We start from the raw sequence: 487587 nt of genomic DNA, 5'->3' as shown, positions 1-487587 counted from the left end.
TTGTTAGAATCAAATTGTTATATCTCAATGCATGGAGTATAAGAAATAAAGTGGATGATCTTGTTGCACTATTACAGATTGTCAGCTATGATGTTGTGGCTATCACTGAATCATGGCTGAAGGATGGTTGTAGTTGGGAGCGGAATGTCCAAGGTTACACTTTGCATTGGAGGGACAGGAAGGTAGGCAGAGGGGCTGATGTAATTCTGCTGGTAAAGAATGGCATCAAATCAGTAGAAAGATGTGACATGGGATCAGAAGATGTTGAATCCTTCTGGGTTTGAGATAAGAAACTGTAAAGGTTAAAGGACCCCAATTGCAGTTATATACAGGCTTCCCAACAGTAGCTGGGATGTGTACCACAGATTACAACGGGTAATGGAAAAGGCGTGTCAAAAGGGCAATGTAATAATAGTTATGGGAGACTTCAACATGCAGGTTGTTTGGGAAAAAAAGGTTGGTAATGGATCTCAAGAGTGTGAGTTTGTTGAATGCCCATGAGATGGCTTTTTAGAGCAGTTGGTCATTGAGCCTACTAGGGAATCAGCTATATTGGATTGGGTGTTATGTAATGAACTGGAGGCAATTAGGAAGCTTAAGGTAAAAGAACACTTTAGGAGGCAGTGATCACAAAATGATTGAGTTCAACTTGAAATTTGATAAGGAGAAAGTAAAGTCTGATGTAGCAGTATTTCAGTGGAGTAAAGGAAATTACAGTGGTATGAGAGAGGAGTTGCCAAAGTTAATTGGAAGGAGATGCTGGCAAGGATGACAGCAGAGCAGCAATGGTGAGAGTTTCAGGGGAAAATGAGGAAGGTGTAGGACAGATGTATTCTGAAAATGAAGAAATACTCATATGACAAAGTGCTAGAAATTGTGGAGGCACTTTTAATGATCCTTCAAAACTCATTGAACTCTGGCATGGTGCCAGAGGACTAGAAAATTGTAAATGTTACTCCACTCTAAGAAAGGAGGAATGCAGCAGAAAGGAGATTATAGACAGGTTAGCCTGACCTCAGTGGGTGGAAAGATGTTGGAGTCAATTGTTAAGGACGAGGATATGGAGTACTTAATGACACAGGACAAGACAAAGTCAGCATGGTTTCCTTAGGGAAATTCTTGCCAGACGAACCTGTTGGAATTCTTTGAGGAAATTACAGGTAGGATAGATAAAGGAGATTCATTGGATGTTGTATATTGGGACTATCAGAAGGCCTTTGACAAGATGCCACATGTGAGGCTGCTTAACAAACTACGAGATCATGGTATTACAGGAAAGTTACTAAAATGGTTAGAGCATTGGTTGACTGGTAGGAGGCAGTAAGTGGGAAGAAAAGGATCCCTTTCTGGTTGGCTGTCAGTGACTAGTGGTGTTCTGCAGGGGTCAGTGTTGGGACTGCTTTTTATGCTGTATATCAATGAGTTAGATGATGGAATAGATGGCTTTGTTGCCAAGTTTGCAGATGATACGAAGCTTGGTGGAGAGGCAGGTAGTATTGAGGAAACAGGTAGGCTGCAGAGGACTAAGACAGATTAAGAGAATGGGCAAGAAAGTGGTAAATGAAATGCAATGTTGGAAAGTGCATGGTCATGCACTTTGGTAGTAGAAATAAATATGCAGACTATTTTCTAAACGGGAAGAAAATCCAAAAATTCAAGATGCAAAGGGACTTGGGACTCCTTGTGCAGAACACCTTAAAGGTTAACTTGCAGGTTGAGTTGGTGGTGAGGAAGGTAACTTTAGTGTTAGTATTCATTTCAAGAGGTCTAGAATACAAGAACAGGGATGTGATGCTGAGGGTTTATAAGGCACTGGTGAGGCCTCACCTTGAGTATCGTGAATAGTTTTGGGCTCCTCCTCTGAGAAAAGATGAGTTAGCATTGGAGAAGGTTCAAAGGAGGTTCACAAAGATGATTCTGAAGATGAAAGGGTTACCATATGAGGAACATTTGATGGCTCGGGGTCTGTGCTTGCTGAAATTTAGAAGGATAGAGGGGATCACTTTGAAACATATGCACTTTGATAATAAATTTACGTTGAACTTTTATTTACACGTGACAGGTGACAATATCAACCTGTCATTCCTTTCTTTTCCAGTGTGCTTGGTTTAGAAACTTGGATTAGACTTCACCATGGTTCACATAACTGTTAAGTGAAGGTGATACAGATCTCGTTTCCCCGACTCCATTTAAATCATCACATTTTAAATCATTATAATTAACAAGTACATTGCAAAATTCCACGCAAAGTGTTAAGATAAGTACTTCCAGAGGCTTTCAAATTACTAATTGGACAGCTTTTGAATCCTATCAGCAAGAACTTTCAAATGAGTTAGTGTATTAGCCGCTATTAAGGTAAATATCAATGGGACATTTAAAAGATGCAGAGCTGGGCTGAGAGGTGGCAGAGGGCATTCAATCTGAAAGAAAGAGTGAAGTGATGCACTTTGTAAGGTTGAACTTGAAGGCAGAGTACTAAGTTAAGTAGCAGTGTGAAGGAACAGAGGGATTTTGAGATCCAAGCAAACAGGTCCCTTAAAGTTACCACACAAGTAAATAGGGTGGTTAAGAAGGTGAACGGTATGTTAGCCCCAATTAGTTGGGGCACTGAGTTCAAGAGCCATAACACTGCAGATCTATAAAACCCTGGTTAGACCACATTTGGAATATTGTGTTCAGTTCTATATAAAACTCATAGGCAACCTCAGTAAATATATTTAAGACAAGGTTGGAAAGATTCTTGCATAGTAGGGGAGTTAAGGATTAGGGGGAAAAGACAATTTGGTGGCGATGAGTCCATGACCAGATCAGCCATGATCTTATTGAATGGTAGAGCAGACTCGACAGGCCAGATGGCCCACTCCTGCTCCTATTTCTTGTGTTCATTATAGGAAGAATGTGGGAACTTTAGAGATGGTGCAGAGGAGATTTACTAGGATTCTGCCTGGATTTGAGAGCATTGTTTTGTTAGGAAAGGCTTAGCAAGCTTGGGTGTTTTTTTTTTGGAGTAAAGGAGAATCAGAAGCAACTTGACAGAGGTGTATAAAATAAGAAAGAGTAGACAGCCATTACGTTACTCCCAGGACAGTAATGGCTGATATGAGAGGACATTTTTTAAGGTATCTGGAGAAAGTATAGAGGATGTTAGAGGTAAGTTTTTTTTAAACCCCCCCCCCCTTTCCCCAGAGTGGAGGGTGTGTAGAATGTACTGCTGGGGTGCTGATAGAGGTAGATACATTAGGAACATACAAGAGACTTCTAGATAGGCATATGGATGAAATAAAAATGGAAGGCTATATGGAAGAGAAATGTTAGAATGATAGTGGAGTACATTAAAATGTTGGCACAAGGATGTAATGTTGAGACTATATAAAGCACTGGCGAAGACTTCACTTGGGAGTATTATGAGCAGCTTTGGGCCCTTCATCTTAGGAAGGATGTGCTGAAACTGGAGAGGGTTCAAAGGAAGTTCACAAAAATGATTCCAGGTTTGAACGGCTTGTCATATGAAGAGCGTTGATGGCTCTGGGCCTGTATTCACTGGAATTCAGAAGAATGAGGAGTGACCTTATTAAAACCTATCAAATGCTGAAAGGCCTTGATAGAGTGGATGTTGAGAGGATGGAGAGTCTAAGACCAGAGAACAGAGCCTGATAATAGAGTGTGGTGAATCTGTGGAATACTTTGCCATAGGCAGCTGTGGAGGCCCAGTGTTCATGTATATTTAAGGCATCAGTAGAAACATTCTTGACTGGTCAGGGCATGAAGGGATATGGGGGGGGGGGGGGCGCAGTAGATTGGGGCCGATAGGAAAACGGGACCAGCCATGATGAAATGGCAGAGCAGATTCGATGGGCCAAATGGCCTACTTCTGCCTATACTTCTGATGCTATAACATCGTGCGCCGAAAAGCTTGTACTGTGCTGTATTCTGTTAAACAGACAACACCCATTATAATACCTGCAGAGTTAGCAAACTGACAATACAACCCTGTTATTAGACAGACAGAACTCATTAACCTGCAATGTTGGCAACCTTAACCTTCAGTGCAGAAAAACAAACATGTCCGCTGAGCTGGAGGCCGTGCTTCCTTTCACGCTTCCGGGTGATCTGCACTTTCCGTCATTTTTGTTCCGGTGTACGGAGGGAGGCACTTCCTTTTATTTACACGCCGGAGGAACGCTAACGGTGGTGGTGGTGGCGAAAGACCCGTTCGATCGACCGCACCCGGTGAAGACAAAAGCAGGCACTCGGTCCCGGGGGGGGGGGGGCACGTGATCGACGGCGCGAGCGGCCGGCGCAAGGCGAGGCCGTTGGTCGCGAGCAGGCGGCGGAGGATGTGGCCGCCCGCGAGCAATGCTCGTGCCGCGTGAGATGGAGCCCAAGGCGCAGCCGCAGCTCGTTATCCGCATCAGGGTGTCGGGTGGAGACCTGGACTGGAGCGTCCCACCTGGCACCCAGTTGTTCTTCAGAGACGTGCTGGTAGGTGATGGTGGGCTGCCGATATCCCAACTGGAGGCGGGGTTGGGGGGGGGGGGGGGGGAAGGTGGATAGCTGACACCTGATTGAAGGAATAGGTGGGCTGCTGGCATCTCATTGGGTGAGTGGGTGGGCTGCGGGCATCTTATTGGCTGAGTGGGTGGGCTGCTGGCATCTCATTGGAGGCGTGAGTGGGCTACAAGCAATTCATTGGGTCGGAGGTGGGGTGCTGACACCTGATTAAGAGAGTGGGAGGGCTGCTGGCATTCAATGGAGAGGTGGATAGGCTAGCATCCCATTGGGGATGAGCTGCTGGTGCCTCATTGGGTGAGTGGGTGGGGTGCTGGCATCTCATGGGAGGTAGGTGGGCTGCTGGCATCTCACTGGGGGGTGTGGAAGGGCAGCTAGTTTCTCATGGCAGTGGGGTGGGTGGAAGGGTTGCTTGCATCTCATTGACGGAGCAGGTGGGCTGCTGGCATCTCATTAGGGGAGTGGGTGGGATGCTGGCATCTTAATGGGGGTGTAGGTGGGCTGCTAGTTTCTCATGATGGGTTGTTGACATCTCATTAATGGAGCAGCTGGGCTGTTGGCATCTGGGGGGTGGGAAGGCTACTTGCAGCTCGTTGAGGGGTGTGGAAGGGCAACTAGTTTCTCATGCTGGGGGTAGAAGTGCTTCTGGCATCTCATTAAGGTGTGAAAGAGTTGTTTTGCATCTCATGGGGGTGGGGGCTGCTAGCATCTCATGGGGGTGGAGGCTGCTAGCATCTCATTGGGGGAGTGGAAGGGTGGCTAGCTTCTCATGGTGGGATGGAAGGGCTGTTTTGCAACTCATTGAGGATCGGGGACTGCCATCATCTTTGAGTTCTAAAGTAGTTCCAATCCACAAGCCTATCAACATTTCTGGTAACTTTGGAAGTTCAAAGAATTCTTCCAACAGTACCATTATAAAAATTAACAAATGTGATTTTCTCCCATAGTAGATTATAAATACAGAGTAGTTGAAATAGTCTGTTGTTAAAGTGGAAGGATTTGAAGCCAAAGCAGTGCTTCCAGTTGATGAAGTTGTAACGTGCAAATTGTAACAAGGAATATGGAACAGAAATGTTAAGAGATAATAATGAGATTATCAGGTTGTAGTTAATTCAACATATAGTAAAATGCTTTCTATTTTCCATTGCATCTTAGAAGTACAAATGTTATAAAGTAATCACATGATAAATATCAAGTGGCATGTTTGGCAAGTCTCTCTTCATCCAAAACTTTGATGACTACAATTGACCAGTAACTTAATTGGATGAGCCACCATCACCATCCTTGATCACTGAGCACATTTACAAGGAGCACTGACACAAGAAAGCAGCATCCACCATGAAGGACCCCCACTATCCAGGTCATGCTCTCTTTTCACTGGTGCCATTAGGAAGGAGATACAGGAGCCTAATGTCCCACACCACCAGTTTCAGGAACAGTTATTACCCCTCAACCATCAGGCTGCTGAACCTATTTGGATAATTTAACTCACCACAGCTCTGAACTGATTCTACAATTTACAAATTCACTTTCAAGACTCTATAATGTATGTTCTCAGTATTACTAATTTTTTATTGGCACAATTTATTTTCTTTTGTACATTGGTTGTTTGTCAGTCTTTGTTTATTCCATAAATCCTGTTGTATTTCTTTATTTTCCTGTAACTGATGGGAAGAAAATGAATCTCAGAGTTGTATATGGTAATATATATGAACTTTGATAATAAATTTACTTTGAGTGTCAAATGAATATTATGACAAGGGTAGGTTAAAGTTGAATATCCTGCATTATGTGATTTTCACCAGTATCTTAGGCTGCTCAAACAGCATTTCCTACACCCAATAAATGTCAATTCCATGTAGAGAAAAACAGAATTACCAGTTGTTATGTTCAAGTTGAAGTTCAAGTTTATTTTCATTCAACCATATACATGTGTATTGCCAAACAAAACAACACTCCTCTGGACCAAGGTGCAAAACACAGTGCATATAGCTCACGCACAACACATTAAGAGATATTACCACAAATATGTTAACAAATAATAAAAAAAATTCCAGAATGAGATCAAGAATCTCATCAATATGACATAAAGGTAGGGTCAAGAATGAGAATCTATAAATGTAAGACCGACGCTAGGGATGTAGAATTCATACAGGAGAAATTTTGGATGGAGATTTGGAATTCAAGCCAGAAGAGGAGCTACAATTATTTTGCAAACATCATTGAAGGAGTTTGAGAGCAGGTAAAATAGTAATGATTAGATGCACATAATCACACAGAGACTAAGCACCAAGAGATAATGTTTGGGTCAGTGATTTGTTTTGTACATTGTAATTTCTCTGTTATTTCAGTGAATGCTTTCCTGTCCATTTCTATATTAAAACATACAGCTACTGTATGTATTTTCACTGCTTCCCATGGGTACAGCATCTTTTATCTACTGCTTATGAATAAAAATTATTTGTGAAGGATTTTATTTCCCTTTTTACATAAATAGATTAATCACAAATCCGAGACATAAAAATATCCACTGGTCCACGGGGTCCCAACCTGGGTGAACAGACCGCTCAGTTAATTGTATAAAAAAGGTTGGGAACCCCTGCACTAGTCTGAACCCTTGAGTCATTTTAGTTTCAAACGTCAAGTGGTATTTTGCTTTTATCTAAATAAATTTTGAAGTTTTACTGTGTAGTATTACATATTTCTTACAACATTGGTCATTCAGCCCATTGAGTCTATGCCAGGTCTTGAAACAATCCCAACAATTTCATTCTTACACGTATTTCCCAGTAACCTATTGTATTTCACATGTCTGTCAATTCTGATTGACCACTCGTCTACATTAAGGGCAATTTAACATATCTGGAAGGAAAGCAGGAGTACCCAGGGAGCTCAGGCAGACATGGTGAGCCTGCAAATTCCATGCATGCAGCAGTTGAGCTCACAATTGAAGTGGGAACTCTGTATTGTGGGTATCAGAATGTGTGGTGACTTGCAGGCTGCCCCCCAGCACACCCTTAGGTGTGTTGGTTGTTACTGCAAGCAACACATTTCACTCTATATTTTGATATAGATGTGATAAATCAATGTGAATCTGAATTTGAGGTTGTGATCCTGTAGTGCATGCAATTCAACTATGTGACAGAGATCAAATTTGGACAATGCCAATGAAATAAAAATAAATATATATATTTTAGTTCAAAAATAATATGCTTTTAAATGCATAAATCATATAGTGTATTTCCCCTGTTCTTGGATTAGCTGTTAAAGTACACATTTCATTTAAATTGCAATGGAAGAATTGGCTCTGAAAAGCTTTCCAGAATATTATTTATTCCCAACAAAGCTGCTTTTAAGTATAAAATATGCATTTGTTGAAGATCTGAAATAGAAACAGAAAATCATCAGTTTAGACAGCACTTCTCTGAGACTGAAATCCTTTTAACAATGTTGAGGTTATAACATGACAGCTAAAGTTCAATGAGACTGACTTAGAATTGCTGTGGGCTAGTCTTGCATCTGCAGATTTGAATATTCCTGTCTACTCCCAGCTGCATAAGTGAGATCCCCACGCTTACTGACCTACATTGACTCCACTGATATCTGTACCATAAACTTTGCTTTCATTCTTATTAATTTCTTCACATTGCTCAACAGTCTTTTAATGAAGAATGTACCTATCAAATTGCTAATAATTTTGATAATCAATCTTTTACTATCAAAGATTCTATTATACAAAATATTTTGCCTTTTTTGAGAGTTTTTGAAAATATGTTCTATATATCCTTTCCTGTCTGCTGTTAATTTTTTGATTTTCCATGTTACTTAATCTTTAAGATTCTAACTCTTATATGCTTCAATTTTATTTATTCAGATCCTCAAGTTACTAATAATTTTCTTATTAAATAATTTATTCTATAATTGCTCCCCCCAATGAGAAATGATCACAGGGAAACAATGAGACATTATTTCCCTGTGACAATTTTCCCTCACATCCTTTAGCTTGCTCCACGTCTTACTGAAACTCTCCCTGATCCAATCTTCTCTTCCAGTTTTGGGAACAACTTTTTTTTTCATTTTCTTAAAATGTATTGCAATTGAGTACATGACCCCCATTAGACGCTTGCGTAGAGGGACACGGAGACTTATTTTGATATGTTGGTTGACACGATGCCTTCAGTGTCATTGGATAGAAAGTTAGAATGAGGTTGTTTGCATTGCATTATAGGCATAGATAGGAATTTATACCCATGGTGGTTTATGGAATGTGGGTTTGAATTTGTGATTATCCACATAATCAACTGAACTGCTACTTAGAAGTGCTTCCCTTCTGGGATCTCTTTCCAGTAAACTTTAAATGGTGTTGTGACATTGATGTTGGTAGAAGTGGGTCTGGTTCAGCTAATTTCTCACACTAGATATGTAGGTGATAAACACAAGTGATTCTGCAGGTACTGGAAATCCAGAGTAACACACACAAAATGCTGGAGGAATTCAGCAGGTCAGGCAGCGTCTCTGGAGAGGAATAATGAGACAACATTTTGGGCCGAGACCAGTCCTGATGAAGGGTCTCAGCCTGAAACATTGTCTCTTTATTCCTTTCCATAGATACTGCCCAACCTGCTGAGTTCCTCCCCTTCTTACCCCATCCCTGGCATATTTAGTTGTTTGTTTTTTTCTCTCTCTCTCTCTGCCCATTACCCTGCCTGTTCTCCATCTCCCTCTGGTGCTCCCCCCCCCCCCCCCGCCCCTTTCTTTCTCCTGAGGCCTCCCGTCCCATGATCCTTTCCCTTCTTCAGCTCTGTATCACTTTCGCCAATCACCTTTCCAGCTCTTAGCTTCATCCCACCCCCTCCGGTCTTCTCCTATCATTTCGCATTTCCCCCTCCCCCCACTACTTTCAAATCCCTTAGTATCTCTCCTTTCAGTTAGTCCTGACGAAGGGTCTCGGCCCGAAACGTTGACAGTGCTTCTTCCTATAGATGCTGCCTGGCCTGTTGTGTTCCACCAGCATTTTGTGTGTGTTCTTTCAATTTCCAGCATCTGCAGATTTCCTCGTGTCTGCTGAGTTCTTCCAGCATTTTGTGTGTTACTCTAGATATTTGTATCCATTAAGTAGGAAATACCTGAAGACTGTTCTTGTGAACAAAAATTTCACAGCAATAATTACTGCATTCAGTATAGAAAAGGTGTTGTAGCCTTGTTCCATATAGAGTTGGTATATTTTAGGGTAATTTGCACTGTTATTATCATCTTGAAAAGAATGCAGATAATCTGATAGAAATTCAATAGTAAATGAGAGAATATCTGCAGATGCTGGAAATCCAGGCCACACACACAAAATGCTGGAGGAACTCAGCAGGCCAGGCAGCATCTAGGAAAAGAATACAGTCAACGTTTTGGGCCAAAACTCTTTGGCAGGACTCAATAGTATTTTGTTTGGGGAGTTTTATTTTCAAATTGAAATTTTAACAATAGAAATAAGAAAGGGATGAGAGTCTCTTGGATTGATACAATGCACTGATAATTTTTATGCATACTATACTTAACTATTATAGCAGAGAGTAATAATTATTTCAGCAGAGAATCTTAGATAGGCACATGGATGAAAGAAAAATGGAGGGCTATGCAGGTTGAAGTGTTAGTTTGATCTTCGAGTAGGTTAAAAGGTCAGTACAACATCGTAGGATCAAAGGGCCCGAACTGCGCTATGTTCTATGTTTATTAGAAGATAATTAGCTGATGATGATGTTTCCACATGGGGACAGGTACCCATTTTTATCCACTCCATTTGGCCTCCATGATGCCACATTTATGAAATCTTGTGACATCTGGTTCCCTTTTATTTGGTTTTCCTATCCCTAAACTCTCAATTCTTAAAATAATATTACACTATTATTACATCCATTACTCTGATTCTCTGGGTTCTAACACTGGACCTTTTTATGTTGCCAGTGCTGAGTTACTGAATTTCTTACTTTAGTCAAGTATATTCTCATGCCTTGTAGATAGCTTGAATCGGAAGTGTTTTATTAGTATATATTTAAGACTGCAGCTTATACAGTTAGGAGTCTTAAGCACAGGGATCAGTCTAATAATTGAATAATCTGGTGATTAGGGTTGGTTGTTTCCAAAGCCCACCTTCCTACTGAAGTATACCCAAGAACTGTACCGAACACTAACACAATCCGCTAAATCTCTAGTAGTGTCATTCGGATGAATGTGTGATACCTTCCAAGGGTAGTATAGCCGCTGAAATGTAGTGCACAAAACTAAAACACTTAGATGAGGTCCGTTCAAGTCTCTGCAACGAAGCGTAATTTCCTCACATTTGTATTGTGATAAAAGCCAATACTCCATTAGCTTTTTTAATTGCTTTTTGTACCTGGTCTACTGGCTTTTAACGATTTGTGTATCCAAAATTTCCTTGCTCCTTTGCAGTTTTAAGTTCCTCATCATTAAGAAAATGTGTTTTATCTTTCCTGGGTTCAAGGTAGATAAACACATGATTGAGCATATTGAATTGATTTGGCATAAATTTAATGAATGGGAAAAACTAGTAATTTGTAAATGAGGTCTGTAAAAGTCTCTGCAATGAAGTTTTCCCATTTAGTACAGAACCCAAAACAGAAAACACATCTTTTCACGTGCCTCCATTCCAAGCTCCTCCCCATCATACCCAGTCTGTCACTCCTTTCTCCTCATCAATTTCCAGTGTTTCCAAATCTTGATGTAATAATCTTCAAGTTATTTCAAAATGGAAACTTGTACTGATTGAATGTGTTGGCAGTTTTTTTATTAGGATCATTTAAAAATCAAGTTATCTTTTATTATAATTAATGTATACTTAAAGTCATGGTAGCTCTATTTGTTTAGCTAAAGAGATTAGCTTTATTTGTCATATGTACATTGAAACATCAAACCATACAGTGAGATACGTTGTTTGCATCAACGACCAGCACAGTTTGAGGATTGTGCTGGAGCAAGCCGCAAGTGTCACCATGCTTCCAGCACCATCATAATTTGCTCACAACTTTCTAATGTTTTAAATGAAGTCAAGCATTAGGTCAAATTCAAAACTTCATTTCCCTTTTGTAGCAAAGAGGCAAATTGCACTATGTTCCAAAATGTACTTTAGTATTCCTTGAAGGGGTTCAAATCTTTTCAGTAGTTCTTGGCAATAAACACAACATTTCTAACTCTCTGATTACAAAAAGTTAAGGTCCTTGTATTTCCAAAAGTTATGAGGATTTTGAGAATACCAGGTAAAAACTCTTCATCTATCTTAAAATTAATGTGCAGGTCCATTGATTTGCGTTCCAATATTGTGTTCCGGTATTGGGGTTGAAAGTTATACAGGATCAAGTAAAAGGGGGGCATATTAGCAGGAAAATATAGGCATCAATATGTTTCCTTTTTTTCAAGTGGAGCAAAGTGCAAATGGATGACAGTATTGGAAATCAACTATGCAGAAGGTAGAGAGATAACGGAAGTCGTCCTGAATTACTTTGGCTGTTAAACCATCCCACATTGCTTTTAGATTGACCAGTTTTATTCCTTGTTTTTAGGATGTTATTGGCCAAGTGTTGCCAGATACAACGACAACAGCATTTGAGTGTAAGTAGATTTTTTTTAACTAATCCAGTGCTTGCAAAGTAAAATGCACCATTAATAGAGAGAACTATTCATTAGTTTCTTTTTAATTTGGTTAATATTGCATTAACAATGTATTTTGCAAGCCTCAAAGGAATATAAATTAGGAAGAATGTGGATACTGTGGGTTCCAGTTAATTGGGACACACTAGGACCAATACGTTTTGGACCAATTGACCTGCTGCCCCAGTTAGCCAAAGATTTATGGAAGTAGTTAAAATGCGTAAAAAAGACAAACTACCATTTAACTGAGTAGCAAATTGTATATTTAAATGAAATACAGAACAAATTAAAACACTTAACAATATCACTACAGTATTATAAAACTAGTTCCTAATACTTATTGGAGGAATTATTCCAGTGTACGCTGCCTTGTTGTTTTGATTGACTGTAAATGAACAAAATCAGATCAGTGCAGATAATGGACTGCCTTCATACAATACTTTAGATGATTGCATCTCCAAATATTCATTTTCATTGTAAAATTCAAAATAATTGTCGAGACCTTCAATTCCTTCGTAATTCCTAACTTGTTGAAGTAGTGAAATTGTTTGATTTTCACTCGTGGCTGTTTCTGGCATCTTCAAGCCTGACTACTTGAAACTGCAGTGAGCAACACAGTTCTGAATTGCCTTGCTGTTTATTTCCCACAAACTGTAAGTGACAAAAATCACAGTTTTTTGAATGCAAACATGCAAATGAAGCTATTTAAAAACTGTTCACTCTAAGCATGGTATAGTGTTTAACGGCCACACAAATGCACGTGACTGACGCCAGTTAGAAACTGTTTAGCAACAGTCTCCTGTCCCAATTAAGAGGCATTATCTCCCTAATTATTGAAGGGAATCCTGGCAATTTTCTTGATTATTTATTGTTCTTTAAGAGTTATCTCAAGAAAACGGCTGTCCTATTTAATACATGGTCGCATTAACCAGAATCTGCTGTATATGGATTTTTCTTTTAATTTAAGATTATTAATTTCTGGCTTGATTGGCAAGCTGTTAAATTTTGAGGATTGGAGAGCTTCTGTATTTGACAGCATTTGGTGATTTTGTAATTCATTGTTTAGAAGAAATGTTAACCTAGATCTGACACACTGGTTGGCAGAGGAGAGGCTTATTAGATCTTAATGAATTGCATTCATGTATCTTTATCTAATGATAATCTTTATAGCAAACCTGTTATTTACCTTATAGCATGAATACATGAATGTCATCATGCTTTTTCATCACAGATTTATTCCCACTGTTCAGTTATCCACAGAATCCAGTCTTGCTTTGAGCTAATCTGCTGGAGGGAATTAAATTTCAGAAATTTTTGAAAGGATAGAATATTTCTGAAATGAAGTTAAAACAGTTAAATCTTGTAAAATACTGAAAAGCAAATAAGTACCATAAAACCCAGGAGCATAATTAGGCCATTCAGCCCATCAAATCTGTTCCACCATTTAATCATGGCTGAACCATTTCCCTCTCAACCCCTTTCTCCTGCCTTCTCTCCCTAACCTTTCACACCCTGGACTTTTCAAGAATCTATCAACCTCCACCTTACATACAGCTAATAACCTGGTTTCCACATCTGCCTGATTCACCAGCCTCTGCTTAAATAAACTCCTTCACATCTCTGTCCTAAATGGACATCCCTCTATTCTGAGGCTGTGCCCTCTGGCCCTAGACTCCCCCATTATAGAAAACATCCTCTCCACAGCCTCTCTATCTATGCCTTTCAACATTCAATAGATCCCCCCTATTCTTCTAAATTCCAGTGAGTATACCCCAGAGCCATCAAATGCTCCTCAAATTATACGAAGCATCATTTTTGTGAACCTCCTTTGAACCGTCTTCAATGTCAGCACATCTTTTCTTAGATAATGTGCCCAAAACTGTTTATAATACTCCAAGTGAGGCCTCACCAGTGCCTTATAAAAGCCTCAGGATTATATCCTTGTTTTTATATTCTAGTCCTCTCGAAATGAATGCTAGTGTTCCTCACCACCAGTTCAATCTACAAGTTAACTGTTAAGGAACCCTGCACATGGACTCTTAAGTCCCTTTGCACCATGGAGTTTTGAATTTTCTCCACGTTGAGGAAATAGTCTATACTATTTCTTCTACTAAAGTGCATGAGCATACACTTCTCAACATTGTATTCCATCTGCCACTTCTTGGCCCATTCTCCTCATTTGTCTAAGTCCTTCTGCAGCCTTCCTGCGTCATCAACTCTACCTACCCCTCCACAAACCTGGCCACAAAGCCATCAATTCTGTCATCCAAATCATTGACATACAATGTAAAAAGAAATGGTCCCAACATTGATCCTGTGGAACACCATTAGTCACCTGTGGCCAATTAGAAAAGGCTCCATTTATTCCCATTCTTTGCCTCCTGCCAATCAGCCAATGCTCTATCCATGCTCATACCTTTCCTGTAATACTATGGGCTGTTATTTTGCTAAGCAGCCTCAAGTGTGGCACCTTGTCAAAGGCCTTCTGAAAATGCAAGTACACAACATCCACCAATTCTCCTTTTTCTATCCTGCTTGTTATTTGCTCAAAGAATTCCAACAGATTTGTCAGGCAGATTTTCCCTTCAGGAAACCATGCTTACTTTGGCCTATTTTAGCATGTGCCTGTCCATATACCCCTAAACCTCCCAATTTCTTCCCAACCAGTGAGGTCAACCAGTGACCTATAATTACCTTTCTTCTGCTTCCCTCCTTTCTTGAAGAGTGGAGTGACATTTGAAATTTTCCATTCCCTTCTTAGGGATTGGATATATATGCATTTGGAGACCCATGGCTAAATTAAGGAGAACCAGCATGGCTTTGTGTGTGGCAGGTCATGCCTTACGAACTTGATTGAGTTTTTTGTTAAGGTGACAAGAGAGGGTAGGACAATGGATGTTGTCTATATGGATTTTAGTAAGTCATTTGAGAAAGTCCCTCTTGGAAGCCTAATCCAGAAGATTAAGATACATGAGGTCCACGGCAAATTGGCTGTTTGGTTTCAGAACTGGCTTGTGCATGAAAGACAGAGGGTAGTGGTTGAAGAGACTTATTCGAGCTGGAGGTTTGCTATTGGTGGAGTTCCACAGGTATCTATGCTGGGACCTGTGCTGTTTGTGATTTATATAAATGACCTGGATAAAAATGTAGATGAGTGGGTTAGTAAATTTGTGGATGATTCCAAGATTGGTGGTGTTGTGGATAGAGTAGAAAGTTGGCAAAGAACACAGCACGATATAGTTTCAGATATGGGCTAAGAAATGTATGATCACTCAGTTTCCCATTCCCCTGCCAAATTAATTTAAATACTCACCGTCAGTTCTAGCAAACCTGCCTGTAAAGAGGTCCCACTCGGGTTCAGGTGTAACCCATCCTTTTAGTACAGGTCATACCTTCCCAGAGGAGAGCCCAATGATCCAGAAATCTGAAAACCTGCCCCCAGCACCAGTTCCTCAACCATGTATTCATCTGCCAAATCATCTATTCTTCACTCAGTGGCATGTGGCATAAACAGCAAACTTAAGTTTTCTACCCTGGAGACTTGGCTTTTTAGCTCCCTAAATTCTCTCATTCAGAACCTCCTCCTTTTTCCACCTATGTCATTGGTGCCAATATGTACCAACACTTCTGGCTGTTCACCCTCCCCCTTTAGAATGCTGTGGACCCAGTCCAAGTTGTCCCTGACCCTGGCACCTGGGAGGCAACATACCTTCCAGGTGTCTCTATTGCTTGCACAGAACCCATGTCTACTTCTCTAACTATGGAATCCCTTTTCATTACTGCAGATCTTTTATCACCCCTCCCTCTGAGCCACATCTCCAGACAGTACCAGAGACCAGATTGCCACAGCTTCCCCCGCTAGATCGTTTCCCCCCCCCCCCCCCCCCACAACAGTATCCAAAATGGTATACTTATTATTGAGGGGAACAGCACAGGGGTACTCTGCAACTGGCTGCCAATTTTCATTCCCTTTCCTGACAGTCACCCAGGCACCTGCTTCCTACAACTTAAGGGTGACTATCTTCCTGTCGCTCCTATCTGTCACCTCCTCAGTTTCCTGTATGAGCCGAAGTTTATTGAGCTGCAGCTCCAGTTCCTTAACAAGTTCTCTGAGGAGCTGCAACTTGGTGCGTCTGGTGCAGATGTAGTTATCTGGGAGGCTGGAGGTCTCCCACAGTTCCCACATCTCACACAAAGAACACAACACAGCCCCTACAGCCATCCTCAAAGAATGAAGTAGAAACTTTACAAATACGTACCTCTCCCAAGCCTGTTCTCACCCAAACCTGATGAGCCAAAGCCTCCCCACTCTAACCCTGGTCCACACACACAATGACCTATGAACTTGTCCCTACTTTATCTCTATCTGCCCTTGCTAATGAATTACTATTTGATTGGGTCGCTGGAAAACACCAAAAGCCCACAAAGGCTTCTCTTTTTGAATCTCACTCATGGACCTGTGAGTTTCCTTATTTCTTGTTCCCAATTTGATAGGGCCACCAGAAAAATAGGTAATTACATTGACATTAATTTAATTAAACAAAATGTGTAACTTCTGTAAAACTGTGTATCATAGAGTCATGGAGAGGTACAACACAGAAGCAGGGCTTTTGGCCCATCTAGTCCATGCCAGAACCATTTAAACTACCTACTCCCATCGACCTGCACCAGGACCATAGTCCTCCATATCCCTACTCTCCGTGTATCGATCCAAACTTTCTCTTAAATGTTGAAATCGAGCTCACGTGCACCACTTGTGCTGGCAGCTCATTCCATACTTTTATGACCCTCTTGAGCGAAAAAGTTTCCCCTCATGTTCCCCTTAAGCCTTTCACCCATAATCCATGACCTCTGGTTGTCCCACTCCACCTCAGCAGAAAGAACCTGCTTGCATTTAACCTACCTATACCCCTCATAACTTTATATAGGTCTATCAAATTTCCTCTTAGTCTTTTACGTTCTAAAGAATACATTCCTAATCTACTCAATCTTTCCCTATAACTCAAGTCCTCCACACCTAGCAACACCCTTGTAAATTTTCTCTGGACTCTTTCAACCTTGTTTACATCCTTCCTGTAGTAGGTGACCAAAACTACACACGATACTCTAAATTAGACCTCACTAACGTCTTATACGACTTCAACATAACATCCCGTCTTCTGTACTCAAAACATTGATTTATGAGGGTCAATGTTCCAGAAGCTTTCCTTATGGCTCTATCTACTTGTGATGCCACTTTCAATGAATTATGTACCTTTATTCCCAGATCCCTTTGTTCTATCACACTCCTCAGTGTCCTACTATTCACTGTGTAGAACCTACCCTGGTTAGTCCTACAGAAGTGCAAAACTTCACACTTGTCTACATTAAGTTCCATCTGCTATTTTTCAGCCCATTTTTCCAGCTGATACGGATCCCTTTGCAAGCCCTGATAGCCTTCCTCACTGTCCACAACACCCCTATTCTTGGTGTATTCTGTAAATTTGCTGATCCAATTAACCACATTATCATCCAAATCAGTGATATAGATGACAACAGGAAAGGACCCAGCACTGATGGCTGTGGCACACCTCTAATCACAGGCTTCCAGTCAGAGAGGCAACCCTCTATTATTTTACTCTACTCTCTTACTTCTCCCACAAAGCCAGTATCTAATTCAATTTACTATCTCATCCTGAATGCTGGGACCTTGACAAATGCCTTACTAAAGTCCACATTGACAATATCCACTGCCTTGCCTTCATCCACTTTCCTGGTAACTTCGTAAAACTCTGTAAGATTGGTTAGACATGACCTACCAGGCACGAAGACATGCTGACTATCCAATATACCTGGTCTCTTAGAATACTTTCCAGTAACTTTCACACACCAGATGTTAGACTCACCGGCCTATAATTTCCTTCTTTCTGTTTAGAGCCTTTTTAAAACAGCAGAACAACATAGGCTATCCTCCAATCTTCTGGTATTTCTCCTGTCGCTAAGGGTGTTTTAAATATCTCTAATAGGGTCCCGGTGATTTCTGCAATTGCCTCCTTTAAGGTCTGAGGGAACACCCTAGGGGTTTGTCCACCTGATTTGCCTCAGGGTAGCAAATAGCTCCTCCTCTGTAATCTGTGCAGGGTCAATAAAGTTGATGCCGCTTTGCCTCACTTCAATAGACTAGGTGTCCATCTCCTGAGTAAATACAGATGTAAAAAATACATTTAAGATCTCCTCCATCTGTTTTGGCTCCACCCATGGATTACCATTCTGGTATTCTAGACGACCAGTTTTGTCCTTTGTAATCGTTTTGCTCTTAACATAGCTGTAGAATCCCATGGGATTCTTCTTCACCTTGTCTGCTAGAGCAACTTCATGTCTTCTTTTAGCTTTCCTGATTTCTTTCTTAAGTGATCTCTTGCATTTCTTGTACTCCATAAGCACCTAATTTGTTCCTATTTGCCTATATCTGCCATGCACCTTTTTTTTTCTTAACCATGGCCTCAACATCTCTTGAAAACCAAGATTCCCTACACTTGTTTTCTGTATTCTGAGAGGCACATACAGACGTTGTACTCTCAAAATTTTGTTTTTGAAGGCCTCTCACTTTCCTAGTACATTTTTGCCAGAAAATAGCTTGTCCCAATCCACACTTGCCAGACTAATTCTGATGCCATCAAAACTGGCCTTTCTCCAATTTAGAATCTTAACCAGACATATCTTTTGGCATATTACTTTGAAACTAATGGCATTGTGGTCACTGGATGCAAAGTGTTACCCTACACGAACTTCTGTCACCTGCCCTGTCTCATTCCATAATAGCAGATCCAGTATTGCATGCTTTCTCAACACGTACAAACAAGCTGGATGAACTCAGCAGGTTGGGCAGCATCCATTGAAATGAGCAGTCAACGTCAGGATGAAGGGTCTCGGCCCAAACCGTTGACTGCTCATTTCAACGGATGCTGCCCGACCTGCTGAGTTCATCCACCTTGTTTGTACGTGTTGATTTGACCACAGCATCTGCAGTGTACTTTGTGTCTGCATGCTTTCTCGTTGGGACTTCTACGTACTGATGTAGGAAACTTTCTTGAACACATATGATAAACTCTGTCCCATTTAGTCCCATCAATATGTGGAAAGTTGAAATCACCTACAATAACAACTTTATGTTTCTTGCAATAGGCTGTGAACTCTTTTCAAATTTGTTCCTCTAAATTCCTAGGACTGTTGGATGGTCAGTAATATAAAAGTGGTCAAACCTTTCTTATTTCTCAGTTCCACCCATAACACCTCACTAGTTGAGTTCTGATGGAGCTCTGCCATGACAGTTTCCCAGACTAGTAATGCAACCCTTCCTCCTTTAATTCTTCCCGCTCTGTCACATGTAAAACAATGGAACCCCAGAATATTGAGCGGCCAGTCCTGTCCTTGTGCAACCAGGTCTCACTAATGGCTACAACGTCATAATTCCAGGTGTTGATCCATGCCCTGAGGTCATCCGCCTTTCCTATGATAATTCTTGCATTGGAATATACGCAGCACAGGACACAAGTCACACCATTATTAACCTTTTGATTTGTGACTTTGTCTGATATCTTACCAACATCTGCCTCCACAGCCTCTCCATGAACAGGTTCCCATCCCTGTCTCTTGTCACCATTTTACTTTAGTTAAAGTTCTGAACCTGCATCAGACTCATTTAACTGTGCACGTTTAAAGCCTCATTTCCTATTATAATAACGAGAAGACTACTGCAAGTTCACAGTCTACTGTTATACACAGAGTGGACTTAGATCGATAATGGAGTCTCAAACCTGCAGATTGCAGACTGATGTTCTTGGAACAGTAACTCCTTCATTGGTTTTGTTTTTCTACTACATTCCATGTCCAACATCCATAACTTTTATGCAACTTGCATGAACCCTGATAGCCTCCTTTTGTTGTCTTGTCCTTTCTGAACATTTGCCAGTTTTTGATATCATTTTCCTACTTGTGCATAATGCACTTAAATTATGAATGTACAGTACTTTCTGCTCTTCAGTAAAATCAGTCTGGTGGAAATAAGAGAAAACAAGGAACAGGAAAAACATGACTTGAAGTGGTGCTCGGGGTTAACACCAGCAAAACAAAAGCACCAGAAGCCATTTAATTCAATTTTTGCACAATCATTGCAAAGGATTTTAATCTTTTTTATTAAACGGAAGTGGAGGAAGAGTTCATAGAATTAACTTTTTTGGGAACATGGAACCAGCTTGAAGGTAGGTTATTTTAGATGGCCAGTGAGCTGAAGTTGATTATTATTCTATCAATCTTTAAGACAAGTGATCAGAATCGTGAGAATAAGATCAGTCCTGATGAAGGATCTTGGCCCGAAACATCGACTGGTTATTCCTCTCCATAGATGCTACCTGACCTGTCGAGTTCCTCCATCTTTTTGTGTGTTTTGTATTTCCAGCATCTATAGAATCTCTTGTGTTAATGATCAGAATGGTTGGATTTAGTTGGGAGAGTTGCAGGAGAAACCATGCTGGTTAGGTCTCTCACAGGAGCATTATTCCCATTCACTTTGTATGGAGCCGAAAGTTAGAAGCGGTATTTTATCATTTTTAAGAAATTAATTAAGTTCTTATGTTCTTAGATATATTTAAATATTTCAGTTTTTTAAATTATTGTTAACATTATTTATTTTTAATGTTTCTGAATGTCAGAAATGGGCAGGCAGATACAGTGTTCTTTTTTGACAAGTTTTGACACCTTGCTGACTTAGTCAGACTTAGTCAGAATTCAAACTTTTCATTAGCTTGTTTGCAGTTCAGTTTTGTTTTGCCCCAGTGTGATGCCATTTATACATGCAAGGCCCGCACTGCGTAGGGGATCACCACTGGTACTATATCAAAGACAGACTTTCGCATGCAGCTTAGCAATAGTAGCTCTGCAGAAGGTAAACTTGTACTTAGCCCATTGTTCGGGAAAGTAACAGGCAATGCAGCTTGTTGTTAGTATAATATCAAGGCCAAAATAATAGAATTTTGACTGCAGTTTGAGCAACAGAAAAGTAAGTCTTGAACTTAAGGCCAATAACATAGATAGGAGGAGTGAATTGGCTTGGGTAGATGGGAAGATTATAATCAGAAAGTTTGCTAGTAGATATGGAACAGCAGACATTTAAAAAGTGAAGTATCAGCAACATAAGATGATAGGTAAGAGAAAAACTGTCGTGAGGACCATGAATGTTGTGATTGTTGAGTATATTCAAGGTTGGGATCAGAGGATTTCTGGGCACTAAATAATGAGGATTATTGTGATCAGACTTCACTATACAAGGGGCAAAGGATTAAATGTTATTTTGTTGAATGGTGGAGCAGATTCACTGGTTACTTTCCCTCTTTTAATTCACAAATTCTTGTGTTTGCACACTGATCTCTAATATTCAAAGAGTTATTCTATACTTCCTATTTCCTCAGACGTCCCATGCATATGGACAGCCTTGCAGAAGTCACACAACTGTTTACTAACCCTTACCACTTCACTCTTCTTGGAGCACCTCCAACGTTTGTATGTGCTCCTGAATTTCAATGCTACCCTCACAACACTGCTTGAGTATACACCATTAACAAGAGCAAAATGCTCTTGTGTACAAATGAGGATAATTCTTTAACAGTATATTTCACATTTGCAGGGATATCTTCCTATTTGTGATAAACAACACTTTGGAAAATATACTAGAATGTTTAAAAACTGCTGTATAAATATAAAGGCTTATAGTGTTGAAGAATTTTACAGCAATAGTCAGATTCTTATGATTGAGAGTTTGTGTTGTCATCTTGATTGCCTTACCCCATGCCCATTATCTAGCCACCTATTGACAGAAATGAATCTCAGAGTTGTACTGATATATGGTGACATATATGTGCTTTGATAATAAATTTACTTCGAACTTTGACCCTATTTATAATTGAAGAGTTAAATACAGTGTAAACTGAGCACTGAAATGTTAAATATTTTCAGAGTAAACGGTACAGTTTTTATTTATGTTTTAGTGATGGCATTAGTGATATATAGCATAACTTTTTTACTGTATACTGTAAAAGTTAATCATAGTGCATGTTATATGAGATAGTTCTATTATATTTTAGCTTTTGTAATAAAGGTTAGAGGTTGTAACTTGTTCTATCAGATGAGAATGTTGCATTAAAGCTTATGAAATTGGGTAACATATAGATAATTGACTTTCTTGTAGACATTAATGTTCATTGTTGAGTCCAAGTTTATATCAATTGTGTTTTACAGGCCAGTTAAGTATTATTGTCTTGCATAGTGCAATGAGAGCAATTTTTTTCTATGGATACCTTAATTTCACAATTCAAATGAAATTGTAAGCTCATGGTGGATGGGCTACATATTGCTGTTTTCCACTCTCTGCCTAGAAGGAAAAAAAACATTTGGTGATGAAATGCTTTCCAAATCCAGATAATTATAATGCATATTCGAGTATGACCCAAAGACCATTGTAACTTGCACTGTATTATTCCAAACCGTATTATCGTCTGTTTTGCATTCCAAACATTCTTTTAATTAGTCATGATGAATAGTTCAATTTGTCATATTCATAATTCATTCTTGTTTATTTTAAAGATGAAGATGAAGATGGGGATCGAATCACAGTACGCAGTGATGAGGAAATGAAAGCCATGTTATCATATGTAGGTATATTTGGGGCATTTTGTGTCACCTACTAAACATACAGTCTAAGCAATAATTTCATTTTGAGAATCTGACAGTTTTAAGCTTGTTATTATAAAGAAGTACCATGATACAATAAACTTTAATGAAGTAGGTATCTCTTTGGTTTCCCAGGTGTCATATATTGACTCAAAAATGATTAGTTTAAAAAAAAATTGAATTGAATTGACTTTATTTCATACATCCTGCACGTACATGAGGAGTGAAAAATCTTTACGTTACGTCTCCATCTAAATGTGCAATGTGCAATCATATTAATTCATAAAAATAACTTATAATAAATAGAACAGTCAATGTACCATAGAAATACTTTCAAATCAACGTGAGTTCTTTTGACCTGTTGGTCCTGGCTGTTATGCTGCGGTACCGTTTCCCAGATGGTAGCAACTGGAATAGATTGTGGTTGGGGTGAATCAGGTACCCAATGATCCTTCGGGCCCTTTTTTCACACCTGTCTTTGTAAATGTCCTGAATCATGGGAAGTTCACAACTACGGATGCGCTGGGCTGTACGCATCACTCTCTACAGAATCCTGCAATTAAGGGAGGTACAGTTCCCATACCAGGCAGTGATGCAGCCAGTCAGGATGCTCTCAATTGTGCCCCTGTAGAAAGTTCTTAGGATTTGGGGGCCCATACCAAACTTCTTCAACCATTTGAAGTGAAAGAGGTGCTGTTGTGCCTTTTTCACCACCCAGCTGGTGTGTATAGACCATGTGAGGTCCTTGGTGATGTGGATGCTGAAGAACTTAAAGCTGTTTATCCTCTCAACCCCAGATCTATTGACGTCAATAGTGTCTCCTAGCCTGTCTCCATTCCTCCTGTAATCCACAACCAGCTCCTTTGTTTTTGCGACATTGAGGGAGAGGTTGGTTTCTTGACACCACTATGTCAGAGAGATGACTTCTTCCCTGTGGGCCACCTCGTTGTTGTTTGAGATTAAGCCAATCAATGTAGTGTCGTTGGCAAATTTAATTAGCAGATTAGAGCTGTGGGTGTAAATATTCCCACATACCTTCAGAGATGTAAGTATTTTTGTTACACTGAGTGGTATGATTTAGAATAATTTTGTTTCAGTTTTTGTCTGCAAATACAAGCTTGAAACAAAACGTGTAGGCTGAGTAGCTTGAAGCAGAAATTGGGATAAACGTAGCTATTTTATTAAAGTACTTTATTCGAAGGAGCAAGGAAAATTGTTATGGCAATTTAATCCAACTTGGGTTAATTCAACTTAACAACTACACATTTCCAAAGATTTACGCACATCATACTTATTATATTACAGATGGAAATCATTTAATCCATCGGGTTGCTGCCACCTCTCACCAGAGAAATTCCCAGTTCCTCTGTCTTTGCCGCATCTGCTCCAAGGATGAGGCTTTCCGTTCCAGGACATCTTAAATGTCCTCTTTCTTTATGAATTGTGGTTTCCCTTACCCGCATCTCCTCCATTTCCTGCACTTCTGCCCTCACCGCATCCTCCCATCACCACAACAGGGACCGAGTTCCCCGTGTCCTCCCCTACCACCCCATCATCCTCCGGATCCAGCATATTATCCTCCGCAACTTCCGCCACCTTCAACAGGACCCCACCACTAAGCACATCTTTCCCTCTCTATCCCTCTCCACTTTCTGCAGGGATCGTTCCCTCCGCAACTGCCTGGTCCACACATCCCTCCCCACAGACCTCCCACCTGGCACATCCCTGCAAGCGTAAGTGGTGGCCTCCTTTCTTACCACCATTCAGGGCCCAAAACAGTCCTTCCAGGTGAGACAACACTTCACTTGTGAGTCTGTGGGGGTCATCTATTGCATCCGGTGCTCCTGGTGCGGCCTCCTCCTCATCAGCGAGACCCGATGCAGATTGGGGGACTGCTTCGTCAAGCACCTCCGCTCCGTTCACCACAACAGGCAGGATCTCCCGGTTGCCACCCACTTAAACTCTGCTTCACATTCCCATTCAGATATGTCCATACATGGCCTCCTGTACTGCCATGATGAGGCCAAACTCAGGTTGGAGGAGCAATACCTCATATACCGTCTGGGTAGTCTCCAGCCCCTTGGCATGAACAGTGAATTCTCCAACCTCCGGTAATTCCCTGCCCCTCCCTTCCCCCATCTCAGTTTCACTCTGCCTCCTCCTCCAGCTGCCTATCACCTCTCTCATGATTCTGCCACCTTCTACTACACATAGTGCTTTCCCCTTACATTCCTTCTTCACCTTTCCTGCCTATCCCCTCCCTGATTCCCCTCCCCCACCCCTTGGTCTTTCCTCTGATTGGTTTTTCACCTGGCACCTACCAGCCTTCTCCTTCCCACCCTCCCCCCCACCTTCTTTATAGTGCCCCTGCCCACTCCCTCTTCAGTCCTGACGAAGGGTCTTAGCCCGAAATGTTGACTGTTCGTTTCCATGGATGCTGCCCGACCTGCTGAGTTCCTCCAGCTTGTTGTACGTGTTGGTTTGACCACAGCATCTGCAGTGTACTTTGTGTTTACCAGAGAAATTCTGTTCACCATTTACTTCCCAGAAATTTTTTCTCCCACATACCCATTAACTTCCTCCTTATTCTCCCGTAACCTGGTTACATGCATAATTTACTGTAGCCATTTAACTTTCCAGTACTCCTATGGGATATGAGGGGGGTGCGGGGAGGGGGATTGGAGGGAGAATGTACAGACTCCACACAGACGGCACCCGGAGGTAGGATCAAACCTGTGTCATTGGAGTTGTGAAGCAACAGCACTGAATGGTTTCTTGAACATTTTTACCATGTTTGAATTTAATTCTAATAAATGAACCATGAAGCAATTTCCCTCTTTTGCGTGAATTCAGCCAGTGAATACAACAGAATTGTTCCACTCTGGAATGTTGAACACAACATTGTTTCCAGGTGTATTTTCCAAAAGAAGTGGCAAGGGTAGCTGCTTGGGTCAGGACTTTGATTTTCTCTGCTTTGGTATCATCAAAGCATACCAATTCACCAGTCTAGGAACGAAAGCTGGAGTATTTTTATTATATCACTGTGTGTCTTTATCAATAGCCAATAATAATTTCTGAACAAAAAGTTTTAAGTGGCAAAAAGTATTAAAGGTGTCAATGCTATATTTTCAGTTCCAGTCACAGCAAGAAAGAATGCATTACTACAGAGTCTTCATTTCAAGTAGTTGCTTACTTTACAGATGAAATGGTGTATTGTCTTCTGTTGCAACTACACTGTCTTTATCATCCTAGGTGTGGTAATTTTCCATCTTACTGTATAAAGGATTTTATGTGGGTGATATTTTGCTCTGTTTCCTTTGGTTTGGGAATTAATCTACTTGTATTCACTGTGAAAATCCTATATAATTTATAAAATTTTTATTATTCTCGGTAGCCTCCTCTGAAACAGTGGACATGATCCTAGTATCTTAAATCACCCATCATTATAGTTTTGCAGTGTTAACAAATTCCAGCCACAACCTAGTACTTCTCATGCACTAAGAATAACATGAACTCTCAAAATGAGTGGATGTTATTCTATATTATTCATTAATATACATCCAGATACAAGGCTAGCTAACCATGTGGCATAATTATAGATGTGTTATTTAATGTAATATCTCCTAGAAAAAAATAACATATAGGCTGTCCCGAGCACATCCTTCGGTGTGTTGCTTGTTAACACAAACAACACATTTCACTGTATGTTCTGCATGTGATAAATCTGAATCTGAAAAATGGCAAACGTCTTTTGAAATGCAATTGCTATGTAGGATCTCTACAGAGTGGGCTATAACATACCTCGTGAGTCGAAATACTGCAAACAAACCAGTTTGGCTTTTTTTTAAAGGCTGTGAATCCCTGTTGTCTCTATATTATTAATATTTGCAAGACATATTCACCACATTGCATATCTGAAAATCTAAAATTTAGGACATAACTTTATTAGAGTCAAAAAATCCATTCCTTCTTTTGAAATAACTCATTTGCTTCCTCATTATAATTCTCAAATTTAATATATTTTGAATTTAAGTAGTCTTCCTTGGCTGTCAGCAAGACCATCACACAGTGGATCAAGAAATTTTGCCTGAAGCCACTTTCCATTTCTCATTCTTTAATTTCTTTCATATCGATGATAGTATTGAATACATACAAAATGGCTCTGTCAACAGGTCACAGACACACATGCAGAATGCTGGGATTTCTTTGAATCAGGATTGTATGCATGAAGGTTTACTGAAATAATTGTTCTTTCGGTGTTGTAATAGAAGAAGGGGGTGTCCATTTGATATTTGAAGATTTCTAAAGGAAGAAGATAATTCTGGGTTTTAATTTAACTGCGGTCATTGGCTCCGTGACTGTGGCTATGACTTGACAAAGCTGACATTTTATCTTGGTTTTAAAATTGTATTTGTTGAATCTTGATGCTACCAGATCAAAAGATTGACTTTGAGATATTCTGTATGGAATTGATGTCAAGACTATTAGATTTTTGCCACTAAGATATTACATGGGGCAGTAGCCAAACTAAATCTATTTGTTCAAAATGTATCTCTTGTTTTTTCCCAACAAACCAGACATACCAAAGTATTGGAAAGAGGAAATAATCTAATCTGTTTGTGAGTTACTTCAGAACTGCTTTCTTTTGATTTTGTTTCAAACATACAATTTAAAACAGCAAGATTGCTGTTTAACAGTCAAACAAGTGAAGATGAAATCGTTTTAAAAAACAGACTAAATAAGGCAATACTTTGGTTGAATTAATTGCCTTTGGGACATATAATTAGCAACAACTTTCAACACTTGTTATTATATTTTAGTTATAACAATGAGGATGTGCAAATTAACATTTTACTTTGAAAATAAAATTTAATTAGGATTGGGCAGCAAAGGGATCTGGAAATACAAATTTCCAAATCAATATAAGGTTCAACATGGTCTTATAAAGCCACATTAGGGAAATAACCAGGATTTATTTCTAAAAGACTATAACCGAAAAGTACCGGTAGATAAGTTACAGTAAAGCAACTTCAAATCTTGATTAGATCACACTCTGAGTACCAGCTTTTATTCCACATTATTTACTTAACTGAATTTGCATTCCCAACTGGTGCAGTAGAACTTGAACTTATCGCTGTTGATTATTACTTCATACCTTGGAATTATTGAATACAAATGATGCCTTGATGTTGAGCAGTCCCTTTCACTTCCATTCTGGAATTAATCTCTTCTATGAACTTTAGAACAAAACACGTAATGAGCTCTGAAGATATGTTCCTGGTAGAATGCAAACTGAGTATCATTGAGCAGGATATTATGAGTAAATTCCAGTTCGTCAACTTAAGAGTAGCTTGTTTGTTCTGTACTTAACTGGATTGTTTTTAATGTAGATATAATTAACCAGTGCAGTTTTCCATTTGCCTTCTTGGTTTCTGTATTGGCATGAGGCTCGGCTAGCTTGGGAGCCTAAATCATCACTGCAGTTGGTACATAATGGAAGACCCACAGCTGCTGTTGTATCCAGAGCACACAGCCTAATACAGTAAACTTTCATAATCCAGCACCTCTCAGACTTTGATGCCCAATAAGCAGATTTTCTTTAACCAGTGTTAGTTCTATTAACAATCAAACACGCTTTATTTCACTTTTTATATGTGGTACAGTAGAAGAATAAATTACAAAGTAAACTTAGTAAGTTTAAAGGGAGCAGGAGGTATATAATCATTCTGGACCCAAACCTATGGCCTCTGGCATTCTAGACCCTTTGTTTGTGCTCTGAATCTCAGCTCATATTTTCAATAGATTAATGAGCCAGATAGTAGACTGCCTGGATTTCTGAACATTCAGATAATGGATTATCAGAGTTTTACTGTATTACACAGAGTGAAAGACTTCCCTTAATACTATCTTTTGTGACCTTTGAAATCTCAGGAGATTGATCATCTACAGGAATCTTCTGGGGAAAGATCATTGCAAGTGCTTTGCTGTTGGCTTTTATATTCATACAAGGTCTATGATTGCTGAAGATGTAAAAATAGCTTCTTGTGCTGATCTGTGCTGATATTCCTTCTTGTAAAGTTGTACATGTCAAAGAGATCTGATTCTTCTAAATTCCAGTGAGTGTTGGTCACATCTCACTCACATTTTTTGTTATTTAGAGATATAGTACAGTAATAGGTCTTTCCAGTCCAACAAGCCCACGCTGCCCAATTACACCCATGTGACCAATTAATCTACTAATCTGTTTGTTTTTAGATTGTGGGAGGAAACTGCAGCAATTGAAAAAACCCCACATGGTCATGGGGAGAAAGTAGAAACTCCTTACAGGCAGCAGTGGAATTGAACCTGGGCCCCAAGCGTGGTAGTGATGTTATATTAACTGCTACGTGGCAATGTTCCCACCCACTACCACCCTCTCAATGCTGTGCTAGAAACAATCCACATTATTGCAGCTTAGAAGAGAAATTTCACCTTTCTTTAGGCACAGAGACCAAAAATTGTGTACATTATCCCAAATAGATCTTGCCAAAGCCCTGTACACCCTCAGCAAGACTTCCTTATTTTTTACTCCACCTCTCTTGTAATTGGTTTTCTATATTCTATCTGAACCTGCCTGTTTCTTTCTACATTTTATGAACTGGTGCACCAAAATTCTTCTGTGTAACAGACTTGCTGATTTCTCTCTGTTTAAAGGTTTTCTGCTTTCCCCACCAAATGCAAAAGCTACACATTTTTGTAATAATAATTCTGGCATCTTTCTTTATCTTCTCCCTGAAGTTCATTTTCCTCATCTAGTTTTGTATCATTAGCAAAAGTGGAAATGACGTGCTGTTCTATGTTCTATGATATTTTCTTCATTTAATTGTTTAATGTAAATAGTGAATGTTTGAGGACCTAAAGCAGATCACAGTGGCACCCAGTATGGATGCTGCTTGGATTAGAGAGGATATGCTATAAAGAGAGTTTGCATAAATTGGGATTGTTTTCTCTGGAGCAGTGGAGGCTGAGAGGAGATCTGATAGAAGATTATAAGATTATTAGAGAGTACAGACAGCCAGTATCTTTCTCCCAGGGTTGAAATGTCTCATTCCAGAGGGCATTAGATGAGAGGGAGTAAGTATTTTTTATACAGAGATTGTCTGGATTACGATTTCCCTCGGGATCAATAAAGTATGTCTGTCTGTCTGCCTGGAGACAAATATGTTAGGGGTGCTCAAGAGGCTTTTAGATAGGACAAAAAGTGCAGCAAATGGAAGGATATGGCCAGAAACATGAGAAAGTCTGCAAATGTTGGAAATCCAAAGCAACACACACAAAATGCTGGAGAAACTCAGCAAGTCAGGCACCATTTATGGAAATGAATCAACAGTTGATGTTTCAGGCTGAGACCCTTCTTCAGGAGTGAAAATGAAGGGGGAAGATGCCAGAATAAAAAAGTGTGGGGAGCAGAAGGAGGATAGCTAGGTGATAGGTGAAGCCAAGTTGGTAGGAAAGATAAAAGGCTGGAAATGAAGGAATCTGAGAGGAGAGTGGAGCATAGGAGAAAGGGAAGGAGGAGGGGACCCGGGGGAGATTAGTGGTAGATGAGAAAAAGTAAGAGGCCAGAGTGGGCAAAAGAAGAAGAGGGAAGGGGAGGGGGAGGGAATTTTTTTAACGGGAAGGAGGTGTTAATATTCATGCCATCAGGTTGGAGGCTACCAGACAGAATATAAGGCTTTGTTCCTCCATCCTGAAGGTGGCCTCATCTTGGCACAAGGGCAGGCCATGGACTGGCATATCGGAAGAGGAATTAAAATGTTTGGCCACTGGGAAGTTCTGCTTTTGGTGGATGGAGCCATGGTACTCAACGAAGCAGTCCCTCAATTTATGACGGATCTCACCAATGTAGAGGAGGCTGCATTGGGAGTTCCGGACACAATAGATGACACCAGCAGATTTTGCAGGTGAATTGTTGCCTCGCCAGGAAGGGGCCATGAATGGAGGTGAAGGAAGAAGTGAATGGGCAGGTGGAGCACTTTGGCTGCTTGCAGGGATAAGCGCCCAGAGAGAGATTAGTGGGGAGGGACGAATGGACAAGGGAACAAATTGTGGAGGATATAAATATTGTGAAGTTTTGTTGGGCATTTGATTACTATTTTAATTAGTTCGGCACAACATTGTAGGCTGAAGGACCTGTTCCTGTGTTGTACTGTATAATCCATCAATGTATGATCTATCAATACTCTATTCCAGCAATCTGTCATCCATACCTATTCCCCTATTACCCCACCATTGAAACTTTACTTTGTGTAATAATTACAAAGAAGGCACGACAGCGGATATATTTCATTAAGAGTTTGACAAGACTTCGTATGTCACCAATGGCTCTTCCAAATTTCTACCGATGTACTGGAGAGCATTCTAACTGGTTGCATCACCACCTGGTATGGAGGGCCCATTGCACAAAGTCAGAAAAAGCTGCAGGAAGTTGCAAACTCAGCTATCTCCATCATGGGCAGTAGTCTCCCCAGTGTCAAGGACATCTTCAAAATATGATGCGTCAAAAAGGCGGCATCTGTCATTAAGGACTCCTATCACCCAAGACATCCATTCTTCTCAATGCTAGCATTAAGGAGGAAGTATAGGAGCCAGAGGACATAAACTTAGTATTTTAAGAGCAGTTTCTTCTGCTCCACCATCAGATTCCTGAATGGACAATGAACCCATGTACACTAACTCACTTTTTTTTTTGTTTTTGCACTACTTATTTAATTATACATATATTGTAATATATAGTTTTAATAATTATTTTTATTGCAATGCACTGCTGCCTCAAAAACACAAATTTCATGACATATGACAGTGATATTAAACCCGATTCAGTTGTCTGGTACTTATCAAATGTTGAAAATAGATACTACATCCACAGGTTTCTTCCTGGTACCTGGTTATGACTGCTTTGGGAAAGCTCAATTTGTGTTATCCAGTGCAATTTTCTCTTCATAAAATCATGTTGACTCTGCTTAACACTCTTTTCTAAGAATCTCATCATTACATGCTAAAATAGTGGATTCCAGAACTTTGGCCATGACAGGTACCAGCCTAACCAGCTTTAACTGTAGTTGCCCATGTTTTCTCTGTGTTTCTTGGTTAATAGCAATATGACATTTTCAAGAAATACTTGAAAATACAGGCAATTTAAGATAATCATTAATAGATTCACTATCTCTGCTGTTATCCTTTTTTTTGTTTTAAAAATGTTTAAAATGATCTTTCAGTCATTCTTGTTCATGCTATTTTTAAATTGGTGAATTGTGTCAGGAATTGTTGATAAAGAATCTGCTTTCTATCACTTTGTTATGCCATGTGAATAAACCATCATGACGTATCTGTGACAGTTTAGTCTTCTTTACTATCACTTCTAATTTGTAAGAATTAATGGGCTTTCTTATGTCCAAGTGAGCAAACAGGAACAAACCACTATGTTTTGATTTTTGTAAAATTGTTTCTCAGATAAAATCGATAGCAAATAGGACTAATACAGTTTGTGCAAACTTACAAACACAATTATAGAAAATTATCCATGTTAATAGAAATGTCTTTAACATGTAAAATATTAAGTTTTCTAAGTTGAAAATTATTTGCATTTCAATGAGGTGGTGAAGTGATCTTAAAACTATGGACAAAATACTGAGAAACCAGTAAATGCTGGGATGTTGAGTAGCTGGATATAGCTTCTGAGCTGAAACGTGAAGGTCAACCGAAAAGAAGGGGCTTCATGATATAAAGCTTAGAATATCGAGTGTTTCTTCTTCATCATTGAACCAGCTCCTGGAATTCCCTGTACAGTGTAGGAATATCTTCCATCACAGAAACTGGAGCAATTAAAGAAGATGACTGACCACCACCTTATGGACAAAAAGGAATGGACAATAAATGCCAAATTTTGTCACCAATCCCGTAATCCAATGAATAGATCACTGTGGTAAAAATTCTGCAGGCAGGATAATTATTTTTGCACTTCCATTGCCTTGGCCAGATGCAACAGGAGGTCTAAGATAATTCTCCAGACAAAATGGGACAAAGCTTTTTTTTTTCTGACATTTCCAGAAGTAGTTCCATAGTTACTGATCAGATCATCATGAACATTAAGAAAAATAGTTTTTAATGATTTTTTCCATTATATAATAGCTATATGCACCATAAATTTTAGTATCCTTTATGCATTACTTAATAGTTACAGCTCATTAAAAATGAGCCCCTGGGCTTTTTTAAATAACACTTTCCACAAGAGATAGCTTTAACCCCTAAAAGACTATTATAAAATTAGTCTATGTTGCACTGTGGAATAAAAGGTAATAACTTGACAGTGTGGTATTTTAAATTAGATTAAACTCCTGGCATAAATTAATGGTATTTGGTCAAAATTGTGCATTGAAGTGTTTCTGAAAGGGAATTAAGAAAGAACAACAAATATTGGCCTTGCTAGTGATGAATATGTTCATAAAGGACCTAAAGTACAGAGCACAAGACTATCATGATTGTAAATTTCCAAATATCAAATGTTTGAATATTTTGTTTGATCATGGTACCAGTTATGATCTCACATTCTTTTATTCTTAACTCTTCTTCTTAGTTCATCCACAATTGACATCTTAAGTTACAGATGATGTTTTTGATTCTTTAAAATCAAGCTACTAATTTTGTACAACATTTTGAGCTTATATGAATAACAGAATTAAAAGCCACAGATCTGGCTCAAAATTAGGAAATGCAAAGCCAAATTAGATATGAAGAATTAATAATTTTGAATGCTAGTTATCAAATTCATTCTAACCCCACAGTGGTGGCAGTGTTATTCAAGATACCTTCATATTGTGCTTAACGATGGTGTCATCATTAATTTGGGTTTTGTGCAGCTAGGAGTTCTGCAATGTATGATTGGCATATCAGTAGCACTAAAACGGGAGAAAAATGGATCTCCTTAGCCATTTGCTTCAACTAATGTAGCAAGTTTACTTTATTAAAACTGTGGAGAAACCTGTTAATTAGGAGCTAGCAGCACTAGCACAATATAAAATTGGATTTAATTTCAATAGCAGTATTGTTTAGAGACTAGCTATAATTTCCTGCTTGCTGAAATTGTTAAAGGCAACATTGACTGATGTAACTTTGTGGCAAGGGAGGGTAGGAGATTGCTTCAGTGATAATGGAATAGTAATTTCCTTTCTCATTTTCCAGTTATTTAAACAATGGTACTATTTTAAATGGGTGGTGTAGTGGGTAAGCGCATTTTTTTTCATTTTCATTTGCCATGTCAGTATACCATGTGAAGAATCACAAACCTTTCTCTGTTATAAGCTAACCAGTGAACCAAGTTAGAGCTGACTCATTCCAACCCATAATGACTTCCAAAGCTACTCAGTAGATTCTGACAAGGATATGAAGACCACTGGATATTGCAAATAGCACACTCTGATTCAATGGCACAATGAATGATTGGGTCTCGTTGTTGTAGCACAATAAATGTTGCTGTACTTTTATACTTGGTAGAAATTGATAGTGACACTAGGTGATAAAATTAATTGTTGGGATTTATCCAAATTATTCCAAGAGGCAAACTTCAAGGTGTTTACTAGTTAATTCTGGCCTTATCAAATTCAGCTTCAAACCCCAATCTATCCCATTTATTTTTATTTTCCCCACTTCTGCTTCACTTTAATATTTTTTCTCTCAGCCTAACCCTCACTTCCTCTCCTCTGACCTTCACTGTCCTATATCCCCATCATTGTGGTTACTGTGTCATTCACCTTTTCTCTTTCTGACTTCATCTCAGAGCGATAGTGGGATCATGTTTATTTGTGCTCTCACTTGTCTTCTCCCTCTGTCTTTTTTTTACACACTGAATGACCCTTTGCTCCCTTTTTCAGTAGCTCTTTCTTTGTGGCCTTCCCCCTCCTTTCTCACATGGTCTCCAGAGTGCCTCTCTCCCACTCTCATTTTTTTGTTTAGTCCAGACACTTTACCTTGACAATCTTGCTTGCCAATTGGCAAGGAGATTCAGTTACCTCTGCTGTTCATCAAAGCACAAGATGGGTACAAACAACACACACAAAATGCTGGTGGAACACAGCAGGCCAGGCAGCATCTATATCCAGGAGAAGCACTGTCGACGTTTCGGGCCGAGACCCTTCGTAAGATGGGTAGTTGGTTTTCCTTTTTGCAATAATATCAGTTTACATTCCTAGCAACTTGTCACACATTAAATTTAAGAGCTGAATGTCCAAGGGTAAGCATAATGCCACCAGATGACCCGCTACAATTAAGCTTGATGTATTCTCTTTTTTAAAAGAGCTGAAAATTGTGGACAGTAGATATCTGTTGTGAAGGTACACTCAGTGACCACTTTGTTATGTACATAAGGTACCTAATAGAGTACAAGCATGCACTCAGTGGTCAGTCTTCTACTGCTGTAGCCCATCCATTTTGAGGTTCGATGTGTTGTACATTCAGAGACACTCTTCTGCACACCATATTGTAATGCGTGGTTATTTGAATTACTGTCGCCTTCTGTCAGTTTGGACCAGTTTGGCTATCCTCCTCTCAGCTCACTTATTAATTAGGCGTTTTTGGCCACAGAACTGTCGCTTACTGGATGCTTTTTGTATTTCGTACCATTCTCTGTAAATTCTATGGCTGGAATTCCCAACCTTTTTCATGCCATGGACCAATACCATTAAGCAAGGGGTCTGTGGAGCTCAGGTTGGGAACCCCTGCTCTAGAGACTGTTGTGTTTAAAAATCAGGAGATCAGCAGTTCCTGAGATACTCAAACCATCCCATCTGGCATTAACACTCATTCAACAGTCAAAGTCACTTAAATCACATTTCTTCCCCATTTTGACGTTTGGTCTGAACAACAATTAAACCTCTTGACCTGCATGTTTTTACGCATTGAGTTGCTGCTACAGGATTGGCTGATTAGATACAGTATTTGCTTTAATGAACATGTGTACTTAATACAAAGTCCATTGAATGTTTTTTCAAGCAAACAGCTGCCCAGCATTTGTCTCTCACATTGGAAGAAAATTCTTGTTAACTTTCTATCTTGTACAAATAATTGTCATCCACTTGTGCCGAGCTTTTAACAATCTCCTTAGACCCACACCTAACCTGTCCCATCAATGTGAATCATTGACAGAATTTGGTAAAGACTGCTTAATAAATTGGATACAGCTTTTAGATGAATAGTGTCTTCTATGGTTTCTCTGGTCTATTCCTTTTTTATGGATCAGCTGGTTCTCATCTTGCTTATTGTAGGGCTTTGTTCATCATCTACATCACTGAGCAGTGCTCTGGTATTCCCAGAGCAATGGACAGTGAGTACTCCAGTCTTGTGATAAACGCATTATGAATTATTTTAATAGCTTGTATTCCTTATAGGATACTCGAGCCCATTATTTCTCTGATGGGGACATGCTGATGGTAGGCAGTCATTTTATGCAGGCAGTAAAGAAGAAATATGGGTCTCAGATTGATGGATAAATTGAGGAATTTCACTGTAAGATGCTGAAATACATTTATTTTCATACAAGTGTATTTATTCTAGTCAAATGGCAAATTTCAGTAATATTACGGTATATTATTATTTTGCAAATAATATAATGATTACTGCTCTACTGTGGTCATTTTATATATGTTGATTTCTGGCATGTGCAGAAAAGCAGTTGTAAGTTATCATTTCTTTTAAGCTTGCAGTAATGACATTGTAATCATATATCCTCTGTGAGAAGATCATCACAGAGCCGAACTATGGTGCTCACTGGCATGTTAATTGACCAAATCAGAATAAAATCCGCACATAAAAACTACTTGAATTAGAGTCAATCCCAAGGAGTTACTTCAACTCTGTAATCAAATCTCAGGATTGTACTGACTCATAATAATGAACTTGAATTTTTAAAGTGCCCTCCACAGCTTTGGAATGCCCCAAAGTACTTCATGACCAATGAAATACTTTAGCTGTGTAGTCATTGTTGTAATACAGAAAAGCCACAAATGGTCTATTATTGCTTGTCTTGTCTTGTAAGCCACTTTTATGTTCCATCGGATAACTCAGCATGTATGCAACAGAAGTAACCACACATTCCCTGTATATTAAACCAATAAGTAGCTGGATTACTCTAGCTTAAAATTATTTTCCTTCCCATTCAAATCCCTTCTATGGAAATACTGATGAGGTCACAAAAATAACATATAGTATGTCACCAAAGACTAGCAAATTGCTATAGAGGTACGTGGAGAGCATTCTAACTGGTTGCATTACCATCTGGTAGGGAGGAGCAACTACACAGAATTGGGAGAAACTGCAGTGCGTTGCAGACTCAGCTAGCTACATCATGGGCACTATCCTCCCCTGCATCAAGGGCATCTTCAAAAGGCAAAGCCTGAAAAATGTGGCATCTACAGTGGTGCTAGAAAGTTCATGAACCCTTTAGAATTTTCTCTATTTCTGCATGAGTATGCACTAAAAGTAATCAGATCTTCACATAAGCCCTAAAACTAGATAAAGAGAACCCAATTAAATAAATAACACAAAACAATATATTAATTCATTTATTTATTGAGAAAAATGATCCAATATTATTCATGTATTTGTTGGAAAAAGTATGTGAACCTCCAGGATTATCAGTTCATTTAAAGGGGAAATTAGAGTTAGGTGTTTCGATCAATGGGATGGCAATCAGGTGTGAGTGTGGGGGGCCCTGCCCTATTTAAAGAACATAAACCTGGGTCTTCACTATCAAGGTCTGATCTTCACCGCAAAAGTTTTTGGAAGTGTGTCATACCTCAATCAAAGGAGATTTCTGAGGACCTTAGAAAAATGGTTGTCGATGCTCACCAGGCTGGAAAAGAATACAAAACCATTTCTAAAGAGTTTGGTGTCCATCAATCCACAGTCAGACAGATGGTGTACAAATGGAGGAAATTCAACACCATTGTTACTCTCTTCAGGAGAGGTTGACCAACAAAAATCACTCCAAGGGCAAGGCATGTAATATTCCTGGAGGTCACAAAGAACCCCAGGGTAACATCTAAGGAATTACAGGCCTCTCTTGCATTGGCTGATGTCAGTGTTCATGAGTCTATCATTAGGCAAACACTGGTGTGCATGGCAGGATTGCAAGGAGAAAGCCACTACTCTCCAAGAAGAACATTGCTGCCCATCTAAACTTTGCTAACAACCACACGGGTAAGCCAGAAGGCTGTTGGAAGAATGGTCTGTGGATGGATGAGCCCAAAATAGAACTTTTTGGCTTAAATGAGAAGCGTTGCGTTTGGCATTCCAGCATCACATCTGTGAAACATGGTGGCAGTGTCATGGTTTGGGCCTGCTTTGCTGCCTTGGGACCAGAACGGCTTGCCATCTCTGATGGAGCTATGAATTCTGAATTGTACCAGCAAACTCTGCAGGAAAATGTCAGGGTATCTGGCCATGAACTGAACGTCAAGAGAATGTGGGTCATGCAGTAAAACTATGACCCTAAACCCACAAATCAGTCTACCAAAGAATGGTTAAAGCAGAAGAAATTTCACGTTTTGAAATGGCCAAGTCAAAATCCTAACCGTAATCCTGTAGAAATGATGTGAAAGGACCTGAAATAAATGGTTCATGCAAGGAAGCCCACCAACATTCCAGAGTTGAAACAGTTTTGTATGGAGGAATGGCCTTAATTTCCTCCAAGCCTTGTGCAGGACTGATCAAGTTACCAGAAACGTTTGGTTGAAGTTACTGCTATACAAGGGGGTCACACCAGTTACTGAAAGCAAAGGTTCACATACTTTTTCCAACAAATGCATGTAATGTTAGATAATTTTTCTCAATAAATAAATGAAAAAATATAATTTTTTTGTGTTATTTGTTTAATTGGGTTCTCTTTAGTTTTAGGACTTGCGTGAAGATTTGATCACATTTTATGTCATATTTATGCAGAAATAGAGAAAATTCTAAAGGGTTCACAAACTTTCTAGCGCCACTGTATCATTAAGGGTGGCCATTGTCTAGGCCATGACCTCTTCTCATTGCTACTGTCAAGGTGATGGTACAGGAGCCTAAAGACACACACTCAATGTTTTAGGAACAGCTTTTTCCCTTCTGCCTTCAGATTTCTGAACAGATAATTAACCAACTCATGAACACTACCTCATTATTTTTGTACTACTTATTTAATTTAATTTTTAAAATATATTTCTTAATATAATTTATAGATTTTTATGTTTTGCACAGTACTACTGTCACAAAACAACAAAATTGCACAACATACATGTATCAGTGATATTTAATTGAATTAACTTTATTTCTTACATCCTTCACATACATGAGGAGTGAAAATTTTTATGTAAAGTCTCCATCTAAATGTGCAATCTACAATCATAGTAATTTATAATAAATAGAACAGTCAATGTAATATAGAGTACACTCAAGTCAGCATGAGTACAACAGTCTGATGGCCTGGTGGAAGAAGCTGTCCCAGATCCTGTTGGTCCTGGCTTTTATGCTGTGGTACTGCTTCCCAGATGGTTGCAGCTGGGATAGATTGTGATTGGGATGGCTTGGGTCCCCAGTGATCCTAGGGGCCCATTTTACACACCTGTCCTCGTAAATGTCCTGAATCATGGGAAGTTCACAGCTATAGATGCGCTGGGCTGCCCGCACCACTCTCTGCAGAGTCCTGCAATTAAGGGAGGTACAGTTCCCATACCAGGCAGTGATGCAGCCAATCAGGATGCCCTCAATTGTGCCACTGTAGAAAATTCTTAGGATTTGGGGGCCCATACCAAACTTCCTCAGCCGTCTGAGGTGTACAGACCACGTGAGGTCCTCAGTGGTGTGGATGCCGAGGAACTTGAAGCGGTTTATTTTCTCAACTCCAGATCCAGTGATGTCAATAGGGGTTAGCCTGTTTCCATTCCTCCTGTAATCCACAACCAGCTCCTTTGTTATTGCAACATTGAAAGAGAGGTTGTTTTCTTGACACCACTTAGCAGATTGGAGCTGTGGGTGGTAATACAATCATGGATGTACAGGGAGTAAAGGAGGGGACTGAGACAGGAGGCTCCTCTATTGAGAGTCAGAGGGTTGGAGGTGAGGGAGCCCACGCTTACAATCTGCTGGTGATCTGACAGGAACTCCTAGATCCAGCTGCACAAGGCAGGGTCAAGGCCGAGGTCTCTGAGCTTCTTGTCGAGCCTGGATGGAACTATGGTGTTGAATACTGAACTGTAGTCCAAGAACAGCATTCTCACATAAGCACCCTTCTTTTCCAGATGTGTAAGGATGGTACGTAGAGCAGTGGCTATTGTGTCATCTGTTGATCAGTTGTGTTGGTAGGCGAATTGTAGGGGGTCCAGTTTGGGTGGTAGCAAGCTGCAGATGTAATCCTTGACCAGCCTCTCAAAGCATTTGCTTATTATTGAGGTGAGTGCGACAGGACACCAGTCGTTCAGGTATATTACCTTGGTCTTTTTTAGTACAGGGACAATGGTGGATAATTTGAAGCAGGAGGGCACTCTACACTGGGAGAAGGAGAGATTAAAATTATCAGGAAACACACCTGCCAGTCGTGCTGCGCACATCCTGCGTACTCACCCTGGGATGTCGTCTGGTCCTGCAGCCTTGCGACTGTTCACTCATTGGAAACATCTGTGTACTTCAGCCTCAGAAATGACCAGGTTGCAGGTTGTAGTGGTGGCTTTCCTCGGAGGCTCAGAGTTAGCAACATCAAACCGAGCATAAAAGCGATTGAGCTTATCTGGGAGAGAGGCCGTGATGTTGGCAGCACCGCAGCGTTTGGCTTTGAAGTCTGCAGTGGTATGCAGTCCTTGCCACCTAACTGAGTAAATAATGCAGGGATATTAAGAGGGAAAGTGAAAGGGCAAAACTGGCAAATAGCATTCATTGTCAGAAATTCCAAATTCATTCAGTTCAGTGTAAAATAAGGGCTGAATTGAGTATTTTCTAAATGGTGAAAAGCTAGATAGAGTGCAATTTCAAAGAGATCCATACTTAGGACCATTAAATTGCTTTGGCCAGATAAAACAACATAATTATAAACCCAGTTAAAGGAGAGCTTGGTGTTATTGAAAGATTACATTGGAAAGATAAGAATGTGATTGTCTAGTTATACAGAGCTCAGGCTAGACGATACCTGTAAGTGTTTCAGGAAACATGTACAGTGGATTCCAATTAATTGGACCATTGGTTAATGGGAGCAGTCCCTCATTTGGGACAACTGTTAAAAACAAAAACTAATTGGAAAAAATAGACAGGATTCCCTTTGTTTATTTGGGACACTATGCCACTTAATTGGGGCAGGAGACTGTTGCAAAACAGTTTCTAACCAGCGTCAGTTGCTTGTGTTAAAACAGCATTGAGTTTTGTCACTGACAGTTGGTGAGAAACACAGTGAGACAATTCAAAACTGTTTTGCTTACTGCGGTTTCAAGTATTTAGGCTTGGAGATGCCAGAAATAGCCGAAAAGATTTCACTACATCAACAAGTAGAAATTACAAAGAATTCGAAGGTATCAACTATCCTCTTGAATATCACGATGAAAATGATTTGAAGAATGCGGTCGTCAATAGCTTTGTATAAAGATGGTTCATTATCTACACTAGGTATCTGTTGATTTTGTTCTTTTGCAGTCAATCAAAAGAATGCAGCAGCATACAGTACATTGGATGGATTCCTCCATTGATAACAATTAGGAACTAATACACAGCTTTATAGTACTGTAGTTGTATTGATAGTGGTTTAATTTATTCTGCATTTCATTTAAATAAATAACTTGTTGCTCATTTAAATGGTAGTTTGCCTATGTTTTATTGCTTTATAACTATTTCTATGAAATAACTTAATTTGGCCAAAATCTATAGGTCTCAATGTGTTCCAATTAACTGGAATCCTCTGTACTTGAAAGGCTAAAATTGCTCTAGAACATGTGTTCCTAACATGGTTTATACAGACCGTTTGCTTAACAGTATTGGTCCATGGCATAAAAAAGGTTGGGAACCCCAGATCCAGACTGAAAGAATAAAAGGCTTATGGCCATTATAGAGAATATAAAATCATTACGGGCATTACCCATCCAACAAACTGCCTTTTCCAAAAAACCCCTTCTAGAAAACACTGTAGGGCTATTAAAACAAAAACTTCACACCATCTCAAAAGATTGTTCCCCAAGGCAGTTAATCTAATCAACCATTCTAGTTGCCCCCCCCCCCACTCTCCTCTGTCTTCTAACCCATCACTGCAGTGCTCTGAAAACATTTTAAACCATTTTTTATAATGCTGTTTACATTGTAAATGCACGGTGGTATTTAGGCATATATGTACATTTTATTTCATACTTGTACTTCTAACTTTCTTTATTCTTTATAATTGTTGAATGTTAAACCTAAGAGATTCTGCAGATACTGGAAATTCAGAGCAACACACACAAAATGCTGGAGGAGCTCAGCAGGTCAGGCAACATTCATGAAAATGAATAAACAGTCAACATTTCGGGCTGAGTTTTAATGAAGGATCTCAGCCTAAAGGTCAACTGTTTACCCAATTGTTGCATACTGCTGATTTTTGTTGCATGTCACGCCAACACACCACAGCAAATGTATATGACACATAACATTAATCCTTGACCCTTGAATGAGGGGGAGGGTTGGGGCTGACAGGTGATAAGTCGGTCCAGTTGAGGACGTTAATTTGCAGATGGAGTATGGTGGAGGAGGAAGGATTGGAGTTAGTGACGAGTGATGTGGAGACGAAGGCTGCAGATTATGGAATCTGATGAAGATGGAAGGTAATGAATGGAACCAAAGGAAGGGACGGTGGGTATTTAGAAACAGTGGGAGCAAGGGGATTGGGGACCCAGTGTGAGGAGTATGTAGGGAGGGGCAGATGGTGTAGATGGGGGAATGGAAGCAAGCTGGGAGTATGGTTGCTGGAGTTGGAAAGAAGAGTGTATATGAGAGGATCTGGTTGAATCAGAAAGAGAGTGTGAGGGACAGAGGAGTCAAATCCAGGGCAAAAAGCAATAAGAGCCACTTTTCAACATAATTGTATAAGGGCTAAGAGTGTTGTAAAGACAAGCCTGAAGGCTTTGTGTGTCAATGCGAGGAGCATTCGTAACAAGGTGGATGAATTGAATGTGCAGATAGTTATTAATGAATATGATATAGTTGGGATCACAGAGACATGACTCCAGGGTGACCAAGGATGGGAGCTCAACATCCAGGGATATTCAATATTCAGGAGGGATAGACAGGAAAGAAAAGGAGGTGGGGTAGCATTGCTGGTTAGAGAGGAGATTAATTAACGCAATAGAAAGGAAGGACATTAGCCTGGAGGATGTGGAATCGATATGGGTAGAGCTGCATAACACTAAGGGGCAGAAAACACTGGTGGGAGTTGTGTACAGGCCACCTAAAAGTAGTAGTGAGGTTGGGAATGGCATTAAACAGGAAATTAGAAATGCGTGCAATAAAGGAACAGTAGTTATAATGGGTGACTTCAATCTACATATAGATTGGGTGAACCAAATTGGTAAGGGTGCTGAGGAAGAGGATTTCTTGGAATGTATGCGGGATGGTTTTCTGAACCAACATGTTGAGGAACCAACTAGAGAGCAGGCCATTCTAGATTGGGTATTGATCAATGAGGAAGGGTTAGTTAGCAATCTTGTCGTGCGAGGCCCCTTGGGTAAGAGTGACCATAATATGGTGGAATTCTTCATTAAGATGGAGAGTGACATAGTTAATTCAGAAACAAAGGTTCTGAACTTAAAGAAGGGTAACTTTGAAGGTATGAGACGTGAATTAGCTAAGATAGACTGGCAAATGATACTTAAAGGGTTGACGGTGGATATGCAGTGGTAAGCATTTAAAGATCGCATGGATGAACTACAACAATTGTTCATCCCAGTTTGGCAAAAGAATAAACCAGGGAAGGTAGTGCACCCGTGGCTGACAAGGGAAATTAGAAATAGTATCAAATCCAAAGAAGAAACATATAAATTATCCAAAAAAAGTGGCACACCTGAGGACTGGGAGAAATTCAGAGACCAGCAGAGGAGGACAAAGGGCTTAATTAGGAAAGGGAAAAAAGATTATGAGAGAAAGCTGGCAGGGAACATAAAAACTGACTGTAAAAGCATTTATAGATACATGAAAAGAAAAAGATTGGTCAAGACAAATGTAGGTCCTTTACAGTCAGAAACAGGTGAATTGATCATAGGGAACAAAGACATGGCAAACCAATTGAATAACTACTTTGGTTCTGTCTTCACTAAGGAGGACATAAATAATCTTCTGGAAATAGTAAGGGACCGAGGGTCTAGTGAGATGGAGGAACTGAGGGAAATACATGTTAGTAGGGAAGTGGTGTTAGGTAAATTGAAGGGACTAAAGGCAGATAAATCCCCAGGGCCAGATGGTCTGCATCCCAGAGTGCTTTAGGAAGTAGCCCAAGAAATAGTGGATGCATTAGTGATAATTTTTCAAAACTCCTTAGATTCTGGATTAGTTCCTGGGGATTGGAGGGTGGCTAATGTAACCCCACTTTTTAAAAAGGAGGGAGAGAGAAACCGGGGAATTATAGACTGGTTAGTCTGACATCGGTGGTAGGGAAAATGCTAGAGTCGGTTATCAAAGATGTGACTACAGCACATTTGGAAAGAGGTGAAATCATCGGACAAAGTCAGCATGGATTTGTGAAAGGAAAATCATGTCTGACGAATCTTATAGAATCTTTTGAAGATGTAACTAGTAGAGTGGATAGGGGAGAGCCAGTGGATGTGGTATATTTAGATTTTCAAAAGGCTTTTGACAAGGTCCCACACAGGAGATTAGTGTGCAAACTTAAAGCACACGGTATTGGGGGTATGGTATTGATGTGGATAGAGAATTGGTTGGCAGACAGGAAGCAAAGAGTGAGAGTAAACGGGGCCTTTTCAGAATGGCAGGCAGTGACTAGTGGGGTACCGCAAGGCTCAGTGCTGGGACCCCAGTTGTTTACAATATATATTAATGATTTAGACGAGGGAATTAAATGCAGCATCTCCAAGTTTGCGGATGACACGAAGCTGGGCGGCAGTGTTAGCTGTGAGGAGGATGCAAAGAGGATGCAGGGTGACTTGGATAGGTTAGGTGAGTGGGCAAATTCATGGCAGATGCAATTTAATGTGGATAAATGTGAGGTTATCCACTTTGGTTGCAAGAACAGGAAAACAGATTATTATCTGAGCGTGGCCGATTAGGAAAAGGGGAGATGCAACGAGACCTGGGTGTCATTGTACACCAGTCATTGAAGGTGGGCATGCAGGTACAGTAGGCGGTGAAAAAGGCAAATGGTATGTTGGCATTCATAGCAAAAGGATTTGAGTACAGGAGCAGGGAGGTTCTACTGCAGTTGTACAAGGCCTTGGTGAGACCGCACCTAGAATATTGTGTGCAGTTTTGGTCCCCTAATCTGAGGAAAGACATTCTTGCCATAGAGGGAGTACAGAGAAGGTTCACCAGATTGATTCCTGGGATGGCAGGACTTTCATATGAAGAAAGACTGGATCGACTAGGCTTATACTCACTGGAATTTAGAAGATTGAGGGGGGATCTTATTGAAATGTATAAAATTCTAAAGGGATTGGACAGGCTAGATGCAGGAAGATTGTTTCCGATGTTGGGGAAGTCCAGAACGAGGGGTCACAGTTTAAGGATAAAGGGGAAGCCTTTTAGGACCGAGATGAGGAGAAACTTTTTCACACAGAGAGTGGTGAATCTGTGGAATTCTCTGTCACAGGAAATAGTTGAGGCTGGTTCATTGGCTATATTTAAGAGGAAGTTAGATATGGCCCTTGTGGCTAAAGGGATCGGGGGTATGGAGAGAAAGCAGGTACAGGGTTCTGAGTTGGATGATCAGCCATGATCATACTGAATGGCGGTGCAGGCTCAAAGGGCCGAATGGCCTACTCCTGCACCTATTTTCTATGTTTCTATGTTTCTAGAAGCAGATTACCAGAAATTGGGAAGTTCAGTATTTATACCATTAGGTTGTAGACTACCCAGGCAAAATATGCTGTTCCTCTAGTTTGTGTTTGATCTCACCTTGGCAGTGAAGGAGGCTGAGGGCAGGTAGATTGAAAGGGAAGGAAATTGAAATGGCTGGCAGCGAGGAGCTCTAGATGCTCATAGTGAACAGAGCATGGGTACTTGGTAATGTGGCTACCTGGTCTGTGCTTGGTCTCAACATGTTTGTTGCCTTGTGACCAGGCAGCACGTTCATCCCAGTCATCCAGACCCTGGAGCATGTCTTCCTGCTCTGTATTTCACGACTCCTATATTCGTTCATCTATATTCTTATGCTAACTGCTTCAATACACTCATTCACCAGATATTCTTTACATCTTATTACCGTGGTCACTGGGCTTTACCTTATCAGGTATTCTCCCCACCCAACTGACGTTAATCTGGAACGGGAATTCTACAGTTTGGAGTGTTGTCATCTGATAAAACGTTAATCCAAAGATCAGAAATGAGAAATTTCCTAGCATTATTTTGAAGAGCAGAGAAGTGATTGGACCTGAAACAACTGTTTATCCTTCTCTGTAGATGCTGCCTGACCTGCTGAGTTCTTCTAGCGTTTTGTGTGTGTTGCTCTGGATTTCCAGCATCTGCAGAATTTCTTGTGTTAATTAGTTACTCTCAATGTCTTGCACATTTATTCCCCGGTAGATCTTGCTATATAGATTATTTGCTCATTATCATGTTCCTATTGCCAAGGATTTTTCAGTGCATAAATTGACTGCTCTGTGTTTTCCATTATGATAGTAGCTTCAGTTTGGAAGTACTTAATTGGGCTGTAATACACTCTGGGGTGTATTACTGTGTGATATGAAAGAAACTACTTAAATAGGACTATGTCTCTTACAAAAGACTGAGCATGGATAAAAGGTGTTTGATCGTGCTGATTTGGCATTAGGAGAATGAGGCTGCTTGTGCTTGTTTTTTCCTGCTTTTTTTAGTTCTTTTAAAGATGTTCTAATCTTGTAGGGATTAAGGACATAATATTCAGTTTTAGCACCAGAACATTATTCACCACAAAAGGAGGATGTTCCGGTAGCCACCCTTTTCATTTTGACTTCCCATTCCCATTCTTACATGTTGCCTATAGGTCTCCTCTACACCCTTAATGAGACCACTCTCAGCTTGGAGGAGCAACACATCATATTCTATCTGGGAACCCTCCAACCTGAAGACATGGACATGGATTTCTGAAACTTCCGGTTATTTCTCACCCTTCCCCTTCTATCTTTTTCCATTCTCCATTATGCTTCCTCTCTGACCCCTTCTCCTTGCCTGCCTATTACCTCTCACTGGTGTCCTCCATCCCTTTCTCTCCTGGTCCACTGTCCTCTTCTATCAGATTCCTTCTTCTTTAGCCCTTTACCTCTTCAATCTGTCTCCTCCCAGCTTCTTACTTCATCCTCCCTACCCCATCCACCCACTTTCCCCTCACCTGCCTTCACCTATCACTTGCCTTTCCCTCCGCCACTTTCTTAGCTGGCTTCTGACCCCTTCCTTTTTAGTCCTGATGAAGGGCCTGTTTCCCCTCCATAACTGCTGTCTGATCTGCTCAGTTGCTCCAGCATTATATGTGTGTTGTCCTGTTGTAAGTTGAGTCACCTATTATTTGTGTTTTTTATTCACATTTATAAATGTTTTATATGCCAACTGAATTGATTCTTAGCAGTAAGATATAATATTCAAATTTATTAAATTTCTTATTGAATAATGTAATATTATATCTATTATGGAAACATAGTCAGAGTCATAAAACGATAAAGCACAGATACACGTCCCTCAGCCCAACGAGTCCATGCAAACTGCAATGCTTACCCATCTAGTCCCAGTTTGCCGTGTTCAGCCCATTTGCCTCCAAGCCCTGCCCCTCCATATACCCATCTATGTGCTTCTTAAATGTTATTCTTTATTTATTTAAAGGTATAGTGTGAAATGGCCTTTCTGGCTCTTCGAACCGCGCTGCCTAGCAACCCACTGATTTAACCCTAGCATAATCACAGGATAATTTACAATGACCAGTCAGCCTACTAACCCATATGTCTTTGGAATGTGGTAGGAAACCCTTATGCTCACATGCAAACTTCTTCCAGACGGTGTTGGAATTGAACTCCGAACTGACACCCCAAGCTGTAATAGCATTGCGCTGACTGCTGTGTTACTGTGATGCCCCATATGTAGTGAAATTTGTTGTTTTGTGAATTTATTGTTCCTTTAGAGCAGATAGTTAAGAACTTTTTAAAAGCTATTATTAATGCTTTTTGAGAGAGTGATTTAGATGCATATCATATTTTTACTGAGTTAAGTATTGTATGTAATTAGTTTTGCTAAAACAAATGTATGGAACATTGGAAAAAAATGTTGAATTTCCCCATGGGGATGAATAAAGTATCTATCTATCTATCTATCTATCTAGTGGTACAGAGATGTAGCCTGGCCAACCTCTCCCTATAACTGAATACTGGCAACATCCTCATAAATCTTTTCTGCACTCTTTCCATTTAACCATGTCTTTCCTGTAACAGGATGTGTAAAACTGGGAGATGGCAATGGAGAGAGAGCAAGACTGGAAGCTCAAGGGTATACAGTACTTTGCAAAAGTCTTTTTTATAATTTTTTATATAAATTTTATTTTAGATAATCTTTTTTGTCTTCTTCATTAATGTATTAGTAGAAAAGAGCAAATTTTAGATTTCCAAACATCTATTTTCCAAAAAATTAAATGTTACAGAGGACTTTTGAATTACATTAAATAAAGTAACATAGTAAGCAATTGACCATTTTAAAAATAAAAACTTGATTACATGGCAGATTTATAGCTCAGTGCATTATTAAACAAAAATAACAAGCAGGATCCTAATGATCAATGACATAATGAGGTGAATGAACTAAATTGGTTAACTAAAACAGAAACGGGTGTAGAAGGACTCAAGCTGGACAAAGGACAATCAAACAAAGTTGAGGGTGTGGCAGGTGCGACTGCTTAATCTTCAACTCATCAGTTCTTAAACCATGACAAGAGTGAGCATAGCTGCAAGCCACAAGGTGGTCATCCTGCTTCAGCAAGGTCTCCCCCAAGCTGAAATTTCGCGGCAGACAGGAGTTGCAAGATGTGCTGTCCAAGCTCTTCTTGCAGTGGTTGGCAAAGAAAACAAAGTGCAGCAGAGAGATACGTTAGCTGTATTTAAATCATCCATTCTATATTGGAAGAAGTCCAGTGCTGCTATCACAGATGCCTTGTGCAGGAAGGCACAGAGTCGAATGTACTTCCTAAGAAGGTTGGCGTCATTCAATGTCTGTAGTGAGATGCTGAAGATGTTCTATAGGTCAGTTGTGGAGAGCGCCCTCTTCTTTGTGGTGGCGTGTTGGGGAGGAAGCATTAAGAAGAGGGACACCTCACGTCTTAATAAGCTGGTAAGGAAGGCGGGCTCTGTCGTGGGCAAAGTACTGGAGAGTTTAACATCGGTAGCTGAGCGAAGGGCGCTGAGTAGGCTACGGTCAATTATGGATAACTCTGAACATCCTCTACATAGCACCATCCAGAGACAGAGAAGCAGTTTCAGCGACAGGTTACTATCGATGCAATGCTCCTCAGACAGGATGAAGAGGTCAATACTCCCCAATGCCATTAGGCTTTACAATTCTACCGCCAGGACTTAAGAACTTTTTAAAGCTATTATTAATGCTTTTTGAGATGGTGATTTAGATGCATATCATATTTTTTTTACTGAGTTAAGTATTGTATGTAATTAGTTTTGCTACAACAAGTGTATGGGACATTGGAAAAAAGTTGAATTTCCCCATGGGGATGAATAAAGTATCTATCTATCTATCTATCTATCTATCTATCTATCCGTTCTGAACCCACAGAAGCCACTGGAACCCAAGAATACCCCTCCACAATCTGGAGAAGTCTTGTCAGAAGTAGTCTTCATGGAAGGGTTGCTGCCAAAAAGCCATTTCTCTGAAGTGGAAACAAAGCCAAGATAATCACCTACACACAAAAACACAAGGTCTGGGGTGCTGAACAATGGCAGCAAGTATTCTGGACTGTTGAGTCAAAATTTGAAAATCTTGGCTCAAGCAGGAGACAGTTTGTCCTTAGAAGAGCTGGAGAGTGCTACATGTATGAGTGTGTGCAGCCAACTGTGATGCATGGCGGAGGTTCCCTGCAGGTTTATTTTGCAAATGGTGTTTAAAGTTCAAAGTAAATTTATTGTCAAAGTACATATACAACCATGATAACCTTAATAGAATCAGTGAAAGTCTGCCCAACTTGGACATTCAGCCAGAGTGTAGAAGACAACAAACTGTGCAAATACAAAAAGAAAAAAATATTAATTAATAAATAAGTAAGCATTAAATATCAAGAACATGAGATGAAGCGTCCTTGAATGAGTCCATTGGTTGTGAGAACAGTTCAATGATGGGGCAATTGAATTTGAGTGGTTATCTCCTTTGATTCAAGAGCCTAATGGTTGAGGGAGGTCACTGAAGTTGGTGGTGTGAGTTATGATTTTCCGGTACCACCTTCCTAATGGCAACGGTGAGAAGAGAGCAGGTCCTAGGTAGTGGGGATCCCTGATGATGGATGTTGCTTTTCTGCAACAGCTTTTCACATTGATGTGCTCAGTCATGGGATGTACTTTATCCGTGATGGACTGGGGTGTATGCACTACATTTTGTAGGATTTTCCATTCAAGGGCATTGATGTTTCTATATCAGGCTGTGATGCAGCCAGTCAATATACTCTCCACTACACGCCTGTAGATGTTTGTCAAGATTTTAGATCTCAAGCTGAATCTCCGCAATCTCCCAAGGAAGTAGAGGCATTTGCGTGCTTTCTTCATGATTGCTGTTACATGCTGGCCCAGGATAGGTCCTCCGAAATAATAACACTGAGGCATTTAGAGTTTCTGACCCTCTCCACCTCTGATCTTCAGTGCGGACTGGCTCATGGACCTGTAGTTTCCTTTTCCTGAAGTCAATAATCAGCTCCTTGGTCTTGCTGACATTAAGTAAGAGGCTGTTGTGATGACACCTTCTAGCCAGATTTTCAATCTCCCTCCTATATGCTGATTCATCGCCATCTTTGATTCAGCCCCCAACAGTGGTGTTGTCACCAAACTTGAATATGTCATTGGAACTGTGCTTAGTTGCTGATCTGCCAGAAAATGGAACTCTCAGTGCTGAGTACAAACAGATTCTCATCCATCATGCAATACCATCAGAGAGTAGTCTGATCTGTCCCAACTTCATTCTGCAGCAGGATATTGACCTCAAGCACACGACCAAGGCCACAAAGAACTATCTTCAGCTAAAAGACCAAGGTGTTCTGCGACAGATGGTATGGTCTCCACAGAGCCCTGATCTCAGCAATCATCAAGGCTGCCTGGGATTACCTGGAGAGACAGAAGCAAGCAAGACCGCCAAAGTCTGCTGGAAAACTGTGGCAAGTTCACTAAGACTCTTGGAACAACCTACCAGCCAATTTTCTTATAAAACTGCATGATAGTGTACCTAAGAGAATTGATGCAGTTTTAAAGTCAAAGGGTGGTCACGCCAAATATTGGTTTGATTCAGTTTTTTTTTACAGTTTACTGTTCTTTATAGTACTTTTTAAAAAAATATTTAGAAACATTTCATTTCAGTATTTTTGAAAACATCTTCACTTTACAGAACTTCCTTACACATGCCTAAGTCTTTTTCACCTGCGTAGCCTTTGCCGCATCCTCGGCATCACCTGGAGAGACAAAGTTCCAAACACTGAGGTCCTCTCCCATGCTGGACTGCCCACAATGTTCACGCTTTTAAGACAATGCAGACAGACTGTGCTGGCTGGGCCGCGTTCATCGTATGAAGGATGGTAGACTGCCAAAGGACATCTACAGAGATCTAGCAGCAGGCAAGAGGAACGTTGATAGACCCCAGCTTCGCTTCAAGGACCTTTGTAAGCGCGACATGAAAGCCTTAAAAATCAACACAGAGTGCTGGGAGGATACAGCAGATGACTGCAACAAATGGCAAGGTACCCTTCAGCAACACCTAGAGCAAGGTGAAAGAGTGATCCTGAGTCAGTTTTGAGGAGTGGAGATCTAATCGGAGAGCACAGCGGACAGTGGACAACAACTCCACAATGCCCTACATATGCAGCCACTGTGGTAGACAGAGCCTGCCGATTCAGATCCAGCCTCAATAGCCACAGTCGATGCTGCTCGACAAACCAGTGACTACCAGAGGTGCAGTACCCATGGTCGACCACGACCGACGGAGGCCACACACATAAAGTCTTTTGCACAGTACTGTAGATGCTCATGTTGTAATAGAGATGGATGTAAGAGAGGAAATTGAATTGTACTAATGCGATGGGAGAACATCCAAACAAGAACCTATTAACTTTTGCCTTAAATTCATCCAATGACTCCGCCTCCACTGCCCCCGTGGTAAGAAATTCCATCCTGTAGCTGAAGAAATTCCTCCTCATCTCAATTTTAAAGGGACTTCCCTTTATACTGATCCTAGACACTCCTAATAATAGAAACAGCCTTTCCATGTCCACTCTATCCAGGCCTTTTGGTATTTGGCTGGTTTTATTGAGATTCTCCCCCCCATCCTTCTCAACTCCATTAAGTACAGGCTCAAAGTCATCAAGGACTTCTTTCATACGTTAAGCCTTTCATACCTGAGATTATTCTTGTAAACTTCCTCTGGACAGTCTCCAGCACATCTTTCATTCAATGCAGAGCCTAAAATTGCTCACAAAATTCCAAATGCAGGACTTAAGAACTTTTTAAAAGCTATTATTAATGCTTTTTGAGATAGTGATTTAGATGCATATCATATTTTTTACTGAGTTAAGTATTGTATGTAATTAGTTTTGCTACAACAAGTGTATGGGACATTGGAAAAAAGTTGAATTTCCCCATGGGGATGAATAAAGTATCTATCTATCTACCTCATCAGCACCTTATAGAGCCTCAGCAGTTTATCCTTGCTTTTATAGTCCAGTCCAGGGGTTCTCAACCTTTTTTATGCCATTGACCAATACCATGAAGCAAGGAGTCCGTGGGAACCCCTGTTCTAGTCCTTTAGTACTTAAAAAACACTAGGACAGATACATGGATAGGAAGGATGTGGAGGGATATGAGCCAAAAGTAATTGCATTGAATGGCATCTTGGTCAGCATGGACAAGTAGGGCTTAGGGGCCTGTTTCAGGCTGCATAATTGTAAACCTTCCATATAAATCTTTAATACTCAAAACATTATCTTGTTTGTCCTGTTTGTTTTTCTTTTGGAGGCATTTTCTTCTAGGGGACTCAGTAGAACTTTCCTGATTTATTTTTGTTCCTCCCCTTCTCACATTGAGGCCAAATGTAATACCACTGTAGACTTCTTTTTAATGAGATTTAAAGACATTTGTCTCCACTATAAATCAGTCAATCTGTCGTGCATTTTATTGATTTAAAGTATGCCACAATAATTAGAAAAATAAAGGCCAAAAGCATCATTATGTTTTCAGGAAGATTCCTATAGCTAGGTGCCAGAAGTTTATTTTGATTTAGTGAAGATTAAAGTTGTGAACTTAGAAGTACTTTGCCAGTGCATTTCATACAGACTGAAAATGATTACAAAAATGGAATGGAATCAAATATTGATGTAGTTTTATTTTAATCATCTTGGGATTTCGATTTGTTGAAGTTTTAGAAGGACAGGACTATTCAATGTTAAACAAATGTCTTGTTCAGTCACTTAAAAGGGAAATAATGAAATTAGTGGCAGCTGGTACTATTGTTTGGTAATGAGTATCAAAATATTATAGTATTTCAGGCCTTGAATGCAGCATCCTTAATGTCTTTACAGTCCATCAGTTACATTTTTCTGCTGCATTGTCTTTTGATTAATATCCAACACATATCAGTTAATGGCACACCCTGTTAATGGGAACACTCATTTAAAGGGGAACATTTCCCCAGGCACTGATTCATTCCCTGTGTAGTCCTGGTTCATTTTTGTTGTTGCTAAATTGTTGAAATTATTGAATAAAATGAATATTTTACTTGCTAGAAACCTGTTTCCACTCAGCAAGCTTTTGCATGTTATCTGTGGACCAATTACTGTTACTTTCTCCCATATGGGGCAGCATGGTAGTGTAGCAGTTTGCACAATGCTTTATAGCACCAGCTGTAAGTTTGTATGTTCTCCCCATGAGCACGTGTTTCCTCTGGGTGCTCTGGTTAGGATTAGTAATTTACGGGCATGCTATGTTGGCACTAGGAGCATGGTGACACTTGCGGCTTCTAGCACATGCTTGGACCATGTTGGTTGTTGACACAAATGGTGCATTTCATTGTGTTTTGATATATCAATGTAGATGTGACAAAATAAAGCTAATAATCTTAATCTTATTCGTGAGCAGCATGTTGGAATTCTAAGAATTACTTTGATGAGCTGAAGCAAAACATGCAGATTTAAATTATAAGAATGTAGGAAGAGTGAAGTAGGTCCAGGTTCAATGGCTTCTTCTCGGGTTGGAGCTTCATTTTCAGATGTGAGAGATGATGTTCTGCTATTGTAATGTGCTGAGTTTTGTCAGGTATTTTCTCAAGGCTGGTTCTTCAGACTGAAGCATCTGCTTTCTTTACCCTTGCAGGGAAGACTGCAGAGAACAGTCCAATTTAGAAATGTTTTTTGCTGTATTTTTGTAGTGAATTTCTGTTACAATGAGCATAAAAAAGAATTAGAGTGGGGCAGTATGGTACGAACACGCACAGAATAGTAAAGAGCACCTTAAAGAGTTTATCCTCTATTGCCTTTTTCATCCTTTTTCTTGGCTGCAGGTCACTTTTCAAATATAACGTAGTTTACAACTCAGTGAAGGCAGAGAAAGGAAGGCAAAAAAAGGAAATATTTGATTCAGGAACCTGGGTATAATTCTTCACCAGAAAACAGTTTCTCATCTTTCTTCAAAGTTCAAATTCCAGATTCCTATGAAAGCCTGAAAGCACGTACCACCAGCTTCAATCCTGCTAGTACAATGAGAGGGACTCTTCATCTTACTATTTACTTTGTCATGGCCTTACACCTTTTGTCTACCTGCACCGTACATTCTCTGTTACTGAAATACTTTATTTTGTATTGAAATACTTTATTCTGTATTTTGCTATTGCTTTACCTTGTACTACCTCACTACACTGTCATGATGAAAAGAGCTGTGAGAATGGCATGAAAAGCCATTCAAAGTTCAAAGTAAATTTATTATCGAAGTATACATATGTCACCATATACTACCTTGAGATTCATTTTCTTTCAGGCATTCACAGTAGAACAAAGAATACAATTGAATCAGTGAAAAACTATACACAAACGAGGACTGACAAAGAACCAATATGCAAAAGAAGATAAACTGTGGAAACACAAAATAAATAAATAAAGAATACCAAGAAGTCAAGAACATCTCATGGATCTCAATACCTGTGACAATAATAAACTAATTTACTAATTTTATAGAATTCACTTTCGAGCCTGGGAGATTGCTGTGTCCCCAGACAGAGTATAAAATGTTTCTCGAGATAATATTGTGCCATGTTTAAATGGTGGCAGGAGACTGCAGCCAGATAGAATGATATTGGGATGGAAAATTAATGTGGCAGATTCTTTACAATGTGGCACCCAGTCTGCATTTAATTTTTGCAATGTAGAGGAGCACTGAATGCCCTGTGCTACATTGGAAGAGATGCTACATTGCTTCATCTAGACAGACCTTTTGGATCCCTGGATGGCAGGAAGAGAAAATGTATGAGGAAAGGTCTTGTAAGAGGCTAACAGTTGATATCAACCAGGTAAAATTAAGGAATGTAACATAGGCTTAGTTGTGTCTTTCCAGCCCAAAGTTATTGAAGCCACTTATAATCAAACTACTACTACAAGACTACCATTTTAGCATTAGGCCAGAACTTGAGCTTGGAACTTTGTTTCAATTTTCTCCATTTTACAGTTCATGATATGTAAAATTTTTATTTGCACCAAGCAGTGAGCGATTACTTAGTAATAAAATATACCCAATACTTTTTGTTGTTTAGATACACAACGTGCTGGAGGAATTCAGTAAGTCAAGCAGCACCAGTGGAAGGGAATAAACAGTCGACGTTTCAGGCCAAGACCCTTCATCGTGCTTTCAAGTTCAAAGTTTGAAGTAAATTTATTATCAAAACATATGCAGGTTACCATATACAGGCCCGAGATTCATTTTTTGTGGGCATTCATGACAAATAAAAGAAACACATTGGTGTTTCCATTGCAGACATGATGCAACCAATAAATATCGTCTCCACCACACATCTGTAGAAGTTTTTTTTAAGTTTTAGATGACATGCTGAATCTTTGCAAATTTCCAAGAAAATAGAGGCTCTGCTTTGCTTTCTTTGTAACGGCACTTGCGTGCTAGACCAAGGACTAATCCTAAGAAAAGATAACACAGAAGAATTTAAAGTTGCTGACCCTTTCCACCTCTGATCCCCTGAAGACGATTGGATTATGGACCTTCTTTTTCCTCTTCCAGGAGTCAATAATCAGCTCCTTGGTCTTGCTGACATTGAGTGAGAGATTGTTGTTGTGGTGACATCACTCAGCCAGATTTTCACTCTCTCCTATATGCTGATTCGTCACCACCTTTGATTCGAAACAACAGTGGTGCCACCGTCAAACTTAAATATGGCATTGGAGCTGTACTTAGTCTCAGTCATAAGTGTAAAGTGAGTAGAGCAGCAGGCTAAGCACGCAGCCTTTTGGCGCACCTGTGCTGATGAAGATTATGGAAGAGATGTTGTTACCAGTCTGTTGTTGTCAAGGAGGTATTGAGGCCTAGGTCTTGAAACTTATTGATTAGTTTTGAGGGAATGATAGTGTTGAATGCTGAGCTGTAATCAAGAGAGAGCACGCTGATGCATGATACTTCATTGTCCAGCTGTTGCAAGGTTGAGTGAAGAGCCAATGAAATGACATCTGCTGTTGACTTGTGATGACAGGCAAATTAGAGCAGATCCAAATTGCTTCTCAGGCCAGAGCCGGTGTGTTTCACCATCAGACTCTCAAAAGTCTTCATCACAATGGATTAGTGCTTTAGATTATATTCTCTCTTTAGGAAGAGCTGTAATCATGACAGATTTATAGATGCCAGTGTGTGTGTGGGCAAAACACCAAAAAACATAAAGGGCCAGAGTCGCCTCTACAGGCAGTCCCCGGGTTACGTACGACTTCCGTTCCTGAGTTCGTCTTTAAGTCAGATTTGTACGTAAGTCGGAACAAGTACATCCGGTATTATTTAGCATTAGTTAGTCAAACGTTTGTCTTAGTATATATATATATTTTACCTTTCTATGCATATAAAACACTTAAGAAACTTATGTATTCCAATAATTAAACCACTGCGTTGCTTAGTAATAATTGTAGCTTTCATCGGGGCAGGGCCTTTCATGTGCTCCATTATTCTCACTTTATCCTTTAAAATTGTTCCGATCATTGACCGACTGTAGCCTAACGCTTTTCTAATGACTGATGGCGTTTCAACTCTTTCCAAACGCTTTATTATTTCCACTTTATTTTCAATCGCGATCGCTTCCCATCAGCAGAACAAAAACACTGCAGGCAGCGGGTCCCGACTTCCGCCGACTCCCGAGCTCCGCTGGGTCCTAAGGACCACTGTACTAAATTCCTCGGGTCCAAAAGTCCACCGCACTGAGACAGGTTAAATGGGACAAGTGGGGGCTGTGTTGGGTTTGGGTACTGTATTTGATCCTCCACAATATTCCGTGTGGGAATTTAAACCGGAGGTGGCAGTGTTTTTTTTACGAGGTCCAGTTGCATGCTCGACATCAACCCGGCACAGATGGTACAGGAGTCACTGGATTGACATCAACCCGGCACGGGAGCAGTCTGTCACTGGATCAAGCTCAGGAAAATCCGTTCTCCAGCCCGGCGCTGATCTCACTGTGCCACCAGCTGACTGGAACGGTGGGGGTGGGGGGGGGGGGGGGTCAGGGTGAATCTTGCTAAGAAAAATTTAAGCCAAATACAAAGTTACACACTCAACATAGTGTCAATGGCAACGACTTAAAATGGCAGACAGCGTCGTGATCCGACTTAAAATGGCGGATGTTCATAACTCAGGGACTACCTGTACTTCCTGAGGAGACTGAGGTTCTTTGGAGTATGCAGGCCTCTCCATACTCCAATTTGTATTTGGTTAATTCAGTCAATTTTTGTAACAGTCATAATGGAGAAGAAGGCGATAAAATGAATTATATTAATAATGTTGGAAGACTGATTAATTCAGAATCTGATATTGTGACTGAGCTCACACTGACAGCAGTCAAATACATTTATTCTATTCATATTTCATAGGTGAAAATATAACAATGTGTGTGCTAAATTCTCATTAATTTTTATCAATAACTTTTTAAAAATATCTGCCTGGATTTTGTACACGAAAGCAAATCAACAATTCCCGCTGTCAAACTTTCACATGCCCACAAACATTCTTTCGGCTTTTGTCATTTCACAACATTCTGTAAAGGAGCTCAGAGCACAAATACAGCAAATAGCTGTGCATCTCTATAACCAATGAGTATGAAAATTTCTTGGGCACAGATTTTGAAGTAGAGAGTGTAAAGTAAAATAGTTAATGCTATGCCTGATCACGTAAAGAAGCTAAACATAACATACAAAAGGCGGTATTACAAAGTATAAAAATGAAACTATGAATCTTCGATTTAAAATAAAAGAATTTCAAATAATGAATTCAAATTTGAAGGAATGAGACTCTAGCTAGTAATAATCCTGGTAGTATCTACAGAAGGTGCTGCCTTAAGAAGGCAACTCCATCATCAAAGATCCCCGCCATCTGGGCCGTGCCATCTTTTTGCAGCTATAATCAGCCAGGAGATACAGAACCCTGAAGTCTCTTCTGCTTCAAGCATTTGTTTCATGAACCAACAGGGAAAACCCTAATGACAAACAAGAGAAAATCTGCAAATGCTGAAAATCAAAGTAATACACACAAAATGCTGGAGGAACTCAGTTGGCCTGACAGCATCTATGGAAAAGAGTAAACAGTCAATGTTTCAGGCCAAGACCCGAAACCCTGATCATGACATTATGACCACTTTGATTACTGGACTGAAATAAACTTCGAATTTTTTATTATAATTGTGCTCTTTCCTGAAAAAATTGTGAAGCTTTTTAAGTAAGTTTTTAATTGCATTTGTGCATATGTGAATATATTCGACTTTGATAAAGGATTACAGCAAAACAGAGGTTATGATTACAGCTTGCTGATGTTATTCATATTTACTTCTGTGAATAGACAAGGTTGTTTTCTAGCAATTTTTGCAGAAATTTCTCTTTGTTTCTATTGTAATGGGACATCCTTCTATTGTGAGACCGTGCCCACTGGTATAAGACCTTTTCTGCACATCCACTCTACCTGGATCTTTCAATTTTCAGTAGGTTTCAGTACAGTATATAGCAATGGGTTGCTCATTCATACTTTGCATATATATGCATTTTTCATAACTGACACTGTTTTGAAGCTTGGGTAAAGCACTGGCCAGAGTCGCACTAGATTGAGTGTCTCAATTTTTACATGAAGTGCATTGAGTGGCTGGAGTGGGTCATATACAATCCCACCTTCCAGTTACACTTTCTGGTTCGCCTACCGCTCAAACTGGTTTCACTGATCATAGAAAAACCCCAGTCAGTCCGAGTTGGCAGCAACATCTCAAGCTCCATCATGCTGGGCACTGGTGTTCACCACCCCCACCCCTCCACCCATCGGTTGTGTGTTCAGCCCACTGCTGTTCACGCTACTGACTCAAGACTGCCACCAATTCAGCTTAAACCCCATCATCAAGTTCACTGATGATATTGAAGTGGTTGGCCTCATCAGCAATGATAATGAGTCGGCAGGTAATGAGGAGGTAGAGAGGTTTGTCAAATGGTGCAAGAAAAACAACTCAGTGTGAACAAGACAAAAGAGAAAGGCACTGGCCAACGTCTCTCTGTTACACATCAATGATTGCTACAGATAGATTGTAGAGCACATAGTTCCTTTGTGTGTACATAATGGACGATATAATCTGGACCCACGACACATCCTAACTAGGCCCAGCAGTGTCTGCACTTTCTGAGGAGACTGAAGTGTACAAGGCCCCACCCCTATGCTAACAACTTTCATAAAGGAGCATCACTGAGAGTGTCCTGTCTGGCTGTCTTATTGTGTAGTATGGAAGCTGTAAGGCATTGATTCCCAAGACCCTACAGAGGACAGTAAAAGCCACCAAGAGGATCATTGGGGTCTCCCACCCCTCCCCTCATTTGTGACATTTACTGGCAGTGTTGCAGAGGAAGAGCCCAAAGCATTGTTGAGGATCTCTACTACCCATCCAACAATCTCTTTGACTCACTACTCTCAGGAAGGAGATACAGAAGCATCAGATAGATAGATAGATAGATAGATACTTTATTCATCCCCATGGGGAAATTCAACATTTTTCCAATGTCCCATACACTTGTTGTAGCAAAAACTCATTACATACAATACTTAACTCAGTAATAATATGATATGCATCTAAATCACTAACTCAAAAAGCATTAATAATAGCTTTAAAAAAAAGTTCTTAAGTCCTGGCAGTTGAATTGTAAAGCCTAATGGCATTGGGGAGTATTGACCTCTTCATCCTGTCTGAGGAGCATTGCATCGACAGTAACCTGTCGCTGAAACTGCTTCTCTGTCTCTGGATGGTGCTATGTAGAGGATGTTCAGGGTTTTCCATAATTGACCGTAGCCTACTCAGCGCCCTTCGCTCAGCTACCGATGTTAAACTCTCCAGTACTTTGCCCACGACAGAGCCCGCCTTCCTTATCAGCTTATTAAGACGTGAGGCGTCCTTCTTCTTAATGCTTCCTCCCCAACACGCCACCACAAAGAAGAGGGCGCTCTCAACAACTGACCTATAGAACATCTTCAGCATCTCACTGCAGACATTGAATGACGCCAACCTTCTAAGGAAGTGACTGGGTGACCGCTTCTTTCCTTAGGCTATGAGACTAACGGATACTCATCATTAGGACAGTGAGCTGTTTACTGTTTCCCTGTGCTGTCCACTGTGTGCATTTTGAATTATTTTTATTATGGTCGTATTTTTGTTTATGTGCTGTCTGTGACTTATGTTTTGTTGGTGCACCATGGTCTAGAAGAGCATTGTTTCAATTTGGTTGTATATATGTATAGTCAGATGATAATAAACTTGAACTTGATATGTACCTCTGCTGAATTGGCTGATTTCTGCCAATGATAGCAATTGCAATGCCAGTGTTTGCACAGGTTACCTAGCTTGGCTTAATGCTAATTATGCAGGGTGTTTGTTGTTTAATTGTAGCCCATAGGCCCCTAAAAGTGTGTGGTATGGAAGTAATGTTATGAGAATGTCAGCCTTGAAGATGATATCTGCACATGAAATATGTCCACAGGTAGTAAGAGTCTGTGACTATGGATCTACACTCCGGTGAGAGACTGCACACACTAAAGGGAAATGAGCACAATTTCAACTGAGCTCCACTTTATGGGGCCTTTTTAGGGTGCCTTTTTGGAAGGATATAAACTTAGTGACAGATAATGGATCACTGCAGCTCAAACACTGAATGACATTGAGATTCAGCAATGCTATGTAATGGAAAATATTGCTTTGCAGATTAGACATCTGGTCCTGTGTTGCTGTTCAGTGCTACTTAATTTTTCTGTGTCTAACTGTCTGGGAAATAAATTGGTTGTCAGAAGTCACTATTCATTCAAATGTTTTATAAATTTTAATTTATTTATATGTGGTGCTGTATTGGGCTCTGTAGAATCAGAAACCAAATTTGAACTGATGAAAGGGCTGTTGAGGATGCACACGTAGATCAAATACAACTCATAAATGAGCATTCAGTGTTGCGCACTCTTGAGTGTATTATGTTTTGGTTGTAAAGAGTTTTCCTTAAACATTTTGCAGATTTGGAGATAATTTTATGTGGTTTGGAATTAAGTTCCATAATTGAAAAGCAGTAAAAGTGCTGCAAGATTTGCGAAAGTTGTTTTTAACAGCAGGATGCCAGCAATTTGCATTAGTGAATGATCTTATATTATAATGTGATGCTAATGCTATTCAAGACAATCTAGTGGATGGGTAAGAAAAAGCAGCATTATTAAAACATACAGTACTAACATGCTGAATATGGCACTTGCTGTGCATTAAGAAATTTGAAATTCTTTGAAAACCATGATGTGATTCAAAGAATAATGCAGCCGTAGTTGAACTGTTATAAACTTGTCACTGTGCCTGAAATAATTTTTTTAATGCAGATAGCTGTTTCTCTGCTTCATTTCTTATTTTGATATCAATAAAACCTTTTCTGAAACAATGGAAAGTAGTTGGACAAAGATACAACAGAGTAGTTGAACACAATAGAACAGGAAGTTTGAGGGGAATCTGATCATTGCGCCAAATCATCTGGTAAATCTGGTTTGAAATCAAGTTGATCAAGTGAAAAATAGTTGCTTTGTTTTTTGAGGATTCCAGGTGAAATGAACCTTGGTAACTCTGATCCATTTTTCAGTAGAAAGTGACCAACCTAAAAATATCCTTGGTTTCATTCTACTTCATTAAACTATTTTGAGGCTCTAAATATAATCAGTGCAGGGAATGGAAAATTCACACTGATGTATTGAAGGTGCCTTATTGACAGAATGTATTACCTGTCTTGCTGTATCTAATATGTGCAGTGCATAGCATTAAAAGTCCTTTATACTGACAAAGGGTGCTTGGAATAGAAAACATTCTTACTTCTTACACAACATTAGACTCTATGATGCACAAAAAAATCTTTACTTTTTAAGTGCCATGACATTCATAAGACTTAAAATCTTCCCACATTAGTTTATTTGTGAAAACTAAACTAGAATCTTTCTGCAGTTAATATGGTAAACTTAAAGTCACTAGCATAAGAAAGAAGGAAGGGTTCCAAACTGTAGATAGGTACCCTGGAGTTGGATTCACCCCCATAACAGCATGCCTGTTTGCCGAGGCTCACATGAGCATATGGACGTAGCAGTTGTTGGTGAGAAAGTCGAGTATGCACTGTTGGTCATGGATATCTCAAATGTCAAAATGGCTGGCATATTTCAAGTTGCCTGCTTAGGTTCATCCATCTTGCTGAAGGTAGATGTCCACCATGCAGCTGTCTCAGACTTTGGTGACAGCCATTCTAAAATGCTGCTTGTATGTCAACTACAACATCCCGGGTTCAAATAGGCATGTACGCAAATATGTCCATGTATTTCAGGCTATGCATGATTAAGCTTCAGAAAGGCAAGCAGCTGCTTTAGTTTCATAACTCATGATCCAACTATTTCTACTGATTAAGCTCTGGATTTTTTTGGAACCTTTGAGAGCAACTTGGATTATAGTTGTGCCTATCTTGCTTGAGTTTAACTTTGGGCAATACATGGGATCTTCAGGTTTTCTTATAGAGAACCACTGGTAACTAGTTTGGTCAACTATTTGAGCAACCACAGGAAATTAAACTTACGATATTTTGGCCTGAGAGGCTAAACTCCAGCAAGTTTTATGTAATAATTATGAGTGAACCAAAATTTTCATTCTTTGTTTAGATGCAGTCAAAACTCAGTAACTGCAAAGCAGCTGGTAAAGTCCTGTTTGCATGGCAGTAGATTAAAGAAGATTTAGCTGTATTTGTCACATGTATGTCAAAACATACAGTGAAATGCATTGTTCTGTGTGTCAACGATCAACACAATTCAAGGATTACGCTGGTGGTAGCCTACAAGTATTGCCACGTTTCTGGCACCAACGTAGCATACCCAGAGCTCACTAATCCTTTCCTGTACCTCTTTGGAATGTGGAGGAAACTGGAGCTCCTGGAGAAAATGGGAAGAATGGAACCTTACAACAGAGCGAATCGAACCCCGAACGATGATTGCTGGTGCAGTAATTATGCCAACCACTAAGCTACCGTCCCAGTAATAGTTAAATGGCCACACGTTCTCCTTTTACTTTAAATATAGACAAAATGGCCAGTGTCAATTGAGGGGTTAGAGTGTTCAAAAGTAGGTCTTCTGTTTAGTGACTTGCATAAGTGTTCTTTAGTGACATTAAGCAAATAAAGAAATGGGGAATATGCCTGTGGATCTAGTGATTTTTGACAGCTGCTGATTGGAAAGTTGCTTGCAAGTAGTATAACTGCCTTAGGCAGATGGAACAAGCTGCGGATCGATAACCGGCAAATTTCCTATTAAAAATACATGAACAAAGCTCAAAATAGCCACTGGCGTCATATTTTCTGTGAAAATTACTATGTTTAGAAATGTCATTGTATTTTGGCAAGACTTTATTTTGAACTGTTTTTCGAGACTACTTGTTAACATTTATTACTGCTCTCAGGTCGATCCATAAAACTGTTACCCTTAAAACCTACTTGTCTTGACCATTTGAGTAACAGACAGCAGCAATTATTTTTTGCAAGGGTAATAAAAGGTTTTGAAATAGTTTTCCTTAGTGTATTGTTATTTTGATGTGGGCTTTATGTTCCCGAACTGCTGGTACCCAGATGTATGGAAGAGAGAAAGGAAAATATTATTAGGTTTTTCACCAAGCAAAGGTAGTTGTAAATCGGATGCAAGTTAGGAAAATCAAATTAAGTAAACGTTCTATTAATTAATTCCATTCCCTATTCAATGTTCTGGTTATTTTATGATTTAGGTTCATTGTTTATTAAAATAAGATTTCCATCATTGTTGTAACTAACTACCATAATTTTCTAAAGCTACTTAACTGAACTCCCTCCTTGCCTTCTGATTCTGAAGCAACATACAAAGACATTGGAGGAACTCAGTAGGTCAGGCATCATTTCTGGTTTAGGTCCTTCATCAGGACTCTAAAATCACTATTTGGATCCTATTTATTCCTCATAAATTTTAGAACCCTGCAAATAGGGAATTCCCTTGACTTTCCTTCCAGTTATAATCTTCAAACTACAATGACTCAAATTCAGTGACAGCATAAATTGATTTAGCTGATTATATCACATTCTTTAGCCTTGGTGGTGCAGTTCAGAGACTCTGTTCTTCCATAGCTTCCATTTTCAAATCTGGCTGATGGATTAGGGACAGAAGAAGACCGCAGATGCTGGAATTTGGAGCAATAAGCAATCTGCTAGAGGAACTTAGAGTGTAGAGCAGCAGTTGTTTTTTTTTTCTGGGATTTTCCTTGTAATTTACTTTCCTATGCTTGCTTATAATTTTAATATAATCACGTATATATGTTATTGTGTAAATTTTCTAATGATTGTAGTATAGCTGATTCTGAATTTTCTGGATGTTTCTCAGATTTTTTTGCAGCTAGTCTCATCACTGGAATATTGTTAACTCTATTCTGAGTATGAGACAGCAACCCTTTTGTTTTAGTCTTTGTTCTGGTAACACTTAAGCCACAATCACCAAGTTTTATGCCTCATTCTTGACTTCTGAAGAACCTAGGGGTTAATATCACCAGATACAAAAGATTGAAATCCACTGTCAGCATTCGTCAGCATTTTGGGTTGCATCCTGTCCTGATGCAGGGTTTTGACCCTAAGCATCAATAAATTCCCTCCCCCCCCCCCCCCCCCCACAGATTTTGTTGAGCTACTGAGTTCCTTCTGCAGATTGTTGATAAAGATATCTGCTGCTCAAATGGTCTGGCTTGTATGTGATTCCAAACTGCACTACTGTGGCTTCATCACATGTTCACACCAAAATTATGTGAGAAACCATTCAACTGACAGATTACTTCACCAAGAGCACTCATGCTTCAAATGTAAATGTAAGTACAGAAAATATTAAATTATAAATAAAAGTAATAACTGTATTCATTGATAGAAAAATTTTCACTGCTGACATTCAGCTAAATTGTGCTGGTTGATTGCTGGTTCTCAGAGAACATGGATTGGTGAGTTCCAAGTTTCTACACCGGCATCTGACCTCCTGCTCTCTTCCTGAACTTGCTGCTGAGTCCAAGTCAATTGCACAATGACTGGAGGGAAGAGACCAGATATGCTGTCCATCTGGCTTCTTAGCAAAGTTTAGTGCATTTAGCATGGCCCCACTTACTCAAAAGTAGCTGTCAACATTCAAAGGATAACTGAAGGTAATTATTCATTTCACTTTAAGTAATTTTATTATTTTTGTTAAGTTACATTTGATTATTGACATGGTTGGAAATGTTGAAGAGCCTTTTAAGACTACAAGCTACCACTAGTTTGCAGTCTTATTAATTAATTAATTAATTTAGAGATACACTGCGGAATAGGCCCTTCGAGCCCTTCAAGCTGCACTACCAGCAACCACAATTTAACCCTAGACTAATCTCAAGACAATTTACAATGACCAACTAACCTACTAACTGGTACATCTTTGGACTCTGGGAGGAAACCAGAGGACCCAGAGAAAACCCAAGTATTCCACAGGGAGGATGTACAGACTCCTTACAGAAGACTTTGGAACTGAATTCTGAACTACTGCCCCTGAGCTCTGATTGCATTTGACTAACTACTATGCTACCATGGTGTACCGTGTCTCAAAAGTCTCTTCAGCATTTGCTTGTGATTTGTTGTAAAAGGAAATGATAATTAATTTTGTCCACCACTTTAATAATTGTTAACTTTATTTTCATTGTCAACTTAAGTTTCCTCTCACGAAATAATTTTTTAAATTATTTCAGTTTTCCTTTGCGTCTCATTATGACAACTGCCATGAAACATGTTCATTCATATTAAGTTATTGGTGACTAATACATTACAAACAAATTCTAAAATAATGGTTATGGTTTATGGCATTTGGGCTCTTGTACTTCTAACTGGATGCGTTCTCATGGAGGAGTATCCTACATTTCTTAATCAGTTTATAAAAAATATTCTGACTTTTTTTCTTATATGGTTGTCACCAAAGGTTCATCAGCATTTTATGAAGGGTTAAAAAAAAAGTGGTGCTCATTGGATGGGGGAAATAGGCATAATTTAATACAAGCAACACATACAAAATGCTGGTGGAACACAGCAGGCCAGGCAGCATCTATAGGAAGAAGTACAGTTGACATTTTGGGCCGACCTTTCGTCAGGACACGTGTTTCTTCGTGTTTGCATAATTTAATACAACAATTTTCCTTCTAAACTTCTATTAGGTTGGAGACACTTATTTTGAAAAAAGGGTATAACAGTAGAACTATATGGTGATTATAATGAGAGCAATTACATATTGGGAGCAATTATATTATGGAATAGTATTGAAACATTAAAATCATTGCCTTTGCGTAATTTTTCCTCCTAGTGTTTTAGATACTAAAGCACAAAATCACCCTAGAATCAGTTCAATTAGGGTGTCCGCTATTGTCCGACAATTTGTCTCAATTTACTATTTGGAAAATCTTATAAAGACAATTTGTGCCCCCAGAATTGTTCCTCAAGAAAGAGTCAGTACCATGAGAAAATAAGAAAAGAACCTAGAAAATAGTATAAAAAGGAATCTAAGGTAATCTTTGCATAAAGTTAAACAAAGACTAAACAACAATTTACAAATTTAGCATATGTTATTTTATAATATCACATTACCTCAATGAATAAAAGCTAGAGGTGATGCTGCAATATTGTTTCTGTGGGCTAATTTGCTAAACCAGTTATATTTCTGGTTGTAGTTGACAATACTGGATTTCCTTTATAACATATGGCTGCCATAAAGTCTTCTGTTAAGCAGCTGCAAATTATTCTTTGGAAAGTTGCAATAAATTAGTTGAATTGTGAGTATTAGTGCTTCATTATGAAACTATTTTGAGTTTTAACCAAAGGAAACAGAACTGGATTATCAGCTGGCACATAATTTAATAAAATCACTTGTTATTATTTTTAAATGTTTAAATAATCTTCAAATTCTCATGACAGTTTCATTGTTCCTGAATTTTTTTTATTGATCCCAAGCTCTGGATTTCTTCCATTTTGCTGGATGCAAATCATCAGGATCTCATGGAGTTATAGAAAAGTAAAGCACAGAAACGCGCCCTTCAGATAGTCTAGTCTGTGCCAAACCATTTAAACTACCTACTTCTATCAGCTGCACTAGCACCATAGCCCTTCATATCCCTACCATCTATATACCTATCCAAACTTCTCTTAAACATTGATATTGAACTTGCATTCACTGCTTGCACTGGCAGCTTGTTCCACACTCTTATGACCCCCTGAGTGAAGATCTCCTCAAAGGCTTTACTGATTTCTGGATATCTATCATAAGTAATATTTTAATGTACTTCTGACGAAAGGCTAAGGGATCTTTTTTTTTATCATTTACACTTTCTTCATATTCCCTCTGGCCTGTGCCTTCTCTCTGAAAAGCAGTGATAAATTCAAAAGCATGGTTTAGTGAGTTTTGGTACACCACTTGCATTTAAAAGTAACCATTATTCTTAAGCTTGAATGAGCCCAGACTCCTGGCTCTTCCTTTGGAGGAGCAGTGGACTAAACACTGGCTCCCACAGAATGATAGTGTAATGTCAACATAGCAGGAAACCATTTAGCATAAACCAATTCTTTGAAGGGACGTTAACTTAGTTTCACACTTCTTGCTCATTTACTTCCTACTGACTGGTGATCTGGAATGGGGTCTCTGATGGTTTTAGTAATCTATTAGGGCATTGGTTCCCAACCTGGGGTCTCTGGACCCCTTGGTAGTGGTCCATGGTTTAAAAAAGGCCGTGAACTCCTGCATTAGAGAGTTATATCACTGGTAACAAATATGACCATGTCAAATTAATTTGATTTTATTTACAATACTGTTATTAAAACTCGTTAGTAAACCAGACAGCAACAGTACAGTAAAACATTTTTTATTAATCTTTTATTGTATTTTTATTAAAATTGGTGTACTTTTAACTGGGAAGAAAGCAATTTATTTCATTTAACTAGCTTACTCATAACGCCATCCTTATCCTAGCCAATAAACAGAAATGACTTACCCTGTGACAGGGATCTTCACACATTACCCTGCTTATTTGAATATGTTTGAATATGCTTGGCATACTTTATCACCTTTCCTATATGTGGTTTGACTGCCACTAATGTAAACAATGGCAGAAAATCCCTTTACTAACAAGATGTAGGCATTCCTGTAAACCATATAACCATATAACAATCACAGCACGGAAACAGGCCATTCCGGCCCTCCTAGTCCGTGCCGAACTCTTAATCTCACCTAGTCCCACCTACCCGCACTCAGCCCATAACCCTCCACTCCTTTCCTATCCATATACCTATCCAATTTTACCTTAAATGACACAACTGATCTGGCCTCTACTACTTCTACAGGAAGCTCATTCCACACAGCTATCACTCTCTGAGTAAAGAAATACCCCCTCGTGTTTCCCTTAAACTTTTGCCCCCTAACTCTCAAATCATGTCCTCTCGTTTGAATCTCCCCTACTCTCAATGGAAACAGCCTATTCACGTCAACTCTATCTATCCCTCTCAACATTTTAAATACCTCGATCAAATCCCCCCTCAACCTTCTACGCTCCAATGAATAGAGACCTAACTTGTTCAACCTTTCTCTGTAACTTAAGTGCTGAAACCCTGGTAACATCCTAGTAAATCGTCTCTGCACTCTCTCTAATTTATTGATATCTTTCCTATAATTCGGTGACCAGAACTGTACACAATATTCCAAATTTGGCCTTACCAATGCCTTGTACAATTTTAACATTACATCCCAACTTCTGTACTCAATGCTCTGATTTATAAAGGCCAGCGTTCCAAAAGCCTTCTTCACCACCCTATCTACATGAGACTCCACCTTCAGGGATAGTAAAGACTAGTACTTAATGCCATTTCTAATAGTTTAGATATGGATATGTTTTTATGATATGAAACTGTTTGCAAAGTTCTATTAGGCAAAGATTGTGATGACGTGACACTGTAAGAAATGCAATATATCTGAAAGTCATGACATGAAGGAGAAATTGCTGACATCGATGTTCCCATATGCCTCCTTTTGACCTTGTAATGACGGTCATGGGCTTGGGAAGTGTTGTTAAATCAAGTAGACAGCATTGGGTAAACATCAGCATCAAGGGTATGTTAAAGATGCCCTCAATGTTCTGGTACATGCACACCACCACAAGGCCCTTATCATCCCAGTGATAGATGTAGAGGTCAATAACAAGGGGACACAGATTTTACACTAAATGACATGAGAGGTGTAAAGAATGATTAGGATTTGGAATGTTCTACCTATTAGGGCTGAATATTGATTCATTAGTGGAGAAGATTTCAGGAATATCAAGGAAATATGAGGGAATGGTTTGTCTGGATTGGCTTTTTGAAAGAGCCAGCATATAACTACAGGATGGAATTCTGTAATGTACCATTCTGTGATCCTAAGCTTTGGAAATTGCTGCTATGCAGTTTCTGAATTAAGCAGAGTCTAGCCAAGGTGGTCTAACAGTGCAACTTTCAGGGTGTTAGATCACATGCCATCCAAGTTAAACACTTTGCCCAGGATGATTTTGAGCTACTTAAATGTTGAAGTTTCACTCATCCAAGCAAGTGAAGAGTTTTCCATTATACCCTGATATGCCTTATAAATGATGAAAAGGCTTTGAAGCATAATCAGATGTTCCTCTCTGTAGAATATATAGTCTTTGACCTGTTCTTAAATGCACATTATTTACAGTGTCTTGAAAAAATATTCAGCCCCCACACCTATTTTCATATTTTACTGTCTGATTTACTAAATTTAAAATATATTGAAGTTGGATTTTGTCCCAAGCCACAAAACATTGTATGTCATGACAAATCAAAAGCAAAATCCCAAAACCTGTCAACAATTTACTATGAGTTAAAAACCAAAATTGTGAGATTGAAGAAGTACCGGTATTCAACCCCTAATTACTAAGCTAACTTTTCTCTGGTGCAATATACTAAAAAAGGTATACTAGTATTACCTTTACCTGATTTGTTGATGTAGAAAATTGGATGATCACCTGTTTTCAATGAATTCATAAAAATAAATGCCCCCTCTCTCTGTAAGGTCCAATAGTATGCTAGATTTTCAACAGAGCAAACCAAAATGAAGACAAAGGGGCATTCAAGACAAGTCAGGGAAATTATATTAGAGAAGCACAAATCTCGGCAAGGGTATAATCACAATGGCAGTGATCATACCTTGGAGCTCAGTAGAGTCCCATCGTGAAAAAGTGGAAAAAATGTGAAACCACAGCCACATTGCCTAAAGACACCCCTCTAAATTTAGTCACCAGAGAAGAATTGCAGAGAAGGTGCCCGAGCTAAAAAAAAAGCATATCCTTTGCAAAGTCTCACTTAGGAGTTACTGTAAAGATCTCATCTTGTGGTCAGATGAGATGGAAGTGGAAATTTTGGTCTCAACATTAAGTGCTAAGTGCAGCGTAAATCTAATACGATGCATCAGCCTGGTAACACCATCCCTAATGCTAGGTATAGTGGAGGTGGTATCATGCTTTGGGAGTGCTTTTCAGTAGCAGAGATTGGAAATCTGGTCTGGATTGATGGGAAGACAAATCCTGCTAAATACAGAGAGATTCTGTATAAAACTTGCTAACATCTGCCAGAAAGCTTAAACTGGGGAGGAAGTTCGTCTTTCACCAAGACGACAATCCAAAGCACACTGCCAGGGCAACCATGGAATGGCTTCAAATGAAGAAAATTGATGTCCTTGAGTGGCCCAGTAAGAGTTCTGAGTTTAACCCAATTGAACATCTCTGGCAAGATCTTAAGATTGCTGTCCATCACTGCTCCCCAACTATCCTTGCACAGCTTGAACTATTTTGTAAGGAGGAATGGACAAATCTTGCAACGTTACGTTGTGCAAAGCTAATAGAGATTTAGAAAGATTACTAGCTGTAATAGCTGCGAGACGTGGTTTCACTAAGTACTGAGCAAAGGGAGATGAATACTTTGGAACTGCTGATATTTCAGTTTTTGAATTTTTAGTTTTTCATGCCTTACAATTGTTGTAAAGCATGAATGCTCTGTTTTTTTGGGCACTACTGTGGAAAAAGCAGCATGTAATTCCCTAATAAAAAATTTCTGTTAAATTGATCAAAATTTCTGGTTGTAATACTCATTTATGTGAACAAAGGGTTGGGGGCTGAATACTTTTTAAAGGCACTGTATGTGTCTGGTTTAGTTAAGCTTTTGATTAAGCTCTAGTTGTAGCTTTCCCCCCAATGCAATGCTGTTATCTTTGTGGTCCTCAAGAGTCATTATGAGTCTTCTCCTCATTGAAATGCTGCCCCTGGGTGACATCAGCATGAGGAATCAGCTTCATTGCACATTCAGAATCAGAATCAGATTTATTATCACTGGCATGTGTTGTGAAATTTGTTAAGTTAGCAGCAGTTCATTACAATACATAATATAGAAGAAAGATAAATAAACAGATAAATTCTGATTCTGACATTCTCTTCAAACCCTGTTGTACTCATAGCTTGCCGTGACCCTCAACTCATCGATAATTCAAAGTTTTAAATTGAACATTGGAAAGATATTCAAAAGATCAGAATATTAATTTCCCTCTTGATAAGGATGCATTCTTCACCAACAACCTTTCACTTCACCTGACCTGAACCATGCAAAATCTTGACATTTGTATCTCTGATAGTTAACATAAATCTCCATCAAGTCTGCTAACTTCCAACTCTGATGTTAGTCTTATCCCCAGACAAGCATGCATTAAATCCTTTACACAAGAGATTCAACAGATGCTGGAAATTCAGAGCCCCCCACACACACAAAATATATTGGAGAAACCCAGCAAGTCAGACAGCATCTATGGAGAGGTATAAGCAGTTGATGATTCGGGTCTTTTTTTATTGATTTAATTAAGAACTTGCTGGAGTGGGGTAAGGGATGTTGGGAAGAAATGACTGTGACAAGTGACACCACAAGTGGCTGTTCACTGTAAGTATTAATGGTTTAGTTCTTGGGTTGGAAAATTCATTAAGGACCTCTACCACCCAGGACATGCCCTCTTCTCATTGCTACCATCGACGAGGAGGTAAAGGAGTCTGAAGACACAAGTTCAATGATTCAAATACAGCTTCTTTCCCTTTGCCATCAGATTTCTAAATGGATAATGCACCCACGTATATTAGCTCACTATTATTATTTTTTGGTTTGCTTTCTTTTTCCACTACAGTGCTTGTTTAATTTTATTTTCTAAATAAATATATTTCTTTTTGTAATTTATAGTTTAAAAAATAATTTGTATTACAATGTATTGCTGCCACAAAACAATAAATTTCATGACATATGACAGTGATATTAAACCTGATTTATTATCACTGGTTCTGATTCTGAAGTTATGTTTTCAGGTTTACCAACTCCAGAAATTTATGGAGTATTGAAAAGCGTGAAGATGTCTAGACTTGGTTCTCTTTTTCATTTTCTCATTAATTCAGTTAGCAGGAGTGACACTGGTCACTGTGAATAAGACCCACACAGCGTTTTCTACATTATTAAAAAAATATCATGTAATTAGAGATGATGGGTTTCTTCCTGAAATTGTTGACTTATCTTCTCAATTTTCCTCTTTTTATGGGGGAAGACTAAATTAATAAAATTTTAGTTTGATTCCATCTATTTTGTGTTTTCTTTCCTAGTATTATGCTACTGTGACAGAACAGCAAGTTAATGGAGAGATGATTGAACCATTGCAGATATATCCACGAGGTAAGCTGGCAAATTTTATATCTGAATGCGTAAAGGACGATGTCTTTTCTGAATTTTATTTGTGTTTTATCTTTTTTTCTCTCTGGGATGAAGTCTACAAATCTTGATAATTAACCCATATAATTAATCCTTAATGTTTATTCAAGCACTTGCCCACATTTGAATGTTTGTCATTAGCACTAGAATGATCATTGCTAGCAAAGGAATTAAGTGAGAAATAAGACCAAACAAATTTCACTATTTTATTTATGATAAATATGTAGGAGTGAGTTGAAAGTTTTAGTATTTGGCTTACTGGCTATTCTAAATTCCTTGTTCATTTCCATGTCACCTGAAGTCCTTTAATGTGACAGATGCTAATGCTGTCACTCAACGTTAATCTTTATACTACAAAAGATACTGCAAAAGATTTTGTCATTCTGGATAAAATCAACAGTCCACTGTGACACCAATAAAATTACAATGACTATTTTACAATTAAAGTCTATTAACATGTGTGGCTGAATGTTTTGATTAAGTGTGATAATTAACATGATCAATCATTACAAAGAATAGAAAAAAGAGGTCCTTTGATTAAATTATAATTACTTTACGTTCACTTCCTGAAACTCCCAACCTGAAGTGCAGGAAATTTTTTAAACACGTCACTCTTATGCTAATTATGACTGGGTAGAATAGCCACACTCAAGCTGAGTTGCATAGGAGGAAATTGTGCACTTACCTGTTCTTGCTTTGTGTAATTGAGTCTTTATAGGAAAGGCCAACCTGACTATTTTAAACTAGTCTTGATTCAATGTCTCAACCCAAAATATTGACTGTCTCTTTGCCTCCACAGTTGTTGCTTGGCCCACTGAGTTCCTCCATCAGATTTTTTTTGCTCCAGATTCTTGCATCTGTAGTCTCTTGTGTTTCTTATCTTATTTAATCCTATTATTCTGCAGCAGTCTAGTTGCTCCTAGTGTATGCATTTCCTACATTAGTTTCCCTTATATAGGGGTCACAATTTTGCTTGGTATCTGTATTTTGGCCATTAGACTAGAATGTCAGATCACAGACCTCATAATTAATTGGATTTGCTCCTTGGGGGCACTTCAGATCACAGACTTCCTGACCAGATTTCTTTCTTTCTGCAGTTAATGGAAGCCTAGAAACAATTATTCTTAAATGGTATTCACTTTACTAATTGTGATTTGAAATAAAATTGCACTGTAGCAAACTTAATATTAAGTAGCATCATAATGAAGCTTTAATACTGAGATTAACCAGAAGTGAATTTTATTTGAGAATTAATTAGAATGGGTGACTGCAGCTAGGAGTGGGTGATAGATAAAAATGCAGATTGCTCCATTTGTCAAACTGTTTCTCAACAAGATTCTTGTTCCTTACCTGCCACCAATTAATTTGAATAAAATATTTTTTGTTGAGCAGTAACTAAGAACAAATATTTAGTTATTTAACCTTTTTCAAGTCTGTCCTTCTAAATAATCTTAAGTCTCTGTCTTCAGATCAGTGACATACAAGGTTATTTAGAAGGGCAGACTTGAAAAGAGTTACTGCTCAGTAAATCTTTCTTATCTTTAGCAAGCAAGCTAATTTTATGTCCAAGTACACGTATTTGAAACAGCAGATAATGATATAGCAAGAAAAAAAGCATAGGTTGTTCCAGAAAGCAAAAGTTTTTCATAAAACTATGAATGAAAATATTCTTCAGTGCTTCTTTAGTTTTATTCATCTTCCGGGTAATCTTTCACAATGCATCTGTCTTTAATTTTACCTTCTTGAATATTTAGTTTCATTTTAATTGTTTCAAAATTAGGTTATCCACAAGACCATAAGGTATAAGAACGAAGGCTGTTTGGCCTTGTAGTTTGTGCCACTATTCACTCATTGTTGATTTTTTAACCCCATTCTCCCACCTTAACCCCCTTAGCAATCACCAACCTACCAATCTCTGCCTCAAATATGCATTGAGTATATATGTATAACTTCATGGTTTAAAAAGTTATTTCTCTCCTAAGCACATTAATCTGAATACTACAGCATAGAAACAGGCCTTTTGGCCCATCAAGTCTATTGCAAACCATTAATTTGGCTGGTCCCATTGACCTGCACCCAGATTACAGCTCTCCAGTACCATTGTCATCCAGTTACCTATCCAAGTTTCTCTTAAATCTTAAAATTGACCCTGCGTCCACCATTTGACTGGCACCTTGTTCACGCTCTCACCACCCTCTGAGTGACAAAGTTTTACCTCATGTTTCCCTAAACATTTTACCTTTCACCCGTAACCCATGACCTCCAGTTCTAGTGTCACCCAACCTCAGTGGAAAAAAACCAGCTTGCATTTACTCAATCTAAACACTTAATAATTTTGTATACATCTAATAAATCTCCCCTCAATCTTCTGTGTTCAACGGAATAAAGTTGTAACCTATTCAATCTTTATTTATAACTGAGGACCTCAAGTCCCAGCAACACCTTTGTAAGTTTTCTCTGCAGTCTTTCAATCTTATTTACAACTTTTCTGTAGGTAGGTGACCAAATCTGCACACAATACTCCAAATTAGCCCTCACCAGCATCTTATACAATATCAGGATAATATCAATATTCTGTACACAGTACTTTAGTTTATGAAGGCTATTACACGAAGAGCTTTCTTTATGATCCTATCTACCTGTGATGCCACTTTCAAAAAATTATGGATCTGTATTCCCAAATCCTGCTATTCTACCACACTCCTCAGTGCCGTATCGCTCATCATATAAGACCTACCCTGGTTGGTCCTCCCAAGGTGCAACAACTCACACTTGTCTGCATTAAATTTCATCTGCCATTTTTTAGCTCATTTTTCCAGCTGGTCCAGATCCCACTGCAAGCTTGATAGTCTTCCTCACTGTCCACTGTACCTCCAATCCTCGTGTCATCTGCAAATTTGATAATCCAATTTATCATATTATTATCCAGATCGTTGATGTAGCTGACAAACAACAACCCAGCACTGATCCCTGTGGCACTCCACTAGTCACAGGCTCCCAGTCAGAGCGGCAACCATCTACCATTACTCTCTAGCTTCTTCCTCAAAGCCAATGTCTAAGTCAGTTTACTACCTCATCTTGAACGCCAAGTGAATGAGTCTTCTTGACCAACCTCCCATGCGGGACCTTGTAAAATTCCTTACAGACAACAAAAGTCCATACAGACAACATCCACTGCCTTGACTTCAAAGTTGATGAAATGGAATCACATATTTATGTAATGTATTTCATATCCTTTCACCTACCCTGATTGATACTTGCCAGATTCTTTTTTGATACATCAAAATAGGCCTTTCTCCAATTTAGAATATCAACTTGAGGGCCAGACATACCCTTTTACATGATTATTATGAATCTCATGGCATTATGATCACTAGATGCAGTGTTCCCCTGCACAAACTTCTAACACCTGGCCTGTCTTCTTCACTAATAGATCTAGTACCAGACTCTCTCTAGTTGGGACTTCTATGTACTGATGAAGGAAACTTTCCTGAGCATATTTCACAAACTATTTCTCAATAAAGCCCTTTTACAGTATGGGAGTTCCAGTCAATGTGTGGAAAGTTAAAATTACTTTCTTTCACAATTTTATGTTCCTTACAACAGTCTGCGATCTGTACAGATTTGCTCCTCTAAATCTTGGGTGGTCAGTAGTATAATCCTGTTAATGTGGTCATACCTTTGTTATTCCTCGATTCTACTCCTAAAGCCAAGCTAGATGAGCTCTTCAGTCTGTCCTGACTGAGCACTGCCATAACATTTTCCCTGACTTGTAATGTCACCCCTCCTGATCCAGCATGCCTAAAACAAAGAAACCCCTGAATATCAAGCTGCCACTCCTGCCCCTCCAGCAACCAAGTCTCACTAGTAGCTACAATATCATAATTTCACATGCTGATCCATGCCCTAAGCTCATCTGCCTTTTGTACAATACTCCTTGCATTTAAGTATGTGTACCTCAGAACATTAGTCCCACTGTGCTCAACCTTTTGACCTTTGACCTTGTATGTAGGCTTAACAGCATCTTTTTCCATAACCACTTCACTATCTGTTCAGGTGCAAATTGAGCCTTCTGTACAGTTCACACCTTCCCTGGAAGAGAATGATCCAAAAATGTGAAGCCCACCCTCCTGCATCAACTCCTTAGCCATGTGTTAAACTGTATGATCTTCCTAATGTCTGGCCTCACTAACATGTGACATGGGTAGCAAACCTGAGATCACAAACCTGGGGGTCCTATCCTTTAACTTAGCACCTAACTCCCTGAACTCACTTTGCAAGATCTCGTCACCTATCTTACCTTTGCCATTGGTACCAACGAGGATAACGATATTTGTCTGCTCATCTTCCCACTTAAGAATGTTGTGGAAACGATCCAGAATGTCCATGACCCTGGCACCCAGAAGGCAACAATCCACCTGGGAATCTCATTATCGTCCACAAAACCTCCTTTGTCTCTTCTGTTCCCTTTCCTTCAGAGCCAGACTCAGTGCCAGAAACTTGACCGTTGTGGCTTTCCTTCGTTAGGTCACCCCCACCAACCGTACCCAAGATGGTATACCTGTTGTTGAAAGAACAGCTACAGGTATACTCTGCACTGGCTGCCTATCTCTTTTCTCCCTTCTGACGGTCACCCATTTACCTGTGACCTACACCTTGAGTGTAACTACTTCTGTATGTCCTGTTTATCAACCCTTCAGCCTCCTGAATGATCCAGAGTTTATCTTGTTCCAGCTCCAATTCCTTTAAATGGTTTGTTAGTAGCTGATTACACTTCTTGTAGGTATAGTTGTCAGGGACACTGGAGGTCTTTCCCACATCCCACAAGAGGTGCATTCTAGTATCCTTTCTAGCAGCTCCACTGCTCTAAACGTGCAATAAGAAAGGAAGAACAAATAACAAAAAAAATCAGCCTAAGGCTTCCACCTCTCCTCACTAAAATCTCGATAAGCCAAAGCCTCCCCACTCCAACACTGGCCCACTCACACAACGTCCTCTCTGCTTAAACCTAATTTATTTTTATTGGTCCTTGTAAAGTGCCTAGTTATGCGCAATCCAACGTCTCCTCGGGAACTGTAGTGCGCAAAATGTGCCAACTGCCCCAGTTCGCTTCTTTTAAACTCTCTCTCCCTTTATGCAATATGATGACCCCTTAGGACTGTGGCACGCAAAATGTGTCGACTGTCCCTGCTCGCTTCTTTTAAACTCTCCCTCTATGCAATCCAATGATTCTTCAGGACTGTGTTGCGCAAAAAAATTATGTTGTGTTGTTGTATGGGAAATGTACTGTATATGTGTGATGCAGGATCTACACTGCAAGTCCACTCATACATTGCACCAGTATCCCGACGTTTGTGCCATCCTGTAGAAACCATTGCTGGATTTTCTAACCAAAGTGTTAGAGATCTTTAGTTATAGCCATATTATCACTTTTTAAATGTTTGTGGGAAAATGCACAAAGATCTCTGAGTAAATCATTTATAAAAAATTCTATTTGGATGACTTTACTAAGACATCCATTAAGACAAGAACATATTTCAATGTATTTTGTCTGGACAATATATTCCAATACAATAATGAAAATAACTGTGAAAAAAGTCCATTTGGTGTGCATTTTTCCTCTTCAGAGTATAATAAAATGATGCACGTGGGTTACCTCTAGAGTCCTTTCATCTTTAATGTAAAGCTATTTGGGTTTTTTTTTGAAACCAATGAAGATGCATTTATACCAATTGATGTTTAACATTTATGAAGAGAAACATAGCTGAAATTTAAGGGATTATCAAATGTTCATTAAGTGGTTTAGAGTCTGGATGGCTGGTATGTGTTACATAGGAAAGTTTCAGTTTGGAAAAACAAAACTGAACGCAACGTTTTCATATTATGAAAACTTGTTATATTCATTTAGTCATGTTATATTCATTTTGATAACAAAAACATGAAACGAGCTTGTTGGTATGTTCAAATTTTAAAAATGTCCTTTAAATTGGTGCATATTTAAATATCCTTTATAAAATCTGAACTGAAACTGTAAAGGCCTTTTGCTCATATTTTGTTTTATTTTCCTAAATAGAAATATTCTTCTGTAATATATCAACCATCTAGTTTGCAATCTCTTACAAATATCATTGACCCATGCTATGCAATCTCTCACAGAAATCTGTGCTCTCCATTACAAATGAGGTGTTCAGTAGATTTGTTTTAACTGTCAACATCAGTTTCCACATTTATGAGATGACAATCACATGTTGCTTCCTACCATCTGAATTGCCTCCTATATTTCTGCGTTGCCAGACTGCCCCAAATAGCATTCATAATTCCTCCAGTACCTGCCCCAACTTCAACCTCCCAACTTACCTGCTGCATACCTTTCTTGTCTCTAGATGTAATTACACCTATGCAGTACTGTGCTATACTATTCTGTGTTCTATATCTAAGTCACCTTCCTTCTTTTACTCTCTGTATGCTTGAATTTATTTAAAATCTTTTCATATACAGTGCCTTGAAAAAGTATTCAGTCCCCACAACTATTGTCACATTTTTCTTCTCATTTTCTAAACTTAAAATATATTGAAGTAGGATTTTTGTCCCAATCCACAAAACATTGTATGTCATGTCAAATCAAAAGAAAAATTCCAAAAGCTGTCAACGATTTACTAAAAATTAAAAACCAAATTCGTGAGGCTGAAAATGTATTCATCCCCTTTGTAATTACTACACTAACTTTCTTCAGATACAATGTTTTGCCTTACCAACTCACTCAGTTTGTTGATGTAGAAATTTGGAGGATCACCTGGTTTCAATGAATTCATAACAATAAATACCCCCTCTCTCAATAAAGTTCAACAGTATGCTAGATTTTCCACAGACCAAACCAAAATGAAGATCAAGGAGCACTCAAGACAGATCAAGAAAATGATAATAGAGAATCTGGGCAAGGATGAACATACCTTGGAGCTCAGTACAGTGTATCATGAAAAAGTAGAAAAAATATGAAACCAGTCACAGCTGCATAGATCAAGGTGCCCCTCTAAATTATAGTCAGTGGAAAAGAATAGTAGCACTTGGAAGAGAGGCTACTGTGAAACCAAGTCACTCTGAGTGAGCTGCAGAAGTAAGTGGGTGCAACTGGAGATGAAGTTCATGGCTCCACAATCTCTAAGGCTTTACACAAAGTGGGTACTTATGGAAGAGTGGCAAGGAAGGAGCCCTGGCTAAAAAAAAAGAGCATATCCTTGCCTGTAAATACTTTGCAAAGTTTCACTTAGAAGATACGGTAAAGATGTGGAAGAATGTCTTGTGTGGTTCGATGAGTTGAGAGTGAAACTTTTTGGCCTCAACGCTAAGTGGTATATGTGGCGTAAATCTAATAATGTGCATCAGCCAGGTAATACCATCCCTAATGTAAGCTATTGTGGAGGTAGCATCATGCTATGGGGATGTTTTTCAGCAGCAGGAACTGGAAACCTAGTCAGGATTGATGTGGAGATGAATATTGCCAAATGCAAATAGATCATGGATTAAAAACCTGTAGCCTCTGCCACGAAGCTTAAACTGGGGAGGAAGTTCCATGAAGGTTAAACTGGGGAGGAAGTTAGTCCTTTAGCAGGACAATGGCCCAAAACACTCCAACCATGAAGAAAATTGATGTTCTCGAGTCAGAATCCTGACCTTAACCTGAACAAATATCTCTGGGAAGACCTCAAGATTGCTGTCCAACTAACCTGGCACAGCTTGAGCTATTCTGCAAGGAGGAATGGATAAATCTTGCTCTATCATGTTGTACAAGTTAATAGAGAATTATCCAGACTACTGGCTATAATAGCTGCAAGAGTTGGTTCAGCTAAGTATTGAGCAAAGGAGGATGAATCCTTTAGAACTGCTGATATTTTAGTTTTTGAATTTTTAGTTTCTCATGCTTTACAATTTTCCCTGTTTTTTGGGCTCTTCTGTGGAAAAAAGGAGCATGTGATTCACAAATACAAATTCTCAGTTAAATTGATGAAAATCCCTGTTGTAATATTCATTTACATGAACAAAAATTTGGGGGCTGAATACTTTTACAAGGCTCTGTACCTCTAGCTTGTCTTTTTTTTCTCCTGTTTTAAGAAATGCCATCAAACTTGCTTCATATACAGGTGTGTTGTCCAGCTACCGTAATATCTATTTATGTGCTTCAGTATGATTTTGTATTCGCTAACATACATGTGAGATGTTAAAGTCTATTCAAAGATCTAGAAGATTTAAAGTGAAAGTAAGTCAATACTATTAACTGTTGTTACCAGAGAAGAAGGCTCGTGAATAAGAGACTGTTAAATATCTGAGTAAAAATTGACACTAATCTTGAGTTTAGTGGTGGGCATTGTCTAATGTAATAGTTAGTGGACCAGTAATAAGAATGTATGTAGCGATTTACACAAATGCAGCTTTTCAGATTGACTAATGCATAGATGTTATATATTATGCATAGCAACAACAAAATCATTGATCAATATACCTGCACAACAATACTAAATATTTGCATATTTTAGATTATTTTATTACAAATTACATTTAAGCATAACATTCGGAACACAAGAAGGCGATTTCAAAGATACTCCATTCATTTAGATCTTGTCTGATTGGCACCTCTTCTTAATTCATCATTTATGCTAATACTAAATCTATAAGCTCTACATGTTTTGGCAAAACATTTTGCCGAAGAGATTTCCAGCCACAGTTGGGTTATAAAGTGCATTCTGAATTCATCCAGGAATGATCCATTGTCTAATTTTAAGATCATGCCTCCTTTGTCCTAGACTTCCTGCTAAAGGAAATAGTTAATTTTCATCCTTCCAGTCAAATCCCTCAGTCATTTAGATTCTTTGATTAGAATCATTTTTCAGACTTTAAGCATATGTAAGTTATAAATATGGGTCCTCATACTTTAATCCTTTAAATTTTAGTACCAATTTTGTAATTTTTTAATTCACCTTTTCCCATATCAACCTGCTTTAGAAATTTATTGATTAAAGTTTTGAGATTTGAACGGGCAAACAAGTTTGTTTTGAATTTCTAAAGTCAAAACCCTTTTTCATGCTTATAGCCCCTAGAACTACGTTTGAAATACCGAACAGGTAGTAACGATTTCTTGTATTATTTGAGACACAAGTTCATGTAAAACCTTTCATAAATATTCCTAATATCAGCATTTTTGCAGCAAATTGATTTTGGAATATCTCAGATATTTCCTCTAGCAGATAATATGTAAACTGTATATCCATCTTACAATACTTTTGCTTGCTTTTTTGCTGCTCATTAAATTATCTCTCCTTATGTGCACTTTGCTCAGCTGGAAATATTTATTTGTTCATCAAAATGGTCTAATTTTGATGATACATGATGGAGACATTTAGATTTCCAACGGAACTATTTGAATAATAACCAGGAATGGAAATCATGTTTTATTTGCTTTCAGTCGGGTACCGACCTTTTTTTTGGCTGAGATGAGAAAGCAGCATAGGCTGTGGGCTGAATGTAACAGTACCTTTTAAAAACTATTTAAAACTACAGGGGACCAGCAAAGAAAAACATAATTGCTGCATTTTGTATAAGGCTTATCACTTGCTCTGCCACTAAAGTGAAGCACATATTCATCTGGAAGAAGTGGGGTGGTGGTGGGAGGGTTGGAAGAAATCGAATTGTCATGTTGAGATGATCAATCAAGATTGACAAGTCCTCTGACATGCTATTTGTGGCATTGAATTTCTGAAATGAGACCAAACTATAGATTCCAATATTCTCTTATATGTATAAAAATACCTTAGTGCGTGGTACAAATAGATTCTGATAAATATGTTTGGTCAAATAAATATTGCTTAAATTATTTTAAAAGGTTGTTACTTAGTTGCTGTGTACTGAGAATAATTTTAACTTTATTGATGTTGGTGCTTTTATTAATGTTTCTCTTTTTTCCCCCTTTTTTAAATGGTATTCATCAATGCTATTGCCCCAAAAAAGCCAAACATTCAGGAAAACTGGAAAGAAGGTTAATGATAGCTGAAGTAAATTTTGTTGTAGTTGTTCCTTGAGTTAATGACTGCATATCAACTGTTGGTTCAACATTATACCTAGTAATGCCCTTCTTTCTCCCACCACCCACCTCATCACTTCCATAGAGCACTATAGCATAGAAGAGTCATAGAGCACTATAGCATAAAAGTAAGCCCTTTGGCCCACCTAGTCCATGCCAAAATATTATTTTGCCTAGTCCAATCCACCTGCACCTGGATTATTGCCCACCATACCCCTTCCATCCATGTTCTTACTCATATTTCACTTAATTGTTGAAATCAAACTCTATTTAAAGTGGCTTTTTTTAAAAAAAACCTTCTACGCCAAAATAGATGTGGTCCATTTCTCAATACCAATTTTATTGACTCTTTACTGATAAGTAATTTGTTATCCTCATTCAAGAGAACAATAGATTAAGTATATTATTTAAAGTAAAATCATGTATTAACTGTTGCAATTTTCTGTTACTAATTCTGGCAGTGGATTTCTATGTTAAGTGCATGCTCAAGGGTTAATCCAGTTCCTGGATAGTTAAAATGGTTAACAAATGAATGTTGAAGTGGACAGGCTTTTAGCATCTATGTTTATATTTATAGTTTTGATTTTGCGTGTTATTTTTTACATATAATATTTTATATATATATATATATATACCATTAGTATTCTAATGTTTAAGTGCAAGATGAAATTGCTTTCTTTAAAATGAAAATTCCCTACTCAGGTTTCTGAGCTCCTTTTCCATCATTTTCAGCTGCTAATTTTGGTGTCAATCTCATTTCTTTCAAATGATTCATTTTTAACAAATTTGTAAATGGCCCTGATTTGTTCTGCAATTTAGTCAATTACTGTTTCAGCCTGCAAGCCACCTGGGAAACGGAACATACATGGCCTGAAGGTAATAATTTCAATAATTGTTTCAGTAAAGTTGGGAATGGATTTGTAATGCTGTGTTCCAGTTATTGAAATGTCATCTGAAAACCTTGGCTCTTCAAACTCTGACAAGCAGGGGGTCTCTTGTTATACAAAGTAGGGAATATTTCCCATGATTTAATCACACAGCTGTGAATTCTTGTCTTATTTCCATTGAAGCAATTAGAGTTACAAAATAGGTTATCGCTTTTAATTTTTTATATTAAACGGTGGTTAAATTTTTGTAATGTACATTTTAATGAGGGACGGAAAGTGATATGATTAAGAAATTATACTCATTATACAAACTTCCAGTGTTCCTAAGGAGATAAAATGAATTCTCAGCTTTCAGGCAAATTTTACTAGTTCTCCATTACCTGTTGCGTTGATGATATGCTGGAAACACTGGAATGTGGAGAGAACAACAGGGAGGAAGATAGCCATGCATTCATTTTACTAATTAAATTTATGAAAAAAAAAGAAAATGGGCCAGTACCAAAATTATCATGAAATAGAATGATTTTTTTCCTTCCTGGTTAATTTAAAGAATTGATTCTTAACAACACTAAATTGTCCTCAGTGCCCTTCTCTTGTAATGGTAACAATATTCCCACTCCTGATAACTATTCAGTAATTATTCTTAGAAATGTGCATAACCAGTGAAGGTATCCTGTTACAGCTGTAATGTGGTTTTTATTAAGTAGAATGCTGACTCTCTCTGCTCTTACATATTCACTTTGTTGAAGATGTAACATTTAGAGCTATACTTAAGCCAAACTGATGAATTTAGGTGAGAAAAAGATAGCTAAATATTTAGTTTTTGTCTCCCCAGTCTTCAGTTTCTATGGGCCAAATGTTGAGTGGGTGATTAAGCATGATTGGGTAGGAACTGTATATAAATTGATTTAAATTGAATGAATATGTTTTGTTTTGTTGTACTTTTTCATCACCCATCTGAGAGACAATGTGGCCTGTGCTCAAAACAATATCAAAATCAGCATCAAGAAACCTTAAGCATATCGCACAGCTTGGACCACTTTTAGCAAAAAATACCGAATTAGGAAAAAAGGCTTGTTGATGCTTAATTTTTTGTCTTGAAATAAAAACAGAAAATGATGCACCCATTATATAAAGAGAGAGGAAAACAGTTAATTTTTCAGGTTGTTGACCTTTCAACTAAGTGTTAAAAAGACACAGACAGAGATACAGATGAGGCAGTATTGCTAAGGAATTCCAATTATACATTTAAGATGACTTCAGGGTGATTGAAGGTTAGAATCTACAGGACGTCAGATTTATTTTTGTTGAGGAATAAAGAATTAGAAAGAAAGTGGCAAGGTAAGGCCATGAGGAGATTAATGAGTGAGGCCAGGAGTTTTGAATTAAATGTCCATAGGAGCTGCAATTACATATGGAGTTTACTATTGTTGTGAATTGATTTTGTTAATGCATAGATTGTACATTTTAAAAATCAGCGCTGGGTTGAAATGTGGTAGGACAGCGCAAACTAAATGATCACCAATTCTGTTTTAGTAATGTTGACTGAGGAATAAATCCTTGCAGAGATAATATAAAAAAGAAATGAGAGAGCTGTTTTAATAGGGTAAAAATTAAAGCATTTCTGGGACATCTTTTCTTATGTATGATTGCTTATTATTTCCATTCTTTCACCACCTGATCTAATCTGACTGTTTACTTGTCTCATATTAGAAGAATTCATATTCAACATCATCTTGAACATGAGATATATAATCTTCCAATGAAATATAACTCCACACAAAAGAACTCTAGTCCTTCTTCATTGACTTTATCTTTCTTCCTATTTTATTGGAGGGGGTAAATCAAAGCATTATTGGGACAGCCTTCTGAAGCAAGAAATATTAGAAGCTTAGGCATTTTCCAAGCATACGAAAATGATAAGATATTACAGTATGATTAGAATAATGAGACAGCAGTGTGCTTGAAAAAATTAAAATTCAAAGGTATTCCACATGAAGTTATAAATTTACAAACTTGTAGTGATATAACTACAGTAAAGTCTATCTTTGTCTTATACTCGTTATCTCCATGTATATGTCATATTCAGTATCTCCACATCTGCCTTTTGAAAACATCTTCAGAGATCTTCTCATTGACCACTCTGGTTAAGAGATAATCTGAGAGCAGACTTCAAAAATATGAGTATGTTCAGAAAAGATGGACAATGAGTGCTTCCGCTTGTGAGTACAAAACAAGGAGTTAATAGGGGTGTGGAAACAGTATGAAACTTGAAACCAAACAAGTGTGCTTGAAGTTAAGAGCATTAATACTTTTAAGAATGGAAACTAGTTAACTCCATAAATTTAAAAAAAAGAAGGATCTGTTAATGAGTGTGATGTAGAAAAGTGGAAGAAGGATCTGGTAGAGGATTGGCAATAGTCAAAATTGCTAATTTCTGAACAGGCATCAGTCTGATTATATGTTGCCTGGCTCTTCCTAAGAAAGTGGCTCAGAAGGAAGTTACAGTTGATGAAAAAGGAGTGTAGCTTTTGGTAGGAAGCCACATTTCATAGGAAGATGATGAGCTTATCTTGACATTATATTGAGCAAGAATTTCCCAAGGTGAGACAGTTAGGCAACTAAATTAGATGGTGGAGGGCTGTGTGTAACAAGCAATCATATGAAAGTTGACTTACTACTCAAGTCAGCACGTCGATAAAGAATGGGGCTAAAGAGGAATACTTGCGGCACCCTGGAGGTAACAGCTTGAGGGAAAGCTATGGCAAGAGTTGAGGTTGTTCCATTTTGAAAGGCAGTGTCAGATAAGAGAGAGATGGAAGTGCTGATGAGTAAATGACCTGAAGGATTAACTCTACTTCCCCATTTATTTATTTTTATTTAGAGATATAGTATGATAACTGACCTTTCTGCCCAATTACACCCAATGGACCAAACAACTTATTAACGCTGACATCTCTGAAATGTGGGGGCAAACCGGAGCGCCCAGAGGAAACCCATGCAGTCGTGGGGAGAACATACAATTCCTTACGACAGCAGATGAATTAAAGCTAGGTTGCTGGTGCTGCAATAGCATCAAGCTGACAATTATGCAACTTTGCTGCCCCACAACTCTCCACAGTTGTTATCTGTATATTTTCAGAATATGCTGTTAATAGATATGTAGATAGATCTGTAAATCTAGATACAAAACTTTCCAACAGTTTGCGTTTGTAGTTGTGAACTTCCCATGATTCAGGACATTTACAAGGACAGGTGTGTGAAAAGGGCCCATGGGATTATTGGGGACCCAAGCCATTTCAACCACAATCTATTCCAGCTGCTACTATCCGGGAAGTGGTACCACAGCATAAAAGCCAGGACCAGCAGGCTCCAGGATAGCTTCTTTCACCAGGCCATCAGACTGATAAACTATGCTGATTTGACTGTTCTATTTATTCTAAATTATTATACATGAGTATGATTGCACAATGTACATTTAGCTGGAGACGTAACGTAAAGATTTTTACTCATGTATGTGAAGGATGTAAGAAATAAAGTCAATTCAATTCAATTTAAACATTTTTATGTTCCATTCTAAGCAGACAACATGATTTAGAAACCTAAGTTGTTTATTTCCTAGAAGTATCTACTAAATAGTTGTTTATACCAATATAATTTTGGATATATTTCATCATCCTGTGACTCGTCCTACATATATTTTGAAAGATTAATATGTTTTTGTAATGTAATTTTGTAATTTTATAATGTCATTAATAGCCCAATTTTATTAGAATATTTATCAGTAAATTGCCACTGTTCAATTAATGTAAACAAACTTAAGACAAGAAAGGGAATATATGTCAATCTAACTAAAATTCTCATAGATTATCACCAATAATAAAATTTCTATAAACTTATCATAATTATTTTCCTATCCACTCTTCTCTTCCTTCCTGGACTTCAGAATCAGGTTTATTACCAGCAACTTATATGACATGAAATTTGTTATTTTGCAGCTGCAGTATAGTGCAAGGATTTTAAAAAATAGTTTACGTTACAAAAATTGTGGGATAAAAGACAAGGTAGTGTTCATGAAGGGAAGAAGCTATTTCTAAATCTTTGAGAGTGTGACCTTGGGCTCTTATACCTCCTTCCTGATGGCAGTAGTGAAAAGAGAGCGTATGCCTAATGGTGAGGGTCATTAATGATAGATACCATCTTCTTGGGCACCACCTCTTGAAGATGTCCGGGATAGTGGGGATTGTTGTTCCTGTGATGGAACTGGCTGTGCCTTTAACCCTCTGCAGCCTCTTGTAATCCTTGGCATTGGAGTTTCCACAGCAGACTTCATGGGGTAGGGAGCTATCCCTCTTTGGTATATTTTAAAATGATATAACAATAGCTGGTTGGGCAGAACCTTTGAACAGGAAAATAGAATTAATATTTAGGGTTCAAGACCTTTCATCAGATGTGGAAAAAAATTGAAATAAACTGAATTAAAGATTAATGTGATTGTCTGCCATTACCTGAAAATCAAGATGTCTAATTTGATCACCTTCCAGATCAACAGATTAGTTCTGGTAATAGCCCTGAGCAAGTTCTTTCCAAAAACTGCAGCAAGAACTAACACTGTCACTGATTATTTCTCCTATATATAAACAATTATAAATGTTTGAAGTGCAGAATAAGTCAGTTAATAATTAAGAAGTAGGGAGTAATTCTTTTCAGTATAACCATCTGTTGGAACTGAAAGTAAGATTCTGTTTCTGACAGTCAGTTTACCTGTATTTTTACCTGTTTATCTTTCCTTGTGTGTTCTCATTGAACTATTATCTATTCTCAACATTTCTTACCTCCTGAATTCTTTGCAAGTAGCTTCATTGTGTCTGACACTTTAGAAATTAAAGCTTTTGAAGGGCTTTCTGTAAGTGAGTTCATTAAAGGATGAGACAGACCAGCATGTAGCTTCTTAGTAAATCATATAGTTTGCTGGACTTAAATATCTCATCTTCAGGTTTGTATTTTTTTTCAGGAAAATCAATGTGGCTGTGACACTGGCCTGAATATTGCAGAATTAGGTGGAAGAAAGCTACTTGGGGTTTACTAAATAATACTATACAATTTACTATATAAATTTAACTTGCCAATGTATTTTTAAAACAAAAAACATAATGTCCACCTACTGTTTTGTCTCTTTTGCATCTGAAAAGAACAAGGCTTTCTGGGCCCATTTCCATTTTTGTATTGAAGTTTAATCTGTCCTTATAAACTATTACAAACATCAGAGCAACATAAAAAAACAGGTTATATATCTCAATTGCAATAAAAATCTCCATTGATTTTACTTTCAAAATCAGATAATTTTTGTTCCTATTTGCAGATAAATGTAAAAGATGGTTAGAATTACCATCTGTCTTTCCTTTGTCCATTCATTTTTTTGTTCTGATCAAACTGTACATTGTGCAGCCAAACTCCAATTTCCTGGCAACTTTTCATCCAGATTTTTCTATCTGATATTCATATCACAAGTGGGTTTATTCTAACTGCTCCCTTAGCTGGAAGATCTCCAGAGCTTTCCATTAAAATTCAACACCAGCACAAGGGAAGGAACATTATTGAAATAAATGTAAATTACAAAAAACTGTAAATGTTCAAAATCTTCATCTGATGGGGGATAAGTACCTGAAGAATCTTTTCCCAGATGCTTGTTCTCTGTGCATTTCCAACATAATCTGTATTTGTTACAAAAGTAAATACATAAGCCTCTGATGAGGTCATATCCAAATTAATTTTTAAATTCATTATTCTGTCCTTGCTCTCTGCCTTTCACTTTGTAAAATGTGGCAACACATACTCTTGGCTCTGCTGCTAAAATGGTCATAACTTGTATGAATGAAATTTTTATGGAAAAATAATCAATTTCAGTTGTTTTTTAAGAAATTTTTAAAACAATCAGTTTTTGCTTTAGTTCAAGTTCAAGTTTAATTGTTATTCAACCGTACATGAATACCTATGAATACAGACAAATAAAACAGCGTTACTCCGCAGCCAATGTACCAACATTCATACACAGCACAAGGCACTTATGGCAAGCATACGTAAGATGTTTATGAGATGGCGCCAGGGACCGATGCAACCAATGGCGACATCCTGCAGACAGTTCACAAAACTACTACTGCTCCTTCTTCTTCATCTTTTAAATATGCTTCTTCTCCTCCTCACCTGTGATTGAATGCAGCCTTTAATTTCCATTTTGATGATGTATCTTTGAGTCACCTGAGCAATCTGGCGCTTTTGCTATCACCTGAGGAATTTGGTGAGGTTGAGATCGGAGTGTGGGGCCATCATTTCCTAATGGCAGAATACAAACACGTGGTTGGCTCCGTTACTTGCCAATTAAACCGCAGAGCAAGATTGAAATTGATGAGGACAAGAGTGAAGGCGAGAGGGTGTTCTGTGCTGCCTGCCCATATTTGACCGACTGCTATCACTTTCACTGCTGTCGAAGGGAGTTGCAGAATTCTTGGGCCTCACACTGAAAAGTTTTATCACGGCTCGTGGCTGTGGGACTCTGTAGTTTGATGTTTCATGTTCTATGTGATTCTGGTTACTCTGTCTTTGCTATTGGCATGATTTGATCAAGGTACCTCAGCATGGAATGGGCTCTGTAACTGTGGCTTGCAGTTGTTGACACAGCGCTAAACTGAACTCACTTAGTAGTTGTCACTCCTGGATTGTTTTGGGGACTCTGCAGTTTGATGATTAATATTTTGTGTGTTATTTGCTTGCTTTTTGCTTCTGCAAGATTTGTTCTTTTTATTGCACCTTGGGTGTTTGATGTTTTCTTTAAACGGGTTCCATGGTGTTTCTCATAGCTGCCTGTGGGAGGACAAATCTCAGGGTTAAATACTTTACACAGTACATTGATAATAAATGTACTTTGGAACTTTGATAGCAAGCACGTATAAGATTGCAGTAACATACAGTCACACAAAAAAAAAATATAGTCAAGTCCCTGACTCCATGAATGTTACAGCAGTCTGAAGTCAAACACAACACAGCTTGTCTTCTGTTGAATGAACACTGGGGGCAGTACTGACTCCAGCATGGGTGCCACACCACACCACTTCCAGCACTCCAGTGGAGCTACTTTGATGCCTCTCCCGGGCGGTTGCAAAGAGGCAATACCACAGCTTGAGGGCTAGTCCTTACTATGATGAGGCCTTATAGTTCCCCCACTATCCAACAATAAATCAATGAATTGGACTTGCAATATTCCACAGCACCAGTGTCCAACAATGTTTTGCGATCACAAGGAAAGTGACTAAGTCAGTCACTTGCTGTTAGACTACACACCTCCTTCATGCAGTAACACCTCCCTTATACATATCTAGAGCCACCTTTTAGTGAAGGCAGACACTGGTAATGAAATCCCCCTTTTCTAATACCTAAGGGTTGGACCGATAGTAAGGAAGGCAAATACAAAGTCAGCATTGATTTTGAGAGGACTAGAATGTAAAAGGAAGAATGTAAAGCTGAGGCTTTATAAGGCATTGTCCAGACTGCATTTGGAGTATTCTAAGTAATTTTGGCCCCATTTCCATGAAAGGATGTGCTGGCATTGAAGATGTTCAGAGGAGGTTTAAGAGAATGATCCCGGCAAAGAAAGGGTTACTGTATGAGCAGCATTTCATGGCTTTGGGCTTGTACTTGCTGGAGTTTAGAAGAATGAGGGGGGAGTCTCATTGAAACTTACTGAATATTAAAAGATCTAGATAGAGCGGGAGTGTAGAAAATGTTTCCTATTGTGTGGGACTCTAGGAGCAGAAGAATCAGCCTTAGAATAGAAGGACGTCCCTTTAGAACAGAGATAAGGAGGAATTACTTTAACCGGAGGCTGGTGATTCTGTAGAATTCATTACCACAGGTGGCCCTGGAAGCCAAGTCACTTGGTATACTTAAAGCAGAGTGGGGTGTCAAAGGTTACAAGGAGGATGCTGGAGAATGGGGTGCAGAGGGAAAATAAATCAGCCATGATAGAATGGCAGAGCAGACTCGATGGGCTAAATGCCCTAATTCTGCTCCTATGTTTTATGTTCTTATGGCCTTACACCAGTACACCTTTTGTCGTACCAAGGCAGAGAGTGCTTGGAGGCCAAGATCCAAAAAGTGTAATTGCAAATGCTTCTAAAACTTGGTCCTACCTAGCACGTCAAAGCAATAGACAATTTACAACCATCTCTAAATGCTCTAAGAGGCTCCAAATCCAATGGAAGGGTAAACAAATCAATGTCAGCATTCTCCACCAAGCCAACGTTTCTTGAATCAAGGACCAGATGGTTCCAGCGGTTAGACCTCATCATTTTCATGAATAATTCCAGATTCTCGCAACAGAATCTATTCTGAATTCTGTTGCATATAGAGGAATAGATTCAGAGATGTTCTCAAAGCCTCCATTGGAAAGTATTGTATCACTTCTCATTTAATGATATCCCTAGCCCATATCCACTAAGAATGGACAAAAAACATTTGAGATGGCATTGAGAACATCAAATTAATTCGCCAAGGGCATACAGAAACCAAGTATAAGTAATGGAAGAAATGCAGCGTCTCTCAAATTGCTCATCTGCCACACACCTCTGGTCCCATGATGGCCTTATTAGCCACATCTGAGCCCCCAAACTGAGTGGAAGCAAGTCATCCTGAAACTCAAGGGACTGCTTAAGAAGAAACAGCAGCAGCTGTGCTGTATAAATATGAATAACCTGCAGGGAATAGTTTAAATCTGATTAAATTAATTGATAATACATTTAATTATTTCTATGTTTTAAGAGGTTTAGATATTGTAAGCCAGTCTTTCTATTCATCTTGGTCTTATTCATAATTTCTAATATGCTTTTTTATGAATTTTGTGTATGTGAACTCATTCATATGAATGAAACTAGAAAAGCTGTACTGCATGGCAAGGCAGTATGGTATATTAGGACACTAGTATGCCATGATCCTGAGTTGCACACAAATTTCCTGTTCCCCTATTTTTTACAGTGGATGGGTGTTGAGATCTAGAATGGGGATTTGACATGTTACAGCGAATGGTGTGACCTGCACATCAGAGCCAAGAGCCAGAGTGTAAATGCCCAGGACCAGACTCAAAGGGGCAAATAGTCTAATTCTACTCCAATGTCTTATGGTCTTATGGACCTGATGGTGTATATGACTCAAGGCCCTGAAGGTGGTATTGACGGAGGTAGCAAGTGCTCTGTTTATAATCTTTGAAAATTCTATTTATTCTAGCATAGTTCACACAGATCAGAAGATATCAATATACTCCTATTATATAAGATGGAAGTAAGAACGAAAATAGGGAACGGTGGAACTTTTAGCCTGACATCAGTAGTAGGGAAAATGCAATAATGTACTATTAGGGAAGTGGTAACACTGCAATTAGATAATAATAATAGGATTGAGCAAAGTCTGTATGGATTAATAAAAAGAGAATCTTGTTTGAAATTTATTGTAAGAGTTTTGAGTCTGTAACTAGCAGTATAAATGAAGCCAAACCAGTTGATTTGGTGATTTTAGGCTTTTTGTCAAGGCGCGAACAAGGGTTTATAAAGCAAATTATACAAATAAGAGTACTGTTTGATGGATTGCAGTGCAGTGAAGTTTTACCAGGTTAATTTGAGAGGTAGCAGGTTCATCACATGTGAAGAGATTAAGCAGAGTCGCCCTATATTCTTGACTTTAGAAGAACGAGAGGTGATATCATTGAAGCATACATGATTTTAATGGAGCTTGATAATTTAGCTGTGTAATTGCCATTGTCCTTGGCTGAGATATCCAGAATAAGGAATCCATAGCCTCTAAAACAAGGAGACATACATTCAAGGTGGAGATGAGAAAAAATTTCTTCACCCAAACAAGAGTAGAATTTTGGGATTCTCTATGGAAGATTGTGGAGGTTCAGATTCTGAGTGTATTCAGAACATTAATCAATAGGTTGTTGTGTAGGACAGTTGTGCTGAGGTAAAGACTAGTAGAGTGGAACAAAGAGCTTAATGGCTTTATCCCACTATCTCTTATGTATTGGTGGAAATTGTAACATTCACCATTTAGTCTTTGAAAATGAATATCATTTCTTCATAGGTACATTTGTTTTTGCCGTTTCCATAGCATATGTCTATATTCTTTATGAGGCTGAGCTGGAAGCTTGATATCCAACCCAGCACAGATGGGAAGTGTGCAAGGAGCCAGCTGGTTGGATTCAAACTTGGGACCATTTGTTTCACAGTTAGGTGCTGATGCTACTATACTACCTGCTGGCATAGGTACAGGTGGAAAAGCTTAATTGTGGTCACGATCATTGACAGAAGTTGCCATTGCCTCCAGAGCCATATCACTAATGTATCCATATAAAGCTGGTGATTAGCATTAGAATAAGAGGTTAGATCTATAAGTACTATTAGTGTTTTGCAAAACTTGAGAGTTAATGTGCCTATATATAACACACAGATGCATTTTTAAGTAAGGTTTGTACAAAGGTATTAATCATTGAATTGCAGCATAAAGTATTGATCTTTCTTATTTCTGTAAAGTGATTTAGTATGCTAACGTCATTTGCGAATAGAGATCACGCAACCATCCGCATACCTAGCAACAAGCCAATTAACCTTCGGATGGAAATGAGAAATCTATGGTAAATTACAGGTTAATTAGACTGCTGTCCTCAGCCCATGAATGACTGATAAAAGCTCCTTATCTGCCTGCAGGTAAATACACGGGCAGGGTCCTCTAATAATAGCTGCCCAGCAGTCACAGAAGGCCTTTCGAACAATAGGTAAGAGTCAAGAGCGTAATCAAAAATGGCTTATGAGATATGTTCGCTGCATGATAACTAGTGATGCTGGATTCAAAACTGTTATACAGTATAATTTGAGAAGTGTTTCTGCTGGGAATTCTTGAGAAAAATGAGAGGAATACAATTATAAAAAGCAAATGATATTGGAATTAATATTTATCATTGCTTCTGTCATCTCATAACTATTACTCATAAAAAATCTAAAATTTGCTATTCTGTTTTCTCAATTTCAAATTGTGTTGATGGTATTGATATTAATATTTAGATTAGTTTCAAACTCAAATTATGAAGGTGCAAATTATTTAATAAATTTGCATTATAATTTGATAATAGTATTTTTCTTTCTATTTGGTTTTGCTGTTTTCTTCTCTCTTTAAGCAGGAACATAATTTCATGGGTATGTGTTGCCAAATGTCATCTTGTCCACTTTGGGGAGTTTGTTGTTTAAGCCTCTGTGGTAGTTGTCAGGATATTTTGCTATGGACAAGCTGATTGTCATGCCTGGTATTGTCTACACCTGGCATGTCCAGGTTGTGGCAGGGCTTATGAGATACCAGGAACACAAGCTGAATTTTAAGCTTCTGCTGTGCCAGAAGGGAAGTTAGAAATCTGCCGAATGATGGTACTAACCTTCCCAATTTTTAAGTTCCCACCTTAGACTTGATCTGTTAGCATGACAACTTCCATACTTACCCATGAATTGAGTCTCATTGGAAGCTATTTATTTAAAGCCATTAGCAGAAACAGGCAGTAGACACTCATCATTGATCTTGAAGAGATTAGATTCATTAGCTTTATTTGCCACCTATGCATTGAAATATCAAAACATACAGTGAAATGTGTCATTTGCGACAACAACCAACATAGCCCCAGGATGCGCAAGAGTCAGCTTTCAAGTGTTGCCTTGCTTCTGGTGCCAACATAACATGCCCACAACTTGCTAACCCTAATTCTTACGTCTTTGAAATGTGGGAGGAAACTGGAGCACCTGGATGGGACAATGTGTAAACTCCTTATAGATAGTGGCAGTATTGAAATCCAATCTTATAGCTGATGCTGTGAAACATTATGCTGAGTGCTACACTACCATGCTGCTCACTCAGAAAGCATCCCATTAAAATATAGCAAGCTCTGTAACATGCACTTCCTCCTTTTTTTCTTAACTTGGTTGCTGTGGCCCACTTATTCAGTGATATCCTTTCACCCTACTCTCAAATTTACCTGGTCCATTTCTGACACCTCTCTCCCCTTTCTTGATCTTCCTGTCTCCATCTCTGGAGACAGCCTATCTACTGATATCTACTATAAGCCTACTGACTTTCACAGCTACCTGGGCTATTCCTCTTCCCACCCTGTCTCTTGCAAAAATGCCATTCCCTTCTCGCAATTCCTCCGTTTCCGCTGCATCTGCTCTCAGGATGAGGCTTTTCATTCCAGGACGAAGGAGATGTCTTCCTTTTTTAAACAAAGTGGCTTCCCTTCCTCCACTATCAACTCTGCTCTCAAACACATCTCTCCCATTTCCCGCACATCTGCTCTCACCCCATCCGCCGCCACCCCACTTAGGATAAGGTTCCCCTTGTCCTCAGCTACCACCCCACCAGCCTCCGGGTCCAACGTATAATTCTCTGTAACTTCCACCACCTCCAACGGAATCCCACTACCAAGCACATCTTTCTCTCCCTCCCCTCTTTCTGTTTTCTGCAGGGATCACTCCCTACATGACTCCCTTGTCCATTCGTCTTTCCCATCCCTTCCCACCGATCTCCCTCCTGGCACTTATCCTTGTAAGCGGAACAAGTGCTACACCTGCCTGTACACTTCCTCCCTCACCACAATTCAGAGCCCCAGACAGTCCTTCCAGGTGAGGCGACACTTCATCTGTGAGTCGGCTGGTGTGGAATACTGCATTCGGTGCTCCCAGTGCGGCCTTTTATATATTGGTGAGACCCGACACAGACTGGGAGACTGTTTCACTGAACACCTACGCTCTGTCCTCCAGAGAAAGCAGGCTCTCCCAGTGGCCACACATTTTAATTACACGTCCTATTCCCATTCTGACATATCTATCCATGGCCTCCTCTACTGTCAAGATGAAGCCACACTCAGGTTGGAGGAACAACACCTTATATACCTGCTGGGTAGCCTCCAACCTGATGGCATGAACATTGATTTTTCTAACTTCCGTTAATGCTCCTCCTCCCCTTTTTACCCCATCCCTGATTTATTCCACCCCATCCTTTTTCTCTCTCTGCCCATCACTCTTTGCCTGTTCTCCATCTCCCTCTGGTGCTCCCCTCCCCCTTTCTTTCTCCCTAGGCCTCCTGTCCCATGATCCTTTACCTTCTCCAGCTCTGTATCCCTTTTGCCAATCACCTTTCCAGCTGTTAGCTTCACCCCACCTCCTCCTGTCTTCTCCTATCATTTCGGATTTCTCCCTCCCCCTCCTACTTTCAAATCTCTTACTATCTTTTCTTTCAGTTAGTCCTGACGAAGGGTCTCAGCCTGAAACGTCAACAGTGCTTCTTCCTATAGATGCTGCCTGGCCTGCTGCATTCCACCAACATTTTGTGTGTGTTGCAATAATATCCCTGTCAGCCAGAAGCTCTGATCTCATCAAATTAGCTGAACAACCTACATCAAAATCTTCTCACTGCAAAATTTTTTATTGAGTTTTTAAGCTACATAAAACTTGGAAGTTGGAGGCTAAACTATTATATTTACTCTTAATATTTTAACAGTGGTATATTTTGAAGTATTTGAAGGTATCACAAAGCAGTAATTATACTTTATTACCTGTTGAAACATTTTACCTTGTGAAATAAAATCACATTTCAAGGGTTCTTTTCAGTTCAATTGTGTAATAGTAGCAAAAGGTGAATGTTGCACTATAACTACAATCTGTTTATTTCTATTTAGGCTATCAGAAAGGGAGCACAACGATTAAAAATACCTTTTGAGTAATGTTTGCTTGTTAATAACTTGAAGTTCTGTAATTTAAATCTGAGGTATAATCAACGTTAATAATCTTTTCATAACTGCTTTTGCTTTAGCTTGAAGACATCATCTGCTGAACTTAAGAAAATACTGGCAAATGGGCAGGTAAGTGTTGGAAAATTACAGTATGTTTAATTGATGTGTAATTTCCTACTAATCTGCTGAGAATAATAGTGGTCTTATGAAGCATACTGGAAACTGCAGATTCATTTTACATTTTGGATACTGTCTGAATATAAAGTAACATGCCTTACTAAATAATGAGCAATTACTTTGTATTTGTTTTCAGCCCATGAACTTCCAAAACAATCATCCAAAGTCAATTCTTGTCTTGGCTAAATTCCCATTCTCCACCTGTACAAGATAATACAAGGCATAGATGGAGTTGGTAGCCGGAGCCTTTCTTCCAGAGTGGCAATGGCTAATACCAGAGGCATAATTTTAAGGTGATTGGAGGAAGTATAGGGGGGATGTCAGAGCTTTTTTTTATGGAGACAGTGTTGGGTGCATGGGATGTGCTGCTAGGGGTAATTATAGAGGCAGATACATTATGGACATTTAAAATACTCAAACAGGCAATGGATGAAAGAAAAATGGATGGCTCTGGGGGAGGGAAGGGTTAGATTGATCTTGGAGTTGGTTAAAAGTTGGTACAACATCATGGGCCGTAGGTCTTGTACTGTGCTTTACTGTTCTGTGTTCCATACAGTCCAACTCCTGCACGACTGTTTTGCATCAAGACCACTCACCTCTCCTTTCTTTTCTTGATGATTTTCACTATATGGTGTAAAGAATAATGCAATGATTACAAAGTGGATTGAAGTAATATACAGAAGTAAAGTTCGAACAATCAATTATTTTTATCTGAACCAGGTGATAGGTTTAGGACACTCATACAGTCACCTGCAAATTATTGTTTAATGTTGTGCACTCTATGAAGAATCTGCATCAGGCTTATTATCACTGATATATGTCATGGGGTGTGAATTTAGTCCACTGCTCTACTCTGTATACACATGACTGAGTGGCTAGGCATAGCTCAAATACCACCTATAAATTTGCTAACGATACAGCCATTGTTGGTAGAGTCTCAGGTGGTGACGAGAGGGCGTACAGGAGTGAGATATGCCAACTAGTGGAATGGTGCCGCAGCAACAACCTGGCACTCAGTGTCAGCAAGACGAAAGAGCTGATTATGGACTTCAGGAAGGATAAGACGAAGAAACACATACCAATCCTCATCGAGGGATCAGAAGTGGAGAGAGTGAACAGCTTCAAGTTCCTGGGTGTCAAGATTTCCGAGAATCTAACCTGGTCCTAACATATTGATGTAGTCATAAAGAAGGCAAGACGGCAGCTATACTTTATTAGGGACTTGAAGAGATCTGGCATGTCAACAAATACACTCAAAAACTTCTATAGTTATACCGTGGAGAGCATTCTGACAGGCTGCATCACTGTCTGGTATGAAGGAGCTACTGCATGGGACTGAAAGAAGTTGCAGAAGGTTGTAATTCTAGTCAGCTCCATCTTGGGCACTAGTCTACAAAGTACCTAGGACATCTTCAGGGAGCGGTGTCTCAGAAAGACAGCATCCATTATTAAGGACCTCCAGCACCCAGGGCATGCCCTTTTCTCACTGTTACCATCAGGTAGGAGGTACAGAGCCTGAAGGTACACAGTCAGCGATTCAGGAACAGCTTCTTCCCCGCTGCCATTCGTTTCCTAAATGGACATTGAAGCTTTGGACACTACCTGATTTTTTTTAAATATACAGTATTTCTGTTTTTGCACATTTTTAAAATCTATTCAATATATGTAACTGAATTACTTGTTTATTATTTTTTATTTATTATTATTAGTTTTTTCTCTCTCTGCTAGATTATGTATTGCATTGAACTGCTTCTGCTAATTTAACAAATTTCACGTCACATGTCGGTGATAATAAACCTGCTTCTTGATTCTGATTCTGATTTGCTGTTTTATGGCAGCAGCTCAGTACAATACATTAAAAATATTGTAAGTTACAATAGGAAATATATATAAAAATTAGTGCAAAAAGAGAGCAAAATAGTGTTCATGGACAGTTCAGAATTCTGATTGCAGAGGGGAAGAAGCTGTTCCTAAAATATCGGGTGTGTCTTCAGGCTCCTGTACCTTCTCCATGCTGGTATTAATGAGAAGAGGGCGTATCCTGGATGGTGAGGGTCTTTAATGATGTATACAGGTTTCCCCCGCTATCCGAAGGTAGAGCGTTCCTATGAAACCGTTTGTAAGCCGAAATGTCGTAAAGTGAAGAAGCAATTACCATTAATTTATGTGGGAGAAATCTTTGAGCGTTCCCAGACCCAAAAAATAACCTACTAAATCATACCAAATAACGCATAAAACCTAAAATAACATTAACATATAGTAAAAGCAGGAATGATATGATAAATATACAGCCTATATAAAGTAGAAATATTGTATGTCTGGTGTAGTTTCACTTATCAAAATCAGGAAGACAGTGAGCCAAAATCGACTTGGAGAAAAAAAATCGGCACGTACACGCATGTGCATGTACATGCCTACGCACGTACACACATACACGCATGCGCACGCAACTGCCCGCACAAGGCTTCACGGTCATGGTAGTCTTTCTCGAGGTAAACACACTTATAATGCGGGCGTCTTTTTTTCGTAAAAGCGAAAATCCTCTTTGGCTAGCGAAAACAGGTACTAATGTAGGTCTTTGATAACAGTGAGCTGTCGTAAAGCGAATGTTCGAAAAACGGGGGCCACCTGTACTGCCTTTTTGGGGCATCACCTTTTGAAGTTATACTCAATAGTGGGGAGAGTTGTCCTCATGATTGAGTTGGCTGAGTCTACAACCCTTTGCCGCTTCTTGTACATTGGAGCTTCCACAACAGGCAGTGAAGCTAACAGTCAGAATGTTCTCCACTAAACATCTGTAGAAATCTGTAAGTGTCTTTAGTAACATATTGAATCTCTATAAACTCCTAACGAAGTCAAGCCACTGGCATGCCTGTCTCATGAATTCATCAATGTTTTGGGACCAGGATAAATCTTCTGAGATGTTGACACCCAGGAACTTGAAGCTCCTTATCCTTTCTACCACTGACCCCTCAAAGAGGACTGGTGTACGTTCTCCCAAACTGCTCTTCATGCAGCCAAAATCAATCAATTCCTTGGTCTTGCTAACATTAAGTGTGAGTTGTTGCAACACCACTGATCCAGCCAATGCATCTTACTCCTGTATGCCTCCTTGTTGCTATCTAAGCTTCTGCCAACAATGGTCTCATTGGTGAATTTATAGATAGCATTTGAGCCGTGCTTATTCATACAGTCATGAGTGTAGAACAGCAGGCTAAGCAACATCCTAGACATATGCCTGTGTTGATCGTCATCTATAAATATGAAGGTCATTATTGTAAGGTATTAATTCACTTTCTCCATATGTTCTGGATGACATGCTGAATAATTCTGGCATTTGCCATTCTTCCCAACGCCTGCAATTTTATTTGTAGTTCAGTTACTATGGAACGCTAAAATTTGATCTGGATTATTATTATACATTGGAAGTGGAGCATGTAGTAGCTTGGTTGTGGCCAAAAGATTCATATATAAGGAACAGCAGAAGAAAATTATGAAAAGGAAAATTATGTGATCATTAAGCAAATTGAACTGAGCTGTTAGATTTAAACACAAATCAAGAAATTTCATGACACATGTCAGTGATAATAGAACTGATTCTGATTCTGATCAGTAGATCCATTAATTGAGGAGACAAATCAAGTTAAGTTTATCGTCATATACGCAAGCACATATATGCACAAATGCATTGGAAAACGTATTGCAACAGCATTACGTGGTGCAGGATTAGAGACACAGCATTCAGAAAAGAAACAAATTATGCATAAATTTTTATAATAATTGTACAAGAAAAAATACAATTAGAACCACATAATAAAAGTTCATTGAAATGCAAAATAGTCATAAAGTTGCTATACTGAGATTGTGATTTGGGTTGTGCAGGTTAGTTCAAGGACTGAATCAACCAAACTTGAACATTTATATCGATTAGGATTCATAAGTTGTGGGCATGGAATCTTGGTGCTGGAAGTGTGGTGACACTTGCAGACTGTCCCCAGCACATCCTTGGATTGTGTTGGTCATTCTGCAAATTGCACATTTTGCTGTATGTTTTGATTGTACATGTTCCAAATAAATAAAGCTAAAGGTGATCTCTTCAAGTTACTTTCTTTATTACTCTTTTATGTTTAATCCAGTTGCAATTATAGCTTTGTAGTACTTTTATTTATGATAAAGGTATGCAAGTAGACTCTGTACACACACACAACTGCCCATTGTATCAGATTTATCTATTTATTTATTGAGATACAGCATGGAACAGGCCCTTCCATATTTTGAATCACATCGCCCAGCAACCCCTGATTTCAGGACAATTTACAATCACCAATTAACCTACCAATCATCTTTTGCACTGTGGGAGGAAATCGGAGCACCTGGAGGAAACCCACGTGGTCACGGTGGGAACGTACAAATTCCTTATGGCAACGGGAATTGAACACATGTTGCTGTACTGTAAAACATTGTGCTGACCACTACACGACCATGCCGTGCGAAGCTGAGTCTACTGGAGGCCGTAACCAAGTTAAGTTCAGCATCAAAGGAACTGGGAAATCTTAGAATTCTTTTTTTGAGGGAATATTTCTCTTAACCTGCAATAGAGCTTTGGCTGATTTACTACCTTTGAAATCCTTTTGCTGCATGAAAAAGTTTGTTAGGCAATTAGTTAATGAGCTACCAGACTTGGGATACCTTTGTTTGTGGAATTTCGCTGAAGCCATGTCTTCTATGTGATATGTGGATTAACTCATTTACTTTCCGGTAGAATGGGTTTAAAGTAAATCTACCACAGTGAGATAGAGACTGATGCTGTAATGAGTTATTATACAGCTGTCACTTCAGATGTGCCACCTAAATGCACCCAGTTCCTTTGGACTTGGACCTACCTAGTTTACAGTATAGAGTAGATTCCATAGCCTAGAAATACCAGGCACAGGTCAATGAACATAACATCATCTGCTTCATTAGCTTCATGTATATGCTGTTATTTCAAAGCCATATTTTTAACATGATTAAGCTGGCACTGATTTGTCAGGGTGGAAATTCAGCAATATTAAATTCATATTTAAAGCTAAGCCATGTGGTTAGGTGTAAAATATTGGCAATATTTTATTTAATGAAATTGCCAATGTAAGACTTTTTTTTGCCTTTAATGGTGTTAATCCCATGTTGCTTACAGTACAAAATGCTACAAATAGTCCATGGCTCAGCTAATTCTTTTCCAGACTATTTTGATAATTGCATTTGTCTAAGGTTTGGGCAAATCAGGGCTTTTGTACATAAGTGAAATCAGGTGTCAGCTCTACATAATCAATCAATCTCTCTCCCTCCCTCTCTCTCTCTCTCTTCCTTTCCCTCTCCCTCCCTGCTCTCATTGTTACTTTGTACACTCACTTGAATATACAGTGGCATGCAGAAGTTTGGGCACCCCTGGTCAAAATTACTGTTACTGTGAATAGCTAAGCCAGTAAAACATGACCTGATTTCCAAAAGGCATAAAGTTAAAGAGGACACATTCTTTAAAATTTTAAGCAAGATTACTTTTTTTAATTTCCATTTTTTACAGTTTCAAAATAGCAAAAAAGGAAAAGTGCCTGGAGCAAAAGTTCAGGCACCCTGCATGGTCAGTACTTGTAGCCAGCTAAGAGTCTTTCATTTCTTGTTTGGGGGATTTTCGCCCATTCTTCCTTGCAAAAGGCTTTTAGTTCTGTGAGATTCTTGGGCCGTCTTGCATGCACTGCTCTTTTGAGGTCTATCCACAGATTTTCGATGATGTTTAGGTTGTGGGACTGAGGGCCATGGCAAAACCTTCAGCTTGCGCCTCGTGAGGTAGTCCATTGTGGATTTTGAGGTGTGTTTAGGATCATTATCCTGTTGTAGAAGCCATCCTCTTTTTATCTTCAGCTTTTTTACAGACTGTGTGATGCTTCCAGAATTTGCTGGTATTTAATTGAATTCATTCTTCCCTCTATCAGTGAAATGTTTCCCGTGCCACTGGCTGCAACACAATCCCAAAGCATGATCGATCCACCCCCCTGCTTAACGGTTGGAGAGGTGTTCTTTTCATGAAATTCTGCACCCTTTTTGCTCATTGTGGCCAAAAAGTTCTGTTTTAACTTCATCAGTCCACAAGACTTGTTTCCAAACTGCATCAGGCTTGTTTATATGTTCCTTTGCAAACTTCTGACACTGAATTTTGTGGTGAGGACGCAGGAAAGGTTTTCTTCTGATGCGTCTTCCATGAAGTTTATAATTGTGCAGGTGTCACTGCACAGTAGAACAGTGCTCCACCACTTCAGAGTCTGCTAAATCTTCCTGAAGGTCTTTTGCAGTCAAATGGGGGTTTTGATTTACCTTTCTAGAAATCCTATGAGCAGTTCTCTCAGAAAGTCTTCTTGGTCTTCCAGACCTCAACTTGACCTCTACCGTTCCTGTTAACTGCCATTTCTTAATTACATTACAAACGGAGGAAACGGCTACCTGAAAACACATTGCTATCTTCTTATAGCCTTCTGCTGCTTTGTGGGCATCATTTATTTAATTTTCAGATTGCTAGGCAGCTGCTTAGAGGAGCCCATGGCTGGTGATTGTTGGGACAAAGTTTGAAGAGTCAGGGTATTTATAAAGCTCTGAAATTCGCATCACCTGGCCTTTCCTAATGATGACTGTGAACAAGCCATAGCCCAAACAAGCTTATTAAGGTCTGAGACCTTGGTGAAAGTTACCTGAGAGCTCAAATCTCTTGGGGTGCCCAAACTTTTGCATGGTGCTCCTTTCCTTTTTTCACTCTAAAATTGTACAAAACGAAAATAATACACTAATCTTGCTTAAAATGTTGAAAAGAATGTTTCTTCTTTAACTTTATCACTTTTGGAGATCAGTTCACCTTCTACTCACTTAACTATTCACAGTAACAGAAATTTTGACCAAGGGTGCCCAAACTTCTGCATGCCACTGTAGTTATTGATACAAGATATGTAGATCTATGCAACTTGAATTTACTAATATGATTGCTCTACATTGTCTACATATGAGGTCTGTACCATACAAAGGAAGGTTCTGTGCTTTTTACAGCAATATTGCATGATTAGCTCCCATGGACTTAAAGAAGTTATAAAGAGGATATTAAGAACAAGTTAGCAAATAATGTAAAACAACAGATAGTAAGAGCTTTTATACTCAAATGAAAATTACAGCAGCTAGAGAAATTTGAGAAATTATAAATAATTATTTTGTATAAGACTTCCTTGCAAAAGACGCAATAAAAACATTCCAATAATTTTAGATAATCAAAGGGTTATTGAGAAGAGAGGAAGTGAAGCCAGTTTCTTTCACTGAGGAAAAAAAAGGGTTGTCAGCAAAAACCTGGGTTATTCTTCTATCAGCTTTTTCTTCTTTTAGGTTTTGTGTTGAACATGAATGCACATTTAAATGCAGAGGTGTACATACTACACCTGTAAGAGGCATTTTCCTTTGCTTAGTCAATTACCAGTGACCTTGAGTTCTGATTTCTAAAAGTATTTACAGTTAACATTTGATGCTCTTGACTTATTTATGTACTAGTTTAGGCCAGTGGAGAAATCACATCAGTCTCATTCCTTCTGTCCTTCTTTCCCTATAGCCCTGCAAGTTATTAAATCACACATATTCTTATGCCACCTACCAGGACTAAAGGGTAGTTGATTAACCTGCCAGCTTTGGGCTGGTGGGAGGAGCCACTCAGCAGAAGCCCACATGATCAGATTGTTAATGTCACACTCTACACAGACGAGGACCCAAGGTCACGATTGAACCCAGACCCCTAAAGCTGTGAGGCAGGAGCCACCATATACTGTATATTATACCATGCTTATTTTGCTAGTTAAATAATTAAGCTCTATTTTTAAAAATGGAAGAAATTTCAGAAGATTCTTCCAAGAATAGTTTATTTCTAAGACCTTGTAGAGTATTGTAACACTATTACAACTCCAGCAACTTGGTTTCAATTCCACCACTTTCTGTAAGAAAGTTTGTATGTTCTCCCTATCACTTTGTAGGTTTCTTTCAGGTGCTCCAGTACAATACCAAGACGTAGGTTAATTAGTCACATGGGTGTAATTAGGTGGTTTGGGCTCATTGGGCTGGTAGGGCCTGCTGGTGAAATAAAATAAACAAATTGACTTTGTCTTTATTCTATCAACTAGCCATTTACTCATGTGAATAGGTCGAGTTAAATTAAATATTTAGGGGAACTATGGGTATGACATAGTGAAATATATTGCCAAGTAAAGCCTGTTGCTCCCAGTATTCAAAGTACTCTGTATAGTTCATTTTGGTTTGGATATTACTGATGATCAGATCATTTACTTTCATGTAAAATAGATATAGATCAAATAATTTAATTTTTTTATTACTGTCACATGTACCAAGGTACAGTGAAAAGCACAGCCTTATGGGACACCAGTGTGACAGAGGTGTTGTCGCCTGTCCTTACTGTTTGTGGTTTAGGTGTTGAATCCCACATTTGGAGATGAGTTTTCTTGAAATTATAATTGCAGACCAGTCAAAGGGCCAGTTGTACATTGTAAAAGTGGAATTTTTAAAAATATGTGAGTGTAGAAGCAGCAAACCAGAAATTTAGTGTGACTTTGTATTGAATACATTACTATTTGCTGAGTGTATAGCCAGAATGTCCAAGACAAATGGTGGCTACCATAAGTGGTCAGCTCCAGCATTGCATTCCTGAACTAATGGACCTTTCAATTGTTTTAAAGTATTTTAACAGGTGCTTTGAAAAAGTCTGTTACGTTTTTAATAATTGTTTACATGTAACTTACTGTTGACTTGTGCATTTAAATTGGTCACAGTAAATAGATTCTAATGGTGCTTTTAAGGTAGTGTGCAAAGATGAAGCATTTTAAGAGACCTTTGAGGAAGGAGGGCATCTGTCCATTGTGATCACGCTTGCTTATTAAGTTGTATTGACTGAGACATCTGTGTCACTGCAAATGAAAGATGCTTATTGATTTCCTAACTGCTGTTCACATTCCCCTCGCACTTTTTAGGATAAAAAGTTAATCATCTTGGATGCGTATTCATTCTCTGTGAAGGGAATGGGCTAAGCCTTTCTGGCATTTCATGAATCAAGTTGTTCAAGTTGAATGTGTCAAGCAGACAATTACCAGCTTGCTCTTTACGCCTGTCCCTTGATATCACCTGTAACAGAGTAGCCTAATGGAGGGATGTCCCCTTGACATTTGATAGTAGTGGCAGTGCTCCAATCTTGTTTGTTTGCCACAGAATCAATTCAGTACAATTCAGGACATAATATAACCAAGCATTAAAAATGTGCTATCTGGTAGTTTAACAAAATTACCAGTGACAGTTCAATATTGACTTCATATTAGATGTTAAAAAAAGTTAAAATTATGATTCTCCTGCTTGTCATTGGGAAAATCAGCTATTGACAGGTTGAAAATAGCTTTTTGCCGCGTTTCATTGACACAGGTTATGTGATATAAATATTTATTTCATATCTGTCACTCACTGGTAATGCCAACCATTGATTCCAGTATTGATAAAGTGTCAGTAGTTCATAAGAAGCATTTGCCCATATGTTTTTGAATTACTTGGTGCAGTACAAAATATTATTTGTTAGACCTCCTCCACTGCTCACAATATTCTTGAAATTGTTACTATAATGATGAAAAAACTGTAGGGATTGTTTTAACAAGTTTTTTTTTTAAATTAAAAAAATAAGCATATTGATATTAAATACAAAGAATTTTACATACATTAGATTGACTTACAACTAACTGTTGATAAATTTCATAATATTAAATAGTTGTTTAATAAATCAATTGTGGCAAATATATTTTGATATTAAATAGGGCTTTAAAAATCTTGTTATAATTTGGCAATCTTACAATATCAGGCATTTTGCCCCCCCCCCCCCCCCAACTATAAAATGTAATTTATTTCACCCCTTGTTGGTTTAGGTCAAAAGAGAAAGCCAATACTGTAGTAGGGTAGGTAATTGCTAGGTGGCATATAATGCTTTGAAAATGAGACTCCGGAGCTTGAGCAATTTGCTAGGATTGTCTTGAGATTCAATTTTAGTTAAAAAGTGTTGTGATAAATACATGGTATAATTTCTTCAGGTTTCTTACAATATATTGTTTAATTACTGTATGTAGAAACTTATTTTTATTTTGGCTCAGCTACGTTGTGTTTTGGTAACTGGAGATTTTTTTGTGGTTAATTAGTATGATTTTTATTGAGTGAGTGGCCACTATATTTACTCAATGAATTGCTCCCAGTTTGTAGGAAAAATCACATTTAACCCAAAGTGGGATTTTTTTGTCCCAAAATGCTTTTTGTACGATTATTAAATTAAATGCCTCAAATTGCTGCCATCATTGTTGAAATACAAGAAGCTCAGAACGCTTCCGTCCTATAGTTAAAACAGTATACAAAGTCCAGGTCTGTGGGAAGGTGCATTCTGCTGTTGCAGAGCTGGCACTTTTTACATTTGAAATTAATACTGTATGAAAAATTAAGTATTTTTACCAAACTCTTAGAGTGTACAATATTTTACACCTGTCTGAGATACTGGGCTACCATTGGGAAAAAAATGGAAAGATACTTTGTGGGCTGAATGGCCTGTTCCTATGCTGTAATTTTCTATGTTCTATGTTCTGTGCACGATAGCCTAGCGGTTGGCATAATGCTTTTACAGCGCCAATGACTCAAGTTTAATTCTGCTGCTGTCTGTTAGGAGTTCTATGTTCTCTCCATGACTGTATGGTTTATTTTGGTGCTTCTGTTTCTTCCCACATTCTAGAGACAATCGGGTTAGAGTTAGTAAGTTGTGGGCATGCTGTGTTGGCACCGGAGCGTTGTAACACTTGAAGGCTGTCCCCAGCATATTCTCGGATTGTGTTGGTGATTGATGCAAACAACTCATTTCACTGTATATTTGACAAGTGAGGCTAATAAAGCTAGATGGTGAGTGTGAGTTGAGCAGAACTGATAACTGCCATCACATCACATCGTCAGAAACAATGACAAATTAAGGAACACTCACAGATAATACCAGAAACATGGTAGGAATTTGAAAGAAAAACTGCAAAAAGATAGCAGTTTCTAATATTCAAAGCCTCTGATAAAGGAAGAAAAGTTCCAATGCCTTTTGGATGCTCAAGTAAGCGAATGAAGGTAGATAAGTCTGGGGATGTGTGAGTGGATGCTTGGTTTTAGAGGTGGGCTTTAAGTACTGTCCTCAAACATGAAAAGGAAAAGGGAAGAGTGGCAGGAGTCAGGGCAATGAGATTAATGAATTTAGAGAAGCATTTTCAGCACAAATCATGGCTAATGATTGGGTTTGTAGAAGTGTAGGAAATGGGTAGCAGAGAATTGGATAAATTTGAATTCATAGATGTTTATATTTAGAAAGCTATATAAAGAAGAAAAAAGTATATCATTCTTTTGTGGTGTATTAATCTCAAATATCCAGAGGTTTGCCATTCAAGTAACTATGAGCAGTGATCAACTATTCAACCTGAATTGCAAATGTTAGGCCAGAACTGTCTGTCAGTAGCAAGTGGTCTGCACTCACTGCGAACACAAGAGAAAAAGTGTGAACTTGCAGCTTCTGGATCCCTCGATGTCATATTAATGTACAGTGCTAAATGCCAAGGTGTTGAACAGGGGCAGAGCTGAGTGTAACTAATGCCATTGTATGAGTGGACCAGACAGAAATGGATGCCAAAAAAAACTGACAGACAATCTTAACATTACCCCAAGGTCTGTCTGTATAAGATCTGTCAAATGCTTCCAAATGACCCTGACATTTTGAAAGATTTAAATATTAATAATCACCTAACGGACTATAAATTTTAAATATGATTAATACTTTTAAGTGAAAAAACACACATAAAAGTAATTAAAGCAATTAACTAAACATTTCATTTAAAAATGAATTAACTGTTTTATATATATATATCATTCTCCTTGATATTTCTTCTCCATTGAACTGAATAAACTTCTTGTTTCTACAATAGATCTGCGGTATCCATTCTCCATTGTAATTTACTGGCTATTTGCAGCAAGCTTCTGAGTCAGAGAGACCAGTAAGCTTGAGTCTTCAGCATTTACGGTGGTATCTCCACTAACAGGGTCAATGCCAGAACTTTGTCATAGAATTGCTGGCTTTCCTAGGATTTTGCGGAAATTATCTATTTAGTTGATTAGTTAAAAATGCTTCCTAAGTGCTTAAAATGAGACAGAAGCTGGCTTTGCTACTTTTTTACTAGATGTGCTTTATGTGATATTATGAAGAAGAGTGAAGGTGTGGGAATAAAACAGAAAGGGGGAAAACTAAACTTTTATTTCTGAATGCTTTTTTTAAACTATATGAAAAAATGCCATAGAAGTTATTTCTTAACTCTCTTACCAAGTTGACAATTGAAGTCTTTGACATTAACACTTCAGCAGCACCTGTCTCTAGTTTCTATGTGACTGGCATTGAATGCTACAGACTTTGACAGCACTGACATACACTTTGAAGGATGGCTGCATTCCTACTTGTTTGTAATGAAGACCAAAGCCACTCTCAGCTAAATTAAATTGTTTCAGTTTTGAGGCAGAATGGCATGATTTTATACCGAATTCTCATTTTTTTGCCTTTGTACTGCCCTCAGGGTTTAAGTGGTGCCAGTCAGCTTTCTTCCTCTTCTCCCCCAACCCCCGGCCCAACTATTTAGGTTCCTCACACTGACCCACCTCAGCCATGTTATATCATTCAGTTTTGACATCTTTTATCAAACATTAATGAAATGACCCAGGCAAACAAATTGTCATTAAACTTTCCATCACTTTGTCCCTTGGTATTGTCTTTTATAAATTGAACAGCAAATGTTGTATTGATCTTTCCCCACTTGCTGTTGAACTTGAAATGACCTGGATGCTTGTTGTTTATGGCCTTGAGTTACTTTTCCTTGACATTTCTATACGCTTGCCTGACATTACTAGTTTTTTTTCACCTTTCCTTCCTTTAGATGAATGAACAGGACATTCAGTATCGAGATATCCTCGGTCATGGCAATGGAGGGACAGTGTACAAGTGAGTATCTGCCTCTACCTATTACCACAGAATGCATTGAGAAATGTTGGTAAAGGGTTTTTTAATGTCCTCCCAGCATCCATCATATGGTTTTGGCTGAAGGCATGCATATCATATTGATTTGATGTTGAAGAATGAAAGCGATTCTGTGGGTGCCTTTCTGTGTACACTTTACACTTAGTCATTTCCATTACAGCTATGATGTATTATCAGTGTTCAGCAAACATGACAAGGTGACACAGGTCGATGAACAGAAATTTCAACTCCTGTTTCCACCTGAATCAACTATTATTGAAATAGTTTATTGAGATTGAGGTATTGATCACTGTTTGCACTAACCTTGGCTTAAAGGGAGACTGTCTACTCTGGTTTGCACTTGTATATTAAAAAACAACCCATTTATTTTTACAACCACTTAAATTTTATTGCACTGGGTTGAATTACTTTGTTGTTTCTCTTTAATTTCAAGCCGATCACTCTCCTAAAGTACCCAGATATCCGTCTACAAGCTCCAAACATTAATTGACAGGATTTTAAAATAAATGTTGGGGTTGTGGATGGCAAGAGTGAGTTAGGGCTTACCAAGCAGGCAAAGCTTGCATACTGTTAGTGAGTACAGCTTCCAGACTAACCGAAAACTGAGGTTCTTGTCTCAACACTTCTATGTAATCGCCCTCCCAGATGCCCATTATGCTGCGCAAATAGCTTTTCACTCAATTGAGTACAGTTACAATCAGTCCACACAGCAATCTATCTTGTATATGGTAGTGAGTAAAATTTCATTGCATCAACCGTGCTGCTTTTGTTTTGTGAAGGTAATAGGCTAGGTGTGTAATATTTTTAGTTTCTTTGACTCGTTTTAGCTTATTAGAGCAAATAACAAAGGATGTGATGGGGAGTAAAGAACAAACACTTGAATTTTCTTCTTGCTATCTTTCTTATCAAGTACTTTCTGCAGTTGAGTATCACCAGTACGTGGGCAGTTTTAATCACTTTCTTGCTTTGAATGTAAATGACACACTTGACTATATGTTCATGCCAGACACTAGTTGTTGTTGTGCAAATGTATTCATGTTGCAGTTGAAAGGCTTTTATATGTAAACGGCTGCATAATACAGTCGGATTTTTTAATGACTATATTTTCTCTAATATCCACCAATACCTTTCCTTGTGAAAATAAACAAGGGAAGCGGATGACGCACAATGAGCTGGCGCAGTAATGGTCTTAAAACACAGCAGGCTTGCTGTTTATGCTCTTTATCATAGCACTTCGCAGTGGAGCAGCAGTACTGAGCAAAAACAAGACAGTTTCATATCGAAAGGAGCAACAAATCGTTTGTGTCCTTCCTGATGGTTAAGTAGAGAGATACTGCCAAAGTCCTCAAAGTGTAAACCCAGTGAAAATTAAGGATTTTCTAAATATAATCCAGAAAACATTTAAATATCCATTGCTTAATTTTTATTGATATTGGATTTATTTTTATGAGATATAAACAAGAAATGATGTGAAATTAATCTGGCAGTAATAGTTATAGTTTATTGTATGTCCAGGAATTTCACTACACTTAAAGGAACAAGAGACATGAAATCAGCAGCTTTGGTGCAGTAATGAGTAACAGTTCCAAATGTTTATCTTCTGTTCATCCATATCACTCCCAAGTTTTTTTCCCTCCTTTCTCAGTCTGCCAACACAGTATTTGTTAATGTGTTTTCTTGTAAGGTTTTGGCTATCTCTCTCCATTAAATGAGCAATAGATATAAAGCATATATAATGTACATACTATATATGATATGAAGGGAGTCATGTGGAGAGTGATCCCTGCTGAAAATGTTTAGGGGGTGTGAGGCATGTGCCTGGTGCAATCCCATTGGAGATGGCAGAAGTTGTAACCGCCAACAACACATCATACTCTGCAACTTCTGCCATCTCCAACGGGATCCCACCACCAAGCCTATCTTTCTCTCACACCCTTTCTCCATTTTCCGCAGGGATCACTCTTTCTATGACTCGCTTGGCTGCTTGTTCTTCCCCACCAATCTCCCTGTAGCTGTGCTAAATGCACCCCCACCACCATAAATTAAACTTAAATTATACATATTTAGAACAAAAAGAACACAATGTCCATTTTAGTGTGAAGTGTTGCTAAGCTGTCGTGATTAGGGGTTCCCAATCACAAGCAAGGAAAATCTGCAGATACTGGAAATCCAAGCAACACACACAAAATGCTGGAGGAACTTAGCAGGCCAGGGAGTATCTATGGAAAAGAGTACAGTTGATGTTTCAGGCCGAGACCCTTCATCAGGACTGGAGGAAAAAAGATAAGGAGTCAGAATAAGGGAGGGGGGGGGGGGGAGGAGAGGAAGAAACACAAAGTGATAGGTAAAACTAGGAATGGGTGGTGAGGCCTGACATAGATTGGGAGACCGCTTCGTTGAGCACCTTGATGCTCCATCCGGCTGAAAAAGCAGGATCTCCCAGTGGCCACCCATTTTAATTCCACTTCCCATTCCCATTCCCATTCCAACATGTCAGTCCATGGTCTCCTCTAATGTCACTGATGAGGCCACACTCAAGTTGGAGTGTGGGTATTATATTCCTTACGGGTAGCCTCCAACCTGATGGCATGAACCTCAAATTCTCAAAACTGCAATAATGACCCCCCCCCCCATCCTTTACTATTACTCCATTCCCTTTTCCCTCTCTCACCTTATCTCCATACCAGCCCATCACCTCCCTCTGGTGTTCCCCTTTTCTTTCTTCCATGGCCTTCTGTCCTCTCCTATCAGATTCCCCCTTCTCCAGCCCTGTAAATCTTTCACCAATCAACTTTCCAGCTCTTTACTACACCCAGTAGCCCCCCTCCCTCCCTGTTTCACCTATCACCTTGTGTTTCTTCCTCCCCTCCCCCCATCTTCTGACTCTGGCTCCTCATCTTTTTTTCTCCAGTCCTGATGAAGGGTCTTGGACCGAAACATCAACTGTACTCTTTTCCATAGATGTTGCCTGGCCTGCTGAGTTCCTCTAGCATTTTGTGTGTGGTGATTAGGGTTTTACTGGTTGGTTCAAGAACTAAATGGTTGAAGAGAACTATCTGTTCTTCTCCAACCTGGCGTTGTAGAACTAAAGGCTTCTGTGCCTCCTTCCCAGTGGTAGCTGTGAGAAGATGGCATGGTCTGGATGCTGGGATTTTTGATGATAGATATTGCCTTCTTGAGGCAGCGCCTCCTATTGATATTACAGATGGGGGTAAGTTTGTGACAATGATGTATTGGGCAGAGTTACATTTCTGTGATTTGAATTGCTGTACCAGACTATGATGCATCCAGTCAGGATACTTTGAACAGTGATCTGTATAAGTTCTGGAGAATTTGTTCCATCATTCAATAACAAATTCTGTTTTACAGCTGCAGTCTTTAAAAACTGGACATATCACAATTCATAAAGTTTTGGGTTCTTCTTCTTCTTTTGCCTATTATATCACTGGCATTTAGGACAGCAATGAGATCCTCCATCTTTGGTGGCGTTTACAGCTTCTTTCATAGTGCCAATAGCTTCTACTTGGTTTACTGTCAGTCTTGCAAGTCCCAGTCAGAGACTCAGGGATACTGTCTCACACAGATGTTCAGTAGTTTAATAGTTGCATTTAATATCAGAGAAGGTATACAATATCGAACCTGAAATTATTCTTATTCGCAGACATCCACAAAAACAGAAGAGTGCCCCAAAGAATGAGTGACAGTAAAAACGTTAGAACTGCAAATCACCCCCTACGCCCCCCTCCACGCACAAGCAGCAGCAAAGCAATGACCCTCCCCTTCCCAACTTACTTCAGCAAAAAAAAGCATCAGTTACCCTCAACCCACCAATCAAGCAATAGCAAAGCCCCCAAAAAGAACCATGATCTGCAGTACAATAAAACTAATCGTTCACCTGACAATTCGACATACCATGGGCTCTCTCTGTCCCTAATAAAGGGGCAGAGAGATGTCATCCTTTCACAGCAAGAGGGGAGACTAACAAAGACAGACAGCTTGTTGATTTGAGGTGTTAAAGTCTGCCGTGTCGCTTTTTTTTCCTGAGTTCCCAACTAAAGAATCAGCAGCAGCTTTCCCCTACCAACACGAAAAAGAGAGTGCATGATTCACCGGGTACAGAGCCCATGATAGCTGATTCATTGTTTTTCCCATGACGCTTCATTCAGCGGCACTGGCATAGAATCGCCTTGTCCTCAGGGCCACAAAGCCTTGGAACCCCGAAGGCATGCTTGTATTCTAGTCCACGTCCCTGGGATATCAAAAAATGGCCAGTTGATGATCCCTGAGAGATGATTCCCACTACTGCAAAGAACTGAAGTTTGAGTGTAGCTCTAGGTCCGAGTCATCGATAGAAAACCATCCTCCTTGGCAAGGAAAAATAAAGACATTAAAGGTTGCAATTAAGTTGTTTTCACAGATGAGTTTGAAGGAGTTGCTGTCGAGCACCATCAAAGTAGAGGGATTTTTCAGTGCTGTTTCTGTAACAGTTTTGTTTGACCAGTCAGGGTTGTTAACCCTGAGCTGAAGCCCCATACCTGGAAGATTGGTGGACCAGTCTTAGTCTGGCTTCTACCCTTTGACCTATTTAGCATGGGTGACCCTACCTACAGCCAAAGCATAGGTAGGGTCTCCAGCCTGCAGAGCTCTCTGGGTCATGGGACATGCAGGCCTCCAAACCATGACAAGGTCATGATCCTCTTGGAGGAGTTTTGGGTTATTAACTTGCAAATATTATATATAACTTTCCATATGCTAAAGGGTATCCTTTTCCAAACCATTTGCCTCATTGTTCTAACCTGAGCACAAAGTGAACACATTTATTTTCCCATGTCTTAGTTCATTTCAAATTGAAGTGAACTGAGCTTTAAATAGTTTGATCTATGACAATAATTGCACTTTTTTTTTTGCTGATGACAGTTAGAAACTTTGTTTTGCATGTACCACAATGGAGAACCTCCTCATTGAAAAATGTCTGGTGACAATTTCTGCTTCTGTGAGATTTTTGTACTAAAATAATTGTTAAAGCTTTGGCTTGGAAATTGAGAAGCTTTTGGTTTTCTCTCCTACACTGAACCACTAGTGCAATATAAAAGCAAGGACTGAGGCTTTATAGGCGCTGGTAAGACCACATTTGGAGTATTGTGAGCAGCTTTGGGCCCCTTATCTAAGAAAGTGTCTGTCGGCATTGGAGATGATCTAGAGGAATTTCACGAGAGTGATCCTGGGAATGAAATGGTTGAGGTGAGGAGCTTTGGATGGCTCTAGGACCGTACTTGCTGGAATTTTAGAAGAATGACGGGGATCTCATTGAAAGCTACTGAATATTGAAATGCCTAGAGAGAGTGGATGTAGAGAGGATGTTTCTAATAGTGAGGGAGTCAAAAGACAGAGGGCACAGCCTCAGAGTAGAATAATGTCCTTTTAGAACAGAGATAAGGTGGAATTTCTTTAGTCAGAGGGTGGTGAATGTGTGGAATTCATTGCCACAGCTGGCTGTGGAGGCCAAGTTTTTGTGTATAGAGGTTGATGCGTTCTTGATTAATCGGGGTTTCAAAAGCAATGGGAGAAAAAGCCAAAGAATGCATTTGAGAGGGAAAATAAATCAGTCATGGTGGAATGGCAGAGAAGACTCAATAGGCCAAATGGCCTTATTCTGCTCTTATGTCTTATGGTGTTACTTTCAGATAAAACTTTAAGGTTGATGGAAGTTTGACTGGGTACCTGAGGTCACAAAACACTTCCTGTATCTGACATGATTTCTGCATCAGACATGTACTAAATAACACTGTGAGTAACAAAATAATTGGCCTTGTTCAGAGGTGTATTTGTTGATAGACTGCCAGAAGAACAAGGTTTTAATAATACCAGTCTGGGCTGGGATTGCACTCAGGTGAATCCCATTATTGAGTTCCTCTCCATTGGGCTTCCCCTCTACCTTTAATGCAAATACCATCAGACCATAAGATATCAGAGCAGGATTAGGCCATTTGGCCCATTGAGTCTGCTCTGCCATTTCTTCGTGACTGATCCAATTTTCCTCTCAGTCTCAATCACCTGCCTCTTCCCTGTATCCTTTTATATCCTGACCAGTCAAGAATCTGTCAACCTCTGATTAAATATACATAAAGACATGGCCTCCATTGCTAGCTATGGCAACAAATTCACAGATTCACCACATTCTGGCTAAAGAAATTCCTCTTCATCTCCATTCTAAAAGGACACCTCTCTATTCTGAGGCTGTGTCCTCTGGTCTTAGATTCTTCCCCCCCCCCCCCCCCCCCATAGGAAACATTTTCTCCACATCCACTCTATCGAGGCCTTTCACCATTTGATAGGTTTCAATGAGATCACCCCTCATTCTGCTGAATTCTAATGAATACAGGCCTAGAGCCATCAAATGCACTTAATATATCAAGCCATCAATCCTGGAATCATTTTTGTGGACCTCCTTTGAACCCTCTGCAGTTTCAGCACATCCTTTCTAAGTTAAGGGGCCCAAAGGGGCCCACATCCTTTCTAAGTTAATGGGCTGAGTGCAGGTCAGTGGGACTAGGTGAGAGTAAGCATTCGGCACGGACTAGAAGGGCCGAGATGGCCTGTTTTCCGTGCTGTAATTGTCATATGGTTATAAAACTGCTGGCAATATCCAAGTGAGGCCTCACCAGTGCTTTGTAAAGTTTCAACATTACATCCTTGCTTTTATATTCTAGTTCTCTTGAAATAAATGCTAACATTGCATTTGCCTTCTGCACCACAGACTCAACTTGCAAATTAACCTTTAGGGAATCCTGCACAAGGACTCTCAGGTCCCTTTCTTTACACCTCAGTCTTTTGTATTTTCTCTTCATTTAGAAAATGGTGAACTCTTTCATTTCTTCTACCAAAGTGCATGACCATACACTTCCCAACACTGTATTCCATCTGCCATTTCTTTGCCCATTCTCCAAGTTTGTCTAAGTCTTTATGTACCCTTTCTACTTCCTCAAAACTACCTGCCCCTCCACCTGTTTTCATATCATCTGCAAACTTTGCAAGAAAGCCATCAATTCTACCATCCAAATCATTGATATATAATGTAGAAAGAATCAGTCCCAACACAGATCCCTGTGAAACACCTTTAGTTACTGGCAGCCAACCAGAAAAGGCTCCTTTTATTCCCACTCTTTGCCTTCTGCCAATCAACCATTGCTTTATCCATGCAAGATTCTTTCTTGTAATACCATGGGCTCGTAGCTAATTAAGCAGCCTCCTCATGTGTGGCACCTTGTCAAAGTCCTTCTGAAAATCTAAGTACACAACATCAACCGGTTCTCCTTTGTCTATCCTGCTTGTTATTTCTTCAAAGAATTCCAACAGATTTGTTAGGCAAGATTTTCCCTTGAGGAAACCATGCTGACTACGGCCTATTTTATCATGTGCCTCGAAGTACCTTGAGACCTCGTCCTTAGTAATCGACTCCAATACCTTCCAAGCACTGAGGTCAGGCTAGCTGGCTTTTAGCTTTCTTCTCCCTTCGTGATGAGTGGAATGACATTTGTAACTTTCCTGTCTTCCAGAACCTAGTGATTATTGAAAGTTCATTACTACTGCCTCCACGATCTCTTCAGCCACTTCTTTCGGAACCCTGGGATGTACACCATCTGGTCCAGGAGACTTATCTACCTTCAGTTTTCAGTTTCCCAGAACTTTCTCTCGACTTAATGGTAACTTCACACACTTCACACTGACACCTGAAACTTCCACAGTAAGACTGACTCAAAATATTTACTCAGTTTGTCCACCATTTCGTTGTTCCCCACTACTACCTCTCCAGCATTGTTTTCCTGCAGTTTGATATCCACTCTCACCTCCCTCTTACACTTTATGTATTTGAAGAAACTTTTGGCATCCTCTTTAATATTATTGGCTAGCTTACTTTTGTATTCTCTCTTTACCTTCGTAATGTCTTTTTAGTTGCCTTCTGTTGGTTTTTAAAAGCTTCCCAATCCTCTATCTTCCTACTAATTTTTGCTCTATTATATACCTTCTATTTGTCTCTTATGTTGGCTTTGACTTCTCTTGTTAGCATGGTTGTGTCAACTTTCCTTTAGAATACTTCTTCCTCTTTAGATATATATATATATATACTGTGCCTTCCGAATTGCTTCCAAAAATTCCAGCCATTGTTCCTTTGCCATCATCCCTGCCAGTGTTCCCTTCCAATCAATTCTGGCCAACTCTTCTCTTATGTCTCTGTAATTCCCTTTACTTCAGTGTAATTCTGATACATCTGACTTTAGCTGCTCCTTCTGAAAATTCAGGATGAATTCAATCATATTATTATCACTTGTCCCTGGGGGTTCTTTTACCTTAAACTCTAATCAATTCTGGGTTCATTGCTTCTTGCTCACTGACAACTGAAGTCGGAAGACTGTTGATCAGTCTATATCTTTGATCTACTAACAAGCAGCTCACCACATATGTATTGTTTCTACTGAACGATAGGAACTTTTCCGACTCTGTAACAATTTGTATGAAGTGTGTCTATGGGGTTTTAAATTACAAGATCATCAGGCATGAACCACAGAGTACTACGAAGATGATTTTATTCTGGCTTCTGTCCCTTTCCTTTCCAGACCTGATGAAGGGCCCCAGCTCAAAATGTTGACTGCTTACTCCCCTCTATAATGCTGCTATATTTGCTGAGTTCCTCCAGCATTTTGTGTTCGCTCAAGGTTTCCAGAAACTGCAAAATCTCTTTTGTTTTTGTTGTAAAAGTATGTGCCTCTAATGCTCTTATGCAAGAACTATGCAAGAATTGTTCTTTTTTTAATATTTATCATGTAATCAAACACTGGCGTTTTTTTTTTCCATGAACCTGTTCTGCACTGCCTCCAAAACCAACTTATCTTTCCTCAAGTAAGGAAATCACAACTGCACATAGTACTGCAGTTGCAGCCTCACCAGTACCTTGTACAGTTGCAGCATAACCTCTCTGCTCTTAAATTCAGCATAACATCATGGGCTGTTGGGGATGTTCTACGAGTTTCAGTTATCAGTAGAGGAGGTCTTAGACATAGGTCAGAAAGCAGTGTGAATTATGAAATGGCATACGACAGGAGTGGCAGACTGAGTGCAGGTGCTCTGAGAGGCAATCAGCTTTTAGTTTCTCTGCTGAGTAGTGCATGTAATGGATCAGAGTAGAAGAGTGATTGTTTGGGCACCTTGATGGTAGTAGAGAAGAAGCGAATGAGTGGACATTGCATCTCCTCTTGTTGTATGGGAAAGTGTTAGAGGATGGGGACTGATGAGTTCAGAATCAAAGTTCAAAGTGAATTTATTATCAAAGTACCTATCTGTCACTATATACTACACTGAGATTAATTTTCTTGCAGGCATTCACAGTAGAATGAAGAAGTATAATTGAATCAATGAAAAACTACATAAAGACTGACAAACAACCAAGGTGCAAAAAAAAGGCAAACGGCACAAATGCCAAGAAAATAAATATTGAGAACTTGAGTTGTAGTGACCTTGAAATATAGGTTGTGTTCAGTGATTATTGTTGTAATGAGTGAAGTTGTCCACGCTGGTTCAGGAGCCTGATGGCTGAAGGGTAATAACTGTTCTGGTCATGTGGGATGTAAGATTCCTGTACTTCCTTCCCAATGGCAGCAGTGAGAAGAGAGCATGGCGAAGGTGCTTGATAATGGGTGCTGCTTTCTTGTGGATATGTTTAATGGTGACCGAAGATCAGACATGGGAGTTTCAAAGTGAGCAGTGGAGAGGAGTAGCGGTGGAATATGACAGGCAGCAGGATCACATTGGAGCTGGCAGAAATTTCTAAAGATGCTATTTAATTGGATGAGTTTTTCTGATATTTTTGTCTTTGTTTCAGATTCCAGCATTTCCAGTTCTGTTTGTAAAGACTGATGAAGTTTTGTATGATAATTCTGGAACAAAATTTAAGAGTACAATAAATTTTAAACTTCAAGTTTTGAGGCAGTTTAATTCAAATGAAGGTTATGACCACGTTAGGGCTGATTTATATTTATTTTCAATTTTCGTGGAACATATTCCATCTGTTTATCTATCTAGCTGTTAATGGAACTATTTTAGCAACACTGTAATCAGTTGTGAAGCTTTCAAGTGACGAGTTTAAACAAAACCTTTCCATCCAGTTATAGAATGTGTTTATGTTTAGATGTAGACAGATTCAGTCTAAGCTGTGTGGACAGCATTGAGAGCCAGCTTGATAAAACTGTTCAATTAAGGCAAAAGCATTTACATGGTGTAATTTACCTAAATTGCCAGTGGGCCTCTTACACACTAGCAGTGTTAGAATTGATTTAAGCAATTGATTTTAGCTGAAGCTGATAAATTTCTGCTTGTTAGTTACAGTAATTTTGCAGAAGACTTTGTAAAGCAGTATTGAAGTGTGTATTTAGCTGATGTTTAAAAGAAATGTTATTTACAGTGGGTTTTTACTGTTTGTTTAGATGTTTGGGCAGTTTGCCAGGCTATTGAAGCTTAAAATTTTTCTTCTTTAAATATTTAAACAACAAATTATCCAATTTTCCCATTTGCACTAAAGACAAACTCCTTATGTAAATAAATAGACAGATAAATTAATTCTTCTGGTTAAAGGAAATAGCTTCCAGGCCCAGAACTGAAGCATTGTTGAAATGTGATTTAAAAATATATATTTTCAAGTTTGCATCATCTGTTTTTATTTAGCATTGTTATATTATCTAAAATCACACCAAAGTGCGTGACTGAGAGGGTGCTAAATTGTTAGAAGTGCTTTCTTTAAATTACATTTTAAACCAAAGGTCATTCACTCTGATAGATAGGTGGCAGGTGCAAGTTCCTGATTGATATTACTCATTCAGGTAACACCTTAAAAACACATTTATTGGTCATTTGTCACATCGGTTTATTGGTATCTGATCTGCAAGTTGTACTTTTGGTTTGCATGTACAAACAAATGAAACCTGATGAGGCTCTACATAAATGGAATTCAGTCTCTGGATACTTTTACACTAAATGAGACTCATTCTAGTAACTGTCAGAGTCTTTCCAGCATTGCCTGTGTTTTTATCCATACATGGAGCACTGCCACAATAAAGCAGCATCCATCAACAAGGACCCCTGTCGTTACTAGTCATGCTCTCTTCTACCATCAGGCAGGAAGTACAAAAGCCTTAGATCCTCTATACCACCAGGTTCAGCAACAATTATTGCTACCAGCCTGGATAACCTTACTCACCACAACTCAACATGAAGATCCACTTTCTTACAACTTATGTTCTCAGTATTAGATGTTTTATTTGCAGAATTTGTCTTTTGCACATTGGTTGTATGTCAGGTTTTGTTTATGTATGGTTTTTGATAAATTCTATTGTATTTCTTTATTTTCCTGTAAATGCCTGCAAGTAAGTGAATCTCAAGGTAGTATATAACATTTTGATAATAAATCTTACTTTGACTTTGGTGTTTATGGTTTCTTATAGTGAATTGTGTGGAGCCACATGTTCAAATGTTAAACTGCTCTGCCTGGATACAGCTACCTTTTTTTCAGTTGGTTTCAAAGATATATTTAATGTCAGGGAAATGTATACAGTATACATCCTGAAATTCTTTTTCTTCGCAACCGAAGTCAGCATGTAACTTCGGGACAAGGTCCTCAAGAGAACCTTGAAAGGGAAAAGTCATGATATTGAAGATAGAAATAGAGCTGTTTCCGAAGATGCAAACAAAGGATTCGTTGTTAGGCGCCATTGTCCTCCTAAGCTCCTCCCTTCTTCCCTGTTGGTGTTAATATTCCTCAGCTGTTTTATATTCAGATTGTGAAACAGGGCATAGTCTGATATTAATGTTAGCCTTGTACAGTGTGAATATAACTTTTATGTCTGGGTAAGTTTATGTACATAGTTACTGAGCCAAGGGATGGCACGGTAGCAAAGCGGTTAGCGTAATGCTAATACAGCCGAAGCTATGGGGTTTGATTCCCACTGCTGTGTAAGGAGTTTGTAAGTTCTCCCCATGACCACGTGGGTATCCTCTGGGTGCTCCGTTTTCCCTCCAAATTGCAAAGATGTCTGGATTAGGATTAGTAAATTGTGGGCATGCTATGTTAGCACTGGAAGTGTAGCGACACTTGCAAACAATGCATTTCACTAAATGTTCCGATAAACGTATGACAAAAAAAATTAATTTTGAATCTTCAAAGCTAAGAAATATCTATATGATATTCAGTATTCCAGATTTTGCTGGGTATCTAAAATCAAATTCTGGATGCATGCACAAGCACACAAGCTGTTGGTAGATGTTCTTATTTTTCACAACTGTATTTCAGCATGAGTGAAACAGATCCCCACCTCTCACATTGTGGAAACAGTTCAAACAGCTGTGTCAGATTAGATTTAATGCAGCTTCTTTCCCATTGATTTCAGATGGCAGATCAAGGCTGTGAAGACTAAAGATAGGATACTTACAGATTTTTCAATTGTTTATTTAAATATTTTCTTTAATTTAATTTTTACATAGTTTGAATCAACTAACGATAGAATACTCAGATGTTTAAATTTTTGGATTTTTAGGCAGGCTGCAATCATTGTGAGCAGTTGTTTGTTGGTGAGGTAGTGCTAGGTTTAAAAAGAGTTGGGGTTTTCTGAAGTTTTTGGCAGCCTGCAATCATAACAATCTCTTTGGCAGTCAGCAGTGGCCAATAAAAAGAAGTGAAGTGTAAGCAGAGTGGCTATTGTGGAGTGGGCCAGTGTTAGAGTAGCCAGGCTTTGGTTCATCAGGCTTAGGCAAGAAGAGGCACAGGCTAAGTTTGAGAAGTAAGAGGAATAACAACTGTAGACAGGAAGGTAGTTAAGACAGTGGAATGTTCTTCCTGTGAGATATGGGATTGCAGGATACCTAACAACTTGATGACTACATCTTCAGGAAGTTCACCCAACTCAGCTCCTGACTAACAAAGTCAAAAACTGGAGGTGGAGCTTGATATACTCAGAACCATCTGGAATGCTGGAAACACATAGATGAGACTTTTTCTTAGGTGGTCACACCCAGAATGCACACTTAAGATAGTAGATGGGTGACCACCAGGAGAAGAAGGGGATGTAACAGTCAGTGCAAGGTTCCTCTATGACCATTCTGCTTAGCCTCAAGTAAACCCTTTTGGATAATGCTGGGAGGCTGGTAGAACAGCAATGGCTTGAGTGTCTGGGAGCAATTTGAAAAGTACAGGAAAGATATGTCCCAAAGATGAAGGAATATTCTAAAGGGAGAAAGACGCAATGGAAGTCAAAGACTGCATAAAAGCCAAAGAGAGGGCATATAATATAGCAAAGATTAGTGGGAAGTTAGAGGATTGGGAAGCTTTTAAAAACCAACAGAAGGCACTTAAAAAGCCATGAGTAAAGATGAAATATGAAGATAAGCTAGCCAATAATAAGAAAGAGGATACCAAAGTTTTTTCAAATATATACAGAGTAAATGAGAGGTGAGAACCAATATCGGACTGCTGGCAAATGACACTAAAGAGGTAGTAATGGGAGTCAAAGAAAAAGCGGACTAGCTTAATAAGTATTTTGCTTCAGTCTTCACTGTGGAAGACACTAGCAGTATGCCAGATGTTCAAGAGTGTTGGGACAGAAGTGAATGTAATTGCTATAACTAAGGAGAAAGTGCTTGGGAAGCTGAAAGGTCTTAAGATAGATAAGTCACCTGGACTAGATGGACTACACCCTGAGGTTCTGAAGGAGGTAGCTGAAGAGATTGTGGTGGCATTTGTAATGATCTCTCAAGAATCACTAGATTCTGAAATGGTTCCAGAAGACTGGAAAATTGCAATGTCACTCGACTCTTTAAGAAGGGAGGGAAGCAGAAGAAGATAAATTACAGGCCAGTTAGCTTGACTTCTGTGATTGGGAAGATGTTGGAGTCAGTTATTAAAGATGAGGTTTCGGGGTACTTGGAGGCACATGATAGCATAGGCCAAAGTCAGCATTAAGGGGAAATCTTGTCTGATAAATCTGTTGGAATTCTTTAAGGAAATTACAGGCAGAATAGAAAAAGTAGAGCTGGTGCATGTTGTTTACTTGGATTTTCAGAAGGCCTTAGATAAGACGCCGCATAAGAGGCCGCTTAACAAGATAAGAGCAATAGTATTATAGGAAAGATACTAGAGTGGGAAGAAGATTGACTGACTGGCAGGAGGCAAAGAGTGGGAATAGAGGGGGCCAATTCTGGTCGGCTATCTATGACTAGTGGTGTTCCACAGGGGCCGGTGTTGTGACCACTTCTTTTCACATTATACGTCATTACTTTGGTTAATGGAACTAATAGCTTTGTGGCCAAGTTTAAGCAAGATGCAAAGTTAGGTGGAAGGGCAGGTAGTGTTGAGGAAGCAGTGAATCTGAAGAAGGACTTAGCTTGGGAGAATTGACATAGATGTGGTAAATGGAATATAGTATAGGGAATTGTATGATCTTTCACTCTGGTAGAAGGAATAAAGGCATAGTTTATTTTCTAAATGGGGAGAAAATTCAAAAGTCAGAGGCACAAAAGGACTCGGGAATCTCTTTTCAGTAAGACGGTGCCATTAAGTGGCGATTCTTTGTCTGCAGTTCCAATAGGAATCATCAAATATACCTGTTCTGGACCACTACTGCTGAAATCCACAGCCACAGCCATGGGTACTTCAGTAACCAGCATTGTTTTAAGATGTTTAAAAAATCTATTGATACTCAAAATCGTCGAACCTCAGAAGGCAGACTCAGGTTATGAGTGCAGTTGTCCTTCAGAATACAGAAGCGGGAAAACTGAGCTGGTCTACAAGTATGATTGAAATGCTGATGCTTTAGACTTACGCTCCCAACTGTCCTGCTGGTAAATGTACAGTGTCTGGAAAATAAAACTGAAGACCTCAGAGCAAAATTATTGTACTGGAGGAACATCAGGGATTACTGTGAGTTCTGCTTTATGGAAACATGGCTCACACCGGCAATTTCAGATGCAGAGTTGCAGCCCGCTACCTCTACCATTCTCTGCAAAGAAATGACAACTCAGTCTTTTAAAGGCAAGGAAAGTGAATTATGCTTTATTATTACCTCATTGAAGTGTACAAATAATGGTGGTTCTTTCTCAAAACTGCTCATCCAATCTGGAACATCTGGCGATAAAATCTGCCAATGGAGCTTTCTGCCATCATCCTGGTAGCAGTGCACATTTTACCTCAGGCTAATGTCAGGCAGGCACTGAGGAGATGAGCAACGTAATAATGCATTCTGGTGCCTTCCCTATCATTGCAGGGTATTTCAACCAGGCCAACTTGAATAATCCTCTGAACAGCTACCACCAACATATCACCTGTGGAACCAGAGGAGCCAACACAATTCTCCACTGTTATACCACTATCAAGACTACTTACTGCCATCCCACAACCTCACTTTGGAAAACCTGATCATCTGGCTGTACTTCTACTCCCACCGTATAGGCAGAGATGAAAGACTGCAGCACCAATGGTAAGGACCGAGGAGGCATGATAAAGGGAGGCAGAGGAGCACTTACAGGACTGCTTTGAGTCAGTGGACTGGACAATATTCAGAGATTCATCTTCGAGTCTGAATGAATACACCACAGTTGTCTTTGGTTTCATCAAGGCCAGTGTGGATGTGTGTATGCCTTTGAGATCATACCAGACATACCCAAACCAAAAGCCATGGATGATCCAGGAGGTAGTCTGCTTAGGGTAGACTGTGGCATTCAAGATGGGTGATCTAAAACTATACAGGAAGTCCAGGTACAACCTATGGAAGGCTATCAGAAGGGTGAAAAAATTCTAGTTGAGGTTAGAGACGGAATCAGATGCACATCGGCTCTGGCAGGGTTTGCAGGTCAATACTTCATACAAGGCAAAATCTAACATCATGAATGGTTGTGATGCTTTACTCCCAAATGAGCTCAATGCCTTTTATACACACTTTGAAAGGGAGAATAAAATACACCTCTGTGAATCCCTGCACAGGTGATCCAGTGATCTCTGTCTTGGAGGCTGATGTCAGAGTTTCTTTCAAAGAATCAGGCCCTGATGGTGTACCTGATAGGGTCTGAAAACCTGTACCAACCAACTGGTGGGAGTGTTCAAGGATATCTTCAATCTCTCACTGCTGCAACTGGAGGTTCTCACCTGCTTCAAAAGGGCAGCAAACATATCAGTGCCCAAGAAGAGTAAGGTGAGCTGCCTCAACGACTGTCACCAAGTGACACCCAAAGCAAGGACCTGGACCCAATGTAATTTGCATATTGCCAAAATAGAGCTACAGCAGATACAATTTCACTGGTTCTTCACTCTGCCTTGGATCACCTGGACAGTAGTATTACCTATATCAGGCAGCTGTTTATTGACTACAGCTCAACATTCAACACAATTATACCCTCAAATCTAATCATTAAGCTCCAGAATCTGGGCCCCTGTATCTCCTTCTGCAACTGGTCTTAGCTTTCCTCATTGGGAGACCACAGTCTGTGCAATAGGAAGTAAAATCTCCTCTCTGGCAGTCAACAGTGGTACAGCTCAAGGATGTATGCTTAGCCCACTGCTCTACCTTCTACACCCATGACAGTGTGTCTAGGTACAACTCAAACACCATTCATAAATTTACTAATGATATTACAGTTTGCAGAATTTCATATGGTGATGTGGAGGCATACAGGAGCAAGGTAGATCAGCTGGTTGAGTGATGCCATAGCTTTGCATTCAATGTCAGTAAGACCAAGGAATTGATTGCGGACTTCAGGAAGGTAAAGTCGACAGAGCACACAGCATCCTCATTGAGGGATCAGAATTGGAAAGGGTGAGCAGTTTCAAGTTCCTGGGTGTCTTCATCTCTGAAGATCTATCCTGGGCCCAACATATTGATGCAATTATAAAGAAAGCATGACAGTGGCTGTATTTCATTAGGAGTTTGGTTTGAATTGGTACGACTCCATTTGCCTTTGTTTGCACTAAGTCAACCTGTAAGTTAACCTTTAGGGAACCCTGCATGAATCAGAGTCAGAATCAGGTTCAACATCATATGTTGTGAAATTTGTGCTTTGCAGAAGTAATACATTGCTATGGTAACATTCATTTCGAGAGGACTAGAATATATGAGCAAGGATATAATGCGGGCACTTTGTAAGTCATTGATCAGATTGCACTTTGAGTATTATGAGCTGTTTTGGGCCACCTATCTAAGAAACATTGCACTTGCATTGACAAGGGTTCAGAGGAGGTTCACAAGAATGATTCTGGGAACGAATGGGTTAATGTAAGAAGAGTGTTTGATGCCTCTGGACTGTACTTACTGGAGATCAGAAGAATGAGGCAGGAATCTTATTGAAACCTATTGAATATTGAAAGCCTAGATAGAGATGAAGTGGAGTGGATGTTTCCTATAGTGGATGAGTCTAGGACCAGAAGGCCTCAGAATGGAGGGACAACAGAGTTGAGAAGGAATTTCTTTAGACATACGGTGGTGAAACTGGAATTCATTGCCATGGACAGCTGTGGAGGCCAAGTCATTGAGTACATTTAAAGTGGAGATTGATAGATCCTTGATTAGTCAAACCATCAAAGTTATGGGTAGAAGGCAGGAGAATGGGTTTGGGAAAGATAATAAATCAGCCATGTTGGAATGGTGGTGCAAAAGCGATGGGCTGATTGGCCTAATTTTGCTGTGTCTTATGGACTTATGATCCAAATTTCTTAAGTTTATATTGATATTTCATTTGATTTTGAAACATAGAAAAGTTTTGGAGGGTTATGGACCAAACGTAGGCAAGTAAGAGTAGTTTATGTGGGGATCTTGATCAGCATGGACCATTTAGGTGGAAGTGACAGTTTTTGTGCTGTATGACTCTATAACTGACTAAATGAGGGAGAGTCAGTCGCTTAAACAGTTGTTAGTGTTTTTCACTCTTTTCCCTTATCACTCTTACATAACAATGTGTAGGCAGTTAGTCAAAGGCAGCAACAAACCACTTGCTGGAGGAACTCAGCGGGTTGAGGAGTATCTATGGGTTGAAAGGAATTGTTTCACCTTTCAGGTCAAACCTTGTGTCAGAACTGAGTGTTGAGTTTGGATGGTCAGTATGAAGGGGAGAGGGGGAGTGATGAGGCAGTTACTCTTTAAAATCCGAGTAGCTTCTCTCAACAATCTCCCATCAGGAGTATCATGAGAAGTAAGTGTCCTTTTTTATTTCATAGTTTAACAGTATATTTGGCAGCCCACTACTGACTTGTAATTTGGGCTGTTGGTGTTTTCTGAAAAATCTCCATTCTTGATTTCCTATGTAATAATTTCCCACCAATAGCATAATGCAAGGTCAAAATCTCAAAATCTCAAAATTTGGAAAATATTATTTCATCTCTTTGTTTTGTATTTGATCTTTAGATTTTGGGTTAATAAAGGCAAATAAATCATCCTTCAAAGGATTATGAAACTCTAAACTCCAGTGATTTAATGTTAGCTTTTTGAACGTTTGTTGCTGTGCAATAACTCATTTTAGTCATTTAGTCATTGTATATAATCTGTAACAATTGCCCAAAAGAAAGAGTACAGACTTATAGACAAGATTATTTTTAATTGTATGGAGGTTAATGCTTTTTTTCCACTGTTAAGTAAATTGATAACATTACATTGCATTACATTACATTACATACAAGGACATCCAAATAAAATTACTTTAAAGCTCCAAACAGCATCAGAAGCAAATACTCTGATGGCAAAAAAAAGGAAAATATGGCAGTGTTGTCAAAACCTGAGGCAGCACAATAATGTAGCAATTAGCACAATGGAACACTGTTTGTCAGGAGTTTGTATGTTCTCCCCATTCCTCCAGGAGTTCCAGTGTCCTCCTACATTTCAAAGAAGAATAGCTTAGTAAGTCAGTTGGTCACATGGATATAATTGAAATGCACGGGTTCTTAGGGGCCGGAAGGGTCTGCCTCCGTGCTGTCTCTCTAAATAAAAATAATATACTAAAGCATGAAAGAAGTTCTATACATTGTAGAAATCTCCTTCTACAGCATTTAGATGATGTACTGTTTTCTCTATCCTTTGTTGCTATATTTCTTTCCAGTGGAATTTTTCTCTTTGAGATGCTGGCTGTCTAGTTTTGCTTTTCCAGACATTTTTCAAGCCTTAGCACTTAGTTTTCCTTTCCTTTTCTTGCTGCTGAGATTGTGTTGCTCTCACTGTCTAATATATTAGAGGTGAACCTGTCAAGAGCAGTGACCTTTTTTCCCCTAGTGAGATATATAGACAATGGATACTTCATAGTGAGATATAAGGTTGTAATCTAATGAAAGAGTTCAGATATCCTAAATCAGGAGAGCAAAACTGCAGCATTTCATAACCATCTGAGCCCTGAGAATAGATTTCAGCCTTGAACTCCCTTCGTAGTGCAGTATCTGTTATCTTTTTAATTACATTGGTTTATTTCTTTGTAGCTTTTAATTCAGTTTTCCAGCTGTCTCTGTGCCACTGAAGGCAAGCCAGCATTATGTTGCATCAGGTCCATGGTATCTACAAAAGACACATGCATGGCTTACAGTAATAAAATTGCACTTGTAACCTGCTCATGAGTGTTCTATATTACCGTACTTTATAGCAAAGAAATCAGGAAGATAAGGAACATCATTAAATGAGATACTGGTCTTAAATTAAATATTGTTTCAATTGTCCATCTCCATAATTACTCTCCATAACTACTATACATTTCTTAGATAACTTTAGAAGAGGCTGATAAGGCCATTTGGAAAAATATTTGGGGCACTTGTCATAATCATTAGAATTTGGAACGAAGGAGGATATGAGGTGACTTGATAGAGGTGCACAAGATGATAAGAGGCATAGATTGAGTGGAAAGTCAGAGACTTTTTTCCCAGGGCGGAAATGGATAATGGAAGGGGGCATAAATTTACATTAATTGGAGGAATGTTTGTTTTCTAAATATCGACTTTTTTGAAAACTTTTTAACTCCTCCCTAAACCTTTGCTAGACAGAACTGTTTTTTTGCAGTTGGATTACTACATTTTCAATGTATGCTGATGAAAATTTTAATTAACAATTTATGTGCTTTGTCAACTCCATTCATAATCTCTTCCTCTGAAAGTTCGCACCTCTCATGTGCTATTCCAAAGAGACTAGATACATTTCCTTATTTGTGTTGAAGTTTATACTGAGAGTCCTAATAGCTCACTAGATTAAGGAAGATGTAACAGTTTTTAAAATGTCTTAATGAACAATTCCACTAGTCTTGGCTAATAAAATAATTTAAAATTTGTTAGAAATACTTAGTAGGTCAGGCAGCATCTGTGGAGAGAGTAATAGAGTTAGCATTTGTGACCTTTTAGCACACTGTGCCCTAATCTGCTGAGCCTTTGCAACATTTTCTGTTTTGTTTCAGATTTGTTTTATGGTTACAGAACTAATGAAACCAATTTAAATATATAAGGACGACTATGTTATATACCAGAAGTCAAAGCTAGCTACTTCCCGCCAGAGGACTTAAGATATACTATTTATATTCCTGTTTTATATACCACGTTCTTTACTTCTTGCAGCTTTAATGACTCTCATCTTCCTGAATAAGAAATTTAACTTTTTAAAATAAGTTAAGAAATACACCTAAATGACTTTATCCAATGGCACCTGATTGTTTTTTGTGTTCAGTTTGTCAAGACACACTCAGTGGCTGCTTTTTAGGTATACCTGTACACCTGCTCGTTAATGCAAATATCTAATCAGCCAATCAAGTTGCAGCCATTCATTACATAAAAACATGCAGACATGATCAAACGGTTCACTTGTTCAGGCCAAACTCCAGAATGGGAAAGAAATGTGATGTAAGCTACTTTGACCGTGAAATGATTGTTGGTGCCAGAAGGGGTGGTTTGCGTATCTCCGAAACTGCTGAACTCCTGGGATTCTCATGCATAACAATCTCTGGGGTTTACAGAGAATAGTGTGAAACAAGAAAAATATCCAGTGAGTGGCACTTCTGTGGGTGAAAACACCTTGTTAATGAGAGAGAGGTCAAGAGGACTGGTTCTAGCTGACAAGCAGGCAACAGTAACTCAAATAACCATGCATTACAACAGCAGTGTGCAGAAGAGCACCTCTAAATGCATAACATGTTGAACCTTGAATTGGATGGGCTACAGCAGCAGCAGACCACAAACATACACTAAGTGGCAACTTGATATAGGTACCGGAGGTAATAATGAGAGTATTCATTTATAGCTTGGTTAAGATTGTGTTTACAGAAGTGATGCATTTTACCCTGTTTTATAATTTATTTGCTCCATATAAAATTAGAGCATCAATTGTTTGTGAGCGCAAAGATAACAGATCCAATGTTTTACATCCCAGATCTTGCTGCATTGTTTGACTCTGAAATGTTAGCAATTTTGGTTATTTACGTTTCCAGTACCCTGTTTACAAATACATATTTTTAAATGTTAATTTTGGGACAGAAATATTTTATATAAAGGGATTAAAATATCTTCTGCCCACATTCTAATGTGCAATGAATCACCATGGATTGTAAACAGTTTAGATAGAGGACATTAAATTGATGTATTCTGTAATGGGTACTGATTAATGTACTGAGTTAACTCCATGCTCTCATTTCTAGCTTTGAATCTAGGCCAAGCCAATTGACTGAAATCTTTCCTTCTGGCTGTAAGAACCCTGTGTGTAATATATGCATGGTCTCAGTTCTATTAATGAACTTAATATGTGACTTTTGGTTGAAGAGCTATTCTTCTACTTTAGTTGCATTTGCATTTTTTGTACTTCCTTCAGATTATCGAGGGATGTTCTTGCTGAAAAACAAATCTTCTTTGGTTTCAGACAATCACTGTCAATATCAAGTACCCTGGAGTCAGATCTAGTAGAGCAAAGCTGCATCAGCAAAGCACTTGAATATGATAATTTTATATTCCCCTTTCAAAAAGTTATGTGTGCACTTACAGTGCCAATTTTTCTTTCAGTTTTTCATTTGTTACATAACTTTTTTAAGAAATGGATTGAAACTACTTTCACACATACAGTCAACATAAAAAGAGCTTTTCATATGTGCAGGATTTTTGCAAACAGTCTGTCTAGGATGGATTGAATCTAGGTCCCAGAGGTGAATGGCAATTTAATGTTTAAACAGGCAAGGCACAGTTATATTTAAATGACTATGTACTTTAAAATAAATATTGGCTCAAATTGTTAACAGTGAGGCAAACAAAAGTCACTGTTCTTTATTTTAAATTGTACAACAGTTCAAATAAGAAGCAGAACATTTTAGATACAGCCAAGTATTTTTAACTCTACAGTGGATGATGCAAGCAGCTTTCCATAATAGCTTAACTTAGTGGCCCAGGTTTCATAGACATGGACCAACCATCTGTAGTCTCCGTGCTTCTTAATGTGGAATCATCATCTAATGGCAGTTTACCACATGAAAGAGCCCAGGAGCCCATTCAGCTTATTGTGTCCATGCCCAGAGAAAAATTGATCTTTTCGGGTGGGGGGTGGGGTTGGGAATCTCTCATTTTCTGGCACTTGGTCCAATGCCTTGTGATCACCCAAGTACCTGTTTAAATGTGATGATCATTTTGTCTTCTTCTTTCTTGCAAAATGTTTTGCCTCTTTTTCCTTTAATTCTTTGACCATCGTGGGCACAATCTTCTCCAATATCGAGGACATCTTCAAAAGTCAATGCCTGAAAAAGATGGCATCCATCATTAAAGACCCCCACCACCCAGGCCATCTTCTTATTACTACCATCACAGAGGAGATACACGAGCCTGAAGACATTTATTCAATGTTTTAGGAACAGCTTCTACCCCTCCACCATCAGATTTCTGAACGGACAATGAACCAACACTACTTCACTATTTTTGTTCTCTTTTTGTACTACTTACTTAATTAAATTTATATATACATTTCTTATTGTAATATATTTTTATGTATTGCACTGTACTGCTGCCGCAAAACAACTAATTTCACGACATATGCAAGTAATAATAAATCTGATTCTAGTTTAAGGTTTTTTCTCCCAGAGAATTAAGGCTGCTCCTGTTCAACCTGTATAAATCTGTTATAATTTTAAATCTCTCCTTTTGTATGAAGAAAACAACAGCAGTAGTCAGTAACTGTTCATAACAATAACTCTTCAGCTTTGACAACACTCTGTAAATCTCCTCTGCACCATTTCTAATGTTGTCACATCTGGTGGTGCCGAGATCTACATACAGTTCTCCAGCGTGCTTTCCCTACAGTTGTATTCTATTCTTCAAGTGACAAACTGTCAGTATCCAATACACCACCTCGATTTCTTTAAAATTCAAGGTTCAACTTTACTTATTACGTGTATATGAAAATATACAATGAAATGTTGAAATGTGTCATTTGCATTGACAACCAACACACTCAAAGGTGTGCTGGAAGCAACCTGCAAGTGACGTCACACATTCCAACGCCAACACTGCATTCCCATGGTGCTCGGCAGAATAGCACAGAATACAACAAAGCAGAACAACAACCATCAACAGCAACACAAGTCCCATTCCTTCCTCCCACTCATACACATACACAGTCCTCTTAATTAGCCACTTACTCCAGCAGTCTTGGATTCAGTCAAGAGCACACAGATATTGGGCCTTCAATTACCCCAGTAGACTCGCAAAGTTTCACATGCCTGGGGCTCCGACCAATAGGAGTTGTCTTCCAAACTTCTGATTTAACCCTTGGGCCTCAATCCTCAGCATCGAGCACAGAACCCACCAATCACTGAACACCAGGCCTCAAACTCCGGACTCATTTTGCTGTTGTCAAAGGTCTTTGTATTTGAACTTCCAAGATTTTTCTATTGTTCTACATTGGTATTCAGTAATTTAACATGTACTTTCTTATTTTGCTGTACCCAAGTACATCATCTTACACTTCACTGCATTCTTTTTGACAGTTTTTTTGTCCACCTCATCAGTCCATTTATGTTTTCCTGCAGTCAAATGTGAAAAATCGGTCTTTATTTACCCAGACTGCTTTGAAGTTGAGCAGTGAAGCAATGGGAAGAGTTTTCAATGGCCAGAAATCCATATTTTTTCTGGAAACTGAAGAAATTTGGCTAACCCTCACTCCCAGCTTCGTTGGTTGGCAAAGATTGAAGGTTTTTTAAAAATGTTTCTGAATGTTCTTGCCATCTAAATGAGTAGTTGTGATCCTCTACATTTGACTAACATGACATAAGATCCAAGAACAGATTCTTCAGTGTAAATGCAGTTAATTCTCAGTGTGTTCTAGATTCCACATGGAGTCTGGCAATAAAGTACAGTTGAGAAATGACTGGCTGATCTCAGCTAGTACGTTCAGGGCTTCAGCATTTGAGCAGGAGACCTGATTTTTACCACTGTTTAGGTGAAAAATGCAGAAAGTTCAATGACAAACTAACATTTTATCCAGGTCTAACCCTCAGAACTTAATAAATAGAAGCATCCATTTTGGGGTTTGGATCAATCTTGCCAAAGAGATTAACCAACATAAACAATGAAGAGAACAGTAAATTTGCTTGAGAATAATTGGCTCAGCTCTTTAATTTAAAATTTTGCCAAGCTACTGAGGAGTTCTGTCCTATCGTAATTGCAAGAATTACAAAATAATTTGGAATTTGGAATGAAATTTGGGTTTCCGTATGCACCTTCCATGTTCTATAATTTTGACTAATATGGCATACACATCTCTCTCAGGAGATAAAATATATCTACAAAAACAACAGTTCAGTAAGATGTCATCAGATATTTAAAGCAGACCTCCCTTAGTATATTCAGGAATGTAGAAGTAACATAGTATATTTTAATTAGGCTACTTCACTGCTTTCCATGCAGCTTGAAACTTTTGCAGAGTTTTGTTTGGCAGTTGTGTAGTGCAGGTTATTCTTCATCTGTCTGATTGTTCATTGGTTCACACAATTTTTGGAAAGAAACATTTTAGTGGCAGCACATTCCTATTTCAAACTTGTTTCTTGTGTTACCTTCAGCTTCAGTATACTTAACTCCTGCTCAGTTTTTCAGTTTTCGTGTTGTCTACTCTAGAGTATATCCATTCTGTGCAAGCATGTCACTGCATTTCAAGCAAGGGAGATTTTTTTTTGGGAATTTTAGAGGTTTTCATGTTTTTCTGTAGGTTGTGAAATGTCATTGATTAAATATGCATCATATCTAAATCATTAAAGTCATTCTAAATCCTCCTTGATGTTCCTGAACAAAAAGGAACCACATTAAATAGTTGCTGGTGACCTTGTAGTGCATGATAATTTCTCGGCAAGTCTTCACTGGACCTGGAAGGCATTGGAAGTAAAGACTTCCTGATGTAGAATATTATATACAAGGGAGTGATTTCATAGTGTTATCTAATCTGTAGATTCGGGTGGATGTTCATAGACTGCTCAAGTTTCACTCTTGCGATTTATCCTGTTTGGCTGAGCAACCTTGATTAGGTTACAGCCTGGTAATCACTCCCTGCTATCACATTCTATATTTAATGCTGATCACAGGTAAAGGGTTATATGCATAACTAATGAAGTAAAACAATGTAATTAATTATTCATCAGTAGTAATTATATGCAGTCATTTCTACATTTTAATTATCCATCTGGTATACCTTTCCCATCAAGCTCCTTTCTGCCAGTAATGCTTCAGAAGCATTTCACAATGCCCATTGATAATGTGTAGGATGCCCTCGATTTTTTTTGATCAGCTGCAAATTATTGTTCAATTTATTTTTTATTTTGAATTGTTATAATGGTATTTGTTAAGCATACTTGCCCCATATTCAGCATAACCCCTGGCACAGTTACTGTCTTTGCTGTCAATTTGAATGATTGTTGGCCCTAACCTTATTTCATAAAGTGATGTCAGCATAATTGAGTTGGTATAATTTATAGCATTTTAAACACGATTTGGGTTTGAAGAATTGAGGTCAGAATGGAGTGTGGCATGGAGGAAGTTCTGCATGGGCACCATTTTCCAAATGAATCATGCATGTATGATTGGCTGAAGCGCAACAATCTGCAGCACTATTAAAGGAAGCTCAGAAAGGAGCCATTGGCCTGACAAACATTCAGCCCTTAACCAACATAACCAAAAATTAATTCGCTCATTTTTCATCCTGTTTGATACTTGTGTAGTCCTGTGATGTGTAAGTAGGTTGTACAATTATCAATGTTACACCAATATTACTTTAAAGTTCATCCATTGCAAGTTATTTGTGACATCATAATTAAGTAAAATATACATTCAAATCTTTTGCTTTCATCACCTTTAGAAGACACTGAATAAAAATCAAAAAATTTGGAATTTTAAAAATAGTTCTCAGAAGAGCCTGAGGAGGGGTTATTACAGCAAAACTTGATGGTTTTAATAGATGCAGCTTGAAAAGATAAAGTAAATGCTTTTAATGAACCATACAATTACAGTATAAAATCATATATGGTGTGTCTCAAAATAACTTGTGAATTCAGTACAGAGGGGACAACGTCTGATATTTTTGTCCCTAGTCCTTATAATGATGTCTGTAAACTTGATCCAGTAGGTATTAAATATTTTTTTTAGTAACATATTGCATAACAGGATAAATGTTTCTATTGGCTACATAATATCCTCCACTTACATAATATTCACTTTTACAGACTTCAACTGGGGAATGATAGATTAAAACACTCCCAGAAGGTTCATTTACAGTTTGAATCTGTGATAAAGAAGGCTAATGCAATGTTGGCATTCATTTCAAGGGGAATAGAATATAAAAACAAGGAGACAATGCTGAGGCTTTATAAGACTCTAGTCAGGCCACACTTGGAATTTTGTCAACAGTTTTGGGCCCAGTATCTCAGAAAGGATGTGTTGTCATTGGAGAGAGTCCAGAGGAGGTTCATGAGGATGATTCCAGGAATGAAGGGGTTAACATATGAGGAATGTTTGGCAGCTTTGGGCCTGTACCCATTGGAATTTAGAAGAAAGTGGGGGGGGAGGTGTGGGATCTCATTGAAACCTATTGAATGTTGAAAGAACTAGATAAGGTGGATGTGGATAGGATGTTTCCTATTGCGGGGGTGTCTACAACCATTGAGCACAGCCTCAAAATTGAGGAGTGACCCTTTAGGACAGAGGTAAGGAGAATTTTTTTTAGGCAGAGTGTAATGAATATGTGGAATGTTCTGCCACAGACAGGTGTAGAGGCCAAGACCGTGGGTATATTTAAAGCGAAAATTGATAGTTTCCTGATTGGTCAGGATATCAAAGGTTATGGTGAGAAGGCAGGTGTAATGGGGTTGAGTGGGATCCAGCATTAGCCATGATGGAATGGTGGAGTAGGCTCGATGGGCTGAATGGCCTAATTCTGCTCCGATGTCTTATGTTCTTAAAATGAAGTGTAGCTATTACTGAATGACATAGTTTCCAGAGTTAAAACAGAAACCAGAGATGATTTCTCTGGAATTCAAAAATAGATGGAAATAAATTAGTGCAGCACGGTGTTATAGTGGTTAACATAATGCTTTACACTGCCAGCGCTCTAGGTTTCAATTCCTGCTGCTATCTGTAAGGAGTTTGTATGTTTTCTCTGAGACATTGAGGGTTCCCTCGAGGTGTTTTGGATTCCTCTCACATTCTAAGGACGTACAAGTTAGTAAAAGTTAGTAAATTGTGGGCATGCTATATTGGTATCAGAAACATATAGATACTTGCGGGCTGCCTCCAACACATCCTTGGGCTGTACTGGCCATTAGCACAAACTCGCATTTCTATGTATGTTTCAGTGTACTGTACATGTGGCAAATAAAGCAAATCTTTAATCATCTGGATTGATTTTTTCATGTAAAAATGATTTGAGGGGGTAGAGTGAAACTTGCTGAAAATTAGAAGAGAAAGTGTTGAAAGTTTTCAGCAGGTCAGACAGCATCTGTAGAGAGAGAATGTTATTTATTCCCCAAATTAGTAACATTAAAACTATCAGCTCCAACACATCTTGACATGCATGATGGACAGCAAGAACAGAATTATCAATCTATCAACCAATGGGTCAAATCATATTTCTGAATCCCTGCCACATGCACTAGTGAATGGCGATGGACAATTAAAACAAAACAGGAGGAGGCTCTAACGACATCTCCAGCCTCCACAATTGTAGGATGCAGTTTACAGAGTGCCAGTAAGGCTAAAGCCAAAAACAGCTAAAATGCCAAATAGATAATCTATCTTTACCCCCTTCTGAGATTCCTGCTGTTACAGTCAGTCTTTAGCTAATTTGATTCACTCCATGTGATGCCAAGCAACAGCAGAAAGTACTGAATAAATCTAAGTCTGTGACACCAGACAACATCCAGGCTGCAGTACTGAAGATCTGGGCTCCAAACTTAACTGTTTCCATCCCAGTAAAGTTGCAACACTGATATCCATCCAATAATATGGAAAATAGCTCAGATTCATCCCATTCACAAGAAGATTAAATTGACTTGATCCAAAGAAGATCAAAGAGCTGAATTCCAAAAGTGAATTAAGAATCACTGCCATGATGTCAGGACAGACATCCTAATGTGTAACATCAGATAACACTGACAGAATTGAAATTAATGGGATTAGAGGGTTAAAACAATAGCTGGACTTGTACTTTACACAAAACTGGTTTGCTTGTTGGATGCCCATCATCTCAATCACAGAAGTTCATCTGGACAGTGTCATAGGCTAAACCATCTTTAGCTGTGTCACCAATGATCTTTCTATCAAGAGGTCTGTTTCTTATTTAGTCAGTTTTTTCTCCAAGCTGCTCTAGCCTTGTTTATTTCATGGCTTTCAGTCTATGTGACTGAAGATTATGAAATATGTGGCTTTTGAAGTTAGGTGTGTCACATCTACGACATTTCTTTCCGGCAGGACTGTTGTGATCAAGCTATTGTGATTAAAATATAGTTCAACAGAAACAAAATAACATGGAAGTTGAGTAGTAAGTTACAAGCACTGAAGCTTCTAATTGTAAAACATGCCTCTAAGGCAGTGATTCCCAACCTATTTTTACACCATGGATCGATAGCATTAAGCAAGGGGTTCATGGACCCCAGGTTGGAAACCCCCTCTCTAAGGAAATGCTTTGAAGGCAGTGGTGAGCTTGGCTGGGACACTACCATTATCTAGAGATACATTTGTGAAAATGCCTGCTATCACACATAAAGACACAACTGATGAGAAAGAGCTAGACATCTCTGTGCAATTTTGAACCAGCAAGAGCCAACATTTTCAGTAAGGTAGGGGAAAGGGTTGACCGTACAATTCTACAGAAGATTTTCAAAGGAATTCATATAAAATCAAGTCAATATCTTAACGCTTTTCCTCAGCAACACTATTTTTAAGTCTGGCTGACTATCTGTTTTTGAAAACTCATCCAAATTTAACTTTGCATTGGAAGACAGGTCAAAGTGAGTTCTACTGATCAATTCGTTCCTTTGTGTTTACATTTGAAAGAGTGATTTAGTATAATTTTAATAATAGGTAGGTTGAAAGACTGGTCTGCTGGATATAGAACATACAGCACTGGAATTAGCCCTTCAGCCCGTAATGCTGTGCCAGCCAGTTAAATTAGTAATCAAGTGTCCAGCTAAACTAATCTCCTCTGCCTTCACAATTTCCATGTTCTTCTTTTTCCCTCATGTGCCTATCTAAACATCTCTTAAAAGTCTCTAATGTATCTGCCTCTACCACCACCCCAGGCAGTGCATTCCAGGCACCCGCCACTTTCTGTGTAAAAAAAACTTACCCCTCACATCTCCTTTGAACTTAAATCTCTCTCACCATAACTCTGCTTATTAAAGACTGAAATACAGAATAAGCATAATCTGGGACCAGTTGAAGAGTTCTAATCTGCAAGCCACCTTGTTAGAACGTTACAGTACAATACAGGCCCTTTGGCTTATGACATTGTGCTGACCTTTTAACCCACTCAGAGCAAAGTAAATTTGTTATCAAAATACTTACGTTACCGTATACTACCCAAGATGCGTTTTCTTGCAGGCATTCACTGTAGAACAAAGAAATACAATAAAATTAATGAAATACTACACACAAAACAGTCTGACAACCAACCAATGAGCAAAAGAATACTGTAATGCACACTTCAAGACTGCCTAAGAAAGATATAAATCAGTAGCAACTTATTGAAAATGCAGCAGCAAGGATCTTAACAAAAAAAAAAAGAAAATCTGAGCAGATTTAATTGGTTTTGGCATCATTGTACTGGCTGTCTGTTGTCCTGTAGGATCAATTTTTATTTAATTGTGTCTAATTTGTATATAGGAATAATCTAGCTCTTCTGTATATTTTATAATGTCTATCCCCTTACAACCCTAATCGTAATCTTAGATCTGTGAATACTGATTTGCTTAGGATTCCTAGAGCCAAGCATATAAGAACTGGTGATGTGGCCTATTGCTCTTATGCACCAAAAATCTGGAATACTCTACAGATGGAGATACAGCAGATAGTATTGTGGAACATTTCAAAATACTTCTAAAAACCTACTTTTTGAATTGGGCCTTCTTATGGGATTACTTAATGCCTGTTGATGTTGAGTACATTTATATAATTTGGTATATTCGATTACATTTTTTTCTATATAACGTCTTACAATTTTTAATTTTGTCCCATATTTTTATGACTATTGATGTATCTTTACAATCTAAGTAAAGCACTTAGATACATACATTTCATACATTTCTTAATGTATGAAAGGTGCTATACAAATAGTTATTATTTTAAAAGGGAAGACAAACTGCAATTCAAAATAAGAACTCTTAAAATTATTCTAACCCTTCCCTCATACATAGCCCTCCATGTTTCTGTCATCCATGTGTCTATCTAAGTCTCTAAGCACCCCTAATGTATCCACAAGTAGTCTGTTGCACTAGTTTTTCAGTTGATGTTGGGGTTGAAAAGAGAGTTATCAATCATGTGTTCTCATTGTGGGGTGCTGAGCCTCCCACCTCAAGTAAATTAGATAACACTGTTGATGACACCATTAGGACAAGTGAAAATATAAATCTGTAAACAACCTGAAGCTAGTTGGAGAAGAAATTAAACACTTGCAAAGTAGAGGTTTACTGTGAGATAGCATATGAGGAGCATTTGGTGGCTTGGGTTTGATAAAGTTTAGAAGAATAAAGGAAAGGGGATCTCATTGAAACCTATTGAATATTGAAAGGCCTAGATAGAGTGGATATGGAGAGGATCTTTCCTATAGTGAGGCAGCTTAAGACCAGAGGGTACTGCCTCAGAATAGATGGACATCCCTTTAGAACAGAGATAAGGAGGAATTTCTGTAGCCAAACGGTGGTGAATCTGTGGAATTCATTGTCATAGATTACTGTGGAGGCCAAGTCATTTGGGTATATTTAAAGTGAAAGTTGATAGGTTCTTAATTATAAAGGATTTCAAAGGATATGGGGAGAAGGCAGGAGAATGTGAAGAGGGATAATAAATCAGCTATGATAGAATGGTGGACCAGATTCAATAGGCCGATAGCCTAATTCTGTTCCACTGTCTTAAACTGTACTTTGGAGAATATGGAAAAGTTTGGCATATTAGAAGGTATACTAAATTACTATGAACTAATTTAGTGATCAACAACCTTGATGTGCATCCATTAGAGATATAGATGCCCTTTTATAATATAATCCTGACTGTAAGGAGATAGGTACTGAGGCAATATAAACTCCAAAAAAAAATCAAGCATTGAATAGACTTGAAACAAATTACTTCGGAAATCTTTTGACCTTATGCACATGAATATATTATTAGCTCGTGGCTTGGCATGAAAGAAAACAAGTTGAATGCAGTACCTCTCAGATTCTCAGGTTTCCTGTATGTGCGGCTACAAGGTAAGTAAGCCGCAGTTGACCTTCTGTCCATCCCCAGATACTATTGTTAGGTGGATAAGAATGGAGTTGATCATTAATAGAGAATATTAGAATGACAACTGTCACTAATTTCAATTTGCTGTTAATTAACATTTTGCTGGTGTAGGATTATATTCTAGTGTAACCATACCTCTGTGCAAAAAAAAAATGCATTGATCACTTTGTAGCTGAAGTGGTGAAATGTGTTGATAGCACAGACAGTTGAGCACCCAAGATGTGTTTGAGGTAGGAGAGTTACTTCTGTTTCATCAAGTCTCACGTTTGGCGAAAGAAAGAGAATGAGAATGGCACTCACCCTTGGACAAGTTTGTGATGTTCCTCTGCAAATGAGAATTAACTGCTGATTTGGCATAGTAAACTGGAAGACAATGCTTTATAAAAGTAGACAAAGCCAGTATCTTCATTGGAAACTCAAACCAAGTCTTCATGGATGAATTAACATGCATCATAATTAAATCATCAAGCATTCTTATATTGTTCAGTTAGTAGCAGTAACCCATTGTTATTTCAGGAAGATCATCTTTCTTGTCAAGTAACTGACATACTAATTAACCTGTTGAGATCATACATTGGAAGAGCATTTAAAACTGCCAGAATGAAGTTTACAAGTTCAATGCATTTACTTATCTTCTAGTGATCTGCTGGTAATGACTTCTTACTTACTGTAGGTTTATCTTTATTTACAGAATAGGATGCAATTTCTTATTTATGTTGTTGATCTTCAAAACTTTAATTACGACAGAAAAGTTGATTGTGTATATTATCCCTTGCAATTTTTAAAATAAAGATTACAGATAAGTGCAATTTCCATTTAACACATGTATTAAAAATGTAGTTAAGTATTTTTATTTCAGTATTTTTCAATTTTTTTTTTGCAATATTTGAGCTACAAGAAGCAGGTTGTCCTTAGAATCACAATATGAATGAGATTCCTTCCGGGCAACATACACCTGCTGGTGGAACTCAGAAGGTCAGGCAATAGCTATGGCGAAGAATACTCAGTTGCGTTTCGGTCCAAAATCCTTCATCAGGACTAAATAACAGGTCCGGATGAAGGGTTGCAGTCCAAAACACTAGCTGTTATTCCCCTCCATGGGTGTTGCCTAACCTGCTGAGTTCCTCCAGCATATTGTGTGTTGCCTAGATTTCCAGCATCTGCAGAATCTCTCATGTTTGTGAATGAGATTCTAATGTGTGAACCCAGACAGTATATGTTGCTCCAACCAAGCCAACTGAAATTAGCTTTGGTGTTTTCATGAAAGTAATGCAGAAACATGTAGAACCAAAACCATTGTTGTTTGCTGAACACTTTAGATTTCATAAGCAGATTTCATAAAAGGAAGAGTCCATTTCAGCATATATTACTGAATTGAAGCGATGATCTGAGCATTGTCAGTTTGAATGCGCTTAATAATGCATTAAGAGATCCTTTCATTGTGGAATCTTAAAAGAAAGCATTCAAAAATGGCTCCTAATGGAAGCATAATTTACATTTAGAAGATCAGTTTAAATTGCTGTTTCAATGGAATCTGCAGATAGAGATGCAATTGAGTAGTGGTCAAGAATGAAAGTGAATGTGAACAAAATTGCATTGTCTAAACAGAAACCTGCCCGGCCAAACAAATTGTGTCACTGTTGTGGCAGGGGCTCACATACACCAGACCAATGCAAAAAAGGTGAAGTTTGCAGAAAATGCAACCAAGTAGGACACATACAAAGAGCATGTTGGGCAAACATAAATGAACTGCACAGGGAAGAGATAAAGATAAAAAGTCAATTTGCATTTTCAAAAAGAGCACTAATCTTCAGGCTGCTGGTGAAAGATCTGATAATGATGAGAGTGAGCAGGACTGGATAGCTTTGAGATTTACAATGTGAAAACTAACAATAAACAAGCAATATGGCTTACACCGGAAGTGAATGGGCAATTAGTTAAATTAGAATTGGACACTGGCTCAGCTGTTTCTGTCATTCCACAAAATGAGTTTGAACAGCATTTCAAAGATACTAATCAGAAGCCTGCAGGTATCTAACTAAGAACTTATTCTGTACAAAAGATGACTCCTGTGGGAATGACATTTGTAACAGTGAAAAACAACAACCACAAGCCTCATTGGGCTTATATGTGGTAAAAACAGGAGGACCAGCGTTGTAGGGTCATGATTGTCTGAGACAACTACAACTTGCTTGGAGACCCATCCACAACTTGTACATTTCCTGTAATCAAGTCAATGGAAAGCAAATTAAGAAAGGTACTGGATGATGTCACAACTGTGTCCATGAACAGTTGGCCAACAGAGGGCAAACAGGTGTTGGTGGCAAAGAACCTTGAAGTCGTGATGAAGGGTCTCGTCCCAAAACCTAGTCTGTTTATTCCTTAACATATATACTGCCTGACCTCCTGAGTTCCTCCAGCACTTTTCTGTTTTACTCTGGATTTCCAGCATCTGCAGAATCACTTGTTTTAACGGAAATGTAAAGCTAAGATCATAGAAATATTACAGAAGACATTTAGTGAAGCTAAATAATTTAATTCACTAGTCATACCTGTTTAAAGCTAATATGCTAAAAGGATAGATGGGGAATTTCACACTTATACTAGGTGTTAAAAGCTTTTTGATGCTTTTATATGTTAAACGAGCAAATTGAGGTGATTTAACCTAGAGTCTCCATTTACACTGGAGACTTTGTATTGGTATAAATCTGTCCTAAATTTAATCAGAATTAAACTGCACTGATATAAATCTGGTATTAAAATTCACCCCTCTCATCTAAGGCAAAGCTGTTTTAAGACTGGTATCCCCAGTGTAAACCGACAACTGGACCTGAAGTGGAAATAGTAAGAATACTGCAGAATGCTTTGTCATCAGTATGTTTTACATTATGACCCTTTAAAGTTAATCTGGCCAAGACCTGGAGCAATTTGAAGCAGAACAGCTGCAGGCCCTGGCATAAATAGGCTCTAGAAACATTTATGACCTCAAATGGGCTTTATTAGGGGAATAGGAAGTGGTTTGGTGTTTGGGGAATTCAGTAAGTGGGTTATGATATAAAACAGCCTGATCAGTTAGCTGTAATAGGACTGAATAGATATGGTACATAGGGATTTTGTCCTTTAATTGGCTATAGATTTATACCGATTTGACCATTCTTTAAAATTGTCTGATTTCCTGGAAGCTGGTATGATGGGTGAGAAAATAGTTCATTCACTCAAAGGATAAAGATTAACGATAAGCTTTATTTGTCACATGTACATTGAAACATATTGTGAAAAGTGTTGTTTTGTGTCAATGACCAGCGCAGTCTGAGCATGTGCTGGGGGTAACTCGCAACTGTCGCCTTACTACCAGAGCCAATATAGAATACCGACAACTTAATAACCCTAACATATACATCTTTGGAATCTGGGAGGAAATCAGGGCACCCAGTGGAAACCTACACGGTCACAGGGAGAACGTACATGCTCCTTACAGTAATGGGAATTGAACCCCGATCACTGATAGCTGGCACTTTTAGGTTCAAATATATCCCAGACTGGGAAACCTACCATGATAGATTGGTGATTTGTCTTGCAGGGTACTAAATCACACAGACACTTATGATTGTCGTATCTGATCAGTGGCAGTGAAATGGGTCATTTACCTGCAGCATCTGAGGTCACAGTCAATATAGTTCATCCAGAATACTTTGTAGAGACTTCAAATTACATGATCTGATAAAGTCTCCTTACTTATATTGACTGTAGGGAGAAAATGATGTGTCTCAGAATTTTTATTGGCTTTTATTCAAAGCAAAGTAGTTGTAATTTGGGACTTGCATACAAGTGGCCCAGAATTTTGCTGACATGGAAACTAGAAATGCCACTGGTGGCTTTTTAGGTCAAGGCAAGCTTGAGACATTATGAAAAGAACCTTCATTTTGCACCTTACAGTGGCGCTAGAAAGTTTATAAAACCTTTAGAATTTTCTCTATTTCTGTATAAATATAACCTAAAATGTGATCAGATCTTCACTTAAGTCCTAACACTGGATAAAAAGAACCCAATTAAACCAATAACACAAAAAATTTATACTGCTGAAGGGTCTCGGCCCGAAACATCGACAGCACTCTTTTCCATAGATGCTGCCTGGCCTGCTGAGTTCCTCCAGCATTTTGTGTGTGTTGCTTGGATTTCTAGCATCTGAAGATTTTCTCTTGTTTGTGACACTTCTTCATTTATTTATTGAGAAAACTGATCCAATATTACATATATTTATTGGAAAAAGTATGTGAACCTCTAGGATTATCCATTCATTTAAAGGGGAAATTAATGGGATGACAATCAGGTGTGAGTGTGGGCGACCCTGCCCTATTTAAAGAACATAAATGTAGGTCTTCACTATCAAAGTCTGATCTTCACCACACAGGTTTTTGGAAGTGTGCCTTGCCTTAATCAAAGGAGATTTCTGCGGACCTCAGAAAAAAAGTTGTTGATGCTCACTGGGCTGGAAAAGGATACAAAACCATTTCTAAAGAGTTTGGGGTCCACCAATCCACAGTCAGGCAGATGGTGTACAAATGTTACTCTCTCTAGGAGAAGTTGACCAACAGAAATCACTCCACAATCAATGCATGTAATATTCCAGGGAGTCACAAAGAACCCCAGGGTAACATCTAAGGAGCTACAGGCCTGTCTTGCATTGGCTAATATCAGTGTTCCTGAGTCTACCATCAGGTAAACACTGAACTACAATGGTGTGCATGGTAGGATTGCAAGGAGAAAGCCACTACTCTCCAAGAAGAACATTGCTGCCCATCTAAACTTTGCTAAAGACCACGTGGGTAAGCCAGAAGTCTATTGGAAGAATGTTCTGTGGATGGATGATTCCAAAATAGAACTTTTTGACTTAAATGAGAAGCATTATGTTTGGCAAAAAACGAACACTGCATTTCAGCATCCCATCTGTGAAACGTGGTGGCAGTGTCACGGTTTGGGCTTGCTTTGCTGCCTCGGGACGAGGACGGCTTGCCATCTTTGATGGAGCTATGAATTCTGAGTTGTACCAGCAAACTCTACAGGAAAATGTCAGGATTTCCATCCGTGAACTGAGGCTGAAGAGAAAGTGGATCATGCAGCAAGACAACAATCTTAAACACACGAGTGAGTCTACTGAAGAATGGTTAAAGCAAAAGAAATTCCACATTTTGGAATGGCAAGACAAAGTCCTGACCTTATACCTATAGAAATGATGTGGAAGGACCTGAAGCAAGCAGTTCATGCAAGGAAGCCCACCAACATCCCAGAGTTGAAGCAGTTTTGTAAGGAGGAATGGCCTAAAATTTCTCCAGGCCTTGTGCAAGACTGATCAATAGTTACCAGAAGCATTTGTTTGAAGTTATTGCTGTACAAGGGGGTCATACCAGTTACTGAAAGCAAAGGTCCACATACTTTTTTGAACAAACACATGTAATACTGGATCATTTTTCTCAATAAATACATGAAAAAGTATAATGTTTTTGTGTTATTTGTTTAACTGGGTTCTGTTTATTTAGTTTTAGGCCATATTTATGCAGAAATAGAGAAAATTCTAAAGGGTTCACAAACTTTCTAGCACCACTGTACGTGTGCTACAGTTTAATTTAGTCATGGTTTGTGTGTCAGTCCATTGAAAAAGTGTTTTTTATTATGCTAACCTTGATTTCTCACCAGTCTTTAGCAGGGTTGACTTTTACCATAAGACATAGGAGTAGAATTAGACCATTCAACCCCTCGAATCTGCTCCGCCATTCAATCATGACTGATTCATTAGCCCACTTAACCTATTTTGGCGGTCCATGGTAGTGTAGTGGTTAGCACAACGCCATTACAGCTCAGGGCATTAGGGACTGGAACTCAATTCAGATGTTGTCTGTAAGAAGTTTGTACATTTCTTCTTCCGTGACCGTGTGGGCTTCCTCCAGGCACTCCAGTTTCCTCCCACTGTCTAAAGATGTACTGGTTAGTAGATTATTTGTTCATTGTAAATTGTCCTGTGATTAGGCTAGGGTTAAATATGTGGGTTGCGACTCATTGGTCCTCCTGAGCTCCATGGTAGCATAGTGGTAAGCGTGCCACTATTACAGCTCAGGGAGTCAGAATTTAATGCTGGCATCCTCTGTCAGCAAGTTCATAAGTTGCTTCCAATGTGTATGTGGTTTCCTCTGGGTGCTCCAGTTTCCTTCCACAGTCCAAAGATGTACCGGTAAGTAGGCTAATTGGTAAATTGACCTGTGATTAGGCTAGGGTTAAATTGGTAGGTTGCTGGGCGGCACAGCTCAAAGGGCTGGAAGTGCCTGTTCCACACTGTATCTCGAAATAAACAAATAAGTACATACATACATTAATCTCCTGCCTTCTCCCGCAACCTTCAACACCCTTGCTAATTAAGAATCTTTCAACTTCTGCTTTAAATATACCCAATGACTTGACCTCCTCAGCCATATCTGGCAATATATTCCACAGATTACCACCTGCTGGCTAAAGAAATTCCTCCTCATTTTTGCTATAAACGGACATCCTTCTATTCTGAGGCTATATCCTGTGGATCTAGACTCCCCCGCTATACTAAATATCCTCTCCACTGTATCTCCTCCTTTCAACCTACAATAGATTAATGATCCTGTATAGTTTGGCAATACGTTTGAAGTAATTAAATACAGTATATAACCTTGGTCTCCCATCTACTTGGTTTTATTTGCAGAAACTATTGGAAATGTGCAGATCTTTTGTCTGGCTTTTTTTCCCAGTTGTCTGTGTAAATGCATGTATATGTATATAAAGCTTCTCACTTATTATCATGCCTTACTTTTGTAGACCATTATAAATGATTAACCCTGCTACCTTCATCCATATTCATATGCTTTATATTTGTATTTCCATACCTGCATGTAATTACATATTCACACCAGGTACTTAAATATCAGTTGTATTTCTCCAGAAATTTCCAGGGGGGACAATGTCAGACCAGGACAATTTTCTGCACAGTGGGACTTTTCTGTTGCTTGATGTTCAATTATAATATGTTGGTCAAAACTTAATTTGATTAACCAGCATCACAATATACTATTACCTGAAAATGGCAATATAAGTACCTGCTGGACTTTAATAACATCTATTATGAAGTGGTGTTTTTGAGATGAGATGTTGGGAGAGTCAGGGCTGAGAAGTGCGTCTCGTTGTAGGAAAAGAGGGCAGAGTCCTGCTGAAAGTGACAGCTAATGATAAATATGTACTGTATGCCCTTATTTAAGCAAATATATTTAAATTAGGTGGTACATTTCCCATTATCAATGCCTGAGTAAAGCTGTACATCCGTAAGTCACATGGCCATAAAATGTTAATGAAGTGAGGAGGTTCAAAAAGGTCCCAGGTTCTGTCGACAATTATTCAATGTTTCCTAGTCAACATTAGGATCATATTTCCTAATCACCATATTTGTCTTAAATAAAAATAGAAAATGTTGAAGATATCCAGCAGGTCAGACAACATCTGTGGAAAAAGAAACAGTTAACACTTCAGCTTTGAGATTCTCCATCTATTGCCAAAGTGAGAAAACAGAGAAAAGAATAAGGAACTAACTGGGTTAATGAGGGGTTCTGAATCAGAATCAAGTTTAATATCACTGGTATATGTCATGAAATTTGTTGTTATGTAGCAGCAGTGCTTTGTAGTAGATAATAAAAGCTGTAAATTACAGTAAGAAGTGTGTGTGTGTGTGTGTGTGTGTGTGTATGTATATATATATATATATATATATATATATATATATGTGTAAAATTAAATGTGTAGTGCAAAAAGAGAGGGAAAAATAGTGAGGTAGTGTTCATGAGTTCAATGTCCATTCCGAAATCTGATGACAGAGGGGAAGAAGATGTTCCTGAATCATTGAGTGTGTGCCTTCAGGCTCCTGTACCTCCCCCCTGTTGGTAGCAATGAGAAGAGGGCATGTCCTGGGTGATGAGGGTCCTTAATGAAGGATCCTGCTTTATTGAGGTATCACTCCCTGAAGATGCCCTCAATGCTGGGGAGGCTAGTGCCCGTGATGGAGAGGACTGAGTTCACACTTTCTACAGCTTATTTTGATTCTCTGCAGTAGTACCCCCCCACCCCCTGCATACCAGGCGGTGATGTAGCTGGTTCAAATGCTCTCTACAGTACCTCTCAGATATCAGTTCTCCCAGACCTGAGAGGTTAAATGTTTCCCTTTCCACAGAAGTCACCTAACCTTCAAAGTAGATAGATAGATAGATACTTTATTCATCCCCCATGGGGAAATTCAACATTTTTTTCCAATGTCCCATACACTTATTGTAGCAAAACTACAATAAAGTATTTCCACTCACTAAAGTATTTCCAGCATTTTTTATTTTTATTAGAGCTTTCCTGATTCTGCTATATCTTTCTATCTGCATTCAGTTGCCTTGCTGGTATATTGGCCTGAGTACAGTTCAAAGTTCAAAGTAAATTTTATTATCAAAGTACTTTACCCTGAGATTCATTTTCCTGTGGGCATAGACATGAGACTTAAATATTTTATTGGTGTAACATTTTGGTTTGCTTAATATTAGTTACAACTGTGGAGGGGGATAAAGAACAATGGAAAATGCTGAACTGCTATCACTATATCACCTTGTTTGGCTGTAAACCTTGGAAAATAACAATCACTATTTTACATCTGTTGTCATACTCGAGTCATTTACAAACCATTTTTGCTGTAAGTGTGCAAATGTAAATATCAGGCATTTCTTGATATTTGCAATTTGTTTTTCTTATGTGTTTCATATTTTGGTTAACCAGTGAATTTATTTGAATTTTGCAGAGCTTACCATGTTCCAAGTGGAAAAATATTAGCTGTTAAGGTAAGGTGAAAATTTTGTTTTATGAATAATCTTTAAATAATTATTTTTATATGATTTTACTTTTCAAATGCTTATTTCACATATTAAATAGTTAAAATTTACTTTAAATATATAGACCTTCATAGCCAAAAGTATTGAAGCCAACTTTCTTCCCAAGTGACATTATCTAAATTGGCATTGATTGATTGATTGTGATCTTGTGATTGGTGTTACTCAGTGCCAAACCAGCTGACAGTTTTCTTCACCAAGTCATCTGGGAGTCATAGTTAGGCAATATTGTATAGACTTTAAGTAATATATTTTGAAAATAAACTAGCTATGGCACCTGTGTTAGTATTTAAGAATTATAAGTTGGATTTCCACTGCTGAAATATGAATCAAATTAATTGGGAAGTTTATTGCCTGCACTATAAGAAGTGATCATCTTGTTGCAAACTCCAACTGTTCTCAGTCCATTTTTCTCAGCTCTTTGCAAAGTGGCCAACAAGATAAACAATTCTGTTTTCAAAATAACACAGCAACACCACAAGTAATATTTCAGAATATTAAGGCAAAGGTGAATTCTTGTTGTGACATATTCCCCTGCATGAACTGAGTCCTGGAAATGTAATTAAATCAATTAAGTTTATGTCTGTTAACTTAAAATATTTTGTATGGGGGAAAATCTTAAAGTCTTTTCAAAAGTATCGTTTTGTAGTGTTCCATAATTTTATTATATAGCCTGTATTCCGCAGTGTTTTAATGTAAGAATAAATGTGCAGGAAAATAAAATAAAATATTGTGAAATAGTGCAATAGTTTCTTGCTTACAAATTCACGATAGGATTTTGCTTTTTAATGTCAGTGATTTTGATGGTCATATGTTAGTGCGGTCTTTTCTTGAGTTTGAAACTTTTGAACAAGGGGACAAAATGTTGGCCATTTGGTGCTGAGAATTGGAAAAATTTCTTGTGAGAGCTGTGTCTGCTCTGTTCTTGAAGAATGTGATTGATAAGAGTTTCACACACAGGAAATCGGCATATGAGGAGCAGATGCAAAGGTGAATGAGTTGGTGGATGCTGTTGAAAGGTGGAGCAAATTCTTGAGGGTGTATGTGCTTTGCAAAGTTGTGAGGTTATGGAAAACAACTTATAACATCATATAATAAGGCAAGGGTGGCAGACCTTTTTAGAGTGTGTGCCCAAATTGGCAGTAATAGTCTAAAAAAAATTCTCTTGCATGCCATGATAATTTTGAGTACAGATTGTCATTGATTAATGAATTAGTAACAATAATTATGGACTTTTTAAGGAAAAAGAATGAGTCCTGTTGCTTATTTACACGTATTCATTGTTTTACTATTAATAAAAGAATAACAGAGACAGATTGAAGCAAATGGAGCATTATAGAAAACCTGTTCAAAAATTATTAATGTTGATCTTTTAAAATGCAGTTGAAAAATATTCATGGAGGTACTAAACTACATACAGTATTTACTGTTATGATCACTTACAAACAACAGAAGAAAAAATATGAAGCAGCGAAGCCAATACCAACTGGCCCAACTATTTACTATCCAAATACTGATGTGTACACTAGGTCTGCAAGGATTTCAAAAATTATCATCCAACATCCCATGTTTTCTTAACCATCTAGCTGGTGCCAAGCCACATGAGACATTTCATGTGAAAACATCTCACTGCTCTCAGGTTGTAAAAACTCATTCACTGCTTCATTTGGCAGTCAAGTTGATCATTATGTATCTTTTTATTATGGGTGGAATTTAAAGGCTCAAGGGGCTTCACTGCATACCACATACCAACATTTTTTATATGCCATCTTGGTCATGCATAAGATTTGTTAAAAAGCATACAAAATTAAAAGTCTTTTCAATTTATATATGGTTTTTAGTACAAACACTATCAATTGTTTAAAGTCATAGTCAAAGTCAAGTTCACTGATATACACAAGTACATATATGCACAGGTGCAAAGAAAAACTCACAGCATCACAGGCATATGACACTTGATTCACAAAACTCAGAATCATGTTTAATATTACTGGCATATGTCATGAAATTTGTTATTTTGCGGCAGCAGTTAATTGATATATATATGTATGTGTGTGTATTCATTCAGAAATCTGATGGAGCAGGGCAAGAAGCTGTTCCTGAAACACTCAGTGTGTCTTCAGGGCCTTATACCTCCTTCCTGATGGTAGCAATGCGAAGAGGGCATGTCCTGGGTCCTTAATGATGGATGCTACATTTTTGAGGTATTGCCTGTTGAAGGTGTCCTCGATACTTGCTAGGCTAGTGCCCAAATTGGAGCTGGCTAGATTTGCGACTTCCTGCAGCTTTTTCTGATCCTTTTCAGTGGCCCCTCCACTAGACAGTGATGCAACCAGTTAGAATGCTGTCCACCATACATCTGTAGAAATTTTTGAGTGCCTTTGGTGACATACCTATGTCTCCTCAAATTCTTAATGAAATATAGACACTGCCATGCCTTTTTTTGTAATTATATCAATATGTTGGGCCCAGGATAGAACTTCAGAGATGCCTAGGAACTTGAAGCTGCTCACCCTTTTCACTGCTGATCCTTCGATGAGGACTGGTGTGCGTTCCCTTGACTAACCTTTCCTGAAGTCCACAATCAATTCCTTGGTCTTACTGATGTTGAATGCAAGGTTGCTGGTGTGACACTATTCAGCCAGCTGATCTATCTAGCTCCTGTACATCTCTTCCACCATCTGAAAGAAATTCTGCCAACAGTAGTTGTGTCATCGGAAAGCTTGGGTGGCATTTGAGCTGTGCCAAGCCACACAGTTTGTGGATGTGGGAAGGGTAGAGCAGTGGGCTAAACATGCATCCTTGTGGTGCACCAGAGTTGCTTGTCAGCCTGAAGTAGATGTTATTTCCAATCCGCATGGACTGGTTTCCTGGTGAGGAAATCAAAGATCCAGTTGCAGAGGGAGGTACAGAGGCCCAGGCTTGGGAGCTGGTTGATTAGAACTGAAGGTATGATTGTGTGAACATTGGACTGTAATCAATAAACAGTAGTCTGATGTAGATACAACTATTGTCAAGATGAACAAGACTCAAAATGAAAACATAAATTATACAAGAAAGAACACAATTAGAATAAAATTAAAGTTCATTGTAGTGAATAGACATCTTGCTGCTGTATTAAGATACTGCTTAGGGTTGTTCAGGTTAATTCAAGAAATCAAATGGTTGAAGGGAAATAGCTGTTCATGAACCCGGTGGTGTGGGATTTCAGGTTTCTTCATCTCATGCTTATTGATAGCTGCAAGAAGATGGCATGGTCCAGACTCTGGGAGTCGTTGCTGATGGACATTGCCTTCTTGAGGGAGCAATTCATGTAGAAACTACCAGTAGTGGGGAGGGATGTACCCTTGTGCAGAATCCATTACTGCAGCTTCATGTATGTCATGTGATTAGGCTGGGGTTAAATTGGGAGGTGCTAGGCGGCACGGCATAAAGGGCTGGAAGGGTCTACTCTGTGCTGTATCTTAATAAGTAAATAAATAGATTCCTGAACATTTGAATTGTTATACCAGACCATGATCCAGCTAGGCAGGATACTTTCAATACTACATATGTAAAGGTTTGTTAGTATTTGGTCACATGCTAAACCTTCCTAACCTTCTAAATAAATAGAGGTGTTAGCTCACTTTCCTTGTGACTGCTTCAATGTGCTGGATTTAAGCCATTTAAACTCGAATTTCTTTTTGATTAGCTTGCTTTTTTAAAATGAACACTCTGCATTTTTTAAAATACAAAATTGAAATTGAGACTTGATAATGAATTAATTGTACATTCAACCAAAACCATAAACTATTTATTTTCATAAGGCAAATATCAATGTAAAATAGAACTGAATAAAAACCAAAGCTGAAAATATATTTCAGTTAACCAAAGATTTGTGTACTACCTGAAAGAAAGTAGAATCCATGTTAATTTATATGGTAAGAGTACCATATTTGACAACTGTTACACTGAACTAAAGATGGAAACTAAAAGCAAGTGGCTTTGCATTTTCTCATTGTAGTAACTATCTGTTCTTGTAAAGTACCTAACTCCGCTAAATTTCTGTGTGCTTTTTAATACAGTATAATCTTATACTGAACTCTATAACAAATAACCTTACCTTCTCTTAAATGGGAATATTTGATTCTTCCTTTATTTTGAATATAGATTTCAGCATTTACTTCAAAATTTGATGTTCAGAAAATGTAAAAATGTGTGTTTACTAGGCTAAGTAAAAACTATAGATGACATTTACAGAGCTTAATCTGAAAGTGTTCACTTAAAAGTCTTTGGAGGCACAGGAGAATGCAGATATTGGAAATCTGGAGCAACACACATCTGGTTAGGCAGCATTTGTGGAAGTAAATGGACAGTCAGTGTTTTAAGTCAAGACCTATCATTTGGACTGGAATGAAAGAGGGAGACTGTCAGTATAAAAAGGGGATGACAAAGTGGTAGAGCAAGAGCTGAGAAGGAGGAGAGAAGCTTGGAGGTGAAATGTGTACCCTCTTCCCACCCCTCCCTCATCTATGTATCACTCCAATCACATGGATCCACCAATCACCCGCCAGCACTTGTTTCATCACATCCTCCGCCCACATTTTTATAATGGTATGTCCCCTCTTTATTTTGTAGTCCAAGTGAACCATCTCAACCCAAAACATCAACTGTCCATTTCAGAATTAAAATCAGAATCAGAAGTTTTGATATTTTTTAAAGCTAAGTAGGTAAAATTAAATCTTACAAAAATTCCTTAAATATTTTTTTCTTTTTACATATATATGAGGAGCTCAGTTCCCACTATTGTCTGTAAGGAGCTTGTGCATTCTTTCCATGTGGGGGCTTTCGTCCATGTGCTCCAGTTCCCTCCCACATTGCAAAAGGCTTACAGGTTAGGTAGGGGTAGCAAGTTTTGGGCATGTTCTGAGGGTGCTGAAATGTGGTGACATTTGCGAGGTACCAAGCACAATCCTCACTGATGTGACTTGATGCAAGATGATACATTTCACTGTATGTTTTAACTTACATGTGACAAGTAAAGCTGATCTTTAATCTTTAATATACACATGCAGATATGAGTAGCATGCTGTCCTCTAGTAACTTGCTTTGACCACAGTTGGGCTTCTAATGTGTAATTTGATTAATCATTTGTATCATAATCATGCGTCTCAGATGCTGCAAAAGTCCATATAAAGACAATAGTATCAACTAGGGATTATATCAGTAAATTAAACTGGAATAGTGGCTGAATTTGACCTGTGATTCTGTGCTGCTTCCCTTAAGTGGAATGTGCGCTGCTCCTACAAATAGACGAAGTCATCCATGTCAGCCAGTGATGAATTGCCTTATTTATACTGTATATTTTAATAGCCTTGCACTAATTTAAGTTGAGCTCAAAGAGTAAATTATAATTCAGTCAGTTGACTGCTTGTATTTAACTTGACAACTCAGCCTTGTTTGTCCTGGAGGTGTATTGGTAATCTGAGCAAATTTACTCAGGTACTCCACTCTCAGCCTTAAACGCTATTCCGATTAATTGAGGGACATTGGGATGTGTGGAGGTGAATTATTCCATGTTTTTTTTTCACCGGGAGACCCTGAGTTGAATTTTGTTGGCGAATGACTATTGATTCACAAGTATGTGGTTTTAAATTTTCCTTGGCAGCAGGATATTACAGTTACAAGTCAATTTGGAGCTGCTTTTTATAAATCCCCCTACAGCAAGGTAAAAAATGGGTTTTCACATGATCTCAAATATGTTCCCCACCATTTTAAAAAAAATGAAGGTTTTGTATGTCAAGTTAACCAGTAATGTGCTGGCTCTCTTGTTTAGCTCAGATGTATTTTCTATTTTAAGTTTTAATTGTGTTTTAATTACAAGATACTTTCTGGCAATAGTTCAACCATCATGTCACATATCATCTGGAACCAAGCTTGCATTTTAATTATCAGCATTCCTGTTATGAACAGTCCTAGAGAGAAACAGGAAAGAGGCCATTGGCCCAGACAGACCATCAAACACCAATTCACACTCATCTTACATTACTCCCTATTTCCATTCTCCCCAGTTCTCATGGACTTCCTCCCAACTTCTACCGCTCACCTTCGTACCAGGAGTAATTTGCAGTAGCGTATTTCAACTCACGCATCTTCGGGATTTTATTTTTATTTATAGATACAGCACGGAACAGGCCATTCTGGCACCACCCAGCAACCCATCCATTTTAACCCTAGCTTAATCACAGGACAATATACAAAGGCCATTTAACCTACAGTTCGGTAATGAAGGTGGAAACTGGAGCATCCAGAGGAAACCCCCCACGGTCACCGGGAGAACATAAACAGAGAGAACTGATGCTGAGTTTTTTCAGCATTCTCTGATTTTGTTTCAGATTTCCCAACAACTGCAGCATTTTTGGATTTTCATTTGCAGTTACCTCATGAATGGATGCTCCTTTGATGGAAAGCATTGGAAAAGTTCTTTCTGGTGCCAGAGGGATAAGTACATGCTGATAAAGAGCATAATCTGCAAGAGGCATGTTCTTTGAACAAGGGGCTATAAAGGCCTTTCAGGGATACGGCCAAATAGGAGTTTGTCAGTAAGGATTCTGTATGGAGTAACTCAGCGAGTGCTTTGAGAAAGCCTGTGATGTCGTCAAGTTCCTCTGTCCGCACTGTCAATTTCTGTGACCAGAAGGTAAAAAAAAATCCTTGAGCGTGCTATCTGGGTGACCTCGCTAACGCAGCAGTGAGTAATACATTGAAATGTGACAAGGATCAACTACAACAGCCTGGACTGATCCTGAAGCTAAGAAGCTGAGAGTGACAGTGACATTTACCTCCACTGGCAGACAACATGCATGTGACATTGCATTTGAGGTTGCAGGATGTCACACATTTCACTAGAACAATGAACACAGCTTATGTCTTGGCCCTTTAAAAATTGCATTTAAGGGCCTGAAATTATACAAGTTAGGACTTTATTTTTTGAGAACTGATGCTGAGTTTTTTCAGCATTCTCTGATTTTGTTTCAGATTCCCCAACAACTGCAGCATTTTTGGATTTTCATTTGCAGTTACCTCATGAATGGATGCTCCTTTGATGGAAAGCATTGGAAAAGTTATTTCTGGTGCAAGAGGGATAAGTACATGCTGATAAAGAGCATAATCTGCAAGAGGCATGTTCTTTGAACAAGGGGCTATAAAGGCCCCTTGCTGAGAATCAGTATCAGGTTTATTATATCTGGTATATGTTGTGAAATATACATTACATAGTTAAGTAAATAGTGCAAAAAAGTAATGAGGTAGTGTTCATGGCTTTGATGTCTGTTCAGAAATCTGATGGCAGAGGGGAAGAAGCAGTTACTGAATCGATGAGTGTGTATCTTCAGGTTCCTGTATCTCCAGCAATGGGAAGACAGATGTCCTAAGTCATAGGTGTCAAACACAAGGCCCGCGGGCCATATCCGGCCCGGCGTACAATTATATCCGGCCCGCGAGATCATTTTAGATAGATCTATTATTTTAATTATTAATGGCCCGCGATATGAAGCGCTGATAACACACAAACTACAGATCCCATAATGCAGTGCAACAGCTGCCGATAGGCTACCCGGGAACATTCCCGCGTCAAGCGTCTGTTGCTGTATACAACGCTATTCTGAAGTCAAAGCTAACCCCTAACAATGGCGAAGAGAAAAGTTGATTCTGAAAAAAAGAGTCTTTCAAAACTGATGAGTATATGTTTACTGACATTGCCGTGTGTCTTATTTGTGGAGCTAATGTGGCTGACATAACAACACATCTCAGCGTCTTAAACCTTCAGCTCCAGGGACGTGACCGCATGATCACTGACATGTATGATGCAGTGAAGGCATTTCAAGTGAAGCTGCTCTTATGGGAGACACAAATGCACCAGTGCAACTTGCCTCATTTTCCCTGTTGCCAAGTAATGTTGAACCAGGTCGGCGCAATGATGTTCCCAAATGCGCACTTTGCTGATAAACTGAGCGCACTTCGCACTGAGTTCGCACGGCGCTTTGGTGACTTTGAAGCACAAAAGATTAATTTCAAGCTGCTTCACAACCCATTTGCCGTCGACGTGGAAACTGCACCTGTACAGATTCTGATAGAGCTGCAGTGTAATGGGACACTAAAGGCAAAATACGACACTGCAGGGCCCGTACAGTTTATTCGCTCCATTCCTGAAGCAATGCCTCAGCTCCGTCTACATGCGGCTCGAACCTTGTGCATGTTTGGTAGCACATATCTGTGTGAGAAGCTTTTCTCAGTGATGAAGATTAACAAAACATCACACAGGAGTCGTCTCACTGATGAACACCTGCAGTCCATCCTGAGAATCTCCACAACACAGAACCTTACACCAAACCTAAACGAACTTATTGCCAAGAAAAGATGTCAAGCATCCAGCTCTGACAAAACGGCATAAGAGCAAAGAAAACTGAGTGTTTTGATTTGTTGTTGTTTTAACTTTCGCTGAAAAGCACAAATTTTATTTATATTTTCAGGGTTTTTTTGCAGCATGCTCATATTTCTAACTTGTATAATACTGACAGGAGATTTTTTATGGAGAGCAAAATATTTAAGTTATTTAAAGTTTTAGTTTATTTTTTCTGGAATAATATTCCTGTCTGTTTTTATTCATATTTATGTTCAAAAAATGTTTAGTTTTAGTGTGTTCAATAAATGTTTATCCTGTTCGGCCCGCGACCTAAAGTGTGCTTTGAGTTTTGGCCCCATGTGCAATTGAGTTCGACACCTCTGTCCTAAGTGATGGAGTTACTGTACTTAATGATGGTTGCCGCCTTTTTGAGGCATCACTCCTTGAAGACGTCCTGAATGCTACGGAGGCTAGTGCCCATGATGGAGTTGACTGGGTTAGATACTGTATAATAGCCCCCTACCCTTATACCAGACAGTGATGCAGCCAGGTAGAAAGCTCTCTACAGTACATCTGTAGAAATTTGCTAGTGTCTTTGGTGACATACCAAATCTCTTCAAACTCCTAAGATAATATAGCTGCTGTCGTGCCTTCGTTGATATGCAGGGCCCAGAATAGATCCTCAGAGATGTTGATATCCAGGAACATGAAATTGCTCACTCTTTACACATGTGATCCCTCTAAGAGGACTGGTGTGTGTTCCCTCATCTTACCCTTTCTGAAGTCCACAATCAATTCTTTGGTCTTACTGATATTGAGTGCAAGGTTGTTGCTGCAGCACCACTCAACCAGCTGATACATCTCTCTCCTGCATGCCTGCTCATCATTATCTGAAATTCTGCCAGCAGTAGTTGTGCCATCAGCAAATTTATAGATGGCATTTGAGCTGTGCCTAGCCATACAACCGTGGATGTAAAGAGAGTAGAGCAGTGGGCTAAGCACACATCCTTGAGGTGCATCAGTGTTGATAGCAAGGTGAAGATGTTATTTCCGATCCACACAGACTATGATCTTCTGGTGAGGAAGTCAAGGGTCCAGTTGCAGAGGGAGGTACAAAGGCCCGGGTTTTGGAGCTTTTCGATTAGAACTGTAGGAATGATTCTGTTAAGCATTGACCTATAGTCAATAAACAACATACTGGCATAAGTATTGTATTGTCTAGATGATCCAATGCCACGTGTAGAGCCAATGAGAACTATTGTGGCAATAGACAAATTGCAGTGGGTCCGGGTCCTTGGTAAGACAGGAGTTAATTCTAGCCATAACTAACCCTCTCAAAGCACCTTACCACCATAGATGTGAATGCTGATGGACAATAGTCATTAATGCAGCTCACCCTGCTCTTCTTGGGCACTGGTGTGATTGTTACCCTTTTTGGGACAGTTGGGAACTTCTGACTGTTGCAATGAGAGATTGAAAATGTCTTTGAACACACCTTCCAGTTGGTTGGCACAGGTTTTCAGAGTCTTACCAGGTACTCTATGAGGGCCTGTCACCTTGCAAGGGTTCACTCTCTTGAAAGACATCTTACGTTGGCCTCTAAGACTGAAATCACAGCGTCATTGGGTGTTGCAGGGATCCTCTTAGCTGTAGTTGTATTCTGCTTTTCAAAGCAGCATAAAAGGCATTGAGCTCATCTGGGAGTGAAGCATCGCTGTTTTTTATGATGTGAGGGTGAATGTCTTTTTCCTAGTATTGGGGAATCAAAAACTGGAGGACATAGATTTAAAGTGGGAGGGGAAAATTTTTTAAAGGATCTTGAGGGGTAAGTTCTTCATGCAGAGCATAGTGCTATTATGGAATAAGCTGCCAGAGAAGTGGGTGAGGTAAGTCCAGTAATAATATTTAAAAGACAGGTACATGGACAATAGTAATGCGATCACTCGAGTTGAGTATGATGTTCTCCTAAGGGGTCTTCTATTGGTTGGTCCTTAGATGGCTGTAGGCCAGTCTGGGAGCCACATATTCTGGTGCAGTGTGGGCAAGAGTTGATTGTTCTGTCTCTCATTTTGCAGCTGCTCCTTGCTCTCTGTAGCACAGCAGAGGTCATTCTCAGGTAGTGCAGCTTGCTTTTGAACAGATTTCCTCCATTTGCAGTGTCTTCCCAGTTTTTAGATGAATTTCTTCAGGCTGATTTTGATATTATCTATGAAATGTTTCCTTTGCCCACCAGACCCACTCTGACCTTTCTTCAACCGGGAATGAAGGATATGCTTAGGAAGATGCAAGTTAGGCATCCGGATAACATGATCTGTCCATCAGATTTGGTATTGCTTTATTGTTGATAGACAAGGTTTAGCTGGACGGGACTACCTTAGATGGGCATCTTTATTCACATGGATGAATTGGTCCGAAGGAACTGTTTCTGTACTGTATGACTCTGATTTCAGGGTAATCAGAGAAGCTAAAGACTAGCAGATTTGTACAGATGTATCATGGGAGCATTTTGACTGGTGGCATCACCGCCTCGTATAGAGGCTCCAATGCACAGGATTGAGAATAGCTATAGAGGGTTGTAGATTCAGCCAGCTTCATCATGGGCACTAGGCTCCCCACCATTAAGGACATCTTCAAAAGGTGATACCTCAAGATGGCAGCATCCGTCATGAAGAACTCTCACCATCCAATACTTCTCATTACTAACATCAAAGAGAAGTTCCAGGAGTCTGAAAGTGCACACTCAATTTTTTAGGAACAGCTTCTTCTCCGCCTTCAAACGTCTGTACGGTCCCATGAACACTGCCTCACTATTTTGCTCTTTTTGCACCGTTTATTTATTTTTTTATATGTACTTAGAACTTGCTGTAATTTTTAAGTATTGCACTGTACTGCTACTGCAGAGCAACAAATTTCATGGCATTCTGTATGTCAGTGATAAAAAGTCTGATTCTGAATCCGAAACAGTGTTGGTAAATGTTGATTGTTCTGTAAATAACAATAATATTTGTCCTTCAGACCAGTATGGTTTTAAATTTTGCATGTTGAATATTAATGCCACTGTGGACATCCATGTAAAGAAATTTAAATGTATTAGCTATATTGTCACATGTCCATTGAAACATTGAAACATATAGTTAAATTCATCATTTTTCAATGACCAACACAGTCTGAGGATGTGCTGCGGCAGCCCACAAATGTCGCCATGTTTCCAGTGCCAACATAACATGCCTACAACTTACTAACCCCTACATTTTTGCAGTGTGGGAGGAAACCAGAGCACCCAGTGGAAGCCCACGCAGTCATGTGGAGTACTTTATACCTGATCTGACAGCTGGTGCTGTAAAGTGTTGCGCTAAGCACTTGTAAGGGCAACCTTATCTTGATAGTATACACCAGAGAGCTCGACAGTCTACCGTATTATGGACCACCTACAGTAGGCACCTGAAAGCCCTGAAACAGTACCACCAAAGATCCTTGTGAAAGTTTTTGAGGATCAGCTGGAAAGACGGAGCTATGTACTAACATCAGCACAGGAGGCCAACATAAACTGTACCTCTGATATGATAAAGCAATATAAACTCCGATTCGTAAGCCATGTCATCTGGATGGTTAACTTGTGTCTCCCCAAACAGGTCCTTTACACCTGTCGAAAGAAGGTCAGTGAGCCACTGGTGGGCAAAGGAGACACTTCAAAGATAACATCACAATCAGCCTGAAGAGGTTCAAAATTACACCTATAAACTGGGAAGACATTATAGTCAATAGATACACTTAGAAGAAATCCGTTCAAAAGGGAGCTGTGCTACATGAAAACACCCTCCACTGTACCACAGAGAATGGAATCTGCAAAAGGAAAGACTGAGCAACCAAAAGACCCAACCACTAACCATAGCCACCATTTATTTTTGCCCACCCTGCACCGGATTGGCCTCTACAGTCACCTGAGGACCCACCAATAGATAATTCCTTAGAACATCATACTTGATTCAGATGACCACACTACTAATACTATGCTAACTGCTACACTACCATCCCATCCTTTGATAAAAAGATGCTAGAGCAATAATTGTGTTGAAAGACATGTATTAAATTTCCCATTTGGCACTAAGTCACTCAGAAATTGGTTCAGAATTGCTCCACTTTAAGCTAACCAAATTTTCAACAGCAGTGTTTCTCTTTGGAGTTACATGAAGAAATTTCTCAGTTGCAATGTGCCTTTGCCATGCTAAGAGGCATTGTGGTATAATTTCTGCTGAATCTGATGGCCAAGTGGGTAAAAGTGCCTCCTATTAAATTACACGGTGCAGACGGCCTCGGGTTTGATTCATAGTTGAGCTGAACTTAGCTGAAACAGAAATTAATTTGCATCAGCAAATTTTAAGTAGAAAAACTAGCTTGCAATTTTGTTCCTGTGTACCCAGTTCAGACTGAATTAATGACAGCTGTGTTTCTGTGAAATATTTTCCTGATGCTGCTTTAACAGTCCCTTTCAAAGGACATTCCTATACATGGATGACATCTCCATCTTATGTTTGGACTCACAATTTTTTCATATATTCATCTGTAACCAGTTTGAAGTGGTCTCTGGGACTGGAGTCCATCACAGCATGTGTGACCTTGTTCTTTGACATTTGACCCAACTGATACGCTGATTTTTGCTCTGTCAAGTCTGGCTACCTGATGGAATCGGGTAGCTGGTTCAGAGGAGATGGAGCATGTGACAGGAATTGGACAAGCCAAAACAGAAATTATGAGTGTGACACGCCCTCTCAATAGTAGACAAGAACCTAATCATCAGGCATTAGATTTTCTCACATTTGCTGTACTTGGCACAGGTGTGGTCTATATTCTGTTCCTGTGCTGTGGTAGTCACCTAAAGCTCCTTGGTATTGGTTTATTATTGTCACATGTACCAAGATACACTGAAAAGTTCAAAGTAAATTTAAAGTACATATAAAGTACGAAATTATAGTACATGCATGTCACCATATACAGCCCTGAAATTTGTTTTCTTGTGGGCATACTTAATAAATCCAGGAACCATAATAGAATCAATGAAAGACTGCATCCAACAGGGCGAACAAAGAACCAATGTGCGAAAGACAACTAACTGCAAATACGAAAGAATAAAAAGAAATAATAATAAGTAAATAAGCAATAAATATTGAAAATATGTGATGAAGATTCCTTTAAAGTGAGTCCATAAGTTGTGGGAACAGTTCAGTGATGGGGCAAGTGAAGTTATATTCACCAGTTCAAGAGCCTGATGGTTGAGGAGTAATAACTGTTCCTGACCTGGTGGTGAGAGTCTGGAGACTCCTGTACCTTTTTCCTGATGGTAACAGTGAGAAGAGAGCGTGACTTGGGTGGTGGGAGTTCCTGGTGATGGATGCTAAATCTTAAAATATGGAAATACTTAGTGCTGTTTCAGTGGTACCCAAGATTGATGGTGAAGTTTGGAAAGGCATGCCTGACTGGAAGTGTGATGCTGCAGCCACCATCAGGATGCATTAGAATTTCTAACTAATGTTATTTTAAAGAAACAACTTTTAGAAAATTACCTATTGACTAACTTTTTAATTTCTTCCAGGTTATTCCCTTAGACATTACACTGGAGCTTCAGAAACAAATTATGTCTGAATTAGAAATTCTTTATAAGGTAATTTTGCAGCCCCAGACTGCTAAATTTATCTTTGTTTTTAAATTATTCTCATTGTAATACTGTTTAGTAAAATGTTCTTTTTTTTCCTTCAAATGATTACAGTGTGACTCATCATATATAATAGGATTTTACGGCGCATTTTTTGTGGAAAACAGGATATCAATATGTACAGAGTTCATGGATGGTGAGTTTGAGTGTATTTTAAAATTAAAATATTTGTAAGGTCCCGAATGAATAGAGGTGTTCTTTTTTGTTTGTGTTGCAAGCTCCTGGGCATGTGGAAATCCATGAAATGTTCCGTTCTGTCAAAGTATGTAAATGAAAATCGGAAAATAAATGAGGACACCAGAAGGAATATAATGTAATAGAGAAAAAATAATCTAACCCCAGATTCTGTATGCCGACCTTCTGTGAAAATGCTTTTCACTTTATCAGCAATAACTTGTTACACTTAAGCTGCAGAGCTACCGTGGATTTATCAGTGAATCTAGCTAGATTTGATGCCACTTGAACTATTAGCTGAAACCTGATTTAGATGGCAAATAGGCAACATTTCAATTTGGAATATAGCTTAAAGGATTGATAAAATGTTTGATGGTTGTAACAGATTCAAATCACGTTAGGTTGGTTAGGCTTGTGTGGATATTTGCATTTGGCATACGGTATTTGTTGAGTACCAGTAGGTGTTATATTCAAGTTAAACAGTTAAGTAACATACAAAACATTCATATAATTGAGCTTCATCCATTTTTGTTATATTTTGGGCATTTGTAAAGATAAAAAGAAATTATTTTGTTAGACAAGATTTCCAATAGTTTGGGTCATTTTGTTCACCACTGAGTCATTGATCTAATCTAAGTGAGTGTGGTCTCACTGGCACTCTGAAACACCAAGGTTATGGTTTCAGTAGGACTGAACAATGCTGCAGACATGGCTCTATGGGTACTGACCCATGCTGGGACTACATTTTCACAAGTAGAACCTACACTGGAAATATGATTTCAAAGCCACAACCAATGCTGAGAGCATTACATCAGAGGCACTGAATTTTTTTTGTGTGTGATTAGAGTTCCAGGGGCAGTAGCTCAGGTTCGGAGTACGACTCAACATTTTAGGAATGTTCTTCCCCTCCTCCATCATGTATCTGAATGCTCAATAAACACAATCTTGCTATTCTTCTTTTGCTCAATTCATCCATCCATCGTAACTTGTAGCAATTGCTATGTCTTGCACTGAACTGCTGCTGCAAACCAACAAATTTCGTGACATAAGTCAATGGTAATAAATCAGATTCTGATTATTAGATTAGATTAGATTCAACTTTATTGTCATTGTGCCGAGTACAGATATAAAGCAAAATGAAATGCAGTTAGCATTTAACCAGAACTGCAAAGAATAGTGTTATTTACAAAATAACTGCGAATAAAAGGTAAGTCCTACAGCACACAAATATAAAAGTACTGGGACAGTACAATATGGGTGCAATGCTGCTTATCGCTGTGATGTGAGGTTCAGCAGGGTCTCAGCCTCAGGGAAGAAGCTCTTCCTGGCCTGCAGGTGCAGGAGCGGAGGCTCCTGTAGCACCTACTGGATGGGAGGAGAATAAAAAGTCCATGGCTAGGATGAGATGCATCCTTTATAATGCTTTTCACCCTGCCCAGGCAGCATTTATGGTAGATGTTCTCAGTGGTGGGCAATTGGAAGCCGATAATCTGCTGGCCAGTTTTCACCACACACTGGAGTGCTTTGTGGTCGGATACGGGACAGTTGCCATACCACACTGAGATGCAGTTGGTGAGTATGCTCTCAATGGTACAGTGGTAAAAGTCCATCAGTATCCTGGGACAGAGGTGAGCTTTCTTGATACTCCACAGGAAATAAAGGTGCTGTTGCGCCTTTTTGTTCAGGGTGGAGGAGTTCAGGGACCAGGTGAGATTCTTGGAAATGTGGACACCAAGGAATTTGAAGCTTGATACACACTCCACTACAGCTCCCTACACTCTAATATAGTGTGGTGCCCTGCACTATATTAGAGTGATCACTCCATAGGCAATGACCAGTGCAAGAGATATTCCATAGGTGAATCCACATGCTACAGGTGTGGATTTTAAAGACCATCTCCAAACTGCAGTTGCAATTAAACTGGATTTCCCACAGATGTTCATGCTAATGCACCTTCAAAGAATGGTGTCTTGCCATTATCTTCTTTTAGTGATACTTTATTAATTTCTGACAACAATAGGTTGATCATTCACTTGGCTTTTACTTTTTAAATCTTTGTTGAGAGATTAACTGTCTAGAGTATGGATCCACTACAGGTTACGACAGGGTTCCATATCTGAGAATTGTTCGTAATCCAACAGTTCTTAAGTTAGAAGTGTGGCTTCCCAGCAATATATTTAAATAAAAACATAGGTCAACTAAAGACAATGTGCTCTTAAACCAGGGTGCAGTTACCTTAATTATTCAGATATTGTCACAAACCAAGTTCCCACACAGCAGAAGATGGCTGCAGCTTCACAGCAGAGAGCTAGTTCATCCTGCCAGTCTCGCAAACATTCGTTCGTACATATGGCTGCACATAAGTTGGATGTTCATAACCTTAAGGAGACCAGTTTCTTTCCCCCTAATATCTAAGTACAGTGAATTCCGGTTATTTGGGACACATCAGGACCAGTACATTTTGTCCCAATAAAGCAGCTGCCCAGTTAGCTGGTTTTCATGGAAAAAGGTATATAAAGATAAACTACCATTTAACTGAGTAACAAATTATGTATTTAAGTAAAATACAAACCAAATTGAAACATTATCAGTACTATAAATCTATTATCGATGGAGGAATTCGTGCAGTATATGCTGCTGTGTTCTTTTGGTTGACTAAATGAACCAAATCAGCGCAGGCACCTAGCATAGATAATGAACTGCCTTCATACCATGCATTCGACGAATGCATCCTCCAAATCTTCATTTTCATTGCAACATTCAAGATGATTATCGATATCTTCAAATTCTTCATAGTAGTGCAGCCTGCAGCCATCGACACAGCACTGAGTTGATGGCTATGGCCACAGCCATTGGCTCCTGGACTGGCTTCACTCACCTCGACGGCTCATGACTGTGGACTCACTTTTGGGATTCTGCAGTTTGATGCTTAATGCTCTATGTGTTATTTGTTCTTTTTTTCCCGCACATTTGATGGTCTTGTGTGGGGTTTTTCTTTAAGTGGGTTTTATAGTATTTCTTTGTTTTGTGCTTGCCTGCAAGAAAATTAATCTCAAGGGTGTATACTGTATACATACTTTGATAATTAATGCATTTTGAACTTTAACTTGTTTAATTCCAAGCAGTTTCTGGCATCTCCATGTCTGAATGCTTGAACTCACAGTGAGCAGAACAGTTCTGAATTGTCTTACAGTTTCTTTCTCGCCAACTTTCAGTGACAAAAATGACTGCTTCTTGAAAACAAGTACACACAACTGACGCTATTTAAAAACTGTTCACTGGAAGCATGATGTAGTGTCTAACAGCCACACAAATGCACACATCTGATGCTACTTAGAAACTGTTCAGCAGCAGTCTCTTGCACCAATTAAGTGGCATAGTGTCCCAAATAAATTAAGGAAATCCCAGTTATTTTTTCCATTAATTTTTGTTCTTTAAGAGTTGTCCCAAATAAGCTGCTGTCCTGATTAACTGATGGCTTAATTAAAAGGAATCTATAGTATATGGGAGTAGCATTCCTAATAGATTACTTTTATCCTTCAGTCATGGAAGCGTGCTATCTGATCTAAGATAACTGCTTTTACACATAGCCCATTACAAGTATATGAATGAGAGGGGTATGGAGGGCTATGGTCAATGGGATGAAGCAGAATAACAGTTTGCTACAGTCTAGATGAGCCAAAGGGCTGTAGTGCTCTATGACTCTACAACTAAGTTGATTGGCAGCATGACTGTGTGTTTGTTATGTCTTTATTCAAGAAACTGATGGTTTAGCAATGTTTACATAAAATAAATGCAATGGATTCCAGTTAATTGGGCCGTCATTTAATTGGGTCAGCCACTTAATTAGACAATATTTAAAGAACAAAAACTAACCGAAGAGATAGCCATGATTACATTTGTTTATTTGGGAAATTATGCTGCTTAATTGTGACATGACTATTGCCAAACAATTTCAAACTAGCATCAGATGCATGCACTTGTGGGGCTGTTAGATGCCACATTCTACTTAGACTGAACAGTTTTTAAGTATCAGTTGCTTGTGTTTGTGTTCAAAAAGCAATGATTTTTGTCACTGAAAGTTGGTGAGAAAGAAGTAGTAAAACAGCTTAGGACTGTTTTGCTTACAGCAGTTTCAAGCGTTCGAGCCTGGAGATACCAGAAATGGCCATGAGTGAAAATTAAATAATTTATCTACATCAACAAGTTAGTAACTATGAGTAATTAGAAGGTATTGACAATTATCTTGAATGTTACAATGAAAATGAAGATTTGGAATATGCTGTCATTGATAGATTTGTATGATGACAGTCCATTATGTATACTAAGTATAATAGTGTTCTAAGTTGTTCTGTAGTTCATTTAAATACATGACTTGTTACTCAGCTAACCAGTAGTTTGTATTTTTTATACCTTTTTAGCCATTTCCATGAAACTTCGGCTAATTGGGCAGCTGCTGAGTTGGGCCAAAGTGTACTAATTGTACTGCATTGGGCCACAATAGGCTACAATTTGCCTAATAGATTACTCGGCCTTGGATTACTTGGACAATAGAAATACCTATGCTGTTTATTGATTACAGCTGTAACGTATGGATCTATTTCTTTTAGAGCAATGACCCCTCCCCGCTTTGCACTATGTATAGATCTATTGTGTGCACATGCACTGTTGTCTGTGCATGCGCATTGTTCTTTCTCTCACTTGCTACAATGTGAGTACACCAGTTAAAGCCATCTCCCGCGTGCGTGCTTTTTATTAATTAATATGTAGTTGTACACAGACACAACCAATTGACAATGAGTACGAACCTGAATGTTGGAAAATATCACAAACTGCACCGACAGCTGTTGGACAAAACAGCAAGAGTTAAACAGCACCAGAAAGTCATCATGGACGCTAACAAAGAAATGCATGAGTACAGTGCATAGTAACAATGAAAGATGAGCTGAATTTAAAGTGAAAGTAACCTGGTGATGTCTTCAGTTGGGAAAGCTGATGAATTTGATAGCACTAATGAAGGCTAGGAGTCGTATATGAAGAGGGTTGAGCTGTATTGTAATGTGAACAACATGCAGGAGCAAAGGAAAGCCCCTATGCTTAGCTGAAAGGGCCCGAGAATGCACAGTCTCTTACACAACCTGGTAACCCCTGAAAAGCCAGCAAGCAAGTCGTTCAACAAAATTGTTACAATTTTACAAAATCACCTGAGCACTAAACTGCTGGTAATATCAGACAGATCTAGGTTTTACAAAAGAAACCAGTCAAAAGATGAAAACCTTTCTGAATACATTGCAGAACTGCACAAACTTTCCCAGTACTGTGACTTTAGAGATGGACTTTCTGATCAATTAAGGGATAGAAGAGGCTACTGTCAGAAAGAGATGTAACCTTGATTGGGCATTGACCTTTGCAGTATCATTAGAGACTGCAGCAAAGGATGCAGCAGAACTACAGGAAAGGAGGTTAGAATGTGAAACGCACAAAATGTCCCTGAATGGTGCAAAAAGCCAAAAATGTGGCAAATGCTCCCATGATGCAAAGGACTGTTGGTTCACCTACACACAAAAACAATGCAGTGAACAATGGCAGCAGGTGCTCTGGACTGACGAGTCAAAATTTGAAATTTTTGGCTCAAACAAGAGGCACTTTGTCTTTAGAAGATCTGCTGAGTGCAACGTAGATGAGTGTCTGCAGCTAGCGGTGAAGTATGTCGGAGATTCCCTGCAGGTTTGGGCTGTATTTCTGCAAATGGAGTTAGTAATCTTGTCAGAATTAGTTGAATCCTCAATACTGAGAAGTTCAAGCAGATTCTCATCTATCATGCAATGTCTTCATGGAGGTGTTTGATCAGTCCAAACTTCATTCTGCAGAAGGACAATGATCCCAAACACACACTCAAGGTTATAAAGAACTATCTTCGGAAAAAGAAGATCAAGGAATTCTGCAATAGATGGTGTAGCCTCCAGAGAGCCCTGATCTCAACATCATTGACACTGTCTGAGGTTACCTGGAGAGACGGAAGCAAGCAAGACAGCCAAAATCTGCAGAACTGTGGCAAGTTTTCCAAAATGCTTGGAAAAGTCTGCCAGCCAATTTTCTTATAAAACAGCACAACAGTGTATCTCAGAGAATTAATGCAGTTTTAACAGGTGATCATACCAAATAGTGATTTGATTTAGTTTTTACTGTTTACTGCTATTTATAATAATTTTTTTTGATATTTAGAGACTTCACTTCATTATTTTTGAAAGCATCTTCCCTTTACAATATTTTTACATGTGCCTAAGTCTTTTTACATATTACTGTAGGGCAGTGATATTAATGCTGATTATGATTCAATTAATTGGAATCCACTGTATTTCAAACATGACTATTCAATTTTAGATATGTCAGTAAGCTGGGTTTAGTTAGGAACAATAAACCTAATTTGGATTTGGTTAAGGACAAGAAATTAATTGCTAATTATCTAAAATTGCAGTTGTAGTAATGTTTTAAGTAACTTTATCCTTTAAGTAATTGTTTGTTGTATTTGACCTTGAACCAGATAGCTTTCTGGTATATTATTCAGTTACAAGCACAAAGTTAATTTAAGAATTGCACAGTTGATTGTAATAATATTTATTAAACTGATATTTTCCCCTTATGTTATTATTTTGTTCAGGAGGCTCTTTGGATGTATATAGAAAAATCCCCGAGCATGTACTAGGCAGAATCTCTGTTGCAGTAAGTTTAAATATTTTAAAAAATTTACATTGACATATTTTGGAAATATGCATTAATTTTATCTTGAATATGGTTAATTGTGGGAAAAGGTCACGACATCAGATATTATTAAGTCATTTATTTTGTATATATGTTGTATCTTTATACACACCCAGAAGAAGCTTGGGTGACAGACACAAATTGCAATTTGCATATTATCATGGCCTAGGGGATGTTTGGAATTGTAGACACGGTTAACTGGCTAAAGATTACAGGTAAGTCTTGTAAAAGTAATTAGATGTAACACTTCTATAATTCTGGGCTGGTTGGGGACATCCTAATAGAGTTTGTTTTTAAAACCTTTTTCTGCCTACATCTGAACTCTTCGTTTGCTGAAGAACCCAGAACAGCAGGTACAAGTGTGACTTATAATTAGAACTTAAAAACATTTTAGTATAATATTTCATTGGCTGGCTTTACAAGGTGAAATACACTCAAGGGATTCTGCATTTCAGGGTGTTAGGACATTTATTTGTGCTTGTGATTTGCCATTCTGCAAATTCCCAATCTCCCAGCTGTCTACTATGTGATAATGCTTTGCTGGTTGCAGAGTCTGTGAGAAGCCCAGTTGTCTAGGAGCCAGCCTCAGACTCACTTTGGATATTATGATGCTTAAATTACAATAGTAATTAAAGCTTTGGAGCATCCTTCAAAGATGCTTTTTAAATGTAAGTCACTCTTTTTACTCTGCTTCATCAAATATTTATCACCTTACAATCTTTTTGCTCCTGTGTTATTTTTTAAGAATTCAGTAGTTAAAAAGTAATGAAATTAAGCAGATTAAAGACTCTGTACTTGTTGGAAATCCAGAGTAGCACATACATAATGCTGGAAGAACTCAGCAGGTCAGGCAGCATCAAAGGAAAGGAATAAACAGACAACATTTTGGACCAAAACTCTTCATCAGGACTGCGTGTCCTGTTGAAGGGTCTTGGCCTGAAACGTTGACTATTTATTCATGTCTATGGATTAAACACCTTCTTGTGTGCTTGTTAAGATTAAATTTACTGTTTATGGCATTTAATATATAATTAAAACAGGTACTCAAATTGTAACTTTAAGCAGGTTTTTAATAACCCACAAAAACCTTTGGTTTGATTTGATAATTTACACAAACGTTACAAAACACTTGGGTGAAGAATAGACTTTTATGGAAACAAGTAGGCTCTCAATCCACGGTAAGTCCTTTATGATTTGAATATCTTTACTTTGGATTTTAAAAAAGCACCCATTCTTCAGGTGAGTGTGTCAGTCACAAAGGGCACAGGATCCAGGCTTAATTTGATCTCAAAGCAGCAAAGCATAAAAAATGCCTCTCCAGGAAAGGGCCACAGACAGCAACAAATCCTGGGCTCAGTAGTGAATTCTATACTTTCACGTAACTTTCTTGCTTGCTCAGAACTGGCCATTTCTACTGTCATCCCTTTCGATCAGATTATTTTTTCCATCGGATTGTCTAGAGCAAATTGGGAATTCTTGTGTGGTATTGTATGGATGGGAAGATAAACACTATCTCAGCAAAGCATAATTCGCAGAGGGAAAATATAAAAATAATATGTGGGAGATAAGATCATAATGTTGCATCTGGAATCTTGAATCCATTCTTACTTCCAGTATTTCTCTTCTGGCAGCATGGAATTAGCTCACCAATGTCCATTTAGCTTGTTTTTATATATTAAAGTAATTGTGCTTTATTGTGGATTCAAGTAATATGCTTTTTCAGTTTGAAATGAAATGATTTCCATTCAAAGTGCCAGACAAGGAATCCCTTCCCCAGTTTACTTAATTGGCATGTAGTACATATAAAGTGGGTTGAAAGCTTGACTAATGATACTCAAAACAAAAATATTGTAACATTCCTCTGCTGCTTATTTCAGGTTAACATTTTTGCCAAAAATGGATTTGTGTATTTAAACATGTTAAGGCATTTATTATTAATATTGTTAAAGAATCCCAATCAAGCATGATTTGACTCATTACTTAAACAAGTATCACTAATCCATACATGGGATTGTTGGCTTTACAAATCAGTCATAGCTTATAGAGCAAGAATGTTTCTCTCAACTTTCGTGAAGTTTAATTTTATTTAAAATGTCATGCATATGTTTTTGTTAAGCAGTTAAGCTTGGTTAATATATTTAGGAAGGATAACAAGAACTTCAAGGAATACAAAAAGAATTTACCTGGAATGTTGACAATTTAGTTAAAAGAAGAAACTATGGAAACTTAGAGCAGAAAGAAAGGATAAGTTGTGACTTAATACTTGTGTTCAAAATCCCAAGAGATTTATAAAAGGGAAGCCAATTCAAGTAGTGACAATAGTTCCAAGCTGAACAGCTAGCATTTCTCTGCCTAGGTGCCAGCATGTTCTGGATGTCTATGTAAAAGTCCAGATTTGCTAGCGATTTCTCAACTGTGGTCTTTCACTGGACTTCTCATGGAATCCATCAGTGGAATGCAAAATTACTGTAGCTTTACAGCACTTGATTTGGGGAATTGGTTTGCTGAGCTTACTCTACATTAAAGCAAATAACTTACAATTTCATGCTATCTTTTGCTTTCACATTGAAGAATTTTCATTTTTAGAAAAAATAGGCATTTAAAATAATTCTGGATTAATTTTCAGTTTCTCTCAGTATTTTCTTTCTCTTCATCATGCTTTTCTGTCTGGCCAATCACACTCCTGATTGCTGGATGGTTGTATTAGCTCAGGTGCCTAGGTTACCAAAGAGGAATATTGTACCTTGAAAAATAAAATTTATGAGCAGCTCTGACTAATACATATACAAATGACTTCCAATCAAGTTTTGCTCAGGGAAAGAGGACTTAAAAAGAAGAAAATTGCCTGTCTTTTCTAAAAATCATTTACAGAAAGTGTTTTTATTCAATTATTTTGCTTCAGTAGAATACTGCATAATTTTTTATACAGAGTTAGCTTTGTGGTTTATTTAAAGATGTTTTGAGATATTTTTATTCATAGTTTGAATAGTGAAAACATTTTCTCATATCCAGTTGGCATAAAACTAAAATCTAAAAGACTTTGCCATTTTGTTGGTGGTTTTTCTTTCATCTAGTAATTTTTGTTTTATTTTTAATAAGAGAAGATGTGATAATTCTAAGGATTGGGGAAAAGCTCTGCAATTTAGAGCACTTAATTATAGGTTGCATTTTTTTCCACATTGGCAGTCTTATTCTGACATTCATTATCCCTTGTAGTGACAATTAATTTAAATCCAAGTGATCAAACATCGACAGCTATTAGTCTCAGCTCATTCTAATTCACAGACCTTCATTTTCACAAAGTCCTGTAATTATCTTTGGAAACTGCCCAAGGCGACGGAGCTTCCCTTTGAAAATTGGCTTTTGTCAGTAAATTGGTCATGATTTGCTTGTTACTGCAGTAATTTAATGTATAATTTTATGAGATCATATATTTGCACAGCCAAAATGGAAGTATTTAAATACACATATTGATTATTGAGTCGACAAACAAAAGTTTGAGCATCAGTGCATCTTACTTGTGAATCTCAATTACCACCTCAATACGCACATTAAATATTTTTGGGTAAACTCTTTGTTTTTTAAGGTGCTATTCTTGTTTTCTTTCTCTCTGTTGACATCTTTGGGCAGTTTCACAGGGCTGACTGTGATTATGTATGAGAGCCGTGAGCCAAAAAAGGACTCAAGTCATTAGAAGACTGCACAAGAGCTTTCACTGTCCCTTCATTCTATTTACTTTCATGTGCTTCCCTTCCATCCTGTTCTTGGATTGATTACTTGAATAATCCAGAGTAGATAACTTCACCCATCTCAACGCTAACCTGATTCCACAACCTATGGACTCACTTTCAAGGACTCCACAACTCACATTCTCATATTATTTATTTATTTTCTATTATAGTTTGTATTTGCACAGTATGTCTTCTTTTGCACTGTCGTTTGTCAATGCTTGTGTGTAGTTTTTGTTGATTCTATTGTATTTCTTTGTTCTACTGTGAATGCCCACAAGAAAATGAATCTCAAGGTGGTATGTGGTGACATATGCATACTTTAATAATAAATTTACTTTTTAACTTTGAACTACAGTGCAGTGTACCACAATTAATGTTCTAATGACAATTGATAACTAGAAGTAATCAAACAATGCACATTTTGTGAAAGTTACGTTTTTAGTAAGTAATTTAGCACAGAAAAAGATTTGATTTTCTTACCAGAAGAATTTTTGCTAAGCATATTTTAGTATGAGTTACTTGTCCAAATTATGGTAACAAAGATGGCATTGGAGAGTGTCCAGAAGAGGTTCACAAAAATAATCCGGGGAATGAAAGGGTATGTATGCGGCACGTATGTTGGCTTTAGGCCTATACTCATTGGGGTTTAGAAGAATGAGGGAGGAGATCTCATTTAAACCTATAGAATATTGAAAGGCTGAGATAGACTGGATATGAAGATGATGTTTCCTATACTGGGTAAGTCCAGGAGCAGAGGCTGCCTTGTCTGATGGCCTAAAAGCAGTTGAATGATTTATACAATATAATCCTCTTTTATGAAGTTGTAGAGTAGTAAACATATGCATTTTATTTTCACAAACCAAACTATTTACTTCAAATTTTCATGTTTTTAAAATACCAGTGAACTTGGAAAATGCATTACCTTGAAGAATGATTTGTTGCTCAAGAATACTAGAGGTCTGCCAAGGTCCACAAAGATCATGTAAGAAGAGTAGGAGAGCATGGTAATAATATTCACAAAATGCTGGTGGAATACAGCAGGCCAGGCAGCATCTATAAGAAGAAACACTGTCGACGTTTCGGGTCTTGGCCTGAAACGTCGACAGTGCTTCTCCTTATAGATGCTGCCTGGCCTGCTGTGTTCCACCAGCATTTTGTGTGTGTTGTTTGAATTTCCAGCATCTGCAGATTTCCTTGTGTTTGATCGTAATAATATTGATCACGATGTAGTATGATTAGGTCTACAATAATACAAGTCAGTGCAGGTTCAATAATGTCAAATCTAAAGGAAAAGACATAATAGATAGTTGAACAATGGAATAAAAGAAACTTAGAAAAAACATTTAAAGTATACTATTAGGCAAACAGAAATTTAAAAATTACTTTATGAAAGAATGTTAAAGAATAAACTTTCCCATAGACACATAAATAACAAATGGAAATTGAGGGACTGCAATAGAATGAGCAAGATAAACTTGCAGACAAATGCTTGAAGTATTTAATAACTATTCTTCCTCAGTTTTTAACCAAAAGAAAATAGAAAAATTATTTCAATGATAGAAACTTAGAAAGATTATTAATATAGCCGAGGCAAAGAAAGTAAAATGAAAAATAGATACAGTGCCTATAAACTATCTTCCTTGGAAGTTTTCGTGTTTTATTGTTTTACAACATTGAATCACAGTGGATTTAATTTGGCTTTTTTGACACTGATCAACAGAAAAAGACTGTTTCATGTCAACGTGAAAACAGATCTCTACAAAGTGAACTAAAATAATTGCAAATATCAAACACAAAGTAACTGATTGCATAAGTATTCACCCCCCCCTTTTAAAATGACATATCAAATCATCGCTGGTTCAGTCAATGGGTTTTAGAAGTCACATAATTAGTCAAATGGAGATCCATTTTTGGAGACCATGTGCAGTCAAGGTGTTTCAATTGATTGTAGTAAAAATATACCTGCTTCTGGAAGATCCAACTGCTGGAGAGTTAGTATCTTGGCAAAAACTACACCATGAAGACAAAAGAACACTTCAAGCAACTCCACAAAAAAGGTTATTGAAAAGCACAAGCCAGGAAATGGATGCAAGAAAATTTCCAAGTCACTGAATATCCCTTGAAGTACAGTTAAGTCAGTCATCAGGAAATGGAAAGAATATGGCACAGCTGTAAATCTGCCGAAAGCAGGCCGTCCTCAAAAACTGAGTGACCATGCAAAAAGGGGACCAGTGAGGGAGTCCACCAAGAGACCTATGACAGATCTAGCAGAGTTAAAAGCTTCAGTGGTTGAGATGGGAGAGACTCACCTGTTGCCCGAGTGCTTCAACAGTCCCAGCTTTATGGGAGAGTGGCAAAGAGAAAGACTATTGATAAAGCTGGCATGAAATCTTGGCTTGAGTTTGCCAGAAGGCATGCGGGAGATTCTAAAGTCAGCTAGAAGAAGGTTCTATGATCTGATGAAACCAAAATTGAGCTTTTTGGCCATCAGATGACACACTATGTTTCATTAAAAACACACCATCCTACCTTCAAGCTTGTTGGTGGCTGCATCATGCTGTGGGGATACTTCACTACAGCAGTTCTGGAAGACTTGTGTAGGAAGAGGGTAAAATGAATGCAGCAAAATACAGGGAAATCCTGGATGAAAACCTGATGCCATCTACAAGAGAACTGCGATTTGTGAGAAGATTTGTTTTCCAGCAAGACATTGACCCCAAGCATGAAGCCAAAGCTACACAGGAATGAATGGCTTAAAAACAAAAAAGTTAATGTCCAAGTTAGAGTCCAGACCTCAATCCAATTGAGAATTTGTGGCTGGACTTGAGGGCTGTTCATTCATGATCCCCATGCAATCTGACAGAGCTTGAAAAGTTTTGTAAAGAAGAATGGGAAAAAGTTGCAGTGTCCAGATGTGCAAAGCTGGTAGAGACCTATCGACACAGACTCAAGGTTATAATTGCTGCCAAAGGTACATCTACTAAATATTGACTTGAGGGTGAATATTCATACTTTCAATTATTTTGTGTTTTATATTTGTAATTAATTTAGACCACTTTGTAGAGATCTGTTTTCACTTTGACATAAAAGGGTTTTTTTCCTGTTGATCCGTGACAAAAAAGCCAAATTAAATCCACTGTGACTCAATGTTGTAAAACAATAGAACATAAAAACTTCCAGAGTGGGAAGGGTGGTTGAATACTTTTTATAGGCACTGTATCTTATAAAATTGTGGACAGGGGAGATTAGGAGAATATTTTCAGTACTGGCAGAACCCAACACATAGGGAGACAAACACATTGTAATTACTAATAAAACCTTGAGAGAAATAACCTTCCATAGTGAGGTTTGTTATTGCAATGGAACTTTCTAGCACGGGAAGTGGTGAGGTAAATAGATTAGGCATTTACAAAAAAAAAATTAGGTGCATGAGAGAAAGTGAAATAGAAATGTGTTTACATTTCAAAGTAAAATTTATTATCAAAGAACTTGCAACCCTGAGATTCTTTTTCTGTGGGCATACTTGGCAAATTTTAGAGGTGCTGCAAAACTGAGAATAGGTAGATGGAGAATAAACAGCTAAACAGACACTTCAGTCCATAAGGCCTGTTTCCATGCCGAAAAGACTGTGTTAAGAAATGCAAGTGTTTGTGATCCCCTTCATAATTGTTTGCTGTAGCAATTCATAAACACAAGAGATTCTGCAGATGCTGGAACTCCAGAGCAACGCACACCAAATGCTGGAGATGCTCGGCAGGTCAGGCACTGGTTTTAGAAAATATTTGATTAATAAAACCTGTCCTAACAATTTCTTTCACTTAAGATTTGGAAGTATTTGACACCAAGAAAGGAGGAGAGAGGACTGAAGATGAATATCACTGAGCATTAGTTACAGTACAAGATGAACAAAAGAAGGTCTTTCTCAGGTCTTTTTCATAAGCTTCCTCATGAAATGTTTCTTCTAAGCGTACAAATTCAGTGTGCTTTAATTCAGGGAACTTTTCAGTTTAAATCCCACAAGTGGTTTTGGTAAAGGTTAATATGTGCATCATCAGTGCCTACTTTTCAAAATATTGTATTGTCCATAAATTGTGCTGGAAAGTACAAGGGTTGTGCATGATTTCAATTTTTTTTATCATTTGATGTTAATTTCATGATTTCCATCTACTTGCTGGTTTTGTTTATTTTACACAGCTTGCAGTAACAAGAACTATTCCAAACTGTTCCCTTGTCATTCTACTTGCAGTGTTCTGCTTTGGGAATTTATTAATAAATGTCAGTTCAACATTAGGCAAATTTCCATCTCATTTGCAATGCAGAATTTTCTTTGACTGCATTTTCTGCTCAGTCTGCTCCAGCTCTATTTTCCACAATATATCACAAAGGAATGCAGAAATTTGCATCATGACATCATACAACCAATCTATGCATATAAGGTAGATGTATTTATATTTATTGTGTTTTTTTATTATTATGTTCTTTATCTTATTGTGTTTTCTTTGTACTGCATGGGATCTCGAGTAACAATTATTTTGTTCTCCCTTAAACATGTACTGGAAATGACATTAAACAATCTTGAATTTTGAATACAAAAACATAGCTATTTCTGACCAAGGTAATGAGCAATTGAACCTAAAACTGTGATGGACTGGAGCAGACTAGATGGTCCATCGGGCCTGTCTTATACAGTCATGTTACAATTAGACATCATTATCCCTTTTGCTCCCACCTCCAGGCATGTAACCCCCTGGGAGAACTAAATGAACTGATTAAAAAATAATAATTTTGGGGGGAAAAACTTGGGAGATTCTTCTCTGACCACCAAAGTAAACAAAAAAAATCATTTAAAAAACCACAGTGACCATTAAGCAAATAATCCAGTGTGCATTGGTGCCATTCTCTGCCATATGCTTGGTGTTTTTGAGAAACTATGTTGAACTCCTTGAGAAATGTGTGTATTGTTCCTTAGGTTTACTATTGGAAATACAGGCATAAATTAGACTTGCACCTTCCCAACTCTGAATCTAACCCCTTGGGTGCTACGAATCAGAATCAAGTTTATTATCACTGACGTATGTCATGAAATTTGTTGTTTTGCAGCATCAATACAGTGCAATACATAAAATGCGCTATAAATTACAATTTAAAAATATATAAAAAGTAAGTAGACCAAAAAGAACAAAATAGTGAGTTAGTATTCTTTGGTTCATGAACTGTTTAGCAATCTGATGGCAGAGGAGAAGAAACTGCCCCTAAAGCATTGAGTCTGTGTCTTCAGCCTCCTATAGCTCCTCTCTGATGATAGGAATGAGAAGAGGGCATGGCCTGGGTGGTGGAGTCCTTAATGACACTTGCAGTCTTTTTGAGTCATCGCCTTTTAAAGATGCCCTTGATGGTTGAATTCCATTTACTTCAACTTTTAAAGAATTTCTTATTTCACATAACTCAGTAAAATGTCAAAAACAACATGAAGCATGCTGGTTTGGGTCCCATGTCAACTCACCCTTCTTAAGTAGTATTTGGCCATTGTGGTAAATGATATTGTTGTGGATATTTGTCAGTGTTGTTGTGTTCTTTCACCTAATGCATCTAGTTTATTATGTTAAATTGTCCTGAGATTGTATCAGTGAATTTTGGGTATTAAACAGGCAAAATAAGTTTTGCATAAGAAAAGGCTATAGTCCAAACAGGGTATTTCTTCCTAGGTCTAGCTAATTGTCTTATTTACTTGTCATATTCTTCCATTATTTTTCCTTCTCCAGAATGTAGTTTATTCACTCTTCAGTCAAGTTACATTGTATATTTCAATAGAGTAAAGAACTTCCATTGTAATGTTCTGCTATTGCCCATTTTAAAAAAAATTACAGACTCTCTTTGATATACATAAAGCTAACCATTACAAATTGAAGGAACTCAATGAAGAATCAATGTTAACTGTAGAAAAATTGATATCATTTTTAAAGGAAGCTTTTCATCCAATATCTTGAATAAATGTTGAAATACCATTGATTTCCTTTTTTGCCGCTCCTTAGTTCAGCTGCTTTTAGAGATTAGCTATGAGTTTTTTTGTGGGAATACAATATAGCTACTATAAAATTGAAGCTTGTATATCTGCCTACACTTTAAACACATTTCCCATTGCACATCATCAAGGAACCCCATCATCCAGGCCATGCTCTCCTCTTGTTGCTGCCATTGGGAAGGAGGTACAGGAGCCTTAGATCCCACAGCACCAAGTTCAGGAACAGTTATAACCCTTCAACTAACAGACTCCTGAACTAGCTTGGATGACTTCACTCACCTCAACTCTGAACGGATACCGAGTCACTTTCAAGCACTCTGCAACTCATGTTCTCGGAATTACTTTTTTACTTTCTTTTTCACGGTTTGTCTTCTTTTGCACATTGGCTGTTAGTCTTTGTGTGTCATTTTTAATTGACTCTTTCGTACCTTTTCCGTTTCTGTAAATAGAGCAAAAGTACTGCATGGAGGGTGGGATTTAAACTAGACTTTCAAGGGGATTGGAACCAGAGTGCCAGAACAGATAGTGGAGTAGGCGGATGTTGTTAAGATGTCAGACAAGTCAGGAATCAAAAGGTTGAGCATGGTGGGACAAACTTCTCAGTTGCATATATTTCAATGCAAGAAAGACAGATGAGCTCAGGGCATGGGTCAACACGTGGAATTATAACATTGTAGCCATTAGTGAGACTTGCAAGAGGGACAGGACTGGCTACTCAATATTTCAGTTTTTAGATGCGACAGAGCGGGAACGATTAATGGATGAAGGGTGGCATTCATAGTCAGGGAAAATGTCATGGCAGTGCTCCATCAGGACAGACTGGAAAACTCGTATAGTGAGGTTTTATGTGTGGAACTGAGGCATAAGAATGGTATGACCATGTTAATGGGACTATATTAAAGATTATCCAACAGTCAGTGGGAATTAGAGGAACAAATTTGTAGAGAGATTGCAGGTTGTTGCAAAAAACATAAGGTGATAGTAGATGATTTTAACTTAATTCATATTGACTGGGACTCCCATACTGTAAAAGGACTAGATGGGATAGAGTTTGTCAAATGCATTCAAGAAAGTTTCCTTAGTCAGTACACAGAAGTCCCAAAGAGAGCATGTGTAATACTTGATCTCCTTTTAGGGAATGAGATGAGACAGGACAGGTGACAGAAGTTTGTGTGGGGAACACTTTAAATCTGGTGATCATAATGCCATTAGTTTCAAGGTAATTATGGCAAAAGGATAGGTCTTTTCCTCAGTTGAGATTCCAAATTGGAGAAAAGGCTCATTTTGATTGGAACAGGCTGTTTTCTGATGATGTTGTAAGCAGAAGATCTTCAAAAGTGAATTTTTGAGAGTACAAAGCTTGTATGTACCTATCAGAATATAGGCAAGGATAATTTATTTAGAGAACCTTGGTTTTTGAGAGATATTGAGGGCCTGGAGGGAGGTAATAGCAGATAGGAACAAAGGGGGTACTTGAAGAGTATAAGAAATGCAAGAGAACACTAAAAAACAAGTAAGGAGGGCTAAAAGAAGGCATGAGGTTACTCTGGCAGATGAGGTGATAGAGAATCCTAAGGGCTTCTACAGATATGTTAAGAACAAAAGGATTGAATGGGACAGAATTGGTCCTGGAAAATCAGAATGATAATCTATGTGTGGAACCAAAAGGGAGATCTCAAATGGATGTTTTGCATCTGTATTTACTTGCGAGATGGATACAGTCTATAGAAGTGAGGCAAAGCAACAGCGAGGTTATGGACCTATACAGATTACACAGGAGCAAGTGTTTGTTTCCTTGAGCTAAGTTAAGGTAGATGAATCTCCAGGGCCTGATGGGGAGTTCCTTTGGACCCTGTGAAATTGCAGGGGCCCAGGCAGAGATATTTAAATCATCCTTAGTGATAAGTGAGGTACCAGAGGATTGCAGGATAGTTAATGTTGTTCCGCTAAGAAAAGCTTTAAGAGTAAACCAGGAAATTGTAGGCTGGTAAGCCTGATATCAGTAGTGGAAAAGTTAATGAAAGGTATTCTAAGGGTCTGGATGTACGAGTATCTAGATAGATAGGGACTGATTAAAGATAGTAAGAATGGCCTTGTTCCTGGTAGGTTGTGTCTAACCAATCTGATAGAGATTTTTGACAAAGTTACCAGGAAAGTTGATGAAGGTAAGGCAATGTGATATTATGTTGAAGTTGTACAATATGTTGTTGAGGCCTAATTTAGAGTACTATGTGCAGTTTTGGTCACCTACCTACAGGAAAGATTACAGTAAAAATTGACAAGAATGTTGCCAGGACTGGAGGTCAGTTGTAAGGAAAGATTGAATAGGTTGGAAATTTATTCCCTAGAAAATTGAAGACTGAGCGGAAATTTGATAGAGGTATACAAAATTATGAAGGGTACAATTAGGGTAAATGCAAGCAGGTTTTTTGCACTGAGATTAGGTGAGAGTACAACTAGAGATGATGGATTAAGGGAGAAAAATATTAAGGGGATTATGTTTAAGGGGAACATAAGGGGAAACTTCCTTGCTCAGTGGATGGTGAGAATGTGGAATGAACTGCCAGTGCAAGGGGTGGATGCAATTTTGATTTCAACTTTTAAAAGTTGACAGATTAGGAGAAATTCGCAAAGAAGTGGCATATGGAATAGTGTAGGGAAGAGTATGGTCATGCACTTTGGTAGAAGGAATAAAGGCGTAGCCTATTTTCTAAACAGGGAGAAAATTAAAAATCTAAGCTGCAAAGGGAATTGGGAATCATGCACAATTCTCTAAAGGTTAACTTGCAGGCTGAGTCGGTGGTAAGAAAGGCAAATGCAATGTTAGCATTCTATTCAAGAGGACATGACTATAAAAGCTAGGATGTAATGCTAAGGCTTTATATGGCATTGGTCAGACTGCACTTGGAGTATTGTGAGCTGTTTTGGGCACCTTATTTAAGAAAAGATATGCTAGCGTTGCGAGAGGTTCCGCTGGAGGTTCACGAGAATGATTCCTGAAATGAAAAGTTTAATTCTTTGATGACTCTGGGCCTGTACGCAAGGATGGATCTTACTGAAACCCATTAAATATTGAAAGGCTTAGATAGAGTGGGTATATTTAAAGTGGAGGTTAATAAGTTTCACGATTAGTCGGCATCAAAAGTTATGGGAAGAAAGCAGGTGAACGGGATTAAGAGGGATGATAAACACCCTTGATGGAATGTTGAAGCAGATTTGCTGGGCTGAATGGCCTAATTCTGTTCATGTGTCTTATGGTTTTAATAAGGATAATTTTATTACCATAATGCATTGAAGTAGTACAAGGAACAACAATAACAGAATAGAAAGTTGTTATCCTGAACATTGTGATGATGCTATGTCAGCACCAAAATGTGCAATGACACTTGCAGGCTGACTCCAGTACGTACATCTTCAAGTGTGTTGGTAGTTAATGCAAATGATGCATTTCACTGTGTGTTTCGGTGAGCATGTGATAAAAAAAATCTAAATATTAATGCAGAATAAAGTATTACAGTTACAGAGAAAGTGCAGTGCAGTGAGACAATAAAGTGCAAGGCCATAATGAGGTAGATTGTGAGGTCAAGAATCTATTGTACTGAGGAACTGTTCAATAATCTCATAAGAGTGGGATAGATGTTTGCCTTGAGCCTGACAGTATGTGCTTTCAGGCTTTTGTATCTTCTACATGATGGGAGAGGAGAGAAGAGAACATGTCTGGGGTGGGTGGGAGTGCAGACAGAGTCCAAGGAGAGGAGGTTTGTTTCCATGATGTGTTGAGGTGTGTCCTCAACTCTCCACAGTATCTCTGGCATTGCTGCTCTATTGATAGAGTGAATCTATCAGAAAGCAGTGTATATTTACCTTGATTTGCTAAGAGTGAAGGAATTTCCAACAGACAAAATATTTAAGAAATTAAAGCTTTTAGTTAGATGAACACGTAAATTTTCGTCAGCCATTTTTGACATGTTTTCTTAAATGTAAAAGGAGAATAAATGGATATAGCTCCTTATAATATGTTTAAGATTAATTTTAGAAGAATGTGCTTTTTCAGCACACCTGAGATAAAATGTATGAAAAAACAAGTACGATCTAGATGTTGCAGCTTCATTCATAGCATAAAAGGCCAAGCAGTATTCTGTACTGCCTCACTGGAATCTTGCCAGATCAAGCTTGCTTTAACCTACATCAAATAGATGTCACTTAACCCTTCCAGAATGTGTCACAACATTTGCTGTATTGGCTGTATAGAGTGGCTGTGTTTATTTAGTAGGGTCTGGCTCAATCAAAACACACTCGGCCATTGAGATCATTTAGATCATTTCAGAGAGCAAATCTCTAATATTTCACAGCACCGACCTGGATATGATTACTGTAAATGACATTGCAACATTAACAGAGTAACACATCAACACCTTATTTCTGCTATACTATGCAAAGGAGAACAAAATGTGGATCTCAACTTGGCAATGTGTGGTGCAGCACTGTAGCGTAGCAGTTATTTTAATGCTATTACACCAGCGGCCTGGGTTCATTTATTGCTGCTGTATGTAAAGAGTTTATATGTTCTTCCCGTTACTGTGTGTGTTTCCTCTGGGTACTCTGGTTTCCTCCCACATTCTCATTCCAAAGACATACGTTGTAGTAGGTTAATTGGTCACATGGGTGGAATTGGCTGGTGTGAGCTTGTTGGGTCAAAAGGGCCTGATACTGTGCTGTATCTCTAAATTAAAAAATAAATACAAGTTCACTAAGTCAAAAATTCAGTCTGAAATTCTGGCTGTTTAAGAAACAGTAATTTATTTTTTAATGTATTTTTGTACATGGAACATCAAGGAATGAAGAAGTTCCTCCTGTACAAACCTTTCATTTGTTCACTTATTCTGGATTTAGGGAAGGTTATTTACAGGTTTGGACCTAGAATTACAAATGAAGCTAAGCAGTCTTCAATTTCCCAATTCTGATGACTGCCACAGGACATAAAGAGCATAAATAAACGAATGTACAGCCAGCATTGGTATATATTGTGATTATTTGGATTTTTGTTTATGTGGGTCTTCAGTCTTCATTTTAAACTGACGAAACTCTTGAGTATTTCCTGCAGTTACCGCAGAATTCTGTATCTTTAGGAATACATAGTCAATTTGTAATGTTCTCTCCTTTCTTCATCTTCCAGGTTGTGAAAGGCCTTACCTACTTGTGGAGCCTAAAGATTTTGCATCGAGGTATGTAATGCCTTTTGTTAACACTTTAGTTATTCGTTTCCAAAAGAGATAGGAGCAGAATTAGACTATTCAGCCCATCATATCTGTTCTGCCATTCCATCATGGCTGATTTATTTTTCCTTTCAACTCCATTCTCCCCATACCCTCTGAACCTATCAACCTCCTTTTTAAGTATATCCAATAACTTGACCTCCACAGCCATCTGTGGCAATGAATTTCACAAATTCACCACCCTCTGGCTAATGAAATTCATCCTCATCTCTGTTCTAAAGGGATATCCTTCTAAGCCCTCTGGGTAAGTATAAAACTGGATTTTCAACTCTAATGTCAGCAATCTCAGATACTTTTGCTTGGAGTTACTGGATAACCAAATGCACAGTTAAGCCAGTTTTTTTGCCACATGCTCAGCAATTTTAGTAGTGGAATTTTGATGTACAATAAATTAATGTTTTGATTAAAAATGTTAGGGTAACAAGTGGTGCCACTATCAGAGTTGCTACCTCAGTTCCAGTGAGCTAGGATTAGTCCTTACCTCTGGTGCTGTCCATGTGGACGCCACACATTTTCCATGTGACTATGTGGGTTTCCCTGGCTGCAACACACACAAAATGCTGGAGGAATCCACCAAGACAGGCAGCATCCATGGAGGGAAATTAACAGTCAACATTTCAGGCCACAACCCTTCATCAGGACTGGAAGGGAAGAGGGCAGAAGCCAGAATATAAAAGTTAGTGGGAGTTGCTGGAGTACCTACCTTTGTGTCATCTGCTGGCTGGCAGGTGACAGCTAGTGTGGGTGACATGAGGAAGGTAGTTGGCGAGGGAGATGGTGCGGATGAAAGGGACTTATGCGAGAAACTGGGAGATCACAGGTAGAAGAAGTAAAGGTCTAAAGAAAGAAGAATCTGCAAGGAGAGGACAGTGGACCATAGAATAAAGGGAAAGAGATGGGGAGCCAGAGGGAGCGATGTCTTCCATGACTGCTCCAGTTTCCTCCATATTTTGAAGAACTAATTGCAGTTTGGTAAGTTGATGGCCATTGTAAACTACCCCAGATATGGAGGAGAGATGATGGAAACATAGGGAGAACAAACTAGACAGTGAGGATTATATGATCAAAGGGTCTGTTTCTGTACTATGTTATACTCCTGCATCCAGCCCCATGGGTCAGTCAGTTTATGAGTGTTACAGTTTATCCAAATACTGCAAAACTTGACAGGGAATGCCAATGGACTATGACAGAAATCACAAACTATCCTAATCTTATCATTACCTGTCACATAGTGGTTAGGAATAAACAGAAATATATACCCATCCCAAGCCTCCTCTTGTTGTGCAGAGAAGTGTGCCAGGCTTCAGTAGCATTGTCTCTGTTCTGTGTTCTATGGGAAGCCTTTGATCTGAAATTTAACCCTTTTTCTCTTTCCACGAGTACAGCCAGGCCGAGAGATGTATAAGTGACAGGCTACATTTATGCAGCACCACCGATGTAGAGCACAGAAATGAGTTGGATAAATAGAGAATTGAGAAATATGGACGAAATACAGGGAAATTGATCTGGGTTAAAAGATCATATTAAATGGCAGACGGTGCAAAGGGCCAAACAGCCAATTCTTGTGTATAACAAAGAAGATTATTTACACTTTGTACTTTCAAACAAACTTCATTCAGGGCAAAGTTTTAAGCATTCCAGTTTAGCTTGGCAGAACAGGCAGAGAAGCAAAACTGCGATAATTCTAATGAAATTTGGAGCTATTTCTTTGAATTAGTAAGGGTGTCAAAGGTTATGGGAAGAAGGCAGAAGTATGGAGTTAAGAGGCATAATATATCAGCCATGATGGAACAGACTTGATGGGACGAATGACCTAATTTTGCTCCTGGGTTTTATGGTCTTAAATGGAATTTGTGTAGATAGGCAGAAACATTGCATGAACGTGTTAATCCAAAGGACCCACCTCTGTGTTGTACAACTCTAAGACTCTTAAATACAGGCCTTATTTCAACCATCATTTTATATTTGAAGCCTATTAATTGAGACACTTAGGTAGAAATGAACTTCTCTCATTTATAAGATCACTCCCATTAATCGAAGACCATTAGTATTGATCTAATCCTCCACATTAGCCACATCTCCATCAAATGGCGCCAGCTATAGTTACAAGCTTTCAAATCACCGTTGTTTCATCCTTAGGTGATGAGTCTCTTAAAAACTTACGTGTTTAAATCTCTTCCTCTTTTTGCTGTGTGTTGGTAATTCATTATACTTGATTTATTTTCACACATTTAACTTAAAACTGAACATGGTCAGCATCAAATGAAAATTTAATTCCTTATTTAATATGAGGCAATGCCTTCTTGGTAGTATACAGCAGAGACGGTGAGATATTTCATTGATTTTCAAATTTCCAAAACTTTCACTTCAAAGGGCAGATCTAGTCCTTCTATTAAATTTATTTTTGAGATCTTTATTCTTTATGGGCAGATTGAGAATATTTACTACACTGGTGACGACAGCGCTTGGTGGAAGATACTCTCAGCTTTTGGTTTCAGAAAGCATATTTTCAGTCATTCTATTCTACTGAAATTTCCTTTAGTTTCTGATACAAGTGACTTAGATTTCAGGTTTTGTTTTAAATAACTTTTGCTGAGTTGACTGCAGAATTAGTATGTTTTATTGCAGTGAAGTAGTCATCACAACAACTATCAAACCAGTTACTGTCCTGTGAAATAATCTTGAAAGTTATAAATACAGAGGAAAAGAGGATTTAAAGATTAACTTTATTGGTCACATGTACATTGAAACATAGAGTGAAATGTGTTCTTAGCATCAACATAGCATGCCCACAGCTTACTAACACTAACACATACATTTGGAATGTGGGAGGAAACCCATGCAAATACAGGGAGAACATGCAAACAGCGGCAGAATTGAATCCCAATTGCTGGCACAGTAAAGTGTTACACTAACCGATTTGTAACCATGCTGCCTCTTGGTTGGCACTAATTGCTACTTAAGTTTAAAAGTGAAACGGCTTTGATGGCGTTTCTCAGACATCCAATTACATCAGTGGAGCAACAGTGTACCTCAGCAATGCTTTATACTCATATTAACCACAGCAATGTAGAGAGGTACTGGCCGAAGCCCAAAGGGGCAAGAATTAGAATAAAGGTGGTGCATCTTGCAGGTGATTGTATGATTTTGGCAAAGGCCTTGGAAAATGGGTGCCATGGTGGCATAGTGGATAGACCAACACTATTACAGCTTGGGGCCTCAGAGCTCAATTCTGGCACTGTCTGTAAGGAGTCTGTGCGTTCTCTCCATGACCATGTGAGTTTCCTCCCACAGTAGTGGTTAGTAGGCCAGTTGGTCATTGTAAATGGTCCTGTGATGAGGCTGGTGTTAAATAGGTGGGTTGCTGGGTGCCATGGCTTGTTTGGCCGGATGGACCTGTTCCACACTGTACCTCTAAATGAATAAATAAAATCACCTAATCCCCTGACCTATTATCCCAGAAAAGAAAATGACTAAAGTTGTGTATGGTGAGATCTCATCAGTCAAAAGATCCACTAGTTTCTATATAAGATCCTTAATTCTGTCTGCTGTAATGTCAGTATTCAGAGACAGACAGTAATAAGTGAAGATCTGGATAAAATAGCCAAAGAATTAAATCATATTACATAAATGCTAAGTGTATTATCTGTAACGGTTTATTTGCTCTGACACTGCTCTTGAAGTTTACAGTTGCTGGAATTTCATCTTGCTCACTAGCCTTGCATTGTTGTTTGTTTGTACATTCCACTCATGCTTAGTACTTATACTCCCAACCAGAAGCGCACCCTCAAAGTAAGATTGTTTATACCTTGGAAGCACAAAACACTGCATTGTGTGAAACATCTTATTCACTGGAGTATTGCAGGGTTGGAGGAAGGGAGAACTGGTAATTTAAAATTAAATCTAAGTAAACTATGGGTTAGTGAACTTACCTTACTTGCACTTTATTATCAGTAAACAAAGCTTAAAAATGTGTTTCCCTGTAGCAGAATCCTTTAGAAAAATAATCAGCTATAAAGAGCTACCACTAGCTTGAGCATTCTTATTGTTTGATATCTTTATTGAAACGGCTACCACAAAAGGAGAATCAGCTTAAAGTTATCCCTTTGCCACATGTAAAAATGATAAATTAACATGCAGAGTTAAAATTGAAGCACTTGGGGTTAATGACGCTGTCTGATTAACTCAGTTGCCTCATCGAATTGAGCTGAGTTAAAGAGTTCAAGCCACTTACTGATGATAATACTAGTTGTACCCTTGGAAAAAAAAGATGCAGTATTTTAATAATTGTTAATAAAGCTGTTTTTTTTTAAAAAGGGTCATTGGTTACTCCTGCTTCTAGAGCTCTGTTGAAAGTTCCTAGCTCAGAATTGACAGCTCCCTCCTGCATTATAATGTGGTTGAGCTGATGCCTTGCAGGAGAGAGATGCTGCCGAAACAGAGGTAAGGACCTCCAGCAGAGCTCGGTGATAATTTCATTATAAAAATGTACATTTTTTTAATGATGCAGGATTCATTTTTCTTGGTTACATCAACAATGATATTAATTAATTGATTTTTTTAATTTTGCAAATAAATGCTGAGTGGTTGTGTTGTAATGAGAATATTTGCTTATGTGCAAACCCTTTTCTTACACTTGTTATTCAGGAGCATTGTAAATATGTGCAGCAGGTGCAAAGCTTGTCGCTCTAATCTATATAGCTTTTGTGTTGCTTTCATCCTCGGCATTACTGAGTCATAGCTGTAATTACAGAATCATTAAATTCTGAGGTGCTTTTAAAAGAGATTGTTTCTGCCTCCTATTTTTGTCCCTCTGCAGATGTCAAACCCTCTAATATGTTGGTGAACACACGAGGACAGGTCAAGCTGTGCGATTTTGGAGTGAGCACACAGGTATGCTCAGGGGGACATCCTTATTCAAATCACCTGGCCACAAGTCAAAGAGATCCACAACAGAGGCACCCAGCTCAGGGAGAGACTTATTCACATTTAATCTCCGAGTGACTTTCCTTCATCAGAGTATGATTGTTCATTGTTTAATGACAGAAAAAAATGCTGATATTGTAATTACTATTTAAAAATAGAGCAGTTCATTGAAATGCGTATTTGATATGAAATGTTTGGCCAGACAATAGGAAGGGCAGAGCGCATGCCGTGTCTAGGGAACTGTGGAGGCCTGCAATAAAAATTAATGTGGAGATCAACAATAGTGGCGGGCATTTACAAGGCGATGCACAAAATTTAATTAATTTCCATTTTTGGCCCTTGAGACAGTTGTGGTGGTGACCTGTGAGCTTGCTTTGGTGTTGATTTGAATTGCGTTCGCCCTTTTTACTCAGTCAAAGATTTTGAAGAAATAGAAGGTCAGTGGTATATTAAAAGTTGTCAAAGTCTATTCTCCCCAGTGCATTTTATGTTCTCCATTTTGTCAATGTATAAGCAGACAGCTCGTGTCATGATAGTATGCTGGTCCCCTGTGACTGAAAATTTTGTTCAGACTGAGATGTTCAGAAAACTGACTTTGTTATAAGCGATATCCTAGCTGTTGTAATGGGGGGGAAAGTTTTTTTTATATAACCACACTGAATTGAAGGTCATGGAATTATTTCTGCTTTCATGTATTCTGCCATTGATTTCAAAAATTCTGGAAAATGTACAACTTAATTTTGCAGTACTGGAAGATTGTGTTATTTTGCTACAGGGTGTAAAATCTAATTTATCTGAAGATTTTCTGTGAGTTTGGTAGGGATTCACTGCTTTTACTTGTCAAAGGCTACTGGCAAAGTACTTTGGGGCTCTAGTGATTTCCAGACCATTGTGAGAAATATTTAACAAAGCCTCCTGCTGTTGAATGGCTGTTATCTGATTCATTGGGTATTGATTTTGAAGGTGGATACAGAGGAAAATTGCTTATGTCCCTCTTCAGTTACATTTCTCTGATTAGACTCAGATGAATGTCAAAAATGCTGGTCTGGAAATCACATTACACTGTAAAAGACATGCCAAATGAGCACTCAGTGATCATTACAATTGTAGGTCCCACTGGTATGATCTTCAGAAGCACCAAAAAAAAAGTTCTGTGCAAGACCAAGGTTAGCTCAATGTGCAGAGAATAAGAGCCTAAAAAGCAAACAGAAGATATTTTTGTGGCCAGGTAAAAGGGGGTTTCAGTATTAGAACATCTGAGATCTAGATGTTACCTGGTTACAGCACCTAAGTTACAAAGAAAGGTTGAACAAGTTAGGTCTTTATTCTTTGGAGTGTAGAAGGTTGAGGGGGGACTTGATAGAGGTATTTAAAATAATGACGGGGATAGATTGAGTTGACGTGGTTAGGCTTTTTCAATTGAGAGTAGGGGAGATTCAAACAAGAGGACATGAGTTGAGAGTTAGGGGGCAAAAGTTTAGGGGTAACACGAAGGGGAATTTCTTTACTCAGAGAGTGGTAGTTGTGTGGAATGAGCTTCCAGTAGAAGTGGTAGAGGCAGGTTCGGTATTGTCATTTAAAGTAAAATTGGATTGGTATATGGATAGGAAAGGAATGGAGGGTTATGGGCTGAGTGTGGGCCAGTGGGACTAGGTGAGAATAAGCGTCGGCACGGACTGGAAGAACTGAGATGGCCTGTTTCCATGCTGTAATTGTTATATGGTTATATGGTTATAGATGGTGAGGGGCTTTGTTCATCCAAGGCTGTTAGAGATTGAGAGAAAAAACCATCAGAGGATCAGGACCTGAAAGATGGAGGTGCATCTATTATAATGGGGAGCAGATAAATGGAGACTTTCTCGTCAGATAGGTGTTTGCTGGCACCATGCTGACTGTTTAAGGATTTTGACTGTTAGAGAATCTGTGCAGATTCTGGACTGTGGTGATGGTGTCTGTTGAAGCTATTCAAGCATCCAGAGCAACAACAGATCATGGTAGGTAGTGATCAGGGCAAGTGCGGTAAATGACAGAGTGTTGAGGTGATACTAGAAGATAAGTTTGAGATTTAATCTTAGAGGGATCCCACCCCAGTTCAACACAATTAAAACCTCATTGTTCCAGGCTGTCAATGGACTAATGTCTCCAAATTAAAAAGCATTTCACATGAATGGCATTGCATCGGTCACAATACGGCAAATGAGAAAGTAAATAATTGAGTTTCCAGATGTTTCCAACACAGAAACAGTTATTGTCATATTTTACTCTGGAAATCGTTCATTTTCAATTGTATTACATTGAACGAAACAGAATTTCATGATTGAAAATATGGGCTGCTGACAATACCTATTACATCAATATCTGAAGCTGAAGACATTTGGATAGGAAGATATTTTATAATAGCTGGCTCCAAAATCTTTGTCGTGAGTAACCATTCTGCAACTCAGTATCTCAAGTTATACAACCCAGTAACTTCCATTCATATGGCCAAGTTTAAAAAAATCTTGATTTGCTCTAATATTGATGCCAGCAATTTCCTTAAGTGACTGAATGTGCTCATATATTCATACTGCCATGAGACTGAGCATAACCCGCTTCCTGTTGTGTCAGAGGTGGTAGGGATATTAGGTTCCTACGGCAAAATATCAAAAGTGAAAAATGCCAATACACCAAATACATTATTTTGAAGACTAAAATCATCCTACCCCATTCCATTCCTGCACCTTTATCTCTGACTCCATTCATTTAGTTGGCTATTTAAGATAAAACTAAGGATAAGATAAAAATAACCTTTATTTGTCACACGGACACGGAAACATACGGTGAAGTGCATTGTTTGCATCCAGTCAAATCAGCGAGGTTTGTGCTGGACAGCCCGCAAGTGTCACCACTCTTCTGCCGGCAACATGACATGCCCACAACTCACTGAACCTAACCATATGTCTTTGGAATGTGAAAGGAAACCGGAGAACCCAGAGGACACCCGTGTGGAGAATGTACAGACTGTGATGGGAATTGAACCTCAATTGGTGATCATTAGCATTGTAAACCGCTATGTTAACGTGCCACCCATATTAATTATCACAATTACTGTACACTCCAAAGCCAAAGTTAACAGTTTTCCTGTGCAGCCTTGAATGATAGAGGGTAGTGTGATATAGTGGGGGGGAGGGGGTGGCGGGGATCACTTAATGAGTGCAATGCTCTTAGTGAAGTGGGACCTTGAGCGTTTGGCCCTGTAAGTGAGAGCTTCAAAGAACTCACTCATGTTATAACTGTCAGTAAGTTTTTGAGCTTCCTGCAGTTTTTTAATATCCTATACTCTTTAACTTCTTGTGGCCATCTGCCTTTAGGTGCCTATAGAGCTCTTTCTTGAAAGAAATGGAGGCGCTCTTAATCCAAGAATTCTTTATGTTAGTAGTTAATTAACTCCTGAATCATCTTCACCCAATCAAACCAGTACATACTTTTCCTATGGAAAATCCGAAGTTACATGGGCCTGTTATGTTAGATTTCATAGATGCTGGATGGCTCCCGTTGGTTGAGGGTGTGAAGTGCTGTCCAAGGAGAGCTCATTTGCAATCAGCTGCTGATTTTTCTTGTGGCATTCATAGAGTCAAAGAGAACTACAGCACAGAAGCAAACCCTTCAGCTCCCCTCCCCACTCCATGCCGAAAAGTGTTTCAGCTGTCTATAAAGAATTTGTACGTTCTTGCCATGACCACATGGGACTCAACCTTGCACCTTCTCCATTAGGATTGTGACCAGGAGAGGGGCCAGGTACCATCCTGCACAATGTTCAACTGATCTAAAACTCAGCTGTATAAAACTTATTTGCTTCTAGACCCTTATCCACAGTTTGTTGACAAAATAACAGGGAGCAACAAAATAAATTGTGCAGAAACTTTTGAAAGGCAAAAGGACACAAAGCAACAGCCTTGTTCAAAATATCATACACTTGCAATGTTGCACGTCTCAATCACATTGGTGGGAACAGGTTTACCAGAGGTGGGAGCCTGATAGTATCTGGTCAGGAGGAAATGGCCCTCAGGCTGTTTAACATTAATTCTGGACCCTATGAGGTCCTGTGGCATTAGACCAAATGTGGGCAGGGTGGTTTCATAGCACCTTCCCATAAGTGTGGCTGAGCTAAGTCACCCTATTTTAAACTTGATAATATTCCTCAGAATCATTGATAATTTCTATCTAAATCATCACTCTCCTTTTCTCTTGCAGCTGGTGAATTCGATAGCTAAAACCTACGTGGGAACAAATGCGTATATGGCGGTGAGTAAATCCGCCGATGTCAGTAGTTTTGCAGAATAGAGCCTTTCCCAGTAATGCCCATATAAATTGGACAATATTGTATTTCTTAAAGCAATCACAAAATACATTGTTTCAATTTATTTTCTAACTCTGTATGCTACTCTTAACAAGCAAAATTTAATAGTCATATATAAATGCTAGAAAGAAGTGCAATCAGCCCCTGATAAATACATAACTAATTTGCAGAGGCATGCTGTGTGGGCATCCAAATCTTGTGCACACAGGTTGTGTATTTTTCTGGATTTAACTGTGTTTCTACAGATTTCACTGCCAGGAGACTGGAGCGTTGAAGATAATGCAGTTTTTATCTGTGAATGATCTGTCAGCTTCTCGTGCGCTTGCAACATTTTCAAATTTGCTGACCAGTGACCCAAGAAAGCAATAGAATAGAGAGATTAATAATAAACCATTTTTAAAAAAAGAATATACATTCTCTGCCACCATCCTTGTGTAGACTGTATAGGGATTGTGGTTGCTTTTCCAGATGTTTCTTTCTTATTTATGGTCTTGGAAAAAGACAACCATGCTGTTTTGAAATGTGGCTTTTTCCTGTATATTCAAATCAAAACCATACTATATTATCACTTGTCTTTCTATTATTAAGCATTTTGCATAATGTGTTACTCTTTCTGTTATCACAATTTTGTTTTAGAGTTCTCTCCCATTTGCCAATATACTTTGTTGTGATGATAATTTCCATTTAAAATTTTCTATGCCAGCTGTTGGGTGTAATTGCATTGACTGGCCACAAAATGGCTACATGGGTATAGTTTATGAAGTCTTTTAAACAAGTACATGTAAATTTACCTTTTTTGAATGATACATTTTGAAATCTGAATAATGCAATTCTCTGAATTAAAATTTAAAAAAATTAAGTTTTCTGGTTTTAAAAGAATTCCCTCCCCTCTTCTTCTATTCTACACTTCGGCCTCTTTCCTCTTCTCACCTGCCTATCTCTTCTCCCTGGTGATCCTCTTTCTTCTCTTCCTCCAATGGTCCACTCTCCTCTCCTATCAGATTGCCTTCTCTCCAGCCCTTTACCTTTCCCTTCAGCCTGTTTCACTTATCACCTTCTAGCTATCTTCCTTCCCCTCTACCCACCTTTTTATTCCGGCATCTTACCCCTTCCTTTTCAGTCCTGATGAAGCATCTCAGCCTGAAATATCGACTTTTTGTTCATTTCCATGAATGTTGCCTGACCTGCTGAGCTCCTCCAGCATTTTGTGTGCTTTGCTTTGGATTTCCAACATCTCCAAAATCTCTTGAGTTTATGCAAGGTAGATGTTTGAGGCTATAGGCCCCTTTGAAAATGCAAGGGCATGTGTATGTTGCAAGCGCTTTCAATTTTTTAAATAATTTGACAATCTGTTTATTTTACCCTGTGCTTTAACGAAGTATTCTCATACTTGCCTCTTTTTAATGAATTAATATTTTAGTCTCTTGCTTTGTCCAAATAATTCTGCATTCCGCATAGTTAAACTGCAATGTGCAATTTAATATGGGAACCTTCAGACAGACTGATTGGAGTATGTCAAGAGCCATGTGATCTTCCTGTTCTATTTTTCTAAGCATCTCTGGCTCTTTTCCATTGCTCAGCATATTTATCCAGACCCAAGGAGCTTTATAAAACCATAAGACATAGGACTAGAATTGAGCCATTTGGCCTATTAATTCTGCTCTACCTTTCAATGATGGTTGATCTATTTTCCCTTTCAATCCCATTCTCCTGCCTTCTCCCTGTAACCGTTGATGCCCTTAATAATCAAAACTCTATCAACCTTCACTTTACAGGTGTTCCTCGCTTTACAAATATTCACTGTACGCCACTTCACTTTTACAAAAGACCTACATTAGTAATCTGTTTTCACATTACAAAGAGGATTTTCGCTTTTACAAAAAAATTTCCCATATAAGTTAATAGTTCTTCGCTTTACGCCATTTTGGCTTAAGAAAGGTTTCATAGGAATGCTTTACCTTTGTGAGGGGGGGCACCTGTAATTATACTCAATGACTTGGCCTCCACAGCCATCTCTGGCAATGAATTCCAGATTCACCACCCTCTGGCTAAAGAAATCCCCCCTTATCTCTGTTGAAAGTGGACATGTACTATGTACTATGTAAATCTATGTACTCTGGTCCTAGATTTCCCCACTATTGGAAGCGTTCTGTCTACATCCACTCTGTCTTGGCCTTTCAATATTCAATAGGTTTCAGTGAGATTCCACCCCCCCCCCCCCCAAACACCAGAAAGTACAGGCCGAGAACCATCAAACACTTTTCATATGTTAACCCTTTAATTCCCAGGATCATTCTTGTAAACCTACTCTGGACCCTCTCCTCCTATATCAGCACATCCTTACTCAGATATGGGGCCCAAAAGTGTCCACAATAATCCAAGTGTGGTTTGACCAATGCATTATAAAGTGTCAGCATTACATCTTGCTTTAATATTTACAGTATTTACTGGAAGATTTCAATATACAGTCTCCAGACTGTATTGACTTCTCTCAGCAGGGGTACAGCGATTGACCCTTGCATACAGAATGGAAAATCCATTATACCTTCTTGATCATGATTTCTAGCTGCTGTCCATTTGGAAAATAAACTTCAAATCACACTTGTCACATCTCCCCACAATTAAATTGCTGTTTGTGCAGGTGTAAATATTTGCTGTTTAGATATTTGAGTATTTCAGAGTGAGCATTGCCCTTGGATCTAAGACTGTGATAACATTTGAAATTAAAAGAACAAGTTTTCTTTTGCCCTCTGTATGTGTGGGGGTGGTGGGAACAAATTTATTCAGCTAGAAATTTGACAAAAATCTGGTGGTCAACAGTAGTGTAGCAGTTAGTGCAACCTCAGTGGTAAGATCAGGGTCCCTGTAAAGGGTTTGTATGTTCTCCCCATGACTCCATGGGGTCCTTTTGAATGCTCTGATTTCCTCACACATTCCAAAGATTTACAAATAGGATCAATAAGTTGTGGGTGTGCTATATTGGCACCAGAAGCGTGGTGACACTTGCTGGTGGCCCACAACACATCACCAACACAACCGATACATTTCACTGTATGTTTTGATGTGCATGTGACAAATAAAGCTCATCTAATAACACAATCTGAAGACAATACTATACCTCAGCACTATCCAGAGAATCATGTTACAGCACTACATTAGTAGATTAACCTACCCCAAATATACAGTGCTTATAAAAGGTATTCATTCCCCCCCTGAAAGTTTCATGTTTTATTGTTTTACAACATTGAAGCACAGTGGATTTAATTTGGCTTTTTTGACACTGATCAACAGAAAAAAAGACTCATGTAGAAGTGCAAACAGATTTCTACAAAGTGATCTAAATTAATTACAAGTATAAAACACAAAATAGTTGATTGCATAAGTATTCACCCCCTTTAATATGACACACCAAATCATCACTGGTGCAGTCAGATGGCTTTGGAAGTCACTTAATTAGTTCAATGGAGATCACCATGTGCAGTCAAGGTGTTTCAATTAATTGTAGTAAAAATACACCTGTATCTGGAAGTCCAACTGCTGGTGAGTCAGTATCCTGGCAAAAACTACACCAGGAGGACAAAAGAATATTCCCAGCAATTCCACAAAAAGGTTATTGAAAAACAGAAGTCAGGAGATGGATACAAGAAAATTTCCAAGACACTGAATATTCCTTGGAGTACAGTTAAGTCAATCGGTTAAGAATATGGCACAGCTGTAAATCTACCTAGAACAGGCTATCCTCAAAAACTGAGTGACCGTGCAAGAAGGGGACTAGTGAGGGAGGCCACCAGGAAACCTATGACAGCTCTGGAAGAGTTACAAGCTTCAGTGGCTGAGATAGGAGAGACTGCGCATACAACTGTTGCCTGGCTGCTTCACCAGTAGCAGCTTTATGGGAGAATGGCAAAGAGAAAGCCACTGTAGAAAAAACTCTCATGAAATCTCAGCTTGAGTTTACTTGATGGCATGTGGGAGACTCTGAAGTCAGCTGGAAGAGGTTCGATGATCTGATGAAACCAAAATTAAGCTTTTTGGCCAATAGACTAAATGCTATGTTTGGCATAAGCCAAACACTGTTTGTCATCAAAAATACATCATGCTTATTGTGAAGCATGGTGGTAGCTGCATCATACTGTGAGGATACTTCAGTGAAGCATTCCTTGGAGGGCTTGTGAAGGTAGAGAGTGAAATGAATGCAGCAAAATACAGGGAGGTCCTGGAGGAAAACCTGATGCAGTCTGTAAGAGAACTGCAACTTGGGAGAAGATTTGTTTTCCAGCAAGACAATGACCCCAAACATAAAGCCAAAGCTACACAGGAATGGTTTAACAACAACTAAGTTAATATCCTGGAGTGGCCAAGTCAGAATCCTAACATCAATCCAATTGAGAACTTGTGGCTGGACTTGAAAAAGGCTACTCACTCACAATCCCCATGCAATCTGACAGAGCTTGAGCAGTTTTGTAAAGAAGAATGGGGAAAAATTGCAGTGTCCAAAAGTGGAAAGCTGATAAAGACCTATCCACACAGACTCGTGGCTGTAATTGCTGCCAAAGGTGCAGCTACTAAATATTGACTTGAAGGGAGTGAATACTTATGCAATCAGTTATTTTGTGTTTTATGTTTGTAATTAATTTAGATCACTTTGTAGCGATATACTGTACTTTGACACGGAAGAGTCTTTTTCTGTTGATCAGTGTCAAAAAAATAGCCAAATTACATCTACTGTGATTAACATGAAAACTTCCAGTGTTGGTCAATATTTTTTATAGGCACTGTATTTGATAGGACCGAATCTTTCAGAATGTTTAATTAGTTTTAAGGCCTAAGTGTTGCACACAGGCATATATTTATTAAGTGATAAGTTTTCTGTCACTGCTCATTTGTGCAAGTGCCAAGAATAGACTTTCTAACAATCTAATCCTAATATTGTTTATTAAAGGAAAAAAGCACAGCTGGGCAAGTCTGTAAAGCTTACTTCAAACACATAAGTCTCTTTTTGTACATTGGCTTTTGCAGCAATGTCTTAATTGGATGGAATTTATTTTGTGCTTTGAGTGAAGAATAGCTCATGACAATCCAGCTTAAAGGTACCTTTGCTCATTAATCAAATTGCACACATTTTCTTTGTCAAATAGTGGTGTATCAAACAAGTTCAACTTCTGCTTATTTAATATTATTATGTCCAAAAATCTTACTGTATTTTAATCAAAGATGATTTTCATGGACATGTGACAAATGAAGTTAATCTTTATAAATGGAAAGTCTGGCTGTTATTGCCCATTCCCAAATGCCCTTGAAGATGGTGGTAAGCCAACAGCTCGAATCATTCTTCAGAACATGAGTATTAGGGCTGCTAATCCTTATATTTTGAGTAATGACCTGATCTTATTGCTATCTGCAGGTTCTTGCCTACTCTCTATTATCCTTGTAATGTCCTACACACCAAAATTTGAGAGTCTGGGTTTTCTGTGTGATTCAGCCTCATCTGCTTTCTGGGATAGAGTATTCCAAATTTCCATAACTCTGAGAGTGCATTCACTCATTTTTGTCAGATTTCAGATTTGTGATTCATTTGTTTATCACATGTACATGGAAATATACAGTAAATTGCATTGTTTGTGTCAACAGCCAACACAACCTGCAGATGTGCTCAGGGCAGCCTCTAAGTGTTGCCACACATTCTGGTGCCAGCATAGCATGCCCATGTTGATCTGGAAGGATTAAATAAGAATGTGGAGGGAATAATAATGGGATTAATATGATTGGGTGTTCGATGGTCAGTGCAGACTTGCTGGGCTGAAGAACCTGTTTCCATGCTGAATGACTATGATTTTTAAAGTAATTCATATTTAATTTGTCCTCTAATATAGCAACTTAATAATATTGTGTGCCTGAGCACCTCATAAATGTAAAACCTCTGTAAGAAAAAACAGCAGGGGAACTGTGATCTGATCTGGATTAAAAATGAAGGGAGAATAGAATCAGCCAAATTTAGATTGGGTTTGAAGTAGGAAAGCACTCATTCCAACACAGAATAGCAATAGAATTACAACCTCTCTTCAAACATATGTTTCGCACAGGAAAATTGAAGGATAATTGAAGATGTTAGAACCCCTAAACTCTTCCATTTAACAATTGATTGCTGAGTGTTTTTGTAATACTTCCAAAGAACTTAAAATGTAGTTTTGCATTTATTGGGTTACCCTTTTGCCCTTCATTACTGTTGATTATAGCCAATTATCACTGTGTAATTGAATGGGAAAAACTGCTTTATTTAATCATATAACCTGAAGGTTAATGTAAATTAGGTTTTGAAGGTACTCTGTAGTAGGAGAATCTATAATTACAACTAGTTGCATATTTTCTCATCCTCCTTGTAAAACAGTAGATCTAATTTGATTTTTTTATCACTGCACAGGCATCTTATTCTCTTACTTGGATATTTCTGATCCATTTTTATAAAACAATAACCATTCCCTGACCAGATTCTTACTTGGAAAAAGCAAATGAATGCTTTTACAAAAATTGACAGAATGAGGGGGTGTGGAATCGATAGAAACAAAAATTTAACCTTTCCCAATCAACCTATTTGTCAATGCTCGAAGATGATGTTTGATTTTAGCCCATCCCTGAGAAATTTGAATCTTCTGGGGCTGATTTAAAGAGTCTTCCTCTACAACAAGTCAGACTTAAATCATTAATGAATCATTGATTATTTTGAGCCTGACTTCAGAATCAGAATCAGGTTTAATGTCACTGACATATGTCGTGAAATTTGTTGTTTTGCAGCAAAGGTACAGTGCAACACATAAAAGAAAAAGCTGTTCTTAAAATATTGAGGGTGTGCCTTCAGACTCCTGTACCTCCTCCAGAGTGGTAGGAATGAGAAGAGGTCATGTTCTGGGTTGCAGATATCAGTCCACTTCTAATAATATGATTTAATGACCACAGTTTTGAAAAATAAGACAGTGCCTTGAAAAAGCATTCAGCCTCCACAACTATTTTCACATTTTACTGTCTCATTGTCTAAATTTAAAATATATTGAAGTAGGATTTTTAAGCTCATCTACAAAACATTCTGCATCACATCAAATCAAAAGGAAATTTCCAAAACCTGTCAACAATATACTAAAAATTAAAAACCAAAATTCTTAGGCTGAAAAAGTGTTCATCTCCTTTGTAATTACTACACTAACTTTCCTTAGGTGCTATATTTTACCTTACCCACTCACCCGATTTGTTGATGTAGAAAATTGGAGGATCGCCTGTTTTCAATCATTTCATGAGAATAAATACCCTCTCTCTATAATGTCCAACAGTATGGTAGATTTTCAACAGACCAAAATAAAGACAAAAGACCATTCAAGACAACTCAGCAAAGCATAAATCTGAGGAATGGTACAAGATCATCTCAAGGGCATTGAACATACCTTGGAGCTCAGTGCAGTCCATTGTGAAAAAGTGGAAAAAATATGAAACCATACAGCACTGCCTAGATCAGGCAGTCCCTCTAAACTATGTTCTGGTAGAATGGCACTTGTAAGAGAGGCTACTGTCATACCAGGTCACTTCCAGTGAGCAGCAGAAGTCAGTAACAGGAATTGGAGATGAAGTTCATAGCTCCACAATCTCTAAGGTCTTGCACAAAGTGGGTATTTATAGAAAAACCCCTGGCTAAAAAATAAAGTATATCTTTGCCTTTAAGAACTTTGCAAAACACCACTTAGAAGATACTGTAAAGATGTGGAAGCAGTTATTGTGGTGGGATGAGATTAAAGTGGAACTCTTTGACCTCAACACTAAGTTATAGGTGTGACATAAACGTAATACTGCACATCATCCAGGTAACAGCATCCCTACTGTAAAGTACTGTGGAGGTGGTACCATGCTATGGATATGCTTTTCACCAGCAGGAGCTGAAAGTCTAGTCACGATTGATGAAAGGATGAATGCTGCTATATACATAGAGATCCTGGTTAAAAACCTGCTAGCCTCTGCCAGAAAGCTTAAACTGAGGAGGAAGTTCATCTTTCAGCAGGAGAATGGCCCAAAACTCACTGCTAGAGCAACCGTAGAGTGGCTTCAAATGAAGAAAATTGATGTCCTTGAGTGGCCCAGTCAGGGTCTTGACTTTAGCCCAATTGAGCATCTCTGGAAAGACTTCAGGATTGCTGTCCATCACTGTTCCCCAACTAACCTGGCACAGCTTGAGCAATCTTGCAAGGAGGAATGGGAAAATTTTGCTCTATCACATTGTGTAAAGATATCCAAAAAGGCTGTAATTGCTGCAAGATATGATTCAACTAAGTACAGAGCAAAGGGAGATGAATCCTTTTGAACTGCTGACATTTTTAGTTTTTCATGCTTTACAATTGTCCCCGTTTTTTTGGCTTAAGCCAGCATAAAAGCCAAGGGGAAGGGATATAATACACCAAAAATTAGTGGGAAGTAAGCAGATTGGACAATAATATTAAAGAAGGTACCAAAAGTTTCTTCAGATACATAAAGAATAAGAGGCGAGAGTGTATATCAGGCCACTAGAAAACGTTGCTGGAGAGGTAGCAATGGGGGACAAGGAAATGGTGGACGAACTGAGTAAGTATTTTGCACTGTGGAAGACACTAGCATTATGGTGGAAGTTCCAGGTGTTCGGGGTCATCTAGTGTGTGAAGTTACCATTACTAGGAGAAGGTTCTTGGGAAACTGAAAAGCCGTGACGGTAGATAAGTCACCTGGACTAGGTGGTGAACACCCCAGGGTCCTGAAGGAGGTGGCTGAAGAGATTGCGGAGGCATTAGTAATGATCTTCCAAAAATGACTAGATTCTGGAAAACTGGAAAATTGCAAATGTCATTCCACTCTTCAAGAAGGGAGAGAGGCCATTATAAAGGAAATTATAGGCCAGTTAGTCTGACCTTAGTGGTTGGGAATTGTAAAGGATGTGGTTTCGAGGTACTTGAAGGCACGTGATAAAATAGGCCATAGTCAGTATGGTTTCCTCAAAGAAAAATATTGCCATGAAAACCTGTTGGAATTCTTTGAAGAAACAACAAGCAGGATAGACAGAGGGGAATCAGTTGATGTTGTGTACTTGGATTTTCAGAAGGTCTTTGATAGGGTGCCACACATGAGGCTGCTGAACAAGCTACAAGCCCGTGGTACTACAGGAAAGATTCTAACATGGATAAAGCAGTGGCTGGTTGGCAGGAGGCTAAGAATGGGAATAATGGGAGACTATTCTGGTGGCTGCTGGTGATTAGGGGTATTCCATAGGGGTGTGTGTTGGGACTGATACTTTTTATATTATATGTCAATGATCTGGATGATGGAATTGATGGTTTTGTTGCCAAGTTAGCAGACAATACGATGGTAAGTGGAGGGACAGCTAGTTTAGAGGGAATAGGCTACAGAAGGACTTTGAAGAAATTTACAGAAGAAATTTGGAGAATGGGCAAAGGAGTGGAAGATGGAATACGGTGTTAGGAAGTGTATTATCATGTACTTTGGTAGAAGAAATGAAAGGGTTGACTATTTTCTAAATGGAGTGAAAACACAAAAATCTGAGGCGCAAAGGGAATTGGGAGTCTTTGTGCACGATTCCCTAAAAGTTAATTTGCAAGTTGACTCTGTGGTGAGGAAGGCAAATGTGATGTTAGCATTCATTTCAAGAGAACTAGAATAAAATAGCAAGGATGTAATATTGAGATTTTATAAAGCACTGGTGAGGCCTCACTTGGACTATTGTGAGCAGTTTTGTGTGTTATCTTTGAAAGGATCTGCTGAAACTGGGGAATTTTGTAAGGAGGTTCACAAAAATGACTCCAGGATTAAACGGCTTGTCATATGAAAAGCATTTGATGGCTCTGGGCCTGTATTCACTGGAATTCAGAAGAACAATGAGTGGCCTCATTGAAACCTATCAAATGGTGAAAGGTTTTGATATGTGGAAAGGATGTTTCCTATGGTGGGAGTGTCTAAAATGAGAGGACACTGCCTCAGAATAGAGGGACACCCTTTTAGAATGGAGATGAGGAATTTTTTTAGTCAAAGAGTAGTGAATCTGTGGAATTTGTTGCTACAGGCAGATGGGCACGCCAAGTCCTTATGCATTTTTAAGGCAGAAATTGATGGATTCTTGATTGGTCAGGGTATGAAGGGATATGAGGGCAAGACAGGAGATTGGGACTGAGAGGAAAAATGGATCGGCCATGATAAAATAGCAGAGCAGTCTTGATGGGCCAAATAGCCTAATTACACTCCTATATCTTATGGTCATATGGCTCTACTGTGAAAAAAGTTGGTTGTGCATCACAGATAAAAATTCTAAGTTAAATTGATCAAAATCCTGGGTTGTAATACTCATTTATGTGATCAAACAGTTGGGGGCTGAAGACTTCTACAAGCCATGGTAAATGAAGCCAATTTTAATCCAAGTTTTCAAAATCTTCACTGGTAACATTTGTGTTATATTTTGAGTTCTATATTTATTTCCCTAGGTGAACTGCATTCAGAATTTAAAGTGGTAGTTTTAGTTGAATGCCGTGTAAGTTCCTGATCACTGTTGCCTCTGCAGCATAATGGGGCACAGAGCTGTGGTACCTCCTGAGAGGGTAAAATCAGAAGTATTCTTTCATCTGCCACTGTACTTGGCATTAGAGCAGCTTTGATGGAGACTGTAAGTGTGTGGTCTCCTTGAGTTTTCTCATGAAGCAAACTCAATTTGTGTGGTAATGCTTTCTTTATTAAATAGGAGAATTAATATACTCAGTGGCCACTTTATTAGGTACCTCCTGTACCTAATTAATTGCCCTCTAGGTGTTTGTTGGTGATCTTGTGCTGCTCTAGCCCATGCACTTCAGATTCAATTTTTTGAGTGTTCAGAGATACTCCATTGCACACCACTGTGGTAACGCATGTTAACTTGAGTTACTTTTGCCCTCCTGTGAGCTTGAACCAGTCTGGCCATTCTTCTCTGACCACTCTCATAAACAAGATGATTTCACTCACAGAACTGCTGTTTACTGCTTGTTTTTTTGTTTTTCACACCATTCTCAGTAAACTCTAGAGATTTGTGTGTGAAAATCCCAGGAGATCAGCAATCCTGAGATATTTAAACCATTCTGTCTAGCACTAACAATCATTCTACAATCAAAGTCACTTAGATCACAGTTCTTCCACGTACAGATATTTGGTCTGAACAACAACTGAACCTCTTGACCATGTCTGCATGCTTTTATGCATTGAGTTGCTGCCACATGATTGGCTAATTAGATATTTGTGTTAACAAGCAGTGTACTGAATAAAGTGATCACAGGGTGCATATTTAAATGAAATAGAAATACATAAAATCAATTTAGTTAGATTTTTGATCATGGTTCAGATATGTAATTCTTAAACTGTTTTATTATATTCACTTATAGCCAGAAAGGATAGCGGGTGAACAGTATGGAATACATTCAGATGTGTGGAGTTTTGGTATCTCATTTATGGAGGTAGGTGGAATGTCTGTTTATCTGTTATATCTAAGAACAAGACTGTTCTACTCCTTTTATTCACACCATTTCCTATTCTGCCTTTAAATTGCACAATTGGTATCTGCTGGACCTTGGCTTGGCAGCACTGATGGAGGCTGTGAATAAGTATGGTTTACCTGGGTAAATCACAGGACACTTGAGGGTGTTGTTAAATTGTTCCCTATTACAAAACAAAACCTTACATGAAAAATGACAAAGTAACCAGTCTACTAGTAGGTGCCTGAGCATAGGTTAGATGAGTTCTCTGCTTTTGATCAACCTCTGGTATGTGAGTGAATACTATAAAAAGTTCTTGATTTTTCTCTGCACTTAACCCATGGACAGGGTTGGAATCTTACGGCTTCTTATTCCAATACTATCTGGACAAGCTCAAAAGTTAGAATTCATGTTGAACCTCCTGTGTGGCATTATGAGGTTTAGTTACATGTGCACTGCTGTATTTTGGAAAACCTTAAGAAATGGGCTAAGATACTAAGGGTGGTAGTGGGGACGAGCTCCCACTGCTAAACAAATGCTCTCCATGGCGTGCGTCTCAAACAGCCTCTGACAACCAAGTCCAACTCCTGGCCTTCACGTTGGCATAGTTCTTATGCCCGGCGGATCTATTCTCACTGACAGGAGAAGGGGCATAGGTGGACCACTGGCGCCTTAAAACCAGTAGCTCCGGGCAGATGGGGCTCATTAACCATGGATGGTAGCTCATCTAGGAGAGGGAAAACTCCCGATTTCAAACCTCCGCTGCCTTGCGGCTATACCCGCTCATGGGAAAGGATTTGGGAGTAAACCCCAAGGAAAAATCCGGAGTCAGAGTCCCGAAGGCTGTTGACTGCTGTACCCAGCACTGGATTGGCAACTCCTGCGATGCTGCTGGCACAAAACTGTATCAACTTTCATCGTTCCTTTGGACTTGTCATCAGCATGGGGGAAAGGGCCCCCACTGCATGGGCAACAGATGGATCTCCATATCAATTCTGCCCTGGCTTGCGCCCTGACGAAGCCACTCCTAGTGTTTACCAGAGATGCAGTACCCATGGTCGACCACGACCGACGGAGGCCACACAAGATAGTAAATAAATGCAGGTTCATTATTTCATTTTATTATGTAATGGAGCAACTTTTATTGCATAATTAAATACCTGTGGCTTATCAAAGAGTCCCAAAGAGCTTTGCAAGTTCAATATCAAACAATAAATTGAAGCATGGACTAGATGAGCTGAATGGCCTGTTTCTGTGATGGTGTTTTGTGACTATTTTTGTGCACGTGACCAAAACCTTGGTTGAAGTTGTTTCTTAATAGTGGAAAAGAGGTTTGTGGATGTAGCTTTTGATTTAGTAGCTGAAAATGTAACTGGCAATAACAGAACAATTACATTTGCGTATGAACAGTTCCTGGCAGAGCTTCACTATGGTCACTTTGACCAACAAATCATGGAGAAACCATCATGAACTCCCACCACCCCCAATGATCCTGTGATTTTAGTCTCTAAAGCGGACATGCGAGTGGCCTTCAGAGAGTGAACCCACGAAGAGCATCTAGACCTGATGGGGTACCTGGCCAAGTACTAAAGACTTGTGCTGATCAATTGGCTGGAGTATTCACTGAGGTCTTTAATCTTTCATTTCAATAGTCTGAGGTACCTGCCTGTTTCAGGCAGACTTCACTAATACCGGTGATTGAGAAGAAAGAATATGGTAACCTGCTTCAATGACTATCATCCAGTAGCACTTACATCCACAGTGATGAAATGTTTTGAGAGGTTGGTGATGAAGCATATCAATTCCTGCCTGAGAAGTGACTTGGATCGACTCCACTTTGCCTACTGGTACAACAGGTCCACAGCACATGCCATCTTATTGACTCTTCATTTAACCCTGGAACATTAGGACAACAAAGATGCATACAACAAGGTGCTCTTTATTGACTACATCTTGGCATTCAATACTATTATCCCCTCAAAACTAATTAATAAGCTTCAAGACCTTGGTCTCAATATCTCCCTATGCAATTGGGTCCTCTATTTTCTCACTTGTAGACCCTAGACAGTTTGTTTTGGGAAGGACATCTCCTCCACGGTCTTCATTAGCGCGGGTGCACCACACTATGTGCTTAGCTCCCCTGCTCTACTTGCTTTACACTTATGACAATGTGGCTAAGCACAGCTCCTAGGCCATATTTAAGTTTCCTCATGTCACCACTAGGGTAGTCTGAATCAAAGGTGATGACTAATTAGCATATAGGAGGAACCAAATTTGGTACAGTTCAGCAGTGGAATTTTGAATGAGCTTGCAGTTATAGAGAGGAGTGTTGTGAGCAGTTTTTGGCCCTTATCCACAAAAGGATGTGCTGGTATTGGAGAAGGTCCAGAAGAGGTTTACGAGAATTATCCTGGGAATTAAAAGGTTAATATGTGAGGACTAGTTGATGATTCTGGGCATGTACTCACTGGAGTTTAGAAGAATGGGGAAGGGTCTCATTGAAACCTATTGAATATTGCAAGGCCTAGATAGAGAGAAGGTGGAAAGGATGTTTCCTATAACGGGGGAGTCTAGGACCAGAGGCATGGTCTCAGAATAGAAGAACAGAGCTGAGGAGGAATTTCTTTAGCCAGAGAGAGGTGAATCTGTGCAATTCATTGTCACAGCTGTTCTATGGAGCCCAAGTCATTGGGTATATTTAAAGCAGAGGTTGATAGGTTCTTGATTAGTAAGGGTGTCAAAGGTTATGGGGAGAAAGCAGGAAAATAGGGTTGAGAGGAATAATAAATCAGCCACGATGGAGCAGGTTTGAATCACCTAATAGCCTAATTTTGCTCCCATGTCTTATGGAATGGATGACTAGAGGTAACAAAGGCAACAGATAAACTGAGGGAGTTGGTATTGTAATGGAACTAAACCATCTTGGTGATGGCCCAGGTGTAAAGTCCGAATCTAAACTTTGGCATCAAACTTGGAATGAGATTGCATATTTAGTTTCAAAACCTTGTTTATTGTTGTTAATCCCAATTAAGCAGAGAAGGATCTCTCCAGTTTGAATTGAATTAAGATTCACTGCCAAATGTGGATCCTGGAGAAATACTTGTTTTGTATTTTGCAAAGTAGTTCACAGCTGTCGTATAATGTTAATCTTAAGGGAAAATAAACAAATTGCATCAAATTTACCCAGGAGTTTGCACTTCTTGCAATGTCTGCCAGCCATTTAAAGTCTTTGCTGGAACTGCTGTGCATAAATGTCAGGTATCTCTAGAGTATCTCAACTTCAGTTGTTTCAAATATTTCAATTTATTGTAGGGCATTGAACCTTTCAGTTAAAAAAAAACTGCACTTCAGTTCACTGATTTGTCTGTATACTTACACTGTGTGATGCATATAGTAAATCTGTGGTACTGTTCCATTCAACTGTCACAAAATGGTGGTTATTAGTAATTTAGATGCCCTAATAGGACTCAATAAAAAGCTGAGCATCTTTACATCAGCTTTGTTTATTCTGTAGAGTTGCACCATTTGAGTTTGTTTTGTACATTCCTGTCCACTGGTAGCAGAATTCATATTCTTCTGAAATTAAATCAGGCAATTACAGTCCGTCAGGCTAATAGATTGATTACAGTTCTAAGGCAAAAAATAGCCAGAAGTTCACCTTCCGTGTCTGTTTTAGCATGTTTCTTGTCTTCATAAATCACATTAAAGGAAGCATTTATTTAAAATACTAATTAATGTTAAGTGCCTGTTTATGATCCTAAGGCAAGCCCTTATTAACGAATTATAATTTCCACATATGTGCTCAAACTTGAAACATTGCTGTGATATTCAGGCTTAGTACACTTTCTGGTGTTAGTTCTTTTACATTATAATTCTTGTAGTGTTATATTGAAATGGCATTAGAATTTTGTTTTTTGTATTAGAATAATTTGGTTGAGCCCTTGCCTACAGTGGATAGTGTATCAAATAGGTAGAAATTTTCATATTAAAATCTCAAGAATATTGACAATGAAACTGGGATACAAAGTCATATTTTCAATTTGGTACAGCTTAAATTTGGAGGTGTTTGCAGGTATAAGTTATTGGAACCTATTAAGATATAAGATATTGGAAGTTATAAAGAATGCACAACTTATAATTTTCTCTTGACTAAACCATGTAACATTCTGTCTTGTGTTTTCAGATAGTGCAGAGGTCCTTTACCTTATTTAATGCCATGGACCAGTACCAATAAGCAAGGGGTCTGTGGACTCCCGGTTAAGAATCCCAGAGTTACTGTAATTCTGATGAGATACTGCAGTTCTCTTCAGTCAACATGTCTTTTAATTTTCATTCAATGCACAAAGAAGTTGGAAGAACCCAGCGAGTCAGGCGGCTTCTGTGGAGGCAAATGAGAAGTCATTGTTTTGGGTTGGGCCCTTCATTGAGATTTATGAAAGTACTGATGAAGGCTCTTGATCCAAAATGCCTTCTGTCTCTTTCCTTCCACAAATGCTGCCTGATGCACTAAATCCATTTCCTTCTACAGATGCTGCCTGAACCAGAATTCCTCTGGATTCTAGCATCTGCACTCTCTTATATCTCCCTATTCTAATTTTCATTGTTTTGTTTCTTATTGAGCACTGATTAGAAGTGAATAAAAATAGATCAGTTTTAATATCCCACATATTATCTGTTTGAGTTGTATTAAGATATTATTAATATCTCTTAAATTATTATTATCCAGGATTTTATCCAGTATTTTTGTGCAGTACATTAATATTACTATAAATTGCAGTTAGATTTTTTTTAAAAAGTAGTGCAAAAAGAGAGCAAAATAATGAGGTAGTGTTCATGGGTTCATTGTTCATTCAGAAATCTGATGCGGAGGAAACAAGCTGTTCCTAAAGTGCTGAGTATGCGTCTTCAGGCTTCTGTACCTCCTTCCTGATGAGAGTTATGAGAGAGGGCATGTTCTGGATGGTGAGGGTCCCTAATGATGGATGCTCCCTTCTTGAGGCATCGCTTGAAGATGCCCTCAAAGTGGGGAGTCTAATGGTCCTGATGGAGCTGGCTGAGTTTACGATCCTCTGGAGCTTTTTCAGATCCTGTGCATTGGTGTCTCCATACCAGACAGTAATGTAACCAGTCAGACCAATGCTCTTCATAGTACACCTTTAGAAATTTGCTAGAGTCTTCAGCGACATACCAAATCTCCTCAAACTCCTAATGAAATACAACTACTGCTGTACTTTGTAATTGCATCAATATGTTGGGGCCAGGATAGATCTTCAGAGATGTTGACATCCAGGAACTTCAAGCCACTCACCCTTTCCACTACTAACCCCTCGATGAGGACTGGTGTATGTTCTCCCAACTTCCCCTTGCTGAAGTCTACAATTAATTCTTTGGTCTTACTAACATTGAGCACAAAGTTGCTAATGCAACCAGCCAATCTGTCTCACTCCTGTACATCTTTTCACCACCTGAGATTCTACCAATAACAGTTGCGTCACAGGTGAATATATTTTAAATGGCGTTTGAGCTATGCCCAGCCACACAGTCATGAGTGTAGAGAGAGATTTATGGAAGTCCATATACATACATCATGTCAACCACACTACAGTAACAATCCTTTCATCAATCCTACCAATGGTATCTCTTCGACGGACAGAAGTTGTCTGGGGACACTCCAGTTAAAAGTCGATATTTCAAAATCACTATCAGATTAGTGGTTAAACTTGAATTATCCTTTGTTATTTTTAAAACTTTATGTAAAGGTTTTCAAAATAAACTGACAAATTCAAATCAACCAGGATGCAATTGCTGTCTATTCTATCAACTTGCTGCCTCCTGCCAATTAAACACATTACAAGAAGAGAATAATTAGTCCCTTCAAATCTGCCAATAATCCAGGTTTTCTTTCACATTCTAATTAAAAAAAGTTGTCCTACATGTATGAATAAATATGCCTAAAATTATTTTCCTCTTCTATTTTTGATTTATATTTGCCTTGAGGCATTTACATGAGCAGGCAGCATAACAACCTTATACTTAAACCGAAGTCCATGTTAACTAGATGTCACGTGGGAGCGAGAAACTGTATGCAATCCTGGCTAACCAGGCTTTCCATCTTCCTTCGAAATTTAATCCATGCAGCTAACTTCTGACTACCAATTTCCAAGGTAGTAATCATACCATTTTTGTTAGTCCAAACTGTCAGGAGTTTGCCCTATTAGTGTTGCACATCTCCTGCTAGACTCAGATTCAGACTTATTTATCACATGTACATCAAAACATATAGTTGAATGTGTTATTTGCAACAACAACCAACACAACCTAGGTATGTGTTGAAGGCATCCCGCAAGTGTCACCACACATTTTGGTGCCAGCATAGCATTCTCACAGCGCTTGGGAGAACAACACAGAACACAACAAAACAGATTACAGCAAGCAACAAAATAACAACAGCAGACCAAGCCCCTTTTATCCCTTTCATCCTCCCTCTCACTCTCTCCTACACGTGGGTAGGCATCCAATCTCCAGAAGTTCCGATAGTGCTGATACTTTTAGGGGAGGGACTAAATGTCGGCACTAATATGGCATATTGCTAGCAATTTGGTGTGAAACTCATTAAGCTTTTCTGTCTTCTGGACCAGCTTGATTGAATGGTTTACTGAAGTCTATGCAGGAAGATCCTTTGCCCTATCCCCTTTCATTCATCTTTGTCACCTAATCAAAAAAGTTTTGTCTGAAACACACTGCCAGGACTGGTGGTAGAGGCAGATACATTAGGGACATTTTTAGGCATATGGATAGAAGAAAAGTGGATGGTAATGGGCTGTTTAGGAAGGAAGGGTTAGATTGAGTGTGAGGTAGGTTTATATGGGTCAGCAAAGCATCATGGGCCAAAGGGCGCATATTGTATTATGCTCAGTCAAATTTATGAGACTAGATCGCCTCCATGCAAAAGCTTGTTAAACATCCTTAATATATGTTTCTCCAAATACTAGTAAATCCTTTTCCTTCTCTAATTTCTCTACCACTGATGTAAGGCTTGCTGGCCTATCATTTTCTGGGATTACACTCATGTTCCTCCTTCCAGAAACAGCATGATCTATTTTTCATGTACTGGGACCTCATCAGTGGCCAAAGAAAAGACAACAGTCTTTGCCAAGGCCCCAGTAATCTCCTGCCTTCTCTCTTTCAATATCTTGGGATAGATTCCATCAAGTGCTTGGTGTATATACTTTAATGTTTTTCAAGACACCCAGAATCTCTTCCTCAATATCAATATGGCTTGGAATAGCAACATAACCCTTCCTGATCTCCCTGTCATCCATGTCCTTCTACATGGTGAATACTTATGTAAAGTACTCATTTAGGACTTCACCCGCATCCTCTGCCTCCAGGCATGAATTCTCTCCTTTGTTCTTGAGTGTATCTATCCTTTCCCTAACTACCCTCTTGCTCACATATACATGAAATAATGTCTTGGAGTTTCCCTACTTGCCAAGGATATTTCATGGCCCCATTTAGCCGCCTTAATTCCTTGTTTATGTTCTTTCCTGAATCCTGCATATTTCTCAAAGTACCTTGCCCATTTTCATTTTGATTGAACTTTCAATCTCTCTTATCATCCAAGATTCCTGAATCTTGTCATCCTTATCTTCTATGCTCATAGGAACTTTCTTAACGATAGATGCCCCAGGATGGATGTGTAAGAGAATCGGGATTGTGCTTTTATTGTGTTTGCCAGTAAATTTATTTGGTTTATTGGTACCAGTAAACCAATACATGAAAAATACACTTCAATCTAGCCATTTAAACATTGTCCTAAAATCATTCTGGTTAATTTCCCTAAATTACCTCAAGTTATTCGTATGCAGTACCCAACCTCAAACTAGTACTTAATCTACATAGCTATACCCAGTGCACTACGTCACTGGAAGTGTCCAGCTTTATGGATCAAGTGAGAGAGAAGGAGGGGGAGAGAGAGAGAGAGAGAGAGAGTGTGTGTGTGTGTGTGTAAGACACTTAAATCTGTGCAATTAAAGAAGGGTAAAATATATTTAGATAGAAACATACACAGTCTTACATCGTCACCATTAGACTTCCACGAAAATCATTAAAGTAGTAATAATTGAGATATTTATGTACACAACATAATACTGTCATTTAATGTTGGCATTCACATTTTATTTGAAATATTTTGATTATTAAAGTTGTTGAGAGGGGAATGTGGTACAAATGCAGTAAAAGTTCATGCTTCTGAATAGCAAGCCTGTTAAGCAGCTTGAAACCACTTGCACGCAACCCATGATTTCCCGAGATATGTGACCAGTAGGTAAGGGCCCATTCCCCATCAATAACACTTGATGTTGGCTCCTAAGTGTATGTTCCTCACTATTTCAAGCAGTAATTTTGCAGCTTTTGTGACAACAGAGGATGCTACTTATTTAATAGTTTCTCTTGTCCATTGTTTTTTTTTTGCTGCATTATTTCTCCCATCTATTCCCAGTGTTGTACTGCAAAGATAGGTTTAATATATTTTTCTAAAGAAATTCAAATAATGCATTTGATTTAACTGAGAGTATCAGATATGACAGTAAATCTCTCCTGTGCCTCCTCTGTCTTTACAGTCCTCTTTCATTCTCTACCCTTAATTTTTGTCACAAGTCATTGTCTCCAGAGTAAAGTGCACAGAACAATTTGGCTTTGTTGTATTTTGTTAATTGGCATGTCAGTTGTTTCTCAGAGGGCCCCTTCAACATGATGTTATTTTATTGAAGCAGTCTGAGTGATACAGTGAGTAGAGTAGGCAAGGACAAAGGTTTCAGCAGGAAAAATTGTCTTGAGATAGGTGAGTAACAGGCAAAAAGGATTGACAAGGTCACTACCATCAAAGTATTCCAACAATTGAGGTAGAGAGATAATAGATACACAGTGTTAGTGTCAGTTCCATTATGTATGCTGCTACCATTTGAAGTGTGACAATTGAATGCAGAGTGGTTGCAAGAAAAAGTCAAGTCCAAAATCAAGTTATTTTTGATGTATTTAGTAAATATTAATTTGTAGAATGGACATAATGTGAATATTTGTGCATACATTTTCTCACACACTTTCACAACTTGCTTATTCTATACAGAAAACACATTATCACTATTTTTTTAGAAAGATCCCTTTTCAGTTTTGTGTCTTTTCATTTGCCCTGCCTGAAAATAGCATGGTGCTATTACAGCTCCGAGCAATCATGTTCAGAGTTCAATTCTGGTGCTGTGTGTAAGGAGTTTGTATGAACTCCCCATGAGCACATGGATTTCCTCCAGGTGCTCCGGTTTCTTCCCGTGTTCAAAAGACATACTGGTTAATAGGTTAATTGGTCATTGTAAATTGTCCTGTGATTAGGAAAGGGTTAAATAGATGAGTTGCTGGGTGGTGCTGCTTGTTGGGTTGGAAGGGCTTGTCCTGCTGCATCTCTAACTAAAAAATAAAATGAAAGGTCATCCGCCTAGAATGGGAATTCTTTTTTCTCACACCCAGAGAAGCTGCCTGATTCATTGTATACAGATTGAAGGCTTAATTTTATATCTAAAATCATAAGAGTCGCAAGGCACAGAAACAGGCCCTTTGGCTCAACTTGACTATGTTGACCAAGATGGCCATGTTCAGTGAAATAACGTACTGTGGCGACCCACTTTCTGCGCAGGCGAACCGGCTCACAAATAGCCAGCGCGCAAGGAGAGACTTTGGTAATGCACCTCTGATGTAATTTCCGCCCGGAGAGGGCGGGCGCTAGGGATTAAATGCCAGCGCCGCGAAGTTCGGATAAACTAGTCTCGAAACGACTTACCGACTGTGTATCGTCTCTAGCTCTGTATGTAGTACATCGCTACATTGGTGACCCCGACGGTCCAAACGGGATTTGGACCAAAGATGACCGACTCTTCATCTGTTCACGCAGTTTCGCTAAAACTGCCGACTTTCTGAATGTTGTGACCACGCGTGTGGTTTAGCCAAGCAGAAGCCCAGTTCCAGATTCGGCAGATATCCTCTGATTCCACACGTTACTACCACGTGGTGAGTGCCCTTGACCAGGAGACAGCCACCCAGGTTGCGGATTTCATACAGTTGCCCCCGGAAGAAGGCAAATATGAAGCATTCAAAGCACTGCTCATTGGGACCTTTGGCCTCTCACGGCGTGAGCGGGGTGCCCGCCTGCTTCACCTGGATGGTTTGGGAGACAGGCTGCCATCAGCACTGATGAACGAGATGCTGGCCCTGGCTGACGGACACAAGCCCTGCCTCATGTTTGAGCAAGCGTTCCTAGAGCAACTGCCCGAGGATGTACATCTGCTGCTGGCCGACGCAGATTTCAGCGACCCCCAGAAGGTGGCAGCCCGGGCAGACGTGCTGTGGAAAGCCAAGAGGGAGAGCGTGGCATCCGTCAGTCAGATTACCAGGCCACGCGTCCAACAGCAGACCAGATCAGGCCCGGCAGGGGGGCGCACACAACACAGAGGCAGGAGTGAGGAGGACAGTGAACAGTGGTGTTTCTACCACCAGCGGTGGGGCACAGAAGTCCACCGTTGTTGCCCGCCCTGCAAGGGCCAGGGCCGGCTGCCGCTAATGACTATGGCAGCTGGCCACCAGGACAGCCTCTTTTACGTCTGGGACAAACAGTCAAGACGCCACTTCTTGGTCGGCACTGCAGCAGAAATCAGCGTCTTACCCTTCGACGGGGTACGACTCCCACAACAGGAAGCCAGGACCCACCCTGAGGGCCGCAAACGGCAGCACGATACGGACCTACGGCACCCGCACAGTGCAGCTACAGTTCGGTGCCAGTCGGTTCACGTGGGACTTCACACTGGCCACCGTGGCCCAACCACTCCTGGGGGCGGACTTCTTGCGAGCTCACAGCCTGCTGGTTGACTTGCAAGGGAAAAGACTGGTACATGCTGAGACTTTACAGACGTTCTCCCTGGGTGAAGCCAAGTTGCCGGCCCCACACCTAGACTCCATCACGCTGTCGGACAACGAATTCACCAGAATCCTGGTGGACTTTCCATTGATTCTGGCACCGCAGTTCACGGCAGCCATGCCCAGACACGGGGTTCAGCACCACATCCCGACCCAGGGACCACCCCTCCACGCCCGCACATGAAGGCTCCCCCTGGAAAAGATCCGCCTGGCGAAGGAGGAGTTCAAGAGGATGGAGGAATTTGGGATCGTACGGAGGTCCGACAGCCCATTGGCCTCCCCCCTGCACATGGTGCCCAAAGCAGCTGGGGGTTGGAGACCTTGCGGCGACTACCGCAGACTGAACGAGGCTACCACTCCAGACCGCTACCCCGTGCCGCACATACAGGACTTTGCAGCAAACCTGCACGGGGCAAGAATATTTTCCAAAGTAGACCTCGTCCGGGGATGCCATAAAATCCTGGTGCACCCTGAAGACATCCCCAAAACAGCACTCATCACCCCATTCGGCCTGTTCGAGTTCCTCCGAATGCCGTTCGGCCTGAAGAATGTCTCACAGACGTTCCAGCAGCTAATGGACACAGTGGGTCGCGACCTGGACTTTGCGTTCATCTATTTGGACGACATCCTTATAGCCAGCAGTAGTCGCCAGGAGCATCTGTCCCACCTCCGCCAGCTCTACTCCCGCCTGAGTGATTTCGGCCTCACGATCAACCCGGCCAAATGCCAGTTCAGTCTCGATGCCATCGACTTCCTGGACCACAGGATTACCAAAGACAGGGCAACACCTCTGCCCGCCAAGGTAGACGCGATCCGCCACTTTGCCCGGCCCAACACGGTCAAAGGCCTGCAGGAGTTCGTTGGTATGGTGAACTTCTACCACCGTTTCCTCCCCTCAGCAGCCCGTATCATGCGCCCTTTGTACACCCTGATGTCGGGTAAAGGCAAGGACATTACTTGGGACGAGGAGGCCGCGGCCGCTTTCGTTAAAGCCAAGGAAGCCTTGGCAGATGCCGCGATGCTGGTGCACCCCAGAACGGACGTTCCGACCGCCCTCACAGTGGACGCATCCGACACAGCAGTCGGTGGGGTGCTGGAGCAGCTCATCGAGGGGCGCTGGCAACCCCTGGCATTCTTCAGCAAGTACCTACGACCACCTGAACTCAAGTACAGTGCTTTCGACCGGGAGCTGTTGGCACTGTATCTGGCAATCCAGCATTTCAGGTACTTCTTAGAAGGCAGGCCGTACACCGCGTTCATGGACCACAAACCGTTGACCTTCGCGTTCACAAAGGTGTCCGATCCCTGGTCGGCTCGCCAGCAGCGACATCAGTCCTACATATCCGAGTATACGACAAACATCCAGCATGTCTCGGGAAAGGACAACGTCGTGGCGGACGCACTCTCCAGACCAGCTGTCCAGGCCCTGTCCCTGGGGGTGGACTATGCAGCACTGGCGGAGGCGCAGCAGGCAGACGACGAGATGCCCAGCTACAGGACCGCAGTCTCGGGTTTGCAGCTGCAGGACTTTCTCATAGGCCCAGGTGAGAGGACCCTGCTGTGCGACGTGGCTACCAGCCAACCTCGCCCCATTGTCCCGGCAGCCTGGAGGCGGTGAGTTTTCGACTCCATATACGGTTTGGCACACCCATCTATCAGGACAACCGTCCGGCTGGTCTCCAGCAAGTTCGCGTGGCACAGACTTCGCAAGCAGGTCAGTGAATGGGCCAGAACGTGCACGCAGTGCCAAACAGCCAAGGTGCAGCGGCACACTAAAGCCCTGCCGCAGCAGTTCGAACCCACCCACCAGAGGTTCGACCACATTCATGTGGATATCGTGGGCCCCCTAGCAGTGTCCCGAGGAGCGCGGTACCTCCTAACTATGGTAGACTGGTTCACGAGGTGGCCAGAGGCGGTCCCGCTCACCGACACATCTGCCAATTCCTGCGCCCGAGCACTGATTGCAACCTGGGTAGCACGTTTCGGGGTACCGGCCCACATTACCTCCAACAGAGGCGCCCAGTTCACCTCCAGCCTGTGGTCGACTGTGGCCAGCCTGTTGGGAACGCAGCTACACCACACTACTGCCTACCACCCACAGTCCAACGGACTAGTGGAACGCTTCCACCGTCACTTGAAGTCGGCTCTCATGGCCTGCCTGAGAGGACCTAACTGGGTGGACGAGCTTCCTTGGGTCCTGCTTGGAATTCGCACAGCGCCCGAAGAGGATCTGCACACCTCGTCGGCTGAGTTGGTGTACGGCGCACCCCTGGCCGTCCCAGGAGAGTTCATACTAGCCCCAAGACGGCAAGAGAAAGAACCCGCAGCAGTCCTGGACAGACTACGCGAAAGGCTCGGCAACCTGGCCCCCGTGCCGACTTCACAGCACGGACGAACCCCAACCCATGTACCCAAAGACCTGCAGGACTGTAAGTTTGTGTTTGTACGAAGGCGCGGACACCGGGCACCACTACAGCGGCCGTACGAGGGGCCGTTGAAGGTGATCAACAACAACGGGTCCACGTACGTTCTGGACATTGGGGGGGAAAGAGGAGGTTTTCACGGTGGACCGACTCAAACCAGCTTATGTGGACTTGGCGCAGCCGGTCGAGGTTCAGGCACCGTGGCGCAGAGGCAGACCTCCCAAACAGAGGCTGATCCAGACTGTGGACATTGGGGGGTGTATCGCCAGTTCTGGGGGGGGTTATGTGGCGACCCACTTTCTGCACAGGCAAACCGGCTCACAAATAGCTAGCGCGCTGGGAGAGACTTTGCTAATGCACCTCTGACGTCATTTCCGCCCGGAGAGGGCGGGCGCTAGGAATTAAATGCCAGCGCCGCGAAGTTTGAATAAACTAGTCTCGAAACGACTTACCGACTGCGTGTCGTCTTTAGTTCTGTATGTAGTACATTGCTACAGTACTTTATATTGCTATGCAGGTTTAACACATTAAGGGTTAAGTAATGAAAGTTAGATGTTGGACACTGGCAAAAGGAAAAAGTTGAGGTAATTAAGGGAGTCAAACAAAAATGGTTTTAGGGCAACTAGCTGAATATTTCCAGGATGATATTTCAGTTTCAGTGCATCTGTAGTATTTTGTTTCATATAAAATGCACAGTTGTTTCATACAATATGCACAGACACTCACTTTCCTGTAAGATTTACTAATAGCATTTGGAAACAGGAATTGATTTTTTTCTTCCAGATCTTTTGAGATGAACTAAGTCTATAACTACATAAGTTTGTTCCTTTATGATTTAGAAAATATTTTCCTCTGTGCAAAGCTTAGCCTTACTGTTGATAAAAATGTAAAAAAAAGCTGTTTCCATCTTTTTAGTAGGTGTGACATTCTTTTTTTATTTTATAAATGAACATAAAAGGATGTTTTGATAACTGAACAGCAGAAATGCTATTGGCTACTAGCCTTAGGCTAGTAACTAATAGAATTTCTGTTGTTCAGTTATGGTCATTTTGCTAGGGAAGCTGAATAAAGTATCTTGTGTTAATGAGGGCCAGGACATTGGTAGAGTTGTAATATTGCAAATAGCACAAGATGTGAATGCCAGTAACTTTACAGATAGAAAAAATAATCTGCATTTTTCTTACTTCTCAGGTAATGCACCTACAATAATGTGTCCAATCCTCCTGTCCTTGGCAATAAAAACCTTAGGGTTACTGTTAGTTAGTGAATCTAATGAGCACATTAATCGTTTTTGTATTCTTTTCTGTGAACTGGGCTTGAAACCTTTTCTGTCTCTTACTGGCAAAAGTCATAAATTATTCTAATCAATTTGATTTATGTATCTATAAAGCTTTGCTTAACATAAACCAAATAAATTGTTCTTTTTGTTTAAATAAAAAAGCTCTGGTCAATACTAAATGTAGCTAAAAAGAAAAGTCTCTGTATTGAACAAAAAGCAATTAGTTGTTTTCAGGAGAGATTCTTACACCTTGCTTAAATTTTAACATTCATGTTAACAAAATTTAATTTATATCATTGCTTTTAACTCAAAAGAGAGATTGTGATTAATTAACATGCAATATAGAGATTTAATGATACAATACATGGAAAGCATCTGCATCAAGCACAAATACTCAGCAATTTTGCTAATGTAACATTGTGCCTCAGTTCAGTTACAATTGCTTTATCAATAAGTGAGCTGTGGGATTTTGATGCAGAATCATTTAAATTTGCACCAAAATCAGCTGTGTATCAACATAAACTATATAAAGTAACTTGGAAATTAAGTCAACCAGATTGGATTCTAGTAAACCACAACACTTCAAAGAGTAAACAATTGATGTTTCTGCTGAGACCCTGCCTGACTTACTGAGTTCCTCCAGTATTTTGTATGTGTCACGTTAGATTTCCAGTATCTGCATACCTCTTGTGTTTAGCACTTAAAAGAAATAGTTTCATAATTTGTCAGTTTCAAGTACTCAGAATAGTGCTTAGCATATCAATTACCTCTTTAGCTTTGTTAAGATGCTAAAAATACCACAGTTTATAAAAGTTATTTTTAATATTTTATTAACATGGTTTAGCCTCTATTAGAATGCCAGGGTTCAAAGCTCTGTATGCTAATGCAATAGTGTCAAAGCAGTATTTTAGACCTTTGCCCGACTAAAGACCAATGCAACAATGATTCAGGGTTTTGTTAGATTAGGGTTATTAATTTTCTTGTAGTTTCTTTCCTATGCTTGCTTAAAATTTTTATATAATCACCTATATATATGTAATTGTTCAGTGAATTTTCTTGTAATTGAAATATGACTAGCTGATTCTGTATTTTGTAGAAGCCACTTAATTATTCTTCACTTTATCTGGCTTATCAATGTCTAGTCTGAGCTAGTTTTTATTATAAGACAACACAACTTGTTTTTCTTCCTTTGTACATTCTTTGCTCTTGTAACTCTCAATGAACGGCCATAAGCAACAAGTTTTATGCCTCCAAAGAATCTCTGAATCATGAAATCAGCTGGATCCAACAGTTTGCATTGCAGAGTTCAACAATTCCCCCCCCACACCCATCCCACCCACAATGCTGCTCAACCTGCTGAGGTTTTGTTATATTCAGCTCAATTTAAAACTATTATTCAATATAATTATATGTGACTTCTTGATGTAAGCTTAGCATAAAGAAATAGCACAATTATGAGTGTTTTTCTTCTCAATGATCTGACAAAAGCGACAAAATTTTAATATTTGTTCCATGTTTATGCTTTTCTTTTTACACCATGTAATCTTTTTACATGGAGTCAGGACTGTTTTTATTTTTAAACTGTATGGTTTTCAGTGTTTGTCAGAATAAGAATGAAAGTTGGATCTAAATTCTAGGTATCATGTTTTTAATCTTAATTTTTACATAAAATTAATAATACCTATTCATTATGTGTTCTTCTATATAGAAGTTTAAAATATTTTTGAAAGATGGCCCTTTGAAATTGGAAAATTATAAAGTTGGCTTGTAGAAGAGGATAATTCAGTTAGTACATCAGAGACATTTAAAATTTACTCTATTAGCTTTAAAAACCTTTCATGAGTTGGTCTTGTAATTTTATTAAGCCTAGATTGGATTTGAATAGAATATAGAATAAAACACTTCATTATTAGCCCACTGTGATGGTTGTGAGTAGGAGAATGCCCTGACGGACTTTAGTGCGGTGCTGTCCAATATGTTAGCCATTAGCTACATATGGCAAATTGAGAATCCAGATGTGGCAAATTGGAATCTGATTAGTGATTTAAAAATCAGTAGTAGTTACCACTGTTGGTCAGATATGTTTTAAGCCTTTACATCTGTTCATAAAATGGTAAACTGAAAAGCAGATAATCTCATTATGTTTTTTCTTGGTAACTGTGTGCTCCTTTGCTGAATGATGGTAGATAATGTGTGAAGTGCACTTTTGCAGGATATCTCCATCAAAATTAGAACATGTAGTTGAAACTCTGTCACCTAAGCTACACTTGCAGCTTGTAAGTCGTTTCTATTGGATTTGTTTAAAGTTTTGACCAAGTTAAAGGGAATTAAAAATATAAGAATGGTGGAAGAATAAGGAAACAGCTTTAACATGCCAATTGTGTCTCTGGTAGGATCTGAGTAGTGTTCATTATAAATAGAAAGCCTATTTTAATGCAGTAATTGCATATAGAGCCAATACTTCCCTAATAATGTAACATCACTATTACATACTGATTTTCATCACCTACACACCCACTGCCAGACTGCTTCTAGTGATCCTTTCTAACATAGTATTATACGTATTATTTTTACATTACTTTATCTTGTAGAAATGCTTCATCATTTAAATAAAATATAATTTAGTTAGGACTTTTCATATCCTTATAGTTTTTCAAAGCTATCCAAAGCCAATGAATTTTTTTTCTGAAGTATAGTCTGTCGTATTTTGTATGGCATGTTATATCTTCATATTTGTTTGAAGCAATATTTCTTATAATTTTTGCAGTTGAATCAAACATACTACAAACGCGCCAGATATATATTTTAAGAAAAGTGATGTTTTTGCCATCAACTTTAAACGATTGCCCCTTTACCAGTCAGTGGCCTGTCAAAGTGCTAACTGTGCAAGTTAACATTTATTTTGAGGACTAGAATGTAAAAGTAGGAATATAATGCTGAGGCTTTATAAGGCATTGTTCAGACCACATTTGGAATATTGTGAGCAGTTTTGGGCCCCATATCTAAGAAAACATGAGCTGGTATTGGAGAGGGTCCAGAGAAGTTTTACAAGAATGATCCCAGGAATGAAAGGGTTAATGTATGAGGAGCATTAAATGGCTCAGGCCTGTACTCACTGGTGTTAGAAGAGTAAGGGGGAATCTCATTGAAATTTATCTGATATGGAAAGGCCTGGTTAGAGTATACATGGAGAGGATGTATCAATTAGTGGGAGAATCTAGGACCAGAGGGTACAGCCTCAAGGTAGAAGGATGATCCTTTAGAACAGAGACGAGGAGGATTCTTTTAGCCATAGATTATTGCATCTTTGGAATTCATTGCTACAGACTACTGTGAAGGCCAAGTCATTGGGTATATTTAAAGCCGAGGGTGATAGCTACTTATTAAGTAAGGGCTTCAAAGGTTATGGAGAGAAGGCAGAAGAATAGAGTAAAAGGGAAAATAAATCAGCCATGGTTGAGCAGACTCATGGGTTGAATGCCCTAATTCTGCTCCAATTTATTTTGGATATTTGGACAGTTTTTGAATGGGGGATGTTAGGAATCTGATTATCATTGACCTCCATTTCTAATATGAAACAGAAACTATCTTAAAGTGTTCCCAGGTTCAGTTTAAAAAATTGGCTATCTGCACTTGAGACTCGATACCGGCTGGTTGTGTGGCAGAGTAGTGCAGCTCATACAGACGTTACTTCAGGTGCTGCCAGTGTGAATCTTGTGTGTTCCTCCTGTGACACAGGGACTTCCTCCCACTTTAGATTACCCCCAGTGCATAGGTTAGTAGTAGAATCTGGAGAAGTTGATGAGAATGAAAAATATAGGATGGATATTTCACAGTCTGATGGGCTGAAGGGCATATTTTCATGCTGTACCTTTCCATGACTCTCTGACTCCATTAAATATGCCAATTAACCAGATGTATAATGCAGGAGCAGCAGTCAAAATTGCTGTAGATTGTTGTTGCATTTGCTCAGGATCTTGTTGCACTTCCTTCAAGTCTCAGAGCACTCCCTTGGGGGTAGTTGGCTTGAGCACTTTGACAAACCCTAGAAACTAGGGTGGTACGGGAGTGTGGTAGTTAGCATAACCCTTTACAGTGTCAGCGATTGGAGTTCAATTCTCACTGCTGTCTGTGCATTCTCCCCGCAACCGCGTGGGTTTCCTCTGGATGCTCTGGTTTCCTTCCACATTGCGAAGTTAGTGTTAGTCGTGGACAGGTTATGTTGGTGCTGAAAGTGTGATGACAATTGCGGACTTGCCCAGCGTAATCTTCGCTGATTTGATTTGATGCATACATTTCACTGTATGTTTTAATGTTTAAATGTACCTGTGACATGTAAAACTAATCTTTAAACTGTATTGAGTAAATCACAGATATTATCCTACTTAGTTGAGAGGTCTCAGTGCTAGTTAGTAGAGTGTATTGGATAGTAAAATGCCAGCTAACTAGACTCTTACTGCCACTTCTAGCCTACGGACGTTAATATTGGGTAAGAAGTATGCAGCTTTATCTTCTAGGAACACGTTCTTAAAATACATTCTTCAGTTCCTATGTTGCTCTTAACCAGAATTGCTTAGAGCAACTTACCAACCCAGGTAAGATAGGAAAGATTGCAAACCATAGATCAAACAGCAGATGCCCCTAGTCCATTCTGCTCTGCATGGCACTTGTCCATAATAGAAATAGGGGAATACAGAGGCTTGTGTCATAACTGGTGTTATATATAGAAACAGCAAAGACTCTGTCTTCAAAAGAGAATTTCATCTCCCTTTGTACTACCTGGATATCCTTGTGTTTTTGAAGTGATCTGTGTGAATGGCTTGTAAAATTGTATCTCAGTACATGTGACAACAATAAACTAATTACCGAAGTGTAACAAAACCAGTCTACAAAGTAATGGATCAAATAGCTTATTCATCTTCTGCACAACTGCATGTTTTCATCTACCTGTCCTCAGGTCCAATTAGACAGATGGAAAAATCATGATCTACAGCTTTTTAAAAATTGCTTTTTAAGGAAAAAATCTTTAATTACCTTGGGGAGCAGAGATATTAAGTATCTTTTGTTTTAACAAAAAATTTAATAAATCAAATAGGATATTTTGCAAAGGTTGGTCCTTTTAATACTGTGGATTTTAATCATCTTCTAAGTTGGTTCTGGCTAAATATAGTGCACAAATGCAATGGTTCTGTCAGAAATAGGGGACAGAGAGTTAATTAAACCTCAAGGCAATAACCAATACAGTACATTTAATGAACTCTAAAGTTTGTCCCCATTCCAGAATATAGCTTATGCGTTCCCTTCATTGTAACCAATACCAGACTATAAGTGTTGGGTCCCTTTAAGGAAAGGTGTAGCATTGATTTCATAAGAGCTAATTTAAGTTCTTCAAACACATAACTGTGTCAGGGATTTATGCCATCTCGCATTTAATCTGATCACATTATGATAAGTTACCTCCTAATTACAGCTGAAAATAGAAGAGTAATTGCCTTTAAAATATGTTCACATTTTAGTAGATGAGATGCTGTGCTATGGGTATTTACATTCTCTGGTACCTTGCCCATAAGGATACTGATGCCATTTATAATTTGTTCAGCTACTCTGCCTGAGATCGCACTTTTTTTTTGATAATTCTTTAATAATTACCGGCCACTTTTTCAGTACTTCAAGGGAGCAGCATCAGGTTTTTGGTGGGAAAATAATCCTTGTGGTTTTGCCAAAAGAGTAAGTAAAGTTTGCACCAGAAAGGGTTAAAAATTCTCCTGGCAGCACAACCTCGCAGTGTAGCAGATGCCTGTAATACATAGCTATGGCCATGGTATTAACAGCAGCTGTTCGACTAGAGGCCATCCACATTAACATTTGGGGGCAGCAATAAACAAAATAACTGTCAAGCCTCTTTTGCAAGTGCCAGTATTATGTAGATCAAAAGGTTAAAAAATCGCAAAATAAAACCTGTGTTAAAATTAAGTTGGCAGCAATAAGCCTCAAAATGATACATTACAATAAAGCCAGGGATATATGCCAAACATTCAAAATAGTTCAATGGTGCACCATCTTCCAGAGGTGCCAAAACACAGATGAAATCGTGATCTGCCGTTAATTGCAGTTTGCAGTAACATTGGAAGTAGGGGAATGAGAAGAGTAAAGGTACTTGTGCCTTAGGGGAGGGTCATGAATTAATAATTGCCATGTGCCGGATGAGCCCTGTCATAGGAGCAGAAATGAGGAAGTTGCCTCGCAGAGGGCTATCAATCACTCACTGACCATAACTTCCAGTAATTAGTGTATTTTATGGTCACTTGCTTCAGTGGCTCGGAAGCACATATGCTCCAGTCGTGGCTAAACTTTGCTGAAGTAATATTCCAGAATGATTTATCTGCATGCTACACTGGGATGTAACCTTATACTAGTTGCAGCTTAGAACTGAGCTTCATTCGAACAACAAATAAGTGTTCGTTTAGATACATACAATTTGGAGGTTGAGACCTCTAAATCTATGATTTTCAACTGCAATCACAATTTATACGGTTAAGCTACAAGGCAAGTGTTTTTCTTACCCTGTTCGAAAGTTTTAAAAAGCTGAACAGCATCTGGTGAAGGAAGAGATGGTAGATATACTTTTAATTACAGTGCAATAGTATTTGCTTTGTAAAGTAGTTAATTGAATCATAAAGTAATTTTAATTGTTCAAAATGTACCTCAGAATCAGAATCAGGTTTAATATCACTGAAATATGTCATGAAATTTGTTGTTTTGCAGCAGCATTGCTTTAAAAATACTATAAATCACAATACAAAATATGTATTTTTAAATTAAATAAATAGTGCAAAAAGAGAGCAAAAGTAGTGAGGTAGTGTTCTCGTATTGGTTCATTATAACTCTAATGTTGTAAGGCAAATTTCTTTTCAGCTATGATGAAGAATTAGTTACCCAGCTCCTTCTGTCATTGGAGACATGAAGGAAATATGTCACTTCATTGTTTTTTTTAACTTGCAAGTGTTCTGATTCACAATGTGTAGACTCCACAGGTTACCATCCAATGACTGCTATATATTAAAAATTGTCACAACTCGTTCAAGGCTTTGCTCTTAAACCCTGAACTGCTTTCTCAAATGCAGCAGTGAAGTTGCTGCTGAAGATTAAATTAATTTTTTATGTTTTCTTGTCTTTCCTCAGTAAGTCCATACATTTAATAGAAGCATCACTTGAAGTTTGACTCTGTACTTTCTTAAGATATTGCCATAACCCTTTGTTCTCAAGGTTTCCTTATAGGCATCTTGAACTCACTTCAGGGGAATGAATGAAAGCATTTAAATCTGTTTGAGTAATGCGCTTTAGGAAGGTAAAGAATTTATTTGAGATTAATAATAATAACTTTTTTATATAGCACCTTTCAAACATTAAGATGCAGGCTCGAAGTGATTACCATAGATTGTAAAGGTACATCAATAAAGTCATAAAAATATGAGACAAAATTAAAAATCATAAGTAAAGACAAATGTTATATGGGATATACCTAATTATATAAATGTAATTGACATCAACAGGCATGAAATAATCCTATAAGTAGGCCAAATTAAAAAGTAGGTTTTTAGAAGTGTTTTGAAATGTTCCACAGTGCTAGCCTAGCATACCTCAGTCTGTAGAGTATTCCAGATTCTTGATGCGTAGGAGCAAAAGGCCACATCACCAGTTCTTTTATGCTTCGTTCTATGAACACTAAGCAAACCAGTACTCACAGATCTAAGAATACAATTAGGGATGTAAGGGGAGAGTCTCCAAAATATATGGAAGAGTTAAAGTATTCAGAGCCTATATACAATTAACAGTATTTTGAAATTGATCCTAAATGCCACAGGCAGCCAGTTTAGTGATGCCAAAACCGGTGAAATGTGCTCAATTTTTTTTTCAGTTAAGATTCTTGCTGCTGTGTTAGTAGTAAATCACATCCCTACTCTGAAGTATTAAATATGATGTGTTAATCTGGCAGAGAATTGAACAAATAGTTTAAATATTACTTCTTTTTACTGACTGCAAATTACCATTTTAAATTCTATATTAGCTATAAGTGAGGCAGGACATTAATATTAAATTGTCAATCTCACTCAAATCTTAAATTGTCGGCTTCTTAGTAAGTTTACAGATGTCACAGAGGTTGGTGGTGATGTGGATAGTGTAGAAGGTTGTCATAAATAACAACAGGACATTAATAGGATGCAGAGCTGGCCTGACAAATGGCAGAGAGAGTTAAGTTCAGAAAAGTGTGAAGTGATTCACTTTGGAAAGTCGAACTTGAAGGCCGTGTGCAGGGTCATTGGCAGGATTCTTAGCAGTATGGAGGGACAGAGGGATCTTGGGGTCCACATCTCAAAATTGCAGCACAAGTTGCTAGGGTAATTAAGAAGGCATATGCTATGTTAGAACCATAGAACATTACAGCACAGAAACAGGCCTTTTGGCCCTTCTTGGCTGTGCCGAACCATTTTACTGCCTAGTCCCACTGACCTGCACCTGGACCATATCCCTCCATACAGCTGTCATCCATGTACCTGTCCAAGTTTTCTTAAATGTTAAGAGTGAGCCCGCATTTACCACTTCATCTGGCTGCTCATTCTACACTTCCACCACTCTCTGTGTGAAGAAGCCCCCCCCCCAATGTTCCCTTTAAACTTTTCCCCCTTCACCCTTAACCCATGTCCTCTGGTTTTTTTCTCCCCTAGCCTCAGTGGAAAAAGCCTGCTTGCATTCACTCTATCTATACCCATCATAATTTTATATACCTCTATCAAATCTCCCCTCATTCTTCAACACTCCAGGGAATAAAGTCCTAACCTATTCAACCTTTCTCAGTTTCTCAAGTCTGGGCAACATCCTTGTAAACCTTCTCTACACTCTTTCAACCTTATTAATATCCTTCCTGTAATTTAGTGACCAAAACTGCACAGAATACTCCAAATGCAGCCGTACCAATGCTTTATACAACCTCACCGTAACATTCCAACTCTTATACTCCAATACTTTGATTTATAAAGGCCAATGTACCAAAAGCTCTCTTTACTACTCTATCTACCTGTGATGCCACTTTTAGGGAATTTTGTATCTGTATTCCCAGATCCCTCTGTTCTAACTGCACTCCTCAGTGCCCTACCATTTACCTTGTATGTTCTACCTTGGTTTTTCCTTCCAAAGTGCAATACCTCACACTCGTCTGTATTAAACTCCATCTGCCATTTTTCCAGCTGGTCCAAGTCCCTCTGCAAGCTTTGAAAACCTTCCTCACTGTCCACTACACCTCCAATCTTTGTATCATCAGCAAATTTGCTGATCCAATTTACCACATTATCATCCAGATGATTGATATAGATGACAAATAACAATGGACCCAGCACTGATCCCTGTGGCACAGACCACTAGTCACAGGCCTCCACTCAGAGAAGCAATCCTCCACTGCCACTCTCTGACTTCTCCCATTGAGCCAATGTCTAATCCATTGGCCTTCATTAGTTGGGGGATTGGATTCATTAGCCATAAGGTAATGTTGCAGTTCTGTAAAGCTCTGGGTAGATCAGACTTGGAGTATTGTGTTCCTTACTGGTTACCTTATTATAGAAAAGGTGTGGAAGCTTTAGAGAGGGTGCAGAGGAGATTTACCAGTATTCTCCCTGGATTAGAGAGCATGCATTATGAGGGTAGGTTGAGTGAGCTAGGGCTTCTCTCTTTAGTGTGAAGGAAAATGAGAGGTGACTTAGAGGTATATAAGATGATGAGAGGCATAGATAAAGTAGACAGAAAGAGCAGGGGAGATGTCAGAGGTAGATTTTTTACACAAGCAATGGTGGGTGGTGGTAAAGGCAGATACATTAGGGACATTTAAGAGACTCTTAGATTGACACATGGATGAAAGAAAACGGAGCGCTATGTGGGAGGGAAGGGTTAGATTGATCTTAAAGTAGGTTAGAGGGTCGGCACAACAATGTGGGCCAAAGGAGCTGTATTGTTCTATGTTGTATGAAGGTAGAATAACATGATCCAGTGTGGTTATAGGTGCTCTTTGATATTGAAGAGGAGATACACTGTTGGAAATAAGTTGAGTGGCCTTTCAAACTATACCTGGTTAATTTTGTTACCTACAAAATTTAAAATGAAAAGCATTCTGTGATCTCAATACTTACGCCATTGTACATTAGAGCAAATTCATTTACAATAAAAGTTTATTAATAATTACAATTTTTGCTGTTTGACGAACCAACTTCTGATTATTTTGTAAAACTTTTAGCCTTCAATATTGATGTTTGCAGATTTTGTACTGTATGTATTTTCTTTTGTGCTGTCCACTTAAAATAAATTGTACAATGAAACATTAATTATCAGGTTACATTGTGGATCCAGACATGTGAACCAAGTTTAATTGTATGTAATACTTACAGAACTCCTATGGCACTGTTCATCATCTGGAATACATGTGTGATGTTGTTCTGTTAACCTGTACTGTGCCTTTAAGGCCACTGCTCTGTGAATTGTTGAGGTCAATTAAAGAGCAGTTGTAATTGGTTGTAAATTGCAGGCCTCAGGTTAATAACTGCTTTTCTTTTTATAGATTGTTTTACATCTGTAACAAAGTGTGATGGCTAGAGTGTGACAGATGCATACTAGTTTCAAGACTTTTATGTCCCATCACAGCCAATAAATTACTTCTAAAACATCATTCATGTTTGTTGGCAAATGCAGAAAAGCAAGGTCTCACAAAGAATTGAGGAAAGTTGAATTTGTCTTTTTATTTGTTGATAGATAAAAGATGGTCAAAATTCTGAAAGATCTCCTTCAAGTACTGCAGCCTGAGATTTAGCTGTAATATCTCATCCAAAAAGACTGTATTTCCGGTAGTATTCCACCAGAGTGGCAGTTTAATTATGCACTAAAATCCTGGAACAAGGATGAAGAGTTGTAATTTAGAAGTGAAAATGAGCTCAGGATGACGCCATAGCTCCTCACGTCATGTGGAAAGTATTTTGTACGCTTTCCTCACAGTAGTTAGAAGCTCAGGGTAATTATAGGTCAGGTTGTAAAAACTTTGTGGCTCAAAAACATGAATGAAAATGTGTTGACTGTACAAATATGCTAGATATTTCATTTTTTTTTAAACAGGTTGATTTCTTATGGCATTGTACATGGGGAATCAAGACTATTGTGGTCTCAGTTGTATCAGTATTGGGCAGAAGAGTAGAATTAGATCAAGACACTTGGAATTAACTTTTTTTTAGGGTTATGCATCCTGTCCTAATGTCCAGCGTCCATTTTATTAGGTACCTGATAAAGTAGCCACTGAGTTCATCTTTATGGTCTTCTGCTGCTGTAGTCCATTAATTTCAAGGGTCAAAGTGTTGTGTATTCAAAGATACTCATCTGTACACCACCATTGTAAAGTGTAGTTATTCCTGTCAACTTGAACTGGTCTGGCCATTCTCCTCAGACCTCTCTCATTAACCAGGCATTTCTGCCCACAGAACTGCTGCTCGCTGGATATATTTTGTTTTTCCCACCATTCTGTGTAAACTGTTGAGACTGTTGTGTGTGAAAATCCCAGATCAGCAGGTTCTGAGACACCCAAACCACCCCATCTAGCACCAACAATCATTCCACAGTCAAAATGAATTAGATCACATTCCTTTGCCATTCTGATGTTTAGTCTGAACAACAATTGAATCTTTTGATCTTGTCCACATGCTTTTATGATTTAAGTTGCTGCCACATGATTGGCTGATTAGATATTTGCATTAATGAGCATGTGTACAAGTGTACTTAATAAAGTGGCTGCTGCATGTAGATTAACAGTATTACTTCAGTTGCAATAGAAATTGACTTGTGAATTCACCATGTTTTATTTCCTCTCACCTGAAACGTGTTGTATTGCATTGAATCTGCCTAAGCAAGTATATAATTAATTTGAAATAGGCAATTCCCATTATAAATATAAAATAGAGAATATATGATGAGAAGTAGTACATATTAATACAAAATTTTATGTAGATAAAATTGTTTTTTGTTTGCTTTTGGATGACTGATATGTCTGGCTACGAAGAAATGAAGATTGGTAAAGCATTTTATCAGGCTTTCAGAAATATCCAGAGCACTTCGTATTATAAGCTACTTCAAATGTTCACCTGTGGTTGTCCAGTAGGGATATGGCCACTTTAATCACATTAAAAGCAGAAAACAACCTATATACTAATTGACTTAGTTCTGTTTCATGATAACCCAGTTAGGAATATTGAATAGGGCAACCTGAACACAAAACAAGAGAAAATCTGCAGATGCTGGAAATCCAAGCAACAGACACAAAATGCTGGAGGGACTCAGCAGGCCAGACAGCATCTATTAAAAAAGTACAGTCAATGTTTCGGGCTGAAACGTCCTGCCGAAGAATTTTGGCCCAAAAGGTCGATTCTACTTTTTTGTTTAGGACAACCTGAAAGATATCTTATTTGGTGATGTACCCATGCAAGTGGCTACCCATACACAGAATCAGATCACACAGTGCAGTGGTGAATGAGTGCCACTTTCAGTTTGTACACTTCAGCAAATGGCAATATATTAAAGTCTTTGCCTGTCTGAATATGGTTTATTTGTTGAGAATAGTATGAGTTGTGAGGAAGATAGCGTTTGGCCTTGTTTATTGCCCCAAAACCTTTGAATAACCTGATGGGATTTGTTGCTTGTGCTTAGATACAGGGTAAAATACCTGAGAGTCCCTGTGTGAGATGGTTCTGGGTGTCTGAGAAATGAATAATTGAATGTACAGAATTGTGTCCTAACTAATTCTCCATTTATCTCCATTGCAAGTTGATGTACACCTAATGATGCTACTTCTAATTATATACAGTACTACCTTGTACAAGTAAGAAAAATGTGCACATTGTAATTTTAGAGTATCCTGTGCAATGCAAGGCTGTCTTAGGAGATATTAAAGCTACAAAACAAAATGTATGGGCATTTTTCTGCCTCGATAAAATGTGGGTTTGAATTTACAGAATTGCTAAACAGTAATGACCACACATTAGTAGACTAAATTGTTTAATCTTAACATGGAGTGCTTCCAACCACCACACAAAAAAAACTTCCCTCATTTCTTATTACTTGTACAGTAATGATCTTATTTAAACATACTCTGCAACAAGGTACTTTATTTCCTGAAGCAATTCTTGCATCGTCTACTTAGCAACTCGCATTCCAGAAAATGGTCTGTAGCATTGTATATTTTTTAAACTGAGTTTCACCAAAACAGATAAAACTAGCATTGTTCCTGTGTAGCATTGGAAACACAATGTATTCATGTGTCTGTGAAAGCTGTGATTTGGACTCAGAAGCGGAACGGTGGTTGATAATTTTCATCAGGGCCGCATCCTTCTGGAGATACAGTCTCTTTCAACCCCTGGTGATACTGAAACAGGGAAAATTAAGAAGGACATTAGAGCTTCATTAAATCTGAAGCACATTTAGTACAGTGAAATATCTGCAGGCTATTTCTTAGAAGATTACACACTATCCTTAGTGTTCTCTGTTAAAATAGATCAGCATAAGAATTTATCCATGATTAAAATAAAATCCAATATTAGGCTGTGTATGAATGACTTTTTTAATATTAACATTTTTGGGAGTGTTAATTTGATTTGTTTTTTCTAATGCTGATACTCAAGCTCTTGACTTGGCTCTGCCCCACATGCAGATCTATAACTAGACAAATATTATTTCCTTTTGCAGCTTGCTCTTGGGAGGTTTCCATATCCTCAGGTAAGATTGTTCATTACTGGCTTTTGCCACCATGACATTCATCCCTATGTATGAAGGTGCAAGGGAGCAATCTCAAAAGTTTGTGCCACATAAAAATAAAGCTGCAGTGTTAAATTGAAATATGCTATCTTTCCAGTGCTTTGGAAACCATTTTGCCCCCTTCTTCTGTCCTCCCAGCCCCCTTTCCTCAGGCCGTTATCTGTATAGACTTAACAGCCTCTGGCTTGTCTGATTTAAAGTGTTGTCGGCCTACACGCTTTGAGCATCCATTAGCTGTTATTATTATGCTAATATGAATTATATTACATTATACAAATATATGCATGGTTAGATTATGCCTATGTGTCACAAATGTGGTTATTGAATAATCAAATCAGATTTGCACCTATTTTCTCTTTTGTTTCCTCTTCCCAAAAGTTTTTAAAAATAATGCCAATAATACTAATTTTTGCGTCTGTTCTGAAGGATTCCCAATGACTGATGCACGTTATATACAGCTTCTCAGCTGATTGTAGCAAGTCTGCATACTAATCAAGTGTATGATTGATTGTATATTTCATGTTGGATGTACTAGATCGACTGGTGCAAGTATAAGAAATCTTGCTCCCCTTTTCCAAAAAAAAGGGGGGGGTGAATGACTGACTTCTCTTAGACTGCGAAAGCACGCCGGGTTAATAAATTACATTGGAATGACCCGAAGTAAAAATAACTTCTGTGCAAATAGTGCCCCTGGTATTGTAAAGCTTTGAATGTTTTCACACCCCATTAATTTATTACTTCTCTTTCTTCATCTTTAAATTTCATTTTTTTTAAATTCAGACTCCCTGCTGCAATAGTGATTTTCATCTTGTTGTTAATTTTCCCTGCTCCATATGGAGCTCCAGACATTTCACCTGGAGGCTGTACTAGATTTTGCTGTAGTGATCGCACTTCCGGAGGCCAAAACTGTCAGTTAAGGTTCCTGGTGCATCTGTCTGCACCAGGCATTTTTTTTTGTTGTTGGCACTGAGAGTGTGAATAACAAATTGGATGCACCTGAGATTTGGATGATTAGTGTGTTTGTGTATCAGTGCTATGTATGTACTCCTTGTAAGCAGATAGCTCTGGGGGGCCTAAATAGCCGCCATAGGTGGAACTGTACTCAAACCTTACAGTTTGGCTTCCCCGGATACACTGTAAACATCCCTCACATTAAGAAGGTTTGGAATATTTCATCCTGCTTTGTCATTGATTAGAAAAGAGTCTTTAATTTCATTTCACCCCATGTTGTGATTAATTTGCATTCTTTGTCAGAAGTTAATGAAGTTTTTTACGGTTCACACTGAAAATCCTTGAAGACATCTTATTTGATCTTCTGTTTATACAACCGCCGGCAGATGCTGTTTTGATTGATAGTGCACTTTCATTCTCCAAGTTATTTTAAGCAACTGCTCTGTTTTGAATACAATATATAACTCGTGTTTCCCTATTTTTATGTCAATGGGAATAAAATAACAGGAATTTATGTTAGAAGCTGACATTAGCCTCTGGGAAGTTAGTCTCCTCTGTTGCTACTTAACAATGTTTTTGGTCTTTATGTGGTCCTAATTTAATGAAAAGTAAAAGTTTGCTGAATAGATGTCAAGTACTAATTGGAGTCAATGCAGGACAATCCCTGAAGCAGCATGTACCAAGGTTTCTTTCTTTTCTTTCACACATAATCCATATTATTGACACTACTTGCCCTGAAAATGTTCATTCATATGCAGATAACTTTTCAAGGATTCAAATGCTTGTCTGACTTGGAAGCTGCAATTGCAAATTTAACAAAAAAAACTACTTAAATTGACTCCTTTAAGAATTTAAAATAAATCCTTATTTAAGTATTTACTTGCAAATGAATGAATTGCAGATTCAGTCATAATTTTTAGTTAACTAATTTATTGCATTACAACATTGACAAAGAGCATGAATATTTAAATATAGGGATACTTTTCAGAAGGAAAGTTAATTAATTTAGGTACAAAACAGCATTGGAGTTTTACAATCTCTGCCATTATGTAAAATTTACAATCCCCCAATTGCAGTTTGTCTATATACATATTATGAAATACCTCACCAAAGTTGTTAAAATTATAAGACAATTTGAGAATACTAAGTTTCTAAACAATCCTTGTTTACTTTCTGAGAAATCAAAAGTTGTAATTTAAGAGAAGAGATACAAATCTTAAAAATTAATGTGTAACAAGTTAACCTTTTAATGCCATTCCACGTAATCTTGGAAAACTATAATTCTCTGTTTTAAAATTAGGAAGGCTTTTCTGAATTTCACTGCACATTGAGAATGCAGTGTGAGCTTTATACTTTTAAAACTGTCAATTGAAGTAAAAAGACCAGAGGGATCAAAATGTGGTCTAATTTTGATTTTTTAAAGATCATATTGTGTGGACTTTATAATCCTGTATTTATGAACACAAAATCACCTGATTGATTGCCATAGAGTTTTTCAGTTGATTCCTAGATATCTCTGATTGCCCTATTACAAGTAATTGAAGCATAGTGCAGCATTTCCTTGGCCGGTTAAACTATTTGGAATGGATTGTAAAGGAAAAGAAAGTGACATCCACAATTGAAATCCATTCCTCTGCATAAAATTCATGTGGAGATAGAACGTGTTTTTAATCTCTCTGAGAAACAAACACACTAGTTTACAGAAGTTAAAATCCAATTTTAGTTACCAATTATGTCTACCAGAAAGCATGTAAAACAGAAACTCGAAGGTTAGTTTGTCTGAAAATCTGGTCTGTCTTGGAAGACTTGATACTGATGCTGTTAAGTCAATGTAAAAAAAACAAGAATTTTGATTTTTTTTAATGTTTTATTTATATAAACTAAAGCAAATGTTATTTTTATTATTTCCCAAGAGTCCATTTTATTCCAATTATGTGTACTCCTGACATGAAGGATTTTAATTTGTGAGGCATATGCAACTGTAGAATTAATAAGTACTGACTGAATTTCTATAATATTAACTGAGGCAATAATTAACTCAATTAATAGCTTTAACTTATTTTACTGAAATGTTGAGTTCTTGTCTGCTGGTGTAAGGAGTTTAGGTCTGTCCGCCTTTCCTCACACCTGACCACAGTAATACCAAGTTATTTAGGGTCCAGTTGTCCCCACTGTTTACAGCTACAAATGCTAATTACACTGGAGAGAGTTTCAGAATAGGCTGTGACATTTGCTGCTTCCCTCACCTTTAGAAAAATGTCTGAAATCCAGTGAGGAAGCAAGTAATTGGCTTTAGAAGTGGATCACCAGTCAGCTCATTGCATTGTTTTTTCAGCTCTGAAATTAGGCTATAGCTGAAAATAGGAACTATTAATAACAGAACTTAGCGCGCTATAGCTTTTGATAAAAAATGCATTAAAGATAATTATTAACATAAGTACTGAAGTGTCAGTGCTTCAGTATTAGACATACTGGTAGATACTCTTCCCCATTAACTGAAACATTTAAGAAATGTGAACTCATAAATTTTATGACACATGTCGGTGATAATAAACCTGATTCTGAAATTCTAATTCTGAAATTTTTAGACATCCCTGACACCATAAGACCCTTTTCTGTAAGAATGTTGGAATGTCAACACTATTGGTAATAATTAGATGCAAAGAAAAATTGAGACAAAGGCAGCAAAATAGTTCAAAAAGTATTTATTTATGTATAGGTTTTCACAAATTCTATTGTATTTCTTTATTTTCCAATAAATGTTTGAAAGAAGATGAATCTCTCTCTCTCTCTAGTATATAGTGACATACAAGTACTTTGGTAATAAATTTACTTAGAATTTTAAAATTAATCTTAAGGTAGTATATGATGACATATATGTACCTTGATGATAAATTTACTTTGACTTTGAGACAGAAGAGGAAGAGCATGTACGATGATACTCTAGCAGCTTAGGAGAAAGTTCAGAAGGATACTCTGTTTTCTTCTTAGATTATAAGAAAACAGAACATTAGACCTAATGTTAATAGAGCATCTAAATGAAACACACAGACCTAATATAGCTTCAACAACTAGTGTTAATGTACATTTTTATATAGCTTGCTGTGGAAGCAAAAGAACTACTTAGTTCAACCTATTTTTGGCTGCACCCTTGTATAATTTCTGGGTGAAGAACCAGAAGAAGTTTGCTGATTCTTCAGTTTTGAAGATGTAAATTCTGTCTGGATTTATTTAAGTTTGACTTTTCTTTGCTTTTAGTTTTTTTTCCCCACAATTTCCTTTTAAATGTTTTTTCTCTCTTATCAAATTATTTTGCATTTTGTATGTTTCATCCCAAGAGAGCTTTGCAGCATATTGATGCTTTGGTCCAGATGAGTCCATAGTTAACTAATCAGTGTCTGGGTGTACTTACTTGGATATGATTAAGGGACACTTGAGAGCATTTCTACAGATGTACTGGCAGGTTCTCAGAACCTCTTTTGCATGGATTAAGTGGACAACTATTTATGAATCTATTTGGACTTTCCTCCTAATCTAGCAGTATATGAAACAGGGCAACATCGATTCATAGAAATCTTGACTACAAATTATTTTTAAGGATTGTTCGAAGGTCAAAGTAAAATTCATTACCAAAGTACATGTATGTTACCATATATTACCTTGAGATTCATTTTGTTGCGGGCATTTACAGAAAAATAAAGAAATACGATAGAATGTATGAAAAAATATACACAATTTATGCACAAGACAGACAAACAAGCAATGAGAAAAAGTAGACAAATTCTGCAGATAAAAAAAATACCAAGAACATGAGTTGTAGGGTCCTTGTAGTGAGTGAAGTTATCTACGCCAGTTCAGGAGCCTGATGGTTCTAAGGTTACAAACCATTCCTGAACCTGGTGATGATGTACTTTGTATGACTTGTTATATTGCTACCCCTGACCCCATCACACCCTTCCACATACTACAGAACATATACTTTCCACAACTAAATACTTAGCGTAAGTTAACAGCTCTTTTTATGCACCCTTTCTAATTTCAATGTTCTCTTCAGAAAACACCATCACTCTTTCTACCTTTCCTCCTCTACCCATAACTCTTCACGCTCTGCCCTCCTAAATGCCTGACCCAGACAGGAGGATGCCATGTAGGAATAGCTAAACTTCCAGCTTGCCTTTGAACAATCCTTTAATGCTCGGAGTCACCTTTACAATAAGATTTTACCCCATTAAATTTGAGCTTGTCAGTATGTTATACCTGGGTCCAACCATTTTTAAAATTATAGTTCAGATACTCTTGAGGGACAGGAAACATTTAAAATATCTGAGCAATGCTTAACAAGTGGTCCTGTTACAGAAATATGTAAATAATCACAACAAAAAATTGATATCTTCATTTCCAATTCATTTTCCTCTTCTCTCCCATCTTCCCTATTCTATTGTTTTAGCATTACTTTCAGAACTAGTAGCTTATCATCACAACAGAATTATGGGTTAAATTTGAAAAGCTTTGGTTAAATTAATTCCAAACTTCCAAGGGTAATAATAACATTCATTTAAAGAAACTAGTTGACATTGACCCAACCTCCAGGTTATTTATCTATTGTATTGGTTATGTTTTCCTTGCCACTTTTCACACCACATGGATTTCTGGGCGGTTGGAGAATTTCTGGACAGACTGATGTAAACAGAAGTGAATGGTGTTTTGCTCACCCTCTGGAAACATATCTTTCCTCTTGGGCCAGGATTTCAAACTGGTTCCAGGAAGTGTGGGTCACAGAGTGAGATATCCTCTGCTGTAAATAAAGGCAACTAATTAAAATAAGTCAATGATTAGGAGGAAATAAATCATTTTATAATTCTTGACTATTAATTTCTCTAACAGGGGATGGGGAGGTACCTTAGTTTAAAAAACACACAATTTTCCTCACCCCCTTGGTTTCTGTCTCTTTTATTAAATCCCTCCTTCCCCAGCAATTTGACTAAATATTTTATTCCTGCTGCTCAGTCATCAAACAACCTGAACTGGTCCTTTTCATCTGATTCTCCTATGCACAATGAGGTGTAAACCAAATTAGATTGTCTAAATTAATTTGTTAAGTTGAAGCTGTGGTTGTGTTTCCAGAATACTGAGCGCTAGCCTAGCTCAGGAACAGTACAGATTTTCAAAGCTCAGTCTTAATCATTCCTTTTCAGAAAGGCTCTTTAGGATGTGCTCTGATAGATATTTAAGTGCTCATGTATTAAATTCACACATTTAACCAGTAAATTAGAGAGCACTCAAATAGCTGCTTGTTCAGTGAACAACCAGACAATAGTTTGAAAAGCACTGAATTTTCACTAGGTGATAAAAATATTAGAGATAAAAATTTGTCAACTGATATGGGAAGGCCTGACCCGGGTCACTAGTAAATCTCTTTGAGAAGAGCTTTAGGGCAAGTCATAATTCCAGTGTGGAAGTGAGAGATGAAAGCTATAGCTGGTTTCTTCTGTAAGTTACGTTTCAGGTAGGTGAATCCATTTTACTACGCTGATTGTGCTGTTGATAATCATGTAAAAGAAAACGGTGGAAGGTCTGCACCATCACATTCTGTCAAAAAGCATCACCATGGCAACTGAAATAGAAAGAAATCTGACAGCAAATGTCATCTTTTTTCTTCCCGCTCCTTAACCAGGGGCTTTGATTAAATGGTGAAATACCACGGGAAAACTGGCAAAGTGCTCAATCCGCAGACACGATTCATTGAAAACAAGGTGAATGATAAAAAGTCAGAACTACAAACACTTAGAAATGTGAACAAAAAATGCACCGGAATGTTGGAAGTGTGCAGCTGTCCTGTCAGCAAATGAAGGGAGAAATGGTGTTACAATTTTATGGCAGAAGACATTCTTATCAGGACTAGTGCCTCTGATAATATCGTCTACATGCAAAACATCAACCCTGCTTTTCACTTGGTTCTGATTGATTCCACATAAAGGATAACAGTTAGAAGTAGACAAGTTTGATTTTCTTAGAATTACAACAGCATTTTTCTGTAGAAGAATTTTTCATATTTCCTTGGCATTTCTTATGAAATAATCACAGGCTGATTTCAACTTCTTTCCAGTTAAAATCAAAGATGCCTTTGAAGAAATTAATACTTATGAAACTAACTGTATTTATTATGACACATTTTAAGATGCTCAAAGAATTTGGTGCTACATAAACACACATGCTTTTGATATTATATGTGTAAGTAGCAAAACTTTGATTATTTTTAATAATAATTAGCTTCCTACTCTGATATTTAAAGAGACCTTAAAGTAATATATAGGCATTTATATTTATGGAAACCTATGTTCCATAATGTTTTAATAAAATTCTCTGTACTCCATAAACAAAATAGTTCTAATGATAATTTTTGCACTTAAACTGGCAGGTACTAAGACCTGGGGAAGCTCTGAATGAAGTGGTAGGTTCACAAATGCAGCTTTGCTTTTTAATGCTGTCAACAAGCCTCCTGTTGCACTGCCACTATGTTTGTTTGCCTCTCTTCTTTCAGTGACCAAGTCTGGCACTTTTGAGGATTTGCCTGTTGTTTTGGAATGCTCATTTGACAGAATATATTAAACCTGGTTTATGAAAAAATGTTGGGGGATAAATAACATCAAGACAACAAATTTGAAACAATGTGTAACAAAAAGAGTCAAATTATGAATGGGAGAACTAAGATTTTGAGAAGGAGAGAATAAATAATTCTAATGAATTTAGATGAATTATGAAAATATCACTACAAATTCAGGACCTTAACTGGTGCAGGTGATGAAATCACTCCCTATATACTTTCATGAGTATAGCTTTTGTTGGTAACAGCAATTCTAAAACTTTAACCAAATTTGAAGTTGAAATCAATTCACCCACTGTTTCTGTAAAACGAGCACGTTACTTAAATACTTCCTCAAAATGGACAAATTAAAAACTGAGTGCAGTATTCGCACATCTATCATACACAGATTTAAAAATAACTTGAACTGCTCCATTAACTCCACCTAAGTCAGTATATAAAGTGTGATTATTCTTAAGAGGTTGGAGATGTGATTTCTGTGACACTCAATTTTGCATGTTCTAACAGGTGCAAATTAAACTGTCTTCCTAAACATAACTAATTATTTTCATGTTTAAGAATGTTACAAACTGAAGCATTCCTTTTTAATTCCAACTCTTTTGTCCTCCACAGAACAGCTTACAAAATTCTGTAGCAGAAGTGTATATCAAATTGTTTACAATGGAAGTGGGGCTGCTTTGAGGAAGAAAGTAAAAGGGGTTATATTTGTCAATACATAAATTTGTTACCTCTGCCTTTTAACTCAATTTACTCAATTTCATGAAAAGTCTGTAAACTTAAAACAAAAGTATCATTGCAATTCTTATGCTTTCTCACAGTCTGAGTGAACCTTGTTAGGAACTGAACAACTGCATAACCAGCCACTTGTCGTGCATTAACACTCGCAAGAAGTGAAGTTCTATCTCAATAACTTAACCACTTCTTAATCAGACTTAATAAATTTTGAGGATGGTTAGCTGAAACAATACTTCTTTAAAATAAAACTATTACATGTAATGTCCAAAAAGTTTAACACATTATTTTTTAATTTGTGCCTTGCCTTCTTCCCTTTCTTATTTTCCTTAGTTAGGTACTCCTGTGGCTGCTGGGATGAGCTGTTAACTAACTCTGAAGCTTATGTTAGCACTCTAAAATCGATTATTTGGGAGCATCTTAAAGTCAGTCCTCTGATGATTAAAAATTCCACTCATCTGTTCTCACTTTAACTGGGATTAGATCCAATAACCAGGTAGAGTGTGGCACTGAAATCTCTGATTTACTTAGTCTGTGTGCCAGACTTTAATAGATTACAGATCCACAAAAAAAATCTAATTTTTCCACAATTCTCAAGCCACATTTGCCAAGATTTCATTTCTACCAAATAACTGCTGAATAATTTTCAATCTTTTTAATTTCTTGTTGGACACCTATCTTACAAAGGATTTTTCTCTTGATTTTGCTTTTGCCTTTGAGGAATTTGTTTTTATATTCAAAGTGATTTTATGTCTTAATTATATTAATATTAAGCTTTCAAGAAACTCTTAAACTCCCTCCCATGTTCCTGTTAATAGTTAAGATATTTAGGGATAATAAGCTAGCATTAATTAATTAACTAACAGGGTGGTCTATTCCTGAAATTTGAAGCAAACTAAATTGCAGAGAAACAGCTAATACTTATCATTTTTTTTCACTTTGCTAAGTTTTGAAGTGATGATATCATACTATTTTGCAACACCGCCAACTTGTATATTCATGTTTCAGGTGAGAAACCAGTAAGGGGTTTGCAAATCGCAGCCGGCTAAATAGCCTCAGATCATTCCATGAGGTTATTGTTGATCTCATTTACAATCCTGTTGGGCTCCATTGCCAAACCTTGCCCCAGTATAAATACAACATTAGTAGTTACCTCAAACCTATAATTAAAATTAAATCACAAATGCAAGAGTTAAAGCAGTCATGCTGTGCCTACCAAACATTTACTGGTTCAATTTGTATGTGTGAATATGATGATATTGGACCCCCCCTTTAAATTGACCATCCTTCAATTAACACCTTTGTTGTAGAATGAGAGAAGTATTTTCACCATGATTACTGCACAGATTTCTAGTTCTGGTTGATAAAACAACTGTTGAAATTATATTTCAATCAACTTGATAATTAACAAACAGGATCATAATATTTTGTACATATTAATTTATTTTACACGCATATGTGTGTGTGTAAGATTGATCAAATACTCTAATTTAATTGGGCTTTTTTTATGGAGGGCTCATTAGTTGTGTTGATATTTTTATAGGACAGATTTTCAGCTCCACATTAATCCATTTATCAAATTGGTGACGGGCAGGGGTGCAAAAGGTTGGGGTCGGGGGAAGGAACAGAGTGGAGAAAAAGGAAAGAACAGAAGAGGTGGAGTTTAATAAAAACCACTAAAAACAACTGTATAATCCAAACTGGCAATCTGTACAATCAGTGTGTCAGCATGGGGGAATTATGCATAATGAAACCATTGGACCACAGCATGCTCTTAATACTCTTTACATAGGATGCCGGTCTGGATCAATCTAAACATCCAGCAATGTTTAGATAGAATATGTGCAGTTATAATAAATTGTAGTTGTGGGTAAGCAGAATGTTTCACTTTGCTTAGGAGAGGCTGGGGTACAAATTCCCCTCCAAACTGGCTAATTCGGCTTTTCTAAAACATTAGTAAAATTTCAAGTGCACTTTTGGGAAGGAGAGCTGATAGCTAATATTTCCAACTACCGGGTCTCTCTAGTACATGGACAGGAGTAGTGGGAGAAAAGTAAAACTACACATCTGTACTTAATTATTAGAATGAATCAATTATACTCTTACAACAATGTCAGATTTAACTGAAACATTCAGATCATGCTTTGTGTTTTTGCATAATATAATGGAAAATAATTATATCACATTAGAATTGTGATTTGACAGGTTTTTTTTAAATCATCGCTGCTTTTGGGTTGGACAAATTGGTGATGAGTAAATGACCAATCATAAAATATTTAAGTATTTTCATTAAGAAAGATGACAATACAGGCAGACTGATAGATTTTGAATAACACACACACACACACAGTGCTGGAGGAACTTGGCTGGTCAGGCAGCATCTATGAAGAGGAATAAAGAGCCGATATTTCGGGCCAAGACCCTTCATCATGACCTGGTGAAGGGACTCGGCCTGAAACGTCGACTATTTATTACTGTTCATAGATGCTGCTTGACCCACTGAGTACTCAGGATCTCCAGCATCTGCAGATTCTTTTGTTTTAATGATAGATTTTGAATTAGTTGGCAGCAAAGTAACTTTTTAGTCTTTCTTTATCAGTGTCCTTCATCCTAAGGGCATAAATTTGAATCTCTTGAACCTACAGAGATAAGATTTTCACATATTACTTGTAAAAGATTCAGAATGTAACTTTATTTATCACTTGTACATTGAAACATCCAGAGTAATGCCTTATTCGTGTTAGCAAACAACAAACCCAAGGCTGTGCTGGGGGCAGCCCATAGATATCGCCACATATTGTGAGGCCAATATAGCATGCCCAGCAGTACAATACTGAAAACAACAAAACAGAGCAATGTGAAATAATACCTGTAAACTTCAGTCCGGGTCATGTTATATATTAAGAACATAAAAAATAAGAGGACTAGACTTTTTGCCCTCTGACTCTGATTCCTTTTCAAAAGATCCTTCCCTCAACATCACTTTGTGTGCACTACTTGCATATCCCTCGATTCTGTTAAAATCCAAAAATCTATTAAAATCTCTGTCTGGAGTACAACTGAGCTCTTGGGTAAAGAATTCAAAAGTCTCATTATCTCCTTATTGAAGAAGTTTCTTCTCATTATTGTCCTATACAAATGACACTTTATTTTGAGTGTGATCCCTGGTTCTAGAGAAGGAGTCAGCAGAAACATTTTCCCTGCATCTACACTGTCACAACCCATAAGTATTCTATATGGTTGAATGAGATCACTTCTCATTCTTTAGAAATCAAGAATATAGACACAGTGAGCTTAATATTTCCACATACACCAAACACAGCATTTCAGTAATCAATCTGGTCAACCTTCACAAAAATATTTGCTTTTGCTGATTTGAGAGAGTTTGGGCCCAACTTACTTAATCTCATCTCACAGGAATGTTTCCAGCTGTAAACACCGTTCCAAGGGTCAGTTTGGTAATCTTTGTTGCACACTGTCTATCATGAGTACGTTCAGTCTTACTTAGGGAAAACAGTCTTTGCAGACAATATTCTAGATATAACATCACTTGGGCTATGTATATTTTAAATTACTGTTGACTTAAAAGCATCTTGAAAGAAAAGCCACTTACCTTCCAAACTGCTTGCTGTACCATCATGTTAATTTTCAGTCATTTGTGTTCAAGGACGCTGGGTCCCTTCAAAAGCCAACCCATAATTCTCTCATATATTCTCCCATATATTCTCATAATTTTTTTTAAAAAATCAATTTGTCTGTTATCTTTTAATGGCAAACACCTGGCCTTCACTCAGCACCAAAGATCACACCTGAAATTTCAAAAGCCAGAATTGCATCTCTTGCAAGCTTCAAATACCATTCTTACTGGAGAAAACAGATGAGGATGGCATTTATTCAGCTAGGAGTTCACATCTGCCATCATCTTTAAAGATGCAGGAAATTTGGTCTCATGCCATTGCCATGGAATCTCTCTAAATTTTGTATTAGAGCAACATGCAGTTCAAGTCACTTGCCTGGTCTAAAATTGCTAGTTCAGTGCCAGTGATCTTAGTATCTTGAAAGGCACAAAGATACTGCTGAAGCTGAAAATCTATAATAAGAAGGCATGCTGGTAAAACTCAGACCTAGTAATAGTTGGACATCAAACATATTTGGGGTGGCACGGTAGTGTAGCGTTTGACACAATTGCTTTACAGCATCAGCAATCACCAATTGGGGTTCAATTCCAGTCACTCCTTGTAGGAGTTTGCACATTCACCCCATGAACAAATGGATTTCCTCCAGCTACTCCTGCTTCTTCCCACATTCCAAAGACGTGCAGTTAAGGTTAGTGAGTTGTGGGCAAACTACGTTGGCGCTGGATGCATGGCGACACTTTCAGGCTGCCCCAGCACTATCTTCATTGATTTGATTTGACACAAGTAATTTTACTGTATGTTTCGCTATTTCAATGTACATGTGACAAATAAAGCTAATTTCTGAAAATCATTATTGTAAGTGTAGAGAAGTAGAAGTGGGGAAAACAAAGGAATGATTGTGATATAGTGAGACCAAGAGAGTCTGAATGGTGACAGACTTAGTGGAGGTGCTGGCTGAGTGTTGTGGTGAAGGCTTGTTGTAGCTGCTGTAACTGGAAGCTATGTAAATAGAAGGAGCTAAATCAGAGGAGAGAAGGGAGGGGGCAAAAACAGTGATACTGTGAGATACAAAACAATGAATTCCTGGGCATCAAAACAAAATGCTGCAAATATTCAGCAGGTTATAATCAGTGGAGAGAGAGAAAAACTGAGTTAAAGTTACAGATTGAGCCAGCTAGAGCTATTCTCTTTGGAGTGAAGGAGAATGAGAAGCAACTTGATAGAGGCATACAAGATTATGTGAGTCACAGAGTGTACAGCCTGCACCTTTCTCCCATGGCAGCAATGACCATTCCCAGAGGACGTCCATTTAAGATCAGTAGGGGGAAGTTTATGGGAGATAGCCTTTTTGTATGGAGTGGTGGGTGCCTGGAACACATAGCCCTGGGTGGTAGTAGAGGTAGATGTAGTAGGGACATTTAAGAGACTCTTAGGCTACGTCCACACTAGACCAGATAAATCTGTAACCGAAGCTTTTTCTCTTCGTTTTGACCTTCCGTCCACACTGAAACGGCGTTTTCATCCCCCAAAAACGGAGCTTTTCTGAAACGCCCTCCAGAGTGTGTAAATTTGAAAACGCCGATTGGGCCGAGCAGTGTGGACGGGGTAACCGGAGATTTCTAGAAACGCTGTCATGACATGCCAGAACAGATGGCAGCATTTCAACACGTACAAACAAGCTGGATGAACTCAGCAGGTCGGGCAGCATCCGTTGAAAAGAGCAGTCAACGTTTCAGGCCGAGATCCTTCGTCAGGACTTTTTCTCCCCTAACCTCAGTGGAAAAAGCCTGCTTGCATTCACTCTTTATCTATAGCCATCAAAATTTTATATACCTCTATCAAATCTCCCCTCATTCTTCTATGCTCCAGGGAATAAAGTCCTAACCTATTCAATCTTTCTTTATAACTCAGTTTCTCAAGTCCCGGCAACATCCTTGTAAACCTTCTCTGCACTCTTTCAACCTTATTAATATCCTTCCTGTAATTCGGTACTTTGATTCGATACTCAATACTTTGATTTATAAATGTCTATATATTTATACATTTAACAAGGTGCTTTATTAATGCAAAAGAGTTAAATTGTTTTTCAATGTTAGTCATCAGCCAGGTCATACTGTCCATGAACTCCCTGTCGGTTGCCTCCATACACTCCAGTATTTGTTTTTTTTTTTAGTTTTAAGTCATCCTGCGCGAGAGCCAACAGCTATCTGTCGTTTGACAGTTTCCTTTTAAGTTTTTCAAGCCTGTAACTGGACAAATGCACAAACGCGCACCGAGTCTTTCACGGCGAGATTCAACACCAAGCATGTCGCTTGTTTTTTGTAAATGTGTCCTGTGCATGCCCAGTAGGAGGAGATTCGCCCAAATACCCGTTTTAATGTGAATGGAGGTATTTTCAAAAACGCTTGGTGTGGACGTCTGTCGTTTTTACGCAAAACCAGTGTTTTCAAAATTATCCGGTCTAGTGTGGACGTAGCCTTAGATATATCTAAGGAAAACGTAGGGGCAGTGTAGGAGGGAAGGGTTAGATTGATTGTGAAGTAAATTTATAGAGGCTGACACAACATTGTAGGCTGCAGGTCACATACTGTGCTGCAATGCTCTGTGTGCTGTGTTGATGACCTAGAGCAGACCACTTCTAATAAAAACTGAAACTGCTGATTATCTGAATCTGTTGAGTTCATTGCTAAGTTGTGAAAGCTACAGTCTGCCTTCTCAAAGTATTGGGTGGTAATCCTCAAGTTTATATTAGGCTTCATTGGGACAGCATAAAAGGCCCGTAGCAGTGAGGACAGGAAGGAGTGTTAAACTGGCAGACTAAGCTCAGTGTCAATCTTGTGAACTGAGTGTTTTTTTGCAATGTATTTTCTCCAGTGTAGAAGGAACCAAAATGTGAGCTCCTGGTGTGGTATTCTAAATTGGAAGAATTAAAGATGAATTACTGATAGATAGATAGATAGATAGATAGATAGATAGATAGATACTTTATTCATCCCCATGGGGAAATTCAACTTTTTTCCAATGTCCCATACACTTGTTGTAGCAAAACTAATTACATACAATACTTAACTCAGTAAAAAAATATGATATGCATCTAAATCACTATCTCAAAAAGCATTAATAATAGCTTTTAAAAAGTTCTTAAGTCCTGGCGGTAGAATTGTAAAGCCTAATGGCATTGGGGAGTATTGACCTCTTCATCCTGTCTGAGGAGCATTGCATCGATAGTAACCTGTCGCTGAAACTGCTTCTCTGTCTCTGGATGGTGCTATGTAGAGGATGTTCAGAGTTTTCCATAATTGACCGTAGCCTACTCAGCGCCCTTCGCTCAGCTACCGATGTTAAACTCTCCAGTACTTTGCCCACGACAGAGCCCGCCTTCCTTACCAGCTTATTAAGACGTGAGGCGTCCCTCTTCTTAATGCTTCCTCCCCAACACGCCACCACAAAGAAGAGGGCGCTCTCCACAACTGACCTATAGAACATCTTCAGCATCTCACTACAGACATTGAATGACGCCAACCTTCTTAGGAAGTACAGTCGACTCTGTGCCTTCCTGCACAAGGCATCTGTGTTGGCAGTCCAGTCTAGCTTCTCGTCTAACTGTACTCCCAGATACTTGTAGGTCTTAACCTGCTCCACACATTCTCCGTTAATGATCACTGGCTCCATATGAGGCCTAGATCTCCTAAAGTCCACCACCATCTCCTTGGTCTTGGTGATATTGAGACGCAGGTAGTTTGAGTTGCACCATATCACAAAGTCCTGTATCAGTTTCCTATACTCCTCCTCCTGTCCATTCCTGACACACCCCACTATGGCCGTGTCATCAGCGAACTTTTGCACATGGCAGGACTCCGAGTTATATTGGAAGTCTGATGTGTACAGGGTGAACAGGACCGGAGAGAGCACGGTCCCCTGCGGCGCTCCTGTGCTGCTGACCACCGTGTCAGACCTACAGTCTCCCAACCGCACATACTGAGGTCTATCTGTCAAGTAGTCCACTATCCAATCCACCATGTGAGAGTCTACTCCCATCTCCGTTAGTTTGTGCCTTAAGATCTTGGGCTGGATGGTGTTAAAGGCACTAGAGAAGTCAAGGAATGTAATCCTCACAGCAGGCAGAGATTTTAAAAAAAGAGATTAGCTTTATTTGTTACACGTACATCAAAAAATACAGTGAAATGTATCGTTATTTGTCAACAACCGACACAGTCCGAGATGTACTGGGGGAAGCCCTCAAGTGTCACCATGTTTCTTGCACCAGTATAGCATGCTCACAACTTACTAACCGTAAGCCTTATGTCTTTGGAATGTGGAGGAAACCCATGCGGTCACAGGAAGAATGTACAAATGCCTTACATCATCAGTGGGAATTGAACTGCGATCGCTGGCGCTGTGAAGCGTTACACTAACTGCTATGCTACCACGCTGCCTACAGGAATCCTTGAGTTCTGGGATGGTTGTGGTCAATGTCTATTTTTGCTGTGGAAACAATTGCCACACAGTTCTCATTTGCAACTTACTTACTGAATCTGAAAAGTCACCTTGACTTGGCATCTCTAACACTGAGGACCACATTTTCTCCATTAATTGTAGCCCTGGATTCCAGGCACAGACATCAGAACCAAAGGATATCAGGTATAAACACAAGATGCTGGAGGAACTCTGCAGGTCAGGTAACATCTGTGAAGGAAAAGGATAAGTTGACATTTTGGGTTGTGACCCCTCATCTGGATTGAAAGATAGAGCGGAGATAGCCAATATGAAAAAAGTGGAGGTAAGGAGTGTCTCAACTCAAATTGTTGGCAATCCATAGCCCTCCACAGATGTTGATGAATCTGCTGAGTTCCTCCTGCATCTTTATGTGTTGCTCCAGATTCCAGCATCTGCTGTCTCTGGTGTCAGCTCTATCAGTGCACTATCAGTCTTGTTTCCAATATGCCTACAATACCAAGATCTTTACTAAAATCAGTAGTAGATGTGGGGTAGCACAGAACAGGCTTTATCATGCAGCTAACCTGTTTACTGTTGGGCCACAGAATGTGTCAACACTGCATACTGGAATTAGGAAATTCCACTCCCCTGTGCAGATATCCCTTGCCTTGGTAAGCAGAAATTTTCATCCAAGAAAAATGTAATTTCCCTAGTATTCAGTTGGAACTGACATAGTTCGGATTTCAACTAATTCATAAGGGAAGAATGTATGAGTGAAGATTCTAATTAAAAAAAATTGCTGCTTTGAAAATTCTCTCCGTGTTGGGAGGGAGAAGATTGGTCAATTCATTTGTAATTTGTGCTCCTGTTCAGTGGGTATAAGCAACCAGTACGTTTTGTGTTTTGAAACATCTTTTAATCTGAAAACAACTGGATTTGAATTCCAGGGGAACAAATGCAGCATTTAATCTTGGATTTATACCAGAACCAGGGAATGTTATTTATATTGTATGGTGTAAACAGCACTGTAACTGTATTATGCTTTCTTTTCCTCTCACTTGTATAACCTGGAGGGTACTAAAAAGTGTTTTGCAAAATTAACATTCTGCTGACTTTCCCCTATAAATGAGAAGAATAGCTATTAACATTTGTGTATTTTCATTATGTAAATGGTGTTAACACATGCCCACAAATTGCCACCAGCTATGCAATAATTTTCTCTCAGTGATCGTAATGTGTCCAAGTGAGTCATTTTGATTATGACATGCTAATTACATATTGCCTTTCAGATTCAGAAAAACCAGGGATCTTTAATGGTAAGGTTTTATGAGTTTGCGGAGAAAAAAAATTCACTTTTTTTTCCTGCTGGCTGCCTTTTTGCATGCTTGAGTGCTTTACTTTAAACTTAGTAAATTGCATTTTTGTTACAACAAGCACTAAAGTGCCTGTAGTAGATTAGGTATCATTAGAAATAATAGAACATCTAGGGTGTCAATGTTTTTATAAGACTTTCACGCTGTTGATTAATCTTGCAACATTTTACTGCATTAATGATTTTCTCAGTCTACTGTAAAAGGCTGCTTGTACGCTAATACTTCTCTCTATTCCACCCCCTCCCCCCTTCCTTGCCATTTCAGCCACTACAGTTATTGCAGTGCATCGTTGATGAGGTGAGTCACCGTCTTATGTGCTTTCTCTTCTAAAGTCATTCTTAATGGCCTGGAAAGTTTTATTTATATAATATACACATTATTTTTTCCTTAATGAAGCTCTTTGCTCAGAACAGTCTCCTAAGACCTGCCACCCAGTACAACCCCTTAGTCAACAGACCCAGCCAGGCCAGACTTGTATAGAGCTCAAAGCTGACCTTAACCATGTACACCATTCAGGCACAGTACAGGAACTAGGTAGAGCCATGGCTCGAATTGCTGAATAATTACCTTTAGACTAACCTGAGCGGGAGACTTCCCAAGAGGCTCAGCTCATTTAATGGCTCTAAAACTCAATCTAGAGGATGTCAGTGGTCATGCTTGATTATTTGCTGTGGTATTTTATGAAAGCAATAAAAAAAAAGCTTGAGACTGAGGAAAAAATAGAGAAACGTTGACTAATTTCAAGGTTTTTTTTTGCCTCTGAATCGGGTCCCTTTGGTGTGACAGGTATTGTGACAGTTTCATGCTGCCTTGCCTTGGTTATTTCAGCACTATGAAAGAGTACTGATGTGCCTCCTCAGTTTATAATTGACAAGAGACCAGAGATAGCCCCTAAACGGTGACGGAACTCCTCTGTTCTCATACTGACATTTTACGTTAATAAATAGCTCATATTAATGAATTTCTATCATTTGTGAGTTTTTATCCCAACTCCCAAACACAGGGAGATTTTTTTTTTCTCTCTGTTTAGCCCCATCTCCCTCCTCCTCTGCCTCTTTATGACCACAGCGGCCCTTGATTTTTGATTGTTTGATTATTTTTATCCAGATTTTTCGCAAACTGCAACTGTGTTCGCCCTCGGGCAATAGAATATTGATTACACTGTAAAATAACAAAATTTGCACACAGGCTATAAGAGATCATCAGGGATATTTTACCACCCCCTCCCCCTCTGCATTTTCCTGTGGTCTTTTCTCGGTATACACATTAAGTGTGTTTTGTTGCTTCTGTGCCTTTTTCTTTATGCCTGAGCACTTTGCTGACATGTGCTAATCACCAAATGCCAAGAGAGAGTCCAGTTGGTGTTACCACACACTAAACATACTGAACTTGTCCTTTAGCTCATAGATTGCAGGTAATTAATAATTAAACTGTTTCAGTTGTAATGGGTTGACCTCCATGAACTGTTCATTACTCACATGGCAAAGGCATCACTCAAAGTATTTTTTCATTGCCCTTCTCTGTACCCTAGCTGCATATGTAGAATTCAGTAGGCCACCTAAATTTAAGCTGACCAAGTGTTTGCTTAAGCCACAGCAAATTGAAGTTTTCTATAATGTGAATTTTGTGCTCTGAGAAAGGGGACAATGTTTGTATCCTCTATCTGCCATTTTGTTCAAAACAGCAAAATACACTAAGGCAGCTAATTTTGTCAAAATTCCACATCTATGTCCTTATTCAAGTGTGACTTTTTGGCACTATGCTCACGTGTGCTTAGCCATGCTTGAAGCAATTTTTTTATATCAGATAGCTTAACAATTCTTTGACCTACCATTTTTAAATCTCCCGAATCCTGTTTTTTTTTCCAGAATCTTGTTCAGAAATATCCTTCAATAATTAATGTCATTTATTATTTGGTGAATGAGTCATCAAACAATCCAAAATAGAATTGCCCCTATCATTTACTTTGAGCCTAAAATAAAGCAAATTAGTAACACACATGAACTCTTAATGAAATGTATAGGCATTGAACTGATGCCTGGGAATCTAGTTCTTAAATCCTTTCCTCCTTCCTTTAACCTATACAAAAGAGAGGGTATCTGAATTAAGTGATTGCATAGTAATACTCTATTCATAACACTGTTGTCCTGAGCATCAATGAGCTCTTTATTTGCTTCTAAAATTGTGCTAATGAAGAATTTGTCAGATTGGTCACATTGACATCTCTGGATTCTAAGGTCATAGGTTCAAGTCCCACTTCAAGACATAAGTAGATTAAGCTAGGGTGACACTGTGCTGTAAAGTACTGAGAGAAAACTATCATCTGCACTGCTGTCCTTCGCCTGAGACTTTAAACCGTGGCCTTGTCAGCCTGTTCCTGTGACCCAGAAGAAAATGAAGAAAATGAGACCTGTGTCCAGACCAATACAATTTCTTTCAGCTGGGAAAAAATATTGTCTTTGTCTTACATCTCTATTCATTCACAGAAGATATGGGTGTCACTGAAAACGTCTGCACATATTACTCATCATGAATTGATAGTGTCTTCTTGAGATGAAGTAGACTGTTTGTTGAAGCTACTCATTTACTCATTAGTGCTTCTGTGTAAGAAATTCTAGGACTTGGACCCAGCATCAATAAGGATCGGTTTCCTCTACTGCCGCGATAATACTGTATTCATATAGGAGGAGCAACACCTCATATTCCATCTGGGTAGCCTCTAACCTGATAGCATGAGCATCAATTTCTCTCACTTGGGGTAATTTCTCCTCTCCTCCACCCTGCTCTCTTTTTCATTCCATATTCTGGTTCTCCTGCTTCCCTTTCTTCCATAGTCCTCTCTCCTCTCCTATCAAATTCCTTTTTCAGTCCTTTACCTCTTCTACTTATCCCTTCTCAGGTTCTTACTTCATCCCCATCCCCACCCACTCACCTTCTCCCTCACCTGGCTTCACCTATCACCTACCAGCTTGTACCCCTACCTCTCTACTCCTTCTTATTCAGGCTTCTTCCCCCTTCCCTTTTAGTCTTGATGAAGAGGTTCAGCCCAAAATATCAACTGTTTATTTCCTCCATAGATACTGCCTGACCAGCTGAGTATTTTACTCAAAATTTCAAGCATCTGCAGAATCACTTGTGTTAAAGATTTCCAAGTCAGGCATGACTGATTCAGAAACATCCAAGCAGGGATGTTCTGATATGCTTGTTTCTTTTGTGAAGGTTTTGCTGTAGTGCAATTTGCAAATTCTGCACACAGGTGATAGAAGAATTGATGATATAAGTTAGTGGATGGGTTGCCAATTGAGCAGGCGGTCTTCTACTGGATAGAGCCTAGCTTCTTGAGTGTTAACGAAGTGGCACTCATATGGGAAATATTTCATCATACTCCCAATTTGTACTATGTCAGTGGTAGCAGGGCTTCAGGGAATTATGAGATAGGTCACACATTGCCAAAGCCGCAGTATTTATGTGACTGCTTCAGTTATATTTCTGCTTAATGGTTACTTCCACTATGTTGATGGTGAATTTGGTACTAATAATACTCTTGAAAGTGATAGAGAGATGGTTAGGCTTCTTGGTTAATACAATAGTGTAGTAATTAGCATAATTGCTTTACAGTGCTAGCGATCACCAATTGGGATTCAATTCTTATAGAAGTTTGTACATGCTCATCGTGACCATGTGGGTTTCATCTGGGAACTCCAGCCTCCTTCCATGTTCCAAAGACGAACAGTTTGAGTTAGTAAGTTGACAGCATGTATGCTAGGTTGGCACCGGAAGCGTGGCATCACTTGCTTGTTACCACCACAATCCTGTGTTTTGATTTGAAGCAAATGACAATATTTCAAAGTACATGTGACAAATAAAGCTATTTTATTTTCTTTTTAAAAAAATGGCAGCGCTATAACTGTGATGTTGGGCCAATTGTTTACTGTTTCCCATAGTTGCTGCCTGGCCTCCTGCATTTTGTGTGTATTGCAGAATAGAGTGATCTTCGTTTGAAGATGGAACTTGGTTTCCACAAGAACTGTGCAATGATTTTTCTTAGTAGAATAATAAGTGGATTAGTGGTAGTTGTCTCTCGGGGTCCAAGGAAGACTGAACATTGTGCAGTTATCTGTGGATACGCATGTGCCTTCGGAAGCTGAAGCACTATGCGGTTGCAGGTTGGACGTGGAATGGCAGTTGTTAGAACAGGTGCATACACAGCTTTGTGGTGTCGGTCTCGTGCTGCTGCAAGGCGCTGTTTTCGGTCATCCTCAAAGTCAGATGCAGCTTTTCTGGTCAAGGCAAGCCATGCAGCCCTGTTGGCTGCGGACTCCTCAAGTTGTCGAGGCTGGAGGTCTGCCCATTTGATGTACGATTTCAAATTGTCTTTAGTGAAGACAAGGTAATAGTGGTTTTCCCACTACTTGCCGTAAACCCTCTCTGGATATGTCAGTCAGAAGTTGTTGAACTAATTCATACTTGGTGATAGATGTTGGATTCCTCACTCGGAGTACATTCTGAGCCATTTCTTCTCTCAGTGGTTCTTCTGGATGACGTTCAACATGGACTGAGCACACCATTAGGTACAAACAGAAGGAAGTTTCCTTTCCTATGGCCTAATGCCATGAGACTTACGGACATACAGAATTAATGTTGACGGACCCCAACATTATTGAGCACAGAACCTCGAAGTCCTTCTTACCAAAGAACTAGTTCATTTCCTGATGATGGGTGAATCCAGGAGAATGAAAGAAAAGATTTTCTGAATTTAGCTTCTCAAGCTGGTGCTTGACTGTTTGTGGGACAGCACTGGTAATATTGCTCACTGATGTTAATGAAAATGGCCTTGTTCGTTTGAACGGATTGGATGTGCATTTATTCTATCCAAATCCACTGCCTGCATTGATGTTAAACGTTTATTTCAATTTCAGTCTTATTGTTGTTTACATGCGTTGTGTTTAAATGGTTATGTGCATCTACATAGTTAATTTCAAAGCAGTTAATTGTATTTTAAACTCTTTGGGACATGCTCTGAAATTATAAGACACTAAATTAATGAAGGATTCTTTTATAGGTACAGTCTTCATTTTTAGCTGTTAAGCTATGCTTTTCATACTTATCAAATTGTCAGTAAAGAATGCTCATCTTTAGAAATGTTTTTAACCAAACTATATATGTAAATAAAATAACAAATGTCTAATGATGAATTTTAATTAATGCCTCGGTAATAGGGTCCATACCAGTCATTAGCTCCTCAAGCTTCACTTGTACTAACTGCTTTTATATTGCCCTTGATTTAATTGGGATTTAAGAGGAACAGTGTTCATGAGCCTCTTCCTGGTGTTTGCACCACTGAATCATTCCTCTACATTAGTAGCAGGTTACGGAGCCAGACTGCTGCAGGGATAAAATAGCTATTTTTTTAGTTTAAACATGGGGAGCTGACTCTCAAACACCACCAAGACAGAATCTGAAATTGACCAAATTTAAACTTACTTCAGTTTACATTGTAGAAGACATTTGGGGATGACGTCAACCTTTGATTCACTACCAGGCTCCCTCTGAACCTAAATTTACATTACAGTACTCCGTGTATTATGCTTATTATGCTAGCTATTTTCATGAATTAAGTTGTGAACTTTCACTAAATTCTATAAATACCCACATCTTTTTCTGTTTAAGACATTCTTTGTGCTTTTTTTAAATTTTGGTGCACAAGAAACTAAAGAATGGTAATGTTACTACTGTGCCCCTCCCCGTATAGTAACCACACATATATAATACTGGCCCTGGCCCACCTGCTTAAAAGAAATTCACACCTACTCAAACTACACGTATCAAAAATAGTCAATAAAAATTTTAATTGGCCCTTTTTATATTCTTTTGATTCATGCTGGCAGCTGCTACGACTTGTTCTGCCAGAGTCCATGATTACTTGCCTCTAGTAATGGAGAAAAGATTTAAATAACTTACCAACCAAAAAAAAATCAATAAAAATATCAGTGGACTACAAATACTGCTCCAGAAGTAGAAGTCTGTTGGTAAAATGACCTCAGTCTTGCTCTTGGAGATGTTCCTGGTTCCCAGTGTAAATCCCAGAGTAAAATTAGATCCTGTGTTTAAAAACTTGGGACTATGATCCTTACTGTCAAATTAACTCTTATTCACTGACTTACTCATACCTCTGTCTCCCCTTCATTTACTTATCTGATTTGATTGTATTCTTCCAGCAACCTCCTGTTATATAAATGGGAGACAAAGCTCAGATGAGAGATCTACTTAATTTTCTCCCTTGTAATTACTGATCTCATTTTTTCTGATAATTTGAAGTTGTAATTGGCTACAGCAATTACATGTATATTTACTAATCACATTTGAAGCTCTGATTGTATCTATTTGCTGCCATTGATAATAAAGCACACAAATTGCAGAGGTGTTTTCTCCTCTGATTTTCCATCACTTAAAAGCCTCTTGAACCTTTCTAGCCCCCACCATCCTGCACAGTTTTTTTTTCTTCTTTTTTTGCCGTAATGAATACATGCGTGCATTTGACACAGTTATATAGTAGAGAAATTGTTTGGCTCCAACCAAATGCTACACACATTGAGTTTTGCCTGAAGCATTGAAAGGTTGTATGTAATGATATATTGCTCATCCAAATGGCTGAAGCAGTCCAAAGCACTGTGAGATTAAAATAAGTCATCTCTTTGTTAATTTAAATAGGTGCATGTATCATACTTTGCAAGGTAGTTTTAACAGGGATGTCACGGAGAATGCAGCCAAAAGGTATTTTTAATGGAAAAAATGAGAACAGATGAAAATGCAGTCACTTCCAGCTGCCTTTTATATTCTGTTCTTCTTTAGCAATTGCAGATTTGATGAGGCAACCATTAAACTCCCGCAGATCTTAATTTTAAGAAATTTCTGCGCATAATTCTGTAGGATTTGACTCTTTTTGTCGAAATTGCAAAGGAATTGCATCTAAGGGTATTTGATATGTACTGGGAGATGCAATCAGCTTGCTGCCGTCAAATTGCTGCCGCAATAACTGTTTACTGATAATTGTAATGGTAATCTTTTTTTATTGTTTTTCCTGAGTTTATGTAGTAAACCATTTGTGTGCCAAAAGTTGATTATTTTTAGAGATATGTTTCCAATATTCAAAATTACTTCTTGTATGCTAATGATTGGTACAGGTCCCAATTACGTCTTAAAAGTTTGAAGTTAAGTGAAAAGTTTTAGAATATATTTCCTCTTTTAAACAGCTCCTTTCAATTCCAATGTTGACATTGTGTATTTTAATTCTTTTTTGTTAGTTGGCGCTTGCAAAAATTTGCAACAAATGCTTCTGAGTTTAAATGTCAAAAGAATTAAATCTTGGGCTTTGCAAATATGTAAATTACTTTTGTGATTATTTTCTCTCAATAATAACATTGATGCACAAAGCAAAAAACATTGAAAAGAATAATTGATCAGCATCTAAATTATTCAGGTTGGGATCAAAGATGGATAATTTAATTAAACTGAAAAATTCCATAGAAAATAACCACAGCTTTTTTTTTGTTTGATCATTCTGTATCTCCTTCCTTTCCTCGTTCATATATATATTCTTTGTCTTGCTGCTTCCCAGGATCCACCAGTCCTTCCGGTTGGAGAGTTTTCTGAGTCATTTGTACATTTCATCACTCAGTGGTAAGCTCGGTTTGCAAACATGCCATCCCCTCAGTGTAAATGATACATACCATTAGCTCTCAGACTCCAGGAGACCTTATGGTATTCCTACTCCCTTCCATAGACTGGGAGGGACTATGGGCCGTGAGCAGATGGATAGCAGAAAAGAAAATGAATGCTGTTGCTTAAATTCTGTGAATGTTATTACATGGAAGGTCATATAACAATGTAACATGGAGCAGCTTCTGAAATTATCAAATGTCACATAAAAGTTTTACAAAGGGGAAGAAGGGGTAACTGGTGTGAAATGTTCACAGATGTCATGCTGTAATCTAAATGATGGTGGGTAATAGCTTTGTTTTCCCTTGAGAAGCAGCTACTTTGGAATCATAGATTAGGACTGTTACCAAACAAGTCTTTAGACAGCTTGAATTGCTTGCTAATGGGTGCATTATTCCAGAGGTGCATATGTTTGTTTATGGAGACAGCAAATTGTCCTCTGCAATAGTTAATGGTTTATAACTATGCTTCTTGTTTAGTACTCGAGTCTGTTAATTTTTCGAGTGTCATCCTTTATTAGCATAAGATGTTATGGGAATACATTGCTTCAAATGACAGTTGCACTTTACAGAAAAAATCCATGTATCATAAAAACATTAAAACATCTTTTGATGCAAAAAGAAACTTTTGATTTTTTAAAATAATATGTGTAGAGGTTTCTGAAGAGATTTTTGTTTGCTGAAGCGATTTTTGTTTGTAATTTAGATTTTTAATCATTCACAGTTATTTTCTGCTGAGTGACTACAGACATTATCCTTTTCCCATCTGATTAAAAAAAATAAACAAATACAGTATTGAGAAAGCAGCCCAGATAGTCTGTTCCTTTACATGTCCCAGCCCTCTCGTAAAGTGCATGTACATGAAATAAATGTAATTAAAGCAGATGGTAGTAATAGTGATATCACAGCTGTCATCTTTTTGTCTGTCTCCAAAATAAAATGTTATAATTTAAGTAAATGTTATTTTTTATAACACAGAAAGAAAATTTAGTAATTGTCTTTTGTCATGATTAGAAATTGTTCCAATATTTTATATTTTTAATTTTTTATAAGTTGTTGAGTAATTAGGAATTGTAAAGATGGAGATGTAATTTTCTTATATCTCTGAGAATAGCTGAAGTATTTTGATGTTCTTTCAGAGATAATGGAATGTAATACTGAATTAGCTGATTTGAGTGCAAGTATGTTTTAAGAGGCAAGATTTGTGTACCTATTTCATCCCTTTTCAGCTATGTTTTCAAAGAATATTACCTAGTTTTGAAAGAAAAGTTTCGTTTCCAAGCCTATGTGGATAGGTACCCCATAGAGCAGGGGTTCAAAATCTGGGGTCCATAGAACCCTCGGTTAATGGTAGAAATCCATGACATTAAAAATTGTTGGGAACCCCTGCCATAGAGTGAAGACTGACCATATAGACTCAGCTTTCAGCATTAATCATTCTGTGGTGATCTCGATGAGGGCAGCAGTAAGAGCGTGACTGTTGGTTCATGTGTCCCTGGGCGAAGGAAGAGGAAAAAAATTGTACTTGCATTCCCAGTTCTAATTGCTTTACAGTGGCATCTCTCTGAAATGTGTTCGTGAAGATGGAGTTGGTCTCGTCTGCTATGTCCCCATAGTCACTTTGCCCATCAGCACATACTGGTGTATGAAGAATAGACCATTTAAAGCTTATTCTAGAGTCCAGCTGGCATCGGTTAAATCATCTTGAAGAGAGATGTCAGAGCAAAGAAAACAGGTGTTGTTGCCAATGTAAGCTTTGACTAGAATGGCCATGTACTTTTTTTGCATCCAAGAAAATGTCTCTCATAAGTGTTGCTAATAAGAAAGTTCTTCAAATCTCCTTCCTAGATCAATAAGGAGAAAGATCACATCAATTTTTTTTTGTCTTGTCTGTTGTTAACTTTGAGACCTTGGCTATTAGATTGGGCAAGGTGGTGGTCAGGAACTTGGAGTATTGTGTGCTGTTTTGGTTGTCCCATTACAGGAATGGTGTGGAGGCTTTGGAAACAGTGCAGAAGAACTTTACCAGGTTGCTGCCCAATTAGAGGGTATGAACTATAAGGAGAGGTTGAACAAACTTGCATTGTTTTCTCTGGACCATAAGGCACCGTGGGGAGGCCAGATAGAAGCTTATAATATTCCAAGAGGCATCGATAGCATGGGCAGTCAGAATCTTTTCACAAGGTAGAAATGTCAAATACTAGAGGACATGAATTTAAGTTGAGAGGGGGAGAATTTAAAAGAGATAGGTGGGACAAGTCTTTGAGTGTGTTTGGTACCTGAAACAGGCTGTCAGGGAAGGTGGTAGAACCAGATGCTACTGTGATGTTAAGAGATTATATTGATCATGTGCAGGCAGAAAGATTTAGTTTAATTTGGCATTGTGTCCAGTGCAGAAATTATGGGCTGAAGGGTCTGTTCCAGTGCTGTGCTATACTGTTCAGTGTTAAATCTGAGAATACAAGATGGAAGGTTGTTACTTGAAACCTGTTTACATGCACAAGAATTGTGTGCATTGATGAGGTTGTGGGGGAGTAAATGTTGCTATTGGCCAACGTATCTATTTATCTCTGATTGGATTCTCTTATAAATAGAGGACAAATGAAGTAAAAAAGTAGGTTGCAGCTCATAATATTCGCAGTCTGTGCAAAACTTGCACAGACATAGACTTACTTCAATTAATTGTTCTCATGAATAACAATTCTTAATTTTGAAAAAAGTCTTTAAATTTTGTACCAATTTAGTGCTTCACTGTACTAATTTCTATGGCCATACCCCATCCATCTCCATGTACAGTACATATGGTTGCATCATCATCTGGTTTGGAGGGGCTACTGCACAGGATCAGAAAAGGCTGCAGAGGGTTGTAGAGTCAGTCAAATGCATCATGGGCACTAGTCTTCCCAGCATCAGGGATACCTTCAAAAGGCTATGGCACAAAAAGGCAACATCCATCATTAAGGACCCCCACCACCCAGGGCATTCCCTTTTCTCATTGCTGCCATCAGGAAGGACATACAGCAGTTTGAAGACACACATGCAACATTTTAGGAACAGCTTCTTCTCCTCTGCCATCAGTTTTCTGAATGTTCCATGAACACTACCCCACTATTTTTGTTCTTTTTTCACTTTAAAAAATATTTTTCTTATTCTAATTTATAGTAATTTTTTTTGTATTTCACTGTTCTGCTGCTGCCAAAAAAAATTCACAACTTATGATAATAACCCTGATAGTTTTTAATTACATGATTTATTTAACCTTTCCATCCAAATTTCTCTGGCAGTCTGAGTCTGACTGTGAGTGACCTAAAGTTTTCTGCAGAGCCTGCGAAGTTTCGGAATTGTTCTGTTACTCCTGATAGAACAAAGAGCACACAAACATATGCCCATCCCTGTCATTAGTCAGCTAATAACACAACCTGAGGATCAGAATAGAGTTAATCTATAAAGTCAACCAAGCCATTGAGGACGCTCATGTTTATCATAATTCAGGGAGATCTTAAAACAAAACCTCACTTTGTAGGAGAAAAGTTGGAAATGGTCTTTTTTAAGCCATCCATCATTAAGACATTTCGTTAACTGATTCCACACATGCTCTCCTTACTTGTCCAGAAAATAATTAAACAAAATTGTAGTGGAACAAAAATAAAGTTCAAGATCACAGGAATGTGCCCAGCATTTCAGTTCCCCTTCTGAACGAATTGATCACAAGGCAATGTACAACAACCAAAGACAAAATACCAGGACAACCCTTCTGAACAGAGATGAGGAAGAATTTCTTTAGTCAGAGGGTGGTGAATATGTGGAATTCATTGCCATAGACAGCTGTGGAGGCCAAGTCATTGGGTTTATTTAAAGTGGAGATTAATAGGTTTTGATTAGAAAGAGTGTCAGAGGTTATGGGGAGAAGGGAGGAGAATGGGGCTGAGAGGGATAATAAATCAACCTTGATGGAATGGCCAAATGGCCTAATTTTGCTTCAAAATCTGATGGTCTAATGGTCTTAAAATTATGCGGACCCTCTTGTGCATCTGCTGGAGCTGGTTGTAAATGCATTGTGGGAGATGCCAAACTCTGTTAGAGCTAGTTATAAAACTTAAAAGTCAAAGTAAATTTATTATCGAAGTACCTCTATGTCACCATAACTACCTTGAGATTCATTTTCATGCAGGCATTCACAATAGAATTTATGAAAACTATACATAAACAAAGACTGGCAAATGTGCATAAGACAAATTGTGCAAATAAATTTAAAAAACTTAATTGACATGTAATCACATTAATTGGCAATTAGACATGTAGTAACTCCACTTCTGTTTCTGCAGGTATTTATGCTCTGCATGATAAAGTAAAACAGGTCCATTTTAAAACTTTGTCTGTGTTTAATCTCTTCTCTGCTCGTGAAAGTGATGCAATCAAAGAACTATTTTCCCATTGTAGGCATTATTACGTATTACGAGCAACACACACAAAATGCTGGTGGAATGCAGCAGGCCAGGCAGCATCTATATGGAGAAGCACTGTCGACGTTTCGGGCCTAGAGACCAGCATCTATGGCGAGATAGTTTCAGAACACTGAATCCTGAAGATTCAGATTCAGTTTATTGTCATTTAGAAACCACAAATGCAATGCAGTTAAAAAATGAGACAACGTTCTCCCAGAATGATATCACAAAAGCATATGACAAAACAGATGGGTCTCAATCCAAGAAATCAACTGTTTATTCCTTTCCATAGATGCTGCCTGGCCTGCTGCGTTCCACCAGCATTTTGTGTGTGTTGCTTGAATTTCCAGCATCTGCAGATTTCCTCGTGTTTGCATCACGTACTACGAGGTTGCTTTGAAGAAAAAGAGAAAAAACTAGACGATAGTTGCTTTGCAAATGAAACCTTCACTGGTAATTACTGTCACATTGACTCTAAAGAATGAGCATTTTTAGTTTTGGTGTTGAGTTGAGGTATCTTAATGCTATCCCTGGACAACTAAATAATTGAAAGCAACACACACAAAATGCTGAAGAAACTGAGCAGGACAGGCAGCATCTATGGAAAGGAATAAACAGTCAATTTCTTGGATTGAGACCCATCTTCAGGATTCAGTGTTCTGAAACTATCTCGCCATAGATGCTGGTTTACCTGCTGAGTTCCTCCAGCCTTTTGTGAGTTTGTGCTCTGGATTTCCAGAATTTGCAGAATCTCTTTTGTTTGTAAATAATTGAAAAATGTATCTCAGCAAGATATTTTCAGAAGTAACACACTGGAGGCAGCATTTATGAAAATGAATAAACAGTTGACATTTCGGGTTGAGATCCTCCTTCAGGACCGGAAAGGAAGGCAGAAGATGCCAAAATAAAACGGTGGGGGCAGGGGAAGGAAGATAGCTAGAAAGTGAGAGGTGAAACCAGATGGGTAGGAAAGGTGAAGAGTGGAGGAAGGAATCTGATAGGAGAGGAGAATGGACCATAGGAGAAAGGAATGTAGGAGGTAACTAAGGTGGAGGTAATAGGCAGGTGAGATGAGGTACAAGTTCCCAGGAAGAATACCTAAGTACTACGTACTTATCCCAAATATTCTTTATTTTTCCTTAAAATTGTGTATGTCCTTGAGATGTCATAGGGATTGTGAAATAATTGCTGTGTTTGTTCACCACAGCATGAGGAAGTTACCAACTGAAAGGCCTGCACCAGAAGAGCTCATGGTAAGTCCTACTTACTTGAAATCATCTGATATATAGGTAGCGTTTTCATATTTCGGTGAAATCTGAGAAGATTTGATAGCAGATTGAAACTAATTATGATGTAAGCCTTGTTTAATAACTTGCATAATAAACTATTTCTCTACACTCACTTTTTACAAAATTAGTACTGGCTTCTCCCCCCACCGATTCACCTCCACCCAGCCCAATTAAAATGTCTTAACAATGAAAATACAGTTATCAGTGCTGGCTTAGGTCATGAATTCCATAACATAATTTTGAAGCCTCCAGCTGCTTTAAACTTTTTTTTTAGTGGCTGTCTCATTTTCTTCAAGAAGAAATATCCATTGAGCACACATATGTTCTGATGGAGGAAGATTCAGGTTATTCAAACATACAGAACTTTTCACGTGGAACTCATCAACCCAGACATCAGACTTGCCTTGCTGCAACAAATACTTTTTGCAGTTGTACTGTTGACAGTTTGGCCTGAAATGCATAATTCCATTTCCACAATCAGTCAGGAATTCATATTATGTCAACCTGATGACTAAGTATTCAGAAGACTTTAATATTTTTTTAAATCTTGTTCATAATTATTATGTCCAGTAAGCTTATCATTTTTTGGAAGTCAATTTCCACTCTATGTCCAAAGGGTAGTAGTCTAATGAATTTAAGATACAGAGAAAGCTTGCTGAGTGGAAGAAAGAATGAAGCGATTGTTCTGTTATTAGGTGAAAGACTTAACAAAATAAAATCAAGGAACCACCTGTACCTAATAAAGTGGCCACCGAGTGTACACTCATAGTCTTCTGCTGCTGTAGCCCATCCACTTCAAGGTTCAACATGTTGAGCGCTAAGAGCTGTTCTTTTGTAGCCACTGTTGAAATGCATGGTTACTGTTGCCTTCTGTCGGTTAACCACTCTGACTATTGTCCTCTGACCTCTCTCATTAACAAGACATTTTTGCCCACAGAACTGCTGCTCACTGCTGTTTTTCATTTTTCCAACCATTCTCTGTAATCTCTACAGGGTTAGCAACTTGGGGTCCATAGACCACTTGCTTAATGGTATTAGTCCATGGCATATAAAAAAAAGATTGGGATCCTCTGCTCTAGGCACTGTTGAGTGTGAAATCCCAGGAGATCAGTGGTTTCTGAGATACTCAAAACACCCCATCTGGCACCATTCCACAGTGAAAATCACTAGATCACATTTCTTCCCCATTCTGATATTTAGTCTGAACAATAACTGAACTCCTTGATCATGTCTGCACACTTTTTTGCACTGAGTTGCTGATATATGATTGGCTGCATTAACAAACAAGTTTACATGTGTAACTAATAAAGTGGTCACTGAATGTATAGAAAGATGTAAGATTCTATGACAGCTTTTAGGTGGTAAAAAGTGTACCTTGCTTGCCTTGTTTCTGACAAGTTTTGCCATATCCCACTGTAAGTGAAATCTTCACATTCACCTTTGTGAATTTGTTACTATTTGAAGTAACCCATTTGCTTTAAGAATGTCATACTTTGACATCTGCTTTGCTTTGTCTTCTCAGAGGTTTTGACCATATTGTCCTATATCTGCCTAAAATACCTTCCATGTGCTCAGCATGTTGAGCAACAATTCTGGTCACTGCATTACAGAGGTCCATTATGTTCCTGAATTGTTGGGCATTTCAGCAAAACACTGGGTGGCAGAGTGATGCATCCATTAACACTGCTGTCTCACAGCTCCAAAGATATATGTTTCGATCCAGCAGGTGCTTCAGAGCTGCTCTCTTGGCCCTTTGATTAATAATTGTGACCTGTATGCACTGATCATGGATTCCCATATCAAATATAGTTTATAGTATCTTGCAGCTTCTCATGGAATAGGAGGTGATTGGGCCAGTTATCATGTGGTGAATGGGAGGTGGGAGGGAGAAGGTGGAATGCCAAAAAAATCCGGAGAGTACCGAATTACTCTTCCCTGTGTTTTGCCTCACCTCCATGTCCTTGTCTGTACTCTCTACTGGGGTGCATGGATGGAGTTTTTTAACTGCAGTAGTTAGCAGAAATTCAGCAGCAGGAAGTTCTGAGTAAATATCTGCTGTTCAAAATGCTGGAGGAACTCAGCAGGTCAGGCAGCATACGGAGAAGAATAAACAGTTGAAGTTTCGGGCTGACACTCTTCATCAGAACTGGAAGGAAAGGGGGAAAGAAGCCAGAATATAGAAGTCAGAGTTTCTGACTTCCTTCCCCTTCCTTTCCAGTCCTGATGAAGGATTTAGACCCAAAATGTCAACTGTTTAATCCCCTCCATGCTGCCCTTACCTGCTAAGTTTCTCCAGCATTTTGTGTGTGTCCTTCTGGATTTCCAACATCTCTTGTTTTTATATTTACTATCCATAGTTGGTATTAGATCATTTTACAGCAAGGTGGAGGTATAGGAGCCTGAAGACACACACTTAATGATTCAGGAACAGCTTCTTCCCTTTTGCCATCAGATCACTGAATGGTTCAATGAACCCATGAACACTTATTCAGTACTTTTTCTTCTCTTTTTTATTTTTAATATATACTTCTTATTGTAATTTATAGCTTTTTTATGACTGTACTACTGCCGCAAAGCAAGTTTCATGACATATGATGGTGATGTTAAACCTGATTCTGCATCACACTAGTAGAAAGATGGCAAAACTCATATTTCCTCAGAAATTTGTATGCTTCATTACAGTTTTACAATTTACCCTTTGTTAGGTAATGATTTTTAACTAAAATATGGGGTTTCAGTTTTGTATACATTAGCAAGTACAATAGAATGGTTAGACATTTGAATACAAGAATAACCACAATGGTATCCACCAACCTCTTAGAAGTTTGAACTTAGAAACCTAATATGTTTGAATTAATACAGTACATTTTTTAAAAGCCATTTGAGGTAATTAAAGTCATCTACCTGTGAAATCAATGCAAACTCTAACCTGTTTATAGCATTTTTAATAAAGTGAGTTCACTTTTTCCATGAGTAGCTGTAGTCTAGATACAGCAGGACCTTCAGCCCATCGAATCCACACTAACATCGACCACCTGTTTACCCTAATTTTACATTCATACCACTTTTTCTCCCCGTTGTGTATTTTTATTAATTTAGAGATACAGCACGATAATAAGTCATTCAGGCCCGATAAGCCTGTTTCCACCAGATTATACCCATATGACTGATTAACCTACTAACCTGTACATCTTTAGAATGTGGGAGGAAATTGGAGCACACAGAGGAAATCCACATGGTCATGGATTGAACAGACAATGGTGGGAATTGAATGCAGATGCTGGCGCTGTAATAGTGTTACCTTAACTGCTATGCTACTATGCTGCCCCATATCACAGAAACTATCAATCACCCATTTAACTAAACCCACATGTGTTTCTGGGATGTGGAAGGAAACCAGAACACCCAGGGGTCACAGTAAGAACATGCAAACTCCACACAGACAGCACCTGACGTCAGGATTGTACCTGGGTCTCCAATTTTCCCCAAATTCCCATCAACTTCCCCAGGTTCTACCATTCACCTACACCAAGGGCAATTTTTCAGTGTCCAATTTCACTTAATTTATGCATCTCTGGGATTTGCAGGCAACTACACACACTCACAAAGCAAATTCCACACAGACAATCACAAACACGAGAAAATTTGTTGATGATGGAAATCCAAGCAACACACACAACATGCTGGTCAGGCAGCATCTATGGAAAAGAGTAAAAAACCGACGTTTTGGGCCAAGGCCCTTCATCGGGACTGGAAAAAATATGAAAATTCAGAGTGAAAAGGTGGGGAGAAGGGAGGAAGAAGTACAAGGTGATAGGTGAAACTGGACAATACTTGACGTCAGGTCTCTCTCTGACACAGTGAAGCAACAGCTCTACTAGATATGCCATTGTGTCATATTCTAAACATGTAAAATCTAAATCATACAAAAGATATAATAAAGCACACTTTTTTCTTCAAAATCCTATGAGGTTTCTGCTATCTATAAGTAAACCTTGCAAAGCAAGAAACCCCACGCTAATTTTAAGCTGTTCATTTTGAAGATAGATCCAGGAGTAGCTGGTAAAGAATTGGAATCTGGAGGGCTTTCAGGGAGCTGCTGTCAGCTTCAAAGCAGCGTTCACTGATTTTAAATGACATCTAGCAAGGGGGAGGAATGCAGCCAGAGAATAATTCCCAATAGGTCATTTATTCACTGCTGTTTGTTGATTTGACAATGAACAAGCTGTTGAGAATATCTGTGGCATCCAACAGAACTAGTAAATAATAATTATACTGTGCCTCTCCTCACTTTATCTCCTGTTGTTATTTTGTTATACTCATTTATACTGTTTCTTCAGTGGGGCAGCTGAAGCTGCTGTTGTATTAAGCACTTTTGTTTCAAAGTCATTCTTTGTAATCAAGCGGCAGGCAGCCATTATAATTCAAATACAACTAGTTCTGACCATCTTAAGTGGCAACATTCTGTGAGTTTGTTAATTACATTTCTGCTGTAAAGCCCCCTTTTCAGCAGAGATGCTGTCTCTAAAATAGGAGATAGAGCATAAATATAAATCAGAGCTTATAAGTGCAATACAATTTTCATTCACTTGGGAGGCTGATGAAATTTGGAAGCATTTTTATACCTCCTAAAGTAGATTAAATCAATCCAAGGTAAAGCCTTTATTGTCATACAATTCAAGTTCTTCAGTGAGATTTGTGGATTAAGCCACTGTATTGAACTTTGATTCTAATAGATACCTTAGAAGTTTGAAATTGGAAGTTGCACGGGTTTAAATGAGCTATTTTTAAGGTACCAAACGTAATGTGGAATGAAAGACATTTTATGCAAGATGCACTGTGGTGAAAAAGTTACGGTACCGTAGTGGTTAGCACAATGTTATTACAGCTCAAAGCATTGGAGTTCAGAGTTCAATTCCAAAGTCGCCTGAAAGGAGTCTGTATGTCCTCCCCATGGAATGCATTGACTTTCTCCAGGTACCTCCAGTTTCCTCCCACAGTCCAAAAATGTACCAGTTAGTTAATTGGTCATTGTAAATTGTCCCGTATTTAAGGCTAGGATTAAATCAGGGGTTAGTGCAGGTAAGGATTCTTGGGGTCTGATCTCAGCTAAGATCTTCATCTAATAAGCTTAATTTTATTTAGTTCTGAGGGTCTGGATAAATTTTGCCTCATTGTTCCAAGAAAGTGGTGGGTTTCTATCTCACACTGCAATTTTTTGTACATTCCAAATGTGGCAAATGTTCAGGGGATATTTGCATGGGGTTCTGCTTAGGTACATTCCAGTGAGACAGGAAAAGGATGGTAGGGTACAGGAACCGTGGTGTACAAAGGCTGTTGTTAACCTAGTCAAGAAGAAAAGAAGAGCTTACGAAATGTTCAAAAACTAAGTAATGATAGAGACCTTAAAGATTATAAGGCTAGCAGGAAGGAGCTTAAGAATGAAATTAGGAGAGTCAGAAGGGGCCATGAGAAGGCCTTGGTGGACAGGATTAAGGAAAACCCAAAGGCATTCTACAAGTATGTGAAGAGCAAGAGGATAAGACGTGAGAGAATAGGACCAATCAAGTGTGACAGTGGAAAAGTGTGTATGGAACTGGAGGAGATAGCGGAGGTTCTTAATAATACTTTACTTCAGTATTTACTACAGAAAATGTTGGCGCGTGGCCAAGTGGCTAAGGCATTGGACTAGTGATCTAAAGGTCGCTAGTTTGAGCCTCAGCTGAGGCAGCATGTTGTGTCCTTGAGCAAGGCACTTAACCACACATTGCCCTGCAGTGACACCAGTGCCAAGCTGTATTGACCTAGTGCCCTTCCCTTGGACAACATCGGTGGCATGGAGAGGGGAGACTTGCAGCATAGGCAACTGCCTGTCTTCCGTACAACCTTGCCCAGGTCTCAGTCAACATCGAAATCAATGGACAGCCAAAGAAGAAGAGAGAAGAACTACAGAAAAGGATCTTGGCGATTGTAGGGATGACTTGCAGCGGGCTGAAAAGCTTGATCAAGTAGATATTAAGGAAGAAGATGTGCTGGAGCTTTTGGAAAGCATCAAGTTGGATAAGTCACCGGGACCAGACGGGATGTACCCCAGACTACTGTGGGAAGAGAGGGAGGAGATTGCTGAGCCTCTGGCAATGATATTTGCATCATTAATGAGGACGGGAGAAGTTCCGGAGGATCGGAGGGTTGCGGATGTTGTTCCTTTATTCAAGAAAAGGATTAGAGATAGCCCAGGAAATTATAGACCAGTGAGTCTTACCTCAGTGGTTAGTAAGTTGATGGAGAAGATCCTGAGAGGCAGGATTTATGAACATTTGGAGAGGTTTAATATGATTGGGAATAGTCAGCACAGCTTTGTCAAAGGCAGGTCGTGCCTTACGAGCCTGATTGAATTTTTTGGGCATGTGACTAAACACATTGATGAAGGGAGAGCTGTAGATGTAGTGTATATGGATTTCAGCAAGGCATTTGATAATTACCCCATGCAAGGCTTATTGAGAAAGTAAGGAGGCATGGGATCCAAGGGGACCTTATTTTGTGGATCCAGAATTGGCTTGCCCACAGAAGGCGAAGAATGGTTGTAGACGGGTCATATTCTGCATGGAGGTCGGTGACCAGTGGTGCGCCTCAGGAATCTCTTCTGGGACCCTTACTCTTCATGATTTTTATAAATGAACTGGATGAGGAAGTGGATGGATGGGTTAATAAATTTGCTGATCACACAAAGGTTGGGGGTGTTGTGGATAGTGTGGAGGGCTGTCAGAGGTTACAGCGGGACATTGATAGGATGCAAAACTGGGTTGAGAAGTGGCAGATGGAGTTCAACCCAGATAAACGTGAGGTGGTTCATTTTGGTAGGTCAAATATGATGGCAGAATATAGTATTAATGGTAAGACTCTTGGCAGTGTGGAGGATCAGAGGGATCTTGGGGTCCGAGTCCATAGGACACTCAAAGCTGCTGAGCAGGTTGACTCTGTGGTTAAGAAGGCATAGAATGCATTGGCCTTCATCAACCGTGTGATTGAGTTTAAGAGCCGAGAGGTAATGTTGCAGCTATATAGGACCCTGGTCAGACCCCACGTGCTCAATTCTAGTCGCCTCACTACAGGAAGGATTTGGAAACCATAGAAAGGATGCAGAGGAGATTTACAAGGATGTTGCCTGGATTGGGGAGCATGCTTATGAGAATAAGTTGAGTGAACTTGGCCTTTTCTCCTTAGAGTGACAGAGGATGAGAGGTGACCTGATAGAGGTGTACAAGATGATCAGAGGCATTGATTGTGTTGATAGAGGCTTTTTCCCAGGGCTGAAATGGCTAGCACAAGAGGGCATAGTTTTAAGTTGCTTGGGAGTAGCTACAGAGGAGATGTCAGGGCTAAGTTTTTTACACAGTGAGTGGTGAGTGTGTGGAATGGGCTGCCGGCGGTGGTGGTGGAGCCGGAAACAATAGGGTCTTTTAAGAGACTCCTGGATAGGTACATGGAGCTTAGAAAAATAGAGGGCTACGTGTAAGCCTAGGTAATTTCTAAGGTAAGGACATGGTCGGCACAACATTGTGGGCCACAGGGCCTGTATTGTGCTGTAGGTTTTCTATGTTTCTTTTGAGGGTTTACCAGGAATATTGAGAAGCAGTTCCATATTGTGAACTGATCAGAATAGATTAGCTAAAGATTTAAAGACATCATTGTTTATCACATGTACATCAAAAGATACAGTGAATTGCATTATCAAGTCAAGTTAAGGAGGATTGTGCTCGTACAGCCCACAACTATCACAATGCTAACATAACATGCCCACAGCTCACTAACCATAACCTGTACGTCTTTGGAATGTGGGAGGAAACCAAAGCACGTAGAGGAAACCCATGCAGTTACAGGGAGAACATACAAACTCCTTACAGATAGCGAATTGAACCCTAGTTGCTATATGCTAGCATTATGCTAACCACTACGCTACAGTGCCACCCACAACTAAGGCTGTGGGTTCTCTTTTAAAGTTACTCGTGAACCAGTTTGGATTTGAGGTTGTTAGATAATTTTAATTAGTTGTCTGCCCACACACAAACACAAGAACTTTTGACATTTCAGGCCAAGATCTTGTATCAGGACCTGTATCCTGTTACATCAGAATCAGCCCAGATGCAGGATCTCAACTTGAAATGTCAACAATTTCTTCACCACCACCACCCCCCCACTGACTCCCACAGAGGCTGCTCATCCCATTGAGTTCCTCTAGCTGATTGTTTGTTTCTCCAGATTCCAGCATCTTTAGTCTCTTATGTCAATAGACTTATTGAATTCAGTTCAGAATTCCCAATGAAGGAGTAGCTAACTTTCTTGTTCATTGATTTTATGCCATGACTATTCTCTAGAATGTTTCAATATATCATCTGGAAATCTAGGATACATGGGGTGGAGTAACTGATTATCTGATGTTGAATTCATATTTCTATGTTGAGTCCAGAAAGCAACAAAATGCTTAGATAGAAGATGTTTCTTCAAGTTTAATTTCAGCTTTGTTGGAAAGATATTAAAGACAAGGAAAAACAGTGATTACAGGAGTTGCTTTTAAGATTATGTGATTAACCATTGAAATTCATCACTCTTCATATAGGACTGAATGAGGATGTGGGTTAGAAACAATGCAAAACACCTCTCCCAATGGTTCAGTAATAGGTTCACTGACCCAAACAGACCAGAAGGTTTCAAATGGCTTGCTTTGAATTACCCTGCTGTCAGCTTGGCTGGCTGAAAGAGTAAGTACTTGGTCTGGCCTCTGTCTCTTTCAATATGTCGGGGTAGTGAAAAGAATTCTTACTCCTGATTGTAGTCTAGTCATCACTGCTGGTTAATGCCCCCGCGTGCACTTCAAAATTTGATGCTTTTTGTAATTAAATATCCATCTCACACTTGTTACTTGGCCACTCAGTAAAGGACTGCTTGTGCCCAATGATCTATAATTTAGCTAAAGTTGCATTCTTAGGAGACACACAAAATGCTGGAGGAACTCAGCAGGTCAGGCAACATCTAATAGAAAGGAATAAAGAGTCAACATCTTGGACCAAGACGCTGCATCAGGTTTGGAAAGGAAGGGGGCAAAAACCAGAATAAGAAGTTGGGGAGAGGGGAAGGAGTATAAGCTGGTAGGTGATAGGTGAGACCAGGTGAGGGGAAAGGTGAGTGGGTGTTGGAGGGTGGGGGGATGAAATGAGAGGCTCGGAGATGTTAGGTGGAAAAGATAAAGGGCTGAAGAAGAAGAACTCTTTCTTAAGGGGTTCTTAGGAAATCCTAGGAGATAAGATTTTTTAAGGTGTGTAAATATTTTTATTTAATAATTTTCACTTCATGGAAATATGGCTTCCACAGTCTGGTGATGGTACCTTAAAAGTTCTGCTGTTAATTTTGCAGCCTTTTAATTATTGCTGTGTTTCTCACATGCAGCAGAAAATCAAGTAAAATAATTTGATATTTACCACTGGGTGATGTTGAACAATAAATCACTTCCCTCTAAAATGAATGGAGAAGCATTAGCTTTCCATTGAGCTGGGATTTCATCCAAATTGTGGAAATGGATTTCACATTTTCTGCACAATTATAATTAAAGAAGGAGGCTTTTATGAGCAGCACTTTAACAAAAATTAAGATCTCCCACATTGGTCATGTTTTTACGAGTCAAGATGATTACATGTTAAAAAGCAGTTCCAGGAATGATAGTAAATTCAGGAGAAGAAACACCTGCCCTTTTACCTCCTCCCATCTGGCCATTTAGAGATCCGAACACATCCAGACGAAGCAAAGACTAACTTGCTCTCACCTATCACCTGCAAGCTTGTGCTCCTTCTCCTGCCCCCACTTCCTTATTCTAGTTTTTGCATCCTTCCTTTCCAGTCCTGGTCTCAGCCTGAAATGTTGGCTCCCTCCATAGTTGTTGCCTGACCTGCTGTGTTCCTCCAGTACTTTGTGTGTGTTGTTCCTCAAGCTTTCCAGAATCTGCAGAATCTCTTGTGTTTGTGATTAACTTGTAGTACTTCCAGTTCATCATACTGCATTCAGAGCTCACAATGTGACCCCCACTACATTGGGGAAACCAAATGCAGATTTTTACGCTCATTTATCAGGGCATTGAGGAGTTCACAAGGAAGAACAGAGCATGCTATTTTGATTAACCTTTGCACTGTCACTGCAACTAACTAACATGTGCTGACTTTTTAACCTACTCCAAGATCATTCTCACCCTACCTTCCCATATAATCCTTCATTAGTCTCTAATACTTCTCCAACGAAGCTGAAATTAAGCCTGAAGAAACATTTTGTTGCTTTCTGGACTCAGCATAGAAACTTGAATTCAACAAACTGCAAGGTAATGTTGCAGCTCATAAAGCCCTAGTTAGACCAAACTTGATTTTTGTGTTCATTTCTGTTCACCTCATTATAAGAATGAATGCCTTACTAGGATGCTACCTGGATTCATGAGTATGACTTCTGAGAATAGGTTAGTGAGCTAAGACTTTCCTCTTTGGAGTGAAGGAGGATGAGAGGTGACTTGATAGAGGTGTACAAGATGATAAAAGCCATAGGTTGAGTGTACAGCCAGGTCTTTTTCTCATAATGGAAATGGCTAATATGAGGGGGTACAATTTTAAGATAATTGGTGCAAAGTATAGGAACGATATTAGTGGAAAGTTTTGTGGTAGGGTCAGTTACATTAGGGACATTTTTAAAAATTCTTAAGCACATGGATGATCGAAAATTGGAGGGCTGTGTAGGAGGGAAAGATTAGATTGACCTTAGAGTAGGTTGCAAGTTGGCACAACACTGAGCTGAAAGGCCTGTACTGTGCTGCAGTGTTCCACGTACTATCAGATAATCAGTTATTCCAGTCTTTTATCCTATGTTCCCAGCATTTAGTTATTCGGTAATTTCATATTTCATTCTTCTCCTAATTATATCTCTCTAAGATGTTCCTTTGACAATTCAATATCCATTAGCACCCTCTTTCCATTGGTACCATCACCATTTGTGCCATTCAGAATGGAATTCTACCTTATCAGAGGTTTTCATCAGCTAAACTATGGTGTACTTTGTGCCTTGCATATAAATATTCATCTGGACACTATGCATCAGATGGTCTGAGATGTCTGTATTGTATTTTCTAAAAGCTCTCAGAAACTGGCTGCCATTTAATGAATCAGTGCACAGAAGAGAATTAGGTCACAAAGAAAGCCTGCATCTTCTGTTTGGATCAATGTGCCAACTAATACTTTATCAGAGACATTTGATTATCTTACGCTGATTCAATTCCTATTCCTATTCTGTTTTGTTACAGTTGTGCTGTAACAGAATACTCACTGCAGTCGTATTAAAAACATGTATCAGTCTATCTGTATGTAAATGTAAGAAACCACAGCTGGAGGTTTTATATAGGTTTGTTTACTATTAATATATTAATTAGTTTATCCTAAATAAATAGCCCAAAAATGTAGCATGCTCTTTAATAATATTAAGTATGTTTAATGAGTACTAGCACATTTAATTTATACAATGGATCATCCAAGATATTTCAATCATATAGGCAAAAGGATTAGTATGAATTAGATGCATTTGGTGGAGCTACCTCACCCCCATCCAATTTTAATTGGTCATCAGCACCCGCAACCTGTTTGATTTTTCCCTTTCTCAACCTTTCATTTTTTTCTCAACCTTCCCTCCTTTTCCAAAACTGTTCCAACCCTCGTGAAGCAGTATATGTTAGGATGCTGTAGTGTTTCTCACACCTATGCTTTGTAGGCCAAGTGATTGTTTGCAGGTGAATTTTGGGAGATTCATGCTTGGTCTGCTCCTTGGGCTTGCAGGCACATAATCACAAAGTGATTAGAGCACATCATACAGTCATCAAGCTTCTGCAAGAACTATTCAGTTAGTCACATACCCCCACCATCTTCCCATGTACTTGAATTCTTCCCTTTCACCTGTTTACCCAGCTCATTTTTGAACATTTTAGTTAGTATTCCTGAAAGCACATCCTAAACCCTAACCACTCTGCATTAAAAATGTTTTCCTTGTGTTAGTCATGAATGCAAGAGATTCTGCAGATACTGGAAATATTGAGGAACTCAGCAGGTCAGACAGCATCTTTGGAATGGTATAAGTAGTCGATGTTGTGGTCCAAGACCCTCCATCAGGACAAATGTCGACTATTTAGACCATAAGACATAAGAGCAGAATTAGACCATTCGGCCCACTGAGTCTGTTTCGCCATTCCATCATGGCAGTAAACTGATGACAACACCAGTATTGTTGGCTGAATCACAGGTGATTCATATGAGCATGTCGGAGGGAGATTGAAAATTTGGCTGAGTGGTGCCACAACAACAACCTCTCACTTAATGTCAGCAAGACCAAGGAGCTCATTTTTGACTTCAGGAGAAGGAAACCAGAGATACATGAGTCAGTCCTTATTGAGGGATCAGAGGTGGAGAGGGTCAACAACTTTAAATCCCGTGGTGTCATTATTTCAGAAGACCTGTCCTGGACCTAGCACATGTCTGCAATTATGAAGAAAATACGGCAGTGCCTCTACTTAGAAGTTTGCGAAGATTCGGCATGACAGCTAAAACTTTGACAATCTTCCATAGATGTGTAGTGGAGAATATATTGACCAGTTGCATTACAGCCTGGTATGGAAACACCAATGTCCTTGAATGGAAAATCCTAAAAAAAATAATAGGATTTGACCCCATTCATCATGGGTAAAGCCTTCCCCACCATTGAGTACAGGCAGCCTATCGCAGGGTTAGAGGTCTGTGTGTGTGAGGCTGTAGGAGGCTGGAAAGGGGACTTGTTTTTCTGCTGTTGTCTTACTCTGTTGTTGTTGTTGCTGCTGCTGCTTCTGCTCATGGTGTACTGTGTTGTGTTGAACATGGCAGGTATGCTATTTATGGCATCTGAATTTGTGGCTCCCAGCACATCCGTTGTTTTGGTTGTTAACGCAAGTGGCACATTTCTTTATATATATTACAATATACATATGATAAGTGAATCTGAATCCTCCCCACAGTTCACTGTAAGTTTTGTGTAAGATTTGAGAATTGGTCCCTGTGCACTCAAATCCCACTCATATTACAAAAAGCAGTGGTCCTGGTACCACAGTATGATCTCCCAAGTCTTCTCTGCAATGTTTCCTGTTACTTACACAGATTTCTACATATATATATTGTTCCAGCTTCTTGTTTTCTGTTGTCTTCACTCTTTCTACAATGTGGCAACTTACCCACTGCTTTTTCAAAGACCATCGATAATACATCAATCATATTTCTCTCATTGACCCTTTCTCTCCCTCATTCAGAAAACTTGTATCAAATAGTTGTACGACATGTCAGTGAGGCTGAATTTAGAGTATGCAATTCTGGTGGCCTACCTACAGGAAAGATATCCAATTAGTGCAGCAGATTCTCCTTGCACTATGTGTCGTTGCGTGAACGAAGCCACTGGAGTTAAGTACTGGTATATTTGAAGCAGTCTCTTTACTTGACAAAATGAGGCACCGCAGGCATCATATTGAGACCCGTTTCAGAGGAAGAGGCCTGCTCGACCCAACCCTACATGACATTTTATATGATAAAGATCAAAAAAACTTCCATATTTACAATGCATCCACAATGGTTCCTTTGAACTACACACAAACTTCGCAGCTCCTGCTTCACACCCACACCACCGATACCTAACTGCATTTTAATCTGCATTGTCTAGTCTTTCCATTAACTGTGATTCACGTTATTCAGAGCTGCAGTTTAAATTTAATCTACAGTCTATATTCAGATTTGAAGATTGGTTGCTGAAGTTATTTGTGATATGTGCTAACCTCAAAAGCACCCTAACCTGCCATGTTAATTATTCCTGATCAGAATCAGAATCAGGTTTATTAGCAGCAGCATGTGTCATGAAATTTGTTAACTTAGCAGCAGTTCAATGCAATACATAATATAGAAGAAAAAATGATGATGATAATAAATAAATAAATTACAATATACATTAATTGAATAGATTAAAAATCATGCAAAACACAGTAATAATATATATTTTAAAAGTGAGGTAGTGTTCAATGTCCATTTAAGAATCAGATGGCAGAGGAGAAGAAACTGTTCCTGAATCGCTGAGTGTGTGCCTTCAGGCTTCTGTGCCTCCTACCTGATGGTAACAGTGAGAAAAGAGCATGCCCTGGGTGCTGGAGGTCCTTAATAATGGATCAGCTCCTACCTTTTCAGTTGTATGTGATGCACCATCAATAACTCTTGGAGATGTGAGGCAAGATATAGGCTTTTATTGGCTGGAAGAAAGAACAAGCAGCAATTGACCACCACACTGCATCCTGGAGATTGAGGCCGGGGCAGTGTCCCCAATCACCTTTATATCGGGGTCCGTGGGAGGAGCCACAGGAGCAGTCAGCGGGGGGGGGGGGGGGGGGGGGCGTGTCCAGACAGGTATATGTAGTTCACCACAGTATGTTAATCATATCCCATAGGATTTTAAAAAAAAAATAATTTCCTTGCCACTGATGTAACAGAACATCTGGCTATCAACCCCTGATGTTCAATGGCATTTCCATTACTGAATCAGTATCCTGGGGGTTACCATTGACCAGAAACTAAACTGGAGTAGCCATAATATCCCTAATGCCTGTCCATAGTCTACAAGGCTCAAGTCAAGTGTGTGATGGAATGCTCTTCACTTGTTTAAATGGTGCAGCTTCAATAAGATTGACAACTTAACAGGAAATAGCCGTCCACTTCACAGACAACCCATCCACAACCATTCACTCACACCACTGCCAGGACACAGTAGCAGCAGATTAACCTGATGTTCAAGAAATAAATGTCATACTTGTCATAAATAGTGATGGAATGGTTGTATGGGGAATGCTTCACCTCCTCTCTCTGATGAACTGTAGCACAACCAAATACAGTCAAGCTTTCTCCATTAGAATGGCATGAGGAATAAAAAGATTTTCGCATGGATTTCTGTAAAATCTGCAATTGCTCCATAAAGCATAGACATTAAGGGGAGATTCAACCATTTCCCAAGACTTGATGAACTCAGAAGTGGTGTTAATAATTCAGAGAAACAAATTTAAAGTGCTAAAAAGATGGTGAGAAAAGTATTCAGTAGCAACTTGAAAAGGAAATGGTTTACGTGGGAACTAGGGAAATAGTTCCAAGAGCCATCACAGCCAAGATAGGATGAATGGCATCAAGTGATCTATGATGATATGACAGCCATCTCTTGTTCAGTCCCACTCTCAAAAGAGCACTCTACACTTCAGTGGTCTGACATGCTCTGGTTGCATTTGAGTGAGTTTACCAGTTTATGTCTCAGAGTTTGATTGTGTCTGCAGATTTTGAATCTAGATATCAGCATTGAAATTACTGTATCTACTACTTAACAATCCTGATATGCAAACTTCAGATAAAAACTATCAATGTTTATCATTGTTGGTTGCAAATGTGATATTTAGTCATTTTTTGGTGATTGAGTACAGACATATGCACTTCAGTTTGGAGAAAGTAAATATGCCTTTGTCTCTTTGGTTTACTTTTTAATATCTCACTTTGCTGTTTACTTATGATCTTGTTTCTAATGCTCCAGAAATGACTCGATCCCTAGTGTGTTGAAAGGACTAATGGTTAGTTTTAATCATACTAACAGTGAGACGGAAATCCATTTGCAAACATAAATTACACATACATATTTAAATATTTATTTGAAAGATGGTAGACTGTGTCTTATCTTTAGCAATTAATTTTCAAAGCTATTTACAGTGATACTAAAAACGAAAAGCAGCAAATACTGTGAAGTTATAATTTTATTTCACTAATGAGGTCTTCATTAGTCACATGAATGTGGTGTCCTGCTTTTAAAGAAACTGATTTTCTGGTACTTTGCTGGGTTAAGTTAAACAAACCAATTTACTGTTTTTAAGGGTATAGTCCCATTCAAGGCTGGCCGTTCTGTACAGAAAATGGATTGCTGGCCAAACATCACAGGTTTGGGGCCAGAAGGATTCAGCGGAATAGATTTACACAGTGGTGACGCTGGTGTCATGCTTTGCACTGGAATCAAGAACGGCCAGAGCATAAACAGTATATAAAGTCCAATTCACTACAAAGATGATCAGAATGGCTACAGGGCAGCTGTAAAAATCATCAATTAAGAGGTCATTGCTTTAGCTTGCTTGAGTAAACAGCTTTGACGTGCAATATAGTGAACGTGCCTGGTGAATGCGTAGTCGCATAACACTTACTTAATGGGTCACTTAATGTGTTCCTTAACACCACCTATAGGCACAATACCATTGCAATATTGCAGCTCTAGACTATTTCAATAGCATCTACCTTGAATATTTTTACTACCTGTTACCATGACATGAGAGATAAGTTCAAAGAAAGGGGAGGGGACTATTGGATAATAAAGACAGTTTGGTATGACATCTAGTAGTGGGTAAGAAGATCAAAGTGGCTTTTTAGAACCTATAAAAAGGGGGGCATCAGGAAAGCATATGGTGGATTTTAGAAGAGGGAAATTCGAGTTTATTGTCATATGCACACGTACATATGACACAGGTTAATGGAAAAACTTATTTCACAGACAGGTACATAGCATCATAGAAATGGCATTCACAAGAAAAACATGAATTATACACAATTCTTATAAGAAAGAACACAATTAGAACAAAGAATGTCAATTTTAGTGCAGAATGATCAATGTGACCTTAATGTTGCAAATCTGTAGTGATTAGAGTTTTCCCAGTTGGTTCAAGAACCGAATGGTTGAAGGGAAGTAGCCGTTCTTGAACCAAGTGGTGTCGGACTTCAGGCTTCTGTATCTCCTGCATGATTGGTAATAAGAAGATGGGATGATCCAGATGAAAGAGATCTTTGATATTAGATGCCTCCTGCAGGTGCTACCGATAGTGGGAAGGTTGTGACTGTGATGTACTGGGCAGAGTCCATTACTCTCTGTGGCTTCTTACATTCACACGCATTTGAATTGCTGTACCAAACAAGGATGCAACCGGTGTTATTGGGCTTAGGAGGAATAAAGAAGATCATTGATAGGCAATGAGGAATTGGGTGAAAATTTACAGATAAAACATTAAAATGGCATAAGAAATGGAATGAGGGTAAATATTCATATGAATTGCGCTTTCAAAGTCAAAAAGTGCTAAAAGCCAACTGACATTACCAAGAGCATCAAGACCTAGTAACGTGTATATGGTTAGTACATACAACTAACCAACAGTGTATGGTTAGAACAATACACTGTAGATATAGACCCTCAAGTCCTAGTGTGTGTTAAGTTTATTATCAATTTTTATTCTTTGAGTCTTGAATGGACCAAACATTCTAATGTGAACATTATTTCAGGTCTAGGAAATGCAAAAAATAAGAGCAATTTATTATCTTTGTTGAAAGTTTGCTGACAGATATTCAGATCGTCATTGTAATGAAAGTTAGAATGCAATATTTGGGCAATAGAAACAACTATTTGTAAATCATTTTTTATAAACTCATTTCTAAATTGGAATCCCTGGTCTTTCTGAAGGAACAAATAGTATTTTTTTTATTAAATGTAAAGAGATGATTATTTCTCAACCGTTTTATCTCCCCACCATTGAGGCAATATTTAAAAGGCAATGTCTCAAAAAGGCAGCATCCATCATTAAGGACCCCCATCACCCAGGACATGTCCTCTTCTCATTGCTACTGTGAAGGTGGAAATACAGGATCCTGAAGACACACCCTCAGCATTTTATGAGCATCTTCTTTCCCTCTGTCATCTGATTTCTGAACAGTCCATGAACACTACCTTACTATCTTGCTTTCCTTTTGCACTAATTACTTATTTTTTATATACAGTATTTATTGTTGTAACTTATAGTAACTTTTTATGTATTGCACTGTACTGCTGTACAAAACAACAAATTTCATGACATTTGTCAGTGGAAGTCAACCTGATTCAAGAATGAAATGTACTTGAATCTTGCATCAGGTTTATTTTCATTGACAAATGTCATGAAATTCTGATTTTATTTAATAGAAGTCAGCATGAAAAATGATCTAGTGCATCATTGGAAAGTAGTGCCAGTAAAATCCTTTTCAGTCAGTTCCACACAAGTTACAGCAAATATTAGTACATTTTCAGTGCTAACTTTTCATCCTTCATGTTTAGAAGAAATAATATATTGCTGTCTCGGAGTCAGAACACTTCATTTTGGTCAAGTACCTTTTGCACCACTTTTTTTTTCCCTTTTGGGCGATTTAAACCTAAACCTAATCTTTACCATAACTATAATCCCAGTCCCATTCCTTGGCTCCAATAATTGACGTTAGTTTTTGCCTTGAGGCTTTAACAACAACTCTGGACTTTGTCTTTTTTTAAAGGACAGTATCCCTTGTGTTTAACCTACTGGGCTGTTTTTCAAGATCGCTATTAATCAAAGCTCCCTAGCATTCTGTTTATTCTCAATCCCTGTCAGACGAAACATGGATTGTTTCTTGAAAATGTAATCGTTAAGGTTGGATCGTTATTTCATATTATAAACTTTGGATTAAAATGGCAGGAGATTATACATCTTAAACTGATTACATGACACAGGGATAAAATAAGAATGCAGATCATGCTGTTATTTATGAACATGGACATCCTATTTGGTCACACAAGAGTCTTCTGTAACCTGAGGTTTTATTTCTATGTTTTTATTTTATATTTTTATGCTATGTTGTGCTGGCATGTGTGGTAACACTTGCAGTTGGCCCCAAGCACATTCTTAAATGTGTCCTTAACACAAACGACACATTTCACTGTTTGTTTCGATGTACATGTGATAAAATCTGAACCTCTATTTCTGCACTTACAGAACAGTGCTTAATTAGCTATAATATATACCGTGATGCTAGAAACTTTGTGAACCCTGTAGAATTTTCTCTATTTCTACGTAAATATGACCTAAAATATGATCAGATATTCAGATGTCTTAAAACTAGATAAGAAGAACCCAGTTAAATAACACAAACAACATTGTACTTGTTCATTTATTTATTGAGAAAAATGATCCATTATTACATGTATTTGTTGGAAAAAGTATGTGAACCTTTGCTTCCATTAACTGTTGATCAGTCCTGCGCATCGGCTTGGAGGAATTTTAGGCCATTCCTCCTTACAAAATTCTTCAACTCCGGGATGGTTTTCGAGTGTTTTAGGTGACAAACAATCTCCTCAAACTCCTAATGAAATATAGCAGCTGTCTTGCTTTCTTTATACCTGATGCACCATCAATAACTCTTGGAGATGTGAGGCGAGATATAGGCTTTTATTGGCTGGAAGAAAGAACAAGCAGCAATTGACCACCACACTGCATCCTGGAGACTGAGGCCGGGGTGTGTCCCCAATCGCCTTTATACCAGGGTCCGTGGGAGGAGCCACAGGAGCAGTCAGCGGGGGGGCGTGTCCAGACAGGTATATGTAGTTCACCACAATGCCACATCAATATGTTGTATATTTAAGTGTTAACCAAACTCATTTTTGCTGTTTCATTAGAAATATAATCTATTTTATAATTAATATCTCAGCTGAGGACATTGAGAATAACACAAAGTACATTTATGCACTTTACAGAATTATGTTTTTCAGGGGTCTTACTCAAATTTGTTTACCAGCAATTTCCTCCACCTCTGTTCCCGAAACGAATAATTCATTGTTGGGTATCCATTCACAGATCAGTGTGGTCACTCAGTGCTGGCAACTTTATTGTTTCATGTTGTTCGGAATTTCTTTCTTTACACTGAATTCAAATATTTAGAAATTATTTTTCAAGAAGTGTAATTATGACCTCTAACGTCAGACATGGAAAATGAATTTAATTTTGAATATGGTAGATCTATGCAAACCTAGAAATTTTAAGGACTGTATAACTCATGTTCTCAGTATTGCTTGTTTATTTATTTATTTATTTTGTATTTGCAGTTTGTCTTTTGCACATTGGTTGTCAGTCTTTGTGTATAGATTTTTGTGGATTCTATTGTTTTTCTACAAGAAAAATGAATCTCTGAGTGTTATATGGTGGCATATACATACTTTGATTATAAATTTACTCAACTTTGAAGAAATCATAGCAGGTCTGAACCTATCCTGATCACAGTTTGTCTCTAGGCAGAGATCAGCCACATAAATGCAGGGAGGGGCTATGTTTCACTCTCTCCTCGGCCATAACCTGATGAAACTAAAACACACAGGAGTTCACTCTACCACCAATGTTGATTTTAACTGATGCAATACATCTTGTTCCATGTAATGTCACTCTCTGGACTTAGTGTCAGGTGCCTTCAAATAAATTATTTGGAGTAAGTTTCAAGCTTGAGCATCACAATAAAGAAAAATTTAAAGTTTTACTGATTTTATACAATAATAATGATATGAAAAATAACTTTGTTTCATATTGTTAGGCATTTTTTTTCTTCTACATTCAAACCTATAGGAATTATTTTTCAAGAAGTGGAATTGTGACATCTAAGTTTAGACAAGTAAAATGAAATTACTTTTCGTTGACCCAAATTGCAGTATTAAATCACATTCTTACCCTTTAATTTTCACTAAAATGACATTTAAAAAATGCTATAATTCTATCAAAGTTTTTACTTGGCCCTCAAAGTTGACTTTCAAAACTGAGATGGTGCAGCAATGTTCAAAATTCAAAGAAAATTTATTATCAAAGTATATGTATGTCACTATATACTACATTGAGACTAATTTTCTTGTAGGCATTTACAGGAAAATAAAGAACGATAATAGAATTTATGAAAAGCTATGAATAATAAAGATTGACAAACAATCAATGTACAATTAATAACAAAAATAAATAAATAATACTGTGTTATAGAGTCTTTGAAAGTGAGTCTATATGTTCTGGAGTCAGTTCAGCATTGAAGTGAGTGAAGTTATCCACTCTGGTTCAGCAGCCTGACGTTTCCAGTGCTGCCATGCAGAAAATAGGCGAAACTGGGGCTTTGCCTGCCCTTCAAGAAAAATCCCATTACATCATTTATGTACTAATAGAAGTTGTCTCAATTCCTGATCAATATTTATCCCTCAGCCACTGTTACAGGGAGATTGATTGCCTGATCATTTAATCTTGACCATTTGCAAGCTCTTGATGTGAGTGAATTCAATTCTGATGTTTCCCTGCATTATTTCCAAATTAGTTCACAGGTTGCAAAACACTTTGGGAGCGTCCTGAAGTTCTGATAGTTGCAAGGTGAAGTGCAGTGAACCTTCTTTCATTTGAGCAGTATCTTCAAGATCTTCCTTCCATATTCAGAATCGCACTTTTCACAGACTTAGATGACGTGAAATTTGTTTTGTGACAACAGTACAACACAAAGACACAAAATTACTATAAATTACAAAACATAAATAATGAAAAAGAGAATATCAAGGGAGTGTTCATGGGTTCATGGACTGTTTAGAAATCTGATGGCAGAGAAGAAGTTTGGGTCTTCAGAGTCCTGTATCACCTCCACGATGGTAGTAACAAGTCCCAATGGTGAGGATCATTAGTAATGTTGCTGTCTTGAGATAGAACCTCTTAAAGATGTCCTCAGTGGTGGGGGGGTTGTGCCTGTGATGGAACTAGCCAAGTGTACTACCCTTTACAACTTCTTGCCATCCTGTGCATTGTAACCTCCTTACCAAAGATTAGGCTTATTAGCTTTATTTGTCACATGTATATTGAAACATACAGTGAAATGTGTTGCTTGAGTCATTGACTAGCACAATCTGCAGATGTGTTGGGGGAAGCCTGCATGTGTTGTCATGCTTCTTGTTCCCAAAACATGCCGACAACTTACTAACCTTAACCAGTAAGTGTTTGGAATGCGGGAGGAAACTGGAGGAAACAGAGAATGTACAAACTTCTTACAGACAGTGGCGGGAATTGAACCCAGATTGCTGGTGCTATAGTGCATTATGCTAACCACTATGTTATTGTGATATACTCAGGCTGTGATGCAACCTCTCAATGTTTTCCATTGTACATCTATTGACAAAGTGTGTTTGGTGACATAATGAATCTCCTCAAACTCCTAACGAAATAGAGCTGCTAGCTTGTCTTTTGCTAAAGAATCACCCAGCATGTAATTGTCAAGCTCTGAGCACACATATATTCTTAATCTAATCTATCTCCAAGTCAAGTCAATCTGGGATGCAAATTGCATGCCACAAATACATTGTGTATTCCCTTCCACTTCATAGCACAAGTCTCATGCAATTTACATATTCTATAATAAAACCAATATAATACAAGAATTCCCAGCCTGAATCCTAAGCTAATTGAGATAGGAAGCTTATGGCAGAAATTTTTAGTACTAAGCATAATGTCCAGCTTCTGAACATGAAGAAAATGATTTGATAGAAGCCCATCAAGTTGTTCAAAATAAGACAATAACCTCATATTTATAGCTATGAAGTCATATTTATGGTTAATACAAGAGGGCATTATTTTAAGGTGACTGGAGGAAAGTATGGGAGGGGTGGATGTCAAGGATACACAGGAATGCCCTACCAGGGATGGTGTAAGAGGCAGATACAGTAGACATTTAAGAGACACTTAGATAGGCACATAGATAGATAGATAGATACTTTATTCATCCCCATGGGGAAATTCAACTTTTTTTCCAATGTCCCATACACTTGTTGTAGCAAAACTAATAACATACAATACTTAACTCAGTAAAAAAATATGATATGCATCTAAATCACTATCTCAAACAGCATTAATAATAGCTTTTAAAAAGTTCTTAAGTCCTGGCGGTTGAATTGTAAAGCCTAATGGCATTGGGGAGTATTGACCTCTTCATCCTGTCAGAGGAGCATTGCATCGATAGTAACCTGTCGCTGAAACTGTCTCTGGATGGTGCTATGTAGAGGATGTTCAGAGTTTTCCATAATTGATCGTAGCCTACTCAGTGCCCTTCGCTCAGCTACCGATGTTAAACTCTCCAGTACTTTGCCCACGACAGAGCCCGCCTTCCTTACCAGCTTATTAAGACATGAGGCGTCCCTCTTCTTAATGCTTCCTCCGCAACACGCCACCACAAAGAAGAGGGCGCTCTCCACAACTGACCTATAGAACATCTTCAGCATCTCACTACAGACATTGAATGACGCCAACCTTCTAAGGAAGTACAGTCGACTCTGTGCCTTCCTGCACAAGGCATCTGTGTTGGCAGTCCAGTCTAGCTTCTCGTCTAACTGTACTCCCAGATACTTGTAGGTCTTAACCTGCTCCACACATTCTCCATTAATGATCACTGGCTCCATATGAGATGAAAGAAAATTGGAAGGCAGTGTGGAAGGGAAGGGTTAGAATGATTTTAGAGTAGGTTAAAGGGTCAGCACAATCTTACTGTGCTGGACTACTTCCTAATGTAATGCCAAACCATATAGATCAAAATTTCCCAGGTTTGACTTCTGGTCTGTGTTAAGTTAACTAATTCCAGTAGGACAGCATTTGGCCTCAAAGATTTGTTGGAGTATGCTGGATAAATCAGGCAGGCACTCTGCTTCTGATTACAACCATTGACCTCTGCTGAGAAGCATAACCGGGATGTCACATGATAGTCAGAATTAGGCATGATGCCTCTCTTAGAGAAATTTACCAAGGACCGTTTAGATATAATCATAAAAGTTGTGATTATAACAGGCTGTCACTGGCTTTATAACTGAGGCACAATAAGCGAGAGTGAATACAAACGAGGAAAGAGAAATAAAGATTTCAAAAAGACCCATACTTTAAAATTCACTTAAGCTGTAACATTTGCTAATTGCAGTCTGCATGCTATCATTTTCTTGAGAGAGCTTACAAAATGGATAATCTACGCTCTTAAATCTGGTGTTTAAACTTGAGGTTGTAACCTTTAAGACTTAGTGATCATTTAGGGATGAATTTGTTAAGAAAGAATGCGGCAGCACTTCATTTTTCAAATATGGTGTCATTGTAGACTCTCTCTTCCATATGTTTTTAATCTTATCCAGGAACCACTTTAGCATTGTTAAAAACATATTGTGTCAAATTAAATCTAGCACCTCAAAAATTTTGTTTCCAAAAGAGGTGTTTTTCCTCCTTTCATTGTACATTATTTGATTTTCTTTTAGGTTTAGTTTGGCTATTAAGAAATGATCAAAAAATTACAAATGTACTTGGTATTGGTACTGATTATTATTACCACATGTACCAAGATACAGTGAAAAGTTTGTCTTGCATGCTGCTGTACAGATCAAAACATTACACGGTGCATTGAGCTCTTTGGGGTAGGGAATGTGGCTTTTTAAATACAGGTGACCCCCTCCCCTTTACAAAGGTAGAGCGTTCCTATGAAACCTTTCTTAAGCTGAAATGGCGTAAAGCAAAGAACCATTAATTTATATGGGAAACATTTTTGTAAAAGCGAAAATCTTCTTTTGTAAAAGCGAAGTGGCGTAAAGCAAATATTCATAAAGCGGAAGACATCTATATATTATGTTTAAGATAAATCATTGAATCTAAGAAACTTAGAGCACAGAGCGTGCCCATTAAACACGTTTTCCCACACCACCAAGGAAGCTTCTTTAACGCTCTTAATTTCTAGTCATGTATGACACTTTGCACAAAAGTATTTTTTTAATGTGGTGATGATTCTGCCTTTATCCCTTTCTCATCCTCCCCTCAGGTACTTGAAATCTATATCCTTTTTGTCTGCAGTGGGAATTAAGTTTCATCCAGTACCCCTGCCCAGCCCACCAGCCCACCCCTCCCCTATCTAGATTTCTCATAATTTAATATCTCAATTAAATCTCTCCTTATTGCAAAAAGAAACAATCCACCATATCCACTTTTCAAGACTATAATTCTCTTTGGAATATTCATGTAAAGTGTTGTTCCTTTCATGGCAGTCATTAGATGTGTCCTCTAATGTGAAGACTTACAGAGTTACTCCCCTGTACGTAGAAACCTGGGAGTGACTTTGCAAGCAATTTTATGATTCCATCATAATCTGAGATAGTAGATAGGAATTCTGAGGTCCCCCATTCTACATTTCTCAATATCCTGACATTTATTGAACATTTCATTGTCATATTTATCTTTCTAAAATGTATTCTTCGTACTGTTACCACCTCCACATGCAATCTATCTTTATAGCCTATGTAGTAGTGTATTTCACTTTATATTTTGTGATGTAATCTAAGGGATTGTCTTTATTTGACTCTCCAGTGTCTCTTACCTTGTCTCTCTTTATTGCCTCTACTTTTCAGAGTAACAATCATTTTTTTCTCCTTTACACTTGTGTACTGAAGAATGACAATAAACAATCTGGAATCTGGAATTTCCATTTTACTTTAATCTCTGTACTTTCAATATCCCCTAGGTACTGTTCCCTCAAAGCTGCACTAGTGTGTGGCCACACAGTAACTGAAATGCTCCCGCATGCATAGCCCGTGTTGCCATATAGCTGGAATTTTCTGTCATATATGTTCATATAATTTTGAAATTATGCTAATGTAATTTGAAATTTGCACTTATAATTGTAAAATACCCTGTAATTAAGTGTTAATAAATATAATTTCATAAATTTTTTAGACAGTAAACATACCACAACCTTTACTGTGAAACATTTTAGAGCTTTAATGTATTTACATTGTTAGTATTTCAAGTTACAACACTGTGTAACAATAAACACAGAGTAGAAGTTAGTAGCTAATTGTTAACACACTGCCAGCCTACTAAACACCAATGCCACCTACTCAAAACATTTTACTGTGCCATTGTGCTTGTCAGTTGTTTTGACTGTTCTGACATTGTTCACTTGTGTTGTGAGTTGTGGTTTGTGTTTGTTTGATGTGCATATTACAAAAAAAATTTAAAGTGCAGCACAGTTTTCAGACCATGTAAAAATTTCCTGCTCAGAGCAATGGTTGGTCCACACAGCTGTCAAAAAATAAGAGGGAACATTGCCCCCAAGTTTTCTGTAGTGTTGAGTTCTCAGTGCTTATATTACCAAGAGATTCTAGATGTCAATGGACTCTCAAATAAGAGATCCCACATTTCCTTTGTCTGAATATATTATGATCTTTAATATTTCTTCCTTGTGGTTCTTTCTGCTAAACACTTCACTGTTTTAGTTTCTAATTTTTATCAGATCTCAAGTTAATAATAGTTTTCCCCAGATAAAGAATTTTCATACTGGTCGTCTGCTCCTTTACAGAATTCTAAATGAATGTAATTGAATTTTCATTACTGTCACCAAAATGCCTTCCTTCAGATCTTGTTACGGTTTACAGCAATGTCAAGTGTTTATCCTAGTAATTTACAAAAGTGACAAAAATTCTACCTCCACCCTCTCAGTCAGTGTATTTCTTTTCCAACTCACTTCAGCTAAATCAATCCTAGTCATGTAAAATTGACCTTACTCTGAATCAGAGATTATACTTCTGGTTATCATTGTTTTTTTCTTAATACTGTAACTGAGTTGTGATTGCTTTCAACAGAATGCCGTCCTACAGATACCTTTCAAACTGCCCAGCCTCAATCCCTGAAACTTTCCAAAACCAGCTTCCTACCAGTTGGCTATATATATTTTTTTTAAAACTACACAATTCTATGCCTCTGCCTTTATGGGTTTTGTGTTGGGTTAATATGAGGAGGGCAGAAATCCCCGACTATAAATGCCCTGCTGTTTCTCTCACTTACCATAAATTTGTCAGCATACTTTTTCTTGTATCCTCTCAAGCTGCAAATGTTTTGATGTCTACAGAAAACTCCCATCAGTATATTACCCAATCATTATTTTTCACTTCAGCTTATGTGGCTTCAGTTCAGGAATGAACTTGAGTTTCTTACAGGTGCTAATATTTCCAATACAGTGATTACATCAGCAATTACCTATACACTTTGCTGGCATACTTTCACCTCTGCTTCAGTCACTCATTCTACATCATACTTATTTCATCTGTACTTGTTTCTTTCTTAACAAATATTGTGAACACAGTCTTTTTACTAACCCTTTATCTCATCTGAAAATGTGCTAACCATGAATATTGATTTGCAGTCCCTGTACTTTAAGCCATGATCCTGTGAAAACCATATAACCATGATCGCTGTGTTTACTGTGCTCTTAGCAATTCCACCTTCTTCACATCATTTCTTGGTTTGAAAAGTCACAAATGCCTATGTTTTATAAACTCTTATATTCTCTACTACTAGTTATCAACTCGTTATCTACCAGTTCTGTGTTTTCCATTTGTAATGTTGCTTCTCTCCCTTCCAAATCCTTACACAGGCTCCCAATCCTCAGCTAAGCTTGTTTAAACTTGGGTGACACAGTAGTGTAGCAGTTATTGTAATGCTTTACCACTGATCAGAGTTCAATTCCTACCTCTGTCTGTAAGGAATTTGTACATTCTCCCCATGACTAGATTCAGATATATTTATCACATGTACATCGAAATAAACAATGAAATGCCTCATTTGCTGGGGGCACATGCAAGTGTCACCACACATTCCGGTGCCAACATAGCATGCCCACAATACTTGGCAGGACACAGAACACAACAAGCAACAAAACAACAATGGTTTCCTGCCTCCCACCCACCCACACAGATAATCTTAGGACAGGCCTCTGGGCCTTCAGTGAAGTCATGGACAATAGGGCTCCAACTTCCCCACTAGAATTCAGAATTGTAGACCCTGGGCTTTGACTTCTGAACTTCTGATCAACCTTCAAGCTTCGATCTTCTATCAACCCCAGGACTAGCCGATGACAGGACCCTGAACTCCAGGCCATAAACACTGGACTCGCTGAATCTTGTTCCTAAGGAGTCAACAGTACTCTTTGATTGCATTATTCTCAATATAATAAGAAACATCACAGAACTTCCAAGTAGTGAAGGTGTACATTTGACAGGGTTGACATGCCCCACCTTAGTTTTACTTATTAAATTACCAAATAACAAACAGAAGCTTACAATATCAGCACAAAGGAAGGCAGCTTTCAGCAGCTACTTATCAATCGACTCTTTCTATTATGCTAATTTCAATTAAGATGTTTTATTTAGACTTCTTAATCTGACACTTGAACTCCACTGGGCTGTCTGGTAAGAGGCTTTTCCAATCGCTTGTTGCTTGTAATTCTTCTTCCATTTTTCTGCTCCAATATATGACTCTCTCAGTTTGACATCGTTTCTAGCCATCTGCTGTGACTGATGGAATAAAACACTCCATGGAAGATCTCTTATTATATATTTACTTATTTAATATTATTATTATTTGTTTTTTTTTAATTTGCAGTTTGTCCTTTTTTGCACCATGGTTGCTTGTCAGTCTTTGTATGTAGTCTTTAATTGATTCTATTGTACTTCTTTGTTCTACTGTGAATGCCTGCAATAAAATGAATCTCATAATTTCTCGCTGCCTCAGTAAAGAAGCCAGCATAATCAAAGTCCTCACCCACCCCAGACATTCTCTCTTCTCATCTCTGCCATCGAGCAAAACGTACAAAACCCTGAAAGCACATACCACCAGGCTCAAGGACAGGTTCTACCCCATTGTTGTAAGACTATTAAATAGTTCTCTGTTACAAATATTCTAGTGAGCATTACAATAAAATAGGCTTTTGACCTCAGTCTATCTCGTTATGATCTTCCACTTTATTGTCTACCTGCTCTGTAGTTTTTCTGTATCTGTTGCACTTTATTCTGCATTGCTATTAGTTTACTTTGTTCTGCCTCAATACACCATCTGTAAACAAGCTTATCACTTTATTTTGGTGCCTGTGACAATAATAAATCAATTCCAATAAACTTTACCCTTTATAACAGCTTAGATTTTTCATTTTTCTCAATTATTATCATTTTTTTATTGTTGCATGTACCAAGGTACAATGCAAAACTTTGATACAGATCATTTAAGTACATCAGCACAAGGGAAGATGCAGGATAAGGTGTTACAGATACAAAGAATGTGCAGTGTAGGCAAATAATAAAGTACAAGGCCACGCCAAGGTAGATTGGAGTCCAGCTTATCGTAGAGGAGAGCTGTTCAGTGCTCTTATAAAAGTGGGATAAAAGCTGTTCTTAAGCCCGTTGGTATGTGTTTTCAGGCTTTTGTATCTTCTACCCAATGGGAGGGGGGTAGAAGAGAGAATTCCAGGGAGGATGGGACTTTGATCATGCTGGTTGCTTTACTGAGGCAACAGAGTCCATGGAGGGGATGCTTGTTTCCTTACGGTCACATGCAGAGTAGTTGCCATGATAGGATACTTCCTATTGTGCAAGTATAAAAATTGGTCCAAGCCAATGTACCAAATTTCTTTAACCTACCAAGGAAGTAGAGATGCTGGTCTGTTTTCTTTTATTTTATATAACTTTCAAGAAATTGTATTTCTTGATATATATCTTTTAAGTTATGTTACTTGTTTGTCTAGAATTCTGAAATTAAAATGAATAAAAGTGTGCAGAAATGTTGCTTATAATTTCTCATGTTGTATTGATTGAATGCACTGCTATCCAATACTGAAAATCATTTCCACCTCAACATTCAGATTGAGAAGCAAGTGCCACATCACTCTTACATCTAAAACCTTTTAGAGTAACAAACACGTGGTGTACTCCTTCACTAGAACAGTCTTCTTCAAGCTAATAACATAATAGATCTATTTGTATCGCATAAGAGGACTGGAACTGGACTCGTTAAGAGTTACTGCTGACAAGAGCCCACAAGTACCCACAGTCTGCTTTGTTTTTATGTTATATTAAAGAGGCTGCAGTTATTTTTTGTACCCAGTTGCCCAAGCTCAGTAGCATTCATTAATTTCCTTTGGAGCTTTTTTCTCAATTTATTTTTCATTTTTATTTGATGTCTTCACTTTCTCCCACTACATCTTTGGAGCAACAGTTACTTGATGAGAACCTTCTGATACCTTTTGTATACCTGCCCCCCACCAGTGGATTGGTCAACGGACAAAAAGAAGCAAATGTTTAGCTTCAATAATTTTCAGACTATCCTCTTTTAAAGGAAAACCTGTTGAGAATTAGAAAATACTTTAGATGTGAATTGAGTGTTAAGTATTAGTGAGATGGAGATTATGGCCTCGGGGATGTTTGGAGATAAACAAGTACAATTAGGAAGGAAGCTGATGGAGTAAACAAATTCATACCAAAACAGATGCTTTAATCATTTTAAGAATTGATTTGAGGGAACTAAAGAATCGATTTTTGTCTTGTTTAACTGGTCAGACCTCTGTGACAACTGAGAGGCAAGATATTTCATAAAGACTGCTTTTGGTTATTTTCCTGCTCGACACAGTATGTAAACTGTCTTAAAGCAGTCACCAGGCCAGTGTTTGTTCAGTATTCAAACGGAGGAACTAATTGTCCATGTAGCACTCCTGTGTTCAAACGAGTTTAACAAGAATTTCAATTCATTTCAATCAACTTAGACCCAGTTGCTAATATTAATTTTTTTTCTTTTGCAACATGGACTTCATAAATGTGCTAATGTGCTCACTCACCAGCTAAGGCATTCAGGCTTTTCTGCACAAAGTCTAAGCATATAATCAATAAAAAAGGATTAGATCAACTGTGAAATCTGCCTTTCATTCATATACATGTCTATGTCAATGAGTGCTTGGCAAAATAATCTATTACTATTGAAGAGGATTAATTAACAACGTACTTAATTTGTGATGTGGTTGAACCAGTAAACTTACTTAACACCTTTTTTAATGGTTTAAGTTGCATGTGTGCTTTATTGAAGCCAAAGCAAGCTGATGGTTTTTATATTGGTACGTTTTTTTTCTCTCTCTGACCCACATCAGCACTGGGATGAAATAATTAACATGCAAATGTAGGCGGGCATCTCTTTAACAATGACCTATTGTTGAAATGTCAATGCAGTTTTGGAGGATGTACATTTGTCTTAAGTAAAATAATCCTAAATCTGTCTTTTATATATTCTATTGCAATATCGTTTGCTACTTCCCCTAATGAGGTCTTGACCAAAAGTACTCTGTAATTGCTTTAGACTCTTTTTAATTTTCAAACTTATTAATCATAAGTAGAGTTATTTAAAATTGCTTATATTAATTTTAGTGAAAAACTATTACTGGCTGAGACCAATTAAGAATTGCTATAATATGCCCAGCCAAGTAATTTTATTATTGTACTTGAGGAGAGCATCATGATGTTGATGTACTTTAATGCTTGTTGTATGCAATGGGGTATATTAAAAGAAATGAGAGCATTGATTTAAATATTAAATTAAATGAGATAATGATCTAAAACTAAGTCTAATGGTATTATTTGTCACTTTTATTTAAGCCTATATTTGTACACAGCAGTGGGCTTGAAACTATGCTTGCTATCTCCATACGAATCCATACCTTAATACAAAGGTGATCTTTTAATAGACTTCATAAATATAATGATTCCTTTTCAGTAAGCAAGCTGACTTCCTTTTCTCCTCTCTCAGATAACTATTTTTAAAGCAAAATCTCAAGGGAGTACAGTTACAAAGATGATATTAGCACAGTAAATGAACAGCAGTCTGATTTGTTCTCGCAGTTATATCTCGCCACCATACAAAGGCCGGTGTGAATACAGCCAGTAAGCACCAGACCCCAGTCACCTTATACATCTGTGCACTTGAGTAGAATTGTGGTACAACAATCCTCATGCCTCAAGGCAATGTTATTGAAAGGAGAGTAAAATACATGATTGTAAACTGTGCTGGTGTCACACCAGTACTAACAGTGTGAATATGCTATTAAATTCTCAGCACCTACATTAAGTCTTCCATTTAAGCATGTTAATGAAGAATGATTAAAAAAAAAAGGATCTGACATGTATGATCAGGTTTTGCCTTTACCAGTAATTGCTTTGGCATAAATATTACTATGAGGGGAAGACCTTGATATATGCTCCATCTTTCATTTTTGGTGTTAATTATCACCATCTTAAGATGTTTTACTACACTAAAAAATCTGCTTAAATGAATGTTGTCTTTATTGTATTCCCAAATTAGTGGTTCAATTTTGAAACAAAATAAACTTGACATTAGTTCTGAAGATGAATTACTTGCAGTTACATCAAGAATAAGTCTGCAAAGTGATTTGCTGAAATTTATTTACAGAAGAACCATGCCCAATATTGTGGTCACTGGAATTTGTTTTTTGGAATATTACAAGAGCTTCCATGGCATTTCTCATGAGAAAAATTGTATAACTTGTAAGATGGAACTCTTCTCAACCAGGCTTGGCCCTTTAAGGCCACTTTAAGGGACTAACCAGGCAGATCCAAATAATTGTACCAACTCAAAGTACAATGTATGTTTTCAGATTTGAAGGAATCAGCACAATGTCTTGTTTTTTTTTTCATTTTTGGGGTAATTTTACATTTGGTTTTGTACCAGTTTGAAAGTTTGAAGGATAATCTGCTGTGTACAAGACTTATATATGTGTGTGTGTGTATATAAACAAAAGCTCACTTCTTGTGTTGTGCTGATACAGATAGTGCACACTCTCAAACTGTAGCAACTTAATGTGCCAACTTTTAAATTTCCTGGTTGCTTTAGTGAACTATTACAGATGGTCACATTTTTACATTACGTTCTGAATTCATTGCAGATACATTAAGCTAACCGTTCATTCCTTTTCATAGTCTATTCCTGTTTAAGGTTTCTATAAGGATATTGAAATGTGCTTCAGTTAAAAGAACTGCTTTAAAGATTTAAACAGATCATTGCAATATAATCAGTAATACTACTTATTGTTATTTTTCTTCCTTTCTGTATCTGATACTGGTTTGCTACTGTCACGTGTACCAACATACAGTGAAATGCTTTTGTTTACATGCCATCTAGACAGATCGTGCCATACATAATTGCTATCCGTAAATACTAAAAAGTAATGAAGAATAGTTTTGTAGTTACGTAGAATGTGCAGTGCAAGCAGGCATTTACCACAAAGAGGTAGACAAGGAGATCAGGAGTTCATCCTAGAGAACAGTTCAAGAGTCTTAATAACAGTTGTCCTTGAACATGCTGGAGGGACTTCCCTCCATGACTGCATGATGTCCATCTCTCATGGGATTGAGTGGGAACTTTGCCAGCTCCAAAACCCAGCCATTTTTTCCACAGATTTAAACCTACACTGTGCAGATGTCTGCTATAAGTTTTTAACAGTGCCATATGAATGTCATTGCCCCTACTTTAATGTTTTTTTTATTTCGTGCAAACATGTTAACATAGTTTAATGTATCAGAGTGATAAGCATTTAATTGATTAGGTGGCTGGCTAGTGGCGCAATGGCATCAGCGCTGGACTCCAGAGCGAAGGCTTCTGAGTTCGAATCCAAGTTGGGCTGCCCCGGAGCACACTTTCCATCCATGCTGGGATGAGCGTCAAGCTAGCCACTTGGCCTCGTAAAATAAAACAAGGGCCGAGTCAGGAACATTCGTACTGTGACCCGGTTAATCCGAAAGGAGACCAATCCTGACACCACGTGCCAGACAAAAATGGCTGGCTGACTGGTGCGACACGCTAAAAAAAATTTTTAAAGTTGATTAGGTAGCGCAGTTACGGGTTGGTTGGCAACCTATGCTTCATTGGGATCTGGAGGTCCAACTTCTAGTTTTAGATGAAGTGCAGAGGAGAATTACCAGGATGCTGACTGGATAGAGAGTGTGCCTTATGAGGGTAGTTTGAGTGAGGTAGGGATTTCCTCTCTGGAGCAAAGGAGAATGAGAGGTAACTTGACAGAGGTGCACAAAATGATAAGAAGCATAAATCGAGTGAATAGTCAGAGACTTTTTTCCCAGGGTGGAAATGGCGAATAAGAGGGGGCATAATTGTAAGGTGTTTGGAGGAGAATATAGGGGGTGTCAGAGGCAGATTTTACAGAATATAACAAACTGCAAAACAGCAACAGCAAAACAAGCCCCATTCCTTCCCACCCTCACACACAGACAGGCCTCTAGTCTCCAGGCTTCAACCATCTGGCTTGTGGTTTCCAGACTTCTGATTAGATGGAGTGGCAGATGTGGGTGGGAAAAATCAGAGACAGAACTGACAGTGGCTGGCAGGATGGTCCTTTGGGAATATTGGTGATGATGGTGGAGCAAAGTTTCATTGCAGCACCAAGCTATGTAGATTTAATTACCGTATTGGGACACCTTACTATAATATCCAATGCAATGCTTCACAGGGAGCGCTGATTGAGGAATGACATTCATCTGACTTGTGGGAAATGCCTGGATGAATTTCCAGGGTAATCCACAATGTCCTAGAAATAGTCCTTATAGCATTTGACTTCTACACTTTCAATCACATTGCACTGAAATAAACAGCTCAATGCAATCAAATTCCTAGATAGAACCATTGAGCCATGCAGCCTTTCCAGATTTGATTCCCACTGTTATATTTTGTAACTGCAAAACATAAAATTAGGAAGAAAAACACAGAGCCAGGAATAACTCTCGTACATTAAGTTTTACTTTAGCAAGGCATGCACACGTGACATGCTGGCATAATGACATATACCATTCTCGTGCTTTTACACATAACTCGTAATGAAATATTTAAATGAACAAGAATGGTTAATCAAACAATATCTTTACAATATTATTCCAATTATTATTGAAGTATGAAATGCCCAACAGCCTCCCAGTGCCAAGTACGAGAATTATCTTTGTAGTCCCTGGCTGCGGAGGTAAGAATCATGCAGGGTTTCTGTACTTAATTCTTGTAAAATAAGTATCTCATGCAAAGCACGTGGACTTAGTTTTGAAAGAGTTACCTGTGAAGTCCCAGTGGCTGTTCATGCAGTCAACCCTGACCATACTCATACTTGAAAAATGGCCACTTGAATTACATTGAACATGAGTCTGTGCCTTCAGTGCAGCAAAACCATGATAAAGGAAAATATTTTTTACAGTGAAGGTAAAGAATTTGAGGAATTTATAGAGGATGAGAAAATTGGAGGTCACCATCAAATTTATGAGAAAGATTGGAACACTCAGAGCATAGAACATAATGGCAATCGATGCTTGCCTTCTCTTGCTTATTTGTGGAGTGTAACCTTGTCCTGACCCAGATATTTCAGCAAGTGTCACTTTATTTGTCTGCTTTCTGGAGTAAAAATCCATGTAGAAAAGATGGAGGTTGTTGGGGAGGTGTCCTTAAAATGTGACCCACTGAGTTCAAAGCCAGTCTTTTCAAATCTGAGTTATATACAAGTACACATGGTTCAAGGTGATGTTTTTGTTTCACAATTGTTCAAACAAGCAAATAGAATTAAAGTCAGATAGAACAAGTATAGATGCCTCAGCATTGTTTCTAGAATATCTATTGTATAAGCGCAAGGGTAGAACTTGTTAGATTAGGATATAGAATTGTTATTTCTTTAGTATTTCTTTGTAGTTTATAGAACATAGCACAAGTACAGCACAAGAACAGGCCATTCGGCCTAGAGTGTTGTGCTGAGCCAGCTAAAAACCAAATCAAAAACACACAAACACTAATCCCTCCTACCTACACATGTCCATATTCCTCCATCTTCCTTACATCCATGTGCCTATCCTAACACCCTTAAAAGCCTCCAATGTATTTGACTCTACCACCATACCAGGCATCCACGACTCTGAGTAAAAATCTTACTGCTCACATCTCCTTTGAACCTACTACCACTCACCTTCAATGCATGAGCCCTGGTATTAGACATTTCAACCTGGGAAACAGATGCTCTCTGCCCACTCTATCTATGCCTCTCATAATCGTGCAAACCTCTATCAGATCTCTGCTCAGCCTCCGACACTCACAAAAAATAACCCACCCTCTCGTAATAGTACATGCCCTCTAAACCAGGCAGCATCCTGGTAAACCAATTCTGCACCCTCTCCAAAGACTAAACATCCTTCCTATAGTGGGATGACCAGAAATGTATGCAATACTCCAGATAATGGCCTAACTAGAGGTTTATAAAGTTGTAACATAACCTCTTGACTTTTGAACTATGTGTATAATCACCAATAAAGTGTAATTATGAAGTAAATTTTCTAGTAATTATAGTATAGTTGTTTCTATATTTTCTAGAAGCTGCTCAATATTTCTGTAGCAGGTGTCACACCATTAGAATCTGGCTATTTTATAGGTTAATTGTTATAACCGGAATTTTATTTATCTCTAGTCTGAGAATGAGAACTACGACTTCTTTTTCATTGTCTTCTTTTTTTTGTTCATTCTTGTAGCACTTAATAAAATGCTGTAACCACCAAGTTTATGCCTCATCTTGACTTTCAAAGTACCTATGATCAATATCACCAGATCCAGCAGACTCTGCCCATTCTTTTTCAAACTATCTGAATGACCCGCGTAGGGTGCCTTTAGCCTTGAAGTTTAACCTCTATTAGAAAACACTGTTGGCTGCCAGTTGCTGAAGATTACCCTTTCTCACGAAAATGAGAACTGACAAGTTGATTTTAAGAGGCTGGTTTGTCACTGTTTATCTAATTTTCAAAGTTGACACAGAAAATTAGTCTGGCTAGCACTCTGTGGCGGCTTTCCAGTCCATTGACTCTGCCTCTTCCAACTGACCTCTTCATTCAGTAAGTGACTGTCCATCACATTTCTTACCAGATTCACCTGACTTTTATATTTTTCCTTGAATCTGAAATCGATTCATGTTCAAGCTTTATTGTTTTGAATGTTACTCAGAGAAATACTCTTGTATTTTGTGCTAAGTAATATAAATTAGAAAATGCTTAGCCTAAAAAATGTTAACATTGTATTATTTGAGTAAACAATATCATTGTGAGCAGTTTCTTGCCCCTTATCTAAGAAAGGATGTGCTGGTATTAGGGAGGGTCCACAGAAGGTTCAAGAGGATGATTCCGGGAATGAAAGGGTTAGTATATGAGGGGCATTTGATGGCTCTAGGCCTGTACTCACTGGAGTTTAGAAGAATGTGGGGGGAAATCTCATTGAAACCTATCAAATATTGAAAGGGCGAGATAGAGTGGACGTGGAGAATATGTTTCCTATAGTGGGGGAGACTAGGACCAGAGGGCACCGCCACAAAATAGAAGGATGCCCCTTTAGAACTGAGTTGAGGAGGAACTTCTTTAACCAGAGGATAATGAATCTGTGGAATTCATTGCCACAGACTGCTGTGGAGGCCAAGTCATTGGGTGTATTTAAACCAGAGGTTAATAGAAGGGCGTCAACAGTGACGGGGAGAAGGAAGAAAGAGAAAATTTTATGAATGTTATTTTATAATGATCCACATGAACAGTAATGTTTAAAGTAAATTTATTATCAAAGTACATACATACATGTCGCCATTTACCACCTTCTGATTTATTTTCTAGCAGCCATTTACAAAAAAGTAAAGAAAAAATAGAATTTCTGAAAAACTATATTTAACAAAGACTGACAACATCCAATGTGTAAAAGAGGACAAATCATGCAAATAATACATTTAAAAAAGTAAATAATACTGAGAATATGAGTTGTAGAGTCCTTGAAAGTAAGTCTATAGGTTGTGGAATCAGTTCAAAGTTGAGGTGAGTGAAGTTATCCATCCTCGTTCAGGAGCCTGATGGTTGTAGGGTAATGACTGTTTCTGAACCTGGCGGTGTGGGATGTACGGCTCCTGTGCTGCCTTCCCAATGGTGGTAGTGAGAAGAGAGCATGGTCTGAATGATGGGGGTTCTTGATGAATGCTGCTTTCTTGTGGTAGCATTCCTTCTAAGTGTTTACTCACTTGTGAGCATGCTCATTAAGCTAAGATTTTAAAACAGGTTAGCTTGGTTTTTGCTTCTTAGCTTGTTCCTCATGCTTTTTCTTCTTCGGCTGTGACTGCACCACTGGAGAGAATGAAGCAATTTAATTTTGCTACTGGTGTTAGGGTTCTCACGCTATCAAACTTAACAGATTTCCATTTACTCACAATCTTCAGCTGAGACCTCTTAGAGCTTTCTTCTGCAGTTCGTACTAGGTGGCATGGTAGCATAGCATTTAGTGCAAAGCTTTCCAGCGCCAGCTGAAAGATCAGGGTTCAATTCCCACCACTGTGTGTAAGAATCTGTACATTTTCCTCATAACAGCAAGGGCTTCCCCAGGTGCTCTGGTCTCACATTCCAAAAAGCATACAGGATAGGGCTAGTGAGTAGTGGGCATGCTATCTTGGCACCAGAAGTGTTGCAACACTTACAGGTTGCCTCTAGCTCAGTTCTCGCTGATTTGTTTTGACGCAAGTGACACATCTCATGGTACCTGTGGCATATATAAAGCTAATCTTATCACATAATAGATAGAAAAAAGGTAGGCTGTGTAGCAGGGAAGGGTTCCATTGATCTTAGAGTAGGTTAAAAGTTTGGCACAACATTGTGGGCTGAAGGGCCTGTACTCCCTGTTATGCTTTATGTTCTTGAATCAACTCTTCCAGTGTTTGAGGAAAATAGTCAAAATTTCTCACAAGCATCAGCAGACATGACTAGTTATTTTTTTTAATGTGGCTTCAGTGAGTGCAATCTTGATAGTTAAATCCATTCTTCAGTAATGCAGGTGCTGAATTACTTGCATTTCACTCTGTGGGTTATTATGCATAGAAAGTGGCTGCTCCCGATATCAGTGATACCCAGTCCAGATACGGTAATTGCAAGGAAAGAACTAATTGTTTTTTTTTCTTGCGGCTGTCTGCATTACCGTATAAATTGAAGGTAAATTAAGGGACAATTACTTTCATTATGTACCTTCTGTCCTGCTAGCCACATTGAGGTAAGATTAAAAACAATCACTTCAAAAAGCTGACTTAGTCAAGCGACATACAAAGTTTTAATTTTCCTTCTCTATGGAGACTGGTCATTACAGGTTTGTACACCCAGTAGGAAGTTAGTTCAGTTGAACTCAACCAGCAAACCTGTCACCAAGCGACATCATGGGGAATAATGGTCATCGACCTTTTATTAATCTGAATGCCGATCAAGAAATATCAAAGTCAGAAAAGTTGTACCACCTGACGTGCACAGCAGTCCTGGTAGTTTCCGGCTCAATCGCCAAGCAGTTTCACTTCCTGTGGAGCCATTCATTGACAGCCCTCCAGCAGCCAACTTTCTGCATATTTCTATTTGTCTTCTTTTGTTTCCTTCTCCCGTAGTAACTTCTTCTTTCATTTAATTGGCTTTGCACTAGTAGGGCTGTTGTGGCACAATCAGTTACCGCGCGGTACTTATATGAAGGTGGGGAAATGCCGAGTTCAAGTCTCACCTAGAACACATGAGACTTTGGCAGTTGTTTCCTGAGCAACTGGGTGACTCTCAGATTGAGCATTAAAATGAGGTGGTCTATTGATTTGGGGGTGGCATGGTAGCATAGCGGCTAGCATACCACTATTACAGCTACGGTGACCTGGATTCAATTCCCACTGCTGTCTGTAAGGAATCTGTACATTCTCCCCATGACCGCATGGGTTTCCTCTGGGTGCTCCGGTTTCCTTCCTCATTCCAAAGATGCACAGATTAGTAGGTTAACTGGGTGGCGCAGGCTCGTTGGGCTGTATCTCTAAAATGTATTTTTAAAATTTATATCGAGTAAAAAGCCACATTTGTACTTTGATCATTAGTCTCAACCTGTGTATTGAGTGGATCTTTGAGTCTATGAATAGTATATTGCTGCTGGTTTGAATCCAGTGCACAGTGCTTGTTGACAGTAATTAAACTATAACTGTCTACTTCAAAAACTGTGATTTAAGGAATGTGTTATTTGAACTCCTCCTTGCAGTATGTCCTTGTCCTAACAATAATGGATCATCTCCAAAAAATAGATACGCTGAAAGTGACATTGCCTGGCCTCGCAGTGTAGCTGATGGTCTCAATGGTTAGTGTGATGGTTAATGATTCCAATCTCGCAATAGTAGGTTGTTTGAGCATGGAAAGGTCATCTAGAATACTGTAAATTTGTGCTATTTTATCCAATATGTATACCATTTTATCCAATGTTTGAACCACTTTATGGGTGCATAGTTTGATGTTTAATATTTCAATTAATATGGCATTCAGTGAGATCTTAAATGTACTACTCAGCATAAAAGATTTTGAATAGGTCAAATTTTCAAAAGAGCTCAGCTTTATTTGTCACATGTACATCCAGTAATCGAAACATACAGTGAAATGCATCATATGCGTCAAATCAAATCAGTGGGGTATGTGCTGGGGGCAGCCCACAAGTGTTGCCATGTGCCAACATAGCATGCCCATAACTTCCTAACCTTAACACATCTTTGCAGAGGAAACCCTTGCAGTTATGGGGAGAATGGACAAACTTCTTACAGACAGCAGCAGGATATATTACTGTAATTACCCACAATACATTACTGTAAATCTATTTTGTTAAAAATTTACTAACGCTGTGGTCTGTTATCCAAATATGAATCATAGTTTATAATTCGCCACTTTTGATAGAAAAACATCAAAATCTAAATTCTTTTAAGTAACAATACCCCTTTCATCATGATTTCAAACTTATTTCTGTCCTGTATAGTGCATGATCCACTCATTATGGATTCTTTCCAGCCTATTTAGATTCCTAAGCGAAGAATCTGCATGTGTGATCCTGAAGGTTTATTTGATAAGAATCAGAATACCCATTCATCCTGGACTTTTTTTAAAATAATGCAATGGCCAGATATCTTCCTTGAAACTCCATTCCTGGTGTATTGGAAGCTTTAAGTCCAGAGAGCAAGTCCCATTGTAAACCTGAAACAGCGTCACTTGCTTTCATCCAATGTTTAATTTAAAGCAAAGATAGTTCCATAAATATGTTTCCTTAAAACTAGGACATTAAAATTAGATTCAGAATCAGGTTTAATATCATTGATATATGTCGTGAAATTGTTTTGCAGCAGCAGTACAGTGCAATACATAAATATCTGTAAATTACAATAAAAATATTACAATAAAAATTAGATTAAGTAAGTAGTGCAAAAAAGAGCAAAAATAATGAGGCAGTGTTCGTCGGTTGGTTCATTGTCTGTTCAGAAATCTAATGATGGAGGGGAAGAAGCTATTACTAAAACGTTGAGTGAGTGTCTTCTGGCTTCTGAGAGGGAGAGGGGAATGGGGCTTGTTTTGTTGTTGCTGCTGCTTGTGTTGCTCTGTTGGCAATGGAATATGTTGGGACGTTTGCAGGCTGCCCCTAGCACATCCTTAGATTGTGTTAGTTGTTCATGCAAATAACATATTTCACTGTATGTTGCAATGTGCATGTAATAAATTAATCTGAAAATTATATGGAAATGAATCAGAAGGATAAAACAGGGTTCATATTTTACAGTCATTCCAAATAGATAGTTTATAATTGTGGGTAGACCATTGGAGAAACTCAAAACAGGCACAAACTTCACCACATGGTCTGGAGCACGATTAATATCTGTTTTGAATCATAGCCAATCATGCAAGAAGAGTAATGTGGTTTTAGCTATGATCTCATAGAAGTAGTAGACTCTGTTTAAATACTATGGAAGTTCTGATATGGTAAAGCCAATTAAATTCTTTTAATGGATAAATGTTTCGCATAGTGTAGAACTGAACAGAAAGATTCATGTTTAATTGTTGGATCTTTCATTATATTGGTTGTTCTGTGTCTTTCCTTTATTAGACCAGCCAGAATGTTTGATTCCTGGCTGGAAACCCACAGAATCTGGAGTCATCTGTTCTGACATTTGTAATGAATCCCACACGTACACAGACAGTGGGTATCTACTGTCGAGCAGTGGAACAGATTGCAGCACTAAGTTCCCCTTTGGAAAATCCCAAATAATTGATTTGTTTATAGAACCTCAGTTTTGTACATTTTAATATCCAGCCGTGAATGAATTTGAGAGGTTCCCTTGTACATTGACTAATTTATGAGCCTAATCATGTTAATAGAATTGAGGAAAGTTAGACGGTAATTATCTTTCTGTCTTTCTATAAAGGGTGTAATTGTACCGCCAAGTGATTTGTTATATGCAAAAGTGGTTTAATCGGGTTTCTGCAGCACTGACAAAGTGAAGATTGTTTCATTCAGTAAATAGGACAATGTTCCATCACTAGATTTCTCAGAGTTTAATCATAATTTTTGAGGCAGCACAGTACCATGATGCTATTACAGTGCAGGCATCCTGATTAACTCTGCCACTGCCTGTAAAGTGTTTATATGTATTCCCCACGACTGTGGGTGATTCCTCCAGGTTCTCTGGTTTCCTCCCACATTCCAAAGACACATGGGTGTAATTGAGCAGCCTGGGCTCTTTGAGCCAGAAAGGCCTGTTATCATGCGTGTCTCTAAATTAAAATAAATAGTTAAAAAAAGATACCTCTTCCATGAATCTGGCCCTAAATGAGCACTTCCTCTTGATTATTTCCCCATGTAAAACTTCCCAAAAGGGAGAAATTGTGTGGAAGAGAGGAATGCTAATATTGTTTTAAGCTTTGATGAGTTTCTTTCATTTCAGTGCGAGATCCAGGTGCCTGTTGCCCCAGTCTGACTTGCAGATATTGCAATGAGACAGTCTGTAGGAGTGAAATGGCGCTGCAGCCATTCCCGCCCTTGTGCTTACATAATTGCTTCATTCCCCAGTGTTCTGTCAATGGCCCCATTTGTCACACAGATAACATTATGCCACAACCAAATAGGATGCCGTAAGAACTCTGCAGTTGAAGTAGCATCTCACTTAGAGATACAGCATGGTAACAGGCCTTCCTGCCCAATGAGCCTGCGCCACCCGATTACACCCGTGTGACCAATTAACCTATTAACACAGGGGTTCCCAACCTTTTTTATGCATTGGACCAATACCATTAGGCAAGGGGTCTGTGGACTCCATGTTGGGAACCCCTGTACTAACCCATATGTCTTTGGGTTATTGGGAGAATATACTTACTCCTTACAGAAAGTGGGGAGAATTGAACGCGGGTTGCTGGCACTGTAATGCACTATGCTAACCCTAGCTACCATGCCATCCCATCTGTGGGCAGCCTGTTACATTGCTCACGTAGACTGTTATATACTGGCGTTTTCTCCCCCTCTCTAAATTGTTATATAACTGGCTATCATTCCCCTTCCCTCTCAGAACTGATGCAGGATCTCAATCTGAAACACCAACATATACTGTTTTTCACCACTTGTTATTTGACCACTGAGTTATTTGTAGAGCATAGAACATTACAGTACAGTGCTGCATTACAACAGTGATGTGTGGATGACCATCTCTGAATGCACAATATGTCAAACCTTGAAGTGGATGGGCTACAGTAGCAGAAGACCACAAACATACACTCAGTGGCTACTTAATTAGGTACCTAATAAAGTGGCCACTGAGTATATATTGCATTTACTATTTAACTGAACCTTTATTTCTCTCCTATTTTCCCCCAGTCCGCGTACACCTCACACCCATATCTAACTCATTAATTCTTTGTTTCCTTTCCTCTCAATCAGCACTCGCTACCACTGTCTCTCTGTTGCCCACACCTACAATATTTATCCACTGTTCTTGCTAACCTCCAAAATAGAAGTCTTCCAAAACACTCCAACCCAAATCTTTTGAATATTGAAAGTCCTAGATAGAATGGACATGGTTTCCTATAGTGGGGGAATCTAGTACTAGAAGGCACACACTCAGAATAGAAGGATGTCCCTTTAGAACAGAGATGAGGAGGAATTTCTTTAGCCAGATGGTGGTGAATCTGTGGAATTCATTATGATAGGCAGCTGTGTAGGCCAAGTCATTGGGAGTATTTAAAGCAGAGATTTATAGGTTCGTGATTAGTGAGTGCGTCAAAGGTTACGGGGAGGAGGCAGGGGATTAGAGTTAAGAAGGAAAATAAATTTGCCACGATGTGGAGCAGACTTGATGGAACAAACAGCCTAGTTTTGCTCCTATTTTATAACCTAAATGTCTTAAATCCTGGCCCACACCTCAATAGGTTCTCAAAATCTGACCTAGCTTGGCTGTTTGGACCTCCTATTATTTTCTGTCCCCTGCACTTTGAGAAGCCTCTTTGGACAGGCAAGTGATTTTTCAAATGCTGGAAGTCTTGAGCACTTTCCCCCATGGACCACTGTCCTCTCCTATCAGATTCTTTCTTCAATCCTTTGCCTCTTCAACCTATCACCTCCCAGCTTCTCACAGCATTCCCTTTCATCCATCACTCCCACCTTCCCACTCACCTACCTTGTCTCCCTCACATGAACTCACCCAACAGCTGCCTATTTGTGCTTCCCCCCTTCCATCTCCCCGTTCCTTTTTATTCTGACTTCTGCCCTCTTCCTCTCCAGCCCTGATGAATATGTCCAATATGTCTCTGTCCAATATGTCAACTATTCATTGCCTTCCAGAGATGCTGCCTGACCTGCTGAGTTCCTCCAGCATCTAGTGTGAGCTTCTTTATGTATAACTTGCCTACACATGCCGTCTCCACCCCAGCCACTCACCGTCCAGCTGTCTACGCTTTGTCCACCTGACTTAAAATGTAGTGCATTGTAAGTTATTGTTTAGTTGTATGCAACACTGCTGCTTCTTATAAGGATAGATTGAGCGAGCTAGGGCTTTTCTATTTGGAGCGAAGGAGGATGGGAGGTGACTTGATAGAGAGGTACAAGATGATAAGAGACAAAGATTGAGTAGATAGCCAGAGACTTTTTACTCGGGCGGAAATGGTGAATATAAGGGGACATAGTTTTAAATTGATTGGAAGGGGAATGTCAGAGGTAGGTTTTTAACAAGGAGAGTGGTGAGTACGTAGAACACGCTTCCAGAGGCGATAGATTGGGGCAGCGTGTTCTACACACAATGCTGGAGGAACTCAACAGATCTGGCAATATCTGTGGAGGGCAATGAACAGTTGACATATTGGGCCAAGACCCTTCATCAGGGCTGGAAAGGAAGAGGGCAAATGCATTGGGAACATTTAAGAAACTCTTCTGTAGGCACATGGATTATAGAAAAATGGAGGGCTATGGGGGAGGGAAGAGTTAGATTGATCTTAGAGTAGATTAAAATGTTGGCACAACATCATGGGCAAAAGGGCTTGTAGTGTTGCTGTGATGTTCTATGTAAGACCATTCAACTCAACAGTGTGCAAAGGCTTGAATCCTTTGAGTCAGGCAATGTAAGTAAAATTTTCTGTAGTGTGTAATAGCAGGTAATTTCAGCAATGGTGTGCTCCTGCTGTGGATCCACACTTAATGGGAGCTAGGTCGCATATAGGTCCCTTAATATTATAGGGCTGTTCTGGGACCTGCACTCATGTCAAACCAGGCTCCATGCCAGGGGTGTACAGTACATTGCTGAATTAGGACATTAAACTACAGGGAATGCATCTCTGCATGCTTCCATCCCTGGTCACTTCTGAAAGAGAATTTCTATATGGAACAATCTCAGAAAAATCCTGAAATTGCAATGGTTATTCACTTTATTCATATGTGTGTCTTGCTCTACTTGGGCTACTTGCAAAGTAACATCGGTTTTATTATAGTCTATTTAATTTTTCTCTCTCCCCTTAACCTCTGTTTGCAGGTTCACCCATTTGTTGTACAATACAATGACAAGAATGCCGAGGTGGTTTCCATGTGGGTTTGCAGGATGCTTGAAGAGAGACGTTCTCAACAGGGGATCCAGTGACCAACCTCAACACCAGTGATGTTAGACAAAAGAATATCATCAGGACAATAAAATCTCCACAGAGCAAGCAATTTTACTTCTCCCCCTCCAGTCCTGCCAGATCAGTGTGACCACAGCACGCCTTACATTATCTCTCGTCTGAGCAGACGACATCTGTAACTGTCCTCTGCCCTGGCAGGTGGTCTCAATTACTGCCATCATGACATGATCTATAGATAGTCTATGAGAAGGGTTAGGTGGCAGGGGGTCCTTACACTTCAGACCAGAGTTTCACGTCTAATTCGCTGCACCATTCATGTGTGCCTGTTAGTCCTTTGTGAATTCTGACACATTCTGCCTCCTCTTGTCAGACCGATAATGTTACTGTTAGAATGAGTGATCCTATCATTGTACATGAAGTTATATTAACATGGAAAGCAAGCCAAGTATCACTCATTCTGCAGCATTGGAAGACAGTAAGAATTTTGTTTGCTTATTTCTGGAGTTGCTATAATGCATTTTGAATGCAAACATACTGGGCCTTAAATCTGTTTTCTTATGTCATTTCTTTGAAATAATATGATACAATTTATAATATGTCTGAAGCTATGGTATTCAATTATGGTGTATGATTTTTGAAATGCAGATTTTGGATAAAATATCCATAATATGTACAGTTTTATATTGATGAAATCAGCCATTGCACTTAATCACTAGACTTATTATATGCAGTCACACATTATGCATTTGTCTTCTAAAGGAGTTGCTTATTTTATTCAGTTAGTGTCCAATTTCTGTTGATTTTCTAAACTTTAAATAAAATGTTAGAAACACCTAATTGTTGTTCCTCTCTGTGCCTTGTAGTGCATTGGGTGGCAACCTTGCCATTTCTTTAGCATTTGTCTGTTTTTACAAGGCCGAGATGCTAGCTCAACGCTCAACCCAGCATGGATGGAAGGCAAGGAGCTGAATAGATACAAACCTGGGACCACTCGCCTCAAAGTCTGGTGCAGATGCCACTACACCAGCGGCTGGCCAAAGAAACATCTAATATTGGTATCAAAACTATCTTCATGATTACAGTGAGTTTTGTTTTCTCAACACAGCTGAAAAATGTACTAATACAAAAAATAATTTGCGATATGGTGGCCAGGAGGAGGTGCCATGGTAAATCGAAAAAGGGAGGACAACCATTTCATCAGACCTTAAGACATAGGAGCTGCCACCCCCATGCTCTTTTGTGACATTTACGTCTCAGTGTCTGTTTGCCAGGAGTGTCAAAGGTTTTGAATCACCAAGGTAGTGTTTATTGCAGCAAAAATGAGGTTTCGTATCAATAAGGAGCAAGGTCTCAGGTGGATGATCTTATCACAAACATTTCAGAACAGTTAACTCTGTTATTGTCTACATATATGCTGCCTGCCCTGCTGAATATTTCCAAATCTTTAAGCCTAACATCGTGATTGGTGTACAAGGAAATCCGGGTCCTTCTCAACACCAGCATTCTCACCATTTAGAAATTAATCCAGTATTCTATGTTCTTTTCCTACCAAAGTGCAGGTTTTTCCTCATTATATTTCATCTGCTACATCTTCAACCTATTCCTTTAACCTCTCTTTATCTGCCTGAAGTTTTTGTGCATCCTTCTCATAATCCATGTTTCCAACCAGCTTTATATCTTCAGCAAGCCAGGATATCCAACTCTCAATCCCCTTGTGCACCTCATCGATATGGATTATGAACAGCAACCCACAGCCTCCTAGCACAGAAACAATCCATTCATTCTTACACAAAGTGCTTGAGTAACTCAGCAGGTCAGGCAGTATCAATGGAGAGGAGTGACCATAGATGCAGTCTTGAAGAAGGGTCTTGGCCCAAAACTTTGATTGTTTGTTTGCTGAGTTCCTCCAGCATTGTCTCTGGATTTCCAACATCTGCAACATCTCGTGTTTACCATTAATTCCTACTCTGTCCATTAACCAATCTACGCAAGTATATTTCCCCAGTATGCAGACTCAAATTCCACTTAATTCTTTCTTGTTTGGCGCCTTCTTGAAGGCCCTCTGAAAGCCTAAGTACACCACATCAACACACAACCCCCCCTTGTGTAGTGCACTGGTTACTCCCTCAAAAATCTTTACAGATTTGTGCTAGATATAAAATTTAAGAGGCGAACAACACAGATAATTATCACAAACATCTATACTTGATAGTAAACGGGATTGGAATGTTGGGAGTAAGTTTGTATTTCTCAACTTGTTAAATAAATCTGTGCTCAAACTAGTCAATGGAACAACTGCCTGTGATGGGCACTATATTTGCAATCTGCTAAAGATGGCTTTGTGCAAGATTGGGATTTCATCTTGAAGAATGGAGTTAAGGCACATTAAGGAGCTGGGTTTCACGCCACATTTCTCACAGGGCTGAAGATTTCGAAATAATTAATCAGCAAAATCTAACAATAAACAAACAATGCGGTATTTTAGGAGCAACTATAAGCTGCTGGAGCAACCCAGCAGGTCAGGCAGCATCTGTGGAAGTAAATGGACAGTTGACGTTTCAGGTTGATGATCCTTCATCTGCTCTGTACAATAGGTTCCAAGTATATAATGCTCCTGCATTGACATGCCCATATACTAACTGAATGCCCTTAATATGAAATCTTTAGTTTTAATCTCATGAAATAAAGGCCATAAAAGTGACATGTTAACATAATTATATTCCATAGCACAATTCCCTCCATGTAATAGTTATAAAGGGGCATTCTCCATTCTATGCATCTGCTCTGCCCTGCCCAGCAAAACCCAGTTACACTACGTTGTAAAAGTCTTAGACACATATACTGTACATATAGCTAGAGTGCCTAAGATTTTAACACAGTACTGTACTTGTGGAGTGAAGATCAAGTTTGTAAATCTGACAGGACCAATGGATGTTGGGAATGACAAGGGTGGGGTGTCGCGGAAGAGGTATGGGACAGGTGGCAGAGAAGGAGTGCCGGGGCTGGGGAGGGGTGGCGGCGTATGTTGCAGGCTCTGAGACACTAGGCAAGTTGATTACAAACAATTGGTTTATTGATCATTACAGAACGTCTCTCTGGTTCTTCTCACTCCCTCCCCTCTCCCCCTTTTCCCAACCATGATTCCCCTCTCCCTGCCCCCTTCCCACTGTCAGTCCACAATAGAGACCCATATCAGAATCTGGTTTATCATCACTCACATATGTCATGATTTTTTTGCAGCAGCAGTACAGTGCAATACATAAAACTACCATATTACTCTGCAAAAGTCTTAAACACCCTGCCTATATATATGTGCATATTACTGTACATATGGTTATGATTGATCCATTAACAAATCCAATTGGGATTAATATCCATATTTTCATTTTGCAGGGCACTGGGTTATATCCAGATTGTAAATTGAATAATTTACTATAGTGGACAACACTCAGTTAATCCGTTTGGGATAGAAGGATCAGTGTTGGTGTCACAGACTTTTAAGGAACTTAAACATTTTTTGGATATCAAATATACTTCCCCTTATGGAAGAGTAAAACTCTGCAAAGAGATAAATCTACCCTTAGATTGATCCCAGGCTGAGAGATGGGGCAGTGCAATAAATGTATTGTTTAAGAAATAATTGTATTCAGAGGTTCCATAAGACCAAGAATCAACTTTATTTGCCATATACATTAACATGTATTAAGAATTTGTTGTGGTGTGTTGGTCAGTGTGAACATACAACAAAAAACAGCAGTCGACAATTACAAAGAATAAAAATTTTCAAAATAAAGTTAGAGGTTATAGTACAGGTATGGAATAAAATGTTCATAAATACATAAACACCAGCATGTATTTACAATGACCATAAGACATAGGAGCAGAATTAGGCCATTTGGCCCATCAAGTCTGCTCCACTATTTGATCATGGCTGATTTATTTTCCTCCTCAGCCCCATTCTCCAGCTTTCTCTCCATAACCTTTGATGTCCTTACTTATTAAGAACCTATCAACCTCCATTTTAAGTATACCCAATAACTTGGCAATGAATTCCACAGTTTTATCAGCTGCCAGCTAAAGCAGTGGTTTGCAGCTTGGGGTCCACAGACCCCTCAGTCAATGGTAGGGATCCAAAAGGTTAAGAACTAAAGAAATGCCTCCTCATTCTTCTATTTAGAACTCTGATTTAATTCCTTTGATGCCCTATTTTCTTCTAAATTGGCATCTTCCTTCATTTCTTCCGCTGAAAGGTACAGACCTCTAACTCCACAGATGTGACAGAACCCCTGTATATTTCTAGACTTTAGAGTTTTTCTTTTTTCTCCTTATGCACATCTTAATAATTGGTTAACGTAATGATACACTGAGATGTAACCCCTTTGGTTTATTTTCCAGTTAATGCCGTCTTCAGCAGTTAAGAACTTTGCAAGTGTAATTACTTTGAAATATAGAACAGATCTCAAAGCTGCTCCCCATTGTTAATTGATCAGAATCAGGATTATTATCACTGACATATGTCATAAAATCTGTTGTTTTGTGGCAGCAGTACAGTGCAATATGTAAAATATATTATAAATTACAGTAAGATGCTGTATATATAAATTATAAGTTTCAATAAGAAATATATATAAAAAATAAATAATGCCAAAAGAGAGCAAACACAGTGAGGTAGTGCTTGTGATTTCAGGAACTGTTCTGAAATTGGATGGTGGAGGGAAAAAAGCTGTTCCTGAATCGTTCAGTGTGAGCCTTCAGGCTCCTGTACCTCCTCCTTGATGGTAACAATGCAAAGAGGACATGTCCTGGGTGATGGGGATCCTTAATGATGGATGCTGCCTTTTAGGGCATCACCTTCTGAAAATGTCCTCCGTGGTGGGGAGGCTAGTGACCATGATGGAGCTGGCTGAATTTGCAACTTTCTGTGGCTTTTTTCTGATTCTGTGTATTAGAGGCTGCACATCAGACAGTGATGCAGACAGAATCCACTCCACAATACGTCTGTAGAAATTGGCCAAAGACTGAAGGCATACTAAATCTTGTGAAATTCCTAATGAAATCTAGCAGCTGGCATGCCTTCATTCTAATTGTATCAGTATGCTGGGCCCAGGATAGATACTCAAGAGATGTAGGCACCCAAGAATTGAACACTGAAGTTATCTTTAAGAATATACTGCTTTGAGGCAAACTGTTTTAGTTTGATCAGAAATTGGATCTAATTATCCTTGTCATGTTCATGATGACTTGTAAGTAATGGAATAGCATTTTTGTCACTGCTATATGCATCTGTATACAAATGTAAAAGTTTTTTTCAGATGTGTACAAAAGATTTTCTAGTCTATAGTAGGATGTGTCTTGAAAAAAAGAAAGCGAAGTTTGAAAAGGGAAATGAACTACCACCCTGGTTTATTTGATTGCACTGTGCTACAGGGATGTACTTTCTTTGCAGCTGTAACTAAGTGCATTTTAATTTTCATCACCGATGCCAAACAGCTTCTCTTTTGAACCACTGCTAAATTTGAAATGTGAAAATCTCCAGTCAGACCCTGAAACCACAGAGAGTTTACATGCAATGCAATGTGAAACCAGGTGTAAAAAGTGCCTTGGGGAGGTCCCTTGATCCTCTTGAACACTTTAGACTCACCTGCAATTAATTAAAAAGTTTAAAGAGTCAAAACATTTAAAATGTAACCACTGGGAGCGGAGCTTTTCACCTGCCACACGCGTTCTTTAAAGCAGTGTATGGAAAGTATTAGTGGCACAGGGAGCTGGAACTGTAACCTGCACTGCGCCTGAGTGACATGTGAAATCTTTAATGCTTTGCATATAGGATATTACCTACATAAGAGTAGTCAGTATTAAATTGAACTAAACCTACACTGGTTGTTGGTTCTAAGTAGATCATGATGAGAGTCATTGGAGACTTTCATTGATTCCTTTCTGTTTCTTTGTTTCTACTGTGAATTCCCAGAAGAAAATGAATCTCAGGGCAGTATATGGTGACATACGTACCTTGATAATAAATTTACTTGGAACTTTGAGGCATGGATAAAATTTTAGGTATGTTAGAATTGGCAATGACAAATCCTGTGGAAATTTTCCACAATAAACTTGCTTTGTTTTGGTAGGCTGAAGTTATAAGTAACTGCTTTGTTGCTAAGGCCAACGTCTCGGGCAAATGGAGGGTTAGGTAAGGGGGAAGAATTAGATTGATCTTGTTACGAATGTGGAGTGACTCTGAGGGGCCGAAGGGTGCAAAGTCGCCCCTCCTTTTTGAGAATCGCAAGATCGCTATTATTTCGGGTCTGAGACCCAGGAAATGAGAGAGATACACAGCATGTCAGGAAATGAGAGAGAGAGACGCAGAATACACAACCAGGTGGAATGTCTCCTGACATAAGTGGAACGGAACCACTGATTACTGCTATTGTCTCTTGGAGAAGGAATTGTGTATTGAGTACTGTACTATTCATTGAAACCCTTCAGGGGACAACCAGAGTGGTCTGGTTGAGGGATTGCATCATCCCAACCTGATTGACATCTGAGACCCCGTGAGTGAGGATAAAAGACGGGTCTAGGGAACACCCCTTAGACGCACCAGGAGAAACGCTAGAAATCCAGTGACAGCGTTTTATAGCGAAAGCCGGTGAGAGCTCGTGTGTGTCCTCCCTTGCCTGGGTGGTGAGCTCATCACGGAAGAACGGTTTAGCTAAAGGAGAGGTCATACTTGAACGGCCACAACAACGAGACACCGACTGATCGAAATCATAAAAGAAGGTTGGCAAAAACAATAGCGGTAACTGTTCCCATTCTTCTATTTCTCTCTCTCTCCAACAATTGCAACACAGCGACAAACAAACACTGGAGCCTGTGTGAACCGAAACGAACTTTATATTTCCATCGGACAATTCATTATCCCCTAGACAACGATAGAGCTTATTTCTTATTGATTATTATTATACCCGCACTTTTAGGTTTAGTATTGACGACGTATATTATCTGTATATTTGCATTGATATTATTTTGTGTATTTTTACTAATAAATACTGTTAAAAATAGTATCATCAGACTCCAACGGACGACTCTATCTTTGCTGGTAAGTAACCCAGTTACGGGGTTCGTAACAACTTGGAGCCTCGTCTCGAGATTTGATACCAAATTGGAGGGCCAGTAAATCAGACTTTTAAGTCCAAACTTGGATCTGGTTGCGCGGGTAACCAGAAGGGAAACCAGCAAAGATGGACGTAGACGAATTTACACAAAACCCGACTTTGAAGGCGCTAGAGGGGGCCACAAAGTCAGACTTGGTAAATATTGCGAAAGGACTAAATCTCGCAGAGATGAGGTCGTCAATGAAAAAGTGGGAGATGTGGCGGGCCATAACTCAGTATTATATTGAGAAGAATGTGTTTTCGGCTGAGGTATTGGAAAGTATCCCTGAAAAGGTACCAGCTATTGGGACAGCTCAGTTAGAGTTGGAAAAATTAAGGTTGGAACATGAAATTAAGTTAAAACAGCTGGAAGCAGCTGAAAAGGAGAAGGAAAGAGCTGAAAAGCAGAGGGAGTATGAGCTCCAGCTAAAGGAGTTAGAGGTGAAAAGGGAGAAGGAAAGAGCTGAAAAGCAGAGGGAGCATGAGGAGAAGGAGAAACAGAGGCAGCATGAGCTGGACATGGAGACGTTAAGGAAAGAGCGAAGAGCTCAAGGGCCAGACCGAAAGGAGAGGTTTTATGTTAGTAGGGAGTTTAGGTTAGTACCTCCGTTCGAGGAGACATGTTGATAGTTATTTCTTGCATTTTGAAAAGGTGGCAGTGAGTCAGAAGTGGCCCAGAGATCAGTGGGTGGCGTTGTTACTAAGTGTGTTAAAAGGGAAGGCACAACGGGCATATGCGGTGTTATCTGTGTAGGAGGAGGAGTATGAGAATTACAAGGAAGTAAAACAGGCCATTCTTCGGGCCTACGAATTGGTACCTGAGGCCTATAGACAAAAGTTCAGAAATTTAAAGAAAGTGTGGAATCAGACGTATGCAGAGTTTGCCTATGAGAAGGGTGTGCTCTTGGATCACTGGTGTGCAGCAGAAATGGTGGAAGAAGATTTTTGGCGTCTCAGGGAGTTAATTCTGATTGAGGAATTTAAAGGTTGTGTTTCGGATGATATCTGAATGTATTTGAACGAGAAGCCGAATAAGTCCATATCTGAATTTGCCAGATTCGCAGATGAATATGCCCTAACCCACAAGACAAAGTTTTCCTCAAATAAGAGTTACCAGAAAGACAGTAGGAACGGTAGAGAAAGCCTGCCGGCTGAGGCAGAGATTCAGCTGAGAGCTAGTGGTAAAAATAAGGAGGAAGAAAGGCAAGATGGCAGGAGGGGTCCTGGCTTGACCTGTTTTAATTGTGGAAAGGTGCGTCATATTGCATCTAAGTGCTTTGCTCCGAGGAAGGAGACAGGAAAAGGGAAAGCAGCAGTCCCTACAGGGTGTATTGTGTTGATCAGTAAATCGACGAGAAAGCCCCAGGTAGACAGAATACGAGAGGGGCGTGAGAAATTTATTTCAGAAGGGACCGTATCTGTGAAAGAGGGAGAAACACCAGTTCCAGTGCGGATCTGGAGAGATACTGGAGCTGAGCAGTCATTGATTCTCAGTAAGGTACTAAATTTTGGTCCTGAGACGGGAGAGGTAGCTTTGAGAGGCATAGGAAAAGGGACAGAAGCTGTGCCTTTGCATAGGATCATTATAAATTGTGAGCTGGTATCTGGACCAGTTGAAATAGGGGTGCAATCAGAATTTCCGAGAGCTGACATGGACGTCCTTCTTGGTTACGATTTAGCTGGTGGTGAGGTTTGGTCAGCAATGAAGCTGACGAGCCAGCCTGTAGGTGTTGAGGTCCCGCCCCTAGGTTCCAAGATCTATCCCGCATGCGCGACCACTCACAGCATGTCGAGAAAGGCAGCTGAGAAAGCGACCAGTTTAAATCAGGCCAGTATCGATTTGGCTCAGATGTTTTTACCAACCCTGTACCAAGAGGGGTTAGAGGGTGGTAAAACGGAGAATAGGGAGGTGAAAGACAGTAAAGGAAAGGAGGTAGACCTACCCTTAGCCAGGAGGAAATTTATAGAGGCACGGAGTAAAAATGAGAAACAGATAAGACTGTTAGAAGGTCCAGGGTTGGACATGGATGATCTGTCTGGCTTGACAGTGCTGTTTGAAGAAGTTGAAAATTCTAAAGGTGTTCCCGATAATGAAATGAGGGCAGTCCTAGATTAAAAGGATGCCATTACCTTGAAGGAGTCTGCTGGGTTGGCAGATGAGGTTGTTTCAGCCCGCAGGGTTGAGTTTACTCCGGAAGTGAATTGCCCAGAGAGTAACTGGGAGGATCCGGGGAACTTAGAATTTGAAAAGGGGACGGGTATTGAAAGCCTGGAAGAGGCAGATGTCCCGTTTGAGTGTGTTCAAGATGTGGATGCACGTGGTACTGAACCTAGTAATGGAACCCAGGAAAAGTCTGAGGTATCTGATTCAGTTAAAAAAGAATGCAGTCCTTGTGGGTCAGAGGGACTTGGTTCAGTGAAGAAAGGGTTAACGTTGGTAATAGTGGGAAGTGAGAATTCCTAGTTGTTTGTGTTCGAAGGTGTGTTAAGAGTTAGTGAGGAGATAAAAGGTGGTGATGTGGATATTATTATTGAAGGAGAAGGGAAAAGTGTAGTTCCTAAGTTGAATGAAGAAAAATTAAAGTCTGGATTGGTGTCAGAAGCAGTAACCAGGCTGAAGGAACAATGGCTTGTTACCAAGGTGCCTGCGAATCAATTACAGTTTGATTTGGAATGTAAAGGTGCCCCACTCACTAATGTTATGCAAGGGTGTGCTGTGAAGAGGCAGAATTTGAAATGTTGTTTGGACAAAGAGGGATCGCTTGCAGATATTAAACTGAAAACTAATAGAATGAAGGGTCCTGAAGATAAAACTAACGACTTGCTTAAAAATAAAGAATTGTGTAGAAGTTCAGAAAATGGGCTAAGTTTGGAAAACACTGTTGATAAAATAACTCCTATGAAAGGAGCATGCAAAAGCCTATTCCACACTGGTAAGCAAGCTAACCACGTGGGAGTTAACTGGAAAAGGGGCGAGGGTTGACGGGATGCCACCTTAAATAACAGGATCCGGTTTTAAGGGATTTCGACGAAGCATGTAAATAATAAAGACAACACCATGGAAGATAGACTGTTAAGTTTGAAAGTAAAATAAAGATTAGTATTTGCATGAACTTTTGTAATATACACTAAGCTAAGATCACAACTCTTGTTTTGCTGAAGAAAAGGAATAAAAATAGGTGGTTATTAAATTGGAGTCTGATGCTACAGGAATTTATTAAGGTACAAGATATTAAGATATTAAAGGAAGTGACAATGTAATCACTAACTGTTTAGATGCTGAATTGAATGTATAACTATTACACTGTAGTGAAAAAAGAACTCTTTTGTATTGTGTTAGATTCTGAACTCCTGTAAGACTCTGTATTAGTTAATTTTTACCTGTGGTAAAAATCCTTAGAAGGATGGGGTTTTACGAATGTGGAGCAACTCTGAGGGGCCAAAGGGTGCAAAGTCGCCCCCTCCTTTTTGAGAATCGCAAGATCGCTATTATTTCGGGTCTGAGACCCAGGAAATGAGAGAGATACACAGCATGTCAGGAAATGAGAGAGAGAGACGCAGAATACACAACCAGGTGGAATGTCTTCTGACATAAGCGGAACGGAACCACTGATTACTGCTATTGTCTCTTGGAGAAGGAATTGTGTATTGAGTACTGTACTATTCATTGAAACCCTCAGGGGACAACCAGAGTGGTCTGGTTGAGGGATTGCATCATCCCAACCTGATTGACATCTGAGACCCCGTGAGTGAGGATAAAAGACGGGTCTGGGGAACATCCCTTAGACGCACCAGGAGAAACGCTAGAAATCCAGTGACAGCGTTTTATAGCGAAAGCCGGTGAGAGCTCGTGTGCGTCCTCCCTCGCCTGGGTGGCGGGCTCATCACGGAAGAACGGTTTAGCTAAAGGAGAGGTCATACTTGAACGGCCACAACAATGAGACACCGATGGATCGAAATCATAAGGGAAGGTTGGCAAAAACAACAGCGGTAACTGTTCCCATTCTTCTATTTCTCTCTCTCTCCAACAATTGCAACACAGCGACAAACAAACACTGGAGCCTGTGTGAACCGAAACGAACTTTATATTTCCATCGGACAATTCATTATCCCCTAGACAACGATAGAGCTTATTTCTTATTGATTATTATTATACCCGCACTTTTAGGTTTAGTATTGACGACGTATATTATCTGTATATTTGCATTGATATTATTTTGTGTATTTTTACTAATAAATACTGTTAAAAATAGTATCACCAGACTCCAACGGACGTCTCTATCTTTGCTGGTAAGTAACCCAGTTACGGGGTTCGTAACAATCTTAAATTAGGTTAAGAGGTCAGAAGAACATTATGGGCCAAAGGGCCTGTACTGTGCTGTAATGTTCTATGAAGTTAACTGGCAGATTGCAGAATAGACCATTAAACAGAGGGGCAGAATTAGGCCATTTGGCCTATTGAATCTGCTCCACCATTTCATCATGGCTGATTCATTATCCTTCTCAACCCTATTCTTCTGCCTTCTGCCCATAACCCATGACACCCTTTCTAATCAAGGACTTTTCAACCACCACTTTAAATATACCCAATGGCTTGGCCACCACAGCCATCTGTGATAATGAAATCCACAGATTCACCACTCCCTGGCTTAAGAAATTCTTCCTATTGTAAAGGGACGTCCTTCTATTCTGAGGTGGTGCCCTCTGGTCCTAGGCTCCCCTACTATAGGAAACATTCTGTCCACTGCACTTTAACTAGGTCTTTCAGTATTTGATAGGTTTCAATGAGAACCTCCTTCATTCATCTGAACTCCAGCAAGTACAGGCCCAGAGCCATCAAATGCTCATAAATATATTAACACTTTCATTTCTGGGTTCATTCTTGTGAACCTCCTCTGGACCCTCTCTAATGCCAGCACATCCTTTCTTAGCACATCATCATGTGCCATGTCATATGATGTAGATAAGAGGCCCAATACTGCTCACAATACTCCAAGTGCAGTCTGGCCAATACCTTATAAAGACTCAGCATTACATCCTTGCTTTTATGTTCTAGTCCTATTCAGCAATAGGATCAAAACCTCCTTGAAAAGAAGCAGAACCTCCTGACCTGTGACCGTACAAATTGCAGAAGGATATTGAGAACCGCAGGAGCCCCATGTAAACAACAAAAGAGGTTCACCACCTCACAAACTACCTCCCTGACATCCTGTCATGTACTCTTATTCCTGTTTGTATTGTTAGGGAGTTTGCTAAAACCAGCATCCCAAGTAGCACACATCCATGATCACCATCCATGTTATTTTCAATAACAATTTAAATAAGGATTCCCATTACCAACACGAACCAGGATTTGGTACTTGCCTCAAAGGCCTTTCTAACAACTTCTAACAGTTTATTCAACAGGATATTTTCAGTCAGTGTTTTACAAAGGAATGAGATTCTGCCCACTATCTGTTTACTTCTCCTCCGTGGCATGTTTTATTAATGTGCCTCAAAGTATCTGAAGGCCAAAACCCCAATGTTACAAAAAATGGAGATGGATAAATGGAGGGCTGTGTGGGAAGGAAGGAAGGATTGGATTGATGTTAGAGTAAGCTAAAAGATGGGCTGAAGGTCCTGTACTGTGCTATAGTGTTCTATATTATTCTGTTGTAGGAGAAGAATGTTTAGATTATTGGGTTTTAGTTACACAATATTAGAATCAAAATCATGTTTAATTTCAGTATTACATGTTGTGAAATTTGTTATTTTATGGCAACAGTACAGTGCAATACAAAATAAACTATAAATTACAATTTAAAAAAAAAAAAAAATATATATATATATATATATATATATATATATATATATATATATATATATATATATATAAGAAATCAAATTAAATAAGTAGTGCAAAAATAGTGAGATCGTGTTCATTGGTTTGTTCATTGTCTGTTGAGAAATCTGATGGTGGAGGGGGAGAAGCTCTTCCTAAAACATTTGTGTGGGTCTTCAAGCTCCTGTACCTCCTCTCTGATGGTAACAATGAGAAGAGAGCTCTTCCTGGGTGATGGGGGTTCTTAATGATGGATGTTGCTTTTTTTTGAAGCATCTCTTTTCGAAGATGCCCTTGATGCTGTAGAGGCCAGTGCCTATGATGGAGCTGGCTGAGTTTACAACCTTGTGCAGTTATTTCTAATCCTGTGCAGTAGCCCCTCCATTGCAGACGGTGATGCAGCCAGTCAGAATGGTCTCCACAGTACATCTATAGAAATTAACGTGTCTTTGATGTGCTGTGAATATGTAAATGTAAAAAACTGGACAATGAATACTGAAGTAAATGGCCATTCCCAGGCTGTGAACACCCAATTTATAGACAACCTGATGTAGGAACAACAGCATATAGGAGGATTGAAAATCTAGCTGAATGGTGCCACAACAATAGCCTCTCACATAATGACAGCAAGATCAGCAGTATAGTACAACACTTAACTTACTACAGTACAGTGCAAAAGTCCATATATATGTGGCTAAGACTTTTGCACAGCACTATATATGTATTTCGGTAATAAATTACTTTGAATTTTGAAGTCTGACATGCATTCATTTCTACAAATGGCAGTTTTTAGTTTCTTCTCCCTCTCTCTCCACTTCTTGTAATTTCTTGTAAAAAGAAACCAGAATAAGAAGGAGGGTGAATAAGGTCAAATTTCTTTAGCCTCCTGAGGAAGTGGAGGCATGGGTGAACTTTCTTGGCCATGGCATCAATGTGGTTGGACCAGGACAGGCTATTGGTGATGTCCATAGCTAGGAGCTTGAAGCTCTCAGCCTCAACGCTGTTGATATAGACAGGAGCATGTGCACTGACCAGTTCTTTTAATGCCATTCATTGCAATACTGTGTCACCATATTGGGTGATTTTTTTTGCACTTTTTTTTATCAATTTAATGGACAAAATGGATACCTGTAGAAGCAGAACCTATTCACTACCCTGTACCCTGTAATATTGGTACAGCGAGTTGCTGGTCTCCGCTCTCTGGTGAGAGAGAGCCTGAGATGCCGAAGTACTGGGTTATGGACTGTAGTTTTTGATGGACTTTGGATCAAGGTCTCTTTGGGGGCTTTTGTTATTACTTGCTTGTTGGGTGGTGGGGTGGGGGTCAGTGCTTCCACTGGCACAAGTGGGGCGGGGAGGCAAGGGGACGGTCAATCCTTCTGCTGTTGCTTATGTGTGGGAAGCAGGAGGGGATCTTCAGCGTTCCGATGTTTCTACCATTCATTCTATGGGGTTTCTTGTTTTGTGGATATCTCAAAGAGTAAGAATTTCAGGTTAGATACTATATACATTCTCTGATATTAAATTGAACCATCTGAACCCAGGGATGGTCTGCATTTACAATGACTTTCAGCCTCCCAGTTGTGGAATTGTGTTTTGTACTGGCTGCTTCCAGCAGTGTTGCCATATGGTACTAAATGTGCCCAGTAACTTTGCTGTATCTGCACTTTGCTCTTCTGGAAACGTCTAAACAGATCTCATCAAATATTTACCATTCACGTGGCACAGCCAAAAAAAAGGTTCAAATGACAAAATGAAAGGAATTAATGACACCTACTTAGACTTTCCATGGTATTATAAAATTGGTGTTATCAGATCTGTCCCCCTCTAGTGACTTTCATTTCTATTGATAAAAAAAATGAATCTCACATCTTGAAAACGGCAGCTGATATAGAATCATGGTTCCTTTTGTTACACAAAGAATTCAGTCTGGGGGAAGTTGGGCGAACACATCTTCATCACTAAGTAACACACACACACACAATGCTAGAGGAACTCACTCAGCGGGTCAGGCAGCATTTATAGAAACATAGAAAACCTACAGCATAATACAGGCCCTTTGGCCCACAAAGCTGTGCCGAACATGTCTTTACCTTAGAAATTATCAATGGTTACCCATAACCCTCTATTTTTCAGAACTCCATGTACCTGTCCAGGAGTCTCTTAAAAGACCCTATCGTTTCCGCCTCCACCACAATCACCGGCGGCCCATTCCACGCACTCACCACTCTTTGCGTAATAAACTTACCCCTGACAACTCCAGAGGGTACATGTATATGTGCACTCTCTAGCAGTACACCACCAAGGCCTGGACTAATGAGAACATCCCACAGCAATGAAGAAATGCGAACATCGTTGTCATTTATAAGAACAAGCATGATAAAGCCATCTGCGGCAATAGTAGGGGCATATTGCTCCTTTCTGTTGCTGGAAAGGTCTTGGCTAAGGTGATGTTTCAGAGGCTCATCAGCAGCATCACCGAGTCAATGTTGCCTGAATCACAGTGTGGATTTAGGAAGAACAGGAGCACGATCGACATGATCTTCACAGCCCGGCAGCTTCAGGAAAAGTGCTGGGAGTAACATCAGGACCTGTTTATAGCCTTTGCTGATCTCTCCAAAGCACTCGACACTGTGCAAAGAGAGCTCTTATGAAATGACCTCCTCAGGTTTGGCTATCCTAATAAATTTGTTAACATCCTCAGCCAGTTCCACCATGGGATGACTGCTCGGGTGACCATAAGAGGACAAGAGTCCATGCCCTTCCTTATACGCACAGGAGTGAGGCAGGGGTGTGTGCTAGCACCAGTGCTCTTTAATATCTTCCTCTTGTGTGTTAACCCCCTTTCCTTTCCTGATGAAAGGTCTCAGCCTGAAACGTCAACTGGTTATTCCCCTCCATAGATGCTGCCTGACCTGCTGAGTTCCGCCAGCATTTTGTGTGTGTTGCTCTGGATTTCCAGCATCTGCAGAATCTCTTGTGTTCTTCATCACTGACTTAACACTAAAATGGCCTGGTTATAGCATCACATCCCCGTTCCCTTTGCAGAATACGGCTTACCTGTTACCTGCTCTACTGAATCCATCAGATTAAATATCTTAATTAGATTAGCGCTCAAGCTTTGAAACAGGCAGAATTACAGCCACATTCCAGCTCACTGGCCTAGTATTGTGATCCTTTTTGTATTGTGTCATCTTGGTGAAACTACTTTATTCTTTGCAAGGTCATTATGAATTTTTTTTTATTTTATGAACTATTTAAATATTTATCTCAGGGTGACTCTATTCATCAAAGTCCAAATGACTATTTGAGAGAATGTAAGCCTTTCTAATTTCAGTTTGTCCATTTCTCCAAAAGATAAGATAAATAAAGATGCTCTTTAATTAGCTTTGTTTGTCACATGGACATCAATACATACAGTGAAATGCTTCATTTGTGTCAACAGCCAACACAGTGTGAGGAACACACACAAAATGCTGGAGGAACTCAGCAGGCCAGGCAGCATCTATGAAAACAAGTACAGTCGACATTTTGGCCTGAAACGTCGACAGTCCTGCCGAAGGGTTTCAGCCTGAAACATCGACTGTACTATATTTCCATAGATGCTGCCCGGCCTGCTGAGTTCCTCCAGCATTTTGTGTGTGTTGCTCAGATTTCCAGCATCTGCAGATTTTCACAGTCTGAGGATGTGCTGGGGGCAGCCCACAAGTGTCACCACGCTTGTGGCACCAACAGAGCAGCCCACAACTCACTAACCCTAACCTGTACGTCTTTGGAATGTGGGAGGAAACCAGAGGACCCAGAGGGAGCCCAGGGAGAACGTGCAGACTCCATGCAGAAAGCAGTGGGAATTGAATCCTGATCGTTGATTGCTGGTGCTGTAAAATGTTACATTAACTGTTATGTTACCATGACACCATGGTATCAAATGTTTCCAGAGACTTTGAAATCAGATACTGTGCATTTTCGTTTTTTTTATTGTCATTAGATTACCATCATGGCAGTCCAAGGATAATGGTTCTGAATATGTACATTACCCCAGCAAAGCCGGCACTGACAACAGCTGGAAGTGGTATGCTCCTAATTTGAATTATTTAGTCACAGGCCAATTTTAACCTTGCTCCGTGGTCGAGATACTGTCAGTTTCAAGTGCAAAGCTTGCTTTACTCTCTCCTTGTTTGCAGCAGAGAGCCAACATGGTCCCCATGGGAGACACATCCAGAAGGTGATACTACATGGGATCCGTGGTGAATGGGCTGTTTGAATTCACAATCAGCTGCTCACTGAAGACAGAGAGTAGTGGTCAACAGGACTTACTTCTGGCTGAAGCTCCATGATCGGAGATATTCTGCAGGGAGCTGTACTTGGACCTCAGCTGATTGTGGTCTATACAAATGACTTGGATGAAAATGAGAATGGGTGAGTTAGTAAGGCTGTAGATGACACTAAGACTGGTGGCATTGTGGTTGCCAGAGAATGCTTCAAGATATACTGTAGATCAGCTGCACATATGGGTGGAGAAATTGCAGGTGGAGTTTAACCCAGACAAGATCAAATATAAAGTGAAAATACACAGTTAATGGCAGGACCCCTCACATCATTGATGTGCAGAGGGATCCTAGGATCCACATCCATGGCTCCCAGAAAGTGGTTCACAAGTTGATAGAGTGGTAAAAAATGGAATACTTATTAGTCAAGACTTTGAGTTCAAGAGTCAGAAAGATGGAGATATAGAGTCATAGAAAAATACAGCACAGAAACAGGCTCTTCGGCACATCTAGTCCATGCTGAAACCATTTAAACTGCCTGTTCCCATCAACCTGTACCGGGACCATAGCCCTCCATACCCCTACTATCCACGTACCTATCCAAACTTCTCCTAAATGTTGAGCTTGCATGCACCACTTGTGCTGGCAGCTCAATCCACTCTCTCACACCCCTCTGAGTGAAGAAGTTTCCCCTCATGTTCCTCTTAAACTTCTCACCTTTTACCCTTAACCCATGACCTCTGGTTGTAGTCCCACCCAAACCTCAGCGGGAAAAGATGTATCGCAAATATCTATAAATCTGATTAGGCCGCATTGGGACAGCTGCATCATCAACGTTTCAGACCAAGCCCCTTCACCAGGATAAATACCCTTCACCAACCCCGATGAGGGGTCTCAAAACATTTACTGTTTATTTCTCTCAATAAATGCTGCCTGACCTGCTGAGTTCCTCCAGCGTTTTGTGTGTGTACATACACCTACAGTGGCATGCAAAAGTTTGGGCACCCCTGGTCAAAATTTCTGTTACTGTGAATAGTTAAGTGAGTAGAAGATGAACTGATCTCCAAAAGTCATAAAGTTAAAGATGAAACATTCTTTTCAACATTTTAAGCAAGATTAGTGTATTATTTTTGTTTTGTACAATTTTAGAGTGAGAAAAAGGAAAGGAGCACTATGTAAAAGTTTGGGCACCCCAAGAGATTCGAGCTCTCAGATAACTTTTACCAAGGTCTCAGGCCTTAATTAGCTTGTTAAGGCTATGGCTTGTTCACAGTCATTATTAGGAAAGGCCAGGTGATGCAAATTTCAAAGCTTTATAAATACCCTGACTCCTCAAACCTTGTCCCAACAATTAGCAGCCATGAGCTCCTCTAAGCAGCTGCCTAGCACTCTGAAAACTAAAATAAATGATGGCCACAAAGCAGCAGAAGGCTATAAGAAGATAGCAATGTTCATAGGATCACTAGAAAGGCAACTCAAAACCCCTGTTTGACTGCAAAAGACCTTCAGGTAGATTTAGCAGACACTGGAGTGGTGGTGCACTGTTCTACTGTGCAGCGACACCTGCACAAATATGACCTCCATGGAAGAGTCATCAGAAGAAAACCTTTCCTGCATCCTCACCACAAAATTCAGCGACAGAAGTTTGCAAAGGAATGTCTAAACAAGCCTGATGCATTTTGGAAACAAGTCCTCTGGACTGATGTAGTTAAAATAGAATTTTTTGGCCGCAATGAGCAAAGGTATGTTTGGAGAAAAAAGGGTGCAGAATTTCATGAAACGAACACCTCTCCAACTGTTAAGCAGGGGGTTGGATTGAGTATGCTTTGGGATTGTGTTGCAACCAGTGGCATGGGGAACATTTCACTGATAGAGGGAAGAATGAATTCAATTAAGTACCAGCAAATTCTGGAAGCAAGCATCACACCGTCTGTAAAAAAAAAAGCTGAAGATGAAAAGAGGATGGTTTCTACAACAGGATAATGATCCTAAACACACCTCAAAATCCACAATGGACTACCTCAAGAGGTGCAAGCTGAAGGTTTTTCCATGGCCCTCACAGTCCCCCGACCTAAACATCATCAAAAATCTGTGGATAGACCTCAAAAGAGCAGTGCATGCAAGACAGCCCAAGGATCTCACAGAACTAGAAGCTTTTTGCAAGGAAGAATGGGCGAAAATCCCCCAAACAAGAATTGAAAGACTCTTAGCTGGCTACAGAAAGCGCTTACAAGCTGTGATACTTGCCAAAGAGGGTGTTACTAAGTACTAACCATGCAGGGTGCCCTATTCCTTTTTTGTTATTTTGAAACTGTAAAAGATGGAAATAAAAAAGTAATCTTGCTTAAAATTTTAAAGAAATGTGTCATCTTTAACTTTATGCCTTTTGGAAATCAGGTCATCTTTTACTCGCTTAGCTATTCACAGTAACAGAAATTTTGACCAGGGGTGCCCAAACTTTTGCATGCCACTTTATATTTTCATCTTTGTAAACACTTCCAGCAGTTCCAAAAATTGTTTATATTAAAAGCATTTTACTTCATTTAATTTTAAATTATTCCTAGGACAATTTTCCTCACATTTATGGAAGAATAGAATTCTATTTATTTAACTTTCGCTCATGAGCCCTTATTCTCAATAAATTTCTTGACGACCACTGGGAGATAAGATCAGAGTCGCCCCCTGTTTGGCCTCGCAGTGTGGAGAGTTCCAAATGTACATAAGTCATTAAGAACACTACAGAAAGTGTTTATGAAGCAGTTTTTGCTCGTTATATTTTCCTTCTGAATGACCATATTGCTACTATATCATCGGCTCAAAGCACTGCCTGTGTTTAAGTCACATTATCTGCTTATCTGGGAGGAAAGTTTCATTATTTTCACATTTAATTAAGCATTCTACAATCATTGTTTACGTGCAGTAATTTTCACACTGCAACTGATAATCATAATTTCCTAACCATTAATTTCTATTGTAATGTGTGAACAAGATCGAACACTGTTACAATAGAGTGGAGTTCTTTCAATCTATCCTTGCATCATTTTAATGTTATTTTCCTGCCTTGATCTGCTTTCTTTAATCACTGCGTCATTCCTCACCACAGTTCCATAATCCTTATAACTGGGCTGTGTGCGAAATTCCTTCAAGCACATGTCTGAATCACCTCCTACAGTGAACTGCAGTTGCAAAGGTCTTCAAAGATTTGTTTTTCTTACTGCCCCCCACCCCACCCTCCCAAATTTGATAGCACAGCAGCCAAGTGTTACAGCAGGTTGTGGGGGGGAGGGGTGGTACCAGACCACAACTCCAATGCTCCCTTTTGCCTTGCTGATATATTTATGATGTCATCACTCTGAGCTGGTGGCTTGTTAGGAAAGAGCAGCTATTATTAAAGCAACAAATCTTGGACTATTTTGAGTGAGGAGGGAGCCTAACAAGGACTATTAAATGTCTCACATGCACTGGATGCACATACACACTTGCACATGTACACTCAGACACTCACATACACTCATAAACACATAAATACACAAGCGCACACACAAAACGCTTCACCTATCACCTGCCAGCTTGTACCTTCCTTCCCCCCACCTCCCCCCCCCACCTTCTTAACCTTCCCCTTTCGTTTCCAGTCCTAATGAAGGCTCTCAGCCCGAAACATCGTTTATTCCTCTCCATAGATCTTATCTGCTGAGTTCCTCCAGCATTTTGAGTCACCTCAGTTACCAAGAGTGCACCTTTAGTTTCTTTTTCATCTCCACAGCCCAACTCCATCTCTTCATCAAGCCTTTCTTCGATCTATCTTCACGGAAGATGTGAAACTGATGATTGCAAACTGGATGAGGACAGCAACGCTCTCTAATGTTGGATAATAACGTCACAACAAACTAGATCCTTTTTCACTCTCCCATGTTTTCACAAGTGCATGCACACCTCCAGAGAGGTAATTTGCTAAGCAGAATTCTTACACAAAACACATACTGAGACTTTAAACAGTGATGCAGACTGACCGCAATATTGTTACACATTACACAGCCCTCTGTCCAGTCGGAATCAGCATCTCAACTCTTACCCGATAACTGCCTGTCCGTGTTTAAAGATACTTTACACTGAGCTCCTGAGCTTTTAGGGAAAAATACTTTGGTGCCACTATCAATTACACTTCTTATCAAGGTGGGCGTTTAATGAACAACTATAATTTGAAGTATTTATTTAGAGGTACAGCATAGAAACAGGCCCAAGGAGTCTGCACTGCCCAATTGCACCCATGTGACTAACTAATCTACTAACCCGTACATCTTTGGACTGTGGGAGGAAACTGGAGCACCTGGAGGAAACCCATGCAGTCGCAGGAAAAACATACAAACTCCTCACAGATAGTGGCAGAAATGAAGCCGGGTCACATCTTGTGTAGTAACCAACTTCAGGGCTTCCAGATCTCCACACAGGCTTTAGTGTTGGCTCACGTTCTTGTCTGTTTAGGTTTGAACTCAAATACATGGCACGGTAACATGGCTGTTAATGCATCACTTTACAGCGCCAGCAATTACCGTTCGGGGTTCAATCTCCGATACTATCTGGAAGAAGTTGGCATTTTCTCCCCGTGACTGTGTGAGTATCCTCTGGGTGCTCCGGTTCCTTCACAGGTTCCCATTTAAGGTTAGTAAGTTGTGGACATGCTATGTGCGGTGACTCTTGGGGGCTGCCCACCTCAGTCCTCGCTGATTTGATCTGATGCAAATGAAGCATTTCGTTGCTCATGTGACAAGTAGAACTAATCCTTATCTTTATAAAAGTGTAATTCTCTCCATGCACCGATTGCTGGCATTTGGTTTTTCATTTCCTGAAATTTGCACTGGATCAGGCTTCGACACAACTTTGTGACTGAATGGGTCTCCTTCCAGACCTAGTCCAGCTCCTGCAGCGACTGCCTGATGGATGCTGAATTTTCTCATCATATACATGCAATTATTTCTTAGTTCCTCACATCTCTCCTATGGGTTAAGAACACAAATGTATGCATTTAACTGACAGTCCATTCCTTCTGATTGCAATAAGTGGATCTGTTCTGCATGATAGCTACTCCATTTGTAGCTGGAATAGGTTTATAGAGTCATATGGCACAGAAACAGGCCCTTTGGCCCACAGACTTTCTGCCTACCAACAGCCTCTTCAAGTGAAAAAGTAACCAGGAGAAAGTTTGCAGTTGCTAGGAATCCAAAACAACACACACAACATGCTGGATTCACCTGACAGGTCAGGCAGCCACTATGGAAATAAATAGATAGTCAATGTCTCAGGCCAAACCCCTTCTTCAGGACTGAGGAGGAAGGGGGAAGATACCAGAATAAAAATGTGGGGACAGGGGAAGGAGGCTAACTGGAAGGTGATATGTGAAGCCAGGTGGGTAGGAAAGGTCAAGGGCTGGAGAAGAAGGAATCGGATAGGAGAGGAGAGTGGACCATAGGAGAAAGGAAAGGAGGAGGGGAGCCGGGGGAAGTAATAGACAGGTGAGAAGAGGTAAAAGGTCAGAGTGAAGAATTGAGGTGGTGGGGGGGAATTTGTTTACCAAAGGAGAAATCAATATTCACGCCATCAGATTGGAGTCTACAATTATGTTTTAAAAGGCTTTAAACAGATTGGATGAGAAACCATCATTGCACTGTAAGCCCATTCTGGTGAGGGTCACAGACCTTGAGGCAAAAGGAGTACAGGATGCAACTTTATAGACATGGGGCAAAAATCAGGCTGCTAGAGGAAGTCAGCAGGTCAGGCAATCTGTGGAGGTGAAGAGATAGTCAGTGTTTTAGGCCAAGCCAGAACCACCATTGAGAACACCTATGTTCTCAATGGTGGGACAGGCTTGAGCTCGGCCCAGTACATCACAGTAAAACCCTCCCAACCACTGAGCATATCTACATGAAACATTGCCATAGAAAAGCAGCCTCTGTCATCAAGGATCCCCACCTTCCAGGCCACGCTCTCTTCTCACTGCTGTTATAGAGAAGGAGGTACGGCAGCCCTAGATCCCACACTGCCAAGTTCAGGAATAGTTCTTACCCTTCAACCATCAGGCTCCTGAACTGGTGTTGGTAACTTCACTCACCTTAACTCTGAATGGATTCACTATCAAGGACTCTGCAACTCATCTCCTTGGTTTTATTTATTTATTTATTTACTATCGTTATCTGTGTTTTTGTACTTACACAGTTTGTTTATTTATTTAGTTAGAGAAACAGTACAGAATATGCCCTTCCAGCCTTTTGCGCTGGGCCGCCCAGTAACCCCTGACGATACTGATTTAATCCTAACCTCATCACGGGACAATTTACAATGATCAATTAACCTATCTTGCTTGTCCTTGGAATGTGGGAGGAAACCGGAGCTTTTCCACGGTGAGGTAGTACAGACACCGGGAGTGAGCTCTGAACTCTGATGCCCCAAACTGTAATAGCATCATGCTAACCACTACACCACTGTGGCACCCACAGTTGCCTTATATTGCACATTGGTTGTTTGTCTGTCTTTGTTTATGTGTAGTTTCTCATTGATTCTATTGTATTTCTTTGGTCTACTGTGAATGCCTGAAAGAAAATGAATCTCAGCTGTAAGGAGGATGCTAAGAGGATGCAGGGTGACTTGGATAGGTTAGGTGAGTGGGCAAATTCATGACAGATGCAATTTAATGTGGATAAATGTGAGGTTATCCACTTTGGTGGCAAGAACAGGAAAACAGATTATTATCTGAACGGTGGCCGATTAGGAAAAGGGGAGGTGCAACAAGACCTGGGTGTCATTGTACACCAGTCATTGAAGGTGGGCATGCAGGTACAGCAGGCGGTAAAAAAGGTGAATGGTATGTTGGCATTCATAGCAAGAGGATTCGAGTACAGGAGCAGGGAGGTTCTACTGCAGTTGTACAAGGCCTTGGTGAGACCACACCTAGAGTATTGTGTGCAGTTTTGGTCCCCTAATCTGAGGAAAGACATTCTTGCCATAGAGGGAGTACAGAGAAGGTTCACCAGATTGATTCCTGGGATGGCAGGACTTTCATATGAAGAAAGACTGGATCGACTGGGCTTATACTCACTGGAATTTAGAAGATTAAGGGGGGATCTTATTGAAAGGTATAAAATTCTAAAGGGATTGGACAGGCTAGATGCAGGAAGATTGTTCCCGATATTGGGGAAGTCCAGAATGAGGTGTCACAGGATAAAGGGGAAGCCTTTTAGGACCGAGATGAGGAGAAACTTCTTCACACAGAGAGTGGTGAATCTGTGGAATTCTCTGCCACAGGGAACAGTTGAGGCCGGTTCATTGGCTATATTTAAGAGGAAGTTAGATATGGCCCTTGTGGCTAAAGGGGTCGGGGGTATGGAGAGAAAGCAGGTACAGGGTTCTGAGTTGGATGATCAGCCATGATCATACTGAATGGTGGTGCAGGCTCGAAGGGCCGAATGGCCTACTCCTGCACCTATTTTCTATGTTTCTATGTCCATGTTTCTCAGGGTAGTATATAGTGACCTATAACTTTGAGAATAAACTTACTTTGAACTTTGAAGTCCCTGCTCCTGTCCTGATGAAGAGACTCAACCTGAAACATCGACTATCCCTTTCCCTTCACAGATGCTGCCTGACCTTTTGAGTTCCTCCAGAAGTTTGTTTGTTTTCCAGATTCCTGCACTGGTATCTTTGTTACAAACATTGAGAATGGCTGTCCAACATTGTGGTGAGCTATGAAGACACGCCAGCTTTAATGGGAGACAACCGACTGAGGCAACCCGGGGTAGACTAGGAAATGTTTTTGACAATGTCAGCTGTGTGGACTTCATCCCATCAATCGTAATCTTTCTTTCTCACTAAGACTCGCCAAGGAGGGGTGAGACTTGATGCTAAAACTTCATACTAAAATCATCCTAACACACACAAAATGCTGGAGGAACTCAGCAGGTCAGGCAGAATCTATGGAAGGGAATAAAGAGCAGAAGTTTCGGGCTGACACCCTTCATCAGGACTGTTTCAAATCATTTTTATGTGACAGTTATGGCAGTGAGGCAGATGAAGCGCTATACAGCACTAGTGATCAGGGTTCAATTCCTGCCGCTGTCTATAAAGATTTCATGCACCCTCTCCATGACCACGTGGATTTCTTCCAGCTGCTCCGGGCTCTTCCCACATTCCTAAAGTGTACAGATTAGGGTTAGTAAATTGTGAGCATGCTATATTGGCACTGGGAGAATGGCAACACTTGCAGGCATTATCAATATTCATGCTGTCTAAGCACTTATTGATCAATGCTCACCCCACTGTATGCCTCCTCATTACCATCTCAAATTCTGCCAACAATAGTTGTGGTGTTGACAAATTTATACACAGCTCAAATGCCGGCTATAAATTTGCCGATGGCATAACCATTGTTGGCAGAATTTCAGATGGTGGTGAGAAGACGTATAGGAGTGAGATAGATCAGCTGGTTGAGAGGTTTGTCACAGCAACAACCTTGCACTCAACGTCAGTAAGACAATTGATTGTGGACTTCAGGAAGGGGAGGCTGGGGGAACACACACCAGCTCTCATCGAGGGATCAGCAGTGGAGAGGGTGAGCAGCTTCAAACTCCTGGGTGCCACCATCTCTGAGGATCCATTCTGGACTCAACACATTGATGCAATTACAAAGAAGGCATGACACCAGTTATATTTCGTTACGAGTTTGAGGAGAATGGGTATGTCACCAAAGACTCTCGCAAAATTTCTACAGATGTACTGTGGAGAGAATCCTAAGAGGTTGTATCACCATCTGGTATGGTGTGGGGGGGGGGGGGGCGCTTGGCACTCTATAGGATTGGAAAAAGCTGCAGAAAGTTATAAACTCTGCCAGCTCCATCTTGGGCACTAGCCTCCCCAGCATCCAGGGCACCTTCAAAAGGCAATCCTCAAAAAGGTGGCATCCATCATTAAGAACCCCCAGCCCCCCATCACCCAGGACATGCTCTCTTTTCATTGCTACCATCAAAGAGGAGATACAAGAGCCTGAAGACACACACTCAATGTTTCAGGAACAATTTATTTCCCTCTGCCATCAGATTTCTGAATGGACAACTCATGAACACTACCTCAGTATTTTCCAACTTTTTTTTGCACTACTTATTTATTTTTCTTTTTATATATATATATATATATATATACCTATTGTAAATGATAGTTTTTATTATTGTGTATTGCAATGTACAGCTGCCACAAAACAACATATTTCACGACATGCCTGTGACATTAAACCTGATTCTGATCTATTTGTAATTCTGTGAAGTTTAAGTACAATCAAAATGAAAGAAACTTAAACCTCTTCCCAATCACCCATTTCACCTCCCCCACGCCCCCCTCGAACCCCTATCCCACCACCAGACATTTCACCCTCTGGCACTCCACCCACTTCTTCCCCGTCTAGTTCTAGTTCTGTCTGCCATTCACCTCTGCCTTAATGGTTTCCATTCTTACCTTCCTTATGTATCAGATTCCAGCACTGGCAGCCCTTTGTATTCCTGCTCACCACCCTCCAGCCTCTGTCCGTACTCACCTGCCTCTCTTTCCCACTTCCTTCCCTCCGACCTTCCCCATCTGGATCCGTCTGCCCATCATCCTCCACCACACCTTGGCCTACCAATCACCTCCGGTCCCTGTCTCACTCCTCCCCGCTTTTACCTTCATACCAGCTGTCACCCCTCTTCGTTCTCAGTCGTGATGCAAAATGTTAGCAAGTCCTTCACCCACACAGATGCTTCCCAAGCTGCCGAGTTCCTCCAGTAGATTGTCTGATGAGCTGGAAGAAATATCAATTGCATTGTAAAGCAGGAGATGTCTACACAGCCTTTTCACATAATATTATGAGCGGTTTAGGCAAATACCCTTGATGGAAGTAATAAGAAAATATCATCTGTATGTTCCTTAATTGTGTCTCAGAGTTAAAGTCAACATGGAGTTTATTGTCATATGCACAAGCACACGTATGCACAGGTGCAATGAAAAACTTACTTGCAGCAGCATCACAGGCGCATTGCATCAGATAAGCAGCATTCACAAGAAAGACTAATTGCAGCATGGTGGTTAGCGCAACACTTTACGGTACAGGCGACCTGGGTTCAATTCCCACTGCTGTCTTTAAGGAGTTTGTACATTCTCCCCGTGACTGTGTGGGTTTCCTCCGGGTGCTCCAGTTTCCTCCCACAGTTCAAAGACATACCAGTTGGTAGTTTAATTGGTTGTTGTAAATTGTCCTGTGAATAGGCTAGGCTTATATTGGCGATAGCTGGGCAGTGTGGTTTGAAGGGCCAGTAGGGCCTATTCCACAATGTGTCTCAATAAATAAATAAACATAAACTATGCACAATTTTTACAAGAACGAATACAGCTAGAACAAGAAATTAACAATGTGCCAAAAGCTCTCTTTAGGCATATTAACCTTCATAAATCAAAATATTCTTTGCTTTTTCCTTCTAGAATGATCAAATTTACGTTCCCACATAATATTCCATTTGACAGATTCACACCCACTCAGTATACCTATCTATATCACTTCATTAGATCCTCTTCACTTTCCTTTCAGCACTTTTTGTTTTTATCATTATGTATTTCATTTCTTTCTTGCCATTGTGTTGTTGCAAAACATCTGATTTCATGTTATATAATTCAGTGATAATAAATCTGATTTGGATTTTATCAACCATATCTTTCGTGCCTTCGTCCTAGTGATTTATATTGATGCCATAGCAACTGCCATGCACTTGGCCCTGACATGCCTGGGAAACAAAGACACTTTTGTCAGAATGCTGTTTCTGGATTTCAGTTCAGCATTCAACACTATTGCCTCACAAACCTTAGTGAACAAACTCCTACTCCTTGGTGTAAATACAACACTGTGCAAATTGATGTCGGACGCCCTGCCCAACGGACCTAATCAGATAACACACACAAAATGCTGGTGGAACACAGCAGGCCAGGCAGCATCTATAGGAAGAAGCACTGTCGACGTTCGGGCCGAGACCCTTCGTCAGGACTAACTGAAAGGAGAGATACTAAGGGATTTGAAAGTAGTGGGGGGAGGGGGAAATGCGAAATGATAGGAGAAGACCGGAGGGGGTGGGATGAAGCTAAGAGCTGGAAAGGTGATTGGCGAAAGTGATACAGAGCTGAAGAAGGGAAAGGATCATGGGACGGGAGGCCTCAGGAGAAAGAAAGGGGGAGGGGGGGAGCACCAGAGGGAGATGGAGAACAGGCAGGGTAATGGGCAGAGAGAGAGAAAAAAAACAAACAACTAAATATGTCAGGGATGGGGTAAGAAGGGGAGGAGTGGCAACACATTTTAATTCCACGTCCCATTCCAATTCTGATATGTCTATCCATGGCCTCCTCTACTGTCAAGATGAAGCCACACTCAGGTTGGAGGAACAATACCTTATATACTGGCTGGGTAGCCTCCAACCTGATGGCATGAACATTGACTTCTCTAACTTCCGTTATTGCCCCTCCTCCCCTTCTTACCCCATTCCTGACATATTTAGTTGTTTGTTTTTTTTCTCTCTCTCTGCCCATCACCCTGCCTGTTCTCCATCTCCCTCTGGTGCTCCCCCACACCCCCTTTCTTTCTCCTGAGGCCTCCCGTCCCATGATCCTTTCCCTTCTCCAGCTCTGTATCACTTTTGCCAATCACCTTTCCAGCTCTGAGCTTCATCCCACCCCCTCCGGTCTTCTCCTATCATTTCGCATTTCCACCTTCCCCCACTACTTTCAAATCTCTTAGTATCTCCGTTCAGTTAGTCCTGACGAAGGGTCTCGGCCCGAAACGTCGACAGTGCTTCTTCCTATAGATGCTGCCTGGCCTGCTGTGTTCCACCAGCATTTTGCGTGTGTTGTTTGAATTTCCAGCATCTGCAGATTTCCTCGTGTTTGGATCTAATCAGATGGTCAGGATACACAACTGCTCCTCCTCCACCCCATCACCCTCAACATGGGTCCCCTCCCTCCAGGGCTGTGTGCTGAGCCCATTTCTGTACTTTCTGCACACACATGACTACACGGCCAAACACCTGAGTGATTACATTGTCAAGTTCGCCAATGATACGACAGTGGTAGGGATCATCACCAACAATGATGAGACAGCTTACATAAAGGGGATGAAAGTGCTTGAGGCCTGATCCCAGGAAAATAACCTCTTCCTGAATGTCAACAAGACAAAGGAGATGGTTATCGACTTTATGAAAACTCACACCACTCTTTACATCAGTGGCACAACAGTGGAAACTGCAAGTAGTTGCAAACACCTGGGAGTGCACATCTCACACAACCTCCCATGGTCCCAAAACACATTCTACACAATCAAGAAAGCTCACCAACACCTCTGCTTTCTGAGGAGGCTGAAGAGAGCTGGACTTCACACAACATACTCATGACCTTCTACAGATGCACAGTAGAGGGCATCCTAACAAGCTGCATCTCTGCATGGCATGGGAAATGCATTGTGGAGGACAGGTAGTCAATCCAACCAACCCATCATCTGCACCAGTCAAGGACATATATACAGAAAGGTGCCGGAAAAGGGTCAGTAACGCCATAAAGGATCCCACGCATCCTGCTCATGGACTCTTTGTGCCTATCCCATCAGGGAGGAGGCTACATAGCATCCATGCAGGGTCCACCAGATTTACAGTTACTTTCTCTAAGCAGTAGTTTGCTGCATCAACACCTTCACCCCCTAACCCACCCCTGAACACCTTCACCCCCTAACCCACCCCTGAACACCTTCACCCCCTAACCCACCCCTGTACACCTTCACCCACTAACCCACCCCTGAACACCTTCACCCCCTAACCCACCCCTGAACACCTTCACCCACTAACCCAACCCTGAACACCTTCACCCCCTAACCCACCCCTGTACACCTTCACCCACTAACCCACCCCTGAACACCTTCACCCCCTAACCCACCCTGTACACCTTCACCCCCTAACCCACCCCTGTACACCTTCACCCACTAACCCACCCCTGAACACCTTCACCCCCTAACCCACCCCTGTACACCTTCACCCACTAACCCACCCCTGAACACCTTCACCCCCTAACCCACCCCTGAACACCTTCACCCACGAACCCACCCCTGTACACCTTCACCCACTAACCCACCCCTGAACACCTTCACCCCCTAACCCACCCCTGAACACCTTCACCCACTAACCCACCCCTGAACACCTTCACCCCCTAACCCACCCCTGAACACCTCCACCCCCTAACCCACCCCTGAACACCTTCACCCCCTAACCCACCCCTGTACACCTTCACCCACTAACCCACCCCTGTACACCTTCACCCCCTAACCCACCCCTGTACACCTTCACCCACTAACCCACTCCAGTACATCTTCACCCCCTAACCCACTCCTGTACACCTTCACCCCCTAACCCACCCCTGTACACCTTCACCCCCTAACCCACCCCTGAACACCTTCACCCACTAACCCACCCCTGTACACCTTCACCCACTAACCCACCCCTGAACACCTCCACCCACTAACCCACCCCTGAACACCTTCACCCACTAACCCACCCCTGAACACCTCACCCACTAACCCACCCCTGTACACCTCCACCCACTAACCCACCCCTGAACACCTTCACCCACTAACCCACCCCTGAACACCTTCACCCCCTAACCCACCCCTGTACACCTTCACCCCCTAACCCACCCCTGAACACCTTCACCCCCTAACCCACCCCTGTACACCTTCACCCACTAACCCACCCCTGAACACCTTCACCCCCTAACCCACCCCTGTACACCTTCACCCACTAACCCACCCCTGAACACCTTCACCCCCTAACCCACCCCTGTACACCTTCACCCACTAACCCACCCCTGAACACCTTCACCCCCTAACCCACCCCTGAACACCTCCACCCACTAACCCACCCCTGTACACCTTCACCCCCTAACCCACCCCTGAACACCTTCACCCCCTAACCCACCCCTGAACACCTTCACCCACTAACCCACCCCGAACACCTCCACCCCCTAACCCACCCCTGAACACCTTCACCCACTAATCCACCCCTGAACACCTTCACCCACTAACCCACCCCTGTACACCTTCACCCCCTAACCCACCCCTGAACACCTTCACCCACTAACCCACTCCTGTACATCTTCACCCCCTAACCCACCCCTGTACACCTTCACCCACTAATCCACCCCTGAACACCTTCACCCACTAACCCACTCCTGTACATCTTCACCCACTAACCCACCCCTGAACACCTTCACCCACTAACCCACCCCTGTACACCTCCACCCACTAACCCACCCCTGAACACCTTCACCCCCAACCCACCCCTGAACACCTCCACCCACTAACCCACCCCTGAACACCTTCACCCACTAATCCACCCGTACACCTTCACCCACTAACCCACCCCTGAACACCTTCACCCACTAACCCACCCCTGTACACCTCCACCCACTAACCCACCCCTGAACACCTTCACCCCCTAACCCACCCCTGAACACCTTCACCCACTAACCCACCCCTGTACACCTTCACCCACTAATCCACCCGTACATCTTCACCCACTAACCCACCCCTGTACACCTTCACCCACTAATCCACCCGTACATCTTCACCCACTAACCCACCCCTGTACACCTTCACCCACTAACCCACCCCTGAACACCTTCACCCCCAACCCACCCCTGAACACCTTCACCCCCAACCCACCCCTGAACACCTCCACCCACTAACCCACCCCTGAACACCTTCACCCCCTAACCCACCCCTGTACACCTCCACCCACTAACCCACCCCTGAACACCTTCACCCCCTAACCCACCCCTGTACACCTCCACCCACTAACCCACCCCTGAACACCTCCACCCACTAACCCACCCCTGTACACCTTCACCCACTAACCAACCCCTGAACACCTTCACCCCCTAACCCACCCCTGAACACCTTCACCCCCTAACCCACCCCTGAACATCTCCACCCACTAACCCACCCCTGAACACCTTCACCCCCTAACCCACCCCTGAACACCTTCACCCACTAACCCACCCCTGAACATCTCCACCCACTAACCCACCCCTGAACACCTTCACCCACTAACCCACCCCTGAACACCTCCACCCACTAACCCACCCCTGTACACCTTCACCCACTAATCCACCCGTACATCTTCACCCACTAACCCACCCCTGAACACCTTCACCCACTAACCCACCCCTGTACACCTTCACCCACTAACCCACCCCTGAACACCTTCACCCACTAACCCACCCCTGAACACCTTCACCCCCAACCCACCCCTGTACACCTTCACCCACTAACCCACCCCTGTACACCTTCACCAACTAACCCACCCCTGAACACCTTCACCCCCAACCCACCCCTGAACACCTCCACCCACTAACCCACCCCTGTACATCTTCACCCCCTAACCCACCCCTGTACACCTTCACCCACTAATCCACCCGTACATCTTCACCCACTAACCCACCCCTGAACACCTTCACCCACTAACCCACCCCTGAACACCTTCACCCCCAACCCACCCCTGAACACCTCCACCCACTAACCCACCCCTGAACACCTTCACCCACTAACCCACCCCTGAACACCTTCACCCCCAACCCACCCCTGAACACCTCCACCCACTAACCCACCCCTGAACACCTTCACCCACTAATCCACCCGTACACCTTCACGCACTAACCCACCCCTGAACACCTCCACCCACTAACCCACCCCTGAACACCTTCACCCACTAACCCACCCCTGAACACCTTCACCCACTAATCCACCCGTACACCTTCACCCACTAACCCACCCCTGAACACCTTCACCCACTAACCCACCCCTGAACACCTCCACCCACTAATCCACCCCTGAACACCTTCACCCACTAATCCACCCGTACACCTTCACCCACTAACCCACCCCTGAACACCTTCACCCACTAACCCACCCCTGAACACCTCCACCCACTAACCCACCCCTGAACACCTTCACCCACTAACCCACCCCTGAACACCTCCACCCACTAACCCACCCCTGTACACCTCCACCCCCTAACCCACCCCTGTACATCTCCACCCACTAACCCACCCCTGAACACCTTCACCCCCAACCCACCCCTGAACACCTTCACCCCCAACCCACCCCTGAACACCTCCACCCACTAACCCACCCCTGTACACCTTCACCCACTAATCCACCCGTACATCTTCACCCACTAACCCACCCCTGAACACCTTCACCCACTAACCCACCCCTGTACACCTTCACCCACTAACCAACCCCTGAACACCTTCACCCCCTAACCCACCCCTGAACACCTTCACCCACTAACCCACCCCTGAACACCTTCACCCCCTAACCCACCCCTGTACACCTCCACCCACTAACCCACCCCTGAACACCTTCACCCCCTAACCCACCCCTGTACACCTCCACCCACTAACCCACCCCTGAACACCTCCACCCACTAACCCACCCCTGCACACCTTCACCCACTAACCAACCCCTGAACACCTTCACCCCCTAACCCACCCCTGAACACCTTCACCCACTAACCCACCCCTGAACACCTTCACCCCCTAACCCACCCCTGAACACCTCCACCCACTAACCCACCCCTGAACACCTTCACCCCCTAACCCACCCCTGAACACCTTCACCCACTAACCCACCCCTGAACATCTCCACCCACTAACCCACCCCTGAACACCTTCACCCACTAACCCACCCCTGAACACCTCCACCCACTAACCCACCCCTGTACACCTTCACCCACTAATCCACCCGTACATCTTCACCCACTAACCCACCCCTGAACACCTTCACCCACTAACCCACCCCTGTACACCTTCACCCACTAACCCACCCCTGAACACCTTCACCCACTAACCCACCCCTGAACACCTTCACCCCCAACCCACCCCTGTACACCTTCACCCACTAACCCACCCCTGTACACCTTCACCCACTAACCCACCCCTGTACACCTTCACCTACTAACCCACCCCTGAACACCTTCACCCCCAACCCACCCCTGAACACCTCCACCCACTAACCCACCCCTGTACATCTTCACCCCCTAACCCACCCCTGTACACCTTCACCCACTAATCCACCCGTACATCTTCACCCACTAACCCACCCCTGAACACCTTCACCCACTAACCCACCCCTGAACACCTTCACCCCCAACCCACCCCTGAACACCTCAACCCACTAACCCACCACTGAACACCTTCACCCACTAACCCACCCCTGAACACCTTCACCCCCAACCCACCCCTGAACACCTCCACCCACTAACCCACCCCTGAACACCTTCACCCACTAATCCACCCGTACACCTTCACGCACTAACCCACCCCTGAACACCTCCACCCACTAACCCACCCCTGAACACCTTCACCCACTAACCCACCCCTGAACACCTTCACCCACTAATCCACCCGTACACCTTCACGCACTAACCCACCCCTGAACACCTTCACCCACTAACCCACCCCTGAACACCTCCACCCACTAATCCACCCCTGAACACCTTCACCCACTAATCCACCCGTACACCTTCACCCACTAACCCACCCCTGAACACCTTCACCCACTAACCCACCCCTGAACACCTCCACCCACTAACCCACCCCTGAACACCTTCACCCACTAACCCACCCCTGAACACCTCCACCCACTAACCCACCCCTGTACACCTTCACCCCCTAACCCACCCCTGTACATCTCCACCCACTAACCCACCCCTGAACACCTTCACCCCCTAACCCACCCCTGTACACCTTCACCCACTAACCCACCCCTGAACACCTTCACCCCCTAACCCACCCCTGAACACCTTCACCCACGAACCCACCCCTGTACACCTTCACCCACTAACCCACCCCTGAACACCTTCACCCCCTAACCCACCCCTGAACACCTTCACCCACTAACCCACCCCTGAACACCTTCACCCCCTAACCCACCCCTGAACACCTCCACCCCCTAACCCACCCCTGAACACCTTCACCCCCTAACCCACCCCTGTACACCTTCACCCACTAACCCACCCCTGTACACCTTCACCCCCTAACCCACCCCTGTACACCTTCACCCACTAACCCACTCCTGTACATCTTCACCCCCTAACCCACCCCTGTACACCTTCACCCCCTAACCCACCCCTGTACATCTTCACCCCCTAACCCACCCCTGTACACCTTCACCCCCTAACCCACCCCTGTACACCTTCACCCACTAACCCACTCCTGTACATCTTCACCCCCTAACCCACTCCTGTACACCTTCACCCCCTAACCCACCCCTGTACACCTTCACCCCCTAACCCACCCCTGAACACCTTCACCCACTAACCCACCCCTGTACACCTTCACCCACTAACCCACCCCTGAACACCTCCACCCACTAACCCACCCCTGAACACCTTCACCCACTAACCCACACCTGAACACCTCACCCACTAACCCACCCCTGTACACCTCCACCCACTAACCCACCCCTGAACACCTTCACCCACTAACCCACCCCTGAACACCTTCACCCCCTAACCCACCCCTGTACACCTTCACCCCCTAACCCACCCCTGAACACCTTCACCCCCTAACCCACCCCTGTACACCTTCACCCACTAACCCACCCCTGAACACCTTCACCCCCTAACCCACCCCTGTACACCTTCACCCACTAACCCACCCCTGAACACCTTCACCCCCTAACCCACCCCTGTACACCTTCACCCACTAACCCACCCCTGAACACCTTCACCCCCTAACCCACCCCTGAACACCTCCACCCACTAACCCACCCCTGTACACCTTCACCCCCTAACCCACCCCTGAACACCTTCACCCCCTAACCCACACCTGAACACCTTCACCCACTAACCCACCCCGAACACCTCCACCCCCTAACCCACCCCTGAACACCTTCACCCACTAATCCACCCCTGAACACCTTCACCCACTAACCCACCCCTGTACACCTTCACCCCCTAACCCACCCCTGAACACCTTCACCCACTAACCCACTCCTGTACATCTTCACCCCCTAACCCACCCCTGTACACCTTCACCCACTAATCCACCCCTGAACACCTTCACCCACTAACCCACTCCTGTACATCTTCACCCACTAACCCACCCCTGAACACCTTCACCCACTAACCCACCCCTGTACACCTCCACCCACTAACCCACCCCTGAACACCTTCACCCCCAACCCACCCCTGAACACCTCCACCCACTAACCCACCCCTGAACACCTTCACCCACTAATCCACCCGTACACCTTCACCCACTAACCCACCCCTGAACACCTTCACCCACTAACCCACCCCTGTACACCTCCACCCACTAACCCACCCCTGAACACCTTCACCCCCTAACCCACCCCTGAACACCTTCACCCACTAACCCACCCCTGTACACCTTCACCCACTAATCCACCCGTACATCTTCACCCACTAACCCACCCCTGTACACCTTCACCCACTAATCCACCCGTACATCTTCACCCACTAACCCACCCCTGTACACCTTCACCCACTAACCCACCCCTGAACACCTTCACCCCCAACCCACCCCTGAACACCTTCACCCCCAACCCACCCCTGAACACCTCCACCCACTAACCCACCCCTGTACACCTTCACCCACTAATCCACCCGTACATCTTCACCCACTAACCCACCCCTGAACACCTTCACCCACTAACCCACCCCTGTACACCTTCACCCACTAACCAACCCCTGAACACCTTCACCCCCTAACCCACCCCTGAACACCTTCACCCACTAACCCACCCCTGAACAGCTTCACCCCCTAACCCACCCCTGAACACCTCCACCCACTAACCCACCCCTGAACACCTTCACCCCCTAACCCACCCCTGTACACCTCCACCCACTAACCCACCCCTGAACACCTTCACCCCCTAACCCACCCCTGTACACCTCCACCCACTAACCCACCCCTGAACACCTCCACCCACTAACCCACCCCTGTACACCTTCACCCACTAACCAACCCCTGAACACCTTCACCCCCTAACCCACCCCTGAACACCTTCACCCACTAACCCACCCCTGAACACCTTCACCCCCTAACCCACCCCTGAACACCTCCACCCACTAACCCACCCCTGAACACCTTCACCCCCTAACCCACCCCTGAACACCTTCACCCACTAACCCACCCCTGAACATCTCCACCCACTAACCCACCCCTGAACACCTTCACCCACTAACCCACCCCTGAACACCTCCACCCACTAACCCACCCCTGTACACCTTCACCCACTAATCCACCCGTACATCTTCACCCACTAACCCACCCCTGAACACCTTCACCCACTAACCCACCCCTGTACACCTTCACCCACTAACCCACCCCTGAACACCTTCACCCACTAACCCACCCCTGAACACCTTCACCCCCAACCCACCCCTGTACACCTTCACCCACTAACCCACCCCTGTACACCTTCACCAACTAACCCACCCCTGAACAGCTTCACCCCCAACCCACCCCTGAACACCTCCACCCACTAACCCACCCCTGTACATCTTCACCCCCTAACCCACCCCTGTACACCTTCACCCACTAATCCACCCGTACATCTTCACCCACTAACCCACCCCTGAACACCTTCACCCACTAACCCACCCCTGAACACCTTCACCCCCAACCCACCCCTGAACACCTCCACCCACTAACCCACCCCTGAACACCTTCACCCACTAACCCACCCCTGAACACCTTCACCCCCAACCCACCCCTGAACACCTCCACCCACTAACCCACCCCTGAACACCTTCACCCACTAATCCACCCGTACACCTTCACGCACTAACCCACCCCTGAACACCTCCACCCACTAACCCACCCCTGAACACCTTCACCCACTAACCCACCCCTGAACACCTTCACCCACTAATCCACCCGTACACCTTCACGCACTAACCCACCCCTGAACACCTTCACCCACTAACCCACCCCTGAACACCTCCACCCACTAATCCACCCCTGAACACCTTCACCCACTAATCCACCCGTACACCTTCACCCACTAACCCACCCCTGAACACCTTCACCCACTAACCCACCCCTGAACACCTCCACCCACTAACCCACCCCTGAACACCTTCACCCACTAACCCACCCCTGAACACCTCCACCCACTAACCCACCCCTGTACACCTTCACCCACTAATCCACCCCTGAACACCTTCACCCACTAACCCACCCCTGAACACCTCCACCCCCTAACCCACCCCTGTACACCTTCACCCCTTAACCCACCCTGTACACCTTCACCCCCTAACCCACCCCTGAACACCTTCACCCCCTAACCCACCCCTGAACACCTCCACCCACTAACCCACCCCTGAACACCTTCACCCACTAATCCACCCGTACACCTTCACACACTAACCCACCCCTGAACACCTTCACCCACTAACCCACCCCTGAACACCTCCACCCACTAACCCACCCCTGAACACCTTCACCCACTAATCCACCCGTACACCTTCACCCACTAACTCACCCCTGAACACCTTCACCCACTAACCCACCCCTGAACACCTCCACCCACTAACCCACCCCTGAACACCTTCACCCACTAATCCACCCCTGAACACCTCCACCCACTAACCCACCCCTGTACACCTTCACCCACTAACCCACCCCTGAACACCTTCACCCCCTAACCCAGCTCTGAACACTGTCACCCACTAACCCACCCCTGAACACCTTCACTCCCTAACCCACCCCTGTACACCTCCACCCACTAACCCACCCCTGAACACCTTCACCCACTAACCCACCCCTGAACACCTCCACCCACTAACCCACCCCTGTACACCTTCACCCCCTAACCCACCCCTGTACATCTCCACCCACTAACCCACCCCTGAACACCTTCACCCACTAACCCACCCCTGAACACCTCCACCCCCTAACCCACCCCTGTACACCTTCACCCCTTAACCCACCCTGTACACCTTCACCCCCTAACCCACCCCTGAACACCTCCACCCACTAACCCACCCCTGTACACCTTCACCCACTAACCCACCCCTGAACACCTCCACCCACTAACCCACCCCTGTACACCTTCACCCCCTAACCCAGCTCTGAACACTGTCACCCACTAACCCACCCCTGAACACCTTCACTCCCTAACCCACCCCTGTACACCTCCACCCACTAACCCACCCCTGAACACCTTCACCCACTAACCCACCCCTGAACACCTCCACCCACTAACCCACCCCTGTACACCTTCACCCCCTAACCCACCCCTGTACATCTCCACCCACTAACCCACCCCTGAACACCTTCACCCACTAACCCACCCCTGAACACCTCCACCCCCTAACCCACCCCTGTACACCTTCACCCCTTAACCCACCCTGTACACCTTCACCCCCTAACCCACCCCTGAACACCTCCACCCACTAACCCACCCCTGTACACCTTCACCCACTAACCCACCCCTGAACACCTCCACCCACTAACCCACCCCTGTACACCTTCACCCCCTAACCCACCCCTGTACATCTCCACCCACTAACCCACCCCTGAACACCTTCACCCACTAACCCACCCCTGAACACCTTCACCCCCTAACCCAGCTCTGAACACTGTCACCCACTAACCCACCCCTGAACACCTTCACTCCCTAACCCACCCCTGTACACCTCCACCCACTAACCCACCCCTGAACACCTTCACCCACTAACCCACCCCTGAACACCTCCACCCACTAACCCACCCCTGTACACCTTCACCCCCTAACCCACCCCTGTACATCTCCACCCACTAACCCACCCCTGAACACCTTCACCCACTAACCCACCCCTGAACACCTCCACCCCCTAACCCACCCCTGTACACCTTCACCCCTTAACCCACCCTGTACACCTTCACCCCCTAACCCACCCCTGAACACCTCCACCCACTAACCCACCCCTGTACACCTTCACCCACTAACCCACCCCTGAACACCTCCACCCACTAACCCACCCCTGTACACCTTCACCCCCTAACCCACCCCTGTACATCTCCACCCACTAACCCACCCCTGAACACCTTCACCCACTAACCCACCCCTGAACACCTTCACCCACTAATCCACCCGTACACCTCCCACCACCGCTACTTTATCATTTCATGTCAGAGTCACCGTATGTACAGACACCCCTGTGTCCAACATCACCTTATGGATATACAATCGATCTACGTATATTAGCTATCATATGTATTTTTACAGGACTGTGCAAAAGTCTTTTACACATATACAGTATATATTTAGGGTGCCTAAGGCTTTTGCACAGAACTGTATTTGTCAACATGGAGCAGAGAGTGAGTTTGTAAATCTGGGAGTAAAGGATGTTAGGAATAGTGAGAGTGTGCAACAGGTGGCAGAGGAGTGCGAGGGGTGGAGTTGGCATGGATGAAGTCACAGCCAGCACTGAGACACCAGGCAAGGTCATTTGATTCCAAATAACTGGTTTATGATCATTACAGAATGTCTCTCTGATGCTTCCCACTCCCTCCCCCTTTTCCCAACCATGATTCCCCTCTCTCTGCCCCCTTCCCACTCTCAGTCCACAAAAGAGACCCATATTAGAATCAGGTTTATCATCACTCACACAATGTCATGAAATTTGTGGGGAGGTTTTGTGGCAGCATGCACTGTACATGCAATACACAAAATTACTACAATACTGTGCAAAAGTCTTAGGGTCCCTAGCTATATATGTGTGACTAAGACTTTGGCACAATAATGTTTATGTTGTACTTTTCTATTATTATTGTTGTGTTCTTTATCTTATTGTGGTTTTTTTTGTGCTGCATCAGATCCGGAGTAACAATCATTTTGTTTTCATTTACACTTGTGTACCAGGAATCTTGAATCTCGAATGTCATTATAAAACTATATTGATCAGATGATTCACATTTGGATACAAAATGCATGCACTCCTTTGCAGCTTGTATAAAAAAGTTGATGAAACCAAGAATGTGGCTGCTGAATTCCAGATGGCCTTAGGAATAGAGGTATTCCTGTAGTCTATGCATATCCATAATTAATTGAATTAATTCCCAGAACAAAACATTGGATCTTAGACTGTATGGCACCCAGTGCTTAGCAAAAGAAGAAAAATTTCAGTTGAGAAATTCAAGTTTGCCAAAAGCTAACCTGTTCAAGTCCTGGAGTTTTGGGGTCCATATTCAAGGTCCTTATTTGTAATCATTAGCCCAAAAGTCAATCTGAAGTTTGGGATTCGAGGACTGATGGTCAGAGCCCTGGGTCGTGTGTCTGTGAGTCCACAGAAGATATCAAAGACCCAGTGTCTGCGAATCTGTGAGCCCACTGAAGAAGCTGAAATCCTAGTGTCTGCAAATCTGTGAACCCATTGGAGAAGTCAAAAGCCCAGTGTCTGAGAATGTGTGAGTCCACTGGAAGCTGAAGACTGGAGACTGGAGACAGCCTATCCTGGGCTTGGAGGACTGTCTGTGTGTGCACGTGGGTGGGTGGGTGGTAGGGAAGGATGGGGCTTGTTTTGCTGTTGTTTATTGGTTGTTGTTCTGCCAAGCATTGTGGCACAGTATATTGGCGCAGGAATGTGTGGCACTACTTGTGGGCTGCCATATCTGTGTTTGTAGTTAACACAGGCAATGCACTTCACTGAATTTTTCTATCTATGTGTGTTAAGTAAATGAATCTGAAACTAACCACTGCAGACTAACTCCAATTAGAAGATTGGGCGCCACAGTAGCGTAGCGATTAGCACAATACTATTACAGCATGGGGTATCGGAGTTAGGAGTCATCTGTAAGGAGCTTGTACTTCCTCCCCATGGAATGTGTGGGTTTTCTCCAGGTGTTCTGGTTTCCTCCCATAGACCAAAGATGTACCAGTTAGTAGGTTAATTGATCATTGTAAATTGTCCTGTGATTAAGCTAGGGGTTATATCAGGGTTGCTGGAGAGGCTCAAATATTCCACACTGTATCTCTAAATGAAATAAAACACTAAGACTGACAGGTCAGAATCATATGTAATTAAACAACACTTCCCACAGACCCCACCTCCATCTCTATTAGCATAAACCTGGCTTCTAGGGAAAGATAGCTACAAAACCTCTATGTGTTTGTTAGGGAGGAGGTTAGCACTGTAGCGTCGCACTATTACAGTACCAGTGACCCAGGTTCAATTCCCCCCTCTGCCTGTAAGGAGTTTGTGCTTTCTCCCCGTGACCGCATGAGTTGCAGATTCGGGTTCTGATTTATCTATCACGTGCACTTCGAAGCGTGCAGTGAAATGCCTCACTTGCGTTTACAACCAACACAGCCAAGGTTGTGCTGGTGGCAGCCCTCAAGTATTGTCACTCATTCTGACACATTTCTCCAGGCTCTCTGGTTTCCTCCCACATTGCTTGGGTTAGTAGGTTAATTAGTAATTAAAATTGCTGTATCTCTAAATAAAATAAAATGTATGTACACATCTGTGTGTGTGTGTGTGTGTGTGCGTGTGTGTGTAAGTATATGTGTGTATCTGATTAACATTGTCAGAGTCACCGTGTTACCTCACTCATTCAATTAAGTACCAGACTGGCCAATTATCGCATTGGGAGAAATTACATACAGTCTTGTGCACCAGAGAGAGGGACTTTAAATAATATTTGCTTTTCCTTGCAGTCACAGCAGGAGCAAAGTATCGAATCTTTTGGAGATGTAGTTTGACAGAATAACTGCTGCTTGTTAATGTAATGTTATGTTGATCGGTTTTTGGTCATTTTTGCATCGCAGACCAGGTGGGGGCCAGCCACGGGGGAGGGTACAACAGCTGAAATCATATCGCAAATACTATCAGTCATGACTGGAAGCGCAAAGGTTGCAGACAGGAAGTTATAGAATTAACTTTGTCTTAATCGCACCATGTGTCACAGTCCACACGCTGGCAGCTAACAGAACGATGAATGAGGTTTCTGAGCTATTGCCTAACAGAACGAGACTAAAGTGTGACAAATTTATTTCCTTGAAGGAAGGAATCTCTTTAGGCGGAGTTTTAATCCGTTTATATTTATCATTTTACCATTTCTTGTGAGTTCTGACAGATGTAGTTCTGTGTAGCAGTGCAGGAACAGCCCAAGAGAAAGTGTTTGCTTTTATAGATCCTTTTGGGGTGAAATTTATAGCTGGCTGATGTTTCAAGATGAGTACAGGCTGATCCTTTCACAGGTCTTTTGCTTTATATTCTCCAGTTACAATTGATTTGTAAGCTACAACTGTTTCTGTTAACATCCCTCCTCATATTAGTGACTGGTAAAATCATGATGTTCTTTTTCCTCAAGTAAAGATGTTCGAATGAACTGTCCTGTGACAGTCTATCATCACTTGTCTAGCTGACAGACCTCAGTGAGGCAAAAATATATTTTCAGGAAAACCAGAAGCTACCATGAGACCCTAAAGCAAAAATAGAGAGAGTGAAAGGAATAGACTAAAAGAATTGATTCCACTGATTTAACCAGATAAAGTGACACATTGAAAAGCAGCAGTTTTGTGTTGGCCAAATCAGCCACACATGGTGTACTAGAAATAATTCTGGTCTCTTCTTATGGCTTATTTTAGTAGGTACAAAATATTGCCTATGATAATAAAGGAACTGAGAAAATGTACCTAATAAGACAGATTGAACAGAACTCTTGAGATGAGAGATTATGGAGTGAGAAATGGATTTCTTCTTGACTTCAAAAACTTTGATTTAAAAGAACAAAGGGGGCTACCAACAGAAGTCAGTTTCCCTTAAATCCAGAATGGAATTCAGAATAAACCTTTTCACACAGAAATGGCAGAAGGTGAAATCTGCTACCCTCTGGAGTGAGTGTGTGTTTGTGTGTGTGTGTGCGTGTGTGTGCGTGTGTGTGCGTGTGTGTGCGTGTGTGTGCGTGTGAGTGTGTGTGCGTGTGTGTGTGCGTGCGTGTGTGTGTGTGCGTGCGTGTGCGTGTGCGTGTGTGTGTTTCTCACACTCACTCTCTTCCTCCCATCTCTTCTATGCCACTGATTGAGTACCCTCCACTGCGTCATTTTCTGACTATTGCCCAACTCCTTGGTCTCCTCTTCCCCTCTTTTTCTGTCTGCTCCTCTCCCTTCTCTCTCCTCCATCCATCTCTTTCAGTGTGACTTTTGTGGCTCCCATTCTCTCTTTCTCTTCTTTTTTCTTCCCAACCCTCCTCCATCTCTGCCTTCCCCTGCAGAAAAGTGCATGATTTTCACTTAGTGGGTCCCTTTGACAAGGTTTCCCCCAAACTGCAGAGATTTCAGTAGCAATAGGTCTATTAAGGATAGCTATTTTCAAATATTGATGACCAGCAGTTTGGGAGGCGTCTCTGAGTAAGGTTTCAGAGTATCAGAATTAGCATCAGATTTATTATAAGACCATAAGATATAGGAGCAGAATTAGGCCATTCAGCCCATCGAGTCTGCTCATCATGACTGATTTATCACCCCTCTCAATTCCATTCTCCTGTCTTCTCCCTGTAACCTTTGACACCCTTATTAATCAAGAACCAATCAACCTCTTCTTTAAATAAACCCAATGAATTAGCCTTCACAGCATCTGTGATAATGAGTTCCATAGAGAAATCCCTCCTCATCTCTGTTCCAAAGGGTCGTCCTTGTTTTCTGAGGCTGTGCCCTCTAGTCCTCAATCCTCCACTATAGGAAACATTCTCTTCACGCCCACTCTATCTAGGCCTTTCAGTATTCGATAGATTTCATTGAGATCCTCCCTCGATTTTTTTAAACTCCTGCGAGTACAGGCCCAGGGCTATGAGTTGCTTCTGGTGGGGACGTGATGGTGTAGCAGTTATGAAACTGGACCAGCAGCTGGAAGGTCATGAGTTCGATTCTAGTCAGGCAAGTTATAAAATTGAATTCAATAAATCTATTAAATTGTAGCTGCTACCATGAAGAACTGTAAAAGCTGCTAAATTGTTGTTTAAAAAACGGGTCTTTGTGTCCTTCAGGAACAAAAAGGATTAGTGTTTAAATAGCATCTATCCTGACCTCAGAGCGTCCCAGAGCACTTGACAATGAAGCAGCTTTTGAAGTGTAGTCACTGCTGTTGGAAATAGAGCTGAGAAACTGCTGCCCCCTGTGTGAAACTCAATCTTACACCTCATGTGTGACTCTTAAGTGCCCTCCTGACTGATCTGTCCAATTAGTGGAAGGTCAAGAGAAACTTTCAAAGGGCTTATACACTCTGTGGCCACTTTATTAGATACTTCCTGTACCTAATAAAATGGCCACTAAGTGTATGTCTGGTCTTCTGTTGCTGTAGCCCATCCACATCAAGGATTGATGTGCTGTGCGCTCAGAGATGCTCTTCTGCACACCACTGTTGTAACGTGTCGTTATTTGAGTTACTGTCGCCTTCCTGTCAGCTTGAACCAGTCTGGCCATTCTCCTCTGACCTCTCTCAATTACAAAGTGTTTCGCCCACAGAACTGCTGCTCACTGGATAATTTTTTGTTTGTTGCACCATTCTCTGGAGACTGTTGTATGTAAAAATTCCAGATTAGAAGATTCTGAGCCCATCTGGCACCAACAATCTGAGAGGTAATGTTGCAGCTGTATAGGACCCTGGTCAGACCCCACTTGAAGTACTGTGCTCAGTTCTGGTCACCTCACTACAGGAAGGATGTGGAAGCCGTAGAAAGGGTACAGAGGAGATTTACAAGGATGTTGCCTGGATTGGGGAGCATGCCTTATGAGAATAGGTTAAGTGAACTCGGCCTTTTCTCCTTGGAGCGACAGAGTATGAGAGGTGACCTGATAGAAGCGTATGAGATGATGAGAGGCATTTGACAGTGTGGATAGTCAGAGGCTTTTCCCCAGGGCTGAAATGGTTGCCACAAGAGGACACAGGTTTATGGTGCAGGGGAGCAGGTACAGAGGAGATGTCAGGGGTAAGTTTTTTTTACTCAGAGAGTGGTGAGTGCATGGAATGGGCTGCCGGCAATGGTGGTGGAGGCGGATATGATAGGGTCTTTAAAGAGACTTTTGGATAGGTACATGGAGCTTAGAAAAATAGAGGGCGAAAGGTAAACCTAGTAATTTCTAAGGTAGGGACGTTCGGCACAACTTTGTGGACCGAAGGGCCTGTATTGTGCTGTAGGTTTTCTATGTTTCTATGTAACAATCATTCCACTGTCAAAGTCACTCAGAATCCATTCCTTCCCCATTCTGATGTTTGGCCTGAACAACAGCTGAACCTCTTGACCATGTCTGCATGCTTTTATGCATTGAGTTGCTGCCACATGATTGGCTGATTAGATATTTGTATTAGTGAGCACTGTTCAGGTGTAGCCACTGAGTGTAAACAAAGGTGCTTCCATTATAGGAGGAAATATCTGAGAATACGCTCGAGGTGGATACCTTAGAGAAAATAAAAATGAAAGAAGGACTTGCATCACTATAGCGCCTCTCATGAACTCTGGGTTTTCATAAGCACTGTATAGTCTCTGGAACATAGGAACAGACAGGATAAAATCTGCAAACAGTAAGATCCCATGATGAGAAAACTGATAACGAAATTAAAAAATAAAGATGCTGAGAATGTTCAGTGGGTCAGGCAGCATCTGTTGAGAGGGAATTGAGGCTGATCTTACAGGTTAATGAAGTGTGTATTAAAATACGATCCAGATATCCAATGCTTGGCAGCTATTTGTTTCTCTTTTAGCAATATGATTTCTCTACTAATCCACTGTTTGGTGATACTAGATATGGCATGCAGGGAGAAATCCCATTTAAAAGTGGCAAAAGATCACCTATATCCACAAAAGATTGGACAGAGCTTTTGCTTAATGCTAAACCAAACACCAGAGCTATTGGACAGGTGGACACAATCTTTTAGTGGGAAAGGGTATGCCTGCCAAGTATGGTGGTGGAGCTATTGACACTGGAATGATTTAAGAACAGATGTCGCAATTGTAACTATAGTATATATTCAATTTAGTTTTCTTTTATATTCAGAGATATGGCATAGTAACCGGCCCTTTTGGCCCAGTGAGCCCACGCCACCCAATGACACCTAAGTGATCAATTATCCTCCTAACCTGTACATCTTCAGAATGTGGGCGGAAACCAGAGCACATGGAGGAAACCTGTGCAGTCATGGGGAGAATGTACAAACTCCTTCCAGTCAGCAGCGGGAATTGAACCGGGGTGACAGGCACTGTAATAGCATTACACTAGCCACTATGCCGGGCCGACCGTATACTTGAAACGACTGAACCCGATGTTTGGACAATGATTAGGCGCCAGGCCAGATTGAAGAGGTCGGGGTGTCCCATCCCAGGGTGAGGGTCGGGCCAATTCAGCTCACTGTTCTACATCATTTACTCAGCTCTGCGCTGAACGAAAGGCCCATGGATGGACTCTGTGGACTTCAGTTCAGAATGCTATTTGCTTGCATTTATTGTTTGCACGATTTGTTCTTTTTTCTGCACTTTTTGGGTGTTTGATTTTTTTTAATGGATTCTTTTGGGTTTCCATGTTTTGTGGCTGCCTGTAAGGAGATGAATCTCAAGGTTGTATAATGTATACATACTTTGAACTTTATTCTGGAAGGATGTCAGAAGAATAAGGCAGTATCCATCAGTAAGGACGCTCACCATCCTAAACATGCCCCTTCTCATTATTACTGTCAGGGAAGAGATATAAGAGCCTGAAGTCCCACACCCAATGATTCAGGAACAGCTTCTTCCCCTCTGCTATTAGATTTCTTAACGGTCTAAGAACCCATGAATACCACCTCGTTATTCATCTTCTGCGCAATTAATTTATTTCTGTAAATGATGACGATTTTATGCCTTTGTACTGTACTACTGCTGCAAAACAACAGACTTCACATCATCTCAGACAGTGATAATAAAGCTGATTGGGATGATATCAAAGAGAAGCCAGTCTTTTTTTCTCATCCAAACTACTTTATGTTCACTCAGTAACGCCATAAGTCATCGCAACATCCCATAGGAGCCACACAGGGTATCCATTTTAAATTAAACTTTAAGAATGTTAATATTCTCCCTAATAACTGCACTGGTGTAATGGTATTTTTATGCAATAGATCACAGAGTATCTAACTGGAAGTCTCCAACAGAAAGATAATGCTATTTACTGCTGTGCAGACACTAATGTAGTTGGAGTGGAAATTAGTGGATATTTGAATGATTTTGTATGATTTCACAGTCTACTAATAAAGTGCTGTCACATTTAGTGTGATAAAGAGTTGAGTCAACCCAGTCAATTTTCTAAGTTATTTTTAATCATCCCAGTATAGGTTTCTTGGTTACAATTGTAAGACTAAAGATTTGCCCTGATCCGCATTCCCTGATAAGCTGCAGAGTTGTAAAATTAGTCAGCTCCATCATGGGTACTAGCCACCGCAATATCCAAGACATCTTCAAGGAGCGGTGCCTCAATAAGGCAGCATCCATCATTAGGGACCCCCATCACCCAGGTCATGCCTTGTTCTCATTGCTACCATCAGGAAGGAGGTACAGAAGCCTGAAGGCACACACTCAGTGATTCAGGAACAGCTTCTTCCCCTCTGCCTTTTGATTTCTGTACGGGCATTGAACCCATGAACACTACGCACGACTTTTTTATTTCTGTTTTTGGACTACTTATTTATTTAACTATTTAATATACATTTATATACTTGCTGTAATTCCGTTTTTTTTTCTATATTATCATGTATTGCATTGTACTGCTGCCACAAAGTTAACAAATTTCGTAGCACATGCCGATGATGTTAAACCTGATTCTGATTCTGTTTACTCTTTGATGCAGAATCTGGTGTTTGGTGTTATTGTGCTCAATGCTTTAAAAATGCAATTGTTTCCTTATAATGGCTTTTAATGCAACCATTTCACATCAGGACAAAGCAGCAACGATTGGAACCAAACAGCAGCCAAACTCAGAAACTATTCTTCATTGTCTGTATTATCTTCCCATACTCTATTTCCCCATCAGGGAAAGCCTGAGATTAGGAACACTGTGCGATAGATGAGATGGTAAGGTGCTATTATATTTTATAAGCCTGGGAAAGAGGTAAGAGTTGTGGAGTTGAACCTGCATAAAAAATCCATGTTGACCCTTTTTAGCCGTCTATAATATTCCCATTTAGACCATAAGACATAGAAGCAGAATATGCTCCGCTATTCCATCATGGCTGATTTATCACTCAGGTTTTTTACTCAGAGAGTGGTTGGTGCGTGGAATGCACTGCCTGAGTCAGTGGTGGAGGCAGATACACTAGTGAAATTTAAGAGACTACTAGACAGGTATATGGAGGAATTTAAGGTGGGGGGTTATATGGGAGGCAGAGTTTGAGGGTCGGCACAACATTGTGGGCCAAAGGGCCTGTAATGTGCTGTACTATTCTATGTTCTGTGTTCTATGTTCCCTCTCAACCCCATTCTCCTGCCTTCTCCCCATAAGTATTGGCATCGAGTACATATTAGATTAGATTAGATTGAACTTTATTGTCATTGTGCCGAGTACAGATACAAAGTGAAATGCAATGTAGTTAGCATCTAACCAGAAATGCAAAGAATAGTATTATTTACAAAATAACTGTGAATAAAAAGTAAGTGCTACAGCACACAAATATAAAAGTACTGAGACAGTACAATATGGGTGCAATACTGATAAGCACTGTGATATCAACCTCTGTTTTAAATATACCCAATGAATTGGCCTCCACAGCAGTCTAACAATGAATTCCACAGATTCATCACCCTCTGGCTGAAGAAATTCCTACTGATCTCTGTTCTAAAGGGATGTCCTTCTATCCTGAGGGTATGCCTTCTGATTCTGGACTTTCCACTATTGGAAACATCCTCTCCACCCTGTCCGTTCTATCTCAACCTTTCAGTATTTAGTAGATTTCAATGAGAAGTTCATCTAAACTCCAGCAAATACAGGTCCAGAGCCATTAAATGCTACTCTCAAGTCAACCCTTTCACTCCTGGGATCGTTCTCATAAACCTCTTCAGGACCCTCTCCAATGCCAACACACATTTTTTAGATAAGGAGTCCAAAGCTTCTCACAACACTCCAAAAGCACAAAAGGTTCTGCAGATGCTAAAATTCCAGACCAGCATACAGGAAATTTTGGAGGAACTCAGCAGGTCTGGTAGTATCTATGGAAATGAATAAACTATTGCCGTTTTGACTATTTATTCCCCTCCATAGATGCTGCCTGAGTTCCTCCAGAATTTTCTGTGTATTTCTCACAATGCTCCAAGTATAGTCTGACCGATGTTCCCTCTAAGGTGTCTGTGTGTGTGTGTGTGTGTGTGTGTGTGTGTGTGTGTGTGTGTGTGTGTGTGTGTGTGTGTGTGTGTGTGTGTGTGTGTGTGTGTGTGTGTGTGTGTGTGTGTGTGTGCACGCGCACACATCTTTTGCTACTAGCACACAAAGGAATTTAAACTGTGCACAAAAGGTTGTCACCCTCTACCTCGTTGGCACGTTAAGTATATTTCACTATCGTACACAATCACATTTCCTTTTCCGGTTTCGGATGCGGAGGGGATTGATCACATGGAGTTTGCGATGATTTGTCTGCAGATTTTAGAACTGCCTTATTTAAACTGATTTTATTGAAGAAAGTATTCGGTGCGCACATGTTGGTGTCACTGGGCAAAATATTGCACAGCACAAGATTTTTGTGCACACTGGTCATTACAGATTAGAGGGAACCAATGCCCTATAAAGACTCAACGTTACATCCTTGCTTTTATATTCTCATCCTCTCAAAATAAATGTCAACATTGCATTTTTCTGGCTTACCACTGACTCAACCTGCAAGTTAACCTTTAGGGAATCCTACAGTAGGATTCCCAAGTCCCTTTTCACCTCTAATTTCTGAATTCACTTTGCATTTATAAAATAGTCTATGCCTTTATTCCTTTTACCAAAGTGTATATCCATACACTTCCCTGTACTCCATCTGCCCCTTCTTCATCCATCCTCCTAATCTGTGTAAATCCTTCTGCAGACTCCCTGCATCCTCAAAATTACCTACCTCCACCTATCTTCATATCATCTGCATACTTGGCCATCAATTCCATCATCCAGATCATTAACATACAACATGAACACTACTGAACCCAACATTAACCCCTGTGGAGCACCTGCATTAGGGCTGAATCCGTTTATACTATGCATGCTTAAGTGTCTGTCTAATTGTCTCTTACATGTAATGATTCTATCATTCCGGTATTTATGTACAGTACTATGCAAAAGTCTTAGGCACATATATAGAGCTAAGACTTTTGCACAGTACTGTATTTGTCAATGTGGCACAGAGAGAAAGTTTGTAAATCTGGTGGGAACAGAGGATGCTGGGAATGGTGAGGGTGGAGCGCCATGGGAAGGGTGTCAGACAGGTGGCAGAGAAGGAGTGCCAGGGGTGGGTGCAGACACACCCAACCCCGAGGATGTCTCACAGGTGCTTCCCACTCCCTTCCCTCTCCCTTCCACTTTTCCCAACCATGATTCCCCTCTCCCTGTCCCTTCCCACTCTCAGTCCACAATAGAGACCCATATCAGAATCAGGTTTATCATCACTCACATATGTCATGAAATTTGTTTTTTACAGCAGGAGTACTGTGCAATACATTACTGGGCAAAAGTCTTAGGCACCCCAGTTATCTATCCATCTATCTATCTATACATATATATAATATGCCTAAGACATTTGCACAGTACTGAGGAATTGTTATTTTTTTTCTGTAGTTTAACTTTCCTATGCTTGCTTGTATTTTTATATAATCATCTATTGTATATGCATGTAATTTTTCTAGACATTACGGTACAGTTGCACCTGTATTTTTCTAGAACCTTCTTAGTTTCCGTAACAGGTGTCATTCCATTGAATCTGGCTATTTTATAGGTTCATTGTTATTACTGAAATTTTTAATATCTCTTGTCTAAGAATGAGACATTTGTGACCACTTTTCCCTTCGTCTTTCTTTTGTTTGTTCCTTGTTCTTGTAACACTTAATAAAATTGCTCGCCATAAGTCTTAGGCCTCATTCTTGACTTCTGAAAGCATCAGGGTCCAAAAGCAGTCATGTTTTCAATAGCATGTGTCCAAAACTGAGAAGTTTCTAGAAGAATACAGAAGCAACTTTTTGAAAATTTTTATTGAGATACAGAGTGGAATGAGCACTTCCGGCCCTTCGAGCTGTGCACCCAACAACCCCATTTTTAAACCCTGGCCTAATCACAGGACAATTTACAACAACCAATTAACTTGCTTTCGTCACATTCATGTCTAGCATCTTGTCAAGAACACTGTTCTCATCACAGTCTCAAAATCATGCCTCAATTCTAGTCTCAGACACTCCAGCACTTGGGTCCTTACCATCCTCACCTAGGCCTCTTGTCACACTTGCACGCAGAGGGGAGCGAATAGCTGGAATGAGCTGCCACAGGAGGTGGAAGAGGCAGGTGCAATTGCAGCTTTTAGAATTGACAATCTGCTACAGGAACTCAGAGTATCAAGTAGCATCTAGAATACAGAATATAGACCAGTACAGCACGGTAGTGACATCTATTCCTGTCTGCCTGCACATTGGTCCATGTGCCGCCTTTCCTGCATATTCATGAGCCTGCCCAAGAGCCTCTTAAACACCTCCATTGTATCTGCCTCTGCCTCCATTCCAGGCACCAGCACCCTCTGTATAAAAGCTTGCTGCGCACGTCTCTTTGAAGTTACACCTTATTACTGTAAGTGTATGGCCTCTCGTATTAGACTTATCATCCTTCAGAGAAAGAAAGCAGGTGTCTGTGCTTTCGATACCTCTCCTAATGCTATAGATTTCTACCAGGTCTCCTGTCAGCCTCCACTGCTCCCTGGAGAGCACCCTATTTGTCCAACCACCCCCCCCCCCCCCACCTTTCCGCACATAATGCTACATCTGTGGGAGGAAAGGAATTGTCAGCATTTCAGGTTGAAACCCTGCATCGAGGGGGCGACCCACTGAGTTCCTCCAGCAGTACATGTATTGCTCCAGATTCCAGCATCTGCAGTATCCTGTGTGTACAGCATTTAAAAAGCATTTGTTCTCGTCTGGGCTGGAAATTTCCAAAAATCCAGTGGTACTTTTTTGTTTTGTTGCACGGAGTTATAAACATGGAAGCAGGCCCTTTAGCCCGTCAAGATTCAAGTTTACTTATCACATGTACATCAAAGCCCTTTAGCCCGTCAAGATTCAAGTTTACTTATCACATGTACATCAAAGCCCTTTAGCCCGTCAAGATTCAAGTTTACTTATCACATGTACATCAAAGCCCTTTAGCCCGTCAAGATTCAAGTTTACTTATCACATGTACATCAAAGCCTGCAGAGTCATTTGCATTAACAACCAACACACCTGAGGGTGTGCTGGGGGCAGCCCGCAAGTGTCACCTCATGTTCTGATGCCAACATAGCATACCCACAATGCTCAACAGATCAACACAGAACACGACAAGCAACAAAGCAACAACAGCAAAACAACCCCCTATTCCCCCCTCCCTCCCACCCATCCACCCGCATACACAATCCTTTAACCCAAAGACAGCTCATATTTTTCAGCCTCCAGCCTCCAGGGGATCTGGATTGAGACTTGGATTGGACCATAAGACAATAAGACATAGGGGCAGAATTAAGCCATTCAGCTTGTCGAGTCTGTTCAACTATTCCATCATGGCTGATTTATTATCCCTCTCAATCCCCATTCTTCTGCCTTTACTCCATAACCTTTGATGCTCTGATTAATCAAGAACCTATCAAACTCCACTTTAAATATACCAATGACCGGTCCGCACAGCCATCTGTGGCAATAAATTCCATAGATTCACCACCTCTTGGTAAAGAAAATGTTCCTCATCTCTGTTCTAGAGGGATGACCGTCTATTCTGATGCTGTGCTTTCTGATCCTAGGCTCCCCCACTATAGGAAATGTCCTCTCCACATCTACTCTATCTAGACCTTTCAATATTCGATAGGATTCAATAAGATTCCCTGTCATTCGTCTAAACTCCAGTGAGTACTAACCCAGAGCAATAAAGTTCTCCTCATATGTTAACCCTTTCATTCCTGGGATCATTCTCATGAATCTCCTCTGGGCCCTCTCCAATGCCAGCACAATTTCTCTTAGATAAGGGGCTCAAAACTGCTCACAATACACTAAGCGCAGTCTGACTAATGCTCATAAAGCCTTCGCATTACAGCCTCGATTTTGTATTGAAACGAATGTTAGCATTGCATTTGCCCCCCCCCCCTTACCACTGACTCAATCTGAAAGTTAACACAGTGAAGACTGATGCAAAATACTTATTAAGTTCATCTGTCATTTCTTTGTCCTGTATTACTACCTCGCCAGCATAATTTTCCTGTGGAGCGATATCCACTCACGTCTCTCTATTAATCTTTATCTATCTGAAAAAAACTTTTTGTTTCCTCTTATATATTATTTGTTGTCTTACCTTCAGACTTAAGCTTTTCTGTCTTTACGGCTTTTTTAGTCATCCCTGCTAGTGTCCCCCTCTGATCAACTTCGGCCAGCCCTTTGCTCATGCCTCTGTAATTCCCTTGACTTCACTGTAATACTGATACATCCGATTTTAGCTTCACCTTCTCAAACTGCAGGGTGAATTCTGTCATATTATGATCACTCACTCCTAAGGGTTCCTTCACCTTAAGCTCCCTGATCAAATCTGGTTCATTACATAACACCCAATCCAAAACTGCCGTTCCCCTGGTGGGCTCAACCACAAGCTGCTCTAAAAAACCATCTCACAGGCATTCTACAAATTCCCTCTCTTGTGATCCAGCACCAATCTGATTTTACCAATATTCCTGCGTATTGAAATCTCCCATGACTATTGTAACATTGCCTTTTCTATTTCCTGTTGTAATTTGTAGCCCACATCCTGGCTACTATTCAGAGTCCTATATGTAATTCTATATCTCTATATCTATATATCCTATATCTCTACCACAAGGATTCTACATCTTCCATTTCTACGTCTCCTCTTCCTAAAGATTTGATTTTATTCTTTTATCAATAGAGCCACCCCACCCCCTCTGCCTACCTGCCTATCCTTTCAATATGATGTGTATCCTTGGATATTAAGCTCCCAACTATAATCTTCTTTCAACCACGTCTCAGCGATGCTCACAACATCATACCTCGCAATCTCTAACTGTGCTGCAAGATCATCTACTGATTCCATATGCTGCGTCCATTCATATATAACACCTTCATTCCTGTCTTCATTTGGATATGGACATGCAGGCATTAGGCCTTCGACTACCTCAGCGGACTTGCAGAGATTTGCAAATCTTGGCTTTGGCCAGTGGGCTTCATCTTCTGGACTTCCGATTTGACTTGTGGGTCTCGATCCTCGGCATTGACCCATAACTCACCAATCACCAAACACCAGACCAAGAACACGGATCTGTTGATGATGGGACCCCAAACACTAGGCCTTGAACTTTTCAATCCTCGATCAAGCACTGATCCTCCACAAACCCATTTCCTTCCTTTCAAGGCAAAGCACAAGAGTGAGCAAAATGGTTAGTTGCCGATGACAGAAGACCTGTGTGGGAGAGATATTATGTGGAAAAGCCATTGCACTGGGGCAGTTCCACCTCTCTTAATCTGGGAAGTTCAGGTTCAGCGGGACAAGTAGTTGTCACAAACTGAGGTCTTCCTTGGTTGCAGTGGACGACCATGACTTCTTCTGTGCCTTGTCACGTCCTTCAGCATTGCCGTACCGCTTTCCTGGCCATTGGATCTCACTGTAGATCTCATCTACGCAGTCCGCCAGAGCTGATTTTGCATGCTAGAGCCGGCATGTTCCTATCTCACTGGGGTATGAGATCCGCCAGCTACCCTCGCCTGGTTTAGCCCACCTGTTGAAGCAGCGTTCCAGGGTGTGGCTGCTGTCACGTGCAAACTGCTACTTGGAGCCAGAAGTGAAAGCTGAGTGCCTAGTGGGGTTCAAAGGTGAGAGAGTTGCCCCAGAATGGACACAACAAGACCCCTTCACCAGAGGTGCTCCCCAGCCCTAGACACCCCATACAGCCTGCCATTATTAGTTTGCTATTAATGACCAATAATTGAAAATATGAATGATCTGTAATGATAAACTTGAGAAATTCTGCAGATGCCGGAAACCTAGCAACACACAAAAAATGCTGGAGGAGCTCAGCAGGCCAGGCAGCTTCTATGGAAATGAACAAATGTCAACATTTCAGGCTGAGACCCTTCTTCAGGACTGGAGAGGAAGGGGGAAGACACCAGAATAAAAAGTTGGGGTAGGGGAAGGAGGATAGCTGGAAGGAGACAGGTGACACCAAGTGTGTGAGAAAAGGGCTGGATGGGAAGGAATCAAAGAGGAGAGGAGAGTGGACCATAGGAGGAAGGGACCCAGAAGGAGGTGATAGGCAGATGGGAAGAGGTAAGAGCCCAGAGAGGGGAATAGAAGAAGAGGGGAGGGGGAAGGAAACCTTTTTTTACCAGAAGGAGAACTCGATATTCATGCCATCCCAGACAGAATATAAGGTGTTGCTCCTGCACCCTGAGGGTGGCTTCATTGTGACACAAGATGAGGCCATGGACCAACATGTCACAATGGGAGTGGGAATTGGAATTAAAATGATTGGCCATGGGAATTTCCACCTTTAGTGGTTGGAGAGGAGGTGATTGAAAAAGTAGTCCCCAAATTTATGATGGGTGTCACCAATATAGAGGAGGCCACGTTGGGGTGCATCAGGCACCATAGACAACCACAGCATATTCACAGGTGAAGTGATGCTCCACCTGGAAGGACTGTTAGGGGTCCTGAATGGAGGTGAGGGAGGAGGCGAGTGGACAGGTCACTTTGGTCACTTGCAGGGATAAGTGCCTGAGAGGGAGATTAATGGGGAGGTACAAATGGACAAGGGGATCATGGAGGGAAAATTCCCTGTGGAAAGTGGAGGAAGAGAGGTAAAGATATATTTGGTGATAGGATCCCTTTGGATATGGCAGAAGTTGCAGAGAACTATCCGTTGGATGTGGAGGGTCATGGGGTGGTCGGCAAGGACAAGATGAACTCTATCACTGTTAAGGCTGCAAAGAGGAAAGGGTTTCTTGTGTAAAGCATTCAAACATCATTTGAAGCTGCATTAGAGGGAGGTGATGCTTGACTATGGAGTTCCCACTTCATCCTTGTGATGTCTGAGCAGATTGGCAGTGAAGAACATTCAACAATTCTGCATCAATTTCACCAGACAAAACTATGATCAAAATAAAATGATCAAGACAAAAACAGTACAAATTTCTACCATAGACCGTGGAGAGCATTCTAACTGGTTGCATCATCCACAGGATCAGCAAAGGCGACAGAGAGCTGTAGACTCAGCCAGCTCCATCACTAGGACAACTCTCCCCACCATCGACCACATCTTCAGTGCCTCAAGAAGTCAGCATCCATCATTAAAGACCTCCACCATCCAGGAATAGACCTTCACTTGATTTGCCAAGGTATAGAAAGCCATGGATCAAGTACTGATGAATGTGAATTTATTCTGGCATCTTCCCCCTTCCTTTCCACTACTGAAGAAGAGTCTCGGCCTGAAATGTCGGAATGTTTGTTCATTTCCATGGATGTTGCCTGATCTGCTGAATTCATCCAGCATGGTCTTCCAGCCCGCATAGCTCAATAACATCCACGTGACCAATTAACCTACTAACCCATACATCTTTGGAATATGGGAGGAAACCAAAACACCTGGAGGAAATGCACACAGTCACGGGGAGACTCTTCAAACTCCTTCCAGACAGCGGCGTGAATTGAACCGGGGGTCGCTGCCTCTGTAATAGCGGTACGCAAACCGTTATGCTACCGGGCCATCCTATAGTGAGTCAAATGTCCTGTTTCTGTCATCATGAATGTGGGATGGTCTCGAAAGTCCACCCGGTATTATTGTACCCATTAGCTTTGTGTATATCTATGTATGTAGGTCAACATCACACTGTGTGACATAATTCCCCTCTGGGTTATCAGAAAAGCTTGTTCTTCAGATTAATTCCCAGCCTTGGAAAGTCAAGCCAATCACGTTCCACCTTGTACAGTCTTGGTGGATCACCTACTTAAATATAGCCCTGTTATTTATGAATACATGAACTTTCAATTTTAATCATCAGTGTCGATGTATTTAAAGCTGGTTAAGTAGGGCAGTGAGCTATCCGATGTCTTACAAACATTTGTGGGATGCGAATGTCGTGACCCAATGGACACTGAGTTTTTGTGCTATGTAGTGTTTTGCAAAACCCACATCCTGAGGTTGAGACTCAACACTCATAAAAATAAATCACCAAAATCAGAAGCACTCTCATTAATTTTGAAGCCTTGGCTTGTCTCTAAAGAGTCCGTGGGAAAGAAAGTTCTGTCACTTTATCCTCTAGCAGTACAAAGGACTCAAGTCACATCTCCAACGAGTGCGGTACTATGTCGTCCTGACCTTGTTTAATTTTGTTTCTGACATCCTACCGAATTTGCTTGCCTCCAACCACTCTGCTACCTCGTTTGCACGTTCAATATGACGCTATAACTAACTCTCACATTGTCTCCTGAACGGGATGTTGCCTGGATTAAAGAGCATGTCTTATGAGAATGAGTTGAGCAAGCTAGGGCTTTTCTCTCTGAAGCAAAGGAGGATGAAAGGTGACTTGATGGAGGTGTATAAGATGATAATAGATATTGATTGAATGGATGGCCAGAGCCTTTTTCCCAGGCGGAAATGGCTAGTACAAGGAAGCATAACTTGCAGGTGATAGGAGGAAAGTATAGGGAGATGTCAGAGGTCAGTTTTTACATGGGTGTATGGAATGATCTGCCAGTGGTGGTGGTAGAGACATTAAGGACATGAAAGAAACTCTTAGGTAGGCACATGTATGATAAAAAAAAAAGATGCAGGACCATGCAAGAGGGAAGTGTTAGATTAATTATGGAGCAGTCTAAAGGCTGACACAACATTGTGGGCCAAAGGGCCTATATTGTGCTGTAATGTTCTGTGTTCTGTTTTCTGGGTGTTGGTGAGTGGTAGAAGCTGAGGAGGCTGATGAGAGTGTGAAATTTATTTTTTTAGAGATACAGCATGGTAACAAGCCCTCCTGGCCCAATAAGTCTGTGCCACCCAATTTATCCATGTGACCAATTAATCTTCTAACTGTGCATCTTCGGAATGTGGGTGGAAACAAGAGAACCTGGAGGAGTGCCACGGAGGAAGTCGTCTGGAGCCGGTGCACAGAGGCCCACCATTCTGAGGACTTTTCGGCATTTTTACTCTCACATTGGCAGTCGTCAAAAGAAGTCAGGTGCTTCCTTCAACCCAGGAGAACCTTTGATTCACTTGTCTCCCTCTGTGAGGCCTGCAACACTGGTGATCGATTGAGAAACCTCCAAGCATTTTTATTTTGCCTGCCCTGTCACGGTGTGCACATTTACTTGTTCACATGCTTTTAACCATTCCTACCAAGGAAAATTCCACTTTCTAGACCCGTCCAAATCTTCTCAGGGTTACTGCTAACCAGTAGCCTGGAGAAAATAGCACAATTGCATTTAAAACTCCAAAGCCTTCCAAAATGCTTGAACGCATCCAAGCCCTGGATCGACAAGTCTGAAATTCATTAGGGGAGTTGGAGGCCTGTTGTCTGTAAGTCTGCTGGAGGCCTGTCCTGGGGTTGGAGTACTGTCCATACAGGAGGGAGGAGGAAAGGGGTTTGTTCGACTGTTGTCCTTCTGTTGCCTGATGAGTTCTGTTTTGTTGTGTTCTGTGCTGTTCTGCCAAGCTTTGCGGGGGGGTGCTATATTGGCGCTGGAATCTGTGGCAACACTTGTGGGCTGCCCCAGCACATCCTTGGGTTGTGCTGGCTGCTAGCACAGACTGTGCACTTCACTGTATGTTTCAGTGTACACATGGTAAGCAAATGGATCTGAGTCTGAATGTGAAGGTTTGTAAACTGTTCCATGGTGTCTGAATTAAAGATTGCTCTCACCTCAATCACAGACATTCAAATTTGCACATAAACACAAGAAGTTCTATGGATGCTGTAAATCCAGAACGACACACACAAAATGCTGGAGGAACTGAGCAGATCAGGCACCATCCACTGAGAGGAATAAGCAGTCGACGTTTCAAGAGCGGTCAGCATTTCAAGCTGACACCCTGACGAACAGTTTTGGCCCAAAACGCCAACTGTGTACTCCTCTCCGTTGATGCTGCCTGACATGCTGAGTTCCTCCAGCATATTCACACATTTTGTGCTTAAATTCACTTTCAGAATCTTACATTCTTTCACACACATAGACGCATATTTACACTCCATCTCTCATCCACTTACACCACAGATCTAGTGGGTCTTTGTGGGAGGAATTCTGGAGAGATTATGGAGTGCATTTCAGTTGCATCGTCTCTAGAAACGGCGTAACAGCGTGCACCCCAGGGATGGAGAGTCAATAACAGCTTCTACCCTGCTTCTATCAGACAAGATGGACGCTTGACCTCAAAATGTACCTTTCACTTTATCGTTTACCTGTGCTGCACTTCATTCAGCATTGTTATTGTTTTACCGTTTTCTGTCTCAATGCACTGCGTAATGATTTGATCTGCATGAACAGAGTACAAGACAAGCTTTTTTTTAAGAGTTGCAGCATTGTAGCGCACCCTTCCTGTTCATTGAGCCCACGCTGCCGTATTGCACCCATGTGACCAAATAACCTCATCGGCACTATGTGCTGTGTCATATGTGATCATGGGCGATCATGGTTTCATGACCATGATTGTTCTTGCCAAATTTTTCTACAGAAGTGGTTTGCCATTTCCTTCTTCTGCACAGTGTCTTTCCAACACAGGTGACCCCAGCCATTATCAATACTCTTTGCAGGCTGTCTGCACGGCATCAATGGTTGCATAACCAGGACTTGTGATGTGCACCGGCTGCTCATACGGCCATCCACCACTTGCTCCCATGGTTTCCCGTGACCATGATCTGGGGGTGGGGTGGGGGGAGGTAGCGAGGGGTGACCCTCAGGCTAGTGGAGGGAAGGAGCACCTTACACCTCCTTTGGTAGAGATATATCTCCACCCCACCATCCAGTACCAATGCCAATTACAAGCAACTCTTTGGTAAGAATTGCAAATTGTCACCTTAACACCAACATTAACATTACTTTAGCAGTCGCATCTGTGTGATTTCCTTATGAATTGTATATGAAAATCAGAATTAAAATCAGGTTTATTAAAACTGACATATTTTGAAATGTATTGATTTGTGGCAGCAGTACATTAAATACACAAAATGTACTCTATGTTACAATGAGAACAACAAAAAATAAGTAAAGTGCAATAAGAGCAAAATAGTGAGGTAGTGTTCATGGGTTCGTGGGGTCCATTCAGAAATCTGAGAGCGGAGAGGAAGAAGCTGTTCCTGAAATGTTGAGTGTGTGTGTCTTCAGGTTTCTGTACCCCATCCTTGATGGTGGTATTGAATTGAATTGACTTTATTACTTACATCCTTCAAATACATGAGGAGTAAAAATCTTTACGTTACATCTCTGTTCAAAAATGTAATGTGCAATTATAGCAATTTATAATAAATAAGTATTTATGTACTTATTTAATGGTGGTATTGGGAAAATGGTATATCCTGGATGGTGAGGGTTCTTCAGAATGGATACCCCCTCCTTGAGGCATTACCTTTTGTAGATGGACTTTACATCCCTCTGCAGTTTTTTCTGATCCTATACCAGATGGTGATGCAACCAAGAGTGCTCGCCATGGTACATCTGTATAATTTTGCAAGAGTTTTTGGTGACATGCCAAATCTTCTCAAACTACTCGATGAGGTATATCTGCTGGAGCGCCTTCTATTGATTGCATCAGTATGTTGAGTCCAGGATAGAACTTCAGAGAAGTTGAAGCTGCTCATCCTTTCCACCGCTGACCCCTCAGTGAGGACTGGTGTGTGTTCCCTTGATTTTTCCTTCTTGAAGTCCATAATCAATTCCTTGGTCTTAGTTAAAACTACTCATCCTTTCCACTGACGAACTATTGAGTTGGTGAACCTATGCTCTCCAGGGTTTAGATGTAAGGGACATTATTCCAAAGAAATAAGATTCTGCAGGAGCTTGACAAGCTAGATTCTATGAGAATATTTTTCCACATGTCAAGATACAAGATTGGCTCTTGACTGGAAAGAAATCTTCTCCCAGACGCTTAGGAATTTTTGTAATTCTCTTGTCCTGAAGAGCTGTGGCTGTTGAGTCATTAAGTATGTTTGAGGCTGACACAAGTTTCTAGACTTCTGAGCAATGAAAGACTATGAAAATTAAACATCAAAGTGGAGGTTTTCTTCTTCAGCTCGAATATTCTGCTGATTGTGCTGTTTTGGTAACAGTGAGGTAAATACACAAGTAAGGGCATATTTCACCAGTGGTTGTACCACACAACCCACAAGAAGTAAAGTCATTCTTCTTTGTGTCTGTTGAGGAGGCACAAAACTTCATATTTTTGCTATATATCACTCAGATCTTTATTTTAAGCATTCTGGTTGCCCTGCTGTAGGAAAGATGTTACTGAACTGGAAAGAGTGCAGAAAAAGTTTATAAGGATGTGACTTGAAGGACTGATTTGCAGGGAGAGGTTGGACTGGCCTATGACTAGGATTCCCTGAAGGTTAATTTGCAGGCTGAGTCAGTGGTGAGGAAGGCAAATGCAATGACAGCATTCATTTTGAGAGGACTAGAATATAAAAACAACGATGTAATGTTGAGGCTTTATAAAGCACTGTTGAGGCATCACTTGGAGTACTGTGAGCAGTTTTGGGCCCGTTATTTAAGAAAGCATTTGCTGACATTGGAGAGTGTTCAAAAGAGATACACAAAAATGATTCCAGGAATAAAAGGCTTGTCATATGAGGAGCGTTTTATAATTCTGGGACTCTACCCACTGGAATTCGGAAGAATGACGGATGACTTCATTGAAAACTATCAAGTGTTGAAAGGCCTCAGTAGAGTGGATGTGGAGAAGATGTTTCCTGTGGTGAGAGAGTCTAAGACCAGAGGACACAGCTTCAGAATAGAGCGAAGTCCATTCAGAATGGAGATGGTGAGGAATTTCTTCAGCCAGAGAGTGGTGAATCTGTGGAATTTGCTGCCACAGATGACTATGGAGTCATTGGGTATATGGAGGCAGAGGGTGATAGATTCTTGATTAGTCAGGGCATGAAGGGATGCAGGGAGAAGGCAGGAGATTGGGTCTGAGGTGAAAATTGGATCAGCCATGATGAAATGGTGGATCAGACTCAATGGGCCAAATGGCCTAATTCTGCTCATATATCTTATGGTCTTGTGACTTCATTCCTTGAGGCAGAGGAAACTGAGAGGTGTAGACAATTATGTGGGGCATAGATAGGGTGAATGCAGAAAGTCTTACTCCCACGGCTGGGGAATCAAGAACCAGTGGGCATTCGTTTAAGGCAGGGGTTCTCAACCTTTATGGCCACAGACCCTCACCATTAACTGACGGGGTCTGTGGACCCCAGGTTGCTTTAAGGGGAGAGGGGGTAAGATTTATTATGAACTTGAGGGACAACTTTTATACTCAAAGGGTGGTACCGATAGGCAATGAACTACCAGAATAAGTGGTTGAGGCAGGTAAATTAGCCATTATTGATTGAGCGAGCAGATTTGATGGGTTAGATGGGCTAAGTCTGTCTTGGGGTGCAATAGCAACTTATGAAAAACAGTTGGACAGGTGCATGGATTGGAAAGGTTCAGAAGATTATGGACCAAATTCGGGCAATTGGCTCTAACTTGGATGGAGCATCTTGGTCAGCATGGACCAGTTGGGCCGAAGGGCCTGTTTCAGTGCTGTATAACTCTATCACTCTATGTTTATCCAATTCTCCACTAAAAGGTGCTTGCATCTCCCCTTTAGCATGTGTACGCCAGTGCAACCCACTACAACCTGCCCTCTGGTTATTTTGCCAATCATCTAAAGACTCAAAGAACATTTTTTATCAAAGTATGTATGCAGTAAACAACCCCGAGATTACTCTTCCCCACAGACAACCATGAACAAGGAAAAACCATGGAACCCATTCAAAAAAAAACAACAATCTCCCCCCACCAACATGCAGAAAGAACAAACTGTGCAATCGGCAAGAAAAATAAAAATAAGCGAGAAGACACAGGATATAAAACACAAAATCGAAGGTGTCCAGGCATCTTCAGTTCAGCTCAGTTCATTATCTGCAGGCCGTCCTGATTCAAGATCACCCAAAACAGCTACAAAAAAAGGAGCGACCAGAAACCAGAAACACTTCGTAACGTGAACTACAGAGTCCTATCCACAAACCGCGTCAATTAAGCCTTGCTCCTGCACCATCCTCCGACAGCCTTGAGGAGCAAGAGAGAGAGGCACCATTCAAATGCAGGGACCTTCCTCCGGGAGCGGCAAGCGAGAGGGAGAGAGAGACTGTCATACGCAGACACCTCCCTCCAGCAGCAGCGAGTGATTCGGCGCTGAACACCCCTCGCCTTCCGCACTCAGTCTTCCTCGGCAATTGCTTGGTGGGCCCAAAAACACACCACTGAAATGTACATCACAGGCGCTGAACAAGAGAAGTGAGCTGGATGGTTCTTATCTACCCGAATCTGATCTTCCTGAACTATAGAAACAGTGGAGAGCAATCAAACTGGCTGCATCACCGTCTGGTTTTGGGGAGTGGAGTGGGGGAGAGCACTGCACAGGATCAGAAAAAGCAGCAGAAAGTTGTGAACTCGGTCAGCTCCATCGTGGACACTTGCCTCCCCAGCATCCGGGACATCTTCAAAGAGCAATGCCTCAAAAAGGGGGCATCGATCATTAAGGACCCCATCACCCAGGACGTGCCCTCTTCTCATTGCTACCATCAGGGAGAAGGTACAGGAGCCTGAAGACACTCACTCAACGATTCAGGAACAGCTTCTTCCCCCCTGCCATCAGATTTCTGAATAGACATTGAACACATGAACACTACCTCACTACTTTTTAAAAATCTTTTTGCACCAGTTATTTAATTTAACATTTAAATATGCTTCTTACTGTAATCCAGTTTTAATTATTATGTATTGCCGTTGCATAACAACAAATTTCATGACATACACTAATGATATTAAATCTAATTCTGATTCTGTTACACTGAGAAGGGTAGGTGACTTTTGGTTACCTACCCTTCTGCAAGCTGAACAATATTTTCACCTTATTTGCTCTTTAATTTCAAACTAAACCCCTAATTTCTCGGTAGTTCTATTATAAGCTCAAAATAAACATTTTGAAAACTTTATCTGCTGAACACATGCATGTAATTCATCTCCAAATTATATAATTGCACTGTGAATATATACTCACTGGCCACTTTATTAGGTACACCTGTACACCTGCTTGTTCATGCAAATACCTCAAGAGCCAATAATGTGGTAGCAACTCAAAGTACAGAGCTGTATATATAACTAGGGTGCCTAAGACTGTTGTACAGTACTTTGGTAATTTTATGTATTGCACTGTACTGCTGCCACAAAAAAAATTTATTATGTATGCGGAGTGATGATAAACCTGATACGAATGTGGGTCTCTCTTGTGGACTGAGGTGGGAAAGGGGCAGGGAGAGGGGAATCATGGTTGGGAAAAAGGAAAAGGTGAGGGGAGGGAGTGGGAAGCACCAGAGAGACATTCTGTAATGATCAATTAAATAATTAGTTCAGAATCAAATAACCTTGCGTGGTGCCTCGGGGGCTGTGCCTGCATCCGTGCCACCCCCTGCCCCCAGAGCTCCTTCTCTGCCACCTGTCCCACACCAATCCCATGGCACCCCAACCTCGCCACTCCCAATAGCCTTTGCTCCCACCAGATTTACAAACCCGCTCCCCACTCCATGTTGACAAATAGAGTACTGTGCAAAAGTCTTAGGCATCTTAACTATATATATGTATGGGCCTAAGACTTTTACACAGTACTGTATAAAAACATCCATACATGGTCAAGAGGTTCAGATCTTGTTCAGACCAATATCAGAATGGGAAAGAAACGTGATCCAAGTGACTTTCTCCATTAATTGTTCATTGGTGCCAGTCAGGGTGGTTTGAGTATCTCAGAAACTGTTTAACTCCTGGGATTTTCATGCACAGCAGCCTCTAGAGAATGGTGTAAAAATCAAAAAGCATCCAGCGAGCAGCAGTTCCGTGGGCAAAAGTACCTTGTTAATGAGGGAGATCAGAGGAGAATGGCCAGACTGGTTCAAGCTGACAGGAAGGCAACAATAAGTGAAATGACCACATGTTACGACAATGGTGTGCAGAAGAGCATCTCTGAATGCAAAGCATATCAAACCTTGAAGTGGATGGGCTACAGCCGCAGAAGATCGCGAACGTACACTCAGTGGCCACTTTATTAGGTACAGGAGGTACTTGATAAAGTGACTACTGGGTGTAGAACATAAAATATCAGCATATGCAGGTTTGTAATGAAATGAAAATTATCCATATAGATTCAAAGTTTCAGCATAGATCCATCAAGTCCACACGGATACTTTTCCCATTGCACGGGCATCTCGTCTTCCTCCATTCTCATGACTAGACCTTTACTCTTTAACTAAGGCTAACTGTTGCTTGATATAAACCAAACCTGAGTTCGGCTAATTGGTCACATGGTACAGATCAAGCCAATTGCCTTCCTAGTTGCTGCTCAATAACAGGCTTCATATTTACTGACTTGGGAGCCAAGATCAAGCTAAGGGAATTAATTTTAGATATATAATAAACAATATGCTAATAATAATAATAATATGCAAAAATATGCAATAAGTAAATAATACAGTGAACATGAAAGTGTCCATATGTTGTGAAATCAGTTCAGAGTTAAGTTGAGTGAAGTTATCCATGCTGGTTCAGGAGTCTGATGGTTGTAGAGTAATAGTTCATGAGAATCAAGTTTATTATCATTGACATTCGTTGTAAAATTTATTGTTTGTGACAAAAGTACAGTGCAATACATTAAAATTACTATAAGTTATAAAAAGAACACAAAAAATAAATAATTAGTGAAAAAGAGAGGAAAATAGTGAGGTAAATAAAGAAAATTAATAGTGAGGTATAACAGTGAGAGGTACATAATAGTGAGGTAAATAGTGGGGTAAAATAGTAGCAAAATAATGAGGTAAGTTAAGGATTAATAGTGAGGTACATAAGTACTATATATTGGATGGCACGGTAGCTCTATTCCAGCACTAGTGACCCTGGTTCAATTCCGCTGCTGTCTGTAAGCAGATTGTATTTTCTTTCCGTAACCACGTGGGTTTCTTCCAGGGGCTCTAGTTTCCTCCCACATTCTAAAGACACACCGATTAGTGGGTTTATCGGTCACATGAGTGCAATTAGGCGGCTAGACTTGTTGCGCTGGAAGGACCATGCTGTATCTCTAAATTACATAAATGCTAATAATTAAATAGAGAGATAGAAAGATAGATAAATGGTAGAATGACAGATAGATAGATTGATAGATCCTCCAAGAGGACCACAATCTTGTCATAGGGCTTGGAAGCTTGCAAGCCTCAATGACCCGGAGAGCTATGTTGGCTGGAGTCAGGGCCTTGTGCTTTGGCTCGTGGTAGGGTCACCCATGCCAAACAGGTCAAAGGGTAGAGGCCAGACTAAGAGTGATCCACTGGTCGTCCAGTTTCAGGGGTTCAGCTCAGGACTAACAATGCTGACAAGTCAAATGAAAATTGTTTCTGAAACAGCAATGTAGATTCCTTCTATGTGGCCAAGGATAGACGGAGATGGAGGGCCTTCATTGTTGCCCTAAGTGCCAGTGGAGTAAGGGGCAATTAATTAATAATTAATAGATAGATAAATAAGTAGTGTATAAGAGGAATAGCAATGCAGTGTTCATGAGTTCATGGACCATTCTGATGTGGGAGAGGATTATTAGTGTCACCCCGCAAGAGTTAAGGACTATAGAAGAGGAAATGGAGCAGCTAACAGATGCTGGGGTTGAAGGTGGAGAATTAAGTACAGACTCTTTAAACATACAATAGCAGTTGCTGGAAATTGCAGGCAGTCATATTTAACCACACTTAAGCATTAACCTAGTGACTAATTGCATCCTACAATTAAAGCTCCTGTAAACCACATGCACGAGTACCTTGAGAGCGAGGTTGCTTTCAATATTTACAGTAAAATTGTTTTCATGGGATGATTATCATCATGCAGAGAAAGTCTGTGTTAATTGCAGTGGATGCTTTCATAATGTAAAGCTCAGCAAACCCTGAGCTTTCACCTATTAGCTCAAGGTTGTAAATATTTAATGGCAGTAGATGTTGCCCCACAGTGTTCATCCATCGTTGCTGTTCATTAATAGCAAGTGTCACAGGCAAAAGAGACTAAAATGCTCGGAAGTGATTTTCCAATTAGTTCTTAATTATTAATAATCTTACATTACTGAAACTTACATTTCTAGCAATTTAGCAAAGGGTGTGCTGTTCACTTAAGATATATCCCACAAGATATCACTATAAGTGGGTGGACAGTCAAACTGCTTCTGTCAGATCTAATGCTTTTATTTGTGATGGTCCCAAAACTACTATTTGACCGTCTGGTGTGGAAGGACCAATGCACAGGATTGGAAAAGGTTGCAGAGCGTTGTAAGCTCATCTGACTTCATCATGGGCACTAGCCTCTCCAGAATCGAGGATGTCTTCAACAGGCGGTGCCTCTGCATGGCAACATCCATCGTTGAGGGCCTCCATCACCCAAGACGAGCTCACTTCGCATTGCTACCATCAGGGAGGAGGTACAGGGGCCTGAAGGCACACAGTCAACATTTTGGGAACAGCTTCTTCCTCTCCACCATCAGATTTCTGAATGGACAACGAACTGATGAGCACTACCTCACAGGAACTCAGCAGGCCAGGCAGCATCTATGGAAGAGAGTACAGTTGACGCCTCTGCCCAAAACATCGACTGTACTCTTTTCCATAGATGCTGCCTGGCCTGCTGAGTTCCTCCAGCACTTTGTGTGTGTTGCTCGGATTTCCAGCAACTGCAGATTTTCTCTTGTTTGTGAACACTACCTCACTATTTTTGCTCTCATATTGCACTACTTATTTAATTATATATATATATATATATATATATATATATATATATATTTCTTTTTTAATTCATAGTATTTATATGTATTGCACTGCACTGTTGCCACAAAACAACAAAGTTCACAAACACATTCAGTGACCACTTTATTAGATACACCTGTACACTGGCTCATTAATTCTAATATCTAATCAGCCTATCACATGGCAGCAACTCAATGCATAAAAGCATGTGGATGTGGTATGGTCAAGAGAACCAGTTGTTGTTCACACCAAACATCACAGTAGGGAGAAAGTGTGATCTAAGTGACTTTGATTGTTGGTGCCAGACAGGGTGGTTTGAACATCTCGGAAACTGCTGATCTCCTGGGATTTTGTGCACATAAGTCTCTAGAGCAAGAGTTCCCAACCCTTTATTATGTCTTGGAACTCTACCATTACGAGGGGTCCATGGACCCCAGGTTGGAAACCTCTGCTCTAGAGTTTACACAGAGTGGTGCAAAAAAACAAGAAAACATCTAGTGAGTGGTAGCTCTGTGGGTGAAAAGAACTTGTCAATGAGAGAGGTCAGAGGAGAATGGCCAGACTGGATCCAGCTGACAGAAGGCAACAGTGTCTCAAATAACCACACGTTACAACAGCGGTGTGTAGAAGTGCAACTCTGAACACAAGGCACATCGAACCTTGAAGTGGATGGACTACAGCAGCAGAAGACCACATTGGGTTCTACTCCTGTATCTAATAAAGTGGCCACTGAGTGTATTACTTATTTACTTTTTGATATTATTGCACATTTCATCTTCTTCTGCACATTGGTTGTTTGTCAGTCTTTGTTTATGTATAGTTTTCCATAAATTCCATTGTATTTCTTTATTTTCCTGTAAATGCCTGCAAGAAAATGAATCTCAAGGTAGTATATGGTGACATATATATACTTTGACAAGACATTTACTTTGACTTTGACTATGATTTTGATTCTGATTCTGTTTCTGATTCCGATTCTAATTCTGATTCTTTTCTGATTCTGATTGTGATTTTGATTCTGTTTCTGATTTTGATCCTGTTTCTGATTCTGTCTCTGATCCTGACTCTGATTATCCCAGTCTTTGTGTAACGAACATCATCAGCTTATTCAAATGAACCTATAAATCTACCTCATAATTTTTGTTCTCATTCTGCATTGTTTATTTAAAGTACTGTGCAAAAGTCATATATATAGCTAGGGTGCCTAAGACTTTTGGACAGTAGTGTATACTATGTCTTTCCTGTTACCAAATAACACTTAATACTACTGAGCTAATTCAAAGTTAAATACTCTCAATTCTGTTTGCCTATCACCTTCCTATTTTAACCAATATAGAGTACTGTGCAAAAGTGTTAGGCACCCTAGCTATCAATATATGCCTAAGGCTTCTGCATGGTATTATATATTTCTTATTGTAATTTATAGTTTTTAAAATGTACTTTGATGCACTGCTACTGCAAAGCAATGAATTTCACAATGTATGTCAGTGATACTAACAAAATGCTGGTGGAACGCAGCAGGTCAGGCAGCATCTATAGGGAGAAGCGCTATCGACATTTCGGGCCGAGACCCTTCGTGAATTTTGAAAGATGAACACCAGCATTTTGTGCGTGTTGCTTGAATTTCCAGCATCTGCAGATTTCCCCGTGTCAGTGATATTAAACTAGATTCTGATTCTGAACTTCCTAACTTGCAGGTGTGAATGCTGTGGTGATATTCTAGGTTGTCATCTTGGCCATGCGCCTCTCAAAAACCTTTGGGGACCTAACATTGTTATCTGTTAAACCTGTCGTATAAGTCAGTGATAATATACACCGACACAGAGTCAGACTATAAATTATGTCCCGTTAAAAAGTTTTAATTGCACAAAATACAATAAACCTAAGGCAGATGTGTCTGAACTTAGGGCAAGTGCCTTGTGGTGATTTCACCATGGGTCAGCATACAGTAATTATACAGCAAAACAAAAAAATTCATGTCATATAATTCAATGATAATAGACATGCAGAACTGTGCATAAGCCTTAGGCATATATTGATAGCTAGGGTGCCTAACACTTTTGCACAGTACTGTATATTGGTTAAAATAGGAAGGTGATAGGCAAACAGAAATGAGACTATTTAACTTTGTATTAGCTCAGTATTATTAAGTGTTATTTGGTAACAGGAAAGACATAAAATACAGTACTGTGCAAAAGTCTTAGGCACCATAGCTATGTACATGTGTCTAAGACTTCTGCACAGTACTGTACCAGATCCTGATTTAGATTCACTTACACATAGTCAGATGATAAATTATGTCCCATTGAAGAGTTTTAACTACACAAAATGCAGTAAACCTAGGGCAGGTGTATCTGAAACTCCAGCATGGACAGTCCCAAGCCCGGCTGCGAAAGGAGGAGGGTTTGGCAAGGGGCTAGTGACCCCCATCCTGTAAAAACCCAGAGCTACAGAAACGCCAACCTGAAGCTCCAAAGACCTCATCCCTGGGAGAGGGAGGATACATCAGGAAAATGGACTTACACCTGGGAACGCATGAAAGACTGGCCCAGGACAGAGGACTCTGGCGATCTGTTGTTGGTGGCCTATGCCCCAGCTGAGGTGGGCATGTGTGAACTTTGTGCAAGTGGAAAACCTTGTGGTAACTTCTGCATAGGTAAGAATATTTTAAATATAACTCAAAAGTTGGAGGCGATGATCAGGCAGTGACTATTCTATCACTGAGTTCTTGCTTCTCTGCTTCTGTTGTGTCAAGGTGATACTACCCTTGAGAGTTGACATTTATACTTCTCTTAAGTTGCAATCAGTCAGCCTGTCCTTTCCAGTATAAAACCAAAATTTTGCCACTTCTGTCTTCGTGCGCTGCCTTTTCCACCATCACTCTCAGGTTTTACCATGTCAGAGATCAGACTATTGCAGCGGAACAGTTAAATGCTGGATATGGAGGCTCATAGTTGTGTACAAGAGGAACTGCTCGGGCAGTGGAAGGTGGGGTGAGGGTGTACGTCTGGAAATGAGGAGGTGCAGATGAGAGCTACAGCAATGGTGGAAGGAGAGAAATCTCGTCCTTTGACCTGATGAAGGGTCCTGGTTCGAAGCATCGACTGCTTATTCCTTTCCATAGATGCTGCCTGACCTGCCGAGATCCCCCAGCATTGTATGCGTGTTGCTCTGTTTATTAACTTCGCCATGGACAGTCCCAAGCCCGGCTCTGGAAGGAGGAGAGTTGGGCATGGGGCTAGCAACCCAATCCCTTAAAAACCCAGAACTACAGAAGCTCCAAAGACCTCACCCCTAGGAGAGGCAGAATATTCGAGGATGGGCTACATCTGGGGACAACTTGAAAGATTAGCCTAGGACAGAGGACTCTGGTGAACTGTTGTTGGTGACCTATACCCCAGGAGGAGTGGAGGGCTTAAGAAGAAGCTGTTTTTTCCCCCAGTTCAGCTTTGTATTTCATTATTTAAATAAATACTTGCAAAATGCCTTATGAGTGTAAATAAGACTCGCTCCTTGTAAGTAAATGAGTTTTTAATAACGCCTAATATTTTTACACTGCTCTGTTTAATTTTCCAAATCTGATCAATGAAAATCAATTTACAACCTTAATACGATACGCTGTAATTCAGTTCAATTCTCACACACCCGCTCCTTCTGTCACTGTAGGATCCATGATTTATTTCATAGATTCACGGGGAAGGAAACTTCATTCTTTAACCAAAGCTTGGGATATCGCCTGACAGAACGAAACTACTATTAGAGACCAGCCGAGAATTTGTCTAAACCTATGTCAAAAAAAAAGAGGGGACATTCCTGGTCAGGTAAGTCTGTCCTGTTTGTAGCACTTGCTTTTGCATCTCTGTCTTCTGTTCTGAAGTTTCCGTGAGGAGTTGCTTTATCATGGAGGGGTGGTTTTCAGTCCACCGTGTATGCTGAGGATGAGCGAGATTAAGTTTTGATCGGGAACTCTTCAATTAGCCGGGGAAGCAGGGTAATTGGAGAGAGAGGCATCTTTGGCAAGGAGAAGCGAGGTGCTCATACGTTCAGGAAAGAACCACCTCACGATTTTAACAGCTGACGGAGAAGGAAAAGGTTCCTGCCGAAAGGCCTGGTCCTTATTCGATACACTTCCCACCAACACAAAAATACTGGACAACACATACTTGCGATAGAGACAGGACTTAGAAAAGTTTTGGAATTACTGATTTTTTTTCTGTTTGTTCTTTGGACACACACACACACACACACACACACACACACACACACACACACACACACACACACACACACACACACACACACACACACACACACACACACACACACACTCAGCAGGTCAGGCAGAATCTGCGGAAAGGAATAATGAATGGACGAGGACGATCCGGGCCGAGACCCGACATCAGGACTGTTCACTGCGTTCCATGGATGCTTCCTGACCTGCTGAGTTCCTCCAGCGCTTCGCTAGTGTTACCCAGCGATTTTCAGCATCTGCAGAATCCCTTGTGTTCACCAAATCGCAGGCATAAGTTCAGTTGGTAAAAAGGCAGGGAATTCCGCTTTTTTTTTGAGGGGAGAAAGATTCGCGCTTAAAAGGTTTAATCGGGTAACCTCCGCTCCTCCCGAGGGCTTGAAAATTAAATCTATCACTGATCTGTGGTCGGAACCCGTCTCCCAGTCTGGGGCGCACACACTCGATAAGAGCTACCAAATCCATTGGAAGTGATGTTGGGAGGGTGATTCTGTCTTGATTATTAACCAGTCCTATAGTTACAGCGCTGAGAACTGATGTCCAACCTAATCGATAAACTCGTGTCTATCGATTAGTTAAATTTCATTTTGCCAACCCAGTCGCACTAAACAGCGGCGTAATTGATTCAAGAAGGAACTCATAGCAGGTAATTTTAAATTAGGAATAACAGGAATGAAATCATTTCGGAAGAAGTAACAGAGCCTTCGACCCATGATCATGTAGTGAGCAGTCTGGAGAACGTACCCTGAGGAGATAGTGGCTTTGTGGAACGTATTTAATAAAATAGTGGGTTTATTATGGATAGCTATTTTCAAACATCGATGACCAGCGGTTTGGGAGATGTCTCCCTGAGTAAGGTCGCAGTGTATCGGAATCGGAATCAGGTTTATTATAAGACCATAGGATATAGGAGCAGAATGAGGCCATTCGGTCCATTGAGTCTGGTCTGCCATTCCATCATGGCTGATTTATTATCCCTCTCGAGCCTATTGTCCTGACTTTTCCCTGTAACCTTTGATGCCCCGACTAATCAAGAATCTATCAACCTCCGTTTTATATATACCCAAACAACACCCACAAAATGCCGGAGGAACTCAGCAGACCAGGCAGCATCTGTGGAAAAAAAAGTACAGTCGACGTTTCGGGCCGAGACCCTTCGGCAGGATGCTGCCTGGCCTGCTGATTTCCTCCAGCATTTTGTGTGTGTTGTTTGGATTTCCAGCATCTGCAGATTTTTTTCTTGCTTGTGATGTTAAATATACCCAAAGACTGCCTCCACGGCTGTCTGTGGCAATTAATTCTCCAGATTCACCACCCTTTGGCTAAAAAAATGTCTCCTCATCTCTGTTCTAATGGAAGGTGCCTGTATTCAGAGGCTGTGCCCCTGGTCCTTGCCTCCCCGTGACAGGAAACGTCCTCTCCTCTAAGTCTTTCAATAGTCGAGAGATTTCAATGTGGAACTCCAGCGAGTACAGGTCTAGGGCCATCAAACTCTCCTCATATATTAGCCATTTCATTCACGGATCATTCTCGTGAGCCTCCTCTGGGCCTTCTCCAACGCCAGCACATCCTTTCTTAGATAAGGGGCCCCATAACTGCTCACGGTCTGACCAATGTCATATCAAGCCCCAAATTATCTCTGGCATATATCGTGAAATTTGTATCAGTAAGAAGTACGACGCAGAATAAGATGGCGGGGCACTGCTAGTGAACCTTGACCCATCTGGCTTCACCTTCTTGCTATCCATCAGATGACAGAGCGGAGAGTGAGGAGCCCATGACAAGAGCCAATCCCAGTAACGGGTCCAAATGTGTACCTCAGTCCCTTTAGATTGTCTACACCTCCATTGTCGCTGAGGATAAAATCGTGCCACAATCTTTCTTCCACTCTATGAGGGGAAATCGCTCCAGCAGACCAGCAACGCAAAGAATTAACTCCTTCTTATCAAATGAATGATTGGATTCTACTTAACACATCTCTGCCCAGTGCAATGGAGAATCCGAGTAAGTATTGACCCAGTTTGGAATTGCACCTGTTTCGCCACATCCCCCACCCTCTCGCCCCCACACCGCCCCACCTTCATCCAATGCTCATTCAGCTCCCCCCCCTTCACAATCTATCCAGCCTATTTGCCAGTGTGTGACCTTTGCAAACCCATCCAACTTCATTAGCAGATCGGGTCATCCAAACTGTACTAGGCATGTAAACAGCCATTAAAGGGATTCTTTTATCGATAGACAGTAATTAAAATGTCAACGTTTAATTTTCAGTAGACTCCCATTCTGTTCGAGTAATCTTTCCCCTTAATAAGACTGTAATCGAAGAGCGGGAGAAGCCTGCAGAAAGTGGGAGGGAGAGAGAGGGGTGATCTAAATGTATGGGGCTGCTCAATCGATACAACTGTGAATTGATTTGCCTCTAAAATTAAATTTATTGGGGTCATGGTTTTATATGCCGCTGATACAACGGTTAAATGGAGAACATTCATTTTGAATAGCAGCGTTTATTAAACTTCCACTGAATTAGACCGCCGTGATTTATGTTGCAATCTTCGCCAGGAGCCCTCCAGGAAGGGAGAGTTGCTTTTTTATATGACACGGCTTTGTAAGTTTTAACCGAAATATAATTCGCCCGTCTGCTCCAAAAGTAAACGCGCTGCTGTAGCTGCCGGGCAGGAAGTGGGGAGGAGGTCGGGTGGGGGGAATGGAAGCCGGGTGGGGAGAGAGTGCGGAGCTGTTTGCAAGCCAGTGGTGACTCCTGTCCCACACATGGCCCACTCCCAGACCCTGACATACAAAAAAAATCTTAAAGGGACAGCCCCTTCGGCGTGGCTGGTTGAAAGGGTGATGGGAATGTGGAGTTATTTAACCCGTGACCCTACACACACACACACACACACACACACACACACACACACACACACACACACACACACAAACTTATCAACACAGACCCCCAGACGTATCCGTCTCCAAGTTCAATGTTTAAAATAAATATATATTATCAGAGTACATATACGTCACCATATACTACCCTGAGATTCATTTTCTTGCGGGCATTCGCAATAAATACGAAGAAACAGAGCAGAATCGATGAAAATGCACACACAAACGAAGGCGGACAAACAACCCGTGTGCAAAAGACAACAAATACAACAAGAAAAACAAATAAATAGACAAATACATGAATGAAGTTAAGAGCAAGAGTTGTAGAGTCGTTGAAAGTGAGGCCTTAGGTTGTGGAATCAGTTCAGTGTTGAGGTGAGTAAGTTATCCACACTGGTTCAGGAGCCTGATGGTTGTAGATAATAACTGTTCCTGAACCTGCTGGTATAGGATCTCCAGCCCGATGGCAGCAGCGAGAAGAGAGTATGGTCTGGATGGTAGAGTCCTTGATGATGGACCATTGCCGGCATTAAGTCCCTTCACTAACGCCAATTCTCTAAAGGCTCTGAATAGAAACGATACGCATCGACCTAAACGCACTATAATTCCTCTACATAATCACTACCCTCTCTCCATATATAATATATATCGACCGTAAACATCGACCCTCTAAATACAGCCTGTACATATTTATGCATATACTTAAACACAGCCACGCTTTATTTTCCGGGCCAATATCTTTGGGTGATTGATTGTCAAATATTGCTTTTACTGCCTGATTTTAACCATGTTTTACTGGGACCGTATATCCGATCTGCCTCCCTCCCCCCACCCACCACCCCCACTCGGTTAAACCGTAAATTGGTGGTTATTATTGTTTTAATTATCCACAATTAACAACTCATACATTGTTAAGTTAAAATAAAAAGAAAGAGATGGCAGAAAAAGTCTGTTGTTTTCGAGTCAGGCATCTGGCGTTAGTGTATTTATCATCTGATTGTTAATTGATTTCTGGAAGATGTGATTTAGAATCGGATAGAGGGGTTACCGGAGACCCACGAGTCAGGCGACTGCGAGGTCGCATCTGTGGTCCCGACTGTCGAGTGAATGCCAGAGAACGAGTGGAGTGCGCACGGCCCAGAGAAAGAAGTGCGGGTACGTAAACGAGTTTGAGAAAGTTAGATGTGAGACAGTAAATCTGCGAGCTGGTAACCTGCCAGTGTAAGAGTGAGCGAGTGGAAATTCGAAGGTGTGAACGTGCGGGCAAGTTTGTAAGAAGGAGGCGCAACTGCGAATTTGGGAGCAGGTGTATAGTGTGCAAGATCAAGTGGAATAGTGGAAAACTCCACAACTATTTTCTGCATTGTTTAACAAATATCCCTAATTATACAAATAACCTGAAAACAAGTTATGAAGTTATGTTTAGAGATTTCCTTCAACTAAAACTATTCTTCCCGGGAATATAAACAGCAAGCTACTGGCTTGCCTCAGTTCCAAGCCCTGTAGCAGCCCTCTGGTGTCTTAAACGACGCAAAACTAAATTCAATGCTATCTTAAAATATAAAACTTTTAAATAAAATAAGGTAACCATCAGGCACTTCAAAAATCCTCCTTTTCAGATTGGGCAGCATTTACTGAGTTCAGTTCACATTTGACAAAGAATCGTGCGCCACTTTAATAATGATGAAGGCGTATGTAAACATATTGTTTGTCCCATTCCCAACAGGGAGGAGGCTACGTAGCATCCACGCCAGTACCCCAAGAACCAAAAACAGTTACTTTGTCCCGGCAGTAAGGCTTATCAACACCTCCACCCACTAACCCACCCTCCACACCTTCCACCACCACTACTTTATCAGTTCCTGTCAGTCACCTTATGCACAGACACTCCTGTGCCTAGCGTCACTTACGTACGTGCAATCTGTGTATAAAAGCTATCATATGTATTTATATTTATTGTGGTTTTATTATTGTGTTCTTTAACTTATTGTGCTTTTTTTGTGTTGCATCGGATCCGGAGTAACAATTATTTCGTTCCCCCTTGTAATGGAAATTACATTAACCATGACAAAATCTAGAAAACAACAATCTTGAAATATCTGTTGACCACCACGTTCAAGCTGATGCCTGGGAATCAAAATGATAAAAATCCCATTGGTCCGGTTTCTGCATTTGGAGGTCCTTTGTAAGTGGATAAGTTGATGCTGTTCATGAATATTTTTTTTTAAAACTTTTTAAACCCCTTCTAATCCCCTTAATTCCCTGTCTGTACATGGCTTCCATCTAACGTAGAATGGAACAGTTCTCTGGCGCCCAGGATTGGGTAGAAATAGGTTTGCAGTTCAAATATACCTGTCGTTTTGCTTTAAAAAGTACAGTCAAATTATAAAATGGGGAATTATTAGAAGAGAGATTTTTCAATCCCGGGAGGATTTGATGGGATGAAGCAATACATCTAATGGAAGAAATTCAGATCCTCAAATGTAATATCACAATGAGCGAATGCAAAGGCCCTTCATTTCATTCTGATCCACCCGAACCGGACGCGTCCCCGACGTTCTGAAGAAAGGCTGCGCAATATTATGAAGACGGGTTGTTTTAAAGCAAACTCATCTTAGCCGCTTGCAGTTTTGCGTTAACTGTTATCTGCCCGATTGCAACTCAGTGGGTCCTTATAGGAGGAAGAGCCCGAGCTGAATCCCCTAATTATTCTTCCAAGTTTAGTATTTACGGGCTTTGGGTTGGGAGGAGGAGGGAGAATTCCAAGTCCGATAGAACGGGGTCAGAGCGAGTTTTAGTGATGAGGAGGGAGGAGTTAAGACAACTTTCAGAGCGAAGTTACAAAATGGTTTTTTTTAAAGTTTGCCTGAGAACAACTAGGTGTAGTAAACTTTTTCTTAGAATTATTTCTTTTGGCGTTCATACACTGTTAAAAAAAATCAACACCTACGTAACAAAAATTCACAGACATCCATATTGAGCAAAACATCACATACACACACACACACACACACACACACACACACACACACACACACACACACACACACACACACACACAAAGGCAGGCAGATACACACACTCACGCAATCCCACACACACAGACACACACGCAGATAGAAGACAGACAGACACAAACACACACACACACACACACACACACACACACACACACACACACACACACACACACACACACACGAACACTCTCAGAGCAATGGTTAAGTCAAGGCGAATAATAAAGTTGGTTTAGTTGGAGAAAATCTGGATTCTAATGGTTTTCATAAAAGTAGTTGAAAGGTGAAAACATATTTAATGTGTTTCCATGTTTACAGTACAATGGAAATAGATACTTTGCGTTTTGTTAACAGAGATAGAACCATGATGAAGTTATATTTATATTGGCTTTTAACAAATTGTTTCTATTCTTGGACACGCACTTCTCTGTGAGACTACACTCCAAAATAACAAAAGGATTTAGAATACGGACAACCAAAATATATAGAAAACTTGATTAGCAGACTGAGACTCGTCCGTGCCTTTCATACATGTACTCCTAACCGAGACAAATGCTGGCCACGGTATTGACCTCTGGACGGTCTCTGAGACTCCATCCCGAGACCCGGGAGAACATTTCACTGCAGTACTGAGGGAGCGCTGCGGTGGTGAGCTTCTTGATGTGTCTGGGAATTTCCTGTGCCTATATCGGTCCTCCTATACTTTTAGTGATTACAGTTCAATCGTCTACATAGGTTGGGGAAAGTGCTAAACTCCTCTCTCACACCTCACCCCACAGCGGGGTTGCTGCCTCTCTAGCTGCGCCTGCCCTGTTTTTTCACCCAATGCTTACGCGGACCCATCCATTCTCCGTAAGTATGCCCCAGGTGGTAAACACCTATTTTCTATCCAAATCTGGCCCACCGCTTTTTTTTAAAATCCAAGATTGTACCGCATTCGGGACAATCTGATTGAAACCTACCGAACACTGAGAGGACTGGAGAGGGTTTCCTGCAGTGGGAGAGTCTAGAACCAGAAGGCACGGCCTCAGAATACAAGTATGTCCCGAACAAAGACGAGGATGAATTTCTTTGGCCAGAGGGTGGTGAATCTGTGGAATTCATTGCCACAGACGGTTGTGGAGGCCAAGTTCTCGGGTATATTTAAAGCGGAGGTTGACAGGTTCTTGACTGGTAAGGGCTTCAAAGGTTACGGGGAGAAGACGGGAGAATGGGATTTAGAGGGATAATAAATCAGCCATGATCGCACAGCGCAGCAGACTCGATGGGCCGAGCGGCCTCATTCTGCTCCTATGTCTTGTGCCATAAATATTTGGAAATCATATCTAAGAGTTGCTGACTACAGTACTCGATCGGTGGAGTCCTTTTACTGGAGAAAGGACGGTACTCGTTACCCTTTTAGATGGATTAGTGCTGCATAGATAGCCAATGTAAAGCAGATGTATTAATTAACTATGCGCGTATAGGATAATGCTCCTTATATTTTATGTCTGGAGAACCACAGGCGAATTATTCGCAAAGAGAGGAGCTGTGGGATATTGTGCTGGATATTTTTTGGACACAAGGCCTTCGCGGAGATCTAAAACGCCATCATGCGGGAATAGGCGAATAGATCATTTTGCAATCCGCGCAGTTAAATTATCAGCGCCTAGTTTTGTAATAATAGGTCTTAATAACATATACTTAATAATTACCCTAGGGTCAATCTTTATAACTAACTGTAAGGCACGTGGAAGCAGCGGTATAAATCTGGATGGCAAAGACTACACAGTGGGCGTTTATTAAACGGGGCTGGGAACTCCCCTCCATACGCACAGTTTGGAACAAGTCACAGTGACGTTCAGTCCTCAATTCCTTTGAAGTTAACAGTATGTACTTGTATTTGGAAGTTACAATGCTGAAACCGGGCGCTCCTAGTCACTGGTGTTTACCCTCCACGCGTCCACCTCAGGCTGAGTACTCGTCACCTTAACCTGAATATCCCTGGTTCATTTACGACTACCTCTCACGGCAGTGCTCAGTACAATTACGTCAAGCCCTGACAATGAGCGCAGGTAAAAGCTCACAAACTCCAAACAAGGTGAATTCAGCCCTTATCAATGTATGGTGTTGGTTCACGATCCCAACATCCACCCCCGCCCCCCGGTGATTTCTCATCCAACAGCAATCTGGAGTACTTCCGGACCTAGAGATTCAAATTTAGAGTTTGTTAAATTAATTGAGGAGTTACAGTTTGAGAGAAAAGCTGCACTTTAAAAAGTCAGTTTTGATGGAATTGGGGCAGAATTTTGAAATCATAAAAAATCAGGAAAATTATGACGCAGATTCTGGCCGTTGGGTGAATCCGATATAAAATCGCTTCCCAGCGTCAAACACCTGGACTGTACCGGGCAGGTCCCAGCATTTCAAGTACTCAACTACAGTGATGAGAGGTTTCTCTCACTGCCACCCATGCACTCTGGCCGCGAGTTCCAGACAACCGAAACCACTTGGGTGAAATCGCTTCCCTCATTTCTTCCAGAGAGTACTTTAGATTTATTCCGCCCTGTTTTCCACCCTTCTACTAACGGATCTAGGCCCCTGACGAGGCTCTACAACTCGAGTAAGTCTCCCCGCAATCTCCTCCGTTCCGACGAAAACAGCGGCTGCGGAATCTCCCCTCTTTGCCACTAATTCCCAATCCTAGCAACATCTTCCTCGCACCCCGCTCCAAGGTAATTTCGCATTGGATTCGGTTTCCTTAACCTAATGAGTGATTACTCGTCGAGAGTACTTAATTGGCCGTAAGTGGCTTTGGGACAACCTGCGATAGAGTATGGCGCCATTACAATGAAAGTCTTTGTCTTTGATATCGCACAGACCTCCAGGTATCGATAGGTATTTCATTTCAAATTCGGAATATATGTATTTAACTTACTGTAAAGGCCATTATTAGGATTCCGCATAGTAGTCACTTGTGAATCGTTAAACCACAAATCACAGTTAAAACATGCCTGGACTCAGTAATGTTTTTCCTTCTTTCAAGTTTATGTACGAGTCCCAGGCAGTTATTAAAATACATATTGTGTTCAGTGTTGCCCAGAGTGTCGCTTGATGCTTTGCAATTCCCACAGACAGTATGGCGTCTAAAAGATCTATTTCCCTACCCCAAAATATTCCAATTCCCACTTTAACATTGCAACGATAAACGTTGTGGTTAATTCATAAGGAAAAAATATATATAGAAATGTCGCATTTGAAAAGGAGATTTCAAACAGGGGGGATAATTTTTAATGCAGCGCTTGCTTCTACCCACCGAGCAACTTTACGCTCTACCTGGGTGCTGGGATTTAGCGAAGGCAGTCGTGGAAGCGGTTTCTTTGGTACATAAGTGAAAACACACTGGATTACATATATGCGCAAGTTTCTCTCTGTGAATCTCTGTGTGCTTGTGAGAGTGCGCTCTGAAAGGCACCGTACGAATTTCTGTAAATCCGAAGTTTTAAAAAATGTGTTATTAAATCTTAATATTAAAATGTAATAATTAAATAACGCTTTAAAATCGGATTTAACACCCGAAACTCTCGATATTATGTATCTACTTGTTAGGGCCCCACTGTTACATGTCATGTGATGGGGACTGGCAAATAGCCAGGATTATAACAAACAATGAGTTACGGACAAATCATTAACGAAATGCTCCCCCCCCCCCCCCCAATTCTTACAGAGCTGAGTGCAGGGGTAGTAACTTTCTTCTCAGAAGCTGGTGCGAGCTGTGTGCAGTAGTGGAGACGTTCTTAATCTCCGTCCACTTCCAGCTCTGCCAAGTGTCAGCCCCTCTTGATTCCGCGTGCTCTGCAAGGGCCCCCGGTGTCAGCCCTTCCGTCTTAAGTCCGCCGCCGCCGTTTCACGTTTCCTGACAAAACAACTTTAGGGTGGGGGGGGGGGGGGGAACGAATTTCGATCGATTTATGGATTGATAAAAGGGAAAGGGTTCACAAAAGAGAAAGGCCCATTGACTGAGATGAGATGAGCTAGTGACAGATGGGGCCTAATCATCCCACGTAACCAACTCCATTCATGCTCTGTTCTAAACGTCCTAGGACTGAATAGAATTGGGATTTGTAAGGACGTGTGTCCTTTACACTGTATAAACACACCCACATGTATTGAAACACGTACTTGCACCTGCCTATTGTGGAGCAAATCGTCTTGCTATAACTATTTCTATTTTGAGTGGGTTCTTTAACAAGTCTTGATTTAAAATATATTTCACTCGCCGTCATCCGCATCGAACATTTTTTTTTAACGAGAAAAACATAACTTTGGTTTGTTGGAAGTCTTAAACTGGTGGGGAACTTTTGTTTTGCGGGCAGTCTGTATAGATTTATCGGGACTGATATCTAAGCCCAAGATACTGTTACCTGTAAAAGTGTAACCTCGTATGAAATCCAGGAAACGTTCGCGATTCTGTGTTTACTGTGTGTGTCGGTGAGGGGGTGGGGGCATTGGAGGATGCGCTGTAATTAGTGGAAATCTTCATTGTAAGGGGAGCATTTTGGTTTACATCTATTCTTGTGGCTTCAATCCAGTACGGTTTTCGGACTAAACCGTTCAATATATTTTATCAACTTTGAACAATATATATATATATTTAAATATACCTATATTTGCATACGTTTATATATTTTAAAAGTCGCGAACTAATTCACAACCTAAGTGACCACCCAGGTGTTGCTGTTGTGTTTACGAGCGTTATTCAGAGACTAGGGCCTTTTCTCTGAGTGTCCGAAGCTCAAATGACTATCGTCTAAGAATCATTGGTCGCAATGATACACGCGCTCTGACCTCTGAATAATTAAAAGGAAGCGAATAATTACCGAATAAGATTCTAATTATTGAGGAGCGCTGAGAGAAAGGGCTAACGTGGATGCTCCAGAAAGCTGAAACGAAATACAATATCAGGTTTACGTCGATGCGCCCTTGCTTCATAAATTTTACATTCGCCCCTTCTCCCAGAGAGAGTATCAAATCCACACTGTCAGTTAAACAAATAAAACTTTGCAACAAAAAAAAAGGAGAGTTAAATGTCTTTTAGTTTCTATTTCGACCGACGGGCAATTGTAAGTTTGTGTTGAAAAGTGGGATTACATTATACTACAAATTGCAAATTGCTTTCTCCTGAAATTCTCCTGTTTAGCTGCGGTGCAAAACACATATGGCCAGAACTGCTGCCAAACCCTTCTTTAGTTCAACACAAGTCTGCTTAACAGAAGTAATAGCTCGGGGCAGTTTCGTGGACGTTATTAAGTTCTGTTTGATTAGTGTAACTGTTCAAATTTGAATCCAGACAGTATGATTAATTACAGTTTAATTAACGTGTCCATTAAGAGCTGTAAACGGCGTTGTGTTGCAAAAACAAAGGCAAAGACTGAAGATAGATGGATAGATAGATAGATAAATAGATAGACAGATAGATAGGTAGGTGATCGATATAACACCAGAAGACACAGCAGTATGTATGCACACACACACACACACACACACACACACACACACACACACACACACACACACACACACACACACCTATCTATATAGATAAGTGGGTAGATAGATAGAAAGATACAGGAATAGAGAAGTTAATAGATAAAAAGACAGACACTCTGCTGCAGAAAAGAAATTGAAAACCCCGATTCTTCAACGTGTAATCAGCGAACAGAAAATATAAATTAGACCTCACTGAGACAATTTGCATTTTGCGTCTCAGAAATTTCTATTGCTGTGAGTTTTTTTAAAAAAACACCAACTATAAATCTAAGAGTATCGTTGCTTCTATCAAAATTACTATTTTCTAAAGTTACAACTTCACATTCGGATGTATCATTTTGTCTCCACGCAGAACTATTAGCGCCAGCGACTTTATTTTCATCTTCAACACATTAAAACAAACATTTACATCAAGCTGCGCTTTAGACAATACTGCGTTTATTACACGTTTTTGAACGTGGGATACAATTGAAAATTGTACCTTAACGCGGGTTAATAGTTTTAGGAAAAATATATTTTTAAGATGAAGCAAGTCGGGAGGCATTGCTGGCGCAGTTGTGTCCGCAGCGGGTCTAAATGATGGTTATTGATCAGGGTATAAATAGTTAATAGAGTCAGCATTGCGTTCCACCACTTACCGCAGAATATTGCACAAATATATCAGAGTGTTTATATACACAGAACAGCATCAGCCGAACCACACGTCGCAACAGACTGGCGTTTAAAGGCACATTAAAGGAACAGAGACAGACCATAATTTCCCACTAAAGAACATTAAGTTACAGTAATTTTAATTGAAGGACTCCTAATATGTACGGCTGCGCAAAAAACTTTAGCGGACTATTTTCCGCTTTAAGTTTTATCACCAGTGCCTCGCCTCTCCAATTCATTTCCCCATTTTGCCGTTCTGCTTCGCGACTGCACGGGATCTTATCCCGATGACATGAGATTTAATTAAAGACAATTCTGCAAACGTCGATCTTCAGTGAAAGCTGTCTCATGAAGACCAACAAAGGAAGACTCCCTTTAAAAAGTTTGCCCGGAGGCACGACTCACTGAACTGTGCGTGCGGCCCCTCGAGGTGATTCTAAACACCGTGTGGTTAAAAAATAATCACTACATTCTGATTTTCCTGCCTCGTAATTATCTCCTGTAGAATTATTAGCAGATACAAATAGGATGAATTTCATGGTGCCTTTCTTATGACATCAATTGGCAGACCACTTTATAAACCCTACAATGGTCTAAGGACGTGGCACTGAGAGATCACCTCTGTTCCTTCCTCGCTTTTAATTTGCTGGTTCCCCCCCTTCCCCTCGCGCTTAGTCTTCTCCTTCTTCCTTTAATCGATACGTTTATTTCAAATCATTTGAAATCTATTAAGTACATGGCGTTAGTGTGCGCGTTGTGTTTGTGCGCGTGTGTATGTGTGCGCGATCTGATCCGAGACATTTCGCTTCTCCTTTGAAGCACTTAAAAACGTAAGCTGAATATAACTAGCAGTGGAGGGATTTTTTTTTTTTGTTACTCGATTACATTTTTTTTTCCCTGTCGACAATTCTTCGACACGATTGTAAATAATAGCCGCACATGGTCGCTGATCGGGAAGCATTTGATTTTCTGTAATAAATAGGAAGAAGAAAAAAAACAACACAATAATATGATCGCCCCTACCCTCCGCCTTTGCTACCTTAAGCTTCATTTTTTTTAAAAAAAAAACATGCGCTTACCTTCAAGTGTCAACCTTAAAGATTTCGCTCTATTTTCTCGCTCTCTGGCCTGCTCAAAGTGTAACTGGATGAGACATCACTTGATTGACAGAAAATAATGATTGACGTCCAGGAGCATCCCGTAGACAAACAGTTAATGTAAATATGCTCGCGCTAAGTGGGTGTGTCTTCGTATTATTTTAGCTGTCACTTGATCGATGTAAACCTATTCAACTAAAGATCAGCATCGTACCCATTGAGTTACCATGTGGTTGTTTCGTTGCATTAAGGAGAAGGGACAATTTGGGGACATGGATATGCAAGACCTTCTTTGAAGTAAGCAATAGCTCTACCCCCACCCCACCCCTTCCCAGGGAGAGAGAGAGAGAAAGAGAGAGAGAGAGAGAGAGAGAGAGAGAGAGAGAGAGAGAGAGAGAGAGAGAGAGAGAGTGAGAGAGAGAGAGAGAGAGAGAGAGAGAGAGAGAGAGAGAGAGAGAGAGAGAGAGAGAGAGAGAGAGAGAGAGAGAGAGAGGAGAAGACCGAGGGATATTGAGATTACATACTGCGGGACAGGAGTTTCCGAGCCCCCGCCGCCTCGTAAAGGATAAAGGACCGGGGCTGTGATTACGAAACACCGCCGCCTCATGTCTCCACAACAGGAACTTTTATTTTCCGAATTTAGGAAGGCTACATTGCGTTCGGATTGAACACGCATATCGGGTAAAGTCAATTCCTTACATATGTGTATATATATATTTAAAATTATTTCCCGCTTGTGTGCGAGAGAGATTTTAATTACAATTCCATCTTAATAATGTGGTCTTCTGGTGTAGACGGTATAATTACATTTAATGTTCCGGTCCGTTTAAGTAAGTCTATTTTACTTGCCTGGTCCAGAATATGGTTCTAACATGTCACGTTTAAAGTTAATTTCATTGCACGCTAGAATTTATTTTCTCTCACTAAATAGGAGCTTTCCCAAACAGTAGTTGTGATCCATAAATGTAGGAAGTATCCCCGATTTAAACCCATTCACTTATCTGATCCGGGCTAGCGGTGTGATGTAAATACTAATTGACCGTATCAATCGTTACTGTAAAATCGCTGGGGTACTTAAACCGCTTCGTTCATCTTCTCGCTCGCCGTTTTTGGATTAAATACCTTTTGGCAAGATGATGCCTCTGAAGGACGGCACCGCAGCGGAAGCGAACTAAGTTTATTCAAAGTGAGCATTTTTTTAAAAAAGACACACACACACACATCTTGTTTTAAAATATTGAAATAGTCAGTGCAGCTGAATATACAGTTTCTCTTCTCTGCACCACAGAATAACCCTGTCCTTCAATACACGGCGGTTCTTCTAACCTGGAGTAAAGCAGAGAGCAGGTAGGAATTGAACCGATAATTTAAAAAAAAAACTCGGATTTTAAAATAAAAATTCCAGTCCCTTTTTGTGGCCGCATTTTAGTTTTGTATTTGTAGGACCTGGCAACGATTATTTTTGTAATTACTGGGATATAACAAGACTGTCGCTGGGCTCAGCGACGGAGAAGACGCTTGTAATATAAAATAAATGATTAGCATCGGATCCTACTTTTCATTTGCGGGCCAACGTGCTCCTAAGGGGATTTGTGTTCTAGTATAAAAGAAATTAACAATTATCAATTTTTAAAACATTCCACATTCAGGGGAGATTTCAGTCATTTAGAATAAATTGCAGTTTAAAAAAAACTGTTTGTGGTTTATGTTTGCATAATGGACATTTAGAGAGAGATAACGTTCTGGATATTTATAAATGAGAACCCCGTTTATTTAGATCGGGAATATTTCTCTCAATTATTTCAATGCGTGATGAATTATTTTAATTATTGGCCACAAATTATTTGCACGGTTCACGTTCGATATACAGGCTTCGGTCGCGAAATTGTGTGTGTGTTAAAGCGTGTCTCATTTTCGAACAGAAGAGTTATTTAAAGCAAAGATATATTTATATAGAATTTTGGCGCATTTTATTTGCATCCTCTTCGCAGGTACTCCGGAATGGAGAAGATTTCTAGCCAGTTGTCAGTAGTAAACGATACCGCCTCTTCTCCAACCTCGAAGCAGGAACTCCAGCCTTACAGTCAGCCCGACCACCCCGGGTCCAGCAATCTGAAGACCAACTCTGTCGGAGAGGCTGTCCTGTACGGACTTCCCATTGTATCGCTGGTGATTGACGGTCAGGAGAGACTGTGTCTGGCCCAGATTTCCAACACGCTCCTAAAGAACTACAGCTACAACGAGATCCACAATAGAAGGGTAGCACTCGGGATCACTTGCGTCCAGTGTACCCCGGTACAGCTGGAGATCCTACGGCGAGCTGGGGCCATGCCCATCTCCTCCCGAAGATGCGGCATGATCACCAAACGGGAGGCGGAAAGGCTCTGCAAGTCATTTCTAGGCGAACATACCCCTCCCAAACTACCCGAGAACTTTGCTTTTGACGTATCCCACTCGTGTGCCTGGGGTTGTCGCGGTAACTTCATCCCAGCGAGGTATAACAGCTCTCGGGCCAAGTGCATTAAATGCAGTTATTGCAATATGTACTTTTCTCCAAATAAATTCATCTTCCATTCTCACAGAGTCCCGGATGCTAAATATACACAGCCAGATGCAGCTAACTTCAACTCCTGGCGGAGACACCCTCAAACTTACAGAAAAGGCACCGAGTGAATACTTGGCGCATGCTTGGGAGGATGTCAAGGCGATGTTCAACGGAGGTAGTCGCAAAAGGACCCTCCCGCACCAGGGATCCACAGGGTCGCCTGCTCTGAAAGCCCACGGACCCAGCGCCATCCCGCCCAGGAGTTCGGAAATCCCTCACAAGGCCATGAGGTGCGAGGAGGAAGGCCGAGGTTTAAACCTCGGCAACAACGTTCGGAGTTACCCCGTCATTCCGGTGCCCAGCAAGGGTTTTCGGCATGTTACAGAAGATTCCCCCTCCCATGTTCCCTCATCCTTACGGGTTCCCAACTTTTGGGTTGTGTCAGAAGAAAGACGATGCTAACGTGGTAGGAGAAAAGACGCAGGGGAGCCTCCCTGGTATGTTCTGGTCGGGTAACAAGGACAGTGTCTACCCATCCTTCCCCATGTTTTGGCCGGCGGCCGGCACGCTGCCGGTGCCCCCGTACCCGCAGGCCCAGTGTAAAGTCACCGACAACCCAAACGGTCGGCAGAACGAGATGGACGCGTCGGAGCAAAGCGACCGGAGCAGCAACACGCCCAAGGACAGCCTGGCGGACAGCGAGAGGTGCTCGAGCACACACTCCAGAAACGAGGAGGAGAGGTCCGGAGACGAGGCCAGGTCCATAGAAGGGGTGCCCCTAACTCCGCGTAAACTGAACTACATCTCAGCCTTCCGGCCGGTGGTGAAAGACGCGGAGAGCATCGCCAAACTCTATGGCAACAGGGAAGTGTATAACGGCGCCAGGCCTGGTTACATGTCCCCGGATTTTATGAGCGAGACCTCGAGCTACAGGGTCAGTGTCCCCGGACGTGGACAGCGACGGAGAAGAGCCGGAGGTGGACGTGGAATCCAACCGCTGTCCGGAGGATGAAGCTTCGCCGGTTGTTCAAGAGACAGAAATCCCGCTCCAGGAAACTCCCACCAACCCAGAACCTGCTCACGACTTGTCCCACCCAGAAACAATAGGAACACCTTACAACGACCAGGGATCTGAAGATTCCAGACACGTTGAACAAAGTGTGGAAGAAAAGAGCCACGAGGTAACTTTTTAAAATATCCCATTTTGCTCGACTTTGTTAAATCACAAGTTACGTAATTTAAAAAACAAAATCTGCCGAGAGTTCACATTCAGTTTGTAGAGAGAGAGAGAGACAGAGAGAGATAACTAACCAGTAGGGATAAACTAAGATCAAATATTTAAAATATAATAAGTCTTGCAGAATTCCAAGCAGTAACTGAAAGGTAATTCCTGACACGTTGGTTTGGCCCGCTGACACCTTAGAATTAGCATTCAGTCACATTGAAATAAGCGTAATTAACTAAATTATCAAGCTCTGTTTAATACGTCTGAAACTAAGGGAGCGAAATCATCAATAGGGGGGCTTTTACGTTCTGTTGCATTTTAATTTGGGTCATTTTCTTTCAAGTATTTCATAATTGCATTTATTAAAACGAATGCACGCAAATTGAGATTATTACCAACTAGAGGTTTGAAGGTCACTTCTTAAATCCCAAGGACTTTTGTGGGGAGGTCGCGCGCCGAGGGTCGAGCTGATGGGCTAATCCCTGGTCTCCCATTTGAACCCCCCCCCCTCCTCCTCCTCCCCCCGATAACAGAGCGGGAATTTGAACAGCTACAGCGGTCGCGGGATTAACGCATTGCCGTAACCCTCTGTTGGAGACTGCATTGAAATGTTCTGTCTATTTCAGGTGTTTTCGCACGAACAGGAGGGTCACTTGCACAGCGTGAAAAATCCTGCCACGGTGGCTCTCGCGCCCATTTACATCTGCAGAACAGACGCAGCCGGTAACCACTCCCCCCACCCCCAGGCCCCACTTCACCAACCCCCCTCCCCTGCCAACTTCCATTAATTTGACTGATGGCGTTTCATCTTGTAGCAGGAATGTGAAACTTCCCTGCTAGTCTGTTCTCGCCATCACCGTGAGTGTGCGAGGAACCACAAGACTGAACGTTTATGTGGGATTCCTCTACATAGTATCAATCCTTGATGTGTTATAGAAGTTTTAAAAAGAGATCGCAGAATTAATTTATCTGGAATGCACTGTGAGAGTGGTGGAACTGAATTCACAATATGCTTGCAAATCATTTTAAAAAACTAAGGGGGTTTGGGGATGGAAATAGTTAGTACTTTGGCCAAGAGTGGGTAAATGCGCGATGGGCCGATCGGCCTGCCCTTTGCTGTGTCATTCTACAGGTGTTATTCACGTGAGTTCATTCATATTTTAAATTTGTAATTAAAAACTGTACAGAATATGGGACATCACAAGGGTAAACGAGAACCCTGTTGATAGAAAGGATGTGCGTGCCTACAGGGGTAAGGCATGAGTTGGTGTGGAAGCGCTCGCCAGTTATGGGGGGGGGGGGGGGAAGCCTGATACTGTCTATCGGTTGTCGGACTTGCATTTAGAATCGGAGCCCGGGGGTTGCTCAATCTAAAACCCGGTGTCTTGTATTCCAAGAACAAGTTAAAGAAGACAGCCAGTGCTCGGCGGAGGACTCGGAGTCCAGGAAGTCGTTTCAGGAGCAGGGGTAGCGTCTCCCAGGAAACGGCAGCCAGTACTGAGCGGGGTGAGTTCCCTGGGCTTGGGGACCAACAACTTCAAACACAGTGTTTCAAATCACAACCATCCTAAAATCTGCTTTGGGTATTGAACGTGAAAATATAAAGACTGCAATGTCAACGTATTAATGGCACCATCATACACGCCATTCATCTTCGGCGCAATTCCCCAGCAGTTTGGTTCTCTATTTTTGTAAGGGGTGGGGGAGAGAATGCAATGTATTATTTATGGTTACTTTAATTTCTGAGACCCGTTAAGTGCATGAGAGATCATTAGGAGTACCTTCACACGAAAGCTCGCGCTGATTTAAATAGATGGTAATGTTAACGTTTCTCTGTTCTCACCAAACAAATTCTCACTAACGTGCCTTGGAGCAAGATAGACGATAAAGTAAATCGAGTTCATCTGTACTTTTTCTCCTCGTACAGGTGAAGATGGGATTGCACTGGAGAACCCTCCAACACATCTGGTGGAAAAAGACATTGAGAATATGGGCAAAGGTATGAAGTTTTGACTTTGTACGTTTGATACAGCTAAGGCGCCTAAACTGTTAGATGTCACCCAGGTTGCACACGGTTTAGGATTCTTCGATGGCATCACAGTTCCCACTTCCGCTGCAGTCACGTGCGCGCGAAAGTGAACCAGGATATTTATTAATTAAAATCTCGTCAGCAATTGTCGGTCCTTAATCGTTTATCACATTTTTATTTTCTTCTGAACGATTCAAAATTTAAAGTTGAGGCAGAGTTTTAATCAACTTCAAATTAACAAACAAATCACCTGAAGGTCTTTCATTGCGCCTGCGCGGACAGGTTCAAAATGCTGATTTTATTTATTCGCAGACTCGATTTAGAGAATTTGGATTTAGTTCATTATGTGGCCACGTGTTATCAAATCTCAAATCTCTTGCGTTTTCACATATTTTCCAGCCGGCGTCTGATTTTCGATTTGCAATTCAAATTATATTGAATTGTATTGAACTGAGCCAGAAATGAGCTGTCATTATCTATATACAAACAAAAAAAAAATGTTTACGGAGTTATACATTGATCCTGACCAATGATTAATGGATTAGCGGATTAATTTATTAGCAACTCTGAATCTGGCCCCTTGTCCATTAAAACCCAAGCTGAAGGCTTTATGTTGAGAATTGTTAATCAATGCTACCTGGTTTAAATTTCTCCAGCTTCAAAACGAGTACTTGATTGTTGATATGTGATTAAGTGTGAGTCAATTAAATAGGTTACATCATAAAAAGAAACAGAAAATGCTGGGGGAGGGGAAAAACTCTGCAGGCCAGGAGACAATTGAGGAAAGAGAATCGGTCAACATTTCTGGTCGAAGACTCTACAGAATTTATGTTTTTAAATCAGATTCCCACCGTCCGCACTTTAAAAAAAAAGTCATATTTTACTTAACGGGGCATCTCGGCTAACAGTGCGCCAGCTGATGTGGGTGGCTCGTAATGGTTGGCAATTCCTGTTATCACATTGCATGGGGACTGGAGCGCATTAAAGCCTCAATAATTCAAGGAAGGATTGTTGTAAAATTTCGTGCCGGAGCCCCATCCAGCGTCAACGCTCTCCTGAAGGGCTTCAGAGCCAAATCGCTAGGCTTCCATTCCCCTCCTGCCCCGAGTATACTCGATAGGCGCGGGCCTTCTTGTGACTCTAACTTGGAAGCTTGTTAAGTTATTACTCCCCGTGTTTTTTTTTTCATATTTCAGAGGAACTTCAAAAACTACTCTTGGAACAAATGGATCTTAGGAAGAAATTAGAGCGGGAATTTCAGAGTTTGAAAGGTAAGCCAATCTGAAACTGTTCTCCACGAGAAAGTTAACCTGGGCGGTCACATGGTCCAAAACCACTTGTTTCACGTGGCTCACGAATTGCTTTTCTTGCGGATACATCTGCTGTAATTTCAACTTAAGATATTTGATATAGCCCACAGAAGCATTTCCGCAAAAGAAAAAAAAATGCCTGAGTGTTATTGGGATAGAAATATATTTTCATATTCCGCCGTTGCTGGAAATACAGAGCAACACACACACACAAAGGGCAGGGTGAACTCAGCGGGTTAGCCAGTATCTGCGAAGGGAAATAAGCTGTCGACCTTTCGGGCCGAGGCCCTTCAAAGTCATAGAACAGTACAACACCGAGCCAGGCCGTTCGGCCCATCTAATTCGTGTCCAACTATTAATCTGCCTAGTTCAATCGGGCTGCACCCCGACCATAGCCCACCATATCCCTCCCGCCCATGTGCTGAACCAAATTTCTCTTCAGTGTTGAAATCGAACCCGTATCTGCCACTTCGGCTGGCAGGTCGTACAATGCCCTCTAAGTGGAAAAAGTTCCCCTCTCATGCTTTCCCCTAAACATCAGGAATATATTTTCGCCATTGATCATAATGTAATTCAACTGAGTTTATGTAAAGTCCAAACATAAAATGGGACAATCGTTGGACGAGAAAAGGGAAGGGCATTGGTGACAGGTGAAACCACAAGGAAATAATAATAATAGTTAATTAGGATTGAACCCAGCGGAACGAAACGGAGAGGCGTTCTTTTTTGGAAGTCGATCTATTCTGGATGGTACAAAAAGTGTGTCAATAAATATTCACTTGAAATCTGCCCTACTTTCCTACAGATAGTTTTCAGGATCAGATGAAGAGGGAATTGGCTTACAGAGAGGAATGGTCCAACAACTCCAAATCGTTCGAGGTAAAAGGCAATCGCGTGTCGGTGTTTATAGCAATGAATTAGTCGGGATCATTTTTTTTTCAGTGAAATTTAATTTTTCAGTAATCCCCACCGCAGTAGTACCGACCCTTTGATATGTTATTGCAGAACGCGCTCTTCCCTTTAGCGTGAATCTGGAAAGCCTCCGTATTTGAAAAGCTTCTCCCCCCCCCATCAAATTTCTGAATGGACAATGAACCCACGTACACTACCCCCCCCCTACTTTTTTTGCTCTCTCTCGGGACTACTTAATTATATAATTATATGTAAATTATATGTATTTCTCAATGTCATTTATAATTTTCATTATGTATTGCACTGTACTGCTGCCGCAAAAACAGCACATTTCACGACAAGTGCCGGTTATATTAAGCCTGATTCTGAATCCATGTCCAAACGGCTGCAAGGCATCATTATAAATAAATGATTGATTTTTTTCCCCTTCCGTTGCAATTTCGAGCTATCTAAATTAAAACCGAAGCGTAAAATTACCTGTGAAGTAGTGCCTAACTTTGGTTTAATTTTCAAACGCTGTTCGGAATGCCTTACAGCGCCGTTCACCTCGCTGGACAATTGGCTGCGCGACGACGAATCTAAATAGCGCGCTAGTTACCCCCCCCCCCCCACGCCCCCCCCCCTCCATTCCCAACCCACGCTCAGCCAGAGCTCAGTTGAGTTTGCAAGGAGACATTTAAACGTACAAACTGTGGCTATTTTTATTTAGCCAGGCTGGCTAAAGTTTTCCTCTTAGTCTTGTTCAAGCATTTCTTGCTGCTCTCCTCAGTGACGGAATCATTTGGTTTTGACAGACACGCTCTGTAACGAGCTGGACCAAGAGAGGAAGGCTCGGTACGCGATTCAACAGAAGCTGAAAGGTAGGGGGGGTGGGGAGAGCCTCCATCGCAGTCATGTGTCTGCTGCGCGGTGATTATCAAAGAGGAGTAACAATGGACGCACGCACAATGCCTATGCTAGCCGAAGAGGGCCACAGGTGGAGGAGAGAATGAGGATCTGGGAGACGGGATTGACAGGGAAAATATATATAGGAAAGAAGAATAAGTAATACAAGGCAGGTGCGAATGGAAAGGGAAATGGATGGGTAATATGTTAAAAATTAAATCGAAATGCGGGCTTGGGAACAAAGATTAGTTTTAGGCCAAAAATATACGAGACAAAGGCTTAATTGTACACCTGATGAGAGAAAGAGATGATCCACTCCTCCCCCCCCCCCCCCCACCCACCCACCGTAGTGAGTTGCAGTGATGTTAGGCGGCGAAAACAGTTTGAGGCAGAGTTCCCAAAATGGCCGTTGGATAAATAATCTACTTGACTTCACCAATCACCTGCCAGCCAGCTTGTGTCCTCTCCCCTCCCACCCCAGCACCACCACCACCTTCTTATTCCTGATTCCCCCCCCCCCACTTCTTTTCCGGTCCCAATGAAGGGTCTCGGCCCGAAACGTCGACTGTTTATTAATTTCCATAGATACTGCCTGACCTGCTGAGTTCCTCCAGCATCTTGTGTGTGTGTGTTGCTTTAGATTCGGAAGATTTCCCCCCCCCCCCCTATTGGGATCATAACCCCTTGTAAGGAAGCTAGTGGAATTCCAGCTTCACATGCCGATTGATTAATCAATCCAATTTGTGGGAGCGATCCAAAGAACATTGGGCCAAAAAGTCAACTTCAGTTCCCTCCATAGGGACCCGGCCGAGTTTCTCCAGCACTTTGCGCCTGTTGCCGAGGATAAACAGTCGTTGTTTTGCAGAGCTGTGAGGTGGAGTGGACGAAAGAGGGAGGAGGGTGAACGGTCTCCCAGCCGATTCTTTCTGAACTCATTTAACACCACACTGCGCGTTAAATTAAGGCTCACGGGGAACGTGTTTATTTTGACATTCATAGATTTTGTTGTAAATAGAGAAATATTCCCCTCTAGAGGCAGAGGAGGGAGACCTCTACACTCCGAGGCACCGTAACGTGAACTGTGGCTGAGAAACACACAACTCAGTCCTAAAGTTCAAAGTGCAAAGTAAATTTATTATCAAAGAGTATGTGCGGCGCCATATGCTGCCCTGAGATTCATTTTCACGCGGGCATTCACAGTAAATGCAAATAAACATTGATGAAAACTGCACGCAACAAAGACGGGCAAACATCCAATATGCAAAAGACAACGAATTGTACAAACAAAGAGAGAGAAAATAATAATAAATATCGAGAAAAATGAGTCCTTGAAATTGCGTCCATAGTTTGTGAAATGAGTTCAGTGTTGGGGTGAAGTTATCCCTTCTAGTTGAAGTGTCTGGTGGTTGAGGTGAAATAACTGAACCTGGATAGGTAAGTCAGTGGATACTTCGCACAGTGTTTCAGTTAGATCGGGGCCTCACTGCGCCAGAGACCCACGCCTAGAGAGGAGTCAATCCAAACACCTGAAAGTGCTGGAATAGTCCAGCAACTTCTGGCAGAAGTTGGGGGTAACGGCGGGCGGACGATCACAGTCGGGTCTTCTCTGCAAACGAGTTGCTTGGCTTTTGAACTTGGTGAGTGCTGAGAACATCGTTTCTAACCGCTTTCTCTGCTCCCTCTCCACCTCTCCGTACCAGAAGCGCACGACGCCCTACACCATTTCTCCTGTAAGATGCTGACCCCAAGACACTGCACTGGAAATTGCTCCTTCAAGTCTCCACTACTTCCGCAGTGACGAAGCTGCCGTTTACACATACGATCAAAGCGACGTTATAAAATAATATCCTTAGTACTGTAAATAAAAGAAGTTTTTAATATAAAAGTGTAAACCAGGACACATAGAAGGTTAGGGAACGCAGCCGAGAGGGGCGCAGGGTACCTGCGCCTGCCGGTGAGATTGTGAATATAAATACAAAGACTCCGGGCACGACATTTTCTATATAAAGAATGAATCGATGACCTCAGGGTCACTATCACACACCCTACCTGTTTGGCTTTTAATGTCCACTTATTTAAAAAAAATATTGTTAATAAGGAATAAGTGGTTACGTGCAATTTATCTTTATGTAATGTGATTTCGTTCGTAAAGTATTTAATGGTTGTAATTTATTGATTTATTTATTATTTATTTGCGTTTCTCTTCCCGATATCCAAGGGAAAAACAAAACTATCTTTGTATATTATCGATGTTATTACAAGAGCACTTTAAGAGGTAATTCGGTGTATAAAGATTCCGTTTGGAAACTGTTAAGTGATTTTGTTCTTAAAATAAATTCGGCCTTAAACCGTTTTCTTGACTTTTGAATATTTTAACGCTGGGTTTTTATATTGTGCTGGTGACAGGGCGAGCGTGGGTAATCGTTGCCGTCATTGTCTTGAGATCGGAAAACGCCAAGACTGAGACGCGGGAGGTTCTGTAGGAGATTATGTTTAGCGTGCGTTTCGTCCTTGTTGGAAGGGCGCCGGGGTCTGGAAGGAGGAGAACTGAGATCGTGAGGGGAGGTTTGATGTGGGTTACAGGGATGAGAGGAGGTAGGAGAGTGATTGTGTAGAGATTTTTAGATACCGCTCATCAATCACAGTAACACTTCACGATGCAGGCTTGCCATGTTTTCCGTGGATGGAACGCTCTCGAAAGTCTATTTTTTCCTGTTCATTTTATGCTCTCAATTGAGGCTAGGATTTAGAGTATTCAGTATTATAAGACCCACACTGATTTAAAACGGACATAGCCTTCTACACCGTTGCCTGTGCATCGGTGGAGTGTGGTAACGATTAGCCTTCACTATGTCACGTGTAATGACATGGCAAATTGTTCTATCGGTTTGGGTATTTTCCTTAATAAAAGTGCAGAGGAAAGACATCAACCGCAGAGATTCTGCAGATGCTGGAAATCCAGAGCAACGCCCAGAGAATGCAGGAGGGACTCAAGAGATCCGGGCCGCGGGAAGGGTCTCGGCCCGAAACGTCAGCGTCATTTCCATAGATGCTGCCTGACCTGCCGAGTGTCTCCAGCACTCTGTGTGTGTTTCAGAGGGAAGACGTTGGTGGTTTCGTTAGCAAACTTTTGTTGCAATGCTTGGGAGTTAAAGCAATAAACCGCGTGTTCCGCGGAAGTCAACTTTACAGAAGTTCCAAGCATAAAACACAACTAATTTTCGGTGCATGTATATATAAATAGCCAGTGGAACACATATTCACTTCTGGGTCCATATTAACTCAAACTTGGAGAGTCAACTCGCGGGACTGAACCCTTTTCCGAGGGGACAGGCCCAGTTTACAAATAGTTTCTAAACGAATTGCCTGAAAACTAGCCCGAGTTCCTGTGACTCTTACTCCATTTTGTTCGAACGAGGGAAAATCTAGGACTCCAGGAAATTACCAACACTATAAAAAAAATCCTCGGAAAATCTGCCTATTGATTTTCCTTATGAGTAAAATAATCAAACCGTGCACGAAAAAGCCTGTGACGTATTACCCTCTGTAACTAGTTTCCGAAATCAATACATTTTGACAGAGGTACCTGTCAAACGACGACGAAAATGTAATCTGCCTATGATGACTTAAGAAGGAAAATTGAGATATTTTATGATAAAAGACTGGATTATTAAATACTTTTCAATAGCATGTCCTGTGCATCTTACGCCTTTTAGGATCATTTTGTTATATGTTGTCTGTTTGGATCGAACGGCCAACAGGGAAACAACTTTCATATCGTCTAAAACGAAAAGAAAATGGCAAAGACCCAAAGTAGCTCCGAACCAAAGTTCCTGCCAGGAATTCTCCGCTTCATTCTGAGCGGGGCGGGGCGGGGAATTTTACAATTCAAAGTGAGGACGGGTCAGGGAGATATTTCAGAGTGAGTGAGTGAGTGTGTGTGTGTGTGTGTTCGTGTGAGAGAGATAGATGAATCTGTGTGTGTATGTTTGCGTGAGAGACATGACTGTATGTGTGTATTCGTGTGAGAGACAGATGAATCTGTGTGTGTGTGTTCGTGTGAGAGACAGATAGATGAATCTCTGTGTGTGTGTGTGTGTTCGTGTGAGAGACAGATGAATCTGTGTGTGTGTGTTCGTGTGAGAGACAGATAGATGAATCTGTGTGTGTGTGTTCGTGTGAGAGAGAGACATGACTGTGTGTGTTCGTGTGAGAGACAGATGAATGTGTGTGTGTGTGTGTGAGAAGAGACATGACTGTGTGTGTGTGTTCGTGTGAGAGACAGATAGATGAATCTGTGTGTGTGCGTGTGTGTGTTCGTGTGAGAGACAAATGAATCTGTGTGTGTGTGTTCGTGTGAGAGACAGATAGATGAATCTGTGTGTGTGTGTGTTCGTGTGAGAGACAGGTGAATCTGTGTGTGTGTGTGTTCGTGTGAGAGACAGATGAATGTGTGTGTGTGTGTGTTCGTGTGAGAGACAGGTGAATCTGTGTGTGTGTGTGTTCGTGTGAGAGACAGGTGAATCTGTGTGTGTGTGTGTGTTCGTGTGAGAGACAGGTGAATGTGTGTGTGTGTGTGTGTTCGTGTGAGAGAGGTAAATCTGTGTGTTTGTGTGTGTGCGTGCTGTATGTGCCTCTGTGTGAGTCTATATATATGAATGGGTATTTCAGTGTGAGACCGTGTATACCTGCGTGTGAATGTGCATGAGTGAATGCGTGAGCCAGTGTGTGTGTGTGTGACGAGAGATGTGTGCGTATGTGTGAGAGGCAGGCAGAGAGATACGTGTGTGAAACTGTGTGTGATAGAGATGCATACATATATGCCTGAAGGGAATGTATGTATATGTGTGTAAGCGTGTGTGAGATATGTAAATACAAATGTGTTTGTTCTGGAAGAGTGTAAGTGAATATGCACGAGAGTGGGTCTGTATATGTGAATGTGTGAGCGTGTGAGTGTGAGTTTGTGTATCTGCGTGTGAATGTGTGTGAATGAATATGTGTGTGAGTAAGATTGTGTGTTTGTGTGTGTGCGCGCGCTTGCGTGTGTATCCAATCCCCTGTGGAAAAAAAACTCCCCAAATGCTCACGCCACTGTAGGAATGCTTCATTTTCAATCCAGATGTTTATTTTTGGCAGGTTTCCTCTTTGGTATCACTTTGGAAATATTAAAATAGAATAAAAGCTCTTTCACACAATTTCGTCCAGAAGACAGCGAATCTTTCTCCAGCTCTTTCGCCCTAGTTGTGAGACTGGAATGTTTGCAGACTGTGCACCGGGAGCACACCTGAGGTAGTTGTAGAATCTGCCACTCATCCAGATTCTAGTTAGTGGGTGGCCTCCCAGCTCTTCAAGTGGCAGTGAGATGCTCAAAATCGCAATTAGAACGCACAACGTAGGAACAGGCCGTTGGGCCCACGATTTTGCGCCGTCGGGGAGCCGAACGCTCCACAGCGCCAGCGATCAGGGTTCAATTCCCGCCGCTGTAAGGAACACACACAAATTGTCGGAGGAACTCAGCAGGTCAGGCTGCATCTATGGAAATGAATAAACAGTCGACATTTCGGGCCGAGACTCTTCTCCAGGACTGGAGAGAAAGGGGGAAGATGCCAGAATAAAAAAAAGTGGGGTGGAGGAAGAGGACAAGCTAGAAGAAGATATGTGAAGTCGGGCGAATGGGAAAGTAAAGGGCTGGAGAGGAATGAAATGATGGGAGAGGACAGTGGAGCAGAGGAGAAAGGGGAAAAGGAGAAGTACGAGGTGGGGGGGGGGTGAGAGGCAGGTGAGGAGAAGAGGTAAGAGTCTCCAACGGGAAAAGGGACTACATTTTAAGGGACTCGATCTTGAATTGTGCGTTGCTTATTTTGTTCTTGTGTAGTTATGTATAATAAGTTATACAGTATATAATTTAGATTTATGTTAACTTAAGTTTGTCCTTTATTGTAAAGTATTGTTCTGCTGCTGCAAAATGCTAATTTTCATGGCATTTATAGAGCATAGAATAGTACAACACAGTACAGTCCATTCGGCCCACAAGGTAATGTTGTAGCTGCATAGCACTCTGCTTAGACCACAGTTGGAATATTGTGGTCAGTTCTGGTCGCCTCATTACAAGGGGGATGTGGAAGTTCTGGAGAAGGTGCAATAATTTACCAGGACGAAGCCTAGATCAGAAAGTCTGTTTGATGAGGCCAAGGGTTTTCCCTTTGGAGAGAAGGAGGATGAGAGGTGACTTGATAGATGTATACATGATGACAGGAAGCATAGATCAAGTGGGCAGCCAGTGCATATTTCCCAAGTTGGAAATGGCATAACTTTAAGTTGCTGGGAGGAAAGTAAGGGGGTACAAAAGGTAGGTTTTTTTATATATACAATGTCCACATCCATCCTATAATGAGATGATAGAACACAATATTTCAAATGTGGTCTAACCAAAGTTTTAGAGTTGTAACATTACCTTGTGGCTCTGGAACTCCATACCCTGGCCAGCACACCATGCAACTTCTTATCAACTTGCACTGCAACATCAACCCCACAATCCCTCTGTTCTCTCACACTGTTAAGTGTCCTGCCATTAACCCTGTGTTTTGCCTTCAAGTTTGATATTCCAAAGTGAACAAATTCATGCTGTTCCAGATTTAACTTTGTCTGCCACTTCTCAGGCCAGCTCTGTATCCTATCACCCATGATAACCTTCTACACTATCCAGAACAACACCAACCTAATGTCCCCTGCAGACTTACTAACTCTCTCTTCAACTTCCTTACTGAAGACATTTATTAAAATCACAAAGGGGAGGGGGTCCCAGAACAGATCCCTGTGGAACACCATGGATTACTCACCTCCAGACAGAATATGCTCTATTTAATACCACCCTCTGCTTTCTGTGGGCCAGTCAATTCTGAATCCATGTAGACAAGCTTCCCTGGATCCCATACCCCCTGACCTCTGAATGAGCCTATCATGGGAAACCTTTTCAACTGCCTTGCTAAAATCCATATGTGTGGCCTCCGTCGGTCATGGTTGACCATGGGTACTGTGCCTCTGGTAGTCACCGGGAGTGGCTTCTCCAGAGTGCAAGCTGGGGGCAGAGTTGATATGGAGATCCGTCAGTTGCCCACATGGTGGGACTCCCCTCTCTATGTCCAAAGGAACGACGGAAGTCGATACAGTTTGGTGCCAGCCGCATCGCAGGAGTTGCTGTGCCAGTCAGCCACCTTCAGGATTCCGACTCCGGATTTTTCCTCGGGGTTTACTCACAAAGCCTTTCCGTGAGCAGGTATAGCCACAAGGCAGCGGAGGTTGAAATCGGCTACCATCTGTGGTTAACGAGCCCCATCTGCCCGGAGCAACTGGTTTTAAGGCACCAGTGGTCTGCCGTTGCCCCTTCTCCTGTCTGTGAGGGCAGCTCTGCCGGGCATTAGAACTATGCCACACGTGAAGGCCAGGAGTTGGACTTGGTTATCAGAGGCTGTTTGAGACGCACGCCGTGAAGAGCATTTGTTTAGCAGTGGGAGCTCATCCCCAATACCACCCTTCGGCTATGACTACCCTTGGAGCCATATCCATATAGACCACATCTACTGCTCCACCTTCATTGATATATTTTGTCACTTCCTCAAAGAATCCAATCAGACTTGAGGTATTACCTGCCCCTCACAAAGCCTTGATGATTATTCCTAATCAGACTTCTCCAAATTCCCCTCCAAGTACTCATAAATCCTGTCTCTAAGAATCTTCTCCAATAATTTGCCCACCATTGATCCAAGACACACCCATTCTATAATTCCCAGGATTATCCCTACTCCCTTTCTTGAACAAAGGAATAACATTTGCCATCCTCCAATCATATGGTATTACTCCCGTGGCCACAAAAGGGGCAGCGGTCTCTTTCCTCACTTCCTGTAGTTGTCAGGAACTGAAGAGGAGGCTTAATCCAAAAGCAGAGCAGTGGAGACAATTTAGCAGTAAACAATACTTTACTAATAGACCACAAAATAACAAACGATGAGGTCACGGAACAAGATAGAAAACAGGAACTAAATGCAACAGGCAATAAGTTCACTTTTAGGCAAGGAGAGTGAAGGTTAGGAGCAACTGATTGAGGCTGGCTGGTTCAATGAGTGAACAAGGACTTTGGTGAGAACTGAGATTAATAGGTTGCAAATAATGAGTCTGGAATGAGTGGCAGGTGAATCCTATTAGCTGGGTGGAGACTGAGAGATGCTTGCAGGAGCATGCCTGACTGGACCACCCCCACCACCCCCACCACCCCATGATCTGGATGGGGCCAGTGGAATACATCAATGAGTAATGGATCCAAGATGTAACCGGACAGCACCCAAGACCTCTCCTCCAGGCTGTAGCCTTCTCGGTCGTCCAGGTACTACACACCCCAACCACAGCGAGGTGAACCCAGCAAAAGCTGAACCCCGTACACGGGATCACCACCCACCATGGGGGTGCAGGTTCAGGTGTGTTGAATGGTCCTTCTGTTATAGGGTGCGTTGGCAATGACTGGGCCCAGGTGCGGAGGAACAACATCAGGGTAACACAGGATGAGAGAACAATTGGATGAGTCGATCAGGGGGAATTGGATGGACTTGCGGTGCTCTCCAATGCTCTTGTGCATAGGCTACCTGCACACTCTGGCTGTCCCAGATCCCATGGGCCGTGATGTGGAAGAGGTGAGAGATAGGTTCGGTAGGGAGTCAGGGATGCACACACAGAGTCTGATTGAGAAAGTTGTCAGCTGTGCTGGGATCCACCGGAGTCTCCTGTGTGAGTAGATCCGACGGACTGTAGAGGAGGGTGGAAGGAGTGAGACAGACGGTGGTACAAGGACGAGGAGCCAGGAAAAGTTTGCCAGATAGGAGGCCCTTTGTATCTACCTCTACCTCGAGGTGCCATTTCCCAGATGCCATGAGCATCTGATGCGTTAGTGATCGGTTGCTCTGCAGCGGGCACACAAGTTCTTTCTCCACCGAAGCTCGCGTTCTTGGGGGGGGGGGTGTTAAGAGAGCTCCCCTCTAACTGCATGGGTTCTGGAGGTATTGCTGATGAGGGTCCTGCAGCCTGAAATGGTTCGATGAACAGAACTGGGGTTCTGGCTGGTAATCTGGAGGGTTGTCCCAATAGATGCTTGTCAATATGGAGGGCCAGAGTAAAGAGGCTTTCGAGGTCAGTGGACATCTCCCAGATAGCCAGCTCATCTCTCAAGCTCTCTGAGAGGCCGTGATGGTACTGGGGCAGCAGCACTCCCACACTCCATCCTCCTGCAAGGACCTGGATTCCACGGTGTAGTCCAACCCAGATTGTGAGCCTTGACACAGGTGAAGTATCAGATCTGCTGCCTCAGACCCACTCACTCAGTCAAGACAGAGACGAGGAAGGTGACCTTGGCCTGATCTGTAGAATGCAGAGATGGCCGGAGCTCGAAGTGTAAGACACACTGGGGCAGGAAGTTCAAGCATCGGGTTGGGGGTTCAGGCACGGGAATTTGGGACTCAGAAGGAGGAGGTTGACTGTTGTGGAGCTGCTGCACCAAGGGAGTGGTGAACAGAGCAGATTTACGAGGATGTTGACTGGATTGGAGGGTGGTACCTTATGAGAATAGGTTGAGTGAACTTGGCCTTTTTGCCTTGGAGCAACAGAAGATGAGAGGTGGTTTGTTTGATGATGAACTTCAATAAAAAAATAAATTACAAAAAAAAGATGAGGGGTGACCTGATAGAGATTTATAAGATGATGAAGGGTATTGATTGTGTGGATAGCCAGAGGCTTTTTCCCCAAGACTGAAATGGCTGACATGAGGAGGCATACTTTTAAGGTGCTTGGAAATAGGTACTAAGGGGATGTCAGGGGTAAGTTTTTCACACAGAGAGTGGTGGGGCCATGGAATGCACTGCCAGCAGATACAACAGGGTCTTTTAAGAGCCTCTCAGGTAGGTACATGGAGCTTAGAAAAATAGAGGGCTATGCGCTAGGGAAATTCTAGGCAGTTTCTAGAGTAGGTTACCTGGTAGGCACAACATTGTGGGCTGAAGGGCCTGTAATGTGCTGTAAATTGCTATGTTCTATGTTCTATATTCCTTTAGGTGAGCATCCTCTGATGGGTCAATTGATGGTTCACTCATCCTGTCAGGAACTTGAGAGGAGGCTTGTCCTAAAAGCAGAGCAGCGGAGACAAATTAGCAGTAAAAGAAACTTTACTAATAGAGTGAAAAATCACTAACCGTGAGGGGCACAAAATAAGAGAGAACAGAAACTAAACACAAAAGACACCAAGGTAAACTTTAGACAGGGAGACTGACAACTGGTTGAGGCTGGCTGGTTCAATGAGTGAACAAAGACCCTGGTTGAGAGATGGGGTTAAATAGGCTGCAGGTGATGAGTCTGGAAAGAGTGAAGAGTGTGCATGGAGACTGGAGCTGTCTACAAGAGCAGGTCTGACAGTAGTAACCTGGGTTATATCCTGTCTGGCCCCAGGGTCTTAACCATCCTTATATTTTTCAAAAGTTCCAGCACACCCTCTTTCTTAATGTCAATCTGTTACAGCATATTACCCTATTCTTTGTTGACCTCACATTTGTCAAGGTCCCTCTCATATACAGTATACACTGTATATGTATCCCTACGACAAAAATAAACTTGAACTTGACTGTAATCTCCAATACCAAGCCATCCACATCAAGCTATTTGGCCCCGGAAACCATCAAATGGAAGCTCACGTAAGATTCAAACGCGTGAACACATTTTCAGCATGAGTGATTGGACAGAATCCCTGATTTCTGATCACATAAAATAAGCTTAGAGCATTGAAAACAGTTGTGATGTTCTGAACTGCTGCAAATAAGATCAACTGACTCAGCAAAGATTGGTGAAGTTAAGAAAGAAAGATTAGCTTTTTTTTTTGTCAAACCTACAGTATTATGCAAAACTCTTAGGCATCTACATATAGCTAGGGTGCCTAAGACCTTTGCACAGTACTGTATTTGTCAATGTGGAGTGGGAAAGCAAGTTTGTAAATCCGGCAGGAGAAAAGGCTGTTGGAAATGGCGAGGGTTGAACATTGCAGGAGGTGGCAGAGAAGGAGTTCCAGGGGTGGAGGGTGGTGCGGCTGCAGACACACCCAGCCCTGAGGTACAAAGCAAGGTAATCAGATTCCAGATCAAATTTATTGACCATTATAGAATGTCTCTCTGGTGCTTCCCGCTTCTTCCTCTCTCCCTTCCCTTTTACCAAAACACGATTTCCCTCTCCCTGCCTGCTTCCCACTCTCAGTCCACAATAGAGACCCATATCAGAATCAGGTTTATCATCACTCACACAAGTCATGACTTTTTTTGCAGCAACAGTATAATGCAATACATAAAATTACTACAGTACTGTGCAAAAGTCTGAAGCACCCTATGCCCATATATGCCTAAGACTTTTGCACAGTACTGTACATAGAAACATAGAATGAAATGCCTTATTTGCAATGCGCTGAGGGCAGCTTGCAGAAGTCACTGTGCTTCAGTTCCCAGCAAAGCACATGCCTACAGTTCATTAACCCTAACCAGTATGCCTTTTGGAATGTGGGAGGGAACCAGAGAAATTGAGGAAACCCACGCGATCACAGGGAGAATTTACAAACATGTTACAGACAGCAGCGGGAATCGAAACTTGATCAGTGATTGCTGGCATTGTAAATCAATTGTGCTAACCGCCACACTACCAAGCTCCCCACTGCTCTCTTAAGGTACCAGGAATAACTAGTAGAATATAATAATGTCCACATGTGGTATGAAAATATTGTAATACCTTAAAGCAATTTATACAATGAATTGCTGTTCCAAAGAGGAATACTATTTAGTTTATCGAGTGCTGTGTAATCACCAAAACATTCAGGTGGTCAGATTATTTTGATAGATAAAATAAATGAACAAATATACATTTGGCTTTCAACCATGAATGATGTCAGAAAAGATTTTTTAAACAGTGATTAATACCTGGTATAAATTACAAATTACAAGCTGGAAGAATAGAGAAGGGTGCTCCATTAGGGTTGGACATTTCCAGAGGAGTGAGGTGGGTTGGACTAAATCACCATGGATTGACACTGACCTTCCTCTCAATGTCAATGAAATGAAAGAAGTTGTCTTTGACTTCAGAAAGGGGGTTGGGACGTCTGCTCCTCTACATCAATGGTGTTGAGGTTGAGAGTTGAGAGTTTCAGGTTCCTAGGTGCGAACATCACCAACAGCCATGAACACAACGTGCTGGAGCAGTTCAGCAGGTCAGTCAGCTTCTATAGATGGGAGTAAACAGTTGACTTTTCAGTCCAAGACCCTTCATCAGGACTGGATTAAGAAGTTGGGGGAGAGGGGAGGAAGAGGTACAAGGTGGCAGGTAGCCTTTCTTGTTCCTGCCATGCTGATGTCATGGCCCAGAAAGCTCACCAACGCCTCTACTTCCTCGAGAAGCGAAAGAAATTTGGTATGTCCCTGTCAACTCTTACCAACTTTTCTTCGATGCACCATATGAGGCTTTCCATCTGGATGCACAACAGCTTGGTATGGCAACTGCTCTGCACATGACCACAACAAATGGCAGGGTGGCCAGTTTGTTAAGTATCTAATAAAGTGGCCTCTGAGCATATGTTTGTGGTCTTCTGCTGTAGCCCATCCACTTCAAGGTTCAACATGTAGTGTGTTCAGAGATACTCTTCTGCACATCTCTGTAGTAACATGTGGTTATTTGAGTTGGCTTCCTGTCAGCTTGAACCACTCTGGCCATTCTTCTCTGACCTCGCTCATTAACAAGGTGTTTTTCCCCTCAGACACCAGAAAATCTGCAGATGCTAGAAGTCCAAGCATCACACACAAAATGCTGGAGGACCTCAGCAGGCCAAGCAGCATTTTATGGAAAAGAGCAAATTGATGCTTCGGGCTGAGACCCTTCATCAGGACCCCTCAGAACTGCCACTCCCAGGATGCTTTTTGTTTTTTCACACCATTCTCTGTAAACTCTAGAGACTGTTGACCCTGAACATCTCAGGAGGTCTGCTGTTTCAGAGACACTCAGATCACCCCGCCTGGCACCAACAATCATTCCAAGGTCAAAGTCATTTAGATCACATTTCTTCCCCATTCTGATGTTTGGTCTGAACAACAGCTGAACCTCTTGACCATGTTTGCATGCTTTAATGCATTGAGTTGCTGTCACATGATTGGCTGATTAGACATTTGCATTAATGAGTAGGCGAACAGGTGTACCTAAAAAAGTGGCCACTGAGCGTATAATGCTTGATTTTTATTGTTGAAGGATTTTCACATTAGTTTGTTCTCTTAATAAATTGAATCAAGCAATCATGTTGTGTATTTCTATTAACCTTGAGCATCTGTAGATGGACCAGTGATTGGGGACAGATTGCCTTCATGGATAATGCAAATAGATGGTTCAGTTACTGGATTTCCAGTCCGAGATCTGCTCCACTGTTTCAGATACAAGAGTCTGATTCCCACTCTGTCAGGGGGCGAATTCAACTTCAAACAATTAAGTTAATCACGGAGTTCTAGGGTCAGGACATTGAGTATAGGTCTTGGGAGGTCATGGTGTGACTGTACAAGGTGCCTGTAAGGCCACACTTGGAATATTTTGTCCAGATTTGATTGTCCTGTTATAGGAAAGATATTATTAAAATTAAAAGAGTGCAGAAAACTTACAACACGTTTGCAACAATTTTAGGCAGAGTTTCGACAGGCTAGGACATTACAGTTCAAAGTTCAAAGTAAATTTATTATCAAAGTATATATATGTCACCATATATATTTGCTTGCGGGCATACTTAACAAATACATATCAGAACACTAAGACTAATAGAGTCAATGAAAGATTGCACCAACTTGGGCATTCAATCAGTGTGCAAAAGACAACAAATCGTGCAAATACTAAAATAAAATAATACATAAATAAGCAGTAAATATCAAGAACGTGAGATGAAGTGTCCTTGAATGTGAGTCAATAGGTTGTAGGAACATTGCAATGATAGGGCAAGTGAAGTTGAGTGAAGTTATCTCCTTTAGTTCAAGAGCCTGATGGTTGAGGGGTAAAGGACTTTATTCCTTAGAGCATAGAAGACTGAGATGTGATCTTACAGAAGTGTCTAAAATCATGAGGGGCATCGACAGGGTGAATTCACCCAGTCTTTTCCCCAGAGTTGGTAATCAAGAGCTAGAAGTCATAGGTGTAAGGTGAGAGAAGAAAGATTTAGTAGAAACCAGAGAGGTGGTTATGAGGAATGAGCTGCCAGAGGAAATGGATGAGGCAGGTACAATAATAATTACGGTACTAAAAGACATTAGGATACGTATGTGGGTTGGAAAGGTTTAGAATATTCTTGGCCAAATGCAAGCAAGTAGGATTAGCTTGGGTGGCCATCTTGGAGATGGTATGGTCAAGTTGGGTTGAAGGGCCTGTTGCCATGCTTTATGGCTCTATAACTCCATGAAACCATCAGATTATTTCCCTTATGATACCCTTATGCTCTATATGGAAGGAAATCCTACATGTGGAGGTCATAGGCTAAGTTTGAAAAGTGAAATACTTAAAGGAACCTCAGAGGGTGGTGTGAGTGTGTTATGAGCTGCCAAGGGAAGTGGTGGGTGCAGGTTTGATTGCAACATTAAAGAGAAGTTTGGATATGTACAAAGAGGGGAGGGATACAGAGGGTTATGGTCCAAGTGTGAGACGATGGGACTAGGCAAAAAAGGCCAAAGGGATCTCTTTCTATGCTCGCAAACAGGAGAAAATTTGCAGATGCTGGAAATCCATAGCAACACGCACAAATTGCCGGAGGAACTCAGCAGGCCAGGCAACATCTATGGAAAAGAGTAAGCAGTCCGTGTTTCGGGTCAAGATCCTTCTTCAGTATGGGAAAGGAAGGGGAGAAATCAGAGTAAGAAGCTGGGAGGAGTGGAGAAAGAAGCACAAGATGGCAGGTGATAGGTGAAACCTGGCGAGAGGGAGACGGACGAGCTGAGAAATTGATTGGTGAAAGAGATAAAGGCCTGGAGGTGGGGCAATCTGAAGGGGGGGAATCTGATAGGAAGGGATAGAAGACCATGGAAGAAAGGGAAGGGGGAGGAGCACCAGAGGGAGGTGATGGGCAGGTAAGGAAATAAGGTGAGAGAGTGAAACAGGAATGGGGAATGATGAAGTGGGGGCAGGGTGGGTGCAATTACTGGAAGTTCAAGAAATCAATTCCTGTTTCTATGCTGTAGGTGCTTTACGTCTCTAAGAGTCTCCAGCCCAATATGATTCTTAACTGAGAGGGAATGGACAACCAATGTCGGTAGCATCCACATCTAGTGAAGGAACAGATTAAAATACACTACACCAGTGAGCACTTAGTCTGATGGTTGGTAAGATTCTGGTCTCAAGCTGGCAACTGCAGTGAAGTTCTCCGAGGAAACCAGAGGTCAATTGAATTGGACACAGATGGAAGCCACCTTGTATATGGAGGTAGTATGCTGAGGGTTTGTTAGTGGGATGAACGCTGGTATTGTTGTTTATGTTCCTGGACTGAGCAGGCCAGACACTAGGATGCCAAACAGTCATCAAAGATTAATTTTATTCACCATACACATTTACACGTGTTTGGAATTTGCTGTGGTGTGTTGGTGTGATATGCAACAAAAACACAACATTCAACAATTATACAGAGTAAAGAATTATATACAAATAAAATTAGAAGTACAGATATGGAATAAAATGTGCATAAATACATCAATACCAGCATGTATTTACTATGTAAACAGCATTATAAACAATGGTTTGGTATTTACAGTGCAGGGACAGATAGAGGGGGCGGGGGAGATAACTAGAATGATTGACCAGATTAACTGCCTGGGGGAAGAAACTATTAAAATGGGGTGAAGTTTTTTTGTTTTAATAGCTCCATAGTGTTTTCCAGAAGGGAGCGTTTGGAAAAGGCAGTTTGCAGGGTGGGTAGTGTCTGCAATTATGTTTCCTGCCTGCTTCCTTGTCCTGGACAAGTCCTGCAGTGATGGTACACTGCAGCCAATGGCCTTTCCTGCTGACAGGTGGCTACAGTTTTCATTTATTATGAGGGGATTGTCATTGGCAAAATGTGAACTGCCCCTCTTTTTTTAAATAATATGGATATAAAGGTGGTAGCAACAAAAACATTTATGAATTGACCCAGAAAATGCTGGAAGCTCTCAGCAGGCTTTCCAACATTCACGGAAGGAGCTAATGTTTTGGCTCAATGACCTGTTGTCACTCTGTAATGGTGGAGAGTAGTGATTGTTTGTGGAAGGTGTTCTCTCTCTCCAAACTGTTTGCAATTTCAGCAGGGATGCATGTGCTTTAAACACAGGGTCTTTTGTCTGTGACTTCAGGGGCCTTCATTAAATGCTCTGGAGATGACATAAACATTAGCTGTGAGTAAAATGTAGGGCTGTCGAAGGATGTGGCTGAACTGAGGACTGGGCAGAGAGCTGACGGATATAAGTCAATGTGGCAAACTGTAAAGTAATGTGTTTGGGGATCTGCACCAAGGCAAAGTCATGTGCAATGAAGTTCCAAATTCAACGTTCAAAGTAAATTTACTATGAAAGTATGTATATGTCACCATCTTTAGGCATTCACAGTAGAACAAAGAAATACAACAGGAAGAAAAGGAAAGCTTACACTCAAATAAGAGAAAATCTGCAGATGCTAGAAATCCAAGCAACGCACACGAACCGCTGGAGGAGCTCAGCAGGCCTGGCGACATCTATGGAAAAGAGTACAGTCGCGGTTTCGGGCCAAGACTCTTCCGCAGGCCTGGCTGGAGATCCTTGACGATGGACGCTGCTCTCTCGTGTCAGCGTTCCTTGTAGATGGGGAGGGCTTTCCCTGTGATGGTCTGGACTGCATGTTAACTCTGTAGATGCAAAAACGGTGACATTTCATCGTACGGACAAGTTATTTCCTAGCTTTCTAAATCAAATTGATCCTGAGAAACATGAAGCTGGTGTCAAAGTAACTGTTGCCACTGACTATAAAATAACTAAGCCCAGAACACACAGCCACTCTTTGACTCAAGCATCCCTTTTTATTTTAATTGTGCACAAGGAGAACAGCATGGGCCTCTGTCACCCACGCTGTTCTCAAGTCTGAACAGGAAACTGCTATCTTTATACAAAATTGGCTTATCCATTATGGATATTGATTATTATAAATTACATACTTTTGAATTCCTTACTTGCAAGATCAAATGCCATTCACAATAGAAGTGTTAATGTCAATCAAACCTTCAAGAGGATAGCCGATGATATTTTGAAGCTAGTGAAGACACCAGAGCCTTAGTTGTTGGATATGTTTCACAAACTTCCATGACCTCACCTGTCGCTGGCACCCTCTTATTGTGTAAGAGGAAGCTATAGGAAGACCTTTTTGAAGAAGACTCACTACAGAGGCCTCACTCGTTTGGCTTGAGTGAACATTATCTCATCAGTAGTCAACAGAGGTGACTCCAGAGACGTCACTTCAAAGTCTCACTTGGCTACAACACCCCCGGTCTATCCGTACCTTACTGTGACTTCCACACTGGAACAGCTCAGTGGTATTATTTATTTTTATTTCAATAATAACACTTAATAGCTGATTGTGTGCACACGGCCATCGTAGAGAGAACACTTACATTAGCCATTACCGTCTAGCTTGGTACAGCACCCTCTCACGATGTATGAAAACTGCAGTGAACTGTCAGGTCAGCAGGAAAGGTCATTGGCTGCAGTCTACCATCACCGCAGGACTTGTGTGTGTCCAGGACAAAGAGGGCAGGAAAATCATTACGGGTATTACCCACCCTGCAATCTGCCTTTTCAAAAGCTCCCTTCTGGAAGTCTATTAAAACGAAAACTTCACGCACCTTAAAAGTTTTCCCCTTCAGGCATTTAATCTGATTAACCATTCTTGTTAGCCGCCCCACCCCCTCTATCTATTACACTACACTGTAAACTCTTTTATAATGCTGTTTACATTGTAAATACACGCTGGTATTTATGTATTTATGCAAATTTTATTCCAAATCAGTATTTCAACCTCTAAGTTAATGGCTTTATATATAATTCTTTGTTCTTTATAATTGTTGAATGTTGTTGCTTTTGTTGCCTGTTGTGCCTTGACCAGCACACTACAGCAAAGTATTTATACATTCAGTGGCAGCTGTAATAAAGTTGATCCTTGATTTTTAATCCTTCAGCAATGTTTCTTTGACTTGGTCACGTTGTGAATAGGAAGGGCAGGTTTTCCATTGATTTGTTTTCCCGCGATCTCCTGTCCTTGGATTGAGATTTTCCTAAACTCCTTTCAACCAAGACCCTCCAAGCAGTAGGCGAGTGAGAGTTTCATATTGTATGAGGGAGCTGAAATGAAAGCTGGGTCCCCTGAGGTGAAGGGAGCGCCTGCCCTTGCCTGCTGTGCTATTTCACCAAGCAGACTGAGACGGAGCAGGAACAGGCCATAGAGGAACTGGGTGCTCCATCTCTGTCCATCGTTTACCTGGTCCCCACTGCGTGAGTTTTTTCTGTCGCTCTCTTTCTGCAGCCAACGTTCAGTTTACCTATTTTTCCTAGTCTACTTTTGACTGTCGTTTATCACCTGTCTGTCTTGTTCAATCTATTCCTCTCTCTCCCTTGCTTGCTTTATTTAACCATAGTTGTCTATCTCTTAGTCCATATTTGCTTGCTGCCTCTTTGCATCTGTCTCTGTCTTGCTCTTTTTCTCTGTACATCTTTCTTCTCTCGCTCTTTCACTCTCTCCCCCCCTTCGCTCTCCCTCTCTTTCTTTCTTTCATCCTCTTTGTCTCTCTGTCCCTTTCTCTCCCCTCTTTCTCCCTTTCTGTCACCCTCTCTCTCTCCCCTCTCCTGCTCACTCACACTCTTCTATTCTGCCCTCCCTCTCTCTCCCCACTCCCGTTATCTAGTTCCATTTCTCAGTATAACAGGCTGTTTGTCCTTTTTTACCACTCGTTCTCTATGTGTCTCACTTTTTTTGTCCACGTTATGTTCTCTTTCTCCAATGTTCTGTTTCTGCGATGCTGGAAATCCCGAGCAACACATACAAAACGCTGGAGGAGCTCAGCATCTGTGGTGGGAAATAAACAGTCGATGTTTCGGGCCAAGACCCTTCACCCATTTCTTCACCTGCCTGTATGTTTTTGTCCATCTTTTCATCTGCACTTTATTAGGTACACCTGTATAACTGCTCGTTAATGCAAATATTTAATCAGTAGATCATGTGGCAGCAACTCAATGCATAAACGTATGCAGACAAAGACAAGAAGTTCAACAGTTGTTCAGACCAACCATCAGAATGGGGGAGAAATGTGATCTAAGTGACTTTGACTGTGGAATGATTGTTGGTGCCAGACAGGGTGGTTTGAGTATCTCGGAAACTGCTGGTGTCCTGGGATTTTCATGCACAACAGTCTCCAGAGTTTACAGAAAACTGTGCGAAAAACAAAAAAAAAGCATCAGGTGAAGAGCAGTGGGTGAAAACGCCTTGTTAATGAGAGAGGTCAGAGGAGAATGGCCAGACTGGAGAGTGTCAAATAGCCACGTGTCACAACAGTGGTGTGCAGAAGAGCAGGTCTGAATACACACCCTGTTGAACCTTGATGTGGATGACCCACAGCAGCAGAAGACCACAAACTTACTCAGAGACCATTTTATTACATACTGGAGGTAAAGTGGCCGCTGAACGTATTTCCATGGCTGCTCTGTCAGTCTTATTCACGTGGATCTCTCACACAGATATCCACGATTCTCTCTTGCAGTTTTTATCCATTTTTCTCAATAATTCAGTCAACAACATTTACGAAAAATAACAAGCATTACAGCAGAGTGGAAGTTGAATGGATGGAGTTGTTGTTCTAAAGTATTGAGCCTTTAAAGCAACAAGTCAACAAAGAGGCCGAATGAGAATCAGAATCTGATTTATTATCACTGACTTAAATGCTTTGCAGCAGCGGTACAGCGCAACGATAGAAAATGGCTATAAATCACAAAATAAATACATTGCGGAAAAAGAAGGAACAATGAGGAGATGGTCATGGGTCCATGAGCCATTAAACAGTCTGGTGGCAGGGGGGAAAAGGCTCATTCTGAATTATTGAGTGTGGATCTTCAGGCTTCTGTACTCTCTCCCCTATGGTAGTGCCAAGAAGAGGGCATCTCTTGGATGGTGAGGGTCCTTAGAGGCATCTCCTCTTGACGATGTCCGTGATGGCAGTGCCCATGATGGAGTTGGCTGAATCTACAATCCTCTGCAGCCTCTTGCAATCAATAGACAATAAGTGCAGAAGTAGACCATTCGGCCCTTCGAGCCTGCACCGCCATTCTGAGATCATGGCTGATCATCTACTATCAATACCCGGTTCCTGCCTTGTCCCCATATCCCTTGATTCCCCTATCCATAAGATACCTATCTAGCTCCTTCTTGAAAGCATCCAGAGAATTGGCCTCCACTGCCTTCCGAGGCAGTGCATTCCAGACCCCCACAACTCTCTGGGAGAAGAAGTTTTTCCTTAACTCTGTCCAAAATGACCTACCCCTTATTCTCAAACCATGCCCTCTGGTACTGGACTCTCCCAGCATCTGGAACATATTTCCTGCCTCTATCTTGTCCAATCCCTTAATAATCTTATATGTTGCAATCAGATCCCCTCTCAGTCTCCTTAATTCCAGCGTGTACAAGCCCAGTCTCTCTAACCTCTCTGCGTAAGACAGTCCGGACATCCCAGGAATTAACCTTGTGAATCTACGCTGCACTTGCTCTACAGCCAGGATGTCCTTCCTTAACCCTGGAGACCAAAACTGTACACAATACTCCAGGTGTGGTCTCACCAGGGCCCTGTACAAATGCAAAAGGATTTCCTTGCTCCTGTACTCAATTCCCTTTGTAATAAAGGCCAACATTCCATTAGCCTTCTTCACTGCCTGCTGCACTTGCTCATTCACCTTCAGTGACTGATGAACAAGGACTCCTAGATCTCTTTGTATTTCTCCCTTACCTAACTCTACACCATTCAGATAATAATCTGCCTTCCTGTTCTTACTCCCAAAGTGGATAACCTCACACTTATTCACATTAAACGTCATCTGCCAAGTATCTGCCCACTCACCCAGCCTATCCAAGTCACCCTGAATTCTCCTAACATCCTCATCACATGTCACACTGCCACCCAGTTTAATATCATCAGCAAACTTTCTAATGTTATTCTCAATGCCTTCATCTAAATCGTTGATGTAAATAGTAAACAGCTGTGGTCCCAATACCGAGCCCTGTGGCACCCCACTAGTCACCACCTGCCATTCTGAGAAACACCCATTCACCGTTACCCTTTGCTTTCTATCTGCCAACCAGTTTTCTATCCATGTCAATATCTTCCCCCCAATGCCATGAGCTCTGATTTTACCCACCAATCTCCTATGTGGGACCTTTATCAAATGCCTTCTGAAAATCAAGGTACACTACATCCACTGGATCTCCCTTGTCCAACTTCCTGGTTACATCCTTGAAAAACTCCAATAGATTAGTCAAGCATGATTTGCCCTCGGTAAATCCATGCTGGCTCAGCCCAATCCTATCACTGCTATCTAGATATGCCACTATTTCATCTTTAATAATGGACTCTAGCATCTTCCCCACTACTGATGTTAGGCTGACAGGACGATAGTTCTCTGTTTTCTCCCTCCCTCCTTTCTTAAAAAGTGGGATAACATTAGCCATTCTCCAATCCTCAGGAACTGATCCTGAATCTAAGGAACATTGGAAAATGATTACCAATGCATCTGCAATTTCCAGAGCCACCTCCTTTAGTACCCTAGGATGCAGACCATCTGGACCTGGGGATTTGTCAGCCTTCAGTCCCATCAGTCTTCTCATCACCGTTTCCTTCCTAATGTCAATCTGTTTCATTTCCTCTGTTACCCTATGTCCTTGGCCCATCCATACATCTGGGAGATTGCTTGTGTCTTCCCTAGTGAAGACAGATCTGAAGTACTTATTAAATTCTTCTGCCATTTCTGCGATTTCCCATAACAATTTCACCCAATTCATACTTCAAGGGCCCAACATTGTTCTTAACTATCTTCTTTCTTTTCACATACCTAAAAAAGCTTTTGCTATCCTCCTTTATATTCCTGGCTAGCTTGCGTTCGTACCTCATTTTTTCTCCCCGTATTGCCTTTTTAGTTAAGTTCTGTTGTTCCTTAAAAATTTCCCAATCATCTGTCCTCCCACTCACCTTAGCTCTGTCATACTTACTTTTTTTTAATGCTATGCAATCTCTGACTTCCTTTGTCAACCACTGTGGCCCCTTTCCCCCCTTTGAATCCTTCCTTCTCCGGGGATGAACTGATTTTGCACCTTGTGCATTATTTCCAAGAATACCTGCCATTGCTGTTCCACTGTCTTTTCTGCTAGGATATCCGTCCAGTTAATTTTGGCCAGCTCCTCCCTCATGGCTCCATAGTCTCCTTTGTTCAACTGCAACACTGACACCTCCGATCTGCCCTTATCCTTCTCAAATTGCAGATAAAAACTTATCATATTATGGTCACTACCTCCTAATGGCTCCTTTACTTCAAGATCGCTTATCAAATCCTGGTCATTACATAACACTAAATCCAGAATAGCCTTGTCCCTGGTCAGCTCTCGTACAAGCTGTTCCAAGAATGCATCCCGTAGGCACTCTACAAACTCCCTATCCTGTGGTCCAGCACCAACCTGATTCTCCCAGTTCACCTGCATGTTGAAATCCCCCATAACTACTGGACATTACCTTTGCCACATGCCAATGTTAACTCCCTATTCAACTTGCATCCAATATCCATGCTACTGTTTGGTGGCCTGTAGACGACACCCATTAGGGTCTTTTTGCCCTTACTGTTCCTCAGTTCTATCCACACAGACTCTACTTCTCCTGACCCTATGTCCCCCCTTGCAAAGGACTGAATCTCATTCCTCACCAACAGGGCCACCCCACCCCCTCTGCCCACATTTCTGTCCCTTCGATAGCACGTATACCCTTGTACATTTATTTCCCAGGTCTGATCTCCCTGCAGCCATGTCTCCGTTATCCCAACAACATCATAGTTACCCATTCGCACCTGAGCTTCAAGCTCATCCGCCTTATTTCTGACACTTCGTGCATTCAGATATAGATTTTTTAGCCCATTTCTCCTCTCTCTGTTTAAATTGCTGCCTATTGTGCTTAACCCACCTCCCCGAACTCCCATCGGGTTATACGCGCCTTGAATTTTGTTGTCCTTCCTAAATTTACTTATTCTTTCTGCACATTTAACTCCATGTTCCGTCAGACCATCCCTCTGTACATGTGTCCTCCCTATCACTTGTTCCGCCTCACCTTTCTCTACTACACACTTAATATTCCGGAACCGTGTAGTCCCCACCTGTCCTTTATTCTTCATCTCGCTATCCTCTCTCGCATTCTGGATCTCTGCCCCCTGCAAATTTAGTTTAAACCCTGTGCACTGGAACCTCTACGCCAAGCTGTGATGCAAAACAGTTGGAATGCTCTCCACTGTACATCAAGAGAAACTTGCTAGGTGTCAAACCAAATCTTCTCAAAGTCCTATTGAAGTATAGCCACTGGCATGCCTTCTTAATGGTTGTGTCAATGTGTTGGACCCAGGTCAGATCCTCTGATACATATACTGTATATATATGTATAATTTTTATGTGGAAAGGGGGCAGGGAGAGGGGAACCTGGTTGGGAAAAGGGGCAGGGAGCAGGAAACACCAGAGAGAGATTCTGTAACGATCAATAAACCAATTGTTTGGAATCTAAAGACTTTGCCTGATGTCTCAGGGCTGGAAGTGTCTAAACCCGCACCAGTCCCACTCCTTTTCTGCTGCCTGTCTCGCACCTCTCCTCCTGCACTCCACCCTCGCCATTCCCAACATCCTTTGCTCCTGACAGAGAGAGTCACAAGCTCGCTCTCCGCTCCACGTTGACAAATACAGTACTGTGCAAAAGTCTTAGGCACCCTAGCTGGAGTGAGACTGCCTGAGACTTTTTGAACAGTACTGTACTTAGCAGGTCAGGTAGCATCTAGGGAAAGAGAAACATTGTTTACATTTGATTCAAAGCACCATCAATTCTGTTCCCCTCACCACAGATGCTGCCTGAACTGCTGAGTGTTTCCAGCACTTTCTGTTTTTATTTCATATTTCCAGCTACTGCTGTATTTGCATATTTGGAAACCTGCACAATCATGGGGAAAAGGTACAAACTCCTTACAGGCAGCAGTGGAATCACGAAATCGCTAGAAATTACAAAGCAAGCACGGCAGTGCCTCTACTTCCTTAGGAGTTTGGGAAGATTCGACATGACATCTAAAACTTTGACAGCCTTCTATAGATGTGTGGTGGAACGTATATTGACTGGCTGCATCACAGCCTGGTATGGAAACACCAATGCCCTTGAATGGAAAATCCTACAAAAAGTAGTGGATACACTCCAGACCATCACAGGTAAAGTATGCTCCATCATTGAGCACATCTACATGGAGAATTGTTGCAGGAAAGCAGCATCCATCATCAGAGACCCCCACCACCCAGGCCATGCTCTCTTCTCACTGCTGCCATCAGGAAGAAGGTCCAGGAGCCTCAGGACTCACACCACCAGCTTCAGAAACAATTATTTCCCCTCAACCATCAGGCTCTTGAACCAGAGCAGATAATTTCATTCAATTTCACTTGCCCCATCATTGAATTGTTCCATAACTATGGTCTCACTCTCAAGGCCTCGTCACCTCATGTTCTCAATATGTATTGCGTATTTATTTATTTTTTATATTACTTTTTTCCTTTCTTTTTGCAATTTCACAGTTTGTTGTCTTTTTGCACGCTGGCTGTCTGCCCTATTAGTGCAATCTGTCATTGGTTCTATAAAGTTATTAGATTTAATGAGTATGCCTGCAAGAAAATGAATCTCAGGGTTGTATATGGTTACATTTATGTACTTTGATAATAAATTTACTTTGAACTTTGATGCTAGAATAGGGTTATGCTATGCTCCCATGTCTGGAGTGAGAAAATTCTTTGGCTGGACAGAAACACTGATGTTAAAAATAGCTAATCGTTTGTCAACTCAAGAAAAGACAGTGTGCAAGTCATAACTGACAAGGGTTTTGGAGAGCCTTTGTCTTTGCCTAACAAGCAGAGGGGACAGATAGGTCCTCTGTTGAAGTACAGTACACTTAAGAAATGCTCCATCTAGTGGCCCACCGCAGAACTCACCAGGTCACTGCAGAGGGAGCAATATTTTTGGAGTTCAAAGTTCAAAGTAAATAGATTATCGAAGTATGTATAAGTCACCAGATACTACCCTGAGATTCATTTTCTTGCAGGCATTTGCAGTAGAACAAAGAAGTAAAATAGATTCTGAAAAACAATATGGAATCTAAAATTGACAACTGCAAATTAAGAAAGACCATAAGACACAGGAGCAGAATTAGGCCATTTGGCCCATCGAGTCTGCTCTACCATTCAATCATGGCCGATCCTTTTTTTTCTCCTCCTCAATCCCATTTCCTGGCCTTCTCCCTGTAACCTTTGATGCCATGTCCAATCAAGAACCTATCAATCTCTGCCTTAAATACACCCAATGACCCGGCCTCCACAGCTGCATGTGGCAACAAATTCCACAAATTCACCACCCTCTGGCTGAAGAAATTTCTCCGCATCTCTGTTTTGAAAGGACACCCCTCTATCCTGAGGCTGTGCCCTCTTGTCCTAGACTCCCCCACCATGGGAAACATCCTTTCCATATCTACTTTGTTTAGGCCTTTCAACATTCGAAAGGCAATGAGATCCCCCCTTGCAGGGTTCCTGGAATCATCCTTGTGAACCTCCTCTGGACACTCCAATGCCAGCACACCTCTTCTAAATGAGGAGCCCAAAACTGTAGACAATACTAAAGGTGAGGCCTCACCAGTGTATTATAAGTCCTCAGCATCACATCCCTGCTCTTGTATTCTAGACCTCTTGAAATGAATACTAACACTAAAGTTACCTTCCTCACCACCAACTCAACCTGCAAAATAACCTTTAGGGTGTTCTGCAAGAGGACTCCCAGTCCCTTTGCATCTCAAAGTTTTGGATTTTCTCCCCGTTTAGAAAATAGTGCACACATTTATTTCTACTACCAAAATGCATGACCATGCATTTCCCAACATTATATTTCATTTGCCACTTTCTTACCCATTCTCCTAATCTGTCTAAGTCCTTCTGTATCCTACCCATTTCCTCAGCACTGCCTGCCCCTCCACCAATCTTTGTATCATCTGCAAACTTGGCAACAAAGTTTTCATCATCTAAATCATATATATACAGCATAAAAAGAAGTGGTCCCAACACCGACACCTGCGGAACACCACTAGTTACTGGCAGCCAACCATAAAAGGATCCTTTTATTCCCACCCTCTGCCTTCTTCCAGTTAGCCAATGATCTAACCATGTTAGTAACTTTCCTGTAATACCACGGGTTCTTAACTTGGTAAGCAGCCTCATGTGTGGCACCTTGTCAAAGGCCTTCTGCAAATCCAAATATACAACATCCACTGCATCCCCTTTATCTATCCTACTTGTAATCTCCTCAAAGAATTCCAACAAGTTCGTCAGGCAGGATTTTCCCTTAAGGTAACCATGCTGACTTTGTCCTATCTTGTCTTGTGTCACCAAATACTCCATCAGCTCGCCCTTAACAATTGACTCTAACATCTTTCCAACTACTGAGGTCAGGCTAACTGGTCTATAATTTCCTTACTGCTGCCTTCCTCCTTTCTTATAGAGTGGAGTGACATTTGCAATTTTCCAGTCCTCTGGCATTATGCCAGAGTCCAATGATTTTTGAAAGATCATTTCTAATGTCACCACAATCTCTAACACTACATCTTTCAGAACCCTAGGGTGCAGTTCATCTGGACCGGGTGACTGATGTACTTTTAGGTCTTTCAGCTTTTTGAGCACCTTCTCCCTTGTAATAGTAACTGCACCCACTTCTCTTCCCTCACACACTGCAATATCTGCACATTTCTAGTGTCTTCCACAGTGAAGACTGAGGCAAAATACTCATTTAGTTCATCTTCCATCTCCTTGTCCCCAGTTATTATTTGTTCTGCCTCATTTTCTAGTGGTCCTATATCCACTCTCGTTTCTCTTTTATTTTTTACATACTTGAAAAAGTTTTTACTATCCACTTTGATATTATTTGCTAGCTTGCTTTCATATTTCATCTTTTCCCATCTAATGATTCTTTTAGTTGCTCTCTGTAGGTTTTTAAAAGCTTCCCAATCCTCAATGTTCCCACTGTTTTTTGCTTTCTTGTATGCCCTCTCTTTTGCCTTTACAATATCTATGACTTCTCTTGTCGGCCACAGTTGTACTACTTTACCATTTGAGTATTTCTTCATTTTTGGAATACACATGTCCTGCACCTTCCTCATTTTTCCCAGAAACACACACCATTGCTGCTCTGCTGACATCTCTGCCAGTAGCTCCTTCCAATTTACTTTGGCCAACTCCTCTCTCATGCCACATAATCTTCCTTTCTCCACTGAAATGCTGGTACGTCAGTCTCTATTTTTTTCCTATCAAATTTCAAGTTGAACTCAATCATTTTGTGATCACTGGTTCCCAAGGGTTCTTTTACCTTAAGCTCCCTAATGGCTTCCAGTTCATTATTTAACACCCAATCCAGTATAGCTGATCGCTAGTAGGCTCAATGACTAACTGCTCTAAAAACCCGTCTCTTAGGCATTCAACAAACTCACTCTCTTGAGATACATTGCCAACCTGATTTTCCCAATCAACCTGCATGTTAAAATCTCCCATGACTATCATAACATTGCACATTTGACTCGCCTTTTCTATCTCCTGTTGTAATCTGTGGTCCACCTCCCAGCCACTGTTGGGAGGCCTGTATATAACTGCCATCAGGGTCCTTTTATCCTTGCAGTGCCTTAACTCACCTGCAAGGATTCAACATCTTCCAAAGAAAAGGAAACAGGCGGACTGGAACTCACTGCGGTTTCAGTAATTGTAGAGGCAAGCAGCTCTATTCTGTTTCAGACCTTGGGGTTTGCACCTCCCAGCTCAGATGCTGTCCTGGTTGTGGATCTAAAATCAGCTGTCTCTGAGTCTTTGTCGAGTGGTAGAGGTTGGATAAGGAAACCTTAATCTGCTTCCTCCAATTTGAGTATAATTTGTCCCATCATTAATTTCAGAACTAATCATGATCAAAAGTGTGTAATTTAGAGCAACTCCATCCATAAATAAAAATGACAAAAAGTAATAATTATTTAATTGTACAAACAATTCATTGAATGCACCTTTAGCCTCACGCAGATGAGTCTGTCAGTGCAGACTCTCTGCCTTTGCTGGTGTCCTGTTCTGTCAGATGAAATAATCGGATCAATGAAAGAAATTAAACTGTAAGTTTAATTACAATTGAATGATTGTCAGTGTATACTCAGTACTTCCTGTACCTAACAAAATGGGCACTGAATGTATGTGTATTGTCTTCTGCTGCTGTAGCCCATCCACTTTGATGTGTTCTGCACTCAGAGGTGCTCATCTGCACACTGCTGTTGTGACGCATGGTTATTTAAGTTACTGTTGTCTTGCTGTCAGTTTGAACCAATCTGGCCATTCTCCTCTGACTTCCCTCATTAATAAAGTGTTTTCACCCACAGAACTGCCGCTCACTGGATGCTCTTGTCTTTTGCACCATTCTGTGTAAACTCTGCAGTGTGTGAAAGTTCCAGGAGATCAGCCGTTTCTGAGATACTCAAACCACCCCGTCTGGGATAAGTGCCAGGAGGGAGATTAACGGGGAGGGATGAATAGACAAGGGAATCGTGCAGGGATTGATCCCTGCAGAAAGTGGAGAGCAGAGAGAGGGTGGTGGGAACGATGTGTTGAGTGGTAAGGTCCCTATGGAGAAGGATGAAGTTGAGGAAAATGATGTGTTGGATATGGAGGCTCGTGATGTGGTAGGTTAGAACAAGAGGAACTCTATCCCTGCTAAGATGGTGGGAAAATGGGGAGAGTGCAGATATCCAGGGAATAGAGGAGATGTGGGTGAGGGCAGCATCAATGGTGCAGGAAGGGAAACCACGTTCTTTGAAGAAGGGGGACACCTCTGATGTCCAGGAAAGGAAAGCCTCATCCTGGGAACAGATACAGTGGAAACAGAGGAAATGAGAGAAGTGAATAGCATTTTTACAGAAGAGAGTGTGAGAAGAGGTATAGTCCAGATAGCTGTGCAAATCAGTAGTTTTATAAAACATGTCAATACATGGTTTGTCTCAATAGATGGTACGATCAAAAGGTGACAGGACATTTTCAAGAAGGGCCCTCACCATCGAGGACATACCCTCTTCTTATTGATAACATCAGGGAGGAGGTACAGGAGCCTGAAGACACACACTCAACAGTTCAGGAAGAGTTTCTTTCCACTGTCATCAATCAGATTTTTGAATCGACCCTGAACACTACCTCACATTTGCTCTCCTTTTGCGCAACTTATTTAATTTCTATATATCTCTTACTGTAACTAATGTTTTATGTATTGCACTGTACCGCTGTCACAACATAACAAATTTCATGACATATGCCAGTGATAATAAACCTGATTCTGATTTTGAAGCCACCAGGTTCAGGAACAGCTGCTTCCCTTCAACCATTCAGTTCCTGAAGCAACTGGCACAACTCCTAGTCACTAGTTTCACAACACCATGACCACTTTGAACACATTGCACTAACATGGTCTTTGTTGGTTTTAATTGTGTTCCTTCTTGCAAAAAAATATATAATCTACATTTATATTTTTGTTGTAAATGTTGCTTATATGATGCTCTGTGTCTGTGACGTCGCTACAAGTTTTTCATTGCCCCTGTGCACACGTTACTGTGCAAAAAGTTCACCACAATCTGGCAGGAGCAAAGGATGTTGGGAATGGCGAGAGTGGAGCCCCGCTGGAGGGGTGTGGGGCGGGGAGGGAGAAGGAGTGTCGGTGCGGGAGATGCAGACACACCCCAGCCCTGATTCCAAACAACTGGTTTATTGATCATTGCAGAACATCTCCCTGGTGCTTCCTGCTCCCTCCCCCTTCCTTTCCCTTTTTCACATCATGACTCCCCTCTCCCTGCCCCCTTCCCACTCTCAGTCCATGTCAGAATCGGGTTTATCATCACTCACTTGAATTTTTTTTTGCATCAGCAGTGGTACAGTGCAATACGTACAATCACCAGAGTACTTGTGCAAAGTCTTGGGCACCCTCGTGATGTATTGTGGTGGTTGGCATCCGTCTGTCTCGAAGGACAGTGGGTGATGATCGTCATCACGAGCCTGGGTGGAAGGTAAGGAGATCCTCAGATGCCCGGTTGTCAAGATCCCCCTCTCGGCCTCACCGGTGTGAAAAGCTTACGAAAGGAACACGCAGAGGAAACTTTATGAAGCAACGCGTTTGGCACCAGCTTGGCGGCGGGAGCTGCCGGAAGGATGTTCAAGGACGTCCAGCTGCCTTTGGGGGCTCGACTCTGGATTTTCTGTCTGGGTTTACTCCCCTAGCCTTCATCTCTCCCCAGACTGCCCACATGGCAGCTGGGAATATATTATATGCTAGAGGTAAATGCTGCCCTACCTCAACACCTCTTGTTATCTTACAAATCCCGATTCCTCTGGGATATATGCCCACGGTATACAGCCTCCTCTGTCACCCGTCGCTGATGGCACCAGCAGTGACAAACCCTGTAATTGAAGCACCTCATTATCACCTTGTCATCCCATGCCTTGCATCGTGATGAAGAGTTGCCACTTGGGCGAAGCTTTGAGAGGGGCTGGGGGAAGAGCTCAGAAGCTGCCACAACCTTCCATATCTTCAGGAGATGAGGGCAGAAAATTAGAACTAAATAAAAACAATAAAACAAGAAGAAGGAAATTAACCTTTATAGGATCAAGCTCCCTGGGGACCTTCTACCCTTGGGCTGTCCATTTCTTTAGGATTTCAGCACGGAGAGACCTGCAATGTTGAAGAATCACTTAACATTACTGTTAAGTTTATCATTGGAATCTTACTGAGAAGATGGGTTTGTTTTATCACCGTAATATCTTCAAAATTTTACTTCTAAAAACTTCTAAAAACTTTCAACTACAAATTACTTGCTTCTGTCCTCTTATTGTCCTCCAAGCAGACCACAACCTTGTCGGGGTTTGCAGGCTTGCTTGCCTTAATGAGCAATGTCGGCTGGAGTCAGGGCTTTATGATTTAGCTCCTGGGGGGGTCACCCATGCCAGATAGGTCAAAGGGTAGAGGACAGTCTAAGAGTGGTCCTCCAGGTTCGGGGATTCAGCTCAGGGCTAATAACCCTGACTGGTAAAACAAAACCGTTACGGAATCCTTCTACATCTGAGTGTGACAGTATTCCTGAGTCTCCACACGGGACTTGTATGACTGACGGTAGTGAAAACTGAGAGGAAGCTACTGACACGATGAAGGAAGCTGTGAACACCGCCAGAGATGGATGATCTTCACTAGTGCCCTAAACGCCAAAGAGGTCTTAAAGTGTCCCACTTTCTCCATTCAATCTCTGGAACCATTTACTCTTGTTGGCCTTTGGTTTGAGACCTGCCAATAATAACTCTCCCTCCTTTCCATCTGTAAAGAACCCTTGGGTAAGAGGAGCAATGCATCATATTTCATGTGGGTAGCCTCCAGCATGGCTGTATAAACACTGATTTCTCCAACCTTTTCTCCCCGTACCCCTTCTCTCTTCTTCCATTCCCCATTCCAGTTCCCCTCTCAGCCCTTCCCTTCTCACCTCCTCATCACCTTCCTATGGTGGCCCTCCTCCTTCTCTTTCTCCCATGGTCCACTCACCTGTCCTATCAGATTCCTTCCTCTTCAGCCCTTTACCTTTTCCATGTATCACCTTCCTGCTTCTCCCCATTCCCCCACCCACCCACCTTCCTCTCACCTGGCCTCACATACCACCTGCCAGTTTTCACTCCTTCCCCTCCTCCACATTCTTACTCTGGCTCCTTGTCCCTTCACTTCCAGTCCCGATAAAGAGTCTTGGCCTGAAACATTGACTCTTTATGCCCCTTCACAGATGGTGCCTGATCTGCTGAGTTCCTCCAGAATTTTGTGTTTTGCCCTGGGTTTCTGGCATCTGCAGAATCTCTTGTGTTTAGAACGTTTCCATGGCTGAAATGGACAATGCTCTAAAACTATTTCATGCCAACGAGCTTTTCAACCTGATCCTGCTGTTGGTTTATTAGTGTCACAAGTACCGAGATACAGAGAGAGGTTTTTATTTGTGTGCCATCCAGACAGATAATTCCATATGTAGATACTTTGAGGTTGTCAAAAGGAAAGGCAGAATGCAGAAGAAAGTGTTTTAGCTACAGAAAGTGCAGTGCGGGTAAACAACAAGGGGTGAAGGTCACAATGAGGGCATGAACTGATCTTTAGTATATGAGGGGTGTATGGGGTGTCGAGGGAGGGGTAGCACCTCTGGTGAGGTGGCTTGTTGTGTCAATTCTGGGGTATCTCACTCATTTTTTGGTCCCTACCAAGCACCTCAGCTCTCACCTGTGGCTCCAGGTAGCTGTTGGCACGTGAGTGCTGCCACAACCTGCACGCTGCTTCAACAGGCGGGCTAAACCAGGTGACAGTAGCCGGTGGCTTCATACCCCGGTGAGATAGGGATGTGCTTGTCCTAGCATGCGAAGCCAGTGGATAAGATCTGCGGTGAGATCCAATGGCTAGGAAGGCAGTGCTCCATGGAGAGCGAAGGGCATGGAAGATGACATGGCTATCCACTGGGAAAACCCCAGTTTGTGACACTTGTTCGTACCACTAGACCTGGACTGCTGAAGTCGAGAGAGTGGAACTGCCCAGTGCAATGGCTTTTCCACTTTGAGAATGCTCCCACACAGGTTTCCTGTCATTGTCGGACATGTGAGGGGTCCGTTCTGATAACGGTGGGACAGAAGCTGTCCTTGGGCCTGATGATACATGCTTTCAAGCTTCAGTATCATCTGCTGACTGGAGAGGGGAGAAGAGAGAAAGACCAGATTGGGAATGGGAATGAGAATGCTTTCCCAAGGCAGCCTCCATGCCAGGAGTTAACCGAACATCAGAGAGGGACTAAAGCAGAATGTCCTTGGTGTTACTCGTCACCTAAAACCAAAGTCGACCAAGCAAAAGAGAGCAAAGGTCAGGAAACAGAATAACCGTTTGACTGAGATGTTGGCTCCTGTGGGGCCTTCAACCTTGCGGCTTCAAACATGAGTGAACTGGGATGCTGCCAGCACAGACTCGGCAAGTTGCTCAACCCACCAGTGCAGTTCATCTTTGAACACAGAACACAGGTAATAGAACACTGTACAGGCCCTTCAGCCCACAATGCCGTGTTGGCCTTTTAACCTACTCCAAGCTCAATCCCAAATAACCTTCCATTTGTCTTTCATCCATGTGCCTACCTGAGATTCCCTTACAAGTCCCTAATGTACCTACCTCTAACACCATGCCTGGCAGTGTGTTCCCTGCACCCACAACTCTCTGTGTAAAAAAACCTACCTCTGACATCCCCCCTATACTTTCCTTCAAACACCTTAAAACTATACACCTCAGATTAGTCATTTACAGGCTAGGGGAAAAAGTCTCTGCCTGCTCTGTCAATGTCGCTTATCATCTTGTACATCTCTATCAAGTCACCTCTCAACCTCCTTCGCTCCAGAGAGCAAAGTTCGAGCTCACTCAGCCTATGCTGTCCATTCCACGCAGCACCCTGGTAAACCTCTTCTGGACCCTCTCAAAGTTTCACCATCCTGGACATGCCCTCTTCTAATTATTACCATCAGGGAGGAGGTACTGGAGCCTGAAGTCACACACTCAACGATTTAGGAACAGCTTCTTCCCCCCACACTCCGTCATAAAATTTCTGAATAGTCCATGAACACCATTTCACTATTCCTCTTCCTCATTGTTTATCTATATAACCATAACCATGTAACAATTACAGCACGGAAACAGGCCACCTCGGCCCTTCTAGTCCATGCCGAACGCTTGCTGTCACCTAGCCCCACCGACCTGCACTCAGCCCATAACCCTCCATTCCTTTCCTGTCCATAAACCTATCCAATTTTTTTAAATGACAAAAAAACACAACTACCCATCCTTCTCCCAAATATATCTATCTATATAGATAATTTTTTTTTAATGTTTTGCTCTCTTCTATGCCACAAAACAGCAAATTTCATAACATGTCAGTAAAAATAAACCTGATTCTAAAATGTGGGCTTGATGGTCATTACAGGGTGGTCAATACGGGCTGGGGGGGGGGGGGGGTGCTGTTTACATCCTATATGACTCTATGATTGATTTAAATCACTTTGCCTTCAGCTGTCAAACCCCAAGCTCTGGAATTGCCTCCCTAAACCTCAGCACTCTCTCCTCCTTTAAAACATTCCTTAACTTTTTCTGTTCATCATTGTCAATACCCTCCCCTGTGGTCCAGCGTCAGTAGTTGGTTGGCAATAGTCCTGTAATGTTTTCCTGCATTAAATATGCTATGTAAATGAAAAAAATTCCAGTTTATTTTCAATCCGAAGGGAGTGATTGTTGGCATCACACATGCAAAATGCGTGAGGAACTCAGCAGATCAGGCTGCATCTATGGAAAGGAAGAAATAGTCGACGAATCGGGCAGAGACCTGATGACCTCTTGTGTTTTGATTGTTTTTCTTTTTTGAGGCAAGAGTTAAAATTTACGTTGATGAATATTGGCAGGAAGAACTGTTTTTTTTCCCAATGGGCTAGTAATTCAGTTAGGGGAAGAGATCCGGACAGGAAGTTTTGCTTTGCTCCCCAGTACATTGGAAGAGTGCTCTCCCAGTGCAATATCACCACCTAGTGGACAGAGAATGAAGTTTCAAACTTAGACTCAAAATCGAGCAGATATTTTAGAAGGTTAAGAGACGAGATTCTGCAGATGCTGGAAATCTCGAGCAATGCACACAAAATGCTGGAGGAACTTAGCAAGAAGAAGCATCTATAGAGGGAAATGTCGTAATTAGTTGACATTTCAAGCTGAGACCCTTCATCAGGACTGATGAAGACTCTCCTTATTCTGGCTGCCTTCCATTAATGAAGGATCTCTGCCCGAATCATCAGCTGGTTATTCCACTCCATAGATGTCACTTAACCTGCTGAGTTCCTCCAGCATCTTGTGTGTGTTGCTCTGGATTTCCAGCATCTGCAGAATCCCCAGTGTTTAAAGTGGTTATGTTAACTGATAGTAATCCCCAGGCCTGGCCAGCTGTGGGGTTAGGGAGTGAAAATCCTTTTCAGCAGATGGCAGATTTCAATCCAGTTGCTCAAAGCAGGAACTTAAAAAGCTACTTCCAGTAACGGTGACCATGAAGCTGCTCAGTTGCTAATTAAATAATCATCTATTCTCTGCTGCCCCCCCCAAAAGAAAGAAATTTTATTGTCATCTTCCAGTCTGGGGACACAGAGCAATGCAGTCACCCGTTAATTGTTGCCTGAACTGACCCAGCGGTATTTAGATGCAACCACAAGGAAAAACACGCCTTTTTCTTTACCTCCTTACAAGGTTAAGGAGGTTCAGCTTGTTGGCGAATACGCTAAGCAACTTTTACAGGTGTACTGGTGAAAGTTCCTGACTGGTTGTGTTATGGTCTGGTACGGCAACTTGAATGCGCTTGGTTGTAAGAAGCTATGGAGAGTTGTGGACAGCGCAATATATCAGAGGCACCTCTCTCTCCACCGTCACTGGTATCTGTGCTGCTGTCTCATCATCAAAAACCCTCACAATATGGACTATGTTCTCACAGCTGCCATTGGGCAGGAGATACTGAAGTCTGAAGTCACGTTTCACCAGTACAAGAACAGCTACAGTACTGTGCAAAGTCTTTAGCACATACTTATAGCTGGGGTGCCTAAGACTTTTGCACAGTACTGTAGTAATTTTATGTATTGCACTGTCCTGATGCGGCAAAAACAAACTTCATGACATATGTGAGTGATGATAAACCTGTTTCTGATATGGGTCTCCATTATGGAATGAGAATGAGAAGGGGGCAGGGAGAGTAGAATAAGGTTGGGAAAAGAGGAAGGGAGAGGGCACCCTGGTCAGACCCCACTTGGAGTACTGTGCTCAGTTCTGGTCGCCTCACTACAGGAAGGATGTGGAAGCAATAGAAAGGGTGCAGAGGGGATTTACAAGGATGTTGCCTGGATTGGGGAACATGCCTTATGAAAACAGGTTGAGTGAACTGGGCCTTTTCTCCTTGGAGCGACGGAGGATGAGAGGTGACCTGATAGAGGTGTATAAGACGATGAGAGGCATTGATCGTGTGGATAGTCAGAGGCTTTTTCCCAGGGCTGAAATGGTTGCCACAAGCGGACACAGGTTTAAGGTGCTGGGGAGTAGGGACAGAGGAGATGTCAGGGGTAAGTTTTTTACTCAGAGAGTGGTGAGTGTGTGGAATGGGCTGCCGGCAACGGTGGTGGAGGCAGATACGATAGGGTCTTTTCAGAGTCTTTTGGATAGGTATATGGAACTTAGAAAAATAAAGGGCTATAGGTAAGCCTAGTAATTTCTAAGGTAGGGAGATGTTCGGCACAACTTTGTGGGCCAAAGGGGCTGTATTGTGCTGTAGGTTTTCTATGTTTCTATGGGAGGTAGTGGGGAGGGATCAATAACGATCAATAAATCAGTTGTTTGGAATCAAATGACCTTGCCTGATGTCTCAGGGCTGAGGGTGTCTGCACCCACGCCACCCCCTGCCCCTGGCACTCCTTCTCTGCCACCTGTCCCACTGTGGTGAACTACATATACCTGTCTGGACATGCCCCTCTGCTGACTGCTCCTGTGGCTCCTCCCACAGACCCTTGTATAAAGGCGATTGGAGGCACTGCTCCACCCTCAGTCTCCAGGATGTTGTGTGGTGGTCTCTTGCTGCTAATCGTGGTCTCTTGCAGCTAATAAAAGGCTATCATTCGCCTCCCGTCTCCGAGAGTTATTGATGGTGCATCACCCACACTGCTCCCGTGACACTCCACCCTCTCCGTTCCCAACATCCTTTGCTCCCACCAGATTTACAAACTCTCTCTCCACTCCACATTGACAAATACAGTACTCTGCACAGGTCTTAGGCACCCCAGCTCTATATATGTGCTTAAGACTTCTGCCCAGTCCTGCACTTCCCTTCAACCATTCTGTTCTTGAACCAACTAGCACAACGCTAATCGCTACAGCTTAGCAACAATAAACAGAAGATGCTGGAAATCCAAAGCAACACATACAAAATGCTCAAGGAACTCAGCAGGTCGGGCACAATCTATGAAAAGAAAACAGTCAATGTTTCAGGCTGAGGCCCTTCTTCAGGACTGGAAAGGAAGGGGGAAGATGCCAGAATAAAAAGGTGGGGGGTAGGGAAGGAGGATAGCTGGAAGGTGATAGGTGAAGCTAAGTGGGTGGGAAAGGCAATGGGCTGGAGAGGAAGGGATCTGATATGAGAAGAGAGTGGACCATAGGAGAAAGGGAAGGAGGAGGGGACACAGGCGGAGGTGATTGGCAGATGAGAAGAGGTGAGAGTGAGGAATAGAAGAAGAGAGAAAGTGAAGGGAAACATTTTTTTATTGGAAGGAGAAATTGATATTCATGCTACCAGGTTGGAGGCTACACAGACAGAATATGAGGTGGTGCTCCTCCATTATGGCACAAGAGGAAACCACGGACATGTCAGAACGGGAATGGGAATCAGAATTAAAACGCTGGGGCCACCAGGAAGTTTTGCTTTTGGCGGATGCAGCAGAGGTGCTCAATCAACCCCCCCCCCCCCGCCCCCACAATTTATGACGGGTCTCTCTAGTTTAGAGGAGGCTGCATCGGGAGCACGAGATACAATAGAGGACCCCAGCAGGTTCACAGGTGAACTGATGCCTCACCTGGAATGACTGTTTCGGGCCCTGAATGGAGGTGAGGGAGGAGGTGAATGGGCAGGTGTAACACTCTGGCCACTTGCAGGGATAAGTGGCCGGAGGAGATTAGTGGGAAAGGACCAAGGGAATCATGGAAGGAGTGATCACTGCGGAAAGTGGGAAGTGGCTGGGGACAGGAGATAAGGATGTTTTTTACGGTAGGATCTCTTATGAAGTGGCAGAGTTATGGAGAATGATATGTCGGATGCGGAGTCTCGTGGTGTGGTACGTAAGGACAAGACAAACTCTATCTCTGTTAAGGTGGCTGGAAGATGGGGTGAGTGTGGATGTCCAGGAAACGGAGGCGATGCGGGTGAGGGCAGCATCAATAGTGGAGGGAGGGAAAATCTGTTCCTTCAGGAGGGAGGACATCACTGAAATCCTGGAATGGAAAGCCACATCCTGGGAGCAGATGAGGAGAGGAAGGAATGGAATGGAATGGAATGGAAAGCCACATCCTGGGAGCAGATGAGGAGAGGAAGGAATGGAATGGAATGGAATGGAAAGCCACATCCTGGGAGCAGATGAGGAGAGGAAGGAATGGAATGGAATGGAATGGAAAGCCACAGCCTGGGAACAGATGAGGAGATAAAGGAACTGAGAAAAAACTGAGGAAACATCGCTGGGGCCCATGGCAATCCCTCAAGACTGGGGAAAGTAGGGAGGAGCCAAACGAGAAATTGTTGAGGGTGAGGACCAGCTCTGCCATACAGAGGAGGGTTATCATGCTGAGGAACTGTTTGGGTGTTTTTTATTAAAAAAAGAAGCTGAGAACCTTAAGGCTTTCTTGATGGGGATAGAATTATATTGGGTCTGGACACCCATGGTGAAGATGAAGTGGTCAGGGCCAGGGAGTTGAAAGTTAGTGAGGAGATTGAGACCATGAGAAGTGTTGCAGGGTTAGGCAGAAAGAGACTGAACCAAAGGGGATAGAATGGAGGCGAGGTACGAGGATATGAATTCAGTGCTGCCAGAGCAGGCAGAGACAATGGGCCTACCTGGAGAGTCAGGTTGTAGATCTTGGGTAGGCGATAGAAGCGAGCAGTGCGGGTTTAGCAAACTATGAGGTTAGTGGCAGTGATGGGGGTTCTCCAGGGTTGAGGGGGTCAGTGATGGTTTTGGAGATAGTTTTCCAATGGTCCAGCATGGGGTCCTCTTCAAGGGGTAGGGATGAGGGTGTGTCTGAGAGGGGTAGGGATGAGGGTGTGTCTGAGAGGGGTAGGGATGAGGGTGTGTCTGAGAGTTGCCACTTGGCCTCTGCGAGGTAGAGGTCAGTGTGCCACACCACGACAGCCCCCTCTTCGTCTGTGGGTTTGATGGTAAGGTTGGGACTGATGCAGAGAGAGTGGAGGGCAGTGTGTTCAGAGGGGGTAAGGAGAGAGTTGAAGCTGAACCAGTTGATGTCTCATGGGCAATTAGAGATGAAAAGTGCAGAAGCAGTGTGGGGCATCCCAGAAGAGGAGAAGGGTTGAAGACTGGAGAAGGCATCATCAGTGCGGGGTGAAGAATTTTTGCCGAAGAAGTGGGATCAGAGACGGAGGCAACGGAAGAAGCACCGTGGTGGGTGCAGAACTCCCTGAGACATGGGTGAAGTGTAGCAAAGGTGATGCCCAAGCCGAGGACAGTCCGTTCGGCCTCAGAGAGAGGAAGGCCGGAGGGAATGACGAAGGCACGGCAAGGATTAGAGCTGGGATTGAAGGGGGGAGGAGAGTTGGTGGTGCCGGGGGGGTGGAAGTAAGAAGAAAGCTCTGAGGATCCATGGAGCCCGAAGGAGCTGAGGTTGGAGAGTGACGTTGTGGGAAGGGGAACCCTGGCGCACAGTGACAGTGAGGGAGGTGCTGGCAGCTGAGGTTAGCGACAATATAACTACTTCAATCACATTACACCAAAGCAGACTTTTTAAATTCTAATTGTATAATTTCTTGCACAAATTAAGTATAATTTATGTTTTTCTTGCGAATGCTGCTTATCTGATGCGGTGAGCCCGCGGCGCTGCTGCAGGTAAGTTTTTCATTGCCCCTGTGCACACATGGACTTGTCCTGATGACAATAAACTTGACTTTGTCTCAGATTCTGTTCTGGAACCAACCGATATAACCCTAAATCACTACAGTTCAGTAGCAATATAATTACTTTGGTCTCTTTGCACTAAAATTGACTTATTGATCCACCGTGGAGAACTTCAGGTTCCTGGGAACCACCATCTCTCAGGATCTGAAGTGGGAGCAGAACATCAGCTCCATCCTGAAGAAGGCCCAGCAGCGGATGTATTTCCTGCGGCTCTTGAGGAAATACGGTCTGCCTCAGGAATTGCTGCTGCAGTTCTACACTGCAGTCATTGAGTCTGTCCTGTGCACCTCCATCATTGTGTGGTTTGGAGCCGCCACCAAGCAGGATAGAACCAGACTACAGCGCACAGTGAGGACTGCCGAGCGCATTATTGGAGCCTCCCTGCCCTCTATTGTGGACCTGTACTCTTTCAGGTTGAAGAAGAGGGTGGGGAACATCATAAAGGACTCCTCCCATCCTGCACACGGACTGTTTGATCTGCTTCCGTCTGGTAGGCGCTTCAGATCCCTCCAGACTAAGACTAATAGGCACTGGAGAAGTTTTTTCCCTACTGCGGTCACTTTGCTGAACAGTTAACTGCCGGTTAACTGTCGGCTAACTATTACTTGGATTGCACTACCTGTATGTATAATCTATGTTTTCATTTATATTTATCATTATTATTGTTATGAGCAGAGAGACAACATCTGCCGGAAGTAAATTCCTTGTATGTGCATAGGTACTTGGCGATTAAAGTCTGATTCTGATTCTGATTCTGATTCTGATTATGTTATTTCTTGTACAAGTTGTGAGTAAGTTATACTTAATTTATATTTTTCTTGTAAGTATAGTGTATCTGATGCTCTGTGGCTGTGGTGCTGCTACTTACTTACTGCCTGTAACACCACTGGTCTTCAGCATAGCAATGAGAATCCTCCATCTCTCTCTGTGTAGAAGGATTCTTCATTGCTCTTTCCATAACAATTTTGTTTTACCAGTCAGGGTTGTTAGCCCTGAGCTGAACCCCCGAACCTGGAAGACTGGCGGACCGCTCTTAGTCTGGCCTCTACCCTTTGTCTGGCATGGGTGACTCTAGCAAAAGCCAAAGCATAAAGCCCAGACTCCAACTTTCCAACCTTCCTGTGGTGAGGCAACCAGTACTCCAAGTAGGATCTGACCAAGGTCCGATATAGCTGCAACATTACCTCTCGGCTCTTAAACTCAATCCCACTATTGATGAAGGCCAATGTACCGTATGCCTTCTTAACCGCAGGATCAACCTGCGCAGCAGCTTTGAGTGTCCTATGGACTCGGACCCCAAGATCCCTCTGATCCTCCACACTGCCAAGAGTCTTGCCATTAATGCTATATTCAGCTATCATATTTGACCTACCAAAATGAACCACCTCACACTTATCTGGGTTGAACTCCATCTACCACTTCTCAGCCCAGTTTTGCATCCTGTCAATGTCCCGCTGTAACCTCTGACAGCCCTCCACACTATCCACAACACCTCCAACCTTTGTGTCATCAGCAAATTTACTAACCCATCCCTCCACTTCCTCATCCAGCTCATTTATAAAAATCACAAAGAGTAAGGGTCCCAGAACAGATCCTTGAGTCACACCACTGGTCACTGGCTTCCATGCAGAATATGACCCGTCTACAACCACTCTTTGCCTTCTGTGGGCAAGCAAGTTCTGGATCCACAAAGCAATGTCCTCTTGGATCCCATGCCTCCTTACTTTCTCAATAAGCTTTGCATGAGGTACCTTATCAAATGCCTTGCTGAAATCCATATACACTACATCCACTGCTCTTCCATCAATGTGTTTAGTCACATCCTCAAAAAATTCAATCAGGCTTGTAAAGCACGACCTGCCCTTGACAAAGCCATGCTGACTATTGATAATCATATTACGTCTCTCCAAATGTTCCAAGCTGCTCCAAAGGATCTGTGCCAAACAAGATGTCCATCTAAGCTATACAGACAAAATCCTTGAGGAACTCAGCAAGTCAGGCAGCATCTTTGTGTGTGCTAGTCAAGATTTCCAGCATCTGCAAAATCTCTTGTGTTCACTTACCTAGTCCCATTTGCTCATGTTTGGCCCATAGATTCTAAAGTTTTTCTATCCATCTTCTGTCCAAGTGCCTTATCAATGATGTTAATGTACCTGCCTCAGCCACTTCCTCTGGCAGCTCGTTCCATATATGGATCAGCTCCTGGGCAAAAGAGTTGCTCCCCACCCCCCGATATTTCTATTACCTCTCTCTCCGCTCAACTTAAATCTGTGCCCTCCAGTTCTTGATTCCTCAACCCAGGAAAAAGTCTGTGTTCATTCACCCTCTGTGTCCCCCCCCATGATTTTGTACACAGGTTCCTCTGTAAGATCATATATTTCTCTATATCATCAGGCAGTAGCAGTGGGGAGTGGGGAAGACTCGCTTTCAAGGACTCTACAACTCAAATTGCCAGTATCATTTATTTATTTAATTTGCACCATTTGTCTTCTTTTGCACTTTGGTTGTTAGTAATTATTTGTCATTTATAGTTTTTCATAAACTCTATTGTGTTTCTTTATTTTTCCTGTAAATCCCCACCAGAAAATGAATCTGAAGGTGGTATATGGTGATGTAAACATGAAGAAATCTGCAGATGCTGGAAATTCAAGCAACACACACAAAATGCTGGTGGAACGCAGCAGGCCAGGCAGCATCTATAGGGAGAAGCGCCGTCGATGTTTCGGGCCCAGACCCTTGGTGATGTATATCTGCTATGATAATAAATTTAGTTTGAACTTTGAAATGGACAGTTGATGTCTTGGGTGAGCTCCTTCACCTGGACCAGGGGTTCCAAACCGTTTCTCATGCCATAGAGCCTTACCATTGATAGAGGGGTCCGTGGACCCCACATTGGGCAGCCCTGATCTGGACAGAAAGATAAAGGGGAGTTTAGCCAGTCGAAAGAGTTGAGTGAGTGGTGGGGCAGGACTTGACAAGCGACTGGTGGGTCCAGGTGAGGAGGCACTGGTTGGCAGAAGGAGTCAGGTAGGGAAGGGGAGGATAGAGAGAGCATTGGAGACTGAGAGGTGATAGCTGAAGGCAGCAAACAACTTCAGGCGATGGAGTCTGATAAGACAGGAAGATGGAACACAAAAGTAAATAAGGAAGATAAAGAGAGTAGATGATTCTTGTTGCAGTCTTTGCACTATTTTTGTATTTACCTTATCAAAGCCCCTTTAAGGGCTCCAACAAACCATATCTCATAAAAGATGTGCCATTTTTTTTCCCTCAGTAACACACACAAAGTTCTGGAGGAATTCAGCAGGTCAGGCAACATCTATGGAGAGGTATAAACAGTTAACATTTCAGGTCGAGCCTACCTGATATTTACAACCTCTGGATTCTGTTATAATGCACATAATTCAATTTTCCCTTTAGCATTCCCTCAATATCCTTAACAATAGGCAAAAGACTATTCTCAGCACCAAAATTATGTCAGTACACCCTCAAAGTTTCAGGAACAACTTCTTCCACTCCGCCATCAGAATTCTGAATGGACAATGAATGCTACCTCACTATTTTTGCTCCCTTTTAAAACTCTTTATTTAACTTGTGTGTGTGTGTGTGTGTGTGTGTGTGTGTGTGTGTGTATTTACATATATATATATATATATAGAGAGAGAGAGAGAGAGAGAGAGATTTATTTCTTATTGTAATTTATAGCTTATTCTGTGTAATACACTGTTCTGCTGCCATGCAACAGCAAATTTTATGACATACGTCAGTAATAGTAAACCTGAATCTGATTCCAAAGTGTGCTCTAACCAGGATTCTCTATAAGCCATGTTGGTTTTCAATTCTCGCTCCCCGGGAAAGAAGCCCAGTGCTTTTATCAGCATTTTTGTGGGTTTGGTGGTAGTTAATGGCCTCAATTTTGTGGTTGCAACGGCAGTGAAATTGTCATCACTCCATGAAATTGACATCAACTTCTGCAATACAGAGAAATGGAACTAAACATTGAGATCCAGATCTTTCAGTTCCTCGGCCCCTCAATGGATCTGCAGCCCTAGCCGCAGGTCCTGAAAAATCTGTGAAGTGACGAGAATTTCGGACGCTTGTGAATTATGCTTTGTCAGAATCAGAATCAGAATCAGGCTTATTATCACTGACATTTGTCATGAAGATTGTTGCTTTGCAGCAGCACTACAGTGCAATACATATGGAATTACAATAAGTTATAATACACCTTGAAACATAAATAAACAGTGCAAAAAAAAAGAGCAAAATAATGAGGTGGTGGCTTCATGGACCATTCAGAAAATTGATGGTGGAGGGGAAGAAGCTGTTCCTAAAACATTGTAAATGAGTCTGTAGGTTGTGGAATCAGTTTAGAGTTGAGCTGAGTGACATTATCCATTCCAGTTCAGGAGCCTGGTGGTTGTAGGGTAATAACTGTTCCTGAACCTGGTGGTGTGGGACCTGATGTTGAGGGGTAATAACAGTTCCTAAACCTGGTGGTGTGGGACCTGATGGTTGAGGGGGTAATAACTGTTCCTGAACCTGGTGGTGTGGGACCTGATGGTTGAGGGGGTAATAACTGTTCCTGAACCTGGTGGTGTGGGACCTGATGTTTGAGGGGTAATAACTGTTCCTGAACCTGGTGGTGTGGGACCTGATGTTGAGGGGTAATAACTGTTCCTGAACCTGGTGGTGTGGGACCTGATGTTGAGGGGTAATAACAGTTCCTAAACCTGGTGGTGTGGGACCTGATGGTTGAGGGGGTAATAACTGTTCCTGAACCTGGTGGTGTGGGACCTGATGGTTGAGGGGGTAATAACTGTTCCTGAACCTGGTGGTGTGGGACCTGATGGTTGAGGGGGTAATAACTGTTCCTGAATCTGGTGGTGTGGGCTGATGTTTGAGGGGTAATAACTGTTCCCTAACCTGGTGGTGTGGGACCTGATGTTTGAGGGGTAATAACTGTTCTTGAACCTGGTGGTGTGGGACCTGATGGTTGAGGGGGTAATAACTGTTCCTGAACCTGGTGGTGTGGGACCTGATGGTTGAGGGGGTAATAACTGTTCCTGAACCTGGTGGTGTGGGACCTGATGTTTGAGGGGTAATAACTGTTCCTGAACCTGGTGGTGTGGGACCTGATGTTTGAGGGGTAATAACTGTTCCTGAACCTGGTGGTGTGGGACCTGATGGTTGAGGGGTAATAACTGTTTTGAAGGTTTTGAGATCTGGTACATCACCAAAAACACTCACAATTTTCTACAGATACACCACGAAGAGCATTCTGACTGGCTGCATCACGATCTGGTACGGTGGCAGGGGTGCGGGGTGTGTGGTGCTACTGCCCAGGATCGAAGTAAGCTTCAGAGAGTTGTAAAGGCGGAGTTCCTCAATAAGGACCTCCCATCACCCAAGTCATACCCTCTTCTCATTGTTACCCTCAGGTGGGAGGCACGGAACCCAGAAGGCACACACTCAGAGATTCAGGAACAGCTTCTTCCCCTCCGCCATCCGATCCCTAAATGGACTTTGAACCTGTGAACACTACCTCACATTTTCAATATATACTATTTCTGTTTTTGCACGATATTTAATCTCCAATACACGTATACCGTAATTGATTGATTGTTTGATTTATATTTTCTTCTATATTATGTATTGCATTGAACTACTGCTGCTAAGTTAACAAATTTCACAACACATGCCGGTGATAATAAACCTGATTCTGATTCTCATTCTCAATGCTGGCATCAGGAAGGAGGTACAGGAGCCTGAAGGCACGCACTCGGTGATTCAGGAACAGCTCCTTCCCCTCTGCCATCAGATTTCTGAATGGACACTGAACCCATGAACACGGCCTCACTACTTTTTTATTTCTATTTTTTTTCAATGATTCAAAGTACATTTAGTATCATAGTTATAAGTTATATAAGTTATAAAACTTTGAGATTTGTTTGCTTACAGGCAGCCACAAAGGAAGATGCTCGAAAGAACCCAGTTAAAAAATTAAGACCAACCCCCAATGCACATGGAGACAGAGAAAAAAACACAAATCATGCAAACAATAGATGTCAGCAACAAATCACTATTTATTAATTAACTATTTACTGTATATATATTTACTGTAATTCACACTCCTCACTATTATTATGTATTGCATTGTAACGCTGCCGCAAATTTAACACGTTTCACGACACATGCTGGTGATAATAAACCTGATTCTGATTCAGTCTTCTCCAATGAAAAAATTCCCAACCTGATCACGCTCTCTCCATATCTCAGATGATGGGAATTCCCTCTAATGTAGAGAGTATTTCAACTGTTAATGGATTTCAAACTAGTTTTCTTTAAAATTTCAGAAAGAATTATTCACAAAATGTCAACTATTGGAGTTAAAACTATTCCTCAATATTACCAGAATTATTTTTGTTCAGATCCTGTTACTTTCTTTCCCGCTTCCTGTATACAGTGTTAACGACCAACACAGTCCGAGGATGTTCTGGGGCAGCCTGCAAGGGTTGCTGTGCTTCCGGTGCCAACAAGCTTGCCCACAGCTTACTGGCACTCATCCATACATTTTTGGAATGTGGGAGGAAACCCATGCAAACAAGGGGAGGACGTGCAAACTCCTTATAGACAGCGGCGGGAATCGAACCCCTCTCACTTTTACGCTAACCACTACAGTACTGTGCCACATGACTAATGATATGATAGATAGATAGATAGATAGATAGATACTTTATTCATCCCCATGGGGAAATTCAACTTTTTTTTTCCAATGTCCCATACACTTGTTGTAGCAAAACTAATTACATACAATACTTAACTCAGTAAAAAATATGATATGCATCTAAATCACTATCTCAAAAAGCATTAATAATAGCTTTTAAAAAGTTCTTAAGTCCTGGCAGTAGAATTGTAAAGCCTAATGGCATTGGGGAGTATTGACCTCTTCATCCTGTCTGAGGAGCATTGTATCGATAGTAACCTGTCGCTGAAACTGCTTCTCTGTCTCTGGATGGTGCTATGTAGAGGATGTTCAGAGTTATCCATAATTGACCGTAGCCTACTCAGCGCCCTTCGCTCAGCTACCAATGTTAAACTCTCCAGTACTTTGCCCACGACAGAGCCCGCCTTCCTTATCAGCTTATTAAGACGTGAGGCGTCCCTCTTCTTAATGCTTCCTCCCCAACACGCCACCACAAAGAAGAGGGCGCTCTCCACAACTGACCTATAGAACATCTTCAGCATCTCACTACAGACATTGAATGACACCAACCTTCTTAGGAAGTACAGTCGACTCTGTGCCTTCCTGCACAAGGCATCTGTGTTGGCAGTCCAGTCTAGCTTCTCGTCTAACTGTACTCCCAGATACTTGTAGGTCTTAACCTGCTCCACACATTCTCCATTAATGATCACTGGCTCCATATGAGGCCTAGATCTCCTAAAGTCCACCACCATCTCCTTGGTCTTGGTGATATTGAGACGCAGGTAGTTTGAGTTGCACCATATCACAAAGTCCTGTATCAGTTTCCTATACTCCTCCTCCTGTCCATTCATGACACACCCCACTATGGCCGTGTCATCAGCGAACTTCTGCACATGGCAGGACTCCGAGTTATATTGGAAGTCTGATGTGTACAGGGTGAACAGGACCGGAGAGAGTACGGTTCCCTGCGGCGCTCCTGTGCTGCTGACCACCGTGTCAGACCTACAGTCTCCCAACCGTACATACTGAGGTCTATCTGTCAAGTAGTCCACTATCCAATCCACCATGTTAGAGTCTACTCCCATCTCCGTTAGTTTGTGCCTTAAGATCTTGGGCTGGATGGTGTTAAAGGCACTAGAGAAGTCAAGGAATGTAATCCTCACAGCACAACTGACCCCCTCTAGGTGAGAGAGTGATTTGTGCAGCAAATACGTGATAGCATCTTCCACTCCCACCTTCTCCTTATACGCAAACTGAAGAGGATCCTGGGCGTGCCTGGTTTGTGGCCTCAGATTCTGTATTATCAGCCGCTCCATAACAGACACAAAATGCTGGAGGAATTCAGCAGGTCAGGCAGCATCTATGGAAGGGAATAAAGAGGTGACGTTTCGGGCCGAGACCATTGGCCTGAAATGTTGGCCATTTGTTCCTCTCCATAGACACTGCCTGGCTTGCAGAGTTACTTCTAACTTGCTGAGGAACTTTTATTTTGTTTATTGAGATACAGCACGGACCACCCAGCAACCCTTGATGTAGTCAGGGGACAATTTACAATGACCAACTAACCTACCAATGACCAATTTGCACTGTGGGAGGAATCCAGAGCACCTGGAGGAAACCCACGTGGTCACAGGGAGAGTGTGCAAACTCCCTACAGGCAGCGGTTCGCTGGTAGGGTAAAGCATTGTGCTAACCACTATGCTACCGTGCCTGTGTTACTCTGTATTTCCAACAACTGCAGAATCTCTTGCGTTTACTGTCGACGTTTAGTGTGGCCTCACAGCTTCAAATGAGATTAACTCACTCTGCACAGACGGGGAAAATAGCGCTGGCATCAGTGTGATTCAGTAAGTCAGCATGTGTAGACCCCTGTCCTCACCAAACCAGACAAGGAAACGATTCCAAGCAAATCAGTTAATACTCTTTAAAATGATGCACTTCACTGTGAGTCAGGGAGTGAGGAGACTCTCAGAGAGACCCAATGAGAGATTCTAATAACCAGCGGCACCTGGGGGAAACCCAACAGTTTTTGTGTTGGAGGGGCTGCGGATATCCACAAGGTGGCGCCCAGTCACACCACAATGGAACTCATCAGTCGGCAGATCACACAGACCACGGTAAGTGCCCCTTACTCGACTGGGACTTCCTGTCCCATCAGGGGTTCTGCTTGTAATCCCTGGCACCATCAAAAGTTTCTATTTTTAAGTACCCCTGCATCGACACAGAAGTCAAACCTGACTCTCAATCAGCTACGGAGCTGCACTGTCTGAGTTGTTTTTTGAATGCAGTACTCATAAGATTCAGGTTCGGATTTACATTTTGGTATTTATCACGTGTGCAGTGAAGGGCGCTGTTCGCATAACAATCGACACAGCCTAAGGATGTGCTGGGGTGGGGGGGTGGGCAGCCTGCAAGTGTCTCCACACATTCCAGCACTAATATAGCGTCTGGACCATCTCTGGACATGCCAACCCAGGACCTTCAACCTTGACCTCTGGACTCGCCACTTCGGTCTTTGTTGTTCGGCTTCGACCTCTGGAGTTCGCCAACCTCTGGGTATTGACCCCAGAACTGACCGATCACAGGTCCTTGACCTCTGGACTCACAGGGACCTCAGTGGCCTTGTCTACCCTTTCAGATGGATGTAGGAAATTCTCTGGCTTGGCTGCTGACCACCAGGAACTGGTTGGCTCTTCAGTTTGGAGAGGAGGGAAGAATGGAATGGCTCCGTGGTGCAGCTGGGAGAAACACTGCCTCACAACGCCAGAGACCCAGGTTTGATCCTGACTTCTGTTGCTGCATATGTGGAGTTTGCACATTCTCCCTGTGACCATGTGAGATCCCCCACCCACCACCCCCGACCCTCTGCTGTCCACCCAGGGCCCAAAGGTGTGTGTTGGTAGATTAATTGCCCCTGGGTGGTAGGTTCTGGCAGCAAGCTCATCGTCATCATCATCATGTGCCATGTCGTATGACATGGGTGATCACGGTCATGACCGTGATTGTTCTTGGCCAATTTTTCTGCAAAATTGCTTTGCCATTTTCTTCTTCTGGGCAGTGTCTTTACAAGACGAGTGACCCCAGCCATTATCATACTCTTCAGAGATTGTCTGCCTGGTGTCAGCGATCACATAACCGGGACTTGTAATACGCACAAGCTGCTCATACGGCCATCCACCACCTGCTCCCATGGCTTCACGTGACCCTGATCGGGGTGGGGGGGGGCAGGCAAAGGAGGTGCAGTGGGGGGGGGAAGCAAGTGCAACGCCATGCCCAAGGGTGACCTCCAGGCCTGCAGAGGGAGGGAGCACCTTATACCTCCTTTGATAGAGATGTGTCTCTCACCCACCGCCCAATAAAGACCTTTAAATCTTTTTTTTTCTCTGTCCTTGATCGACTAATCCCGCTCCTCATTAACCTTGCCCAAGGCTCCACAGGCAAGCCATCACCTTTTCTGATGTTGCTGGATGTTCAGGGTGCTCCTGGAGAACGGATAAAAATCGAGAAAGAGTAACAGAGGGATTAGTGTAAACTTAGGGCTGCTTTGTCACTCCAAGCACAACAGGCAGGATCTCCCAATGGCCACCCATTTTAATTCTACTTATTCCCACTCTGACATGTCAGTCCTCGGCCTCCTCTACTACCACAATAAGGCCGCTCTCCGGTTGGGGGTCAAAACCTCATATTCCATCTGGGTAACCTCCAACCTGATGGCATAAACATTGATTTCTCTAACTTCCAGTAATTTCTACCACATCCCTCTTCTCACGTTTTTTGTTCCCTATTCTGAGTCCCTCCATCTCATCTACTATCACCCTCCACAGGTGGCCCTCCTCCTTCCCCTTCTCCTTTGGTCCACTGTCCTCTCAAACGTGGGTGACCAGGTGGCCAGCATGGCTGAGAAGGGTTGAAGGGCCTGTTTCTGTCTGTGCAACTCTCTGATTCTTGTCTCCCCAATTCAGCCTCTTTGCCTCATGTTGTTGCAGCGAATCAGCAGGGAAAGGGTTAACCAAAGTCCTTGAAGGTTTTTCTAATTCACAGGGTGTTGCCCAATTTCCATTGTCCCTGAAGCCTCAGAAGAACTGGTCTGAACCAGTTAGAGGCGGCTGTGCCCGGTCCAACAGGCCAGTGGGTCAGCCTGTCTCCTGTGTTAAACTGTTTTTTCTCTGCTGATTTACATCCTGTCCTTGATCGCTAATCCCGCCCCTTGTTAACCTTGCCCAAGGCCCCACACCCAAACCATCTCCTTTCTGATGTGGCTGGATGTGCAGGGTGCTCCCAGCATTTAGTCTGTTTGACCAAGGTAAACATATCGCAGGGGCTCAGGCCAAGACTCGTAGCTGCACAAGGCAGATAACTGCCCCTCCCTCACACTCTCCACCTTGTCTCTATCTGCACATTGCCCCTCACTCACCTTTGACCCTCTCTCTCTTCCTATCTTTCTGTTATTTATTTTTATCGTTCTTTCAGACTATTACACACATCTCTCACATTTACCCTCCTTCTCTCGAGCACTTCCCCACTATCAAACTTTGCTGTTACTCAGTTCCTCTCTTAATCTCTTTCCTTGGCTTTAATCTTGCCCTTCTCTCTCTCACCTCTCCATTGTCACACACACTCTCTCTCACATGCTTACTCTCCCTCTCCCATCACTGTCACTGTTTCTTTCTCATTCCCTCTCTCCATCTTCTTCACTGTTCCCTTCTCTCACTCTTTCATTCTATGCTCTCTAATTTTCCCTTACACTTCCTCATTTAATCTCTTTCCTTGCTTTGATCTTGCACTTTTTCCTCTCTCCCCTCATTCCTCACACATTCTCTGTTTCTTTCTCACACTTTCTCTCCCAGTTTCATTCTTACTCTCTCTTTCCATCTCTCACTATATTTTTCTTACTCTCTCTCTCCATCTCTCACCATTTCTTTCTCACTCTCTCCATCTCTCTCAGTTTCTTTCTCTCTCTCCCACTCTCACTGTTTCTCACTCTCTCTCTCATTCTGTGCTCTCTAACTCTTGTGAAGACACTCTTCCTCTCTCCCCGCGGCACTGTTCTCTCACCCAGAGCTTGGACTCTCCAAGCTGACATGAAAGTTTCTGTGAATCGGAAGTGGTGTTGTGAAGATCTTTGACCCCTGAATGCCTGCACCCCCCCCCCCCCCCCCCAGTGGGCATGCTGTTCTTTTAGCTTGGGATTGTTGAGCTGTTGAGGGTCACGGGGAGTAGCCGGAATGATCGGACAGAACACAGCAGGTCAAGCCTAAGCGACACACACACAAAATGCCGGAGGAACTCAGCAAGCCAGGCAGCATCGGTGGAAAAGAATAAACAGTTGATGTTTTGGGCAAGGCTCTTTATCAGGAGTGAAAAAAAAAGATGAGAAGTCAGAGTAAAAAGGTGGGGTGGGGGGAAGAAGGTGGTAGGTGAAACTGTGAGGGGGTAGGGGTAATTAAAGAGGCGGGAATTTGGTTGGTGAAAGAGATAAAGGGGCGGATGGTGAAGGAGAAGGGGCAGTCAGTTGCCAGACGATTGAGAAACTGATTTTCATATCATCAGGTTGGAGGCTACTTCCTTTCTGCTCGTCATTATGAGGAAGGTACAGGAGCCTCAGGACCCACACCACCAGGGTCAGGAACAATTATAACCTCTTCAGCCGTCAGGCTCTTGAACCAGAGGGGATAACCTCACTCAACATCACTTGCTCCATCACTGAACTGTTCCCACAGCCAATGTACTCAGTTTCAAGGACTCTTCATCTCATGTTCTCGGTATTTTTGCTTATTTATCACTATTATTTATTTTTCTTTTGTTCTTTTTGCATTTGCACAGTTGTCTTTTGCAGACAGGGTGTTTGTCTGTCCTGTTAGGTGAGGTCTTTCATTGATTCTATTGTGTATAATGTTCCCTCTTTTTGTTGACAGCTGCATGGGCTCTCGCATTGCCCTGAGCGGGAAATTTGAGGAACTTTAAATGTTATTTTTGTAATATGCATACAATGAATATCTAGAATGGAAATCAGAAAATCACATTGGATTTCATTACTCATTTACGGGGATAAAGAAATATGGGCCGGCCGGTGATGTAGTGACATCGGCACTGGACTTCGAGGCAAATGGTCCTGAGTTCAAATCCCAACCTGGGCGGCAGCGCTAACTGTGCAGAAGAAAGGCCTGGCAGTCTTCTTCCATATCATGCCAGGAAAACCCCACGGACAACTGCACTTGACGGCACTCTACAACAACATAATGAAATACAGTATGACAAAGACAATCTTCCGCATTTCATCAACTTTTTCCCACCAGTCTTCATTCGAGCTGCAGGGCAGCGCAGGAGCATTTTAGTTACTGCGTGGCCGTGCACCTGCACAGCTTCGAGGGGACATTTACTGTGAATAACTGCAAGGAAAATGAGTCTCAGGGTTGTACATGGTGACAAAATATGTCCCCCAATAATAAATTTACTTTGAACTTTGAAGTTTACATTGGATTCAAAATCCAATGGAGTTGCAGTTTTGAACTCGGCTTGCACTGGGTTTAAATGTACCTGAGCTGTTACCCTGAAGAGATAAGCTGAAAAGCATCTGATTTTCATGGTTAATACAAGGGACATAATTTTAAAGTGATTGGAGGAAAGTATTGGTGGTCAGATGTCAGAGGTAAGTTTTTGTTTACACAGAGAGTGGGGTGGGGGGGGGGTACATGGAATATCCTGACAGAGGTGGTAATAGAGTCAGATATATTAGGGGCATTTAAGAACCTTTTAGACAGGCTCGTGGAAGATAGAAAAATGGAGGACTATGTAGGGTTAGGTTGATCTTAGAGTACGTTAAAAGATTGACACTACATTGTGACTGAGGAGCCGTTACTCTACTTTCTGTGTTCTATGTTATGCAAGTGGCAACATCGTAAAAGATTCCACAGGTCCTTCAGAACAAATACCTGATCCTGACCTAAAGTGCTGAGGATCTTTAACTCATACAGAGATTATCTCTCCCGCGTGCCATTTCCAACAAATATCCGGGATGCGTCTCATAAACAAGAGAAATTCTGCAGACGCTGGAAATCCAAAGCTACGCACAGAAAATGCTGGAGGAACTCAGCAGGTCAGGCAGCATCTATGGAATGGACAAACAATGTGCATTTCAGGCTGAGACCCTTCTTCAGGGCTGGATAGGAAGGGGGAAGGCTCCAGAATGAAAAGGTGGGGAGAGAAAGGAGGATAGCTAGAAGGTATATCCCTGGAAGGATATATTAGCCTTGGTCTGTGTTCACAAGAATGATACCAGGGCTAAAAGGGTTAAATTGTGCATATAGGTTACAGAGACTGTGCTTGTATAATGAACAGTTTAAAGGGTGATTTTATCAGGAGTGTGTCCTGATTAAGAGATTAGACAGAGTAGAAGAGGTCAGATGAAAAATGCATAACTTTGAAGTTTGCAAAACGGAATGTGAAATCCCATCAATGCTGGAGGCCAGTTGAAAGTTTCAGCTCAATTTGCTGAGTCAAGGACGTTGAGTGGTGTGGAGCAATGGAATTTACGTGCAGGTCAGCCATGGTGTAACTCGACGGTGCAAGGTCTCAAGGGATGGAAAGACTTAATACCTTTCCTAATAAGTCTACATGACTTTTCCTAAACACTCACCACTGGGGGTTCTCAGAGAACCATGCAGCATTTGTGGAGGCAAAGGGATGGTGGGCATTTCAGGGTATATCAGGGGAGAGAGACTGTACCTCCCCCCCTCCTTACACTCTCAGCACTCCACCTTTCACCTCCCAGTCTCTGTCAGAATCAGATTTATTATCACTGACAAATGTCACAAAATTTATTATTTTTGCAGCAGCAGTACATAAAAAGTTCAAAGTTCAAAGTAAATTTATTATTAAAGTACATATATATATCACCATATAACTATAGATAACTATGTTACAATAAGAAATATACTAAAAAATAAGTGCAAAAAGAGAGCAAAATAAGGAGGCCATTCAAAGTTCAAAGTACATTTATTATTTCTCACTGTTCTCACCATTACCATCAGGTAGGAGGTACAGAAGCCTGAAGGCACACACTCAGCGATTCAGGAACGGTTTCTTCTTCTCTGTCACCTGATTCCTAAATGGACATTGAAGCTTTGGACACTACCTCGCTTTTTAAAAAATATACAGTATTTCTGTTTTTTGCACATTTAAAAAAAATCTATTCAATACACGTAATTGATTTACTTGTTTATTTATTATGTTTTATCTTATTTATTATTATTTTTCTCTCTCTGCTAGATTATGTATCCTATTGAACTGCTGCTGCTAAGTTAACAAATTTCACGTCACACGCCCCGATAATAAACCTGATTCTGACTCTGATTATTGAAGTATGTACACTGGACATCATAGATCCTTGAGGTTCATCTCCTGACAGGCAGTCACAAAACAAAGAAACCCATTTTAATTATGTGACTTCTAAAACCAATCAGCTGCACCAGTGATGATTAGGTGTATCATGTTAAAGGGGGGGGGGGGTGAGTGCTTATGCAATCAATTAATTTTTGTTTTATATTTGTAATTGATTTAGATAACATTGCAGAGATCTGTTTACGCTTTGTTATGAAAGTCTTTTTCAGTTGATCAGTGTCAAAAGCAGCAATTCAACCGAAGTGATTCAAAGTTGTAAAACAACAAAACATGAAAAATTCCAAGGGGGGGAGGTGAATACTTTTTACAGGCACTGTATCTCTCTTTCTCTCTTTCAACTGCTTGCTCTGGCAGTTGTTTTGATCTGCTTTTCTCCCATTCAAGTGTAAGCCCTGGCTCTTTTGGCCATTAGTTCTGAGTTACCTGAGGGATCCTCTGTGGAAATTGCCAAAGCATTAAAACCAGGGCCTCCATTCTAAATTAATCCCATGATTATCATGTGCTCCGAGAACTGGAAGACAGGAGACAAGCTGCAAGACTGCACCCCACCCCACCCCTGATCAATGTGAATATGACAGGGCAACGATGTGCAGGGAAGGGTAAGGGCAATGTGTTCATTTGAGATACAGATCAGTACCTAAGTGGGACAGAGCTGCTGTTTGAACACAGAACGTAAAACAGTTCAGCACACTTAAAGCCCTTCAGCCCACAATATTGTGCTGACCTTTTACCCTGCTCTAAGATCAATCTAACCCTTCCCTCCTACATAGCTCGCCATTCCTCTTTCATCCATGTGCCTATCTAAGAGTCTTTTAAATGTCTCTAATGTATCTGCCTCTACTATCACCCTAGCTATGTATTCCACACACCTACCATTCTCTGTGGCAAAAAAATCTTATCTCAGACATCCCCTTGTACTTTCCACCAATCATTTTAAATTCACACCCCCTCAAATTAGCCATTTCCTTCTTGGGAAAAGTCTCTGCCTCTCCACTCAATCTAAACCTCTTATCATTTTGTAGAGCACTATCAAGACCTCATCCTCTTTGCTCCAAAGAGGAAAGCCCTACCTCACTGAACCTAACCTCTTAAGACATGCTCTCCAATCCAGGCAGCATCCTGGTGAATCTTCTCTGCACCCTCTCCAAAACTTCCATATCCTTCCTATAATGAGGTGAGCAGAACAGAACTCCATACTCCAAGTGTGGAGTTTTATAGAGGTGCAACGATTCCTCCACATCCTCCTTATAATGAGACGAGCAGAACTGAACACAATACTAAATATTTTGTCAAGGAGCTACTGGTCGTTCCTATTTCTGTTGCTAGTTTGGGGGATTTTGATTCGGGGCGGCCCGCAGATAATCAACGTTGAGCTGAACTGGTTATGCCTTTTGATTTTGTGTTTTATATTCTCTGCTTTGGTTTGATTTTTGTTGTTGTTGCTGTTAGCAGGATTTATTTATTTTTTGTGCATGTGGAGAGGCAGGGAGGGCTGATGATGCTATTTTCTTTGAGTAGGCTCCATGGCTCTTTGTTTCGTGGCTGCCTGTGGGGAAGACAAATCTTGGTTGTACACTGCATATATACTTTGATAATAAATGTACTTTGAATCCTTGCATTAGGTAGCCTCAGGAAAATTCTTCAGCCGAACAGGGTTCCTCTCAGTTCATGGTGGGGGTCCATGGCATGAAAAAGATTGGGAATCTCTGCACTAGGGCAATCTGCAGTGTAGGAGGAGCTTAATTTTATTTGAAGTAGCTTTAGACAAGCAAATGTTCTTTGCATTGTGACCTGACAGTAAAAATAGCCACACTGTTAAACGTGTCACATGCATATCCTCCAGTCGTTCTGCAGTCAGAAAGCTTTCTTCCTGAAGGTCACAGTCTCCTTGGGATCACGTATTTGATGTAAATGCCCTTGCTCTGTTTATTTACCTGATCTCTTTTTATCCTCGGCACTGTTATTAAATAGCCGGAGGCTGCTTCAAGTGGCTGCCCTGGTTACATCCAAGAGCTGCTGGGACCAGATGGAACTGTTTAGTGTCTGGAAGATTTATTGGTTTCTGTGCCCAGCTCTCTTTTACTGACTTCAATCAACACAAGATCCAATTAAGAAGCTAATACTGAAAAGAAGGACACCGCGTTTGGAGTCGGCATTTACAGGTATCCACCCTGCATGGTTACAGGAGGCATCGCCACGACACCATGGCAAATGGAAAGATCCCATGCTTGACACCAGACTCAGATTCGGATTTGGATTCAGAATGGTTTGTTATCTGCAGTGAAGTGCGTCATTTGCGCTAACCACCAACACACCCCCAGGGATGTGCTGCGGGCAAGTGTCGCCAGATTTTCTGGTGCCAACATACCATGTTCACAGTGTTCAACAGAGTGACCAGTCCTTTTTACATTCTTAGTGTCATTTGGTCAATGCATTCAGTACTCTTAATTTTTTACACAGTGCCATTTTCATCACTTAGCTCCCTGGGGGCTAAGTGCCATTTCTTTTGTTATGGACCAGGCCTCCATGTCCAATACCAGAAAGACAATGGTCCTTACCCATAGAGCCTTTACTTTGATCTAGCTGCATCTGTGTTGGCACGTGGCCAAGTGGTTAAGGCGTTTGTCTAGTGATCTGAAGGTCACTAGTTCGAGCCTTGACCGAGGCTGCATGTGTGTCCTTGAGCAAGGCACTTAACCACACATTGCTCTGCGACGACACCGGTGTCAAGCTGTATGGGTCCTAATGCCCTTCCCGTGGAGAGGGGAGACTTGCAGCTTGGGCTACTGCCGGTCTTCTATAAAAACCTTGCCCAGGCTTGCTTGCCAAGGCACAAATCCATGGTCTAGCGAGACTAACGGAGGCCTACACACACATCTGTTAATAAAGAAAAAATAAATAATAAACAAAATATTGGAAATATACAGCTGCTAAATTGGGAAAATGTTGGAATTGTAAAGCTGGATTGGGAATTGCTAATTGACAATTGGTTGTCACATGTACCGGGATACCATGAAAACCGTTTTGCATGCCGCCCATACAGGTTATTCCCAAACACAGTTACACAGGGAAAAGCGATAACAGAGTTACAGTGACGGAGAAAGGGCAGTGCTGGTGAAACTCAACAGGTCAGGCAGCATCTGTGGAAGTGAATAAACAGTCAACATTTCGGGCTGAGACACTTCTTCAGGACTGGAAAGGAAGGGGGAAGAAGCGAGAGTACGAAGTGGGGGAAGGGGGAAGGAGTACAAGCTGGCAGGTGACAGTGAAGCCAGGTGAGGGGAAAGGTATTCACCCTTTTAAGTGTACTCCTTCCCCTTTCCTCTCCAGTCCTGATGATTGGTCTCGGCCTGATACGTCAACTGCACTGTAGGTGATGCTGTCTTTCAGATGAAGTTCTACTCACCCCATCAGATCCAAATCGCAAGTGACACCTAGCCCTAAACCAAAACGTCTGAAGGAGATCATCAGGTCATTATTGCAAGCTGGTTGTAGATTCATTTGCACCACATTAGCGAAGTATAGAAATATTTCACTGCTTGTAAAGTATTCGTTCTTTTTTTTCTTTTATTGATACCCCTGCGTAGAACTGTGTGAAAGGAATTGCTAAGTTGGTTTATTATTGCCACATTCCGATTCAGTTTCATTTGTCATATGCAATGAAATGTACATTACACAGTGAGCAACTTTGAAAAGTTTTACACACAAGATGCCGGAGGAACTCAGCAGGTCAGGCAGCATCCATGGAAGTCAATCGTCAGCATTTCAGGTTGAGACCCATCTTCAGGACCGGAAAGGAAGGGGGAAGATGCCAGAATAAAGAGGTGGGTGGGAGGGGAAGAAGGAGAGCTAGAAGGTGATAGGTGAAGTCAGGAGGGTGGAAAAGGTAAAGGGCTGGATTTGAAGGAATCTGATAGAAAAGGAGAATTGACCATAGGAGAAAGGGAAGGGGGACCCCGGGGGGAGTGATAGGCAGGTGAGAAGAGGAGAATACAAGAAGAGGGGAGGTGGGGGAGGATTTTTTTTATCGGAAGAAGAAATTCATGCCATCAGGTTGGAGGGTACCCAGACGGGATATGAAGTGTTGCTCCTCCACCCTGACGGTGCCTGATCATGGCGCAAGAGACTGACGTGTCGAAAAATTTTGATTTACGTGCCATGCTTATAGATCATTTAATTACAACGGTGCGTTGAGGTAGTACAAGGGAAAAGCAATAACAGGCTGCAGAATAAAGTGTTCCAGTCAGGGAGAAAGTGCAATCAATGCAGGCTGACAGAAAAGTGCCAGCCATAACGAGATAGAAAGTGAAATCAAGAGCCCATCCTTATTGTACTAGGAGACCCATTCAATAGTCTTATAACAGCAGGCTAGAAACTGTCCTTGAGCCTCTCAGTAAGTCCTTTTAGGCTTTTGTATCTTCTGTCCAATGGGAGGGGGTAGAAGAAAGAATGACTGGTGTAGGCGGGGTCTTTGTGTCACATGAAGAGCGTTTGTTGGCTCTGGGTCTGTATTCACTCAAATTCAGAAAAATGAGGGGCGATCTCATTGAAACCTATCGAATGGTGAAATACCTTGATAGAGTGGATGTGGAGAGGATGATTCCAATGGAGGGGGGAGTCCAAGACCAGAAGATGCAGCCTTAGAATAGAGGGGCATCCTTGTAGAACAGAGATGAGGAGCAATTTCTTTAGCCAGAGAGAGGTGAATCTGTGGAATTTGTTGCCACAGGCGGCTGCAGAGGCCAAGTTTTTATGTATACTGTACTTAAGGCAAAGGTTGATAGGTTCTTGATTTGTCAGGGCATGAAATGATATGGGTGGAAGGCAGGAGATTGGGGCTGAGAGGGAAAATGGATCTGCCATGATGAAATGGCAGAGCTGACCTGATGGGCCAAATGGCCTAATTCTGCTGCTATATCTTATTGTCTTATGGTCTCATGGTCTTATGTTGGCTGCTTTACCAAGAAAGGAGAAGATTGTTGATGAATAAGGTTCATTTGAGACTAAGTAAGTCCCTAAGTCACAGGAGTGGAATTAGGCTACTCTGCCCATTAAGAGTTCTCCACAGCTTATTTACTATCCCCCTCAAACCCATTCTCCTGCTTTCTCCTCGTAACTTTGACACCCTTACTAATCAAGAACCTATCAACCTCCAATTTAAATATACCCAATGGCTTGGCCTTCACAGCCGAATGTGGCAATTAATTCCATTGATTCTGTGGCACAGTACAGTAGCATAGAGATGAACATTATACTTTAAAGTGCCAGTGAATAATAATCAGCGGTCCGGGTTCAATTCCCGTCGCTGACTGTAAGGATTTTGTACGTTCCTCCATGACCGCATGGGTTTCCTCCCACATTCCAAAGACAAGTGGGTGAGGCTTGGTAAGTCCTGGCCATGCTACGTTGGTGCCAACAGTAAGGAACACTGTTGGCTGCTCCCAGCACGTCCTCGGGCTGTGTGATGCAAACAACACATTTCATTGTATGGTTTGACATACATGTGGCAAACAAAGCTAATCTAATGAGACTCTCCATCCTTTGGCTGAAGAAATTCCTCCCCATCTTTGTTCTAAAGGAGAGGTTCCAAACCTGGGGTCCATGTTGATTAACGGTTGGAGTCCAAGGCATAAAAAAAGGTTGGGAACCCCTGTTCTAAAGGAATGTTCTTCTGTTCTGAGACTGTGAGCTCCTTAGCTCTCCCTTAATTACTAGTAAGCACTTCAAGGATGAAAAAGGTCACAGACCTTGTGTAAACATCAGGAGAGCAACTTAACCGGATAATTTTCCCAAAGAGCCATTGCAACCTCTGTGGGCCTAATGGCCTTCCCTAGCGCTGCGATTTGTGTACCAACCCCACGTCCAGAAATTTCAGACAACAGGTGCTTTTATTTATTCAGTTATTTCGTGATCCCGCCCCTTCGAGCCAAGCCGCCCCCTGCAACTTCCAGCAACCCTGTTTTAACCCTCACCTAAGCACAGGACAATTTACAAAGACCAATTAACCTGCCCAGTAGGTCTTTGGACTGTGGGAGGAAACCGGAGGACCCAGGGAAAACCCACGCATTCCATAGACAAGGACGTACAGAGATTCCTTACACTCGGCCCTGAATTTGAACTCCGATGCTGGAACGCCCCGAGCTGTAATAGCATCATGGCAGATGCCACGTTACGCGATGACGTACTGTGTTGAGACTGTGATGCTATCTTAGTCTCATGCGAAAGCTTTTAAAATGTTTTCCACGCAGAGCAGACAGACGCAGTGTTACCCTCTGAGTACAAATACACCATTCCATAGACAAAGAGCTTAAACTCTCACTGTGATCCAGCAACACAAACTGCTTACTTTTCCATTTTCAATTACCTCAGTGCCAGCTTGCCTGACCTTGTCCCTCAGGAGTTGAAGATAATTCCTGGGATGATTCGGTGCCAAGGGAATAGGACACAGTTGAGAATTTTCCATTGTTTTACCTTTTCATCTCATGCCATAAAAACAGCAAGGCATGGCTTTGGAGTGGAAACAAACTAGAACATAGAAAGTAGACCAGTACAGCACCCCGACCCATGACGTTGTGCTACTTTTAAACTTACTCCAAGGTGAACCTAACCCTCCCCACTCCCCATAGCCCTCTATTTTTCAATCATCCATGAGCCTATCTAAGTCCCCTAACTGCCCCTAATGTATCTGCCTCCACCTCCACCCCTGAGAGTGGGTTCGTGCACCCACCGCTCTCTGTGTAAAAAACTTAACTCTGACAGGCCCTCTATACTTTCCTCCAGTCACCGTTAAATTATGCCCCCTCGTATTCACCGTTTCCACCCTTGGGAAAAGTCTCTGGATATCCCCTCTATCAGTGCCTCTTAATACCTTAACAAGCCAGAGGTTCTCAGGTTCAAATCCCAGCCTGTGTGGACTGACTAGGACTCAAGTGGACACTGGTGAAGCTTTATTTACTTATAACATAGAGGAGACCGCTCAGCCCCTAAGTCAATACTGGCTCACAAGGAGCAATCTAATTTGTTGTATTATAAACACAGGTGCTGCAAATCCACTCTGGAGGAACCCAGCAGGTCAGGCAGTGTCTATGGAGGGGAACAAACAGTTGATATTTTAGGCTGAGACCCTTCGTCAGAACTGGAAAGGAAGGGGGAGGAAGCGGCGGGGGAAGGGAAAGGAGCAGAAGCTGGCAGGTGATAGGTGAAGCCAGGTGAGGGGTAGGTGGATGGGGGGAGGAAGGTACGAAGTGAGAAGCTGGGAGGTGACAGGTGGAAGGGGGTGACACATACACCCATCAACTTCAACCCCCCCCCCCACCCCCACCAATTCTTTTGCCATCTCCGCATCCCAGGAAGTAATTTACAATTAACTTACCAGCAGATCCTCAGGATGGGGAAGGATGATGTAGCACACAGGTGAAATCCATACTTATCGATTCATTTAGAGATACAGCACAGTAACAGGCCCTTCCGGCCCAATGAGCCCGCACCACCCAATTACACCCCTGTGACCAATTAACCTACTAAACCATACGCCTTCGGAATGTGGGAGGAAACCAGAGCACCCGGAGGGAACCCACACAGTCTCAGAAAGAACATACATACTCCTTACAGACTGTGGCGGAGTGTGAACACGAGTTGCTGGCATCGTAGTAGTGTTACGCTAACCACTACACTACTGTGCTGGTCCTAACATATGAGATAACTTTATGGACTAGTTGTCCATACAATACCTTATCAAATACCCTGCTAATATCTGCCCTACTTGTCTGAGCTACCTTCTTGGTCACCTCTTTGAAAAGTTTGTCAGACATTTTTTTTCCCACACACAAGGACATTCTGACTGCCTGATTTGTCCTTCCTTTTCCAAAAGGTGAATAGGTCCCGTCTCCCAGAATCCCCAACAGTAGCTTTTCCACCACTGATTTCAGGTTCAGACTCAATGAGCCGAATGGCTTAATTCTGCTCCTATTGTCAGGTCTGCACAGGCAGGCATCTCGCAGCCTCCACCCAACTAATAGGAGTTTCCTGCTGCTCCTTTCCAACTCATCACCTGCAGCCTATTTAAACCCAATTCTCATCTACTGCCCCTGTTCACCCATCAAAACAGTTGCTCCTAGCCTTCAGTAACCTTGCTGCCTTGTCATATTAAGTATCTGTTCTCTCTTGTTTTGTGGCCCCTCGTGACTTGTTATTTTGCAGTTTCTTAGTAAAGTGATCACTCTGCTAAATCGTCTCCACTGCTCTGTGTTTGGGTGAAGCCTCCTCTACATTTCCTGTCACCTATGTCTTACAGCTTACCAGATGACAGGCCTTTTTTAAACAAAGACACAACACAGCACCAGCGGAAAATTACTGAGAAGTTCATGGTGCCAACAGCCAGTGTGACTGGCAAAGAGACAAACTGAGTGCAGCATTTAATGTATACACCAGTTGTTATGATCTGAAATGCCTTGCTTATGAGTCTGAATTGAATTTGAATTGACTTTATTACTTACATCCTTGATATACGAGGAGTAAAAATCTTTACATTACGTCTCCATCTAAAGGTGCAATATGCAATTTATAGTAAATAGTTTGTACAACAGGTCAGTCAATATAACATAGAAACACAGTTGTGTCAGCACAAATTGATCAATCTGATGGCCTGGTGGAAGAAGCTGTCCCAGAGCCTGTTGGTCCTGGCTTTTATGCTGCGGTACCGTTTCCCGGATGGTAGCAGCTGGAACAGTTTGTGGTTGGGGTGACTCCTGTCACACCTGATGTGGACTCTTGGCAAACAGGATTCATTGAATAATTCTAACTAAAAACTTGGAGCATTGTGAGTAATTTTGGACCCCCATATCGAAGAAAGGGTGTGCTGGCTTTGGAGAGGGTCCAGTGGAGGTTCATAAGGATGATCTCAGGAAGGAAAGTGTTGACAGAGGAAGAGTGTTAGATGGCTCTGGGTCTGTACTCGCTGGAGTTAAGATGAAAAAGGAGAGATCTCATTGAAACCTATTGAATATTGAAAGACCTAGATAGAATGGACGTGGAGAGGATGTTTCCTATAGTGGGGGAGTCTAGGACCAGAGGGCATAAACTCGGAATAGAAGGACATCCCTTTAACCATATAACCATATAACAATCACAGCACGGAAACAGGCCATTCCAGCCCTCCTAGTCTGTGCCGAATTCTTAATCTCACCTAGTCCCACCTACCCGCACTCAGCCCATAACCCTCCACTCCTTTCCTGTCCATATACCTATCCAATTTTACCTTAAATGACACAACTGAACTGGCCTCTACTACTTCTACAGGAAGCTCATTCCACACAGCTATCACTCTCTGAGTAAAGAAATACCCCCTCGTGTTTCCCTTAAACTTTTGCCCCCTAACTCTCAAATCATGTCCTCTCGTTTGAATCTCCCCTACTCTCAATGGAAACAGCCTATTCACGTCAACTCTATCTATCCCTCTCAAAATTTTAAATACCTCGATCAAATCCCCCCTCAACCTTCTACTCTCCAATGAATAGAGACCTAACTTGTTCAACCTTTCTCTGTAACTTAAGTGCTGAAACCCAGGTAACATCCTAGTAAATCGTCTCTGCACTCTCTCTAATTTATTGATATCTTTCCTATAATTCGGTGACCAGAACTGTACACAATATTCCAAATTTGGCCTTACCAATGCCTTGTACAATTTTAACATTACATCCCAACTTCTGTACTCAATGCTCTGATTTATAAAGGCCAGCGTTCCAAAAGCCTTCTTCACCACCCTATCTACATGAGACTCCACCTTCAGGGAACTATGCACTTTAGTCATAGAAATTTCTTTAGTCAGAGGGTGGTTATTCATTATTAAAGGACTAGTCATTGTGTCTATTTGAAGCGGAGGTTGATAGGTTTGTGATTGAGTAAGGATGCCAAAGGTTACGGGAAGAAAGCTGGAGAATGGAGTTGAGAGGGATAATAAATCAGCCATGATGGAATGGCAGAATGGACTCGATGGGCTGAGTGGTCTAATTCTGCTCCTGTGGTCTTGTGGCCTTAAAGATTAGTATAAGAATGATGGGATGTTATCTTCACCTGTGCTGTGTAATCCTACAATTCTAGTGTCCTCATGCCAGAAGAAAGGGGGTTAAAACAAATAGATGAAAGAGATCTTTCAGCTCAGAGATGCAGGGAGCTGCAATAGTTAACTGCACTTTAATTTGGTCAGTTCAGCTTTGCAGAGTGTGACATTGGCAGATGGCAAATAGCAATGCTTGCAATAAAGACAGCAATAAACTCTACCTTATACACGGTCCCCGATCCAAAGCACACGTTAACGTGAGATGTTGGGTATATCTGTCTCAGGGGAAACATGATATAAGTAATTTCAGATTTGATGAATTTTATGAGAATGTGCCCAGAATACGTGGTGGAGCTGAACCATGGCATTTCGAATCCACATTAATTTAGCACAGTCAATCAAAGTAAACACTTTGAACTAGCAGGAATCTAGTATGGATTCCTCCCACTCAGATACACTGTGGAAAAACAGCTTGAAATGATCTGGAAAGCAAAAAAAAAAGACACGAGTAGCAAGCATTGGCTGTGTAGGAAATGTTTCAACATCAACCCTTGAATTTTCTGATCAATATTGTTTTAACCCTTTTGATCTGTGACTGGCAGGCCTGAAAATTCAGGCTATATTGCACACCTGGAAACCAGGGCTCCAATCAGAGCAACAAATCTTCATGGTGTATACCAGTGATATAAACCTAATTCTGATTCTGATTGTATCAACACACACAAAATGCTGGAGGAACTCAACAGGTCCGGCAGCATTTTCTTTCTTTCTTTATCAGTCTTTTTTTTATTGAGTTTCAAATAGTTAAACATAACAACGAAAATGAATAAACAGTTGATGTTTTGGGCCAAGAGCCCAAAACATCAGGACTGGAAAGAAAGTGGAAAGGTGCCAGAATAAAAGCGGATGGAGGATGGGTAGGAGGGAAAGCTAGAAGATGATAGGTGAAGCCAAGTGGTTGGGGAAGATGAAGAGCTGGAGAAAAAGGAATTTAATAGGAGAGTGGACCAGGGGAAAAAGGGAAAGAGGAAACTGTCCTCCATCCTCTCCCTAAAAACTTTTTATTCTGGCGTCTTCCCCCTTCCTTTCCAGTCCTGATGAAGGTTCTTGGCCTGAAATGTTCATTCATTTTCATAGATGCTGCCTAAACTGCTGAGTTCCACTAGCATTTTGCATGTGTTGCTTTGGATTTCCAGCATCTGCAGTAACCCTTGTATTTCTGGTTACTGATATTCCAGCTGCCAGGGGTTCAGTTCCAGCTGCTGTCTGCGGAGAGCACTTTGCTCCCTGTTTTGCTGACTGTTTGGGTGCGTATTCTGTCCACGGCTGTGGGGTTTTGCTCCAGATGCACCAGTTTCCTCCCACATTCCAAAGATTTACAGGTTAGTAAGTTGTGCAAGTGCTATGTTGGCACCAGAAACATAGTGATACTGACAGGCTGACCCCAGCGCATCTTCAGGTTAAGTTGATCTTCGACATAAACAACATATTTCACTGTATTTTTCAATGTTTTGATGTACATGTGACAAATAAAGCTAATCTCTCTAACCTCAAATTAAATTAAATCACCCTTTTATCTTCTACCTTCAAGGGAACAGAGGTGCTGGTCAATAATTTTACCATTTCACCTTCACATCATTGTGATGAATCTGCAATGGACTTTTCTTTGGGCTGAAGTGCTTGTGGGCACACACTAATGCAAGAAATAAGTTGAAAAGTTTTCTTTTCAATGTTGTCTTCTATTGATGACACCAGCTCTTCCTGAGAGACGGGAACACAGCCTCCAGTAGTTGTGCACTTCGCAATTTCCTGAGGAAGCATGCTTATCTGCAAGAAGAGAGATTTTATTCGGCTGTTGGACACCCAGCTGTCCCTCCACCCCCGTCACACGAGGTTGACCAGAATCAAGGGCGGTGGAGGAATTTCTTTCTCTTTCTCAACAAGAAAGATTTCCTTTCACATATGTCAAAGTGAAGTCCTTTTCAAGTTGAGGTGCTGGTCACATCAACAGAGGAAACAGAGGAGAAAACTGAAAATAAAGTATTTCAACTTATTTGTTGCATTCCTCCTGCGCTTTGTGTGTTGCTCCAGATTTTCAGCATTTGCAGTCTCTTGTGTCTCATCAATTTCGGTTCCAGGTACATTTCCACTTTCACAATGACCAACATCAATCTGTCAAACCTGATGCACTTTTTCTCTGCAGTCTCCACTGTAAAAATCCACAGTGTGCAACACCACATGATATATATTAAGAATTTGAAAGAGGTGACCAGGTACAGCATATCGAAGTTTGCTGATGACCCTAAATTGAGTTGGAAAGCAAACTGTGCAGAGGATATGGAGAGTCTGCAGAGAGGTGTACACTACTATGCAGAAGTCTTAGGTACATAGATACATAGTTCTCATGTTCCTGTGTTAAAAAGAGCCAAATCAACAGAGGGTTAAAACTGATCTGAAGCATTCTCTTTATGGCATTGACATACAGTACTGTGCAAAAGTTGTAGGCACATATAATATAGCTAGAATGCCTAAGACACAGTAGTGTATTTGTCAATGTGGAGTGGAGAGCGAGTTTGTAAATCTGGTGGGAGCCAAGGGTGTTGGAACGGTGAGGGTGGAATGCTGTGGGGGGGGGGGGGGGGGGATGTGGGACAGGTGGCAGAGAATGGGTGCTGGGAGGGGGGCGGTGTGGAGCGGGGTGTGGGTGCAGTTACCGACACACCCAGCCTTGAGACACTAGGCAAGGTCATTTGATTCCAAACAATTGGTTTATTGATAATTACAGAATGTCTCTCTGGTGCTTCCCACTCCCTCCCCTCTCTGTTCCCCTTTTCCCAATCATGATTCCCCTCTCCCTGTCCCCTTCCCACTCTCAGTCCACAACAGAGACCCATATCAGAATCAGGTTTATCATCACTCACATATGGCATGAAATTTGTTTTTTTTTGGCAGTAGTAGTACATTGCAATACGTAAAATTACAACAGTACTGTGTAAAATTCTTAGGCACCCTAGCTACATGCTGTATACATGCCTCAGATTTGCAGATAGTTTTTTTTTTGCTGGTGGGGGTGGGAGGGGGCAGATCATTGCTTTGCCGCTGCTTAAGCATGGGAGGGGGGAGCTGGGGGGGGGGGCTTTGGGGTTCTAACATTTAACTGTCATTCATTCTTTGGGACACTCCTGTTTTCGTGGATGGTTGTGAAGAAAAAGCATTTCAGGATGTATATTGTATGCATTTATCTGACATTAAGTGTACCTTTGAAACCTTGATTGGGTCAGGGCCTGGCAGATGGAGTACAACATTGGTATAAGTGAGGTAATCCATTTTGGAAGGAAAAATAAATCAGATTATTATTTAAATAGTGAAAGATTGCAGCATACTAATATGCAGAGAGACTTGGGAGTGCTGTGCATGAATTGTTATAGGTTGGTTGGCAGATGCAGCAGGTTCTCAAGAAAGCAGATGGAACGTTGGCCTTTATTTTTAGTGTGATTAATTTAAGAGAAGGGAGGTTATGCTGCAACTGTACAGGATACTGGTGAGGCCACACCTGGGATACTGTGTGCAGATCTGATTTCCTTACTTGAGAAAAGATATGCTAGCCTTGGAGGTGGTGCAGATGGGATTCACCAGGTTGATTCCAGAGATGAGGAAGGTTAGCCTGTAGGGTGTGATTGAATCATCTGAGACTATACTCGCTGGAATTCAGAAGAATTAGAGGCCTTCTTATAGAAAGCCATAAAATGATGAAAGGGGTAGATAAGATAGAGGCAGGAAAGTTGTTTCCACTGCTAGGTGAGACTAGAACTAAGGGACATTGCCTCAAGGTTCAGGGGAATAGCTTTAGGTGGAGATGAGGAGAAACTACTTTTCCCAGAGAGAAGTGAGTCTGAGGAGTTCTCTGCACAGAGAAGCAGGAGAGGATGCCTCATTAAATATATTTAAGGCACAGTTAGATAGATTTTTGCATTGTAGGGGGAATTAAACAGTATGTGGAAAGGGCAGGCAGGTGGACCTAGGTCGACGGCCAGATCAGCCATAATCTTATTGAATGGCAGAGCAGGCTCAACAGGTCAGATGGCTGACTCCTGCTTACGTTCGTATGGTTCTATGTTGAAAAGAGTTAAATCAACAGAGAGTTGAAACTGATTCTAAAGCAATCTCTTCACAGCATTGACTTATGTATCATAGACTGTGAAATCACCTCTACTCTGCACTCAGTGCGACTGGTAATTAAGTGCAGATGACAGTCCATAACTATAGACATGGAAAATACTTACCCCCAAACCTCTAACCACGTAGCATGTTTTGCTGGCATTGAATGCATAAAATTGGGAATGAATGCAGTATCAAAAAATGTTTACCTCGCTCTCTTTTGTCAACATTCTAGGTTTATTTAGCAGTCTGTCCTTTGTAAGTAAGTCAAGTAGTATTACACAGTAATAAGCGAGGAAATTCATGACTTGCACCATAATTGTTTTATTCACATCCAACTGGAATTATAATGTATTGGTAATATCACATACATAAATACTGTGCAAGTAAGCAAATATATCTTTACGACTGGCTCTGGTATGATGTCACAAGTACATGGACCGATCGTGGGTTTCATATACTCAGTGGACACTCTGTTAGGTACATCTGCTCATTGATGCAAATATCTAATAAACCAATCATATAGCAGCAACTCAATGCATATAAAAAGCAAAAGGCTCAGATGTTGTTCAGACCAAACATCAGAATGGGGAAGAAATGTGATCTGAGTGACTTTGACCGTGGCGTGAGGGGAGGAGGTTTGAGTATCCCAGAAACTGCTGATCTCCTGTAATTTTCACACACAACAGTCTCTATGGCGGGGTTTACCTACTTTTCTTTATGCCATGGAGCCCTACCATTAACCACGGGATCCATGGACTCCAGGTTGGGGACCCCTGCTCTAGGATTTACAGAGAAAGATATGAAAATCAACAAAAAAAACCCATCATCCAGTAAGCTGCAGTTCTGTGGGCAAGAACACCTTGTTAATGAGAGAGGTCAGAGGAGAGTGGCCAGACTGGTTCAAGCTGACAGGAAGGCGACAGTAACTCAAATAACCACACATCACAACCGTGGTGTGCAGAAGAGCATCTCAGCACACAAAGCACATTGAACCTGGAAGCTGAGGGTCTACAGCAGCAGAAGACCACAACCATACACTCGGTGGCCACTTTGTAAGGTATAGGAGGTACATAATCAAGTGGCCACTGACTGAATTTTCTTATTTTTCTGCAATTAGAATTGGAATTGGTTCATTATTGTCACATGTACTGAGAAACAGTGAAAGTGAAACAGTCTTGCATTCTACTCATACAGATCAAGTCAGTGCATTGTGCATTGAGGTAGAACAAGGTAAAATAATAATGGTGCAGAATAAAGTGTAACAGCTGCAGAGAGAGTGTGCAGGTAAAAGAGAATGCAAGATCAAAATGAGGTAGATTGTGAGGTCAAGAGTCCAACTATTGTGCTAAGGAACTATTCAGTAGTCTTGTGACAGCCTAACAGAAACAGTGCTTGAGCCTGGTTGCTACGTACTTTAAGGCTTTTGTATCTTTTGCCCAATGGGAGAGGGGAGAAGAGAGAATGTCTGGGGTGGGTGAGGTCTCTGATCATGCAGGCTGATTTACTAAGGCTGTGAGAAGTATGGACGGAGTCCATAGAGGGGAGGCTGGTTCCTGTGATGTGCTGATCTGTGTCCACAAGTCTCTGTGGTTTCTTGCAGTCACTTGCTATACCAAGCCCTGATGCATCCAGATAAAATTCTTTCTGTACCACATAATCAGACTAAATTTCTTTTTTTTTCTCTCAACCTGCACTAATGATTTTTTAATGTTTGTTTATTCTGCTGTATGACTTAATGAATATTTTATGTTAACTTATGTTTGACGTATCAGAATGAGAATCAGTTTTAATATCAGTGGCATATGTCATGAAGTTTGTTGTAATGCGGCAGCTGTACATTGCAATACATAATAAAAACTGTAAATTACAGAAAGAAATATATACTGTATATATTTTTAAAAGTTAAATGAAATAAGTAATACAAAAAGAAAAAAAAGGTTGTGAGGTAGTGTTCATGGCTTCAATATCCATTCAGCAATTCAATGGCAGAGGGGAAAAAGCCATTTTCTGAATTGTTAGTGTGTGCCTTCAGCCTCCTATATCTCCTTGATGGTAGCAATGAGAAGAGGGCATGTCCTGCGTGATGGAGGTGCTTAATGATGGATGCTGCCTTTTTGAGGCATCGCTCTTTGAAGATGTCCTGGATGCTGGGGACATGTCCTTGATGATGGAGCTGTCTGAGTTTACAACTTTCTGCAGCTTATTTCAATCCTGTGCAGTGGCCACTCCAAACAAACAGTGTTGTAGCCAGTTAGAATGCTCTCCATCTGTTAGAAATTTGCAAGTGCCTTTGGAGTCGTAACAAATCTTTTCAAATTCCTAATGCTTATCTTTGATAAGCACTGCGGTATCTTCTTTATGTGGAGCCCAGTATAGATCCTCAGAGAACTGACAACCAGGAATTTGAATCTACTCACTGTCTCCTCTTCTGCTCCCTCTATGAGGACTGGTGAGTGTTCCCTTGTCTTACCCTTTCTGAAGTCCACATTTAATTCTTTGGTCTTACTGGCATTGAGTGCAAGGCTGTTGCTGTGACACCACTCAACTTCTATCTCGCCTGATGTTAGTATCTCGCTCCTGTATGCCGCCTTGTCACCATCTGAAATTCTGCCAACAATACTTGTGTCATCAGTAAATTTATAGATGGTATTTGAGCTGTGCTTAGCCACACAGTCATGGGGATAGAGAGAGTAGAGCAGTGGGCTAAGCACACGTCCTTAAAGTGTGCCAGTGTTGATTATCAGCGAGGTGGAGTTGTTATTTCCAATCTGCACAGATTGTGGTCTTCCAGTGAGGAAGTCAGGATCCAGTTGCTGAGGGAGGTATAGAGACCCAAGTTTAGGAGCTTTTTGATCAGAACTGTAGGAATGATTGTGTTAAACGCTGGGCTGTAGTCAATAAACACCAGCCTGACATTAGTATTAGTATTGTCCAGGTGATCCACGGCCAAATGAAGAGCCAATGAGATTGCATTAACTGTTGTAGGTAAATTGGAATGGTCCAGGCCCTTGCCTTATGTTTATACTGTACTGAACGAAAGCTAATATTCATGGTATTTATATCCTGTGTATGTATGCCAAGAACAACCAACTGGGACTTAATTTAGACAAAGCATTTTAATACAGCTGAAGAGAAGTGCCAGTGCTGATTTCATATCTTTTTGAATGCCCCTGTCTGCAGTTTGTTCTGACAGTCACATTAGGTCACCAGTATCACAGGCCATTCATGAGGTTAGTACATTGTAGATTACCTTTTGAGTGGTGAACAGAAGTTGGCTTTGTTTCCAGAACTCAGGAGTGCTGAATGCCATTTGAAACTGAATATAATCTCTAGTAAGGTGCTGAGGAGTAAGTTATTGTGCCAAGTTGAGGCCCTCCGTTGGTTGCGGCCGACCACAGCTATGGCATCTTCACAGTCTACATGATTCGCAAGCCAAGACAGTACAATCTTTTGAGGCAGCTGTTCCCCACGCAGCAGGCTCCCCTTCTCCACACAGCTGATGAATCCAAAGGAACGGCAGAGACCAATGTAGTTTGACACTAGCGGTGTTGCAGGAGTTACCAGTCAGTGTTGAACTCAAAGTGGGACTGCCTTAGGGACTCCAGCTTCAGATTTTTCCTAGGGGTACTGAGTTGTAAATTAATATGCCATCCTCTGTGGGACAAATTGGTGTTCTGGTGAGATGGTGGCACGCATGGGCGCAGCAGCTTCTCGGCGTCCAATCGAAGGTGTAACTGTTCGTCCTTTACATCCGTATATGATTGCAAGACACTGCAGGGTGTTAAGGACATCTGGTACTGCAGGCCTACATCACTAGCAAGTTGCTCAATACTGGAGGAGCTGAACTTGATGCAGGTTGTGTTGCCACCTGCTACAGGAAGGCATTGGAGTCATCTTCACCTAAAGAAAACAAAAAGAAACTGGGCCCATTTTAATGAAACAATCTAATGTACACATTGGAGCTCACAGTTTTCCCATCCGTTAGTTCTCCATCGATATCCCCCGGGCGTCATTGACTCCCGGCTCATTCCACGTCCACTCTGTCCTGCAGTCTACGATGTCTCAGTTCAGGCATCTTCTCTCTCCATCTTCTGCCGAACAAAAACCTGCGAACCCCTCGGTCTCGGGCACACAAGAAAGAAAAACACTCCCCTCATTGGACTGTGAACATTCCAAAGCCCCCGTTATCTCTAGTCATAACCTAAACACTGCAGCTACAGAGAAACCAATATATTAGCAATGAAACCTTTCCCAGGGCATTACAGACATATGGTTGAATGACAATTAAATTTAAACTTGAACTTAAGGAGTGATTTGAAAGGTTAGCAGTATTTGTCATATGTACATCAAAGCATACAGAGAAGCACATTGTTTGTGTTAATGGCCAACACAGTCTGAATATTTGCTGGGGGTAGCTTGCAAGTATGGCCACACTTCCGGCTCCAACCTGGCTTACCCCAACTTACTAGCCCTAACTCGTATGTCTTTGGAATGTGAGAGGAAACTGGAGCACCTGGAGAAACAACCCATATGGACACGGGGAGGGTAAACTCCTTACAGAGAGCGGTGGGAATTGAACCTCGATCGGTGATCGCTAGATGTTATACTACCACATTGCCCAGTACTGTGTAGTACAGTGCAACTGGGATCTGTACTGGCCCTCAGATTTTAGACATTTATATAAATGAATTTGAATGAAAACTAAGTATGTTTACTAAGTTTGCAGATGGTGCAATGTTGGGAAGAAAGCTGTAACAAGGACATGAGGATGGTGCAAAGGCTTATTGAGAAGTTAATTGATTGGACAAAGATCTGGCAAATTGGGTTCAACATGGGTTAGCATGAACAGTGAAAAAGAATCTATTTTTGGTTTTGAGGTTTCAGGGCTCTAAGATGCAAAGAGATTTGAATAACTTGGTCATTCTCTCTGCTCCCCTCCTTCTAGTGGTATCTTGAAAACACACACAACCAGGCTTAAGGACAGCTTCTATCCCTCTGTTAGAAGACTCTTTAATGGACCTCTTGCACGATAAGGATGAATTCTTGATCCTGCACTCTACCTTGCTCTGACCCTTGCACAGTGTTTGTCCACCTGCACTGCTCTTCCTCTGTAATTGTAACTGTAATACTCTATTCAGAATTGCTTTTCTCTTTATTATAACCTCGATGAGCTCAAATTTTGGAAAGATCTATACAGATGGCATTTAAAACAAGTTTTTCACTGCACAGAGTCATAGAACCCTACAGCACTGACACAGGCCTTTCAGCCCATCTAGTCCATGCCAAACCATTAATCTGCCTAGTTCCATCGACCTACACCCTGACCATAGTCCTCCATACCCCTCCTATCCATGTATCTATCTAATTTTCTCTTAAAATGTTGAAATGGAACCCACATCCACCACCACTTGGACTGGCAGCTCGTTTCACAATCTCACCACCCTCTGAGTGAAAAAACTCCCCCTCATGCATCCCTTAAACAGTCGTTATACCAAGCCCCGTAGACAACATCCACTGCATTGACTTCATCAACTTTTCTGGTAACTTCCTCGAAAAACTCTGTAAGATTGGTTAGACATACTTACCACATGGACTATCCCTAAACAGTCCCTAATATATCCGGTTTCTTAGAATACCTTCCAATAACTTTCCCACTGCTGATGTCAGGCTCACCGGACTATAATTTCCTGGTTTATTCTTAGAGCCTTTCTGAAACAATGGAACACATTAACTATCCTCCAATCCTTCAGCACCTCACCCATGGCTGCAAATGTTTTAAATATCTCTGCTAGGGCCACTGTGATTTCTGCACTGGCCTCCCACAGGGTCCAAGGAACACTTTTCAAGCCTTGAGGATTTACCCACCCTAATTTGCAAACAGCTCCTCCTCTGTAATCTGTATAGGGTCTGTGACCTCGCTGCTTCACTGTCTCACATCTATAGACTCTGTGTCTGTTTCCCAAGTAAATACAGATGTAAAAAAAAATCCATTTAAATGAGATTTTCAAAAAAATCCATTTGAAAGTCCATTCAAAAGAGTTAAGTCCCACCTCTTTTGGCTCCATGCGGAGATTACCATTCCGATTTTCCAGAGGACCAATTTTGTCGCTTGCCATGTTTTTGCTCTTAATATATCAGTAAAAGTTCTTAGGATTTTCCTGCACATTGTCTACTGAAGCAAACTCATGTCTTCTTCTGGTCCACTTGTTTTCCTTCTTAAATGTTCTCTTGCATTTCTTATACTCCTTAAGTACCTAATTTTTTCCTGTCTGCCTATACCAACTATGCACCTCCTTTTTTTTTAACCAGAGCCTCAATAATTCTCAAAAACCAATATTCCATAAACCTGTCATCTTTGCCTTTTATTCTGACAAAAACATACAAACTTTGTACTCTCAAAATTTCTCCCTTGAAGACCTCCCACTTACCAAGTACACCTTTGCCAGAAAACAGCCTATCCCAATCCACACTTGCCAGGTCCTTTTTGATACCATCAATATCGGCCTTTTTCCAATTCTAAACCGAGGACCAAACCTATCCTTTCCCATAATTACCTTGAAACTAATGACATTATGATCACTAGATGCAAAGTTCAAAGTAAATCTATTATTAAAGTACATATATGATCCCGAGATTAATTTTCTTGTGGGCATACTCAATCAATCAAATAACCATAATAGAATCAATGGAAGACCACACCAACAGGATGGACAACTAGTGTGCAAATGACTGCAAACTGTGTTGAGTGAAGTTATCCACTCTGGTCCAGGAACCAGATGATTGAGGGGTAATATCTGTTCCTGAACGTAAGTGGTGTGAGTCCTGAGGCTCCTGTACCTTCTTCCTGTTGGCAGCAGTAAGCAGAGATGTAATATCGAATCTTCGCTAACTCCTAAGGAAGTAAGGGCTCTGCCATGCTTTCTTTGTATTGCACTTATGTGTTGGGCCCAGGACAGGTCCTCTGAAATGATAACACCAAGGAATTTTAAAGTTGCTGATCCTCTCCACCTCTGATCTTCCGATGAGGACTGACTCATGGTCCTTTGGTTTTCCCCTCCTGAAGTCAATAATCAGCTCCCTG

The 487587-nt window shown here is 40.8% G+C and overlaps 2 protein-coding genes and 1 long non-coding RNA gene across 5 annotated transcripts; 2 read left to right on the top strand and 1 right to left on the bottom strand.

The window, feature by feature from the left end:
* Nucleotides 1-4154: 4154 nt before the first annotated feature.
* On the top strand, nt 4155-315942 carry map2k5 (mitogen-activated protein kinase kinase 5). Of its 3 annotated transcripts, XM_073032633.1 has the most exons (23): nt 4156-4482; nt 12078-12126; nt 22783-22850; nt 73753-73822; nt 84766-84806; nt 95569-95636; nt 98711-98759; nt 111842-111906; nt 152775-152814; nt 166836-166904; nt 167010-167091; nt 173791-173852; nt 188821-188869; nt 193740-193813; nt 198080-198130; nt 209609-209680; nt 238127-238156; nt 245565-245597; nt 255847-255873; nt 256195-256227; nt 263549-263610; nt 269301-269346; nt 315021-315942. In XM_073032633.1, the coding sequence occupies exons 1-23, from the start codon at nt 4357-4359 to the stop codon at nt 315123-315125; spliced, it is 1371 nt and encodes a 456-aa protein (XP_072888734.1). In that variant the 5' UTR covers nt 4156-4356; the 3' UTR covers nt 315126-315942. The 3 variants fall into 3 exon arrangements, with proteins under 3 accessions (XP_072888735.1, XP_072888734.1, XP_072888736.1); XM_073032634.1 differs by lacking the exon at nt 245565-245597 and having other exon boundaries at nt 4155-4482; XM_073032635.1 differs by lacking the exon at nt 12078-12126 and having other exon boundaries at nt 4350-4482.
* On the bottom strand, nt 237434-402409 carry LOC140718638 (uncharacterized). Its single transcript, XR_012096755.1, has 4 exons — nt 402092-402409; nt 342042-342159; nt 243859-243941; nt 237434-237806 (listed from the first exon to the last, which is right to left on the bottom strand). It is a non-coding gene; the product is annotated as an uncharacterized lncRNA (long non-coding RNA).
* On the top strand, nt 402289-413358 carry skor1b (SKI family transcriptional corepressor 1b). The gene is given in 15 exon segments (XM_073032632.1): nt 402289-402406; nt 403398-403456; nt 404101-404752; nt 404754-405025; nt 405027-405588; nt 405590-405835; nt 406506-406602; nt 407277-407344; nt 407346-407385; nt 407807-407878; nt 409105-409179; nt 410024-410065; nt 410068-410097; nt 410925-410990; nt 412716-413358. Coding segments are annotated over 13 exon segments (2310 nt in total). The 5' UTR covers nt 402289-402406; nt 403398-403456; nt 404101-404110; the 3' UTR covers nt 412814-413358.
* Nucleotides 413359-487587: the final 74229 nt, after the last annotated feature.

This window comes from Hemitrygon akajei, chromosome 30, assembly GCF_048418815.1.
Source record: "Hemitrygon akajei chromosome 30, sHemAka1.3, whole genome shotgun sequence".
NCBI classification, from domain to species: Eukaryota; Metazoa; Chordata; class Chondrichthyes; order Myliobatiformes; family Dasyatidae; genus Hemitrygon; species Hemitrygon akajei.
This window is presented reverse-complemented; position numbering and strand designations above follow the sequence as displayed.

Coding starts and splice junctions, on each gene's coding strand:
- map2k5 (XM_073032633.1), top strand. CDS start 4,357: ATGCTCGTGCCGCGTGAGATGGAGCCCAAGGCGCAGCCGCAGCTCGTT. Junction 152,815..166,835: donor GAAAAATATTAGCTGTTAAG/GTAAGGTGAAAA, acceptor AATTTCTTCCAG/GTTATTCCCTTAGACATTAC. Junction 269,347..315,020: donor CTGCACCAGAAGAGCTCATG/GTAAGTCCTACT, acceptor CTCTGTTTGCAG/GTTCACCCATTTGTTGTACA.